This window comes from Atractosteus spatula, chromosome 13, assembly GCF_055471065.1.
Source record: "Atractosteus spatula isolate fAtrSpa1 chromosome 13, fAtrSpa1.hap1, whole genome shotgun sequence".
In the NCBI taxonomy this organism is placed as follows: Eukaryota; Metazoa; Chordata; class Actinopteri; order Semionotiformes; family Lepisosteidae; genus Atractosteus; species Atractosteus spatula.
Window position 1 is genome coordinate 30,783,682 of NC_142718.1, and position 576,716 is coordinate 31,360,397.

The 576,716-nt window shown below is 37.5% G+C and overlaps 12 protein-coding genes across 54 annotated transcripts in view; 6 read left to right on the forward strand and 6 right to left on the reverse strand.

Annotated features, from left to right (window-relative positions):
• Window positions 1–49,817: 49,817 nt before the first annotated feature.
• On the forward strand, window positions 49,818–53,724 carry cd302 (CD302 molecule). Its single transcript, XM_088929995.1, has 5 exons — window positions 49,818–49,824; window positions 50,335–50,460; window positions 50,880–50,990; window positions 52,773–52,955; window positions 53,516–53,724. The coding sequence occupies exons 1-5, from the start codon at window positions 49,818–49,820 to the stop codon at window positions 53,722–53,724; spliced, it is 636 nt and encodes a 211-aa protein (XP_088786121.1).
• Window positions 53,725–55,193: 1,469 nt separating this feature from the next.
• Window positions 55,194–67,889, reverse strand: marchf7 (membrane-associated ring finger (C3HC4) 7). 2 transcript variants are annotated; one of them, XM_088930045.1, is made up of 12 exons: window positions 67,810–67,888; window positions 64,119–64,323; window positions 62,279–62,419; window positions 61,601–61,772; window positions 60,508–60,660; window positions 58,993–60,136; window positions 58,449–58,615; window positions 58,251–58,360; window positions 57,866–57,967; window positions 57,128–57,176; window positions 56,022–56,115; window positions 55,194–55,479 (listed from the first exon to the last, which is right to left on the reverse strand). In XM_088930045.1, the coding sequence occupies exons 2-11, from the start codon at window positions 64,311–64,313 to the stop codon at window positions 56,030–56,032; spliced, it is 2,319 nt and encodes a 772-aa protein (XP_088786171.1). In that variant the 5' UTR covers window positions 64,314–64,323; window positions 67,810–67,888; the 3' UTR covers window positions 55,194–55,479; window positions 56,022–56,029. The 2 variants fall into 2 exon arrangements, with proteins under 2 accessions (XP_088786171.1, XP_088786169.1); XM_088930043.1 differs by having other exon boundaries at window positions 55,194–56,115; window positions 67,810–67,889.
• A 17,667-nt stretch (window positions 67,890–85,556) lies between these two features.
• baz2ba (bromodomain adjacent to zinc finger domain, 2Ba) lies at window positions 85,557–165,936 on the forward strand. Of its 14 annotated transcripts, none has more exons than XM_088930271.1 (38): window positions 85,563–85,745; window positions 97,456–97,499; window positions 129,089–129,235; window positions 134,814–135,002; window positions 136,586–136,741; window positions 137,642–137,835; window positions 138,312–138,527; window positions 139,290–139,691; window positions 140,711–141,332; window positions 142,259–142,528; window positions 143,495–143,555; window positions 144,965–145,073; window positions 145,410–145,511; window positions 146,108–146,318; window positions 146,473–146,565; window positions 146,669–146,730; window positions 147,621–147,686; window positions 149,145–149,210; window positions 149,752–149,796; window positions 150,039–150,071; window positions 151,313–151,378; window positions 151,609–151,749; window positions 152,593–152,847; window positions 153,530–153,744; window positions 155,174–155,248; window positions 156,466–156,700; window positions 157,107–157,169; window positions 157,259–157,403; window positions 157,715–158,406; window positions 158,813–159,092; window positions 159,898–160,053; window positions 160,732–160,892; window positions 161,795–162,105; window positions 162,563–162,698; window positions 162,786–162,932; window positions 163,211–163,485; window positions 164,014–164,157; window positions 164,571–165,936. In XM_088930271.1, the coding sequence occupies exons 3-38, from the start codon at window positions 129,091–129,093 to the stop codon at window positions 164,722–164,724; spliced, it is 6,693 nt and encodes a 2,230-aa protein (XP_088786397.1). In that variant the 5' UTR covers window positions 85,563–85,745; window positions 97,456–97,499; window positions 129,089–129,090; the 3' UTR covers window positions 164,725–165,936. The 14 variants fall into 14 exon arrangements, with proteins under 14 accessions (XP_088786405.1, XP_088786397.1, XP_088786398.1 ...); XM_088930272.1 differs by lacking the exon at window positions 85,563–85,745 and adding an exon at window positions 86,189–86,238; XM_088930279.1 differs by lacking the exon at window positions 145,410–145,511 and having other exon boundaries at window positions 85,557–85,745.
• A 1,165-nt stretch (window positions 165,937–167,101) lies between these two features.
• On the forward strand, window positions 167,102–205,405 carry wdsub1 (WD repeat, sterile alpha motif and U-box domain containing 1). 4 transcript variants are annotated; one of them, XR_016093891.1, is made up of 15 exons: window positions 167,102–167,265; window positions 167,792–168,214; window positions 168,808–168,995; window positions 172,686–172,772; window positions 175,077–175,170; window positions 177,292–177,325; window positions 177,524–177,564; window positions 177,659–177,765; window positions 178,665–178,688; window positions 179,573–179,599; window positions 183,285–183,464; window positions 191,824–191,955; window positions 193,371–193,721; window positions 203,597–203,640; window positions 205,341–205,405. XR_016093891.1 is itself a non-coding variant. In XM_088930229.1 (13 exons), exons 2-13 carry the CDS (start codon window positions 167,817–167,819, stop codon window positions 193,520–193,522), a joined length of 1,464 nt encoding a protein of 487 aa, XP_088786355.1. In that variant the 5' UTR covers window positions 167,102–167,265; window positions 167,792–167,816; the 3' UTR covers window positions 193,523–195,196. The 4 variants fall into 4 exon arrangements, 3 of the variants coding, with proteins under 3 accessions (XP_088786355.1, XP_088786356.1, XP_088786357.1); XM_088930229.1 differs by lacking the exons at window positions 203,597–203,640; window positions 205,341–205,405 and having other exon boundaries at window positions 193,371–195,196; XM_088930230.1 differs by lacking the exons at window positions 178,665–178,688; window positions 203,597–203,640; window positions 205,341–205,405 and having other exon boundaries at window positions 193,371–195,196.
• On the reverse strand, window positions 192,920–348,196 carry tanc1a (tetratricopeptide repeat, ankyrin repeat and coiled-coil containing 1a). 12 transcript variants are annotated; one of them, XM_088930215.1, is made up of 31 exons: window positions 346,649–348,196; window positions 340,074–340,183; window positions 337,395–338,094; window positions 307,271–307,361; window positions 287,716–287,790; window positions 285,104–285,313; window positions 271,939–272,043; window positions 255,768–255,898; window positions 253,593–253,782; window positions 250,472–250,738; window positions 239,575–239,700; window positions 237,813–238,094; window positions 236,831–236,982; window positions 231,421–231,652; window positions 229,537–229,703; window positions 225,548–226,155; window positions 220,234–220,342; window positions 220,029–220,151; window positions 217,396–217,632; window positions 215,224–215,409; window positions 213,929–214,007; window positions 205,390–205,523; window positions 204,343–204,466; window positions 204,000–204,175; window positions 203,156–203,288; window positions 202,120–202,149; window positions 201,924–202,015; window positions 200,796–200,942; window positions 197,909–198,009; window positions 196,270–197,727; window positions 192,920–193,073 (listed from the first exon to the last, which is right to left on the reverse strand). In XM_088930215.1, exons 3-31 carry the CDS (start codon window positions 337,395–337,397, stop codon window positions 193,001–193,003), a joined length of 5,841 nt encoding a protein of 1,946 aa, XP_088786341.1. In that variant the 5' UTR covers window positions 337,398–338,094; window positions 340,074–340,183; window positions 346,649–348,196; the 3' UTR covers window positions 192,920–193,000. The 12 variants fall into 12 exon arrangements, with proteins under 12 accessions (XP_088786341.1, XP_088786345.1, XP_088786346.1 ...); XM_088930219.1 differs by lacking the exon at window positions 346,649–348,196 and having other exon boundaries at window positions 337,395–337,438; window positions 337,725–338,094; window positions 340,074–340,598; XM_088930220.1 differs by lacking the exon at window positions 340,074–340,183 and having other exon boundaries at window positions 337,395–337,438.
• Window positions 348,197–348,275: 79 nt separating this feature from the next.
• LOC148822059 (death-associated protein-like 1 homolog) lies at window positions 348,276–356,089 on the reverse strand. Of its 2 annotated transcripts, XM_088930233.1 has the most exons (5): window positions 355,926–356,089; window positions 352,521–352,614; window positions 351,862–351,925; window positions 349,999–350,132; window positions 348,276–349,945 (listed from the first exon to the last, which is right to left on the reverse strand). In XM_088930233.1, the coding sequence occupies exons 1-4, from the start codon at window positions 355,990–355,992 to the stop codon at window positions 350,016–350,018; spliced, it is 342 nt and encodes a 113-aa protein (XP_088786359.1). In that variant the 5' UTR covers window positions 355,993–356,089; the 3' UTR covers window positions 348,276–349,945; window positions 349,999–350,015. The 2 variants fall into 2 exon arrangements, with proteins under 2 accessions (XP_088786359.1, XP_088786358.1); XM_088930232.1 differs by having other exon boundaries at window positions 348,276–350,132.
• A 3,000-nt stretch (window positions 356,090–359,089) lies between these two features.
• On the reverse strand, window positions 359,090–446,707 carry pkp4 (plakophilin 4). Of its 12 annotated transcripts, none has more exons than XM_088930112.1 (24): window positions 446,621–446,707; window positions 419,123–419,244; window positions 398,022–398,134; window positions 392,816–392,850; window positions 390,332–390,457; window positions 390,014–390,207; window positions 389,190–389,760; window positions 386,843–386,866; window positions 383,385–383,576; window positions 381,411–381,621; window positions 379,138–379,270; window positions 377,283–377,496; window positions 370,215–370,398; window positions 368,439–368,556; window positions 367,584–367,775; window positions 367,267–367,440; window positions 366,473–366,623; window positions 364,922–365,114; window positions 364,484–364,568; window positions 364,269–364,386; window positions 363,357–363,488; window positions 362,264–362,337; window positions 360,554–360,802; window positions 359,090–359,163 (listed from the first exon to the last, which is right to left on the reverse strand). In XM_088930112.1, the coding sequence occupies exons 1-24, from the start codon at window positions 446,631–446,633 to the stop codon at window positions 359,149–359,151; spliced, it is 3,633 nt and encodes a 1,210-aa protein (XP_088786238.1). In that variant the 5' UTR covers window positions 446,634–446,707; the 3' UTR covers window positions 359,090–359,148. The 12 variants fall into 12 exon arrangements, with proteins under 12 accessions (XP_088786238.1, XP_088786237.1, XP_088786244.1 ...); XM_088930111.1 differs by having other exon boundaries at window positions 390,326–390,457; window positions 446,621–446,703; XM_088930118.1 differs by having other exon boundaries at window positions 446,507–446,700.
• Window positions 446,708–449,222: 2,515 nt separating this feature from the next.
• Window positions 449,223–489,721, forward strand: LOC148822061 (coiled-coil domain-containing protein 148-like). Its single transcript, XM_088931239.1, has 15 exons — window positions 449,223–449,277; window positions 451,075–451,196; window positions 454,541–454,644; window positions 456,856–456,938; window positions 457,042–457,205; window positions 462,153–462,248; window positions 462,350–462,531; window positions 463,275–463,413; window positions 467,456–467,662; window positions 476,051–476,191; window positions 478,363–478,481; window positions 483,790–483,907; window positions 484,129–484,269; window positions 484,939–485,127; window positions 489,458–489,721. The coding sequence occupies exons 1-14, from the start codon at window positions 449,223–449,225 to the stop codon at window positions 485,089–485,091; spliced, it is 1,824 nt and encodes a 607-aa protein (XP_088787365.1). The 3' UTR covers window positions 485,092–485,127; window positions 489,458–489,721.
• On the reverse strand, window positions 487,838–491,864 carry LOC148822062 (uridine phosphorylase 2-like). The gene is made up of 8 exons (XM_088931238.1): window positions 491,806–491,864; window positions 491,624–491,691; window positions 491,420–491,537; window positions 491,164–491,322; window positions 490,618–490,732; window positions 490,240–490,449; window positions 489,451–489,597; window positions 487,838–488,703 (listed from the first exon to the last, which is right to left on the reverse strand). The coding sequence occupies exons 2-8, from the start codon at window positions 491,674–491,676 to the stop codon at window positions 488,561–488,563; spliced, it is 945 nt and encodes a 314-aa protein (XP_088787364.1). The 5' UTR covers window positions 491,677–491,691; window positions 491,806–491,864; the 3' UTR covers window positions 487,838–488,560.
• A 1,845-nt stretch (window positions 491,865–493,709) lies between these two features.
• On the reverse strand, window positions 493,710–503,755 carry c13h7orf57 (chromosome 13 C7orf57 homolog). The gene is made up of 8 exons (XM_088931240.1): window positions 503,671–503,755; window positions 503,300–503,354; window positions 502,605–502,784; window positions 501,937–502,039; window positions 500,523–500,679; window positions 500,209–500,297; window positions 496,810–496,922; window positions 493,710–495,364 (listed from the first exon to the last, which is right to left on the reverse strand). The coding sequence occupies exons 1-8, from the start codon at window positions 503,752–503,754 to the stop codon at window positions 495,303–495,305; spliced, it is 843 nt and encodes a 280-aa protein (XP_088787366.1). The 5' UTR covers window position 503,755; the 3' UTR covers window positions 493,710–495,302.
• Window positions 503,756–506,393: 2,638 nt separating this feature from the next.
• Window positions 506,394–542,524, forward strand: LOC148822064 (activin receptor type-1-like). 3 transcript variants are annotated; one of them, XM_088931241.1, is made up of 10 exons: window positions 506,394–506,751; window positions 525,674–525,747; window positions 527,008–527,271; window positions 529,617–529,834; window positions 532,328–532,427; window positions 535,065–535,211; window positions 535,663–535,938; window positions 538,157–538,354; window positions 539,669–539,799; window positions 541,232–542,524. In XM_088931241.1, the coding sequence occupies exons 2-10, from the start codon at window positions 525,696–525,698 to the stop codon at window positions 541,364–541,366; spliced, it is 1,521 nt and encodes a 506-aa protein (XP_088787367.1). In that variant the 5' UTR covers window positions 506,394–506,751; window positions 525,674–525,695; the 3' UTR covers window positions 541,367–542,524. The 3 variants fall into 3 exon arrangements, with proteins under 3 accessions (XP_088787367.1, XP_088787370.1, XP_088787368.1); XM_088931244.1 differs by lacking the exon at window positions 506,394–506,751 and adding an exon at window positions 511,129–511,146; XM_088931242.1 differs by lacking the exon at window positions 506,394–506,751 and adding an exon at window positions 513,976–514,056.
• A 6,115-nt stretch (window positions 542,525–548,639) lies between these two features.
• The window catches only part of acvr1c (activin A receptor type 1C), a 38,335-nt gene continuing 10,258 nt past the window's right edge, over window positions 548,640–576,716 (forward strand). The window contains exons 1-3 of the mRNA XM_088931245.1: window positions 548,640–548,740; window positions 563,178–563,402; window positions 575,858–576,106. Of these exons, the coding sequence (XP_088787371.1) occupies window positions 548,671–548,740; window positions 563,178–563,402; window positions 575,858–576,106 (544 nt within the window). The 5' untranslated portion in view covers window positions 548,640–548,670. The remainder of the gene's footprint in view (window positions 548,741–563,177; window positions 563,403–575,857; window positions 576,107–576,716) is intronic.

Here is a 576,716-nt window from a genome sequence, read left to right on the forward strand (position 1 = left end):
TACCACTACAGTGTGGCTAAAAGTATCATTGTTTTGGGCATTAAATGCAACAAGCAGGATAAATTCACATACAGAATGTGTGGTTTCAAACTTTTGATTTTTGACCCTTTTTGAGCGACAGCCGCGCGGCTTAAGAAAAATGGCAAAATACGGCCATATTTTTTTCTCGAGGAAACAACCAAACAACAATTTTCCTGCATTTCAAATGCATCCTAAAGCACAGCAAATGCATCAGAAACGGTCTAGTTCTTATTGAAACCCTAACCGTAACCCTAGGTCGGGCACTTTGGGAACTCAAATACTGTATCAAAAACATGTCTACAAATACAGCGTTCGAAAAGTCACCCAAATCGCTCCCAACTAGTCAGAAACATTTAAAATAATGTTTCTAAGCAATTCAATGTATCTGCAGTGAATCAGTTGTTGAAATTTCCAATATTTTTCTTTTTCTCACTTTCTCCTGAAATGGCGCAGAAAATGAGCAAGTCTTGTGGCGTTTGTGGGACTGCATTACAATTACCACTACAGTGTGGCTAAAAGTATCATTGTTTTGGCCATTAAATGCAACAAGCAGGATAAATTCACATACAGAATGTGTGTTTTCAAACTTTTGATTTTTACCCTTTTTGAGCGACAGCCGCGCGGCTTAAGAAAAATGGCAAAATACGGCCATATTTTTTTCTCGAGGAAACAACCAAACAACAATTTTCCTGAATTTCAAATGCATCCTAAAGCACAGCAAATGCATCAGAAATGGTCTAGTTCTTATTGAAACCCTAACCCTAACCCTAGGTCGGGCACTTTGGGAACTCAAATACTGTATCAAAAACATGTCTACAAATACAGCGTTCGAAAAGTCACCCAAATCGCTCCCAACTAGTCAGAAACATTTAAAATAATGTTTCTAAGCAATTCAATGCATCTGCAGTGAATCTGTTGTTTAAATTTCCAATATTTTTCTTTTTCTCACTTTCTCCTGAAATGGCGCAGAAAATGAGCAAGTTTTGTGGCGTTTGTGGGACTGCATTACAATTACCACTACAGTGTGGCTAAAAGTATCATTGTTTTGGGCATTAAATGCAACAAGCAGGATAAATTCACATACAGAATGTGTGTTTTCAAACTTTTGATTTTTACCCTTTTTGAGCGACAGCCGCGCGGCTTAAGAAAAATGGCAAAATACGGCCATATTTTTTTCTCGAGGAAACAACCAAACAACAATTTTCCTGCATTTCAAATGCATCCTAAAGCACAGCAAATGCATCAGAAACGGTCTAGTTCTTATTGAAACCCTAACCCTAACCCTAGGTCGGGCACTTTGGGAACTCAAATACTGTATCAAAAACATGTCTACAAATACAGCGTTCGAAAAGTCACCCAAATCGCTCCCAACTAGTCGGAAACATTTAAAATAATGTTTCTAAGCAATTCAATGTATCTGCAGTGAATCTGTTGTTTAAATTTCCAATATTTTTCTTTTTCTCACTTTCTCCTGAAATGGCGCAGAAAATGAGCAAATCTTGTGGCGTTTGTGGGACTGCATTACAATTACCACTACAGTGTGGCTAAAAGTATCATTGTTTTGGGCATTAAATGCAACAAGCAGGATAAATTCACATTCAGAATGTGTGTTTTCAAACGTTTCATTTCTGACCCTTTTTGAGCGACAGCCGCGCGGCTTAAGAAAAATGGCAAAATACGGCCATATTTTTTTCTCGAGGAAACAACCAAACAACAATTTTCCTGCATTTCAAATGCATCCTAAAGCACAGCAAATGCATCAGAAACGGTCTAGTTCTTATTGAAACCCTAACCCTAAACCTAGGTCGGGCACTTTGGGAACTCAAATACTGTATCAAAAACATGTCTACAAATACAGCGTTCGAAAAGTCACCCAAATCGCTCCCAACTAGTCAGAAACATTTAAAATAATGTTTCTAAGCAATTCAATGTATCTACAGTGAATCAGTTGTTTAAATTTCCAATATTTTTCTTTTTCTCACTTTCTCCTGAAATGGCGCATAAAATGAGCAAGTCTTGTGGCGTTTGTGGGACTGCATTACAATTACCACTACAGTGCGGCTAAAAGTATCATTGTTTTGGGCATTAAATACAACAAGCAGGATAAATTCACATACAGTATGTGTGTTTTCAAACTTTTGATTTTTGACCCTTTTTGAGCGACAGCCGCGCGGCTTAAGAAAAATGGCAAAATACGGCCATATTTTTTTCTCGAGGAAACAACCAAACAACAATTTTCCTGCATTTCAAATGCATCCTAAAGCACAGCAAATGCATCAGAAACGGTCTAGTTCTTATTGAAACCCTAACCCTAACCCTAGGTCGGGCACTTTGGGAACTCAAATACTTTATCAAAAACATGTCTACAAATACAGCGTTCGAAAATTCACCCAAATCGCTCCCAACTAGTCGGAAACATTTAAAATAATGTTTCTAAGCAATTCAGTGTATCTGCAGTGAATCTGTTGTTTAAATTTCCAATATTTTTCTTTTTCTCACTTTCTCCTGAAATGGCGCAGAAAATGAGCACGTTTTGTGGCGTTTGTGGGACTGCATTACAATTACCACTACAGTGTGGCTAAAAGTATCATTGTTTTGGGCATTAAATGCAACAAGCAGGATAAATTCACATACAGAATGTGTGTTTTCAAACGTTTCATTTCTGACCCTTTTTGAGCGACAGCAGCGCGGCTTAAGAAAAATGGCAAAATACGGCCATATTTTTTTCTCGAGGAAACAACCAAACAACAATTTTCCTGCATTTCAAATGCATCCTAAAGCACAGCAAATGCATCAGAAACGGTCTAGTTCTTATTGAAACCCTAACCCTAACCCTAGGTCGGGCACTTTGGGAACTCAAATACTGTATCAAAAACATGTCTACAAATACAGCGTTCGAAAAGTCACCCAAATCGCTCCCAACTAGTCAGAAACATTTAAAATAATGTTTCTAAGCAATTCAATGCATCTGCAGTGAATCTGTTGTTGAAATTTCCAAAATTTTTATTTTTCTCACTTTCTCCTGAAATGGCGGATAAAATGAGCAAGTCTTGTGGCGTTTGTGGGACTGCATTACAATTACCACTACAGTGCGGCTAAAAGTATCATTGTTTTGGGCATTAAATGCAACAAGCAGGATAAATTCATATACAGAATGTGTGTTTTCAAACTTTTGATTTTTGACCCTTTTTGAGCGACAGCCGCGCGGCTTAAGAACAATGGCTTAATACGGCCATATTTTTTTCTCGAGGAAACAACCAAACAACAATTTTCCTGCATTTCAAATGCATCCTAAAGCACAGCAAATGCATCAGAAACGGTCTAGTTCTTATTGAAACCCTAACCCTAACCCTAGGTCGGGCACTTTGGGAACTCAAATACTGTATCAAAAACATGTCTACAAATACAGCGTTCGAAAAGTCACCCAAATCGCTCCCAACTAGTCGGAAACATTTAAAATAATGTTTCTAAGCAATTCAATGTATCTGCAGTGAATCTGTTGTTGAAATTTCCAATATTTTTCTTTTTCTCACTTTCTCCTGAAATGGCGCAGAAAATGAGCAAGTTTTGTGGCGTTTGTGGGACTGCATTACAATTACCACTACAGTGTGGCTAAAAGTATCATTGTTTTGGGCATTAAATGCAACAAGCAGGATAAATTCACATACAGAATGTGTGTTTTCAAACTTTTGATTTTTGACCCTTTTTGAGCGACAGCCGCGCGGCTTAAGAAAAATGGCAAAATACGGCCATATTTTTTTCTCGTGGAAACAACCAAACAACAATTTTCCTGCATTTCAAATGCATCCTAAAGCACAGCAAATGCATCAGAAACGGTCTAGTTCTTATTGAAACCCTAACCCTAACCCTAGGTCGGGCACTTTGGGAACTCAAATACTGTATCAAAAACATGTCTACAAATACAGCGTTCGAAAAGTCACCCAAATCGCTCCCAACTAGTCGGAAACATTTAAAATAATGTTTCTAAGCAATTCAATGTATCTGCAGTGAATCTGTTGTTTAAATTTCCAATATTTTTCTTTTTCTCACTTTCTCCTGAAATGGCGCAGAAAATGAGCAAGTTTTGTGGCGTTTGTGGGACTGCATTACAATTACCACTACAGTGTGGCTAAAAGTATCATTGTTTTGGGCACTAAATGCAACAAGCAGGATAAATTCACATACAGAATGTGTTTTTTCAAACGTTTCATTTCTGACCCTTTTTGAGCGACAGCCGCGCGGCTTAAGAAAAATGGCAAAATACGGCCATATTTTTTTCTCGAGGAAACAACCAAACAACAATTTTCCTGCATTTCAAATGCATCCTAAAGCACAGCAAATGCATCAGAAACGGTCTAGTTCTTATTGAAACCCTAACCCTAACCCTAGGTCGGGCACTTTGGGAACTCAAATACTATATCAAAAACATGTCTACAAATACAGCGTTCGAAAAGTCACCCAAATCACTCCCAACTAGTCAGAAACATTTAAAATAATGTTTCTAAGCAATTCAATGTATCTGCAGTGAATCTGTTGCTGAAATTTCCAATATTTTTCTTTTTCTCACTTTCTCCTGAAATGGCGCAGAAAATGAGCAAATCTTGTGGCGTTTGTGAGACTGCATTACAATTACCACTACAGTGTGGCTAAAAGTATCATTGTTTTGGGCATTAAATGCAACAAGCAGGATAAATTCACATACAGAATGTGTGTTTTCAAACTTTTGATTTTTGACCCTTTTTGAGCAGCAGCCGCGCGGCTTAAGAAAAATGGCAAAATACGGCCATCTTTTTTTCTCGTGGAAACAACCAAACAACAATTTTCCTGCATTTCAAATGCATCCTAAAGCACAGCAAATGCATCAGAAACGGTCTAGTTCTTATTGAAACCCTAACCCTAACCCTAGGTCGGGCACTTTGGGAACTCAAATACTGTATCAAAAACATGTCTACAAATACAGCATTCGAAAAGTCACCCAAATCGCTCCCAACTAGTCAGAAACATTTAAAATAATGTTTCTAAGCAATTCAATGTATCTGCAGTGAATCTGTTGTTTAAATTTCCAATATTTTTCTTTTTCTCACTTTCTCCTGAAATGGCGCAGAAAATGAGCAAGTCTTGTGGCGTTTGTGGGACTGCATTACAATTACCACTACAGTGTGGCTAAAAGTATCATTGTTTTGGGCATTAAATGCAACAAGCAGGATAAATTCACATACAGAATGTGTGGTTTCAAACTTTTGATTTTTGACCCTTTTTGAGCGACAGCCGCGCGGCTTAAGAAAAATGGCAAAATACGGCCATATTTTTTTCTCGAGGAAACAACCAAACAACAATTTTCCTGCATTTCAAATGCATCCTAAAGCACAGCAAATGCATCAGAAACGGTCTAGTTCTTATTGAAACCCTAACCGTAACCCTAGGTCGGACACTTTGGGAACTCAAATACTGTATCAAAAACATGTCTACAAATACAGCGTTCGAAAAGTCACCCAAATCGCTCCCAACTAGTCAGAAACATTTAAAATAATGTTTCTAAGCAATTCAATGTATCTGCAGTGAATCAGTTGTTGAAATTTCCAATATTTTTCTTTTTCTCACTTTCTCCTGAAATGGCGCAGAAAATGACCAAGTCTTGTGGCGTTTGTGGGACTGCATTACAATTACCACTACAGTGTGGCTAAAAGTATCATTGTTTTGGCCATTAAATGCAACAAGCAGGATAAATTCACATACAGAATGTGTGTTTTCAAACTTTTGATTTTTACCCTTTTTGAGCGACAGCCGCGCGGCTTAAGAAAAATGGCAAAATACGGCCATATTTTTTTCTCGAGGAAACAACCAAACAACAATTTTCCTGCATTTCAAATGCATCCTAAAGCACAGCAAATGCATCAGAAATGGTCTAGTTCTTATTGAAACCCTAACCCTAACCCTAGGTCGGGCACTTTGGGAACTCAAATACTGTATCAAAAACATGTCTACAAATACAGCGTTCGAAAAGTCACCCAAATCGCTCCCAACTAGTCAGAAACATTTAAAATAATGTTTCTAAGCAATTCAATGCATCTGCAGTGAATCTGTTGTTTAAATTTCCAATATTTTTCTTTTTCTCACTTTCTCCTGAAATGGCGCAGAAAATGAGCAAGTTTTGTGGCGTTTGTGGGACTGCATTACAATTACCACTACAGTGTGGCTAAAAGTATCATTGTTTTGGGCATTAAATGCAACAAGCAGGATAAATTCACATACAGAATGTGTGTTTTCAAACTTTTGATTTTTACCCTTTTTGAGCGACAGCCGCGCGGCTTAAGAAAAATGGCAAAATACGGCCATATTTTTTTCTCGAGGAAACAACCAAACAACAATTTTCCTGCATTTCAAATGCATCCTAAAGCACAGCAAATGCATCAGAAATGGTCTAGTTCTTATTGAAACCCTAACCCTAACCCTAGGTCGGGCACTTTGGGAACTCAAATACTGTATCAAAAACATGTCTACAAATACAGCGTTCGAAAAGTCACCCAAATCACTCCCAACTAGTCAGAAACATTTAAAATAATGTTTCTAAGCAATTCAATGTATCTGCAGTGAATCTGTTGTTGAAATTTCCAATTTTTTTCTTTTTCTCACTTTCTCCTGAAATGGCGCAGAAAATGAGCAAGTCTTGTGGCGTTTGTGGGACTGCATTACAATTACCACTTCAGTGCGGCTAAAAGTATCATTGTTTTGGGCATTAAATGCAACAAGCAGGATAAATTCACATACAGAATGTGTGTTTTCAAACTTTTGATTTTTGACCCTTTTTGAGCGACAGCCGCGCGGCTTAAGAAAAATGGCAAAATACGGCCATATTTTTTTCTCGTGGAAACAACCAAACAACAATTTTCCTGCATTTCAAATGCATCCTAAAGCACAGCAAATGCATCAGAAACGGTCTAGTTCTTATTGAAACCCTAACCCTAACCCTAGGTCGGGCACTTTGGGAACTCAAATACTGTATCAAAAACATGTCTACAAATACAGCGTTCGAAAAGTCACCCAAATCACTCCCAACTAGTCAGAAACATTTAAAATAATGTTTCTAAGCAATTCAATGTATCTGCAGTGAATCTGTTGTTGAAATTTCCAATTTTTTTCTTTTTCTCACTTTCTCCTGAAATGGCGCAGAAAATGAGCAAGTCTTGTGGCGTTTGTGGGACTGCATTACAATTACCACTTCAGTGCGGCTAAAAGTATCATTGTTTTGGGCATTAAATGCAACAAGCAGGATAAATTCACATACAGAATGTGTGTTTTCAAACTTTTGATTTTTGACCCTTTTTGAGCGACAGCCGCGCGGCTTAAGAAAAATGGCAAAATACGGCCATATTTTTTTCTCGAGGAAACAACCAAACAACAATTTTCCTGCATTTCAAATGCATCCTAAAGCACAGCAAATGCATCAGAAACGGTGTAGTTCTTATTGAAACCCTAACCCTAACCCTAGGTCGGGCACTTTGGGAACTCAAATACTTTATCAAAAACATGTCTACAAATACAGCGTTCGAAAATTCACCCAAATCGCTCCCAACTAGTCGGAAACATTTAAAATAATGTTTCTAAGCAATTCAGTGTATCTGCAGTGAATCTGTTGTTTAAATTTCCAATATTTTTCTTTTTCTCACTTTCTCCTGAAATGGCGCAGAAAATGAGCACGTTTTGTGGCGTTTGTGGGACTGCATTACAATTACCACTACAGTGTGGCTAAAAGTATCATTGTTTTGGGCATTAAATGCAACAAGCAGGATAAATTCACATACAGAATGTGTGTTTTCAAACGTTTCATTTCTGACCCTTTTTGAGCGACAGCCGCGCGGCTTAAGAAAAATGGCTTAATACGGCCATATTTTTTTCTCGAGGAAACAACCAAACAACAATTTTCCTGCATTTCAAATGCATCCTAAAGCACAGCAAATGCATCAGAAACGGTCTAGTTCTTATTGAAACCCTAACCCTAACCCTAGGTCGGGCACTTTGGGAACTCAAATACTGTATCAAAAACATGTCTACAAATACAGCGTTCGAAAAGTCACCCAAATCGCTCCCAACTAGTCGGAAACATTTAAAATAATGTTTCTAAGCAATTCAATGTATCTGCAGTGAATCTGTTGTTGAAATTTCCAATATTTTTCTTTTTCTCACTTTCTCCTGAAATGGCGCAGAAAATGAGCAAGTTTTGTGGCGTTTGTGGGACTGCATTACAATTACCACTACAGTGTGGCTAAAAGTATCATTGTTTTGGGCATTAAATGCAACAAGCAGGATAAATTCACATACAGAATGTGTGTTTTCAAACTTTTGATTTTTGACCCTTTTTGAGCGACAGCCGCGCGGCTTAAGAAAAATGGCAAAATACGGCCATATTTTTTTCTCGTGGAAACAACCAAACAACAATTTTCCTGCATTTCAAATGCATCCTAAAGCACAGCAAATGCATCAGAAACGGTCTAGTTCTTATTGAAACCCTAACCCTAACCCTAGGTCGGGCACTTTGGGAACTCAAATACTGTATCAAAAACATGTCTACAAATACAGCGTTCGAAAAGTCACCCAAATCGCTCCCAACTAGTCGGAAACATTTAAAATAATGTTTCTAAGCAATTCAATGTATCTGCAGTGAATCTGTTGTTTAAATTTCCAATATTTTTCTTTTTCTCACTTTCTCCTGAAATGGCGCAGAAAATGAGCAAGTTTTGTGGCGTTTGTGGGACTGCATTACAATTACCACTACAGTGTGGCTAAAAGTATCATTGTTTTGGGCATTAAATGCAACAAGCAGGATAAATTCACATACAGAATGTGTGTTTTCAAACGTTTCATTTCTGACCCTTTTTGAGCGACAGCCGCGCGGCTTAAGAAAAATGGCAAAATACGGCCATATTTTTTTCTCGAGGAAACAACCAAACAACAATTTTCCTGCATTTCAAATGCATCCTAAAGCACAGCAAATGCATCAGAAACGGTCTAGTTCTTATTGAAACCCTAACCCTAACCCTAGGTCGGGCACTTTGGGAACTCAAATACTGTATCAAAAACATGTCTACAAATACAGCGTTCGAAAAGTCACCCAAATCACTCCCAACTAGTCAGAAACATTTAAAATAATGTTTCTAAGCAATTCAATGTATCTGCAGTGAATCTGTTGCTGAAATTTCCAATATTTTTCTTTTTCTCACTTTCTCCTGAAATGGCGCAGAAAATGAGCAAATCTTGTGGCGTTTGTGAGACTGCATTACAATTACCACTACAGTGTGGCTAAAAGTATCATTGTTTTGGGCATTAAATGCAACAAGCAGGATAAATTCACATACAGAATGTGTGTTTTCAAACTTTTGATTTTTGACCCTTTTTGAGCGACAGCCGCGCGGCTTAAGAAAAATGGCAAAATACGGCCATATTTTTTTCTCGTGGAAACAACCAAACAACAATTTTCCTGCATTTCAAATGCATCCTAAAGCACAGCAAATGCATCAGAAACGGTCTAGTTCTTATTGAAACCCTAACCCTAACCCTAGGTCGGGCACTTTGGGAACTCAAATACTGTATCAAAAACATGTCTACAAATACAGCATTCGAAAAGTCACCCAAATCGCTCCCAACTAGTCAGAAACATTTAAAATAATGTTTCTAAGCAATTCAATGTATCTGCAGTGAATCTGTTGTTTAAATTTCCAATATTTTTCTTTTTCTCACTTTCTCCTGAAATGGCGCAGAAAATGAGCAAGTCTTGTGGCGTTTGTGGGACTGCATTACAATTACCACTACAGTGTGGCTAAAAGTATCATTGTTTTGGGCATTAAATGCAACAAGCAGGATAAATTCACATACAGAATGTGTGTTTTCAAACGTTTCATTTCTGACCCTTTTTGAGCGACAGCCGCGCGGCTTAAGAAAAATGGCAAAATACGGCCATATTTTTTTCTCGAGGAAACAACCAAACAACAATTTTCCTGCATTTCAAATGCATCCTAAAGCACAGCAAATGCATCAGAAACGGTCTAGTTCTTATTGAAACCCTAACCCTAACCCTAGGTCGGGCACTTTGGGAACTCAAATACTGTATCAAAAACATGTCTACAAATACAGCGTTCGAAAAGTCACCCAAATCACTCCCAACTAGTCAGAAACATTTAAAATAATGTTTCTAAGCAATTCAATGTATCTGCAGTGAATCTGTTGCTGAAATTTCCAATATTTTTCTTTTTCTCACTTTCTCCTGAAATGGCGCAGAAAATGAGCAAATCTTGTGGCGTTTGTGAGACTGCATTACAATTACCACTACAGTGTGGCTAAAAGTATCATTGTTTTGGGCATTAAATGCAACAAGCAGGATAAATTCACATACAGAATGTGTGTTTTCAAACTTTTGATTTTTGACCCTTTTTGAGCGACAGCCGCGCGGCTTAAGAAAAATGGCAAAATACGGCCATATTTTTTTCTCGTGGAAACAACCAAACAACAATTTTCCTGCATTTCAAATGCATCCTAAAGCACAGCAAATGCATCAGAAACGGTCTAGTTCTTATTGAAACCCTAACCCTAACCCTAGGTCGGGCACTTTGGGAACTCAAATACTGTATCAAAAACATGTCTACAAATACAGCATTCGAAAAGTCACCCAAATCGCTCCCAACTAGTCAGAAACATTTAAAATAATGTTTCTAAGCAATTCAATGTATCTGCAGTGAATCTGTTGTTTAAATTTCCAATATTTTTCTTTTTCTCACTTTCTCCTGAAATGGCGCAGAAAATGAGCAAGTCTTGTGGCGTTTGTGGGACTGCATTACAATTACCACTACAGTGTGGCTAAAAGTATCATTGTTTTGGGCATTAAATGCAACAAGCAGGATAAATTCACATACAGAATGTGTGGTTTCAAACTTTTGATTTTTGACCCTTTTTGAGCGACAGCCGCGCGGCTTAAGAAAAATGGCAAAATACGGCCATATTTTTTTCTCGAGGAAACAACCAAACAACAATTTTCCTGCATTTCAAATGCATCCTAAAGCACAGCAAATGCATCAGAAACGGTCTAGTTCTTATTGAAACCCTAACCGTAACCCTAGGTCGGGCACTTTGGGAACTCAAATACTGTATCAAAAACATGTCTACAAATACAGCGTTCGAAAAGTCACCCAAATCGCTCCCAACTAGTCAGAAACATTTAAAATAATGTTTCTAAGCAATTCAATGTATCTGCAGTGAATCAGTTGTTGAAATTTCCAATATTTTTCTTTTTCTCACTTTCTCCTGAAATGGCGCAGAAAATGAGCAAGTCTTGTGGCGTTTGTGGGACTGCATTACAATTACCACTACAGTGTGGCTAAAAGTATCATTGTTTTGGCCATTAAATGCAACAAGCAGGATAAATTCACATACAGAATGTGTGTTTTCAAACTTTTGATTTTTACCCTTTTTGAGCGACAGCCGCGCGGCTTAAGAAAAATGGCAAAATACGGCCATATTTTTTTCTCGAGGAAACAACCAAACAACAATTTTCCTGAATTTCAAATGCATCCTAAAGCACAGCAAATGCATCAGAAATGGTCTAGTTCTTATTGAAACCCTAACCCTAACCCTAGGTCGGGCACTTTGGGAACTCAAATACTGTATCAAAAACATGTCTACAAATACAGCGTTCGAAAAGTCACCCAAATCGCTCCCAACTAGTCAGAAACATTTAAAATAATGTTTCTAAGCAATTCAATGTATCTGCAGTGAATCAGTTGTTGAAATTTCCAATATTTTTCTTTTTCTCATTTTCTCCTGAAATGGCGCAGAAAATGAGCAAGTCTTGTGGCGTTTGTGGGACTGCATTACAATTACCACTACAGTGTGGCTAAAAGTATCATTGTTTTGGCCATTAAATGCAACAAGCAGGATAAATTCACATACAGAATGTGTGTTTTCAAACTTTTGATTTTTACCCTTTTTGAGCGACAGCCGCGCGGCTTAAGAAAAATGGCAAAATACGGCCATATTTTTTTCTCGAGGAAACAACCAAACAACAATTTTCCTGCATTTCAAATGCATCCTAAAGCACAGCAAATGCATCAGAAACGGTCTAGTTCTTATTGAAACCCTAACCCTAACCCTAGGTCGGGCACTTTGGGAACTCAAATACTGTATCAAAAACATGTCTACAAATACAGCGTTCGAAAAGTCACCCAAATCGCTCCCAACTAGTCGGAAACATTTAAAATAATGTTTCTAAGCAATTCAATGTATCTGCAGTGAATCTGTTGTTTAAATTTCCAATATTTTTCTTTTTCTCACTTTCTCCTGAAATGGCGCAGAAAATGAGCAAATCTTGTGGCGTTTGTGGGACTGCATTACAATTACCACTACAGTGTGGCTAAAAGTATCATTGTTTTGGGCATTAAATGCAACAAGCAGGATAAATTCACATTCAGAATGTGTGTTTTCAAACGTTTCATTTCTGACCCTTTTTGAGCGACAGCCGCGCGGCTTAAGAAAAATGGCAAAATACGGCCATATTTTTTTCTCGAGGAAACAACCAAACAACAATTTTCCTGCATTTCAAATGCATCCTAAAGCACAGCAAATGCATCAGAAACGGTCTAGTTCTTATTGAAACCCTAACCCTAAACCTAGGTCGGGCACTTTGGGAACTCAAATACTGTATCAAAAACATGTCTACAAATACAGCGTTCGAAAAGTCACCCAAATCGCTCCCAACTAGTCTGAAACATTTAAAATAATGTTTCTAAGCAATTCAATGTATCTACAGTGAATCAGTTGTTTAAATTTCCAATATTTTTCTTTTTCTCACTTTCTCCTGAAATGGCGCATAAAATGAGCAAGTCTTGTGGCGTTTGTGGGACTGCATTACAATTACCACTACAGTGCGGCTAAAAGTATCATTGTTTTGGGCATTAAATACAACAAGCAGGATAAATTCACATACAGTATGTGTGTTTTCAAACTTTTGATTTTTGACCCTTTTTGAGCGACAGCCGCGCGGCTTAAGAAAAATGGCAAAATACGGCCATATTTTTTTCTCGAGGAAACAACCAAACAACAATTTTCCTGCATTTCAAATGCATCCTAAAGCACAGCAAATGCATCAGAAACGGTCTAGTTCTTATTGAAACCCTAACCCTAACCCTAGGTCGGGCACTTTGGGAACTCAAATACTTTATCAAAAACATGTCTACAAATACAGCGTTCGAAAATTCACCCAAATCGCTCCCAACTAGTCGGAAACATTTAAAATAATGTTTCTAAGCAATTCAGTGTATCTGCAGTGAATCTGTTGTTTAAATTTCCAATATTTTTCTTTTTCTCACTTTCTCCTGAAATGGCGCAGAAAATGAGCACGTTTTGTGGCGTTTGTGGGACTGCATTACAATTACCACTACAGTGTGGCTAAAAGTATCATTGTTTTGGGCATTAAATGCAACAAGCAGGATAAATTCACATACAGAATGTGTGTTTTCAAACGTTTCATTTCTGACCCTTTTTGAGCGACAGCAGCGCGGCTTAAGAAAAATGGCAAAATACGGCCATATTTTTTTCTCGAGGAAACAACCAAACAACAATTTTCCTGCATTTCAAATGCATCCTAAAGCACAGCAAATGCATCAGAAACGGTCTAGTTCTTATTGAAACCCTAACCCTAACCCTAGGTCGGGCACTTTGGGAACTCAAATACTGTATCAAAAACATGTCTACAAATACAGCGTTCGAAAAGTCACCCAAATCGCTCCCAACTAGTCAGAAACATTTAAAATAATGTTTCTAAGCAATTCAATGCATCTGCAGTGAATCTGTTGTTGAAATTTCCAAAATTTTTATTTTTCTCACTTTCTCCTGAAATGGCGGATAAAATGAGCAAGTCTTGTGGCGTTTGTGGGACTGCATTACAATTACCACTACAGTGCGGCTAAAAGTATCATTGTTTTGGGCATTAAATGCAACAAGCAGGATAAATTCATATACAGAATGTGTGTTTTCAAACTTTTGATTTTTGACCCTTTTTGAGCGACAGCCGCGCGGCTTAAGAACAATGGCTTAATACGGCCATATTTTTTTCTCGAGGAAACAACCAAACAACAATTTTCCTGCATTTCAAATGCATCCTAAAGCACAGCAAATGCATCAGAAACGGTCTAGTTCTTATTGAAACCCTAACCCTAACCCTAGGTCGGGCACTTTGGGAACTCAAATACTGTATCAAAAACATGTCTACAAATACAGCGTTCGAAAAGTCACCCAAATCACTCCCAACTAGTCGGAAACATTTAAAATAATGTTTCTAAGCAATTCAATGTATCTGCAGTGAATCTGTTGTTGAAATTTCCAATATTTTTCTTTTTCTCACTTTCTCCTGAAATGGCGCAGAAAATGAGCAAGTTTTGTGGCGTTTGTGGGACTGCATTACAATTACCACTACAGTGTGGCTAAAAGTATCATTGTTTTGGGCATTAAATGCAACAAGCAGGATAAATTCACATACAGAATGTGTGTTTTCAAACTTTTGATTTTTGACCCTTTTTGAGCGACAGCCGCGCGGCTTAAGAAAAATGGCAAAATACGGCCATATTTTTTTCTCGTGGAAACAACCAAACAACAATTTTCCTGCATTTCAAATGCATCCTAAAGCACAGCAAATGCATCAGAAACGGTCTAGTTCTTATTGAAACCCTAACCCTAACCCTAGGTCGGGCACTTTGGGAACTCAAATACTGTATCAAAAACATGTCTACAAATACAGCATTCGAAAAGTCACCCAAATCGCTCCCAACTAGTCAGAAACATTTAAAATAATGTTTCTAAGCAATTCAATGTATCTGCAGTGAATCTGTTGTTTAAATTTCCAATATTTTTCTTTTTCTCACTTTCTCCTGAAATGGCGCAGAAAATGAGCAAGTCTTGTGGCGTTTGTGGGACTGCATTACAATTACCACTACAGTGTGGCTAAAAGTATCATTGTTTTGGGCATTAAATGCAACAAGCAGGATAAATTCACATACAGAATGTGTGTTTTCAAACGTTTCATTTCTGACCCTTTTTGAGCGACAGCCGCGCGGCTTAAGAAAAATGGCAAAATACGGCCATATTTTTTTCTCGAGGAAACAACCAAACAACAATTTTCCTGCATTTCAAATGCATCCTAAAGCACAGCAAATGCATCAGAAACGGTCTAGTTCTTATTGAAACCCTAACCCTAACCCTAGGTCGGGCACTTTGGGAACTCAAATACTGTATCAAAAACATGTCTACAAATACAGCGTTCGAAAAGTCACCCAAATCACTCCCAACTAGTCAGAAACATTTAAAATAATGTTTCTAAGCAATTCAATGTATCTGCAGTGAATCTGTTGCTGAAATTTCCAATATTTTTCTTTTTCTCACTTTCTCCTGAAATGGCGCAGAAAATGAGCAAATCTTGTGGCGTTTGTGAGACTGCATTACAATTACCACTACAGTGTGGCTAAAAGTATCATTGTTTTGGGCATTAAATGCAACAAGCAGGATAAATTCACATACAGAATGTGTGTTTTCAAACTTTTGATTTTTGACCCTTTTTGAGCGACAGCCGCGCGGCTTAAGAAAAATGGCAAAATACGGCCATATTTTTTTCTCGTGGAAACAACCAAACAACAATTTTCCTGCATTTCAAATGCATCCTAAAGCACAGCAAATGCATCAGAAACGGTCTAGTTCTTATTGAAACCCTAACCCTAACCCTAGGTCGGGCACTTTGGGAACTCAAATACTGTATCAAAAACATGTCTACAAATACAGCATTCGAAAAGTCACCCAAATCGCTCCCAACTAGTCAGAAACATTTAAAATAATGTTTCTAAGCAATTCAATGTATCTGCAGTGAATCTGTTGTTTAAATTTCCAATATTTTTCTTTTTCTCACTTTCTCCTGAAATGGCGCAGAAAATGAGCAAGTCTTGTGGCGTTTGTGGGACTGCATTACAATTACCACTACAGTGTGGCTAAAAGTATCATTGTTTTGGGCATTAAATGCAACAAGCAGGATAAATTCACATACAGAATGTGTGGTTTCAAACTTTTGATTTTTGACCCTTTTTGAGCGACAGCCGCGCGGCTTAAGAAAAATGGCAAAATACGGCCATATTTTTTTCTCGAGGAAACAACCAAACAACAATTTTCCTGCATTTCAAATGCATCCTAAAGCACAGCAAATGCATCAGAAACGGTCTAGTTCTTATTGAAACCCTAACCGTAACCCTAGGTCGGGCACTTTGGGAACTCAAATACTGTATCAAAAACATGTCTACAAATACAGCGTTCGAAAAGTCACCCAAATCGCTCCCAACTAGTCAGAAACATTTAAAATAATGTTTCTAAGCAATTCAATGTATCTGCAGTGAATCAGTTGTTGAAATTTCCAATATTTTTCTTTTTCTCACTTTCTCCTGAAATGGCGCAGAAAATGAGCAAGTCTTGTGGCGTTTGTGGGACTGCATTACAATTACCACTACAGTGTGGCTAAAAGTATCATTGTTTTGGCCATTAAATGCAACAAGCAGGATAAATTCACATACAGAATGTGTGTTTTCAAACTTTTGATTTTTACCCTTTTTGAGCGACAGCCGCGCGGCTTAAGAAAAATGGCAAAATACGGCCATATTTTTTTCTCGAGGAAACAACCAAACAACAATTTTCCTGAATTTCAAATGCATCCTAAAGCACAGCAAATGCATCAGAAATGGTCTAGTTCTTATTGAAACCCTAACCCTAACCCTAGGTCGGGCACTTTGGGAACTCAAATACTGTATCAAAAACATGTCTACAAATACAGCGTTCGAAAAGTCACCCAAATCGCTCCCAACTAGTCAGAAACATTTAAAATAATGTTTCTAAGCAATTCAATGTATCTGCAGTGAATCAGTTGTTGAAATTTCCAATATTTTTCTTTTTCTCATTTTCTCCTGAAATGGCGCAGAAAATGAGCAAGTCTTGTGGCGTTTGTGGGACTGCATTACAATTACCACTACAGTGTGGCTAAAAGTATCATTGTTTTGGCCATTAAATGCAACAAGCAGGATAAATTCACATACAGAATGTGTGTTTTCAAACTTTTGATTTTTACCCTTTTTGAGCGACAGCCGCGCGGCTTAAGAAAAATGGCAAAATACGGCCATATTTTTTTCTCGAGGAAACAACCAAACAACAATTTTCCTGCATTTCAAATGCATCCTAAAGCACAGCAAATGCATCAGAAACGGTCTAGTTCTTATTGAAACCCTAACCCTAACCCTAGGTCGGGCACTTTGGGAACTCAAATACTGTATCAAAAACATGTCTACAAATACAGCGTTCGAAAAGTCACCCAAATCGCTCCCAACTAGTCGGAAACATTTAAAATAATGTTTCTAAGCAATTCAATGTATCTGCAGTGAATCTGTTGTTTAAATTTCCAATATTTTTCTTTTTCTCACTTTCTCCTGAAATGGCGCAGAAAATGAGCAAATCTTGTGGCGTTTGTGGGACTGCATTACAATTACCACTACAGTGTGGCTAAAAGTATCATTGTTTTGGGCATTAAATGCAACAAGCAGGATAAATTCACATTCAGAATGTGTGTTTTCAAACGTTTCATTTCTGACCCTTTTTGAGCGACAGCCGCGCGGCTTAAGAAAAATGGCAAAATACGGCCATATTTTTTTCTCGAGGAAACAACCAAACAACAATTTTCCTGCATTTCAAATGCATCCTAAAGCACAGCAAATGCATCAGAAACGGTCTAGTTCTTATTGAAACCCTAACCCTAAACCTAGGTCGGGCACTTTGGGAACTCAAATACTGTATCAAAAACATGTCTACAAATACAGCGTTCGAAAAGTCACCCAAATCGCTCCCAACTAGTCTGAAACATTTAAAATAATGTTTCTAAGCAATTCAATGTATCTACAGTGAATCAGTTGTTTAAATTTCCAATATTTTTCTTTTTCTCACTTTCTCCTGAAATGGCGCATAAAATGAGCAAGTCTTGTGGCGTTTGTGGGACTGCATTACAATTACCACTACAGTGCGGCTAAAAGTATCATTGTTTTGGGCATTAAATACAACAAGCAGGATAAATTCACATACAGTATGTGTGTTTTCAAACTTTTGATTTTTGACCCTTTTTGAGCGACAGCCGCGCGGCTTAAGAAAAATGGCAAAATACGGCCATATTTTTTTCTCGAGGAAACAACCAAACAACAATTTTCCTGCATTTCAAATGCATCCTAAAGCACAGCAAATGCATCAGAAACGGTCTAGTTCTTATTGAAACCCTAACCCTAACCCTAGGTCGGGCACTTTGGGAACTCAAATACTTTATCAAAAACATGTCTACAAATACAGCGTTCGAAAATTCACCCAAATCGCTCCCAACTAGTCGGAAACATTTAAAATAATGTTTCTAAGCAATTCAGTGTATCTGCAGTGAATCTGTTGTTTAAATTTCCAATATTTTTCTTTTTCTCACTTTCTCCTGAAATGGCGCAGAAAATGAGCACGTTTTGTGGCGTTTGTGGGACTGCATTACAATTACCACTACAGTGTGGCTAAAAGTATCATTGTTTTGGGCATTAAATGCAACAAGCAGGATAAATTCACATACAGAATGTGTGTTTTCAAACGTTTCATTTCTGACCCTTTTTGAGCGACAGCAGCGCGGCTTAAGAAAAATGGCAAAATACGGCCATATTTTTTTCTCGAGGAAACAACCAAACAACAATTTTCCTGCATTTCAAATGCATCCTAAAGCACAGCAAATGCATCAGAAACGGTCTAGTTCTTATTGAAACCCTAACCCTAACCCTAGGTCGGGCACTTTGGGAACTCAAATACTGTATCAAGAACATGTCTACAAATACAGCGTTCGAAAAGTCACCCAAATCGCTCCCAACTAGTCAGAAACATTTAAAATAATGTTTCTAAGCAATTCAATGCATCTGCAGTGAATCTGTTGTTGAAATTTCCAAAATTTTTATTTTTCTCACTTTCTCCTGAAATGGCGGATAAAATGAGCAAGTCTTGTGGCGTTTGTGGGACTGCATTACAATTACCACTACAGTGCGGCTAAAAGTATCATTGTTTTGGGCATTAAATGCAACAAGCAGGATAAATTCATATACAGAATGTGTGTTTTCAAACTTTTGATTTTTGACCCTTTTTGAGCGACAGCCGCGCGGCTTAAGAACAATGGCTTAATACGGCCATATTTTTTTCTCGAGGAAACAACCAAACAACAATTTTCCTGCATTTCAAATGCATCCTAAAGCACAGCAAATGCATCAGAAACGGTCTAGTTCTTATTGAAACCCTAACCCTAACCCTAGGTCGGGCACTTTGGGAACTCAAATACTGTATCAAAAACATGTCTACAAATACAGCGTTCGAAAAGTCACCCAAATCGCTCCCAACTAGTCGGAAACATTTAAAATAATGTTTCTAAGCAATTCAATGTATCTGCAGTGAATCTGTTGTTGAAATTTCCAATATTTTTCTTTTTCTCACTTTCTCCTGAAATGGCGCAGAAAATGAGCAAGTTTTGTGGCGTTTGTGGGACTGCATTACAATTACCACTACAGTGTGGCTAAAAGTATCATTGTTTTGGGCATTAAATGCAACAAGCAGGATAAATTCACATACAGAATGTGTGTTTTCAAACTTTTGATTTTTGACCCTTTTTGAGCGACAGCCGCGCGGCTTAAGAAAAATGGCAAAATACGGCCATATTTTTTTCTCGTGGAAACAACCAAACAACAATTTTCCTGCATTTCAAATGCATCCTAAAGCACAGCAAATGCATCAGAAACGGTCTAGTTCTTATTGAAACCCTAACCCTAACCCTAGGTCGGGCACTTTGGGAACTCAAATACTGTATCAAAAACATGTCTACAAATACAGCGTTCGAAAAGTCACCCAAATCGCTCCCAACTAGTCGGAAACATTTAAAATAATGTTTCTAAGCAATTCAATGTATCTGCAGTGAATCTGTTGTTTAAATTTCCAATATTTTTCTTTTTCTCACTTTCTCCTGAAATGGCGCAGAAAATGAGCAAGTTTTGTGGCGTTTGTGGGACTGCATTACAATTACCACTACAGTGTGGCTAAAAGTATCATTGTTTTGGGCACTAAATGCAACAAGCAGGATAAATTCACATACAGAATGTGTTTTTTCAAACGTTTCATTTCTGACCCTTTTTGAGCGACAGCCGCGCGGCTTAAGAAAAATGGCAAAATACGGCCATATTTTTTTCTCGAGGAAACAACCAAACAACAATTTTCCTGCATTTCAAATGCATCCTAAAGCACAGCAAATGCATCAGAAACGGTCTAGTTCTTATTGAAACCCTAACCCTAACCCTAGGTCGGGCACTTTGGGAACTCAAATACTATATCAAAAACATGTCTACAAATACAGCGTTCGAAAAGTCACCCAAATCACTCCCAACTAGTCAGAAACATTTAAAATAATGTTTCTAAGCAATTCAATGTATCTGCAGTGAATCTGTTGCTGAAATTTCCAATATTTTTCTTTTTCTCACTTTCTCCTGAAATGGCGCAGAAAATGAGCAAATCTTGTGGCGTTTGTGAGACTGCATTACAATTACCACTACAGTGTGGCTAAAAGTATCATTGTTTTGGGCATTAAATGCAACAAGCAGGATAAATTCACATACAGAATGTGTGTTTTCAAACTTTTGATTTTTGACCCTTTTTGAGCAGCAGCCGCGCGGCTTAAGAAAAATGGCAAAATACGGCCATATTTTTTTCTCGTGGAAACAACCAAACAACAATTTTCCTGCATTTCAAATGCATCCTAAAGCACAGCAAATGCATCAGAAACGGTCTAGTTCTTATTGAAACCCTAACCCTAACCCTAGGTCGGGCACTTTGGGAACTCAAATACTGCATCAAAAACATGTCTACAAATACAGCATTCGAAAAGTCACCCAAATCGCTCCCAACTAGTCAGAAACATTTAAAATAATGTTTCTAAGCAATTCAATGTATCTGCAGTGAATCTGTTGTTTAAATTTCCAATATTTTTCTTTTTCTCACTTTCTCCTGAAATGGCGCAGAAAATGAGCAAGTCTTGTGGCGTTTGTGGGACTGCATTACAATTACCACTACAGTGTGGCTAAAAGTATCATTGTTTTGGGCATTAAATGCAACAAGCAGGATAAATTCACATACAGAATGTGTGGTTTCAAACTTTTGATTTTTGACCCTTTTTGAGCGACAGCCGCGCGGCTTAAGAAAAATGGCAAAATACGGCCATATTTTTTTCTCGAGGAAACAACCAAACAACAATTTTCCTGCATTTCAAATGCATCCTAAAGCACAGCAAATGCATCAGAAACGGTCTAGTTCTTATTGAAACCCTAACCGTAACCCTAGGTCGGGCACTTTGGGAACTCAAATACTGTATCAAAAACATGTCTACAAATACAGCGTTCGAAAAGTCACCCAAATCGCTCCCAACTAGTCAGAAACATTTAAAATAATGTTTCTAAGCAATTCAATGTATCTGCAGTGAATCAGTTGTTGAAATTTCCAATATTTTTCTTTTTCTCACTTTCTCCTGAAATGGCGCAGAAAATGAGCAAGTCTTGTGGCGTTTGTGGGACTGCATTACAATTACCACTACAGTGTGGCTAAAAGTATCATTGTTTTGGGCATTAAATGCAACAAGCAGGATAAATTCACATACAGAATGTGTGTTTTCAAACTTTTGATTTTTACCCTTTTTGAGCGACAGCCGCGCGGCTTAAGAAAAATGGCAAAATACGGCCATATTTTTTTCTCGAGGAAACAACCAAACAACAATTTTCCTGCATTTCAAATGCATCCTAAAGCACAGCAAATGCATCAGAAATGGTCTAGTTCTTATTGAAACCCTAACCCTAACCCTAGGTCGGGCACTTTGGGAACTCAAATACTGTATCAAAAACATGTCTACAAATACAGCGTTCGAAAAGTCACCCAAATCGCTCCCAACTAGTCAGAAACATTTAAAATAATGTTTCTAAGCAATTCAATGCATCTGCAGTGAATCTGTTGTTTAAATTTCCAATATTTTTCTTTTTCTCACTTTCTCCTGAAATGGCGCAGAAAATGAGCAAGTTTTGTGGCGTTTGTGGGACTGCATTACAATTACCACTACAGTGTGGCTAAAAGTATCATTGTTTTGGGCATTAAATGCAACAAGCAGGATAAATTCACATACAGAATGTGTGTTTTCAAACTTTTGATTTTTACCCTTTTTGAGCGACAGCCGCGCGGCTTAAGAAAAATGGCAAAATACGGCCATATTTTTTTCTCGAGGAAACAACCAAACAACAATTTTCCTGCATTTCAAATGCATCCTAAAGCACAGCAAATGCATCAGAAACGGTCTAGTTCTTATTGAAACCCTAACCCTAACCCTAGGTCGGGCACTTTGGGAACTCAAATACTGTATCAAAAACATGTCTACAAATACAGCGTTCGAAAAGTCACCCAAATCGCTCCCAACTAGTCGGAAACATTTAAAATAATGTTTCTAAGCAATTCAATGTATCTGCAGTGAATCTGTTGTTTAAATTTCCAATATTTTTCTTTTTCTCACGTTCTCCTGAAATGGCGCAGAAAATGAGCAAATCTTGTGGCGTTTGTGGGACTGCATTACAATTACCACTACAGTGTGGCTAAAAGTATCATTGTTTTGGGCATTAAATGCAACAAGCAGGATAAATTCACATACAGAATGTGTGTTTTCAAACGTTTCATTTCTGACCCTTTTTGAGCGACAGCCGCGCGGCTTAAGAAAAATGGCAAAATACGGCCATATTTTTTTCTCGAGGAAACAACCAAACAACAATTTTCCTGCATTTCAAATGCATCCTAAAGCACAGCAAATGCATCAGAAACGGTCTAGTTCTTATTGAAACCCTAACCCTAACCCTAGGTCGGGCACTTTGGGAACTCAAATACTGTATCAAAAACATGTCTACAAATACAGCGTTCGAAAAGTCACCCAAATCACTCCCAACTAGTCAGAAACATTTAAAATAATGTTTCTAAGCAATTCAATTTATCTGCAGTGAATCTGTTGTTGAAATTTCCAATTTTTTTCTTTTTCTCACTTTCTCCTGAAATGGCGCAGAAAATGAGCAAGTCTTGTGGCGTTTGTGGGACTGCATTACAATTACCACTTCAGTGCGGCTAAAAGTATCATTGTTTTGGGCATTAAATGCAACAAGCAGGATAAATTCACATACAGAATGTGTGTTTTCAAACTTTTGATTTTTGACCCTTTTTGAGCGACAGCCGCGCGGCTTAAGAAAAATGGCAAAATACGGCCATATTTTTTTCTCGTGGAAACAACCAAACAACAATTTTCCTGCATTTCAAATGCATCCTAAAGCACAGCAAATGCATCAGAAACGGTCTAGTTCTTATTGAAACCCTAACCCTAACCCTAGGTCGGGCACTTTGGGAACTCAAATACTGTATCAAAAACATGTCTACAAATACAGCGTTCGAAAAGTCACCCAAATCACTCCCAACTAGTCAGAAACATTTAAAATAATGTTTCTAAGCAATTCAATGTATCTGCAGTGAATCTGTTGTTGAAATTTCCAATTTTTTTCTTTTTCTCACTTTCTCCTGAAATGGCGCAGAAAATGAGCAAGTCTTGTGGCGTTTGTGGGACTGCATTACAATTACCACTTCAGTGCGGGTAAAAGTATCATTGTTTTGGGCATTAAATGCAACAAGCAGGATAAATTCACATACAGAATGTGTGTTTTCAAAGTTTTGATTTTTGACCCTTTTTGAGCGACAGCCGCGCGGCTTAAGAAAAATGGCAAAATACGGCCATATTTTTTTCTCGAAGAAACAACCAAACAACAATTTTCCTGCATTTCAAATGCATCCTAAAGCACAGTAAATGCATCAGAAACGGACTAGTTCTTTTTGAAACCCTAACCCTAACCCTAGGTCGGGCACTTTGGGAACTCAAATACTGTATCAAAAACATGTCTACAAATACAGCGTTCGAAAAGTCACCCAAATCGCTCCCAACTAGTCAGAAACATTTAAAATAATGTTTCTCAGCAATTCAATGTATCTACAGTGAATCTGTTGTTTAAATTTCCAGTATTTTTCTTTTTCTCACTTTCTCCTGAAATGGCACAGAAAATGAGCAAGTCTTGTGGCGTTTGTGGGACTGCATTACAATTACCACTACAGTGTGGCTAAAAGTATCACTGTTTTGGGCATTAAATGCAACAAGCAGGATAAATTCACATACAGAATGTGTGTTTTCAAACTTTTGATTTTTGACCCTTTTTGAGCGACAGCCGCGCGGCTTAAGAAAAATGGCAAAATACTGCCATATTTTTTTCTCGAGGAAACAACCAAACAACAATTTTCCTGCATTTCAAATGCATCCTAAAGCACAGCAAATGCATCAGAAACGGTCTAGTTCTTATTGAAACCCTAACCCTAACCCTAGGTCGGGCACTTTGGGAACTCAAATACTGTATCAAAAACATGTCTACAAATACAGCGTTCGAAAAGTCACCCAAATCGCTCCCAACTAGTCAGAAACATTTAAAATAATGTTTCTAAGCAATTCAATGTATCTGCAGTGAATCAGTTGTTGAAATTTCCAATATTTTTCTTTTTCTCACTTTCTCCTGAAATGGCGCAGAAAATGAGCAAGTCTTGTGGCGTTTGTGGGACTGCATTACAATTACCACTACAGTGTGGCTAAAAGTATCATTGTTTTGGCCATTAAATGCAACAAGCAGGATAAATTCACATACAGAATGTGTTTTTTCAAACTTTTGATTTTTACCCTTTTTGAGCGACAGCCGCGCGGCTTAAGAAAAATGGCAAAATACGGCCATATTTTTTTCTCGAGGAAACAACCAAACAACAATTTTCCTGCATTTCAAATGCATCCTAAAGCACAGCAAATGCATCAGAAACGGTCTAGTTCTTATTGAAACCCTAACCCTAACCCTAGGTCGGGCACTTTGGGAACTCAAATACTGTATCAAAAACATGTCTACAAATACAGCGTTCGAAAAGTCACCCAAATCGCTCCCAACTAGTCAGAAACATTTAAAATAATGTTTCTAAGCAATTCAATGTATCTGCAGTGAATCTGTTGTTGAAATTTCCAATATTTTTCTTTTTCTCACTTTCTCCTGAAATGGCGCAGAAAATGAGCAAATCTTGTGGCGTTTGTGGGACTGCATTACAATTACCACTACAGTGTGGCTAAAAGTATCATTGTTTTGGGCATTAAATGCAACAAGCAGGATAAATTCACATACAGAATGTGTGTTTTCAAACTTTTGATTTTTGACCCTTTTTGAGCGACAGCCGCGCGGCTTAAGAAAAATGGCAAAATACGGCCATATTTTTTTCTCGTGGAAACAACCAAACAACAATTTTCCTGCATTTCAAATGCATCCTAAAGCACAGCAAATGCATCAGAAACGGTCTAGTTCTTATTGAAACCCTAACCCTAACCCTAGGTCGGGCACTTTGGGAACTCAAATACTGTATCAAAAACATGTCTACAAATACAGCGTTCGAAAAGTCACCCAAATCACTCCCAACTAGTCAGAAACATTTAAAATAATGTTTCTAAGCAATTCAATGTATCTGCAGTGAATCTGTTGTTGAAATTTCCAATTTTTTTCTTTTTCTCACTTTCTCCTGAAATGGCGCAGAAAATGAGCAAGTCTTGTGGCGTTTGTGGGACTGCATTACAATTACCACTTCAGTGCGGCTAAAAGTATCATTGTTTTGGGCATTAAATGCAACAAGCAGGATAAATTCACATACAGAATGTGTGTTTTCAAACTTTTGATTTTTGACCCTTTTTGAGCGACAGCCGCGCGGCTTAAGAAAAATGGCAAAATACGGCCATATTTTTTTCTCGAGGAAACAACCAAACAACAATTTTCCTGCATTTCAAATGCATCCTAAAGCACAGCAAATGCATCAGAAACGGTCTAGTTCTTATTGAAACCCTAACCCTAACCCTAGGTCGGGCACTTTGGGAACTCAAATACTGTATCAAAAACATGTCTACAAATACAGCGTTCGAAAAGTCACCCAAATCGCTCCCAACTAGTCAGAAACATTTAAAATAATGTTTCTAAGCAATTCAATGTATCTACAGTGAATCAGTTGTTTAAATTTCCAATATTTTTCTTTTTCTCACTTTCTCCTGAAATGGCGCATAAAATGAGCAAGTCTTGTGGCGTTTGTGGGACTGCATTACAATTACCACTACAGTGCGGCTAAAAGTATCATTGTTTTGGGCATTAAATACAACAAGCAGGATAAATTCACATACAGTATGTGTGTTTTCAAACTTTTGATTTTTGACCCTTTTTGAGCGACAGCCGCGCGGCTTAAGAAAAATGGCAAAATACGGCCATATTTTTTTCTCGAGGAAACAACCAAACAACAATTTTCCTGCATTTCAAATGCATCCTAAAGCACAGCAAATGCATCAGAAACGGTGTAGTTCTTATTGAAACCCTAACCCTAACCCTAGGTCGGGCACTTTGGGAACTCAAATACTTTATCAAAAACATGTCTACAAATACAGCGTTCGAAAATTCACCCAAATCGCTCCCAACTAGTCGGAAACATTTAAAATAATGTTTCTAAGCAATTCATCGTATCTGCAGTGAATCTGTTGTTTAAATTTCCAATATTTTTCTTTTTCTCACTTTCTCCTGAAATGGCGCAGAAAATGAGCACGTTTTGTGGCGTTTGTGGGACTGCATTACAATTACCACTACAGTGTGGCTAAAAGTATCATTGTTTTGGGCATTAAATGCAACAAGCAGGATAAATTCACATACAGAATGTGTGTTTTCAAACGTTTCATTTCTGACCCTTTTTGAGCGACAGCAGCGCGGCTTAAGAAAAATGGCAAAATACGGCCATATTTTTTTCTCGAGGAAACAACCAAACAACAATTTTCCTGCATTTCAAATGCATCCTAAAGCACAGCAAATGCATCAGAAACGGTCTAGTTCTTATTGAAACCCTAACCCTAACCCTAGGTCGGGCACTTTGGGAACTCAAATACTGTATCAAAAACATGTCTACAAATACAGCGTTCGAAAAGTCACCCAAATCGCTCCCAACTAGTCAGAAACATTTAAAATAATGTTTCTAAGCAATTCAATGCATCTGCAGTGAATCTGTTGTTTAAATTTCCAATATTTTTCTTTTTCTCACTTTCTCCTGAAATGGCGCAGAAAATGAGCAAGTTTTGTGGCGTTTGTGGGACTGCATTACAATTACCACTACAGTGTGGCTAAAAGTATCATTGTTTTGGGCATTAAATGCAACAAGCAGGATAAATTCACATACAGAATGTGTGTTTTCAAACTTTTGATTTTTACCCTTTTTGAGCGACAGCCGCGCGGCTTAAGAAAAATGGCAAAATACGGCCATATTTTTTTCTCGAGGAAACAACCAAACAACAATTTTCCTGCATTTCAAATGCATCCTAAAGCACAGCAAATGCATCAGAAACGGTCTAGTTCTTATTGAAACCCTAACCCTAACCCTAGGTCGGGCACTTTGGGAACTCAAATACTGTATCAAAAACATGTCTACAAATACAGCGTTCGAAAAGTCACCCAAATCGCTCCCAACTAGTCGGAAACATTTAAAATAATGTTTCTAAGCAATTCAATGTATCTGCAGTGAATCTGTTGTTTAAATTTCCAATATTTTTCTTTTTCTCACGTTCTCCTGAAATGGCGCAGAAAATGAGCAAATCTTGTGGCGTTTGTGGGACTGCATTACAATTACCACTACAGTGTGGCTAAAAGTATCATTGTTTTGGGCATTAAATGCAACAAGCAGGATAAATTCACATACAGAATGTGTGTTTTCAAACGTTTCATTTCTGACCCTTTTTGAGCGACAGCCGCGCGGCTTAAGAAAAATGGCAAAATACGGCCATATTTTTTTCTCGAGGAAACAACCAAACAACAATTTTCCTGCATTTCAAATGCATCCTAAAGCACAGCAAATGCATCAGAAACGGTCTAGTTCTTATTGAAACCCTAACCCTAACCCTAGGTCGGGCACTTTGGGAACTCAAATACTGTATCAAAAACATGTCTACAAATACAGCGTTCGAAAAGTCACCCAAATCACTCCCAACTAGTCAGAAACATTTAAAATAATGTTTCTAAGCAATTCAATTTATCTGCAGTGAATCTGTTGTTGAAATTTCCAATTTTTTTCTTTTTCTCACTTTCTCCTGAAATGGCGCAGAAAATGAGCAAGTCTTGTGGCGTTTGTGGGACTGCATTACAATTACCACTTCAGTGCGGCTAAAAGTATCATTGTTTTGGGCATTAAATGCAACAAGCAGGATAAATTCACATACAGAATGTGTGTTTTCAAACTTTTGATTTTTGACCCTTTTTGAGCGACAGCCGCGCGGCTTAAGAAAAATGGCAAAATACGGCCATATTTTTTTCTCGTGGAAACAACCAAACAACAATTTTCCTGCATTTCAAATGCATCCTAAAGCACAGCAAATGCATCAGAAACGGTCTAGTTCTTATTGAAACCCTAACCCTAACCCTAGGTCGGGCACTTTGGGAACTCAAATACTGTATCAAAAACATGTCTACAAATACAGCGTTCGAAAAGTCACCCAAATCACTCCCAACTAGTCAGAAACATTTAAAATAATGTTTCTAAGCAATTCAATGTATCTGCAGTGAATCTGTTGTTGAAATTTCCAATTTTTTTCTTTTTCTCACTTTCTCCTGAAATGGCGCAGAAAATGAGCAAGTCTTGTGGCGTTTGTGGGACTGCATTACAATTACCACTTCAGTGCGGGTAAAAGTATCATTGTTTTGGGCATTAAATGCAACAAGCAGGATAAATTCACATACAGAATGTGTGTTTTCAAAGTTTTGATTTTTGACCCTTCTTGAGCGACAGCCGCGCGGCTTAAGAAAAATGGCAAAATACGGCCATATTTTTTTCTCGAAGAAACAACCAAACAACAATTTTCCTGCATTTCAAATGCATCCTAAAGCACAGTAAATGCATCAGAAACGGACTAGTTCTTTTTGAAACCCTAACCCTAACCCTAGGTCGGGCACTTTGGGAACTCAAATACTGTATCAAAAACATGTCTACAAATACAGCGTTCGAAAAGTCACCCAAATCGCTCCCAACTAGTCAGAAACATTTAAAATAATGTTTCTCAGCAATTCAATGTATCTACAGTGAATCTGTTGTTTAAATTTCCAGTATTTTTCTTTTTCTCACTTTCTCCTGAAATGGCACAGAAAATGAGCAAGTCTTGTGGCGTTTGTGGGACTGCATTACAATTACCACTACAGTGTGGCTAAAAGTATCACTGTTTTGGGCATTAAATGCAACAAGCAGGATAAATTCACATACAGAATGTGTGTTTTCAAACTTTTGATTTTTGACCCTTTTTGAGCGACAGCCGCGCGGCTTAAGAAAAATGGCAAAATACTGCCATATTTTTTTCTCGAGGAAACAACCAAACAACAATTTTCCTGCATTTCAAATGCATCCTAAAGCACAGCAAATGCATCAGAAACGGTCTAGTTCTTATTGAAACCCTAACCCTAACCCTAGGTCGGGCACTTTGGGAACTCAAATACTGTATCAAAAACATGTCTACAAATACAGCGTTCGAAAAGTCACCCAAATCGCTCCCAACTAGTCAGAAACATTTAAAATAATGTTTCTAAGCAATTCAATGTATCTGCAGTGAATCAGTTGTTGAAATTTCCAATATTTTTCTTTTTCTCACTTTCTCCTGAAATGGCGCAGAAAATGAGCAAGTCTTGTGGCGTTTGTGGGACTGCATTACAATTACCACTACAGTGTGGCTAAAAGTATCATTGTTTTGGCCATTAAATGCAACAAGCAGGATAAATTCACATACAGAATGTGTTTTTTCAAACTTTTGATTTTTACCCTTTTTGAGCGACAGCCGCGCGGCTTAAGAAAAATGGCAAAATACGGCCATATTTTTTTCTCGAGGAAACAACCAAACAACAATTTTCCTGCATTTCAAATGCATCCTAAAGCACAGCAAATGCATCAGAAACGGTCTAGTTCTTATTGAAACCCTAACCCTAACCCTAGGTCGGGCACTTTGGGAACTCAAATACTGTATCAAAAACATGTCTACAAATACAGCGTTCGAAAAGTCACCCAAATCGCTCCCAACTAGTCAGAAACATTTAAAATAATGTTTCTAAGCAATTCAATGTATCTGCAGTGAATCTGTTGTTGAAATTTCCAATATTTTTCTTTTTCTCACTTTCTCCTGAAATGGCGCAGAAAATGAGCAAATCTTGTGGCGTTTGTGGGACTGCATTACAATTACCACTACAGTGTGGCTAAAAGTATCATTGTTTTGGGCATTAAATGCAACAAGCAGGATAAATTCACATACAGAATGTGTGTTTTCAAACTTTTGATTTTTGACCCTTTTTGAGCGACAGCCGCGCGGCTTAAGAAAAATGGCAAAATACGGCCATATTTTTTTCTCGTGGAAACAACCAAACAACAATTTTCCTGCATTTCAAATGCATCCTAAAGCACAGCAAATGCATCAGAAACGGTCTAGTTCTTATTGAAACCCTAACCCTAACCCTAGGTCGGGCACTTTGGGAACTCAAATACTGTATCAAAAACATGTCTACAAATACAGCGTTCGAAAAGTCACCCAAATCACTCCCAACTAGTCAGAAACATTTAAAATAATGTTTCTAAGCAATTCAATGTATCTGCAGTGAATCTGTTGTTGAAATTTCCAATTTTTTTCTTTTTCTCACTTTCTCCTGAAATGGCGCAGAAAATGAGCAAGTCTTGTGGCGTTTGTGGGACTGCATTACAATTACCACTTCAGTGCGGCTAAAAGTATCATTGTTTTGGGCATTAAATGCAACAAGCAGGATAAATTCACATACAGAATGTGTGTTTTCAAACTTTTGATTTTTGACCCTTTTTGAGCGACAGCCGCGCGGCTTAAGAAAAATGGCAAAATACGGCCATATTTTTTTCTCGAGGAAACAACCAAACAACAATTTTCCTGCATTTCAAATGCATCCTAAAGCACAGCAAATGCATCAGAAACGGTCTAGTTCTTATTGAAACCCTAACCCTAACCCTAGGTCGGGCACTTTGGGAACTCAAATACTGTATCAAAAACATGTCTACAAATACAGCGTTCGAAAAGTCACCCAAATCGCTCCCAACTAGTCAGAAACATTTAAAATAATGTTTCTAAGCAATTCAATGTATCTACAGTGAATCAGTTGTTTAAATTTCCAATATTTTTCTTTTTCTCACTTTCTCCTGAAATGGCGCATAAAATGAGCAAGTCTTGTGGCGTTTGTGGGACTGCATTACAATTACCACTACAGTGCGGCTAAAAGTATCATTGTTTTGGGCATTAAATACAACAAGCAGGATAAATTCACATACAGTATGTGTGTTTTCAAACTTTTGATTTTTGACCCTTTTTGAGCGACAGCCGCGCGGCTTAAGAAAAATGGCAAAATACGGCCATATTTTTTTCTCGAGGAAACAACCAAACAACAATTTTCCTGCATTTCAAATGCATCCTAAAGCACAGCAAATGCATCAGAAACGGTGTAGTTCTTATTGAAACCCTAACCCTAACCCTAGGTCGGGCACTTTGGGAACTCAAATACTTTATCAAAAACATGTCTACAAATACAGCGTTCGAAAATTCACCCAAATCGCTCCCAACTAGTCGGAAACATTTAAAATAATGTTTCTAAGCAATTCATCGTATCTGCAGTGAATCTGTTGTTTAAATTTCCAATATTTTTCTTTTTCTCACTTTCTCCTGAAATGGCGCAGAAAATGAGCACGTTTTGTGGCGTTTGTGGGACTGCATTACAATTACCACTACAGTGTGGCTAAAAGTATCATTGTTTTGGGCATTAAATGCAACAAGCAGGATAAATTCACATACAGAATGTGTGTTTTCAAACGTTTCATTTCTGACCCTTTTTGAGCGACAGCAGCGCGGCTTAAGAAAAATGGCAAAATACGGCCATATTTTTTTCTCGAGGAAACAACCAAACAACAATTTTCCTGCATTTCAAATGCATCCTAAAGCACAGCAAATGCATCAGAAACGGTCTAGTTCTTATTGAAACCCTAACCCTAACCCTAGGTCGGGCACTTTGGGAACTCAAATACTGTATCAAAAACATGTCTACAAATACAGCGTTCGAAAAGTCACCCAAATCGCTCCCAACTAGTCAGAAACATTTAAAATAATGTTTCTAAGCAATTCAATGCATCTGCAGTGAATCTGTTGTTGAAATTTCCAAAATTTTTATTTTTCTCACTTTCTCCTGAAATGGCGGATAAAATGAGCAAGTCTTGTGGCGTTTGTGGGACTGCATTACAATTACCACTACAGTGCGGCTAAAAGTATCATTGTTTTGGGCATTAAATGCAACAAGCAGGATAAATTCACATACAGAATGTGTGTTTTCAAACTTTTGATTTTTGACCCTTTTTGAGCGACAGCCGCGCGGCTTAAGAAAAATGGCTTAATACGGCCATATTTTTTTCTCGAGGAAACAACCAAACAACAATTTTCCTGCATTTCAAATGCATCCTAAAGCACAGCAAATGCATCAGAAACGGTCTAGTTCTTATTGAAACCCTAACCCTAACCCTAGGTCGGGCACTTTGGGAACTCAAATACTGTATCAAAAACATGTCTACAAATACAGCGTTCGAAAAGTCACCCAAATCGCTCCCAACTAGTCGGAAACATTTAAAATAATGTTTCTAAGCAATTCAATGTATCTGCAGTGAATCTGTTGATTAAATTTCCAATATTTTTCTTTTTCTCACTTTCTCCTGAAATGGCGCAGAAAATGAGCAAGTTTTGTGGCGTTTGTGGGACTGCATTACAATAACCACTACAGTGTGGCTAAAAGTATCATTGTTTTGGGCATTAAATGCAACAAGCAGGATAAATTCACATACAGAATGTGTGTTTTCAAACGTTTCATTTCTGACCCTTTTTGAGCGACAGCAGCGCGGCTTAAGAAAAATGGCAAAATACGGCCATATTTTTTTCTCGAGGAAACAACCAACAACAATTTTCCTGCATTTCAAATGCATCCTAAAGCACAGCAAATGCATCAGAAACGGTCTAGTTCTTATTGAAACCCTAACCCTAACCCTAGGTCGGGCACTTTGGGAACTCAAATACTGTATCAAAAACATGTCTACAAATACAGCGTTCGAAAAGTCACCCAAATCGCTCCCAACTAGTCGGAAACATTTAAAATAATGTTTCTAAGCAATTCAATGTATCTGCAGTGAATCTGTTGTTTAAATTTCCAATATTTTTCTTTTTCCTACTTTCTCCTGAAATGGCGCAGAAAATGAGCAAGTTTTGTGGCGTTTGTGGGACTGCATTACAATTACCACTACAGTGTGGCTAAAAGTATCATTGTTTTGGGCATTAAATGCAACAAGCAGCATAAATTCACATACGGAATGTGTGTTTTCAAACGTTTCATTTCTGACCCTTTTTGAGCGACAGCCGCGCTGCTTAAGAAAAATGGCGAAATACGGCCATATTTTTTTCTCGAGGAAACAACCAAACAACAATTTTCCTTCATTTCAAATGCATCCTAAAGCACAGCAAATGCATCAGAAACGGTCTAGTTCTTATTGAAACCCTGACCCTCACCCTAGGTCGGGCACTTTGGGAACTCAAATACTGTATCAAAAACATGTCTACAAATACAGCGTTCGAAAAGTCACCCAAATCGCTCCCAACTAGTCAGAAACATTTAAAATAATGTTTCTAAGCAATTCAATGCATCTGCAGTGAATCTGTTGTTGAAATTTCCAAAATTTTTATTTTTCTCACTTTCTCCTGAAATGGCGCATAAAATTAGCAAGTCTTGTGGCGTTTGTGGGACTGCATTACAATTACCACTACAGTGCGGCTAAAAGTATCATTGTTTTGGGCATTAAATGCAACAAGCAGGATAAATTCACATACAGAATGTGTGTTTTCAAACTTTTGATTTTTGACCCTTTTTGAGCGACAGCCACGCGGCTTGAGAAAAATGGCAAAATACGGCCATATTTTTTTCTCGAGGAAACAACCAAACAACAATTTTCCTGCATTTCAAATGCATCCTAAAGCACAGCAAATGCATCAGAAACGGTCTAGTTCTTATTGAAACCCTAACCCTAACCCTAGGTCGGGCACTTTGGGAACTCAAATACTGTATCAAAAACATGTCTACAAATACAGCGTTCGAAAAGTCACCCAAATCGCTCCCAACTAGTCAGAAACATTTAAAATAATGTTTCTAAGCAATTCAATGCATCTACAAAGAATCTGTTGTTTAAATTTCCAAAATTTTTATTTTTCTCACTTTCTCCTGAAATGGCGCAGAAAATGAACAAGTCTTGTGGCGTTTGTGGGACTGCATTACAATTACCACTACAGTGCGGCTAAAAGTATCATTGTTTTGGGCATTAAATGCAACAAGCAGGATAAATTCACATACAGAATGTGTGTTTTCAAACTTTTGATTTTTGACCCTTTTGGAGCGACAGCCGCGCGGCTTAAGAAAAATGGTAAAATACGGCCATATTTTTTTCTCGAGGAAACAACCAAACAACAATTTTCCTGCATTTCAAATGCATCCTAAAGCACAGCAAATGCATCAGAAACGGTCTAGTTCTTATTGAAACCCTAACCCTAACCCTAGGTCGGGCACTTTGGGAACTCAAATACTGTATCAAAAACATGTCTACAAATACAGCGTTCGAAAAGTCACCCAAATCGCTCCCAACTAGTCAGAAACATTTAAAATAATGTTTCTAAGCAATTCAATGCATCTACAGTGAATCTGTTGTTGAAATTTCCAATATTTTTCTTTTTCTCACTTTCTCCTGAAATGGCACAGAAAATGAGCAAGTCTTGTGGCGTTTGTGGGACTGCATTACAATTACCACTACAGTGTGGCTAAATTCATCATTGTTTTGGGCATTAAATGCAACAAGCAGGATAAATTCACATACAGAATGTGTGTTTTCAAACTTTTGATTTTTGACCCTTTTTGAGCGACAGCCGCGCGGCTTAAGAAAAATGGCAAAATACGGCCATATTTTTTTCTCGAGGAAACAACCAAACAACAATTTTCCTGCATTTCAAATGCATCCTAAAGCACAGCAAATGCATCAGAAACGGTCTAGTTCTTATTGAAACCCTAACCCTAACCCTAGGTCGGGCACTTTGGGAACTCAAATACTTTATCAAAAACATGTCTACAAATACAGCGTTCGAAAAGTCACCCAAATCGCTCCCAACTAGTCAGAAACATTTAAAATAATGTTTCTAAGCAATTCAATGTATCTGCAGTGAATCTGTTGTTGAAATTTCCAATATTTTTCTTTTTCTCACTTTCTCCTGAAATGGCGCAGAAAATGAGCAAGTCTTGTGGCGTTTGTGGGACTTCATTACAATTACCACTACAGTGCGGCTAAAAGTATCATTGTTTTGGGCATTAAATGCAACAAGCAGGATAAATACACATACAGAATGTGTGTTTTCAAACTTTTGATTTTTGACCCTTTTTGAGCGACAGCAGCGCGGCTTAAGAAAAATGGCAAAATACGGCCATATTTCTTTCTGGAGGAAACAACCAAACAACAATTTTCCTGCATTTCAAATGCATCCTAAAGCACAGCAAATGCATCAGAAACGGTCTAGATGTTTTTGAAACCCTAACCCTAACCCTAGGTCGGGCACTTTGGGAGCTCAAATACTGTATCAATAACATCTCTACAAATACAGCGTTCGAAAAGTCACCCAAATCACTCCCAACTAGTCAGAAACATTTAAAATAATGTTTCTAAGCAATTCAATGCATCTACAAAGAATCTGTTGTTTAAATTTCCAATATTTTTCTTTTTCTCACTTTCTCCTGAAATGGCGCAGAAAATGAGCAAGTCTTGTGGCGTTTGTGGGACTGCATTACAATTACCACTACAGTGCGGCTAAAAGTATCATTGTTTTGGGCATTAAATACAACAAGCAGGATAAATTCACATACGGAATGTGTGTTTTCAAACTTTTGATTTTTGACCCTTTTTGAGCGACAGCCGCGCGGCTTAAGAAAAATGGCAAAATACGGCCATATTTTTTTCTCGAGGAAACAACCAAACAACAATTTTCCTGCATTTCAAATGCATCCTAAAGCACAGCAAATGCATCAGAAACGGTCTAGTTCTTATTGAAACCCTAACCATAACCCTAGGTCGGGCACTTTGGGAACTCAAATACTGTATCAAAAACATGTCTACAAATACAGCGTTCGAAAAGTCACCCAAATCACTCCCAACTAGTCAGAAACATTTAAAATAATGTTTCTAAGCAATTCAATGCATCTACAGTGAATCTGTTGTTTAAATTTCCAATATTTTTCTTTTTCTCACTTTCTCCTGAAATGGCGCAGAAAATGAGCAAGTCTTGTGGCGTTTGTGGGACTGCATTACAATTACCACTACAGTGTGGCTAAAAGTATCATTGTTTTGGGCATTAAATGCAACAAGCAGGATAAATTCACATACAGAATGTGTTATCAAACTTTTGATTTTTGACCCTTTTTGAGCGACAGCCGCGCGGCTTAAGAAAAATGGCAAAATACGGCCATATTTTTTTCTCGAGGAAACAACCAAACAACAATTTTCCTGCATTTCAAATGCATCCTAAAGCACAGCAAATGCATCAGAAACGGTCTAGTTCTTATTGAAACCCTAACCCTAACCCTAGGTCGGGCACTTTGGGAGCTCAAATACTGTGTAGTGTTTCATAGCCGTTCAGGGACGCCAAATATGTAACGTTGTGGCTCTCTGAAGGCACCAGTTCTGTAGGGTTTGGGCATTTACTGAGACAATTTTCAATTGTAGCAGTAAATCACAAAGTTGATTCTTTTGATGGCTTTAGAATCCAACCATGTGATATAACTCAAACAACGCACACACACAGGTACTAATACACGAGGATACATTTATTAATACATAGAATATGCCTTAAACCTAACAGATCTTATCGAGAGGGTTATCAGAATACAAAAGATATATATTCAATCAGTTACGAAGTGTTACACATATCAAGAGGACATACGTTCAGTATATCATTCATTAAGACCGTTTCGTAAATGAACTTGGTTATAACTTCTACATTAGATACTCAAAACAAGTACATAACTCTTAGGAATTAAATTGATATCAACTGGTTGGGATAACAATTGAATTCTCGAGCTGTAATGCATTGAAGTTGAATACTCATCCAATTTCTGGGGATTCAGATCTCCTGCGGGCACAAAGAAACAGTTGCAGGCAGTTGCTGTCCAATCCGCGCTCTCTGGCTCCGTGCCAGGCTGTGCTGTGCGGCTTGCGACGGTGCGCTGCTGATGCTCACTGACCGGCTAGTTAGTGTTGGCTTTAACTAGCAAAGTTTGTGCACAGGAGAAAAGATGACTGTGGGTCCCAGCAAGTCAGGAAGAGGACCGGTTCGTTCCTGATGAAGAGCTAGTTCTGAATAGTGATTCAGCTGTCCACAGTTCCGACCTGTTCATGAGGCCTGCTGCTGGTTACTCTCTGGCAACCTCCACTCTAGACTCTTAGAACAAAGGAAAGTTCTGGCACTCGGACACACTGGCCGTTCCGTGGTTGTCCGGGCTGAGTCTGGGGATGGTCAGGAGGCGCGCTGCGAGAATGTCCTGCCCTTGGGAGCCTTCTGCTCCTGGGCCGTCCTGCCCTGGAATTCTCCTTTGAATTCCCTTAAGAACAGTCCACAGAATCCTCTCCAGAATCTTACTGAATCTCCCGAATCTGAATCTCCAGGCCTGTGTTGCCTGTTTTTACCTGGAGGAACTTCAGCTCGTTGATTGGCTGAAAGTTCCATGGGCATCAGAGTCCCACGTGGGTTACTCAGCCCTACCAGTCCCTGATTGGTTGATCAAGGTGAGATATGAGTCACTTAGTCCTGACACTTAGGAATGCAGTCCAGATGTCCATCCGGCACTCCCTAGACTGGTAGGCGCCAGTGGATGACCATTGATCATGATAGCCAGACTTAGCTAAATGCATCCCCCTTTGGGAGCTGTCCTAGGAAACCTTAAATCACCCTGCACTAATGGTCTCTCTGTGGCTGCACCACAGAGATGAACAGAGAAATGGGGCCTCATTTGGGAAGCTCAGAAACACTTAATTCTGCCTTATTATTAAGCCTCGCCGCTACATATCCCCCCTTTTTGAAGGTCACGAGGTCCTGAGGCGTTGTTGCCTTCAAAACAAAACAGAGTTAAGTGATGTCCCTTGCCATTAGAACATTAATCTTAAATGTCTACATTACTCCTCGAGAATTCATACCGGAACCAGCATTGGGAACAAACAGGATGAATAACATCTGGAGTATGTATAAACACGGTAGGAGACATTATCTCAGTCTAGGAATTACACATCAGGAAGTTCACTGTCAATATCTGATACCTCTGTAGTAGATATTTGGGGAGAAGTCACTTCCTTTCTTTTGACATGCTACCTTTGACTCATTCATGCTACCCGGAGTACATCTTGATGTGAGAGTACATCATTCAGAGTACACTGTCAGTCATGATCCAGCTACCCGGCAGCAGTGTTACAATAACACCAGTTCCTGTTCCCAGCCCCCCGATAAACCAGAACACCTGTGTTGGGTATCTGCTAGGGTGGTTTGGAGGTTTGTTCCATTAAAGCAAACTCAACTACCTGTACCTCTTCAGGGCTTACTGTTTCTTGGATTTCTATCCAATTCAATAGTGTGGCACCTGAAGGCATCCATGACCTCAAGTTTGGTCTTATATTGTCTGGTTCCAGACCGTACAGTGTTAAGTTACCATGCTGTACTATGGCCTCCTCGGGAACTTACAGGAACTGTTTGATTAGGTAGCTGCATTGCGGTAGCTGTATCATGCCTGTCACAAGTCATAGTGTCAGTTAAATGTGGTGTGTTGACCAGCCATTTACGTCCCACCTGCTCTTCATGGGGTTCATTAACCTCCCTCTGCCCATTAGTAGCTTTACACCCTTCATTGGTGAATCGTTTAGACACAGCCAATGGATAGCTTTGGTAGCCATACCCATCTCAAGATTTGGAACCGAATTCAATCTTGGATTGCCTTCTGGGTGAGCTATGAGCAATGGGATTAATGTCACACACTCCTCTACTGAGAAGAGTGGAATCAAGTGGGTTGGGATTTGTGCCGTGGTTAGACTGGCTACAGTGGCACTAAACTCCCTTAACAGGTCTTGTGTCAACATTCTGGCCTGTTGCACACAAGCATAAACCCACTGTATAACACCAACAATCATGTCCACTGGTTGGGGAATAAGGTTTAACCCTGTTGCATAGGAAGTTGCCTGTAGGATTTTCCCTAAGCTTTTGCTGCTGTCGATACAGTCTGTCACTACCCTCTGGCCTCTCTGACACCTGCCTTCTTGGGGCAGTCAGGGTGAGAGTGCCAGTAGCACACAAACCTACCAAAAAGAGCAAATGCACAACAGTGGTGGCAGCAATCAGTCCTCCCAAAAGTCTTTTAGGGTGGCTGATCCCAGTCATCTCCTTCTGAGTGACTGTTGCCTTTCTAAGCTGGCGCAGCGTGTACATGGTGTCTTTCTCAGTATGCCATGTGGCATCTTGGGCACCAACATCCTGGAAATCTGGGGAGATCTGACGCAGCTGCTGATGCTGCTCCTCCTTTTCCAGGGCATCTGCTTTTTCGATTTGTTCATGCCTGTGCTCTAGGAACCCTGCAGGGGGCGGTGCAGCGGTGGAGCATACCTGACCCTCGGCTGAGTGGTCATCTGGAGCACCTGAGTGATCTGGGATTGTTATCCCATTCTCACTGTTCAGGTCCACCCTGCACACTTCCTGATTGAGGAATCCCTCTATCGGCATGTTTACAATCGTTCGCTGGGCGTGGGTGTAGGACACCTGCTCGCTCCCCCCTTCCCTCGCTAGGGGTTCAGGGAGCTGCCCCAGCACTGAGATAGCTAGTTCACTGTCTTCGAACTCGCTATCACCCACCAGGCCCATGTCAGTGCAGGCGGGGATTCTGACACCCCTCTTTGCGATGTCCTGCACTGGCAGGCGGGTGACTTGACCATCCAGCTCCAGTCTGGCTGAACCACTGTTGGTCAGACTCAGACTGACAGACTGAGCTGGTGGCTGTAAGAAAACTGGCTCGGCTTTCATTCCCTGTCCCTTCTGGGGGACTGGGTGTGTTGGCAACCCTGCCATTGAGGCAGGAACAATCAGGTCAGTCTCTCTCACTACCTGGTAGTTGTGAGAAATAATGTTACCTGACTGCAGGTTCCTTGGGTCACAGCAGAGGGAATCGGCATCTGGGATCGGGTGTGTCCACAGCGCAGTAGTCTCAGCGTCCAGCTGGACCTCCTGTCTAACCTGTGAATGTTGCACCAGGGGCACCTGGCGGTGGCCCTGTGACAGCTGCTCAAGCAGATCCTCACTAATAGAGGACCTCTCAGGGCTAAGGGTGAGGGCTACATCACCAACCTGCTCTCCTGCCATCTGGATCCCTTCCACCACTGTGGGGTGGTGGTCCTGACCCCTCTTGGGTGCCAGGGTGCACAGGGAAAGTTCCTTTTCATCGCCAGGTGGGGAGATCTGCTCCTCTTTAGGGATGTAAAAGGGGTGTGCTTTACCTGGTGGATCAGGCGGCTGCTTGGAGCACCGCTCCTGTGGCAGGGAGGCTGTTGTGACCTCAGCCGGGACACGACTTCCCTGTATATCCGGGGAACAAGAAAATATTTTTATTTCTTGTCCAGAGGGAACAGAAGGAATCTTCACATAGGCCTCTGTGTTCGGTGGGCACTGTGTGAGCACAGTCTGCCTCTTGGCCCCCCTTTCCTTCTGTACAGAAGGCTTAGGAGCCTTGACCTGTTTCCACACTTTGCCTTTCTGGTGATCCACCAAAGGTTCCACTCTGAGTCGCATACCCTTTTCTTTTTCTACCCGTTTGAGCTTGCCGTGTGACATCAAACACCTTTCAACCTCAGTGTCAATCAGTGTCTCACTGGGTAAGACATCTCCCATGGCAGTCTTGAGGTAAAAGCTTCCTGCTTTTCCTCTGTGTTTTACTGCCTGCTCTGTGACTTCAGGGGTGGAGTCAGCACTCACTTGGGAGTGGCTGACCTCATCCAGGCAGGAACCCTTCCGCTCAATCAGATAGACTGAGGGAGTGGGAGGGGACGGGTCTCCGCCTCCTCCAGTGGAGAGTATCAGCTCATTCACGCTTCCGGCAGCCTTGGGGAGCGGTTGTCCCTGTCCTAATAAAACTTGTTCAAGCCTGGCCAGGCGGGCGGCTACTGAATCCTTTTGTTCAGCTTTATCTAGCCCTTTCCCTCCCCCGGTGTTCTCATGGCACTTAGGACGCTGGGTGCCGTCCTGTGTGCCTGCTTTGGAACGGGGCTTAGCCAGCTCAGGAGCCTGTGCTCCTTCGAGCAGGAGGGAGTTAACCCTGCTGGCTCTGACGGCGAACACAGTCGCTTTAACAGCTTTTTGCTCAGAGCGACTTTGGACATCATACTCCCAGGCTTTCTGCACGAATCTCTTAATATCAGTCATTTTCATGGTCTGTGCATCTGTATGCATTAAGATCATCTTTCTGACTGATGGATGGAGATTCGCAATGAATAAACCCTTGAAATGTGTGTTCTCTTCGCAACCCTCATCATTTCGCCCTGCAAAATAAGTTCGTCTAAGTCTCTCGTAATATTCGCGAGGGGACTCTGCTCTCTCGTGCTTAATGTTAAGGGCGGCGGCTATCGCGGCAGTCGGGTCAATAAACGCACTGTATTCTTCGATAAGTGCTTGACATAGCTGCTCAAAGTCATTACAGACTTCTTTCATCTGCCTAGCCATCCACTCATGTACAGCTCTGCTGGTAGTTTTCCTGACCAGAAACACTTTTTCCTGTTCTGTGGCGTTTGGCAGGAACTGCAGGTTATACCTGAGGTCTTGAATATAACTCTCGATATTATTCTCTGACACTGCGGGGTCAAATCTCTCTATGTCCTTCGCTAGCTCTCTCAGAGAATGGAGATTTATTCTTCTAGCTTCTCCGCTGACGGAGATATGGAAGAGATCGTGGTCAGACTTGTCGCTGCTAGAGAGAGTGCTTAATAGCGACTCGAATTCAGACCTTTTAGCAACCATCGTTAAACTTAAAGAGTATTACTTTTAAGTACGAAATCACAGTTTTACCACAGAAAACCACAAGATCAAGTATGCAATCAACCCGGTAGATTGCAAAAGATCACAAAACAATCAAGCACTGCTTAAAGAGCAAGGGGAACTTTTTTCCTTTCGGCTTTCAGCACACTGTATTGTCGTGTATGAAACCCGTGGCGTTTTATATGAATTATTCCGCTTGGTTGACTCATTTCAGTCTTGCCACGCCCACCCAGGGACGCCATAAATGTAGTGTTTCATAGCCGTTCAGGGACGCCAAATATGTAACGTTGTGGCTCTCTGAAGGCACCAGTTCTGTAGGGTTTGGGCATTTACTGAGACAATTTTCAATTGTAGCAGTAAATCACAAAGTTGATTCTTTTGATGGCTTTAGAATCCAACCATGCGATATAACTCAAACAACGCACACACACAGGTACTAATACACGAGGATACATTTATTAATACATAGAATATGCCTTAAACCTAACAGATCTTATCGAGAGGGTTATCAGAATACAAAAGATATATATTCAATCAGTTACGAAGTGTTACACATATCAAGAGGACATACGTTCAGTATATCATTCATTAAGACCGTTTCGTAAATGAACTTGGTTATAACTTCTACATTAGATACTCAAAACAAGTACATAACTCTTAGGAATTAAATTGATATCAACTGGTTGGGATAACAATTGAATTCTCGAGCTGTAATGCATTGAAGTTGAATACTCATCCAATTTCTGGGGATTCAGATCTCCTGCGGGCACAAAGAAACAGTTGCAGGCAGTTGCTGTCCAATCCGCGCTCTCTGGCTCCGTGCCAGGCTGTGCTGTGCGGCTTGCGACGGTGCGTTGCTGATGCTCACTGACCGGCTAGTTAGTGTTGGCTTTAACTAGCAAAGTTTGTGCACAGGAGAAAAGATGACTGTGGGTCCCAGCAAGTCAGGAAGAGGACCGGTTCGTTCCTGATGAAGAGCTAGTTCTGAATAGTGATTCAGCTGTCCACAGTTCCGACCTGTTCATGAGGCCTGCTGCTGGTTACTCTCTGGCAACCTCCACTCTAGACTCTTAGAACAAAGGAAAGTTCTGGCACTCGGACACACTGGCCGTTCCGTGGTTGTCCGGGCTGAGTCTGGGGATGGTCAGGAGGCGCGCTGCGAGAATGTCCTGCCCTTGGGAGCCTTCTGCTCCTGGGCCGTCCTGCCCTGGAATTCTCCTTTGAATTCCCTTTAGAACAGTCCACAGAATCCTCTCCAGAATCTTACTGAATCTCCCGAATCTGAATCTCCAGGCCTGTGTTGCCTGTTTTTACCTGGAGGAACTTCAGCTCGTTGATTGGCTGAAAGTTCCATGGGCATCAGAGTCCCACGTGGGTTACTCAGCCCTACCAGTCCCTGATTGGTTGATCAAGGTGAGATATGAGTCACTTAGTCCTGACACTTAGGAATGCAGTCCAGATGTCCATCCGGCACTCCCTAGACTGATAGGCGCCAGTGGATGACCATTGATCATGATAGCCAGACTTAGCTAAATGCATCCCCCTTTGGAAGCTGTCCTAGGAAACCTTAAATCACCCTGCACTAATGGTCTCTCTGTGGCTGCACCACAGAGATGAACAGAGAAATGGGGCCTCATTTGGGAAGCTCAGAAACACTTAATTCTGCCTTATTATTAAGCCTCGCCGCTACAACTGTATCAAAAACATGTCTACAAATACAGCGTTCGAAAAGTCACCCAAATCACTCCCAACTAGTCAGAAACATTTAAAATAATGTTTCTAAGCAATTCAATGCATCTTCAAAGAATCTGTTGTTTAAATTTCCAAAATTTTTATTTTTCTCACTTTCTCCTGAAATGGCGCAGAAAATGAGCAAGTCTTGTGGCGTTTGTGGGACTGCATTACAATTACCACTACAGTGCGGCTAAAAGTATCATTGTTTTGGGCATTAAATGCAACAAGCAGGATAAATTCACATACAGAATGTGTGTTTTCAAACTTTTGATTTTTGACCCTTTTTGAGCGACAGCCGCGCGCCTTAAGAAAAATGGCAAAATACGGCCATATTTTTTTCTCGAGGAAACAACCAAACAACAATTTTCCTGCATTTCAAATGCATCCTAAAGCACAGCAAATGCATCAGAAACGGTCTAGTTCTTATTGAAACCCTAACCCTAACCCTAGCTCGGGCACTTTGGGAACTCAAATACTGTATCAAAAACATGTCTACAAATACAGCGTTCGAAAAGTCACCCAAATCGCTCCCAACTAGTCAGAAACATTTAAAATAATGTTTCTAAGCAATTCAATGTATCTACAGTGAATCAGTTGTTTAAATTTCCAATATTTTTCTTTTTCACACTTTCTCCTGAAATGGCGCAGAAAATGAGCAAGTCTTGTGGCGTTTGTGGGACTGCATTACAATTACCACTACAGTGTGGCTAAAAGTATAATTGTTTTGGGCATTAAATGCAACAAGCAGGATAAATTCACATACAGAATGTGTTATCAAACTTTTGATTTTTGACCCTTTTTGAGCGACAGCCGCGCGGCTTAAGAAAAATGGCAAAATACGGCCATATTTTTTTCTCTAGGAAACAACCAAACAACAATTTTCCTGCATTTCAAATGCATCCTAAAGCACAGCAAATGCATCAGAAACGGTCTAGTTCTAATTGAAACCCTAACCCTAACCCTAGGTCGGGCCCTTTGGGAACTCAAATACTGTATCAAAAACATGTCTACAAATACAGCGTTCGAAAAGTCACCCAAATCACTCCCAACTAGTCAGAAACATTTAAAATAATGTTTCTAAGCAATTCAATGTATCTGCAGTGAATCTGTTGTTGAAATGTCCAATATTTTTCTTTTTCTCACTTTCTCCTGAAATGGCGCAGAAAATGAGCAAGTCTTGTGGCGTTTGTGGGACTGCATTACAATTACCACTACAGTGTGGCTAAAAGTATAATTGTTTTGGGCATTAAATGCAACAAGCAGGATAAATTCACATACAGAATGTGTGTTTTCAAACCTTTGATTTTTGACCCTTTTTGAGCGACAGCCGCGCGGCTTAAGAAAAATGGCAAAATACGGCCATATTTTTTCTCGAGGAAACAACCAAACAACAATTTTCCTGCATTTCAAATGCATCCTAAAGCACAGCAAATGCATCAGAAACGGTCTAGTTCTTATTGAAACCCTAACCCTAGGTCGGGCACTTTGGGAACTCAAATACTGTATCAAAAACATGTCTACAAATACAGCGTTCGAAAAGTCACATAAAATAACTCCCAACTAGTCAGAAACATTTAAAGTAATGTTTCTAAGCAATTCAATGTATCTACAGGGAATCTGTTGTTTAAATTTCCAGTATTTTTCTTTTTCTCACTTTCTCCTGAAATGGCGCAGAAAATCAGCAATTCTTGTGGCGTTTGTGGGACTGCATTACAATTACCACTACAGTGTGGCTAAAAGTATCATTGTTTTGGGCATTAAATGCAACAAGCAGGATAAATTCACATACAGAATGTGTGTTTTCAAACTTTTGATTTTTGACCCTTTTTGAGCGACAGCCGCGCGGCTTAAGAAAAATGGCAAAATACGGCCATATTTTTTTCTTGAGGAAACAACCAAACAACAATTTTCCTGCATTTCAAATGCATCCTAAAGCACAGCAAATGCATCAGAAACGATCTAGTTCTTATTGAAACCCCAACCCTAACCCTAGGTCGGGCACTTTGGGAACTCAAATACTGTATCAAAAACATGTCTACAAATACAGCGTTCGAGAAGTCACCCAAATCACTCCCAACTAGTCAGAAACATTTAAAATAATGTTTCTAAGCAACTCAATGCATCTACAGTGAATCTGTTGTTGAAATTTCCAATATTTTTCTTTTTCTCACTTTCTCCTGAATTGGCGCAGAAAATGAGCAAGTCTTGTGGCGTTTGTGGGACTGCATTACAATTACCACTACAGTGTGGCTAAAAGTATCATTGTTTTGGGCATTAAATGCAACAAGCAGGATAAATTCACATACAGAATGTGTGTTTTCAAACTTTTGATTTTTGACCCTTTTTGAGCGACAGCCGCGCGGCTTAAGAAAAATGGCAAAATACGGCCATATTTTTTTCTCGAGGAAACAACCAAACAACAATTTTCCTGCATTTCAAATGCATCCTAAAGCACAGCAAATGCATCAGAAACGGTCTAGTTCTTATTGAAACCCTAACCCTAACCCTAGGTCGGGCACTTTGGGAACTCAAATACTGTATCAAAAACATGTCTACAAATACAGCGTTCGAAAAGTCACATAAAATAACTCCCAACTAGTCAGAAACATTTAAAATAATGTTTCTAAGCAATTCAATGCATCTACAGTGAATCTGTTGTTTAAATTTCCAATATTTTTCTTTTTCTCACTTTCTCCTGAATTGGCGCAGAAAATGAGCAAGTCTTGTGGCGTTTGTGGGACTGCATTACAATTACCACTACAGTGTGGCTAAAAGTATCATTGTTTTGGGCATTAAATGCAACAAGCAGGATAAATTCACATACAGAATGTGTTTTCAAACTTTTGATTTTTGACCCTTTTTGAGCGACAGCCGCGCGGCTTAAGAAAAATGGCAAAATACGGCCATATTTTTTTCTCGAGGAAACAACCAAACAACAATTTTCCTGCATTTCAAATGCATCCTAAAGCACAGCAAATGCATCAGAAACGGTCTAGTTCTTATTGAAACCCTAACCCTAACCCTAGGTCGGGCACTTTGGGAACTCAAATACTGTATCAAAAACATGTCTACAAATACAGCGTTCGAAAAGTCACCCAAATCACTCCCAACTAGTCAGAAACATTTAAAATAATGTTTCTAAGCACTTCAATGCATCTGCAGTGAATCTGTTGTTTAAATTTCCAATATTTTTCTTTTTCTCACTTTCTCCTGAAATGGCGCAGAAAATGAGCAAGTCTTGTGGCGTTTGTGGGACTGCATTACAATTACCACTACAGTGTGGCTAAAAGTATGATTGTTTTGGGCATTAAATGCAACAAGCAGGATAAATTCACATACAGAATGTGTGTTTTCAAACTTTTGATTTTTGACCCTTTTTGAGCGACAGCCGCGCGGCTTAAGAAAAATGGCAAAATACGGCCATATTTTTTTCTCGAGGAAACAACCAAACAACAATTTTCCTGCATTTCAAATGCATCCTAAACCACAGCAAATGCATCAGAAACGGTCTAGTTCTTATTGAAACCCTAACCCTAACCCTAGGTCGGGCACTTTGGGAACTCAAATACTGTATCAAAAACATGTCTACAAATACAGCGTTAGAAAAGTCACCCAAATCACTCCCAACTAGTCAGAAACATTTAAAATAATGTTTCTAAGCAATTCAATGCATCTACAGTGAATCTGTTGTTTAAATTTCCAATATTTTTCTTTTTCTCACTTTCTCCTGAAATGGCGCAGAAAATGAGCAAGTCTTGTGGCGTTTGTGGGACTGCATTACAATTACCACTACAGTGTGGCTAAAAGTATCATTGTTTTGGGCATTAAATGCAACAAGCAGGATAAATTCACATACAGAATGTGTGTTTTCAAACTTTTGATTTTTGACCCTTTTTGAGCGACAGCCGCGCGGCTTAAGAAAAATGGCAAAATACGGCCATATTTTTTTCTTGAGGAAACCACCAAACAACAACTTTCCTGCATTTCAAATGCATCCTAAAGCACAGCAAATGCATCAGAAACGATCTAGTTCTTATTGAAACCCTAACCCTAGGTCGGGCACTTTGGGAACTCAAATAATGTATCAAAAACATGTCTACAAATACAGCGTTCCAAAAGTCACATAAAATAACTCCCAACTAGTCAGAAACATTTAAAGTAATGTTTCTAAGCAATTCAATGTATCTACAGGGAATCTGTTGTTTAAATTTCCAGTATTTTTCTTTTTCTCACTTTCTCCTGAAATGGCGCAGAAAATCAGCAATTCTTGTGGCGTTTGTGGGACTGCATTACAATTACCACTACAGTGTGGCTAAAAGTATCATTGTTTTGGGCATTAAATGCAACAAGCAGGATAAATTCACATACAGAATGTGTGTTTTCAAACTTTTGATTTTTGACCCTTTTTGAGCGACAGCCGCGCGGCTTAAGAAAAATGGGAAAATACGGCCATATTTTTTTCTCGAGGAAACAACCAAACAACAATTTTCCTGCATTTCAAATGCATCCTAAAGCACAGCAAATGCATCAGAAACGGTCTAGTTCTTATTGAAACCCTAACCCTAACCCTAGGTCGGGCACTTTGGGAACTCAAATACTGTATCAAAAACATGTCTACAAATACAGCGTTCGAAAAGTCACCCAAATCACTCCCAACTAGTCAGAAACATTTAAAATAATGTTTCTAAGCAATTCAATGCATCTACAGTGAATCTGTTGTTTAAATTTCCAGTATTTTTCTTTTTCTCACTTTCTCCTGAAATGGCGCAGAAAATGAGCAAGTCTTGTGGCGTTTGTGGGACTGCATTACAATTACCACTACAGTGTGGCTAAAAGTATCATTGTTTTGGGCATTAAATGCAACAAGCAGGATAAATTCACATACAGAATGTGTGTTTTCAAACTTTTGATTTTTGACCCTTTTTGAGCGACAGCCGCGCGGCTTAAGAAAAATGGCAAAATACGGCCATATTTTTTTCTCGAGGAAACAACCAAACAACAATTTTCCTGCATTTCAAATGCATCCTAAAGCACAGCAAATGCATCAGAAACGGTCTAGTTCTTATTGAAACCCTAACCCTAGGTCAGGCACTTTGGGAACTCAAATACTGTATCAAAAACATGTCTACAAATACAGCGTTCGAAAAGTCACCCAAATCACTCCCAACTAGTCAGAAACATTTAAAGTAATGTTTCTAAGCAATTCAATGTATCTACAGGGAATCTGTTGTTTAAATTTCCAGTATTTTTCTTTTTCTCACTTTCTCCTGAAATGGCGCAGAAGATGAGCAAGTCTTGTGGCGTTTGTGGGACTGCATTACAATTACCATTACAGTGTGGCTAAAAGCATCATTGTTTTGGGCATTAAATGCAACAAGCAGGATAAATTCACTTACAGAATGTGTGTTTTCAAACTTTTGATTTTTGACCCTTTTTGAGTGACAGTCTCATGGCTTAAGGGAAGAGAATATCAGTAAGAGCAGAAGTGCATCTTGTACCTTTAGTGTACCTATGATGTTCCTTTTGTGGGAAGCATGATAGCTCTTTGTTGTTGTGATTTTGAAAATACCCCACACAACTGAAACTCTTCAATGTTATCATTGTGTAATACAGCCTCCTTTTTATTTCTAGCGCATTCAGTTCAAAGATGATCAGTACGAGCAAACCTGTGAATATGCTGATGATGTGTGTTCTCAATAGTCACTCCACTGAATGTTGCACATACTGTATATGCAGATTACATGCGTGTCATAATCATTTAAACCCTCTTTTGGCTCAGATTTCAAATGTGCAAAATGCTCATACTCTGGTAATCAGCAATGAATCCAGAGCATAGAAAATACTGTCTTTAATGATAAGTGTTTTTAACGTTTCTGTGATTATTTCATTTAATGTTCTTAGGTAATTACAACCAGAATACAATTATTGGAGTCTGCAGCACTGAGCGTTTTTTGGTAATATGATATACTATACAGTATTTATACAGTGGTTCAGGATTGTTTTTTACTGCAGTAAGATGGTCATTTCATCTTCTGAAAACTAAACTAAGCGTAAAAGTGTTTAAAAGTATCATCTGACATAATATGTTTAAGAATAACCTGGTATACTACAAACCAGAACAGATACAAAACTGTTAATGCCTGAACTCTGAATTATCTCCACAGATTGCCCTGCAGATGGACACACGTGGGTTCCTTTTGAAAACAGCTGTTATTATTTTGTTCATGGACAAGATGACATTGCAAAGAGCTACACAATTGAAGATGCAAAACATATCTGCAAGGGATATGGTACCATTATTGTTTCACTCTAATACTATAAGACTGGAAGGTTCATTATACAGCTGGACATAGTGGGATTTTTTAATGTTTCATAATTAGGCACAATACTCCTCTTATCATTTAGAGAGAAAACACAGGAATGTGAAGTCTATTTTATTTCAATCCATATTTAATTTCACATTGGACTGCACTGTGTTTTATATATTTTGTTTATTGGAAGTGCAACCATATTGAAATGACTTCTTATAGTTAAATGTAGCCATATGCTATAAAAAATCTAAGAACAATTTTTACATTCTGTTATGAAGAGATTTTACGTGGAATTATTTTTCAGGATTAATTGATTATTTTAAAATTTGCAATATTAACTGAAGAAAACTGAACCTTCTTTTTGGCAATATTTTATTTTCTAAAATTTTACTTGACAGGTCTTCTGAGCATCAGTACTATTAAAGAGAATAATTTCATTGTTAAATACAGCTCCTTCGTGTGGAAAGACCAAATAAATGTGTGGTTGGGCATGTACTATGATAGTGACAGTAAGTAAAAAACATTAAATGACATAAATGAAAATGACTATATGAAAAAGTATTAAATGACCTGGAAGGGTTGGTGATAATGCAAGTTATGTGTAATTTACTCACACATTACTTTGGTCAGAAAACTGTTTAATTTATTTTTTATCTAGTTTTTTCAATTCCCTTTCCCTCCCTTATTTGATATGTCCCAGGTTGATTAGAACACGCAGAACAGGTGACTAGTGGTTAATTTCTGATTTGGTTCTTTTACCATTGAACCTACTGAGCTACTCAGTTCACCAAGTAGTTTTGTTTTGTTTGGGGTTTTTTTTCTGGTCTCAGGGGAGGTCTTAGGGATGATTTTGGTAAGGTTGAGGTCAACAAGCATCAGAAAATTTAGTTTTGGAGGAAAAAAAAGTTAATTTCATATCAGCCTGTAATTTCTAGATATTGCCTTTGTGCCTTTTCAACTCGTAAAGACTTGTGTAAAACAGGAAGTTAATGTTCTTTGGAAAACAAAACTATAGAAAACACAATTTACATTACATAAGATCAAGGCCTTCTTACTGAAACTGAGATGGTTGATGTCCTTGTTTTCCTGTGTGGGTAGTTTTATTTTTTGACTTCCTGAATTTACTTTATTGAAACTGACCTAATTTCTGGGGACCCCTGTGTTCTCTGGGTTTCATTCTAGGTGATATTATCTGATAACAATTTAAAAAGGTTTTAGGCTCTGGAATTAGTCCCAGAAAAGGAATATCCTACTCAGTCTCGGAAAACTTTATCTTTATAATCTTGAACAGTGAAGACTTTGAGGAGACCTGATTCAAGCATTTAGAATGCTTAAGGCTATCTACAGTGTCAATCTATTGAAGGTCTTCAGAATCAACTGTTAAAAAAATGAACCAGAGGACACAAGTGAAAACATAACAAGTAAGGTTATGGGAGTTAAACTACCCTACAAAACTGGCAAAGTTGACACCATGACTTACTTAAAGAAATGTCTATCACTTAGCTATTGGAAACCAAATATGTTAGGTCGAATGAGTGGCCTCTCTCTCTTTGTAACCATTCTTATGTTCACTTAGTTGTCAGTGAAGTATTTGGAAGCTCAGTTGGATCAAAACACACAGACAAGGGGCTCCTTCAGGCCCACAGCTGAAAGTGCTAGTGCTAAGCCACAAGTAGTACCAATACCCTAAAGGATGGGCAAGTCATTCCTTGCATTCATTATCTACCCGATAGTCACGAGGTACAAAAATCTAATTTGTAACAGTACAAAAAATAAAACCAGTTATAAATGGAATAGTGTTGAACCTAACCTCATGTGCCAGGTCAGATATTTCTAAACAAGGTGATATACCCATTTCTGTTTTTTTCCCTTATTTTACCTATGGTTTGGAATAAAATAACCTCTATATTTGTGGAACATATGTTTCTTCGTAAGGAAAATACTGTACCATTCTTTTTGTTATTGTTGTTTCAAATTTGATATAATAGTGGTGCCTTTACTCCTCATGCATTTGGGAATACCCAAGACGTCGTAAAAGAAAACTGCATTTCTATCTTGGTGAAGAAACCGACAGAGCAGCTGCTTGTTGTTTCCAGATCAATTTCATGAGCTCCAGAAAATCAAGGCCTTTTTTTGAGCCTCTGCATTCCTTTATCTTATTCCACGCATCAGATAAACAGGGGATCCAGTGACCTTGTAGGGAGAAAAAACAAAACAACTTTAAAGGCACAGTCATCTTCGTAGTGGCTCTTTTATGTAGAGTGCACTCATTCCCTTTTTTCTCTGACCAGGTGATTCTCTGAAGTGGTTTGATAAAACGGATGTAGTTTTAAACAACTGGGACAATAGCTCCACAGCCCTTGCTTTGATTGATGTCTGTGCGGCCTTATACACCAGCTCGGGGAAGTGGGTGAAAGTGAGCTGTGAGGACGACCCTGAACATGGTGTTGTCTGTGAAAGCGCTCAGAGTAACAGTAAGAGTATGCTTTTTGTATTCAGAAATGTCTGGTCCAAGGTTATCGGTGTGTTAACAACACAAGCTCGATTAATAGTTAACATCAAGGCCACTTTTATAACGGGGTTTCTAATCTCCCTAAAATGTTCTGTAAAGTTTTCTGAAAGTGCTTTAAAAGTCTTGCTCAGGAAAGTCAGCATCACAGTTTAGGAAATCTTATTATTAGATTATGTTATTTACCTTGTACAGTATGTGATAAAATAGACAAATTGTGTTTTTTTTTTCTTTCTGGTCTCAAAGTTTTACAGGTACTGTTTTTTTCAGAAAATATTTATATCTCACATTTTTACATATATATATATAAATGCAGTGGACCAGATTATTTAAGCATATTAAATCACAAATTAAGGCTGAATTAAATTTTTAAAAGTTGCCTACAGGCCTTAAGGCCACTGTAAGACTAAGGTAAACAGTTTGTACTGAAGGCTTCCTTTGGCTAAGTGCATAATGTTTGTGGGGTCTACAATGATGACATCCTTTTGAACTGCATCCTTTTTTAAATATTTTTGTCCCTTTCAGGTAAAGATAATCGACCTCTGTTGTTGGCACTAGTTATTCTGAGTGTTCTGATCATTATTGGGATATCAGATGTGGTCTGGTTCTTGCATCAGAAAAATTACTTCAGCTCCACTTCGTTTACATCATTTGAGTACCACCCTCCGTTTAGATCACCGTCTGGTGATGAGACTTCTTTAGTGGAAGCAGAAGAAAAAGAATACACGGCGTAAATGAACAATCACCCAAGAAGTTTAAAGTCCTTATTAAAAAGGGTTTAATAATTAATCAGCTCTGGAAATTGTTCTTCTGGGAACAGTTAGAACAACCACTGCAGGGAAGCAACTCCCTTACAGTCAGTGTCAGATACGAGACACGCATTTTAGTAGAATTTACGACCACCAATTCCTCATTCTTTTGCTCTTTTAGTGAGATATAATGAGAAACTTTGTGCACAGAATAGGAAGGCTGTGGTTTGTTTGTCACACTTGGCTGCTGTTCATGAGTGTTGAGTGACATTATGACTTCCGATGTACAAAAGGAATATTCCTCATTATAACATTGCAGAACTATTTTAACATCTTTTTAAAGCATTTTTTTTCCAAATGCCGTTTGGAATCCCAAGTATCCAATTTATATTTTAAATTACAAGCGGTCTCCATGTTCCCAGAGGTCATTCAACTTTCTCAGGGGAACCAAGTATTTAAAAAAAAAGAGAACCTTAGTATGCTCTTAGGCAGTGATAATACTTGAACCTTTAATTGTTAACTGAAACTGATGATGAACTAATGACATTTCACATGTAAAGAACAGCTTTAAAACATGAACTGCAGATACATTCGGTCCGCCAAGTAATGGATAAAAGAACTGAACCTTTTTAGTCTTCAAAGAGCAGACTCACAGGAAATCCGATTCACATATCCAGCATCTTCAAAAGCACTGATAAATGGACGATTTCATAATCAAGTGAAGCTCAGAAGACAGAAGTGGAATCTACACAGTAGTGACTTTTTACATAAAGGTTTGCTAAAGCCATGAAATATTAGCTTCTTTCAAGAAATGGCTGGGTAACATAACTGGATAAATTAGGTACTAGCAACAAAACAGACTAGATCAGGGATCTCCAGACCCACTCTTAGAGAATCCTAATCCAGCACATTTTATAGGTAGCCTTTAAATCATCCATTTCTAAAGACCTGGAACAATTTAACTTATCAATTAAACCCGTTGTTCAATTAAGTAGAGATCATTTGGAACAAATCAGAATATTCTTCAGCTCTCAATGACCAGTGATTCCTTCGCTGGAACATTTCTTGCTTGATTGATCAATTACTTAAACAAGTCTTCCAAATCTTTGAAAGGGGATTTGCTACTGCAATCTTACAAGAATGTTTCAATGGTGCTAGTTGGTTCAAATATTTGCCAGATGGTTCAAGAATTTATTATGATTTGTTGATTTTACTGTATACCATAACTTACCTTTAGTCTTCAAACTAATGAAACATTGAATCATATTTCTTTTAAAGTGATGTCTTAGTTTAATGCACATACCTTAATTTTTGTAGCAAACCCAAGTAGAATGGGCCCACAATTGAAAATCATTAAGCTATACAATTAAACCATATGGGCAACAAAAAACTGCACATTTGTGAACAAAACATGTAATGACAAGGACACATTACAAAACATAAAAAGGCAAGTATGAAGGAACATCTAACTTTATTAATCTTAAAACAACAATTTCATCAAAATGTAAGTCAAGGCAAATACATACTGATTAACTATTAAACGTAAAGTAAATCTAGAATTGCAGTATAAAGCTGAATTATGTAACTTATCTTAATTTATAACGAAAAAGTGGCTAAGAGTGAATAGTGAAAAAAACAAAAATGTCCCAAAACTCTTTCCAATAATCTTTCCTGGTTCTTGCAATGTTATTACCTCTGGCCTCCTGCCCTGTTCCACCCTTCATGACAAGAAGGGCCTACCTGAAAACAGATGCATTAGAGTATAAAAGGTCTGAACGGAAAAATACATTGCAGAGTTTGAAATATTTTAGACACTTTCAAACCACAAGTGAATTCAAAACAAGGCATTCCTCTACAAAAAACCAATGACAGTTGCTTGCATCTGTAAGACATAACACACCAGAGTCTTCTTCCCAAACAGGAAGTTTTAAATTTACATTTAAGTATTTAAAGCACTCATGGTATACAGTACCTTGTTGTGGATTACCATTATAAACGAATTAAATGAACAAGGCATGAAAATAAAGTCACTCAAATTTATCATGATACAGACAAAAATGAAAGTTTCAATTTTGATAAAGAAAAACCCACAACCACTATAACATTCCTCACACTACCTACATATACCTATTAACCACCCTTTAAGGCAAAATGTATCTGTATTTTACAAAGAATCAAATCTAAATTGGGCTTTCTGGCCCATGAAACTAAACACTGAAAAAGGCATGGTTTCCAGAAAAAGATTTATAACAAAATGGGACGTTACACGTCGTCCTGAGTACCATTTTATTCAGTACTGATCCTCATCATCATCTTCAAAATCGAAGGATGGTCTGCTGACAGTTTCAGCTTCCTCTTCAGATTCTTCATAGGAGCCTGCACAAGGTGAAGGAAATTGGTATGATGTTTCAGACACAACAAAATGCTACAAACAGCTCCTATCAATATAGTGGCCTTTAACAAGACTTTCCGGTTGAGAAGACTTTTGTTTTTCAAAAGCGTCATATTATTTATGCTAAAAATCCTATATACCATAAAGAGGAATGGTATGGACATAAGCAATTAATACAATATCCACGGCATTATTTCATAAAGTCACGCATTTCATATAATAGTAAAACACAGCATCAACCACAAGTGTTAATTTGCATCTCAACCTCTGTGTACTTTGCAAAAATTGCCGAAGTCTGAAGATGCTAAATTTATGTAATGTTCTTGGTAACTACCTGCACATAGACTCAAAAATACTAGAGAATTCTAGTGAGTAAAATCTGCTTCCATCACAAATGAAAGCTATAACAAAACTGACTCCACTAAATGTTCGTGGATGTCCATGAAGATATTTAACAATGGTCTGCTCACAAAAAGCAATCTGCATTACCTCACTTTCACTAGTTAATTACTTTCTTACAGTCTGAATTGCAGTTTTCATTTATCTGACAAATTTTGCCTGGAAATCCTTAAGACCCAGTACTGGAACACTACTGGTGAAAACAACAGCAGACCTGGCTAATCATGCCTCTTGTGGTGTCTTTACATCAGGTTTCTTCACACTGAGGAAATAAGTCTACTACTACGTTAATGTTCTCGGGAACCAGGGGATTATTTCATGCTGGACAATTCATGTTTTGGACAAGATGGGTAATTCCCATCAAACATACTATTCTCTACATCTTAATTTCATAGGTCAGTGTAGATGTACTTGAAAAGAGAAGGCACTTTGTATTAACATCTATTGTAATATTGTGATAAGTTGGCAATGTCACTTTTGATTCTTTAATGCCTTCTTCTGCCAATGATTAAATTACTGTGCAAGAGTTTCTGACCATGACTAATGATAGAAAAAAGGGATATCACACCAATATCCCAAAAGAAATTCAAAACGTACTTTCAAGATCATCCATGTGCTCATGAAGGGTCCTTGCTAGGTTGAAAAACTGAGCAAAAGAGAGGGGGAAAACGTTCAATTTAAACATAAAAAGACAAGATTCACATTTCAATAATCTCTGTGGACCCACTTTTGCATTCAGTACAAGGATTCCCTACAAAGATTACCATGATTCACAATGTTCATAAAGGTTTTGCAGTTTAAAAGAAATTGTTCTATCATTAACTTGGTAATAAGTTTAGTTAATTGCAAAACACAAATCAGAGGACACAGAATGTGCATTTTAAAACTGAGAACAGGAAGTCTTTTTTTATTAAAATGGATGCGAGAATCAAGAACCAACTAACCAGCCATGTTATCAAAGTAAACAAATGAGCTAGACAGGGCAAACGTAAATGCCCTCCTTTCATTTGTAACCTGTTGAAAATGTTCCTATTTTCTGTTGGAGTCTGCTATTGAATTAACAGTTAGATTATAAGCTTGTCATTCAACCTTCTCCTTAATGGACTATTGGGATATTAAAGATCAGTGAGGGACACATCCAAATAATGAAATATCTAAGAAAAGCAGTACCTTGGAGAACCTAAGAAGCAGGGGTTTGAAATATTACCCGTTGCTGATTAGACTCACTCCAACATAGAAAACCTTCTGTATTAGAACTTTATTTTTGAAGGAAATGTAGAAATCACGTGCAAATATTTTTTTTGCCTCCATGTATATGACAACAATATATCTTACCCCAGCATCATTTGCAGCACCCAACACATCAGAAAATCGTTGCTCACACAAATGCAGCAGGACAACAAGGTAAAGACCACAACTGATGAACTCGTACTCAGCCTGTAAATAAAAATACTGAAAATGATATGTTGTTCATTTCCGTAAAGAAAGTAATGACTTGTATTTTATGTTGTATTTTCATTATGCACTCAAAGCTACATTGCCATAACAAGATGGCAATTCGTCTTCTCTTACACTTAATGACCTACAGTTGATTTGTCATTATTACAGGATCATCAAAGATATTAGGAAGCAAAATGTGGATGAACAGTTAATAGATCTTTCTGATGTTCACCTAAACTGGATCTGCTTCCTTTTCAGCACAGCTACGCATAATACTTACCCTTTCACTTGCATGGGTTCTGTATAACTCATTGATGTCAAAGTTTTCAATGTTAAGATGTAGTTTCTCCTTACAAAGCTCACATGTAGTAATAGCTTCTAAGCTTGAACCTTCCAAAGGAAAAGAAAGATCCTTAGCTTTCTGGCCACAGTTAAAATGTCAATAAGAAATATAATTACAAGCATTAACATGGGTTACCTGAACTGATTTTAGAGCGCAGCCACTTTTTCATACACTCCTGGTGGACGTATTGTAAACTGCCAGTGCACATGCAAGGCTCAATCAAAGGGTTCGATGAGGAGTCAGCCCCCATTTGGCAAATACGGCACAAATCTCCCTCATCATCCGATTCTTCTAAAAGGAGGCTACAAGTGAGAAATAAGTCATGTTTTTTTTATACACTCTGAATATAAAGCCACAAAGTCCAAAGAATGCTTGGTAAAAATAAAATTGTATGTAATGAAACTGAAACAATGTAAATGTTTCTGACATTAGATAGTGATATGGTGAATTACCACTAAACTTAATGTCACATTCATTTATCATGAATAAAGGTGTTATTAACCTCCTTATGAAGTACATTTACAATAACAGAATTTACGGCCTGTGAGCAAGACTTAATCCCAACTAATGACCTATAACAGGTTTACACAGAAAATGTGAAAATACTTTTAGAAATGTTTCACCTCACTAGATACAAACTGCGAAATTAAAAACCCAAACTCTCCCCACCCCACGTTACCTCTCTTGGATTTTCTTGAGCTTTTCTGGGTCTCTTGAAGGAGCAGCCTTGTCATTTTCCTGTCCGTCAGGCTGAGGTCTACCAGCTGCCATGATGTCAACAGTAATCATAACATTATCAGACAAGGAGCTTTCCAATGTAGACGGCATGGCAAGACGAAACAAAGAGTTGGGAACAATCTCGGAAATTCGTGGGTTTCTTTCATCCTGGGAAGTACTTTGTACAGAAGCACTGGATGCAGCAGCAGCAGCAGCAACTGATGAAGCAGTTGCTCCAGCTCCTTGAGATTCTTCCTCTGGCTCTTCAGCAGAGGCTTTGGGTTCTGGGGAGGACTCCTTTCTAGTCCAAGAATATTGAGAGTTTCCATATTGCTCTTCAGCATTAGAAGCCATTCGTGCAGTCTCATCTCTGCCTTCTCTTCTTCTCCTGGAGAACAGTGGGGTACATCGGTTTCTAAAGGAAGAGGACAACCAGGAACCAGAGCTTCTGCTTTCAGTGGCAGCTGATCTTGAGGACTCTGGATCCGCCTGGGAATTCCGGGTTTCTAATATAGGAGATAAACTTTGCCTTCTGCGTCTGAGAAATGTGAAGCCATTGGAAGAATCTGAATCTCTTCTTTCCGAAACGTCGGGGCTACTGTTCCGGCTATCGCTGCTTTGTGAAGAATTTTCATCCCTTGGAACATCAAAAGGATCTTCCGAGGATGACTCAAAAGACCTAGAACTTGAACCTGAGGAGTCTTGGCTTGATCTTCGGGAGAAAAGTGTTGAGGACATGCTGAAAGCTAGACGCGACAGTAACTGTCTGGTTGTCCGCCTGCCTTCCGAATCGCTTGTTTCATTCGACCTCCTTGGCGAGGAAGAGGTGACCCTTTCTGCTGGTGGGTTATACCACCAACTGGGAGATCTCGAAGACACATTCCTGGAATCTAGTCCCCCTGATGCTTGAGAGGATTCTTGAGCCCTTAAGGTAGTAGACATAGCAGACCTGGAGGTATTTCTACATGAATCTCTGGACAATAAAGATGGCTGGTACTCAGATGGCATATAGTGATTCACAGAACTACTCATTCTGGTAGATGAAAATGAGGTTTCCTTGGGCCTTGCCCCTTGTGCATAAGAGGACGTCGCACTGTCTGGAAGATCTAGGATGTAAAAACATTTTGTTCATGAAATGAATAAAACAGCTATAAGATAACATTACAGTTCTTGCAAATCTGTCAAACTAGTTTACTTTTGGCTAAAACAAAGATTAATAGCTAAGGCAATGTTAGTGGCAGGATAATAGGTTTTAAGAAGAATTGCCAATGTATTAAGTTTCCTGGACTGAAAATAATCATTAATTTGACTACTTGACACACATTTCACCTTTATGGCAACAATGAATAAAGAACAAAGATTTATTCAGATGCTAATAGCAACCAACCTATACCATCAGTAATATTAACAGTTCTGAGCTTATAATTTAAGAGAAAATCATCTCAAACACAGAACGAAAGTGGAAAACTGCACATACACGCTGAGGAGGACAATACACCACCCCTACGGCTGTGCTCTCCAAGGTTGGAGAGACTTGGCTCAGCTCTTTTATCCAGCTCCCTCCGAGGACGTGTGGAATCTGTGGACGACGAAGACGACCTGGGAACTGGGCTGTATTTCCATGATGAATCTAAACAGAATGTTTCAGTTTGTTATTCACCTGTATGTTAAAAAATACAAGTTGAACAAGTTAATAAATTGCTATTTGACATACCAACAAGGAATTCTAGCTTTTTACACATACCAGGGATGGCCAGCCCTGGTCCTGGAGGTGTAAGAGATCACCCTTAAATGGTCAATTTGTAAAGACTGAGTGAGTGAACTCATTAAAATGCTTTTATTTAGGACAATTCAGTCAACAATGATCACTGACCTTTGAACTTCGTTAGCATTTTCATTTCATATGAGTTCTAAACTACTGAACTGAACAAATTCTCTGCTTTAGTGTTCAAAACACCTGTGCCAAGTGTTTACACACATAGTAGACGTGTTAAAGAGGACTTAAGATTCTAGGAACAAGTAAATGTTTATTCCATGGTGAAAAGAGAAGAAAGGAAATAACGTGTCGGCTATGGAGTGCCACATCCAAAGAAGGCTCCACAGCCAGAAAGTTGTGTTTTTTTTCCTTCTCTTTTTACCATAGAATAAAGATTTACTTGTTCCTTTGCAGCCTATGCATGCTGACACAGCTCCCTACTTGAACTACTTATAAGATTCTGCTCCTTCGCTGGCTCTCCACGAACAGGTCATGGCTGGCCACCCTTGATGTTAGGTTTTAATGGGTGAATAAGGAAAGGTTTGGTAACAAAAGTTTAGTATCAGCTCCAACAAAAGACACTATAACAAAATCTAAATAAAGGAAAAAATGTTAAATGAACATTTAACGCACCATTTATTTCATTTCTGAGAATTCCTAAGGAGCTGACTGCAAACAATTAATCAGCACTCTCCTACACATTAAAGATCAAATACAGACTTTCCCTATGTGTAAGTTCTGCTATAACTTTCAAGTGATGCTCCTTAATTCCTACAGAAAGGCTTACAATATAAAACAGGCCACAATCAAGTACCTGAAATACTGCCAATACCAGTGCTGTTCGCTCCAGATAATGAAGCACTTCTCGAATATGTTCCTCTGTTTGAATAGGATAGCTTCGGCCTTTTAGAATCACCATCTTGTGATGCATTGAGAAGCCCACAGTACGTTCCTTGTCTCCGTTCCGATTCTCCCTGATAATTTAACTATTAACATACACAAAAAAAAACACTACATTAATATGTACCACTCATGATTTTCTAAAACATATAGGATAATTACAACTGAAAGGTGAAAAGACAGAATTAGCATGCTACCTCAAAAAACAAAGTTACTTTAAGTTAAAATTGGTCTGAACAGTACTAGCAAGTTTATAAATGGACATATGTGCCTGCATTCACATTACAATCATTTTCCTTATTACTCTGTAGATTTTCTAAGGAATTATATCACACTTCTGTAAAAATTGTTTTTCGAACAGCATGTACAACAAAAAAAACTGAATGGTCTTCATAACATCTGTGTACAATTATAAGTAACTTAATGTGGTTATATTTTGTTTAAATTATGAATTGCTCAACATGTCACAGGAAAGTAGGACAAAACACTATCCTCTAGCTGTTCTGGTCATAAATAACTTCATGCCATTAAGTGCAAAAGCTTATTTAAGATGAGTATATCGGCTTGCTGTACACCACAAAGATCACATTACCAGTTTACTTCGAGTTTCTACAGACCACGACCGATCACATGACACAGAAGGTGGTGTCAAAGAAGGAGAACAAAGTTTCCAGCTGGAATGGCGACTTTCTGGAAGACTGTAGTCTCTAGGTGTGCTATGATACCTGGATCCCTGCATTTAAAAAAATAACACTTGATTAGCACGTTTTCTGCAAATCAAATGTTACATGTTATAGAGCTTTTCCTGCTTACTTTTTTTCAAGGAAAGGTTAACCCTCTGTAATAGAGATGCATCTCATCAATACACAAATAAGGGGTTTAATCATTTGTGGGAACCTCCTGATGTACAGTAAACCACAATATTGAAGTTTTTAGAAACTTTTAGATAAATGAATGGTATTTGAGGTTATGAGTCGCAAAATTCAGTCTCATTATTTTAATGGTTTAGACTAGATATTAAATGTTCAATAATGCTCTGGCATCTCAGGCAAGTCTGCTGTATGTGGGCATTAACACTTAACTCACACATTCCTGACAAATGCTGAGCAGTCCAACTTTCTCCAATTGCATTAGCACTTGAATCAAACAAGCAGAGAAAAACAATCCAATTTATTTTTGCTATTAGCCCGTTTGAATAAATTGGGAATGCATGTTCCTTATGGTAATATAAAAGCATATGCTTTTTTGTGCTTGCACATGAGAAACAAGATTCAATGTTTCTAACAACTTGCTGTTGTACCCTGAATTAACTAATATCTCAAGAAAGAAGTCATCACCGGAAAGCCTGTAGAAAATAAACCAAAATGCTATAGTAACTTAATCTCCTGGGACAGTCTTTGACAAGTAAGCTGAAATACCCGATACCTGGAATCTAAGCAAGACTAAAAAAAGACTTGCTAATATAGCAACTGTAATTTGAATAGCTGTGCAAAAAAACAGATTCCAAGTGGACAAGCTGGAGATTGCATCTAGCTTAGACTTACCTCACAAAGCTTCAGAAACGTAAAGTTTACCCCCGAGACTAAGGAAAGCATTCAATTTCAACTTGGAACAAATTTTAAAAAATGATAAAACAATAGATGGAGATATAAAAGCATAGCTATTTTTCAATTTAATAAACCAATTTGAATGTTAACACCTTGCACCACCCTTCTTTTATCGCCTTCTTTTTATTTTTTAATAGGGGGTCCCTGAATGAAAATGATTGCTAAAAAGGGGTCTCCCAGCCAAAGGAAGCTTAAAACTACTGATCTAGGCAAACTTAATAGTTTCCTTGTGGAACATAATGAAATCAGTAACTGCTTCAAATATGATTTTACAGTTTTGAGGGTAAGTCTTATGCATGACATGAAATGTCAAAATCAAAAGCAGCAATGTACCACAGCAATTGTAAAACAGAAGTCTAAACAGCCTTACCAATAAGATTTGTTTCTGAATGTACAGTGCCATGCCAGAATAAAACAGCCACAAAAACTAACGTACTTAAATGAATAACCAAATAAAGTGGTGAATAAATCCAAGTTGATTGTGCATTTTAATGAGCACCCTGCAGTGCTTCAATGCTCAACAATATTTTGAATTACATCTTAGTACAGATGCAACTACAGCTACACCGAGTCTTCCATCCTTGAGGGGTCACACAACAGGGATGGAATCCAAAAACCCAACTGCAAACTTATTCAAGTTAAAAGGCGATAACACACACCTCAAAGACGTAGCACCAGTTACTCTTACACCAATTATTCCAATTTTCACCAGCTCTAACTCCAAACACCTAACATCTGAACAAGAAGCGTTTCTTTTACTCTGGCAACCGCACTTCCACTCTCCCACTCCTGGAAGACAAATCGTTAACGGCAGCGAAAAGATACCTGATATTCTGACTCCAGCTTGACAGAGGTCCCCCTGGTGTATCGCTCAGTGCTCAGCACACTCCCTCGGTTAGAGTAGAGCCTGCTGGAGCCCAGGGGCGAGGAGGCTGAGGATAAAGACGAAGAAGAGGACAGAGATGACGACGGCCCTGGGCTGCTCTGCATGAAAGGCAGCCTCCTTGGCTTGGAATCCATGTTCAATTACCTGCATGGAAGAAAAAACAAAATGAGGAAAATTATAACCTTTCCAAGGCTCAAAGTTTACCTGCAAAAATATGGTTTTAATAGCCTTACATAATTTTAGATGCAAAAAGATAACTCCTTTAGGTAACAGAACCTTATCTAGATTCAATTAAGATAGTAAATACTGAAGCGGCTTTCTAGCTGTGGCCAAAAGTAACATTCTAGTTAATACTTTCTTTAGCAGATCTGACTAGATAAGGGTTTAGAATTGAAACAGGTAAGATCTTGACTAGAAGTACTAAAACTGCTCGAACACCCAAATGTGACTTAAACACACACCGGTTAAAACAATTTGAATATTCACATTAAAATCTTAGGCATGTAATTTTTTTCCCCCAATTGCTTACTATAGGAGGGGCATAGCGTTAAAGAAGCAATTTTCCAACACTAAAACAAAAAAACTGAATCTTGTCTATTAAAAAACTTATTACCCTAGTTTTGTGCAGATTTCCAGAACTTCCAAATTTCAGATAAAAAAAAATATAGTATTTAAAATCACCAAGAGCATCCTTAAAGCACTTTTTTCTTAACGCTAATTAATGCTCACACCATGACAAAACAACCAAGGCTTATAGGAACCAGATTTAACCATATAAATACATAATAAACAACATAAAGCACCTAAAACAAACAGGGCCTCCATGATTGCAATTGACTTCCCACTATAGCTCTTTGCACAGTATATTAAATAATTTGCTATTTTCAAAAACAACATCACTTCCAGTGGCAAACTGTCTTGTGGGTAAGATAAACTCAGACCTTTCCTAATTCCAATTTCAACCAACTGGGAAAAGAAAACATGGGACTTGTACCACAAACAGAGAAACCTGATGCTGGCCTTGAGTGAGCTCTGTTCTCATAGGTTCAGCACAAGCCAGCAAGTGAGCTTGTGGACCCACAAGGAGCCCATGCAGTTTTGCCACTATAACTATGTACTGTATGGTTTCAGAATAAAGAAGCTTTCTACTCAGGCTTGATTTGTTGATTTTTATTCAGTACATTTAGTATTCAGTTAGACTGCAGATTGTGTAAAGTGTGCAGAATGTAGATTATGAAGGAAAAGTGGCAAGAAATGTAAAAATCCTGCTCCCAGTTTTCCTGGCGTTGACTTTGTGTTTTAATGACATGAACCTAAGCCAAAGGCCTGGTTATCAACAGTTAAGCGAGACCCAAAACAGAGTTGATGGTGCTTTACAAAAGCACTACATAGCGAAGTGTCTCAAAGCCACTAGGTATACACTGCCCAGCCAGAGAACCCTGTTGAATGTTGTCAGAAACCACGAGTAACTGTTGCCTACCAGACTGGGACAGAGGAGAATCTCAACAACCATGTGTACTCATCATATCAGACGAAAACATCTCTTTAAGAGTTTTCTTTGCCCCATTCCAGCTTCCAACTCTTGTCTCGCATAACAAGAACTTAAACATGGTGAATAAGAAATGATCAAAGACAACACTTCTCATAAAAATAACACTACTTGTAGAGTTCCTGATGAACGTTGCAAGAGGTAACACAAAGCATAATCCAATGCTTATTATCAGATGTTAAAGGCATTGCATTATGTTTCTTGCACAGCACAAAGATGGAACATGAACACACATTCCTGCATGCCCAATATCTGTATGGGGGAATTCAATTCCATGGTGAACAAGTCATTCTAATTATTCTAAATGTCTTTCTTTCTGTATTCACAGAATCCCAATAAAACCTAAGTCGGTCAAGCGCAGATTCATAAATCCAAGGCTGACCAGATTTTGAGATTCAATTAAAAATAAGTAAGCACTTTGCCCATAAATATGTATCCACAATGACCATTCATTAAGCTAATGGCCCCGAACCTCATGTCCGCCACATCCCAACATCTGACATTCTACAAAGCTGGAAAAGAAATTCCTTCAAACTCTCTAATTCAAATATTCTAGCCAAATTTTCTCTGACTGACTAAATAAATAAGGAAATAAACACTGAGTCAAATAGAGTAAATAACTGCATAACTCTAAACCCAATTAAGAAATGTCTATAGCTTTAAAAATAACTGCACCCACACTTGATGGGTGCAAAGGAGCATTTCACACTATAGGCGGCTCTAAAAATTCCAGTCCTCCTGCTCTGCTAAGGTTGCCAAGCTACATAACACAGACATGTTATACTGACTGGCATTAAAAGGCAACAAATAATGCATGTTAATCTAAAATAACCCACTTCCCTTTCAATATCATACATATTATTCAGTTCATTTAGCTCACTGAACATTTACACGAGTTGCTGTGTATGAATACAACCATGAAGGTTTAACTAACCGGCCACACAAAATGAATGCTGGGTGGACGGACAAAAGGTGTTTTTGTCAAGAAGAAAAACTTAACGATTTATGCTTTCACACGGAAAAAAAACAGCCAAAAGCGTACTGGAGAAAAAAAAAGATACCAGTTATAGCCATTAAAATGCCTTGCAACGTACAAAAAAATCCTGAAGGCATATTACTCAAGGGGTAAACTAAACTAAAGGGGTATTAATGAGGGCAGGACGACAAGCATAAATCTTCAAAACGTGCAATTTATAAAAATAATCAGACTAGAAAAGGAAATTTAAATTACTGAAACGCTAATAGCACAGTATTTTCCAAATGTTTCAGGCATTAACAGGTTAATAGCTAAAGCAAGGGCAAGAATGTTACCACGACCAATTCCTGTGGACTTTTAATATTCTGGGGAAAGGACAGCGTTCATCATAAAGGTCATGAGGTACTGTGTTGTCATTTGTTTTATTTGAACATTTAAAAATCCATTCCGATCTTTTTTCACCGATTTAATTACTTATCCACTGCAAGATAGGTCACACGATTTCAATCGGAAAAAAAAAAACTTTAAACCCGCTTATACAGTAGAATGCCAACTTTTCTCAAAGTAATTCTCAAATGTTACAGCCTTACTCAACAAATAATGCTACCACCCCAATGCATTCATGGCAATTTCTCTTTAAATTAAAATAAAGCTACAATTTCAGGCCTGATGTATACTGATTTCTTAGGGTGGTGCTGATTTGGCATTGCTCACAATAAAGCTATCAAACCCAGGAAGCGTTTAGATCTTTTTTTCCCCTATTAAGAAATTAATTTTATGATTATTCGAAGTGGCCCTGAATACCTAGATACTTGCAAAACACATCTTTATTTGTGTTTCACCAATTTCACTTTACTAAATACCGATTTCGTTATTTATATTTTGTAACCTTTATAAACGTGGGATTAGCAAAACACTGCTTACAGTGTAGGCCATGTTTTTTTTTACTTCCGTACGTTCAAATGCGATGAAACGCCTTCGTCTATTTACCGAGATCAGACGCCTTTACAAACATTGAAAATAAAATCCCATATCGCCCTTCATGCACCGTTGCCTGATATACAGCTAACTACACTTCCTTATCAAATAATGCTCTCACTCTTACCTCTCACTCTCCCTCCCTGTTTCACTTTTCTTACCATTGATAATGGCGTCGGTGTTGATATAAAATGGATCACGTGACTTATGACCTGTAACTGGATACCCGGATTGGCCTTCCATGCTGATTGACCGATCCTGTAACCAATGGGACTCCGCAGTTTCGGACAGTACGTGTTTCTATTGCTGGATCTGCATTTCCTTGCTCAACACATATAGAAGAGGTTTAGTCGAACATTTTTGTTTATGATCCGTGAGACGATCTTAATTTTAGCCCAGTATGTAGTATGCTACGCATTCATTTTGGATAGGACTGTCATACGCAGCTACATTATGAGCAAATTTGCTTTCATCAATACGTTACACGTTGCAGATAAAGGCTGTATAATTGTACTATTTTCCAGTTTTAACGACATCTGGAGACTTTATTATTCTTCACAAAAATAATAAAGGAATAAAAACGCAAGTTTATATTAAACTAAAAGTTTTAAAATGTAAAAACATGCTAGAGTAAATACATTTAGCGTTGCTTTACCTGGCTATTAGCGTTGTATCAAAAGGCTTTTTAAAACATCTGGTATTACAATATTTACATATTTCTTATCACACCTGAGCTTTTATAGCAGAATTTCGGCTACGCATGTTCAGGTTGTGATTTTTTTCTACTACACAAAACTTTTGTGTTCATGATAAAGAAGTTATTTTAGGCTTCCGACACAGGTAAGTTTGTGGTTGCTCTTCTCTGTATCGATTCCAGATCAACAAGCAGTTAAGCAGTTTTGTTCTTTATGGTTCATAAACCGTCACAAACCATCATACATTTTCTGAAATAATGTCAGCCTGGATTGTTCACTTAAAAACCGCAGCTACATGACTACCACATAAAAGAAAATCTCCAAAATATCTGAACAAGTATTTTTATTAATATATTTTATAGACCATTAAACATGCAATATAATTCAGGCCCAGTTTACTGTTTAATATTTCTCTGCAGCAAATAACACATGACAGTTTGCACTGCTTTAAGTGTTAGCCACTGCAGTGCTTATTGTTGTGGTGTGCAATCCTTGTCCTAGGACAAGTTCTACAAGTTTTTACAGTCAAATGTCAAATATAACAGTTCTAAAAACTGTTTTAATCCCTTCTAATTGATCATTAAATGATTGTCTAAAAGCTGGTGCACTAGGACCCCTGCTGCAGTCACTCTAGTTTAGTGGGTTTTTTTGTTCACATGAGTGGCTTTAGTCATTCTCTGACTTGCCCTGCAAGTAGTAGTCACATTCTCATGGTTATATTTCAGTTCCCTATCTTAAGAAAAACAAAAACAAAGCTTTTTTTTTACACTGCTTTATTGTGATCATGGTTGTCTAAGTACATGTCTCTGCAAAATGAAATCAGTTTCTCAGATGACGGGTTTAACCAAGACAGTATTTTGTATGAGTGGCTAGAGCCTTAGGTTAAATGTGCCCTTAATCCCCCCAAGGTTGAGCAATCCCGGTCCTGGAGTAACAGTGTGTCTGCAGGTTTTCATTCCAACTCAGCTCTTAATGACCTCAATCAGGTTATTATTGGCTTAAGAGGACCAATTTAACAAACTTCTTACACATCTTCATGCTGGTCTTTTGAAGAGAGCTCCAGTAGGTAACCTGCAGACACATTGTCAGGGTTATCCCTGCCCTAGACTTACAGTAGGCAGCACAACAAAACATCACATCAGTTTCAATAACTGCTTATCCAATTCAGGGTCATGGTGGCCTGGATCCTATCCTGGGAAGCACTGGGAGCAAGGCGGTAGTATACTCCCTGATGTGATACCAGTCCATCATAAGACACACACAGAGACAAATACACACACTCAGAGTAGGGCCAATTTTTACCAAGCCATTTTGTTCTGGCCAATATGGGAGTAATGAGCACCATTTCTATACATTTTCTTAGGTAACAAAATGGTGAATTCCACAAATGGTGCTCATGACTGGAATAAAAACAAAAACTTTAGATCTGACTATTCCTTTTAAGATTTTTAACAAATTGTAAGGACTAGATTTTAGTGGCTGTTTTATGTCTTATTCCACTGAAAACTATCATGTTACTTTTCTGTGTAATTGCAGTGTGTCATTCTACAGGACAAAATACACAGGATTAAAGGTGTGTTGCTGATGATTTACTCTAGTTAATTAACTTCACCTAAATCATTAGAACCACCACAATAAAGAATAAACTTTCAACAGTGACCGGCCATTTCTAAAGAGGCCTCTATTGGAAGGGACCACAGCGTAAATACAGAGGGAGCAGATGGAGGAACAAGAGAAGTAGGAACATCATCATCATCATCCATCACCCTCCTCTTCCTCAAAATATTGAGTCATTCAAGAAAGCCTTGTTCTGTTCAGACATGGAGACCGGATTCTGGCAAAGTAATCTGAACATTATTACATAGAACTTGGTGTCTTATTTATTTTTAGAAATTATTATTTTGTATATTGTATAATCATCAGGCTACACATATTATGTGCATGGATTCCCATTCATTCTTGGACAGTCATGTTATGGGAAGAGAGATTTAGTTCAGAATAATATACATTTGTGTTAGGACACAGGTTGTTTCTCTCTTTGGACAGAATTCTGATTTTTACACCTACAGGAAGAAACACATGGATTGTACATACAGTACAGTACGTGTATAGATTTGTAAATCAGTATATAGTTGTGTTATTTTCTTTTTAATAAATATTTGTTTGTCCTGTCAAGTTTGAGCCTGATTTATTACTCCATCACCAGAGCTGTGCTGGAGAATAAAAAGAGCTCACTTGCCTCACATTGTGCTAAAACTCGGTTATTTCCTCACACCATATTTTGTAACAATATAATAAATGACGATGGCAAAAAAGGCATTGTGAAGACTGAGAACCAAAAAAATTGTAAAACTATATTATGTTGCCAACATGATGTTTAGTTTCCTGTGAGTGTTCGTGAATCATTGTGCAATGTAAAGGAGAAGTCAGTCTCTTTTTAAAGATGTTTCAAAAGACATTGTTCTAAAATCCTCTTCTGTGGTGTGACTGAACATATCTCCAATAACAGAGACACACTGAGCCTTTTCATTAAGGAGCATTTTGACATTTGGGACCATTCTCTGATGCTAATCAATTCGGTGTAAGATAAAGTAGCATTTAATTTTGTATTGGATCCAGACAGTGTCTGTAGCTAATCTCAATGAGTTTAAATAGAAAAAAAAATCAGAATTTGTTGATATGAAAAGTGTAGCCTTGTGATTTGTGTAATGTTTGTTTGCTCTAGGCTTGGCAGATCTTTTCTGTTATATGTGCTTAATCATTAAACACTCTTCTGGTACTGCAGAAGGTACCGTATCTGAGGCCTTCCTGAGATGAAAACAAAAAGCTCCTCTCTCACGAGAGATTAAGCCCTGTCAGTGAATTTAAAAGGTTGGCCACTAGGTGGGGCATCACCCTACATTTTACTTTATTATGTTTCATCTTCAGAATAGGTTGCACTGTTTTCATATTAGCATGTGTGTAATACACGTTGTTTGTTTTGTCATACAGCAAGGTAATTAAAGGCTAATGATAAACAACACTAATTACACATGGATTTGCTTGACAAATATCAAAGCCAGTGCAGACCTTTCAACATCTTGTAATATGACAAAGTGAATTCAAAATAAAAATTACCTACACTGTCCATTAGGACGAAATACTGTAAAACTGTGGATTATGCTTTTTTCATATAAATTAACCCATAGACATTATTCTTTACTCTAATTTGGGTGAATCCCTATATCTGAATCTGTTTGTTCAAGGATTCAGGGTGTTTATTTTAATGCTTACATTAAATGACAAATATATTTGCAAATATTTCCCCCTCTCCTTTGGAATAAGGAAATACAATATCTTTGTTGTCTTATTTATTTAATTATTCATCCACAGTGTGGTTAATTCAGTTGTAATTGATCACATTACTAGTTTTATGTTGTACTGTATGTGTGGCACTGAGGTGAGAAGGGAATTACGTTGTTTTTGTATCATAATGTTGATAAAGTTATAAATCATAAAGTTATAAATGGCTAAAATAATTAAATTTCCTCAGGAAGTGGTCTTTGAACCAGGAAGTGGTCTTTGAACAGGTACTGATAATGTAGGAATTGCAGTTAAAAAAATGTTTAATTGTTTTACTTTCTTTTTCAGAATTTTCATAAACCACATAATAGTTGGCCTAGGTATGAACAAACGTTAAGCTGCAGTGCAGTGACCTAGATATTGTTTGACTGTATAAGGACTTTAAAAAAAGGTTGGTGTAAGCTACTGCACAACTAATCCTACACTAGAGATCAAATGGCAACAAAGAATAACAAATGAAGAGGTCAGGTGAAATACAAGGCTTTGTTAACCCAGCAGAATGGCTCACTGCTGCACTGCCTTGTGTTACTCTGGTCATGTGATCTATCTGGACTTTCAGTGACTGTCTTGTTGAATGCTGAAGAAGCACTTTAAAAAAAAACAAATACCACATTATCCACAATTTCTTGCCTTTACACTCTGTGGGAGAGTGCTAAACTTGAGCAATTAAAACCAAAGCTGTAAAAACTTCCGGCAGAAGCATGAAGAGTAAGTGCCAATGAATCTCTAATCAGATCCAAACCTCAGATAGTGCTAAATGCTTTGTGTCTTTACCCAGAAGTGTTCATATTTAACTCACACAAATTGCTATCCTTGTGTTTATTTACCGATAGTTTAAATTGGAAATGTCCTACAAAAAGAAGGTGTTTAAAGGTGAGACTAAGCAGAGACTGGGAACAGCAGCATAGCACAAGAACATACAGAACAATATAGTGGAAATAACATCTGGCTCATCTTGCTTGTTTGGTAGCTTGGAACACAGGTGGATCTAAACTCTTATCCTGACATTTCTTAAAGGAGACCAGAGCTTGTTCCCAGAGCTCATGTTGCAACAATATGGCCTGAGAACCTGTTCTGGACACTCCCAACTCTCTGTGTAAAGACGCATTTCCTATACTTCAACTAAAACAAATTTGTAACCTTTACAAATTGTGATCCTATGTCCTGGTTTCACTACTGCTGTGAAAAATAGTCCCCTGGGTGGGCACAAGCTATACCCCTTTTCATACACATTTTGTGCATGTGGATCAAATCTCCTTTGAATGCACTTTGTTCTGGATTGAAGACAGTTAGCTGCCATAACCTGTTTGAGTAAGATAATCCCCTGTGACTAGGAATCCTTTTTGTAGTTTCTTGTATTGTGAACAAAACTGAGCACATTATTCTAAACCAGGTCTTATTAATACATGGTATAGCTTCTATATAATGTCCTTTGACATAAATTCAACAAGTTTTTGCTATATATCCAAGTTTTTCTGTCTGATATTTTATTGCTTCCACACCTGGTCTTGATGAAGACAGAAGAATCTATATAAACATTCATATTCCTTTCATGCATAGTTTTCTTGCACCTCAGAATTCCCCATGCAATATGGCACATGACATTTAATGGAGGCAAGTGCCAAGTATAGTGTGCAGATAGCGTAAACATAAACTATTAATATAAAATGGGAAATACCTAGCCTGAAGAGGTTACATCTGAAACAGACTTTTTTAATGAAGAAACATCATTTTGTTCTTCTACATAAATGAAAATATGTCTAAGGTATACTTTTGTTTTTTGTGCAGATCACATTACACTAAAACAACAAAAATTAAATTTCCCATTTCTCTCGCCAGTCCACGATTTTGTCTTTGTAATCCCCTTGCTTCTCTTTCTGTTTCCCCTCCCCCTGTTTTTTGCATCATCTGCAAATCTAACTAATTTACTACATTAGAATCTTTGATAGAGATCAGGAAGAGCAACAGGACTAGAGCAGATTACACTGCTGCTTCACTGCTTATATCTGCCCAATTGGAGGTTATGTCCCTCAAGATGATGCAGTGTTTTCTATTTGTTAAGCAGTTCTCTGTCTGAGTTATTAATTACCTTGAATTTCTATGGGTTTTAATTTGAGAATAAATCCTTTATGAGGGATCTTGTCAAAATCATTTTTGAAAATCTAAGAAGAAGTAAAAAGAATAAGTCTGATTGGTCTATAGTTTCCTGATTTATTCCCATCTATCCATTTTCAAACCACTTGATCCAATTCAGGAGCTTTTATCCAAATCAGCAAGCAACAAGGGAAAGGCAGGCTTCTCACTGAATGGGACACCAGTCTATTACAGGGCAGACACATCAGGACCAATTTTTTCAGAAGCCATTAATCCTACTGGTATGTGTGAGGAATCCCATACTAACATGAGAAGAACATACAAGCTCCACACAGACAGCAACCCAGATCTGGAATTGAACCCAGGGATGGGAGGCAGGAATGCTAACCACTGCACCACCTTGCCACCCTTTTTATGAGCTTGTGATACAAATGCAATTCTCCAATCTGTGGGTATGACTCCCATTGTACTTGAGAGTTGAAATAGCTTAATGTCGATGAGTTATCAGGCCACTGCAATTTATTAGTTCTTAGCCATCTTAGTCCCTGTCGAATCTTAAGTGTCTGTTATGCTATAATTATCCAATTCTGATGGTGCTTTTTCAAGAACATGTAGCTTATTATAGGTACTTTCTGTTATACAAACCTCTATGAAATATTCAATTGGCATGTTTACTATTTCTTCATCATCTCCAATTACTAATGTTTTACTATCTCATTAAACTCCCTTTTTCCAGTTATTTTACTATTGCAATACTTGAAAAATGCTTTTCATTATTTTTTTGCCTTTGTTACATAATTGTTTTCTGCCTCTCTCTGGGCAATTCTGCTGTCTTTTTATAGTTTCATACAGAGGCTCTGCGTACACTTTTTGTATCTTTTATTCTTGGGTCCTTTTCATGAAGTCTTCATATTGCTCTCATTTTCCCATTTTTTGTAATTTTTCCTTTAAACATTCAAGGACTTTCTTCTTTTGACTGCATCCATCCATTAAGCATCAACACTTGGAGGCTCTGCCTCATTCTTCCATAATCTACATTTCTAAATGAATAAACTATATTCATTTTAGACGTTTTAGATTTTTTGTAGATACCACATGTTCTTTGGATACAATTTCCAAGATGTTTTAGTGCACTTGTTCCCTATATCATCATGGTTGTTTCAAAAGAGCAGATCAATAACAGCATCTTCCTTACGGTGTGTTTACGAACTGGATTAGGAAGCAACCATCAATCATTTCGGCCACATCAATTTCAGCTTCTGTTTTTCCATCACAATATCTCAATTTATGTGTGGAAATCTCCAAGTAATTTAATGTTACTGTACCTTCGCTACATACAGGTACCTGTAATCTGCTTATACAGTAGGCCACTTGCACTCATGTCCAAGCAGTCAGTAGAATATAAAAATGAGACCACAGAATTAGTGTTTTCCAATTTCCTCTTTCTTCTGTATTCTAGTTTGCAAATTGCCACCTCTTCTATCTTCTTGTCTTTCCAAAAATATGTGTACCCATTCATTTTATATTCATCCTTGTTATCCTTGCCTAGCTGTTTTTCAGTTATTATAATGTCATAGCTTTTGTTGATGCAGTTGTCTTAATATCTATTCCTCGTCCTTCTAGCATTGATGTACAAGCATTTAAGAATAAATATGTTAATTGTTTTAACTCCTGGTGTTGCCTTAAGCTTGTGAGATTCTTGCACCCGGTTCTGTTCTGTAGTTTAAATTCTCCACAAATATTCTACACATAAGCATCCCCAATATATAAGTCAGTCCCTGGTTCAGGTGCATCATATCCTGCTTATATAGGTTTTGTTTGTTCAGGAAAGGCCATAACTACTCTTCTTTCTACTTTTGTTAAATCTCTATATTTCTTCTTCTAACAAACTGTTATATGTAATGAACATCAAAAGAAACTTACCACTTAAAACTGCAAGAAATGCAAAAAGTATTTTTCAGGGAAAAAGAAAAAAAATATTTTGGTAGCAGTTGCACTGATGTACTGAATAGACATGGCAAGGCAGGGGGATTGATATTTGTCGTCAAAGGGGTGATCATCAGGCTGTGAAAGTTACAGGCTAGTAGTCTGTGTTGCCACCGATGGAGGCAATATGAGCTACAGCCTTCATCTGGGATGCCTGCTTTGCACCTGGTTGCCAATGCTATCTTATGCTATTCCCTACCATTCCTCTCGTAGAGTCTGGATTTGTGTCTCTATATCCTAGATCCCATACATCATCCCAGCACATCCCACACATGTCCGATGGGTCTCAACCTGGAGGTGCAGGGCGTCCATCACATAACTCACACATTCTCCTCTCACAAAAAAGCCTTTCTTACACTGTTAGCGGATGTTATCGTGCTGGAAAGTTGTCACATCAATTTAAGCAGGCAGGAAGAGCCTCTCTATCAAACACAACAAATAGTGTATTGCTCTACACATCTGTGTCACACTTGCTGAAATCCAGCAGCTTGGTCTACTCCAAACTACTTGACTCACAATGCTACTTCATTGCTAAAGAAGTCTTGGCTCAATTGCTAATGAGTCTACTTGAGGTGACCTAGTCCAACTTCCAGCATGCCCATGGCATAAAGGTGTTGTTCCTTTGATCGGGGGGGTAGATTGGTACTTTCCTGTATTTTTCTTTCATGGCTTTCACCAGATTCCCAATTCAACAGGTTAAAACATGTAATCAGTTTGGAAAACATTTCATTATTCGTTTTTCTTCTAAAAATCATACATGTATAAATAGAGTGATACGTTTATTTTTAGGCTCAGTATAAAATTTTGTCGGTGTTGTCTGCTTTCAAAAAGTGTCAAAAGGAGGAAAATAGAAGAGTTGTAATCTGTTGTTTTTTTAATTTCTATATTTAGTTAATGTGTCAAGAACAGATACAATACAACCTCAAAGGGTTTCAACAATCTTCTTAAATTTGAAATGTTTTGTTGACTGGAAACAAACATCCTACATCCTCCAGATGGGAATAAGAAATGAACCCTTGTTTCTGGTGTAACACAGATGTGTAATCATTGAGGAATGTTTAGTGAGATTTTTGCCTCTTTACCATTTGAACAATGTTCCCATGCTCTGCAATGCTGTTTTTCTCACCCAGTTTACTATTTAGTTTTAAATCATGATTACACAACAAAGCATTGTATGTGAGATAAAAACAAGCCATTATCTTTCAATTGGCAGAAATAAACCAGAGGCAGAATATTCCATACTGTACATAATTTTATGCACATTGAGAGAAACCAACGAAAGCACTAAAAACAGAAGCATAAAAATAACAGATCAGAAAGATTCAGTGGCATAAAGATGTTTAATGAATGCAAAACATATTTAAATCAGTTCACAATAACTTGTATAGACGGGCTTTATTACAATAAAATAGAGATTTCTTTGATACGGTATTACAGTGGATACAATGTATTAAAGTTTAGCCATTGTGGTTTTGTAACTTAACATTTGCAGAGTCAGCTGCTGTGTTTTAGTGAGGCAGTAGTTCAAGGAACTGTAAATTCATTATGTAGTTTCTGTATCTAAATGTTTTGTTCTAATATCCTTCCTAAAGCAAATAAAGCATCAATTACTTATATATTGTTCAAAATGAATCCCTATAATCTTAAGAACTATATAATAAATACAATACTTGAACAATTGCTGCTAGTATTACTGTAGCTATAATCCAACTAAATGATGTCCCGAATAGAACACAGATTAAAATATTACATTCAAAGAGTCTCAGGATGCAAGCCCATATATATCTGCAAAGATACAGTCTTTAAGAGGGTATTTTAAATGGATATGCTTTGCGCACATGGAAGTGATTATCATAATTAATTGACATGTTAATGTACATACAGAGCCCTTTCTCAAGATTCTAGAAATGATTGGACCTGTTTACGTTATAATTACATTGGCTGGCTAAGCTCTTTATTTTTCAGGCAGAATTTGGCATTTGCGTTCCATCATGCTTTTCAGCAGCTTTCTCAATTTTGTCCTGCTGTTTTACTGCAAGATGAATTGTTTCTGGTGAGCATACATTACTGCTAAGCTGTCGCCATTATGATTATAGCTGTAATGGCCTATTTTTGATCAAATAATACTGAAGGCATTTCACACTTCAGCTTCATGACTGCCTGGAGGAGAATGTAGTTTTCAGTGACCCAAAATTGCTAATTAAAATGGACAATGTCTTGCATAAATAAGATATGACTGAGTGACAGTTGACATAAAATGCATAAAATGCAGCCCATCTTTGATCTTAGTATGATGTGAATAATATAATACAATTTTAAAAAAGGAAAAATGAGACAATAAATAAATGTACACACATAAATGTAATATACAGTACTATCGGAAACAAAATATAAACAGTTAGAGTACAGCAGACTGGTTCTGCTAATGAATGTACTATTTTTATCATTTTTACAAAATGCATTGAATACCTAAAACATTTTCTCACACAAAAATTCTACTGCAGGCAAACAAAGCGACCTTCAGGAGGAGATCTGTTTCAAGGAGTACTATTTAACTATAAAGTTAAAATTTACATAAATTCTTCTTCAGATTTCTTTCAAACAAAACAAAGACATTTACAGTTAAAGTAAAGGAACTACTTTTAGGCACACACTTATGTCCTCAAGAGACAATCTTTTAGAGTCACAACATGTCTTTTGAACAAACAGTACTTTTAAATTTGCCAACATTTCAAGTGAAACTTCCACACTCATGACTGTTCTAAAAATCTGTTTCCTACAATCTTTGTTTAAACCTACAACCCCATCAGACTGTTAAAATGTGAAATGTTCCAATTTTGTTGTCATGATTTTTAACTGTTAACTGCTACTCATTAACCATTTTTATTCTAAAAATATTTGCTTTTCACTGTATCCTTAATGTTCATATTAACAGTAATATAGATGTAACAAAAATATTGGTGAAACTAAAATTGACTGTAGGGCAGCTGCTTTTCATGTTGTCTTGCACTTACTCTTTTTTAAATCTTTATCCTAGAAATTGGTTCTATCCAAAGTCACTCTTTTTCTTAGTTATACAGTTAATATATACCTCCTGTGACCATGTGTAGATGGAAACATATCCAAATTAACACAATTTGTAAGTACAGTATGCATATACTGTGTGTTACAATACATAAGAATGTGAAACCAGTTTTACCTGATGTGACCAGGAATTTCATGTTTTTACATATATATTTAGGGAATCCATGAAACCTCTTATTAATTTCTTTTTTAATTTTGTGAATTTTCCAGTTTTATATTTTCAAAGAAACATGCAAAAGGCATTTTGAGCTTAGAGAAAAAAAAAATTGTAGCATAAACTTTGTGGTGCCATTCACTTTTCACAAGGAGGAGATCTTGTTTTTACATTGCGTTGCAGTCTGTTCACAATTACATATTTAGGGCTTTTCGACAGAGACTGATGCCGGGTCCATAGAAGATGTCATGACTTTCTCATAAATTCCAAGGGGTGACTTCTTTGACATTATTCAAAGGAACAATAGTTCCATCTACATCTGTCACATTCTTTTTTTGAGTGTGTTAGTTGTTTTTGTAATCTGAGCATTACTTCAAGTCAATCAGGGATTTCAACCTTGTCATTAACCACCATTCCTCTGTAACGTTCTTTATATGAAGTGCCCTACATTTGCACAGGATTTGATTGGTCCAGTAAGTTTCCACTGCAGATCTAATGGCAAAGGGACATCTTGTTCTTTGAGAACTCAATGCGACTGTTTGGATCAATGAGGTGGAAAGGACAACTTTGTAGTGTTGGGAGGATTTATACTTGCTAGTAGGAGCAATCGCGTGAATAGGAAAGGAAAATCAACTTTTCTCAAGAATGAGCCCTTGAAGCTGGCATTAAAGAAACGTGCATATGTTGTGTTTATAAGGACATATGTTGTGCAGTATGAAGTATTTAGTGTTTGCTGTCTGGGAACAGTAGATAGTGTAAGCAGATGACATATGCTTTTGACTTCTGTAGTGCTAATTTCTGTGAAATTTTCATTTTCAAAAAGGACCTTTCAAGCTCTGAGCCTAGACCAAGTTAGATTTCACACTTATTTTCACTTACCAAATAGATATTGAAGCCCATAATAAGAAAACCATGATGTCATTTTAGTATATTATTTAAATGGGGGAATTAATTCATGTTTCTTCAGGAAAGTCCTTTGCAAACTTGACTTCACTTTAAGATGCTGCACAGGAGAAAATATTTTCTAATATGTTTTAAAATATGTTACGTTTTCTGATATGTGCATTACTCACTTCATATTCTATTAATTATGAAAGTGGAACTTCTTAATCAGTATATTGAAGAGTACTGTATTTTTTCAATAATACATATTTAGGATACATCCATTAGGGTGGGTTGTATAAACAATAAAATAAATAGATTTTACACAGCATGTCTTGTGATACAATCTTTCTAAATGGTACCTGCTGTAAAAAATGAGAGCTGTTTTAAGAACCTAACCTTTTCTGAACCTCTTTTTAAAGAAAACCTGGCATATTTTTCTTTTGTAAAACATAACGTTACATTCTATACACCATCTGAGAACTGTTGTATTAATTGCATTAATGTTTTTTTCCATAGTGAAATGTAGAATTGTTCATTTTTTATATGCAAAGATATTTGAAACAGGATAAGAATATATTTGTAAAAACATAAAGTAACAAATTAAGCTATATTAATTCTAGGATTATTATAATAAACGGTGCATCTTCACATCTTCTTTAAAGCCATATAGAATGGGCTATTTAGGGAAATAAAGAACACTCCACGCCAGGATTTGTCAGTAATTTCCTTTTATTGCAGGCGAAGACATCTACCTACTACAAATAGAGCAAGCAGACTGGTGACTGATAAGACACATTTTCTGTGCATTTAATTAAATGATGTCTGATTTTTTATTTCCCATGGTTAAAGTAGTAAATTATAAGTGTGTTCACAAGCTAGAAAATTTGCTGACATAAAATAAATTAATATCTTGCTCAATGAAAATGCATTTTAATGGTCTTCCGTGGCCTTTGCTGTACTGGAATTATTATTATTATTATTATTATTATTATTATTATTGTTATTACTATTTTTCAAAGACATTTTTTAGACAATTATTATGGCTATTTCTGGTTAGTCAGGTTTCAATGGCTCAGATTTCCCAGAAAAGGCTCCTTTTCCATATGTCACTAATGAGTCATTGTGTCTGTGTTGATGTCACTGAACTGTGTTAACGGTTTTTTAGATTGCAAGCCCTTTAATTTGAAATCTGCAGAAGACAGTAGATATGACCTTCAGATAATAACATTATGATCCAGTGAAACCATAACAGACACCTCAAGTGGCGTTTTTACCAAAATGTCCAGACAATATTACGTCTCATCTCTAACCTTTGTGACTTACCTTTCTTGGATTGCCTGCTGAGAAGGTTAAAGGTCATTGCATTCTTCATTGTCAGTTTATACTCCAGGGAATTGTGATCAAATGACTCCTAAATGTACAAAACAGGAGCGCAATATTTAAAGTGTTTACAGATAGACAAAGACCGTTAGTTATGCATTCAGAAATCTAATGTACAATAGTTTAGCATAGTTTACCAACTCATTTAATATTAATATAACATATATAACAACAGAAGGAAGAAAAGGGATAACCAATTTAGATTTTGTAAATTGAATCTCCATTTCTTTGCATGCAGTGCTGTGTTTATTTGCTTCTGTTTTTTTAAAGGAGGTTTACTTAATGATTATGGGTTTAAGTGACTGGGTATAAATATTTCAGAAATTGTCATTCTAACACAAAATGTCCCACACAGTTCACATAAAAAGATATGTGGATTTCACAAATATGAAAAATGTTTCCTTGGTCATTTCTTGTTTTTTTCTTACTCACCTTTCTTGTATTTTTATTAAATATTTGCTAGAAGGTCATATCTAATAAATTCTAATAAATAAGTGATCACAGCAATGTAATTTAGGACCTGGACTCATGTTTCTATACAATATTAGCATATAATTGATTTTGTTCAAACGAAAGACCTCCAGATTTTTGAACAAGACTCTTAGGAGTTGAATTCATTATGACTGTAAAATTCCTTTATCTTAAGCTCTTCCAGCAAAACAATAAAAATACAGAACTATTCTGAGTATTTAAAATTTTGCATAAAGGTTCAGGCTTAGAAAAAAAACTCAACAGCTTGACAACCTCTTCCAGCAGTTCCCATTGTGCAACTTTGATCCATAATCAGGAACAAAACTCTTTCATTTCCTATTAATATATTAAGAATTAATGCATTTATAAATTATGCAATAATTTAGAAGACATTTTTTATTTATAAATACAAATAGCGACACTGGCTGAAAAACAACAGTTGAAATTTTCAACATATAAATTGTGAAGAGCAGAAAGAATTTCTCAGGTTTCCCAGTAAGAATATGATTGCTTCCTAATTCAAATAAAATAAATTTAGGTACATGACAGTAATATATTCACAACCTACAGGTTTCTAATAATAGGGCTATTACTGGTAATTTTAAAGGTTATTTAAAATACTGAAACAACCACTCAGTGTAATTTGTTTTTAATTCAATACAGGTTAATAACATAATATTAGGAGACCATTGTCTTTATTACAGTTATTAGCTACTTACTTAAAGCTTTTGAGAGAGGCATAGCATGAAGAACTCCAAATTCAATTATGTGTAAAACCTAAGGCCACTTTTACTGTGAAGGCACTGTTTGCAGCTAAGAGAGAAATTTGTGTCATTGAAATTAAATGCTTTTGTGGTGCTGGAAGGTTCTTGTTTTTAATGGAATTACAGAGTGTGGTGTACTGAGATGATTAAAATCTGTATTCCCAGAATGTGGCAGGCAAAAATCAATAACTGCAAGCACAGCTTTGCTGCCTGATGTGTATCCTAGGGTTGCCATGAACTAATAGAAAAATAATAATTAAAACCAAATCACCACATTAATTTGTTTTCCATCAGTCTCTTGAGAGATCATCTTTACTAGTTCTTTTGGAAGCTCATTATACTTTATAATCAAGACTCTTTAAAAATCCCTTTTAAGGAGACAGCCTGTTTGCCCTTCCCCCAATGTGCTTGCATTGCAGTCATTGCACTTGCACTTATTATGTTACAAATGACCGAGGTAAGGCTGACATTCTCATTGCATGCAAAAGACCCAGCCTGCAAAGCTTTTTCTAATGAAGCAGCTTTGTGCAATCTCCCTGTGTGTTAATACTAATGAAGATTCCCCAATACAATTAAAGCCACAGAGCATGGTCGCAGAGGAAACAAAACACAAAATATTTTTTCTACAATTTTCGATGACCCAGTGAATCTCATTTCAACCAGCTCGTGTGAAACTGGTGTTTCATTCTCAGAATTGACCCCGTCTCTTAACTTAAAAGAGGCAAAAAAAAAATCAATGAACTCACGAGACAGGGAACAAGCATATAAGCCTGTTTTAAATTCCGAAAGCTGAATAAGGATTTTTCCCCCTTTAATTTATGAGCGACTTTGTTTCTAAATTACTGTATCCAATTACTTATAGTGCATGTGTGATTTGGTTAAAGAAAGAGCACTGTACTACAATTAAATAGCAATTGTTTTCATCAACATTTAGAACATAAAAGCTTTACATTTAGCATTTTAGGGGAGTTAAGATTATATCTACAGATCTTCTAACTTTGTTAAGAGCTTTTCAGCATAAAATTGAAATCATGTCAGCATGCAGAATGTATCTAGCATATTTATTAAATTTTATTTAATTCAATGTATTTACAAATGACTGATTAGATTAAATGAAATGTGGTTATTTTAAAAGCTGCACAGAATCCACAATTCCTTTTTCAGTTATTAATCTACAATATTTATGAACAGTGAACAGTATACAGTATGCAATTAAGCCATGTTATTTTCTATTTAATGTAATTTCATTATTGATGTTTCATAACTCTTCTTTGTATTATTCAGTATAAATACTGTGATTTTATGTTTGAACAATAGCTGCTGTACATTATGTTACTTTTTGTTGTTGTCCAGATTAAATATCAAAATCCAGGTTGTATTCTAGGCTGGGTCACAGGATCTCTGTTCAGCCTGTTGCTGATTGTTTGCTAAAAAAAATAGTAGGGTTTGCCGTAATGATCTTACTATGAAATGAAGGATAATGCTAGAATTCCTGAATTGATTTAATAGAGCAAATAAAAAAAATAAAGTTCAGTCGAATGATCAATGAATCTCATCATCAACGCAAGACTTAAATTTCTTCTTAAATCTTCCTTATGGTGAAACTGAACATGAAAGATGGATGGCATTCATTTATTCTTCTCTCAAGTCCAACACTGCCTTCCACATACTGTAAATACCTATTTAGAATTAAACATCATTGCCCAGCATGGTCCTGCCAAAAATGAGAAAGAAACCAGGTCAGATTAAACTCAGAATCATTCATCTCAGTCTGGCTTGTTTATTTACCTTTATTTGTTTATCTTTTAATTGTATTTCTTTTATTTATATATCAGTGCATTCATTGATGATAATGTACCTCATAAATCATTATCTTTTCATGTGTTTATCAACAATTTATTTTGAGGAACATTTGAATTATATCCACACAACAGATTTATGTTTTTTTTTTCTAAGAATGAAAAACACAGAGGGCAGTGCTTATTAATATATTTGGCTGATACTTGCATCCAAAGCAAATTACATTTGGACTCACTTATACACCTGGGCTGGTTCCTGAAGCAATCTTAGTGCATTGCTCAGTGTGCAACACTAATGCCTGTCCAGAATTTGGAACTCAAATACTTTCAATTAAGAGTTCAGATCCCTAACCACTACTAGGCGGTATGAGACAACTGAAAACTGCAAATCCCCATCATTATTTCAGAATTCTGAGGAAAACAGATACAGAAACCTTTCCTAGAGAACCTGGCTCATTTTAACAGTGTCACATATTAGCCTCCGCCCCTAAGTCTCTCCTACTACATAATTATTGCACAGTCAATGCCCATCTCCATCCCCCCTATCAGTAGTACTTCATCAAGCAGCTTGATTACCATTTTAATTGGCTTTCTAACCATAATTTAAATGCAGGTGACTTAAAAGTCAGACGTTTTATATTATTTCTGACTTTTTACATATTTTATTTTTTTCCAATCCTCTCATGTTTAATAACAATATACGTAATTTCACAATTGCTACAGATACATGACAACAGAACTTCGCCGTAGTCTTATCCCAAGATATCATATTTAATGTTCTGCTTCACATCTTTTTAAAAAAAAAAATCACTATACTGTGCGACCCCCCTCCCCCATCCCCATTATTTCTACCACTTTCTGATAAACCGAAACACAACTTTCACAAAACTGAACCCATGCAGTGGTTTACGTATTGGGATATTCCCATTTTTCAGCTTTGATTTTTAAAAAAAAAATTTCTCGAATTGAACTGAACCTGAAAAGCAAAGTGCTACCTAAACGTGTTGCTGCTGAAGATTATAAACAATACAATTGTTTTACGAGCAATAATCAGAGTGAAAAAAAAACACGTAAGCCACAGGGCACGTTGCTATTATTAATTATACCAGGCAGTGTTGTTGTTTATTAATCATAAATGTAAGTTTTCATTGTTAGAGAGCCTGTGGGCTGACGTCACTTTGGTTCCTTGAAGTGAAGCTGAATAAACCTTGAGAAGAGTCTCCTTCAATCTGCTGTTAGTAACTAACACACACACACTGAGACTCAATTACTGCCCAATTCCCTTCTTTATCATCTCCCGCTACCGGTCTCTAACAATAACACAAAATCGAGAAGGAAAAGAAACATTACTTGAAATAATACTTGAAAGCAAGTCGAGGAGGGAAATACGTACAAGTGTCTAAACTAAGGTAAGTTTAACCACTTTGTGTTTTAAAGGTGGGTAGTTAGGGTTATGTATCGGTGAAAGCGTTCAGTTATTTCTCTGGATTGTACGCTGTAGGTCTCTTTACTTTCCTTGTCCTTCTTTACGTGTGCTCCAGGTTAACACCAAGTTGTTACAAAGATAAGGCGATCGTTCACACGCACCTTTCTTTTAACGTTGTGTTAGTTTTAAATGAAAAACTTTGAGAATGTAAGAAGTCGGTCTTGTTGTCGCTTTTGATCAAGCTGGTTAAGACTTGGGCTTTTTGAGTCTCTCAGAGCGAATCTCGTCTTTGTGTCCTCACTCGTGCGGTTAAACTGTTCCTTTTTCAAACCTGTTTCAAATGAAATCCTCAGAATGTGAGCAGATTCAGGGGTGATTGTGGTTCCCCTTTCTTTGCCACTCAATTCCGTATGTTACCGTGTCCGTTGTAAGGTTTATTTTTTATGAAAACAGCGATGCGGGAGAGTCAGTAGAAGGTAAGGGAGCTGAGTGCCTTTGGTCTGTTTAATATGTCTGTCTCAGATGATGGCAAAAATCTAACAGCTCTTCATTGAGCAAACAACATTTCTAAACCACAAATTATACATTTTATAGTATGTCTCTACTTTAGATTTGCAGCTGTGCTTTAAAATGTAATATTTTTCTTATTTTAGAGGAAATCCCCATGGTTTTAGAGAGCAGTCGGCTGCCGAGTTCGTGGCTTTCTTTTTCTCTTATCTTTTGTGTTGCTTCCTTATAAAGAGAAGCAGCTGCAGCCTGGCTGAGTTGTTGAAATTTATCCCTTTGTGTATATTACAATATCCTCCATTTTTCTGCCCTCTAAACAACAAGCCTCTCGCCATCTTGGGTAATTTTAATTCCCTGATCTTTTTCACTTTTTCAAGAAAACTAATCCATACCCCTAAAGGCTGAAAGTTATGAAATGTTTGAAGGGGCGATGGTGACGTCATGTGAAGTTTAAGTAAAATTATTCGTGGGAGCGTATTGAATTTTATTGTTTTTTGTTGCTTTTATCACTTCAGTCGTGTAAATTCCATTGTAACAAATTCGTTTGTGTATTTCTTTGAAGCAAAAAAGACAACATATTGTGAGATGACTTTGCATTAATATTTAAGATTTTTGTGCGTTTGTGACAGGTGGGGAAAGTGGTACTACAACAGCAGTAGTGTTCTTACAGTGCTGCTGATGACATGGGAAAGATATATCTTAAATTAGCAGAAGCAAATACGTTTTGTAATTGAATTACCGATACTTAAATATATCATGTAAATATAATAATTGTACATTGTTACGTAGAACTTTTGATGTGGACTACGTGACGAACTAAGGTATTCAAGCTCCATTATAAAGTTTTACTAATGTGTATGTAACAGTAGTGTTTTTAAAACATTAGACCCTCTTAGAAATTACCTTTTAATTAAGCAGAGAGCGTTCTTTGTTTTGGCCATGCTTTAAACACAATACTAATGTGTTGTTGAAATAGAAATAAAGAAAAAAAAGCAACTGAAACTAAGAACCTGACTGATTTTATGGTTACTGAACTGAGAAGCGGAGGGCTACAGTTTCTGTTGTATTCTGAGTGACTTTAATTAAAAATAGTAACCTCTAGCTAGGGGTTCTTATGTCATCCTATCCTCAAGTGATACAAGAAAAGGAACTGTTCTTCTAATTTACCTGCGAACAATAGACACATTTTTATTTCAAAACGCCTATCGGTCACATGGGAAAGTTAATGGGTGGAAAATCTAAAGTTTCTATTAATATGACTAACACCTGGGATACAGTGCTTGCCACACACTTTTGATTGGTGTGTGGTTTTTGTGAACCTACTATAGTTCTTTTTTTTAACTTGAATACATCTGGGAGAACTGGTTTATTTTTAAAAAGACGTGAGAGAGACCTATTTTTTTCTTAAATAGTATAGATTTCAGGACATATTTCAGCTAGAGGACTAGCAAGGCCTTTGAAGGCAGTGAATATCCCTATATTCTAAGATCTTAGAACTAGTAACAAAGAAATGCCATATTCATCAGATCAGAGAAGGTGCACTTATTCACATGTTTTCAGGAGGTGAATGAGAAGAAAATCTTGTATATAGCTTAGAAATGATGAAAAAAGTAGGTATATTCTGAGAATGCTTTCCCTGTAAAAAAAAAAGAATTAAAAGTACAGAGGTCATATCTGGACATCTCCTTACCTGCCCTCTGTTAGTATTCAGGAATACAAATTCTTTGTATGTGCTCAACATATGTAATATAATACAATATGAGTTAAATAAGTACAGTTTTATAAAAGACTCATGTTGTTATTTTAAAAGCCTTTTATTTTTATTGTTGGGTTATGCTATTTCTCGTATATTGTTTTTTTGCTGGATATGTTGACATGCATGAATCATAGGTCATGGATTATAAGGTGCCCTGTTTGATGCTTTTCTTAAAGTCTAAAGACGCATGACCTTTGTGTGTGAATCATGTTGACCTTCAGGAATGTTGAAAAAGATTTGAAGTTGGATTGATGTATGGCTACCATAGTTCAGATTTAGGCCTAGATTTGGACCGCATTTTTGGATCCATTCAGCATTGTTAATTAAAGGCCTGTGCCTAAGTACATGAAGTGTGCCAAGAAGCTTTTATTTACCCCCCCCCCCCCCCCAGCTCTATTCCTAATAATCATTGTTTTGCCAATTGGTATTAAAGGTAATAGGCTGTAATTAACAAAAGAGTAATTGCCTTGTTAGTTAGTGTGCTGTTCTTTTATTGACAATTTAACAATCTTTTAAAATGGAGCACTAAAGGAGCACGTGAGCTGTCTTCCAGGTTGTCAAGAAAAGTTAAAGATTTGACGTGATATTTTGTAGTGCTACTGAAATACAGCTTCTCAGCCCACCCTGCGTTTGAAGACCGTGTCAAGGCATTGGAGTTCGGTGTACAGTGTGAGTGAGCTCATTTCTGAAATGAAAAGCCCAAGTCCCAAAAGAACGAAGGAAGATACCGTGATGAGACGTGGCAGAGGTGTAAGGCAGAAGGACATTTTTGAAACCTCAAAGACCCTTGTGATTCAGCAGTTCCTTTTTTACTAACATTGTTTTGTAGCTGTAGCTTCTTATTCATTTCCCTTTGGAAGTTTGTAGGCAGAGAGAAGCATTTTAACAGAAGATCCTACTCAAGATGCTAATCACACTGCCTCCTATTTCTTTGTTTGGATATTTACAGCAAAGCTGCAATGTAAAGGAGCAGATGTTTTGCCAAACATCCTGATGTGCTGCTTTTTCTTATGGGAGTGCGTTACTGTTCTTTCTGATGCATCGACTTGACAGCTGCTTGATTTCATGGAGCTGCTAAGAAGCCATTAGTGGTATCAATGAATTGAAACGGAACAGTCACTCCCAGCTTGAACTGCTATTGCAAATGTCTATTGTTGCTATTTTTTTGTTTATCTGAAAACACAGAAGAAGGCCTTTACAATACACTTGCCTTATATTACCTTTATGCAGTTGACAGAAACATTATCTGTCAGGGCCTGTTTTTGATGTTGATTTAAAAGCAGTAACTTATTTTCACAAGCAAATTGAATCCAGAAATTAATACAAACGTGGATGAGACAACTCCCTCTTTAGTAACCCCTAGACATTGTTGTCTGGAATGCGAAAATAATACTTTTCCGGGATGACGAGTTCTTGTTTTCTCTGGAGAAAAGAAAAATAGCACCCAAGCGTTCAGGAATTAAAGGTAGACGTGGTTAAACCCTATTTGCATGTCTGCTGAAGTTGTACAAAACAGTTGCCATTGACTAAGCTGATTAGTAGAAATTAGGATTTGGAAGAACCTTGTGTCTCAGGATGCTGAAACTGATGAAACCTGGGAGGCTTTGCACAGACAATCCCATATGTGCATTTGCTAGTGTGATTAATCCCCAAGATTTAAATGGAGGTTAGTACAAGGTTTGTTCTTGTTTTTTGTACATAACTATGTTAAAATTGGAATGCCTGTTTGTTAACAATTCAGGATTTGTGGAGTTAATCAAATATAACACTTTACCCTAAATGTTTTTCCAAGGTGTGTGTCCCAAACTTTGAAAACTGTACATGTGCTGTTCATCAGAAAGGAACTGTAACACTATAGAGTTACAGTATATTACAAGCAATTACACATGTAGCTTAGTTATAGGCTTATGTGGACTTGTGTGATTCAAATTGCTTTGTGGCTGCATGCTTAACAAGCTTTATTTCTTGTTTCACTTTGTCTGCAATGGAAGAAACACAAATTTGGGTTGTTAGGGGCAGAAGTGATGTAAATGACTTCAAATATAATTTGCAAAGTCAGTGATTTAGGATTGAATGTAAATTTGTTGACTCCAGGCAATCTTGCCAAAATCATGTTTTATGACTGATAGTCTACATTAAAAAAATTACATAAAATATTAGCTTCTTCGTCATGTGAATTAAAGCCCCATATTATTATTAAAACGTGTTTTTGTTATTTTATTTTTTGTCTTAAAACACAATCATTCATATGGTGTTTATTGTAAATGTGTGTCCCGTGTTTCTGGCCTTCTGCATTACAAACACTCAACTGAAATTGATTTGTTTCTGTAAATACTTAATTGATAGTAATGAAGTATTGCCTGCAATTTAACTAAAACCAAAGTAATAAAACATTACACTGTTTAAGGTCTATCATTTAAACGACTGTAACAGAATGGGAAGTGAGATAAATCAGATTACAGTCTAGATGCGTTATGCATGCATCCAGTAACTGCCAATGAATCAACCAATAACCAGATACAGAGCTAGAAGGTCACTGCATTTACCTCATATTTATTCAGAGCATTATGTCCTTGAGAATTGTCTTAGAATAAAGGAACTATAAAATATTGCCGCAAATCACGGGCTTGCATAGCAAATTATTTAACATTATGAAAAGTAGCACTACTGCATTTTAATATTTTAATATTACAGGTTATTGTTCTTCAAGGATGGAAAAATATTAGCCCCAGGTTACCAAAATATTGCTTGAAACAGCATTTTTAAATGTTACTCCTGTAGCTCGGTGCTGTGATTAACAGAGTTGATTTTATGTGTAATTATTACATTTTATGATTTGGTTTACCGAGTATCTTTCTTATTCCAAATGTCTTTTTGCGACTCTGTTTTCCTAAAAGCCACATTCAAAAGCAAACATTCTCTAAGGGGATAAAAGAAGGATACATATTTTCATGTGTGAGAATACTTAGGCTAAAGTACACTGTGATCATAGTTAAAAATTATCGTGATTGCTTAGAATTCTATACATGGGCGTAGACTATAGTTATGGTGACAGTAAACTGTTGAATATGGATTTTTATGTGTAAATAATTTTTAAAATGCCATAAATATGACAGAGTTGGCAAGATAACAGTACATTCTTGATACATTAGTTGGAGAAGGCAAGGTTCAGACATTCTTCAGATTTTTTTAGATGCTGAAATTGTTCAGTTTCTTGTCCACCCTGTCTTTGAAGACAAAGAAATATAGTCATTAGTGCAGGTGGAAATCACAGTTGGAAAATCTTTTGTTGCCCAAAATGAATAAATGCAGTACAATTACTTCAAACAAGATCAAATAAACAACACAATTAGCCAATGCTTCAGGAATCATTAAGATAGGTTCTGCTCTTTATCTCTACTTTATTAAAAGAGTTTGTGTTTATAGATTAATTTAAAAGGTGTCTTTGTATACCTGGTGCCTGGGATAAGTCTTTAGTCTATACCCTTGTGGAGTTTACTTGCCCAAAAGCAAAGCACACTGTTCAAGGCAAGGGGAAATAGTTGATATAAGACTGTGTGTTTGCTAGTTGAGTAACCGTGAATGTGTCACAGAGGAAGTTATGTGGATCTTGAACTGTTAAGAACACTGGATGAGAACTTTGTTTCTCTGAGAGCAGAGGGCCTCTTCTGTCTGCAGATTGTTTGAAACTAATGAATCAGACATATTGGTAATTATTGCGGAAGCCCTGATGATGTTCCTGTAAGGATAATTGTGTGTTTTCACCCTGTTTTTTGCCTGTTCTTACCCTTTTCCACAAGCACGCACTCATTAATCAAAGACGCTGAACTCCTGCTGTGGGCCGAGAGGTCCATCAAATTGGCAGCCGGTTCAGTGTATAGAACAGTGCTGAGGCTCTTAACGCACAGACATAAATAAATCTAAGGTCTTTGTATGCAAACCCTGGAGGTTAATACTGTATAATTCAATGTCCTGTCTTTGTTTTTTATGATTGATGTTTTTAAACATTTAAGGCTTGATGTGAGTCCTTTAGTAGGTCAGGGTTGACACTGTCTGATTGGGTGAGCTGGTAGATATTGGGGTGGTGGTTTAATAGGAATATATGGAAGAGATTACTGTTTTTTTCCTTTATTTCTTGAGATAGTTGTCATATTGCCTGTGCTGTTTCAGGAATGTTCCAATGATTGAAGTCCCCTGCTGTGATAATGGGTCTGATGTTTGAAATGCCAATAGTTTGGCCTATTTGTTGTGCTGCTTACTGCTATTTGCATCCTTAACCGAACTAACATGTACTACATGCCTAAACTATTGGGATTTCTAAGCAGAAATAATATTGGGATTCGGCTGTGACACGAATGGGTTGCATATTCATAATTTAAGAACAGCTGGTTGCAGGAAGCATTCAGTCTTTTGCAAGCTATTATAAACCATTCCACTCACACACTGAGATTGCGCTTGAGCAGCCTTCTTTTATTTATTGATCTTTTTGCATTTAAAATCTGGTCACTGCTGCCACAAAGGCTTTTCATTTTAGCTGTGCTAGCAGCACACTGCAGCTTCAATTTTAAATATTTAATTTTTACTGAATGCTGCATGAAATGACAAGGAATATGAAGAGAATCTATCCTTCAAAGAATGTGTGGGTCAGCATAAGCCATAAATCTGATGCATCATACTTTGTTTATATAAACTATACTGTGTACATGTGTTTTGCATACTCTGAAAAAATGTTGAGAAAGAAAATATTAAAATAATAGGAATGCTTGGTGACTACTAATAGGCCTTTTTTTTTACCTTCCTTATAAACATGATTTCTATATCTACAGTATATCTGATTCAAACCAAAAGCAATCAATCTCATACATGTAGTAGTAAATTAAGAACTTCTTGTGTTTACTAGTAATTGGTGTTTAAAAAAGGTAATGTGAGCAAGAGTCCTTATTCTGCAAATTGTACTCTCTTATTCCTAAAATTTTACTCTTCAACAGTTTTCGAGTGCTAAATTAAAATGGGGGTGGAATCTGCAGGCTGATTCTTATTTATATGTCATGGCCTTCTGGAGAAGGATTTTTTTTCCTACCTGGTTTAAACCAGAGTAAACAAACTTCTTTTTATTGGATTATCCCACCCAGAAGCAAGTCCCTTTTAGCTGTGTGGTTTAAATAGGATCCACAGCCTAGGAGGAGTGGATGATTAGAAATAATCCATGCTGTGATGGAGGAGCTCAATAACTTGCTCACTGTATTGTGCAATGGATTATTTCTGTTAATTTGACCAGATGTTCCTTAATCTGTATAGTTTTTTATCCAGTATTTTCTTTCCGAGACCTGCTGTCAGCTAAGAAGAGATCTTTCAGTGTAGTAGCAGGGTGATAAGAAAAGGGTGTCTCATGTTAAACTCCGGTCTTCATTTTGCAGGTGTAACAGTTTATAATTCCTTCTGGTTTTCCCTCTAAAGACGAAGTTTTAAGCATTTTTTTATTTGCAATATATGTACAGTATATCCAATATACATAATAGGTAAAAAATAAGATTTTGTATGTAATATCTGTATTTGTTTGTTAAGGTGTCAAGGGTATATTTGAGGAAGTGTGAATCAAGTGAAAATTTTAAGCAGCAAATCTGGCAGACAAAATGGTCTTTTACTGAACTTACCAGGAAATGGTGAAGCTTTGTAATGTATTACAGCTGTGAGATGAAATGGAAAAATGTTGGCCTGAAGAAATTTCCTTTAACATAAGTGTTATTTATTGCTCATTACTGTCTGTGGGTTTCTCTAAAGCCGGTAACACATTGTCATCCTTTTTTTTTAATGGAGAGACAGAGAGAGAATTGTAACACGATAAGGATGTAGAAATTATAGAGGTTCAAAGAAAATACTGACAAAGACCTTTATCTTAGGGCAGGGAAAGGTCTTTCAACTTCTAGCATTATCTGAATGTACTGAGCTTGAGATAAAATAGTAGGCCACATCCTCAGCTGTCTTAGCACACCTCACAGTTGGGGTGAAATTCTGTTCATACATTGTGTATATATATGTGAGAAGATGAAATGTACTTACAGAGAAGCACTCTGTTGTCTGTACTTTCCTTAGGTTGTGATTGATTTGTTTTCTGTGTATAGAAATTTCCCCAACTTCTCTAGGCTAGTATAATCCTACATGAAAGCTCCCTAGTGTAATCCAAATATTTAGAGCTAATTGAAGTATGCTGCAGGAGCAACACTGTCTTTTAGGAAACAACACATTCAACCCCTATCGTCATCTCTGGGCTATGGAAGAATTTATCTTATCACTCATGTGTCTAACAAGACAATATTCTATACATGTTTTGGTACTGCCAGGGACTTGATTGGGCAATGTAGTAAAAAAAAAAAGTTTGTCTTTTATAAACTTGCAAATAATATTAGTTTAATTCATTTTCACATGCTTTTTTTGTGTATATTCTAACAAAAGGTTTATAATGAACTTGTACCTAAGATAGTGTCATAGGTTTGAAGTAATGTGTACATTTTGAAGATGTTTTTCCACGGGGAGAAAAAAAACTTCAAAAAAGCAGTCATCTTCCTGAGAAAACTAGAACAGCTGGGTTCTCTGCTGGTTCACATGTACAGTGAAACTAACTGTTTAATTAAAAAACAGGCTAGAGCTTTGAAGTTGTGTCCACCTGAATTGCGAGGATGAGTTGCCGAGCTCTGCTCTGGAGGAGAACCTGCTTGTTCTTTATGGTCTTAGATAGACATTGTATACGGGCTGTGTTTAGTAAATTAGAGCTTTCTTGTCAAGACTGGCTATAGACAGTTGAGACGTGTGGTTAGTGTTTCTTGATTAACGGCCTTTTTTCTTGAAATGCTGATAGTGTCCTATCCCAAAAAAACAGTATAAGCCTGTTGTTACTTTGGTATTTTTTCCTGACATGGTTAAATTGCAGATTAATATATTTGTTTCATTTTTTTGTGTTTGCGCCCACTATCTTTATTAATCTATAATAATAAATACAGTATATACCAAATGCAGCAATCAAAATATTTGTTCTGAGTTTTCAAACCTGAAATTTAAACTCTTTTATAGGCTCTTAAACATGACCATTGCTTCAGGGATTTTGGTCTGCTGAATAATTATTATTAGCTTTTTCATCATCTGTTTTTCATTTCCATGAAACCTGAACAGTAAAAAAAAGTATAGTCTATATATGCTTTTGCTTTGTGCTATTTAAATATAACTTTTGTTTTGCGTTGAAAGTTTGTGCATATGAAAGGTGTTACGCTTTACCACAGAAATCAGAAATTTATTATGTTTTTCAGAAGATTTAAAGAGATGTTTCCATCTTAAAACAATATGCTGCATCACTAGTTAAAAATGTTGCAAGTTTCAAAAGGATATTAATTGGCCAAAGGGTGATTAATGAACTAACTGTTATGGTACAGTGGCAGGAAGCAGGTTACACCTGTTAGAGTATGAGTAATATTAAAAAACTGAAATATACTATACAAGACTCCATTAATTGACTTCAAGCCATTATAGCACAGTATAGTAAGTACAAATATAAAAGTCTTATTCAATTTATAATGTTTAACTTTCACTGAAGTAATACTGACTCATCATTCAGTGCAGTCTGGTTTTATAAACTTTTACCATGAAGTGGGTTTTCTTTTAAATGCATTTTTATCTTTGAGCCCAATTGATGAAACATAAATCTAAATGTTCAATGGACTGTTACCACGTGCTTCTAAATTAGGATGCTGAACTGTTACTACAGATATGCCTCTTTAAAAGCTTCACAAATTTTGGTGTAACACCATATTCTTTTTTTTTAGAATTGAATATTTTTTGTGACATTATGTAGCAACACAATGCATGACATTTTTATCAAGGCGAACATTTTTTGTTGTGTACCTGTGTGATGAAAACTTGAATCATAAACATTTTAGGTTTAGTGAAAGCGATTGCATGACATCTCTCTTAGTTATAAATTGTCAAGACTTGCCTGCCTGAACTTCAGTCTTTTTAAGATGTCTGTGATCCATCACAGTGGTGAAAATACCTTTAGCTGCTGATAGTATGAACTAGAGAATAAATAAAAATTGTATTAATTGCTATACTGTACTTTAAGTTGGGTCCAGTTTGTCTTTGCATTTTAAGAATATTGAAGAATTATTAAAACCTTTTTCTAAATTGTTCATAGTCAGGTATTTTTTAAAATTTCTTTTATGGCATGAATTAATCCAAAATTAAACTTGTTGTATTTATATATCCTATTACATATTAAATTTAGAGGAATGGATAATTATTATAAATCGGTTGTATTATTATACGTTAAACAATCGAAACAACCTAGAAAATGTTTATGTAGGTAAAGGTTAAGGCAAGCGATAAATCTGTGATGTAAAAATCAAACACACAAAGTAAATGATGGTAATCTCAAAACAAATTCCATCAAGCAAATAATTTCCAAAATAATTTTAACGAACTTCATCATAGATGTAAAGTTAGTAAATTTAATTTTGAATTGATGTTGTTGTTATTATTATCTTTTATAAATAATGTATGTTTTATCTGTCTTGTGGTACTGCAGTGGCCGTGTAGATAAATTGCTTTGTCCTGGGGATTCTGAGTGATGCATGCAGGCTGTAAATCACTAGCACTAAAATCTGTTGCTGACACCAATGTTAAATGGTGCAGCCTTCATTTCCTTCACATTCCAAATGAAATGAACCCAGATGGAAATGTTTAATGAAAATAATAGAAATTGCTGGCTCGCCAGAAATTTCGAGTGCTTATGCAAGTGCTGTTGTCTCTGTGATAAAATCTGCAAAATGATATTCAAGTTAGTGCAGAGAGAGATTTGCAGAGAAGCTGAGATTAGGTCCAAGTTTCATCGAAATGGTGACACGTTTCTTCATGAAATCTGAAAGTCAAGAAGCAGTCGTACATGCAATGCAGCATATTTTGGAGAATAAAATGAAAAAAAACACATTTATATTGTAGTTTATGAATTCTTGTGACAAGAAATAGACTATAACAAATGGAAATAATTCTTCTACTTTAAGAATGGTTCTTTGTTTTCTTTGTAATGTTATGGTTTATCCCACCCCTCATTTAATGCTTTACCATCAACAGGTTCAACATGAAATAAAAGCTGATAGTTTGTGGGCCTCATGTATTACAGGGCTGTAGTTATAAGCATGAAGTTAGAAATAGCCTCCTTATTCTCCTGTTTAATCTGTCAGTTTGACCACATTGCAGGTGTTCTTTGATATCTACATAATGTGGCAGTGGAGAAGAATTTTCCCTCCAGGGTTTTTACTGTAAATAGGTATGGGTATGCAGAGTAATTATAAATACCAGACTTTTTTTGTATTTGTCTTCAGATGAAAAGTAATAATTGGAAAATTATGCAGATGTCTAAGTGGATTCTTTTGCTTTGTTTCAGTTTGCAGAGCAGTGATGTCTCAGGGCTGAAGACACTCTTAAACAGTAAGTGTTTGGTCACGTTGTCACGCCATTCAAAAACATGTCCACAGCCTTTCATGTTTTAGTGGTGCTTAATATCAAGATTGTTGCATGACCTGTTTTGTATTGCACGTTTCCTTGTTTTTACAGAGCCTTTTTGTTTTGTAAATGCTACCTAATTGGATGACCATTTTATACATAGCCTTGTCTGCTATGCACAGAACCTGAGAGATTTTTATGGACTGTCAATTTTCTCTCTTATCCATGAGAAGTTCATTTCTGCTATAGATCTTATATTTCCACCTATTGAACTGTAAAACTATTGTGTTTCAGAAGCAGTAATTGAAGGTAATATAGTACTCCATTATATCAAAACTTAGATCATCATTTCAAATACGGGATATGTATCAAACGTTTTGAAAGATTCCTGTTTTTAAGCTCTGGTCCAGAGATTCTGACAGTATTAACCGTTAGCCATGATCTTTTCTCATTCTTTTTGAGGGTGACTGAACCTACGAATTTAAGTTCAGTGTTTGTACAGTGCTACCAAAATGACCAAAATTTCACCAGCAAAAATAAACAGAGAAACTGAAGACTACTTGTAATTCCAAAATAATTGTTGCATGTGATAACACTATATAAGAAAAGAAAAAAGTGCAGAGTGCAAACTTTTTTCTTACATCTTTTAAACTATTAATATAGAATGTTTGGAATAAAACACCACTTGCTCATTTTGTTTAAGTAAATCTGTAATTATTGTTTCTTCACAAGGAAGTGCTGTTTCATAGCTACAAAGTGTATTGTCATTTATAAAAAAAGGTGGTGTGTTTTGTTTTCATTCCAAACTTGCACAGCTCATTCTGTCTTTTTTTCTTTTGCTTCAGGAGTCTTATGCTTAGTTTAATCATGTTTTTCTTGGAAGTCAGTTAATTCTCCAGCAGGTTGGAATAGTTTGGCAAGTGGAGCCTTTGTTTTTTTTCCTCATTTGTATTATAAATAGTCGGGACTTCAGGTAGGATTGCTTTAAAAAGTGTTTGCTCAAATGCCTAAAAAATAGTGCACCCTGTCAATCCTGGAAAGAAACTGAAAATATTTGTTTCAGTCCTATTATAGAGTCTGACATATGAGTTTCTTAAAACCTCAAGTATTACCACACGGTGTAAGGACAGCTTGTCTGAACACCTTACTGTGCCTATGAAATATGCAAAACTCATGTATACTTCATGCAACATAAATTCCTTAGGATAACAATCAATTAGTCAGTAACACCTTAAGAGTTGCATTAGAAGTCATCACCTTTATGTGTTGAATGTAGTTTTATAGAAACAGTATATATTCTGTATTGTGGTGAAGAATAAGAATTGAATATTCATTCAATTCAGGTAAATTTGTGAATAGTGTAATCATTTTGTGTAAACATTAAGGACGCAAAAGTCCTAGGATCCAAATAACAGAAAGAACATGCAGAGAAATGTTAAATGATTAATATTTTCATATACCGAGATATTAAATCTCTCATGAATGCCATTGCTTCCTGTAATATATTAATTGTATTGGATTGTATGAAGCATTTTTGCAAAGTACAGTTTAACTGGGGATGAATTCCAGCTACTTTACAAATGAAAAATCCAGTGTCATGGGCTAAAGATATTGTGTCCATCCGTTACTTCTCTAGTCCAGAGGAGCAGATGGAATGTTAAGATGTGAATTAAATATGAAGAAGTGTATTTATCATTATCTACATTTCTAGATGACTGTTAGATGGATAAGAAGAACACTTATTGTGTTAGTGATGATATTTATTAACAATTTTGTCTATAAATATTTACCTTTGCAAGACCAGGCTTTAGCTATTCCAAGCTGCGGGAGTAAAGTGGCAGTTTCACTTTCTAATGTTTTGCAATAATTGTGAAATGAACACATTTGTCCCTGAATAGGTGCCCATTGTTTCTTTACAGTAAGTTATCAGGCATCTGTGGTTACAGACGATGTCACCAATAGCTGAAGATAGCCTAACGTTATTACTGGACTTCTCTTTTAAATTTGGCAGGCTTACATGCCTTTGGGGTGCTGGTTAGGGGGAGCCTGAGTTCATTAGCATTCGTTACTTATTTCTTCAAAGGAAACCTTAACAGCATTCAAGAGGAATAAATACAGCTGCTCTCAGCTTAGACATGAAGTTTATTTGCTTTTTCTGAAGTCTAATAGTAGACGGGTTTTATTTATTAGGCTTAGTGCATTTCACTGAAACATGGAAACATTACTCACTTGTAATGATCAAAATTTTGTTGGAACTTGCTTACCTCAGAACATTATAGTAATGTTCTATACCTGCCCTTGGAGGGTTACTACCTGCAAGTCTATCACATAACCATACAAAAATACAAATGACTATTATTGATAATATAAACGACCCCAGAAGAAGAGACATATGTTATTTGTTGACAGTTTAAAAGAATCTGCACACTTAACTATTTGGCCATTTCTTACAGTACTTGTCTTCTGTACACTGAACCTGTCTAAAGAACAGATCATATATATTATCCTCAAGGCTTCTGCTATAGGGAATGTCAGAACAGAGAATAAATAAGGTGGAATCATCATCTTTGAGCTGATGTAGTGCTATGTAGACTACATGGACAGACAATGGAAATCTCTCAAGGTTTATAGCTACAGTCATTCAGCTAGCAATATTCACATTTCCCATTTAACTATGATTATTGGAGACGATCTGCAGAAGAAATGGCACAAAAGAGAGTGAAGAAGGAGCTTACCGACTACATTTACAAGAAGCTTATCTGTGTAGGGTGTGTTCCTGTATCTATTGTGTGCTTTTCAGTTTTTTTTAAATGCAATGTCCTTTTCCAGTTAATAGTATTTGCTCAAAGAGTGGATTCTGTGACAAGTAGTGAAATGTTAGCAGATTGTTGTAGCTTTGTAATATGATGTGGTCATAAATAACCCACTCTTGTCCTTGTGTTCAGTTTTTAAGGAAGGCAAAGAAGCAGCAAACATTCACAAGAAAGAGTTTTATTGATCTACATAATGAATAACAAGACCACACTGTAGGATTTATATAGGGCTGGTTAATGGTGAGGTGATGATAGTTTTGTTAATATTTTGAAGGGTTGAGGAGAGGAGACTTAAGTGTAGCTCAAGAATAAGAGATAAGAGAGTTAGTTCTTCAGTTTAACAACAGAAAGAAATCATTGACAGTTTTTACTGTCAACTTTTAAAAATAATGACATTTATTGGAACATGTTTGTTCAGTTGCAGAAAATTTTACTGCACAGATTTAATGATTGTAATAAACAATATTCTGCAATAAAAATGAAAATTACTTAAATGCTTGATAGATATTGAGACTTTTTTTGTTGAGCAAAACAGGACATAGGTTTCAATATCTTAGGTTCTCTAATGGATGTACAGACTTCCTACAACTGTGTATCCATACAGAACCATTTCCCGTTTGGCAAACAAAATAATTTCCAGTCGGGAAAAAGCGAATACAGTAGCAAGTCCACTTGTGTCTCAACAGTAAGCAGAATGTTTGGGAGGGTTGTCCAATCCTGGTCTGACGCATCTGCAGGTTTCCAAGGTCTCTTTTAGCAGCAGCACCTGAAGAGCTGGAAGAAGCTGTTAAATTAGTCCAGTTAAGCCAGTAACCAGCTGATTTGGTTTTTAAGAGCCAAGATGGAGTGAAAATCCACAGACACACTAGCTCTCCAGGACCAGGCTTACACGTCCCTGATGCATGGTGCTGTTCCTCTGAAAGGATGGGCACTTCACGATTTGTAATTAGCTGTGCAATGCAACATTATGCTCGCACCTCCTAAAATGTGAGGAATTCTTCTCACAGGCTGCTAAAGGCAATTCTTGTTTGATTCGCTTTGTACGTGCGGCTCTAACTTCAGTGTACTTGGCTTTGTTACCAGCCCCCTTTCAGATGAAACAGAAAAAAAAAAGCTACTAGGATTCCCTGACAGCGAGAGAGTGCCTGAAAATAATTTAAGATGCTGAATAGCTATACTTAAGTTGAGGTGCTGTGTAAGGAAACCATAGTGCTTATGTGGACAGATATACTGTATTCCTTTTAGAATGTGATGTGTTTTTAATGACAAACATCCAGGATGTGGAAATTGCAGAGAAACAGAAAACATCCCGAAGGTCAAAAGCAGCAGGCAGCCTCTCAGATACTCGAGGGCATCGGATTCTGTTACGTCAGACTTGCAATCTTGACTTTTCGCAGACTGTCAGGGGCAGGGAGGCTTTTGCTATCTTCCAATGCTCGTCTAATACGAGGTGGATGTTGAATTTATTTTAAAAAAACTGACAGAGCTGAAGTAATACATTTATGGTGAAACTGAGTTTGAATTTAACAGTTTTCCCCCAACCTCCACTGGCACCACTGTGTTCAGGTGCATTTTGAGGTCGTGATCAGATATTTATAGAAATTCTGAAAGCTTTGTTTTCTACAAAATAAATATGAAAAATTGAAACAGGGAATCTTTAGTTTAGGATACAGTAGCCCTGGTGCAGGCCTTTGTATTTCATAATCAAATTGATATCATTAATGTCTGTATTATACAGAGTGTGTTGACAGTAGCACAGATGTTTGAGTTAACCGTGAGTGAAACCTAACTATTTAGACATAGGAAGAAGTGGGTCCTTTAAATTTTAAGCATGCTTTCTTTAAAATGACAGGAACTCAGCAAGCCAATAATTTTACTTGACATTGTTTGATTTTTGTGTACAGTTCTTTTTTGCCTTCTGTAGTTAAAATTAATTGACAAACAGGCCTACAAATTTACCATAATACAAGTCCCCTGGTATATGTACTGAAGTGTATGCTGTATTATACACTTTAAAAAAGGAGATTTCTGTTTCTTTTGTCAGATAAATTTTGCGGTCTACCACTTGAATGTAAAAGCACAAAATGGGTAACATTTTTCTATTTAAATTGCTATTGTACTAAATATTCTCACTTTTATTTGAGCTTTTTTTATTAATTAAATATAACAGCACTCTGTTAATTAGGAAGTAACAGTGTACCTCACTGCAAATGGCTGTATTGGTTTTAAGAAATAGCTGTGATCTGCAAAGGAACACTGTCATTTCAGGAAACTATTGTTTTCTTATATGTAGGAGTTGAACTGTTGTACTGTTCTAGTTCTTGCGCAAGTAGCTTCTCATTTAAGAGGAGATACAGAAGGGATTTTTTTAGTAGACATACTTTAATGATGTGAGCAGTATGAATCTATGGTTTTACTGCTACAGTTCAATTTGCAAAATGACAGTCAATCAAATGAGGCAAGCTTTGGGTCTGAATGCTGTTAGGGGACAATCTTAAGATCAGATATATTTTAAAGCCTCTGTTCAGATATGCCTTTTACATGCTGGTGAGTGAAAGCTGGAGATCTGATACTTGCTGTCACGCTCAAACTTCAACGTCAAGGGGGAAGGATACCAGGGTCAGGCTGCTCATGGTCCCAGTGGATAAGGCTTAAGGGTCAGTCGGGGGCTTCAGTAAGTGGTTTCCTTCAGAAGAGAGGATAAAATGGATCCTGCTGACCCTTCTCATAAACATCTCTTCTAACAGAGATTCGAAAGCCAATGTCATTTGCTCTGCTTCCAGCTTGTCCAGGTTAATACAGTAGTCGTTACTAGAAGAAGTTACAGTACCACAGGTAAGAAGTGACCCTGAACGTTGTCTGACTTCAGCTCACCAAACATAAATGCTGTCACTACACACAAGGCTACTTATCCTTAATCTTATCCTGTGGAATCTATCTTAAATGATGCCTGCACTAACAGAACTGTGGTTTTATTCTGAAATCTGGCTACAGAAGAGCCTTGTTGAATCCCATTTCCCTTCGAAATTTAATTTTTTAATTGTCCAAAAAATGCTCGGGTGCAGCAGAAATCTGAGCAACATTAAGGTCTGTGGATTAGGGTATGATAGCTCCTTGCCGATTTTATTTATTTTTTTGCATGTTGACAGTATAGCACTTGGATAACAGAACATGTTTGAAAATGGCAACTATCATGTAGCTCGGGTCCATTGTAAGTAATTAGACTATAAATCTTGATTTACCCTAACAAGAGAAATTCTTCCCAGCTGTGTTCATGTAGGTTAATTTGTTATCAATAACTAGAACTAATAGGGCTGTTTATCTTGAAGGGTGAAAGGTTATAAAAGACAGGGTGTCGGGACTGATCAGGCATGGTGGGAGCTGTTTGTATGGAAGGTGTGCACGCAAATAACGAGTTCTGTGTGATTTGGTGTGCAGATGGTCTGGGGGAAAATTGAATTTTCTTTAGTATCATTTGGTTGTTAGGGCCAGCTGCTTGTATCCCTTTAATGCTGTCAATGAGAATTTTGCAAAGACTAGGGGATTTTCTGTTTTTTACTTGATTGCTTCAGAGTCTTTGTAGGCCGTTTTTAAAACTGAAGTAGAATGTCTTGTCTGTGCTGTGTCCTGAAACCTTTTAATACAAAGGATATCTGCCGTGCGGCTAGAAATCTGTCCGATTTTCAAAAACGCCACATACGCCTCTCAGCGATTCTGTGGGTTCAGTGCTTTTTAACGCAATCAGGTTTTCTAAAGCCCTAATGCAGATTTTAAACAATAACAGTCGCAATACGTTTAAAATGTTACTTCAGTGCATTGCTTAAATGCCACTTAGCTGGATGAAGCCAGCTTTGGCAGCCTGCAGAGCCTACAGAGAGAATATTTGTACCGTCAGCTCTAGACATTTGTAGAGGTGATACCAAGGTGAAAGCAGACTTGCAGAATGGTTGGAAATCATTGATATTCTGACTCTGAGGCTGCAAATGGCTCTGTGGCAGATGGAGTCTTTGTCAAGGAAGAAAAATGGCAGCTCTGGAGCATCAGAGCTGTTTTTGCTATCAGCTCAGCTCACAGGCTGTGACCTTCCCCTTCTCAGAGGTTTCCCATGCACTTTGATCAATTATCCTTGTTCCATTGTTTACAAGAATTGGGGAAAGGAATCAAAATGCTCCTTTTCAGAAAAGAAAACATGTCGAGGGGAACAGAACCAGTAGCTCTTACATTTTAACTTAAAAATACTTTTGTTATGCAGAAATAAGAGACAGTTGCAAATGCCTGAACTGATAGTGCGTGAGGAAAAAAATGAAATCTGATTTAGAAATCTGGAGGATAACGTGCAGTGTATGTCAGGAATGCGTTTGTAATGGTGGAAAGGTGTTTTGAAATGCCTGAAAGGTACTGTGCTGGAGTGTATATAGTGTATGCCTGTACCTGTATGTGTGTGCTTTGTATTGTTATAGCTATTGAAAGGCAGAATAACAACAAGCACTGAATATTAAGATATGTTCTTGAGGAACAGGCTGCTCCTGTTTATTGTGAAGTATAAAGGTAACCCCCTACATAATGAGGTAAAATGTTATCGTTAATATTGTGCTATCAGTAGTCTGCTGTTCTTTTTCATGCAGATTATAAAAACAAGAAAAATGGTGAGGTGGTGTCAGTTTTGCAGTCTTCCAATTCTTCTACGTATGGCTACACAGGGAATGAATGTGCAGAACAAAGCATTCAAATAAGCTGACTCTTCTTTCTGGCATTGAAAATATTCATTCTACTTTTTACCTGTACTCAAACAGTCTCAATAGATGGGCTCGATTCTTAATTTTTCATTGTAATATTTGAAATTTCTGTAATTCCCATTGCCTCAAAGTCTCGTTGACTAGTCATTTTGAAAGTCAGATGAATGTTTAATTAATTGACTTGCCTGGTTTCTGTGGCATCGAAAATCAAAATTATGTTTGTTGGGAAAATCCTGCGATAAATGAAATGCTTATTAGTCAAAGGCAGTCAACCTGAAAGACTGACTTATAGTGTCATATTTTAATGCATTTAGTCAAAGACGTTACAAATTCTCTGAGTCTTTATTGACAAGCATCAAAGAGCTCTGTATCTTTGATGAGACTAAATAACATGTATTCTTGTCCACTGATTCTGGGCCTGAAGGTTTAGGATTAGAAGTGAACTCAGGCAGTGTGTACATCATTACTGGATAATTTCATTTTTAAAGCAGATTCATTAAGGAGTTTATCACTGTTCTTTCTGATACCCTACATCCTTCATAATTGAAATGCCTAATTGGACTTCATGATGATGATTTTAATAAGGGAAAAAAAGAAAATGTTTGCGCTGACAAGAAAAAGATAAAACAAATTCTTAATACCGTGCTTTTGTTCAGTTTAAGAGGTGCTTTTTTTCCACCCTTCAAAATAATAATGATAGTGTGGCAATTGTGTTGTGAGCAAACACATTCCAAACAACATTAATGATGTACAAATTTTTCAGCGGAGAAGCTATATGTACATGCAGAGAATGAAACTATAATGTGCAATAATGATTCTTAGCTTGAAGCAATAAAATTCAAGGTAAGACAAAATATTGAAAGGTCAGGGAAAAAATGAGAGAAAGAACAAACGATGCAAAAAGAAAATGACACTGAGGTCTTGGTTTAATATGTATGTATTGCAGGTTGATGGTTGATTTCATTAGCAAATCTCATTGTTATGCAATGTCTGTTCTCCTGCAGCAAAATGAATATTGTATTCACCCAGCTTGTAAATTCACAAGAAATGTTTGGTTTTAATGCAAAAAAAGATGATGTATTTTCTAAAAGATGATTGTTTTAGAAAAGTACATCCTTATTTTCTCTTGATTGTGGCTATACAAAATGTAAAGAACTGTCATTCAGTTTGGGTGCAGTTTGATTTTTAAAATGTCGATTAAATTGCTCTTACCAATTTGGCTTTGTTTTGGGAAAAAATAGGAACATTTTTAATCGCGGTCGAGTGGATTTATTTTTAATATTATCTGAGACCGTCTAAGGGAACAAAATTACAACTTCTGAGAATAAGGAATGTTTTTTTTTATTTGTGCTTTTGTCATTGAAATTGGAGAAGGCTTTGTGCTTTTGAAAAATGAAAAGGACATGTGAGAAAGCTAAGAGGGCTGGTAATGATGGTTAACATGTCTTCCCACTGAAACTGTAGCCCATGAGGTAGTTGTTTTGTGACATGGGGACTCGCTACTGAGAAATCACGAATGCAGAAACAAGCAGAATGCTAGATAGTGTACAGTCAAAATAACATTCATGTTAAAACAAAGGACTCAGGTTCCTTTTGTGTTACAATATTTATCTCGGTAGTTTTCTGAAAGTGCTGATGTAATGTCCTGATGATTTTGTGTAATTGTGAATTTCGACATTTGCCGTATTATTAATCTATCTTTTAAGTGTTTGCAGGTTGTCTACAATAAGGTCAATTATATGACATTAAATAGTACAACACAATATCAGAAAATAAAAGCGACTATTTGTCAATAGTTCCTAAAATACTCATTTTCTCAATCATGATCTGCTAATGACCTGTTGCGGCTAGCTTTACATACTGTACTATTCAACAAGTCTATTTTAGGTACTCTTTTTTTATTGCTAATTCATTTACTCTAAACATTTGATTGAATTCAGGCCTTCAAACTGCAGTGCAAGCTGTATACATATTTACCGTGTGAAAACCTCTGTGTTTTTTTCTGAAACTAGATTGATTTAGACAAATCTCAAAGAAGTCCTGAACTTATTTAGTCACACAGTGCAACAGTTTCATGGCACCACATTCATTGTGACTCTAATTTAAAATTACTGTAATTGCATCAGATAGGCCAAGCCTTTAAAATAAAACAAAGAAATGCACTGTAATTCTTGTTATGGTGTAGTAACAAGGTTTTACAGTGTGATTAAGCTGCAAGCTAGCTACACAACCCCAAGCCCTTTGTATTGTACAATCTTTGTGCATTCAGCCTAGTGATTCACACCAGACTTTAGTAGGAATGGAACAGCCTCACCTCATCCATAAAACTCATACGTGGTATGCTTTAATCATTAGTTTCCTCCATGAACTTTGGAAGCAACAAGAGGTCATTCATGCTTTAACATTAAGTCCTTCAAAACAAATATGTTAGTTTATTAATGCTTTCTGTGTTACTTAATACATTAAAACATCTCAAAGCTGGACTAATTGGGGGGACTTTCTGGGGGAAAAATATTTTCCACAGCAGTAGTCAAGGAAAAGAAATCACAGAAAATCACATTTACTCTATGTGAATTCCCTTGTTTTCGTAGTTTTTTTTTCAGAATATTTCCCTGTAAGAATGATATAGTACATGTTTTATATTTCTGTTTGGGGTTATAAGCAAATTTGTAATTACCTTTTTTGTTGGGTGTCTGATCGACATTTTATTTAATACATATTTATTCTTTTGATATGTTGTCTTGGGCAAAAGTTTGCATACAGTTTACAAACAATAACTTGTTTTTCCATTTTGGATCATATCTGTAACACCAAATAATGGTTACAGTGTATGACAAACATTATATAATAGAACTATGAACTGTAGCCTACATATAATATTTTTTAAATTGCATACAGTACAATAAATCCAGTATAATATTTTTTAAGAGTCAAAAATAAGACGCGTAATGATTACTCTGCACTTCTCTATATCCTTTCCATGGGGAAGGTTATAAAGCGAGGTGGAAGGCTAATAAAGGTAGGCTTGTAATGGGCTTGAAAAAGTCAGTCTTTTGCATTTTAATCCCTTTAGTTCTGATTTGCTGTACACAAGGAGGTAATAATCAACCATTTTGTTGTGCTCAAATGTGCCATGCCAGCTGCAAATGACATTAAAAGCCTCACTACCATGAGAAAGAAAGAGGAACTCTGCGCTCAGCCTCTTCAGTAACAATAACACAGCACTTTCAGTGTGGCAGAGTAGGCAGAACCATGTCTAGAACTGCCAGTAAGCCTTTCTGCAATATCCCAAATTTCCCTGTACCGGGGTTAGGTTCTGAAAGGTTCTTTTGTAAAATTATTTGCATTGTTTGTTCAACAAGAAAACGGAATATGAGGCAAATGGAGGGGATTGGGATTGAATGACTAGCTGCATGTGTGCTTTGAAAATCACTTTTTCTGTACTTGATGAGAAAGTGATACCGGCCTTTGGAGATGATTTGGTTAGACCATGCTGCGACCCTAGAATGTCTTCAGCCTATAGACAGAATGATGTGCATGACTTCTCTGGCCTATTAGTATATTTTAAAATGAATTAAAATCCCTGGATTTCAGTACATAGAGTCTTGTTTAAATATTTTCTGAACATAAAGGAGGTGGATGTGCAGTGATAACCATTGGCACCATCCTTTTGTCACTGAAGTTAACACAGAGTTCATTTTTTTCACTGTATTGGAGGTGAGATTATCCTGTGATATCAGGCATCTGTCTTACTCTATTTCAGGCCCTGCTGCACACAGCTTTCAAAGGGCATTTGTAAGGTGCTGTAACAGGAGCCCTATAGAGGTGCTTTTTTCCATTAGCAAGCCTCCAGCTCAGTTTTGAAGGTGCGTTGTTTCACACCATCTCTGAAACCCCCCACTTCTGACTGTCTAGCTTAAAAATCCAAATAATGTCATACTGCCATGAATTCAGGCCACTGCATGTTGTTAAAAAATAAATCAGGTCTCAGATTTAGATGGGTTTAGCAGCCGTCTTTAAATTTAATGCAAGATCATGTGATCATCTTTTTTTATGATTGTGTGTTTGTAATTAAGTTATGTGGTGTACCGTGTGAAGTAGCTAAGACATAAAAAAAGGTGTGAAGATGGAAACATCTGTCAATAGCTTCCACATAGAACTGTTTAAGGTACAACATTGCTGTTTCCTGTCCTGCCTGCTTCAGCAATGCAGAAGCTTGATTGATGATAGTTTTTTTTATTTTTTTAAATAAAGATCGATTGAACTTTGGCACTTTTGGGTAACCCTGTTTGTAGGGAAAGCATGTTGCTTTCTTTTGAAATGTGGGGGAAAAAAAGAAGACATTTTCTATTCCTGTTACTTTTCATGTAAAATTATTACAACCACTATTGTTCTTCTATAATTAAGTGATCAGCATTTCTTTATTAAGATTGTCAGCACGTTGAAGCCTAAGTACACACTGTAGGATGGTAGTTTGTCTATTGCAGTTTGGCAACAGATATTTCCTAACTGCTCATGTACTTGATGTTAGATTGATTAACTAAAGGCCTTTATCTGTTAAAAATAGTAGTGAACAAAGGGTTAACATGGTGGTCAAAAAGAATGCTGTTTTTGCAGGCAGTCAATGAAACATGATCAGTATCTCTGTAGGTTTATATGGTTTCAGATGATTGCAAAACTGACAAAAGCTTTTAAAATGCTGATTTATTTTTCTGATTTTTAGCTTTGTCATTGGTATTTTCATATCCTGGTCTTCCATTAAACTGAATGCAAAGGCAGTTTGTTTTATTGTAGTTTCTAGAAGGTGTAGGTCTTGCAGGAAGTAATACTTTGACTCCAGCAGGTATTACGTCATTTCAAGAATTGCCAGCCTCTGAATAAAGGCAGCTATGCTTTGTGTGACTACAAAAGAGGCAACAGAATATGAATTGTTTTATTTTCTTTGGCAGCCTCCTCAAAATTTCTTACAGTTGCAGCAACACCAGTGGACTATGTGCTCTTCTGATTGCTCTTACTTGATAACAGACTTTTCAGCAACAGCACAGGTCAGCAAAGTTGGAAAACGACACTTTTCAGGAGTTGAAAAAAAAAATGGTTTGTTGTTTACAGCGTTGACCCTTGGTGCAGTAAAAGGATAATGGCTACTTCCTGATTTAACTGCTCTTCAGCCTGCTGCATTGTTTGCCTTCAGTTTTGTTAAAAAGGCTGTCAGCTGGCTTTTACTCTAATTCCACTTCTCTGGGGCTGTTTTTATGATGATGTGGGGCTGGGTTTTCAGTGGAAGAAGAAAGACGCAGTTCTCTAGACATACAATGGAACGTTGATAACTTACGAAAATGAAAAGGAAAAAAAAATCTTCTCACAGAGAAAAAGGAAAAGCTGCAGTCTTGTGATATGCTCTGAAATGTTATGAAATCTTGCATTGGTATTGAAACTCTGCCAGGTACTGTACTTTGAACAAAATTTTAAACGTGTTTGGTTACATGCCTTTTTCAAGACAATACTTGCTTTTTGGATTATCACCCTTCAATTGACTACTACTGCCTTTTCGTAGAAGTCTTTATGAGTATTTCTTTTATATACTCTTACCACACCTGAAATTTAAGCCTTTCTTTCATTATTGTAATGATAAAACCAGGCTTTTTTATTTGAAGGTATATGTTCAGGGATGAATTAAAATTAAATTTAGTTGTTGCAGAACAGTAGTTTGTTTTTATATCCTCTAATTCTTAGCCATATCAACATTTAAGGACTTTCAAGAGTAGAAGGAAAATTGACAAATATTGGTTTTCGTTTGCTAGTCTTAGATTAATACTATTAAATTTTCTAGTATGGCAAATTTTGTCTCCCAGACTGTTTGAACATGGTAATGAGCGCTGAATCCCTACCAATAGTGACGTTCAGATTATTTTACAATCTATATGCTTCTTGTAGAATATTGATTCACTAAGAGTATCCAATTAGATGTATTTTTTTATTGTAATAGCAAGGATGAGTTTAACTATTTAATTTCCAAATGACCTGAAGTTCAGCGATCAGATCTTCTGTTCTTAGGATTTACAGAATCTTAAAAATGCTGCCTTTAGTCTGAGGCTGCTGAATTTAGACCCCCTTGCTTTCATCAGCCATCTGGTTTTTTTCTGCACATTAACTGGTTGGGATCTGAGGAACAGTTTTTAGGAGCCAATATGTGATAACAGAGCTTTAGCTTACATATTTGCACATATACATTCTGTACATCACAGGAGAGACACACAAGAGAAATCAGTTGCCTTCATCTCTTTGCATATTTTTATGAATTGTCCAGTTGGACAGTGCACTTATTTTTTAGGTTTACATATCCAGTGCGTAAATCACAGCCATTTTCTCCTTTTTCACGAATACTCCAGTATTGTGATGTATAACATTTACACTCATTGGGCTTAGTCAAATATATTTAAAGCGACAGCATGATAACAGATTGTAGCCAGAGACTCTAAGCATAATATAGTATCTACAAAGAGATTCAAGGTTCAAACAGTTTGTGAACTTCACCTATATAGCAGATATTTAGAAAAGTGAAATTGCACTTTTTTTTTGAAGAGCTCATAGTGTAAAACTATTCTAATTCATCTGCCGATGGCAAATAGGGGTACCCTACGATACCTATCCCTTCTACAGATTCCTTTTACAAGATTGGTGAGCTTATGTGACCCTTTCATAATGGTTTCTTTGGAATATGATGTAAGAGATTTGTTAAAATGCTTGAAAATATATTTTTAGAAATCTCCTGTATTCTTTGATAAGTTTATGTGAGTATAAAAACAATAATTGTGAAATGTACATGCTAGCTAGAAGGATAATGTGTAGTAAAGGAAAAACATCCATGATGGGATGTTAAGGTAAAAATTTGGATTACTCTGTGTTCCCTTTGAAAAGCCTAAAACATTTTGAGTTGTTCTGCCTTTTTAATCTGTTTTCCTTATGCTGATACCCAATTCTGTGGCATACTTTTATTGAAACTTTTCAACATCTTAAGAAAACTGTCAATCCTTGTAGATCAATGTTTTGCAGAGCAAAAGATAGCCTTTTATCTTCATGAATTTGTGTAGAGAGGATCATGTGATGATAATGAGGAGGAACCCAATGATAAGTCAATTAAATTTGATTGGTGAATGTGATGAATTAGCTTCTGCAACACTTCATATTAGCTGCTCATGTATAGTTTGCATTGCATTGTTGTGATAAGGTTTTTGATGATTTGAATTAAAGATCGCTAAATGACAGGGATGTTTTTTTTCTTAAATTAAAATGTATTTATAACATGGTGGTTATAATAGAAAACATTTCAGGAGGCTTTGAGTAAACTGTTGATGCTCACAACATACATACATCTACAGTAACACCTGATTGGGTGAAGGACCTGCACAACAATGTACTGTACATGGCGGTAGAGCTGTCAACTGCGAGAGGGCGAGAAATAAAGAGGAAAATGTCATAGTTTACCTAACTCTTGTTTAGGATGTAATTATTTTCAAGACTCCCTCACCTCCTTTTAATGGTTTAAATGAGGTTATTTTATCTGAAATCTCTCTTCCTGTTTCTGTGGTGTGATAACTGGAAAAAAAAACTTTCTGAGCAACTAATTATTGTTATTCTGTTTGTAGAGGAAATCAGGAGGTGCTATACTGGCAGATAGTACCAGAAACTGCTAAGTATTATTTTCTTTAAAATAATTATAACTCTTGTGGTCTTAAATAAAAAACAGTCCTGCGACTAAGATTGGTGTTTCCAGGGAAATAAGCCACGAGGGTGTACCAAATTATAATTTGTCTGGAAATTGAGTATTGAATAGACCTAACATATATTGAGCTTTGAAAAAAGCAAGTTAGAAGTGTTGTTTTAAAGCTGAAATGATAAACAGGAATAAATCATGATTTTTAAGGTTTCGAATAATGTTAAAATGTCCTTTCATCTTTGTTACAGAGCAATTTAGGCAAGAGAAGGACAATGTAGTAAATCAGGATCTAACAGTGGGCGTACCGACATTTTGTGCTCTACCAGAACAAAATCGCTAAATTTTTAGAACCCAATTATTTAACTAGAACAGTTCCAAAAGTTGGAAAATGACTACTTGAATCATTGCCACTTGGTTCTGTTGTGAACTTTGTTCTGTAGAATAAAAGTGAATTAAACAAAGTAGAATAATCATGTCAGATGGTCTATACTTACCCATATATTTTAACTTTCAGGCTTTCTTGTGCTTTGTTTTGAATGAAAATGTAAGTTAAATGCAACTAAATTCCTAGAAATATAATGGAGGAAAAGGTCCATCCATGTGGAATGGAATATACAATAGCTTTCCAGCAGAGTGCAAGATAGAGAAAATGTTTTGAAAATTTAAATCAGAAGAAAGGAGGCTATCTTTTCTTATTTTCTTCTCCAACAACAGAAAAATCTGTAATCGTCAAGCTGTGGTATTGCTGGTTACCATTGTCAGGTGCAGCTGCCTGGTTATAGTCTTCAACAGACACACAAAGATTTTTTGTGAGCTTAAATTTGATTTACTGAGAACATCTGTCTTTGGCAGGTGTGTAAAACCTGAAGGCACTAGCTGGGGTACCTTTTCTCAGTGTGAGATTGTATATAGCAATCAGACTGGGATATATTTCAGAGCAGAACGAATACCCTCAAGAGGTTCTTCCACAGGTCAGCCGTCTGGACTTTGAAATGCAATATTATCTCGTGGTAGATGTGTACAGCTCCTGTATTAGTTTAGGATTCTTAGAGAGCACGAGTATCAGCTGCCAAGTCAGCATCAGTTTTAGCATCAGAAGAGGAATCAAGTCAGAGGCCTAAACTGTCCCCAATGTTGCTGTATCTGTCCATAGAGAAACAGAATAGTTCTGTTATAACTGCTCATCAGTCTTTCAGCTATTTCTTTCAGGTTTGTGCTGACATTTCAGGTTAGTGCACACATTTTATTGGTCCTTTAATTGAAGGAAGTGCTGAAAATGAACACAAAAATCAAGCTGGTTCTACAGTTGCAGCAGTTTCACAATCCAAACCACAACGGGCCTGTTAACTCTTGCACAAATACTGGGAATGAAAAAAAGACTTAATTTGTATGATTGCAGTTTCCTATTTTTGTTAAGGATAACGGCAAAGTAAATTAAGTATGTGCGCTCACACATTACAGCACCCAGGTGCTCTAAGGTAATTGTTAATTTACAATTTATGATTTTGAATTTTATTTTAGTCTTCCACCTTAACAACTTGTTAGAAAATGTATGTGTGGAACCCAGCATGTTCTGTGCTTTCTAAACAGCTCATTTCTGTTTCTTTTGATCCAAAATATGTGCTATGCCACAGTACAAATCCCCAGGAGGCTTTTTCCCTAGTCAAAATTTAAGGTGTTTTGGATCTGTTAACTGATTTAAAAAGCATATTTCAGATGCAGAAATGTGTTATATAATCTGCAAGCCTCTGGTTACTGTTTTTGTAATGAAAAATGTGTCAAGTCTCCTTGTCAATATATCTTTTAAGCGTAGGGAAGTCTTCTAAATGTAGAATCCTTTGTCAGCTGCTACAAAGTTTTAGGGGCTTAAAAATGTTAGTTTGTGAATCATGCTGAACCCCTTGCCATTTTCTTGTTGAATAGTCTGTTTGCCTGTGGAAAGTGCTGTATCTTGAAGTTGAAACCATGTTCATGGGTTTTAAATTGTCATTTATGTGTAGCCTGGGGCTAGCTGGGGGCGAACCTAGAATCTGGATTTAAGCGTCTCTCGTTCAAGTAGAAATTAGGCCAAATGTGAGAACATGGATGTCTTTTCCGAAAAGTAGAGTACAAATTGTTTCATTGTGTGGCTTTTGGCCACAGAGATCATGAGGGCACATGTTATTTCACATATTGAAACAGTGGAAGAAGTTCTCTTCATTTAAAAAACACACCTGGTGTAGTGCATTTGGGATTTGAGCTACAGGAGTTTTCTTCATAATCAGTGATTATGTGTGCTATAGTATAGGATTGCAGAATGCAAGTATTTAAAAAATATCTGAATTATATTCCCAAATTTAAAACTGAAATGTAAAATGTTTTCAAAGCATATTTTTTTGCAGTAATTCTGAGACCTGCTTTAAATAGGAGAATTGTGTGGAAGTTGAGTTGCAGAAATGTGCAGGATATGAAGTTTAGCTGCTTGATCTATTCCTTCTTAAGGTACAGTAATTTTATACAAATTAGTACGAGTCAATGAAGCTTAAAACATTTGCTGATTAATGTGTGTTATAAATTCCACTCTAATTGGTTAGCATGGAAACGTAAGAGAGCTATATTTGTCACTTCAACCTTTTCCTTTTATAAAAGGCTAAATGTAATGAACTTTAGAATGAGTTTACACTGGGTTGTGTTTTAACAGAAATGATCATTTTTATGTTTATTGTTCTCAGTTTCATATAATAAAAGCCAAATTCCACTGTAAAAATGTTTTGCTCATCATCGTAGATACAAGGATCTCTCTATAGAGTATAGAGTCTAGAGTGCATTACTTCGTTATAAATACAAATTTCTCATACAGATTAAATCCATTTTTGTTTAAGGCTATTGAGGTTTGCTGAAGCATAATTGGTCGCCCTTTTCATTTTAATGCCCATATCTCTACATTGAATTTATATTTTTTCTCAAAAAGCTATGTTTTTTTTAAACAAAAAAAACAAGACCATCTTAACCTGTAAAATGCTTTTCCATAAAGTATTGTTAGGTTGTGATATAATTTACAGTCTTTAAGAATGTAGTTTTTTTTTAAAACATAATATGAACTCTGTGAGTATACTGTAAACGTAATATTAGGGTTTCATAAAGTAAACTGACCATGTGCTCTGGTCACCTTGGAAGGAAGAGTCTATGATTTTATTACTAAATGATTTAAGGCCAATGGGTCTATGATTGTGTATTTCTGGCACATACACTTTTATTTATAGATGTGAAAGACTTTCAAATTGTATCTTAAATAAGGAGATTTACTAGATAATTTAACTACCACTTTGTTGGATGATTAGCTGATAAGCTTAGAATAAAGTCAAAGCAACTCAGCCAATATATACAGTAGTACAGTTAGTAAATTAGGGAATACAATTGACATGTAGGGTTACAACTGTTATGATTGTAGCAGTACATAATCTTTCTATATTTTCTCCTCATTATTTATCCATATGACCTATAAAAGTTATTTAAACAAATATTTTGTAGCATTGGGAAGACCTAAAAGTTAAAACTTTTTTCTTTTGTGAGACTTTGGTATCTCCATAACCTTACAATTTACAATCAAGTGTATCAATTCAGACCGCAGTGCCTTAAACATCCCTGTGTTTGTATTAGTTAGATTTTAGTTTTATTTTTTATTAATTTTAGTGAAGGGCATTCGTAACTTAGTTTTATATTCTTAATGTTTTCTTTTAAGGAACGTTTTCTTGACAGAAAACCAGACTTTTGCTTTTACTAATAATCTCTGCACTAGGTACTGTATTCTGTTAGAGATATTTGGCAGTATGTTTTTTGGCATGTTGCATCTTTTAACAAGTCAGTTTATGACTGTCTCATCCATTGGCATGTACTGTCATTTACATCTGGATAAAACACATTGCCTGTCAATTCATAGAGTGAGACAGCATTCTGTTCCTAAAAGGAATATAAATCTGTGTGGGCTATGAGGAGCAACATGTGTATAGCAACATATGTACAATGAAGAAGACAGATGTTGAAATATTAGCTACCTTAGTTTGGTATCACTGCCCATTTAATGAATGATTTAAATCATAATTTAAATAACTCATAAAACTCCTGTTTTATGTCTGTACTGTCCTGGTTGACAAATCTCATTTTTTATTATTAGCAGCCAACCTTTTTATCCTACCTTTTAACCTGTTTTACATACACTCTATTGTATGACTACTTCCAATGCTTAACCCACAGATTGCATAGTGCCTAACTCTAGATGAACTGTAACATATTTAAAAATGACTTATGCATTGGTCTTGTACTGTCTTTCAGAATATATTTGTATATTTGAAGCATTTAAACATTAAACTTTCTCAACATCGTTGTTTTAATTTCTGTATATTGAAGCTAGCTATACCTTTTGTGATTAAATCCTTGATTATAACCTGTCTTTCAGCTTGCAGTTAGTTGTTTTTCTTCCGTGAGGGGTGTTTGTCGTTTCTGCAGATCATTCATGTTTCCATATCTAATCCATACAAACAGTTTCAACTGTTACTGTACTAACCGGAAACATGATTGAGTACTTCTCCATATTGACGTGTTGCCAAACTGTCTTAGTGTAGTTTTGACTGCATTGTCTGTACTGATACAGGTCAGGCAGTTAATTTCAGTTAACACCATGTTTAAATTCTTTTGGTATTACTTCCAAATTAATCAGTTTAGGCCAGAATATGAATTATGGGAGCGTTGCTTTCATAACAATTTCTGTACTGGCTATTTGCTGTGGAGTTAATATTCCATATGGTTTTGTCATATATTTTTTTAGCCTGTGTTTGGTACTTAAGGGGGGAATATGCTGTACAACTGTTACTTGTGTGACTCAGTGAATTTGTTTTTGTTTTTACAATGCATAAAAATGTACTCGTAGGTTTTGTTTAACCACTGGAAGCAGTAGCCAGTTAAACCTGAGACACCGTGTAGTGTCATGCGACACTGGGTTAACTCGCTGTTTCATGACAACTGATAAAATGGCTTTGCTGTTGATTGTTGTTATCAAGCCCTATGCGGAAATTATCATATTTCAAATTCCTTAAGAAGAACTAAATATTTTAATCTGTCATCCTTGAGCAAACGCAAGGTTTAAAGGTCACGTTTGTGAAGAAAGGTGAACTTCACATTACGTTTATTGGTGCTTTGCCTCTGCTTTAACTTTTTAAAATCGGCTGCTATACAGGTACAGTACAATGTTCAGTTTTCAATGAAACGTAGCCTCATAAACATGTAGCCACATACTGTACTTGTATGTAAGAATTACATTAAACAAATGAGAGAAATAGCTCACATTAGGTAATTAGGAATGCTGTGAAATTCTTTTAAGTCATTGTCCAAAATGACAAAAATAAATGCATGAGAATATTTTGAAAAAAATGATTGCATTTGAAAAGATATTAACCTGGTAGGGCCTATATCCAAACATACTTTTCTGTCAGGCATGGTCTGTTTTTCTCTTTAAATGAATTATAGATTCAGAGAATGAAATATCAAATAAGGATTTTATTTTCTTAAAAATATACATAATATAGGCACCTCAAGGTTTCAAGTTACTGTATTTTGAAAATTAAATTAGTTTTATAATATGACATAAGTTGAGACATTATGCTTGCAAAGCCTTTTTTCCCCCAAATTAATCAGGTTTAATCAAATATTTCAAACACTCTTTTCTGTGTTTTTATGCCATGAGATGTTGTAAGGTTTAGTTAGACTGTATATTTTAACTCAGTGCTCAATAAAATGAAGATAAAAAGCCTTTTCTTTTAATTGTGCTTTATAATGATATACCTGTGTTGACCACAGTATAGAGAACTACTGTAAGTGCAAAAACCCATATGAAGCCACTTTTTATTTTAAAATGTAACTCATTGCATCACAGTGCCTCAAGCCCTTATTTATTATTTGCAATGTGTGATCTGATTGCAATATATTTTATGTTCTTTCATTTCTAAAATCTATTTTTTATTGGTCAATAATTAAGTGCATAGAAAATGTTACTGTAATATCTTAATTGTAGTCACTGGTTTTATGCTGAGTATATTCTGAATTAGTAGTTATCAGTAATTTATGTATAAAACCTTTTTTGCAAAGGTTTAAACTGATGTAAGTTACATTGTACTTCATCTCTTGAAATGTTTTTATTTTTTCTTGCAAAAATTCTAGAATGTGCTGTCAGATTTCAGTTACATAACCACCTCATGGCAAATAACCTTTTCAAACCCCTCCAATCTGGCTTCCATCAACTTCACAGCAGAGAAACTGCCCTGGTCAAAGTCACTAACGATCTTCTGATAGCTTCTGATTCTGGTTCTCTTTCTATACTCCTACTTCTTGATCTCAGTGCTGCTTTTGACACTGTTGACCATGGCATCTTACTTTCTCGTCCTGAGACTGTGTTTGGAATTTCTGAAACTGCTCTCAAATGGTTCAAGTCTTACCTCACTGATCGCTGTCACTTTGTCTCTCTTAATGGGTATAGGTCTGATATATGTCTTGTTAAGTCTGGTGTTCCTCAGGGCTCAATATTGGGCCCCTTGCTCTTCAGCATTTACATGTTTCCACTTGGTCAGCTTTTAAGATCACATGGCCTCAGCTATTATTTCTATGCTGATGATACTCAGATATACATCCATACCAAACCTGACACTGATGTGGCTGTCTCTATTCTGTCTAATTATATCTCTGACATAAAAACTTAAATGACTCAAAATTTCCTTAATCTCAACTGTAACAAGATGAAGTCATGCTTATTGGCACCCCCCATCAACTTTGTAAAGCCAATCCTGTGACCCTATCTGTAGATGGTTCTGTACTTGAGCTTCAGTCTAAATTGAAAAACCTTAGGGTAATATTTGATTCAGGTTTAACTTTCTGCCCACATGTCAGCATATTGTCAAAACATCTTTTTTTCACCTCAGAAATATCGCTAGACTACGCCCTATGTTATCACTGATTGTGGCTGAAAAGCTGATCGACACATTTGTGTTTTCCCAAATTGACTACTGTAATGCTCTACTCGCTGGGGTGGGGTATCCACTTTGAACAAACTGCAGTATGTCCAAAATTCGGTAGCCAGAATCCTGACCAGGTCTAGTGCAAATGATCACATTACTCCTTTCCTGGAGTCCTTGCACTGGCTTCCTGTCAAATTCCGTGTGGCTCTGCATGGCTTGGCACCTCAGTACCTGTCTGAACTATTATCGCCCTACTCCCCATCTCGCAACCTTTGCTCTTCTAATTCTGGTCTCCTAACTGTCCCCCCAAGCCCGTCTACATTCTATGAGTGACAGGGCCTTCTCCTGTTATGCCCCCAAGCTCTGGAACTCTCCACAAGGATATCAGAGAGTCACCTTCTCCAAACTCCTTCAAATCCAGACTCAAAACCTTCTTCTTTAGAAGATCCTTTACTTAACTGGTTCCATTCTTTACCCCTCTGCTCCTACTTTACTTAGTACCACCATTCACGGTCTCCTCAGTATATTGTAATTGTGTTTTATCCTGTGTATTCTTTTTATTTATTGTTGTTGTCATTCTGTAAAGCGCTTTGAGAAGCCACCTTTAAAGGCGCTATATAAAATAGTTTATTATTATTTTTATTTCTCTCTGGAATAAAACCATAATCTATGAAATTGAGATATGAACTATTTATGATCCATTGTCAAGGCTACTCTGTTGAGTTTTTTATTGGTTTACTGTGTTGGATGAGAAGACCATCATGGTTGTGTTTACCTTGATACAGGCTCAGTTCAGCTACTTCAGCATTTGACAATGTTAAAAAAAGGAAGAAGGAAAAAGTAGGTCAGAGGTACTCTATAGTCCTCCTGCAACATATATCCCTTATAATGAATTGTATTGTTCATCTGTAAGGCAACATTTCTGTTAAAATAGGGATTTTCTACCTGTTGTATAGCACTTGCCTTTTGGTATCGAGTGACTTGTAATGTAGGGAGACTGGCTATATACTAATCTGACTCTAAGTTAGCCACATGTTAAACCTGTCCCATCCTTGACCTAAGAACCTCTGTATGGCAGACCTTGCCCTGTTACACATGAAACACATGTTCCTCTTGGTGATCATACAGCAGGGACTCTGTGCCCCAGGGACTTGTTTTTGAAATCCTCGAAAAAAGAAGTAGGAGGCAATAAATGAATTTTACAGCTTTGTGTGCCAACATTGAGACCTATAAATTCCTACAAGAGTGATTTCAAGACAACAGACAGCAAACCCTCACATTTGAAAGCTTTCAAACATAAAAGAACCCTGGCTTGCATTTCAATGTCTGATCAGTAAAGTAGGTGGCGCTCTGTATGGCCCATTCCAGCAACAGAGAAGCCAGCACAGATGACTTAAAGAGTGATGACACCAGATTCTTAAAATTGTTAGAAGAAAATACACCAAAAATGAAAAGAATCCTGCTAGTACCATAAATGGTATGATAGATACCATTATATTTGGTATCATAGTTCTAAAAATGATGAAGATATCTGTATCAGCTACATAAAGGTTTCTTCTCTTTACCAGCTAGCTAAACAGCATTTAATGAGGTACTAGTAGATGGAAGTTGCTGCCTTGTGAGTTTATTGGAAAATTAAGATAGCCTTGAGCTCTATACATTCTTGAAGCAGTGTAAAATGAAGGATAACCTTTACAGATGCAGACCAGTCTTATGTTTAATGTGTAAACACTGTCTCTTAAAAGGTGACTGAACTGGATTAGAATTCTAGTGATGCCTTTTACTTACTTGTAAAAACAAAAAACCTCCCTCAAGATCACACAATAGTGTAGTTTCTCAGTTTTTACTATAGGCCTGATTTTGACTCGCAAGGAAGGAAGTCGTGCCACCATCTTTTCATTTTGAGTCATGGCTGTTTCAAAAATTGTGCAATCCTGATGTGGCTAGATTACTTTAAGTGCATTTGATGTACAGTACAAGTACTGTAAGTTACTAGTTACCAGTGTTGTTAACTATTATAGCAAGCAAAAATGTCACCACAGAGAACTGTTATTTTCTGTGCTTATTTTATTTTAGTTGCAGGTATTGGAACAGGCTATTTCAAATTGTTAGACACTTTTACTTTGTCTTTTGCTTTTTAACTAGATATAAGGAGAATTGCATCACAATGATTTGTTTCACATTTAATTTTGCCTGGAAATATAACAGTAGATGGCAGTGAAAAAGGAAATGTTTAGCATTACAACTAATCTTTATTCATCTTAGCAAAATAAATCTTATTGGAGGTGCTGTGAAATTTGACGTGTTTCTTCCCAATAAGAATTTGCAGTGTTGCGTTTTCTTGAGGCAAATCATGTATACATTTTCAAGCATTTCAGGGGACAACTGAGTATTAAGCAGAGCGTATGGAAGCCTTTAGAAACTGTCATTGTTCCTGGTTGAAAGCAATAGCCGTTTGCCTTTTGTCTTGCTTTTCATATGCATGTCATCGGCATTATGCATATTACGAGTGAAAAAGGCCTCCAATCAGCCTACCGCTTTAGGTTGCTTGATAGGAGATGGGTGTTTCTTTAAAGAATTCAAGTGTCAGAAAAGAAAGATGCAGACATTTTTTAGTTTTCATTTATGCCATGTAAAATTTTGACAAAGACTCTTGATAGAAAAACAGATCTGAGATGTGAAACCCACACTTAAGCCCATGTTGTCAATCAACCTGCAAATTGATTTGAAAGGAGCGTGATAAGTAATGTTATTATTTAAACTTCAGAGAATAGCCTATTTACCAAATGAGCAAGATGGCCTTTTCTCATGTGTAACTTTTCTTATGTTCTTCATATTCAAGATTGAAAGCTTGTCGATCTAATATTTATAGTAATTCTTAAAATGAATACAATCCATTTGCTGTATCTATGCACCTACCATTTATCCATCTCTCTATAATGTAGACTGCTCCTAGTTTACATTGTTATTACAGACGTCATTCTTTTTAATGCATTTATTCTACATTGCTATTTCATTTTTTGACTTGTTTATTGGACCAACATCTTTGATGTTTAATAGTATAGTTGTCTGTAGTGGATTTGTGGGGTTAGTAATACTGGAAACAGACAATTTAGTCACTTGTAGGAAATAAAACCCCATACATTATTTATACTTACTACATATAGCAATATGGTGTTAACATTGATGTTAATTTGAATAGTTCTTTCCTAATGTTTTGTTATCAACAGCAGATAATCTTAGTGATGGAGCCTGAGGGAAAAAAACAGTTGAGCAAATGATTTAGAAGTAAACAAGAGGAAAAAGATTAAATTTGTGTAATGTACAGTAATAACAAAATATAATTATCTCTAACAAGCACTGGCATGCTATGCCGCCTCTTCCTTGCATTTTGAGACTGCATATTAACTAGGAAATGCATCGTCCATATAAACATGCTCTCCTGTATAATGGAATTTTCTAAATATATCTAGTTTAACGTAGATTTGAATTTTCTGACTACTGTAATGGATAAGAAATGGACTTGGGATCCAGCTGGAAAACGGCAAATTCTTCAGTAGCTATTTTCTGTCAGACGTGAAGATGAATAATAGGAAATTTTTACAAACTGAAAAGAGAAAATGCTTGGGTACTTATTTATACTGACCAGTTTGTCACGCCTCAGATTCTCCTCGTAATTGTTACATTGGCTGAGAAAAAGGAAAGAGGCCGCGACGTCCTTTAATCATTGTCAGGAAAAATGAAAAAAAAATGTTTTCCTTTAGCTCTAGGTATCGCATCAACAGTAATGGGGAAAAGATGTGAGGAAACTGTGGTTGAAGTTTGTTCAAAATGCCTTGGTCCTTTATTAAATCCAGACAAATGAAATGAGAAAATGACATTTTAATAACACACTAAGATTTTTAGGGCTTTTTTCCTTTGGTCTTCTGAAGAAATTTACTAACTCATTTTAAAAGGGCCAGAGTGGAGCTGGAAAAGGGCAAGAAGAATGATAATGCAGGACAGCTGAGCCTAACAAGCACTGCTGTTAATTCTGCATAGACATACGTAAGGTTATTTTTTTCACCTTTAATAATCATAATGGAAAAACACAATTCTGTACTACCAAATTGGAGAACAATTGAGAAAGTTTCTTAAAGTTTACAAACTCGATCTCCTGGGATACATCTTTTACTGCTAATGTATCGATGGCAAGGGCCAGAAATGTCCACGGTCTTTGCAAGGTGGTAGTGATGAATCGCGGTCAATATCGAATATGTGGGTCTGCTTGTATATCAGGCCAAAAGAAAATGATCTGGGCGTGCTAAAAGAGTATGAAGAGAACGATTTTTTGAAACATTTGTCATAAAAAGCCTTCACCCCCCTTCAACTCAAATAATTTATTTCCTCAGCCCCCTGTTTATTTACAGATTTTTATTGAATCCTCTGTTGCTGATACAGTATGTATAATGCCTTCCACTTTTTGCACTCCTTGCAGGTACAGAGCGAATCAGTCAATCTGTACTGAGCCATTTGCTGTTCTTAAAGAATTGTACTTATTATTCTAAAACAAAACTTCACTATATAAATACAGTAAAACAAACAGAGGATTAAACAACAGATTCTCTTAACAGTAGGTTCTGGACTTTAGTACCTTTTTTCAGCCTGTGTTAAAGTCATTACCCTTTTTTGTTGGATTTTTAGGGATTCTTAAAAGACGAGCTTCTAGATTTACTGTTTGAGTTGTATAAAAGAATTGTAACTGAAGATGTACGATCATAATAATGGCAATGGTGTTGTACGCATTGTAGCTATTCACATTCTGCAGAAAAAGGTGTTTAAATGACTGAACTTTGCTGTCCCCTATAAGTAATGCTATTTTTTCAACTACCGGTAATACTACCAGAATGGTTTGATTTTGCTACTTGTGTGGCCATATACAGTACACCCAGTCATTCCTCCTACCTTTCCACCGCATGATCATTAGTAAAAATCAAATTGTTAATCGTTAATTTTTTGAAGATGTTTGTAAATGAAAGTTACGTTTTAAAAAAGCAGGAAGAGGGTTCAGTCCTTTCATCTTATTCCTAGGTCCAGGTGAAAACTAGATACAAAACACTATGTGGAACATGCACAAGCATTCAGTTAAACTTATTTGCATAATTTAAAAAGTGTGGTGATGTATTTTATGAAAGAGAGTTTGCACAAATATGAAGTTGCCTATTGTTCCGAATAAATTTACAAGTCTGTGTGTGACTGTGAAGGTGATAAAAGGTTTTGGAGAAAGATTAAAATGTATTTTTTTTCTGTTGTTTTTGTCAATTTTATGCTTGCTGTGTATTGTTATTGTCACTCATGATGTCCAAAGTCTCATCTTCTCCCCGTGGAAAGACTTTACCAGATTCGGCAGTCCAACGGTAGCACATCTTCCAGTGATAGGGAGGTCAAGGTTGGCAACAATTGCTGTCTTATCTGGCACTTTTAATGGAAGGATCAAAGACAGAAAAGAGAATGTAGGTCTGACGCTGTTTTTGAAGCTCAGGGGAGGCTGGCATTTAAATGTACTGGTGTGGCAGCTCTGAACTTCTGGTGCACCCAATAATACTGACCTTAAAAGCTCTCTCTTTTTTCAACTCTTACTGCAGCTACATAATCTAGATCCTCAGGGGATATCCTGGAAGAAATAAATTGCTGGTTAAGCCTGACTTAAGTTTTAAAATGTCGAAATTCCAAAAATGTAGGTGGGGGATCTTGATTTTTGTGTTCTATTTCTGAATGGCAGGGCCAGGATACCTGGCTGTTTATTGTGTGATATTTTTTTTTCTGCAGCATGTTTCTCCTATTTTCCACTATTTTTTTTCAAATTTATAAATCCTTCTTCCTAAACAGTGTTGCAATTATGTGTCCTCTGTACCAGAAATCTTTCTAATTGTGTTTGTGGGATCTGGGACACTGATGTTGATTTGTGAAGGTAAATGAAAGCAGTAAGTGTCACCAGGCAACCATGCACAGACTACAGGGCTGAGCTCATGCTTCAAGAGATTGACTTCCACAAATAATACCAGGGCTTCAGCTAATCATTAGCCCATGGGGGTCGAAAACAATGAGCACATTTGCAGTTATCATTTTTCTTACTGAGGTGCAGCTTAAGTCTGTAAAAAAAAATAAAACAAGGTCCTTGGTTAAACAACAAGGTGGAAATTGAAAGAACCGTGTGGCTGTAAACAGGCAAAAACACATCAGCAGTGAAAGGCTAGCTAACAGCTCTCTGACTTTGAATGGGGTCAAGGCATTTTGTATAATATGCTTCCTCTTGCCTGCACCTTCCATTAGCTGAAAAGACATTGTGTCCGTACTCTGATTACTGCTGATCCATGCTGATGACTCTGTTGCAGGATTATCTCTGTTAGTATCAGCCATCTGTTACAGTGCTGGATAATAAGGAATTGGGCAAGACGCATTACGATTGTTGCTTTTCGTTGGGGTGCAGAATCATGACTGATACAGTTTGAGGCAAAATATTTGACATTTTGTCCATGACCAATGGTATAATGATCCGAGGGCATTTAGGTTAGAGTGGTGTTCGGAGGGGTGTTTACATTACAAACAACTGCGCTGCTCTTAACTGCAATTTTGAAGAAGCTTTCGTATTTTCAGTGTGGCAGCTGCATTGTGTTTCAAGTAATATGTGTGGACGTGTTTTTGATTTTGGTGGAGTAATGTATACTATAAATCATTCTGAGACCATTAGCATAGATTTCTCCTTTCTTGAAATATGCAACGTGTTGTTTGTTATGGCTGCACAGTGTAATGTGCAATGCATTCTGTCATGAGCTCAAGATTAGTTGCACACTGAAGCCAAATTAATTCAGCTGCTTGTGGAGATTATGCACAATGAGGTAGACAAATACTGTACGATAGTGTTAATTACCTATAAAAATCAAGTTAATACTGATGATAAAGCCATTTTAATTGTTAAAATTTTTTCAAGTCACCGTTTGAAGAAATGGGGAGGCAATCTAGTTGGTAGAATCAGTTTTTTTACTTCTGCTGTGCTTGGGGAATGTATCTGTGGCTATACTGGTTTACCCCTTTTGCTTTTTATGTTATGTTTTTTTTCAGCTCGTTTAAAAAAAAAAGTTGGCCAAACAGGCAGAATAATCATCTTCTTAATTTAAATCTTTAGTACATAAACATGTTAATGAATACTGTTACTATTTCCTTTATGTGCTGTCTACCCTTAAAAGAGGGGAATGCACATGTTCCGTGACAAAAACATTTAAGGTCTTACTTTATCAACAGTAAAAAACATACAGTATCCATTTTTATTGTACTTTTTAGTTTTGGAATATTAATTTCATATGTATGACATCTTTTCAGTATACATTTATGGTTTGTGTTATTTAAACTAATAATTTCTGTTGTTCAGTTTTTAAGAAAACACCTGTTCTTCATGTAATATTATGAACATCACTCAAATGCAGTGAGAATTCCTGAGAGAAATTAAGGAAGTGCCACACATTGTGGAGTATGGCAAATATAAAGATAAAATTGCACAAGAGGAAATGATTGTTGCAGAAGTAAACATTAGCAAATTATGTGTATTTTTCTTACAAATGCACATATTAAGGAAACAACTTTGACTTTATAAACAAGAATGTTAAGGTTTTTAACCTACGAGAAACAGTCATTGTGAAACGATTGGTTTAAGGTAATTATCCTTTAGTCTCTTTAAAAACCTCTATTATAAAAAATTACGTATGTTAAGAAAACATTGTTGGAAAACCATTATGCGTTGAAGGCTGCTGCCTGAATTGCAATTGTGGTTGTGTCTGAACATCAGCTTGTATTTTAGTGTTTTGAAAAAGTATCTCATTTCGTGTTACTCTGAAGGATATGGCCTCCATAATTGTTGTTAACAGTAACAAGATGTCTGGTAGAGAATTGCTGGTAATTAGGCACATTCTGCCATGGAAAAAGATAGTTTTCCAAAACTCCTGGTGTAGGTTTACCCTATGGTGTGTATTTGTTCGATATTTTAATGTAAAGTGTGCAATAACCTCTTTTCCATTATTTCCCATTTTCCCTGTTTTCCATTATTTGTATTTTGAATTTTCCATGTTGTATTGTAGTATTGAATTCCATTTACATTGAGTATAGTCTGGCAGACATTTTAGTCAATATAAAGGGTAAATTAATGTTAAGTATAAAATATTATTTTTTCTATGCCTTTTCAGTGCATTTTAGGGAATTGTTTGTAATTTATGTGTTTTAAGATAGTGTGGGGGTCAAGATGTATTAACATACTTGCTGATTATGGTTGCTGCTAAAGAAGAAAAATGCTCTTTATTATGCTGCCTGTGTCCAGGTTTCATATAATTTGCGTCTCATCAGTGCTGTTTCTACTGAGGGGCTGTTACTTGATATTCAGCGGATAGCTTTGTTTCTGAGATTTAATCACCAATTCTGTTACTGCAGCAGAGCAAAATCACTGGGGAGATTTAGAAATTGTTTATGTGTAATGATACAATAACAAGGTTGGACTGTAAAACAGAATCTGTTACTATAAGTTAAGGACAATTTTAGATGTGGCATTGTGTCAACACCAGAGTGAAAAAACAAACAGGCAGAATTTTTTTTATGATCTTAATTATTGAAGAAACCCTGCAGTCTGCATAGCCCTGGCAGTAGTTGAAATGGCTCTTCATGACGGCGTTCTAAAGAGCTGATGTTTATGAAAACTCGTTAGAGCATCGTTAGAAAACAGCCCAGGGTATTCCTTTTAAAGGTGAACGCTACAGCAAAAAAAATAAGTCAGGCTCATAGAGGGCTGTCAAGAGTTCAATGTTCACAACCAGTTAAGACTAAAAGCACAAATGTCAGAGGTTGAAATCACGTTTGAAACTGATTATTGTAGTTTTTGTGCTTTGTGTATTTTTATTTTCTCCTTTGGAGAAATGTACGCGTTTCAGAGGCGACGTCGACAGCTCTGTTAACTGTGACTTTTTGCATGGCAGGAGATGCCAGGGAGTCAAAGCCATGCTTTGGCTTCTTCCTTATAAGTTATGACAGTAATGTGAGAAAGCAAACATTGAGGTGGGGGAGTGGAATTAAAGAAACACCTGCAAGAGGTGTCATTTTCAATATTGGCTCCTAAAATGGCAAACTCATTAAATAGGGAAAAAAAAACGAAAGCTGTGAAAACCACCTTACTAAATGGGAATATTGTTCAGGGTAATTCAGATGTAAACGCGAGAGACCTAGTAGGGTGTGCAGAAGCAGCTTTTGCTCCCCCTCTTCCTTTTCTTTCTCTTTCTAAAAGTGCTGATTGAATTGTGTTTGACAGATATGGAGTCTGGAGAGCGGCTGGCCTCCCCATCAGCAGCCTCGTCCTCGGTGCACACAGCCTCCTCCACCGCCTCTTCCCCAACCCCCTCCAAGAGCAGCCTGGCCACAGGCCCCACCGCACTGAGTTCCACTCTCGCCACCTGTGGTAAGCGCTCACACGCATGCACTCGGCGCACACTGGGGTCAGCGGGGTTCCTTAGCCCCTGTGCTAGACTGGGATAACCAGCACGTTTATCTTTGGGTTTGTGTTGGGGCGCCATGAAACGAGGCACAAGTATAAAATATGCCGTTGCCATATTTTTATTTAATGTTAATCTAAATTAAAAAGATCGTTTTAGTGAGTCTTCTACTTCCAGTGGAGAATCACCTACACGTGTGCCCATTTTTTCTCTATCTGTGCCACAAATGGCAAAAAAAACCCCACCATATTAATTATGTGGGTAGCATTAAGGCTAGGCAGATGTGTTCCTTCCTGAGAACCTTTAGAAATATCATTTTGAGGAGAAGAGAGTTTTAGACAGTTTTTGAGGAAATGGAAAAGCTGCACATTAATGAATACCACACAATTAAACAGCCCCTGTAAGATCTGTACCCTTTTAGATGTGTCTTGACAACCTTTAGCTCTGGTTTAGCCTGTGTGATTTGACATTTCTGTCAGCCTCACAGAAAGTGCGCAGAAGCTAGGGTGCTCTTGGTTTTTTAGAATACTAATTGTGGCCAAAGCTATTACGTGGCGGATGTGGTTGATGCTTTGAGCTGTCAGAATACTTTGACCAGAAAATAAAATGCAAATTTAAAAACTGTGATTTGCAAAATTTGTATTTTGATTTTTAAGAGGAAAGAACAAACGTATAGCAATTTTATTTGCTTGTGTCATTCACTCTCTAAATAGTCTGGTTAAACAGATAAGCAAGCTGGGTTAAAGAACTGAATTTCATGCAGCAGGTACACAGGTAATTTCAGGTTATTGGACCATTGTAGTAATCAGACCATTTGACCAATAGTAGTAATTATTTTCTGCGAAATTTACCATCCTATTGAAGATAAAATGAAGATATTGCACCTTCTGTATTTGTAAAGTATGTGCCCCCTTTTCAATTATTAAATTATTTAACCATAACACTCCTAAACACATACACAGTGTACAGTGCTGTATTTGAAACTATACCTTACTGACTCATTACATTACTGTAAAAAAAAAAAATGTTTATTTCAGAATGTAATCCACTTTTGTGTGCTTGGTTGATATTTTGGGTGGGAGGACTTTTTTGAAACCGAATAGAATTTGGATAACAAAATGTGTTTTTTAAACTTCAGTTTTGAAATGAAGTAATTTCTGTATTATACTAATACAAATTATATTCTGTACTAGTAATCTAATCCTGATACACTAAAGTATTGCAAGCATTTTGTTTCAGATACTTTAAGTTTCTAGTATAAAATTTAAACAGGCTTTACAGGATGTATATTAATATTCAGGGTTCATGTATGTTAATCTTTAAGTTTCAATGTACCATGATTATACAGGAAATACTAATAATATTACAGCTGAATATGTTTCTTCCTTCCAAGTTGATCAAATGTGAAGTTAATCGTTAGCATCAAGTTCACATTGCTCACACGAAAGGCGTTAATTATTCTAAGAATATTATAGACAGTAAATAAGTACATAATTTCTTCCATGTGAGTTACACAATCCATCTTTCAGATACAATAATATATTCAAAAGAAAATAGATGCAGCTTATATTAATCTTTATCCACTGATATTTGTCTGGATATTAAAATACACACCCAATGCATTCCATTTTGTTCCATCAGATCTGTGGCTTAACAGTATTTCAGTTTGATGGCATTAATATAAAGAAAGTATCAAGTCATCCTGTGTCTCTCCTCTCTTTTTTGTCCTTCTTTGCTCTCCTTACAAGTCTGATTTAATTATTCTGTAGCTTGAAGTGCATTAATATTAAAAAGGCATTTGCAGATGTCGTTCCTTGTTACTTGGACAGCAGTGCTATAGAAACGGATGCTGGCCTTTTGGGTAATACTTTCAGTCATTTATCTCTGTATCGGCTGCTAGAGTTTCAAAAGCCAGACTCTAAATATTCAGGTTATTATAATGAGATTCAAAGTGTAGATTTTCCATTTTGTAAGTAAACTGGATTGAAGCCAGGACAATGAGTCCTTTTCTTATTTCTGAAATTCAAGCACATTTTCCACTGATGATCAGGGATTCTCTCTTTCATTGGATTTCCACGATGCCACTCTTCTTGATTTTGAAGATCAGTACGTGAACCCAGCCTCAGTATTTTTTTCTAAAGAATTTCAGATGCCTTCACCGAAGTTCCACAGTCATAAATCCTCGCTACATCATATACTGTACAAATCTTATATATTCAGGTTCAGGCAGTGCACTTGCAGTCTATAGCTTTTATATTTCTAACATTTCACATATTAATTTGTTTACATGGTTTTTCTCCATCCCTGACCTGCATTTGTATCTGATAACTTGCATACAATTGCCATAAGAGCTTAGTAATAAATTAAAGATTTTATGGCCACCAAAGAGTCATAAAGTTTTAAAATGTGTACATTTTTAAAGAATAGAGGCTTTGTTTTGGTCTTTACTAGGTGTAGCAGCTGGCAGAGCAGGAGAAATGTGAGTACAGACGAATGAGTTCTTGTTCCATTTGCTTTTATGCATAATGGATGTTTAAAATTCTTTAACTGACATACAGAACAGGGATAATTGTAGGCAGAAATTTTGAAAGTAGTGGCTCTAAACATACAAAGACGCATTCCTATGGAATTTGCTAGTCTTACCTAATTGGCAAATATGGACACAGCCCTTCTTGAGAAATGTAGGGAACTGTTTGTCATTTGTGGGCTGTTTTAAAACAAAATGTGAAAGAAAGGCCATGTAGAATGTAAAAAGATAATGATGCAGTTTTGTATCTAATAAAGCACACTTCACCTCATGATATAACTAGTCTATAAAACATAATGTAAGCTGTCACATATTTGACTTTTATTGACTAGAATTCTTTACTCATCACTTTTATAATTATTCCAATTACCTGGCGCATTGGAATTTTTTTATGCTTGTGATGGAAATCTCATTTGCATTAAATGTTTTCCTTCCTTTCTGCAACAGGCTGTCTGAAAGACAGTATACTGCGTATGAAGCTGGCTGTTTTCAGCCGACTACTGTTTATTCAGGGACTCATTCCTTATGCAACAGACTTATTATTTGCATACAGAGCTTTCATTTTCATTTAAGGCTTGTAAAAAGATACCATGCTAAAGCAAAAGAGTGATGAAGATGCATTAATGGGAAAGGTTTGAGCTCTGCACAGCATATGTTCCTACCCTTCAAAATGTAGAAATCATGTTTGCCTATTGACATTATTGCAATTTAAATTACTAGACCTTGTAGAAGTTTAGTTTTTTTCCCTTAGACTTCAGACACATACAGTCTGAGTGCAGTTGTGAGTTCACTTCTTGCTCTTAATATGGGGTTTGTGTGTATATATACAGTACTTGGTGTTTGGTTACAAAGAGCAGTGATAACTGTACTGGTTTATCTCGTTTGGCACAAGTGTCAGTTTGGTAATATGCATTACAGCTGCACTAAAGGAACATAGGTGCTCTCAGGATTGCTGTGTCAGTAATGACATCATCTCATAACGACTACTTCGACTACTTCCACCCAGACAAGCCTTTTGAATACCATTCAGTAGTTCCTACTGGCCTTATGGTTGGAATACTGACAAATGTTTTACCCTACTGTCAAAATACTGCAGAAATTACCTTTTACAGTTAGTACAGGAGAAACATAGCTGGGCAGGAAAAGATCTCAATCAGTTACAATTACCATCGCCATGCAAACATAAAGACTGGCTTGTAATGGTTGTTCTTAGTGTTTTTAAATGTGGAGCTTCACTTCAGTAGTGGAATGTGTTTTATTCTACATTGCCTACATAGAATGCGGTTCGTATGTATGGCTGTCTTGCTCACTGCAGTGTGTGTGTATGAGGCCTAAGGCCATTGCTTCACACAACATGGGGTTAGGCCATAATTTGATTTAATGGGTTTCTATGAACCCAAGCAAACTGCAGTGTCTCATTGCATCTCATTGCAGAGCAGCACATCCAGATTTTCCCAGAGAACTGTTTAATTCACCACCTGAGTGTGAACTCTTGACCAACAACCACAAACCTCAGTGTGACATCCAACTGTCTCGTTTCTCTCACCAGCTCCTGCACTACCTCTGGTAGTTTGATTTAAATCATTCCTTGTCTGACGCTTAACTCTTAATATAACTTTTACCAGTTTTCCCTAGACTTTCACATTAACCCATATTCTTCCTTCATTTTTGACCTAAGCTACTCAACAATAATTATGGTAAGTGTTCCTCCGCTGGTGTCATAGTCATGAGATATAGCCATTTTCTTACAGCGTAATGAGCTCCAAAAGTCAGGGCTTGCTAGAGGGTTTTCCCCAGGAAAAGGGCTTTGACGCCTCGGTTTTTTGACACATTGGTGTGACAGTCTACTATCAAAACAAGGAGTGAAATGGTGCAGAATGCACGTATGTTGCTGGCCTTAGTCTGTTCCCTGCATTCTCATTACAGAAATGACTGACACCTCACTCAAGTTCCCTCGTTTATAGGAAAATATAGTTAAAAGTCCTCCAGAGAGCTTTGACATCTGTGAACTAGTGTTAAGATACTGGATTCATGAAATAGAACTAAGGGGTTTAAGTCTCAGGTGGGGCAGTGCTGTTGTAGCCTTGAGCAACACACTTCACTCAGATTGCTTCTGTAAAATGCCCACTTGTGTAAATGGGTACAAATGTAAATCATTTAAGATAAGTGTCAGCGTAGCAGCGTAGAAGTGGTGGTAGTAATAATAGCAGTAACTACGACCTAAATGGGTCTGCCTCAGAATTATTTCATTAGCTGTCTAATTATTGTTTTAATTCCTTGTGAATTATTTTAGGAAATGTTAAGAATTTACAGAGTAGCTTAGAAGGTGAAGTCTAACATTTGCACTTTCTGAATTTCTTTTCTACTGGTGAAGAGATTGAAAATGAGGTACTGTGCTGCTTACCTTTAATATTCAGTTTCCAGTTATCTATCAAGTGAATAACTCCTAAAGAAATCCTATCCTATCCTGACTTCTAAAAAAACTATATAACTATCTAAAAATAAGGGGTTATGACATGTATTTTCCAATACATACTGTATTTCAACATTAACTTAAACACAATAAATCCCAACAAAACATAAGTCTTTTCCTAATGAAAAGTATCCCAGTCTTCCAAGTGTGCATGTTTTTAAAATGTTTTAAACAGATGGAGTCAAACTTAGTGGAAACATTGTCCTCCAAACTATTAGCTAACTTTATTGACTGCATATTAAGTTTTTTAGCAAGCAGCGGTCATACAGTCTGCAGTTACACGTAGGTGATGAAATGTAATGGAAATGCTGAAACAATGTCTATGTGTCTTAGAAATATGATATATCTGCTGTACATAACTCAGTTATACAAGTTCAAGGAAATAATATGTGTTCTGTAAACATTTAGTCTTTAAATTCATTTGTTTTCTGTTTATTTCAGATTTAACCTACATGTTTTGTAAGTAAAAACATTGCATGGGCTTGTTAACACATTTTTTTTAGTTTTTTAATTAATGTATATATTTTCCCCCCCCATCTATTAGGACATTTGTTTCGGGCAGCTGGAGATCAGTCCTTTAACCTGTCTACTGTATCAAGTGCCTTCCCAATGGTCAATCATCCAGCCTTTGGTCTATACACTACAAGCTCAGGGCGCTCAGAGTTTGGAGGCCTGGGAACACTTGGTGCATCTGCAGCCTTAGCAACACACCCTCAGCTTGGAACTTTTCCGGGTAATAACTGTTGTCTGCCTCTCCGTGGGTTTGATGTATGATTACATTTTTGAAAGCAGCGTCCAAATTGTGTATGGGTTTTGGACAAAAAAAAAATACAAATGTGGAAACTCTGGTTGCTGGAACAGCTACTGTATGTAGGTGATATGGAAGTGCAGGGGACCAGTATTGAGTATCGTTAAGCGTGCTGTTAACCCATTGCCAGTGGAAATAATAGGGGTGGCATTTTTCAAGAGCTATCTGCTATATTGTAGGAAATTCTCAATAGCTGTAATTTTTTCTCTATCAAGACATAAAGTTAGATGATTGGTGGCTGTAACTTTAAGAAACAAGTGTATGCTGTCAAAAGCAAACATTTCAATATCTAGTGTAAATGTTTTTAATGTGTACTTGTGAGTATGCAAATTGTAAAATACATAATCTGTGCATTTATCACAACAAGGTTTTGCAAAATAACAAATCAGTTTTAATTTTTCAGTTTTTTAATACAGCAGTTTTTAAAGCAGTGCGTTTTGTGTGCATCTCATATTTTATTTCCTGAACAAGTCTTTAAAACAATTAAATTTCTATTAATTTTTTTGGTGGATGTTTTATCAAAAGCAACTTGAATTTATACCGTTATTTATTGGAGAAATCGGAGTGAAATATGTTGCTCTCATGAGTACAAAATCCACCTGGGATCTGAACCCACAACTTGTAAGTTACAAGTCCCAGGGATAGCTACTCTACATACTGAAATATATATAATAGGCATTTTTCAAGAGATCTGTTATGTGCTGTAAAGCTGGAAAATCAAGATGTTAGAGTTTTACTATATGAATCACCTTTTTTGTCTTTCAGTTTGTAGTGTTCTTGTTCTTTTGTGCTGCAGCAATGTCGGCTATAAGTCTGTATTGGTATAGCTGTGAAATGTCTAAAATGCTTTGTGGTTTCTAATGTGAAGTGAGTTTACACGATAAGATCATTAATTCTGCTTTGAGTTTCCAATATTCAATAGCTTGATAATGATGTCAAGAAGTCAGAAGTGATATAATGTTATTGTGATCTATGCAGATTGTAGATTGGAAAAAAACTGTATTGGCTTCCAACATTGATGTACCATCATCGAGATAGATAGAGTTAGAAATGAGCATGTAAGATGGAGAAATTAAGTTTGTATGCAAAGCAAATTGTGATATTTACAGCAGTTAATAGAACTTTAGAAGTTGCATCAGGCTATTTGACTTAAATAACATAAATTCTTCTGTTTTACCATGTGTCATCTGATAAACTGTACAGCGTTGATGGTCAGCCCAGGTGATATTGTACTTTGAGAGCAAAGAAAAAAATGTGTGAACTTGTACCTTAGAGTACTGCCTGGGGCCGAACACCTTTGGCCACCAAAGTGGGAACTATTGAATCATTTAGACTACAACCGAGATGAGAAATATTACACGTGGTCATCTTTAAATAATTAAGACGTATATTTAGAAATAAAGATTTCAAGAACTGAAATGCACAACATTCACTTAAGGTGTTCTAAAAAGGTTGCTGGAGAAGGCTGAAATCATTTCTCCGTCTTCTGTCTCCTCTTCTTGGTGAAGAATGGTGGCGGACAGAGGCTCACAGCCGCGGTGGGGCGACCTTCTTTCCTCCTCTTTTGGGCATTCCTCCCATGTTCGCTTCTCCTGTCCCGAACCACGACTCGAGCTCATTCCAGTCCCGCACGGCAAGCAAGAACGCCCGTGGGGCTCAGAAAGGTACTGTCATAAGGCAGACGCTGCTGTTCAGATTCCTTTCCCAACATTCTGCCTAAAATAAGGAGGAACCAAAGGACCTGACGTACAGAAACAATCCCCCACGAAAATAACCAAAGCCCTCACAGACAAAACTGCGGTATTAAATGTATTTAATTGTCCCAGAAGGCATATGTCAGAAATATAAATGCCTTAATCGTTTCTGGCAAGCAGGTGCTCAAACTTTCACTGCGAATATAATAAGAAAATGATCTCAAGCTTAATAATAAGTATATTCCTGTTGAGAACATTTTAATAACTTCCAACTAGTTCTCTTCATCTCTACATCCCAAAATATCTTTTAAAGTGCCCAAGTTTCCAAAGCATGTGAATAATATTTAGGTTTATTTTTTTCTATTAGTTAAGATAATACAGTGGTGTTGGCTATGAAGTCTGAACAAGTACCATAGTGTGCAAGGGCACTTCCGGTTTTGTCTTACATGGGAAAACAATTAGTGAAAATTAAGAACAATTTTCAAAATACTTAATCGTTTAACTTTATTGATGATTTTAATATGCAACACCTGCAGATAGTGTGACGTGAGTAGTGAATGTGTAATACCTTAGCAACAGGAGTAACTATATTACTTTTATTGTAATATAATAAAAGAAATCAAGTAAATTAAGTAAAATTTTCTATGCAGTGCTGAGTCTTCAGGAACCTTAAGATGCTCTAATGAGTGCACACACCCTTTGTGCCTGGGCTTGTTTATAAGATCCATTTTCGTTTTTGATTTCTTAACTTTCGGGAAATATTTAATGATGAATATATGTGTTTCACCATAGCTCATAAAGGCCTGACATCTCAAAACGCCTATATTTTTGTTGCCCCATGTTCTCACGGACACAAAATTGATTTTGAAGGAGTGAACGGCGCAGTAAATGGGAGCAGTATTACCACCTCAACGGGAGCGAACACCTTGACAACCACAGCCTCAGCGTTGGCATCTTCAGGGCAAACGAAAGCAGCACACCCTAGTGGACGCAGCCGGAAGAGCAACCCAGAACAAAACAGCAGTCAGCTTCAAGAGAAAACTGGGGAGAAAAGTAAAGACAAGGTAAGCAACATGGCAGAAGAATCGCAGGGTGCAGTTCTCTCTGCAGTTTTGGCCCCTAGTTGTATAACTGTGTTACCCTGTTAGTACTCACAGAGATTGGATCAGGGCATCATAATGACATGTATGTTCTACATGTCTGTCTGTTCATTACCTGAAAGCCATTTATCTTGGTGAGGGTCATAAGTTGGAGCGTATCCTGGAAACACAAGGGGCTTGACAGTAGACACCATGTTCATCCCCTGCACTAAACACAAGTTCATCACAGCAATGATCTACATGTATATATGTTCAAATGTACTGTAGATAAAACATACTGCTTAAATTGTAAAACAGTACTAGAGTTACTTTTGGGAGAACATGTCATCAAAGAGTTTGATTCCTTCCAGGCTGACTCGAGATCTAGACCGTTTGACACCTGATCCAGCTGACTGAAGCAATGTTGTGCTCTGATTTATTGATTCATCACCGCTTTGTAGAAACTTCGAAAGAAGCCAGTGGAGAGCTCCAGTAACAGTGACAGTGAGTCAGGTTCGTCATCAGATACCTCAAGCGAAGGAGTAAGCAGCAGTGACTCTGAAGACCTTGAAGAGGATGATGATGACGACGAAGAAGATGATGACGATCAAACCAATGAGGAAAGTGAAGATGACTCTGATTCTGAAAGTGAAACTCGAGTGAAGGGAAAAACCAAGGTAAAGTTACAATTAAGATGTGTTCTCTTTTTCACTTTAGAACAGCAGAAACAATATCTACTGTAGGTATTACTTGACATCTTCTGTTTTGTGTTAATAACTTTGAACATAAAGGGAAAGTGTCCCACTGTGAACAGAATTTACTCTCTAATGTAAAAGTCATTGTAGGGGCTTTTACTCCTATTAATCACTGCTCATAGTAATTGCTGGTAATGCAGATAATGGTATATTCTGCTACCTCCTGTATTATTTTGTAAAATAATACCACAATCTCCGTACATTATGTAGATTGTATGGTAGATCCAAATTTGTCTCTCTGTCACAGCATTAACATCAGAGTTGTGTTTTTAAAATATTTTGTTGCAATTATTTTGCTTTTCTATTTTAGAGCAAAGAGTAAAATTCAACAGCTTGTTGACTTCAATAATGATCAATTTGATTGCTGTTCATAAAATGGAATCAGAAATAGATGCCAGCAATTTGAATTGCATCCTGCATAAATTTTAATACAGAAGTGATGCTTATGAAAAGTTTCAGGTGGTATATATGCAAGCTATCTTTTTTAAGGTTTAGAAATAGGCCTGTGTTTCCAGCAGGATATTTTATTGCCAAGCAACAATATTGAGATCTTTAAAACGGCAAGAATGTTTAAACTGGTAAGTAGGTGGCACAGCAGGTTACCGCAGTAGCCAAGAAGGACCAGTGATTCGCATGTGAGGAGAGAATGACACAAGCTGGTGATATTCCACTTCTTTTTTGTAGGTATTAATGCAAAATCTAAATGAAGTCAAAAAGGATGGACAAAAACCTGCTGAAGAAAAAGAACCCCAGGACAAAACGAGTAACCCACCACGGAATTTCACAGCTGACCCCCCGACTCCTCCGTCTTTCCAACCACAGCAGGCGCAGCCTCAGGTCTTGTCCCAGCAATCCCCGCTTGTATTCCAAAGCTCTCAGGCCAAGGAGGAGGCCGTGAAGAAGCACCTGAGTGTCATTCACTCCACAGGACTGGCAGCCAGCAACAAACCTCTGGCCCTGGTCACTCAACCAAGGAGAGAGGCTTCTCCCAAACCAGTTATTCCATCACCAGACGTCCTCAAGGCAGGCAACAGAAGCACAGCAGAGGAGCCCTGCTCTCAGATCAGCGATTTAAGATTGAAACAGGTTTGTTAGCTTGTTCCATTATGGGATATACCTTTCTTAAAGGCAGTGAGGCTTTTCAGCTGTTACTGAGGTAAATTAGAACTGTTTCATTTTAATTTCTTCTGGCGCTTCAGCAAGATTTGTTTTGATCCATTTTGGCTTTTATGGTGATGCTTCTTTGAGTAGACATTGCTATTGAGCAGCACAAATAAATTTGTTTATATTCAGTATCTGCAGTTATTTTATGACTGTCACTGTTTCTGACATCCTTATGTTAAAAGGTCACTGAATTTTTCCAAGACAGAAGATGAACCTTCTAAGTATTCTTATCAGTTGTTTGATTATATTTTGTGTAGTGTGGCTGAGTACATGAGTGAAAGTGACAGTGCATTTAGGCTTATTTGAATTGCTGCATAAAGCAGACAATCAATTAACTGGGTAATATTTCAAGAAGCCAACAGTAATCAACAAAAAGCTCTGGTGTTTTTCAAACAATGTGATTATTATGGCGCTTATCTAGTGTATGGCTGTTTCTGTAGATGACACTACCTGGTTTTTGGAGCAAGATTTTTATTGTTTGAGACAGGGAAAGGTTGAACACAAAGTGCTCCAAGCTTAGGGAAATGTACAGAAGCTTACCTATGTGTTGTCTTTATACACATCTTCTGTGTTGAAGATCTGTTTTAAAAATATTGTTATTTTCTGTAACCAAATAAAATGTCAGGCAAACGTTCTGGTCACATTTGACTCATAACAGTATTGCCCTCTAGAATGCGATGTATTCTTGCATGAAAAGTACTGGTGCCTTTTGTTCAGTTCATGCCATAATAGATTAACGAGATTTTTATTTTTGTAGATGAATTCAATTATAATGGAAATCTTGTCGGCAGTCCACAAGCACCTCTTAGTCTTTTTTAAGGGCAGTTGAGAATTGGGGTTCTTGGGGTTCTTCTTGCTGTGATAATGTATAGTTCTGAAATATTTAATTAAGAAGTTGATTTTTTTTTCTCCTGAAGCTATTTTATACATTCTTTTCACAGGAACAGTTCAAACAGACTTTTCCCGTGCAGTTGAAGAAACAGCAGGAGCTCTACAAGATCCAGAAGAAACTGGTCGCACCTGTGCTCACTCCCAAAATCACCCGTGACTCGCCTAGCAACCAGAAACTTGCCAACAGCAACCATTCAAATCTCTTCCTTTCAAACACACTTCTTGGGCATCACCAACCCAATGGGGTGATCCAAAGCGCAATTCAGGAAGCTCCCTTAGCACTTACTACCAAACCTCGCAGTCAGACCAAGACCCCTGACAAGCCACTCCTCACCTCGAGTGCTGTGTCTTTTTCGGCCCCGGTCAATTTGAGTACAGGTGGAAAGAATCATTCCACCACTCAGATGGTGCCGGTTAGGCCATCTACCTCACCTGCTTTGCCTCATGTGTCTGGGAAAGACAAGGCATCCAGTGCTAAGGTCACTCCAACTGGAAAAAGTTCAACCCAGAGTCATCTGGTACAGTCGTTGGTCGATCTGTTCCGAGGAGCCGAGTCAGATATTCCTAGCAGCAAGGACTCGGACGACTCTGCTGAGGATGAGGATGACGAAGATGACGACGATGACGAAGAAGACGATGAAGATGAGGAGGATACTGATGACAGCCAGTCAGGTATGTGTAAGAAGTAGCAAAAGCTCTTTCGCTCAATGCAATTCTTTTTTAATTTTGTCATTTTAAACCTGCACTAAATGTAATGCACAAATTTACCATATCTGAACATTCAGAAAAGAGGTCACTCTGTCGAGAAGAGTGATAGGGGTATTTGTACTTGTATGTATTAATTTGTGTTGTATTAATGCTATATAAAGTGTTAGATTATATGTAATATATTACAATTTGTCTTCTTTGTCAAACAGACGTAGTTGCTAAGTCTGTATACCCAGCACTCAGCTTCTCCTTCTTCTCTGCCACTTTGGAAACAAAGAAATTTTGTCTGTAGCTCTGCAGTGAATTTGTTTAGTGTTATATCAAATGCAAATCTCTTGAAGAAACGCTACTAAGCGCAGTATGGAATCAGATAAATCACTGAAATGAGTACTTGGAAAAATCGTACCTGTTCAGAATGAAAATTAAACAGGGCATTGAACTTGACAAGCCTATGAGCATAATCAACACAGAGTCCTTCTCTCAAATGATCAACACTCTTAATTCTGAGAACCATTCCGCACTGACAGCCTTTCCTTAAACCCAATCCTTTAAGATATTTGAAATGTGCTCATGGACAGAGATTTTAGGACTATAGTTCTAAACTGATGGACAGTAACCATATTTAGTGCAATAGTTTTGCAAGGCGGGTGAAGTAGTTAACACTTTGCATGATTTAGTCAGCGTAATCTGGTTTGTCAGTTTATTGAAAATAGTTGATTTAAAGTGGGATCCATGTGTTTTATGTAGAAGAAGGAATGGAAAGACTCGCCACCCTCTCCAGTTTCATTTTGCACTGTAAAATAAAAAACGGAACTGCTTAGTATGTATAAAAATTAGTTTTTATATATGTTTGAATGCATAAACTGTTTGAATGTTTATATCTTTTAAAGAGTCAGAAAGCAATTTTGAGAGTGACTCAGATGGATCAGAAGATGATGAAAAGGACCATGATGAGACTGAAACTGACACAGAAGGAGAGAAGACGCCTCTAAAACTTAACAAATCTGCTCCTGCTGTGCTGAACGCGTCTGCTAATTGTACGCCTCTGAACCTTCAAGTGATTAAAAGTCCCAACCTGAGTCCTACCTTAGTGACCAGCACTGGGACACCGGCCTATCACAGCACTCCCTCTTCATCTTTCTCTATATCCACACCACCAGGTAACTCCTGATACTGTGCTACGCGCTTCATTAAGAGCGCAGTGCTATTATCTCATTGCTGACAGAAAGAGTGGACATGACTCACATTACGTAGGATTGTGTTTTTCCTGCATTAAACATCATTACGTTAATGAACAGACTCTTAACATGCAGCATAGTATTGACATTACCATGTCAACCGGTTGTACTGTATAAAACCTGCTTTTTAGTCACGTTCTGCCTGTGAGGACATGCCTCTTAGTCTTGAGCTGGGTTAATGTTCTGTTTTTGTTTATGAATGGCAGTTGAGGGAGTTTTCTCCCTGGTGAGGTTAGTTTGCTGTAATCGGGAAAAGAGGAAATGGAAACTGGGGATTTTCCACTACTGTGGCTGAAATGAGAGCTGAACAAAATGGTCACAAGGACTTTCATTGTATTTTAGTGTCTATAAGACAGTAGGTAAAGAATATTTTTTTGTTATAGAACATTGATTACCATAGTCACATAGCCGATTAAAAGATACTAGATTTAATTCCTTTGTATGTTGCCTTAACAAAAATGTGTTTTTTTCATGAGTAGTACATTATAATTAAAATATTGATTAGCACCTTCAAACAGTGCATGGATTAACTTTAGTAATACTTTGTAGCTGTTTTATATTCATTATCTCTGACTTCCCAGCTCATTTCACTCACTCACACTCATTCTGGAACTCACGTTTATATTTTGTAAAAAAGCAGAACTCAATCAACTGGAAGTTTAACACAGGGAAGAAAAAATACCCATCAAAAGGAGATTCTTTTTTAATGGGTACTTGTTTAAAATGTTTTTCAGATTTTTGTCACATAAGGGAATACATTTTTAAGCATGCCAATTTAAAAGTGCATTCATGTTTTGGAAGAAAATGAATAAGGGTTTAGAGCATTCACAAAAGGGAAGATTTCACATTCACCGTCGGTGTTTATGACTGGTTCTTGATTTCTTGCAGGGTCTGGTAAAAGAAGAAGAGTAACAGATGAACGGGAGCTCCGAATCCCTCTGGAATATGGGTATGTTTCTGGATGTTCTAACGTCTGCTGAATTTCAGACACATTGACAGGGAGACTGCAGTGACACTGGGAATCATGTCCATTCTCTAAGCTGCAGCCCTCAGAATTCTCAGTGCCTTTTGAGAAATGAATCACATTCTTATAAGCCTCATCCACAGCTTGTTTACTTGGGTATGCATGATGTTACTCCAGTGGGCACAATCACCCAAATCAGTGTGGATCAGTTCAACTCTGTGGGAACGCTATCTTCTTGTTTCTCAAGATTCTGCTTTAGACACTTGGGTTCTGAAAGCAATGAACAGCAAAAGACACTTCTCTTTTGCTCATAAGGGTCCATCCTTGCAAGAGAAGAGCGAGTTCATACTGATTTATATTTGACTGATTCATATTTATGAATATGGGATACTAATATGAGAAAATGAGCCACTGCAGCCAGGTTGTGAGGACGAAAGAGTGTGTAGTCCTATTGAATCCTGTGAGTAAAAGTGAGATCAAAAAGAAAGGCAAAACATGCATTTCTGTGGCAATGGCAGTGGTTTTATTCATTATATTAGCAAATTTATTCAATACAGTCTTGCTGAAATATGTTTGAATCTTAAAGTTGTGATGCTATGACTGATCTGCAGATTATAAGGATGCCAGGAAAACTGACTCTGTAATGGCTGTTTCATTACAAATCTGAGACCAAGATTCACAGGTCTGTAGAAAGTATAAGGTTGCAACATTGCATAATGTGGCCCACATTCTCACAACAGCAGACATCTAAGCAAAGTAGAATACACAACACGTCTCTAAATGGTCAGTTTAATCTTATTTCCTACTCTTAAGAGGCTAGACTGTGGCAAGACACATTCAGCTCTTGAAAGCAGTGGTTAAGGCTATGTCTAGCCTCCGGACTCTTCCTTCGGCACGAAACAAACAATTCAGTGTCCTAGTATCTGTGTTTCTTTTTATAGTTCTACCTATCATCTAAATATCCCGCCTAAAAAGAAGAGTCAAATGTCTTACTCACAAAGGTTATCCAATTCCTACTTCCAGAGATGTCAGCTTATAACTTTCTGTAATCAAAGTTCTTCTGGCAGATATTCAGTGGAAAGGGCTCTATCTGTGTGCAGAGTTCATCTTTCGAGTATAAACTCACATTTTTCCAGAGTTACATAACTACAAAGGCATCTAAGCATTCATTACTGTAGTTTTTATTATTGCATTTAAAAAATGGTGTCTTTTATTAATTCAGAAAAAACATCCCCCCGTTATATTCAGGCATGTGTTTGCTTGAAGGAGGATATCGCTGTGCCAACAATTTATAAAGCCGCCACTAACTGGCACGTCTGTTTTGTCGACCATAAATCAAATGGCATAGCAGTAATTTGCTATTCACTCTAAAGTAAACTTCTCTGTTTTTACAGGTGGCAGAGAGAAACCAGAATAAGAAACTTCAGTGGTCGTTTGCAAGGAGAGGTAGCTTATTATGCCCCGTGTGGGAAAAAACTTCGGCAGTACCCTGAAGTTGTGAAGGTAATTTGAAAGTTAATGAAGCTACCCAGTGGTACAAGATTAAAATACAAGAATGATCCACAAAGGTATATTTATAATACCATCTTAAAATCCTTATGTTGCAAAAGGATAATTTTCTAAATCTTTTCTTATGGTTGTTACATTTATATTCCTTGACTTTGAATTCCTTTAATAATGAGCCAGTATGTAAAATCTCAATCAACAGTTTGTGTGTAAGCCACACTTTGTAATACCATTGTAAATCACCCCCTAGTCAGCAGCTTGTGTGAAGCTTAAAGGTTTCTTCCTGAAAACTGGATATTTGTCTCATTGAAGCCATTATTTTCTCTTCTGTAGTATCTAACCAGAAATGGAATTACAGACATCACACGAGATAATTTTAGCTTCAGTGCAAAAATAAGGGTTGGTGACTTCTATGAAGCCAGAGATGGACCTCAGGTGACTGTTTTTATATCTATTGACAGTTTTCTTGCCTTTAGTACCAGAGTCAGTCTCCAATAATGCAGCGACATAAAAGAATGAACTCACAACCCATTTGGAAGTTCACGTTGGAAGAAAAATGTTCAATTAATCAGCTTACATTACTTTCACAGGTATTAGCCTAACATTTACCAAAGGACAAGTGGAAAACATAGCGTAACTAGAGGTAAATGGTAACCAAAAATGAGACTGGGAACATGATGGCTCTTTGTTGAAAGAATACAGCAGTCAACAGTACGACCAGACCCTCTAGTAAGAGATGAGCTAGAAAAAAGTACTTGAGATGCACCTCGTTTTTAGAATCCATTCATTCTACCTAGAAGTAGAAATACTATTATTTTTTTGTAAAAATAATCAGTGAAATTATTAGGTGTGATAGGGAATTTTAATTCCAATCTAATACTTTGTCAGATGGTGGAGAGATTTCTAATGGCAGTTTCTCAAAATGGTGGAATGTAGTGAATTTCTGTAGTCAGACAGGGTAGATGGCTCGTGCGCTGTTGGTGATGAAAAGCATTGTAACAGGGGCACTCGACCCCTTTCTTCTGTTGAAGGGCATGCAGTGGACTTTACTGAAAGAGGAGGAAGTCATTCCTCGTATTCGCGCGATGGAGGGGCGTCGGGGGCGCCCCCCAAACCCTGAGCGCCAGCGCTCTAGTGACGGCTCCAGAACAAAGCGCAGGAAGGGCCGGCCACCCAACGTGGGGGCCACAGAGTTCCCCAGCCCCGCCGATGCCAAGCTCCTCCGCAAACTGGAAGCTCAAGGTGCAAATTTTAATTCCCGATTTTTTTTTTTTGCTTCTCTCCTCAGTCGGCGGGATTTACAGGTTTCAATTTCATTCAGTTTCACCCCACCACCACCACCACCACCACCACCATTTCAGAGGTTGCAAACTAAACTCTTTTTTTTTTAATGCAGAAATTGCTAGACAGGCGGCTCAGATCAAACTGATGCGGAAACTTGAAAAGCAAGCTTTGGCACGAGCTGCTAAAGAGGCAAGGAAACAGCAAGGTATGCAGCTAACTTCCTGTGGCATCGTAGAGCAGTCTGCCTTCAGATCAGGTTTAATGTCATGCAGTTTGTGTTGCAAAAACCCCTCTATCCTGTCTTTTAGCAATCATGGCAGCTGAGGAAAAGCGGAAACAGAAAGAGCAAATAAAGATTCTGAAACAACAGGTATGTAGTGCTTGACAGTTGTCAGGTGTTTCGCACACATATTGTTCTTCATAGAAATCCATCCTTTTTTCAAAAATGTCATGTGGAACTTCAAACATAGAAGCATCTTTTAAATTTCAGCTTTTCAGTCAGCTTGGTAGTTTGAGTTGGACGGATCTAGAAGCACACAACACATTTTGACACCGATATCACGGCAAAGGGAGCTCAATGTTTTGGGGTGGTGCTGTGGCTAAGGATCTGCGCCTGTGGCTGGAAGGTTGTCAGTTCGGATCCTGCGGCCGGCAGGGGAATCCTACTCCATTGGGCCCCTGAGCAAGGTCTCTAACCCAAACTGCTCCAGGGGCGCCATATAAATGGCTGACCCTGCGCTCTGACCCCAAGCTTCTCTCCCTGTCTGTGGGTCTCATGGAGAGCAAGTTGGGGTATGCAAAAAGACAAATTCCTAATACAATTCCTAATACCTCATTCCTGGAGGTATTCCCTGTCAGTGTTGTAATATAATAGCGAGAATGTATTTCACTGCAAAATTAGAGGATCCCACACAGCTGAAAAAATATTTGAAGTGATATTTCATGACTTTCTGTGTTAGTTTGTGTCAGGATGTAGATAAGTGATTCTTCAGATGTTCTAATTTTTAACCCAAGCCATTCTACAAAGTACTTACACATCTGTGCCATATCTCCTGAAAGATCTTAAAAGGAAAGTTTCTTTTTTGTAAGCGAATAATAAGCCTCATTCAGAGCTTTTAATAGCTTCTTCAACTCAATTCAAAAAGATCTACTTTTCCTCTGGAGTTCACTTGCCGTTGCAAAGAACATGATGCTCACTTCCAGCTCTACACCTCTTTAATCTCCATGGCATTACTTTTAATTCATTTACGTACCTTACAGGAAAAGATCAAACGAATTCAGCAAATAAGAATGGAAAAGGAGCTTCGAGCACAGCAGATTCTTGAGGTATGTCCAAAAGGAGGTTAAACATAGCAGTAGCATTCTTAAAATACATGTTTTGCTTGGGGCGTGAATGTTTGAAAACTACTAAGGGCTATTCCTGAATTATGTTGTTGCAGATTGTGTTATGTCTTATGCATAATTTTACATGGGCCCAACACTAAATTGGCTTTAGTGTTACTAGTACTGAATATTAAAAGTCTGTCTTTGCCTCTTCACACCATGGGTAAATTGTACATAAAGGATTTTTTTTGTCAGACAATTGCAACAGTTTTGCATAAGTAGATGGGGGGAAAAAATGCTGTTTTCCATACACATACAATTATAGAAGCTCCAAACTGTTTTAGCAGACCTAAATCAAATTTGAGTTGACACGGTTGGCAAGCCATTCTTAACAGGATTTTTCACAGCTTGTAATTACATATTTAAATTTTACGTAATTTATTCTCACTCAGTTTTTCTCCTTTGTATGACTCGCTGGTTAGGTTTTTTTTGTTTATTTTTTAAAGGTTCAAAATGGAAGCAAATAAGTTTGAAACCATAGGCTCCCTTGCATTTTATAAACGTTTCCCAAGTGGTCTGTTGATTGTTTGCAGAAGACACAGACAAAAGAGAATCTCTGCTGTCAGCTTTTAAGTGATTGAGCCTGGAATAAAAGCAGATTAGCATCTGTTTTTTTTACAATGGAACAGGTATATTGCTCTATGCAGACCCTTGGAAGTTAATCTAATGTTATATGAAAGCAGAGTCGTAAATATCATAAATATTATATAGTATGTTCATTTTAATAAATGGAAAACCTTCTATACGTTACTGTTTTTTAGGATCGATACCTTCTTGACAGGGGAGTGTTTTGATGTCTTGCTGTACATATGACATTTGTAGCCATATGTTTATATTTCTCTAAACAATAAAACATAAAAATAACACCTAAAATATCTACTTGCTGAAGAGAAAGAAATTCATAAGCATTGCTTTTTTTAATTTTGATTCTGGAATAGCCCTGATTAAAAAAAATCTGTCCAGGTTTTATTTCAGTATGGAGGATGAAGTAATGAACACAGTGGAATGTTTATGATGTCAGTTGTCTTTCTGTACTTTCTGTAGTGCTTGCATGGTATGATTTTAAAATATTTTGTACATCTTTTATACTAAAATATCTTTTAATGTTAATCTTTTTCATAAACCTAACATAAGGGGAGCAGGGTATCTCACAAGATCTTACATCAACTCTTCTATTGTTAAGAATGTATGCTTGAATAGCTTTAGTTTGGTATCATGCCAACACTACAGCATTAAGTCCACAGCAGTTAGAGGGTTTTATTCAAGCACAAAGTATTGTCTGCTTTTTTTCTGGTTTGTTGTCTTAATCTTTGGAAGCATGTTGATGTGTTGTAGACTGAGATGTTTTACAGCTGTTAGTGGTACTGTTGCATGACCTCAAGACCTGTTTTGCATGCACAGGCTAAAAGGAAAAAGAAGGAAGAAGCAGCAAATGCCAAAATTTTGGAAGCTGAGAAACGAACAAAGGTTAGTTTAGATGGGCCGCAAAGACTTTTGGGGGGAAAACTGAAGACTGTGAGTAATCTGAATAAAACAATCATTGTTACATCAAGCAACATGCCTGTTTATTTCTGTTTTTTTTTACCGTACATGTTTCTGTGCTCAAGTGCCTCATTGTCATATTTTTAAGTGAATACAAAATAATGTTTATGGCAGCTAAAATTTCCTCTCAAGATTCAGGTGAAGTGAGTTTTGTTGACACTGTGAGCTTGTGTTTTCTATGTAAATCAGTGTCATAGAGGACATCAAAATTCAGAGCTCAGTTTACCTCCACCATATGTCAAACAGTTTTGAAATGACTGGGTCATTTCCATTTCACATTAGTTCAGACTTGGCTCAACTGTAAGACTGTCAATCTTTTTGCTGTCAAACAGGGGGGAAAAAAGGAAAAAAATGTTTTCGCTTGAATTCCCAGTGAAAGAAACATTATTGTGTATTTGTGTCTTCTATTTTAATTACAAAAATCAGGTATGTGTGGATTTTTATTTCGTTTTGTTTTTGTTTCAAGGAGAAGGAAATGCGACGACAACAGGCAGTTTTGTTGAAGCACCAGGTAGGTATCCTTCAGTTTAGCACGTCATCTGACATGGCGCTTAAACAGTTTTCTGATTTAAATCTTTTTTGGGGCCTTTTAACTACATATTTGTTCTATTTGAACTCCTTTGTGGTTTTCTTTTGTTAATTTCCTTGCTTTTTGGTATTGGGATGTCTCTTGGGGTGTGTTTTTTCTAATAAACTGGTTTTTATGACTTTGTGATTTCTGTTTCATAATACTTTGCCAACTCTTTCTACCAGGAGTTGGAGAGGCATAGACTAGATATGGTATGGGTATGTTTATTTTTGTACATCTAACACCGCATCGTGAATTGGTTGTGATATGGTTGTCATAGCAATGCATAAAGTGTAGCACTGGCTGCTGTCATACTACATTCTTCTGCATGGCTTTACAGCACAGTGCATTGCATACATCTGCTCTATGTGTCCAAGAAATACAATTGACTTTTCATAAATTGTTACTTTCTGTTTCTTTACAATTATATTATAGGCTGCAATCCATATTTTCATGTTCCAAATTACACTTCAGTGATAAATGTCATCCATTACATTATTATTCTTGTTATTATTATTGCTTGAACTCCAGTATGAATGTAGTCAGTGTTTGTCTAAGAAGAAAATCACATGTCCATTCAGTTCTCAGCTAGTAAATTACTAGTCTGTCATTTTAGAGGCCTGGTTGTTTACCCTTTTGGTTTCTGAGCCCAGTTCAGATCATAATACTCCAGGAGGAAGTGTCCCTTCCTTTTTTTTTAATTGAGACTTTTTTTTTTATTTTCGCAACTTAGTCATATTCACTTAGCCTACATTAGCCTTAAGATGGGCAATGACAACATTGCTATAAACCCATGCCATATTGAATCTAGCAGTACACCTGGAACATAATATAATTTCAGTGCCCATCTGCAAGTATCACAGGCTTGATATTGCTCCCTGCACGTCGTCTGCCTTGGAAACTTTAAGCAAAATCAGTGCACACAGGGATAATGTTAATACCATGTAACTTAAGGCCCGCTCTGTTACAATGCTGTTTGGTAAGAGGGGCATTGAAAATGTATAAGTTCCTGTATCTGCAACTCTTTTGGTTTATTTTTTAAGCAGTTCTACTGCCATATATTTTTTACACAGAAAACCCAAAATAACTAGCAGCCTCTTGTGTAAATTCTATTTTTTTTCGTAGCAGATGTAACATAACTGATCTGTACCAGCCAACCATTTTGCTTTTGTATCTGCCGGCTTATGAGGAAGCATCACGGCTGACCCTAACTTAAAGCGTATGCTTCTGTTTTTGACACTGTCCTCACATCTGTTGCTTTCCCCTTTGCTTTTGGTTGTCATTATATTGCCTTCTAAACTTCAACTAAAACATACACAAACTTGGCCATTATTTACGTGATTTGTCTTTTTTTTCGCTAAACATGCTGTATTGAAGTCAGCTGTTGTGTTCTATGTTCACGTTCAAGTGCTTTCGCTCCGGCTGTTTCACCCTGACGACGTTCTTTCTGTTCCGCTAGGAGCGGGAGAGACGACGGCAGCACATGATGTTAATGAAAGCAATGGAGGCTCGCAAGAAAGCAGAGGTAAGTGATTTCCTAATTATCTGCCTCTCTTGGAAACAACGGTGCAGCTTCAGAGCCAGCATTTCTTCTTTGAAAATATATGAACTGTGAACAAAACTAAGAATCTTGCTCAAAGCGATTTTCTTCGAAAGAAGTGCTGCAATTTAGAAACAAGCCCTAGTGTCTGGCGAAATTATAACGGCATAATCCTTGATAGCATGAACTGTTAACTTGTCTGTAATATGTCCAAGGAGAAAGAGCGACTGAAGCAGGAGAAGAGGGATGAGAAACGGTTAAACAAGGAAAGAAAATTGGAACTTAGGAGACTGGAACTGGAAATTGCTAAGGAGATGAAGAAGCCAAATGAAGATATGTGCTTAGCAGATCATAAGGTAATCACATTTCTAATTGATGTAATAAATGAACCCCACTATTTTAAGCACATTACAAAGTTCTATGTTTATTAAACTGTGTCAATGCTTTTGATTGAGCATTGGACATTGGAGGATAAACTAAGGTTATACTAAGGATTTATGAGGCAAAGAACATGTAGTATTGTCTGGTCATTAACAAATCCCATACTTATCAAACCTGCTTCATTTTAGTAGTGCACCATAAGAATGTTTAGTCATGTATATGATATACTTTGAGTTCTTGAGGCACAAATGCTTAAAAATACCTGTTATGTTCGTTAAATATCTGCAGTCTGCTCTCACAATAATATTATACATAGAGAAGCATATGGGGGGAGAAGCATGATATTCAAAATAGTAACTTTTTCCTTACTATCGTATTAGTACAAAATGCTGCCATCAAGTGGCTATTGGTATTGACATTTAATAAAAGACTATTTAAAATAATGTACAGGATTTTCACCTGTAAATCAATAACACGTATTAGACTTAACATAGGAGATTGGCAGAAACAGAGGAATCTATGAAAGCTATTAGCTGGGTGGTGTGAGATTTGGCATCACAGAAGTGCTATATCCGTAATGCAATTTTAATTTTTTTACATTATATTGGTTGTATCGATTAATCCCTCACGTTCAAACATTTCCGCATCAGGGAAAAATTGTGTTGTGACGAGATGTCAAGAATGGGGCAGGATTGACTTGCTAATGTATTTAAGTATATATGCCCATTCTGTTCCCTAATGATATCTCAAGTGGTGATGGACGAACCGCTGTATCAAAGAGTATCAGAACTGCTGAATCACTTTATTTTAATTTGCAGCCTCTTCCAGAGCTGTCTCGTATTCCCGGACTGGTTTTACCAGGGAGCACGTTTTCGGACTGCCTCATGGTGGTGCAGTTTTTGAGGAATTTCGGGAAGGTTCTGGGCTTTGACATCAGCGTGGACGTCCCCAGTCTGAGTGTGCTGCAGGAGGGGCTGCTGAACGTAGGAGACAGTATGGGAGAGGTGCAGGACCTGCTCGTCAGACTGCTGTCTGCGGTGGTGTGCGATCCCGGACTGCCGCCTGGGCATCGAGTAAGGAAGGCTTCACGTCGGAGTTCTGTGCTGCAGTCTTTTAACGATGTCCTAAATTAATCTTGATCATCACAATCATAATGAGTCGTTTTCTTCTAGTTCAAAATGTGCTGTAAAATAGAAAGTATTTTCTGGGAAGTTTCCATCAAAATGTTTAGGAACGTCTCATCCACGTGTTGATTTCTAATGTACCAATAGAAAGTACAGTTATTACTGAAGTCTAAGCCACAAATTTCATTCCTCTGAATATAACTTCAACAGCTGGTCAGTCACTACAGTGGTGAAAATGTGACCCGGCTTTAGTCTCAAGCCAAAGTTTTTCAATCTGGTAACGTCTTGCCGACTTTCTAAGGTTATATCTCCAAAGTTGTGGAAATAAAAAATGTTGCTCTCTTTTAGAGATAGTCAATTAGATTAATTAATTAACATTACAATTTAACCTTCAAGAGCTTGATTTTGGGAGAGAAGGTCACTTTCAGAAAATACGCATCATAAGGCATTTAACCATGCTAATCAAGAAACATTAGTCACACTTCTTTTTGGCCGTCTAGTATTTCTCAAAGGAATGCCACTGACTGGTTCATATTATAAAGTATTAAATGGCAGTATTTATTTTTTTTAAAGAACAGTTGCAAAAGAAAAGCCCTACTGTTACTTAAAACTTTTTATCTCCGATTTCAAGGCCAAAACAGCTTTGGGAGACCATCTGACAAACGTTGGGATAAACAGGGATAACGTTTCAGAGATTCTACAGATCTACATGGAGGCCCACTGCATTCAGACAGAACTGACCGAGAGCCTGAAGACCAAAGCCTTCCAGGCACACACTCCAGCACAGAAAGCCTCAGTGCTGGCATTTCTTGTAAATGAGCTGGCATGCAGTAAAAGTGTAGTGAGGTAAGACACTGCAGAACTTGATACCAAATTAAGGCTCCAGCATTCAGTACTCACCGGAGTGTTATTTATGCACTTGCGTGCTAAAGTGGTGGTTTCAGTTTCTGGTCCTTGGAGAATTCAGGTAGTATGGGTTTTTTCCTTTATACTCGCACTGCTCCTCCGTGAGACAAAAAAAACAACTAGATTTTAATCTGTCTGCAAATTCTGTGGTCATTATCAAACTATAGTGTAAACAGAATTCTGACTTCTGGTGAGGCACGCAAAGTGTTAATTGGTTCAGCTGGCAGAACTTTCGGTAAATATGACTCAGTATTTCATTTAATACAATGGGTACACTTTGTATTCAGCAATTACATTCTTGCAGCTAGTCAGAATGGTAATTGATTTTAGTGACTCTGAAACATTGGCAGTTTTCTTCATAACATTTTTCTAAGTCAGCATTGTAAAATATGAGAAAATGAAGCACTACAAAGAAGTGAGAAATTTCCTTGTCATGGATGACGGTTATTGAGAGATGTATGCTAGAAGGTGAAATTATAGCCTTATGGAAATTGTTGTTATTCTGACTGGGGGCCACAGTGGCGCAGTGGTTAGCATTGCTGCCTCGCAGTGCTGAGGCCCTGGGTTCAAACGTGGGCCTGGGGTGCTGTCTATGTGGAGTTTTGTATGTTCCCCAAGTAATTCCAGTTTTCTCCCATAGTCCAAAAACATACTGGTAGGTTAATTCTGGAAAAACTGGCCCTAGGTATACTTGTATGTGTGTCCATATCAGTGTGTCAGCCCTGCGATGGACTGCTGTCCTGTCCAGGGTATACCACTGCTTGGGATAGACTCTGCCTCCACTGTGACCTTGAATTGGAAGAAGTGGTTAGAAAATGCCTGGATTGACAGTTATTCTGACGACTTCTTGTATTCACTAGCTTGTTCATTTATTCAAAGGTTCAGAAATTCATAATTGTACTGTTTTTTTCACATATTATTTCCAATCATTGATTATGTATCCCATGTGCTGAAGTAGTAGTTATATACCATAACATATAACAGGCTTCTGCATTCAAAATCCTTTTGAGGTGTGTGATTCTTTGTTCCTTTGCACAGGATCTAGACATGATGATTTTTTCTTCTCACTTGCTATATATTTATTTGTATATATAGCTGTACTTGGTTATTCCTATCAGTCATGTTCTTGTCCATACTGACTAAATGCTTAATTAAGTGTTCATCCTAAAATTAAACTGTAAAAAAAAAAGCTTGAAGGGCAGTGTGCCCTATTTTATTCATGGGCATCTGAATTTTTAATGTCATTGGTATTAAACACAGAAGAAAGGAATAGAAGGACACTTGTTTGAAGAATACAAGAACACAGTGTTTAAATTGTGTGGTGGAAGCAAAAAGTAGGCATAACAGTTCTTCTGATGTTTCTTTCTAGTGAGATTGACAAAAACATTGATCATATGTCTAACTTAAGACGAGACAAATGGGTGGTGGAAGGCAAGCTCCGCAAGTAAGTACATTTTCACAGTAATTATCAAGTTAATTTGTGTCTCTTTGCTAATGTTGTCACAATGTCCGTATCTGGGTCGCATATATTACACAATTTTTTAAAGATTTTCTTACAATTTAACCACTTGCTTGTGATTTAATGGTGCAGCCACATAAAGTACCCCAGTATTATTACATGTTCTAGAAGTGACGCACAGGAAAATGACGGCCCAACATTTTAAACTCGGTTTATGTTAAATTGGCCTTTTGAAGAAGGTGATAATTCCCTTAGGATCAGTTTCCTTAAAAATACAAGCACATAAAGTTTATCTGTACTTGGGAAAAATGCATGACACTTGGATTACTGCTGAAGCTTTCCAAAATACACATACTGTAGGTGTCAGGAATAACATTAGCTTTTAGACTAAACCAGAAAAGCAATTAAGCTTGCGTTACTGTGTATGAGCTTTTGACCGAACTGCCCAGCAGGCCAGATGAGCCGAATGACCTCTGGTTTGTAGCCTTTCCTATTTTCTTATATCATTTCATTGGTAGCTACTCATTGTTTTCCATTTTATATTTAATTTTGTTAAATGCATTTAACATTCTGTATTGTCTATATTAAACATAATCTCTAAGATGTTATTAACTCTAAAACTTTGAATTTTATTTGTTCATTCTACAGTGTTGGCTAATTCTCCTCTATGATACAATATGCATATTTGACTAGTTTACTAATTACACCTGTGTAAATGATAGAAATCAGAAATATCACTGGACCCTGTGGTACTTCACTGATTCCATTGCCCGAGCCTGGGAATTGGCCCCATATCTGTACTATATTATATTAACTTTCTTGCCTTTAATTTAATCATTTTCTAAGAATTATAATCGAAAGCCTAATGAAAATATATACCCTATCATACACTTTATTTTTATCCATTACTGCTGTTGTTTGATCAAAGAATTCTACAACTTTTTCTTAAATCCATGCTATTACTTAGACTCCTATTGCCATATATTCATTTATCATTTATCATTTCCATAATCTTACATGGAATAGGAGTAGGACTTATTGGTCTGTACTAAATTGACTCAGTTTTGTCTCCCTTTTATGCATGGGTAAAACATTAGAAATACCATTATATATATTAACTTTGCTTGCCTGTAATTTAATTATTTTCTAAGAAATATTATCAAAAGCCGACTGGAAATAGATACCCTATCCTGTCTGTTCAGGCTGCGAATAATTCATGCCAAGAAGACTGGGAAGAGAGACTCGAGCACAGGGGGTGAGGGTGGGGAGGAACAGCAGGCCCTGGGCACACCCTCGGCGGGGCGGAAACGCAAGCGGAAAGGAGGGGACAGCGACGAGGATGAAGACGAGGATGAGGACAGTGAGGACCAGGGAGAGGACGAGGATGAGGACGAGGAAGACAAGAAAGGAAAGAAAGCAGAAACCTGTGAAGAAGAGGTAGCTCTTCACTTCCTTACCCCTGTAGCGGTAGCCCTGCTTTTAGAATGACCTCAGCCTGGTGACCACCGAAATCCTGTTTGTATTTGGGGAAAAAAATTCCCAAAAACAGAACACAAAGATTTTCCATAGGCAGTTTGAGTTTGCTGGCTAAACACAATGTGACATCTTTGTATATGGAAAAAGTATACAAACCTACAGGTACATAGTGAGAGTGTATTTATTTTATGGGAAGCAACACAAATGTGAGTTAGTAGAATAATGCTTTCTGAAGTGTATAGTACCTAGAATGATGTTAAAATGCCTTATTACTCAGTGGGGTCATTTTATAGGCTTTAATATTGCACAGATTTGTGGTAATGAGGATCTGTGAAATTGAGTAAGTCTGTTGTTTATGTTGTTGCAGGATGATGGGGACCAGGCAGCTACTGTTGAAGAGCTGGAGAAGCAGATTGAAAAATTGACAAAGGTGAGTAATGTTGGAAAAACAAAAGCAAGAGTCTTTGAGTTTTGCGAGAAAGAAAAGAAAATATACGTCTTGTGTTTGTGCTTCTTCAGCAACAGAGCCAGTTCCGAAGGAAGCTCTTCGAAGCATCTCATTCCTTGCGGTCTATGATGTTTGGCCAGGATCGCTATAAACGGCGATATTGGGTGCTACCTCAGTGTGGCGGAATTTTTGTTGAGGCTATGGAAAGTGGGGAAGGTAAGGGCAAACCTGTGAATTTCTTGATGTATGTTTTCTGAAGTGATAGCTTATGTAACCATTTTAAGAAACAAATTGCATATCTCACTGGTAATGCAGATTAAGCAATCATGGAAGGGCCAGAATAAACTCCCATTGTATTTGCATGTTTATAATACAATTAAATATCCACTGAAGTATGATTTCATGTAGGTACTACTAGTTCATATTGCAGCTTTGGGGCTGGTTTAATTGAAATTCTGTTTATTACAAATTTGTACATGCCCTTACCTCTAGCTCTTTGCCAAAGCATATTAAATTGGGTGTTTTAGGACCAGAAGAACTGGAGAAAGAACGGGAAAGGCTGAAGAATGCAGAAACAATCCAGATCAAAGAGGAGCCCACTGAGGTAACGGAAGAGAAACCTCTGGACATCAACCTCGACCTCAGCTTCAGCAGCGCCATGGGCCAGGAAGAGGGGAAGGACACTGATAACCCTAACCTCTTCTTGCAGAAACCAGGTTCCTTTTCTAAACTCAGCAAACTCCTGGAAGTAGCAAAAATGTCGCCCGAGTTGGATGCCCTGAACCAGAAGCAGAACGGAAGCAGCCCAGCCAACATTCCTGCCATCATTTCTTCGCCAACTCACTCTAACTCACAGCAGGTGTTGCCCAGCCCCCAGCCAGCCGCCTCCCAGTGCTGTCCAGACTCTAAACCAGACTCCAACGCTAACCTCTTCAGCCCCATCCACGGCAGTCCTGGAAAGATGTACAATTCTCAGATCCTTCCTAATGACCAACTTTTCAGAGTGCTGACAGAAAGGAGCGGACACTGGTTTAGTCTTCTGCCCAGAACACCATGCGATGACTCTTCTCTTACTAGTACCACAACCCCTCCTGCTGCCTCTCCTCACTTGTCATCAATGAGGCCTAAGTCTCCTTCTCCATCCCCGACTCCTCCAGCTGTGTCTGCCAGTCCACAGAATCCTGTGGGGATGAATAACTTTACATTGTCAGCTATGCAGGTACTTGACCCTTGGGTTTAGAGCTATGACAGTCTTTTCTGTAACATAACCCATTTACTTGGATGCAGTAAGGGTCTCCATTGAAATATGTATTTGGCTTTGCCTTACTTAGCTGCTGAACGTTTAAGAAACTTGTTAAAATATTGGCATGCAGAAAGAAAACCAAGAAATGATTTAACCAAAAAAATATGGGAGTGAGTGATCTCCCTCAATTCTCAGAGGTTGCAGTTTATATATTGTATATATTGACAATTTTCTGTCAGTCAGGCTCTTGGTTACCAGTTTGCCTACTGTACCTACAGTGATTGAGGGATCGTGGGATTGTATCATCCCCTGTTTATCTCCTGTCTGGATGTATGCCTTTGTAAGCTATGTGTTCATGTTGCATTCTCCCTTTTTCCTTTAGGTGAAGCCTGGTTTACACTTAATGAGTGTCCCTTTTTGTGGATGGCCTACTGGAATGATGAGCCCAACGTTGCCCTTCTCTAGTAACCACCTGCCACCAGCATCAGGTCCTGGATTTGGAATGGCAGACGGAAATGGCAATCCTTTCCTTGTCCCCAGTGTTTCCACCAGTAAGAGTGAGTCTCCAGTGCCCCAAAATGAGAAGCTCCCATCTGCGCCGTCTCCAGCAGTGGAGGTAGCCAAACCTGTGGATTACCCCAGTCCAAGGCCCATTCCAGAAGGTGAAGAAAATCTTAATGTTTCATTTTTTAGTGCTTCCAATGCAGAGTCTACAGCAGGTACCCTTCAACTCTGCTTCTGGAGAACCCCGGTCCAGCAGGTTTCATAAGTAGTCATTAAAATAATAATTTCTAAAGATTTGGAAGACTGGGATCAGTTACAAGTGAGTTGGTAAATTAAACAATGTAGAAATCATTTGGAAAAGATGTTTTCAGTTATTGAGAATAATTGAAAACTATAATTGAAAAATAGTTCCCTTGATTAAGTTGTTTCATTGAGGAATAACTTACAAGTGTTCCCAGTCTTTAGAAACAAGTGCATTAAGGGAACATTTAAGACGTAACTGGATTGGAGCTCTCTAGACAAGTGTTAGAAACCTCTGGTCTTCAGCAGCAAGAGAAGATTGTGAAAGACTACAGCAATAAAGTACAGCAATATGTAGGGAAGTTCAGGTCCATATAAAAGTATTTCAAAATAAACCTGGTTTCATTGACAAAATATAAACCTAATGCTAACACATTTTCCTTTTGTACAGGGTAATACAGACGCAGTGTTCTATATTACTGATTCTTCCTTTGTTTAAAATTTATTTTTAAATTCAAGTTCATCTGAATATTTCCCTACCATGAAATTGATCAGATCAGTCATAATATTTCTATGGATGAGGGAGAATGGCATACCACTTTTTGTAGAAAGTGAATTATGGAAATGCTAGTTGCTTCTGATGTTATCAATTTGAGTATTACCTCTGATGCACTCCTGTTCCAAGGGTTAAAAATGTTTGTCTTTTCTTTCTCTTTGATGCAGAAATGCTGACAGGATGGTGGAGAATAACAGATGCTGAAGAGCTAAGAGTGCTGGTGAAAGTTTTGCATTTCAGGGGAATAAGGGAAAAGGCCTTGCAGAAACAGATTCAGAAACACATGGATTACATCAGCCAAGCCTGTGCCAAGAACAAAGATGGTGCATTTTGTTAACTTTTGTTTGTTTTGTGCTCTGCTGATCTTGCAATCATTTTTTACATTGTTAGTTATTATATTAAAAGTTAATCTTTATGAAACATAATATAAGACGGCACACCTTCATAATTAACTAAAGCTTCTAAAGACAGACTGAAGCAGTATGTTGGAGTGCAAATATATACTGAAAAAATAGAATATTTAGAATTACAATAACCTTGCTTGTCAGTTACCCTCCTTTTCAACTCCATAGCCATATAGTAAAATACAGCAAGGAAAAAAAAATTATATATTCTGTTCCTGTCTAAATTTAAAGGATTCCACCAGTCATTACTGGGTTCCAAAATATATTTTGAGAGGGCCTATTGAATAATTGAATAACCAGGCATGCATAAAAATACTGTTAACATGAGACTGTTTAAACAATTTTCTGTTAGATTAAAGATATAACTCATCCAAAATATTTTTATAGCACTTAGATTCACAATATGATAGATTTGAAAAAACTGTGGTTTGGTGTTGTATACATTCCAAAGTCCATTACAAGAGATTACAACATTGAATTGAGCAGATATAAGATTAAAGTAACACTTAATATGTGTGTTATATTGCATGTTTGCTTTAGGAGTGTGTTCATATTTTATTATTTAACTAGTAAAAATGCATTATATTTTCTTGCCAGTTGCCATCATTGAGATAAATGACAATGAGGAAAACCAGGTTACTCAGGAAACATTGGAGAGCTGGTGTGTTGAAGAACAGGCAATGGAAATGGACATAGCTATTCTTCAGCAGGTGGAAGAACTAGAAAGGAAAGTAGCGTCTGCTAGCCTGCAAGTCAAGGTAAATACCTGAGCCATGTCGGCTCAGTAAGATAAAATAGCTACGTGTTTATTTGCTTTAGACCACTTCATATACTGGGCATCAAAAGAAATGTATCGCTAGTGGGGAAAAAAATTGAAAGGTGACAATCTTTTATGTACTGTAAGTGGTGCGTTGACTTTTTTTTGTACGTGTCTTAAGTAAATTCTTTATGCTGATTAACATCTGTCATCAATGGGGTTCATCAACATGGAGTCTGTAGTGAAAGTCACAGGCTAATGGTGTGTGTGACTGTCTTTGGAAGCAATATGCTGCTTCCTGCTGGAATGTCATCATGTAAGGATGAACCCAAAGGATAGGCAGCACATGAGGTCCCACAGCTTGAACCAATGTGCAGTAATAGTCAGGTTGCCATCAATCACTATTGAGTATAGTTCTATAGGGACACACCTGCCATGACCACCACACTTGAGCCTCATCATTGATTGGTCGGTTGAACACAACAAAAAGCATATCCTTTGGCATGTCTGTGCCGCACTTGTTGGCAACCATTTTGGCGGTCTTGATTCATTGCTAAAGAAGACTTGGTTCAAATGCTGGCAAGACCAATGGAGAGGCGTTGGCCCAAAGGCATTGCTCTCTTGAGAAGTAAGGCGTATTGGTTCCTCTGTGCCTTTTTTGATTTTCACAATATTCAACAGGTCAAATCACTCTCCACCTTTACGCAATCAGCTTTTACTCAATATCTGAATACTTTTCTTGAAACCTACATGCAAACGTGAAGTGCTATGTTTGTTTTGATGCTCAGTATAAATTTAAAAAAGAAATATCATTCAGGTGCCAGGCGCTAGCTTTTGTAAGAAGTGATTTGAAGATCTAGCTGAAGCACTGCTTCGAGGTTAACATTGTCTTTCAATGCACAGGGATGGATCTATCCAGAGCCTCACTCAGAGAGGGAAGATCTTGTCTACTATGAGCACAAACCATTCGCTAAAGAGCAGCAGGAAGAAGACAGTGTTCAAGGAGAAAATGAGGATTGCGGTGATGGCAGCATTATCCGGAGAATCAACAACCCTCTAGATATAGCTGTAACCAGGCTGGCTGAATTGGAGAGGAACATAGAGCGAAGGTATCTGAAGAGCCCCTTAAGTACCACCATTCAGATCAAACTGGATAATGTGGGCACAGTTACTGTTCCTGCTCCTGCACCATCTAGTAGTGGTGATGGTGATGGGTAGGTCATCGAGATTAATTGGAACACTTATTGTGCTTCTCTGCTGATTGGAGCCTGTTCTGTTGTTGTTTTTTTATTTGTTTGCTGTGCGTGTTGCCTGTTCTTCCTGCTTTGCATATTTTGGTTTCTTTGATCTCGAGTTCTTTTTTGTAACTCCTGTATGTCTGCGGTGCTTTTTTGGAACTAGTTGTATCTTGCATGGTGCATTGTATCATAAGGTTCTTTCAGGGCTATGGGTTTCTCATTTCTGAGCACTGCCCTCGCACGCACTTTTGAATGTATGAGGCATGTTGCCAGTCTTAAGGCACAGTTGTGTTGAACCCAGCTGCTTCCAGTTCGCACCCCATGGCTTCTTGTGCACTGCTATTTTTGGTTTTGCTTTATTCTGAATTGTTTCATTTGATGTTGCGCCTGAGCACATCTCTGACCTCGCTGATGCGTGCTTCCCTTCACACAGAGGGGAAGAGGACATTGCCCCTGGGCTGAAAGTGTGGCGCAAGGCCCTCAGTGAGGTTCGCAGCGCAGCTCAGTTGGCCCTCTGCATACAGCAGCTGCAGAAATCAATTGCCTGGGAGAAGTCCATCATGAAAGTTGTGAGTATATGCAGTTTCTTTGGACAAGTAGCTCAGCATTTCTTTGCCGAATTTCATAGTTACAAAGCCAATTTTCATATGTTGCAGTACTGCCAAATTTGCCGAAAGGGAGATAATGAGGAACTACTCTTGCTTTGTGATGGTTGTGACAAAGGATGTCATACTTACTGCCATAGACCCAAGATCACCACAATACCTGAGGGTGACTGGTTTTGTCCTGCCTGCATTGCGAAGGTAATATTGGCCTTCAGTACAGAGCAATACAGCTAAAAAAGAAGTTTAATTGGCATTATGTAGACAGATTTGATCCCACTATTCCTAGGAAGTATTTTTTGTTTTACAGATTGATGAGCTTTCCGTATCATAGAGTTAAAAAAATACAATTCCAGTAATGCAGGAAGAAAAAACAAAGATAACGATAACATGGATTGTAATATGTAGGCAAATAAGTTTGTTCTTAAGGAAATGTATGAAGCATGCATTCAGCATCAGGTGTCTTCTGTGCTATTCAGGCAAGCGGTCAGTCCCCAAGGAGTAAAAAGCTTCAAAACCGAAGTGGAAAGAAAAACAATGAAGTAAAACGGAGTAGGAAGCTGTCTGTGGCTGGAGAAGTCTCAGAGGACGATGCTGCAAGTACAAGCAGCACTCCAAAGAAAGGGAGCAAGGAGGCCAAAAAGAGAAAAGGGGAAGAAAATGTGTCTTCAAACCAGAGCAAGCAGGAAAGTCCTCTATGTGTGAAGAAAGCTAAAACGGCAAAAGACAATGCCAAGGATCTAGCTATGTGCAGGTAAAAACTTCAGTCTACATCTCTAACCTCCAGGGAATTTTCTAAACTGGTTTAGAAATAGTTGGCAGCTGAAGAGCTGGCAGCTATGACAATCTGATTGCCAGCAGTTGGATGCAATCGTAAGACACTTTGGTTCAGAGGGTCTGCCAAATTACAAAATGTCATGTAAATATAATGAAGTTTGAACATTTCTCTCCAGAAAGCTAGGACTGTGGCTTTGTAGTCAATAATCTGGAAATGTGGTGTGCAACTCCCATGCCTGTAACCATATAGATCATGATGGTAACAAACAACCTGTGAGAGTAATAGAGTTTGCTAATTGCCATAGCACTTGTACTGATTTCAATGGTAGTTTCTTGCCAGCACCATTATTTTTTAATTACCTAATGAGAGGGCTGTGCAGAAGTAGTAATGTTTGGAAATATGGTAATATGAATAATGATGACTATGTATAGTCTATGACACAAGGTCCAACTGTGTATAACAACACTAAAATAAAATTTCACATTTTCATTTTGTATTGCACAGCATAATCCTTTCTGAGCTAGAAACCCATCAAGATGCCTGGCCGTTTTTACTTCCTGTGAATTCGAAGCTTGTGCCTGGATACAAAAAAGTGATAAAGAAACCTATGGACTTTTCTACTATTCGTGAGAAACTTGGTAGCAGCCAGTAAGTATTATTTCCCCGATAGGCTTATATAATAGCAGATTTGTGTTTTTTTTTTCAGGCAGTAAGAAAAGAAAAAAGCAGAGAAGTACTTGCAATATTACAAATGATTTATATTTTCAGGCAATTTTATTTTTTTTACATTCTGTGCTTTTAATATGTAACAGTGTAGTGACGTAGAATATAGTATCAGCTCCATTACTATATGACCACAAGTCATATAGTGCTTTCTAAATTTACCATATCCATAGCTCTTTTCCACATCTACGCTGCCTTTGTCACAGGCTGTAGTCTATTTTAGCTGCCTGACTGATTCCTAGTACTTCATTTAGTGGCATTTTTAAAAAGAATATTTGTAACAGCCTATCAAGTAACATGCCTTTCATTAAGAAAAATTCTCTCTCTTTCTATTTTAGGTATCAGAATCTTGAAGCATTTATTGTCGATGTCAAATTAGTGTTTGATAACTGTGAAACATTTAATGAAGATGATTCTGAGATAGGACGAGCTGGTCACAACATGAGACGATTTTTTGAAAGAAGATGGACTGAAATTTGCAAATCAAACTAGTCCTGTTTGAACATTATCTTCACTGTCTGGGACCAGCAGTCTTCATTTCAGTTTTCAAAGTGGAACACTTGGGGAAAGTATATACTCAAGAACATCTCTGTGGAATGATGCTCGAGTCTCTACTTCACAAACCAGGGCTCTGAAATTACATTGTTCTGTTGATTATGCTGGTTTGGTTAGAACAGGGAAAACACACCCAAAGAGTTCCAGATAATGGGGTGTCATAGTGCAATACCAATTACAAATTAAATCGCACTGAATTTACAACCATCAGAGCTGTAATACGGAAAGAAAACTTTCCACTACTTGTAAATATTTTTTTTACAGTTAATATTATAGTGAATGTATTTAATTTTGTTAATTATTTATGAGTAAAAAGGTCCAGTCTTCATTTTCTATGAAAAGGAAGAAACAGCAAAAACTGCTTTAAAATCTTAAGGAATGTTTTTCAAATATAAAACAAAGCCAAGAAATAACTGTTTACACTGTTCTGTGTCTTAAGGGCACCAGAGAATCCATTACGGTAATACTGTAAAGCTGCATTTATATATAAATATATGTTTTTGCATCACTTAGTTGCAAAAGAACAGTGAGGCAACAGTGACACATCTGTATATACTGTTCATTAATGTTAATATTAAGTCTTGTTTGGAATATGTATGATGTGTACATATTGTTTTCAGACATCAAATATTGTTTATGCCTTAGAATGATTGTAGCATTTTATTTTAGTCTTAAAGTGATTATACATATATTGCTTGTACAGTACATATCCTCTGCAAACACTGTGGTCTCCTTAATCTTGGTAGTGCCTGCCTTTCCAACAGGGTGTAGGGGATATTATTTTTTTCCCATTTTTCTATTTTTTTATATAATTTTAACCCTCCTGGGCCTCGAATTCTAACATAATCATTTTTATCCATATAAAAGATATTGCAACGCACACAGTATTTTTCATAAAAGCATTTCCCTCCATCTGCCTTGCCACAGAACTGAGGACACAAGGACATTTGTAACCACTGTGTTTGAACTGCTGTGTGTTGTGGCCTACTGGAGGCAGCTAGAGCAGATTTTTTTGTACCTAAGTCAGAGTACTTGAAGTTATTTTATTTAAAATATATTGTGGAAAAAAGGTAGCATTCTTTTTGTAGGAGCATTATTTTTCACTAGTGTGTGTGGCACGGATCTAATAAAAGGATGTTTTTCAACCCAGTATTATTTTGGTGTGTTTATGTACAGTAGCTCTTGTGGTCTGCATGACATTGCTAAAGATGAACTGAAAAGACTTCCTCTCAAACAAGCCTGTAATTAACAGAAATGGTGAAACTATGATATATATCCCTTTTAACAGTTTCCAGTGACATTTATGTCATAGAGCACATCACAGTGTTATTGTTACTGAGAACTGATAAATGATTTACATATTTATATAAATGACTTTCCATTCTATTTAAATTTTCACCAAAACGATTTGTGAATTGCTACATTTGACTAATTTTATTAATAGGTAAGATGTAACCCATTATACTCTTCTGGTTTCTTTAAGTTAGGACAAAACTGTAGTTTTGGTCAGTTCCTTTGTTATGAATATTTTTTATTTTTATGGAAGACAAAATCTGACTACCTTTTATAAGCATTTTAATTTCTTTTCTAAGCTTTTCGCTGTAGTTCATGAGCTGTTTTATTACAAAGGCCCAAACAGGTTAAGGTCTTCTAAACTCCTAAACTAACAGGAAAACTGCAGGAAAGAAGCATGCTAAAATCCTGCACTTACCTGTTAAGAATGTGAAATTACATTTAATGAGTAAAATATGCCTAATACGGTTTTCATACAATGAACACAACATACTAGGGTGCGTCTTTTTAGTTAAAAAAATTAAGTATGATGGAAATTTAGGATTGAACTAACTTTTAATTCATTAACAATAACTCATAGATTTGTTTTGCAAAGACTAGAGCTCTCAACCGCGTAACGGAAGAGTGCTAAGAATCAAGCTGTTATGTGAACTCTGCCCACAATGATCAAACCAACCAAAAAGTCACACATAACTGTTATTTTGGCTGATTAAAAATAAAAACTGAGAATGCTCAACGTTTATAAATGTCACGATTTCTTCAAATGTTCATTAATGTAACCACCGGTTCATCCTGCCCGTTCTGTTTATTACTCGATAAAATCGAATCTTGCCGTCCATCTTGAGCACCCTGACGACTGCGATTTCATTCCCAGATTCTTACAAGTAAAAAAAAGCGTGTAAAAATTTGTCACCATTTAGTATGGTACCACTAGTCTCACGAGAGAGAGAAAAACATGTAAATTTGGCACACAGGGGTAAAATTATTAATTTCAGTGTGGGGAATAGACAGGAAAGGGCCATTTTTACGCAGAACCAGCTGTGATAAGCAGTTTGCAGTAGCTCATGGCAACGACGTACTGTACAACGCTGCTTACGACTGGTGTGTCATGTGACGAGGGCCGAAAGAGGGGCTGCTCTTACGGAGGCGTTTTCTGTGTAAACAGGAAGTTCTCCCATGAAAAAGGTAAAATTAAACGTTTCCTTCTTTTCATACGGCGTTAAAGGTTCTACGTCTTGATTTGATTCCTTTCTTACTAACTAGTTATTAACTTAGTGTTCCCCTTGATATAGTATTTTAATTTCGTTCTGTAAAAAGGTTCTTGGTTAAACAGCGTTATCAGTAGTACCTGTTTCTGTCCTGAAATGATAAAAAAAAACAAAAATGCTGAATGAATTGCCGCATTATTTTCTCCCCAGTGTAAAGATCCCAGCACCTATTTCACAGTAAACAACCTATCACTGTCATCCTTTGTTACCTTTGCACAGTTTTGAATAGTTTGAATATACTGCTTCTGAAATTTTAGGATGCAGCTAATAAGTTAAAATTTTAAACATGATTTGCTAATACGCACGTATCAGTTTTTGAAAATAGCATTATGGAGTTTAGGTTTTATCATGACTATCGCCATAATAACCACTTTTCTTTTTGGTGTTATGCTGCGCCACCTTGCGTTGAGAAGTGAAAAATGAATAAAATGGTTGTTTTTCAGGGGACGTCTGTGTTTTGCGGTCAAAATGGTCTCGCTGATTTGTACCCTCGAAGATCACAGAGACGACGTGAACTGGTGTGCCTTCTCCCTTACGTGTCTGGCAACTTGCTCTTTAGATAAAACAATTCGGCTGTACTCAGCTGATGACTTTTCGGAGCTCCCCTTTTCCCCTTTAAACGGGCATGGCTATGCGGTCCACTGTTGCTGCTTCAGTGCCTCTGGTGAGCTCTTGGCTTCCTGTTCAACGGATGGGACGACTGTCCTTTGGAGCATGGACACAGGAGAGATTGTAGCGGTCTTGGAGCATCCCGGGCGCAGCCCAGTCAGGATCTGCACGTTCTCTCCCAACTCCTCCTATCTGGTGTCCGGAGCATCTGATGGGACTGTGATGCTGTGGGATGTCGAGTCGAAAACACTCCGCAGGTAAAGTCACTACTACTGCACAAGAGCAGGTGTTCGGACTTTAATCAGAGCCAGTGCATGAAACAACAAGTTTATATTCTGTAACAACTGAAACTCGCAAAATTGCCACCAAATACATTTCGGTTCCCCATTTCCACATTTTGTGCAGTGTTTTACTTGGGTGATTGGAAATGCTTGTGATGCGTTTTACTAAAATTAGTTAATTAAACAACATTCAACTCTATCTGCTGTAAATTGATTTCTGGGTAGTAAACCAGTGTTGAGAGATTTGGTGCAAAAATTAATAGTCCTGAAAAACTAAACAGATTGCTTTTGGCAAGGCTCATTAGACAACTGATAAGGTTTTGACGTCAAAATTAACCATTCTGCAGCTCTGTAAACTCTGTTTTTTGGCCCTATTTTAAACAAACATTCCAACTGAGTCTTCAGTGTCCCGGTAAATATAAATTCTAAAGAGGGAAGAAATTTCTGTTCAACATGATGATCTTTAAATTGCTCGTCATCAAGAAATATAGTGTTTGCACTATAAAAGAAATGTGTGTAAAATTTAGATTCGCATTGTTTTGTAATTGTTAAAATTAATGTTCTTTCAGGTCAGGCTCTGTTAAAGACAGTTCTGTGGTTGCATGTTCATTTTCTCCTTGTGGCCAAGTGTTTGTAACTGGATCCACCTATGGAGATATAAGAGTCTGGGATCTTGAAATGAATCACCTTCTTGCTGTGAAAAATGCCCATGACCTTGGAGTGACCTGCTGCCATTTTTCTCCTCAGCCAGTCAATGGTAAGATTAATATAAGTCAGTGTGTTACTCCTTTATTATATTTTAAATATGACACAGAGTTTGCTAGCTTTAAATTGTTTTCTCACTGTCAAGTGCCCTTCATTAAAACTTCAGATTGTGTATAAGTACCTTTTTTCTTAATAGAAATTATTCTTTATACTCTATAAGAATATCAATATCATATATACAGTATATATATAGAGAGAGAATATCAGAACCACTACAAATGAGAGAAGGCCATTTGGATCAGCTAATTTATCCAAGCATCTCATTATCCATTTTTTGAATGAAGCTAGGTTATTGACTTCAACAACAAGGCATGTTCCATACTCCCACATCCCTTTGTGGGGAAAAAAGTGCCCCCCGTTGTCGATTTTAAATGTATTTCTATGTAGTTTCCATTTGCATGTACTTGTTCATGTTTCACTGATTATGCTGAAGAAGTCCAATGCCTTGACTTTAACAATGCCTTTGAGGTTTTTAAGTACTTGTATCATGTTCCCTCGTCTCCTCTGTTGAAGACTAGAAAGGTTCAGTTACTTAAAGTCTGTCAGTGTAGGATAGTCTCTTAACCTACATAATGTTTTTGGCTGCTCTTCTCTGGACTGATTCGAGATCACCAATATATAATTTCTATAATGTGATAATCAAAACTGTACAATTGTGTAATGTTATGTATACAGTATGTATTATATTACAGTATACTAAATGAGGCCTTACTAGTGCATTAATAACATCCATTAAAGTTCTGCACTATTCATTGTATATATTAATTGTAAACATTCATATTTTTATTACTTCCCCACACATATAGAAGATGTTAATGATGTGACATAATACGCACCTAGAACTTTTTTTCATGTGTACTCAGTATTTGCCATTGCATACATGTAGTTCCATTTTACTACATGCATGCAAAACCCTGCACTTATCTACAATCTGCATCTGGTCATCTGCCAAATGTATGTCCAAACTTGAATTTTATCTTAATCCTTTTGAAGTTCATTTGTTCTTTCTACGGTATTTGCTAATCCTTCTTTTTTGGTATCATCTTCGAACTTGACTAATTTACTAGCTGTACCAGACTTAAAAAGAGCATTGATCCTAGTATATAACTCTGACGTACTCCACTAAATTAATCATCCCTTTAGAGCATTCACCCATATCTGTACTCTGGATTAAAAACAGTTGAATAAACAGAAAACAAACACACACGTTTACCATATTGGCTGCCCCTTTTAATTTGGGAATTAATCTTTAATGAGGATCTTTCTCAAAATCTTCTGCAAATCTAACCCTTAATATCCCAATTCATATGCTCTGTGCGTATCCACTTCTTTTGCTTGTTCAGAGAACTCATAACAAATTGGTTAAGCAAGACTTAACTTTTCCAAATCTATATTGAGTCTTCTCTAATGGTTTCCCTGTAGGGAATTCTTTGATTTAGTTCTGATATTTATTTCTATAACCTTAAATACAATAGAAATCAAAATGATTGGTCTACTGTATATTACTTCGATCACTTTTGTCACCCTTCGTATGAATTGGAAATATATTTCCTTAGTTCGTGGTTAATAGAGTTACATCAGTGGCTTATGTATAACATCTCATTTCCTCAAGGATAGTTATTAAGATACCATCAGGCCATCAGGCCCTGAAAATGTATTAACCTCAAGTGGTTTCTGTACCCGAAACACTTCTGCCTTGTATACTGTATGCTAATACTACATAATAAAGACCTTTGTCCTTTCACTGCCAGAAGCATGTTGTTGATTTCTTCCTAAAGTGAACACCTGAGTGAAATATTAATTTAGTATATCAGACATTTCCCTTTCATTGTTGGAAAATTCCCATTTTTTGGACAATGTTTTTTGTCACCTACAGCATTATAATTAAATTCTTATAATTCAGTTTCTGTGCATTATTTAGTTAAAGGAACCAGTAGAGGCCAAATCCACACAGAGAAATAGAGAAATTAACCACATTTTTGTTTCTTAATGTATTGGAATTAACTTCTGGTTGTGTCTTTGTAGTCCACATACTGATGCACCTCTATATGCAGTTCATAGATAAATATGATGACACTTTGTGTGAAACTATTTAAAGTGTAAGACTTTGAATAATGTTCATACTAACAGAGTTTAAATTGTAAATCCAACATGACTAATCGTTAAAAAATACTACACTTGCCAATTTTTTAAAAAATATTATTGATGGGGTAGCATACATTTAGAAATGAATGATTGGACTCTCACTGTTAATTAGTTGCTTGACTATTTGAATAAAAGAACAGCTTCAAAATTAATATGGAGGTATAAAATGACACCACCCAACCCAGCTATTTACACATCACCATGGTTAAAAACGAGTGGAATTGTAGGACATCCTCCTACACGTGCTTCTGAGAATATTATAGCTCAAATTTATACCGTCGCATGATATCTGTTTCCATCTGAAAATGGATGTGGATTTCCTGTTTTTAACATGATTCTCACAAGTAAATAGAATACACCCTGTCTCTATGGATGTGTTTTTCAGTCACTAATCTTCTTTTTTTTCAAACATGTGCAGATATATCACAACTTCATATGTAAAGCAATAGTCCTCCACCTGAATGCTGTCATATACTGTAGATAAATATGAGCAGAGAAGGTTTTCTTCTAGAACAGTTATGTTTTGACATTAGCTAAGAAAGCTGCCTCTATTAGCCAGTAATTCCAAAAAGACTTGGAATAAAAATGGAGGCATTGCCACACAGAAATTAAGTGTTATGGAATTTTAAATTGTCAAAATTGATCACTTACAATTTATTTAACTAGGTATACCTGAGAACAAGAGGTACGGAGTTGTGGGCATATGGAACAAGTTACCCAGCTGCTAAAACCTAGAGTAACCAAAACCAAATGAACTAAATGCCTAAGTGCTTTCCTTTTGTTTAAAAGCATTCAAATGTATTAAGTTGATAGAGGACAAATCCTTGTTTGCATTGATGACTTAAAAGTAAATATTTGTATGGAAGATCATTTGCTGGAGCAATTCGAGTGAAGTACAGTATAATGCTCAAGGGTATAACAGTAGCACACTCCCTGGATTTTGAACCCACAAGCCCCTCTATTCATGAGTTTAGTAACCAGGCATTGCTATTTCTCCTTTATTAGGGTTCATAAGCATGACATTATCATTACCTCTGTAAAAATATTTTACTGGCATGTTGTTTGTGTCTTATGGGCCACAAACTGCTGAATTTTGGGCATGTTGTATCAGTTGTTTTGCAGTTGAAGGTACCCTTTTAGTTATAAATTGACACCAATGTTAAAATTCATCCGTTCCAATGCTTCTGTAATGGAGCAGGGAAGAGGTGTTCATGTGGCTGCTTTAGTTGTTACAGATGTATTTTGATTTGGCTGTGGATCTGGATTCAGTAGAGGTTAGTTCTACACTTACTACTTTACATTGTGACTCTAGATTACAAAGATTAGAAGTGTTGTTTGGAATGATGCAATTGTAAAAGCGTAGAATAGTTCTAATGGACTGTTGGTTTCTATAATGCTCCTGAGAGTGCTTTTTGCTTTCCAGGATACATTTGTTTATATATAACATATTGTCCTGAAAGAGCAGGAGGAGTTCTTAAAATAGCATGATTCCTGTAATTTACAGTAGTTAAATGTGTTGTTTCTTTACTCTTTTTAGACAGCCTTCCAGTTCAATCCCGAATGGCTTCCTGTGGTCAAGACAACATGCTGAAAATATGGACTGTCACACTTCGTGGAGAATCAGGTACACGTTCCCCATTCATCAACACTAGAAGCTTAATATATAAAAAGAGACATAAATGATTCCTCTCCTATAAATCTAAAATGAGTAATTAAATATGCATCTTCAACTATTTCTGATGTACATTGTACACCGCCTATTACATTTATTGGCTTATAAAGTATGCTTTTGTAACTGTTTATTATTTTATATTATGATTAAAATATAGTATTGTTTTATACTAAAATGCTACAGGTAAGCCCTGAGCTCAGTGTTCTGCATTAAAACAATATGACATTCAGAAAGCATGAAGAAAACACAAAAATATTGCTGAACAACATGAGTCTGGTGTTTTTGTGGTCTGTTATAAAAGTACTCCATTGATAAATATAGAGATCATAGAAATGACAGGGCAGCTAATTGTAGCCTGGTTTGGGGCAATGCATAGGTAATAAAACACTCTTGATTATTATATTCTTTTAGCAGCATTGGAATGAACAGAAAATACTTAATTAGCAGTTTAATGATATCTAGCTGCAGGGGGTCACATAAGGCATTCTTAATATGATTTCACAATAATCTTTCATTTGTCTTACGGTCACAACTTTTGCTTGTCTCTGTTGGTACAAGACCCCAGTTCACCTCAGGCAATAGAGTTCCATTCTAAATGCCTCACCTTTTTAACAAGCAAAATTAGCAACAAAATTGGAGGTGATAACCAGAATACTGAAAGTTAATTGCCATTAAAAAATTAAATTGAAATTTTGATCATAGACAATGTATTTTCCTGCACGTACACTGCCTACATGTCAATGTCTAGCATTAAATCTTGTACCATTTAATATCTTCGTTGCTGTGGAAACTGCCATGGCTCTTTGAGGACTGGGTCTTGTGTCACATCCCTGCGGGACTGTTGTTTTGCCTTTGTGTTAATGTTGTTTCCACACAAGAATCCTCCAGACAGCATGAGCAGGCATGCATAGCAAATACGTGGAACAATCAGAAATACCGAAACGCTGCTCCCCCCTAAAACTGGAAGGGTTGTAGAATTATGTTTCCCCATTCACATTTACTGCATTTGTATAGTAATTAATGTTTTCAGCCTGGTAAATAATCCCCCGCTGTTCTCTTTCTCGATGTCTTTTTGTGCTGGTGTCGTTGTCAAGCTGTTCACGAGTCTGCTTTTATGAAGGCACAGTTTTAATGTAGCTCGCATGAAACTTTTCAAGTCGATTGTAAGCACAAGATTTGAAGACCGGATTCCAGTCACTGGACACAGCAGTAACACTAGGGAAAACATCTTAATGCAAGGCAAGGGCAAACAAAAGGAACTGATACCTTGGCTTCTTTCAAGAAACGCCTAAATGAAGTCAGAAGAAATGGCTCAAATCAATTCACTGCTGAAGACCAAACGAGTTAGATGAGCCACACGGCTTCCTTTGCTTTGCAGACTTCTCACGTTTTTAGTGCTCACAAGCCTTGCGCTAGAAATGAAGATGGCTTTTAAGAAGAAGTAGAAGGAAGAAAAGAATAATGGCATTGCTATTTTGATTTCTGTTTGTCTGAGAAGAACAGCATTGTGTATTATTTCTGTTTTTATGATACTTCCCTATAGCTCAGGCTGCTGTGAGATGAACCATTCCACCCCCTGTCTTTGAAAGATGTGCACTTCAGCTTCCTGCTGTGGTGACATTCTCTTCTCTCTATTGCTGCAGGATTCAGGAAAAATTAAATGCATTACCAGTGTTTTTATTTCTCTATTCATAACCATGAAACACCCAGTCAGTGTAGCGTTGCAGTCAAGGCTTTACAACAGCCTTGTAAAGTTCAATAGGCTGGTTTTGCTACATTTCATTTGCCTTCCTACTTTGGCTCTCTTGACACATGGCACTCCCAGGCAGTGACTGCAGCGTTGCCTTTGCCCTTTACCCTGCTTATCAAAATTGAGCCATGCTTTTGAAATAGTTCTGAGTCTTTTAAGTATGTCATCCAGGCACTTCTTATTCTTGAAGCCAGCTTATAAATGTAATGTTATTTACGCTATGTACTGGTATGTGTCACTTATGGCTGCTCTGGACTTACTGTTCATTTATCACTTAAAAACTGTACTTAAAAAATGAGAGGTAAAATTATAAATGGATGCGTTGCGGTTAATAAGAGATGTTCCCAGCTTATAAGAGATTTTATTATGTTCCAAATATACTGTAAGTAATGACAATGAAGGAAAAAAGAGGTGACAAAGGTCTTAGAGTAAATCAAGTAAATCAAATAAGTAGTCATTTAAACAGCAATGTATTTGCTATAAATCTGTTTTGTATTGATTTACAGGTTGTAAACTTGAGCTGATGTACACATTGAGGGGTCAGAGTGCTCCTGTGCTTTCCTGCATGTTTTCATCAGATGGACAGCTACTAGCATCAGGGTAGGGATTTCTCAGTTTTCTCAATCAAATTTTAACAGCACTGAATAGGGCTATACAGCCCCATCCCAAAACCCTTTTTGAGGACTTGTATGAACAGTATCTACATAAGTTAGAGGTGGAGAGCTTTGTCTGTGTGTGAGCTTAGAAAAAACAAGGTTAACTCTGTGTAAAAGTAAAGAGGCAAAAAAAAAACATGTTTCAACAGTGGAGCCTTCTTTAGGTGTGTGGGTGGTTGAGGAAGGTGGTTCTGGAACTGTACATAATATTGGTAGTAATACTTATACTGTATACATGAATCCTTTTATTCAGGTGTAGACCGTCTTAATCACTCCCTCTGAAAGCATCACAGTAAATATACATCTTAGAACTCCCCCATAGAGATTCTATGCTTGGAGTAGGCTTTTAGATTGCTGATATCTGAAAAATGTGCTGCAGGTGTGTTATTTCTTTGTTAAGAATATAAGGTAACATAGGTTCCCACAATGAACTGACCCAAACTCAATGTATTATGTAGCTGAATAGGACATATTCCGGTGATATACATGGGATTATGTCCTGTTCAGACTTGCTTAAACTTGAATGTGTGTTTACTTGTCTATACAGTATATGAGGGAGTGGGAGTACCAAGTCACCAGTTTCTGGCTTTAATAAATGCAAAGTCCTTTGTGGACTCATTCTTTCAGTTAGACCTCAAAAGGGTGTTTTCCCACTCTTTGTTACATACTCTCTGACAGGAAAGCAGTGAGGTATTTACTTACATTATTTGTTGATTGTTTCTGAGAGATTAATCGAAGTCTTAGGCTTCTTTTCTGTAATACTGTGCAAGGGGTCCCTGATACGGTATATTGTGCATTGTGATTAGGTATCAGAATAGGTTTGCTTCTAGCAAAATGGCTTATATGGGGGAATTTGTCTCTATAAGAATAATGTAAAAGAGGGCGCACCAGAGCTCTTAGAACTTAGCTTACGCGCCTCAGCCCTTTTCCCATTAGAAGCAATTGAATATGGTAGGGATAGGGACTGTAACTTTACAACACATGCACATATTTAGAACTCCTCTGGAGTTGTAGGACCTTATTTATAACCCAGATTGTTAACTACTAAACAATCACACATTTGTAAAGTATTTCTTTAGCAATCAGTTTTTAAAGAAATGTATTTTTAATGTACAGAATTCTATTAAACAGCATTTTAACATACAGTATCAGCCATTGTTATGATCTTACGTGTTCTGCTCGATTTGCTCACATCGTGCACTAGCTATGTACCATTTGAGATCACCGGTACATGAAAAACAGGCTGAGGAAGAGGAGAATCAGACAAGAGGGCGAGTGTGGGAGAACATCTAACATGTACAGTAACAGTATATAACATATAACAGTATAGGGGATCCTAGGTCTGTCGGACAGTCTTTTTTTATATCAGCCAAGTAGATGTACAGTAGATTTACAGTCAGTGTAGGTTTTTTCGTCTTTGGGTAGATTGGTAGTTCAAAAGGGGTGTTTATATAGCATAATGTTATGCTGATAAAATCACACGGAGAGCCCTATTAAGAGCTTGCCGGAACATCTGAGACTTACTCACTCTATTTACTTACTCCACTAATATTTAATTCATTTCATTAAATATTTTAAAGGGAAGAAACATTTTTCACATTTCACAATTATTATAAAAGAGGAGGTAAAATGTTTCACTTCATCACCACCAGAGGGATCTGTGCTATTGAACATGAGGACTGCCTTACTTATACTGTACTGTATGTATTTCTTATACTGTATGCTTAGACTGTGCAACTTCCTTAACATTTAGTCATTATCTAAAGTCTGTGTCACAAAATTAATTTTGCAGAAGATGGAATATAAGCTTAGGCTGTGTTAAATCAGAATTATTATGTTGTGCTCTTTGTGCATTTTCATCATTATAGCAGAATTACGACTGGCAACTGGTTGTAAGGTGTTATAAATTTTGTGTATTAATGTGTCTCTTTTGATACTAATAGCATGGTCACTAAATTGTCGGTCTGTACAAAGTCAGATTACAGTGTGAACAGCTCATATTTTGTAGCTTCTTGTATCCTACATTGTTTTTTACATCTTTATTTTATGTGCTCTTTTCATGCAGTTCAGTGGATAAAACTGTGACTATCTATGATGCTGTAAGTAATACATTTTTTATAAAATGTTGGTTTTATTGAACTTTTTAAATCAAGAATTTTGTATCCATTGCTGTTTAAGGTCAGAATTTGTAGCATTTGTGAATTAAGTTATTTAAGATGTTAGAAAACCATTAACAACCCGTGCAATGATAAATTATATGATTATAATTTGTGTAATTTTGTGTTTCTTTTTTTAAGAATCAAGGAATCTTGCTTTACACTTTGACCCAGCATGAAAGGTAAAGAACGTACATTTTTATAGATAAACTGAAATTTTATTCCCTCAAAACGAGTTCTGAATATAACAACAAAACTCTTATGATGATCTTTCAGATATGTCACAGCCTGTGCCTTCGCACCAAACATGCCATTAATTGCCACAGGGTCAATGGACAAGACAGTGAATGTTTGGAGGGTGGAAGATGGAGCCAGTCCCTGTGGTTAGTACTGTATTTCACATTTCCGCAACAGTTTTAAATATCCCATTTCTACAACAAACTCAGTAAACCCATGCACATTTGTCTATTTGCACAACACATTCATGACTTAGAAGTCACAGAAAGTACCAGAAAAATTGAAATGATGTGCTTAATTATTGATGTGGTGCTATCCTAATACATTATACCAATTTTTGATCAACTGGCATATTGATATATACAGTAACTAGATTTAGTGATACCCTACATGCATATTACCAACTGTTTTTTAAGATCACGATTTTGTAATACCTAGTTTGGAATGGTCAGTTGTGTGTTTTACACATCAGGAGAGAATGGGGAAGTCTATGCGGGCTCCTCCAACTCGCCCACCGTAGTGCCACGCGCCTTTTATCACATCACGGCCAACTCAGCCCTGAACTGGAAGTTCAGGCCTATACTTGATACCCGTCACAGACAATCACTTGACAGCCTGCAAATAGTGGAGGCCACAGGCATCACTGTGTCACTGGGAGCCCCTGGCCAGACTGATAGTGAGGGGGCATGAGCTGAGGAAGAAAAATACAATGGCACTTAAACAGTATTAGAAATATTACACAATATATACTGTATGTCGAAATCAAGAAAGATAACAACAGTCTGCTTAGATACCACAAAGAAGTAGAAGAGCTTAGAGAGGATTTGGCACTGAAAGTAACTAGTGGTGACAGCAGTAATACCAAAATACTCTTCCAAAAAGGGTTTAAATGCTTCACCGCCCAATGTGCTACTTTTCTGAACATGTTCTATTACTAGCACAACTCGCTAGCTTTTATTAACTATAGCCTTCTTGAACAGTGTATTGTTGTTATACAGTATGTCTTGTGTACCATTTCACTTTATTCCTTCTAAATTAATTCCAGGGAAACAAGGAAAGTCTTTACCTGGTAAGTTGGTTCCTCTAACCTTGCTCTTGGGAACAGTAAACACATTTAGTGCTGGTTTGCTTGTTTCTTTTTGGTGTTTGGTTATTATGGAGAGAATGAAGGCTGAAAGGACAGAACAGCAACAGAAGTATTGCAATGCATAAGAAAGTTTTTACAATGAAGTTCCTACCCACAAAGTAAAAATAATTTATGTCACCTTTTAATTCTTATTCTTGACAATTCATTGTGTAAGCTGTAATTACAGGTTATTGATATTTGTTTGCACGAAACTCCATGTCCTATTAATTCCTCATTTCCTCATTTTTGTTTTTTTTTCTTAATTGGGGAGATTTTAAAAATGATAATTGTCCCTTAGCACAGATTACATTTTAATAGATTTAAATAAATTCTAATTGATCAGACAGTTTCCCATAACTCTTGGAAGTCAGTGCTATTTATCATGGCAGGGCTTCTCAGAAACTTGTCAGTGTGATTAATTAGCATCTACAATTAGTGTAAAGCATTTAGTTCCTAATTCAATGTGCACACAAGGCTAAGATTACTCAGGACCATTTAAAATTGATTTGGGAGTTGTTTGTGCTTTTTAGAGGATTAAATGTTCTTTTCTGACCCCTTAGTACATCAGATCAACTTTAATATGGGTTATAGCGTTGAGGTTAAGCCAAATATTATAATGGTGTGGATTCTTCATGAGCTACAGTTAATACTTAAAAATGATGGCTTTGGTATTATACATTTTATTGTTTTATCTTCTATTGTTTTTTTGCACAGTTTTAGATGATTATATCTCCGCTTTGGAGGTCATAGCCGTAAACAAGTCTATTTGTTTTTAGCACATGATATCAAAATCTTTATTCTGTTTTTTTTTCCACTTTCCTTTTTAGTTGAACCAATGAGCCATTCACATGTAGGTAAGACAACATGTATTTTACTTCAGTTTTTATTGCTGTTACTCTTAATATTGCATTAAATAAATGAAATGGAGCTTGGCAAGCAATCCTTTATTTTAGTAGTCCCATAGATCCAGTGGCATGTAATTGATTAAATGTCAGGAGGTCTTTGTATATTGAGACATTTCATAGGAGGTGATGATGAAGGAACATGTATGGGGAGATTTTCCGAAAAGCATTAAATCTCAAAGATAGGACTTTGGCACTGTACTCAAAACCTCATAAATTAGCTCTCCCAAAGGGTATTTGCTTAACCTTGCTAAAGTACAATCAGCATATTCTAGGATTTACAACATAATAGGTCTGCAGGCACCCACAATCAGTATCTTGAGCATGGAACACTTTGCCTGTTTATGTTACTAAACAAGTATGAATTGTAAGTGAATGTGTAGAAACTATAAGCTAGACCAGAATACATTTTGAGTAAGAAATTGTTTGCCAAATAGCCAAACAGTTGAAGTCAGTGATTTTACTAATTGTTTTCCTAGTGCATTAACCTGAAGTTGTATGTTTGATTTTTGAGCTGTAGGGTCTTTTGTGTACAAGCAACTACAGTAAGTCTGACAATGGTTAGTGAGGTCTTTGGAGGCTTAGGTCTACAAGGTTAGAGATCACAGAAGCAGCTATACTGTCTCTTTTGTCTCCAAAAAAAGTTACCTGGATCCGAAAATCCTAAATAAAAAATCCTTTAAAATGCCCACTTTAGAAATAATCTTTAAGTTTGTGATTTTCGGCTTGTTCAACATGGAGCATCCTGGAAAAATTCTTAGGGATTTTGAAGCTTTATAATATCGTTAAAAGGGAACAGGGCGTCACTGTGGCAGAAAGGCACAAAGGCAGTTTAAGGAACTGTAAGAACTACAGTACAGAAGTGGTGGGTATTGGAAGCCTGTTTGATAAACAAATCTCAAGAGTGTGACACTATTCTACCATTTGTGATTAAAGAAGAAATTGTATTAGTATTCTATTAGCAACACACATCCATCAGTCACTTAAGAAAGTAGTATTAACCACTTAAATGGAAAATTGCTAATGTTTTACCGATGCATAAAAGGGAGACAAAACTGAGTCAATTAAGTACAGACCAATAAGTCTTACTCAATATTCCATGTAAGATTATGGAAATGATAAGTACATCTAAATGGATATATGGCAATAGGAGTCTAAGTAATAGCATGGATTTAAGAAAATGTTGTTAGAATTCTTTGATCAAGCAACAGCAGTAATGGATACAAATAAAGTGTATGATAGGGTATATATTTTCATTAGGCGTTTGATTATAATTCTTAGAAAATTATTAAATTAAAGCCAAGCAAGTTAATATAAATAATGGTATTACTCATTGATTAATGAACACACAGGTGTAGTTAGTAAACTAGTCAAGTTTGCATATTATATCAAAATAGGAGAATTAACAAATGCTGTAAAATCAACAAATACCATTCAAAGTTTTAGAGTAAAAACGTCTAAGAGATTATGTTTAATCTAGACAACACAGGATATTAAATGCATTTAACAAAACTAAATATAAAATGGAAATCAATGAGTATCTACCAATGAAATGATATAAGAAAATAATAAAGGTTACAAAGGAGCTCATTGTTTGGTAGTTAGTAGCTATTTGACAGATTATCTCATGGAGATGTTTTTTGAAGAAGCCAGCGATTCAAATTTAACAACATTACGACGTAGCTTATAGCTTATTGCATACCCCCACAACACTTTGTTAAAGAAGTTAATGTTAACTTTTCTGATTCAACAGTGAAATACAAACCAGAGGACACAATAAAACTCTGGAGAAATCTATTTAAAAGAGAACTGGAAGCACTTTTATACACAAAAGGATGTGGGGATCTGAGCCAAGCATCACTTCTTTACAGAAACAGATGAGATCCTCTGGTCAATTAGCTACTAACTTTCAAATCTAGATGTGTTAAACAGCCTCCTCTCATTTGCAAACATTTTTTAAGAAATTTTACCATTGTGTATTAACATCCTTAGAATATGCTTTAATTATTCAGAGTTTTCAACACTTATTAAAAAAATACAGTTTAAATAAAATAGTGGTATAGACTAAACTTTCAACTGGTGAAATACTGGTTTGTGTTATGTATACTTTAGTCTAATGTAAACGTAGGCATTGTAAATTATTTCAGGAACAAAAATGTCAAAATATGTTTTAATGCAAAAAGAAGAATAGGAACAAGTAATAGGTTTATTCCATGCTGAAAAAAAGAAGAAAGAGAACACAACGTTTCGGCCGTGGAGCCTTCTTCAGGTGTGAATTCTAACAACATTTTCTTAAATCCATGCTATTACTTAGACTCCTATTGCCATATATCCATTTAGATGTACTTATCATTTCCATAATCTTACATGGAATATTGAGTAAGACTTATTGGTCTGTACTTAATTGACTCAGTTTTGTCTCCCTTTTATGCATCGGTAAAACATTAGCAATTTTCCATTTAAGTGGTTAATACTACTTTCTTAAGTGACTGATGGATGTGTGTTGCTAATAGAATACTAATACAATTTCTTCTTTAATCACAAATGGTAGAATAGTGTCACACTCTTGAGATTTGTTTATCAAACAGGCTTCCAATACCCACCACTTCTGTACTGTAGTTCTTACAGTTCCTTAAACTGCCTTTGTGCCTTTCTGCCACAGTGACGCCCTGTTCCCTTTTAACGATATTATAAAGCTTCAAAATCCCTAAGAATTTTTCCAGGATACTCCATGTTGAACAAGCCGAAAATCAGAAACTTAAAGATTATTTCTAAAGTGGGCATTTTAAAGGATTTTTTATTTAGGATTTTCGGATCCAGGTAACTTTTTTTGGAGACAAAAGAGACAGTATAGCTGCTTCTGTGATCTCTAACCTTGTAGACCTAAGCCTCCAAAGACCTCACTAACCATTGTCAGACTTACTGTAGTTGCTTGTACACAAAAGACCCTACAGCTCAAAAATCAAACATACAACTTCAGGTTAATGCATTCTTCCTCATTTTGACGGGGTAGCACTGTGGCAGTGTTATTTGTCTGGTTGAAGAAGCAAGCCATAGCTCATGCAAAGTTGGTGGATGTGGAAAAGGCTATTCAGTTAAATTAATTTTGAGACATCCTCAGCTCCCATTGCAACCATTCAACAGTATGATGACAGGACATGTAAAGGATGGATTTGGAGTGCTGTGTTATTTAGTGGGTTTGGAAACAACACCATAGTTGTATCTGAAAGATGAACATAAAATGATATACAGTATGCTTCAACAATGTCGTCTGAAGGTTTTCTTTGATCTCAAGTGCACTTCCAAGGGCTGGCACAAAGCTAGCAGAACAAATCCCAGGAGGAGTTTGAATAAACATGCCCAGGACATGGAAACATGATTAAAGCATTATTGATAGAAAAGAATGTACAGTTAGTCGAGTAAACAGATTATGAAACAGTGATCTGCATTCACATCTCTTTTTTTTATCCGAGTTAAAAAAGAAAGCACACGGTGAAGTGGAGAAGCATTGTTACTAACTGGAATGTGAATGGAATGTTTTCATGCCATGCTCACAGAAGGGAGTTCTAGATAAGTGAGGTTTGATTATATATGTGAAAGGCTTTATTGAAAGTATCTTCCTGTTTGTGTTCTTCAGGAAGGGAGCTGTCGGGCAGGTTCAAACTGTTGGTTAGTGAGTGGTCAGAGGAAGATGTCATGGCCTGGCTCTGCGAAGAGGGCTTGGAGGAACTCGTCAAAGTTTTCAAGACAAACAACATTGATGGCAGCGAGCTTATGAGGTTGAATAAGGAAACTCTTACCACGGAGCTAAATATTGGTAAGGACGGAGCTAAATATTGGTAAGGATCACTTAGAACAGGCCCTTGTACCAGAATTATGTAATGTTGAACTTTATGCTGGTTTCAGCTTCCAAATAGTCACCCTTCCTGTTCTGTGATCAAGGACTGAGAGATAAGGACTTGTTTCCAGTTAAGAGTTAAGGTGGTTGTTCTTTTACACTTTGACAGTTGATCATTAGATTTACTGTTTCTGGCTTTTCAGAAACGATTAGCATAAAGTCAGCAGATGACAGTTTTAAGTTTTGATCTTTTTGATCCCCATTTTCAAAAACCCAGGCAAATTCGACAAAACAAAAAGATTTCTTACCTTGATTTGTGGATAGCATGACTCATCCTAGACACTATTTTAATTACAGTTCATATCAAGGCCTGTAAAGGATCCAAAGCAAATATATGTAAATAGAAAAAGTTAATCCTGTAGCTTTCAGAACTTCCATTAATGAATGAGCTAAATGAAAGACATGCAGTTGAAAAGTATTTGCCTCCTACTTAACCTACTGCACACAAAAAATGCAATGCAATTAATTTCAAAATTTCTTATTTTGTATAAGAACAATACAACAGTAAAATAACGCTGTACTTTAAATGGCAAAATACATTGCAATAACATACATGCATGGAAAAGGTGAATAGTTTTTACTTCTGCAAACAGTTTTACTGGTTTGTACTCATAGTTGTAATTGGCAGGGAATCATTGATACAGACCACAAACTTCCAACTAGCTCTCATAGAAGTAGAGACACAGAGTTTGTTAATAAGCCAAGAAAATGTTGTGAACATTAAGACAATTACTTTCACAGCTGGCAGAATTGGAAAGTGTGATATCTAGCCAAAACATCTAGTTATGAAGCTGGATATGGGGAAAACGTTTTACAGGTCAGATACAAGCAGCTTTCTAAAGGCTAAAAGGCAGATGTAGAAATTTAAAGTATGTGTATACTTTTTCCATGCATGATATCAAGTTTTGGCAATGTATTTTAATGAATATAGCATGTTGTACACTTTATTTTAATTGCTGTGTTTTCCCTTATATTTCTAATAAGAATATGTTTCAGACTGTTACTGTATGCAATTTATTTTGCAGTGCATGAATACTTGCTTTTGACTCTATGTGTTTGTGATTTTACCACAAAGTAACAATTTATGCCTAAAACATAGTGAAACAGTTTTAACCATGGTGTACCTTTTCTAAGTATGAAATAGATTTACAGTATAAAAAGTTAGCTGTATTCTTAGATTGTAGATGGAGATAGAGTTGGATGCACTAGATAAAATCAGTTTAGATCATTTTCAGTAATTAGCAGATGTACATGTTTTTCCACTGCAATACTGTATATTTTTACAAATGGGGGTTCACAAAACTGGTGAAAATCAGGAATTGACCAAGTGGTTTAGCCTGTAAGTAAAATAAATGTTCATACCCCCAACTTGTAAGTGATTTCTCTAGAATATACCCGAGCGGTTGGTATAATCAGAGGCATGTGAATTCTTTATTCTCTGGCACATCTTTGTTGAAAAGAGTAATAATACAGGCACACTTGGTTTAACAAATATTCATTACAAAAGACAAGTCAAACACTATGCTACAGACAGCAAAACATACAACACACAAGTTACTAAATTTACAGAATGTACAAACTAGGCCTTCCAGAGGCCTAATATTCTATTCACCCATAATCCCCCAGACTGGTATTAAGTACTGAACTCTTAAATAATGCCTCCAGAGGCCAAATAAGAGATAAGATGCCTTTTTTTATGAATGCAATACAACCTGCACTTAAATCACTTCTTTCTTAACCCAGGTGACACAAAATAAATGGGAGCCTATCTCCCTATTCTAAATGTGCACACCTAAGCTGGAAAGACATCTCTAACTATGGTGTCTATTACCCAGGAATGCAAAATAGCAAGCTCTTTTTAGTATGGTTCAATTTCTTAGCTCCAGTCAGGTTTTGTTTGGATAATCATGAAGTAGGGGCTCTCACCTGGCACAAGCTTCAAGTTTACAACCTTCTTTTGTGGTCTGACTTTCCTTCTCTCCTTATTCTCTTTCTTCTTGTCCTTCTTCTTTGTTATCTCCCCTCTCTATGGTCTTAATATGATCCTAAATGGTGTGTTTCTGTACAGCCCATTGACAATCATTAGGACATAATCACATAGGTATATCAAGGTAAACTTGAAAATTCTTTTTGATCAGGGGACTTCCCACAACTCAGCAAAAACATCCCCTCTGCATTGAAGCTAGAAGTGTTTACTCTGCCAGGTGTCAAACTTTATCTAAACTCTTAGAGACACTTCCTACAGCTGAAACAATATTATTTCCCCAATATAATGTATGGCACAATGCTTTTGTTTTTGGTTGTTTATAAATATTAGAAGCAGTTGGCATGACCATTTGTCTTTTAATTATTGAAGGATGCAAACTACCAGGTAATCTGCTTTGCGACTTCCAGGATTTTCAATTTCAACTTAACTTCAATTGCCCCACAGAACCTCTTCAGAACAAAATGTGATTTAAATATTTCCAGTAAATGAATCTGAGAAATGTCACACAGTTTAAATAATCTGTCAGAATGGGATCTGGTCATTTGGATTAATCTCAATCTAATCTTTCATTTGAAGCAACGTGTTTTTAACTTTGATCATGGGAGTAAGTTTAATTTTCAGCTTTTCTAGCAAAAGGTTTAACATTGAAATTTAGAGAGTCTCAATGTTGAAGCAGTCAATGGATCGTAGCCATTATTGTTGTAGACCAGTTTCAGCATGCTTTATTTTTTCTGCTGTTTTTTCATTCTGTTGGCATATTGTGATCTGATTTCCGGGTTATAAATTAGTTCGAGGTTAAGGTATGTTTTAGAATCTGTTAATCTGAGAGCCACACCATATCTATGAATCAATGTCTCGACTAATACATTCTCATGAAATATGAATGAGTTTTGGTACTTTTGTACAATGAAATATTTATAACACTTACAGTCTATAAACCAGTTCGTCAAACAACACTTCACTCACATTGTTATTTAGTCTTGCTAGTAATTATTCATACATTATAAACATAAAAAAATTCTGTGCATTTTTACAAAGATAAAGTACACGGATATATTTTAGATATTTATTCTATTTTTTCAACATTGTTTGATTGAACATTCATGCCTGACCATAAGACACCCAGGTAACTTTGACTTTTGCATAAGCACTTAAATCTCCTCATTAGTGAGAGAGTCCATTGGCACAGGAGATGGGGTGATTTCTCATTTGAATGTCAAGCCTGGTTAAAATCAAGAAAGGAAAACACGGAAGAATGACTATTCCCTGCTTTAAAAAAACAATGAATATTTTCATTTCTGGCTTGAACACTCACTGTCGCCTGCTGTCCGTGGTGCTCACAGCCAGCAATTTTAACTTGGCAAGACATTGCAGCCACTGTCTGTTATTGATAGATTTATGGTCTGAGAGAACATTCTTGCAAGATGAGAGGGTAAGTTGTGCCATAGATGCCTTACTTGCCAGGCTTGAGCTCTGTTTACCATCTGTGGGGTGAGCCCGATGTGTGGTGTCTAGGGCCAGAGACACAGTGAACAGTAACATCCTTGTCTAGGCATTATGAGCATAATGGGACAGTCCTTGTGACTTATAAAGTAGGCCCCCACTTGATGGGGGTTGCTATAGCTATAAGTGAAAAAATGCTCAGTATATGTAATCACAAGCAAAAAACAAAGCAAAACTACAGTGACAGCCATGCAGATCTCATGGTTAGACACATCAGGTAAAAAAATCTAAAATCATTTTTGTATTAATTTTAAAATTTCCTTTAAATGTTACAGAAATTGACAGTACCTCATTTGTAGAATATAGAGATTTTACTTGCTGCTGCCTGTTTTTGGTTTGATTTTCTGAAATTGGGGAATACTGATTATTTTTACTTTGTATACTCCTTAATATGTTAGTATAATACCATCTTTGGAAATTGCATGTCAGTATAATTATTTTACTATTTCAACTCTTTTGATTTTGCAAAAACTGTAAGTGCACAGCATAATCAGGTGGCCACTGCAGAGAAAGCCAAGCAAACTCCTTTTTTCCCCTTGAAATCCACTCGATCTAGTTGTGTACTTCCGATTCGGAGGTCCCGCTCACAGCCAGCAAGAAAGAGTCCATTAAGCTCTGAACCATAAGTTCAACCTGTCCTACACTCAGGCCTTAATAGGTTAACTCACTCTTAACCTACGCCCACGTCTGCTCACTCATCGAGTCTACAGGTGCTGCAGAATTAATAGGGAAAGGAATCATATTCCAAGTATAAAAATAGATCTTGCCTTATCTTAAAGGTGTCTTATAAATCATTTTATGTAATTTATGATAAGATAATGTAGAAAGTCTAGAGTGTCTGCTGTTGTAGACAAGATATCACTCTGTTCAGCCGGGATTGCGTCATGATCAGACTGTGAGATGTCACCTCTCATGCAGTGAGACACCCTTCATATGCAGTACTCATTATGTATTGACACTTTTTTTTAAAAAAAAGTTAAAATGGAATTTCATATTAGTGCCTTGTATCCAATTTTTCTCCAGATAAATCCTTTCTACCGTATTTTGTTCTTATTAGTACATTTAAGATCCTTCCAACAGATTGGTATTCATTACATTAGCAGCAAAGCTGAAGACACATTAATTTCCTTTCATTATCTACATTTTAATTAAGATTGTGCCTGTTGCTTGCCATGACAGACTCTGCCTCTCCCACAGCCCTGAATTGGATGAGTCGGTTAGAAAATGGTTGGATGGATTCATTTCATTTTAGTTGTCTAGCATTGCTCAATCAGAATTTCCAGTTATTAATGTTTCGGAGGAGAAGGTTGTCCTTGAATAGATGAACATGTCCGTTGAGTACGATTTTGATTGAAGTAACAAGCATTTAGTATCAGGAAAGATGAGTGTGATTTAATTGAAATTACTGTTCTTTGTTTGACTGCTGAAGAGGGTTTTTGTGGCCTCTCTTGTTAGCAGGGATGCCCTGCAGTGTGTAACGAAGACAGGGCTGAAACCCAGTAATTTACTACTTGGAGGGACGAATCAGTTAATATCAATGTGATGCTACTGGATGTGAAAAAAAAAGAGAAGCCTGAAATTGGTTTCATATTCTGCTAAGTATTATAATAGCTGTGAGTGGAGCACACAGGTGCTTTATATAAATATGGCAGTTTTTTAAATGCTACTTTTTTTGCTTTAGTAAAAGTAGATAGTAATTAGGAGAACAGTTCTCATTTTAAGTTCTCTTTTCATGGTGTAATAAGAAATAGGCAGTGCCTTTTGATGCTCCATCATAGACAAATACTTGAACACAATCATATAAGGTTCTTTAGATAACTACACTCTTTGTTAAATAGTCCTATACATAAAAAAAACACTGTTACGTGTAAATTGATTTAGCCGTGCTTGTTAGAAGTATACTAGTATATTATAAGTACAAGTGTTGCGCAGTTTTTTGTACTTTTCAGATATGCCACTTCTATGGATAGTGAAACCCATTCTTGTGACACAGCCTTCATTTCTAACCCACACGTTGTTCTTTCTCATTTGTTTGCCATTGGGAATGTGAATAAGACAGTACCTTGATTTTTTTTCCTTTCAACTTTTTATCTCTGAAGCCCAGAAAGGTCCAGTGATAGTGTTATCACATTCTGATAAACGACAGAGGTTGTCATATGCATTGACAATACGATTGTATTACGATGTTCTTGCTTCCATTTCAGTAGCATCAGTACAAAACTGAATCTGAACTGTCTAAAACATGCTGTAACTCTGAAAAGGTTTTCATTTTTTAAAGTTTGTTCATAGTGACGAATGATCCTTTTAATATTCTGCCTCGCTGCTTTCATCAGCTCACATTCACACACATTTATAATAGATAATGGTGGAGATGAGGGTATGATTATTAGGATTTTTATAGATTATTGTTAAGACGACCAGTAATGCAGTAGTGGCAATGTTTTTTTAAATTAATTTGGCTTTTTAGGAATATACTCGTTTTATTAATAATATATATGTAAATTGCATATTACGAATTAATTATGTATACATGATCAGCCTTGCTAGAGTTTGGAAAGACCAAAAAATGTACATCTCTTCTTTTAAAAGGGATTACAAAGCAATTGGAGAAAATTTGCTTTGCAAACCCAATTCCTTGATTTGTTTAAATCAGAATGTCAGGTATCTGAGGGATATAACTGTACCTTGTTAAATAGTGCCATCTTAAGTTTCTAGATATACATTGCTTTGGTTTAGTTTGCTGTTCTTAACACAGATGCAATTGCCTAAAGAGAAAATACAGCAATAGCTTTCATCCTAAATAAAATATTGTTTTGTTTCATTTTATTTTGGAACATTGTTAGACTGTTATACCTTTTTTTGCCCACAGTTCAGGATACTAGAGGTAAAGGGCATTTGCTTTGCTAAAAATGTTTTTTTTCAAAATATCATTTTATTTTTCATGGAAGATACAATAACTAAACAGGTTGTGTCCCTTTTTGTTAAACATGCTCTACAAAGTTGCCTTGGAAAAGAGTTTGTCAGAATTATATAACAGTTTAGAAACGCAGAACTGGAAAATATACTTTAAGTTGACATTAGATCGTTTCTTTTAACTGTAAACACATATAACTTTCTGAACTACAGTTGTGCATTGGTATTAATCCACATTAACAGTGAAACAAAACATTTTAATGCTACTGTAGGCCATAAAATTACACTGTACATTACAAGTACAGAAGTCCTGGTGAATGTATCTATCATAAAAAATCAGCTTGTTTTTGTGTAATATGGCATTTTAACCCATGTCTTAATAACTATTTTGAAACATAATGGGCTAGTTAATATTGACTGTTCTAAAACTATGATAAATTACATAGACTCAGTAGTAAAACAATGTAATTCATTATACATTATGTATATCCAACATAATTTTAATTTGGTCCACTGTGTATCCATTTATCTTGTGTGTGCATTGTTGTACAGTAAAGTCAACATGCTGTGTATTTGAAGTGTTTTTCAGATTAAACTAGCGGTATTCAGTAGTGCTCTTAGAGGGCTGGAGAGTCTGCAGATTTTCAAGGTCTCTAATGTAACAATACTCAAAAGAGCTCAAAGAAGCTGCTAAATGTGTCCAGTTACAAGATGGTTTAGCTCATTAAGAGACCAGTTGGAATGAAAACCCATGGATACACTGGCCCTCCAGAACAGGACTAGACTGTTTTGCTGTTATGAGATTATCGATGAGATTATCATCAAAAGAAAAAAACTAGCGTTAAGCACACTTGCTACTGTGATATTCAGGTAGCGCTGAGCAACTTAACTATGACCCAGTAAGGTTTTCAGCATTCCAACATTTTCAGTGTTTCAGGATTCCAAACAGCTTTTATATACAGTATCAAGGGAAAAACTATTTTTACATCAAGAACACGACCGTTAAATAGGTCTGCATTTGATCTGACATTCCAGCACATGACCATAGAGTCCAAAATTGTGCATGCTAGTAAAACCACATGTGCTGTGCTACCTTTATTAGTTTATTTGACTGTTTATGTTAATCCAGAGCACCTTTCATGTGTATCCGTTTATCAACCAGTTTATGTATATTCCACTGAAACAGTGTGATTTAAGTACCATCTTCAAGGGTATAAGAAGAGGTTACACCCCAAAACCTGAGATCTGAACCCACAACCTTATCATTAATAAGAGCCTTATCATCTAATCAATACTTATGCCACTAGAAGAAATACCTTCTTGCATGCTCAATTGCAACAAGAAACAGGGTTTTGATTTGGTGCATTGAGTTCACTAATATGTAATTGATGCCTAGGAATGTTAAGAACAAATCAACAATCAATGCACTGATTAATTATTGCACCACAAATCCCTATACACAGGATAAAAAGCTGCTGGCTATATTGTAAGTATCCATTATTATGTAAACCGCAAGCTTAGGTAACTCTTTACCTACAATACCTCACAACTACAATCACAGCAGGCAGGGTCAATAAAAACAACACTTGCTCATCCACAATCAATAGTGTTGTTCTTCGAAAATATAGGGATCGACACATGCACTTTAATGTTTAATGTACTTTAATGCGTTTAATGTGTAGAATACCATAAGCCCTAGAATCTGCTCTAATGCATGACATGTAAAATTGTTGATCTTGATATGTGATTGCTTCTCTTGTTTCAGATATGGTATAGCAAATAGAAGTGTACAAAAGTCAGAAATTGGATTTGAAAGTCAAACCTTGCAAATTATCATTGGATTTCATATTCTGTTCCTTTTTTGTATGGTTTTAGAATCTGCTGGACTGCGTAATAAAGTCATTCATAAAATTGAGGAGCTGAAGATGGAATCAGTCGCAGGTATTCCAGATGAGTTCCTCTGTCCAATAACCAGGGAGGTTATGCGGGATCCTGTTATCGCTTCAGGTATTTGATTTCTCTTGACCAACTTTGGAGTTCATAATAAGGCATCTGTGTGGAATTTCTGATCCGTCACATGAAAAAAACAAATGCAGAACAATGTTCAAGAAACCACTTTTGTATCACTGGATTGAGAAGCTACTACAAAGTAGTAGGTAAAAAAATAAACAATATGTCATGTTGTGTTGTTTTCCTTCCCTCTTTTCTGTATGCAACCAGCCTTTAGCTTTTTAAAAAAAATTCCTTTCTACCAACATTTTGCATAAGAAATTGCATATTCTGTTTGATGAACAGACTTCCTTTGACCTACAGTAGGTTGCAGTATGTAGCCTAAAACAAGTTACATACAGTATGTGTGATCTTTTCCATATAATCTACGCACCTTTTCAGTCATATGCATCTTCAAGTCCAAGCTCTTGGTCTGCTTTTGAGGACTATACAGAAGTCAGTTTGAATTGGAAGTTCTGTAGGATATATTTAAGAGCATACTCAAGGAGAGGATATTTAAATAATAGAAGTCAAATCGTGTAGGCCCAATGACCACATGCAGAATTACCCCTGACAAATCTATGAGGATGAAATGTCAAGTTTAGAGTCTTTCCTTGAAATTCGATAGTGAATTTATTCCCAAAGGATCCCAACACATTTTACACACAGCAGGAATCGACTTTATTCACCACTATCAGTGTGGAGCAGATCAGGTATAGAAGTGAGCAATAACTTCAGTAACTGAATGAAGGTAGTCTAGATTGTGCAAGCACGGAGTGGAATTTAGACAGGGTACCACCCCTACTCCTACAAACACTGCCACTGGATATTAAATGACCAAGCAGTCAGAAACACAAAGGTCAAACTTACAGCAAAATTTCCCTGGTCACTATACTTGCCCCTTGGATTGGAAATTTTAGTCCAAAGGGAAGAGTGTAATGTCATCTATTGACCCACCAACACCACTGACAGCAGGTACCTATCTATTTTTTCTTAGAGATCTCCCATCCCAGTACTGATGTGGCCCAGCCTTGCTTAGTTTCTGAGGTTTTATGGCATCAGGCTACACGGTAGTAATCCATCTGTTAAGTCTCCTTCCAGTCCTTTTCAACAACTGAAATATCCTTTTCATTAAACTGATTAAAGACATGAAAAAAGAAAATAGACAACAAACATTAGTCTGGCAGTGCTCTCCATAAAGAAATCAGTTCTTGACATTTTTGTCGGGTTTTAAGAATGAACTATCTACAGTATAGGAAGGGTCTGAAATAGTTTGAGTTGGTAACAAGATTAGTTTCGGCAGTGTTCAGAAATTCACCGTCGATAGAAGTCCTCATGGAAAACACCCACTAATGAAAAGGTGTAATAATATAAAAGCTATTAAAGTCCATTAAGAATCTAAAGTTCCTTTTGTTTTGTCCTTCTTTAAACAGATGGCTATTCGTATGAGAGGGAAGCGATTGAAAGCTGGATTAGCACAAAGAAGCGGTCAAGCCCCATGACTAATTTGCCTCTGAAATCCACTGTCGTGACACCAAACAGGACCCTGAAGATGGCTATTAGTCGCTGGAGAAGCAGCCAGTAGTCAAACACGAACACTCCTCTATTCAAATGCAATCACCTTATTCTAATCAGTTTTGTCTGATTGCCCTGAATGAAGCAAGTGTATGGCTTTTTTAATTCCTGTGAATTTTAATTGCATTTTGGAAAAAAAAATGTTTTTAGCTTTAGATAAGAAAATGTCTTCAATGGAACCTTTTTTTGTTTTGTCAAATGTGTATAATGTAAGTATACAGTGTTTTTGGTTTCTCTGCACTTTCATCAGATTTCTGTATTTTTAAGGTTCAAGTGACCACCATAACATTTCATTATCTCAATGAAAACCAAACTGTGTTGAGAATTTGGTACACCCTTCTCTATGTTAGTTTAAGCCTTTTTTACTATCCAGATAAAAAGGACTACAAAAATCATCGTTTTTCAGACACAGCTCCCTGCTGTGACATTATGTTTAGTTATTTCTTATCAGTGGTGGAAATTTGCTCTTCATAAAAGAACCTGCCACTACCCTGCCATTTTTAGTGGGACCAACAGCTAAAAACAAATCTAAGCAGGCTCCACAGCCAAAATGTTTTCTTTCTTCTCTTTAAACCTAGTACTTGTTCTTTTGTATATTATTCATGTTAGTAATTTTTGGGGTGTATGTGTGGGGAGGGGATCAAGAAGATTTGTTGACATTTATTTAAACTAGATATTCAGCATATGACAAGAAGTGTTAATGGTTGAACTGGTCAGAAAAACAAATTTGGACAATTAAAAGTTAATTTTGGTGTTCTATTAGATGCAATGATCAATTTTGCATTGTAATTAAGAAATATTAATGGCTTAATAAATCCTCCATGGAGGAAAAGCCTGGGACAATGAAAAATGTAAACTCTACACATGAAACAGTAATGTAAATGGTAATAACAAAGCAATATTGCACTAAAAACAGTTTTTATAACTTAATGGAGACCCTTTTGGGGTTGCCAATTTTATGAAGGATACTGCTAGCACACTAAAGGCTTTTGTGGAAACTAGTAGAGTAAATGAAAAGCACTTTTTAGTTCATTTCAGGTAGAGAACAAATGCATGCAAAAATATTTCTCACCTTTAGCACCTTAGTAATATTTTAAGATGATGGGTATTTAAGATTCAGTACATTTTATTATATAATACTTTTCATATTCAGTACCCAGGATACTATGGCTGTTTTATTGGCCTTATTTTCACTTATTTCTTGATTCAACATAAAAAGCAGAATAGTACTATTAGGTGCTTGAAAACTGTCAAGAGATTAGGGCTGTCACCTACTGTGAAAGTCATTTTCAAGAAAAAAAAATACACAAACATTGAAATGTTTATATTGCTGCCATTCATGTGTGATTTTATTTCTAAAATATATTTTTTGCTCATTAAGAAAAACAAATCTTCTGTTTTTTCTGTCTTTCCGTATTATGCAGGATTGAACATTTATTTACATTAAGGCAAACACATTCGATAGGGTGGGGATGTATTGCTGGAATTATGTATTTTAATGTTGACTCTATCAATGAATTACAGCAATTGATTCAGAACCAAACTCCCGGTGAGTGGCAGGACCACAGCTACAGCTGCACTTACCTTGGCATTACTGGGCTTGTGAATTGCACAGTGCAAGACTGCTGTGGTGGCACCACGTGCTTCCAACATGAATCAAGCAAATAAATATAATCTAAAGCCAGATCATTTTGTTTTCTCACTGGGAGATTTATTTACCCATTGTTGTTATGGCAGTGAAGTTCTATTACAGTATGTGATAGGTAATACAGCTCACAATACTGAAAACATTTCAAAACCTGCAATTAACATACATATTAAAATATAGCCAATGGATCCCCAACTGTTTGTTTTATAATCTTTATTAGAAACTGAGATTGCAGCATGCACTTAAAACCAAATTTATCCCAACAAAGCTTTTTAAGATCTGAAAACTTCTTAGTAGCTGTGCAAAAATAACTATATAAAATATATTGCTTTTACAAATGATCAAGCGAGAGTAGCTGTAAATAAATTAACCTAGGTGGCAACGACAAGCAGAAACAGGATTCAGTTCAGCGCTACATGGCTATTTATACAGTGTACAAACATGAATGAGTAAAACCCCGATCCTTAAATTTACAGTACTCCCAACCACACTTTGCAGAAAAAAATCCAAATCTGCACAAGTTGAACAATTCAATTACACTGACACAGACCTTCACTTAAAAGAAGGAAATATATATTACAAAATAAGGATTCTCAACATCCTTCTTGAAACACAGGAATGCCCATTCTTTCCCAGTCTTATAATCACTCAATGCCATTTCAGTCTTCCACTCAGCACCACTATCTCTTTATTTTGTACTTAGTTTATAATAAGTCTTAGTTATGATAATACATTTTTAATTATATAAGCACCTGAAAGGCATATTTTACGAATAAAGTGCCATCGTTGTTTTGTCTGTGTATAAATGCCGTATTAATTTCTCAGTGCAGTGTCCAGCTTTGCCGAAATGTGGAAAGCATGCAGCTGTGTAACAGAAGCTTAATGGACCTATACACATTTATTAGTAAGAAAGAAAAAGTACCAATCTAAATACTGTCTGTGGTTATTTACAAGAAAAATACAAATAAAAATATTTAGCTTAATTGCAAAAGATTTAAATCTTAATATTAAGGAAAAGAAAACTTGGGGACTACAATTTTACTTTTTTTTTTACAACCACTTTTTAAAAATGTGAACCAAGGGTTTAAGAAACTGGTTAAATAACTTACACGTTAGACTCTATAAACGATCGCTTTGGTTTCATAGAAGCAGCATGAATGGCAGGATTATCTCTTGCGATGTGAGACTGCTGTTTAGATTTATTATCCGGAAAAGAATGTGGGACTGACACAGCTGGCTTGGGTTCCTTGAAACAGGTGGAAGCTTGGCAGAACTTCTCCCCAAATTCCTTAGAGTGCATTCCATTCAAAAGGCTTCCCATAGCACCCTGAGATGGAGCTTTAATCTGATCGTGGTAAACACTCCCCGTTTTGGCATAAGCTATCTCACAGTTAACAGCCTGCACTCCTCCAGTGGACATAGTGTTTGTGACTAATCCTTCTGCTGAGTGGCTGTGCCAGCTGCGAGTCTGCTGATGGCCCTGCTGCAGTTGTTGAAACCTGGCTGTCTTATCCATGATCCCCATGAACGGAGTCGGCCGAGGCTTGTAGTCTGCAGTTGCACTCTGATTCTGCTTGCCCTTGTTGTCCATGGTGGTTTTGATCCGCACGTCGGGCCCTTGTAGCTTCCCACTATCCGAGAGGCTGCTGCTGGAGGCCAGACTGCTGGTTGAACTGGAGATCTTCATGCTGCTGGCCTGGGAGCCTGGGGCAGAGACAGTGCTGGTTGCCGACTCCTTTCTCATCTCCAAGCCGGTTCCCGATGCTCCTTGGGTGGCCGATGACAGTATGTCCAAAGATGGCACAGAGTGCGCAGACAGCCTCTCGGCAGCTTTTGTGGAGTGGTACGCGGCAGCGTTTTCAGCACTGCAGATGTGGGCGTTTTGTGCCGACGTCAACCTCTCTCCATAGCTGGTTCCCGAATCATCTGTGCTAGAAGATGCAGAACTGATCTCGATGCCTGGGCCTGGCTTCAGCACACTAGAAAGATGTCTGCTGGGCAGTGGGCTTGGAGGAGGATAATGTGATTGTGGCTTGGTTGCATACTGGGTGTTTCCAGACCTCCCTCCAGTCTGCAGGGAGTTCATGTGCTGGTTAGTTTTGACAATCTGGGCCTGTTTGGTAGGCTGCATGACCAGTCCTTGCTGGGCCAGTAGGTGTTTGTGCGGCTGTCGGCTCGAAGGAGAGACAGGCCTGGGATTCTGCTGAGAGGCTCCTGCCCCATCGTGAGGTGTCCTGCTCAAAGAGTACAAAGTCTGTGTGCTCTGCGGTCGGGGCTGGGAGCTAGACGCTGCATCGTCCAGTTGTGAAACCTCTTCCTCGTCAATGTCCTTGAGCCCCAGCGTGGACTGGCTCTCCAGGCTTGGGTCGGCGGGCCCATCCTGCTCCTCCTCGCGGTCGGAGTCGTTGCTGGGAGGCAGCTGGCCTTGCGCGCCCTGTTGTTTCTGCTGGGCTCGCTGCAGCTGCTTGCACTCGTCCTCCACTCGCACTAGCAGTCGCCTGATCTCCCGGTTGTTGGGGCAGAGCTTAGCTGCCTCGTGTAGGTCTGCGAGGGCAGCAGCAAACTGCCTGCAGGAGGACACAGACAAAGAACAGGCCGGGTCAGTGGGCCCCGTCGGTAACCGCCGTGCAAAACAAATCCCGCTAAAGCTCCAGCTCGGTAATGAACCTTTAAAAAGTCCTGCAAAGGACACATTTTAGGAAATGATACGAAAGGCAACTGAGATTAATTTTTACCGTAACACATTACCTGCTGCTTCTTTTTGCCCTTGCTCTGGCATAATAGGCCTCATATGATTTCGGTTTCAGTTCCAGTGCCTTAGTTGCAAATTCCTCTGCCATGCCAAAGTCCTGCAGGACAAACGGATCAGTGAAATCAGCGGGAACCGTGCTGGATGCAAGTTGCTCTGGGAGGCGTTCTTAGGTATATTAAACTATAATCTGGAGACACCAGACTGCAGGTCTCTTGCTATCTGTATTATTGCGAAATTGTTGCAATGTTGAAGATACCAGCTCTTTCTATAATATCATATTATAATTCTATAATAGTATTAATAAGGGTTGTAAATTGAGTGATATACATACATCCTCTGCTGGTAAGTAAAACAAACATGTAATGTGCAGGACAGGGTTTTAGTTAAGAAGCTCTGTTGCTGTTCTCAATTAATTTAATTTGCAGCAATGAAGCCTGGCAGATCTATAACATTGCCACAGTGTTGAATACACAGACAAAACCTCCAGAATGTGTTTTTAATCAATTCCAACCCAGAGATTAAAATGTGGAAAGGTGCTGATATCAAAATATGCTATACAGTATGTACAATATAAAGTTGTATAATTTAAATGCACGTTTCAAATTTTTCCCCAAATGTAAAATGTCACTAAATACAAAAAGTCACAATAAAATTTAAATTTGTTATGAATCTCCAGTCTTATAAAGGAACAGGGCAACACTGGGATTTAAAGCAAAACTGCAGGAAAGTCATAGTGGAGGTACTCAGCAAATATAAATAGCTGCAAATTAAATAGAGGGCTGCAAATTAAATAGCACAAGTGGAACTTTTAATAAAGTAACAAGTCACCCCTAAGCAACACTGCATTACTTGGCTTAACTATCTGCATAAAGCAATAGTGTTGTTAGTGATGGACAACAGCAATAGTGTTGCTTAAAAAGACCAGGGGGTTAATGGCCAGTTGATGAAAGTCTGTGTCCAAAAGATTTCTTTTGTGCAACAAATGTGAGTTTTGTACATAGTAGAGTGTGGGAGTTACTTCTATCTTCATGTTTTGACCAGTTCTTTCAACTAAGCTATAGAGCTGTAGAAGAAGTTGAAGTGTGGTAGTGTTTTCACTTTGTCTGCCACTCCATAGAGAAAACTTGGGCTATTGTGCTGTATTTCATGACGTAAGAGTATAAAAATGTGAATGTGAAAAGTTCTAAGAGACATCTAAAGAACAGGTTTATGTGTAATTACATTTTAAATACAATTACTTCACTATTGTTATTAATGGTCTGCTTTTGCTTCCACAAATACAGGAAACACCAACATAAAGTGCCTTAATAGTGAGTTGGGCCACCACGAGCCACCAGAATAGCTTCAATGCACCTTGGCTTAGATTCTATAAATGTTTGGAACTCTTTCTCTTCCGTGAAAGGAACAAGTAAAGGTTTATTCCATGATGAAAAGAAAAACACAATGTTTCGGCTGTGGAGCCTTCTTCGGGTCTTCGGGTTACCAAAGAATGGTTTTGAATTTATTGGCATTTACCTTGCCCTCTAAAGGATTCAGTGGGCCTAAACCACTAAAGAAAAATGCACCCAACCATAACAGAGCTGCCAGAGCCCTTCACCCTGGGAAACAAGCCCTTAAGCCTATAGGCTTCTTTTGGAGTGCACTACACATGTACTTGTTCGCTTGTAGAGAACAGGGTGAAGGATGACTCATCTGAACATATGAATTTTTTCCACTGTTTGGTACACCACTGCCTGTGTTCCACTGCAACCCGAATATAGTGTCCCTCTCTCGATGGGCTGTACTCAAGGATTATGCATTTTCGGCCACAGTTGCCTCTAGCTGATGATGTCTTTCCCTCTGACTTCCATGACAACATCACCTCAGCCACTGCTCCTCATAAAACATAAGCAAGTCAAGCACTGACTTGAATCACTGAAGCTCCTGCCAAACATGCCCCCAAATTCACCCCTCTCTTAAACTCACTGAGATCCTTCTTCTAGCCAGGTTAGCAAAATAATGGTTAACTGGGCCCATTATATACATTATCATACATGGCTCTAAGCATGATGGGGTATTAATTGCTTAATTCACAGGAACCAAACCTTTGTGGAAGCACCTAATTTCAATACTCTTTGTATCCCTCATTTATTGTAGTTTGTGCTTTATTTTGGCAGTTAGAGTACCTGTATTTAGACTTAACCGACAGTTTTTCTACTATTTTAACTAGACAATGTATGCACTTCTCCACTTTGAATGTACGACACATGTATGGCACACCTTAAAAGTAACCTTTGTAGAGGTCTTTGAATTTATCAAATGTCGAAAGCCAGATTGAGTCTGTAAATTGTATGCCACTGTCATTTTCAGGCCCCTCTGCAGTCTTCTATAGTAAGCTACATCTCAAAGACTATAATTACACTCAGACTCTAGATGTTGATTAAAAATGTGTCTTTCTGCTATTATCGCAGACATGATTTTTTTCAACCAGTCTGACTTAAGCTGACAGAGCCAAAAGACTTAATCATAGGAAGAAAGCAAAAAAAGCTTTGGCTAACAATAGACGACATAAAAAATGCTGAACTGAAATGTGTTTTTTCTGTCTTAGAGAACAACAGGTATTTCTCGTTTTTGTAAGAGTCCGACGTTAATTGTTTTTTATTTGTACGTAAATTGCTACAAGGGTCACACTTGACTGTTAATGCACTGAACCCATTCATTTGTGCTAATGATGTTTCATAAGCAGCTTGACCAGATCCATCCAGAATTACCCCCAAAGCAACATTTCTAGCTGATTTCATTATTTTTTCCCCCTTTTGAACTCTGCTGTTCGATGTCATCTTTACAGGAGTGCAAAACAAGGTTAAAAAACAAGACACTAAAGTATTTCAGCAGATGGCTTACGTTTGTTTTCCTGCGACATCTGGAAAGGTTCAAATACAGAGAAACTCTCAGTTCTTTAAAAGCCTTCAGGTCATCCCCAAATCCTTCTCTTGGAAACTTTCTTAGAGCATACTGGTATCTCTGAGCCGCCTCCTTCATCTTCCCTTTCTGAAAGGTAATGTAAGACCATTGTAAGAGGTGGAAAAACACGCTGGAATTAAAACTCAAAGTGAAATACTGTCTCTTCCAGTCAGCTGTTGCATTTTTGCTCAAATACAGTTTGGCCTATTTGTCCTTTCCTCTTCCCCAAAATTCAATTTTTTCTAACATCATAGATCAATTACTTCTTATTTGTGCAAAAAAACCCACATAATGTCTAAAAATTTGTCTTTCACACAGTTTTGAACCAGGAAAAAGGTTATGATATTGATATAACGGTATTTCATAGATACAATCAATATGGGTTGAGAACCATGTTACAACATTTTCAACATCAAAAATGTACATTTGTTACAATATGTATGTTGGACTTATAAGCGAAAATACATTCATCAACAATGCATTTCTAAAACCTTCGTTATTACTGTTTTTATTCAGAAGGTTTCATATTTGTTGAAGTAATCTGCTCATTTTTAACACACAAAGAAGTCACAGGCTTCTGAAATATACTGTCAAATATATGCAATTAAGTTACTCTAAATATGTTTTAAAACTTAAAGCGATATAAATGCAGATTCTAGGACTAGGGAGACCTGTCTATAAATAAGAAGCTTTCAGCTCTGCAAACTGTTCGTCTCCTAAATCTCCTAATTAACTAGTCACCATGTGTTCAGAGAGGCTCTCACTGCAACATCTGCCAACTAACATCAGGCATAATATAATTCTGTATGGCCACAAGAGGGCAGTATTTATGGCAGTCAAACAGCAGCACAGCTGCAAATCCCACCCAAAACCAAGGAGGTCAAGGGGTCAGATAACGGCTCAAGCTTCATCTTATTAGTTGACGCCTGTGTGTCTGCCGATCGAGCAGATCTCACGCTGTGTTGATCTGGGCAACAGAACGTTCTCACTGGTCTCTGGGCACCTTTAGTTTAAAAACACTTGAAAGATTCAGTTTCTAACAGAGACAGGTATGATTAATACACCTACCTTGTAGAGCAGATTCCCTTCCTCCATCAGTTTCTGCAGAAGAATGATGAGAATGTCGGGCTTGGACGTTGCCATTGCCCAGGCCGCATTCCCTGCAGGGCGATGGAATAGAGAAATAATTGCACAAATTGCCTCCGATTGAAAACCAATATTTGCAATAGAATTGGTACTGAGTAAAGTTACCTAAAGAGAGTACCTGATCGGTCATAAGGAGATGTTCTGTAGCCTTAAGAGGGTATAATTGAAGGCAGTTAAGAGAAAGAAAAGGATGAGACATTACAGAGGTAGACAAGAAGTTGTAAAATGTACTAAATGTACATACACAAAAAGACAAATGTCCCTTTACTTAATTCAAAAGCATACTAATACTTTAGAATCTATTCATATTTATGTTACAGTCTTAAAATAGGTTTCTGACTTACACACTTAATTGTAGAAGGCTTATACCCTAAATAACATAACTTCACTTCACTTTCACATTAACCTGTTTTTATCAACAAAGTTATAAGAAAGAGAAGAACATAAATACTACATCTGAAAAAATAAAAGGAGAGTCTAGGCTTTGGTCAGTTTTAAGGTGTCATTTTTCATGTCAAATACTCTAACCTTAAGAGGCTTCAGGGAAAAATCAATTTAAATGATTGGAAACTTGATAATTTTAAAAACTTGTAAACAAGATTTAAATTATATTTGTTGCAAAGTATAAAACACAAGTGTTGATTAACAGATGACTATACTATTCAGTGTAATCAAAACGTTTCATTACTGTATTTACGAGTGGTTGTTTCTCTTTTGAAAAGTACGCTGCTGTTATTTTGTCAGCTTTATGACTCAAGGACTAATAGTGAATATTGAGTGCTAACCAGGGTGAAAGCTTTGCAGGCTCCATCAAAGGGATTAGTGTCTATATTCTAGTCAAAAATGATTCTGAGATGTAGTGTGGAAAAGGGTTAAAAAAAGCAGAGACACTCAAAAGTAATTCATTCAGAAATGTCACAGGATCTAGTGCTACATATTTTACTGGCTTCTTGGCACTAGAGGCTTGCACCTTTAGTTCTACATATGATAAAATACTAAGCCTCCTAATTAAGATATTTCTTTTTTACCGGCTGATCCAGATCCATTGTTTGAATGGCAGAACAAAAGATGCAGCATCAGGGATCTGCGATTTCACTCCTCGCTGTCGAAACAGATTTTTACTGTATTGTAGAAGCGTCAGAGCACACACTCACCCAGCTTCGCTCCTTTCTTCAGTAGAGTCACCACCACAGACGTGTTCCGACATCCAATAGCTCTATCCAACGGCCTCATCCCACTGTAGTCGACATGCTCAATCACTGCACCTCTCTCAACCAAGTAATGAACCTGCACACCAGTAAAGGAGTTCATGAATGCCTTTTTAGTGAAAGAGCCACAGATGGTCCCCCTTTGGCCACACGCATGAGTGTAATTCAGTAACAGCCGATGTCACCTGTCAGATTAATTTAAATCTGCTGACATCTTTATTTTTTTTTTCACAGCTAGATAAAATACTGTTTCAATGTTCAATTTTCTTCCTCTATGTGTGCTTGGAGAGGTCCACTTCAAAGCATTTGCCATGTTGTTTTTGAGTTCTGTCCACGAAGATCTGCTTTAAAACTCACACAAAATCTTTGCCATTACTTGTTTTACAGGTAAGCGAACGGAGGAAACGGCAAAATAGCAACTGAAACGCAGTGTAAGCACACACATTTTTCACAGATACAATAACATTATCTATGTTAAATGCATAGTATTGATTTTCATAAACTGTTATACAAGTTTCTGACTGGCCTTTATACTGACTCTGTAGTTGTACGCATGTACCTGAACACATAGTCATAGAAACTACTGTAAGATATACAGCAAGAAAAAAAAATCAGCTTTAATTTGGAAAACTTTAATTATATCTAAAAAGTTGTAAGAACATCTTAATTGAATGACGACAACAGAAAGACTCAACGGGCACTGAGGCAGGCTGAAGAGACAGTGCTTGAAAGAGACATAAACGATAAGAATCCGCTGTACAATAGTCAAATAAGTTATGGCTTTACTCACAATCTCAGCATCCCCATAGAAAGCAGCTAAGTCCAAAGGGGTTCTCCCATTCTTATCCGTGTGATCTATGACTGCGCCTTTCTCCACTAAAAACTGCACCACAGCCTTGTGTCCTTTCAAACAAGCCCAGCTCAACGGCGTTAATCCCTCCTTGTCCATGGAGACTAAAGAAGCACCTGCAGAGAAATGAAGATAGCTTGAAAAACGCTCTTTATCTCCTTATCGACTTGTTCCTTACTGAAATGGCATTTAGAAAATCGGTAATGGTTTCCGCAGGGTAATCTGGGCAAATGAATACAGATGCGTTAAGAAATGCAGACTGCTGGGATGGCAATGGACTCACCTTTCGAAAGCAGGAATTCCACAGTGCTCAAGTGCCCTTCACAGGAAGCCACCATTAGCAGAGTTCGTCCCTGCTTGTCACTGACGTTTACATCCGCACCATGCTGTAGCAAAAGGTCAGCAATCTGAAACAGAGAGAGTGTTGATAAATTGATAAAATCCACCCAATATTAATTTTACTCAAAGCAATAACAGGTGCCGATAACACCCCTGTGCCCAGGAAGTTCATTAAAACTGTCCTCTATTTCTCTACTGAGGATTCCTAGATGTACTGCTTTGTCTTGTTACTGGTCTGCTATTTTGCAGTACAACAATGCTTATAAAAGCAATTAAAAGTATTTTTTCCTCACGAGACACCACAAATGCGATTAGGATGTCTTGTTTGGTACTGTTAACAGCGAGACAGGATTAACGACAAGGGACAGTTTGATTTATCACACATTATCTCCTTATCCACACCCCTTACTTCTTCAGCTATAAAGGTTGAAGATGAATTTGGAGATCATAAGCATTGAGATCAGCAGTTTGCTCACCTATGTTGAAGTCTAAAGAGTCAAATACAACCAAAGCATAAAGACTGAGCGTAACTAACTCCATCGGGACAGGTTTACAATTAGACGTCATGCGAATGAAAATAAAAACTCAAACGCAGTTCAAAGTCTTTTCATGTCTGTGTTCCTTGCTAGTCCTGTGGCAAGCTCAATTCCTTCAGCACTTATAAGGCTTGACACCTCAGTACCTGTCTAACTTACTATTATTCTATTCCCCACCTCACAACCCTTCGTAAGTCTAATTCTGGTCTCCAGTTTATCCCCCAAGCCCGTCTACAAACTATGGGTGACAGGGCCTTCTCCTGCTGCACCCTGAAGCTCTGGAATTCTATCCCAAAGGATATCAGAGAGTCACCTTCCCTGAGCGCTTTCAAATCAAAACACAAAACCTTTTTCTTTAGAAGAGCTTTTATTTGACTGGTTCTATGTCTGCTCCTTTGCTTTCCAGCCCACACTGTCTGTCTCTGCCTGCCTGATTAGTGAAAGATATCTGTTACCTGCCAGTGGCCCTGTCTCACTGCACAGAACAGAGGAGACACTGCCCTGCGGTTCCCCTGATGTACCACCGCGCCCTTCTCCAGGAGGAACCTGCACACCTCCATCTTCCCCCGGCCGGCCGCTGCTGTCAGAGCTGCGGGAGAGAGATCACTAGTCAAGGGCGAGAAGTTCACTACGGCCCCCCTTCTAATGGAGCACTTGAGAAGTTGACCTTTGTGACGCAATCCAGAGAAACCTCAGGTGGCGTGTCCAGGACAATGGAAAGCTAAACACTACTCAGCACGTTATATAGAGAATCATTACATATTAATCAGATTATGCAAGAGGTCACCTTCCTTGAACACACTGTCAGTGTTTGGTCTCTGCTAAAAAGAGCACCTTGTTGTGACTGAACAAGGTTCATGTAACTGAAATAAACATCAATTAAAATTCCAAAGAGCTTCCTCTCCTACATTCCAGCACAAAACTGATCGGAAACTTCAGCAGAGGAGAGAACCCACCCCCGCCCAAGTCTACAACTGACCAATAAAAAAAACAGCACAATGGAAGGGTACTCTTAGCAATATGAATGAACTGCACATTAGTCAAGAAGCAGATTTTGTGCTTGTTTGCCGATCTGCACTTGTAGGAAAGAAGCCTGATAGACCTGTGTGGTAAAAATATTATCAGGCAAGTCAAACCGTGGGCAGGAATTCCGGTCATTCAACCAAGGCTGGCCTGAGATCTTCCTGATACTCCAGGCCAGGGACCTGCCCCCTTTGTCTCGAACCCCTAAAACAGAACCCTACCGCACGGCTTGAACAGGCATCTGACGCCAGGTGGAAAATATGAGAATAGCCCATTAACGGGAAGGAAAGCTAAAAATGTTTGTGGGACTTCTGACTCCTGTCCAAAAACCGAAAAGGAAATAACTGCTAAGAAAGGGATGTGATAATGGACTTTGTGGCTGACTGAAACCAGAGCAGCACACAACTTTCAGCTCTATGGGAAAACAACGGTGAGACCGAAGAGAGCTATTTTAGGTGATCCTATGTCATGTTGAACCCTGATGTGAACTGACTGATTGCCAAAAGAGGGGTCGGAGTTCATTTTCTTTACTGATGCATAATCTTGGTTGAGTCCATTATACAAAATATATGTGGCAAAGGAGAGAATGAATGTTATTTGTTTGGAATGAAGAAGCACAGTAAAATAAAGAGAGTAATACATGTTATAAAAGTGCAAAGGTTTTCTTAAAAAATACTCAATGTTACCTTCAATTGCTATAATCACTCAGTACTGATTTACACTTTTCTATTTTTAAATTTGAGTTTTTCATCCAAAAGACAGCATACTGCGAGAAAAGATCATGAAGCTAAAATGCGGGGTATCACATAAGACATTTAAATGACCTCATCTTGAAGTCAAACATTCCTATCACAGTGCTCATATCCCATTTGTAAAGAACAAACCCACAAGAAAACATGATCTCAGTTCTTCTTAAAGGCAGGAGATATTCTGGGATGGGTATTATGTCTTTAATCTTTAATAATGCTTTCAAAGCCTTTCACTTTTCTTCTGAAATTTCAAGACCGCTATCTTTTTTTTCTAAACCCTTGCACATCTCATTCTAAGCCCTCTCCTCATCTCTGGCCTTAACTTGCCTTTTCTGACCCTGTGGACCAAGCACATCAACTGGTTTTGTCCTTCTGCTGTCTAGTCGTGTATAAATCACTCACAAAACAATGTAAATAAACCCCACTGAGAAAAACGGAAGGCATAGACATAACACTGACTCACAGTATTTTGTAAATATTTTTACAACAAAAAATAAAATGAAGTTTAACTGTGCCTTTAGGTTTATAAAGATCTTACTTTAATTTTCAGAATCACTTGCAAAGTATGCTGACAAATACTAAATATAAGGAGTTATAATTATACTAAATATAAGGAATTTAGTTTCAAATATGTACTTTTTTTACTTTTAAATCCCAAAAAAGGGTATTTTTAAAAGCTTGACTGAAAGCAAACTTAGAGAGTGGTATTTATGTCAACAAAAATGACTGTAATCTGTGTTAAATACATAGCAGAATACAGAACTACCCTTCTTATCACAAGTACAAGAGTGTTACAGAGGGCAAACAGAAGGGAATGCAGTGTGGAAATCAATGTGTGAATAAAGGATAAAAAATCCAGGTGTCAGGCTGGTACAGCGCAGGCTATTTATCAAGTTGAAGGCTGCTTCTTGCAGCTAGTGACAAAAGGCCTGCTTCTTCATTAATACAGGTCTAGGTCACTACATGTTTAAAACTGAACTCCAGACAGCCTCAATGCAGGATGACTACAGCTTCCTAAATGTCTGCTCACTACCTAAAACAGACTTCTATGTATTGATTTGAAGGTGGCTTCATTTATATGTGACATCAAACTATTGTCAAACTAAACATCAAACAAAATATCGATTACAGACAAAATCTCAATTAATAAAAATAATCAAATATAAAAGTTGACCAAACTGTACAATATCCTAGTACGTTTAACCACTGTCCACATTGTAATAATGGTTACTGCAATTAAAAGAATTTCCAGGCTTTATGGCTTAAATGTAACTTAACATGATTTGTATGCTGTGCTTGTTTATCGGGAATACATCCCATGGGCAAAGTACATTTTTTATTTCATTTTTTCTTTATAACACTACTTTCCAATATAACTCTGAACCAATCTAGTCCTTTTTTCTAGGCTCTTAAAACAATTGGAACAAACATTTTCTAACATCTATTCACCTTTAAATAGCTGCATGTTTAAAAGAGGTCAAATAATTTCTAGGGACTTTATGTGGTTTTGCGTCACATGGGTCACAGCTCCTAACTTTCAGATTCCTATTCAAATTCATCAGAAAGCTGCAGTCTCAAAAAATCGTTGCAAGAATGGAAATACCTTACAGTTTCATCCACAGAAACCGTCAGCAAAGAATGCATATTAGATTAAGATTTCATTCCTCAGAATAAATTAAAGCAACAGTGCCAACATAAAGTAATTCAATTTTCTTTAAATGTGAATATACTGCATAGCACCACTTAACATTCAGAAGTTAATCTTCTCATCCACAATGAAACAAATCACGCTTATGAGACAGGTTATCAACAAAACAAATGGCATTCAGGGATAGGCAAATAAAGTTAATATGCAGGTATCTTTCTTACAGCTTTTCGAGCTTCTCGTTGTTTTTTTCCGTTAATACCTTATGACTGCATGACATCAAAAATCATTGATCATTGAAACTTCCATGATAACATTTTCATTAAAAAGCTCTCGCATTTGTGAATCTCAAAAAGTGACCTAAAGGTAAATTATATGAGATGATGCGTATTATTCAGCATTTGCTCTGCACTGCTGCTTGCTGAGGGTTGATGTGCAGCACCCAATATCCGTGCTGAAATAGTCTCTTTTTTTACAACAAGAAATGATCCTTTCTGACTAGTTTCTTTGTACGAAATTAAATTATGTCCTTGACTGTGGCAGGGTATCACACTGGGCTTCAAAGTACCAACAGCTTTAGGAGCTGCTCTGAGACAGGTGAAGCAACAGGTGAAGAATGAATGGTTGAGCACTTACTTAGAGGGGGCTGAATGATGGAGAATGTTTTGTTCCTGTTTTATTCCCTTGAATGGAAAACGTCTTAATTTCCTTGTATCTGTGCCAGCAGTAAGCAATTACATTTCAATGTGCATTCACTACTCAGACTATTATGTGATGGGTTACTTTTCCTAACCCATTAAGATACTGCCAGCTCTCAAGACATTTCTGATATTATGTTTTATAATGTGAACATGGGCAAACAAGGCTGTAACAGCTACTGTACCTATTACTATTACTAATGGGAAAACCTATTAGTAATTAACTTACTGCCAGTACCTGAGTTTGGAGATGCACACTTATGTTTGTCTGGAATCTGATCTATTATTCACATGATGCAACAGATCTACACAATAAAGTATTTATTTAGTACTTTAGTTTAGTTTTTTTTATTAAGTTTAGTATTTCCCATTTAGACAATATTTCTGGTTATTATTAACAATTTACAATATCTACTAGGCAGATGCCCATTTTGGGGTACTAAAACACAAGGTCAAATGCATATCTATAAATCTGTTAGTCATTTAATAGTTAATACAGCATAAGACTGTACAGTCAGTATCTGGACTCTCAGCAGTGTTCAAACTCCCTAAAGACTCCTTCAGGTAGCTGAGACAGTGGTTGGAACCTGGAATATGCTACACATGTACAATCTGCATGCAATATGGACAGATAAAACTACTTTAAGAGGCACAGAAAAGGAAAGAGTACTTATTTGTATTTGGCCAGAAAACAAGGAGTAAAATAATTAGCATTATTAAACTGATATAGCAACAGTTATTGCATCTGCAATGTTTAATAGTTCACAAAATAAAGCTGGTGGCTGAGGAAGATGATAATTATTTCCTGTTAATCCAGGTATCAGAAGGCAAGGAGACACATAAGATAAGATCACTTTATTGGCCATATAAAATTTCTTGTATTATGTTTTTTCGCATACCCCAACTTGCTCTCCATGAGACACAGGGAGAGAAGCTTGGGGTCAGAGCGCAGGGTCAGCCATTTATACGGCACCCCTGGAGCAGTTGGGGTGAAGGGCCTTGCTCAGGGACCCAGTGGAGTAGGATTCCTGTGCCGGCCGTGGGATACGAACCGGCAACCTTCCAGCCACAGGCGCAGATCCTTAGCCACAGAGCCACCACACCACCCCATGAGCCATAACTGGTTCAAGAAGAGTGAATGTGTAACAAGAAACTTAAGTCTCTGACGAAAAACAGTATAAGACCACTTCTGCATTGGCCTCAATCCATACTGTCACACAGGATCCTAAGCAGAGATCAAATAGAGTCAGTGATATTATGAAAGCACTTTTCTAAAAGAAATTTTACAAAAACCTACAGCTTTGCTTTCTGGGCTACAATAGCCCCATAAGCCTTCTGTGCACTTCCCAGAAAAACATCTACGCTGTAGCACAAGGCAGGCCTGGTTGAAGACAGCTTCTCCTAATGGACTGACCTACATCCCAGAGAGTCATTTATAACTGGGATGGTATGTAATATACAATGCCGTCATTGTTCACCTCTAAATGAAGAGTTTGTTCATTGTTCACCTCCAATATTCCTTTCTTTAGAAGGCTCATTTAAAATATTTTCTTAAAGAATGTCAACTAGTTAATTAGTTTTCTGTTAGTTACATGTGCAAATGGGCTGTCAATGTGATGATAACCCTTCTTAAGAAAGCAGGTAGAAAATGGTTCAAACGATCCTGTGATAAAGGATCCTGTGTTAAGGAGGCCATATTGTTGTAATTGTATCTGTTGTAATTTTAATTACTTTATACAAATACAGTATATGCTTCTTTTGTTGCCTTGTCACAATATTTACATTAAATACTGGTACTCCTGAGACCAATATTTTTATTACAACTCCACAGTGAAAGGTGACGACAGTTTTTAAAAGAAAAAAGAACTATGTACTGTATATATTTTTCTACCATTTAAAGACTGATAAAGTTTCTCTTATGTTTATCTCACAGCAGCAGTAATCATTTTTAGAGCTGGCAAAAAAAGTCGGCAATAACCAAACTGTTTTTAAATGTCAGATGAAACCACACGTAAAGATTTTTCAACTGAAGTATGTTTATTAACAATCCAAAAACATCTGTCATCGCATTCACGGCAAGGAGCTGCAAAATATCTTACGGCAAGTTTTTTTTTTTAGGATAGAGGAAAATCTTTGTACCAAGGAAGTGTATATTAAACTCCTCTCCTCTCTTTTTTATCTTTTAGATTCCATCTTTCTTTGGCTGATTCTGAATATGCACCCAAAAATCACACAGGTGCTGCCCAGAGAAAAAGCAATATAAAAAGCAGAACTGGTTGTATGTACACTCTGTACTCCAAGATAAAGAATTAAATTATACAACAGTCAATGTTTCAGCACAAAAACCTTTATCACAATACGATATGATACATCCCGATGACTTATTTACTATACCGCATATAAGAGTTCCTCAACCATTCATGAAATACCCTTTGTTTTAAAATAGAAGAAACATAACTGATTAAACAGAGCCATCTGATTATATAGCAATTGCAATATATTCAAGCATCATCAAAGTGCTGCGCTTTTTCATAAACCAAATATTCATTTAATATCGGTTTAGAGAGCATGTCATATACTTTCCTTACCAATCGACACCCAAGTAATCCAGAAACACTATCTCCATAAAATGTTTTTAAGACTCTCAGTATGGGAAAAATAGTGCTGAATAGTTTTCAGTTCGCTGCTCAAATCGCTTTGAAACACTTGTGAACATTGACAATTTCCTTTCAAAATATTCCACCAAAAAAAAACTGGTCTTGCCTTTATATTTGGAGCTGGTATATTTTTTTGCTTTTTGCTTTCAGCTCAGTTCTGTGCTCCATTCTTAAGCCACTTTGACCTGCCATTAACAACAACTGCCTCCCACTGAGGATCCCTGCCAGCTTGGCAGCTCATCTCCCTCTCCCTCCAGCTCCTATTCTCAATACGTGCAGCCTGGCCTCTCCATCAATTTCTGAAAAACTCAAACGAAAACTATTATCTCCGTGTTTTGAGTGCTATTTTCTCCAAAATGCACTACTTTCAATACGATTAAAAACCAGGCTGCTTTCACTGCTTATAATGAAAGCACACTAGCTTTCTGCTTCGTAACCCCCAAGTAGTGTGTATAGCCAAACTGGCTCCTATACAGAGTTTATAAAAAAACAGTACAAACCTTTTACTATTAAATGGGTACTTGTGTTGATAAAAAGCTCTAATCTGATTTTAAACTGAAAATCGTGCTCAAACAAGGTGACGAGCACTGCTCAGACCAGTCCAACCACCAGTCCCATTTTGCTGAGAACTGGTAAAACACTTACTTATTGATGAAGAGCCCTATGCAAATCTACGCAACAATAAACAGAAAACAGCATGGCTAAAGGTCAGATCAGGGTATGGGGGAGGGAGCTGTAAAAACTGATTTTGAGAAGTGATTGAAGGCAGCTGATAAGTGTGAATGTACAGGAATCACATTTAGTTAAAACAAACAAGAGCTGGGCACGATATTGAAAAAGGACAGGATGTAGGAGTGGTCACAGATTATTCACTTAAGCCAGTGCAAGGAATTGTTAAGATAACACTCCATTCCTTCCCCAGAACTACTTATTGAGTTCTGCTTCTGAACATGCAGCATTTTTATAACAATGGAACTGCAGTCAAACAAAGGGGACCGCAGTGTAAGGCAGGCTGTAAATGAAAACATGCATCTACACAATAGCAAATAGGAAACAAGCATTAAGGTTTTTTTTTTTTGCCTGAACCTGAAATATTCTGAAAAATAAATGTCTCCTTTGTTGACAATCTTACATTAGAGGAGTGGAGTGGAGTGGAGGATTCTCTATAGAAGCTTTCAATATGGCTTCTTTGATTTCAAAACCAAACGTGAATATCAGCTGTACTAAGGACGGCAAATCTGTTTCCTCAATCAACAGCAAAAAGAAAGAAACGTGTTTCTGCTTTTTCTTTCACTTTATATAAAAAACATATCACAAGTAGCTGTTTTTTTTAGTTCAGTTTCAGGCTATGTCTATAGTATTGAAAACCCATTACTTAAATGTATTATTAAGAAGGGTAAATCTGTGCTTGAGAATATAGTTACACAATGTGGCCAACATTGAGTACTATAATTTGCCAGTGGGACACGCAGAAGGACTGTTCTGTATTACTCACAGAATTCAGAGACATCTCACCTGCCAGTGAACACTCTATGAGCCAATTAAATAGAGCTTAATCGCCACCTGTGATTAAACAGTTCACTCTACAGCTGGAGAGCTTGATGATGAAAAATAAAAATTACATTCTTCATGGTGTTTATGTGACAAAGCAGTCCCCAGGATCAGTTAATGAATACGGTAAAACATAAAGCTGCACAGAAGTGTTTCCTGAATATATAACTAAGGCAACATTTCCTCCCGGAATTTAATTGTTTCTATTCAAATTGACTTTCATTTGTATACATTTATGCAGCTGAGCATTTTACTGAAGAAATGCGTTACTCTAGCAAGCAACAGCACCTAGCAATTCCTTGAATTCTGAACTTAAGCCCTAACCTCTATTCCAGACAGCTGTCACTGATGCTTTCATGGAAGTTAAGGCATTTTAAATTATCCTGATAAAAAAAACATCCAGTCCCTATACAGAAATAATTACAAAATTCATGAAAACGCATGTTATATTTAAAGAGCTGAATAATGCACTTGTTGTAAGTAAAAAAACACATCAGCATAACTGGAATGTCTTGATTGGAAGTCAGTATTTAAAATAGACGTAAACCTACATGGCAGACTGAATTTAAACAGCTTATGAGAAGAATAAAAAGTAAATAGTAAAAACAACTCAGAATTTGGATTTCGCACCCCAAAAACTTCTGTATAACCAAAGCCTACGAAGACGCTACCTGTTTCTCCCCAAAGCGTGTCATGTCCGTCAAGTTGCACTGCGTATTCATTATCCAAAGAAAGCAAACTTCTAACAACCTGTCAGAAAAAAAGATTGCACAACATGACGTTAGAGAATAACCACATTTCTAGAATAGAAATGTTTCAAAATAACATGTATAATACATGTGAGACATACATGCTGCTTCAAATTGACTTCTGCAATTCTGCCAATCACATTCGAACATTCAATGATATATTCATCACTTAAGACGGCCAAAGTTCTGATTCCTATACTGAGCAAATCCACCACATGACTCCCTTCTGAATTAGATTAATCTAGTCTTACTAATATTCCAATGTTTAGCCTTTACAAGCTTTTTACAGCCATTCTCTCTTACACAGAAAAGAGGAAAAAAAACAACAACCTTACAGCAAACCCTAATCTGTACAAATGTAGTCAGCAAGGCTGACAAACACCTTGTGCCAGACAACTGCACACTGCTGGGACTGTGTACTGAAATTGATGAATATCTTATAATCTGCAATTTAAACACAGACATGAAATAAAGGTCACATTATACATGTTAAAGGTGAAAGATGATGGTCTGTAGTTTCACCATAAGCTTCTGGACGAATCATTGATTTCTGATGAGTCAAAGATCTGACAATTCTTTTAGCACTTGCCTACATCAAATGAGCTCTTCACCCCATCTCCAACAGCCTAGAAAACGTCAAATAATTGGGATACACAAACACCCAAGTACCAAAGCCTAATTTTGACATTATGAAATCAGGTAAATACGGCATTTACCCAGAACCCTTGGAGAAACTAGATACTACAGGCTTTTGTCTTGAGGTGCATTCACCTGATTCACCTAAAAAACACACACGATCTGGTCCCCGAAAAGCAGCCACTCAAATGTAATTCTCAGTACACCGTTTAAAAACAACCTTAAAAACTCAGGATATATGAACAAAAAAACATTAGCTATACCAATCAACACTGAAGAGCCTGGTTTGGGGAGACAGCTCCTTGTGAATATAGTATAGACAATATCATATAAAACCATTTCCTTTGCTTTACTCAAATGATTGATGCCACATTTTCACTCACACTTTACCTCTACCATGCTTTTACCGCAGCATAGCTCAATACACTTCTGAAACGGCTAGCTCAATAACTTTAAGTATTTAACTCTTCAAACTGCTACACAAATTCTGAAACTCCACAGAAGAGCAGAGCCCTGGCATGTAGAACTACGACAAGCTGAACAGTACAGCAAATGCATTGGTAACAAGTGTCATTCAGCACCTGGGTGTGTCCCATACTGGAGGCTGCAATCAAAGCTTGCTGAAGAGCTTTGTTTTTCACATGTGTGTCCTGCTGCTGGCTCTCAGGCGTCCACTCCAGCTTCAGCAGAGACTCGATGATGTCTGGGTATCCTCTCAAGGCAGCATGGACTAAGGCACACTGACCGCTTTTGTCTACGTGATCGATCTGGGTGGGAAAGCAATCAATTATTAGACACTGCAAAATAAACATACAGGGATCCGAAGACAAATTTTACTGAGTAACGGTCATGTACAACTGGAAAAAAAAACACACAGCAGAACACCTTTTAGAAAAGAATATAAGAAAGGTTACAAAACAAACAATCTAGCTTGTTCAGTTGCTAGGGGCACATCCCACTGTTTCTTGACAGAAGACAGAGCAGTGGCTTCTTCAGCATGATACAAAGATCATAATCAAAGATAAAAACACCTGCAGAAACTATAGAGTGAGTTGAGAGGTCATTTACAGAAGTACAGTAAAAAATAAATAAAAGGTGGCTTGCTTTAGCTTATTCCTACAAGCAGGTACTATAACATGCCCCAGGCATATTCCTCTACGGGTTTCAAAGCAGCCCTGTTGGATCTGGAAATCACAGATCAGGATTTATGATGTGCTTTTCCAAATTCCTATCTGACAGCACTATACTCTAAAGGTAAATAGGTACAACAGAGTGTCAGAAGCCGTATCAATGAAAGATACAAGTAAACCTGTATAAATAACAAGAATTCAATCATATCATTTTGTGGTTAAGCATACAGTAGGCCACATCAATAAGTAATCCTGTTAAAGTTTCAGGCATAAAAGTCCTCCTTGAATTGTATTTACAATACTACAGCCTCAGTGCACTCATTCAATCTGCACAGAATCCTATCTTTTTCAAGTTTTTCTCAAAGTGTAATTTTAATATCTCCTTGAGATATGACATTACAGATAATCTCAAGGGGGCTGTGCAGATCAGTGTGTTCCTGGTCTTTTTGTTTTCTACTTTCTCTTCTAAAGAAATTATATTCACTCAGTTTCTAAAAATAATTAGATGCAGTGCTAAATAGTACTAGATCTACTGCACTACTAAGGACATAAACTGAACAAAGTCTTCATCACAAAAGATTAATGACTCAGTACCTGGGTTTAGAGTTTCAAAAACTGTATATCCACTGAAACTTAGGCAGATTCAATGATGACAAAAGCAACATTCGCACAGGCCAAAAACCTCTCAGACCTTCCAATGCTCACTTCAAAATTCCCACATCTTTTCCCCTGTGTTACCCATCATGCCTCTCTCCCATTTCATCACATCTTCCAGAATATTACTGCGCTCAATAACCATAAACATACATGGTTTCTGCTCATTTTAATCAGGGTACTTTTTATAAACGTAAACACTATAGTACTGTATTTTGTGTCACTTGCTTTTATTACTTAACATATTCATGTATTGGGCATACCCATGGTATAAATATGGTGTAGGAGAGCCTTTTCCCAGTGTATATATTCCTTTTTATATGCAGACAAATCAGGAATGTATCCCTGAACGTACCCCCACAAATAATATCGCTAGCAGCTATATCATGCCACAACTCACAACTGAAGCTCAGCAGGGGTGAGTCTGGCCAGCACCTCCTGGGAGACCACCTGTGAAAGCGAAGGCTGCTACTGGAAGAGTTGTTAGTGGGGCCAGCAGGGGGCGCTCACCCTGCCGTCTGTGTGGGTCCTAATGCCTCAGTAGAGTAATGGGGACACTATACTGTAAAAAGGAGCCATCCTTCGGATGAGATGTAAAACTGAGGTCTTAACTCTCCATGGTCATTAAAAAATTTCTAAAAAAAAGTAGGGGTGTTACCCTGGCATCCTGGCCAAATTTCCCATTGGCCTTTACCAATCATGGCTTCCGAATAATCCCCATCTATAAATTGGCTTCATCCCTCTCCTCCCCACTGATGGCTGACGTATGGGTTGCAAATTGACTGTATAAGTGTAAGGATTATTATAAAGAGGACTGGGCAGATATCCCCCACACCCAAGCCCACCGTGTCTGGCCTTATATAGCCTTTGATGAAAGGTGTAACTGCTTAAACCCTAGAAACTGCCTTCAAACAGGACTTTGTGAAGGAAAAACAAAATTGCACCACAGAATAATACGACAACACTGACTTTAGCTCCTTTCTTGCAGAGCAGGACCACAAGACTGAGGTGCCCAGAGGCTGCAGCAAAGCACACAGGGGTCATGCCATTGTCTGAGACGCCATCCACAGCAGCTCCAAACTCCAGCAACAGGCTGGCCATCTCTAGATGCCCCAGGTGCGACTGAACGCACAGAACAGGAGCATTGTTCAGCACCTCCGTCCGGTAGTTCACATTGGCTCCCCCCAGCATCAATAAACGACTGACCTTGAGGGAAGAGAGAGAAAAATAACTGTAATCAAAAAAATTAATTACATGGATTCAAATCTAGTATGTTATATATGAAATGCACAGAACAGAACCATATTATACCGTAAGCACCACATAGTACATAGTACATTTATGTATACTATGCAGACAAAAATAATTCCAAAAAATTGATTTTACTTTGATCTAGAAAGCTTCTGGGGTGGTATTTCTGTCAAATATCTCAAATCAACCCCCCAGAAAGAGTGAAACTAAATGTTCCTATTGACAGATGCGGCTCAGGCATATTTAGCAGTAATGCAGTGGTGGGTTCCTGGCCTTGCTGAGTTGCTGCTGTTGATGAAAATTATCCTTAGGAAGGAGAAGCTTATTCCTGCCCTTCAGCACCAGTCATCCTCTTTGCAGGTCAGTGATTATAGAACGCTGACCTTTATACACAGACTTGTAGCTCCCTCCAGATTTGGGCTCCACCACTACCATCCGTCTGGAATGATCTAATCTCATCACACTGACAGACAGCACTATTCAATTTCCTGTACCATCAACAACAACAAAAAGCCAGCTCTTCCAGAACAAGCTGTCACTTTCTTTACAGGTGAAGGGCTTCCACTTAAAAATAGAAACAAATTAGCGTGCTGTTTTTTCAGTGAATAGACTTTACTTTCAAGTTCATGTCGCTAAAAAATGTATTTTAGTACATCCTCTGAACATCCCAATTGCAATTTACTAATTCATTAAATGCTAGATTGAACAGCTTGTCTACACTACATCTTGATAAGGAAATTAATGATAGAAAGCTGTTTAATAAGAAGGGACTCTGATGCAAATGGTTTTAACAGGGCAATGGAACTTATTATTTACAAATATGTCGCTAGAGCAAATGAACCACCATATTTCCCAGAGGCATTGAAGACAATGAGCTAATTTGCTTGCTACAGTCTCTTACTTCAGCTAACATTGGTTAACTCATTACAGACTGCAATGCACATCAATGGTGGAAAGCTATTTAATGCTCGAAAAAAAAAACAAAGGCAAAACATTCATAGCTTTTTGAAAGAGCAAGATTTTAAAACACATCTGACACTGGAAAACCAAGACCCTTTCATCTTAAAACAAAAATAAAACAAACCCAACACTATTCTTATGCATGCCTCAGGACTGTAAAATTATTTTTTTTTCAACTTTCATTTATAATGCAGTATTCAGACGTGCAATGCCTGAACCAGCACACTTGAACATAAAAAAATCATTTAGCTGCCTCTGTGATTAACGTGACCTTTTGTTTATTAAATTACTAATAATCTAGCAAGCCACCATAATTACTTATAATGGCATGAATTACTACAAAATGTAGCTGAAATGGCAATGGATCAAATTAATGATAAAACTCAACCAGCATCAATATGAAGCTGGAGAAATCTTCCTCGTATTTTCAAAGACATCATTTATCACCAATGGGCTCAAGCTTATGATATAATAAATGAACATTTTATGCAAATAGTTCAATGCAGTAAAAAGCAAAGTTAAAACAGACTAGGTAAGAAAACTGTCAGAATGGTTTATGAACATCATATGTGAATTATCTAAGTCAGCACTTTGTTTACTGATAATCACTGCTTTACATAAAATCATCAACACTATCAACAAGTGTATGACTTTAAAAAGGAAAAAAATAAAACATATTAAAGCCCCCAACTGTGATGTTCTATACAATAATTCAACACTGAAATAAAGCAGCAACACCATCAATGGTAACAAGAAATGTAATAAAGTGTTTCAATATTTTTTCATATCATATAAAGAATACAATTTTTATTATTTATAATGACATATGTAACTAACAGAATTTTGTTAACAAGAGCTCCATAATGCATGAATATTAATGTCTCTGAATTTAGGCTTCGAGATATTGGCTACAGTTGAGAAACGCCGCTTTAAAAGAAAACAGAAAAAGTCAGAAACGAAAGTTTGGCAAGCTTGTCCTGTTTTTAGAAATCAAACCAAAAAGAATGGAAAAAATCTATAAATAATACAAATTAATGGAAATACGTTCTCACTTCTTGGTGACCGTTTACGACAGCCTTGATAAAATGCAATTCAGGCAACATAAATCAGACATTCTTAATGGGGTCTGACAGTACAGCTGCAAACAGTCCAACTCCACCTTCAAGTGGCTCTACATTAAGTTCAAATAGTAAAAGTGTTATTAGTCATGTAAGATTTAAGATGGAGAATTCCCAAAGAGACACCAGCTAAATAGGACTCTGCAGTAAGATAAGACAGGCAGAAATGGCTGTGGGATACAGCAGACAGTAAGTTTTTAACATCTTTCTTTTTGTTAATAAAGAACAATATTATTGGTTGAGGGCAGGCTGCAAAGGAAGTAGAGTGCTTACTTTCACATTCGGGGTGTACAAGTTCCTTAAAGAAGCAAGGGCAGCTGACAGGCCGTCCGTACTGTAACTGATCCATAATGCCTGGAGGACACTTGAGGAGACACCCGTTCTCTTGCTCTGACCCTGGACAGAAAAGACAGGATGGAATGCGTGGAATGCATAACAACCATCGGAAACGGGCCAGCAACAGCCATCTGCACCTTACCTTGAAAATGTGAGCTTTTAAGATGTGATGCCCAAGTTCCATTGTTTGCTGGCGGTTTAATTTGCCTTCCTGGCGGGAAAGCATGAAAGCCATGAGGGCGTGACCACTCCTGCGAAAAGCAACAGTGAAACAGACTCAGAACTTTCAAACCAGCAGACAATCACATACCAATGTCCATCTACCCGTTTCCTAAATGCTTCTTCCAATTCAGGGCCATGAGCTGGAGCCCATTCTGGCAAGCAACAGGTACAAAGCAGGTTATACCCCAGATGAGATGCCAATCCATCGCAAGGCCACTCACACACCACCGTTTTCTAAGTAAATTATGCTAAAGCATAAGGCTGTTTGGATTTCTGAATGACTCGTTTCAGCACAGCTTGGGTGAAATGATCTTGATTCATGCCCTTTAATGCAATCATTTCTCTTACAGTATATCTCGGGCTAAATCAAAGGCATTTTTTTTACACAACAGCATACACTTACTGTATATGCTTGTTTCCTAAACGTTTTTAAAGAAAAAGGTTAGTTCAAACTCGGGCATTAATAAAAAACAGCATTGCGTTAGACTTATCTGCATAATTGAAAGTATTGAGTTCATATACAGTACAAAGCTTTTATGTGTAAAATCAATGCTTTTCTTTGCACAACAAATTCATGTTTTGTGTATGGACATTTTTTGTCAATGCACAGTAACTGTCTTAAACAATGGGAGATGTTTCGATCTAAGGTGTTAATAATTAAATAGAATGACAAATATTGTAGTACCTACCATTTCCATTTGGCATTTGTATTTGTACTCAACAATTTGTGAGCTACTGATCATTAATTAACTTTGCATGCATGAAACAAACTAGTACTACAGACGATAAATACTAACACCGTCGATATTATATCTTTAAATGCTGAAGCTGCATACTGTACATCCAATGCATCATTAGTTTCAATACCAAGATGCAATTCAGCCAAAAATATAAATTTTCCGAAAAAATTCCTAATTTTAAAACCAAACAAACTTTATGTTGAACTTTGGTGAATCAATTAATGCAACATGATGAAAGCAGTTTTTGTCATGTTTTTCAGCAAAATAACTAAAATAACTAAGAATAAATAACCCTGTAAAAATGAAACAGATAAATCCAAAACCAAGAAGCACAAGCTATCAAGGCCTTGACACTTTCAGCCAAATTTTGTGCTCGTTAAATTATCAGTGCACTAATGTACTCCATTCGACACCTTAGCAAATCTTCATCACTTTTTTTATATAACCACTAAGCTTTTGCTGGAGCAGTATTTGTCTCCACCATACAGCTTTTTATTTGATAATTTAGATACAGATCATGAAGATATTAATTTCTTAGCTATAAACTTTGTTGACTATTGTATCCATCAAGATCAGTGCATTACCACTTCCATTACTCAGCATGTCTCATTCATCATCTGATTAAAACGGTGTTTAATGCCGTCTAGACTGTCTTCTTATACTGAACCAGGCGACATTCTGAGTGAATACCGCTACTGTGTTACTCCTCGTCATTAATGCAAGTTCGGGTGTTAATTAACGGAGAACTTCATTAAAAGGCCACGCATGAATGCCATTTCTTTGATCTGGACCAAACTATTTTCATTAAAATGTTGACTGTTCATGCTTCACTCTCAAATTAAAAATAACAAGGTAGTGATTTTTTTTTTATACTCAGTTTTTTCCTTTCTTTTTAATCACTGTACATGAGAAGGTTGGATACTCATTGAAATGTCTGGAACATCACTGAAGTGGGTACTGAAAAGCAGGTCACTCTTCAACTGCAAAGGGCAGTGACATCACAAAAAGCCCACAGGACATGCTGTCTAATAATCACATAAGTTATAACTAATAAGAGTTTCTGAGAAACACTGAATTTAAATTAGGTGAAAAAAAAACCTCTTCTAAAAAATGTTTATTTCATGCAAAACAGACTTTAAAAGAACAAAACACAATATATATTCAAACAATCCGTAATGAAATAGAACACAGCAGATTAATTTTTTAATATTTCAAGTGACTGCATACATATTTAATATACCGAGGACTGTTTTGGCTTTAAAGGATGTCCGACTCCAAACTGACACATGTGTGAGTTTGCAGACATTTTCAGACAACTGCTATAAAACAAACTGCAGCATCCACACTGGATGATGCTATTTTAAAAATATTAGTTTTTTTTCAGCAAAATTGCTGTCTTCTCCAAGTTGCTCGATGTTCAAGACTGACCAGGCAGAAGTGCCATCAACCGCGGTTGTGTCAAGTGTATGGGATTAGACCACACGTTCCGCCACTTTTCAGCTGAAATCTTCTGTAGGGATTAGGGATTCTTCTGTGGGAAGGCAATGAAAGTCTGTCTCATAAAAATCAAGTCAACCACACATTGCACCCTGAGCGCAGTTGAGCGCAGTTGATTTATCTTGGGCTGCATCAATTGCTTAATGTCCATTATTAGTATTTTAGAAATGAGACTGCAGACTGCATTGATGTGTTGATGACTACTTTTGAGACCACTTTTCACTGAAGTGCTTTGATTGACATCTCTTGTCATTTGATTAGCTTGGGTAAAATTCAGCCATGAATATTAAGGGAGCTTTTCTATAACATACAAAAGACAAACACGATCCATAGAATGCTCATAAGCATCCAAAGCTGTCATTGTTACAAGATTCATTGAAACACATTTTCAGATCAAATGATGGCAAGATTTCAGACTGATGTTGTAGAAAAGCCCGAGCTAGGGTTAGGGTTAGTTTTCCATAAAACCTTAACATTTTTGATGCCTTAGCTGTGTTTTGGTATGTAGGTTTTTCATAAAGAAAATATACCCGATTTGATGCTTTCTTGCAACATAATGTCTCAAATTTCTGAGTATTTTCTGGTTCCTGCTTCTTGCCAGAGTCAGTGAGTTTGCAGTGTTGTCAAAAAGAACTATATCACTTCTCTTCTCAGCTGTAACTATCTTTCAAAGGAAAGTGTGGTTGGTTCTTAACTCTCTCGAGCATGAATGAGTTTAACAGAAGTGGAATAGATGAAAAATACTCAATTCCAAAGTAGAACAGTAAAAAAGACTTATTTAACATGTCTAATTTTTTAAGGTCACTACAAGACAGCTTTGCAACTCATTTTAAACAAGGCTGTATTCTTGGTTAAGGAGAAGGTACAGTACACGGGTAAAAGTCAAGTGAGTTTGTCCTTTTAATTTTTGTTTTTGTGAACTTAAATGTACAAAAACTGCAATAAAGGTCAAAGACTGGACATGAAATTATCATGCCTTAAAAGGTTGTGGGAGCATGGGACAAGCTAATCTGCTATTATGCTGAAGCTGATACCCTGTTTTTTTCCAAGATGAGATCCTAGGATCAATCAAGTAATCTGTTTGGAACTACCAAATGACCTCTGATTTGTAACTGTTCTTATGTTCTTAATGTTAAAGCTGCCCACTCATACAGAGCTCCAAAGAAACTTGAGTTTCACGGACAAGCATTTACAAACCTCATTATCACTGTAACTGCTTGAAATACAGAATCAAAATATTGGTCCACAATAATTGCTGTATATTGGAGCAATTTATTTGTAATTACTGATTGGGGCATTAACTTCAAAAAAGAAGCATTTGTCATCCTGTTCTCTTTGCAGAACATGACATGGTCACCGATTTTTAAGCTTAAACTTTGTTCAAATCAGATTTCTATTTGACAATTAAACGTTTTCAAATAGCAGATTCTACAGACCTTTGTCTACAGTCTATATATTCAAATTCAGGAAATGCATAAACCAAATCAAGACATTTTCTGAGAGAGAGACTTCCAGTGTGAAACCTTATTTCCCTGTTAAATAATTACAAGTAGGACCTACACATTTATTCATAATAATTAACTAATTACACAGAAAAGCAGCTGGATGAAATCTGTTCTAAACAATTGAATTTAAAAATGCAAATCATAGTAAAAATTAGAAAGATCTTAATCTTAATGTTCATGACATGATGAATGGGCAGAAAAAGAATTAAAAAACTGTAATAAATGATTGGAATTGCTCTTCAGTACTGAAGAGGTAAATAACAGCTTACAAGCAGAACACCACACCTCAGAGTCCTTGAAATCTTCTCTTTTGTTCAAGGTAGCCTCTTACTCAGAGTTCTGTACTGTATTGTAAAGCACTGAACAAATGGTTGGTATGGATACAAATTGACATTCCTGTGGGAAGTTTATTTAAGTTTATTCAGATTCGTGAAAGGAGCAGACCTTTTAAATATTCTGCGAGAATATGAAAAGAGGCTGGACTCGATGCATGCATCTATTCTCTCTGCAGCAGCTTCATTTACAGTGCACGCGCACAGCAGGACCTGCTCACATTCTACAGATAACTATTAAATTAGTCTCTGAGTAATGTTTGATAGAAATGGCCTCATCTGTAAACACCATCCTTCAGAGGCAGCACTGAAATCAATTTTGTTGCACAGCACTGTATGCATAGGATTGTATTCATGGCTGAAGCCTCTTTGTTTTAAATCTGATCTGACTGAACCATGTTAAAAAGAACTGACAGGTATTGGCGCTGATGATTATAAAGACAATCCTATTGTTTTGCTTCTAGACAAGATGTACTCCATCTGCTGGATTCCTCCCTGGAATTTAGTTTAAGAGTGACAGGTATGGAAAAAAATCTCTCTTGGATTCAGTTTTCACAACCTTTCCACTCCCACAAGAACCTGAAGACAGAGATTCTTGTCAAAGACAAAGAGGAAGACAGTCTTACAAAGTACACATCACCTGGCAGGATAATAACCTGCCCAAGTTTTAAAGGAAACTAAAACAAAAAATGTCCAGTTTCAAAATGCATTATGTCATCTTTAATCTCAAATAGACTGAAATGACCGAAGACTATAGTGATCTTTTTCTAAATAAAGAAGGGGGAGCTGCAAAATATTCTACGAAGGAAGAATATCATAACGTTCTCCCTTTTGTTGATCAGACGTGCGTTTTAAAATGTGTCTCCTGGAAGTTTATTTTATCTTCGAACTTGTTTATTGCTGTTGCAATGAAAATATGGCTGCCGGCCTCTCTCTTGGGCCCTAATTTATTAGGAAAAAATAGGAAATCAAGGGCAAGAGCTTGAATACTGAACAACACTGTTTTTTTTTGCTTGGACGCTAATGTAAACAAAGGCCTGCCCGGGACTTTACCTCTCAGCGCATGCCAAGTATTTACTGCTTGTCTGTTGATTTGTTTCTGCTCCACTTCATTATTCCTTGTTTGCTGTAACATCTGCAAGCCTTCAGAAAACACTTACCTTGGGTCACAGAGGAAGTCTGTGCTCTCGCCATCCGCTCGCCACACCAGCCACTCCCTGAACGAAGGGTGGCAGAACATGCGCGTCTTGTCCCTTCGCTTGATCAGAAAGCAAGACAGTCCCTCCATTCTCTGCTGGAAGTCCTCCCAGTCCAGCTCGCCAGTCAAGCTGCCCGCATTGATGGCTTGGAAAATCTGCTCATCTGTCAGTGGGTGCAGGGAGGCCAAGGTCACATTCAAGATAGGTAGAGTCCTCTCAAAGGCAGAGTTGGTGATGAACTTCATGTTGCACTGAAGCAGATACAGCTCCGACAGGGAAACAGGCACGACTTTGTAGCTGGCACTTTTGATAACCAGGTGTCCCTTTTCAAAAAGGTCCAGGGTCAGTTTTAAATACAGATAGGACCCCTGGCTGCGCATGCTCAAGTGGTTGCTCACTTTGCCGACAACGAGAGGGTCGGCTTTGCCGTTGAGGGAGATGTTGTTCAGGATTTCCTTACTGCTGTTGATTCTGTACTGGATGTAGGCATTGAGGTCGCTGTTAATATCCTTGTTCTCGGGGAAGTCGTCGAGAGAAATCTTGGAGAATGGCAGCAAACTGGTAATTTCCTGTAGGGAAAAAAGAAACAAAAACGATAAGGCAGGCGGGCTTTTGGTTCAAGCAGAAAAGACGCTCATCACTCCCATCCCCCAATCTAGGTGATATGAGATCAAGCCTGGGTCTCATTCACTATCTGACTATGACTGGGACTCCCTAATTGGTGTTGCACTATTCCCTCAGCACAGCCAGGGTAGGGTTGCGATCAGTCATCCAAGGTGCTCTCTGCTCCCAAAGGCAATGACAACCCTTGCAACATACTGGACTCCTGCAGGCTTGAGAAGACATCTCAAACTGGCGCTGAATACCCTGTACATTGTTATAGTGCTTGTGAGATGTCAAGCGACGAATAACAAAATGGCGAGCTGGTGAGAGAAGCCTATCTGCTCTTCCTCATTCTTTTCATGTGGGTACACAGGACATTGCTGTGAACTAGGATGTAAAGACCAAATGGCAACTCCATTTTGTGTGGGTATATAAAAATTATGAAGCTGAATACCGTATATAGTCATGTATAAATGGAACATAAAGTAGAGGTTCAGAAGCCTGTGGAAAATCACTAATGATAAGTTCCTCTGGGAGGACTGGATTAAGGTCAGATTACTTTTTCACTGTGAAAACCTACATACCGATAACTGCTTGGCGTCATAATGCCTTATTTTACATTTTCCAAGCAATTCCAAATGTATTAAAAACAGGTGCTTAAACTTGTCCATATCTTAAACAGTTTTTGCACACTTGCTTTATCTGCATAAAAATGGAGCAAAAATGAAAGAGCTTGCTATATGAAAATCTGTATATGTCAGAGAATGTATACATCTATAGTACAGTAGCTTAACAAGGATACTGAAAAAGAAGAACAGCTTGAACTGCTAGTTAGGTTAAACTAAAGCTGATTACAGAGCATACTGACTGAAAGGTTACGACCTAGAACACCAAACTCGACCACAGCCAAGTTACTGCTGCCTTTAAGGATTCTGGTTAGAATTAGCTAAAAACAGTCTCAAACACAAGACTTTTGTAGCAGATGGAAGTAAAAAACATCTCAAAAACACAGTGTAGGTAAAGTGCATTGTTTTGTTGTGTGGGTAAACATTGTAAAAATAAAGTGTTTAATAATACTTCAGAAAAAGGTACTGGAAAAACTAATGACACTGAGTTACTAAAAAACTAAATTCTGCTACCTACGATTGCATACAGTACCTAACATTACTAACAATGAGTAAAAGGAGAAAAATATTGCTATCAATTCAGTTCTATGATTTTATTCCTCTTCATTTATGGCTAATGTTTAGGCACAAGGCCTCCCTCCTACAAGCAATTTCCTTTTGTTGGCAGCATGCTGTGTGAAGACTAATCCATCACTTTGAGGTATCACACTTTTTTTTCCCAATGAATACAGCAATTTTGAGGAGACAGGCTTGCAATGGCTGTTTGCCAGACTCCTCCCGACTCCATGATAATGAGAGTCAGCTAGATGTTCCAATATGCCTACACAGCCTAACATATCCGCACTGTATCGGTGAGTATTCAAAAACATTTAATAAAATAGCTTTGAGTACTATTATGATGAGGTTGAAAGACCAAGTGAATCTCCTAAAAAGTCTGACATGTTGCAATTGACTCAGTTTCGTTTATCGACAGGAGGGACTGAGCCAGAAATCCCCCCCAAAAGACAAGACAAAACCCAAACTGCTAAACAAATTGAGGCCGGTCCTTTCCTCATTATTTCTCTACAAACCTCTCATCTTATATAACTACTGATTACCAAACCCATTAAAATGCTTTAATAAATGGAATTATACAAACATATCTGTCAGTCAACTTTCAGATTATCCCTGCACACATACAGCACTCGCCAACACAGATAAAACATTGCTTCCATTGTAATCCACTGACCTTAGCTGATCTCAGATTCTTATTTAAACAGATGAATAAATATTTCACATAGGGAAGGACTGCAATCTCATTTTTCCTCAGACAGGATATTAAATTATAGAAATTTGAATAATACTCTTGAATCTAACCATTTTAATAAGTATATTATGCAGTGTCCTTGGTTTCTTTTCAATTTATAGTCTATAGCATCTTCTGCCTCTTCTGACAAAAAGCATACTGTGAGGCAAACAATGTTGGACAGAAAGTAAGTGCTTTTTTTCCCCCAATACTTTATGTTTTCTATTCTAATTTGCTTTTCTTTAGTATATGAAAAATGGAATATAATATTCTATGCCACAAAAGTCCACTATATTGACTCTATCAAACATAGTTAACTTCAATCATGACTAGCAATGCATACAGAAGCCTTTTAATGAAAAGGCATTTTTAATTGCATTCTTCAGGGTATAACAGATATTATATTTTAAAACAAGCCAATCTTTGAATATTTTTGGGAGTCCTTTATTAAACTATAAACAAACATTCTTGTGTTTCCAGTATTTACTTTGAGGAAATGATAAAATATTAAAACGAAAGAAAAGTGAGTACTATTGTGCAAAGCAACTGTTTTTCAGCATATCAGTTCAACCAATCAACGTTAAATATGTGCAGGATGGCTGTCAAGCTAGATGGCACTCGTAATAAAGAAATACATTTTTCACAAATGTTTTGTTTACCTCAAAGTTAATATAGTAAATCTACATTTTTGATACTGCATCTTGAGAAACATGGTTGCAAAGAATGTTTCAAATGCTTTTTTTAAAATTTGCTACGAACAGCATCCCTGCTTCATATAATCTCACCTCTCCTGCTCAAAAAGAAATATCTAGTTCATGTGTAGTCAGTCCATTCTATTAAAAGTCTTTGGTACAGTTCTTTCATCATGCTGTTCTGTGCAACTAAAATGTAAAAGGCTGGTTTATACCAAACTCCAGACTGGTATCCATGGTTTGGATGGATTCTGACTATCCTAGTAATTCACACATACAACGTTCCACAGCAAGCACTATGGCAGAAATTCTAAATCATAACTAATCCCTTTAGAAAAAAAAAACTACAAGGTCTACAAGCAAAAGTGATGGATCATCTGGAAGAAGTGAATTCCAGTGAACAGCACTTAAAATCAGATAGATGTGTTTAAACTAGAACACCAAAGTCACTTGAGTTGCAGTGCACACATCAGTAGCACATGATTCAACACCTCATTAATTAACTTTCATTAAAGTATAGGAGATGACTCAGGAATGATACATATCTTATGTGCCAAGAAGCATTTGAAACATGTTACCATGTTGAAAATACCTGCTGTTAAGAAGCGATATGCTTGATGACAGACAACACAAATGAAAATGCAAGAATTTAAAAAAAAATAGCACATATTCAGTGTCTGCTGAAGAAAAATAAGTTACATGTACAATGAGAAATATTCAGGAACACAGAAAAATTGCTCTTACCAGAAGATTGACTCGAACAGTTACTATCAATTTCAGCCACACAGGAAACTTAGAAATAATTTTGGTGATGAAGGATGCAATTGTATCACCATAGTCTGGTTTATGAAATTCTGCCTCATTCAAGCCATCAATTAGAATGATGTGGTCTTCTTCAGGGATTTTTCTCTCTAGAAAACACATACAACACCCAAAGAAATTAAGATCAAATTAAATTTTATCCCGCTGACTGTAGGAGTTTAAGAGAACTGCAAGTCATTATTAAGACCAGAAATTACCATTATTTAAAAACATCTTATATTTCGGAAGCATATGAAATATGAACTATAAAATGTTTGTTTCTAAATCCTGGCAGATAAAAGTTGATTAGTGATATCCTGTAATAATAATCAAGGTATCAATTAAACTATGATATGCAGCTAAACAGTTCACTAGAACACATCTGCACTAAGTTTGAGGCAAACTCTTCCATATTAAAGAGGAATTTGATTTTTAAGGTTTTGAAAGAGTTTCAAGATCTTCACACTTCTTCCTCTGATTTCACTGAATCCAAGAGAGAATCTTTGATTTTCTCTTTCAAATGAAACTGGAGAAAAGAGAATAAGTGTATTTTATTTGAGCGATTCAACTGTAATAGAAAAAATAATCAGCAGGGGAACTGTTCCATGATTCCTCTCCTTGAGATGCAGTTCTATTTGCACATTAAAGTAATTTGAGAAGTTTTAAAAAATTCATTAAAGAAAAATCTGTGGAATTCCAAATGCTCCACTCTCAAATGGAGTATAAATTGGATTTTACTAAAAAAACAGTTATATTATATACCGTGATCACAAATCCTGAGTCTCATTCATGCTTCAAGAACATGCTTAGGCCAAAGTATGCAAGACATGTTTAGTTGTCAATCTTTTCTACAACTATGTGCTTGTGCCTCTTCATTTGTAGTATATAAATGTCTGATTTTGTACCTCACCACGTATTAGAAACCATTAATTTTAACAACAAAAGAAAATACAAGAACACTTAAGATTTATCAGGTTACACACTGTCAAACTTAAGTGCTACACATGCTTGCTGCGTTTCCACCTTTTTAATTGAAGGAATCTTTTTGCATCTCAGCTGGCTGTCATCTAAAAAAATATTGATCCAATGTTAACAAAAAACATCTGCTTAAAGATGCATGTCTATCCACGATGACCTTGAAGTTCTCAGACCGAGGCTCTTTGAGAACATACACAAAGTTTGTGAGCCTGCATTGGACAAAAAACTGCTTTCATCTTTGGTGTGTTTAGTTTTGAAAAAAAAATTCTATTGTGGAAGATTAATTATTGTTAATCTCTTTTTTATACTCACGTAAATGCAGATATATAGGATATATCCTTTAGCCATCAAAATTATGAACAATACCATTCAAAATGGCAGACTAATCTTTTGTTTTAAGGAGAGTAAACAAACTGAACAAAATTCCTAATGTCCATTAGCTGCTTGGGAGTGCAATTTAAATGATATTCATTAATTCCTCCGTTAAAATCTAAATATGATATTTGTGTAAAATACGTGCATCATTTCACTTAGAATCTTGGTTCTCCAGAAGGTAGCCTCCTTTTTTCTTATATCCTAGAGGTTCATGTTTAAAACTTTGTCAGTGCAAGAAAGACTTCTGATTTACAGTGCATTGCCTGCACAGCATTGAGAGAATGTAATAAATTATACAACGGATTTCACAAAACACCAAACTTGTTCACAAAAAGACAGCAAGAAAGGGACTTTTATAGTGCTGAAGAGCTCACCCAGTCAACCATGTACAGTATTTGTAAAAGTTTACTACCCATAACGAGGCCTTCAAATAATGGGAAGATGTAACACAAACGATTGCAATGCAAAGCGTACCCTTCCTCAGGTTAACGAGGGGCTCCAGCACTCCTCTTCTGAAGGCAGCCATGGGGTCCTGGACGCAGGACCTGAGACTGAGCATGCTCTGTAGGTGTGGCTCCTTCAGCAGCAGCTCTCTGTAGGCAGACAGCTGGTGTGCTCGGCACAGCAGGGCGGCGATGCTGTGCACAAACTCCGGCACCAGGCACGTGTAGGTGTTGTCCGCCTGGCAGTAATGGTAAGCCACCACCTGAAAGGGCAGAGGGAGAACAGAAACTGCAGAGCCCATTTAAAACAAAGTGCACGCAAAACAGGTACTGCCACGGTTCTGCCTGTACTGCATCAAAATCCCCAAAAGCCAAAGGGCTAAGGTGTAAGTATGAAACACTTTCAGTCTAAGTGTTTCTATATAGTTTATTTAAAAAAAAACAGAACAACACCTAGTACATATATGCACGTGAAGGAGTCCTGATCTGAACAATCCTACAGCACTCAAAGGCCACAATTTTTATCGGATTTCCTTTCTTTTGCCTACACCGCTATATGTGTCATTTGTTAAATTAGGAAAAAGTAATGTTCTCAATTCAGCAGCCCTCCATAAATAAAGGACTGCAATAAAAGTCTGAACAACTTAGTCTCTGAAGAACAGGATTTGTATTGGATTGGATCCTACCCATTTTACCTTAGACATCAGTTAACAGTTTTATATTATGTTATACTTTAAAAACCTTCCCCACAGATACAATTTACACCCTATAAGAAAAAAAAATTAACTCTCGAGTACCATATCCCGAGCTCACCAGGAGTACATATTTTACTATTTGACTTTATCAAGTAAATAACTCATAAACTTAATATCAATGCTTTCTTTCATCCTCTTGCTTACACTTATATACAGTAGCACTCTTCTGGACACTCCACTCAAAGCGCTTTACAGGTAATGGGGACTCCCCTCCACCACCACCAATGTGCAGCATCCACCTGGATGATGCGATGGCAGCCAGAGTGCGCCAGAACGCTCACCACACATCAGCTATCAGTGGGGAGGAGAACAGAGTGATGAAGCCAATTCATAGATGGGGATTTTTAGGAGGCCATGATTGGTAATGGCCAATGGGAAATTCAGCCAGGACGCTGGGGTTATACCGCTACTCTTTTCGAGACGCACCCTGGGATTTTTAATGACCACAGAGAGTCAGGACCTCGGTTTTACAGTACATCACATCCGAAGGATGGTGCCTGTTTACAGTAAAGCGTCCCCGTCACTATATTGGGGTATTAGGACCCACATAGACCGCAGGGTGAGCGCCCATCCAGGTACTGACCAGGTTCACACCAGCTTAGCTTCAGTGGGCTGCCAGTTGTGAGTTGCAGAGTGATATGGTTGCTGGCGTGTTTAACCATTTGCTTTTCAAAATGAGGAAGTTAAACAGAAACAAAACACTAGGGAAGAAAATGTATTTTTCTAAAAAATCTCAAGTGGAACTTCTCTCGAAAACTAGGATGTCGAACCTGCTTGGAACATTAGCTGCCCTTGCGAGGTAGAAGTGAGCCCTGGAGAGTTTGTATTATCTCTGTCCTAATTACAGACTGCCTGGAGGAGCTGACACAGATTCACTCCGTAAAGGGGAATCAGGTGCCTCTGTCCGCATTTCGAGCTGTGCCTTTTAGAAAGAGCCCACATCAAGAGCGCCACGCTTAAAATGTTAAAACAAAGTTTAAAACATTTTAAAATGGTTAAAACAATAATTGTTAAAATAATAATGAAAGGATTCCCACAATTTGCTCACAGACAGTTCTCTGAGGAAATCTTTGAAACAAATCTATCAAACTTGGATGAGATCCCCAAATGCCCTGATTGTATTAGATAAACTGGAATTCTATAATAATTAGTCCTGTAACTAAGTAATAATGTTAGGTATTTTGCCTTGGTACTATAAAGTACTTTCTCTCAAAAAACTAAAAGGGGAGATGTGTAAGTATATCACAGGAAGCTGGACAATCCTTTAGGCATGTGCTTTGGATGCACAGAAATTTCAGATGATGCATTGTCAATGCTTTTTTCTTTTTCTTTTTTAAAGGAGTCCGCTACTTTCCATGTGACAGATGGGGTTAATAGAACAGAATTGCTTTCCACCCGAGGGTACACTTTCTGACCCAATTGAGACAGATACAGACTTCACCAATGCTGTGCAAGCTGATGGTATCAATCCAGCCTATAGTAGTACAGACATTCAGGAAGGTCTTACACCATTAAGGTGATAAAGTAACTTGAACTGCACTGCCAGGCAGACCACAACAGTTCTCCTTCCTGAGATTAATCTCACTCCATTTCATTTTAACCCTTCAAATCATAACTGTACCAAGACTCTGGCACCAAAAGGAATCTAGAATGCAACTACCTGCATGGATGAAAATCTAGGTTTAAACAAAAGCCAGAAGGCTGAAATCACCATCGTTTAGTGCTAAGTTTCTTTATAAAGAATTTAATTTGTACAATTACGCAGCTGCATTTGAATCTGGATGTATGGGATTGTCCAATGTTCTGTTTAAACGCTTCAGAATTTGAAAACGCAAAATTAAATTCCAAAATCTTTCCAGCGTGTCTTTGGAGTTGCTTCGTGGTAACCTGGACGAATTGATTTTAATAGTGAAACACTTCGCTTCACAGATGTAGCCTCACTAAATCGCTGAGGGATGATTTCACAAGGGAATATGAAATAATCAGACAGCTATTTCATCAAAGGGAAAGTATTTGGGCTATGCATTAAGGCAGACATCTGCTGATTGGCAGGTTATTCAAGCACTAAACCTGTATGGACGGCTGGTGTTAACCTGCAAGGTGTGGATTAGAAGCCAACACTAGGATAAGCTTGTAAATGTAGCTGTGCTTGTTAGTTGAACCAAAAATACCTTAGATGTTTTCAGAGATCCACATCTGGTGATTGTAAAAGTAGAAAGGTATCTAGTTTTGTGATTTTCTTTTCTAGTTCAACTGGCAGTGCTCATCTATTTCCATAAACTATTACGTAAACCATAAATCTGTAAACCCTGTGCATACTGAGACAATACTCCAGGGACAAATCAAACCTTTGTACCATGCCATTAAAAACTAAAACATAGAATTAAAAGTTTACGGGATAATTGGCAAGAGAAATACTCTATGCGCTGTTAAGTAAATATCCAATCTGCTTTCAAAAAGGCAATGTCTTGAATACATGGCATGTACTGCTAAACAGCAGTTCCACTGCACTTCTCAATTTTTGGGGATAGTTATCGGTGAGCATTTAGCAGGCATCCTAGTGTATTAAAATCAAGCATGTTTTCTGTAAAGGTTTTAGCAGTTATTTAAAACACATTCCATAAGAAAGTCTAGCAACATTCCTGAAATAAAAAAAAGAAACAAAAACATTTACACTAGTAAAACAGACAAAAGCTCTATTTCCTTAAAACAACATTAGATCTATGCATGTATCTATGTATATAATTGTCGGTGTCACAGGACAGAAACCATTTTCCACATTTACATGACTGTTGTTTATTTTCTTTCATGGTTTTATGCCTTTTGAGTCAGAATTCTTTATTATCAGTGACAGTTCTTTTTGTTTGGGTTTTTGTCAATACACTATTCAGAACCTAATGTGCTTTACAGAATTCAGAATAACTGATTCCCTTACATAAGAGGTGATAGTGAGCAGTTTTTTTAAGCAGTAGAACTCTAAAGCATAAAATGAGTTGCTAAATGACAGACAGTTAATTAAGTAGCTGTGAGTAGGAAAATTGCTCAAATGGAACATTTAGAAGGCAAAGATGTAAACTGCGAAAGCACAAAACAGAACCCAGCTGATAGCTGAAATGAATTTAAATGTAAAAGGGACCAATATGCTAGCTTAATAGTTCCAATATGATTTTATTTTAAAAATCTCTCTGAAGCTAGGAAGATAACATGCATAAAAAATCCCAATAAGTATGTCCCTTAAAGTTTAGAAATTAGAGTAAAATTTAATTAAATAAGAACATAAACAAATACATGAATAAACATCTATCAAGAATTTCAATACACTGCTTAAAATATAAACACTGTCACAGAATGTACATATGTGCTATGAAAAAACTTGATTTTGAGAAGGTAGCCGATATCTGCGATAGTCACTGCTTTGGGCCACAACACTGATTTTGGCAATTTGCTGTACCTGAGGCAGCTCTGACCACCCTCCTAACATGTTCCCTTGGCAACACATAGCTGAGTCCTCAGGACAGATCTGTCTCATACATCATTTACTTCTTTCAGTGAGAACAGCACATAAGATATCAGATAGCACATAATAAGCTAGCCAAAAGCCTGTTTTTATGTTCTATTTAAGCTACTGAAGCTCAAAAAAAGAGACTTACCCTTTAAACTCAGGTTTTAAAAGCTGAACATTTCACAACTTTTAGATCAATTATAGCACAAAAAGTTATAGTCCTGTCTTTTCTACTGTCAATAAAGCAGCTATCCACTCTAAATATACCAAAATGTTAAGAGCACAATCTGTTCTCCTTCATCTACTGATACACAACCTGGTCATAGAAGCCTTAAATGTAAATAAAATCTAGTTGCATGTAAACAGGGAGAACACAGAAAACCACAGAAACAGCTCTAACTACAGTTCTGAATTCTCCTGGACTTATTTAGACTACATTTTTTAACAATGGTAGACTACCAATATGTGAAGATCACACATCATCAAAATCTCATACTATGTTATCTAAAAAAATTTGTGCCAATTTATTAAAATATAACAATTTACAGAGAACATCACAGCAAGCAAGCATCTCTCAAAGCACATCCCCCTAACAGGAAAGTAATGTGGTGTTGATTAAGCCCTTAATTAAAGGAACAGGACACAAACCTCAGGGGACAACAGAGTCTGTTGACAAGAAGTAAAAGCCCACAGTAACTTAACTGAAAAGTATTCTGAAACAAAGCATTTTTCATTAAAAGAAAAAAAAGCTTTCTGAATGATCATGGTATAAACACGCAATCCACAGCCAATTAACTTACAATAAATCATTTATAATATATACATATTCCAAACAGCCATGAAGAAGGATCAATACTGTTATGTCAAAGCCAAGTTCTTCACCATCAATCTCCAATCACTTACAAATAGAGTATACATCTATGTCCGTCATACATACTCATATACTGAGAGGCATTAAAACATGGCCATCATGTTATACATACCGAGAGCCATTAAAAACACAAGTGAGTACTGGAATCGATAAGACTCGATACATTTCTCATGCTTTGCAATTTCTTGAGAGACCTTAAGAAGGGTTCCACAAATTCTAGAATGGAACCCGCACACCTGAGGAGCACTGAGGTGTGAATGCTCAAGACTATGTGGCTGGTATGACGTTCAGCATAACCAGTCACGGGATGTACCTTTGTCGCCAGGTGTTTCACCGCCTCCTCCCTGCGTCTCTGCAGCTCAGGGGTGCCGGGGCAGCTCCCATTCCTCATGGTGTTGGTCGCGCTGGGTGGGGGAGTGGGCTGTGGTGGTTGACTCAGCGGGAGATCACCGCTGGCATCCCCACCTGCAGAAACACAAAGGTAAACCATTTCACTATCTGTCCACAATAAGAGACCATCTTAGGCTGAGTTGTCCATACATCTTTCTAGGTCACAGTTCTGTCTATAGGACATGGGAGCAGGAAAATTCTTAATATAAAGGTGAGTACTATACTGTGACTTGCAAATTCTTAAACATTCAGAGCTGTACAGTTACAGAACATCTAACCCTGACAAAAAATGCTTACAATAATTATTTTCTTGCAGTATTCTTTTACTTGGCTTTTTTAGACTCAAGTGCAGTGCCTGTCACTCAGAAACTCTATCTCACATGTGAAGGGACTCAATTTTCCAGCATGTTGTGTTTTAGTTCAGTCCACGGGACACTTTCTCCGGAAAATAACCGACGCAAAAATGAAAGCCTTGAATGCAACCAAGGCTCTTTTTATGATCCCTTCAAAGCAGCTTTGTATCTAAAGCACTGAAGGTTCTCTGCCATTCTAAGGCATTCGCTTTCTATTAAAGACCTTGGTTTTGGATGCACGGCAATTTCAATCTGGCATTTTTTCTTCTGAAACTCCATTAAAAACTCCTACGAACAAGTCAGAATTTCCAAAGACAGCCTACATTATTTCAATCTCATTTTGTAAGCCGTTCCTGTAGCTCCAGTAGGCCCCATTTACACCCTACAGACCACTGAATTCTTTATGATAAATGTTAAAACGCATGGCGATTGGGTCACATGTGGCCTTTGGAGGATTAATAGGTTTAAAAGTTATTTCACAATGAGACTCTAATCCTATTGTCAATGCTGCATTAGAGTTCTAAGACCAACAACACACTGGGATTATCTCACTTTTCGGGGACGCGCTGGGGCTGTTGGAAGCGATTTGCCTCATTCGGCCTCCATGGCAGCTCAGCGCCACCAGCCGGGAAATGACGGCTGTCTTTCCAAAGCCGACGCTGCCCACGATGACCGCGCCTCTGTTCTCGCTCGAGTCGCCCTTCTTCAGGTTGTCCTCAATCAGCTGGAAGAGCCAGTCCCTCCCGATGAACACCGAGTCAGTGGTTATGCTTGGCACTTCAAAGAGCAGAGGCTTGAGCATGATATCAGCTGGCTTGTAGGGAGCAAACCGGGCTGTTGGACGAGTGGAAAAAAAGGTTTTACTCCCCACGGGTCCGAGGAGCTGGTTGGATTTAAAGCACTGTCACTTTTTGTGCCTTCTTCAAGATGCTTGCATGTAAACTGCATTGTTTTAAACTAGGGGCCCCCAGTCCTGGTCCTGGTGCCCCTGGTTTTTGTCTCAGCCGAGCTCTCAGTTACACAACCAAACCCTTCATTGACAGAAGGAGCAGAAGAAGGATCTGAACTTTTTTTCTCCAAGCTCTGAAACATGCTGAAGATTTAACTGTAGTATTTTGCAAGGGAAATAAAATCCCAAACTTGTTACTACAAACAAAATGCAAATATTCCAATAAAGACAGTTAGATCAATTAAGGCTTTGATTATCTAATTGAGGTTGGGTAGAATAAAAACCCACAGGTGTGTAGGTCACCAGGACCAGGATTGGTGGAACCAATGCAGGACTGACTGTAAATGAAAATGAACTTAAATTGCTGGATCAGTAAAAATATCTCTAGTTAAATTAAGTTTGTCACAATTTTCTTGCACTTAGGTTCATATTATTCTGAGCCCTGGGGCTACAAGACACCTGAACTTGACTCCACTGGGAGCAGGTTTCGATCTTTGGGATATGCGTCTCATACAACAGTGACCAAACCCTCCTCCAAAATGAAAGAATTCATTTCTAGAAAATAATCGAACAGAAAAAAAAACACTTGAAAAAGTTTAATAGCTTAATTCCAAGTTTGGGCAAATTCAATACAATAATATTTCACCTAATTTAATTTCTTTATGTTACTCTTCTCACTGCGTCGAAGATTATTTGGGGAATAAATGAATTCCGTAGTTTGACAAGACACTTAATCAGGAAGGAAAATCACTGTCCTCCGTCCTCAGCTGTATTAATGATAACTGGTAGCCAGAAATGATAAATATCTGCTCCAGGCTAAATATGTTTTTGAGGCTGAAAAAGCAAGAAAATTATTTAAGCTACTGCAGTAGACAGTGCCTGCGGACATAATTGAGCTGGAGAAATTGAGTGTGCAATTGCTCTTCTTGATGTTTACATTTTTTAAAATGCAGTACTTCTGTTTTGATTGAGGGCCAAACACATTTGTTTGTACTTTGCACTCTTTCCCATTGTATATGCTAACCTTTGTGTTTCTGAGGGCAAGACAGTGACCTTCTTATCCTTACCTACAATGCTATTTGTGAATGATGTTACTAGGAGGAGTACAGCCACTGAGCAATTTGCTGCATTAGTATTCTTTGTTTTACTTTCTGTAGGCATAAAGAGGCAGTGGGAACACTAAAGCAGAATGCATTGAAGAATTTCCTATGAGCAAAATAAACAAGCCGCCCCTCTTTTTGTGGGGAATTAATGTGAATAATCACATGCCTTCCAAGAGGAACTCTGCATAAAAAAAAACTAGCAAAGACAGCAAGAATATCCACAATAATGTAAAATAATATTCGGAGATGCCAACCCCTGTACCTTTTGTATCCTGCAGTACCCTGCCTCCTGCTGTGTTGTGCCAGGGCAGTCGAATGGACGTCCGTAGTGGAGTGTTACGCTGTTCATCAAGATAGCTCAGGTCTTCCAGCTTTGTTGAACTTGTTGCTGTAGGAAGAAGGAGGAAGGACAAACACCTGACAAATCAAGTGTTAAGAAAAAAAAGGCACGAAGAAGACTAGACAGTTTTACTGAAGTTTCCATGAAGGCAGTCTGGACAGGTATATGCGGCAGTACGGGTGAGTGGAACAGACACTTCCCACCCCCACCCCCAAACGCACACCTGCTAGGCATTAACCATCCACAGCTCTAATTCAAACTGGCATCGATACAGAGTGTTGCACAGTGTTCACGGTACGCTCTCCCCTTAGCAATACAAATACGCTGAGTGGTAAGGTGAGCAAGACCATTAAGACAACTGACAGCAAAAGAGATTTAAGAAACAAATTAAGAATAAAATCAAGATGAGGAAATATTCTTTAAAAAAAAAAGAAGCAAAAAACGTGGACTATGCTTCACTGACCTTACTAGAAAGCAAAGGGATACTTGAACACAGCAGTATTTTGGCAAATGAATCATCATTTTTTTTTAATGGTTCTCATTGGAGGGACTAAAATCAATCAATCCACATTCACCTGCTTCAGGGACCGAAATCAATCAATCTGCATTTACCTAACTTTTTCTTTTAACCTTGAAGTGGCAATGCATTGTGAAAGGCATTAATTGTTGCGAAGGCTGAATTTAAAATTCCACTGAAAAGCATTCGTACAACCACATTCTCACTAAAGCTGAAAGAGCTTGTTCCTCTTTAATGAGCAAAAATAAATGTTTAATCACCCAAAGCACTCTCAGCATACCGGCAACCTGTTTGCTGAGGTCACCTCCCTTCTCTAGGAAAACACAAGAGATTTAGCTACTTACAGTCTTTAGAAGAGGCAGGGAGGTAGGAATGGAAGCAATCAATATGCAAGACACTTTAAAATATCCTTCATTACAAGGACGAGGAGGCTAGACAGCACTTTGTAAACATCAGGCAAATACCTAGTAAAAGCTCATCAAGATACCTAAATGAATCTTCTGCACCGCTGCTTCAATCCATGGCCGTTGTGACAGTATTCAACTTGTAATTAGACTTGGCAGTTACTATACACGGATATCACAGTGTCCATAACATTAACATTCAGCAAATGAACTGCAGAGGACTGATTTCATTTCTTCCCAGACAGGAGAGGACCCTTTAGTTTGAGAAAATGATATTAAAAAAAAGAGAGATCGGAAGAAGAACATGCAGAAATGTAGTGTAGCTGCTCCAGTGTGGCTGAATACAGTTTGCACTGGGCTGCCTGAGAGGAATTAATCAATGGTTCTCCCAGCACAGTCACACTCCCTCTTCCCACATTGCTACAGAAAGAGAGAGGGGGGGAGACGGAGAGAGAGAAAGAGAGGGAGAGAGATGGGGCGAGGAGAGAGAAAGGGGATGAGAGAGACGGAGGGAGGGATGAGGAGAGGGGGAGAGAGGGGGCTAGCAAAGCAGGAGAAATAAAGTAGAAAGTACGTGCAGAGAGTCTGCTCATACACATCAGTCAAGCACCACGCTGACAACATCAGTTGGCTACAATGAAGATTGCTCTCATCTCGGCGCGGACTCAATAAAACCGCTATCTTCTCCAAATCAGCCTGTGCACAATTATAATACAGTATAAATCTTTTGCTTCGAGTCAGATCACATTAAGTCTTACAAGAAATGTGTTTAAAATTAAAAGGAAATGAGGATAAGTATGAGTGGAATCATTCAAATTTGTATTCTGTCATAGGGACATTTGCCATCTAGAAATGCATTAAAAGATTAAATGGTATTTAATTTCTTTGTTTATACTGAGCTCATTTTAAAGTATTAACATTTTTGTACCACACAAAAAAAAAATGAAATCCCTGAATGAAAAAATGCTTTGCTGTTCTGAAGCTCTTCTTGTTTTTCCAATTTCTTTTTATGCTCCAAATTATCCCTAGGGCACATTTTGTTTCCTACACAAGATTTCTCTTATTTGATAGTGCACAAATACTGTATGCGATACCTTAAAGTCTCCATTTTTCAAAGTACTTCGAATATACCCTGATAGGTTAAAATTTATTTTAAAAAATCTTTATTTTTAAAGTCTGTCCTTTATAGCTGTTGCCTTTCTTGTCTCGCAAGCAGTGTACTGTTGGGGACTATGTTGCTATTACTGCTGAACTTCAGCGCTGCAGCTTTCTATAGTAGTAGTATTAACAGGTAGTTTCCAATATAAACAGAATTCATAACCTGGCAATCTGGATACAAATTCCTTGACTTACCCTGCATCTCAGAATATTCTCAGATGGAAAGGAATCACTACAAAATCTAACTGAAGTTAAATTAAATTCCATTTTGACAAATAACCAACTAACCAGATTAAACCTGATACGTACTGCACTTGCACAGAACAGACTATTTGCATATTCATTAAATAATTAGGGTCTACTTTGTTCTATATCTTATACTGTAATTCTTTATTTCAACACTTAATAAATCCAAATCACTAAGCTTCAAGCCCATGTTATTTCTGGCATACAGGAATAATACAGTTCCGAGTGTCAAACAGGTGTCAAAGTGAAACACTAGATGCACCACATGCTAGGTTTCAGACTCTGACACGCAATGTTGCCTACTCTGATCGGATCAAAGCACTCCCAGTATTGTGCAGCATTACAGGCCTTGGGTATATAAACAGCAGGTTAGTCTGAAATCAGCACAGCGAGTGTTGTAAACACTGCATGGATACAGAACAGCTTTGCAGTCTGCAGCTTCCCCTGTGCATGTAAATGTGGGATGAGACAGTAGCTTGGCTAACTCTCACGGTCACTGTGACACAGAGCCAGCTGCCCTTTCAGCTGCACAGCACAACCAAAACCACAAGGAGGGCGACAAGGCAGCTCGTTGTATAGCAAAAACATCAGAGTCTGGTTATACGGGTGTCGTCAGCTTATCAACTCTGTTGCACCATTTTAGTTACAATTTTTTCACTAAAACATATAAATCCTTCATAAAATAAATTTCTATAAATCCATTTAGACTCTCCAGCCACACTTCTGAGATAAAAAAATTAAAACATATAAATAAACAAGCTGTAATATCTGCTACTCTGGTGTTACAATTTGCCCAATCAATACCCCATTAGCCATAATAAGGCAAACAAATGTTAACGATTTAATCATTAATAATGTATGATTAACCTAAATCAAAACAGCCCCATATCAGTGTATATCATGGAGCAAAAAATAAATAATGCTCAAAGATACTATACTATTGCTGTACAAATTGGTTTTCTACTGCTCAGATCTTTTAACATATGTATTACATAGATGACAAGTAAGACAGCTAGCTCCAAGAATTACAGTCCAATTGGTTGAAAACTGTATGGTCCTGAGAGGAACTATTCTTTTATTGCTTCACCACTCTTTGGCCACTGTTTTCAAGAACATAAACACCAATGGAAGAAAGTTTTTATTCCAAGAACCAGAAGTTAAAAACTAAGTGCAATCGTGCACAAGTGGGATCAGTTGGGATAACCACAACTTTTAATACAAAACAGTGACAATCCCTCCTACAAGCGTGTGAATGTGTTGCTGCATTTAAATAAGGAAAACAGCTTCAACACAAAGCATTAAATACAGCTTTAATTTGCAGGCTGGAGCAAACAGGCACACAAAAAATATACTGAGAGGCATTAAAAATGCAACACATGATTACTGGAACTAATGGCATGCTACAGTTTTAATGCTCTCAGTAGAAATACACAAACGCGTTACAAAACTTTAAACGCACAGAACTAAGGCACAGGTCAAATATCAGATGCAGCGTTCTTTATTAATGAAGAGAGACAAAAACATTGCAGGACATTAGTTACTAACAAGTTCCCCCATTCTGATATGCTAGATTATGCAAACTGATTTGCAAACTACATCAGCATAACAAAAAATAAAATGAAGAGAAAACTGTCATTCCATTCAGTAACAGACCATATTCCACCTTTGTGCACAGAAGAATGGGAAAGCACTAAGGCTGCTGACTCCTAAGCACTGAGCAGATTAACACCTAGACTTTAACCATAGAATGGCCAACAGAGATCACACTGACGTAGCCTACAGAAAAGACACAAAAAAACAAAAATATATCGGTAGCTAAAAAAACAGAGCGCCCCCATCTTCAGTCTATCACTAGTCAGCATTTGTAAAGTTAAGCTTACTTCTACATATGGGGACAAGTGATAGAAATCTGAGGCAGTAATAAACCAGCGTTATGTCCTTCAGAAATACGGTGATCTATGCTGCCAATGAAAATAAAAAGGGGTTATTTATTCTAAAGTCTACAGCAGACACCAAAGAAGGTGATTGATTACTGAGCACTAACCAGAAAAAAAACACACACAAACTGCAAAGACCATGGAAATGAAGAAGCATTTGAACCCAAGAAGTTCTTTTCTCTTTTTGTATTTAGATCATTTTATATTCTGTAACTCTATCGGCAAATCACATCTTATTTTTTAAATGCATTACTGTACCCCTAAACACATGTAATTTCACGCCTTTAATAAAATAAAACAAAACCCAAGCTCGGCACAAAACAAAAGTCTTTGCGACTCTGACCAGCATGTAAATAAACCTATTGTCAGTCAGGAAACCTATTGAGAATTACCACAGCTGCAGGCAGTGTTTGGTTTTCTAACCTTGAAGCTGCCACACTCGGGGTTTTGCTTAACAATTCCTTTATAAATAGAGGTTGAACAATGGCAACCAATAAACATAAGTACAAACCTGAAGCCCTGGGAGATATCAGCAGAAAGGAAGTGTTCCAGAAAACACAATGGAGAACCAATTACTGCATCCAACCCTCTTAATTAGACTTAGACTGCAGAACGCACAAAACAGCACCAACATGAAAAAATAACACCTGCAAATCCCCGAAGACCTTCAGACAGTGTGGTAAGCCATTCTGTATGCAATGCAATTCTCACCCCAAAGCAGAAACACTCCTAGAAACAGTGAAGGTAAAATGCTTTGTATTTGACCCTGTGGAGTTCGGGATAATGTGTTCATCTGTGTATATTGTATTCATTTCTTTTAATCATATTTTCAAATGGATACAAATGGAATTTCAAATAATAAACCATTATCAGTTCTAAAACTATCCAGACACCCTTCTTCACTTCACAATGGATTTATGGAGGCACTGCACAGTACTTCAAACAAAGAACCAGAACTTCTGTAATGTTCTGACTTCTGTAAAAAGATGACTTCTGTAATGGTGCTCTCTCACTCAGTAAAACAAAGAGGAAACCATAGCTCTTTCAAGAAGGCATCAATGGAAATTCCAATGCTTGGAAAAAAAGAGTGGATCATTCAATATTTGCCACATTTTCCCATGCGAAAAAACTTCTCAGCCAACTTTGATGACAAAGCAACAATGGGTAAAATTAGTAATCATAAATTCCAATTCAACACTGTAGTTATATATACCCTGGACACACCTGAACTAGACTTCATTTAACCTAAAGTGTTTTGCAACTATGCTGCAAGCCTTCGAACTGTCAGAGAAATAAGGACACCATCTCCCTGTACTAACAAACCATAATATAAAGAAAGCCAACATCTAAGTCAAAAACAAGAATTGAGGCACCCATCAAACTGTAGTACCATAGGAGACATCAGCCTTTTCATTTTGAATTTCCTTCTCACCCTGAAATTCCTTCAGCCTTTGATACAGGCCTGGTTAAATAAAGGATTATTATTTGATGCAAAATGGTGAACTGTATTTGCATTCAAACATGGTTACAAAGCTACCCTAGTACCCAAAAACGTACAATCAATACAATAACACTGGGACCATTTAATTATTTATGTTTAATATCCTATTACACATTTTCTATGCAGCAGGACACAAATTTCTTAGAATACCTCTCCAATTCTGTCCTTGGATTCTGAATTGTTTTAGATGTAAAAATGGTAAAATTATGATAGCCACCTTTCTATTTCTTTTTTATTTAAAGAAAAAAAACTCTGATATCTGAATTAGGTTAACAAGGTACACAGTATCAGTTCCTCAAGTTCTGGTTTTTACTTTGAACAAAACAGGTGTATAAATGCTCATTCTGCGCTTTTTGAAATTGTTGTTGCCGTGAAAATACATTCTTAGGCTCAACAACTGAATATCTTCAGAAAGTCAACTAGCATTTTTTATTATTAACACCCTGACATTCTTAGTTGAAAAGGTTTTCCTGTGTAAGTTTCTGATGGCAACAGCAGACTTTCCCATAACACTGAGCAAATGCACAGCCCTTCTCACCACTAACAGCATGAGTTTCAGGGGCATTTGCCCTATAATAAAAAAAGTTGAGCCCATCTCTCGATATATGAACAACCGGTTTACAGATTTTCGCTATAATGAAGTGGCTTCTAATCAATTTTGCTTCATGCACATTACAGGAAAATGGAAATAATCATACATTTTATGCAAAGAAGCCTAAAATAATATACAGCAGACGAAGAGAAATGTATAACAAAACCAGTGTTAAGTACAAGAATGGGAATACGAGCAGTTAGGTATTCCAACAGTAAATATTTTCATGTCATGGAATCACTGATTACAGCAGCTGCTGTGAGGTATTTAGAGTTCTTTTGTTCTTTCTTAAGCTCCTTCCACACATTTTACAACCTTAGTTGGCAGGGTGGGTGAGGCGAGCTGTGGGTAATTAAATAATTATTGATTTTGCAGACCGAATACACAAATGGGTTTAATTAAAAGATGTAGATGTATTTTCTTAAGGCAAGAGGTGTAATTATACTGGAACAGTCATACCAGTTTTGCAGTATCTATCATGAAATGCATGCAATCATTACTCAGTGGGCCTAAGTAGCTCCAGTAATTTTGACATTACCGCAAATGTACACTTACAGTAAAACCATCACACTTTTGGTAATAATGAAAATAAAAGCTATGATTTTTAAAGTACCAATGTCATTTTTGGGGGAATTAAGAAGACATCCTTAAAGAAGACAAAATTGTAATTGTTGATTGTAACATATGGAAAATGTTAAATGTTAAAAACTTTTTCATCTGTTCCTTAACAGTACCATTTCTTAACAGTACCATCAATGAGACATAATCTAGTGCATAATTTAGTCCACTTAGATTTTAATAATCAGAATGGGCTTTAGAAATACTGGAGGGGCAAAGTCTGATTTCGGGGTGATCCTAGCAAGGGAATTATCATTATTATTAAGACAAAATGAAGACAAAAGGTGGACTTTTGACCACGAAATTCCAAAATCGATTTCTGCAGAATATTTGATTTCTGAAAGAGGATATTACTAGACATTACTAGAGGATGTTACTAATATAACAACCAGGTAATTTTTTCATCCTGAATCACTACAGGCTCATACTCCTACCATAACAGCTCCTACTAGCCTCTTTGTGCTTGGTATAATTAGTTTAACAGTATTTCTGTAGGATTTCTTTTCCCTAAGCATCCAGACACTAGTGACCAATAATAAAAAAGGGTTGAGTACAATTCTGGTTAAGCACAAAGCCTAGCCTACAAACCCTGAGTACAGTGGGGAGGGGGGGTGCTTTATGTAAGTGCTCTGTGCCTAGTCACATATATAGACTTCTAACAGCTATTTCATTGTTATATGGGCAAACCAGGAAAACTGACTTCTTAAACAGAAGTGAGTTTTGCATTACAGCCAATGCTTGTAAACATGTAGAGCCTTATTGGCTAAAAAAATTCTGAGCTGAACTGAATGATGATTTTACTCACTACTGAAGGAACAGCTGTCATTGCAGTGACCTGGCCTAGGATAGAGTGATACATTACCTTTTTCTAAAACAGCTTTTTTTTTTTCCCAGAGGGGCAGCGAGGGATTTGTTACCGCCAGTCTGTATTTTACATTCAGCTGGTGGCACAGCCACAGGTTCTTCACTGAAACAGAAATGTTCCTTCTCAATATTCAACCTTGTGGCTGAGAAGTGAATCTCTTACAGACTAACATGCTCAAAACTCCAGAGACCCCTATCAGCTCCCCAGACTTACTATTAACAAAGTGGCATTCGCAGCTATGACATCCATCAACCATCATCTCATTATGACCTTCTCAGTCAGGTGCTGGCACTACACCCTATTCCCTCAGGACCAGAAAGTAAAAACAGTACCTTCACACTCGCCAAGCTGACAGGTACTGGAGAGGAAGAAAAATGGAAAGATAAGCCCTGACACGAGGACTCTGAGGTAAACCATTCTGACAGGCCACTACCTGTGTGAACCTGGAGGGGCCCACGATGCTGTGTGGACCCCGACACCAAGGTTTTGAGGGAGCTGATGTGCGGAACAAAGCCCACCTGAAGTTACCGGCACAAAACCAGCAAATTCACACACAAAAAGGTGATAAAAAGAGACAAACAAAGATCATAGCCCACTTGACACACAAAAAAGAGTTTTCCTTCTTTTCTGGGGCTGATTGTTTTTCTGCATCTCACAGATTGGCCGTGCGCTTTGCATTCATTACAACCCTCCTCTAAACCTGCAATATAAATGCAAAACAGAGAACGTAAGCGTAAATGTGAAAATAAAGACTTCCAAGTTCCTTATTCTTCAACTGTCTCGCAGTGTGAAATGTTCTGTCACATATTCATAGCTGTCTTTCAATGTCCTTATCTTCCTAAGTGGATGCTGTAATAACAAACCATAAAATGAAAGGGTGTTAATCTTTGGAGCCCGCAGTAACGGAGCTACATTATAACGATAGGAGCATACAATTTCTAAGTGCAAATGCAGATAGAAGCCATGGTCAGACAATTACATTTTGAAGAATATTATTGTACTTAATTTTTTTTATCATTAGAATTGTTAAAGGATTCTGTCTGATCCTTACAAACAAACGGGAAATAAAAAAAAACAGCCTGGTAGCTGTTCAGCAATTTTAAGCACACCCTTATTAAGCAAAGTTATTGATTTATCTGAATGCAGTAAAAACTAACAGGTCCATGACAAATATGCTACAGTATATCAAATATGTTACATTAGCTTTGCAGTAGCATCTAATACACAACCCCTTAAGCAGCCAGAATTGCTTAAAAAAAGCAAAAGGCACACAGACCTTAGTAGTGGCACCCTGTATATTAAATAAATTTAACATATTTGCCAAATAAAGTACCTCAAAATCTTATTATGTATGACCAGCTCATGAAAGTTTTCACAATCTGTCCTCCATACCTTACTTATGTTTTTTAAACATCACAATGGTCAAGGTCACAAACAGCAATTAGTGAGTTCTGTGTGTCAGTCTCTGAAGTTAAAAAATCATCACTGGAGACACTCTCACAGACTATTAGAAGATTTTGTTAAATGACTGTAAAGTTTTAGCACATGTGAAAAGTCAAGAACAGTCAAAATTGTGTTTTTTGGACTTGTCTGGAAATTCCAGCCTCAAAAACCGAGTAGGCTTCTATTCTCCAATCTGCTAGGGTCTGCTTAACTAGATATCCCTACACTAAAAACACTAGATACTCATGAGTTAGTAGACCACTTACATTACCAAATGCCACACTTCACTGAAAACCCTTTCCGCTCTTTACGGTTGATGATGAATGATAAAAATAACCAGCATGCACATTAGACCAACCATACAATCGTGTATAAGTGTATATCAGTATCTGACAAGCACAATTACACAAAGTACAGAGGTGTACAAATTGACTTAATGATTTCAGGTAATGTGACTTCTTTTCAAATTTCAATTGCCCTCCAAAAAAATCACTCAATTGCTACAGTGAATCGCATGTAACAATCCTGTTGGGAGATGTTCTGCTGGTGAATTTGAGTATAATTTCATCATTATAATCAAAACTCAAAGGCTCGTTGTCCTGACACCCAACCGTAGCGATCCATTTTGAGAACTCAATCCTTTGTGCCAAATTTCAGACTGCTTTATAAAAGTCTCACTGCAGCTCTTTCATTTATACATCCAAATGGCACTTCTCGTGCAAAATCTCAATAAGCACACACATTAAAAATGGAAATATAGCTCAGAGCTCAAAATTATAAATTCAGGGGCTTAGTTCATTTAAGCCAATGCAGTGCCACAGGGAGAAGGAGTGCGCGCCAAAGCTCAAAGTGGGATCCCTACAGCAGCTGTCAAGCTGTTCTCAGCAGAGCTGAGCAGTTGGTTCCTGTGGAATGTGGAACCGATCACAGAGACGAAGCAGGACTCTCTCCCATACAGACCCAACACAGTACAACGCACAACAGCTGTGTTAGTTTCACCTCCCCCTGAGCAAGTCGCAGAAAATGGCATGAAAGTAGCCAGGACCCGCACAATAATAAGACCCTCCTTTCTTAACGCTCATAGAAATATTTAGAACTCCCACAAGCTGCTAAACTGGCAGTGGCAAGACATTTCCTGTTCATCCACCAGGCCGCAATAACACAGCCTCTCTAAGCTTCCTGGAAAAGCATATTCAAATCCCGTCCTAGGGGAACTCAGCTCACAGGGGCAGAGGCAGCATTACCGCATTATTATCCACCCCCATTCTCTGCCCCATTGTTTTCAACTACAGCTCTCCACTGCTGTTTCACTAACTGGAGCCACCTCCATGAAGACCACTGCATCGATATCACCTGACAGACAGTGTGGGTTCTTAAACCATATTCGTTCTTGAATGCTTAGACTACAAAACCTTCCAAATAACCTATTCCTGCGTAAACAGCAGTAGTGAAGCCGAATGAGCATCCCACTCGAAACCGGAGAAGCGGGCAAAGTCTACACGACTTCTCTACAAGCAAGTAGACGCGTGGCCGCTCACCTGCCACCGAGTTAGGCCGGGGCATCATGAAGGAGCTCTGCTGTGGGTAGGGAAGAGGACCCTCCCCTGGGCTTGCTCCGGCCACGTCCTGCTTGAGCGGGGCCTCTCCGGGGCCGACGGTCTCTTCCTCTGCCACAGGCGAACAACCATCCACCCGCGGGCTGGGTGCCAACCCATGGTGACCGCTGTCCCTCAGGCTGCCATCTTTGCTCCACTCTAAGCTCGATCCGCTCCGGTCATCGTTCTCCGAGGAGCTTGTAATTGTTGCTACAAGGTGAGAGGACCATGTGGTTTTAGGCATTCCATTACAATTACAAACACAAGGTTACAGTTATTAGACTATTCCGCGAGTCCTGTTCTGAAAGTAACAACTACATTTCCTATTCGTTTATTCTTTTATTTAGTCACTAACTACCAGATAGATAATATAGAGTATCTATATATACTAATATAATATCGACCAGATAATATAGAACAGATGATCTGTTGTTTATGCCCTAAAAATTGGAATTTGAATGATGTGACAATGTAGTCTATTATAATCTTTTTTAGTTCAGAGTTCAATTTTTCTAACCCCATATGATATTACAAGCATTCAAATATTTCTTTAATTTATTTTCATCTTCAGTGGTGGCAATTACTGTATTGCATTTTTTAGATGTACTGCAAATGCAATTAAGCACTTTTCCAGGTTAAGAATGACGAAGGAAATAATAATCATCATGCATTAAACATTTATAATTCAAAGGTTTCACTGGCAATTCCTTGTGATGTGCATCTAAAAAAATGGACATATCACCCAAGATACCAAACGTTCGATTGGATTTAGTTAAAATTCTCAGATTCTTCAGAGAGCTGCATACATTAAGAAATCACAGAGAAAATGTTTATTGGGATTTTAGATGGGCTTTAGGTTTACACTGCAGCTCTGATGGTGACATTTTCAGACAACTAATGAAAGAACCTCTATTACTGTTGATGAGACATTGACGAGATTGATTCCTTATGTCAAGATAATCAATGTAAAGGTCAGATGAAAGCCTTAGGAAACAAACAGATGCAGGAATCAACAGTTGTTCTGTGGTGCTGGCAGTGTGACCTGGACAGCTCTTTTCACAAACGGATCGAAATGAAACTCAAGGCGTCAGTGTATTTTCTTGTCTGAAAAAGTAGGCTAGAACAAAATTAAATAGATTCTTCTGGGACAACACTTGTAACAATGGTGAAGCATGTAGGGCTGCTCTTATCAATTTGTTTTAAAAGGTGAACTATTCCTGGTTTAAAAAGAAAAAACATAAAAGCTAGTTTCAGACTCTATTTGTAGCACCATAACTGGTGCTCCAAGTAACCATGAGTTACTTGATATCAAATTCCTTTATTAATTTCTCTTGCGACCCAAACAAGATGTTATAAGGACTGATTACTTCTAAACAGAGCCACTTGAGCACATCATAGGCAAAAACACACACCTATAATTCTGAAAATAGTACGGACTGCTCATTTTATCTTACAATCTCACTGGCATTAGAGAGCAGCTATGAGACAGAAAAAATTACTTTAATAACAATGACCTTGGTCATACCTTCTGCATGTTAACAACTTTAAAAAAATCAAAAGGGATCTTAGATTTTACTGTCTAAAACACATAAGACAACAAATATAAAATGAACTAATGACTCACAGCAGCCAAACATAATAATGGAAAGTATGACACAGAGGTGAAAAGAACTTATGAAAATCTATCATGTTTCCTTTTCTGGACTTAGATACCAAGGGTTTGGGTGGCATTCATGCACTGTATTGAGGTGTACCTCTGTTTCCTTTCTACTACTAACAGTTTTTAGAGGAAAACATTGAGGTCTTTTAAAAAAGACGATCACGTCAGCCTGGAGCAGTTGTTCAAGCTGAAACTACAAAGAAAGTTAAACCATATTAATCTTCTGAATGCAACAGAAATGCTTTCTGAATTGCCGCATCAAGAAGAACTTCGTGAAAGCGCCTCTGAGAAGAAGTCCAGTTTTATATGCTGTAGGTGCCACAAACAAACAGCTCATTTCGGAAGTAGGTCCCTGCAAAGTAGGACATTTTTGCCATTCCATTCTGGACGAAAAGGAACACTATTTGGAAAACGACATTACTTCACATTTGCAATTACAGTATCAGTATCTCAAATTAATAATTTAGTAGCTATAATACGCCCCATGAGGCCTGAGATGTGCGTCATTGTAATCAATTATGTCAACGTTTGCCTGTTGGATTAACCATGTGTTGAGTTTTAAATATATCCATATCTCCGGAAACTCTACAGAGCCACTGCATGGATATGTCCCTCCATAACGACTGAACAATTCTGTCCTTGAAAATCACTGAAAAGAACAAAAATGTAACTAAAAACATGATTAACACTTCAATAACCTTTTTAAAGTGTTTTTTTCTATCTGAAAACAAAATTTAAGAAACTTTACACTGTTTATACCGATAACTTGGTATTAATGAAATGACCAATTTAGCATGGCTTAGTTTAAATTTAAACCTTAAAAATTAAATTAAACCTTGAAAAAAGAACAATAATACAGAAACAAAGACTTATTATGGAAATGTTGAAACATTCTGAGTAAACATCTTCCTGTTTTGAGCAACAAATTAAAAACTACATTCTAATGAACTTCTATTTGGTTATTCCTGACAAGCTACAAAATGGATTTCCTTTCTCTTTCCATCTACCAATACCCTGTATTATCAATATTTCTTCTAAAGCTCTAATATTAATACAACTTGCATCAATACTAATAACAACAGAAACACATCATCAACTCATCATCGGCCTCATCAAGTTTTAGAAAGAAATAGAGGGAGGAACAGAGGAACACCTGTGCCTGACCAAGGCTGAGAAACATACTGTAGGACAGTGAAAGAGAAACTAAGAGACACCTGAAGAAGGCCCCACAGCCGAAACGTTGCGTCTCTTTTCTTTTCCTTTCAGTGTGGAATAAGTCTTTATACCTGTTCCTTTGAAACAAATTTTGCTGCTTTGCAGTGCCTGCTACGAAAGGTGGGATGTTATAGGTATTTAGGCCACAACACAGCATGCCACCATGTCCTTAAGTATATGATCACTTACCTATTATGCCGCTGTCCTTGCTTTCGAGTGTGGAACTGGGGCTGGTAATAGTCCCACGGGGGCTTGTTTTGTTAGCGGCTGGCTTGCTGATGCTGCTGTTGAGGGTAGAGCACGGGCTATCTGTGCTTGGAGATGCAGTGCTGCTTGTCAAAGTGGAGCACGGGCTAATTCCCTGGCTGGCTATTGTGCACTGGAGAAGATGTAACAGAGAAGAGACCATTCATAATGTTAATGCCTTCCGTCATGACAAGACGTTTCTCCTAAATTGATCTGAATTATGGATCTGCTATAGCTGAACCTGCATTATCCAATTAAAGCATAAAAGCACAAACTGCCTTCCTTGTCCCTAACTTGTAGATATTAAAATAAAAGACGACATGGGGGATAACGTTTGAAACAAGGGCCATCATTAGGACTGGAAGGCTTTTTGTCGTTTGTCTTTCTTCTGGGTTTTGAAAGGCCCAGTAACTTTTATGACCAAAATAACTTCATAACCAGAAGATATTTATTCAAATCTAAGCCGAGGATAAAATTAACTTTTTCTGCCATTTGCATAAATATTGTAAAAAGGAACTGGGTATGAAAAAGATGTGCACAGATTTATATTTTAAAGTGATTGGACAAAGCAATGTAACTGTAAGAAAATATGCTATTACATCTTTGCAGAGAGATTTTACAGCATCACACCTTTCATTTAAAATGAATCACAGCCTAATCATAAGAACACTCTTTACCTTTTCCTTTATTTACTGAATGCTTTCAAAGCAATTGACAGCAATTACATTTATTTTCCTCTTTAACACTATCTTTATATACTATACACTATACTTCAAATATGCCAAATACTATATTTCTGAGGAATACTCTTTTTATCTTCACGTGTAGGCAGTCATTTTAAGCTTATATTATCTAGGAATCAATCCTTCTTTCCTTTCCAGAATGTGAGACACAAAGATAGCAATATTCCCACAGCAGTCCTTCCAGTTTTTTTTGTATTTTCTCTCCTACAGTACAGTATATAGGTCATGAAAAGTGACTTCTAAGACGAGGGAAGAAATGTACCCAATGCCTGGTCCTTTGTGGTTAATGCCTGCCAAGAGTCTGACACTCAGAACTTCTCAACTCAGTTTTACATCCTCCTTCACTTCCCAGTACTGTTAACTGCCCTCCTAGGTACCCTAGGGGTCATCTGGTGACTTCAGCATACTTTCAGAAAATTTAAGTTCTCTAAAGGCTAGACAATGGATAATAAAACATGCTGTTATTAGAAGTGCAATTATCTTTAGCAGCAATCCTGCATTCTATGCCTGGTAATAGAAGTACCACCAGAGTACCACTCTGCCTATAGAGCATGTCACATACGATTTATAAAATAGACTTCACAAGCAGCATAAACCCACACAAGCACCAACACACTATAGTGAGACAGCATGGTTTCATTATCAAATGAAGTAAATGCAACTAAGGGGAAAAAATAATTACACTGTTCTCAAACACACAGGACAGATACAGCTGAAGGCAGCCTGCTGCAAGTATGAAATTTGAAAATACTAGAAAAATATTCTGGAAAGTATTTTTTTAGATCTCAACATTACGTTAAAATTTCACTTCTATTCCTATCTCACAAGTTTCCCTTTAGACATCTTTGCTAATGGAAGTGACTTATTCTTAAAAATAAGCCTCTTACAAGCACCTTAAATTACTGATATTAAGCAAAAATGTCAAAAGCATGTCTGCGCACTGAAATCAAGGACTTCTAACTTTTATTCAAAGCACCAGTCTAATTAAAATAGCAAAACAAACTCTAGGCTTAACATAACCACTTCTATTTATGGACTAAAGCTGACACTATCATGTTTCAAACTTGTTCAAAAGGCCATGTAAAGTTTCTGTAAAGCTTATGAAATAAATGTTTGGGTACCTGACAGAGCATTGCTATAGAGTCCCACCAAACAGATCATTAATTCAAGCACTGAGGGAACAGAACACTTTCACAACATAACAAAAAGGAAAAAAGAAGTTACCCTTACATGCAGCTATAAGTGTTTTAATCCCACAGCAATTAGTGTTGTATTCCAGTCCAAAGTGCAAAATCAAGCAGCAACAAAAAAAAGCATCCCCTTTCACAAGCTAATTCAACTTTCTCCGTGCTGCTGCAGCTGGAAAATGGCATACCTTCTTTTCATTCTTGTCTTCCATAGGTATGTGAGCCGTGCTTGGGATCCCTTCACCAAGTAAGAAGCCCAGTCTTGTCATCAGTTCCTGAGTAGCGTGGGAGGAGCTTGGCTCTTTCTCAGCCTGCAGTTCTGGAAGAAAAATGGCTTATGTTATTCCCAGTCCAGCTCGCTGGCCTCCAGCTTGGACAAGCAGCTTTGTATACAGTCCACCAGGCCAACACATGTCTAGAATTGCATGGCCTCATTGAAAAAGTGATGACAGCTTTGTCTTTACAATAGACCCAACTGCAAAACACTCAGTGGCTGATTACAGCACACATCAGACAGGAACTGAATTGAGATTAGTAATTGTCAGTGGAATGGTATTTGAACTCTGCTGCCAGATGTGTGTGAAGGATGATGCCCCCTCACAAGCAGGTATGCCCAAGAGTAAATCTTTCATTTGAAAAAAATGAAGCATTTCTTAATACAAGATTCCCACAATGCATCAAAGCATTTAAAAGATACTCTGTATCTATAGCATAAAATTATATGAACAAATTTTGAGAGGAATATAGTTACCAATACTTTAGCTGTACAATGCATAAAAAAGTTATACAGTGTATATAGTACACTAAACCCTCAGTTTAAAAGACTTCTTTTTAACAGATTTCAGAAATATCAGACACAATCTGCTAAAAGGGAATCAGATATCTGACTTTCCCCTCAATAACTTAGGAATGAACAAATAAAAAACTAGGTAAAACTAAATACTACATATAATGCAACATATCGTATGTGTTAACGAATTTTAATCAGTATATTTACAACACATGACACAAAGAGCTTGTATAACAAAAACGGCACAGGAACAGATTGTTTTGTATGTGTCGACTGCAATTGTTTAAACAATAAGTCTAAAGATCTATATATATTTATTTTTCTCATATAAATATATGGGTTGAAAAACACCAACAGTGATTTGTGATTGCTGAACGGACATTCTGCAGTAATAGACACCCATTCCCCCCTTTTAAGTCTTTTAAACCAAGGGTTTACTGTAGAACAAATTACAATACTGCATTGTGCCAGCAAACCTCTTTCTGTTACTGATATTTGATCTGATTAAAATACTTCTTATAAAGATTAAATAACGCCTTACTTGGTAGTAATGAAGTATGTTCATTATTAAGTGTCTAGCCCAATTACAAAACTACTCCTCTAAGAAACGTGATTTAGAAAATACACAGAGTTAAATTTCAGTTTCCTCTTATCTTGTTTATGTGCAGAAGGGGGGGTGAGGAAAAAGTGTAGGAACAAATTGTCTTTTACAACCACAACCTGGAGAGTACCCATTTATAGAGCAGGACAGAGGCAGAAGCAATCTGATTGAAGTGCCTTGGTCAAGAACACAACAGCAGCCTCCCACCTGCGACTGGATCACATGACGTGGTGATCCAGAGCCTGACCTATGACTCCACAATGCTGCTTTATTTATTCATTTGTTGCAGAAATCTCCTTTTCATATACAGTACAAATAACGACATGCATGACAACAAGATATAAAAAGAAGTTGTTGGTATGTGTGGAGAGAGGTGGTCTGTGAAACACAATATTTCGTTACCCTTCAGTGATTCAGTGATTTACTAGCAGAATCATTTCCCTACAACGCGTTCTCTTCAATTAATGATTTGCTTAAATTCACATTTCTCAATACATTTTGAAGAAAGATGGAGTCTTCCTCCTAAAGACCTGTCATTCTGATTGTCTGAAGCAAAAGCCGCTGGAAAATCCTTGTTCCATTATCAAATCTTTCATAATTAAGAAATCTTTTCCATCAAGATGCCTGAAATAATGTATCCCATTGACACTGCTGAGAAATAATATCACTCATTTCCTGAGAAACTGCTGACATTCAACATTAAACAACCATACTTCCTATAGTTAGTGCTTTATCATGTGTTATTAACTGTAAGCAATATATGAATTAGGCACTTCAAATCTCTAAAAAAGATAATTAACTTGCTGTCTTATGAATATTTAAGAAATAGCACAAAACAATAAGGTGAGCCTATGAAACAAAGGCAAAGACTGAGAAGAAACCTCTTGTATTCAGATTAAATTACACTCGCAAATCTGCATGCCAAATAACAACCTGGTCACGATCTGAACTAGGTTTTATGTACTCTGTGTAATAGCTTTTACAGCCTACAAAAATGTAGCAACATTCATAGCCCTGTAAGACTACTGCTTGAAATGACAACAAATGCAGTTTGGGATCAACCCTTTGGGTTGAAAGGTATAAATGCAATGTTTCATAGTAAAAGTCAAAGTAAACATTATCATATGTTTTAGGTTTAAAACCATTGACTAGGGTTTGTGTTAAGACTACAGCTGCAAAACAAAAAACATCTTTTCAGATTTGTATGAAAACAAAGCTTAATGTTCACACATATCAAGAAGCTAGCCCTTACACATCTCTCCCTATTGCTACCCTGAGAGCAAGAAAAGTAGGCTCAGATGATATCTGAGAAATATCTTTGAGATGTAACAGCTTTTAAGATTTTTTTTCAAGACTATATCTTCTTTTCATCAATGCTAGGGACTATTATAATTGGACACAGTGTTCTGGGAATTAATTAAGCTATTACACAGGCAAAGAGGCCCACTTACAGAGAGCCGTTTGCAGCACCATCTCCACAAACTAGCAATCAGGAAAGATGAAGAGTCTCAGGAGAAAGTTCCATTTATCAGGGTGGCTTTTATTACTTAAGTCTGACAGCTCAGTCCATCAGCAATTCATTTAAAATGCTTAACCCTCCGCACCCCCAAAACAATCAGCCCCTGTGTCCTGTGATAGACTATTGGTGCAACTATTGGTGCAGGAACAGGGGTGAGGAAGAAATTAGTGCAAGCTTCAAGCAGTATATGGACAAACTCAATAAATCTCTCAAAATGATCAAATTCCTCAGCTTTGAACTATAGTGCCCTTGAAAGTGGCAATGTTTAGTACAAAAGTATGTAGAGTTTATATTTACACGTCCAAATAGTGCAGTCGGTGAAAAGAAACTAGGTCATAATAGACTATAATAACTAAATTCACTGCCATAATTTTACACGTCTATTGTGCGTGTTACTTTTACTCAATTATTATTCATTATACCTCCGCTGAGATGTTACCTTTAGTGAATCTAAATATGACCCATTCACGAAATGAAATAAAGCTCTCCATATTGGAACTGCAGTTGTGAGAATTTAAAACACGGGTACCTCCCAGCATGACTGCAACTTCAGTACCCATTACTGTCGAAAATAATGTGCATCCTAGTATACATTTCAGTAAGAGACGTGTTTGTCATGAACTTTCATCAGTGTGATGCTTTTCTTCAATCAGTGAACACGGTTTACTGAATGACACCAGTATATTTAGTTGGTGACACTGTGGGCTCCCCACAATCATTTGACTACAGGTAAAGTAGGTGATGACAACACTGAACACAGCATGATATCGTTTGCACACATTAAGTTCTGATGAAGGTGATTCAAGGTTAAAGGTAATTGGCTTGTAAAAGACTGCCAAAAAAATCTACACCCCTTGTACAACCTGCTGCAAGTAAGATAACTGTTGGCTGATTAGTAAGTAAATCGTTGCTCCACTATTATTATTGTCATGCCTAACAGGGGTTACTCACACTTGAAGGCATAACACAGCAACATTTCACCAGTGTTACTAAAATTAAGTTTGCCCCTATGAAACTTTGAAATAGGATTCTTGTTTAAAAAAAAACCTTAAACCTTGTTTAAGAAATTGGACAGAACAGCTGTCTCTCTGCAGTGCCACCTCAATTGCTAACATATATTACTCGCATATAGGCTGGCTGTGCTTTCATCTTACTTTTGGCAAGAGCTCAATGACTGTTAGAGGGCTGTGCAGTATTTTTTGGAATTCCAGAAAAGTCTAGAGGGTTCTAGGCTTTTTCAAATCTCACCAAGTAGACTAACAAAAAGGCTATCATTACTGTCTTCCACAAACTGTAGTGAAACTGTTTTCACAATGCAAGCTCTAACCAAAAATCCATATCTCAAGGTCCTTCATATCTTATGTTATTGAGCACTTATAAATCTCTTCATTTAAAACTGCTCTAAAATGAATATAGTTTGGCTAGCATTAAATATATTTCCTTCAGTATGTCTACGGAACAGGAAAAACATAAAAATGATTTAAATGTTCGAGCCAACAGGGAATATGCTTCCCTTAATTCTTATTATCCAGTTTCCTGAAATAGCCTAAACAGCTGTGAGCCAATGGTGGTATACAGCTTAATCTCCTCTTCTGTTAATTTTAAAAACTACCTCCTAGTCTGCTGGTTATTCAGGAAGATTGTGCAAACTGCAGTGCAAGTTAGCAGACCTTGCTCATGGTACCTAGAATGTTTTATTGATTAGGTAGCTATTAAAACTATTTCTTCACAAGTGTACAATTCTGTCAGGGTCTGCTTTGCTTTCTTCTTCAGTCTATTTTAGTGAACATCATCTTAGGCTTCTTGCTGATGTCTTCGTCAATAGACAGCCTACAATAGCAACACTACCAAACGGCATTATTTAAGTACTTCAGCCTGGGTCTATCAATGATCAAATTCTTTAAAACAATGAATCCTCAGGTTTCAACTTAGCCTTTTTTTAAACCACAATAATTTGCCTGGTTTTAATAGCTATAGGCTCAAGTTTAATGGAGGAAAACATAAGATACATATAAATCACATTTGCAAGAACAAATACGGAACACACAGATTTTAAGACTTAATGGAGCGTGACTCAATGGGACAAAAAATGAAAATGGCATAATGAATCATTTCAAAATGAGTTACAACATTATTGCGACAACTGATGTGCTGTGCTTGACAATTTTATAAGTTGAAAATTGAGGTTACTGTGAGGTGCTAAATGTTTTTCCCTGTAGTGTTACCTTTCTTTGGTGAATTTGATAGCTAGTATCTTTATTAACAGAAATAATGTGCAAAAGGAAAAGGATCAGAAATCTCATACCCTTACAGCTCTCTACTTTCCTACAACCAAAACTTAATCTCGTAATAACATGAAATGCACAGCACATTCCTCCTGAACAGGTAACCAGTAGTAATGTACTCTTTGCTTAAAGCACCTATTTGCATAATCAGTGTCATACCAAATGGAATTCACTCAGTATGTTTCAAGACATGTGGTAAGATGGCAAAAGATGAAGCTGTTGTGTTCAGACTACTTTAATAAACTCTTCCTATATTACAGTCCTATCAATCTCTAATAAAACAAACCACCACTCAGACAATTCCCGATTTAACAGACATTTGTATTTTAGATCAGAATTTGGCACAGAATGTGGACTACAAACAGCTTTTGAGGTTTTATTTTTAAGCTGCTAATCATATTACACAAAGTTCTATCTTCTCTCCTTGAATCCCAGAGGAATTACCCCGGTCTTTCTCGAGCAACATGCATTCAAGAACTGAGAATTTCATAATAGGATCAATTTATTTATAAGATCACTTTAATGACCATATACAATTTCTTGTATTAGACATTTGTGTGTATGTGTGTCTGATGGAGAGCAAGTTGGGGTATGCAAAAAGGACAGACAGGGAGAGAAGCTTGGGGTCAGAGCGCAGCCATTTATACGGCACCCCTGGAGCAGTTAGGGTTAAGGGCCTTGCTCAGGGGGCCAACAGAGTAGGATTCCTCTGCCAGCCACGGGATATGAACTGGCAACCTTCCAGCCACAGGCGCAGATCCTTAGCCACAGAGCCACCACATCGCAAATAACATTCACAAACAATAGGAGGTCCTTTGGCCCTTCTAAACCGCTTGGTTATTAGTAGTTAAATGATCTAAGGATTTTGTCAAGAAATTTCTTGAAAGAAGCCAGGATATCAGCTTCAATGAGATGGCTAGATGACTTGTTCCATGCTACCACAACCCTTTTGCAGAAAGAATTTCCTCCACTTGTGACCTCTGGTTCATATGCACCTACTGTACATGACGCAATCATCCAGGATAAAGATACATAAGGGACACAGCAGCACCAAGAAAGCATCAAGAATAAACATAAACCTGACATCTTTTAACAGCCCAATAAAAGTGCTATAATAAATAAAAGCCAATAAACAGAAGTGTGAAAGTCAGACTTTACAGGACTTGCTCTTCATGAAATGGGCGTCTAACATGGATTACTTATACTGTGGTAGATATGCCTGAAATTAAAACAAGTGAAAGCTGGCTGAAGGATAAAGACACCAGCGTATCTTGTTAACAATTTCATGGTAATATAACTTTAAAAAAATGCCTGAAAGAAAATTAAAGTCAACAGCCTGACAAATTTAACGACCTCCACTTCAGGCTCTTGTAGTACTGCAAATCACGAGTGACCTGATTTTTTTTTTTCTGCTGGTGTGAGAAACCAAATTTTCTCCTCTGTTGTAGCGTACAAAAAGGCAAAATCTCCACCTTGTTTCCAGAAAACTCTGTTCTAGTGACCTGCCTTTTAATCCACATTGGTATGGAAAAAATGAATAGTGGCAGCCAACCAATCAAAGTCTCCAGTCACAGCGAAGTAATCAATGGGCTGAGTCAAAGCCCAGGCAGAATACATGATTCTGAATATGCCTGCACCTCGTGTTGGTTTGAAGGTGTTTGAAGGAATTGGACACAAAGAGCAGTGGCCTCACACTACCAGCAAGACACCAGAAAGTACACGGCAGGTCAAATAGCATTTCAGATATGGTAATTTCACATTTGAAACCAGCATATGTTAATATCGGCTCAAACGAGAGGAATGTGTCATTTTGTATTGAAATGCAAATTACGTACAGGTTAATTTTAATAACGTGTGGCATCAGCCTTGGACATTCAAGACTGTAACAACAGCTGTTTACAAGCAACACAGATTGCAAATATATCCTCTTGCAAAACAATAATTTTCCTTGGACTGCTGAACAATAAAAGGGCTATGTCACTTGTCAACTCAATAAAACTGAATAGCAGATGGACAAAAGTCCAGCATGAACTAAAACCTTTGAAGATTTTGTTTGAGTAAATGTAAAAGAACTGCAGATTGTCAAGTAATATGGAGCGTGTCAAATGGAGTAATATGGAGCATAGTGGGAATGGTGAAAGGAATAGCAAGTTTAAGGATGAAATGGGAAATGAAAACAATTATATCTTACATATACAGATGCAGACGGACTAGAAAAGCCCAATCACAGCAGAAACGCAACACAGGAAGCTGCGATGAAACAACTGACAAAGTTAACATTTCAACATATGTACAAAGGAATAGGCTGAAATATGTTAAATACCTGCTGTGACACTTTAGCTAATGAAGTATTGAGTTTAAATGCATAGTGGTCAGCTAATTTATGGTAGCATACTACACTACAATACTGCTACTAATCTTACATGTAATAGAAGTAAAACGTATTGCTCTACAAGCTCTCTTCTGTTTTATCACCCTCTTTGAGCTACATTATCGATTTTGCAGTCAATGGGTATTACCCATTGTTGTTATGTTAATGTTAGTTGTTAGATTACTATTTTATTAGGGATGTCTGCATGGTGGAGGCAGGATCCCTAAAAAGTCCATCCATTTGTTTCCAGGATATTACTGATTTGGTGGCTTACGTAAAAGTGTGCTATTTTTGCTATTCACAGCATGAAAAACAGTTGGGTCTTTTGTGTGTTGGCCAGGACCCTTTCTACTCTTTGAACGAATCTAGCTGCTTCAGCTCCAGGAACACAACATATTGTTGTCAACCCAGGGTGCTGGAATCACACACCGCCAGAATGACCTGGGGGTTTGTGGCACCTGTCCATTGCTCCAAACACTGGTTTGAAGAAACAGGTCGACGCCAAAGAAATTTCTCTCCGAGACTCGCAAACTCAAACCTGCTTTTAAAATGGGACATTTGTGAATTTGTCACAAAGAAACACAGCTGGTTATCCACAAGAAGCTGAGGACAGACGTGTCAGCACCTGCTACTACAGTCCCCCAGAAAATGTTAGAGGCAAGAACCTGGTTCTAAGTTGGATAATAGTTTCTACAACACAGGTACAGTATGAGTGAGAAACATGATGTCTTCATTTGGATCATCTGATACTTGTTCCTAATTTAGCCTTCACGTGATTGTAGGAGGGCTATGCCGACACAAAATACCTTTCTTTTGTCATTCCATGATTCATTCATTGTTGCTGCAATTCAGGACCATCTCATTTTTACTGCAGTTAACGTCAGTATTAGACGATGGTGTGTTTTCCTTCTTTACATTTATAGAGTACAATTTTTTAAGATGTGCTTTCCAAATAATTTCTTAAACTGACTCAATTCAATTACCGCAGTGGCCAACAGCTTTAATAAGTCTTATTTTAATATCTGAAGAGCCTTGCTTGCCCAAAACATTTTTGTGATTTCTTTAAGGTACACCCAGGAAGAGAAAATCATCAAGAGTGTACTGCAAAGACAAACTGCTACTGAAATATTTAATTCATTACAAATTCCACTGTAATAGCAGGTCATCATTTGTGAGAGGTTTGCAATTCTCAGCACAGGTGCAATCCCTTAGTACATCTAGCTTTAGCATGGTTTAAGGAGAAATGTGAAAGGGAACAATGACCACATTAAACAGTTGAGTTACAATGCGTGGCTACAGCTGGATAAGGAGACGCCCTAACCTGGAAAAAATTCCAGATTTTAAATAGGTACAATTTTAAACAGGTGTGAGCCTGGCCAGTTCCTGGGTGGGAGACCTCCTGGGAAAAAAATAAGTTTGCTGCTGGAAGAGATGTTAGTTGGACCAGTAGGGGGCGCTCACCCTGCAGTCTGTGTGGGTCCTAATGCCCCAATATAGTGATGGGGACACTATACTGTAAAAAGTAGCTGTCCATCAGATGAGATGTAAAACCGAGGTCCTGACTCTCTGTGGTCATTAAAAATCCCAGAGTCTTTCTCAAAAAGAGCAGGGGTGTTACCCCAGCATCCTGGCCGAATTTCCCAATGGCCCTTACCAATCATGGCCTCCTGATAATCCCCACCTATGAATTGGTTTCATCACTCTGTTCTCCTCCCCACTGTGTGTGTTGAGTGCACTGGTGCACTATGGCTGGCATTGCATCCTCCAGGTGAGGCTACACATCGGAGGTTGTGGAGGGGAGTCCCCATTACCTGTAAAAAGCTTTGAGTGAAGTGTATATATATAATTTACACTATATAAGTATAAGAAATTCATTAATTATTATTAAGAGGTCTATAAAAAAAGTCCTTTTTGAATATGTACTGCTCTTAATGGACACCTTAATACTGCTGCATTGAGGAGTTAAGACTGCAAAATGAAATTTCTCTACCATGAAGACAGATTACTCAGAAACTATGTTACTATTCAAACAAAGACAAGGGAAGGAACTAAATATTATTTTCCTTACCTTTTGTTTTTATATGCAGCTGGAGAAGAGCCCTCACAATAAAATGGAAAAGAAGATAAAAGGAATAACACCTCTTTACTGAAATAATTTTCCCTCAAGATATTGTTTTCTAGAAGCACAAATGATATGGGTACCATTAATCAACACCTTGGAGAACAATACAAACTGTTTAACCTATCTAATGAACACTTGATCTGATCTCTCCAGTCTGCTACATGTGACTGGGATACAGCATTTCAAGTGGCTTTTGGTCAGCTAATGGGAACAGGGTCTAACTCTTGGGGGAAGGAGGGAGGGCAATTTAAAAAACGACCTACAGTATGCCTTCTAAACTACATACGGAAGCTTATTAGCACTACGTAGAAAAAAAATTAACTCGTTTATACGAGATAGTACATTGTTTATACGAGAAAAGGATCTTGTTTATACGAGAAAATAATTCCCTTTAAACACAATAGTTAATTTGTGAACAATGTTGCCTACTATATGAATTCTGTATATGGCATTGTACTGTGTATGCAATGATATTGTCTCGTGCAAAGTAGCATTGACTTTAACAGCAGAATATCGTCACACTCCTCTTTTTTCTAAAAAAATCTAAAGGAGCACGTTCTGTGTTTTGTATATATGAAGTACAACACCATGTCAGTAAGCATTCCCTGGTTAAACGCGTGTTTTTGTTGTCGTTTCTGTGACACAGTAGAAATTACACAGCTTTGCAATCGTATGTTGTTCTTGATTTTTTTGTCTCCTTGGCGCTAGTAAGCTACCATACCTACATATGTTTATAGGCAGAGTAAATCAGAGCACCCAGAGGTAACCCACAAGGATATTCGGAGGACAAGCAATCCTCCACAGAGAAGGCAAGAAACCAATCTCAGGGGGACCCGAAAGGCCGCAGACTCAACAGCCAGGCCACTGTGCCACCTGAACACCTGACAAACACACAGACCCCTTATCCATCAAGTACAGGCAGGAAACTATTCCTCCTAGACCCTGAGGTGTGCCTTTTGGAACTGTTCTCCCCTCGTGCTGTGCAAAATCGTCTCCTTCTTGATCTTCATACCCAAGACTTACAAAACCTAAGAAAGGAAATGTTACTTAAAAAAAGAAAAGCTTGCAGCTGTCTTTTGGGGAATCAAAAGACAACCCGACACTCCTACTTGAATGACTGCAGGCAGCTCAGGTCTCTACTCAGGCTTCAACCCCTTTAAAAAGCTGAAGATAAGGCTCTCCAGATCATAAAAGATCACTTTATTAGCCATATACAATTTCTTGTATTAGGAATTTGTCTTTTTTGCATACCCCAGCTTGTTCTCCATGAGACACAGATAGGGAGAGAGAAGCCTGGGGTCAGAGCGCAGGGTCAGCCATTGTACAGCACCCCTGGAGCAGTTAGGGCTAAGGGCCTTGTTCAGGAGCCCAATGGAGTAGAGTTCCCGTGCCAGTCATGGGATTTGAACCTGCGACCTTCCAGCCACAGGCGCAGATCCTTAGCTGCAGAGCCACCGCTCCGCTCCTCCGCTCTTTCAATAGGATGCCCCTTGTTACCTACTATATGCCAATGACAAGTCCATGTCTTGTAGTGGGGCTTGCAAAGCTGAAACTACTCAGAATAAATTATGTTGCTATTTACCTACAGAAATATGCCTGGGAAAAATAACATTTTGTGTACAATTTTGTATGCTTTAGTAAAAAATGCAAAACTTTTAAAAAGCAATGTGATTTGCCAGCTGTGATTCACAATAAATTCCTGTTAATATTCTGTAACCTCCCCATGTCTTATACTGTATGATTGCAGCACTGATAATGTTTCACTTTCAACGAAGCCATCAATTACACAGTGGGGTGGTTGCTAGTAAACTAGTTATTTTCATTCTGGAGAATCTAGATTAGAGCCTGTGGTAAGAGATTAATGATGCAGCACAGCTGCAAATGGCTGCTGGAGGTTACACAAATGAAGACACCAATAGATTGGCTTTTTCTTATAATTAAGCAATGTTGCACAATGGAGTTCAAATGCCATTGAAAAGGATTAAAATATTAATGGTACAGTTTGCCGTAATTAGAGCTCATCTATCTTGTCACACAGATCTCTTTCTCCTTGAATATTCAGCTATAGTGGCATTCAAGCTTACTCTGTGGAACAAAATTTGGGGCGTTCAGAAGCTCTCTTTGTGGGTTTTGCAGTGTTTATGACATGAAACTCAAGAAAGATTTATACATATCCTCACATGTGCATAATCATGGCGTTTTCTTCCTTCCATTAAGGTCAACTCATCTAAGGTTCTGCCCTGTAGCTGAAGCGTGTGTCTGGCATCAGTAAATCTGATTTGCGCTACGCCAATGCACTAAACACGCGCCGACAATTCACACAGACTGGCTCAAGCACCACAGAAATCTCTTCTCTTTTAATCCATCACCAATTAACATCCTCTTCTGATCAAAAGGCTGATGACAAGGTAACCATTTAGCACAAGTTCTAAGTAACCCACAGCTCCTGCACCCTCAAGTCGCGGCTGCACCAGTCTTGATGCTCTCTCCAGGAGACACATGCAGTCATAAAATGCTGGGTTTTAAATCGTTACTCTGAACCTAAGGAAAAGCCGAATAGAGGCATCACTTCCACACAAGAATCACCTGCATATCCATCCTCTACTCATCCTGCCAATGCATGTTAGTGGATCTAACAACTGCCACCACACAACCTGTATTATTCCTCTATGCAATATAGATCTGAGTGGTCAGACTGGAGGAGTGATGAGGGATCTGGATTTACTCAATAAAACTCAACAATTTCTCCAGTCCGCCCAAAATGAACCAAAAATGCTGGGAGAAGTCCTGCAATAGACGCGCATCCTATCTAGGGGAGAATCATGCACTCTCAATCCACTTAATAGATCATACATAATAGAAACCGGGATAAAAGTCATCCAGACTCAATTACGGACTTGACCACATAGGAAAACAGAACGCAAACAGAATGCTTCCTACTTTTCCAGGCCTTGTGGAAGGAAGGGTATAGTTCAAACATGAAAATGTCACAACATCACGTGAATCAAAAATCTAATCAGTCTCTTTTCGCGCATTATATTTGAGTGATTTGTTCCACATATACTGTTGACATTTTCTGATGAAGGATAACTGTTTAGCATGCATATGGTGTGGCAGAAGAATCAAAATAATATTGTCTCCACACCCAGCTGCCAAGGGTCAACATGCTTCTGACCTGATTTTCTCACAAGACCCAGCACTTATCAGCTTTGTGGTCTGAGACTCGGTATTTCCTTCAGCTGTCTAATTAAGCCACAGCCAGCGGGCACACAGTCAGAATGCAGGATGCCTCCATTTCTTTGCCTTTTTCCATTGTGCGCCTTAATTCCAAAATGCTTCATTATAAAATGAGACTACACAAAAAAAATCCAATCAAGTCAGGAGCTGAGCTTCAGACGATAAGAAAGAAATTTAAAAAAAAATAAACAAGGGTTTTCCCCAATCAGCTACAGTACGTAAACGGAAGGTGATATTTCATACTCAAGCTTAACAGTGCCATGGAGTGCATTGCGAGAATATGAAAACTATCCCACCAACGAAGACAACAGCTGAAGCCATTGTGGTTCAGGACATCAGACAGTCTCTCTCATATGTATACCTGGCCATAAAGACATTTCTGAAATAGTATCTGTCTTCTTATTTACCAACACTATCCAATGATGGCGTATGTGGACCAAAGGAACAAAAAAAACAATACAATTAAGTCCAAAAGTGACACGATAAAGTACAAACTTTCTTTGTTTTCCTTTTTTTTTTTACTTCATTCTATCTGTTGCATAGGAGGGCTTTCTCTTGTTAACCAAAGAAAAGTAAAAAGAACAAAAGGGTCAAAGGCTTGGAACTCAAACCAAGAACAAACATTTCAAACTGCTTTTCAACTCTTTTCAGCTTTTGGGCGCCTTATAGTGCTTTTTTCAAAAAGAAAAAGGTTCAGGGCTACAGCCTGAAAGCAATCTATGCTCTTTTAATCTAACCCTTTTCAGGATTACAAAGTCCGAGACAAAAATAATTGTTTATGAGATTTTTGTGGTGCTGCATTCAACATATTTACTCAGACCAAAATATTACCTTTTATGCACCAAGGCCATCCCATTCACTGTCTTGAATATTCCCTAGAAAAATACACTCTTAATGAGTCTCGGACAAACATTTTTTTTCTCCTTTGCCTTTCACAAGGGAACAACAAGGTTCCCATCAGGATTGTGGTTCCAACTTCTGAGTGAGAACATTCCATAAATGACAGTGACCTTCTGATGGATTGCTTGACCCCAGCAGGTTTAAATGTCCTAGTTTGATCTGCAAGACCAGACCACCAGGGTTTTGGTTTGAAATGGACATGGTGAGGTTTTCAAAACACTTCTTCAGTTTGTCATGAAACTGTATTATATTTCATATCATATATCAATATCCATGTGAATTGTTCTTTTTATTATATTCAAACTGCATTCTTTTACATGCACGAGCCTTTTTATTGCAAATTAGATCAAGATTTGAGGTTACGTTTTGCTCTGAACAATACTGTTGTATGTACACAAACAGACAAGCACCCAGTGTTCCAATGAGCAAAAAGCAAATCTAAACCCAAGTCACCTTCTGTTGCACCTGGGACCGTTGAGGCAGTGTGCCAAGTTGACCCACTTTGGATGTATTCCTAAGTTTTTTAAATTGTTAATAATTGCCTGCTATTTCTGCGATTACCAAAATATGTTAGAAGATTTCTCCTGGCTATATAATTTCTCCACATTAAAAAATTCTTCCATTTATGGTAATCATGCAGCTGAATACCAGATTAACTCTGAGAGAACGGAGGCTGGCAGACATGCATAGTGCATTTATTAACACACTTGTTAGATGCAGCACAGATTCCTTCAATTTTTGTCAATTTTTCCTATCCCCCATATTTCAACACTTTATCACAAAAGGGTTCATTAGGATTAGTAAGTATGGCATTGGAGCTGGAATATCTTTACCTATAAAACTGTTTCAAACTGCTAGCTACCATTAAAACCTGAGGAGCATTAAAGGCCAATAAATCAATACAATTGAATACAGAAATGTAAAAGTACCTTCAACTTCATGTTGTTTTTTTGATACGGTGCTGATGTACCAAATGTGCTCAAATTCATTTTAAAACATTAAAATGTTCTTTGAATTGTGTGCCAGCATTTACAGTCTCTATGTATAATTAATTACTGAATTATTCATTTGATTGTACTACAAAGGGGAAAAAGAATACATACACATGCAAGCTAAATGTGTTGTGGTTCCATGTTTTGAGATCATTTGCAACAGCTCTCCTCTGCAATTAAAACCTATATACACTGCACTGCTGTGGCACTGGCTTACAGGAGAGGAATTAGGTACCTGCATGTCATCCAGGCCAGAGGTTAAGGTTTTACTTTAATGATGGTGAGAGTAGTGCAAACTGACAGCAGGTTAGTTTTGGCTTTGTGATTCTGCTCCCACAGCAAACTTGACAGGACTCCCCACAGTCCTTTCTGTTATGAGTTTAATGGTACAGTTGTGGCATCTGATAGCATATGTGTTACTTATGCAGCTACGCTTGGCATCAGAACAACGAGCTGACAAGCCTGGTGGCCTTAGAATGCAGTCTCCGCTGCACTCTCCTGAGAAAAGGACAACAATGATCTATAACGCCAACCTTCAGGTCCCATAGTATATCGAAACTTGAGCTGGGTCAGGGAAGTCCGACTACAATTCTGTAATATTGGGCTGAAGTGGTCAGGATTCGGGACTCACAACTCAAAAGCCGTGGGTTCAAATCCCAGATGAAACAATGCTTTCTTTTCCTTGAGCAAGGTACTTCACCCAGAAAACTGCTCCACATAAACACCCAGTTGTATAAATGGGTGCAAACGTAAGTTGCTTTGGATAAAAGCATCCGCCAAGTAAATTTGTAATTTGTACTATTCCAGTATTTCTTAAAACCGTCTCAGAAAGGGCCAGCTCTGTCATCCACCCACTGAGCAAAATCTCAGCTCGCTAAAGACACTTAGGGCCAAGAAAAAAAACTATACAAATGCTACCATCATAGCCGGAATATGACCGAAAAGTTAAACAACCTCGAAGTAAATAAGAGTTGTTTTGTTACATTATAAATAAAGCAAACTGTGCAAATATTTAACCCTCCCCAGGTACTTTAACTGTGGCTCCATCTGGAAAACATAACTCACTACGCATTTGCATTGTTTCATTAGTTCTGCGACTGTATATTTATCTAATTCAAATTCATCGAGATTTCAGTGTTGCCAATTAAATCCCTGCAGCGATTCAGCTGTTTCCATCTGACGGAGCAAATGAAAGATTCATCTTACAACCATCCACTACCCTGTTCTCATGTAAATTAGAGCCTAGACACACACAAGAACAGGCATGGCCCTCACCAACAGGCAGCCCCCACCTAAAGCAGCACTCGAGCAAGTCTCATGGACAGGCTGCACTCAGATGGTCCCAGCAATACTAAGCCAACAGATTTCAAATTATGAAACACATCATTTCGAGGGTTTAAGCAAAACCTTTTTTGGGATTACTGTACAGTCAATGCCAAAACGCTGCAGACATGTCTATCAGTTACAATTGCAGAACCTAGCTCTTCATACAATTTGTTTTATTAGAGAAAAAAAGAAAACCAACAAATGCATTATGCTTACCATTCTGGGGAGGCTCCTTGGTCTCTGCCACTTTTCTTAGGGCTGTAACAATTGTATCTCCGGGAATTCGAGGGCTTTCCACATATTTAGGCTTCCTGATTGGACCTGCAGTGAGAAAGAATTCTTTCTGGATTAAGTTTTTCCAGATGGGATTTGAGATGAGGAATTTGAATCTCCTCGTGGGATTGCAGAGGGTTCAGCAAGCAATAAACACAGTTCTGAGGCTGATAACTTTTTTTTTTAAAGAGATGAACACAGGCACACTTTCGGAATGTAAACTGTGGCAGGAAACCAGAGCAATTAGCTTCTTCAGAACTTTTTTTTCTCAGAGAGACGCAGTCCACTGTTCACAGAACGGCTTGCTGGAGACTCGCTCTAAACTAATGTGTATCTTTAGCAGTCCTTGTTTCTCTGAATATCAGTTTACTACTCCGATATCTCTGCCTGGGAGACAGGGATTATAAACAGAAAGCCAATGGAATTAACACTCTTCAGTGCTTCAGCCTCACAGTCGTCTATCAGTGGGTATTTTATCCAACTAGTGACGCACACTTTGAATGTGGATATTTCTCCTTAGCAACTGTATCTGTGCACAGAGGGCTGCTGTGTGCAACTCTTTCCCCTTCTGGTGCCTTCACAATCATCCTAAGGTCACAATCCTCCACTCTACAGTGAAAGGAATGCCTCCGATGCCATTTTCTCAACTAACAGACTGTATCAATGGGCATTTCCATTTCTAACATAAGCCTCAATACTTCAATATTTCAATGTTTCTTTAGTACTTGAAAAGATTTTTCTATCAACTCCAACACTTATTAAAAAAAGCAACCGTCATGAACTTTTACAGTATTGATAAGTTAATCTATACTTTACTATAATTTTGGTCTCAGTTGTGTTAAACTACAGTTTATTTTGACACACGTGAAAAACTGATTACTATGCTAAATGGAAAATGAGGTAGCGGAAGCATTTACTATGGAATTATATAATATTAAAATATGGAAATCTCTTTTACATAAGAACAGCTGATCCTTAATTTTTAAATTCATTTATTTTAATACTGTTCAATATTTATTTTAATTATTCAACACCAACAGCAAATATGCTTTTGCATCATGCATACTCCCTCCTGTAAGAAACATTTGTGAAAATAAAATCTCATTATAAATAGGTATCGTGTTGCTTTGTCTCAGTCATTTTACAACGGATTATTACATTAGGACTAACAGAAAATGTATCACAATTACAGGTCTTACAGCCCATCAGATCATAGCATTTTCCCATATAGTAATTGATTCAATCAAAGAATCAAGCTGAATTTGGAACTACAAAGGCAACAGTTAGGCACCCCATCTGTGCTAATGAAGAAATGATAATATTGTAGCCCTCCATGTCAAGGAACACTAGTAAACGGAGCTTAAAGCAGCTGCTTGATCTCTGCTGCCACCTATGGATAATTCCACTGTAGAGCAAAGTTCAGTTCACAAACTGGAGCCTATTGTGTTCACTCCAGTACTAAGAGAGTACTTGTACTAGTTAAGAACAAACTACTATTTTTTGTTCAGCAATTGAGTAATGCATCGGAATGTCATACAATATGTACCTTAGAGCAGTGTGTTTTTAAATGAAACAATGCTAAGATGCTAGAAGTGATAATTCAAATAATAAATGCTAATCAAGTAGTTCACAAAGTTAAGCATAGGTACAGTAACTGCAGTACATAAAACAAAGAGAAAATGTGCCAAATATACAAACTGCAGGGACAATAGATTCACGCATGCACCCTTAAATAACGGAAAGCATGTAGTAATGAACCAATGTACAGCGTTTGCTTTTAAACTCACCGGGACTGAGTTCAAGATAAATTCCTGTGCAAATGAAGTAGATTAAGAAATAAACCTGTGAGGCTACCACATGTCTCCTGAAAACACTTCTGTATCAGGTTTTCTTGTGACCCTCTATTAACCTGTAAAGGAGAACTGCAACACTATTTTTATATTTCGGGGTTAGAAAGTATCAGCACCGATGAGTGCAGTGCAAACCACAATAAAAGTAAGATGTACACAGTAACTTGTAAAGCCTTCAATTTACATCACAAAATAGACAAGATTTTCAGGGATGCACAGCTCCATGTTCTGCCATTCAGAAGGAGGCAACAAAACTTCAGGTGAAGAGGTGCAGCCCTATTGCATTGTAAAGAAGCAGGCTTGTGAACACATTTTTTAAAATCCAATAGCAATATTGCTCTCGATTTACAGACGGTTTTGCCAACAAATACTACATGTTAATTCTGCATGGATATCACACTGGAAAAATTCTGCGGTGAAATGTGACTAGTGAACAGGAAGGGCCACACCACGTCGATATTCGTGGGAACTTGAATGCGAGTTTGCGACAACATGGCGACTCGCAGTACTATAACAAAATTCAAGATTTTGTGCTTAATTCGAAATTGGTAAAATTTGACTTTAAGGTCAATGAATTTATTTTGTTATCAAGACTTAATAATCAGTCTGAGAAATTGGGACTGCAGCTCCCCTGTAAATGCTGATATATCATACAATCAGATCAGTTCCATTTAGGCCTGAGTCACACAGAGTTAGTTCAAAACGGCTTCAAAGCATCTTGAAGCACAATATAGGTGTTGTAATGAGATGATGTGTGGATTTTAACTTTAACAGCGTTACAAAATGTGATTTACTTAATGCAGGGCTGCAGAAATCTGACTGTACAGAAGGAAGAAACTATGTAAACCCTGCTTATTTAACTAGTAGTTTGTAACAGAACTGCTACCTGTATAATGGAACAATCAGAATATGATGTGTTATGAGCAATGAAGAAATATCACTGCATAACGTGATGAAGCTGGCTTATGCCAGTTTTTTTTGTGTTCAAGGGCACATTTTGCATATTCTTTGATCACGAAACTACAGTAAAAAATACTGACTGCACAAGTTTTTTTTTGAAGACTGCATTGTATTTTTATAAATAGAAGCTATTGAAAACACATCACATCAGAATCATTTTAATATTCACATGTTTTGCAAGTTTTAACAACCATGATAAGTAAAGTACAGTGTAGTTTTCAAATACAATTCAGGAACAGCACGTGTGACACTTTTTCTCCAGTTTTGCACTGCTATACTAAAATGTTATTAATCGAACTTTGGCCACATCTTACAATGACATTGTTGCACTAGATAAGCTATTGCCTTTCTTTTCCCCAATTACCTTAAAGATAAATCACACATGCTCAATGAAGTGATCACAATGAATTAAAATGCATCAGCTACAAAGAAGTCCCATAGGATACGAAAAAATCATTATCTCAAATTCCTCTCTTCTGAGAGCAATTGGGAGCCCATCCACATGACAATACAAATTAGAGCAATACTCGTTGGGCTAGAACCTATTAAGTTAAAAAACAAAGCCATCACCAAAACCATTATTTTAACAGAAACAGATAATTTCAATTAGTTTCATTTGTGCTAGTAATAACAAGGTCCCAGGAATTGCTACAACACTAGCCTGCATGATCTGCATTTGAGTGCTCATGGCCCCTTTTCTGAAAAGGACAAAACAATTGGCATAAGTGGTTATCGGGACAGGATTTTCTTTGACATCTGCAATATCACAATTCACACAGCGATAACAAATCTGAATGAAAACAGGGGTAAGCATGGTGACTGAACACATCAACACCCACGCAAGCAGACGACCCGTGAAACACGTCTAAAAAACTGAATTCTTTATCCTAGGATCTGAGCTAGTGACAGGGATTTTACAGCTGGAAGAGTACACAGGCCAGAGGATCAGAAGTCCAATTGAGCTGTGCCTCAGAATCTCAATCAGGATATAGCAACACTATGTGTAACAAGAGCCCAGCAGCAAGAGCACAACTGATCAAGACTATAGGAACTCAAGCGACCCTCAAAGGCCTAAAGTATTTGAATGATTTTGTGCAGCGGACGTTAGGACAATATTGTGTCAGCAAATGGTAACAAGTGAACAAGTGTCATTTAACCAAACAGCACCAAACCAAACAGCACAGGTTTCTCACGGTCAATCAATCAATAAAAAAAGACTGAAGACCCCAAGGCTTTAGTTTTAAATCTATTCAATATAAATTTGAGAAAAAGTAAAATAGATTTACAGTTTCCTGTAGCACCCCATTTTTTTAATCTGCATATTACAAAAATGTAAATAGTGCGTCAAGCAAAAAAAAAAACTGTATGAAGAAATACACAAAACATACTACTTAGTAAAAAGCTAATATCTCACAACAGGAGTGCACAGTGTGATTCAGCATAGTAACTAAATATTTCTTCAAAAAATGCATATTAATACACATACTAAACATAATTTCATATATCTGTGCCAAAGCATTTCTTTAAAAATAATTAAATACTCTAAAATTAATATTTTTAATGAACTTAATCTTATGTACTTAACAAACACAATTTAAAAAAAAAGACGTGTCCTTAAAAGACACCTTTTGGTGTAAAGCAACCAAGAACAGGGAACTGTTTGCTAAAAGCTTCAAAGCATTAAGAAGGCAGAGAAACTTCCTCAGAATCCTTTAAGCTCAAAATCTTTAGCCTACTTCTAACACATTTCTCTCCACATACACCATACTCCTTATAAAACAAAGCCCTGCTTTCTGTTATTGGGACATGATTTTATAATTCAGCTTTGTAACATGAAGGGGTATGCGCTAGAAGTAAAGTCTTTGTGGAATGGTTTATCCTGCCCAGACAGCAGATATGGCTGAAGACGGAAACAAAACCGATTACTGCCAGCTCAATTCTTCTTTGATGTCTAATTAACCCTTCGGGACCTTGGGCTCCCAAAGAATATTGGGAAAGATAGCAGAAAAACAGACTTGTTGTTCCTCTGGCAAGGTGCCAGGAAATGGGGTTCATATTTTTACAGAACTATGTGAATGTTTTTTTTCTGTTCTTTTTTTAGATATGTACAGATATATTAAGCAAAATGTTTTCTACTATATGCTATGTGGAATATACATGAAAAACTTGGCCACGGTGACTGTACCTTTTACATTACACTACAATTAAACTTCTAATTAATTCACTTAACAAGGAGATGACATGCATATGACGTGGCTTTCTGTATAGGGGCCACCTTTCAACACCAAGGTGTTTTAAAGTCAACAGACCAAAGCAAAAAAAGAAGAAAAATAATTTGATACATGCACTTCTACTGCATTTTTTAAATCCTCAGCTAATGCTTTCTTTTCTTTCCACCTTTTAAAAGCAAAACGCAATAGGTATTTTACTGATTCTTTATTTTAATATTTATACATCAAACTCTATCAATGGAAACTATACTTCCACATTGCATTGCAACACATTTATCTTGTGTTTGTTTTGGAATGATCTAGAACAACATGATTGATAGAGCCTCCTCCTCACTAGTTCCAGGATAAGAAAATGTATTGCTCATATAACATAAGAAAAAGTAATATCTGCACAATGGTGAATGGATCTGTGGTTTAGTTAATGACATTGGCTTAAGAATAGTTTGCTCGTTATTATGTGAAAAAACATGATGACTTTCCATTATGCCCAAACTGGTATTAGAAGGTCATCTTTTTTTTAATGAATACTATTTTTGCAACAGCTCAAAACTCCTTGAAGCTTTAAATTAATATTAGAAAACACACATGAAATTCCCAAAAGGATTTAGTCCTGTTTTTTTTAATTAAGACATGAACATAACTTTATCAAAACGGAGAGCACAAGCAATCATAAAAACATCACTTATCATCCTTAATGCAACTGCTCTGACAGTACAGCTTGATCATCACTGCAGCACAAAATCCTGGCATCACTGAACAACCCTTCATTTGTTTTCAAAATATTCCCTGGATCTGACAACTAAACCTGCTACGATGTCTGGGAAAATGATTGTGTCTTTGACTTTGTCTGGATATGAAATGCCAGCTGCTTTGAAGTGAAACAGATACCATGAAATGATTTAGCAGACACCCTAGACAGTTAAAATGATCAAAAATTAACATCACTGTATTAATATTTATATAGTATAATTCATGGAACTGAGGACCGTTTATTTCCCCAGAACCAACAGATTAGGATTTTGTTAGACACAGAAATGTTCTGTATTTTTTTTAATAACGATAGAAAAGAAAACAATATCAAGATAAATAACAGCACAACAGCCTTCTTGTTTTATCATACCTAGTAATACAGAAGTGAATTGTACTATATGTCCGAATCAAGTATTCAATATTTTTTATTGTTTTAGTCTTAAAATTTACTGGAAAATTAACTCTATGTGACTAAATTGAACAAGATAAATCCTTCAGTTTCTCCTGTATGTGACAGGTACAGATCCTCCGATGGCACTCTAACACACCTCTTTTGGATGTGCCCCAAACTGCAAAAGTTCAAAGGCAATATTCAGACTAACAAAGGCCGAACAATCAGCACTGATGTGTGGAATGTTTCTGGCAAAAAAAAATATTCATAAAGAATGGAAATGTGTCACTGCACCATGTTTCAAGAGCTGGATCAATGAGATGAGCTCCGCAGTTGCAATGTAGAGAACTTGTTTCTACAGGACAGGCACACTACAGCAATTCAATTAAAATCTGGGGGGTCCTTTTTTAAATGTTTTGAAAAAGACAGAGCTTTGTATTTATCCCTGATTGACTGGAAGACCCAGTCACTGTATCTTATCAGAATAGCTATAAAGGCAACGTACTGTACATATACTGTGGTGTAAACAAGACAGCAACTTACTCAGTACATGTAATCTAATTTAACAGGGAAACATAATTTGCTATTGATGTGGTTCTGCTTAGTCAAGTTCCTGAACGTACTGTTGCATATGTTCCAATTCTCTAATCTTACAGTGCTTCAGGACCAGGAAAAGAGATCCAAATTACATTACAGAATATTACAGAGCAGCAGAAATGTGCTCCATGTGCCATCCACTCCTCTTGCTAATTTAAGAATTATGTGCTCATGTGTTGCACCATCACTCCAAATCTTTTTCTTTGAACTTCGTGTGAACTGAATCCTTCCCTTAGACGGTTTCAATAACCCGTCATGTGATAAGACCCATAGTTAAATTAAATCCTTATTCTATCATGACAACCTTTTTGCCCATCCCTTCCTATAAATAGATGAGATTCCTGGGACTTTATGAAAGGTTCCATTTATGAGATATGGCATCTTGAGGTTTGTTTTTAATGTATTAGTAATTTGCAGACCAAAAAACAACAAAACTAGCAAACCCAATCTTTAACCAAAATAACTGAATGCAGCAATTTTTTTCTGAAGGTATTATATTTCCACCTTTACATGCATCTTAACTTCTGAGGAGAATTCACAGCTACCACAGGTTTCCAGCAAAGGCCTGCTGAAAAAAAGGTGATGGATGCATTCATTGTTCATATTGTTCCCATTCCTGGCAGCAGGTGAAAATCACTATTATGACAGGATTCGAGGAGACAGAAGTACTTTATCTCCCAGGAATCATATACAGTATCAATAACTGAGGCGGGGAATGAGGAAAAGTTATGTTGTTTTACCCAGAAAACAGACTTTCTACCTGAGGTGTTACAGCGGAGGAATGTATTTTATTAAAACATTTCTCCTAAAATAACTAAAAATAAGCATAGTTTAGCAAGCTAGGATAATCAAGAACTGTGTGGCTTCTGTTATAAAAGAAACAGCAACTCTAAAACAGCAGGAAAGGATTTAGTAAGCATGTCAATAAATTTACAGGCAGAAATTATCACGGCATGCGATGTATACAGTGAGATCATTTGCTAAAGGCTTATAGATATGCAGAGTGAAATACTACAAAGGAAAAGGGAAAAAAACACATGAAAAATAAACTTATTTTTTATTTTTGCCTAAAGTGTGCCATGAATATTAGTACTGAAGCTGATCGCAAATTGGATGGTTCACATGGCTTGAAAACTACTGAAACAATTTCATTTTGAAAAGAGCCCAATAAATCATTGCTTGCACCACAAAAAACCAGCCCCCTAGGAAGTTCATGCATGTTTTTAGTTTAACAGCTGTATTTCCTCTGAGTACAACAACAAGGCTTGTTTGTTGCCCACTGCAGATATTGGCTTGGCATTTAGGCCAAAGAATGTCGCAGGTTTTCAGATCTCAGCAGTAACAATCAGGGCAGTGCAAAAAAGAATGAATTACTATCCTACTATAGCTTTGAGGAAAGGAGGAACATGGAAAAATGGAATGATAGGTCAGCATTGATCTGTACAACCCTTAAAATTCCATGCTGCACTGTCTGGGAGAAGGAAAAACCCAGCCAGAACATCATCTCATTACCAGAGGAGGGCGCTGTCAAGTTACTTAAGGATTCACGTGGTGCTTCAGAGAAGCCATGTGGTATCAATTCATTGCTCATTCCACCCAGTACCAATTCCGTCGTCATCCCAGAAAACTTTCTTTTTAGTATAAGTATCCCTGTCACTCTTTTTCTACATTTTGTATTCTTTTTCCACTGATGAAAGCGTAACATGGCAAAACGATTTATAACAAAGAAACACTGAACACTCTAAAGCAGCTTCCTGTGTCCACCCTCGGGTAAAGGCCACTTCCCAAAATATTTAATACAGAACAACATTTCATCAACTTGAGAGAAAACTATTGAATGCAACAAGTAAAATACACAGAAAATCTGTTATATTCCCGTCTTTGCCTTTTCAGTGGGATCAGCTTTTGAGTGTCACCCCTCTACTCTGACTTTAGAAACTGTGGTTCCAGATTTCTTTTTGTGGAGCAGGATGCCAGCCAGCCTTTCATTTCCGCCAAAACATTTTTCAGAATAAAATTCTGTTGTTTTTGTTAAGCACAGAGCTATACTTATTACATCCACATAATTCTCCCACTAATGATATTCTCTTTCAACAGCAGACAAGCATTTGAAACCAAACCCATTCACTCTCTCCGGTTGTGGGTTTCTTTTTGAAATGATAAGCAATTTCCTTTTCTTATCTACATTAAGCTCCACTAAAAGCCCACACTCCCTTTTTATCCCCACACCTCTTTCAGCCCAGACAATCCTTTCCCCACACTCCCATTTCACATCTTTTGTTTACCAGTACTCCACCTTTCACCCTCTTACTGGAACACCTACCTCAAACAACTACTGCAGATCCCTGTCTGCACAAATGCTTCCTCCTCCACAGAGGTATTCACTCTCACTTTAGTGTTCAAATCTACTCCATCGTAGTTAAGTCTAATGGTTTAAAGGCCTCCAATTGTTATGCAAATTACAATTCAGAGAGATATGGGAAAATGTGTCTGTGTTTGCTAGGTGTGAGCCTGCAGTCTTGCTCAACCAGCATTTACTGTCTATTCTGTGATGTCTTCGCTTGTATAAATTAGTCTGATTTTTACAGGGTATTATAGATAAATTCATTATCAGTAGAAAACATCCAAGGTGATCAACACTGCTGGACTCAGTGCAATTGAAGACACAAGCACTCAGATTTGTTTTGTGCTTCTTTATATTGACAGAAAAAGTGGGGGGAAAAGGTGCCTTCCTTTGGACGAGATGTAAAACCGAGGCCCTAACTCTCTCTGCTCAAAAGAGTAGGGGTAACACCCCAGCAACCTGGTCAAGTTTCCCATTGGCCTTTATCAATCATGGCCTCCTAATAATCCCCCTCTATGTATTTGGCTTCATCACTCTGTCCTCCTCATCCAGGTGGATGCTGCACATCGGTGGTGATGGAGGGGAGTCCCTATTACCTGTAAAGAGCTTTGAGTGGAGTGTCCAGAAAAGCACTATATAAATGTAAAGAATTCTTAATTTTTGGTGGTTTTAAATAAAAATATACAATATACAACGGCTATCCAAAGTATCCACCAGCCCTGGAGTTCTTCACATTTTATTGTCGTACAATATAATGTAATTGGGATGTTTGCCATTGATCATCGCAATAATAATCTCAAAGTGAAAACAAAGAACAGATCTGTCGCATTATGATTTCATATTGTAACACAAAAAACACAAAAAAGAGGGGGGTGAATACTTTTCATAGCCACTGTAAAAGCAGTGCTGTTAGAGGTCACTGAAAAGGATCCAATATTAAAATGTATGCACTAAAAACTTTGTTTCTAATTTATAAGAATAGGACACTTCCTACTAAGTGTTTTTTAAACATACTGAAGGAAAAATAAAACTTTTATTTTATTTATTAAAGGTTATCTTATAACTTTAATTTAATTAAGTTCATTTCAAGACCAGTGGCGGGGTCTCGTTCACAAGCCTGGAGCAAGTTTTAGAATTTTACTTACTAGTAAGGTCATTGTTAAGTCTAAAGTTATGAGAGTAACATTTAATAATTTGTTTGGCTGACTCTTTTATCCTAAGTGACTTCCATTTATACTCAGTTATATATAGTAGCTGGCCATTTTACTGAAGCAATATCAATAAAGTACTGTACCTTGCTCAAGGGCAGAACAAGGTGCCCTAGCTGGGATTTGAAAGCTCATCCTTCCAGTTGAATCCTACTCACCAGTCCTCACTGCTGCCTTAGTCAAGTTAGTCAAGTATTAAATAAATTATTACATAGGTAGTTAAAGTGAATTAAGTGCAAATGAGGGATGACGATACAAGATTAGGGTTAGGATAAAGGTAAAGGTTAGCACTAATGTTAAGGCTTAAGAGAGGGGTAGGATTTGAGGTCAGGAAAAGACTAGGGAGCTTCAGAATGAAGTGCCTATTGATAATTAGTATAAAGAGATCCCTGAGGTTACTGCTCGCTTAATTAGTATAAAGAGGCACAGGACTAATGTACTGCAGATGGGTCAAAACTACCATATTTATGTTTCCCCCCCGCAATAACTTTTATGGCAAAGGTGAGATCGAAAAACCATTCGAAGTTACACAAGTCCTTCGGATGAGACGTAGGTCCCGACTCCCTGTGGTCATTAAAAATCCCAGGGCATTTCTCGAAAAGAATAGGCGTCCTGGCTAAATTTCCCATTGGCCCTTACCAATCATGGCCTCCTAATAATCCCCACCTAATGAATTGGCTTCATCACTCTGTTCTCCTTCCCAAAAATGGCTGGTGTGTGGTGAGCGTTCTGGCGCACTATGGCTGCTGTTGCATCATCCAGGTCGATGCTGCACATTGGTGGTAGTGGAGGGGAGTCCCCATTACCTGTAAAACGCTTTGAGGGGAGTGCCCAGAAAAGCGCTATATAAGCGTAAGCAGCAGATGCCATTTGGCTTGAAGTCTACACTAAACCTTAGCCTTTAGACTCTCAGACACAATAACCGTTGGATTGATGTTTTTTCCCTGACCGTACTTATGAGACTTCACCCGTCTCCTTAGAAAAGTAATAAGCTCTTCATACTGGTATTTTCTTTTTAAGGCCTAACAATTCACTGGCAGATCCAGTCTGACTTGAGGCTGGGACTAAATGAAAGTCAGACCCCGCAACCGTACGTCATATAACCAAGAGGTTGTCAATTTTCATAGTAGTTATTCGTTTGTCTCACCCAAGACCTCACAGATCATTGTTCAAAATTCTTTTGGCAGTTGGACATGCTTTGTCCATTCCGGCTCTCTTTTATAGTGAGAGAGATCAGCTCACTGCAGGAGCGGCTGATTTCTTCAACTCTTTATGTGCGAGACGTGCACTGACATTTCTTTTGTATCTGCAGTGATGATCTGCTACCTTTAAAAGGTCTGAGCTGATGTCTTCACTCCAGATTCCTCTGCTGCGTCACTGCGTCAAAATGTGCAAAGACTCACGAGCCCTAAAATCTACATGGCGTACTGACCACCCAAGCCAACCACACCTGGGAAGGGACTTGAGTGTTAGCATAATGTGTGCAGCTGCTGCTTTTTACAATAGTTTCTTCTGAAATAAACGCAGCACAGCTGTAATTATAAATGAGCGCAATATGCCTGCAATTGTAAATTCAACTTACACTGCTGCTGGAATTGTAATTTTAGGATTGACCCCGGGTCTGGTTCTAAAACTTACATCTTAAATACAGATTAAAAAGGAAGGTTTGTTATGCTATGTAAGCCCTTTCCCAAAACGTGTCCGTTTTGACAACTGGAAAGAGCGACCATTTTAATGATTTTACTCCTCTTTGCTACCTCTTCAGAAAGGGGCTTTCAAGACAACACAGCTGTTGGAAGCAGTGTTCACAGCATCACAAAATAAATGTCAGTGAAATGTTATCTGCCAATGATCATGATACATTATCTTACTATAGATACGGAAGTCTGTAGGAAGGATGAAAAGATTAACTCTGAATATATTGATCCTCAAACGAGTGTTTTTCCCAAAGCCATCTAAGGTATTTAGAGAAGATGGTTTCAAGTATAAAAGGGTGCTTGTACACAAACATAAGCAGATCAGATAGGGAGAAAATCACAGTCAGTCTGATCTCTGTGAGGCCTCTTTGTAACAAAATAAATTTCTTTCAAATCTTCACAGAATTGCATCCCTACACAAAATGATTTCTGAAGTGAGAGGGAAGAAAGTAGTGTAGTGGTATACAGTTACCGAACCTTTTATTGTGTATATGGCTATACCCGTACTGAACAGATGATTATATTTTCACTATTTGTACATTTTTCAAAGCAACATGAAGCTTTTGCTATTTCTATCCTGAAACATTTCAGGTTTGTCTCTTAACTAACATAGCCATCCCAGAAGCAGCAGCATGATCAGAAGTCAATGGATTTAAGTCTTTCACCAAGCTAGGTAGTCAGAAGTCAGAGAAAAGAATGTCTTTTGACATGTGATGTTTTATATCACATAAAGAAGCAAAATAACAATAAAACACCGACCATCAATGACTACAGTGTGTAAGCACCTCTCGTGAAGCTTCTAGGAATCTTCAGGTGAACTTTCTTATACTCTGGGAATGTTTTTATGTTGATTGGGAAACTTGGCCCTGGTGTGTGTGCGTTTGTGTCTGTGTGTGTCCTGTGACATGGACTGGTGTCCCGTCCAGGGTGTATCCTGCCTAGTGCCCATTGCTTACCAGGATAGGCTCTGACTGCCCTCTGACCCTGAATTGGATAAAGAATTTGGAGACTGAATGAATGGATAGATACTGTGAAAACAGATTTTAAAAGAGCTGGAGGGAAAGAGCCGAGGAACTGTACCTGGAGATCTCTTGCTGGAGCGCGGGTGTATCATGTAAGACTGCCGGGGTAACAGAGGCGAAGAGGGCAGGGACATGGACACCCCTTTAGCCAAGCTCATTCGCAGCATATCATCTGGGCCAAAAGGGGGGCCAGCACCCAACTCGGAGAGCTGGGAAGCTCCACCACCAGTCCCTCTTCTCTGAGCACTGTGCGTGTAGAACTCGCCCACTGGAACAAAGAAGAACAGGGTATTATGTAATCTTGCCACCCTGATAATATCAGCACAAGCTGCATTAACTCAGCATCTCTGGAATCATGAATATATTCAAAAGCATTTTTCTTTCAGATCAGATTGTCTCTGACATTTTGGCTCCCTGCATATTTAAGCAGCTACAGTACACTACACAAGCTCATCTGTGCTGCAAGGTAGTTTCCACAAAATCTCCTTCAAAAATTATTCTGGCTATAAACATCAACAGATGGAAGACATTTAGACTTGAATATTTAGGATGCCAGGCAATACTAGATTTTTAACTAACATAACTGGCTTTCAGTAAAGGCCAGTGTTTGACCTGTTTTGTGAATCACTAGTAAGTCTTGTCAAAATCTACTTCTAAAATGAACACAGCTGGCCTTTAGCATTGGTGAAGAATGAAAGAAAGATGATTCCATTAACATAGCTGTTGGTAGCTGATGTACAGTAGTTCGTTAGTACACGGGACAACCATTAAAAAACTGTATGAAAGAATTTCAAATATCTGTTTTCATAACTGATTTTCACAGGTATCTTCTCTTGACACACACTACTACTATTTTAAAAAAACATATTTCCCTAGGTTACACTGCTGTATTTCACAAAGCACTATTCAAAAACATTAATTTTATCCTTCCCTATCGTTGTAATTATGTGCTCTTACTTCTTTAATTAACTCTGCTCACTAAACAAATACATGGTAGTTAAGCGAGTGAATACAGCCATTTTAAAAGTGAAAATAAAACAATCTGCAAACACACACAAAAATATCATTACAGCCCTGTATGTGCACCAGCCTTGGAATATTCTAAACCCATACTGGAATATGAAGCAAATCAGATCTACTGACTCTGCCCAAAATCTATAAAATCTTTTAAATTAAAAAGATAACTTTGCAATAAATTCCCAAATGCTAACAACTTAATTAGATTCCTACCCCAAGTATTCAGTAATAACAGTCTATCTAATGTGGCACAGCCCACAGACCAGGCTATGAACTCGGGAGCATACCGTGACCATAGTTATACAACAGGACATCATTTGTCATTTCTGACTACCACAATTTAAATTTATTGTCTTCTGAAAAAAAAGGCCACAGTTTGCACATTTAACACAATTAGGACAGAAAACACCTAAAAATCCATCCTGTGACCACTTATCAGATTTTCTCTGGTAGACACTACATAAAACGTTTTGCAATCAGTTTACATCTGCAAGCAGTTATCATAGGTGGTCAAGATCACATATCATACTAAATCTGAATAATAACTATAGGGGAACATGCAGCAAAGTTAGGAATAAAAAAAGGAATCTAATCAAATAAATTGATTATTTGTTACTTAATCTACAGTTACTTTAACAGTTGAAGATATTTTCTGCAGGACATCTGAGGCAAAGAATTTAAAAACTCTCTTAAAATAATTCTGAAACATTCACTCCTTTGCCTTCGTAACAGGTATAACATCATCCACAGTTTCTCATCAAACTGTGCAATTTTTGTTTTATAGCACAAATCACAGCACTTTTTTGTCTAAAAACAGCAGGTAAATGGCATGAACAATATTTTCTGCACCGTAAACAAAAGTACAAAAACATTGATTCCAGTATGGAAAATATAGCTGATAAAGGTGAATTACTCTTTTTTCTTCAATGATCAATAATTTTAAGTACAGTATAACAAAACCTATAAAACCAACATGATGCATGACAAACTGATGAAGTCCACTCAGTTGAAATTTGAACTTGATGTATGATATATGGTCCTGTTTCATTCTTTAAAATGTTTTGTGCAACAAAGGTGGTAACACTTTCTTAAATTTTTTTTCAAGTAATGATTTGGGAACACTGTGAATCCCAAAGCCTTTTCAACAGGTAGTTGTAAATATAAAAATCTGAAGACACAATAAACTAAAAACAAACACGTATACCTTCAGTGTCTTGCAAAAGTTCAGGCCCTCGGAGAGGTTTTGCACGTGGTCATTTTGACCGTTGCCGTCACAACACTTGGAAGCATAAATGTATATATTTTACATACACAATCTACTTCACCAAAACCAAATACGAAAGAAATAAACATAACATGAAAGAAAAATAGAAAAGTCATGATTGCATAAATATTCAAACCTGCTTTAGATGTTGTGGCAAATCTAAATCATTTTAAGTAAATACAATTGTGAAAAGAGGTTAGGGATGAGACCAACAGAGACACTGAAAGACTTTCAGAGTTCACTGGCTGATATTAAATTCACAAAGTGTGTTTTTACCCCCACTTAAAATGTTATTTGTGCTCCATAAAATGTTCTTCATACAAGACACTTATTTTTTCTCTTGGTTGCTCAGAGAGCCTTAGTGTTTGATGAGTAACAGTGGTCCTCACCTATCCTTGTCCTCTGCTGTCCAGACTCAGCGGACTGTGTCGGATTGTCTCTCTGTTGGTCCATCTTCCACCCATCTAAAAGAAAAACCCATGTTTTAATTTATATAGAGATGCAGAACCCGGAAAGTCATTCCTCAGAACTAAAATGCAATTAAGGTATGTAATGCTGTACTTTATACAATACACTTTTCCAAAGGGCTACTGCGACTGAAATACTGACCTTGGCCCGACAAGGTTCATACTGTACAATCACCAGTGTTTCAGAAAAAGGGTGTGGTACTGTTTTTTGGTTTTCAACTGCAGCTTAAAAAAGAAATACATGTTTACTGAAAATACATCTTTTTGTGGAACTATGTATTTTTAGCTTATGCTTTACTATTTCCACGTTGACGTTGAAAAAAAACCCCACTGACAAAGGTGGTTACTTAAAATTCCTGTTTGCGAGATCCTGGATCCCAGGTTTATAGCCAGCTGTTACTCATCTCACATTCCAGAAGGGGTTCTCTCTTTCAGCAGTTGTGTTACAAAAGTAGTACCTTAATCACGTTCCCCTGGGTACATAGCAATGACAAAATATCACTTGCTAATCATTTCACGTGCACACAAAAGACGAGCAATCTCAGAAATAGCCATCAGTTCAGCTGGAAGCCATAGGATTCTCCTGTTGTTGGGAAATCGTAACAAATTCATGTTGTTTCCTATTAGGGTGTAATGGGATACTCGTTACTGGTGGATGAACTGGTTACTCACACCCTTTTTGAAGGAATTCATTGTAAACCCTTAACTAAAGTTTTTCACTCTGACTACGAATGCTTCAATATCACTTTACCATTGCTGTCACGCAACACATTATGAGATTATGATGACACCGTTCAGGGCCCACTTGCAGAACGCTAGAGGGGGATATTAGCAGACCCAAAGTACAGGCTGTGTGTCATTATTTGCTGCTTTTGAATTAACACAGGATAATTATAAAAGCATTTGACCTTTGCTCTGAGGTGGTCATGGGGGCACCTGATGCAAATGTTTAGATAACTATAGATCCCATAAGCCACTCCCCTAGCTCCATCCCTAGGTTTAATCTGTTCTCTTTACAGCTAAAATCTCTTAATATCCATCTTTTATCTCAAAGGGGTTAGTGTCTTTAATAATTTAAAGTGTGGTATAGTATATACGTACAGTTATTCCTAATTCCATAAATTGTGTTGAGCTTACTATGCTCCTCACCTCAACTGCTCCTGACCCAGTAAAAGGTGATCCAAAAGTGTGTTTGGTGGAATCTTAAACTCCATGGAAATATTATGAATTGAATCTATGATTATTTTTGCTCTTGTTGATGTCAGTTAATAAATGAAGGTCTTAGTCATGACAGCAAAATGGTTTTATGATATATCTCAGAAAGGTTTCCCAGAATGTTTGTACATCTAAAATGATGACAAATAACCTTCATGGTTTCAAAAACATTATAGAAAGGAGAGGAAAAAAAAGATTTATTTTACTTAACGAGAAAAGAATATCACAGTAAATGGCTTGTTAAAAATACAATGCCAAACAAATCTCAGGATACTAGTAACAAATGTTGCTGTGCAGTCTTTTATCAAAATCTCGAATGAAGAAACTGTGTATTGCACCAAAGTAGAATAGCTCCCTTTCTGATCTTAAAACAAGAAATAATGGAAAGAAAAAAAATAAAAGAATGAAAGCTAGGGGGATTGTAAGCCTAATGCAGCCTGTAAAGCAGTTCTTAAAAAGACTTCCATTACAAGCAATCAATGTTTCTTCTAACAAACCCATTCCTCAGTACTTTACTTCTCCAACCCAGTTCAATTACTGAACCCTGCCGCTGGATCCATATGGGACCTGGGAGGTTGTAATGGAAAAGGCAGAGAGTGCTGTAGCATAAAAATAAAAAAAATATTTTGAAAAAATGGAAATGGAGGCAGCCAGTATGATCTCGATCCCAGCTATCCTTCTCTCCCCAAAGATTTACCACCACCCCACCTACAAAGATTTGGAAAAGTAATAAGCTACTAATTTTCCTTCCGGTTTTGACTGGGCTTCACGGTAACCAAATGAGGCAACTTAAAACAAATGAAAACCAGAAACCCGGTGGCTCACATTAATGTTAATCTGATTTCAGCCATTTTAAGTGCTGTGCACAGCTCCTTGGATCGGCATCTTTTTCTTTATTATCTATGGAGCCAGCCTCTGCAGCAAACCTATTATTCGTCCATGAGAGAAGAGCCACAAGGCTTCACTGCCATGAACTGTTATTAAGTACTGGTGCACAGCCAGAGGGAAACGAGGCTTGGCTGCTTAGTATAATGAAAAACAGAAAAGTTTTTTTGTGCGGAGAAACAAAGCCATCCACTGTTTTACAGCCTCTTTCTAACAAAGAAAGAATGCTAGAAAACAGGAACAGATTCTGGCAGTATGACACCTCCACAAGTTCCAGACATTTCCCTGCATTTTTCTAGACTTCATGAAGTCAGAATTCAAGATCAGGGTTTATGAAACCAATTACCCGAGATGGACAAAATACCATTTAAGCCCTCTACGTGGCCCACATAGAGCTACTGTAGTATTTGTTTTTTACATTTGTCTGTGGTTTCAGGGTTCTAAAGAACTCAAATTTCAAACTCCTAAGTCGTTTTGGAAAAACCATATTTCATTCTAAATTCATTGCCTTACCAAACGTTTTCCTGCTCGACTAACGTTTTGCGATTATTTCATAACCAGTTTAATCCGGACAGCCTTTTACATTTCATTTTTAAATATAAAGTTTTTATTCAAGCTGATTTGACTGCAATGGAAACTGATAGTACATTTCCTGCTGCCAAGCCATTTGGATAAGAAACCAAATATTCTTTTACTTTTATTTTTCCCCATGGACTATACACATGGGAATGTTGGCACAATTCGCAGCCATGCTATAATTTGTTCAATATTCCAAATTGCTGATACAGAAATAACATTGACAGACTGAAGCTAAAGCGCTTTTTCATTTTTCTAAAATGGTTTTTCAAATATGAGAAACTGACAAAAAAATTAACAATGTCAGCGAAAGAGGCTCACTTGCACTGAGACCTGTTTAGAACACAGGAAGAGGAGCCCCAGGAACCTCAACCACATGACATTCTCCTTTAGCCTCTGTAGCTACTGGCCTATCACCCAAAATAGGAACACTGTCTCTACTAGGGTTCTCTAGAAAAACTCCTTTAAACATTTTGGCTGCATTTATGCACATTAAAAATATTTATCCATAGCTAAAAAACTACACAGACTGGAAATTGTACATATTTACACTGGCAGAATTCATGGCTTGCTACACATCATTAAAGCACTTCTTTCTTCAGATCGGGGAGTAGATACAGTAGGATGAACTGCTTCTGTCCTGCCCACTCACAGACAATATTTGTCTTTCTGTTAAGGGTACACTGTGCCACATGCCATGAAGGTTTCCTGTGAATTCCAGTGCTTGCCGTGCTTTCGTAAACAAGATATTGAAATCCAAGTGTTTACTCAGGGCTCAACATCTAAAGAGGACTCAGAAGCCTATCTTCTCTCTGGAAATTCCTTGTATTTTGTAAGAATACTTTTATACAGCCAGGTGTCTACAAGAAAGACATTTTTTAAAAGCTTAATTTTAAGCTTTTAAATTAAAAAGACTATTCTATATTATCTGCATTTTTTGGTTGAAAACAAGGGAACCGTACTGTACAAGCATGAATGTACAACAGGCTGAATCCAGGACAAGGTTTAATGCATCAAGAGCAATGGCTGACCCAAAAAGGTCAAAAGATTTGACCATGACAACAGAGAAGGTCAGCACCAAAGCCAGACTGCAGTAACCATGGGAACATGCAGCCTCAGAATTTGCCCTATCTTATCCTGCTGTATGAAAAACCTAAACAGAAGGGGTGCTTATGCAGCCACACGCAAGTCACAAGAACATGAAATACAAGTAAAACAATGAGGGAACAACAAGAATTGCACAGCTGTTTCACCCTTTTCAGTGTTTTATTACAGGTTACAGTAACAGCCAGTGAAAGGCATTGGAAAAACCTGTGACGTAAGGGAGAAGTACAGACAAATTATAAGCTTACTGTTGCTTTTGGTCACCTACTTCAAACCTTAGCTGAAATGTCTGCGGTGTCCTGAGCACAATACACTTTCTAATTTTATCACATAAAAACAGAAAATGACAAAGTGTCACATTATTTTATGATACTTCAAAAGGTAGATAGTTGGCTGAAGAGAAGACCGCATACAGAGAGATTATTCATCATCGATTAAATATTTATCAAATACAGGCAACGTATAGGACTATAATTCATACACCACTATTTTAAAGCTTTGTAAAACAGCACCTGAGGAACTTCCAACAATAATTTACCTGTACTGTATTTGTTTAACACGCATACACAATACTGCATTTCCAACCAGAAGGTATACTGTATATCAGCCGCCTTTGTAAGTAGTGGTGGCTAGTATTTAATCGATCCGAGGATCTATCCAACTGTTTTTTTGAAAGAAGACAAGGTATCGGCTTCAACAACAACTGGATAGCTTGTTCTCAACCCCAACAACACTTTGTGTAAAGAGGTTTCCCTTGTGTCCTTAGATTAATTCTGCATTTGACTGTTGGCTGTTATTCCCGATCTTCCTTTTGCCTAAATAAGATGATACAATCATTACTAACCTTTTGCTTCACAAAAAAAAAATCTTTTATCAACAGACCACCCTTATTCCTCAAAGAAACTGAAATTACAGTGCTGACGTATTGGCATTGTTTCATTTGAAAAATATGAACAACACAATGTACAGTTTTGGTTGCAAATGATCCGTTTTAATGGCATGAGTCAAACTGGCATTTCTTTTTCAATTACAGATTATATTAATTTTTGATTCTGACAACGGAAGTCATACCGTTTCTTAAGCTATTTGAGCACTTGAGTGTGTATTGCTCAAAAGAAAAGCCTTTCATATACTTTGCAGTTTCCTGGTCACCGTTCACTTTCAAGCAAAAAGGATAATAACCTTGTGTGAAGATCAGCTTGTGTGACAAACAGATGCTTAAAATTCCAAAACAAAAATTCACAAACCTGCTACAGAAGCAAGAGCTCACAGTTATTAACTCCTTGGGCAAAAGCATAACGACAAAAAAACATTTTTTGTAGACTCTTACTGGTCAATTTTACACCTTCTAAAATCACCTAGCTTAAGCTTAAATCTGCCAAAAACACCAGGTCCATTCCTATCCTGCTACCAAGTATCAATCTAAAACAGAATCGGGTCTGAGTTAAGTTTTGAAAAACAAGAAGAAAGGTGTCTGCACATACTGGAAGATCTACTAAAATATCCAGGTTAAGCTAAAAAACTTTAAATATAAAAATATTTAAAAAACCTAAATATTGAATTTTAACTAATGAAAGCAAAAAAAGTAAAAAAAACTAACCTAGTATGAGGGTGAGTGTGTACACTTCTGTGTGTATGTCAGATCTCCACGAGCAATAGTGTCTTGCCAGTAAATATTAACAAGCTCAGGTTTTTGTGATGAAACACTTTGGCAGTTGTAATTAATGCAAAAGCTTTTTGTCAATACACAAAGACTTCAGACCCTTGGACATTCCTCCAGTGGGAAATTCTCTCGCTAGAATAACTGCCAATAAAGTTTTCCTGTGTACTTCCGAGAGCGGTATGACACCCTCACAATGGGCACAAGATTAATTCACAAGACGGCAAAGTCCCACAGCAAGAATCTGGAACCAGTCTTTAGCAGCAAGTTGAAGAGATTAACAACAGATCTGTCTTACCCCCAATGAACCTGACTGTACAAAAGACAATGAAGCATTACAGACTATCTGCACAGCATTGCCAACACCCTTTTCTCCTTTTTTGAGGGAAAAACTCATTAAACCATAATAAGCAATCATCTGTTCCTAGAGGGAAGTTTTTCAAATCCTCCTTTCCAGTTCAATCTGCCACCTGTTGTCATGACAAATGTCACCATCCCACACTACTCTACAATTCCTGGGTGGCCAATCCCCAAATCAAACTCGCCTATTTCAACAAAAACAGGTAGCAATTACAAGCCGTCATAAAAGTCAGAACAATAAAACAAAAAATACTTTTTGATATTACCATAACAGAAGAATAACGTATGTAATTATTTATTTCTTTTCAGTTGGTCTTCATTTTACACAGCATTGATATCCAAAGAAACACAAAGAAACTGACCTAAATTGCATATTTTCAGAAATAGAATGTAGTTTGTAAACACTATGCACATTCAGGTTCATCTAAAAGAACAATAACTCTATGAAACCCATTATATACACGTCCCTTTAATAATTTTGAAATTAACTGTAACATAAGATAACTATCAACAACATTGGCAACATTCTTCACAAAGAATTATGGCAAACTTCAAAAACATTTTGTGAACCATATTTTAGGTTAAGATATAATTACATGGGTTACACATTATATATAATAAAGAAGCATTTATTTGTGTTTGGTTTACTTAACCACATAAACCAATAGAGAACAATGCCTAATTAAAATGATGGCTTAAATAGCACCCACTCATACAGAACTGATGTGAATGTACATAGAAATGCCAGCGAGGGCTGTTGTCTATTTTTGTGCAAAAGAAAATTCCATACTGACCCTCACACTCAAAGTGTCAGTTACTGTTTTTAAAAAGATCTATAAAGGCTTATGCATTATGTCAGAAATTCACAATTGATAACAGTAGTCAACACGATGATAAAAGGTAATATACACCAAACAAGAAGGGTAGAACAGCACTAGCATGCAAGTTTTTGTGTTTTAAAAGTTAAAGACAGTAAATTAAGAAATTAAAAATGGTTTAAGCAGATGCAGTAAAAAAAACATTTTTAAGCCACACAGCAATTTGCCTTTTGAAAAATTGCAACTGTACACATCGCCTGCTAAAATGCCTGTTAAATAAGGAGTACACTGGAGTAAAAGAGCAAACCTGTGTTCTTCAAATGTACTTCTCACCTGAGTGTATTATGCAGGCCAGAGGTCTTGGAGGGTGGCATCACAAACTAATACATTTTTTTTCTTTTTTTAAAGACACTGAAAATTCAGGTTACAAAGAAATATAGCCATTTGTCCCACCTAGCATGTGTGGTTGCTAATAGCTAAGAGTTGCAGATCACATATTGCCAAAAAGATGTGAAGATACTATCTTTAGCTGATGTTCTGGCAGCTGCTGTTGTAAAACCAGAAAATAATTATTTTAACCAACATTGCATTATTTATACCTCTCTCAGCCTAATATTTTTGTACATCAATGTACTCCATTTCTTAAACTGTATCTTGATCTTTTTCAATCGTTTTAGAAAGCGCTTTCTTTCTCCTTTCATTTTTCTTATTTCATTGACTCGGGCCATGGCTTTCTAGCATTCAATTTCCTTTTTAGGGGGAGATGAATCTGTTCTGTTTCAAGCAGAACAAATTGAAACAGGTAAGGGAAGGAAAAAAATGGATTAGACAATGCCTCCTCCACACTCTTTTTTGTCATCAGGAAAAACTGGCATCTTGAATATCTCAGTGTGAATGTTTCGGTCTCAAAATGGCATCTCTAAGAAGCACATAAGACTGATTAATAAAGAAAAATGGAAAATGAAATCACTGTGAAGTGAAGCAGACATGATAGGAATATTAATTAAACTCTATCTCAGTGTAATATGGTGTGATATTGAGATTGTGCACCTGTATTAAAAGTTCAACATTACTGTCACGATTCTTACATCATGTACACATTGATGTTAAAGAAGACAAAACCAAGCCATGAGACTGCTAGATTCTCAAGGACAAAGCAATTTCAGATTTTTTAAGACCACCATCAACCAGTTTTGTACTACGATGTATTAAAAATATGAAGAGAAACTAGAGCATTTGTTGCATTTTTTTAAAGCCTCTCCATAAATTAAGCCAATAACGAAATTCCTCTGCTGAAGTCTTTCAGAAAAGCAGTTCTCAGAATGTGTTTCCGGTATAAGACTACATTTGCTGGCTGCACAGTTACATTCTTGATGTTACTGCATAATTATTGTCTTTTTTAAAAAGCCGTTTTCACTAAACAACTGGTTCATTGCAACCAGTTGCTCAACAAATAAAAGCAACAGCCTATGTGACTTGAGTACATCAATCAGTCACTCACAGAGAAGGTGATGCAAATTGACATGAAAAACCAACGAGGGCTCAGTCAGTCTAGGAAATATATTAGCTTCCACTCTCAAGGCAATACAAAGATGAACTGTGGTTAACAATGTATTCAACTACTCTTTTGGAATTCATACCACAATGCATTTTAATAAGCAATATATATATTTCTAAAAGGTTAAGGATGAAAGTACCCTGAAAAATACTTATTAATATTTATATATGGGCTTTGTGTTTTATTACCCGTATCAATTCCACACTCCACAGGACTCCCGACATTTTATATCTCACAAGAATAAATGAATGGAACTCCAGCATATCAACAGAGGTGCATTGTGGACTCTGCTGCTCTCCCCTGGCAACAAGGTGAAAGTTGAGTCTGCTAGCATGCACAACCAGTCTTAGAAATAAGTCTTTATGCTTTGATTTAGCTACTTTTGACTTGTATGTTATGTCCACCTTGTGTGCTGTGAAGGGCATTTTTGTTGCATCTCCTTCTTATAATGTTTGTGCAGTGATAGTCATTCCTTTGAGCCCTAAAATGCCTCCTGTACCTTCTGGTACAGAGGATCTGAAGCACAATCATCTCGATGAACTAAAAGGACAAGCATTCAAGCCATCCATCACTGGGACACAGCCTGGGGTAAATCTCAACAAAGCTCTCCATGTTAGACGCGACGGCAGCCTTGATAAGATAAGAAACAACAATTTCAAAGAGAGCAAAAGACATTAAAAAAACTGAAACTTTAAAATGATTCCATCTACAGACATATGCCCTGTTAAAAAAGGTTTCTTCATTCAGCGGATGTATGACTTCCTCAGATAGTGGGATTTTCATCTGGAAATGTGTCTGTCATATTTGGAACAAGCACTACTGCCTGGATCAATTTGTTTAGCTCTAAAAGACCCAGTTGTGCAAGAACCACGATCAAAGGTTAACAACAAATTTTGATTGCAATTTGCACAGATCATTAGGCAGTCCGACTTTCCCAGCGAAGAAAGGTCATGAGAACAACAGAATCTGCTGGACAAAGGAAGCAGAGCTCACCAGGCTCATAAAGGGACAAATGGATGTGACCGAAATACAGAGCATGACATCCTGTTCTTGTTCACAGAACATAAGCCAAAGAGCAAACAAATAGGAGTATGGTGTCCTACACATTCAATTAAACAGTCTCAGGTTCAGTGTCTAAACTAAGGCAGCATTTAACTGAACAACACTGAGTAGCTTAGATTGAGTTACTTTCACAACTGATATACAAGCTATTGACCATTAGTATTAAACCAGTTTTAAATGCAAAAAGAATATTTTTAAGTTTTGCATGCATACCAAACCTTAATTAAAAAGACACATACAACTGTCTTGTGACACAGTTGAGCTCAGCAGAAACTCTTCTCTGGCTTTTGAAGTTCTAAGAGACCAGCATAAATATAATCAAATGTTACAGTAGGTAGAAAACCAAAATGATGAGAAAATGTTTTACTTGAAAACCATCCCTTACAACTTGAGACTTCCAAAGAGATGCCATGTTCTATTTCATGTTCTAAAAACTAAAAGAAAAATCTCTTATTCGTGGATCAATGTTATCATGCTGACTAGATCTATCAACGCATCAATAATGAGTGATTAACATTGCCTTTCACACATACCTGCAATATTGCTGCACAGCTAGTCATTAAACATACTCATAACAGCTGAAATCCATGCACTATGCCTTGTAGGCATCTGTTTACATTTCTCCAGATCTGGTACTAAATGCTCTGTGTACTGCAATGTGTCTCCGTACTTCTGCAGAAGTGCAATAAATAAATAAATTAAAGGTTTTTTATTAAGAAGAAAAGGGTGGATCTGGACATGGTCCAATATGACTTGTGGACAGCATTATCCTCTTTCCTTTCCAGCACAAAGGCATGGGTCATTAGTTCATTCAGCCTTTAAATGCTTTAGACATCGTATTCACCTACAGACACATTTACAAAGGCCAACTTTCATTACCGTTTACTGTTTGAGTACAGCCAGCACTAGAGCAGCAGTGAAGACAAGAGGCAGCTAGCAAGGCTTTAACGGTTCAACTTCTAAAACAGTAGCGCAGTCCATTTCTGCAGTAATATCGCCCCTTGGTAGTACAGCAATAAATCACCCTCTTTAACTACTTATAAAGAAGCATTTTACAGAACTGTAGCTGCTGTTATTTTTTTCTGCTTTTCTTAAAGCACTGAAAAAATCACATCTACTCAAGCGGAACTAAGCTATCCTCTATTAAGGATGTCTGGTGAGACAGACTAAGCAGTGCCTGTTTCGTGTAGAATGCAACAGTTCAATATTGACTTTTTTCACATTTTTACCCACTGTACAGTTGCCATGGTGCCAACCATAAAAGAAATTTGCATTGACCACCAGAAATTCGTCATACCAGACAATCTCTAAAGCCCAACAAACTGCCATCATTTGTCAGGTTCCCCATTGTCTACCTTGTCAAAGAAGAACATACTGATAACTGTTAAAGCACAAATCACTCTTTATCTTAGATGGAATACTCAGCGGTATATTTTTAAATTCATTCACTGCTGATGGCATACCACATTTCCTCTCATATCTGCACATATTGTGCACCACAGCTTAATAAAACAATTTCAGTGCTTGCTTGCGTGTTTCATTTCAACTTGCAGCCAAAACTATTTTCTCCCCAAAACAAGAATGATGCAGATTTTTTTCTTTTAAAGAAGATTAGAAATCATAAATAATTTATAGAATAATGACTAAGGCTTCTCCATGCGCTTCAATAGGTCCTGATATAATGATACACAAGATTAATGAAAACATCACTATTCACTATCAGATTTTTTTAATGTAGTTATTTTATGTATCATATTATATAGAGTTAAAAGAAGAGTGAGAGGAAGTAAAATGTTAATACAAAGAGGAAAGCATACTTTATTTATACATACATAAACAAAATACAATTTATCTACAGTAAATCTACAATATTTAATTAGATATACAGCTTCAAGAGACAGAGTTACTGAAAACAAATGGAAGTAGGAGGTTTAAATATACACATACAGCTACAACCCAGAGAAAATAAGAAGCTCCCACCTCCTACCAACCTCTTCAGTTTAAGAGTTTAACAACACCAGTAATTGCCTCTCAAAATGTAGCTGTTTCCTGACTGACAAATTGTGTCCTTTCTTCCTCTCAAGAGCAATTTCAACAACACATATGAGGTTAGTGCCAAGATAGCAGTTCCTCTGCATTATTAGGTTTCTAATGACATCACTCCACTACCCATGCTAATTCTGTGGGATTCGCCTATTCTCTATGGCTATTAAAAGTATTCACCTCCCTTGAACTTTTTCACATTTTATTGTGTTACAATACTGAATCATAATTCATTTAACTGGGATTTATTACCACTGGTTGACACAAAACATTCTATTATGTCAAAGTGAAAACAAAATTTCCAAAATTCTACAGATCCTCCTGAATTAATTCTAAATATAAAACAGAAAAAAAACTTGATTTAATAAGTACATTATGATTTCATGTTGTAACACAATAAAATGTGACCAAATCTGGGGGGGGTATTTTCGATAGTCACCATACAGAGTCATCTGAGGTCATCAACACTGGTGTAAAACACTAGACAACAGAAAACCAAAAACACTTTGTTTTGCTTGCTCGCTTCACTATCTACTAAAGGTGGGTGGGTTATCTTGGCTTCACAGCGGGCCCACTGGCACCCAAGATGAAGATGATGAAGATGATAGGCCTACTCCATAAACATGGGAATGTTGCAATTCACAGCTCTAATCAAAGAATCTGGTTAAGTAAATAAAACGACAATTAGCATAAGCTTGGGTCTAATAATTCATTATTAGAAGCCTATAATAATTCTCCACAATTATACCTGCAGAAGCATGACTTGAGTAACTGAAGGGTTTTTTTTCCTAAAAAACAAAGTGAATGCAAGGATCTTCTCAAACCAGTCAAATAATGATTCCCCTTGTCCAGTATCAATGCAATAATACTAGATCTCTAGATCTAATCATAAGCTGTGCCACCATGACAACTTTCTTTGCATTCCACAGAATACCAGGCATTGTCATGAATTAAAGTGTAAGGTGTGCAACAAAAGCCGGCCTGAAAAGAAACATCCTAGAGTTAAAGCAGACCCTAGACAGACATAACTGGAACAGGAGAAAAGTGATTTTTTTATACTTTTTGCACACTTACAGAAGCATAGGCCCATTTAAAGACATCTTCCCCTATTGCCCCCATTATGAATTTCCATGGAGAGGAAAAACGTTCAGATCATGTGTTCTGTTGTTTTTTTAGCCATGAAATGTTTGTGGTTCAAACTCTGTGCTATCTCTGTGGAGTTTGCATGTTCTCACCATGTTCATGTGGGTTTTTTCCAGCTGCTCCAGTCTTCTCCCATAGTCCAAAGTCATTGCAGGCTCTTGCACATAACATAATAATAATAATAAGAAGAAGACAAAGCAGAAGAGGAAGAAGAACATAATAATAATTTTCCCCAAGCTCTCACAGCAACATAGGATGGGGCCCTTCCTCTGCAAGCATGGTAGTTATCAGGTTTAAATTTCTTTTGCACAAAATACCCGGAAAGCAAAAAAACTGCAATCTGCCCCGAAAGTCCCTTAACTAACATGAAATGCGAGGCGTTTGAATCCCAAGCAGGGAAAAGCTAAATTCATTTGTTATGGTTATGTCTGTTTTTATATGGTGAAATATTCTTCTTATCGTCGTATTACCAGTTCCATTTTACAGACCTTTGACCTTACGCAGATACTAAAAAACTTGATAAAGAAAAATGTTTTGCTGCGTGTGTACGGCAGTACAAGAAAAGTCTGCCTTTGCCTTTTCCTGTGCTTTACTCGCTCAAAAACAACCCATGCTAAGGAAGAATCTATACAGCCCGTTAGTAACACCCTGCCAGGGCTGCTGTTCTTCGTAGAAGTTGCAGGACATACACTCTTTGGAAAGCACCTGTGGCCATGGAATTAAAAGGATCTCTATGGACAGCAGTCGGATGTCAGGTGTCAGGTCTCTGCAGGTTTCAAACATCTAGGCTCTCTGCAATCACCACACCCACACTATCTGCCAACAGAAGACTCTTCCACTTTACAGGAATTTCATTCAATCAAATCAATATCGTTTTCTATGAGTCCCATTTTATGAGTGTAAACCAATATGCAAAAAAAAAAACACTACAAGCTGAAGCTTGTGCTGGCCTGGTGGCTTTTAGTTACGTCACTATCCGATACAGATAAACCGATTTTACAGATAACATCCTGCTGACCTATAAAGGTCAGAGAGGTGACGGAAAGTGAGAATGAAGGAGTCAAATGGTGAACAACACAGAGAGAGAAAGCCTACTGGGAGCTTTCAACAACTAAAAAAAAACACATGAAATTCCCAATTCCCACTTTTCATTCTTCAATAACTCTACCCTCATACTAGTAGGCCCCCAGATTTACTGTGCAGCATGTGAAAAGATTTTGAGATGAAACATACCATAAAGAAACTGCATAAAATCTGCAAGCTATTACCGCAATAACATCAGTTGGCTTTAGTTTTATACACTGGTCATGGCATGTGATTTTTAATGGCAAATGATTTGGCTCAAATAAACTTCACTGCTGTCTTTGACTAAAAGATTCCCATGACTGGTGGACCAATCCTTTATATATGCTCTCAGAAAAAGAGCAAAAAATAACTGTCTGAGATGGTACTGAGGAAACATTACAGAAGAGTGCAATTTTTATTACATTGCTTTGCTGTTGTGTACAATTTTAACACTGTGGAAACCTGAAATTGTTATTTAAAGTTTAACAAATTACCAGTGAAAACCCCCCAAAAAAGTCTTTTCAGGGGAAATTTTTAAATACTCCAATAATTTCACATGTAAGTAGACTTGGAACAAATCTCCTTCTCCCTGTATCTTCCCAAAGGGAGGAAAGAAATACGAAAAACAGCAGGAAACTACACACAGTTTGTTTTAATAAGAGTGCAAAGCAAATTAAATTTCCTTTCATTTTGTAATGGCATCGTCTGCTCCGTCAGGTCATTTATAAGGAATCTCTGGGCCCTGAATACCAGCCAGGCCTCAAGAACATTGTGTATCGTGAAATGCAAACCACTGCCTCTCCGATCACCCCCCAAAACGTCCATTTCCTTTGCATTCTGGTCATCTGCCAACAAATCAACTAGTCTGTCCGCTGACATAAAGAAATCCCAGAGAGGCAGCCTGTACCAGCTATCCCACAGCTGAAATAACAATATGCATTAAATCATTTTGCAAACTTCAATTACCATACCATCAATCAAGACTTGGTAACAACAGAGCATGAAGAGCTTACCAGTTCAAAAAAAGACAGATTTTAATGACTGCATTTGATCATTTTTCAACATCTTATTTAAAAGCATTTTTTTATCTTTAAAGTATTTCATTTTTTCGAGATGCTTTAAACTGGACTCCACACAATGATCGCAATAATAAAATTACATCTCACATGAGGTCTTTATAGAAAAGCATTCCGGCATTATATTTCTAATTCTCTTTCTTTTCCGCCTGTATCGTTAAAGAAATTCAATCATTTACACTAATTTGGATCTAGTTTAAACAGATAACCACCCCCTACTGTTCGGCCACTTTGAAGGAAAGGGCATTTGCTATGTATTCTTCCTTCGTCTAGATGCCACTGCTGAATTTAATTAGATCACAGAACTTCAATGGTGTGCATTCCAATTACTCAGTGGTTTGATGTACAGTAGTTTATTGACTACACTTTAGCAGTCAATGCAATTTGAATAACAGCAGGAGGATGTCTTTTTCCATTTTGCCCTCCACTGTTTCTTCAGCCAAAAGTAAAGGTGCCTTCATTTCTGGTTTGATAAAGCCAGCAGATCATAAACCTATCGTTAATTATGATAATTCCACTCAATTATTAAAAAGCACACAGTGCAAAATGTTTAGAAAAAACAATTCCTTGATTAATCCTTTCCTAATTGATACAGCCAACAGTTCATAAAACAGTCATTTTGTCAGTATGATGCATCAGCAAAGGAGTGAATACTCACACTAACATTCTCAGCTTAGATAAAGCACACTGCATGTACTACATGTGAAATAATGTTTTAATAAGCCACATCATACACTTTCGACTTTTTAAGTGTTTACACAAGTGTATAAAGACAATTAAATCCAATATGTAGTAAATGTCCAAATTCCTTACATTTACCATTTTCTTAGGCCTACATCATATGCGCATATTTATGTATACTCATTTTATTATTGACTATGAGTTTAATCACATAACGGTGACAGTCTCCTGAACTGGGCTCGCTGCCTGTTTGGCTTTTTCAGGGTCAATGCAATTCCAGCCTAGTAAAGCTCAAGCTTTATCTTCTGAGCTTGCGCTACATTCCCAGGTTTACAAAGCCTTACAAGAGTGTGTGATTAACATCAGCTTACTACAGACAGGTCTGAAAAACAACTGCCTACACAGACAGCTCTGTTTAACAGCACATAAAAAGGACCCTGCGTCATCTGACAGCTGGTTTCTGTAGTTCTAATTACCACCCCAGTCTGAATCTTTAGCTTCAAACTTGCTGCCTTAAGGAGATAATGAGCTCAGGAGAAACAAAAATATATATAAACTTTCCCCAGGAAAGTAAGTGTCTTCATCACTCCTAACTGTGTTGAGAAAGGCTGCCGCTTTGTACAAAGAACAAAAAAAAGCCCTGAGGGACGGAAGGAAAAAAAGAAGACAACAGCCACTCCCCAGAGGATGAGTTGCAAATCACAAAGTCATGTAGAAACATGAAAACGTACTCCTTGCACTCACAATCTGCCATAAAGACGATGTCTGTATTGATGAGCTTTAATGATTATAATGCATGTGAGCAGCTTGGAGAACGAACTAGTTTCTCTTCCAGTGGTCCTAAACCATTTCTCTCACAAAAAGCCAAAACCTGTCAGACAGCATTTTGCAGTCAGGTAAAGAATGACAGACACATTTAAGAACAAAGGTACACTTAATGGATACGTATTCAGCCCAACATTATTTTGGAAGTTGCAGCCCGAGAGGCTTAAGATATGAATTTAAAAAATATTCCCGGAGCCAACAAGGAACAAGCCTTCAATTGGATCCACCTTTATAGAGTAATGCCTCTCAAACCGATAAGATGCACCTTCTCTCCCCATGCCTTCATGTACAAAATGTTAAATAGATGATGCACCTTGAGAGCCAGGAAGAAGGTGGAATAAAATGACTTCACCTCCTTGTTTTTTCCAATATATCGGAATTAGTCCAACAGGTCAATTTTTCAGCACAATTAACCTCAAGGCACCTTGTGTTCTAGACTCAAAACTCTGAATATCAGTCACACCAGACACTCAGCACACACTTTGCAGTGAAAGGTCATCGTGAACTGTCGTCTGACTTTAGGAATAGCATCAAAAGTTTCGTTAAAAAAAATGGGACAAGCAACTCCATACTCTAAATCTTAAAAGGTTAAACTAGCAAATGGTGTCTTCATGAGCAGTCTGGGCACAGAGCACGGCTAATGACTGCGGCATCTGGCAGGGAAGAAGTTTCCGTGATTTCTTTTAACTTCAATTCCTCAAGGCCAAGCCACAACATCATGAATAACATATGCTGAGCAATCGTGTAATTATATACCGATCGCTGCCTTTTCTCTTAACCAATTTCCATTACATATCACATTGCAATTTTTATATGTATCTTGGTTTCAATTCATTGTGATGCAGCACAGGGAAAATTATATCTTGACTGCTTTAGGTATCTTACAGATTCAACAGAGTGAATTCTCCAGGTATGACCTGTAAAGAAAAGAGCGAGAAATGCTGTAAGCACATATAGTTGAGGTCAACCAACGTTTGCTGGCGAATAATTATTTCCAGGTGTTAGAAAAAAGGCAACTACCTCAAGAAGTCTGTTCATGTCAATTTAATGATCCTGTACCCATTAAAGTCAATCACATGGATCAGCACTTCATTCTGAGTGATTTCCGTGACTTAGTGTAAGCTGAAGGTCTCCTTTAGTGTTGAACGGAGATGCTAACAGCAGTATTTTCATCCTTTTATTTCCTGCTATTTCAATGAGACTTCTTTAGTTCAAATTTTCTTAAAATTAAAACTCCCTGTATTCTTTCCTGAAAATATATACACAATATTATATAACCACCTTCTTACAAAAAGATAAAAATACTTCTACAAATGACGCATATAACATATAATTCAATTTTAAGTTTGTGATTGTTATATTTCAAGCTGTGTGATTTACTCGCTATTTCTTCCAAGTTTCCTTCTGTCAAAAATGTGCATCAGTTCAGGGATCAAAACAAAATCAGTCTAGGAGATTTCACAGAAAATCCTGGATCTTAAAGGACTGACATAGAGGATCTAAATAAATCCTTCTACCTTGACATGGATATATCGATTTCATGTCCATAGCCATCGTAAGGGGAGAAAGAACATTTTTGTGAACTGTAAACAGATATGATTTTGATTTAGAAAGCTTGTTTCAGGTCATAATGTTGTAGATTTTCCAAATGTTTCAGCAAATTTAATTTCAGCAAAACACTTGGCAAGCACTTTCCCATATACACATTCAACATCACAATATTGAATAGGTTTATTCACAATAGGTCACATAGAGCTGTCTCAGATTAGCAAATGCTAATTGGACCATTTCTTACAGAAAAAAATGCTAATATTTTTATGTTTTGCAATACCTTTTCAGTTTTACAATTTTTTTTTTATGGACCAATGCTGCCCTTAACCATACTAGCAACACTTTCTAGTGCTGATCACTTTTGTTATCTTCGTACTCTCTGAGAAACAAGTTAGCTAGATTTTGTCATTTCGCAACATCTCATGGCTATAATGAGGACCAAAAGCAGGAGCATGCCTTAAGGAGTAATACAGTACACTGGCAGGCAGGATTAAAAGGTAAAGAAACTTTATATCCAACAGATATAACTTGTTTTTTTAGGCTGTAAGTAAGCGGAGCAGACATCAGTGTATCTTTCAAAAACTGATACTACCTAAAAGCTGGTTATGCCACTTTGGGAGGTTATAATAAAAGAGAACTGCTGGCTCCTTAATTGAAAACTGTGCTTTAAATTTTCTGGGAAACTCATTATGCTATTTACCATCTACACTAGTAGGCATTAGTATATCCCATGACAATGTTCTAATACTTTCCAAAAGGAGTGCTTCATCCATATACAGTACAAAAAGTAAATCAATTATACATACTTTTTTCACCCATACAAATAAAAAATATCATTAAAAAACATCATTAGGGGACGGAGCAGAATGCAACTTGATATTATAAAAGGTAGCTGAGGTGTCAAGAAGCCAACTGTTTTACTGGGTATTAACAGTACAGTGACTGCTAATAAATAGCAAGTTAGAACATGACTGGGCCAAGAGCAAATGAACCAAATCAAATGACTTTTGCAGACATTCAAGACCACATACACAGGAGGAAATGTACAGTTTAAAATATGCAAGGCAGTATAATTTAGAAAAAATATGTAGATTTCATTCAGGAATACATCTAAAGTGCACTTAGCAATGCTTCATATTCTTGTCATATACTCATTTTAGCTTTTACTTGCAAAAACGTATGCAAGGATACTAAGAATACATATCTAATCACAAGGACAGCAGGGGTGTAATGTTTACAGGTGTTTAAGCAGTCTTTTGTAGTAAAAAATATATTTTATCTCAACTACACTTCAAAAGATAAAAGACAACAAAAAAAATACAAAAAAGATACAGAAAAAGGGTAACAAAAAGTAATCAGAAAGGTTCCAATTATTAAGACCTCTTGTCTATAATGATTTTACAGAGACAAAAAATACAGCTGTCACAGGTCAGAGTGAGCCTTTCATTGCCTGAACAGAAGATAAAACATACACCTAATACATGTTTTTGTAGAGAAAACAGGAGAAAATTTAAATCAAAATTATAATTAAAAATGGTCCCACATAAAAAAAAACATAAGCATAAACAGTAATGCAAACTTAATACAGTATTAAATCGGTGAGAAGGACAGAATTTTTACAGGAGAAAATTTAATGTTTACAATAGTCATTTAGTCCACTTGCTTCCAAAATGAGTCAGTGTTGAGTTTCTATGACAACAAAAATGTAGAACTCTTACATACTTGTAAAGAAATGGTTCTATTCTGTGTTATTTGCAGGAGTTCTGTTTACAGACCAACACAGGGTGATCACATTTTCAGTGAAAAGTGGATGTGTCGCTTTGTATAGATGGCAAATCTCAACTGGTATACATACCTAATTCCTTTTTGGTACCCTTTCCACTTTCTCTGTTCTTCTTCAAAACTGCCTTGAACATTTTGTAACTGTTGAAAGCTTTAGTTTCCCCCTGTAAAAAAAAATCAAAAACCTGCTCAGTTAAGCTAAAAACAGTATAAATAACCAGAAAAGAACTTCAAACATGACTTCACACATTGTGTTAAATGTCACTTCTCCAAACATTACACAAGCCTTTTTTTCCCCATAACTGAGCCACAGGATGTGTTTATTATCTTGCAACAGCTAAAGTTTAGTGATGAAAGAATGTTCTAATGTTTAAACTGAACGAACAAGGTCTCGCTATCTTGTTATATGGAAAAACAATCTGTTGGATTCTCTGCATTCCACATCCAATTGATGCTATGTGACTGAACTTGGGGTTTTCTGCAGAGTTAAAACTAAATTTAGATGGCGAATATTTCTGCATTTTGCGTGTGAAGACTGACCACAAGTGGCTGTCACAGAGAGGGTGAGAACAGATATAGAATATAGTTTGGACAGAAGAGTGAGCCAACAAATTTTGAAGCACAATAAAACAATGTAGCAAAACAACCCCGATTATATAAATTTTATGATTTGTCAGGAATATTCACACAAAAATCAGGTTCACCTTTTCATGACAGTTTCAATTAGGGTTCAGCAACCTATCTATTCCTGTCTTTTTTTAATAATAATTCTACACAAACATAACAAAGTGTGTAACTTTGCTTTCCACTGTTCTGCAAGCACAGTTCCCTGGTGCTAACACCATCAGCACATAAAGAACAGCCCTCTGACTTGCGTAGGACAGGGATTTCAGAAGACACTGGACTGCAAGTTCTTCTCCACAATACAGCTCAGCTCCACAGACAAAGACAGACACCCGCTTACTGATTCAAGCTTTTAACTCCAGGCTTTAACTCCAGAGACAGTTGACCTCCTGCGTCCACCGTTTGCATTGCAGATTAACAGGGGAGAAACCAGAATGAGTGTACAGTATCAACAATCAGGCCAAAATTCAAAACACACAGCTACTCTCCCCAACAGCTCGACTGACTGGCTGAACTGCGCACCAAGTTTCTACTTTCATTAAATTAGTGGTCCTTCTGCGTTTGTGTCAGCAGTGGTAGGGTCAGACAAGCATTTTAATTATTCAAGAGGGCTCCTGGCAGGACTTCAGAGTCCTCAGGAAGCACTGGAGCGCACAGTCCCACTCTGTGATTGGATGTGAAAAGCCAATACTTTTTCCATCTGCAGCAAAGGGCTGTGAAAGATGCATTGATCTTGCGCTTCTTTTGGAAATTATGGTATAGGGTAACATTGCTTTAAGATAATTTCGCATAAGGGGTGGCTTAGGGTGTATATGAGATTAATGATTGAGTTTTATGCAATAAATAATAAATATTTGAAAGTTGAGCTCGTTGAACCCCACTCAGTTAGGCTTAGAACCCCCACATATGCAGAATGTTGTCATGTGGTATTATTATAATTATCGTTGAAGAATTCTTCAAAGCCTAGATAAATATACTGCAACCATTGATCTGTCTTTTCCAACAGTAGAGATACGTAAATAATGAGGTTAACACCTATCATCAGACATGGAGTCTAAAGCAAGTGCAATTGCATTCAAATTCAACAACACACCAAGTCTGAAGTATTTGTATTTGTTCTTTAGGGGTTCAGATTCTGAAAAACGAGCATTTGTACTTATATGCTTAACAAATACAGTAGCTCAAACAATATTTCAAAGACGCGTGCTGATGTTTAATTCCCTTGTGAGCCTCATGCACCCACAGCTAAAATGTGCAGATCACACCTCTGCCAACTGTCATGAGCTCAAAACACCTGCTAATGACCATCTAATGAAGGGCTCTGATGCCATATTTTAACTGCATCAGATAATTGCTTGTTGATTCTGAATAATTAAGATTTATCATTAGGCAAATAGGTGCTTGTTATTAGAAGAACTATTTCTTAGCTTGTCACATATAGGAACAGACCCATTTCATCCACCACTGATCTCACTCACCCGTTTAACACACGGCAGCCAGTATATGCCGACAACCCCACTACACAGTAAATCGGATGATGAGGCGAGGAATTGTGAGTCTCTGCTTCAGCAACTGAATTAAGAGGGTACTTCAGGTTGGTTAGACTCTTTACACATAGGGGAATTCAGCCACAGGATCCTAAATGACCAAGCTCTGAGGGATAAGTGCCTCCTACTGCTTTACCACTTAACCAGGTTGCTGCATTTTTATTTTGGAGATCTCTTACAGCTTACAGCATTTCTCGCACTGACCAGACTCATCCTTGATTACCTTCCAGGATATGAGATGAGGCTAGGACGCAGTCATTCTGCTTCCTCTACAGTACAGTGCATGAATGTGATTCACTGCTGTTAGTATCAGTAGCAGAGATGCACATGTTACAACCTCTGGCACTTCTCAAGTTCATAGTATCAACAACAGCAAATCATTTGCATTTAAATGTATGTGACCCCAAAACTGCCTGCAATAGAGAGCAGCAGTGCAAATACCTGGCACGTATAGATTTTAGATACTTTACAGAAAAGAATGCATTTACAGGACACAGGGATTATCCTTTCATTCAATTTTCTCTCAAGCTTGGCTAGGTTTTGCACTCAACTAGTATGTGTCAAACGCAATGTCCAAACAGAGCAAGGCAGTGAAGATGAACGGGCACATTAGACTTGAAATGCCCTCTGCCAAGGGGGCTGTGATAGAAAGAAGTAGATGAATAATCGGTACCCTTGATATTGAATTGCCCCTTTGATGCTACATTAAAGTCAAATAGTAGGTTTGCCAACTGTGCTCAGAACGAATCAGCAGTACAGTACATCCACTGTGGGGGCTGTTCTCTTTTAATTTCTATCTATCTGCTCAGAAACCATCTGTAAGGGCAACATAATGGGATATTTAACTGTCTTTTGAAGGACGCACTGTACTAAGGACAAAGGACCACATTAAGGGATCAGTGACTCTCCTTGTGTAAAGCGAGATTTATTAAAGAATCTATTCACGCTACCGCAGTACGATCTTTGGAGGCCTGACAAAAAAAAAGTGAAAGCATACTTGGGATGATTTCTAAAAAAAAAAAGGCAATTCAAACTCACAGGGAATAAGAATTACAGAAATAAAGCAGTTCACAGTGCCTAGCACAGAGGCATGTCAAGACATCTTCTCTCACACTGTGAATCGCCCACTGGAGAACGAACAAAGCAAAAGTTCAACTTGAGCCCTTTGGCTACAGAAGCTCCAAAAGGAAAGTAGCACTCTCCCAAAAAGAGCTAATCCCTTGCAGGCTCTGCACCACGCCACCAATCCACTGTAAACTGGAGGAATAACCTGCGCCGGATATTAAAACAGCTTAAGGAAGCAAAGTAAATTTCAGGAGGCTTATGCACCTGCAGAACTGGCCCAGCCAAGGCCTGGTGATGGAAAAGTGAAATGAGCCCCCCGAAAAATGAGCTACCCCAGAGCTGGGCCCCAGTTGGGCAACAAGGCCACAAAACACAAAACTCAAAGTGGCAGCTGGTAACGATTAGGTTTGTAAAAGCAGTCCCAGCTTGTCATCCGCTTTGGAAAACCAATAGCTGTACTCTTCATGTTGTATTTGAATATATCCAACAGGGATCCTGAACACTATGTTTACAGTCCTATTGGGGTGTTGATCCATAAAACCCCCTAAATAGGCCTAGAAACAGTCACAACAAAAAAAGGGCTCTGATGGGTTCCTCTTTACAGGAAATGAAAAAAAAAATTACACTGCTTCTTATATCCTAAACAATTATAAATTAATGCGTTATAATTACAAAAGGAAGAGAATGTATTCAACCGACTATAAATCCTATTTGTCATCCATAACATGTTCAGTTTATTATAATTTGCTGCCTATTGTCTCTGTCAATGTTTTATGGAAAAATGCAGTTCAGAACTCTTAATTATAAATACTTCACAAACAAATCTTGTAACCTAATGAACACCCTTTGTATTGAGCATTACGTTGTGAATTTATTGAATGCAAGTATTTCAAGCTACTTAAAATAAAATTACAACACTAGATGAACCGATGTGCAATTAAATATAAAACACTGAATCCTTTTAGGACAAATAATATACAAAAAAACAAGCACTGGAATGTAAATTCCCGATTTCCCAGTAAGGGCTTGAATGCACATTATTTTGTTCACTTAACTTGCATGAATAACAATAGTGCCAGAACTAGACATGGGATAAAACAGACATCCATGCATCCATTTTTTAACCGCTTCTTCCAATTCAGGGACACAGGGGGGCCGGAGCCTATCCCAGCAAGCAACAGGCAAAAGACACACCTTGGACAGGACATCGATTCACAGGGGAGACGGACACAAACACAAGCGCACACAGTCACACCAGGGACAATTTTCCCCAGAAGCCAATTAACCAACCAGTATGTTGTTGGACTGTGGAAAAAAACCAGAGCAGCACCTGGAGGAAACACACATGACCACAAGAGAACATACAAACTCCATACAGCATCCCAGGTCCAGAGTCGAACCCAGGACCCTAGTGCTGCAATACAGCAATGCTAACCACTGCGCCACAGTGCTACCTAAAACAGAAATCACACATTAAATGAATTTTCTCAACCAGCCACCTTAATAAAAGAAAACAAGACTGCATATCATCTCAAGATACACTATAGTCCATCCAGCATTACTGCCAATTTTGTTGCCACTTAAGATGGAAGCATTTCAGGTGTCAAGCTAGAAGGCAGCTCTCCAGAACTCCTTTTAACCTCTGCACAGAGGAAACAAATAGCTCAACTGTGCATTGTTGGCCCTGGTGAGCTGGCACACAGCTGTTCACTCCACATTATTACAGTATTACAGCAATTGACAACCTGCGCACATTTGAATCCCCTTTCAAAAAGACAGGAAGACGGCTGTGCTTCATTGTAATAAAGAAAGGATTAAAAGAGATGCCAGTGTTTTGTTCCAACAATTAAGATGAAGCAGTGTACTGCAACTATTCTGCTGCGCTTATCCACTCAGCAGATTCACAAATTATTTTGCAACTCAGTCTGCTCTCCTTTCCACATTTCCCGATTCTGTTAGTTTTCTAGACTGTACTGTGCGTGTATACTGATGGGATCCAACAGCAGTTCCGATTGGCTCCCCAGTCATGTAACAAAAATGAAAAAGTCTAAAATGAACCAGAACTGTGAGAAGTGGCTTTTCAGATATGGCAAGATACAATTACTCTTTTCTAAACATTTGTACAACAAAGAAGAATTTAACCTTGAATTGCAGATTGAAAAAACAGAAGGCAAGACACTTACTCTAACAGCAGACCAGCAATTAAACAGACTTCACTCCCAGACCCCACTGCCCCAGTTTCACCTAGGAGAGGAGATGAAACTGTCACCTAAAGATTAGGGTAAACCATTAACTTACCCAGCCAGCTGGGAGCTAGCATTCTTTTGATAATAGTTCTACATGAAGGGGAAAATCAGTTTTTACTACAGCTGGATGTCTCAAGTGTATTTAGGCAAACGTTATTGACTTTCTGTACTGGCAGTGTCAGTTTATCACCCTGCACAAGAATAATAAAAGCTCTGGAGCCTATCTGTAGAAGTGAGTGTTAAAACTATTTGAAGTTCATTAATTAAGAAGCACCTGTTTGTCAGAGAAAAGCACTACCTGCCAGCGTGAAAAAAATCTCTCCCAATTATGCGATAAAGAAAATTCGAAACCTCATTGAACTGTATAGGTCCTGCAGGTCCAGCTATGAAGGCAACAAATCGTAACAAAAAACTAAAAATATTGCAAATGCACGTATTATTATGCCCTAATGTGGCATCTTCTTTTTGCATGAGGCATCTTGTAGAGAGATTATGTACTTACACTGTGCATACAACTGGAAAAAAAACATTTAGGTTTGAACAGCCAGATGATAAATGTAAATCTGACTGCCACATTAGATTAATTACCAGTTATTAGGTGAGCATGCTTACTAGACTGTTGGTCAATGTCCAGGAGTGTATCAAGAGCACACCTGCAAAGCCCCAACTGATCCATTTTACAGAACAGTAAAATAACTAATCATATTGATCGGTGATGAAGGAAGGTAGAACAATTATTCAGAAACTCAGAGTCTCCCTGAAACACCTCACATAAGGTTAATGTCCAGAAATACGAAAGAAATTCTAGCTAGCCCGCAATCTTTGAAGCTGAGCACAGACATCAAAACCATTGTCATTTTGTTGCTGCTTCTATTACATTATTAAATTAATATGACAATTTGAGTTGAGGGTGTGACCTTTTATTTTAATGAAATTAACATTTATTTAATACGGCTACTTCCATAGAACACCATCTCATGATGCTATGTAATAAAACAAATCTAACAAGATGGACAGGAATATACCAATTTGAAGAGTAAATTATGCAGAATTAAAAGCAGGAGTATAAACATGAGTTTAAAGACATGCAAGATCTGACATCTGTTGGAAGATCACTCCACAGCCCTAGAGGAAAAAGGAAAGAAAGCCTGGTCTCTGTGTTTGAAGTTTCCTTTTAGGACCTGAAAGAAGGCCAGAGTCTGCAGAGCACAAATGAGAGGGATATATGGAGTTAAAAGTTCACTGATATAGTCAGGAGCCAAACCATTCAGCCCTTAAAGGTGAGCGGCATTTTATTCTGAAATCCACAGGGAACGAGTGCAAGGAAGCAAAAACAGGTGAAATAAACTCATGCATTTTTGTTTCAGTTAAATCAAAGCAGCTGAATTCTAAACACGCTCTGCATCTGGTTAAGAACATGTTTGGATAAACCAACAAGCATTGCATTACAATTATTTTGCAGTAACTGTAAACAAGAATTTGGTCATTCTGTCTTAATTAAAAAGAAATAACTAGAATCCCTCGTCCCCAGTCTCTTAAAAAATGTTCCCATCACTCTGTAAGCAAAACATGAAACATCTTTGGCGATGCTTTAAACCTTATAATTTGTTTGAGCAAGAAACCATTTCCATACTGCTACCTCCAGTTTCCTCTTAAGTCCAAACAAAACAAAGGGACCACACAGAGCTTAGCTCATGTATTAGAGTTCTTAGGGCTGAATACTTTAAATTTGACAAGAGTATTCAAGTCTTTACAGTGGAAGCCATTTACAAACACAAAAAACAATCATTTTGGTTAGAAAACAAGCTTATTAATGAAGAAAACAGCACTTATTTATTAATGATGCAATATTTACTTAGAAGATTTAGAGCAGGGAGAAATTTAAGAGCACACATACATGACTGTGCAACTGATTCTGACTCATTAAGTGTTTCTCAACTAAAACAAAATTGAGGCAGAACAGTACTGTTGTCAATAGGTCAGGCAGTTATGCTGAGGTCTCATTAGGCGATTAAATTGTTTATTGAATAAACCCCTTTTTTACCAAACCTCCCCTCCCCAGGAAAAAGACTCAATACTAAAGAGACAAAAGTGATTTCTTTACACATGTTTTCCAGTTATTCTCATAAACAGCTTCTCAATTGGAAACTGCTGGTTTTGTGTTCAGCTGTGACTCTAAAAGCCACACACAGGGGAGAAAGAGGAAAAGTGGACAAACTCTTCTGACCCACCCACCTTCTAGTCACTTGTCATTCAGCATGTCGTACACACCACAGCCCCATGCTGACTGAAGGAGAGGCTCGCCCCTCACAGATACCACAAGCCTAAATTCCTGATGTAAGCTCATTCTCCCACAAGCGGCATGGGGGTACAGCATCAAGGCTCCTGCCTCGTAGCTCTCATGTCCAGGAGGCGATTCTACACCGGCGTGTTTTAATATGGGACTTGCCACATTCTCCCAGGTGTTCGCATGTTTTTATTTTTTCTGGTACGCCAGTTTCATCCCACGGACATGCTGAGGAGGCCTCTCTAAATCTTCAATTTCATGAAAGTGGACTGTGGGCACCCCAACCCCTGAATCTACCCTATCAAGAGTGGTACCGATGCCTAAATATATCTAAAGCTTGGACTCAGATCTGGGTTTGTGCAAAATGAAGTATGTGTCCGCTATACATTACACGTTTATTTAGATACTATTTTTGGTTTGCAGTTCCTATATTCAACAGAGCACCATCAGGAAAGCTTTACAAATCATCACAAAAAACACAGATTTGAAATATATTCTTAGACTAAAAATATTTAAAGCTTAAAATCAGATTTTATCACTATGTAGGCGTAATTATTCTAGAATACAACTGAAACTATCGCCTTCATCAATATAATGTAAACATGTAAAGAATCCTTTAAAAAGCATCACAAATCATCTACCAACTCTTTATAGAGTATTTTTACCGAATGCACTGAATGAGTGTCTCAGCACTCTCGACTTTGTATTTTTTCCTCCATCTTCCAAATTAATGCTCAGTCACTGTCTTTCTTTTGGATGCCTTTCATCTTAAATAAGTCAATACAATAAAGGCAAATCCTCACTGGATGTCTTCAAAACATTCAATTCAATTGTTCAATTAGAAGGATCCACTGTTACAATATAATAATAAGAGACAGTTGTAATTTAAGGGAAGAGGATTAGCAGAACAAAAAAGCTTAAGTACATTTCACTAATTTTAGTTATAGCCAGGACAACACCTGCTGAACAAAAATAGTAGAGTGCACATAACAGTGTGGTGCTTTTACTTTCACTTGCCTTGCTTCAGGAGAACAAGCTATTAATTCAGATTGAACCACGAGTTAATTACAGAGAACACAAAGTAATGAGCTAAGCAACAGGTACTTACAAACGGATCCAGTAAACTTCAAACCATTAAAATATCGAGCCACACAAAGTGGACGTTTTACCATAAAGCAGTGACTAAATGCAGAAATCCTCCACTTTTCCACATGAAGCATATAATGTGTTCATCAGCGGCTGTATCACTAAGCTTCTGTTTAGTAAAAGGGTCAGCAAAAACGATGTATAATTTTCCCTAGATGGTCAAATGTTTTGGCTTGCTTTTCAATATCCGATTGAGGAAGCGGTAACGACAAATATAAAACTGCTATATGGTACTTAAATAAGACCGTTCCTTTTCAAACAGAAACATTATTTTTAAGAATCCTCTTTCCTAATTTAGTTTTACATTCAGACAAGGAATAACAATCGACCAAAAGCTCCTCTAAGAAGCATATACTTTGTGTCTGGACTGAAAAATGATGACTCCAGCGAGTCTGTCTTTATTCTAGAGCAAATGTGTAGTTTCCTCACAATGGTAAACCATGGAATTGAAACAAACAGACAAATTACATGATGTCACAGACAACAAACTAAAAGTTCATTTACAAAGAAATCTGTTTATTTAGGCTTGAAATAACTATGGTCTATAATCCCAAACAGAACACAAGATTAAAACATTAAAGCATTAGATTTCCCATTTTGGTATTCCCAGTCAACACAGAACTTAGAACTCTTTTTAGCCAAAAAGTATAAATGCTGCAGCAGACACATTCTTAAAAATAAGTCATCTAAACACTGTCTGGTGGTCAGATGGATAAACAATAAGGATTTCAATCTGTTAAGTCTATAAATCATCGCTAAAACACAGCATTTTAAAATCTGTTACTTAAACAAAGTCTCAGGAAATGAGACATTTTACTGGACTCTCTAATGCTGGCAGGATTCCAGGGCATTATAGCAGTAGCGATTCATCAGTAAAATACACCCCCAATCCATTTTATCTTCCTGTCCTGGGACACAGATCACTGCCAGGAAAGAAGCAAAAATACACTGCCAAAAAGTTAGGCTCGCTCACTGAATTGCTAGCGCTGCACGCCGTAAAATCCAAGCACATCCAACAAACAGAACAAATAAGTTTCGCGTCCTTCCCGTTCATTCAAGTCCTGCATTTAATCTTTCAATTCCATCTCTTCAATTGTTTCCGTTTCTATTCCTCTGCCGGTACTTTTCTGGCAATAATTAGCTGTCCTTCTCATAACTGCGCAATATTAACAAAAAAAATTCAGTTCCAGGTGGCTATGACAAAAAAAAGGACCAAAAAAAAAGTTCTGCTTTGAACAGACCACATCCTCAACTTTTAAGACTCCGACCTAAGAAATATTCTCTGCGTCTTGTAATTTTCTCATCAGTCGATGTTTTGCTGATATGCATACAAAAGCTCCATATGCTGTGCAGTAATTCGCCACAACATAAGTTACAAAGGATGTTCGCAGATAAAACGGACGCAGTGGGATTCTGGGAGCAGCCGCATTCAAGCTCCAACCTTCATCAGATAAACCATTTCAGTCATACAGCAACACCCTCTGCCATGACCACAGTTTAGCAACCTGCTAATCCTGACAGAATGGTAATAAAACAGTATTTATATTCACACAGGAGATAAGACTCAGCTAGGTGCACACAGAAATACTATAGAGCTTGGGAGTGAATCAGGCCATTTTGACATCTGCTGTACCTGCAGGCAGTTGCCTGAACAGCTAAAAGCATTTTATGCAGCTTTATATTCAAAAACTACTTTTCGCACTGTTTGTCTAGGCAGGTCATGAAAAATCTTCGATCCAGCAGCTTTATCACCCTGCAACTCACAACTGCCAGCCTACTGAAGCTAAGCAGGTGTGAGCCTGGTCAGTACCTGGAAACCTCCTGGAAAAACTAAGGTTGCTGCTAAAAGAAGTGTTAGTGGGACTAGTAGGGGGAAGCTCACCCTGCAGTCTGTGTGGGTCCTAATGCCCCAGTATAGTGACGGGGACACTATACTGTAAAAAAGGTGCCGTACTTTGAATGAGACGTAATACCAAGGTCTTGACTCTCAGTAAAAAATGGTCATGGTTAGCGGTGGGCAGTATAACCGGTACAGACGGTATACTGGTAGAAATATGAGCCACAATATTAATTTGGCTATACCATTTATACCGGTAGAGAATGGATTTTGATGTTTACATAGATTACGCCACCAACATCGGCACAAATCGGGGATGGGAAATTTTTACTATTGACCCATCATAGTTTAAAAATCTGATGTATTTTAGCTCCAATTATATAATTCTGAAATTGTTCATCTTGCTGATATTTGGAAATCTGATAGGTTCAGAATTATTGATCTTCAGTGGTTCAGACGTCCGGTTTATGATGCATCTGAGGTCATTGCGGCCTCTTCCCTTTTCTGTGTAAACAAACGCACTTTCGGTGTGCCCTTCTGCAAACACAAATACGCTGAGAAATGGAGAAAGGCAGGGTTAGCGAGATGGGAACAAGAGCCGAAATTGTTGAAAAGAAGGGTGCTTCATCGGCTGTTTGGAAATGGTTCAGTTTTAAAAAGTCCAACCACGAGCAGAAAACTGTTATCAGCAAACTATGTCGGGCGACAATGTTAGCCAGAGACAGTAATACAAGCAACCTCTTCTTTCACCTAAAGAGAAATATGTATGCGAGTATGAGGAAAGTACGAGAATGCGCTCTGAATCTAGCGGTTCTAATATCGGTGTGAAAAGAAGAGCCACAACGCAGACATTGCTGCCCAAGTCATTAACTAGTTGTTGTCCTTTTGACAAGAAAAGCCAACGGTGGAAGAACATTACACACGCCATAACTGTGTACCTGTGTAAGGACATGGTGCCCATCCAAACCGCTGAGAGAGAAGGCTTTAAGGCAATGGAGAAAACACTAAAGAAACAACACAGTAGCTAACCAACAGTACATAATAACCTAATAGTTAACTCCAGGCAATAAAAACTTACTATCCACGTCTTGCACTTGTTCTATTGAAATTCTGAGAAATAATTCCATATCGTTACCATCCAAAATTAAAATTATACTGTGATATAAATTTTAGGCCATATCGCCCAGCCCTAGTCATGGTTATTAAAATGGTCATGGTCATTAAAAATCCCAAGGGGTTTCTCAAAAAGATTAGGGGTGTTACCCTAGTGTCCTGGCCGTCTAATAATCCCCAATTATGAACTGGTTTCATCACTCTGTTCTCCTCCCCACTGAGAGCTGATGCCTGGTGAGCATACCGAGGTGCACTTTGGCTGCCGTCACATAATCCAGGGTGGGGCTACACATTGGAGTGGTGGGCAGCAGTCCCCATTACCTGTATTGCACTTTAAGTGGAGTGTCCTGAAAAGCACTATATACTGTAAGTGTAAGGAATTATTATAATTCTGTACTGGTATTAACAGAAAAGGCATTTCTGTAGTACACCTTTCATTCGATTTCTTTCCAGTCCTGGTGAGTTTAGGATTGATACAGACATAGACCCTAGGAGATTATTTTTTTCACAACCAGATAATGAAATTCTTCACATTACTGATCTGGCAAAACCTGTAGAACAATAAGATCCGGAAGACTGGCTTTTTAATGATTTATATATTCCAGCCGATTCACTAATGGCCCTGGCACCATATTAAACAAATCTAACTTTGATGGCAAAATATGAAGCATATGTTAGCAATTATCACATCCCACACATTCTTCACTGGTAGGCTTGAGCTGTTAGGAGCCAGGTGTGCCCAAAAGAAAAGGGCTGAAAAAGACAAGTGATTTTTCATCTAGATAAACTTTCATGACATGACTGAAAGTGCAACATCCAACCTTTTGACATGCAGAAAATGCAGATGCAAATGGTAAGGATCACTATGAGAACTGAACTTGGGTTTTGCAAAAAGAAAATGTAGGATACTATGAGTTCTGAAGTCAGCATTTTATTATCTTTCATAAGCATGAAAACATCACCAATAAACTGTACTTTCATTTTCCTTCATAAATGGTGGTGGGAACTACCCAGGCATGTTGCTAAAGATGATACACCTGCTTCTTTCAAAAAACAACCCGATTATTTCCTCGGATTATGTAGCTAAAAGCAACCAAACAAGTTAGATAGGCAAAATTGCCTCCTGTTGTTTTTATGTTCTCACACAGAGCTTCCAAGTCGCTCGACTGGCACCCTCAGTGCTACTTTGATTCTTCTAATCCTTGATAAAAAAATGACAACATGCAGTTGTAGAAAAATCCTGTTGTAGTAGCAATTTGGAAAGTGCGCTGCACTCTTTCACACTATTTAAATTCAAGACTTCAACCTGGTCTGGTTTGTAAAAGCATATGACTGAAGGCAGACAAAAAGTCATTGTCAGACTCTCTGGCACAGTGATGACAGAGGGACAGATTCATTCAGGAAAACACATGAGCAGACAGAGCCACAGCAGGAAAAGGAATTCATGAAAAAATCGTCTCTAGAAGCAGAAACAAAAATTCTGAAAGTAAAATACATGACGAAGTGATTAGACCTAGACCAGTGTTTTGCAACCTTCCTCAATCAGAGCCACTGTCCTTCCAGTTTTACAAGCAGACATAAATGGTCAACAAGCGCAGATCTGCTCCTAAGTAAGCCACTGATTGAACCAATCAAGTCATTCGGAGCTCAGCTGGAATGAAAACCAGATGACTCAGTGGTGCTCTAAGAACGAGGGTAGCAGATCCCTGACCAACATTAAAAACACTCTGCTGTATTAGAACTAAACGTACTCTGCCATTGTTTAAGAGTGAGATCTGAAATCTCTCTCCATGGTTAAGGATCTTGATTTTTCTCTCCTTCTCTCCTAGATGTCTAGATGCCGCAGGTCCATTGCTTATTTCTCATTGCTTATTACATCAGATTTGATTTAACTGATTCTGGTTTCACTATGAAAACATGGGATTATGGGTATACACTGTACTTTCCTGCTTTGTTTTCATTCTTTCCAGTTGTTTAAGTTTGGGGACAGAAAATGGAATCTAGGGATATAATCATTGGAACAGTAATTAAAACTTCTTTTGTGGGATGATAACAAAATGAAATGATAGATTGTACTCCCACAGGTATTGTCCCAGAAATGCTCCCAACATCAGATCCTGTAGAGTAAGGTCTCATTAAACCATTCTGTGGCCCTTTGAAGAACAAAGCGCAAATGTGTTCAGCTTAACACAGCACAGCGAAAGCGAACTTTCCAGAATACTTTCAGCTTAATTCAGCAGATGGTATCTTACAAATAATGCGACCTGAATTTTGGGCACTTGCATCATATTTCCATATTTCTGAGGGGATTATCTTCCATGAGTAGGTTCACCCCCTAAAAAGGGCCTCTGCTTATAAAACTGAGAGCCTCAAAAGACCCATCAAGCCAACTCCAGCTTTGCACACGAACTCGGAATAGAAAAGGCGCTCAACATTCAGGTTTGCGCAGAAATGCTTGGAGCGCTGCAGTCCATTCACTTGTATCGTACGGCCTCCCTTCAAACACAAGAGTCATAGGAACCGCCAAAGGGGAGGGCACATAGGGCAGACAGTTTGCCAGCGCCAATTAAAAGTACACATTCTCCAGCAAAAAGAAAATAAAATACACATAGGCTTATGGATCATTGGGCTAGATGAGCTTTTAAGCAATATTTGCTTCATGAAGTGGAGCAAAACTTAGTCCAGTTTTATAATTACTGATAAGTGCACTGCTGAGCACAAGAAATTACTGACAGCACAAAATGAACACAAAGAAGTTGTTTTATTTTTTTTGTTTCAGGTCAGATTGTGCCTGAGGGACATACGTTTTCACAACAGTCTGCTGTCTGGCTGCTGTTAATTATTATAGATTGAAGGTCACCTTGCTAATGGAGCGGTTTTTAACTTTAAATAAGGTTAACCTGACAAAGTGTGCTGACAGGGAGATAGTTCATTCTTTCATTTCTCCTAAGGCCTTGGAGTTCTTTGACAAATATTAATGTGGTCTTAAATTAACCCAAATTAGCCACAACAACTAAACAACAAACAACTGGCAGTTGTTTCAAAGCAGATGCTCCACCAGGTACACAGAATTTAACTTTATTTTTTAAAACAAACTCTGAAGAGAGGTTTTAAAAAGAAGCTAAAGCCCCAGCCATTTAGTCATTTACCATTTTTAGTGCTGCTATTAATAATGAACAAAAAAGTAAAAAAAAAACAGCTTCTGCAATTGTGAGAAAATACATATATTGACCTACCACCCACTCCTAACAAATGCATTCATAATTAAAATTACAGTGTCCCAGTATAAATCCTGTAAAGAGGGTAATGACATAGTGAACACAAAGCCAAAGAGTGATGAGACAAGCATGAAAATGACAAAAGAGAGAAGCCTGAACTTTGCAAGGCCTCTCCCATCTGAGATAATGTGTGGAAAATGGGCTTGGAAAAAGGAGCCTCTCGTGCCCAGTCTAGGAAACACCCCCTTCCAGAGTGCCCCCCCCAAAAAAAAAAGTTTGTGGTCTTTGGGTTTGCTAAGCGGAGATGTGGACTCGACACAGCAAATTATAATATCTGAGCAAAGGCGCCATGAAGCTTCCTTGCTCCTTCCATCTAGGCAGTAAGAAACATTTAAAGAAAGCTTTTTCTGGTTTGAAGTCAATACATATTATCTTCCTGCAATAAAAATCTTTGGTTCTCTTTCAGAACACTACTGTAAAATTAACTTCGCAATTCAAAAATCTGAGAGCTGAGGACTGGCAAGTTCAGGACTCTGTCCCTAGATGCTATTAAAGTGCTCTTAGTTATGGAAAGACATGCTGTATAAATAAGACATGGGAAGCAGATCCAATAACCATAATGTGGTGATACAGTAGAACTGAAATTGGCACGCCTTTTTGTTAAAAAAAACTAGTTTTTTTTCTAAAATGTTCCACTTAAAAAAAAGCAGAACTTCAATACAAATCTGCAGACAAAGCATTTACTAAAACAGGAGTCCTTGTTTTTATTCCCATTAAATTTTCTTTCTTTGGCTCTAACAGGTTGTAGGGGGAAGTAAGGCAAAAACATCTCAAGCATTTCCTGTTCAAAACAAAAAAAATCACCATGTTGCGCAATAAACAGGTTGACTTGGGTACTGTAATATAGACATTTATAAAGCTGTCTTATAAGAAAAGCTTAAGGGAACAGAAATGGAATTGTTTTCATGATTCCTTCCAGTTTAAACCAGTCACATTAAGCTCACCTGAAAAGATACCCTTCTTTATGCATTCTGAGAGGATATACAAGGGAAAATGGCAAACTTCAGCTTCATTTTTGCCTAGAGGTGAAAAAACGTATTTACATTGTTCGTGTTAACAGATATGTCTTTTCATGAACTTCTCTGAATTAAGTCTTGTTCTGTTGTCAAGGCAACAAGCACAAAACTAGCACTGCCCTTAACTTTATATCCGTGAACTTAGAAGAATGGTAGAAGAATTAAAATATGGTACTGTACTTAATGCCACTGTGAAACAACACTTTTGATTTCTATACAAACATGAATTCACCTACTTCATCATAACAGGGGGGAAACAAACACATAATTATCCTTTTATGACAAGGTACCAAGTGTGAGTCTTCGTCTTGAAACAACCCTTCTGTTCTTTTCCGCTTATAAAGAGGAGCTACAAACTGACAAAATTGTATTTCAAAAAGTTATGTTTTCTGACAAAAGCATTAAAATACAGCCATAGACCATATTGCTAATAACCAGTTTTACTGCAGTACTACAGAACATGAATGCAATAAAAATGGAAAACACTGCAGAGATGCAATGCACACCTTTCTCAGTGCAAAAAATCCTTCTTGTCAGCTAGACTGGAGTGCAGACCCAAACACACACACTCACACCAGGGTCACTTTTCAGTGAAGCCAAAGAACCTACCAACATGTCTTTGGACTGATGGAGGAAACCCACGTGAAGACGGGGAGAACATCCAAACTCCACGCAGATTACACGCCTGGAATCGAACCCAGAGCTCCAGTGCTGTGAGGTAGCAATGCTAACCACTGCGCCGCCTCCAAATTAAACCAGCAATGTGAATCCCAACCTTAAACAGCCTCCCGTGTGGTTAAACAGGTAAAGGCACCTGCTCAGAGCAGAAGCTGCATTCCTGAGAGGCCACAAGCCTGAGCCTGGGTCATGACCTCACATGACCATGGCCACGACTTCCCTCACTAGCCCAGCGGGTGGACAGAAAGGGTTGGGATTAGTTGGCCACGACTCCCTCGGCTCCCCAGCTAAACGGTAACCCTCACCATTTCCAGGGCACGTGCAGGCTTGAGCACACGTCAGTGAGGGCAGAGGGCAACAACGCAGAGCTTGTAACATTGAAGGTTCAAAGCCCGAGACAGGAGGTTTGGAGGATCCGTGCACATTTTAGGGTAGAGGACAATGGTAGATTTTAACCACTAATGCACTACTGTCTTATAAGATAAGATCAGATCACTTTATTAGCCACATACAATTCCTTGCGTTAGGAACTTGTCTTTCCTCATATCCCAGCTTGCGCTCCATTATAGGTATGATAATAATAATTATAATCAATAATTGCTTACACTTATATACCGCTTTTCTGGACACTCCACTCAAAGTGCTTTACAGGTAATGGGGACTCCCCTCCACCACCACCAATGTGCAGCATCCACCTGGATGATGTGACGGCAGCCATAGCGCGCCAGTACGCTCACCACACACCAGCTATCAGTGGGGAGGAGAACAGAGTCATGAACCCAATTCATAGATGGGGATTATTAGGAGGCCATGATTGGTAAAGGCCAATGGGAAATTTGGCCAGGACGCCAGGCCAGGATTAGCCAATGTGCCAGACTATTTAGAACGCAAAATGCCTTTGGACACATTTTAATACTAACAAACTGTTAAGAAGAACAATTCTCTGTGAAGACAGTGTTAAATTATATTCCTGGCTAAATATAAATGTGGTCTAACCTTACTTGACACCCGAGTTTGAAAATTAAAAGAAAATCCTAATGTGAAATAGGACAATAACTTGTGATAATAAGCTATTCTTAAATGTTTTGGGATTTCAAAATCAGATTTTTCGCAGTTAATATTCTTGCCACTCATTAATGAAGCATCCTTTTTCTTTGTTGTCATATTTGGAAGGTTGGTGCAAGTTTTTCCATAACATTGTAGAGCTTCAACAGTACCTTATCAAATACTTGTGAAAACGCATTAAACCTCTGGGTTTGGTTCCTCGAACAATTTCCAATAATGCAACAACATTTCTCATTTATTTTAAAGTTAAAAATTAGATTAAGAAGTCGCGATCTCTTTCTGGCTACCATTGGTGAAATAAAGTCACCGTGAGAAAACATGCGAGGGTGTATATGTGCTGCGTGTTTCTTTTAATCTTGTATTATTTTAAGGATGTGCTCTAGTAGCACGTTAGCAAAGGCTTGTTAAACTCATTCCCAGAATGGGGATTGTGATCTTTATCTCTAACACTCTCCAGTGCTTTTATTTTATTTTATTTTGAATTGCAGGCATGGATAGCTTTATTACTGCACTGTAACTGCACTCCATACACATGGAAACCCCCCTAAAAGACGATTCCATATTGGGCGGATATAATACTCAGCCATTCTATTTCAAACAGAAACTAGCTGATGTCATTTGAACAATGTGAAAACAGAATCATAGACAGTCCTAATGCAAAGATATGCCCTCCTCCTTCAACCAGTGCCCATAATCGGGCAACTCAAATTATGTAACAAATCCTAAAGTCAGCCACCAAGTAGTGTATAGTAACAGTAAAAAATACATCAATAACAGGACCTTTCCTTTCCTAGGCCCACAGAGTGTAAGTGAAATGCAGAGACTCTAAAGGTGACTTCATTCAAAATTCCCTTTTCTCTTCTCAATGAGCAAGCCTGATTTCTTTATATGCACTTAGTCCCAATTCAAGTTTCTTGTCTAAAGGAAAAACAAATCCCATGTGTTCCTTAATGTTCATACATCACAGTGATACATTTTATTTATACACCTAAAATGTCTAATCTGCCTACAGGGCCTTTTAATTTCTTAATGTACTGCCCTGAACTGAAAGAATAAAGTACAGTATATTCAGCAGCCTATAATTAATGGTTTGGCAAAGACACTAGGGCAGCACACAGTCTCCTTAATATATTCTCTTTTGTTCTTTAGGCTAGTCTGAGGTTACTGCCGCAGCTTAATATTATGAAGAAAAGGGCTTCAAAGAACAGGAGGGAATCAAAATGTGCAAGATTTACCTAAATATTGGTAAAAATTGATGGACTGTTCTTCTTGGTAATGGTGTAATAATGTACACTATCTGTCAATATGACTTGAAACCAATCCTCTGCACCCAACTGCTAGGATTTTTTATCTCACTTAAATTCAAACTGCATATGTGATAGAGAATAATGTTTTCAGTCTCTCTTCACCAAGTGCAAGACGTATTCTTTTTCAAGTTTGTTTCATTCCTTTCACAGTATTCTGTACATGTATTTGGAATGCTGATGACATTGAAGTAGTCAAAATGTTTTTAAATCCCTTAGAAAACAATGATATTTGCACTATTTTCTTTTCAGAGCCAACTTTTTCAAAACCATTGCATCTTAATAGACACCATGATACAGCACTGAACAACACTGCATTAAAACCAAAAAGATTTTCTTTCTAATTTAAGAAAAGGTTTCCAGCCTGGAGCAAGGGTAGAGTGACATTCATCACTTTAAAGACAACACATAAGGTCTACTGTGCAAGAAAAAAAAGTTTATCTTCTGCATCCACAGATTCAAAAGCAAGCTACATTTAATTTATTAAATTTAAAAATCCAAAATTAAAAATAACAATGATATCTAAAATGTTTTCTTTGCTTTTAAAAGGGTATGAACACCTTCATATTCGTCAAATTTGGGGGAGATTTGTCTCATTGTTTTTAATACTAAAACTGTCCAGCTTTTACAAAACTAAGTGTTTTGTTCTCTCAAGGTCTGTCTCGTTACTGGCAGTCTCCCTCCTAATTTTGTCTTCACTTCAATTCATGGTCTCAAGTGGGCTGAAAAGACAAACTCCAGAGCACAGTAATGGACATGGTTCCATGATCATAAATTGCAGCCTCTTTGATCAAATTGGGTTTTTTTCCAGAAGAATCCTTTCTCTATACCACACAGAACCCCCCCACCACCACCTCCACCATCACCAAATGAAATTCTGAAAAATTTGATCCTAAATCTTTTGGGAACTCCTTGGGTCACTCATAGATGATGGTCTAATTCACTTCAAATCGTGCCCATTGCTGCAATCAATATGTATTAGGACCATTCATTTCCAAGATGTACAGTCTTTTTCATTTTTAAAATAAATTATTAAATACAAACACCAGCTATCAATCTATCTGTATTTCAACACACAGACCATTCATCACAAAGGCAAAGACAGAATGAGGTCATCTACCTTAGTTCCTGTAGAAATGGTTCACGCATTGCTTGCAGTATAATTCCCTACCATCAGTCACTTTCCATGCAATAATACTCTTGCAGTACTATTATTATGGAACACACTTTCACCTTGGCAGAGAACTCAAAACCAGCAATTTTCAAATTCATGATCCTAAGATTACCCAAAATGTTTCTAAATGTGCTTAAAAGACCTGCGACTCCTCCTCGCATTGGGCTGTTTCTTACAAGAACCTCAGCAAACCTTTCCCGGGACTCAGCAGGTAGAAAAATAGTTTTTCAGATAAATTATCAGAAATAATCTGAGGGAAATGAATTATGCACCATTTCCTGTAAAAGTCCCTAAAGCAGATACAAGAGTTTAGACATGTTCACAGAATAATCTTTACTACTTACAGCAGTGACACCGTTAGCCCTAAGGGGGTGGAAAGTATGTCGTAAGAAGCAAACTCCTACGATAAGGATGATAATTCGTGTGAAATTTCAGCCGGAATGTTTAAAACAGCCATGGTGAACAACGCAATCAAGAAACATCTTCCTCAAGAATGTTTGAAAATGCTGTCAATGTTTGAAAATGCTGTAAAACAAATTCTGGAAAAAAATAGCTTGAATCCAGTCAGAGACTCAACTCAATATGACAGCATTTAAGTGAAGAAAGGACCAGGCTGTCTGCATAAAAACTCATGTTTTTAATATTTTAGGATTCTTTTAATGCAAATTAATACATCTGAGCACTACAATATATTAGACAGAGGCAAAGTTTATCCTGCAATGCCACTAATTTACTAAGGTACAGAGGGTTATGAACTGTATAGTGCCTCTTCAAGCTACCATTACCAGCTTACTCACCGTAGGCCACATTTTACTGGAAACATTTCATGTTTCCAATAATCTGACAAAACATACTGAACCTTGAAAAAAAATTGGGCAGCATGTGTACCATAATTTCTTTCTTTCTGCAAAAACATAAGAGAATATACTGTATATAAATCAATGGATATAAGTAACCAAAATACAATATATCTCAAAGATACTCCTTATCCTAAACATTCAACAACAAAAGCAGTATTATCTAGGTAGGGGAAAAAATGGAAAGGTCACTCAGGTTTGAATTCCTGTCTGTACACATACAGAAGTTCACATAGGTAGCTGTGTCAGCATGGGTAGGCTGCACAGGAACAGGTAAAGGTTTATCCCATGCTGAAAGGAAAAGAAAAGACACACAATGTTTCGGCTATGGAGTCTTCTTCAGGTGTGAGGAAGACTCCACAGCCAAAAAGTTGTCTCTTTTCCTTTCAGCACGGAATAAACCTTTACCTGTTCCTTAGCACATTCAGTATTAAGTTTCCTGGAGTTATATTTACCTTGTCTATCAGGTTTCCTTTATTTCCAAATCGACGTTTGGACTGCAGTCACGTAAGGGTGACTCTTTTGAGTTGATTCAGATAACTCTTAGAAACCTGGTTCACTGAAGCACTGCCTCGACTGGAAGCAGAGGCATTTTATTTGTTTTCCAAACCTGGACATAGATATGAGCAATACTGCTTTGAACTCAGAATTATTTCCAGAAGTACTTGCAGCTGGTTTTCATTATTTTTTAACAGTATTAGAAACTGTCAATTAAGATCAGATTGTATGTATGGCTTGAGCAAAGTACACAGCGTAAGCCATTGGGCCACAGGGTACCATTAACCTTGAAAGCAAAACTAATGTGTACATAACACCTGCTGACGTACAGATCTGTGACTTTTGTGCTAGTGTTATGTACAACTTTTGGAACAGATCCTGAACATCCTATAATCTGAATAAGATTAAACATTAATGAGCAAAGTTCAAAAGTAGATGCTTTCTCTTCATGAATGCGGTTTAGGTTATTTGATGTCTTTAATCATAAATTAGAAAGCCTAGGTTCTGTTTCACGCATAGGAAGATAACATTTTGGTGTGGCCAGTGCTAAGGTAGATAATAAACCACAGACATGCTGCTACGTTAATCATATAAAACGCCATGGTGACTTTTGATTTTTTCATTGCTGCATATTTTTAAATTAAGGTATATTTTGTAATGAACAGCATAACTGTTAATTACAATTCTATGGCTTTTTCCTAGTTGGTTGGGCACTATCCCAGAACCAATTTACACAACACATGCATAGCACGATGTACAAATACGGCTACAAACTATAAATCATAATACATGTGGTTTCAAAATGATTTTTTGCATTGACAAAACGCACTTGAACTGAGACAGTTCTCACAAGGTGTCTGAAACAACACCCTGGCAGTCTCTCTCTCTACCCAACATTTTGCTGTTCAAAGAACTTAAAAGCCCAGAAACAAAACTTACAACTTCCAAGCAAATGAGATCTGAAGAAAAACTAGAAGAACAAAAGAAGAGTAAACCTAATCAATATGACTTGCTGTTTTATCCAGCAATTTCCTGAGGGCAATCAGCACAACATGATAATAAACATATTTGGACACAGCCCAGCTCCTAAAACTAGGGTAAGTCTGAGACTCTAATGTAATTACACAGTGTGCCATACTGTGTGGATACCAGTGTTAAATAATATCAAATTACTAACAGACAGTGTTATCTAGAGATTAGGTCATAAACAATTGAAATACACAGAAATGCAGAGCACAGAAACACAAAACAAACTGAAATTACTGGTGTAGACAATGCTTAAAATATTATCCTTTTGTAAAGTGCAAGAAATCCTATTACACAGCAACCAAGGGAAACAATGAAGCACCAAATTGCAATCAAAACATTCTCTCACCCGGAGGATGAATAAATGTAAAATCGTTTATCACGAACAATAATATTTCTGGGCTATGTAGTGCGGTTTTCTGAATCATTCTAAAACACATATTTTGAATAATGCAAACACAAAACGGAAAACCTCACAATAACCACTAAGAACAAGCAGCTTGTGTTATCATGAAACTAAAAAGATTTGCGCGAAAGCTCTAAAAGAGATCAACTGGTAATTCCAAGCATATTCCAGCAGAGTGCAGTGGAATGGACATTACTGGATATCACTGAAGACTGTGTGAAAAGTACATAGGTCATTCTGTCAAAAGAGCCAAGCTTGTAATCTCAAGTTAAAACTTATTATCAGCTTTCATTTCAAAATAATGCAATTCAGGTTAAAAACAACACCTCAATGGCATGAAGATGTTAAAATAGGACATAGCATAACAGGCTATTGCATAGAGAAAGGCTACAAAATTTACTTTTTTAAAAACAGGGAGCATGCATCAAATGCCACAGATTCTGTTGCTCTTACTGAGTGAATTTCAGAGGAAATCAATGAGCCCACTTTTGCACCTTTCTAAACTTTGGTGCAAATTATGAATTTGCTACTTTAATCACGGTGCCAAAAACTCTTTTAATATTCTGTCAAGGTGAGAAAGGAGGAACACTGCAACATTAGTACAACACACCAAACCATGTCATAAAGGCATATCTTTTCAGAAGATTTGCAATGTTGGATGTATGTTTATGGTGACTGATCACAAGGAGTTCAGGAAGCTACAACAAAAGCAGATGAATCCACCTTGGATTCAGACTAGGCTAACAGCAGGCCACAAGAGCCATACTGTCCAGCTACTTTACCGTCTTGTCCTCCTCTGTCTTTAAGACAAACACCTGTCCGCTGCCAACTGGCCTGAGAGCACAGGAATTAAAATCTTGACTCAAGACGCCAAATACTCTTGACTCTTGAGGGAAAAGGAAAGTCAGCGGGAGGGGAAAAAAACAGTCTAGTTCCATCAGGGTGAGAAAAATGCACAAACTTTGAGAAGCAGGACAGGTAGCGGGAGAAATGAGGGATGAAAACAATAAATTGCAGATGGTTTTAAAACTTAGTATATGAAAAACGTCCTACTACATAATATGGAACCCAAGGCAGGCTACAACAAAATAAGCAATAAAACCTACCACCCACTCTTACAACAAAAGAGACTGAAGCTCGGCCAAGTGTGGTAAGTGTTAAGTACTGGATGCAAGCAACCAGGAAGGAACAGCCAGACCAAAAATATTTTAATTTTTCATCTTGTGGTTCACATTCAAGGGCATTAGGATTTGTTGCACTCTGTCCAGAGCATGAGAACATCGGACTGAGACAAGCCAAAGCCCACTTAAAACTACATCTTCAAAAGCCTGCAAAATTACATGGAAAAACTGAAGAGAGGTCTGACCAGGGATGAATAATGCTCCAACTAGTCCCCTTGAGCATCGCTACATTATAATAATAGAAAATTGTGTAAGGGTATGCGGCATTAAAAAAAAAAAACGTGGTTCAACAAAGAAGGGACGTGTCATGTAAAGAGGACTGGAGCTGTCACTGGGCTGTGAAGGCCAGTCCTTTTCTCCACAATGAACCTTGCAAAATAGCTCCAGCGCCATTAGCGGGTCTCTATTGTCGGAGAAGAAAACATGCAGCAAACAATTTACATTTCACAAGCATTTAATCCCTTTAATGACAAAGCCGGTCTTTCTTGTGTTCTCAAAATCATTTATGTAAATGAACTGGCTTGGGAACCATGTAGTTCATATCCTGGAGAAACCGTGAATGGGCCTACTGCAAAAGACTTTTTTTTTTACACATCACCCCCACCAAACTTTCACTTCAGATTTTAATACCAGTTACATGTTTGTTTTTTTAATACATAACATTTTTACTTCAGTATATGAATTTTCAAAAATCTTGGCCGTTCCAACCAATGTAAAATTCTGTTAAACTAACAGATCTGTTCCTGGTCTGTTAATAACATAACACCAGCTGCCTTTTGGCCATGTTTTGTAGTTTAACAACTCTTTTAATTAGGTTACTGACATATCGTACCCATTTAGTACCACATTTTTAAGAGGGGAAATGGGGATTTAAAAAGCCTGCTACACAGCATGCACTCCCACACTTCAGTGAAAAGATGAAAAAATTGACTTCACCCTTGATTTCATACCGCCTGATGATCAAAATGAAACCTGACATCCCAGCAGGGAAGGCTTCTGTAGAAAGTCTTACAAACAGCTTTTTTAAAAAACCACCTGGATGACCAACAGGCCTCCCTCCAGAACCCATTTGTAGGGGTACAGTTGGGAATACTTCACAAACACACTGTCAAAATCAACTAGTACTCCCGGCTGTAGACTGTATCACAATCCTAACCGTCTGATTCCTGCTCTAACACCTCTCTAAGCAATGGTCCTGGGGGTAACGATTTCAATACATTGCCAAGAGTAAACACGACTCCCTGCTGTCTACCTCGTGTTATAAAAATGTTCCAGTTCACACTAACACAATAAATGACACATCAAACACAACCTTTTCATAGGGCGTTTCCTGTGCTACCAACAAGTTCCAGCTTCTATCCTGTCTAACCCAAAAAAGCTGACTCCCAGCCCTCAACCACAAGCGCAAACTCCAAACCTTGCTGACTGAGCGAACATTTCTTCCCTGCAATGTGTCGCTTTCATGGTACTGTCCAATGTGCACTGTACAGCACTGTCCTCCCTTCTGTAAAAAAATAATTTTCACACTATATGCGTTTTGCTACTGAAAGCAAATTAATGCCTGCACAAATTTCTGCACGTCTTTAAAAGGTTTCATACACTAATAACAATGTACTATTTATACCCTAAACGCATGCAGAATAACGGATTAGTTTTCCAATGTTAAAAGTATTTCCACGTAGAATTAAGATTTCGATATTGATGTCCTTCTCTCCCGTGCGCTATGCTTTGTAGTATAGTATCGCTAGTGGGTAGACTGCCCTGGTATTACTACCGGTGTGTCTTGGCCTGGATGCCACATGCCGAGATTAACGGGAGTAACTAACGTCAAAAGCCAGGTCAAAGAATTTGGCGCAACAGCAAACGTATTTAACTTAAGCGTCACCCTTTTCATATTTACCCAAGAATCTTCATGCACCGTTACCACTGCTGAAACACATGGTAAGCTAAGCATTTTGTAAAATAAAATAATTCTGAAAGTGCTTATAATTAATTGTGCAATGCAATACAAACATTTGATAGATTAACCGACAGCAAATGCCCGCCACGTTCAGGGATGAATTCAAAACTCAATACCACCGCAAAAAAACTTGTCTTGAGTTGATCATCCTTTCCGCAACTACAGTAAAACATTTAAGACTGAAGATGTTAAGAGAAAACCTGCTTTATTCTCATCGTTACCCTTAGTCATCACAGTGTCGATCCCGAGTTAATTTTTAAGAATGTTAACCTTTGTTGCTCCCTAAAATCGCCGTAAAAATAGCTAACCCATTTTTGCTCCGAGACATGTTTCAACACATTCCTCACCTTCTGAGACCTCGCAAAGTGCGCCGATCTAATCCTCAACTTTTTTTTTGATCCCGTAGAAATGAAACAGCAGACTATCAGCACAGACGTGAAACTAGAAAGCGCAAACTCCACTTTAACGCCGTCGTTTATGCATTATGGAAATGTTTCAGGGGGAGAAAATTACCTGTTAAAAACCATGTATCGCCCGGCTGAAAAGTTTCTTTACGCTTATCTCCATATGAATCCCCAGAAGGATCCTGGATCCTTGAGCTCCTCCCTCACAAGCTAGTACCATGAGGTCATGGGGAAGGGAGCGCACAAACAGAGCTACACACTTTCCGTAACCAGGCAATCCAGTCCTACTTTATCGCCATGGTGCTTTCTCGCTTTGCATGCGGTATCAGGGGGATAAAGCTACAGGAGACGGGGATGCTTATTGAAATATCTCAGGAGCATGGAGTTTCTTTTCCGATAACTTTGCAAGTCAACCAGCAACGCTCTCGGCGCCTCCCAGTCATCACCGTCATTGGCTCAGTTTATTTCTTAATGCAAATATGAGTCAACGAGGCACAATGGAGGCGGTGTGTCGTGATTTAATTCGATAAAAACAGCAAAGACGTGATTTTAAAACCAGACCAAACAAACACACACAGCAGTGTTATCTGAAATGAGTGGTTTAAAAAAAATCCAAAGAGGGCCTTGAACTACACTGATCTGCGCGATTTAACACAGCTGTGCGATATTAATAATTTAAAGTGCATAAACATTTTTTAAACTTTGGTCGCTGTTTAGTGTTGAGTCGTTTTTTTTTACTTAATAATTCGGGAAGTGGTATGATAATCTTTCATTGATGTCAATTTTTGTTTTTCTTTTACCATATAAATCACTGTGACAGAGCTTTTGTCATTTTTTTTAAAACAGTATTTTTCTTACTTTCACTTTTAAAATACAATCTTAAAGAATCAAAAAGCCGGTGTAGTTTTCGGTGCTCGATGTGCTCTGAGGATTTTTTCATATAGGTTTCGTCAGTCGTGGTGTGTAATGGGAAGCTTTGATAAAGAGATCATTAAAATCAGTTTTTATGAGATATAATTTTATATGGATTGCCATGTTGTTTACAGAATGTTTATCTCTTTTATGTGTAGAGGTATTTCTTATCAACATAATTACATTTTGATTCTCCAAATAAAGACTATAAACTCGATCATCGTCAGACACCGTACAATTACAAAGTTATTTATTCTTAAATATAGTACATGTGTTTTCATTGCTGTACATCGGTATAAAATAGTCTGTATAGCGACATCATGAGGACGGGAGAAAACTTCAACTTTCTAAAGTAATCCTGCCTGTTTATAAAATTCTTTCCTTGAGGGATTTTTAAATGCATTGTAATTTAAAGTTCTAATACAAATATTGTCCATTGTTGTGGATATGGTCCATTTTCCCTACTTTGTGACTGCACTAAGTTGTTGTTTTTTCTCCCTGACTGAAGTATTTTTAGATACTTTTGTTTTCTTTTCAGTTACCAGGCATTTGAAAAACAGACAGTAATTGTCGCATTTCTTGGGAACCAGCATGGCCTAAAGACGAAGGGTCTGGGAGAAACGTTCCCTGGAGAGTAGGGGCGAGTCAACAAACATTGCTTAAATGGCTAGAAACTGAAAAGACCACCAACTGCTAACAGAAGAAGATGTACAGAGGACCGGATGTGTTTGACAACCACAGATGGTGTCTACAGAGCTTGTGATTTTTCAACCATAGTTTAGGCCTCAGATTTCACCCTTAGCCCTGTTACCTTTCTAGATGGCTGGGAGTGGTGGGGGGGAGGGGGTTGCTGGACGTTTTAAAACCACAGTGTCAGTATGGTATGGCCTTGCATCAGCGCTCACCATCAAAGCCGCACACTTATTGGGTATACACCCAAGTGAGGCAGCAGTGTTTATACAGATCCTTTTCGGGGCTACAAGCAAAGACACTGCAGCTGCCGCTCGTGAGTGATGAGTTAAAGGGTGCTGACCTACGGAATTCCAGCAAGGAAGAAGATGCTTTGTATGGATATCAGACGCAAGTGAAGAGACAACCCCGTTTGGAAAGAACACCTGTTTATTCACACATTACCCTTACGATATTGTGGTGCCCTCTGCTCTTTGCTTGGACATTTGATAGACCCAAACCCCACTGAGCATGTGAGGGCTATCCTTGACTAATCTATGTAAAGGTATCCCCCCCAAAAAATAACACTATCCAGCGCTCTCTAATACAATAATCAGTTGCACAACATCTGCACAATGTGTAAATTAATTGTCTTGTATGAAGCAATTCATAATAGGAATACTATGCGTTTGGACAATACTTTTCATCCCAAAGGATACTGTAGTGATTTATCTCTAGAAGGGAACTCACTGAAGTGCAGAACCCACTTGTGTGATACGCAGCAGCCATAATAAACTCACAGGCCCACTACAAAGCAGATCAGGTACAGATGTGAGAAACTGATTCACCAATTGAATTATGGTGGAACTTTACTGGCAAGACTGTGCAAGTCCAGAGTGGAATTTTGGCAGGACACTGGGATAAACATCCATACTCTTACATAAAAGTGCCACATGATCATTATTGACTAAGGAAGGTAGTTAGGGCTTTGTTTAAATGTTTCATCCAAAGGGCAACACCTCCTACAGCATATATAGCCAGCAGCTATATCACCCTGCAACTCACAACTGGCAATCCACTGAAGCTAACAAGGTGTGAGCCTGGCCTGTTCTGGGATGAGAAAGCTAAGGTTGCTACTGGAAGAGGTGTAAGTGGGACCAGTACGAGTTGCTTATCCTGCTGTCGGTGTGGATCCTAATGTCCCAATATAGCTTGATGGGGAAACTATTGTTAAAAAGGTGCAGAACTTTGGATGAGACATAAAACCAAGGTCCTGACTCTCTTTGGTCATTAAAAATCCCAGTGCATTTCTTGAAAAAAGTAGGGGTGTTACCCCAGTGACCTGGCCAAATTTCCTCCTGGCCTTTACCCATCATGGCCTCCTAATAATCCCCATCTATGAATTGGCTTAATTACTCTGTTTTCCTCCTCACTGATAGCTGATGTGTGGTGAGCATAAAGGCACACTATGGCTGCCTTAGCGTCATCCAGGTGGGGCTTCACAATGGTGGTGGTGAAGGAGAGTCTCCATTACCTGTAAAGCACTTTGAGTGGAGTGTCCAGAAAGCGCTATATAAATGTAAGGAATTATTAATTAATTATTACAGTGTTTCCCCCTCTGCATACTGGTGTGCTGGTTTGGAAATTGTGGTACAGAGGCATCAGCCATCTATCTCCGTGTCAGCACCTTCTTGTTTGGAATATTTTCAGCAACACTCATTTCTGCTTACTACATTTCCAAGTTGGTACTGACGCTACCACTCTACCATTCGTAGGAGGCAGAGTCTCAGATGGCTATTTCTGTAGTTAAATGTTTTGTTATTAAACAAATCAGGAATGTAAGGCATTTGGGGGAGATTCAAAACAAAAGAGAGACTTCATCTCCCTTAACAAAGGCCTCTTACCATTATTCTGAAGAGCTGCTGGGATTATTAAGCATGGTTATACTCTGCAAAACACAAGAAAATAGGAATGTGTTAGTTTCAAAAGGGTTGGTATTGTGCATTTACAAAGTATCAGCAATTGTATGTTTAGCTGTAATTTCAAATAAGACAAAATGGCAAAGGCCAAATTTGAGCAGGTTTCTTATTGTAGTTTTGCAATTGTACATCTCTTCCTTTTACTCAGGTCGAGGGGTTTATTTTATTCTGATTTATTACAGAAATCAGTCAGCTGACCCATTGATTTTCAACCTAATATTTTCTGCTTTTCATATGCCAACAGTTTTGTCCTACCATTCAAACCTTAGCAGGCACAGCCCACGGAAACTCCAACACACACAGCAAGAGGGTTTGGGGAAGCTGGTTGTGAACAAGGTCGCAACTATGTGAAAAAAAAGGTGTGGCAGCCCTCAAGTGGCTCAGATATGAAGGGAGTTCGGCTGGACTGCAGGTTGAGCAGGACGAACACTGTCATTGTCCATCTGTGACCAGGATTCCCCAAGCACTGGTGCACAGCTGATCCAGCGTCAGAGCTTGGGTGGGCTGGAGATAGCTGTTGATGCACACCAACAGCCCCTGTGACTTGTCTGGAGCCTACAGTATGTCTCAGCTTGTCATAGTGTTGATGCCAGCTGCATTGCTTCTCCTGTTGATGTGAATTCTGCTGTAGGAACAGAGGAGCACACAGTGTGGAAAGTGGCAGGTATCTCCGCCAGGCAACTTTTCAGATGGAGGCATGCATCCCTCCCTTGCTCATATGAGCGTAGTTAATGCCAAGTTTATTAGCAATGGGCAGTTTTAATTTAGGCAAAACAGAAAAAACATTGGTGATTGCACATCTGTTTCAAAATAATTAAATTACCATAAGGTATTGCACATAAACGTTCTATGAGTTTTTAAAAACAAATGGCAGATTTTATATTTTGTTGTTTGTTTTGTTAAAATGTAATTAAAATGTCTAAGAAAACAAATTTAAGGCATACATCTTAGCCCTTCATTTCTGAAATGCTCTTTAAAACTGAACACATCAATACATGCTGAGCTGGCCTAAAATCACCAATAGCTGTTATATTAATAAGACACCTGGATCTTTTAATCCCACTTATGTCAGCACAAGCCCAGTATATCCAGTAAGCGTGTGCCTGCATTACTCAGATCAATGCGGAACTCTTGATATTTACATTATTCATATACAGGTAACCAAGTAAACTCCCCATATATAATGAATGCCTGCAGAGAGATGTAAAACAGAAACATCCAACAATCCTTTATCTTTTGTTTTGCCTTCCATCTGCTATAAAAAAAGTTGGCGGAGTATCAGAGAGCTACTCTAGAAACATTTATTTTAGGCTACATAACATATAACCTCAGAAAGTGCTTAAGGACATTATGACCTATCTCTGTGCTAAAGGCCTTTTTCTTGGCACTGACATCAGATTACTCAATCATTAATAAAGAAAACAAAGATCCATACATGAAACAGAATCTGGAAGAAAAAAAATTGAAACCTGACCCTTTAACAAAACTTTCTATATGATAAGTTTCATCTTGTGGACCAGCTCTCTCAGGTCCTGTGCTTCCAAATAGAAGTCTTCATTGTAAGTGCTTTCACAGTCCTCTAGTGCACTGTTCAAAGGGCTCATACTCTTACTGCAGTGTTCACCATAGCACATTTGTCTTAAAAAGATCACAAGATTCACGTTTTTGGGGTTCTTGGCAACATACTTTTCTTTTTATTTGAAATGTATACTGGCTTCTATTCTAGAAGATTTTCTTTAAGGCTCTTGTTTCACCCCCTAGATGAAAACACAAGGAAATCAATATTTCATTCCTTCATGTTTTATTTTTTGCTACTCTGTAATTCTCTGTCTTTTTTATGACCCAAAAATACCTTATTTTCTAGATACTTACATTGGCAGAGTAATCTGATTTACACTTTCAAATCAGCTTTTGGTAACAGGCAGTGTCTTACAAGAGACTGTAAACTGTGTTTTTTCCTCATTAGTTCTCTGTAAGTACAACACGGTGACTGGATTAACTTCTGTGTTAAGACAGCATCTTTTCTGCACTAGATGTAATTGAGTTACATCAGCCTTTGGTTTTATTTTTGCACAACAGTTTTAGTATATTTTGCATTGTAGAAAAAGGCTCCTTTTAAACATTTTAAAACTTTTTAAATGTTCTGAATACAATTATTCTATGTAATATGTAAGAACACCAAGTTAACTTGGTAGGCAAAACACAGTCTCTCCAGCTGTACAGCTTTCCTAGTAACAGGACACACTGGACTGCCATCATACTTCATCATTATATAAAAGGAGAGATGGTTGCTAGACTACCAGTACAAAGATAGTAATTAAACTAAAGATCACAGTGAATAAAAACAAATAACTGTTCTCCCATAGCATTTCCAGGCATGTTGTTTCCAAACATTTAATTCTCAAAGCTGTACTTAATATAAGATAGTGAAGGTGAAAGATTGTGCTCCCTCACCTCGTTGCATTGTGATCTTAAATTTTCTCCTACTCCCTCTGTACATCATGTGTTGTTTCCACATTTCTAAACTGTAATACGTGCTGTATGTGTACACTATGCACTTCATAAGGCACTTTTTTAGAAACTGTAGCCTCTCCTTCTCTGTACCTTTCCTGCATAGCAGGGAGCCTCTGTCTAGTGGAAAAACAGATTAGTCGTCTGCTGTCAGGGTGGTAGGCTGCTGTCCACAATCTACAACGATAAGCTTGGTCTCATGTCTGCATAGATAACGGTTCAAGAGAAGGGACATGTTAAAAAACATCTCATAAGCCATTGAATCCTTCATATGATATAGATTATCGTTTGACTATTTGATTTCTTTTTTCAGCTTGAAAAATGCATGATTGGCCGAGGATACATTTTTGGCTTTTATCCCTCACTTCCTCTGGGAAGATAACCTTTGTAGTTTGAACTCTATATTACACATTTCTTTTATTTTTAGACTACATTTCATGGACATCTGAATTGAGTTTGTAATCAGCGCTGCACAGACAACTGATATTTCAGTCAAGACAGAAGCAAGGAATATATAAGGGGCCACACCTAAGGAAACAGCACTGTTTAATCACCAGAGGTAATGAAAGACCACTCTGTGGATTTTGTGTTTGTCATACAGTGTGCTGGACATTCTCAAAAGATACAGCAACACACTGACAGAATTCAGCTCAAGATTTGGAAAAAAAACAACAAACATACACTTTGCAAGTAGCACTTGAGAAAGTGTTATTTTAAAATTGCATAGTGTATTGTATGTAGGTCAGTACAGCTCTTGCATGTTTGATATTGATATTGATTATCCTGTGATTGACAGCACTGGGTGAGAGAAACATTTGGAATAACGAACTTTGTTTTAATAAACTGCAGATAGAGTACTGTTTCACATTTCAGACTCGTGGACTCAATGTAAACTATTAGGATTTTAAAAATTAAATTATCTGTTTACAAAATCTACATAAATGTACAAATCTGGCAGTCCCTTTGTGACTGAGGCAAATCTCTTGCTGAAATCTGTGGGCCACTGTGAAGACCATACTGTGCAGAAGGCTTGTGTGATCAGCAGTATTAATCTCTATTCTGAGACAGATTCAATTTCACCCCCTTCTTAATGCTTACCAAAACGTATTTTGACCAAATCACCACATTCTGCAAACTGGTATAGACCAGGAAAATTGTAACCACTGTAGATCTGCTAATGAAAGGAAGAATCACAGACCTTTTAAGGTAAAAAAAATTAACTTAAAAAATGCAACATGAACTGTCAAGGAGGGTAACTGTTTCAATCATATCTAATCGTAGCAAAACTCTTTTCCTGGAATGTAAAAAATGTAAGACCCTCTCAAGCATACCTTTACAGTGACTTATGTTCTCTTTCTCAAAATAGAGCAGCTTACAAAGGATCATCTCCTTGTTGGTTATTCTGTACGGTGTAGAACATGGGCATAACCTGACTCATTTTGAGAAGTGCTTTAGAATATCCTAACATTTCAGTCTGATTGTTTTAATATCTTTTGGATTTTTTATCAGGTCTCCTCATAATTCAGCTCAAGATTAAAAATGCAGTTCCTTCATCCTGTCAGTACAGGACATTCCCTTAAGCCCTGAGAATGCTCTTAAAACTCTGGTTGCTCTGATGCTCTGGACTGATTCCAGTGCAGCAATATCTCTTCTATACTATGGTTACCAAAAATGTGACACAGTATTTTAAAATAGGGCATTTAACCTTATATACCATCAATTTGTTTGCCTAGAAGATGTAAATTACATGTCAACATAAACACCTAAGTCTTTTCTATATTACCCCTTCTAGCTCAGTGCCCATTTTGTATAGTTTTTGCTAACTGCATGCAATACCCTGCACTTGTCTACATTAAACATCATCAGCCAGGTGTTTATTCAGTTTGAATTTTAATTAAACCCTTTTGAATTTTGTTTGCTTCTTCTGCAGTGTTTTATTAATCCTGCTAATTTGGAATCATCTACTGACGTGACTAGTTTACCATATCAGAATCTAGATCATTGTTATACATTAAAGGTGAATTATAGCACCTCAATCTGATTTTTCACCCCTTATTAGTTCAGTTTTCTATTTAATTACCAGTTTTTACCGTTGAAAGTAGCGTTTGTGCTGCTTTCGTTTTCGTGATATAGTGCCTTGTTTTTTCGGGGGTCGTGACGTTACTCAGCCACCCTACAATGTCTTAGGGAAAAGTTAACAATTCAGTGTTAAGTCTTGTGGGAAGTTACGAATTTCCAAATTACGTGTCTTTTGGCATCGAACGTAGAATAGTAATTTCGTGGGTTTCATACAAGTTTAAAAGCATCATGAAGGATCAAACAAGATCTTCAGAAATTAATATTTGAATACCTTCGCAGTTTTTATTCTCATGGCGCCGCCCTCGATATTACCCTTGGGGCGATGCATTTACTCCAACCTCTGAAACCCATACGTGCGTGCACGTTCTTCTGGTATGTTATGCTCAAGTCCGCTGAATATTTAAAGGCAAGGTAAAAGCTCCGTGAAGTTGCCCCCCTACAAACAGCACAAACGATGAAACCCACCTCATTCATTAGTGCTACGTTTTTGCTGGTTTGGGCAGTCGAAAGTTTCTGCTGCTTTCGTTTCCGAGATAGAGCACCTTGGGTTTCCGGTGATCACGTGACCATGCACGGCGACTTTGACCTTCAGTGACCCTGTCTGCCGAGTTCAAGCGCTCTGTTACAGTTTAGCTCGTACCCTTAACATTTTAAAGACAAAATATCCATAAACATATGAGCCTCCTTAGATGTGAATAATACTAAGACATGACGCACGCCAACAAGTTAACGATCTCTGACAAAAACCTGTGGTTGTAATGTATGTAAAATTACCGTGATTGTAAGATCTATGGTTTTTATTTTCTAAGACACATTTTCCTTTTCTTTCCCAACCATGACACGCTCTTGCCAAACGCGTAACTGTGGGATACCATTGCGACAAGACCTCCGCAGCATGTCATGATAGGGACCCCATGTATATCACGAACGGCGCCTTGCTTCCATGCCACCCTGCACCGCTGTCGCAACAAAGGTCTCATATCAGGACGTGATATACCCAGATAGGACGTGTCGCGATATATGGACTTTGTGTCGCGACATGGGGTTAGCATATCCTGTCAGGGTATGTCATGTCGCAACATATGGACTTCATGTCGCGACAGGGGGGCAAAGCATTTTGTGGGGGGTATGTCATATCGCGATATATGGGCTTCATGTCGCGACATGGGGGCGGGGCACTTTTACGGGGTATGTCATATCGCGATATACGGGGCTTCATGTCGCGACATGGAAGGGGGGGAGTTTGTCATATCGCGATATGTGGACTCTATGTCGCGACATGGGGGCAGGGGCGTTTTATCGGGGTATGTCATATCGCGATATAGGGGCTTCATGTCGCGACATGGGCGTGACCGGTTTTTGTGATATCGCGATATAGCGCCTTTCATGTCGCGACATGGGGCGGGGCATTTTTTGTGGGGGTATGTCATATCGCGATATACGGGTTTTAAGTCGCGACATGGACGGGGGGGGGGGGGGCGTTTCTCATATCGTGATACATGGACTTAATGTTGCGACAGTGGCGCCATGCCAGTGATGCCCAGTCGCAATGGGTATCGCGATGTGATCGTGGTGCGCGCACTCCTATCATGACATGCTATCGGAGTCGTGAACGCACTGTGGATGCCATGACATTCTTTGTCTGCTATTCAGTTTTGACCTCAGTGCGACTTCTCTTATATTGATCAGTAATTGGAAACCAATGGACGTGTTACTGTATATCCAGCGTGCCCATACAGCACACACGGTACACACAGAACTTCCGCTGTGGCGCTTTACCCAATCAGAGTGTCGATTCTCACTCTTCACCCAATCGCGGCCCGACCTGTTCGGGGGTTTAGCCAATCACAGGTCTGAGAGCTGTTCAAGCCAGCAGCGCCAGGTGGATCGGCTTGTTTACTGTCAATGAGAATTATTTTTTAAATTCTTTACTTATTTGCAAAATAACTACATAGGCTTGTTTTTTAACGTTTTTATTGATTCACAATGTCCCGTACTCTTTGAAATAAATACATTTTTTATTTGCAATATAACTGTCTCCGCTGCTTTCTGTAATGAATACATGGTATTTTAACCATTTTAATCGTATATTTAAGGGAAACACCTTCTGCTTTGTACTTCAAACATGAATAGAAATGTAAAGTGAATGAACATTATATTATTATGCTCGTGCTTTCCATTTTGTTTTTTATTTTTAAATTATATCGATCTGGAAACTAACACCTAAAATGCGAATTTGGGCTCTCGAGTTGTAGCAGCGGTAATTTGGAAACTGGCGTCTCTTCACTAGTACACAAGTAATACATTTTCGAGAACATGGTTAAAAATGAAAAGAAAACACCTAACCCAGTGAACTAACATAGTAACTCCTCCCTAAATGTAAGTGTTTATTCGTGTAAAGGCTGCAAAATCTGGGGTTAACTGATCAAAAGATCACAACTTAAAGATGTGGTAGTCGTGACTTTGCTGTTTTGTACGTCACAGAATGACGTCAGAGCCAGGAAAAGAACGCGCTATATTGAAATATATTGAAACATCCACCCCACCCGACCAGACAGACTCGGAAAACAAATTGCCCCCATTGTTTTCATCACAATCAGGAGTTGAAGTACCGAGTTTGTTGGTACCTGTAAACATCCGTGTAAATAGTTACGTGTTACCCGAAAAAAATAAGGCGCTATATCTCGGAAACGAAAGCAGCATAAACGCTACTTACAGCGACACAAACGCAGCACTAACGAATGAGGTGGGTTTCATCGGTTGTGCTGTTTGTAGGAGGACCAACTTCACGGAACTGTTCTCAATCCAAACACTTCTATTTCCCTGAATGCACACCACCTGCAATTCGAGAATTAATGTTTTATGAGGAACTTTATCAGAAGTCTTCTGAAAATCTAAATACACCATTTCATATGTTCTTTGTACAGTATATCCATAACTGATGTTGCTTGTTCAGAGAACTCTAAATCCCTGTTGACTATAATACTTCCACATAACAGATCCCTTTAATTATTTTATATTTAATTTTATACCACTATTAATTATATTGTTTTATTATAATATTACTATATATAATATTGTTATACAGTAACAGTAAATTAAACAGTAATTTTATTATATTATTAATTATAATACAATATTAATATTATTTTTAAATTATGTTTATAACCTTATATGCAATATAAGTCAGACTTATATATCTACAATTATTTGGGGCAGTTCTGTCACTCTTTTTATAGATAGGTGACATTGCAATTTTTTCAGTCCAGGTAAATTTAGACGTTCTCTTCTGAATAACATCTATTTCCTTCAGTACATTTGGCTTGAGTTCTTCTAGTACCCAAAACATCTGCCTCTTCTATTTTTTTTTATTAAATAAAGAACTTTGTCCTTCCACTGCCTGAGGCATTTTGTTGACTTCTTCAGTGAATACACCAGAAACATGCCATTGTTGACACACATTCATCCTTTATGGTTCCTAGTTGATGTCCTAGTACTTAAATAAATTTGTTTTTCTTCCATTGCAATATTTTTTCATCTCTCTCTTGGCTGCTCTAATAACCTGTTCAGCCTGTGCTTGCAGTTCATTTTACTGGTTTTCGTTATCTGCATCCTGTTGTTTTTAATCACTTTACAAATGCTCTCTTTTCCCTTATCTAGTTATCCATTTTCGAAATGCTTTATCGAATACTGGGTTGCATGCTAGTAAACTGGAGCACTTAGAGGAAAGTGTCAGGTGAGAGGAGAGAACATACAAGCTCCATGCACACAGCACCCCAGGAATTGAACCGAGGACCCCAGCACTGCAAAGCAGCAATACTAATCACTACGCCAGTGTGCCACCCTCTTTTCCCTTACACTTTTTCTAATTTATTTGTTGAATCACTTGGGATACTCTTTTTTTAGCTTTTGATTTACTCGCTCTTGGGATAAATCTATCATGTACTTCAAGCAGAACCTCTTTAAACCTTTGCCATCCATTCTATATTTATCCTTTCCCATTCTAATTCTCCTAAGCTGTCTCGTTCCTTCAAAGTCTTCTTTTGTGAAATTGCAGACATTTGAATTGGATTCAACCTGTACAGTTTCTGTATACTTCAAAGCATACCATATTATAATCACATTGTGATTAATTACCTTTGGGGTGCTCAGAAAAGTTAAACAATATTGTTATTTCTTAATTCATGAAGGACTGTTTGATTTATTCATTTAGATCCTGCCAATGCTAAGGTGTAAGAGGCTTTGGTATCCATACTGCAGTAACAAGTAAGGAAACAAACAAGTATTCTGACATCTTATTTGGATTTGTAAAGTGAAGAATCACTGTTACAAGCCTCTTTAGAGTTTGTCTTTCTGTCTATCCACAATGGATGTACTGCAACAATTAATTTAACTTTAAGGTAAGCACAGTTCATAAACTACAGGAGGTCGTGCTTTAATATTTAATAAGGCACACATTAATATTCCGAAAACAAATTTCTGTATCACAGAAAGAGTATGAAAGCAGGCGAGATGAAGCAATGTCATTTAACTTAAGCAAACTTATCCATATGAAGTTAGGAGTAAAGACATCAATTGCAAATGAATACCTCTCCTGCAGATGAACGTCCTTTTGGAACTTTTCCTCGGTATTGATCTGTATAAATACTGCAAAGTCTGACACACTGTCTCTGAGATGATTAATGGTGACAGGCTAAATCCCCTTTAAGTGCTGTGTGTTTAAGGGTCCTGGTGAATGTTCTGGAAGATTTTCCAGAACATCCTCTCTGTGGTGGTAAAGGGGTGAAGAGCAAAGCAAAAGCAAAGAATATTAACATTCCTGCATGTAAGAGATTAATTATATTAAATCAAGTGGAAAAAAAACAGATTTACAGAAGATTCACTAGTCAAACTTTAGCTTGAAAAAAATATTATTTCGACGATATTCTGCAGAGGTCACACACTAACACACGGCATTCATAAGTAGCTATCAATCCATTCATTTTTCCTGCAGATTCCATGACACTTACCTTTTACTCTCCCACCCTCAAATAAAATAATAATGATTTAACATGGCACTAAGCGCCTTTCTTTTATTATTGCTTGCACAAAAGCTGATCTCATCTGTGCAAACTCATCACTGTTGGTGACTGTACAGCTTCAATAAAAGATGTCTGGGCATGTAAAAGACTTCCTACAAAAGGAATACAAAGTACAAAGAAGTGTGGTGTGGAATTTATCTGGGAGCAAACCTTTACAGAGCTTTGGCACTGGCAGTAGTTCACTAAGAAATGTCATTTTCAAAGAACATGGATTGAGTGGATGGATGGGGAGAAGGTGGGGCAAGGTACATCAGCTGCATGATTAAAATAAATCAAAGTGTACATATTTTAGGTGAAAAGGGAGGCGGGATTAGCTGGCAGGGCAACGATGCTGAAAAATCAATATAAAAGCAGATGCCACATTTCACTGTGGCAGACTGCCAACAAAGGTGGTGCTTCTGAAGGTTGTGTGGAATTTTCCTCTCTTGTCCCACAGTACGGGTAATCTGGTCAGACAACAGCGGTTTAGAGCACTACTTTGAAAAAGGAAAAAAGGAAAACATACAGTACCTACTAATGTTACAAAATAAATCCACATGTGGAATTTGAATTAACATCCAAAAAAGATTGATTACGTATTTTAATACATTGTTTTGTATAACTTTGTAATTTAGAAAAAAAAACAGATTTAGTGTTTTACTACGACTATTTACTCAGTGGCTACCAGGTCTCACAAATAGTGTAGTATATGCATGTAGAAACATAACAATTTCTAACATTTGTATGTTTTCTGTATCACTGTATACTTTTAATCAGTACTGTACCACTTTTTTTTAACAGCAGACTACCTTTAACTTTCAGTTTGTGCAGTCGTGCTTTCTCTTCAACACCTCCTTATGGTTACTTTTAAATTTAAAAAAAAACTTGTGCAATTGCTCCATCTACTGGCTAGAACATTCCATTACTATATAAACGTATTAACATGACGTTTGCATGACGTAGCTTCCACTCTGCTACTCTTGTAAGAAAAATCTATTTTTTTCTCTTCCTGATCAAATGCTTTCCAACTGCTAGTCACGAGAAAAGGAGAAAAATGAACAAAAAGTAAGAATGCTTAAGTAGGGAGATGAGGATATTTGTAAAAACATACGTGCATAGCAAACATTCAAGAAACAACGCAGCAAATGTCTGTTAAGGCAACTTATTAAAAGTTTTAATAAAATATTTATCTACTGGAAATTATGGAATTCCAACTGATTCCTTTGCTTGCAACATTGAACTGAAGATTGGTGCCTTTATAAGCTTTGACAGGCTATGGACTACACAAAAGGGCATTGCACTGGCAAATGTTTTAGAACAAAAATGACAGTGATGATGCAATTTACATTTATCAATAAGGCTGATAAACAGTGTCTGTGACAGGCACAAGCTAACAACGTGTGGCCACCACCGGACTCAATTCAAGCTGTGTATCTGCAATTCATGCTTAAATACCAGGTTCCAGATGTTGCAATGTGGAATTCTGCCTATACCCCAGGTACAGCCCAGATTTTCCCAGAAATGTTTAATGGGGCCAGTAATTAGTTGAACAAGTAGCTCAAGACCAACAAGAAGAGCATCCACTGCGTAACTGTCACATCGCACAGGAAAGACACTGTTACGCAAGCAGCATAAGGATATGTCGTTTCTTGCTGTCATGTTAGGATAATCCAGCCCGAAGAGCAGCAAGTGAGGTTCTGGGACTTGACCGATTTAACACCACGCAGCCAGATTGTCACTGCAAGTGGAGTCATGCAGAAACTAGATATTCCTGAACAGACCATCACATATGGACTTTCCTAGTGATAGGTCTGTTGTGCACAATTAATGCATGATACAGCACATTCTAAATGTAGGATTCCTGGGCACATCAAATACTTTGATTTATCACTTAAGAGGATAAATCCACTGCTGGGAAGTTCATTTGAGATACTACTCCACCTTATCAATGGAGCAAAGGCATTATCTATTGAGAAACAGGGCCTATTCCCTGTAAACCCCCCCGCCAAAAAAAAGGACTTAATATTCAACAGGTTGAATCACCTCCTCACCTCTGCCCAAATAACAGCTCTTTCACTGACAAGGCAATTTAATCAAAGCCACACAAGCCGATATGGGTTACTCATGAATGATCAATGAATAAAAATGACAGATTAGTTTAAGAATTTTGTTGCACATCATGTCTGAAGCTCCAGTTAGAACTAAAAATAGACTTCTACATTCTTTTCAAGAATAGCCAACTATCTTACAGATACCGGTGCCACACTGTTCATCACCCTAGTTTAAAAAATGCGAGATTTGGAGGAAACTAAACGGAGAGAGAGCTATTAAATATCAAATCCCTAGACAAATGCTTACCACCTGACCACTTAAGTGCCAATCGCATCACAAGGCACTGCACTATGAAGACGTAGGTCTCATCCAGGGTTAAGTGTTTAAAACTCTTAACCTCCATCTTGAAACTCACAACATCAAGGAGTGTGTAAACCAGGGGCCTTGAACAAAGGTCCTGGAGAGGCCCAATCCAGTTTGTCTTGTAGGATTGTTTTGAGGAATACTTGTCCACTGAGGAATGAATCATCTATTTAATTAGGCAAACTGATGCATGAAGACTCAGGGGTCTTCAGTTTTGTTCCACATGACCTCTTAATTGCTTACTATAGGACTTGCAGGATATGGGGCTGTCTAGGAGCAAGGCTGGAGACATCTGGAAAGAGGTGTGCAGTGCACGTGGGATATTAAAACACTTTCATCAGCTTAACAGTGTTTATTAGTTAAATGTAATACTCAAAGCCACACAAGTCCACTCCCCCAGTCCCAAATATGAGAACAGACTCCTACATCTATTGTCACCCCCCCCCCCCCCCAACACACACAACAGAACAGACTTCTTGTTTTAGCACTTGCGAGGTTGCTGGATAAAGTACATCTTCGGGGTGTACAACTTTTCAACTGCAGGTCTGGGTTTGTTATGTCGAACACTTGCAGGGGTAGCTGGAAAATCATGACTCAGCTGAAAAATAAATGGACAAAAATGAGATGCAGACTTGGTTTAAAGTAAGGAGTGATGCATTTGCATTTTAAATCCATTTTCTTAAAAAATGGAATTTTAGTTTAGAGAAGATCCAATATTCTATTTCAGGTGAGAGCAGGTTGTGTTGAGTGGAGGTGGCAGAAACTAGACTTATGTAACATTTAAAGAAAGCTGATTAAACACTTACTGTACAGGCTCTATACTGGGATGCTATGCACTTCTCCAACTTTTCCATCAAAATATTTCTGAGTGTTCACTACATAAAAAACTGCTCCAGGTATGGTAGCTCATTATGTAGAAACACTACCAAGTGTTCTACAACAGCCATCAATAGGAGAGCTGAGAACCAGTGAAGATTTTATGCAGCATTCTATGTTTAAGTTTCCACAGAGCATTTATGGTAAGAAATCAATTCTTACTACAAGAAGGCAGCTCTGAGCAAACAGGAAGTACTGGCAGCAAGAGGAGTTGTCTTCATGTCTGGTTTATATAGGAGGGTATTCCAAGCTTTAGGGAGCACAGGAGTAAAACAAAGAAGGGTCTCAAACCAAACGTTTTTGACTTGTTGCACCCTGTATTTCCACAAGCAAAAACTGCCTCACATTTTAAAGGGGTAACCAAAATGGATAGAGACTGGAGATGCCAAAATAGGACACATTTATGGCCAACAAGACAAACATAATTGAAAATCAAGCTTAAAGAAAAAGCAATTCTCTAGAATTATGTATGCAATTAACACATTAGCTCTGATGTAGCCTGTTAAAGCATATATACTGGTTATTTCTAAATTGAACAACTACTGCGTGTAATAAATTTCACTCCTGGATCTCTTCTTGACAGTAAATGGTCTTCTTGACAAGGAACACCAGCTACTACCAAAATACAGAGCTTTTCAGAACCATGAAAACCGCTCATGAGAAGCAAGCATTAGTCCATACAGTTATGTTTGAGCTAGCTTTGAAGCATTAGCACATAGACATCACCATCAACTTGTCTCCCTGCACTGAAATCCAATTAGCTCGACACACAGAGCACCTCGGAGTTTACAATCACACCCGTTCAGGTTTTTCTCGAGATTGATACTCGGATCCGACAGCGCTCATGGCTCCAATATTGAGTTTGGTCTCTGAGCCCCGTTACTGTTCCCGGGTTTTGTCACCGAGCCCCTCAAGTCTCTGTCCTTGTGCGCCTCTAACTTTGTTCGGGATACTGACCTCATCTCTCAGATTACCCCCCAGCTTCGTTTCTCTACGGTATGGCCTGGGCCTCGTCTTCCAGCCTTTCCCTTTGTACTTCAGGCTCTGCTTAGCTTGTTCTCATTGTCTTTGACCCCCACCTGCTTGACCATGATCTCGGACCGTGTTCTCACCCTGATTTTGTACATTGCCACAGCACGACGTCCGCAGGCTTGGCATACTCTCTGCACACTTTCCCAACTGTGCGCACTACCTGCTCACCCCCGTTTCCATGTGCAGCTCCCAGCATGCTGCCTGCGGGCTTCCCTGGGGTTCTCTCTACCTCTAAACAGGCTGCTCTTCCCATCTTGGTAGCACAACATTACAGAGATCATTAAGACTGGGGTTCCTGCTGTCTAAATCTGGAGAACCATTTCAAAACCTAATCCCCAAGAAGGAATCTGAATTCAGAGCTCTCTCTCCCACCCCAACACACAAATGGAAAAAAGTTTTGCTTCTACAAGATGACCAACCTTTTCGAGAGTGCCAGATAAGAGGATACTGATTGACTGCATTTTGGGAAGAATGGTCACAGATCTGGAAATGAGAAGTAAGATTAAAATATTTTTACAGCTCCTGTAATAAAAGTACTCGAAGAAATTCAGATGTATTTTTTTTCCTTTATATGAATCGAATATATAATTAGACTTTATTTCATGAGCTGTTTGTATAGCTGCATGATAAAGGGTTCTGAAATGATTTCTTTTAAAGGATCTCTAAACAAAATGTTTATTATAAAAAATAGCATAAACAAGACACCCCCCCCCCCAAACCCAATATCGGGTAACAAACCAAACCATGACAAAATGTTAAGCATTTATGTGTTAAATATAGGGCAACAGAAAAAAATACTATTTTATCAGAAGCAAAGTTCTGCCACTGTCCCCTTACTGAACATCTAAATGAATATGCACACAGGATTTCCAGATACCACAAAAATGTATCCAGCCTCAATGTGACAGGAACTGACCATTTTCATATTTCTTGTGGGACAAAAATCCATTATCTTTCAATTCTTCACTCAGAAGAGATTTGTAATGAAAGGCAGCACATGTCAAGGTCTAGTGAATTCACTTTAAGTTATTTCAATTCCCCCTGTACCAAGCTGTCCCATCGCCCCATAAGAAGCTACCTTGATTTGTCTGCTGCAGGTCTTTTCACCTCCTTCTCAGGGGGTGCATTCTCTTCCATATTTTTCTTGGCCACCCTCTTCCCTCCAGCCTTCACTGTGAAAAGGAAAAGCAGAGTAAACAACTAAGGCAGGTCTACATGTTGACGAGACCTCCGTTTCTCAGCTGGTAGGCTAAAATTCAACGGTTTCTGCAGGAAAAACTGACAGACCTTATTAAGCCGCCATGCAAGGTTAGGTTTTGACAATTTCTCACCTACAACATTGGATAATTTGTCCAAGTTGAAAGATTCATTACAAAAAAAAAAAACAACAATGTTGACCAGAAAGAATGGAGTAAAAAACATTTAAAAACTAAAGATCTGAAAGAAGGTCAGCCATATACACTAAGCATATCATATTGCACACCTGTCATAAAGATCATAGAACACTCATTCATGCTAGTAGATGACAATCACGATGTTCAGGTGAATTGAAATTAAGACAGGTGGCCTGCAGGTGAATAATTCAGTTTTCAAACTTAAATGCTTGAGCCACAAGCAACTACCCATTCCCAATCACATGGCTGTTAAAGTACTGAAGTGCATTTCTCAAGCTGGCATGTTGACGTTACTCCACGTCTGGCCAGGAAGTGCTTAAAAACTTGAATTTTCTGACCCAGCCCAACATATTTAAAACACAGACTAATCGTATTTTCTGCCTAATTACACAAAAATGTGCTCATTATACAATCTCACTGCTGTTGAAAATCCTGATGCAAAAAAAAACCCCTACTGTATTTGTCTAATCAAGCAAATCAAGTTCTCAGTAAAACAGTCCAAAGTTTAAATCACGTACAGTATGACTTCTCCAGGGCACCAGTGTTATATTGGGAGCACTGGAGCACAGATTTGATTAGCTGCTGGACACTGCTGTGGAATGCTTGACCACTCTTTCTGCACAGCTACAGCCAGGGTACAAAGGCCAGTCAGCTGTGACTGCTCCCTGTGAATGGCAGGGGTGAGCCGATCATGCAGACGTTTTACTGAACTCTCGTCAGGTAGAGCGGTTCAGAACAAGACCTTGATATGGTCTTTCTGAAGACATGCCCTTCTAATCCTAGCACTGTGCAATCTTGTATCATCCTTCTGGATGAATCCACCCTTCCAGTGTTTGGCTAGCAGTAATGGAAAAAACCACTGACTCAAGAAAAAACGTATTGCTTGCCTAAAAGCTACAACAGCATATTACAGTACTTGCCACCATCTCAGTATAAGGTGCGTTTATTCTGATCTGCAATTGGATCATTAATAAAGCACTCCATCACTCTCCTTGCCACCACATTAGTTGTTCTATAGCCAACAGAAGGCAAGATTTAATCTTTCAGCTGTCAACACATTTTCCCTGAAGTCTCTTAACATGCTGATCACCACCATGAAGAGAGAGCCACCGTCATGCTGACAGGTTATTTCTGCCTACAATTTCTTCTGCTGCAGTCACATCTGTCTGGTTTTAGACAGCAGTGACAAGTCCTGGGCCAGTGTAGAGACCTCCCGCCTTCCAGTTTGTGACCTTACGGCTCCAAGGCCCCGAGCCCTGGTTTCTCTTGACTAGTCTGCCGCTTATTGATGCGGAAGATCTCCTTGTCCGAGGTCTGCGTCTTCCACAGACAGGCATCCTTCAATCACGCGGACAGCTACCAGATCTTCATCTGTCACGTGTGGCAGGGACATACTTCTCACTGCTCTTGTGTTAATTAAAATCAGGTCTTTCCAAGCAGCTATTTATACATATTCTTAATTTTAACTCCAGTCACTGAAAACCTGGTATTTTATGAAATTGCATGAAATAAGCTCTTGATTGTGCAATTCCCAAGGACAGTACTACTCAATCGACTAACCTGCCCTCCCCCTAATAATACTTTTAGCTGTAAAACCAACAAGCCAATGATGTAGAACAGCGATTCACAGTAAATATAAAAGCATTGGCCTGACTTTATAGACTGTGTAAAGGTTACATTTATTTCTGCTCGATAAGGGTTTACCAGATCATAGTCTTTACCGGATGTAGTGGTTTCTCAGATGAACAAAGTACAAATTAAACAGACGGCGACACACAGATGTAACTGTTGGCACCTTCCCATATTTATGTTTTTCTGTCAATGCCTTCATGCACTGTAGAAGGTTAGCCACATGGAATAATATGAGAACTCAGAACGCAAGCAGCAGGATGTCACTGTTAATTAGGGCAAGGCTTCCCGCACTGCCATTTCCAGACAGTTACAGATGAAAGCATTTTCTTGTGCCTGAAGTACAGGCGGGGATCATTCGGACACTGTAAAACAAAGCATGAGCAAGTAAAACTGATGCGTGGATTTGTACATTTTAAGCTTGATTTTGCCTTGTAGAGTTTTCCTAGATTAAACTCAGACTGTAATTAGTCATTACTCCTAAAGAAAAGACATTGTTAAAGGTCTGTCAAGTCAATCAAGTTAATTAAACATCATCCAATTTGGTTGAAAAGATACATCCAGGCATTGACTTATAAACTAAATAACTAAAAAGCCATTCAAAGCCCTAGACACCAAATAATCTAAATATACAATACGTTCACAGAGAAAACTAGCCTTGTGTGACTGAGGGACAGGAAGTAGCAGTTTCAGTTACACACTAAAACTTTTTAAAGGTAATAAGATTTGCGGATCTGGGTTAAAGCAACAGTGAGCATAACCTCACATAGGTAATCATTAATACAGTACCACTAGTATTTGGGATTTAAAACAAAAAAAAACCTAGACTGGTTTTAAAATTCACTACAATCCAATTACAAAAAGTTAAGTGGAGAACAAACGAAGAATGCCGTTCTTACACTTGCAATGACGTCCTCGAACGCTCATTTTAAAATGCAGTTTTTATTGGATCATGTAACAATAAATGCTGATGCAACCTATAATGCATATATACACATTATAATTGTTGCGATTAACGACAATGCAAATGCGCCTCTAGTTTCAAGCGCTGCATCTACACGCTAGAAGTCGTTTACCTCGGTGTACAGTTCTTTTAAAACAAAAACAGGAAGTTAGAAGGGCACAAACGTCTTGACTTGAGATCACAATGTAGCTGTTATGTAAATGTGGATTTTGTGCCACGTTTGTAGCGGTTTTGAAAAAAAATAATAATTCAAAGTTTAGAGTACGTCTTATGTTGTTGGTGCTTCAACTCCAGAGCGGAAGTTTAAACCTCAGAAGCAAGAACAAATAAAAGCGAAGAAGAGATCATTTTCTAAGAAAAAGGCAGTAAAACGGATACAAAGCAGCTTATTTATCATCCTCGGGTTCCACGAAGTGTGTATTATTTTAAGAAAATAAAACCTAATCGTAGCAGAAGAAACAGCAGAGTAATTAGATTACTACTATTAAACACCAACCTGCAGGAGGATGCCCAGCTTTTAACGCAGAGTTCTGTTTGATTCCAGCTTTAGACAACTTAACCATCTTCAAACTTTGATAACACAAGTAGCAAAACACGTAGTATAAGCCGCCCTCACTTGTTTATAGCAATACCACTGAAGAGCGAATGACGTCTCGTTCAATTAATGCAGGCAATTTTGATTTGTGGGGGTGGGGATATGAAAGTTTAAAAAACAGCTACGTAACCATGCAAGGCTTGAAATGATTACGCAATCGGCACGGTTTTGTTGTGTCGTCTTAAACTGGAAAGTTGCAGACAAATTATGCATCATTCAACGACCATTTTGTTAAAAACCTCTTAGTTTAAAAGTGTGTGATTGAGGAAGATGGATGAATTAACAAATGTCGAAACCTATATGCGTAACTGCAAAATAACAGAAATAAGTGTATATAGTCAAGACAACATACAAACATACAAGAGTTCATGTTCATGCTGAGTGGCGATGTCTATATCATCCGAGCCACCTAAAACAAACGATAAACAATTAGACAAATCAAGTTATGATTGCTCAAAGATTGCGGGTTTTTTTTTCAAACACCCCAATGTCCTGCAGGATAGTGCCTTGCCTGTAAAGGTAACCCTGTAATTTTAATTAATATGAAAAATTTAATAAAAATCAGACGTTTATTTATTTTAACAGTGTTGTGTACGTTTAACTATATTAGTAAATTAAAAACAGAAGGACGATTTAGAAGTAAATATATACCGTGAGAATAATCACGTTTTTTTCTAAAGAGAAAATATAATATGTTGTCTATTTGTCAAAACACATGAAACTGTAACATTATTTTACACACAGTGTATGGGTTATCTGGGAAAATTATTTACTAATGTTTTTAATTTTATGTCCCTTGCGCATTTCTCTGTTTATTTCTTTGAGCGTGCAGAGATAAGATTTCTCAATTTCAGTCTGTATTGAAAACTTTAATAAATAGCATAAATCCAAAAACAAATACCAAATGGAGAGTAACAACCAAGTCGCCTCTCATAAACATTTCCAGAGATGCTGAACAGGGTGTAACACATTAGGCCTGTTTTAAACTCCTGCTTTCAAGAGTGTAAACTTAAGTTTACTCAGCTCCACCCTATTATGCCCTCAAACTAGATAATACACAGATTAAACAAGGTGTATAATGCCACAGCTGTCAGTAGTCTTGCAGGGAATGTGTCCATATACCCCCATGAAAGCTGGTACCTGAAATCTTATGATTTTCAATTAATTCATTGAACTAAATGGAAGTTAGTGTATGTTGCCCATTCAATGCATTCAAAAATACTTTATTCATCCCCAGGTGAGGGGGAGGGCAAACACACAGCAAATACAAATTTATATTGTTTAGATAATTAGCAAAGACTATTAGTAAGCTTTAATTTTGCAAACATTTTACACCCATCCATTGTTAGTCACTTTTTTGCAAGGGCTGTGGGCAATGGGCTCTAAAAGATTGGGTGATATTAATGCATATTTGCACAAAATTGCAGATTGTAAATATTCTGGTTGCAAAAGATTAACTTTGAGGCTACAAATAAAAGCCACAGTGCAATATTTGCTTGCTCATTTGCAAGCAAACGATATCCGCTATGCTGTGGGTTATTTATTAGAATGCTGGACAGGCCTATTTGCCTATTTTGGCTAGCATGATTGCAAGTGGATACCCCAGTCTTCACAGGAGAGTTTGAACAGGGGTAATTGTTGGGACGCATTTGGCAGGAACAAGACATCTCAGCTAGCTAATGCTTCATGAGCAACAGTGTATAAGGTGATGTCAGCATGGAACCATGATATCCAGGCATTATTTTGAAGGGCAAGTGCAGAAAAAAGACAAGCAACTGCAGTTTAATTGAAAGCAAATTTTTAATCCGGGGCTCAAGCAGCCATTGTAATCAACAATCTTCCACCGAGAATACAATGGAGCAGGATACCATGGTCAGAATACAGCGCACTTCTCACCACACCTGGCAATGTATGCTTATTATTTCAGTACTCTAAAGAGCACACTGCATTTCCGAATTGTGATATGGTCAGCTGAATCATCCTTCATCATGTTCTTGACCAACAAAAAAGTGCACCCGAGAAAAAGCTCTACAGCTCTTAGTGCTTAGTTCCAAATGTGACGAGTTCTGACGTGCTGCAGTATTGTAGAGCATATTTCCCGGCTTGGGGAAATAGTGTCTACTTATGCATTTGCAGTATGTCTGTGTTTTGAAATTCATTCTGTAGAAGACATTTAGGTTTACTGTCAATATTTTTGAGGACTTTAACTACTTGTGTCAAGTCCACTCGTAATCATCTGTATTCAAGACTAAAAAGGTTCGGTTCTTTCTGCCTGTCAGTGTAGGACAAGTCTCACAATGTGACAGAATCCAGAGCAGCAATATCTTTTCTATAAAGAAACCACAATACTATATACTATCTAAATTAGGCCCTACTAGTGCATTATACAATTTTAACACAAGATCCCTTGATTTAAATTATATGTTAGCTATACATCCTAACATTTTGTTTGCCTTTATTACATTAAGCAGAAGATGTAAGTAATGTAGCAGAATCTAGATCACGGATGTAAACTGGGAACATCAGTGGTCCTTGTATAGGTCCTTGTGGTACTCCACTAATTACATCATCCTGATCTGAGTATTCTTTTTATGTGTACTGTTTTCTATTAAGTAACCAGTTCTCTGTCCAAACACTTAGGTGTCCCTGAATGCCTGTGACTGCAATTTAAGAATTAATGTGAAATTAATGGAAAGTAGGAACTTTCTGAAACCTTAAATACACCACATTAAATGCTCTATGTGTATCCGATACTGCTGTTGCTTGTTCAAAGAACTCAGCAAGGTGGTTTGGCAAGTCCTGCCTTTTCTTAGTTCATGTTACACTGTGGCTAGTTCGAACCAACAGCCAAGGTTGTCCAGCTGCAGGGCTTGGCGATTTTTCGGTGGCTGGTGGACGATGCTGGATCGGAGTTCGCTGGAGATATAGTGGCAAAATGGTGGACGGGATCAGGTTGTATGGAGTGTGTTAATTTTCTCTGCTGGAGCAGTGCTGGACTGGCTTCAGTGCTCCTGGAGGATGTCGGGTTCCAGGTCTGGAGTTTCGGGTTTTGGCTTTCTGGTTTCTGGCTGATGCGTATCGCAGGATGATGCTGGACTCGCACTACACCGGAGTAGCTCAGATGTCACAGTTCCAGCTGCTGTTGAGGAGTCATAAAGGGAGGTTAATCAGGGGATTGATTGGAGGATGGATGGGATTATTGGAAAAATGAGGGACGAATGGATTAAGGGCCTGTGCGTGTTCCGAGACGCCCAATATGAATGTGTTTACTCATGCGAATGTTACTCCATCACAGGCAACCAAGGACTGTGAGCTCCTGCTTGCCTGGGCATGACACCCACTATCCCCTATGATGCTATTTCTATATAGGTGATCCTTTAATTCAATCCCAATAATTGTTTCCATAACATTACATGTAAGAAAAGTCAGCCTTCCTATAGGCAAACATTGCATTAGCAATTTTCCAGTCTGTGGTTATTACCCTCTTCTTGAGTGATCCTGTCTCCTTGGGTACAACGGAGCCCTCATGCTATCCTAATACTATTTACATGGATAGAGGTATGGAAATGTAATAAAAAGAAAATAAAAGGAGGGTTTAAATTGAGGAAATTTAGTCAGTTGTGCTCTTCTAGGGGTTTCTAGCTTATTGATGTTGAAATCTTGTTTCATGAAATATTCTGAAGACTTTAGATATGAAACATAATTTGAGATTTTGTTTTTCCCTAAACCCCAATAACTTTTACAATCTGGAAAGAAGATTCAGAAGAGAAAACAAGAAGTAACTAGTTTCCATGGACAAAACGTTCACATTTATTTCTGTTTCATGTGCATAGAAAATGGCAGTGAACTATCCCATGAAAGAAACAGGACAGGAAATGGAAAAATAAAGATAATATATCTATGTTTTCAATTACACAATCCATTTAAAAACAAAAAAGTAGATTATTAGCATTTGAATGCTTGTGTAATGATGCCAGATTTTCTTTTTTTAAATATATATAATTTTCACATGGCACAAGTCTTTACCAGAGCTGCTGATCTTAGAACAAGTTGGCTTATTTTCTGTTTTGTATTTACAAGAAATGAAGAAAATGTACAAGACTCGATGGCATACACAATCTCAGTTTTAAGTACAGCAATAAAACAAAAAAGGAATACAATTTGATTCCTCTGTACATCGTTAAATTCTCTTCATAGATATGAAATCTTGATTAATTCTGGCCTACGTACACTTTCCTCAGCTGTTTCTCTACCGCAAGCCTTTCATCGTGTGACCCACACCTTCACCGATCTACAAGAGCTACAAATAAAAAGTTCTGACATCTGGACAGAGCAAAGCAGACTCTGACACCATCTCCTTACGCCCCTGTCAAATCAAATTCATGGTTCTTTCATTTTAACACCTCCTTGATCCCTTTCTTTGGTTCACATTCTCTTTCCCATCAGACACATTCAGCTCACTTAAAAAACGAACAAAGAAAACAATTCATCAAATTAGCCTCTTTTTTAAAAAAAAAATCCCTCTATACCCAAGAGTCTGGTGATCCAGGGTACTGTTCCGCTCTGTAAGAAGGCCGCCGTGTAGTGGAATAAAAGTCCACGTAGTTTGTCGTTGTTTTGAGTCCGTGCGGTTGGGAAGTATACTCTGTAGCAGAGGGATAGTGAAGTTGTTCATCAAAGTAGGGGTCTTCGTAGCTGTGTGGAGATTGCAGGTAAACTTTGTAGGTGTCATAGTTTCTCCTGCTGGGGTCCTCTTGGCTATAATACAGCTGTTGATGCTGGAGGTAAAATTGAAGGAGTAAAACGTAAGACCACATTAGATATTCACATTAGACTTCGATTTTCATGTTCAAAATGGAAGGTAAACTGGACTTTCAGAAAGCTGGTCTGATGTTGCACATACAAAAGGAAAGGTAGGCAGCACAAATAAAGTTTAATAAATTTATCTTGTAACATTTATTATAAAAAAAGCTTCTTTTATCATGTCTTTTCTAACCACCTGTATTTTCTCCATTTTCTAACCGTTTTATCCAATTCAGGGAGAGCCGTGAGAGAGCCAGAGCCTATCCCAGCAAGCAAAATGTGGAAGGCGGAATACACCTTGGACTGGATGCCAATCCATCACAGGGTGCACCCACACACAGACACTCATAACAGGGCCAAGTTTCCCAGAACCCAATTAAGTTATCAGTATGTCTCTGGACTGTGGGAGGAAACCCATGAGAACATAGAAATTCCACACAAATAGCACCCCAGATCTGGAACTGAATTCAGGGCTCCAGTGCTGTGAGGCAGCAATGCTAACCACTGCAGCACCGTTACTATTGTTACAATTATAAATTGTAAGAATCTGCTACATTATTCATTATTATATTCATTTCAGAATTTGGGTATGTTTATTCAATGAAAATAAATGTAAATCTGTAATAACTCCTATATCATATGTTATATATAATTATATATATTATACTCAAAAACAGTAAATAGTGGTGTTAAACAACAGTACAGAGGCCATGTGAACACCAGTAGAAAGCCAAATGACAAAAGGACTGTCCCAGATAGGTGTTATTCTTTCAAGATTTATTTACAGAATGTTGAAGCCAAGAATTAAAATTTTGTTTTTGACGTATTCATGTGTGACGCTGTTCTGTTTTTCTCCCCAGTTTCTGATGCCCCAATTTGTAGCTCATCTCACGACCGCATTGCACGTGAGGAAGGCTGATTAATGACTGTGCTCTGGTATCACAGCCTAACCCAGACCCGTTTCAATGAAACTCATCACAGAATAATGCTGAGCTAATGGAAAAAAGAAAAAGGGCACAGCTGGCCTCATTTGTTTGAAATATGGTAAATTTATAACATAAAAATAATGTTCTTTAGTTTTTCCTTAATGTGAAAAACTGGACTAAACACATTGACCAAAAATCTGTCTGTACTAAATGATGCCAGATAAACACTGCTTTCCCGAATGAACCTACATTGACAAATCCATAAGTATTGGCAGGTGTCAGAAATATTAGACTTTGTGCCTGCTGAAGCAGTTACTTTAGAAAATATAAAGGTAGACGCCTGCAGTCCACCATTTTTCAAAGCACAAATATCTTAAAGTCTTTTCTTATTAGTGTAGAGGAGAGAAAAACAAATCCCAGCTGTGTTCACAGATGATATAACATTTTCTCTTGATTTTATTCCAAGACTTTTTAATTTTGTTTTCCTTTCTCTTATGGGAAGATTCTCACCTGTGTTCTCCTTGATTCCTCCCTCGGTGGCGAAGAATATGAACCTATATAAAATGGAGATGGCTTCCCAGACCCTGTGGAGAAGAAAAAAATCAAGTTTCTTCAATTAAATTACATTATACATACGTTGTTAAACTCTATTGATGTGCAAACAAAGTGGAAAGGCTGACATTACAACTCTGTAGTCTATACATTTAAAAAAAAAACAACTTGTTATGCAAAGGAAGAATTCAGGTGCTATTTTCTTGCAGTCTGCACAGCCTTTATTTTAAATTTAAAGTAGATAAAGATAATCTGGGACTGCAGCAGATTAGAGCAGTTCTATGAGTAGAATTAGAGCTCACTGGAGCAATCAATCTGTATGTTTTCAGTTTATTTTAGTAGTGTTTTTAAAAAAGTGGTACAGGCTACTTTGGAATTAGAATATTTTGTAGATAATCTTAAAAAAAATGATTGCAATAATCTCTGAGGTTTTCAATCGTAGTTGTACATTTAGAACGGAGACAGAGCAGTTGCAAGGAAAATACACCAGTTCGCCCTTCACAAACTGCAATGTTTACACTAGCATCTCAGACATGTCTGTCTTAAGCAGTGCTATGAACAAAGTCCATCTGGCAATAATGTGTCTACCAAACAACGCCTTCTCTACCTCAGAGGCATAAACACAACGAGCTTTGTAGTTGTGCCCATCTGCTCTTAATGCAGTACAGGGCAACAGACGGATATAAAAACAAACGGCACTTTAAAGCAAAAAAGGAATGTGAAGTTCTTTTGATGATTAGGAGAACGGTCAAAGTTTTACAGTAGTGGTGATATCCAGGGAAGATTTATGAAACCTGACATGACATGGTGCTAAACAGGTAACATTAATACAAATGTATGATCTGCGCAAAATCTGAAATATGAACTGTACATTTTATCATTGTTTGAAAAATGTGCATTGTGTATGTTTCTCTGGCACAATTAGCAGATCTTTAAATTGAAAGACCAAGCTTCTTATTTTTCATTGTTCGACAGTTTGGAGTTAAAAATTTGCCATTCAAGAGAACATTAAAAAAAAGGTCCTGCATTGTACAGTATCACTTTTCTTTACCTGTGTACTGACTTTTATGTACATTGTTGTCTCCTTGGTAGTTGTAAAATTGCATAGATGGCTGTGTCCTCTGATAATCAGAACGTTGCTCTTTTATTCCTAACAAAGCAGGCGATGATGTTGCACTACCGGCTGCAAAATAAACAACAAATGGGACAAAAGGTAAGATTAAAGAGTGACCCTATACTGTAAAATTCTGCATCTTGTCAGAACCATCTTGTTTTTTCCAGTAGGAACTAAAACAAAACTCTTCACAATGTTACATCCAGGCAAGCCAGAGCTCGCAGCCCACCGGTCTCCACGGTAACTTGTTGCTTTCGCACATGAACTCAAACACCTGCTGGTGCCGTGAGAACACAATCGGGTTGGCTGTTATTGCCACCTGTCCCCACTTAATGGTTAATTGCCTCAACATCACTGGTTACTTAAGGCCTGCCCTGTCCACAGCAAGCTCGGTCATCGAATCATACTCATTTTTGCAAGTTCCCCTCGAATGAATCACACTACGAGTTAAACATCCTGTATTTCGTCCTGTACCCCACCTGAATCTGTCTGACTCCTCGATCCCGATTTAGAGACGGAACCTTCGGGCCTGCTGGATCCCCCCCTCCTTGTCTTCTTATCGCTACCCGACTGTGGATGGCGTCCATAGCAACCAACCTGATCTGCATGACTGCGCAGCTTCCCTGTTCTGTGCTGCCCGGCTGCGCCGCTCATTCCCTGCTCTGCCTCCTGTCTGCCTGCCCAACTCATGGCCTTTCCTGCCAGTCGGCCCAGCCTTTTAGCCTGCCCTCAGAGAGACCTAGTGAGTGGATTCCTTGGCCTGTCGTACAGACGCTGCGTTCCCCAGGTCAGCCCCGCTCCGTAGCCCGGAGGCTCCGCTTTGTAGGGATATCTGGTTTTGTCCCTCACCTGACTGGATGACTGGCGACATCTGCAGGTTGCTGGTTGGTAAAGTAGGATGTGACTTGTACCTGTCTCGCTCTAAAGTGGACACCGGAGTAATGAAGTGGGTCTGGTTCCAGCCATCCTGGAATCCAGAAAAACAAACAAATTGGTAAAGAATGGCTCACATCCCACAAGGAACCAAGCTGGACTGTGCTGGTACAGATGCCCCCAGATGTTACCTTTTTATAGATGCTGCGCAGGTCTCTGTACTGCCACAGTGTGTTCAACACCTGAGCTGCAGCCTTCACAACTTTCATCGAATACCTTAGAAGAAATAAAAAGAGGCTTTGATTTGTTTTTTTTCCCCCCAATGTTCAAATGTTTTTTTCAGTTCGTTTTTTGTCAAAAATACAAAGCTTTTTGTGCTTTTGTCAGAAGCTTTCTTCTGTGACATTTAAACAAAAAAAACTCCCATCAACTAAACCTGTGGGTTGTGCTATAGCATACATTAACTAAATACAAACTAGACTTTTTTAGGCCATGTTGGCTGTTGCTTAATGTACAAGAGTTCAAAATTATAAGATGATTACAAAACAATATTGGACTTCATTCATTAGAGATGAACATTTCAACAATACATCAAACCGAAATTCAGCGGTCCAGAGAGTGACACACACCTTTCTCCTCTTCCTTTAGTGATATTCACCAGCTTTTCGATGCCCCCAGTATCTGCCAACGCCTTAGCATTCTCCATGTTTTTACTGGTGACCTCATGCAGGGTGCAGCAGATAGCTGCCACAGTGTCATCAGACAGTAATGTCGTATTGCCGCCTGGAAGACGGTTGACCAGGTCTCTCATGGCATACTTGCCTGTAGAAATCAGAAAGCAAGGTGAGGAGATTTCACACAGTAACCCTCCCAACTCATTCTGTTTTAGGTAGGACGGGGCACAAGGCCTTAGGGACATATATTTTATTGACTTCAGAATATGTAATTGAGAAACAATGATGGGAGATGGGGAAAAACTGGGAAACACAGGTAACCTTTGCAACCTTTCCCAGGAGGACAACAGGGATCAGAACTACAATTAGCAGGATGCCACGGGAATCACAAAATACCCATCTCATTTTATAAGGCACACAAGTTTGCAATGCAATCTGTGCCTAAGCTTTTATTAAGGTGCTAAGACCAAGTCTCTGTGGAAAGCACTTTCCCTGGGCCTGAGAGACACAATTTTGTAATGGCTTTAATTATTAGTGGAGCTTTGGCTGCTACAGGTGTTTTAAATAGCTGAAAAAGAAATGTATTTTGAGAAAGAGAAAACAAACTCATGAGCGACTGTTCAAGCTTATGAGCTGTTGAGTTTGGGGAGTAAAGCCGTTATTAGCTTTATACTGTAGATCTGTGACTTGCAATATGTATTGTCATGGCCCTCCGTAATCAGAAACAAGCCCCTTCCAATTCCTGCAAACCCCGGCATAGAAGCTAATTATCCAATCACACCCCTCGATCACCATCACACCTCCTGGTTCTCAGAATACTGAGGGCGCTTTATCACCACCACAGTGCTCAGTATTGGGTATCCCAGTGAAGCTCCTAGTTAATGTCCTTGTGTCTACTTGATTGCTGTTCAACTCTTGAATCTCTGGCTTCCTGACCTGTGCTTCCCTTTGACTACGATTCTGGTCTCTACGATTTGGCTCAGTGCACCTGACTCTCTCTCAAACCCCGTGTTTGATATTAAACCTGCTACTGCATAGGGTCCAGTTTTACATACTTTTTTGGCCATCATGCCATTACATGTATATTGAGAGCTCTAAAGAGAAAGACAGACTTCTGTTTGTGTTTATGGGTGGGTGTAAACATGCTATATTTACTGAAGTGTTATGATATGCTATGATAAGTAAGGAACCATTATTAGGACCTCTACAGATTTCTTATTCTAGAGGACTACCCTAAAGAAGTCAGACTGTAGTAATTAGTATCTCTAACAGTGGTACAAATAAACAAAAATTAATTCACACACAAAAAATACAAAAATGATCTAGTCTAATTTTGTGATTGTAAAAATTCCTCACCAGTGCCATCAGAGAGATTTTCTGATTTCATGCATACTGTCAATATCCGATTTTCTCCTCAACTGCCCAAAGTAAGAGATTTAAAGTCTTCAAAGGTTAAAAATACATCCTTTAGAGAGCAGAGTATAGGTACAGTATAAAACTCCATACCTATGAGTTCCTTGTTTCGCACGTCCAGGGCCATGTTTCTTAAGGCCGTTGCTACAGAACACACCACCCGGTCATTATCCATCCTCAGCAGCTCCACAAGGATGGGGAGACCCTTCTCCTTTCGGACAGCTGCCCGGATATAGGCTGCAAACTAATCCGAAAGGGAAGTAAAGCAAGATGGCTATTTTCATGCTTTAACAAACACATACCATCACATTTTTATCTGGCCACCTGCTATGAGTAAGACAATAACATCACACAGTTAAATCCTGCTTATGGAGTTTGGGTTTCTAAACAATCAAAACCTCAACTGACAAACAGGTTAGCTGCCCTGAAAGACACACATCAGCCAAAACTGGAGGCGCAATGAGTCTAACTGCCGAGCTACAGGCAATGGCTGAGTGTTAGAAGAGTCAACTACAGTAAAGAAGTAACCTGCAAAGGAAAAGCAGCCACAGTTTCACATTTCTTAACAAAATAGAGCAGAGTAGAGGAGTTTATTGCCTTATGTACCTGCACACTGGAATTCTTATTCGTGGTGATTTCTCAGGACATACACAGTACAGCAGACGATATGTATGATATAAGTATGATGTACCAGTGTGTTTTGTGCATAATGCAATAAATGGAAGTTCTATGTCATAACTGCAAAGTCTTGACTATAAACTAGGCATCTGGCAATCGTGTTGCTGTACAGCACGACAGAACTGGCATTAAACTTAACCTGACAAAAAACAAAACGGTCAACCAAGCACAGTTGGTCTTGATATTGAAATGAAACTGAGACAAACTACCTTCCAGTTGCCTGCTGAAAGATTCTGAAGAGACCCTGCTGATCCTTCTAACGTAGCTGGGTTGGAACTTTCCGCAAGGAGGGTTAGATAAGGTTTCACTACAGTCGGATGCCACAACATTTCAACACCTTTGGGAGGCTTAGAGAATCCAGGAATTGGGCCAACTCCATCCCACTGAGAAGAGATATTGAAATATGTATACATGGAAATATAAACACTTGTATAGTTTAAGAGCTTTGGAACTGTCCAACATTTCTCAGAACTCCATTTTGTCTTTGATATCCTTTATTATTTAAAGGCAATACAGGGAGACTAACCTGGTCATCTTGTGCCAATTTCTTTTTCTTCTTCTTTTTCTTTCCCCAGCAACTAGAATCTACATCTTTGCTGGGAGATTCGTTCCCCAGCAAACCATCGAGCTCATTGGTTCCCAGCAGACGAGTCTGAGGCATCTCCAGCTCCAGACGGTACGACAGATTCCTTAATGTGCAAATACAGTTCTCCACAATCTTAAAAGCAAAAGAAAACCTTATTAATTAAAAAAAAACACCATGTATTTAAATATTTTACAACTTTAAAAAAACATACTTGAAAAACACTCAACTAGCAGAGAGAGCACACTGCGATAACTAATTAATGTTTTTAAGCTTTTAATAAATGTCAGGATTAAAACAAATGGTTTAATTAGGAGCCGTGTGATGTCTTTATACTGGCGTTCACACTCTAGACGGCTTAACAAAAAAAAAATGATTTAAAAAAATAACACTCCGTGCATATTAAACGAGAATGGATTTCCTAGAAAGTAAGTATAGCAACACTGAGGAAAATGCAAAATGAGGAGAATTCTCAAGTGCTTATGCACATTAGTGTATATACTGTATGTGCAGGAATCCTAAGACCTATCTGGGAAAAAAAGGCGCCAGTTCCCTAATGTACAACAGACAAGCTGACTAGAACAAATGCTCTATCAGAAATGCGAGTTTTCCTTCGCACTGGGACAGAGGAAGAACAGTTTATTTAATATACAACCATGATGCATTTGTTAACTTTAAAGACAATAACGTATAGAGCAGTGTACTGAGGCAGCTTTATTTTCAAGTACTGCAGAAAGACACTAGAGACGTGTGGTGCAGAGATGCCCATGAAGCTCAATCTGGATGAAAGCTGCAGACCTTGCTGTCAAAGTCGGACGTGCTGACACAGGCCTTGATGACATACAGCAGAGAATCCACCAGCCCCTCGCACGTCCGCATCTGTTTCCGCGCCTCATCCCCGGCCGAGCTGAGATTCCTACATGGCCAGAAAGACGTCTCGTTAAATGATGCAGAACACACAGGCACCCAGCAGCAGCAATCTTGTCCTAGCAGCCTGTTTCCAAATAAGACGTGCTACCCAGGAGACAGTTTCTTCCTTTTTTTTTTCAGAGGGCTTGATTGTGCGATGGCATCAATTATTTATTAAAAACCCCACAGAGACTGAACGACATAATTAGGAAAGCTTTGGTGGGGGAAATGAGACTAATCGTGTGTGTAGCTGCAAATCTCCAAAGCAGCAACCAACAGTTTAATTTGCAAAGTCGTATTTGCTTGTTTGAGAAGAAAAGCAGCATGGACTATAATATGTAAAAGCCACTGCTGGTTCTGTTGAAGTTAGCTCCTGATAATTTAATACACCCACTCAGAGAAAGGAAAGAAAGTTCAAGGAAGAACTTGTTCTAGCCAGATCAAACTACCTTGGACTAATTAGGAAGCCAGAATCCTATATACTACAAAACTAATTTGATCCTCATAAGATTTTTAAGTCACCTCGAAGTAGGTTGAAATAATAAAAATATTTTCTGTTGAAATCAAAGGGCATTCAGTATCAGTAACTGGGCTGACCAAGAAAAATAGAAAAGAAACCCTCTTAATCCTGAGCTCCAGTACACAGATTTCACTAATTCACTAATAATTAGGGATGAAAATGAGTTAAACTACAATTGCATGGAAAGAGTTACAAGGTTTGTGATGTTCCTAATTGCTTCCCAGAAGCCTGCCACATCACTGACCAAAAAAAAAAAAAGTCAATTCAAGCAGCGAGGGAAAAAACATGCCCGCTGAAATTGAAACATCTATTCTCTTCACAAAAGCCCAAGCCTTTCACAAACCAAAGCTCGCAGAACACGGTGAACAGAAACAGCTAAAGAACCTTCCGAGAGAACACGCGCAGTGTGAACATGGAGGGGTGTGTTGTTGATAACATAAAGGTGTGGGGCAGTACGAGCAAGAGTCTATGGGCATTGAGACCTGGGGAGAGGCAACTGCAGGACTGCACCATGAACGCCATAAAGCACAGCAGTCACATCCTGGAAACCCTCCAGCTCTCCGGACACTGCGTACCAGGCACTGCCACACCGCATTGGAAAAACTGCCTGTCTCGTGTCATGAGTGACTGAGCCAGTGGAATATGAATTACAAAAAATAATAAGGCAAGCTATAGATGTTCTTACATAATAAAACTTACTTCACCTCACTAAGAAGTCAGCCCCCCACATTTCAGACTAATGACCTTCAGTTTCTGTTGAAACAATTTCTTAAAAACAACCTTATCTTTGCTTTTAAGTGCACAAAGCCGAAAAAGAAGTAGAAATAATAAAATGCAGTCATTTTTTTTTATCATGTCTGATTAAAATTCTTAATATGTGAGAATATTCAAGGGGGGAGCTAGGTCAGTTGCAAAAGAACACTTTGAATACTTCAGGTGTCACACTTTAAGAAAGCTCTATAGCTGACATATTGTGTTTCTTCTTTCTATTTCTGAGTGTGGAATTGTCCTTTACTTGTTCCTGTGTGAGAACATGCCACTTGGTAGAAAAAGTCTTAAGCCACAGTTTTCAGTCTATCCACTAGATGTCACTTAAGTAAAGATTTTCGTTATGTTGGAAAGCTTTGACCGGGATTTGAATTTACCTCAGACAACCTGTGGTGTTTCGAAGTACAAGGGAAGAGTGAAATTTCAGTTTGCGATCATCATCAAAGGACGAACTGTTCCAGCCAGAATGTGGGACTATCACAGTGTTTGTTAGTGTGCTTAAGGCATCCCGTATGATTGTCATTTTTACTGCATCGCAAGACGATAAGTTCCACAGAACCCCTGGAGAGACAAAAAAAAAACAAGAGGGGGAATATTACACAGGTGATGCATGCCGTGGTTTTCATCAGCTATCATGTACAGGTGATTTTTCTCAGTATGAGTAAATCTGAAAACTCCAGACAAACAGAAAATGCTGCCTTTTAAAATGAATACACACAAAGATGGAAATTAGCGACCTATATTAAGAAAATATCAGCAGTATAAGAAAAACAAAAAATATTTTAAAAACTCAGATCAGGCCAAACGTATAAAATATTCCAATTATGTCTTCCTTTAGAGTTAGCAGTTAATTCAACATCTGTTCTAGATTATAAAGTATGTAAATGGCTTTTTTGATTGGATTTTTCTTGCAAGTAGGTAGGCTGCAAAGTAAATTCTCAAAAAGCAGCAAATCAAGATATGTAAACAGCCATATACTTAAAAAGAATGCCCTTTCTACTTTTCAGGTGAGTATTAAAGAGAATGAGAACACATTGCCAGCTCCATGTATTTTTCAGCACTTTATTAATTATAATTGACAACTTAGAATAGGATGGTTATTAAGCCAGGGGCTCTTTGCAATCCAAGAGTCTCTCTTCAGTGCTTTTCTATTTTCACACCCACCTCCTGTCACTTCTCTTTCCATTACATTCTGGCCATGTACTTTTACATTAAGCTAACTGATGAACGCTTACATGAGGTATTTTTAAATGTGTTATACTCTTATGTTAGAAATTAGGTGCTTTTTGCAAAAATCAACTGTGATTTTGCCATTAAAGATGTTGTACTCACATGTTTATTGCTTATTATGTAAAAATATACATCAAATAAATAGCAAGTACAACAGAAAGTAATATCAAGGCAACAAACTAAGGATGGATACTGCTTTAATTTACAGGCTTTTAAATAGCTGTATGCAAAGAATGCAAAACAGATAACAAAATACCCAAAATTCAGACAACTATACTTTGCCTTGCACAACATATGGACAACACCCAATATTGTTGCTTGAAAAATAAATCTATGGCTTCTAGCTTTCTTAAACTCAAAATCAGTTTATTTTAAATACAGTATTGTTAACTTTAATACAGTCTATCTTCTTGTCAAGATATGCAGTGATAACCTGCATACCAGTCCCCCGATATAATGTTTTTGTAGTCTTGTAAATACATGTACATAAATCAGTCTTATAATATGAATATAATATGAATATTTGTTTTAATTTAGGTGCTAGGTTAGCATTGTTTTTCCACACATATCACATTAAAACTTTATCACAAGCCCCAACCAACTTAACAAATTCCAGAAATAATACTGTAGGACAGCTGTTCAGTTTCCTGTTGCTTGAATTTCCACGCATACTGCTTATCTCGAGCTTGATAAATTTGATTCATTCAACATCAGTGGGTAAATCGGCCTCTGTTGATACTGCTATTAAAGGCTCTCAATGCAGCTTTAAGCGAAGGAAATAGGGAAAAAATAAATGGTTCTCCAAGTCTTTCACTTGCTATTGTGCTTTAATATTACAATGTTGTGCTGCAAATTCATTAGAATACAATTATGCTTTAAAAAAAAAACAGTCCCCCATTCTGCTACAACATCAATGGTTAGTATCTGAGGCAAAAGAGAAAGTAAACACCTTTTGAGAGCAGTGATGGGAAGGACATAATGAGCACCAACATAATGAGATGACATTATAACCAATTGGGATTACAGAAAAATGTCCAAAACTAAAATCTGTGGAATAAATTAAGACCAAGCCAAACAAAATGGAAGGCAAAATGACTGGGTAAAAGACAGTCTGAATTGAAAGAGAAGACCTACAGTAAACAAGGATTCTTGTATTGGCACAAAGCTGGCTAACCACAGATGGTTTGAGACGTATGTGGTACCTGTGGGACTGAATTTTATCACTGACTGCTTTGTCTGTGTTCTAATTGGGCATTTGAGCTCTTCTGTCGGCATTCTGAAATTGCAGGGCAAACCAAAGTAGCCAGCTTGTCTATACACAAAGCTCCAAGATCCTGCCTGCTTGAGCTCGGTCTTCGGCACACCCGAAACTCTGCATTTGAAGTCGGATTGGCAGGCGATCCCCCCCACCCCCCTAATGTGAAGTGTGAAAGGGGAAAAATAATACTAGATCTGCTAAGACTATAGCCAGAAGATTCATACTGTAGAAATAGTTCTTTAGAGTTACCTGAATGTTACAGAAACAACATTTTATTAAAGCAACTCAACTTAAAGAAGCTGTATGCTGAATATGGCTCTGATTTGTGCTCAGAGAATAATAAGGTGTAGTGATAGCAGATGCAAAATCACTGAACTGGTTGAAAGGGTCCTTTCAATACATAATGAAACCTTCCAAGGGCTTCTTATTCAGTTACTGTCTGCTCCAGTAAAGAATACAAGCCAATACTGCTTATTACTCAGTCTGAGACCTGTGTGGATTACAAATCACAGCTAATTCCAGTTTATAAACTCCTCCATCACTGTTTGAGTAATGTCTGTCTCTGCAGCCAATGGCTGATGTGTTTCAGAGGTGATGAATGTTTCCAGGATTAATCGCTATTATAATATAATATATATTACTGATATCCTGATTATCTATGTGATAACAGTCCTGAGCAAAATTTTAAATCATCTGAGGAGGAGGACAGGATTCTGATCAATCATTCCTCTACATTCTTATTTGCACTGTTATAGACCAGCTTCCCGTTTTATAATTGACCAAGAGCCAGATTTACTTATCTCAGCCTCTACATAATAATTAACTATAAAACAAGAAAACATGTGTGCTCACCACAAATCATTTAAAAACATTTGCATTAAGATGAAAAAGAACACATTTTCTAATTGTCAAAATGTTTCCCAAGCACTGTTTGAATACCCAAAAGAGAGCCATACTCTGCATTTTATCTAAAAAGAAACATTCATAATTCCCTACCAAGAGAAATGTAAATGGAAAATAGAACATGAGTGTCTCTTCTTGTTATAAATTGGGAACTTAAGAACGAGAAATTATAATGTTTTGGAAAATCTATTACTCTTATTTAAAGATGATCTACCACATATGGCTTTTACCAAATGCTTTACATATTTCACCCTATGAATCAGACCATTTTTCATATATACATTGAGCACTTTAGAATTTCAACATTTTCCTCAGTCCATGTTTTTTTTTAATACATAGAACCTTATTTGCACCACACAAAACTTCACATAAGAATGCAATTTTACTCCTAAGGCAGGGCTTTATTTATAAAACTGATGTTCAAGCACATCTTTGAGGTCCAGCATTTATAATACAGCTCCCAACGGAATATTCAGACAAAAAAAGAAGACTTGGCTCCAAAGCTAAAAAATCAAAAAAAGATATGCTTTCAAACATTTTGCTAGAATCCAAATTAACCCAACAGGATTGGTTGTAGCTTATCCACCAACTCAATACAAGCCTGAACACTTGCTTGGTCCATTCTTCTGAGCCGTGAGGCACTGTTTTCCATCGCACATTAAAATAATTTTAGTCTCTAATCGCTTTTATATTGGCTGCTAGAGACAAAAACAAACATAACCATGTACCCACCCCAACAAAGATCATCAGCAGCTATTGGTTTTTCTCCTGCCCTTGGTTTATGAATCATTTATGAGCTTTCATCCCTGGTAATTATTCTTAATATTCAAGTGCTCAAACTCTTACTCATTCAGAGACTAAACTTTAAATGGATATGCAGTTTTATGTCATATTAAATGGATAGTAGTGTTACAGGCTTTTAAAGAATCAGTCAAGGAGAGGTTATGCCAATATTATGTACTCTTGGCAGAGAAAATTCCTGTCTGCAGAACTCCAGGCTGTATGCTTGCTCAGGCACATGTGCTAATCCAAGAGGTGTGGCTGATACTCAGGGATCTTTTCTTGCGGTCCTTGCCTTTAGGGTTAGGTGTTGAAGTTTGTCTAGGCATGGAAAATTCATATTCAGGCAGAGATTTGTGGTAGTTTTGAATATCCTTCACAATAAAGACCGGCCATAAAGAGGCAATCTCATGTGTGTAACAGCATCTTAATAAAATTTTGTTTAATGAACAATTACATTAGTTCACCATATGCAAAAGCCAAATAGTTTCCTCTGGCAGCATATTACTTTACAGACTTGAAAAGACAAAGAATATGCACTGTACTGGTCCGGGGAATGATCTGTTATTGAAAAATTTAAATAGAGTAAATCCAAAATACCTATTTGCGGAAAGTTCCAGAACTTGACAACAGTGAACAGACACTAATCATGGAGAACTGTCTGGATCAGGTGTTAGCCTGGCAGGAGGTTTGTTGCTGGATGAAAACAGACGCTTGACCTTCCCAACCTCCTAAATGTATAATGCCTACACTTATCATGCAGTGATCTTCCATGACCCCTCTAACCACCATCTGCCCATTCTTCACCTCAGCTTGTTTCTACCTTTAGCGGTTTCTGAAGGGAAAAAAAATAAAAGGAAGAGTACTGAGCAAAAAGAAGAGTATTGATGCTCCAAGCTTGTGTGGGACATTATGACAATTTGTTATACATCGTCTGAGTTTGTTTCCTGGGTGCAATTGTTCCCACTCCTTTAGAGAACTTTCCACATGGAGACCAGATAACCACTACAAAAAAAACACCATCATCCTACCACCAGAATGTACACCTGTGTCACTGTTTTGATTATTTTCTTCTGGAGACTCAAATGAACATAAGAGCACACACACTAAATAACATATGTTTTTCAAAATGCACGCTTTTGACTCATTGATTAAGAGCTGGTGTTTAGAATAAATGATGGTAGTTAATTTACTGTACATCTCCTATAAAGAACTTCACTACTTTAAAACTCTGAATAAATATAATGGGATTAACTTGCTCATCTGGGTAATTTTTATTGTAATTGTCTATTCAGATATGACATTGCATTAATGTCCTTGACTAACTGCCTAACATAAAAGGGTTTTTAAAAGTCTATTATGCTGTTAAAATATTGAGAGGGAAAAATAAATACTTGTGTGCTAGCAATTTACGAAACTATCAATGATAAATTGGCATTGTTTCTTAAAGTGTCCTCTTTGCATTTCTATGGAACGGCTGCTCTGCATTTAGTCATTTCCCCCCAGTAAATGACAACTAATAGGACAGGAATAAATGTTCTTGATTCCAAAGTCACCACAGGGCAGCTCATTTTCATTATTACATCCTGTTGTGTTGATTGAAGCATGCTTCAGAAGAGAGCATGCTCAGGAGACAAATTCACCTGGGAACATTTCATTCTCTTCCACTGACTTTCAACATGTGCAACTAAATTTAATAAAAACTGGATTTGGTTGTCTGCCTGCATCTATGTCTCCTGTTAAAATCCATTACATGCCAGAAAGAACAACATAAACGTATAGCTTTCACCAAATATCATTACATGCAATACCAACCGTCCTGAAAGTACAGCTCTTACAAATGGAGTGATCTTAGTCAGGAGTTTAAATAAAGGGTCTAGCCAGAATCTTGGGGAATTCTCCCAACTATAGCCTGACAAACTACAGTTGCACAAGACGGTTTTACTGGATTTTTCAGATCACCAATATTGAGCTAACCTAGCACCACAATTCTCAAACACTTGGGGGATACCATTATTCTTAACAATTAAAAATCGGCTAGCAATGTAATGTGATATTTTTACCAAAAAAAACCCTACAGAACACAAGAGCAGAAAGCAAAAGACTGAAACAGTTTTAAAGATCCGAGCTCTTTAGGTTGATGTCTTTGTTTTATTAATGATAACGTAATGTCAACAGAGACAGGAGTGGAGACCTACAAGGACAGCCAGGCTGTTACTGTAAAAGGTGCGGGTAGACCAGAAGGTGGCGCTCTTCCCGCTGGCTCAGAATATCCAAACCAATGCCCTTGAATAGCGAACAGGAACATTGTGCTGTAAGAGGCACTGACTTCAGTAGAGTTATTTACAGTATCTAAGGTCTTGTCTGTTTGGGCATTGGAGATGCAACAGCAATTCGTAAAAGTTAGCATGGTATCCTGGCTAAACTATACTAATCTGGCCTTCCTAAAGCACACCCTTAATTCAATTTTCGAAGCAATTTCTTAGTTTTGTACTTGTTGGATCTGCATAATAGTGAGGCTGCTGGTGCATTATGGCTACAGATTACGGCTTCTGTCACCCAGGTGGGTGCTACACTGCACTGCAGTAGATGAAGTGGGTTCCCCTAACACGTAACACACTCTGCAACTGCAGTTCATAATTGAAATTATGCAACACAACATTCTGTGCATATTCTGTCCAGCATTCAAGCGCATGAGAAAAAATGCAGGAAAACCCAAATATGCCTGCTTGCCCTTTTCCAATAACTCAGCAAAGTTTCTGCATACAATACCTCAGAATGGACGGACACTGCAAATGCCTATGTGACCCAATTCTGATCAGATTCTGAAGCGACGTGACCTCTGGCTTAGACCCAAGCTAAAGGCTGAAGCAAGTGGAGTGCAAACTTGCCTTAACTGGACTGCTTCTGGCTCAGTGGCTGACCCCGATACACGGTTTTGCTCGAAGCACCCACAGCAGCAAGCTGAAAGGGCCTGTCCAGCTGTGAAGGCAGTCAGCATGACAGTCTCACTCAGGATATGGGGCGGGTAAATTATTAACTAGCCTGTGTGTATTTTTTCCCCCAGGCTATGTTGGGTGCAGTTGTTTACAAAACACAAAAATGTTTTTAAATGTTTACAAAACGGCACGAAATGCAATAAATAATGGATCTTAAAAACATTCAGAAACTTAATTATGAATAAACAATCCAATCCACGAAACAAACAGGCAGCCTGGATTCCAAGCCTTGATCAATACCCCAGGGAGATGAAAGCAATAATGGGGAGGCATACCTGTGACAAGTTCTCTCACTTCGGCATCTACCGTCTTTCTCAGCAGCCGCAGTAATGCAGGGACCCCTCCAGCATTTCTCACAGCTATTTTGTTGTCATCGGTGGCTTTTCCATAAACGAGATTCCGCAGTGCTCCACAGGCATTCTTCTGCACCTCAAGGATTTTATGGTCCAAAAGGTCGACCAGGTGCTTGATACCGCCCAGATGACAGACCTGAGAAGGCAGACGTTTCATTTTTAAAGTCAGGCAATGAAAAAGTCTTTTTGTTTCCATCTGACCTGAAGAAGCAATGTACTGATGCAGGCAGGAATATCCCCACACATTTAAGAAGGAAAGCTGCAAAAGCTTTCATACTGACAGCTGTTATGCCTGAATACGCATTTACTGACAGTCATACACCTCAAATTAGATACCGTTTAGATCAAATTTGGGGTGAAATTGATTTTTTTTTGGGGGGGAGCATTTTCCATAAGCCTTTCATAAACCAGAATCTTTATCCTATACTATTTCCACAACATTTACTCCAAATCTTATTTTAAAAAAAGACATTTAACATTTTACTTTGTATTAGGTTCAGTTTCAAAATGGTAAACCCTTACAAATACAGTCTTAATGTTTTCACAGCTTTGTTATTTATCAGTCACTTGACAGGAAACATTTCACGAGGTCCTGTATTTGAAGTCTGAAAAAAGCACTAAGTTCAATATTTCCTTGACCTTTTTGGTTTCAGAATGAAATGTCCAGCTTTAATTATACTCTACAGTAAATATTCCCTCGGAAATCATCGCGAACTGTGCAGAAGTCACTGCATGATTTTGCCCATGGGTGGCAAAGAAAAAACTAGGACATTCAGCAATATTAATGAAAGGAGCACAAATGCAGAGAGGCAAGTTAAGAGGCACTCACATCTAAAAGGTCACTTCTATTAGTAAAATATTTGAAGACTGTAAACACAACACAATTGCTATATTAATTTATTAAAAAATATCTTTAATAAAATGTATTTAGCATAAAATTGAATTTTTGTTGCACTGGAACGTTCAATGTTGGACTCACTCCAGGACTGGAGATTAAGAAAAAAAACATGCTTTTCCAGACAGGAAGATACAGACATGGAAATAGGCTGAATTCAGATGCTGATGAAAACAATAAGAAATTATCTACAGCTAAAGTAAGCCTGTCAACTGCATGTTATCAGTAACCATTCAACTAGAAAATGACTGACTCATAAGAGGGGTGCTTTTTTTTTAATGAGAAAACTCAGAACAAACATTTTTGGCTTAGGATTAGGTGACAGATTTATGTGAATTTTAAAATGAACAGTGAAGTAGTGCAGTCTTTGGTTTTAATTCAATTCTAAATCTACTCACATGAATGACGCAACACCTGACCGGACCTCATCACACCAGGAACTTTTTAATGAATAATCGGAATTCTAGCCACAACCCACCCTGATGCAAAACCGGTCACAAGAACTTGGAAGATGCTGTTTAGCACCAAGGTTCACTTTCATTTTATGCAAACTATGTAAGCATATTATTATCCTGTCCTCAGATCTGAACTGATATGCCACGGAAGGGACACACAGCAGCAACTGGGCTACTATCAAAGTGTCTGCAGGTCTGAGAAAAAAACCCAAAACATTAAGGACCTATTCCTAGGTTGCCAGCATGGATTGCTAAGAGTAAATTCCAGCAGCAATGCCAGACCCCTGCTGAGATGTGAAATTCTAGGTTAAATCAAATCGAAACAAGAAGAAAATGGGAAAAGATCCTATTGAGAAAGACATTTAATACTCGAGTGGGGCCACGGCCGTGCTCTACTCCACTGCTTGTTCAGTAATATGCTTGGTACCTCGCTTTTCACTTTATTATCTCCAAAGCACAGGTGCTGCAGGTAGGCCGCTGCGTTGGCCTGAACTGAAGGAAATTGATGTTGCAGCATATGAATCACCTCAGGCAGCTCTGGGTCTCGCCAAGCAAACTCCCTAGAACACAACAGGAAAAGGAAAAGCACTCAGACTCAACTTACGACACGCAACACTTTGGGCGTTTAATAAGTTAAATTCCCAGAAGATGGCTGCACGCTATCAACACTTATTAAAACATCTTTTCGCTAACGACAATCTTTCTGGGGATTTAGTTCTATTCACGCCAGAAACCCCAAAGCTTTAACGTTGCTACCCCCCGGCCCCTCCCCAGGAGAATTACCATAGCTGTCGGGGTTACATAAAAAAGGAAGCCTTTTACAGAAATGCATCCTCTCAAATCAGCTTCTGCATTTTAAATGCCGCTATCAACCTCATGTAACAGATGCTCACGGTATCATTTTCCTTTCCCATTAAGGTTAGACTGCAGATAGCCATTTTCATTAAATTAGAACTAGTAATATGGTTAACATTTTCTAGCACTTCTAGCAAAACGTTTTCAAAAAGAACAAGAATGTAGTCAAAATGAAGCATATCAACTGACTGGAAGATCAACAGCTATCAAGTGTCCAGCAAGACTTTAAGCATGCGTCATCAAATGTCAGAAGACGCTTTTAAAAGAGCGAGCTTGAAGGCTAGAAGAAAAAAAAACTCTGTGCAACCTAGTTTTCTTAACTTTACGCACCCTAATATCCAGGCACATGATTGAACTCAACAGGTCACACGTCAGAAAAAAAATGCAAAGGCAATAAATTTCCTGGCACACTGGTTCACAGTGGGAACTGTCGTCTGTGCCCTTGCTTCAGCACAAGAGCAGGTGAGCTGGCACATGAGGCAAATGAAGAAGTTTGTTTTAATATAAATTAGCCTAAGGGCTCTGTAGTCGATCATGTCAAAAGTATTATATTCTCCAGTTCCAGTTCCAATGTTGCCTTGTGGAAAGTTTTTATCGAGAGCTACAGTACATAAAAAAAAACAGCCATGTTGTTTTTGCAGTTTTGCAAGGGCTCTCTCCTGCTTTTTAGTGCACTCACAACCTAGCTGTTGAGTTTGGTGCAATTAATCTCTTACATACAAGGTTAAACATTCTGATACTGTATTCTGATAAGTGGTGGGTTAAATAGATTTTTCTATTCTATAGCCCTACAAGCTATATAACATCCATCTAAAAAACAGGAATAAAGTATACTAAGCATAAAATCATGTCTCTTATAAGTGTTACAGATTTACAGTGTTATTATTGGGAAAATCTTCTGCAGCAGGTGCACTGACATTTTGTAAAACAGACATGACATATGCAAATCTATTATGATCATTAACTTTTTATCAACAGAGTTGATCAACAGGGAGTCCACTTAAGTTACAAGCTGGTGGCATGTGTGGCCACTGTTGAAAGCAATAAAAGCTCTACATTAGTAGCAGCTTTGCACCAGGTTGCACATAATGTCTGGTGGAATTATGTCTCTTTCCTATAGTAGAGTCTGTGCCTGTTCACTGATCTCTGGTCCCTAGATGCCCGGGTTCATACAATACCATCAATGAGGCTCAGGTCTGGCACAAAGGGCATTAAGACATCACCGTCTCATTCTCATCTTGCATGAAAGTCATTACATGACCAGCACAGGGGTGTGTTTTGTCCTGCTGGAAAGTTATAATGTCCTATAAGCTATAGGACTTGAAGTCCCAGGATTTGAGAGGATGTAGCAGGTACTGTGCAGTCAGACAGCCATCAATCAATGCAAGTAGAGTTATGTAGCTACAAGAGATCCCACCCAGACTATATGCTTAGACCTCCCCCTCGGGTGTACACAATTATTACCACTTCTGCTCCTCATTCACCAATGTCCAACAGGGTAGCTTATAAATTAAACTTGATTCATTGCTAAAGAGGACTGGCCTCCATTGCTGGCAAGTTATCCTGAGGTTGGGCTATATTGATCCCTTTCTGTGTAGTTTCTTTACTTGTCACCAGTCTTGACAGTCAACAGTTTAAAGCAACCATAGATCCTCTCAAAGTAGAGTGATTTGCAACAATCAACGTAACTTGGATATATCATGCTCAGTCCTGTATGAGCCCAAAACATTTAAATAAATAAGAATTTACATACTTTTTCTAAAAACATCCATTCAGAGAAAGACAAGCAGAGATGCAACTAAAAAACACAAATAAGGAATAGCCAGAGTGTTTTGCAAGCGTTACCTGGGGTCTTTCTGAATGCTGTCTATGGACGGTGACCTTGTTGTGCCATCATCCACAGGAACAGCCTGTCTGGAATAGCCAGATTCAGAGGGTCTGTACTGTGCTGTTCGGTAGGGCTCTGCATAGGTGGCTGTTGTGTTCAGGGCATAGTTGCTTCTTTGGTATGTCATCGCACTGCGCTGACTGGAGGTCCTCTGTAGATTTCCAGCACCTAGTTTCAACAATGAAAACACATCATATCTAGACCGGAATCACATAGTAGGTTTTAAAATATTAAGCGCGCTTTCACAACATAGTCACTGACGGACAGGCTACATTTTCTGCAGAATTTTCCCCCATATTGTTACTTCTGGAAACAGTTTTCTTTTTTTTTCCAGTTCCTTAGAATCTTCAACGAAAGCTTTCAATCTAAAGATTGAGCTCAGGCGAAGAAAACATAATTGCTAGGATTTCAGTAGAAAGAAACCAGGTGGTCATGTAAAGTAATGTCAAGAATTTTTCAGACAGATTTTTAAGGACTTAACTCTCAAGCATTTATGTGTTCCCATTTAAAGGGTTAAGGAATGAACCCTCCAATCTGAAACTTGATGGAACTCCACAGAGACCAAGGTCTCTACCGAAGTGGAAAATTCTCTCGTCTCAGATTTGTCACTTTGAGAAGCTCCAATGCAGATACACTAGAAATTGCTTTTGTGGATGCAGAAAACCCTTACTGGGAAATTTAAGTTGAATGAAAACCCCTTAAATTAATAAAAAGAAAGAAAGAAAATTAATAGGTAGGACTTTTAAACTGAGAGGTAAGTTTTGTACACATCACTCTTCTTTTTTCAAATTAAAATTTTGATCTCAGTGCTTATACAATATGTTACACCAAATGCCTCCTCATGCAGATTTGCTCAGCAAACATCAAAGCTGTTCTGAATTATCTGTATAATCCCATACTCCCAGAGGAAAAACATCAACAGAAATGAACATTTGTGAACACGAAACTAAAACAAAAGAATGTCAACTTGATGCTAGATTTTAAAAATCAAATTTCCCACATGGCTGCACATTTGTGGTTTGCTGTTAATAGCTCAGATATGGGATATAATGAACATCTACAGGCAATGAACAGGTCATAATGCTGACTGAACTAAACTAAGTTATACTTAAGACAAGGCTATCAATAATATTGAGATTATTGAAAGTGACAGTAACCTAATTTGGTTGAAAATGAACTCACTTACAAAGCTTTTCCAACTTATATAATAATTCAACCATGTAAATATTATCCCAGACTTTGGTAATTCAGAATTTTGTCCTAAAATAAAAGGTAATCAAGATATTTAAAGATTTACATGTTATGATTTATTAATATCTTTACACGAGAGCTCTGAAAAGATTTCAGACTAGCAGTAGACAGTGGGGATGGCGATGAAAAAAGCTATCAAAATTTAATTTCAAAGCAGAACAAAAAAGCTCAAGGATCACAATAGGTTCTTTCTAACGAAGAATGTTTTCTAAGGTTAAAAAAACAGCGTTCTTTCAAAATAGACGAGAGTAAACACATTACAGGCCCTTATCAACCAGGGCTCCTCAATGCATCAATACAATTTATTACCGGACTTATCGGACTGAAAAGATCTCATGTCTGTGGCGTAATCTGCAGAGAGAGGCTACAATGAGTGTCTGCTGGAGGCAGAGAGCAATGTGGACTGAATTTTAAAATTTTAAAGGATTCCCAAGTTGCTATCTAGCCACTCTGCTACTCCTTCCTCTCTCCTACCGCTGTGTTTCTAGTTATAACTGTGGTACCTGGGTAATTTAATGCGTTTTCTGTTTTAGTATTTTCTTGGTGTCTGTCCCTCCAATTTGCTCACCCCACCTGACCTGCTGATGATTTAAAGTGGGTTACTGAACTTACTGGCACTGCTGAACACAACAGATTCTTCATGCCTGACCGCGATGCAGAATGATAAGCAAAGGTGTTACCTGAGCTGGGCCTGTAGACTGCAGTCTGTGTTCCATGGTGAAGCTCCACTGTGCCGTGATTTGGGCTGCGGTACAGAGGGCTCTGAAAAGTCCTCCCCTCATAGATGGGTGTAATATGCAAATCCGGAGACATAGCGGATCGGAGATCTTGTCCCAGCTGACTGTGCTGACTGGCATAGGAGCTCCGTAATCCTGAAAGCAGTACAAAGCTCTTCTTGAATAAAGGTCACTATTAGTCCACTTTATGCAAACTTTCGATGACGGCACTGTACTAAATTTAGATGAATGAAAAGCAACTATTTAGATTAAAAAATATCAAAGGCTCTTTAAAAGTCTTGTGGTAGATGACAAAATAAATTTGAATTTAGTCATAAAGACCTCATTGGAGGTTAATATTACAGGAAGCTGCTGCTTATCAACCCTTAACGCCTGTAGTCTTTTCCATTCTATTTTAAAATGATGAGGGGTTATTTGCTCTTATCATGTTGAAATCTGTTCCAGTTTCCACACGTGCAACGCATTTAACGACAATCGCAAATTTACACTTCATCTTACAAAAATATCCAGATAAAATAAGGACAGAAAAGAGGAATCAACTCAACCTACAGTGGAGTGGGAGCAGAATTGCAGTGCATGAGCATTTCATCAAGTGTTGACTAACCACGCCTCAAGCAGCGTGGACAGACTTGCAGATGCATGCCTGTGCCTCGCGTGGGTTAATAGGTTTTCATTATGAGGAATTAAGTGGGCCTGCTGAACAAGTTTAGGCAACAGACGAAGTACAACAGTGTGTGCTAGAAAATGCAAGTCTTTAGTGTAACCGTTGTGCGCTACCAGAGCATAAAGCTTCTTTATTATTGCCAAAGATGAATCTGGAGATCACAGTAGTCATAAAGTTTAAAAGCTATGCTAAATCATGCAGTTATGCACATGAGAAAATTTAGATGATCATTTATTTTTCTGGTGCCTTATAAAGCTGAGACTCAAACAGGCTGACATTTGTTTCTGTTTAAGCTTTCTGTGTCCATGGCTTTTTTATATCCCTTTTGATGAAACAAATACACAGTCCAGTTCTAGTGTTATATATACATATATAAAAGTATAACCGCGAAGGAACAAGTAATAGGTATATTCCTTCTACAGGTGGCTCCACAGCCGAAACGTCGTGTTTTCTCTCTTCTCTTTTCAGCATGGAACAAACCTATTACTTGATCCTTTGTAGCCTACGCATGCTGATGCAGCTACCCACCTGAACTACTAAAACTATAACCTACTAATAAATTCTCCGGACATAGGTCTCTAGACCGTCAGTGTCACAGCGCCCCCTGTGGTCTTTCAGGAACACACTGCTGTTAGTGATGGATTCACTTCTGTGCTAAACCTCCAAAATCGGGTGGGTATAAAAAATAATTTGGCAATTCTAAAATTGCAAAACAAAATCCTTTTTTTTATTTATTTACATCCCTGATAAAAAGGGGAGAGCCAGAAAATCAGGGTTCTGTAAACAACAAATGAAACATGTTTTCAACCACATAAAGAACCCTGAGCCTTTTGTGTAATTTTATATAAAATGGTTTTTCTTTAATAATTGACTCCATAAATGTTTCTTCTCTTTTGTAAACTGACCAGTTTTTCTCATTTTTCGTCTGAGACAAAGTAAACATGCTGAATATCATCCTGTGCAGAAGAAATATCAGATAGAAACTGAAAAATACCACCTCAATAAGAACTTGAAAACACCTTGGATTATCGTTCTTAAGAACCACAGACAGCAACCTTTTATCTAGAAGGAAAACCAGACGGTTTTAATATATATAAAAAGCCTGGAACTTATTTTTAACACTGTTCAACTGTTTTTGTATGGCTGTGACATCTGGGATATACACCCAGAGGGCTTTTTAAGCACTGGGTGGTGTTAAGAGCGCCAAAGGCAAACCAAGCTGATTTAGCTGTTTTGTGAAAATGGACACAAGTCTTCCTAACACAAATAAAGGACATTTCCATGTTTGTTGATAGCCCAACACATGTAACAGTTTATTCACACCCAAAGATGAGCAACTCGCAAGAGAAACAGCTGCCCTGCAACGGCCACCACTGCGACAATAGCAGCTACTGCTCTGAAAAATCTACAAAGAGGATTTCTCATTGCAGTGTCAACTTCTATATGAATCTAAAGATGCACAGGCAACATCACCAGGAAATATTGCGCATGCGGGGCCATTCTGTGAATGGCTGAAGCAACAGAAACTGATCTGTGGCAGATATCATCATTTGAAACGATGAAAAGGAAATTTCCATGTGACTATGGAACATGCATTCTGACCCCAGTGACATGGTGCAGTTTATCACAATAGCTGTTAGCGGGCTGGATTGGTTTTTCAGGAAACGCCGGAGGGAGGACATCCTTTCATCACACCTCAATAACCCTCACTTGTCTTCCTCTACTGTATGAATTTTGTTGCGATGGTGATCCTGAACACTACCCTGTCACTTGTTGCATTAATGCCTTTTTTCGACTGGATATTCAGGCTGAGTAAAAGCATATCTGAAACAATATGGAGCAGACCTTGCCCAAAACCCCCAAATCATGCGACTTTTTCTTGCAATTGTTACTTTATTATATATAGCTTGTCTATATAATGAGTCATGAATGTTTAACAACCCACAATACAACCAGCAGGTTTTTCCAACAGACATCAAATGGCATGATAGGACTGAACTACTAGGTCAGCTGTATTTTACTCTATATTCCTCATACACTGCTTAATAAACAATGAATTATGTGTGAAACTGTGAATTTTGTCGCTTTGCTACCCTCTTAACAGTTACACTGCAGAGAGAGTTATCTAACCAATACAAAACAGAGCCTTTGAATTTTTTCTACCATATAAAGTGACTGTCTCCAGCTATTTGCATTTATTTATTACAAAAAGCTTAAACTGCATGGAAATGAGCAGCAGGGATTTACAGATGTGAAATCAACTTCAAATTCTTGTTAAAGCTAAAGCTTGAAGTAGGTCATCCCCTTTCAAAAAAAGCTTGTGATTAGGTCAAATGGTCAGGGAAAAAGACACATTCATGCTTTTCTAAACAAACGCTGCTAAGCCAAATTTGAAAGCAAAAAACACACTGCCAGACACACACACATACACAGGGGTGTTGATTAGGGTTACTAGTTTAGGGCAATTTAAAACGGGCACACAAAATGTGTATCACGAGTTACTAAGCAGACAAGAAGTACAGAATAACAACCACTGTTGATCTAATAAAGGGGGAACCATACAGTAGCAGCAAAGCAACCATAAGTTAGTGTAAGCTTTTCAAATCCACTTGCAGTTCTTCAAATTGGGCACTGATGAACAGTTAACATGCTGTCCAAAGAAAATAAGGCAGGTCAGCAAAAAAATCTGGGAAGAATACAAACATGTCTGAGGGGTAAGATCAATTAAGGGGGTCACCTTGTACCGCATCTACCAGTAGTTCTGAAGATTTCCAAAGGCCGCAAAAAAGAAACACAAAAATCACATAAATTACAACTCAAGGAAAGAAACCTCATGAGAGGCTCCTTTAGTATTCAGGAAAATGCAATTTAAATCCTGTTGGTGAACAGAAATTAACATAATGAACCCCGGTTTTTGAACACACATGCATTATTTTTGTATTGGCGACATTAATCAGTGCAATTATACAGCGTAATAATAATAAAAACAGTGAAATTAAAACAAATTCTGAGAAGGCAAAATAGCATATCCATTAAGGGAGTATGTATTGACTGACTTGTCCTCATGTTCCAATTACAATATTTCTCATTGTCCGCACACACAATGATTATTTTCCATTTAATTCCCCCCTCCCCAGTACCAATTCCTTTCATATTTTATTGTGCCAGATACTTCAAAGCACAAAATGATTAGTTCTCAAGCTCCAAGGAAAGAAGCAAATGAATATAGGCTGACCCATTAATGCTACTACAGTGATAAATTGCTGGCTCACAACAGCAGCAAACGTTTTTCATCTTCTTCCAATACTAAAGCACTGTGGTGGTGGCTTGCTCAAGTATAAAAACCCAACTATCTAATAACATCTCCTGTTTTTAATGCCTACTAGATTCTTTATTGAGCAAAAGATGGAAGTCAGGAGGCAGGCTAGAACAAATTCCTACACAAACTGAAGTTGATTAACTTTGTTTCCCTCACTGATTGACTGAATCTGACATTAAGGTGATTCTGAAGAATTATTTTACGCAAGTACGCTTGAAATAATCTCTCCCTTGACGTGTAGCTCGCTTAGGTTCCCCAATGTGAATGCGAACAAAAATTAAAGGTAATGCTGAGGAAAATGTGATAGCATTACAATTGAAGACTCTCAGCTCATATCAAACCCCTATCATTTGACGTGCTGTCAGACATTACTGATTCCAGACTGAAACAATAAGGGGATATGAAAATAAAATAGCATTACTCCTTCCACACAGAAAGAATGATTCAATGTGTAATGACTAGACTGACATTGTGGAATAAAATACAGAACTGACAAAAGGTGATTAAATCCAAATTCATGCTAGGAATACATTATATACTGTATTGAAGACTGCGTAAAAAGCTAGGAACTGAGTTTTTATAGCTTCGATTTCACAAAACAAAATTAACTTCATCGCTACATTAAGTCCCACCACTTCAACTTTCAAGAACCACTTATCCAATTCAGGGTCAATTCAAGTACTGGGTGCCAGGTTGGATACACCCTGGATGGGACACCAGTCCACTGCAGGGCACACACAGGCACAAATACACACAAGCTCACAGCAGGGCCAATTTTAGAGGAGCCAGAAGGAAACCCATGTGAGCCCAGGAAAAACATGCAAACTCCATGCCAGCACTCCAGCAATTGAACCCCCAGGGCAGCAATGATAACCACTGTAGCACCATACCGCCCCTGTACAGTAATCGCACACCATAATATTTTAAACAGCCTAAACTCACAAGAATCGTCAATGAGAGGCTTTTAGCTTGTGACATTGCACAAAACCGCCTTATTAAACCACATATATATATAACAAAACAAACTGAATAATTGATCACTTTTCCGAGTCTCCATGTGCTTTATGAAACATTTACTTTGTTCCCCCCAAAGCTAGCTAACCTCAAGATGAATATGGTTTTATTAATTAAAATCCTGCCTTAGAAACTGACTGGGGGACAGCAGGAAAATACAGCTCTTATGTTTATTATCTAGATCATATGCCAGAAGCTCCATAACTCTCCCTCTCCTTCTGAGAGGCTGATGTAGAGCGTTGTAATAAACATCAGAGAAGCTGGCCAGCCTTCACGTCAAAGTAAAAAAATCCATATATCTGCCTTTTCCTCAAAAAGCATGACATGCACTCTTATACCTGCCAGTATAAACGACTGAAAAGGTAAAATGAAAAAAAAACACCCATTTGCTTGATTTGAAAACAGTATTTTTCCATGAATATACTCCGTGAGCCCTTTTATGACAGATATTGCAACAGTGACTCATTTCTCGATCTGCCGCCTTGCTGTTCAGGCCACCTGTGGAAATGCCCTTCAGCTGCAATGTAATACAGCCGAGTGCAGCTCGAGGAGATTCCTCAGAGCCTTTCTTTCTACTGCCGGGCAAAACAAATGAAGCTGGCAGTTAAGTCCATTACACCCAGCCCTCCAGCGGTCCGGATGGTTTGTGGGGGAATGAGAGAATCAGAGCGTGAGCTTGAAGAGGCTCTGAGCTGGTTGGAGGGCCCACCCAGTGCCCACCCCCCGCGTCGACTTTCTTTGAACCACCAACCTGCGAGGCTGTCTGGACGCGGAGGGATCATCCTCTCGTAGATGTCGTACGACTGCTGCCCGTACGGATCGGGGTCGTGATGAAGCGTTCTTTGCAAAGTGGACCCGTAGTGCTGTGGGACCGCGGTCATGCTGGAGCGAACCGGGGAATTGGAGCTGCTCGGCTGGGGGTGCGAGGGGGAGCCTACCCTCGTCTGAGCGTCCACCAGCGTCAGAGGAGAGCCCATTCGGGCGGAATTCCCCAGGACCTGGTACGGCGAGGTGCCCCGGCTGGCGTTCGTGGACTGCCGGGAGTTCGTGGAGCCCACCCTCCGCACTGGGGAGCCGGTCTTCTGGGCAGCGAAAGGGGAGCCGGGGCTCTGCGAGGGGGGGAGCGTGGTGGCTGAAAACACGTTGGCGAGGGGCTTGGGCTCAGCGGCTGCTGGGGAGCCGTAACCGCTGCCCAGGGAAGTCCTCAAGGACCCTCGGGACGGCGAGATGCTGCTGCCGTAGGCTGGGGACTGGGTGCGTGATGGCACAGAGCTCACTCTCCTCATCACCCGTGCAGACGCGGGTGCGATGTTCACTGGCGCCTGAAGCAGAAGAGGTCAAAGAGAAACAAAACGCACGTATCAGCATACTGTATATTGAACAATAGGTAAGAGGTGTACTATAATTGGCCCTTGAAAGAGTTAACTAGCAGAAAAACAGGATTCTTTTAAAATCTTTACTTTGGCTGACTGAGTTTAATTACACAACAGCATTTTCTGAGGTCCTAGTTGCTTTTGAACATGCAGAAAAACCTAAATATCGGTTGCATAGCACAGCTCACAATTTTGTCAGTACCTGGACTAAGGTCTGTCCTTCTGCTCTTGTGCTTCGCATCAGAGTGGAGCTACTCGAGGTCCCAGGGAAGGAATGCTGCAGCCTGAGCTCCGGCTTCACCAGATTCTGGCTGCTGTAGTAACTGCTGGTTTCCTGGTAACCACTATCGGAGTACGAGTTCATCTGCGTTGAACTACGCGAATTTCCCACAGACCCTGGAACACAGTAAAAAAAACATGACAAAAGTCACATAACCAGCCAGTGTAGTTTGGAAGCTTTATGCAAAGAACACACATATAACACAAAGCCTTAATTGAGGATATATTAACAGACCCTCACTTTCATGGAGAGAAGCCTGTTCGGGTGAGTAGAGCGTCACTTGTTCCTGTTCGGTTCTGATTCTGTAGGACGTGGACTGAGAGGGCTCAGTCACGCGAGATTTGGTCCCTCCTGCTCCTGGGGCATCTTGGGGAATAGAACGCAAACAGAAAAGGCTTATTGTTACATAGAAAATATTTGCTTTTAAAACTACAATTCTCCTACTTTAGCTGGAATACACAACTGACAAATGAGATCAAGAAATTCAGAGCCTGTTTGTGTTGGAGCCTGCTACTTAGGAATTGAGTTCAGCTATAAGAGATTTACTCCACCTAGATTTAAAGGAAACCAAACAAGAACCCAATAAATTCTGAAACTGATCAGTCAATAAATTTGCATGCAGCTAATCCTATTAAGTTGATTGTAATGGAATGATTTGAGCCAAAAAAAACATCACTACAACCCAGACTGGAAATAATGGATTCTGTGGCACACAAATCATCTCTCTGCTGAAGCTGTTTATTTAGTGTCGACACTGGCCTAGTCTGCTGTCAGCCTGATGCTTGTGCTCCATCTGTAAGTATCTCAGCAACATGGTTCATTGCCAGGGGGTACCTGTGACACACTGGCTGAGAGATGAGGAAAATCCAGGGAATGCTTTAAAAACATGAATGAATAAAACAAAATAGATATTTTTACACAAACACCTGAGTATATGAACCCGAAGTCAACAGCTGCATTAGTCAATTGGTACAATATGTGGCTGTTGTAGCTACTTATACTCAAAAATAAATGTAGATGTGAAAATCTACCACATTACATTCATTTAGTCTGGAAGCAAGCCATATACATTTTATGGAGAGTTGCAAAGGTTTTGAAAAGTTTGTTCCATCTCAAAAGAAAGCTTTCTTTTTTCTTTTTGAAAGGTAATTAAAGAGTCATCATGAATAAGGAAGATTCACCAGTTCTTTTACAATAAAAATGGCACTACAACATACTTAATTGTGTTTAACAGCATAGTACGTACCTTCTAATACACAAGGACATTTCAAAACGCAAATTATTAAGTTGCTCAGATTGTTGTGTCTGTTTAATAAATTAAACAACTGTTTAATACATTTTATGTTTAATAAATTCAAAGTAACTACCACTTTAGCTCTAGATGCAAATAAAATCATTTAGACAGGAAGCAATTGGATACTAAAACATATAATTATTGTCAGCTACAAGCTGAATAAAATAACAGAGCACTAACTCTACCAATTAGGAGAACTACAATGAATCACTGTTATTGTTCCTTCTTCACAATATAAATAGTAACATGTAAACTGTAAGAGCTGTGTCTTATCAAGGGGCTATTTACAATGACATTTGATTCCTAAAATCACGTGAGGATGCTACAGTCCTTCTGACTGCCAATTGCACAGTCTATCTATGTTGTTTGCCATCCTCAACACTGAATTCTACGTTTTTATCCCTTACAAAAGTTTTACTCCTCAAACACAGTCTATGAGTTACACATGACATCCTGGAAAAAGATTTCACAGGATTTTCACACTTTACAAATAATTGCACTTAATGCAGGTATGCTTTAATAAAATAAAATGAAAAACATTTAGCATAAAAATTGGTAACTATCTTCTGTTTTTTAAGACCTTGATATTTTTCCTTTTCTCCTTTAAAAAATTCTACTTCGAAAAACTTGTTAAAAAAAGAGTATAGTGAGAATGTTGAGAGCTGAATATGAACTGCAAAGCTATGCCAGTGTCAACTAAACAGACAGCTAGGTTTTTTTAATACGTGTTAATTGTACATTAAATACCTTTGGAACTGATTGGTTTCTTCTACCAGACATGTTTAACTTTCTAATCTTGAATATTTAGTTCCAGTTCTTAGTAAACCAATTAGGATCCAACCTGTGTTGTTCTCCAGGTTCTTAAAACTAATTCAAGACTATGTTATCTAGCAAAGATGTACTCATCTAACAGCTTAAGGTCCCATGCTTAATTTATAGCATTTACTGCATGTATAAATAATTTTCATATGTTTTATGATTAAAACTTGAATGGACATCTATCGAGAGTCTTCACTATTGTAAACAGAACCTTTTCATATGTTTCACACACCAGGAATTTATTCTTAGCTAATTAAGGCATGCAATTAGTCAGGCAAAAATGCACATTTTTAAATCTATGCTTGGTTTAATTAAAACCATTTTGCATATTAATGACAGTGGTCTTTTGATGACACAAAAACGGAAAAGGATGGACTTTTGAATAAATGTGGTTCTATAACCTTATTTTTAGCATGAGATTCAAGGTCTATTTAAGTATTTTAATCTTCGCTGTATTATCAAAGATTCAAGAAATTCCACCCTGCTTCATTTTTCTCTTAATCATTAGTTTCGGTAATTCAGTGTCTGGGGTTTCCAGATATTGCCTGTAGTGAGAGAATCAATCTTCAACGTCCGAAACATCATCAAATTGCAGACTGTAGCAGTTGTACCTCCTGATCTCCAGGGGAAGGACTTCTCAGATGAGCTGTTGGGGAAAAAAAATAAAAATTAGTAAAAAATATTAATTAACATCAGTAGATACACAAAAGTAAAAAGATGAGGCTGTATATAACAGCATTTAAAGATTAATGCTTAACAAATGCCTACCCTAACGTAGGGCATGGCAAATCTCGGGTTAGCTCTATTTTTAAAAGCTACCCAAGTTACACAAGAATTCAATTAATCTAATATGTCCTCAACATAAGATCTCCAACTGTTTGTCCTTACGTGTTTTCAATTTAAATGCCATTGTGTTACCAAACTGTCAAGGTAGAACCTTTATTCACAGTTATTTCTGATGTAGCTGCAGTGTAAAATCACTAATAGGCTGTACATATCAATGGTTATAATGGCTGTGGAGCACTATAACCTGTAATCCAAGATGTTCTTGAACATGTTTGCTCACTTTTCTAACACTACACGTTTTAGAAACTGCATCACCTTATCACCACTGCATAAACTTAGCACAAAATATTCCTTATACCAAAAGAAAAATCATATTTTTCTTCAGACAGTATAAAATCCTGCTTTGAGGCATTATAGCAATTAATAGTTTTCTATGCATTTTAATATTTAGCTTTTTACTCCCAGGCTTAATTATGTTCTGGTTATTGATTAAAAAATATAAAAATAAATGGTGAGATCAGCAAAGGAAATTCATCCACCCCTGAGTGGACTGAGCTAGCAAATAAAATACAAAACATATCGATCTTGTGTTGCCCTTCCCACACAAGGCTTGGAAAAAAAACAGCAAGAGTAAGAAACATTTTGAAGAACTGAAAAACAAGCAGGACTGAGCCTCTGACAACTGGACAGCATGATCAGAAATGCCCTTATATGGACATCGAAATTCCAAATTCCTTTTTTGAACGTTTGCAAAATGTAAACTAAACAACTGCATTAAATCATACCTAAACACTGGCCAGCTAAGAATAATAATTAATAATAATGCACTTAAAAAAACTCAAAACATGGCTGGGTTAGCAAATTGTTGTCCTCCTGGTACACTGTGTGAAAGTAAATATATAAATAGCACGATTGATTCCTGGGTCAGCAGTCAGTGCTCTTGGAGATGTTGCACAAAGCTTGAACGGCTGTCAGAGGAACACGAAGTGAACACTTCCAGAGACAGCCTGCAGAAACGCTGAGCTAAGAGATGATCAGAGACTTTATTGATGGACCCATTTAAAACTATGTCACAGTGGTCTGTAGAGAAGAATTCCGATTCTTATTCCTTCAGAAGGTAGACATGCCAGCAACATTACATCTATCGAGCAGGCAATAGTAAAAACCAAAAAAAAAAATCAACGCTACAGACCTGGAATTTTCCTCCCTCAGAGAGGATCAGAATTGCAGCATGTAGCATTTCATAAGAACAGATTTTAAAGACGGGTTACAATGAGAACAACATCACACATACTAAGGAGATAAAAAAAAACATTGTCTCACACAGATTAGAAAGGACTATAAAAGACAGAGAGGAAATAATTTAAATATACTTTTAGAACATCTGACTAAGGAAAACATCCCCTCTTTTATCCCCAAGGTTATGACTATAAATGCAGCACACAATGCTACAAAATGTAGATATAAAGACTTACTTTATGCTTTTAGAAAAATAAATGATTCAAGGAAAATATTTTGTGTCCTGCTGATATATAATTGATGCTTCTATTTGCCTCTTCTACCTTAACATCAGAGGACATCTGAGGAAATGTGTTGACAGAAATAAAGGACCATGATCAGAATGTAAATGAGATGAAAGCAATTAAAAAGGATGCTTGAAGAACTGTGCTCCACTCATCTGTTCCAATTTCGTTCTATTTCTGTATATATTCACAACTGCTGTTCAAAGAAGTGGCCACAGATCTTGAGGGTGTCAAAAGTGCAGATGGTTTGCACAAATTTAAAATGCTCTAGTTCAGGGTGATATTAATATACAAATATTCATTGATGTGGTTGTCTCTGAGAAGATGAGATTTTGAAAAAAGAGGAGACCTTTTCCTGACCCAGGCTTTTGGTCATTCAAGAAATGTAATCTCTAGGGAATTGCTAAATGATTAAAAAAATAACCAAAATAAAGAAATATATAGGGGTATGTAAAAAAATGTAGTGGCCTCATCACACATTTACTTTGGTGCTGCTTCCATGCTCAGTAAGATGAGCTATTGTGCTGAACAGTTTGCACAACAGTCTGGCAGCTGCATTCATTCATACCCAAATGCTGTGTCTAGTTTCCTTTTCTACCCAAACTTTTAAGGTGATGGAACAACTGTGTGCCCTTTACATAACATTGCTGAATGCGATACCCCAAGAGGAATATGCCCTAGCATCCACAAGACGCCCTTCTGTCCCTTAAACTATGCCAGTCTGCAGCTGCAGAAAAAGCAAGAAAGGTCACTCAAGGCTGGTAGAGGATTCCTTTAATAATTATGTCTGGCTGACAGAAGGACATGGTTAATTGCAATTGCCTATACTGAAAAGTATTTCAATTAGACTTGCAATTACCATTAATGAAAAAGGTGATTAAATTACTTGGATATTAAATGCTGAAAATTCTAAATTCCCTTAATTCCTCATTTCAGTTCATTAAGTGAAAAAACATAAGTGGCCCCATATTTCTGCAATGTAAAAATAAGTTTGAAGACTCTGGAAAATTTAAATCATGTTTTATTTCATTTTTCAATCTAAGACCTTGATTTTAGAGACGTTTTCTTCACTTCAACCCACCAACTTTGCCACCTACCCATCAGCTATCCCTAAAATATACACAAAACTCCTTTACATCTGTCTCAGCAAAGGACAAGTGCCTCAAACAATTCTAATTTGAGTGTGAGGATTCACATACTTTCAACACTTTTCCTTACAAACTGTGAACATGGAAATTTTCAATATTTAAATTGCCAGTTACTCATTAAAATAAAGTTATCACACCACAAAATTTGACATTTCTAACAGTTTACCAAAAATGCACTGAAATACGAAAAAAATACTTTGCCAAAGAACATTATAATCCCATTTAACTTGAAATCCTGACCGACAGGTAGTGACTGCAATTGACAGTGTAGGTGGGAACCTGAAATGTTAAACTTCAGAAATAAAATTTCAGCTAGTTAGTAGCTACTGTACCATTATACAAGATTACTTCACTGTGCAATGAGGTACCACTGTACCAGCAGCAACTGGGAATTAGCTTGATGGACTAACATCCCATTTAAGGGGAGTCTTGTACTCTCAGCTTGCATAATTCTACAGTATCTGGGATAAGCCCTAGAACTATAAGCTCCTTAGATTCTTGAAGGACTTACCTATATATAAACACTACATACTGTACATGTAACTCCATTGTATTGCATACTGAGCAGTATTAAAAACATAAATGCTTGTTTGTTCCAGTACTAATTTGTTGCATTTTAGTGCTTCTACGTACATTTCTAATGTGCATTTAAACTGCCCCACTGTTTTACTATTGCGCTAACCTGTATCACATTTTTGTAGTCTATGAACATTGCTCTGGATAAATAGCAAGCTGCTAAGTATCTGCTAAGCTAAAACAAAAATGATTTTTTCTCAGGGATACCTCTGAGGAAGAAATAGATAAGGATAATTTTAAATGTGAAGCATTTTGTAACAGCAACATACTATCGATTTGGAGCCCATTGCCTTTCTGAGGCATTTCAGAACTTTCCTCACAGCCCTTTTGATTAATGGGAAGGAAATGATTCTATATTCCCTACCAAATGAACCACAGCATTTTTCATTTCTTCTGAAATAAATCTCACGTAGAACAACCAAACTCATTCCACCACAGAAAGGGGGTATAACTGCAAGCCAGGCCTCCAGAGAGGACAAACAGGAAAGCCCAAGAACTAACCACCCAACCTGCGTTTCAAGCTTGTGGTCTAAATTCTTAATTGCTTTTGCTCCATTACTCCAGGTCTATGCATTCAGCTTTCATTCCATTTTCATTTTTGCTGAAAGTTGCAAAAGCTAAAAAGGAACACATTCATAATAGCTTTCGAAAGGTGTTTTTATTCTGGAAAGCAACATAGTAGATTGCAAGAAATAAATGACAATGAGCTGTGTCAAGCTCCTATACAAAACCTCATAAACCTTATTCCAATTAAGTTGGCAGATCTATAGTAACAATAGCAATCTGAAGGCTCAACATCCAAATTTGGCTTTCAAAAGCAGCAACAAAAGATTAAGCAATCAAGCTTAGTGATTCACATAATCCTACATAACCAGAGCCATCACCCAAAAAGCAAAAGTGCTAATTAGTTGGTTACTTCAGACTCTGTCTGATCCAGAGATACGGATTTCAATTTTAATTCTGCAAACCACTGACAAATCTTTTCCACCACCTGACATGACTTGCTCATCTTAAGGGCTGAAATTTCACTTCTGGGAAAAAAAATCCACCCAAATATTTGAGTTACATGGTGAAATGGTGAAATCTTCAAAAGTATACTCACTTAGCGTTTCTAAAAAAATTCTAACACGTTTTCCATAGAAAAAACTCCATGTCTTTACTCAATGAGACCCTTATGGCAGATGTGGCAACAACACCTTTTTCCACTTATAAGAATACTATCCTGATGGACTGGCTCTTTGGGCACGTAGCAAAAATGACCTGAGCATTGCAAAGCTATTACTGGTCCTTGAAACCTGCAGTATGAAACATGCAGCATTATGTCATCGCAGTCAGTATATTTTACATCAACCAAGCAGAGGAAAATAAAAATGGAAAAAAAGACACCAGGGGAGTCTGAGGAAAAGGACTCGAAACCACATTACTGACAGCAGGGGGGAAAAAAAGCACAGCAATTCAAAATTAATGTTTCTTAATATGAATTAATGGAGCTTCAATTTGACAGATTTTTTGTACAGAGAGGAATCAATGAAGCATGGAAAAGAAAGGAGACTCCCTGTACAGAGGGAGGAAAAAACATTCAGTAACTACCAGGGCTGCTTCTACAGTTGCATAAAAAATATGACATCATTACATGCCAATACTTTGGCAAATTAAGCATTGGCATTTTTCTGTGTATGTAAAAGGACAATGCTTTCTGACATGTTATTATGGCTGCTTTGGCGAGTGAGCTGAGATTTCTCTTCGGTTTCTACTAGGAGTATAGGATAATAACTGGCCTGTACCTGACACTGGCAATGCTAGGCGACTCTGCCCCCAGTCGGCATCTTTCCAGCTGACTAGCAACAATCTGTCGTTCCACCTCCAACTCCCTGGTCAGGCGTTCAAACTGGAGCTCCTGTGACGGATGAGAAAGAGATAAGGAAGACGTGAGAAGTGTTACAACCACTGTTTGAGCCAAAACAAATCCACTGTTTTAGGAACATCAGCAAACTGTTAAAAGTCTCATGTTATACTGCCAGGCTTAACACCGGTTAAGCGGTGTCATTTTTAAAGAGAAGCACAAAAGCAACATTGATGTATCACTTTAACTTCCCTTCTACTTGTTTTTTTTTTCTCAGAAAGTTGACAGGTAGCATCCCCTTCCCTCCCCCTACAAAGACACAGCTCTTGCTACTGGAAGACAGTATTACAAGAAATCCCTCACATCGGCCTAAGTAAAAAAAAATTAACCTTGCTTTCTCAGTTTTTCAGGGGCTAAATGCAACAGAGCTGCATCTTCATCCCAATTATCCTGCATGTAAACCTTTCAGCTCAGAATGCCGGTCTTCCAGTTTCCTCCAGCACTGCAGCATGTCACATACAGTAGCTTAAGCACTCACCTTCTCTAATTATGCCTATGACTGAGCCACAATGATCTAGCTTTGCATTCCCCTGTGTGCATCTTCTGTCAGCACTTTCACTCGAGCCTTCCATCGAAACAGGCTTTCTAAGGCTTCTTCAAATTCCCCGATTTTTAGGCTGACATGCTTGTGCCTTTCCAGCACTGATCTCAACCTTTCAAAGTACAAGAAAAGCATTTCTGTCAAAGCTCCAGAGTCCGGGATTTGCTACATTACACGGCGCTGCTGCCCCTCCCCCCACACCTCTCACTCCACGGCTCCCATTCTACCAGAGCCAGTCATGTGCAACCTGGTGCAGAGAAGAGGAAGCAGAAAGCACTCCTCGCCTGAGATCTCTCTCCAAGGAAGTTATCTGGAGACATGTTGGAACAGGGAGTCATTTACTTTTCCTATTTCCTCAAGGGGCTCCTGTGCATGTAGCTCACAGCTCCCTGCTGCAGTCCTGGCAGTGCGAGGAAGACGAAGCACTCAAAAAAACACTTTTAAAACAGGACCAGGTAAATTATTGACTAATCTCCCTCACGTCCCACACACAACCCTTCTACAGCAGTCAACACCCCGAGTATTTCTGAATTCTCTTGAGCGCACACACACGGTCTTAAAGGTACCTTTACAGTCCTTGTAGAGGGGTTCTCCTTTGATAAATAAAATCAGAGTCAGAGGACAAAGAAAAGTTTCACACTCAATGAACATAAACACCAAAAATAAACTTTGCCAAGACAAAGAAATGAATGAAACTAAAGTTCAGAACGATTACAACCGGTAAACTCCAGGGTCTGAAAAATCTATAATTATCAAAAATAAAAGATTCTATTCCAAAGAATATATAATTGCTTTGGAAGCACTGTTTTCTTAGTCTTAAATTATTCTGCAAAACCCAGAAGGCTCCCACTCCTGTGGGGCTTTAACACTACATCTGACAAAGGTGTACAGTGTGTGTTCATCTTAATTGTTTTATTTAACAAAATTCATTTCATGCATCTGACATTTCCACTTTCAACACAAACGGAAGGGGAAAAATCTTATTTAAAAATCATAACTATCCTGCTGTGCTCCATTGTGCTTCTGAGTGGGGATGACAAAACGAGTTTATCGAAATGTCAGCGGCTATCGCCATGCTTCAAAACCATGAATCTGCACTGAGGATTACGAGTTCTGCCAGTGTGGTTATAAAGTGGACAGAATGATTGGAGCTGGCACTGTGCTCAACTGCACTCTGACGGGCACCCAGATGGCTTCATTGCACAAAACACTGCCTGCAAGTTCTTACATGTTATTTGACCCAAACGACTGGTGACGCAGATGCATTTAAGCATGGTGCCATCCGCTAAATCTTCCAATCACACTGTAGCACTTTTTTCTAAAGAAGGCATATGACAAAATACCATATTCTAAAAAGTGAGCATGAAAAATGGAGTCAATGGCCCTTTTGATACTGTTCACAATGATTTTTAAGGCATGTGGCTGTAAGTTGCCAGTATCTCAGAAAATAGGGCCATCAAAATCAACATAACACTGTGATTGTGATATTTTCTCCCAAGGAATTGTCTCAGCTCATTTTCTTCACTTAAACACCGAGAACAACCAAGATCCTCTGTAAAAGCAAACCAAAAGAAACCAGACAAAAGCAAAGACTTGCACTCGTATTGGATCTGAGATTTGTAATACACATAAAGAACCCCATGGTGAAGGACAGAGTTTTGCATGGGCACCAAAATTCAGAAAACACTTGAAAGATGCCTATTTGGTGGAGGAAGTGTTATAGATTCTAAAAATGTAGTTCTGTCACTGGTCAATGTTACACTATATTTGTGCAACACACAAGCAGCAAACGGGAAATAGTCACTGGACATTTTCAAGAGATATCCATAAAGAGATTCAAGATGGGAGCTGTGTCAGCATCTAAGTTGCAAAAGGAGCATGTAGAGGTTAATTCCATGATAACAAGGAGACAAAGATAAAAACAGGATCCTTCATCAGGTGCAACTTATTCAATTTCAAGACACCTGAAGAAGGCTCATTATCATTTTGGTCTCCTTGCTTTCTTCTTTCTACCTTTAATGCGGAATTAACTTCTATACCTCTGGCCGTTTTCCACCAGTTGATTATTTCATCAACCAATGCACTAATCAAGCTCCCAAGGCACTCTCTATACCCAGTAAACACAGGTCTAACCTCACCCAAGGAGAAAATCAGGCGCTCCAGTCTCTCCGCAACAGGGATGATATCATCATCAAACCAGCGGACAAAGGAGGCGCTGTTGTGGTGTGGCGTAAGGATCTACATATCTTTGAAGCCTCTAGACAACTAACTGACACTTCTGCCTACCTCCCTCTCCAACAGGACCCCACCACTGACTACCAAAAGGAAGTGGTATCCACCATTTCTCTTCTTATCAGCAGTAATGAGCTCCCCCAGGAAGCGAACCGGCTCATCATGGAACATCCGCAGGTATCTCAATTTCGACAAACCGGACACCCCTGGATGCCCCATCGTATCAGCATGTAACTGTCCAACTACTTACATCTCAGCCTTTCTCGACAGCCTCATGAGACCGCTGGTTGAAGATCTTCCCTCATACATCAAAGACACCAACCACGCGCTCCAACTTTTTAATGATTTCCAATTTCAGGGTACCGAATGCTACATTTTTACCATGGACATCACATTTCTGTACACTGTCATTCCCCATAATGACGGCCTTACAGCCCTCAAGCACATGCTGGACAAACACACAGTGCTTGATCCACCCACCCACACCCTGGTACGCCTTTCAGAATTGGTCCTCACACTGAACGCATTCTCTTTCAATAATCTTTTTTACCAACAGGTCAGTGGAGTTGGCATAGGCACCAGAATGGGACACAGCTATGCCAATATTTTTGTCGGCTGGGTAGAAGAACGCTTCTTCGCTTCCTACACTGGCTATGTCCCTGACCTCTAAAAACGATATATTGATGACTGCGTTGGTGCCGCCACATGCTCCAACGATCAGCTTGAGTTCTTCCTGGACCATTTCACCAACTTCCACCCGTCAAATATACGGTTAACATATCTTCCACTACTCTTCCGTTTCTAGACATCAACTTCTCCATCAACTACCCCCGACTGTCCACTTCAGTTTATTACAAACCCCACGGATTCACACAGCTACCTCCTGTACAGCTCATTTCACCCCAACCACACTAAAAACTCTCTTCCTTTTTCACAGTTCCTTAGGCTACGACGATTATGCAGCGACGACATCGACATCGAGAACCAAGCCCTCGAAATGTACTCCTTTTTCATCAATAGAGGATACCCCAGTGTGATTGACAGGGCCCTTGCCCGAGCCAAAAACACCCCCCGGACCATCAACCCGATCAGGAACTCCCGCCGTAACAACCGCATTCCTTTGGTGCTTCCTTACCACCCTAACACACTTCCTATCCCCAGGACCATTAACCACAACTTTTCCATCCTACAGGATGATCCCTCCATTGGGGCCCTCTTTTCTGATCGCCCTATCATCTCATATCGCCGACCACCTAATCTGCGTAACCTCCTTGTTCACAGCTCCCTTGACCGCCCTCAACAACCATCCACACCAGGCACTTTCCCTTGCAACAGAGCTCGCTGTATAACCTGCAAGTACACATCCACCACCACACTCATTCAAGGCCTATCAGGACAATTCCGGATCACCCAGACAGCATCTTGTACCTCCAGCAACCTTATTTACTGTATCTCTTGCAGTAAATGCCCAGCCATCTACATTGGAGAAACAGGAAGGAGACTCGGAGACCGCTTCAGAGAACACGTCAGGGCTGTGAAGATTAAAGATCTCTCCAAGCCCATTGTTTCTCATTTCACCTCTGACAGCCACGACCACTCTAATCTCTCCGTCTGTGTTCTCAAAGACGGTTTTCCGAACTCATACATCAGAAAGACCACCGAAACCAAAATTATTCTGCAGCTAGGATCACACATTCTCCCTTCTCTTAATGACAGACTACTGTTCTTTTAAATTTTCGCCATTCATTGGAAGTTTCATTTCACACCTCTCTGCACCCATTCTGACTTCACACCTCTTGATTGGCCTCTCTTTCTGTCCCCTGCTCCCGCCTCTCACTCCTCCTCCCTCCCAACCTTTGTTCTCCCGCTACTTTACCTTTGCCTACTGCCCTGTCTCTCTCACACCTGAAGAAGGCTCCACGGCCGAAACGTTGTGTTTCGCTTTCTTCTTTTTTTCAGCATGGAATAAACCTATTACTTGTTCCTTTGCAGCCTACGCATGCTGACGCAGCTACCCACCTTAACTTCTATCTACTTGTTCCTTGATATCCATAATCACAAGTAGGCTTTCTTAATTAAAAACAGTGCATAGTACTTTTAAGACAGCACAAAAAACAGGACAAATTCAAACTGTAATTCTCTCCATTGTGACTGACTTAACCCTATACATCAAAATTCAAAATCAAAATTTGTGAGCCATAAATAAGCACAGGGATCACAGACAGCAATGTAAAAAGCAGTAAAAAGGCTCTGTGGCATTAAGGCTTTTAAACATGGTGACGCCACCCCATGGGACCTCTGTAGTGCCGAATTCTCCTATGGCAAGAAACGGGTCTTTCGGTGCTGTATAATTCCTCATTACCTAGGGAGCAGTGCTGCAAGGCTCTAACCTCTGAAGCTGGAGTTGATCAAGTGGTCTTAACTATAAAGGCCTTACAAAGACCTCCTTACTTGTTAAGTTGCCGGATGATAATGATTCACTGCTTTTGCAGGTGTCATATAGGACCGGCATTTTTTTTCTTCTTCACATATGGTTTAAGCATAAATGTAACAATTTCAGTCGGAGGCCTTTTGTGATTAACCATACTCACATCTATCAGCTAAGTGTCAGCCCATGCACTCGCACAAAAAAATATAATGAACAGTCTTACAGCAAAAGCTATTTAAGCACAGTAAATATGCTAGGCACACAAACTATTCCACTCTGTCTATCCAGGACACTTCATGTTTCCGAAAATGACACACTGGTCATCAATCTAGAGAAAGTTACGTTATAGACTACCTAGGCAAAGCTAGCCAGAAGCAATGAAACAAAATGATCCATGTGGGAAGAAAAATTGAATAAATTAAATAGTTTACTACTTTTTCAGAAGTTAAAATAAGAATGAAGTGATAGCGCCGGTAGCAGTCAAGCAGTTGGTGGAAACTGTCAGTAACAGTAACTATTATGTTAAGCCTGCAGCCATAGAAGACAGACCCCTAAAATCACTGCTTCTACTGATGATACTTCACCAGAAACTCTTCCTACAGAGGAGCGAGAGGCTATCAGTGATTGAACTGAGGTTCACATATGGCCTTGTTCCCTATTGATGAGGGCTACAATGCTAAAGCAACGCATTCCCCCAGATCTCCTCCACTACAGTCTCAGATATTCCCAGAGGACCCACAACTTAAAATACAGGCACAGCAATTGACAATATTGGTAGTCTGTCTTGGTGTACGTCATTTGGCCAAATGCAAACAATCCTTGCATGGACATTAAAAACTCCATGTCGTTCACTGAAGTTGAATAACTGCACAGAATGCAAACTTCAGTTCCTCTGTGTTTCTCGCAGCCTAACAGGACACATTACCGTGCCCACTGGTAAAACACGAAGCTGAGAAACTCTGAAGTAAGGTAAGGTACAGAAACTCTGAATGTTTTTTTTGTAATTGAGAACTGCCAACTATTTCTACTATATTTTTCATGCCCACTTGATTCGGAACATTTTTTTTCACAGCACAGCTCACACCTACAAACTCTGCAGACTTGCAGGTTACAAAATGAGCAAGTGTTTGACAGACTCCACCAACCCATCCATTTGAGAGACCCTTTAACATGATTTAACACGTTACAGACAGCACAGTCCTTACCAGATTAGGTACACAGAAGGCCACAGGAGTTGCACTGTCACCGAGAACCGAGAGAGCCCTGGTTGACTATTCCCACCCCAAACTCATCCAATCATACACCACTGCTTGGGGACTTCCAGTCACTGTCAGCTAGTGACATCATCCAAACTTGAAACCATGACCACCATAATTTACTTGTGAAGCCACATGGGACATACCAAATATTTTTATGCAACCTTCAAAAAAGATCCTGAAATGGATAAAGGCGAAATAAAAAATCTATATTAGCTATATTATGTTAAGGAAATTTAGTTTGAATATCTGAATGCAGAAATTAATATTATTTAAATTATTAAAATAATATTAATATCAGTGCAGCAACATTTTAGAATTTGTAAATTCAGTGATGAAAAACCATATAAGGATGTGTTCAATACAAAATACAAAAAGCAGATGCTTTATGCAAAAGTGGTTTGATAGGAAAAATCAATCCCAAGAAAACCCATTTTGATGTCGACAAAGTAATGGTATTTGTTTCTTCCTAACTAACAACAGACCAGGCCTTACATATGATCTTACAAAGTCTATTTTATGCACCTGTGCACCATAAAACAGGCAAAGGCATCGCAATGCAGTTCAAAGTGCTTACTTTTACAGGGCTTTATAACCAGCAGAGTGGTGGTTGTTTCCCATCCTGTGGCTAAAATTCTTGTCCATCTGTTCCTCCTGCATCTGCTAGCACTGCAGATGGCAATAACGATGATGATAATGTCCTCAACCATCAGTCTTTTTAAGATCTTATAGTACACATTCCAAATCAACAGATTTCTATGTGTTCTAACACATTTTTAGCCTTCATATTGATAAAAGACAACACAGGCAAGCCTACATAAACCTTTATTTTAAGCAGATTTTAGTTTATATACACACTGAATAATATGTAAAGTGTTAAGTGAGTCTCTCCCCCCATACAGCAATACAGGTCAAAAACAAGAATGAACCAAGAGTAGAGTAAGGTAAAAGAAAAGACATCTTACTCTTATTTTTTCAGCGGCTCAATCTATACTTCATCTATCTTTAACATTGTAAAATTCAATATACTTGCACGCCAAATAAAGAGAAAAATGCTTTAATCAAGAGCCAAATGATAACTTCTGTTGTGAAGGGGGAAAAAAAATTGCAGCACCAATTACTGCACAAACAAATACTTCACACTGAGCACTCATTGTCCAATTTCATCCCAAAATCCCAAAGAAGCAGCACATATATAGCGGCATCAGAGGGAGACAATGCCAATCGACTGCCTGCTCCAAGAATTTTATCTGATCAGCTCAGTTATTGTGATGATCACAATGCCTTTCAAACTCAGGTCTGCCACCCTTTCTGACAATGATGCTGATTCAGATCCTGTTCAATTATAGGGAAAAACAATCAGATGACACATAATGCATATCTTTATCCATTTAATCTTGAATTACGCAACAGAGAGCTCTATAGATAGGATGCATAGCCCTCCAAATAGTGCCCACTCTTAAGATGCTTGGTCAGAAACTGAGAATGGTCCCGTTTCCCTTTAAAACATTCTGTTAGGATAAGAGAGGGATTTATTTAAACAAGAACATTTGGTAGGGCAATCCCATTGCCAAGTGATCACAGACTGACTGGGTAGCAAAATACCAGTTTAAGCATTCCTGACCACAGATCATTTGGCAGTACTGCAAATGATATAACAAGAATCAGAAGGGACAGGCTGTTCCAAATATTGAGTATATCAAAATGATCAGACAGGAGGATGCTGATTAATTCTCTAAATGAAATCTAAAATCATGACGCATCAATCTGCAGTTGGCTTCACTGGATTAAAGTAACTCTATGCCATTTTCTTGTTAATGTTTAATCAATGAAGCAGAGGGAAAAACTGCAGTAATAAATAAGCCGTCCCTCAGGGGTAGAGAGATTTCAGGATGCTTTTTCTTACTCCAGAATTCAACAACAAAACAGTGAAGTTAAATGTAACTCACCAAATGTAATTCTAAAATTATCCTGGGGATTACTTCACTGTATTACAGTAGGTTATTTCCTCACTTCCACAGACACGACAATACAAAATATCTTAATCATGCGAAAAGAAAAAAAAGCAATTAGCCATCAGAATCAAAAGATTAGGACTACAAAATGCCTAGATCGGTAATTAACTGAGAGTTTTATTTTTCAGAATTACAGCCAAAAGCAGAGGAAGTCAATAATAAGAATTACCAGTGTCATTTGCATATTATTCCCTTAGATTTGACTTTTGAGAATACATTAACAACAATTTTTTACACAAAATCTCCTCTCCCACGGCTTGGATTTTTTAAAGTATTACGAGCCAATTCCCCTGTAACTTTAGAAAATGTATTATGGAAATGTAGCTTAAATGCAACTGCAGCCAAGAAGCATCCAAATCTGGATTTAACATAAGTATCACCAACTGAGCATATTTATTCATTCTTCAACATTGTTGTTGAAATACTGGATCATTCTTGTCCTTTTTGTTCATAATTCAGGTTTTGGACATCACTAGCTTTTTAAAGTGGAGGGGGGGGAAAAAACAAGCATTAATAAGCAAGTAATACCAGATTTTTTTGGTTTTCAAGGTTAAACCTTAAGAAAAGCATTCTCTGCAATTTGAACTGTTAAGCAGGTTATTCATTTAGACATTTCAGCTGATGAGCTAGTGTAAACCAGTCTTACTAAGGGGTAATTTTATATATTTCAAAACCAAAACTGTTGAAATAGTTCAGTAGATTAGAATCCCTTTGGCACCAGTACCTTGAAATAGCCTGGTCAATACTCTAATCAATTATTACGAAAAAGACCAATCCCATCCTGCTTCCAAAGGAGAAACAGAAATAGATCCTCAATGCTTGCATCATAACCACTGAGGCAGCAAATTTCTTATTGCAGTGAAAATGACTGATCGCTCTGAAGAAGAAATGTAACGATAGAAGAAGATGCTGCACATTTTCTGTCTTGTCAACAGCATTTTTTTAGAAGAATGTGGCACTGTGCTGTTATGACCCATGACAGGAATCTTTCCATATACTACTTTCAAGAAGCAAAACTTGCCCCGGTCCCCAAAAGAATTGCGGCTGTAGACTTTATTCTTCATTTTCTTATTTTTACTGCATACGTCACAATGAGTGATGAACTAAAGCACATTATGAGACACCAGTGTACACTGATATGATAGCTGCACTGTAATTTATGGGTATGAGAGAAGAAATATCCTCATTTAAAAATGCTACTTAAACTCAAAGACAGCTCCCCACCCCACCCCTCAACAGAGGAATGAAAAATGAAAACAGATCCTCCAAATAGACAAAAAGGCGAAATAGATCAAAACCTTTTTAATCAGCTTCTTGAAACTAGTGTTACAATACTTAATGAGCAACTGTTTTAAATGAAGCAGTATACAACTTAAGTTTCAAGTGAAAACTCAGGACTTTTTGCCAAAATTAAAAATTGAGTAAGATTTTTCTCTACACATCATTTCAAAACATACACATTTTGACACTGAATTATTCATTTTGACATTGGTTCATTTATTCCAACATTTACTTTGATATTTACATTTCTATTTCCTACTTTCCTTTCATCTTGTGCTGTTTTTCTTTTCACCGTTTTTAACATTTGGCTGTAACAAAGACATACGTGCAAATTAAAGGGGGTGACATCACTTACGCCACCAAATTCAATTCTTCGGTACACTCTGCTCAGACCGTAAAAGTCACACTGTTAGAAATGTATTAATGTGCCTACAAGAGATTTGGAATGCAGTATCTTTTGCATTTTCCTCAATCTTAAATGAGGAATGGGGTCTAGCTTTTCTACTGGGATTATGGCTTGATCCCAACCTGCACTACTGTCAATGAGTAACATTCTGCATTCTCAAGTGTTTTTAGGCACCAACACAGAATATCCCAAACTATATTGGGGGTCAAAAAGTTTCAGAAATCTCAGAAATTGAATTGCTGGTCTCATTTTGGTTCTTGATTTTTGTATTGACTTGAATTTTTTTTTGTGTAGTTAGAAATTGCAGAATCCACAATATATATCACAAGATAGAAAAATGCAAGCATTGAAAAATATTTTTCATACTATATATTTTTTGACAGAACAGTACTGATTCTTAAATTTAGACCTGCCATTACATTTTAAATGTGTACACACTCATTTAAATCAAATTATAGCTGAGGCGTTTAGTTATATCTGCATATATAACAGACAGCACTCTTAATAGTTTCCAGGAGTTTGCAGGCACACTGTAATATCGTATGTCCTTGTATCACAGTTGAAGACATTAGCATGAGAGGAATATCAATGAAGTGTCTGAATGTAAACAGGAAGGGGTTTGTGGGCACAGTATGTTGGCTAATTGTGCCAAAATTAAAGGGAAACAGAAGAACGGCTCCGACTGCTCAACCCGGATTCATTCAGAGCCCTTGGCAGAATACGAGACATACACTAGACACTTGCGCAAATCACATTTTTCATCACAGATTGCCACAAAATGTAGGCTTTGTGGATGGGGAAAAAAAATACAGAGCACAGAAAAACTTCTAAAGCCAGGTTACTCTCTGGAATTTGTCGGCACAAGTGTTGTCTGTAACTGCTGTGGAAACAGGACAGTAAGTGTTTTGTATTATTTGGATTAACCAGCCAAAAATGAAGGACAGCTACAGGTAGTGGACAAAAACTGGAAATGCTAATAAAATGTTCCTTTACTGTCAGTAAATCGACTTCACTGTGTGGCCAGTTCAGCCTTTACGCACTGTGCCAAAGTCCAATGCTAGTCATAATTATAGGCAACCAATCCTGTCAGCATTGTTATTCATGACCCTAGGCATTCTGGGTTATTATGTACTTAAATAACAGACGAGCTACAGGTGTATGGAGGCCCTTTCTTTCAATATACCTACTGTCCCTCAGTTATCCAGGCATTTCATTTTTATCTACTACCCGTATATTTCAATTAGAAAAGCAAATGACAGACAAAAACCAAACAAAGTCCTATGTCACCGACCCGATCTTTCAGATGTCTGCTGAGCGCTGTAAGATTAAGCTGATAAAATTCAAAGAAGCTTTCCCATCTAGAAATCCTGAGATGTCAGGCCGATAACACAGTGGAGCCTGGGAAGTGATTCTGAATACTCTAGGTTTATTGCATTATGAACTGATAATCAAGTGAGGCTTGGAAAATGGCTATGTAAACAGGAAGAAATATTTGGTTGTCTGTAAATTTAGATTGTAAAAGATCTAACTGTACATAAATGTGGAGTTCTAGTACAGAACAGGGATATACAGAACCTTTTGTGATGCTCTTTATGGGTCTAAACCATCCCAAGGGAAATACCCAGAAATGTCAACTGAACCTTAGCAACTCTGCAATGTGCAGCAGAGTCAGTGATAACCCATACTTCATTGTGTTCTGTGGAATGGTTCCTGGTGTACTAAAAAATGGGTTGTATGCATTATTGAAACCACATACAAAAAAAAAACTTTTCACAAAATAATGACTCTCACAAAATAATCCAGAAATTCTCAAGAGGTTTTCTTCATTTTCAGAACACAATTGTTCAAGTGGATGTTCCCACTTGGTAACTATAATAGGTAAATCTCTTCTCCATATGTCCTTATGCCCCCATATTGCCTTTGGACTGCATTAGAAGAAAAAAAAAATCCCTCATCACTTAATCTCCCGTCCTTGATGTTAAGTGATTGATTCAAAATAGCATGTTCTTAATCCTAGACCCTACAAAATATTCTATATTCCTACAGCAGCAAAAAACTGATTATAGTAGGGACTAATAGCTGCAGGGAATCCAGGTATTGGAATATTCAGAATTCCCCCTTTAACTACTCCAATGCTGCACCACAATATGCCTCATGTCATGTTTGGCATGATCCAGCTAATGATTTCAACTTGATGAGGTAGCAAAATTAATTAAGCCATATGTTTAACTTACACAAGACAATGCGCCTGCATATTCAAACAAGTCATTACAGAAAACACACTCATGCAATCTGCTTCATTGAATGCAAAGAAAAAGTAAAACAAAAGCCGTGTAGCTGAAGGGAAATCTCGTACATTTCTGAAAAAAAGGTAAAATAGATCAAGGGCATCCATCCTGGTTTTAAGGACTTCAACGTGGACTGCAGTTCACAATGGATCATTAAAACCGTACAACAAGGAGCTGTCACTCCTGTGTTCAGTGATGTGATTAGGAGGGTATCTTGGCACATCTGTACTGAGTGGAGGAGACAAGTGATAATACATGAAAATGTTACCTAGAACACTGTAGGACTGAACCATAGCTTTGACATTTGGAAAAACTATTTGATGAGCAGTAAAAAACATTTTTGCACTGTGCAATGCAGCACTGCTTTTTTTTTATTATTATTTAAAAATATAACGTACCACAAATTGATTTTTTTAATTCTTAGTTTAGTCTTCTGTTGGGCTATCTGACACATTAGCAAAGGATTTTATTATTAAGAAACAAGCTAATTGTGGAGAGTAAAGCAAATGGATGCCGTGTTCACAGCTTGATTGCTGTGCCTTCGACGGCCTCTGTAATAGGAAAGGATGTGTGTGTTTGTCTTTGGTTTAGTGTATAAATGTGTATCCAAGGCTGTGAAAATAAAGAAGTGTATTACCACTGACACCCACGGTCTTCACAGGCTATTACACATTTAATAGTACACAGACTATTTATGATTAAGAATTCCGAATCCACACCCTGCCTGGTTCGTTTAAAATGAGATTTAAACTTCTTCATCCATATGGAGGAGTGTACAAATACAAAAAACAGCGACATGTTATATGCTGTTTAATTCCAACAGCTCTAACTGCCACTTTATTCCCTCAGCAGGAATGTAAAACATATTTACAGCTCACATGCTGTTGCAACCCAACAAATAACTTCAGGCTCCTACCAACTCACACTCCTTATGTGAAACAATACATTGCTATGAATTCATTTTTGGCCTGACACTCTTATTCAAGGTGACACACATTTTAGCCCTTTATTCAGCTGTGCAAAGGACAAATATGTAAGGTACAAGTAGGTAAAAGTTAGAAAAATCTGAAATAGGAAATTAAACTGAGTAAAAATCTGGCAGAAATTGCTACAATTGGCAGAAACAACAAACCAGAAAACTGTTACAAAGGTTGCAACTACTACTGTACAGTATATACCTTGTACACACCACAACGATGACTTTTTCTGTTTGATCTATTAACAAAGATCTCCGAGTGAAAAAACAGTAAAGGAGTCTTAAGAATACCAACACTTCTATAGGAGAACAATGAAAACATTTGGACATATGTTTCATGAAGACCAGCACAAGAATGTATAATTGTATAACACACTCTTTTCAACCTTTGGTAACACTGTTAAATCACAAAAAGAAAAAAAAAAGAAAAATTATATTAAAACTATTTAACAGGCTAATAATGAACATATTGCAATTTATTTTCACATTTTATTGACATTTTTGTTTAAATACCACAGTTGATGGTTCTCTTTTCTTTTACCATTCATTACAACAAGGTTTTTAAAAAAAACAGTCTTTTTATCACCAATGGGCCTACTGTATTATCCTTAACTACCTACAAAAATAGAACAGCAGGAGAAGTATTTCTGGTTACCTTGAGAATCCTCAATGCCAGTTTTGTATTGGAAAAAAACCTCCAGTGAAAATTCTTCCCATTTGCAAGAAGCACTAATCATCCCAGAACTATCCTAGCACGGTGTCCATCCAGTACTCTCCTTGACTGCATAACTTTCTCCATGACTGCTTCCCACATATTCCTCACGTCGATTCTTCTTATCATCGTTAAGGAAAAGCAATGTCTTCAGGTTTAATGCCAACGCCAAATTATTGTGTATCAGCCGAACACCAGGCACCAGAGTTCACCCTTCTCTCCTGTCACGTCACATTCTGAGGAGATTATCTCTTCTCCTCTGCCTGTCTCTGCAGTAACATACTCACCAACACCACATTTTCATTCGTTTCTCCAAACTGAACCTGCTTTCAATATTTTATTACCACCGATAGTCATGCTCGTGCATTCAGCACCTTCCCCTTATATCATAAGAAAAACAGAAGAAAATGTGCAAATATGGGCAGAGGGTGATAACTGAAGTCCTGTGTGAATTTCACCTAAAATACTGCAGCAGAAGCAGGCGGAATGAGTTTAACCCCATCGCTGCCTCGTACCATGCTTCTGCGTTTCTGAAGGCTTGAAAAAGAATTACTGTATATTCCTAAACCGAAGCAGAATGCTTTCAATTAACGGGCAAGGGTTTTTCAGGAGTTATTTTTCAAGATAAGCAAGAAATATTCAAACAGTGGAAAGAACTGCTGATCTACTATAACACAGCAGACCACGGAAGTACAGGGAACCAAACAGATCTTTGAAAAGAATTCTGAAGGTAACTGCTTATGTGTTCAATGGAGGATTTTTATTTTTTTCTCACAAAGTAAACCTTGAAAAGAGGGATCTAGAGCATGTACCAGCTACATGTTAAATTAACCTCCAGGACAACCTTCTTTACTCGAAGGGGGGGGGGGGGGGGGGCATGCTCTAATGCCCACACAGTAAAAGGTTAGTTAATGCAAAAGTGAAATTCCTGTGGCGTAATGGACTTTAATAAGGTAAATAAAAGAAACTCTGCTGTGAGGAATTTTCAAAAAAAGATGCTGAAGAGAAATGAGCAACTCAGCGTATTTGCTGACTAAACACTTTTTTACCAAAAAAAATACTCATTGACTTCAAAATCAAAGTCTGATTAAATAATAGCTGGAGGTAAGGAAACGAATGAAACGTTTCTATGAATTGCTTTACACAGATTATAATCTCTACCCAAATGATTCCAAAAATGATGGAAAGCTAACTGAAAATGGAAAAAAAATATTATAATAATGTTGCCGTCCTACTGTAGCAGCTGCTGAATTTCAATACAAAAACATTTTTAAATATTCACTCACATGGGTTTTATTTTACAATTGCACAACTGAAAACTGAAGCAGTAATAGCACCTTATATTAACTGTGAGAACAGCATCGAGATTTGGCAAAGTAGAACTGGCAATATCATTAAGAAGCTTATCATTTGTAAGAGTCAGGTATTCAAATGCTACAGACCACCAGATTCGTTTATCAATTGCTGTCTAATAGAATTAAATCAGAGATGAATGTATTAAAAAAGTGGACATTGTGGGAGATTTCTTTTTGTATGGACTGGAAAAAACAAAACAAAGATGTCTACCTCTTTGGTTTAGCTGCTGATATGGTTAGCAATTGCCTTCTTACAAAACTTACTAACGTTTTCAATGAAAACAAGAGTGACAAAGGCCATAAGAAAATGATTAGGAAACTGAACCTAATATGGAATTTTTTTTTTAAGTATACTCTGAAATTGTACATATCCAGTCTAAAGCAAAGGTTTATAATTGCAGAAGAGGAATGAGATGAGTTCAGGAGAACTAAAATGGGATAGGATAAATCATTACAGAATGGATTGCAACATTTTCAAAACATTGTCCTTGAAGCACAGAACAGCTTAATATCAAGAGTAAAAAAATCAAAATCTTGAAAATAGCAGCCTCGAAGGCTAAAATCAATTGAAAAAGATACTGTACATGGAGGAAAAAACACTTTAAAAAAATAATTTATAAAGAACAAAATTCAGTTAAGAACAATATTTTCAGAATTACAACACCAAAAGTACAGTAAAGGGTGCAAGGGAAATGGCTGATGTATTAGATATTACACAGGAAACTGACAACATGCCTTAGGCAAGGAAAAGAGAAAGTTGCATATTAAATAATAAGGCAAAAAATTTCAGAACAATTTTGACAGAAATCAAAGAACTGGCTGATTATATTTAATGCAGAGAAGTGCGGGTTACAGAAACTACAGATTTTAAAGTCTGAGCTTGAAAAAGATTAAAAGGATTTAGGTTTTAGCCCTGACATCATTTGCCATTGCTATACAACGTGATGAAACAAAAAAGGCTAACACAGGGATATATTATAGCAAAAATCATAAAATTTAAAACAAGATATGTTATAAGAAAACTGAGGAAATACTCCATTTTGAACATTGTGGACAGATATTCTAATTTAACACAATAAAAGAACTAAAATCTTTGACAGTCAATCAAAAGGATTTCTTTAGAATCAACAGTGAAATCTATGTGCACTCAATTCCATTGTATTGTATCAAGAAAGTCTTAGTGCACAAAGGGTTAAGAAAGCCTGGAAGAATCTATTTAGCCATGCTATTGAAGCCAATACCCACACTTTTTCCAAAAAATGGCTGGATGAGATTCTTGGATCAATTAGTTACTAGTAATTAAAAGAGCTAGAGGGGTTACAAATGAAAATATGACATTGGACTCTCCCTATGTGCAACTGATCCTGTAAATCCGAATATACCCCTTCTTAGGGGGAATAAAGGTTATGGTATAAGAGGTGGAAATTGAGAGACCAAATGCATTCTTACATTTGTCTATTCCACACAGGCAGTCCTCCTGTTTGTATGTTTTTCAAGTTCTTTGCAGGGCTCTGGTGACCAAAACCACATGAGATAAAATTGAGGTTCTTTGAGGCTGCCAGTCAGCTTATATAGTGTATTCATTCTTCTTTTTTTGTGCAAAGTCTGGCAGTACTATTGTGATAAAACCCCAGTGTCACACCTGCCTTGTAATGGCCAGCTGAAGGGTTAAACACATGAAGTACGGCTTTTCCACTCCTGCTGGCTACAATATTTGCTCAGGAGCTCAGTTAATTTACAGTGCATATTAATTTTAATTTGCTAGCATCATGGTGTGTTTAATCAACTATGACTGAACCTTAATTCTTTAAACATCAAATATAATAGATGAATATGTACACATACATGTACCCCCTACTCTCCACCCTCCCAAATATACAGTACACACACACATTTTTGGCTTTTGTAACAAAAAAATTGTAACTCAAAATATAACAAAGGATCTCTTCCTTTTCCGTTACAAATTTATACTTTCATATACTTAGGACACAAACATTTTCTGTAAAACATCCTGAGCAGCTACAGCAGCTACTGACAAGATATGAATCTTGGAACAACAGGGCTTTTTATTTTCAGGGCCTTCATGGGCACCAATTATAGGCAAGAACTTCTAATTACAGCTTTGAGGGACCTTGTTTCTGAAGGCTCCTTGACAACAGTTTCTGCTTATTCTGAATCAGGACTGGGTGGACACAGGGAAACGACAAGAAACAAGGTGCACAAATGATTGATAAAACAGGCCACAGATGTCTGACCTTAAGAAACCACTAGAAGGATGTTCTATTCTTCCTTAATATGCTTTTAACAGACATGACAGAACTGGAAAAGCACGTTTTCAGCTGAAAGAAGGACATGACTGTTAACTGAAGTCAAAGAGCAAAGCTCATAGCTCTGCTAACCAAGCCATCAATTAGCCTCATGCATTTGGTTTTATTTAACTGTCATGCACATAAACACAAAGGCTTCGATGTTGGGTTTGTAACTACAACAGCTACTTTTCCAAGGACTTAAAAAATAGGTACATATATTTCAAACCAGCATAAAATTTAAACTTCAGTAGGTTAAGAACAAAGTTTAAAGAAGTGCAATAGAAGTACACATTTCTTTTTCCTGTAGGCTTGACAAGAAGTTATATGGTAGAATTTAATCAAAGCAGAACTCTTCGGGGAACCATTTCTCACAGTTGTGAGGGAGGGATCACTTAAAATTCTTCACCTAGCCAGGTCCACCTACAGTAGCTGAGACATCCTGCCAGCTGCCTTTACGAAATTACACGCAACACACAGCTGCTTGTGTGAGCCACTCTAAACTGTGACAAAAGAAAAAGTGCTGAAACCTGCTCTTTCGCGGAGCAGTCCCCCTTTGAGTTAGGGAGAACAAAGGATTTAAGAACACTAGAGGTGTGACCCAACTAAAAACCAGCCACTTACTAGAAGACTGGCAATACTGAACAGCAATAAATGCGGTTTTACAGTAATAATACTCCCCTCCGATTACCAACATTTTCTTTGTTAAAAGCAATTTTATAGAAGAAGGTGGAAGTTCCTTAGCTGCAAACTGAGTTTAGAAAACTGCAGCTTTTACATTTGTTCAGAGTTTTATACTGCAAAACAATGGTTTAACACCTCTTTTCTAAAACATTTTCTTAATGATCTTAAATATGCAGTATAATTATTTTATAGCTCTATCTAGCTTTACTAAATGATCATGATCAGGGACAGTGCTATTAGAATTGTAGGATAAAAACCCTGCTGCAGTCCAGCTGTTTGCCATGAAAGTAATGATTTTTTATTATTGTTGAAACAAGAAAGAAGACTCTATTGATGCATGCACATAGCAAAATACCATATACTAAGAAAAAATATAAAATCAGCACTTTGACCCTAACTGGCATTTTCCCTATTGCAAGCTTTCAGATTTTTTTTTATTTCAGTAGAGGGTAAATTTCAATTTTAGAATAATGTTACACAAAAAAACTAGAAAATGTTCTGGTCAACAAAAGAAATGTAATAGGAAAATAAGGTAAGAAGCAGAGTAAAATACCAAATTATTCTGAATCTTGTCATGGGACAGGAGAGGAAACAAATTCAGCAGGCTAGCATAAAAGTTAGAACACCTCACTTTCACTTCTGTCTTATTAATGTGCTTTATCAACATGTAGCACAAAAGATCTGCAACTATGCCCTGAACTAAGCAGCAATATATAGATAGTTGTCAATAAAGTATAATATTTTCAGGCATAACACAAGCTGCCTTTTTAAATGTATTACTTGTACTACTAGTCTTTGTACTTACTAAAAATAAAAAATTTGTAAGATGGTTAGTATATATACAAAAATCAAGTTAAATGGACCAGAAAATATATATTGTGAAAGACGTTATGTTAATACCCAACATGAGATAATGTTCAGTTTGGAATTTTCAAGAGTCAGAACTGAATAATGTTCATATGAATAATATTCATGGTCCTCGTGCACTTTTAAAAATGATTAACTCACTTCAAAAGTACTCACCACCTCAGCGCACATTATAAATCCATGTCCCTCAGGCTAGTATATTTAGACTCGCAAGATCCTTCGAATGCGTGTCTTTTTACAATTGCAGGAAAGCTTCTGGAAAAAAACACTCCTACAGAAAAGCAGGCGACCTTCATGTTGCACCCCGTTTCCTCCAGTCTTTCCAAATTCAAGAATTTATCCATAAACCAAAACTCATTTACAGTCTCAAAAACAACAATTCACTATCATGCATTACGCTGCTTCTTCATTTAGGAGATTTAACTGTGGAGCCCTCCACAGCTAAACACAAAGCCTGGTGAAAACTTGTGGCATATAATTCCATAAAGGGAAGTTACATCAACAGGTGTTCTCCAGTGGAACACACTTCCTGTTGACGTGAGTAAACAATAGATGTTGGGGCATTCCAAGTCATGGCAAACAGCCATACAGGAAGGGAGTTGCTGCCGAACTAAGGACATGACACTCTCACACTTTTTCTACTAAAAATTAACAATTTCAAGGTTTTAATTTGATAGTTCTTGGATAGTGCACACCCCACAACAAACAAATGCAGTACAATCCCTTTTAAGAAACAGCTTATGACAGTAGTTTTCTGTGCAATAGTACAGTATGCTAGAGTGTCTAAAAACTGAGTGTAGACCACTACCATAAAAAGTGCTAGCTCACTATTTCCCAGGGACAAATCAAAATACACAAAATCAGTCAAATAAAAACACAAACATCCAGGTTTAAAAAAAACCTTGGCCAGATTAAATTGAAACAGACCCCACCTGCTAATAGAAAATGAGAAATACAGTAATAAATGGTGGGTTTCGTCTGGGCAGAATCAATAAGCATTTGCCAAACAAAAAATTCCCCACTGAGCTTTTTTATTTTGGGATTGGCAGGTTGGTTGAGGTTTTAATTTAACACAGGCCCAGCCACTGATATAAAAACCAAACCAACATCAGAAATGTTTCTTGCCTGGGGCCTCCTGAGTGGCTTAAAAAGAAAGCCAATCGCCCAAGCACAGGTTGAGCTCTGTAATCAAAGGTTACATCAATAGCCAACAGCTGAGCACTGCCGGGGGTAGTTGTAGTAGTTAACCAGAACTCTCTCTGTGAGGTGGTGACCCCTGCAATCTCCCCGGTGCTTGCAGGCATACTGTGGTATCGATGAGAGACAGGCCTCTCCTCCAATCAACACCGCACTTCCAGTATGGAGGCGTTTCTACCATGTTAATAAACAAGTGGCTCTAAGTTGGCTGGCTCAATACACTTCCTCAATCTCCCCGTGTGCAGTTGTGGTGTTCATAGCTGTGTGGCGAGATCTGGTAAGCACACAACTGGCTATTTCATTGTTGGGTGGGTATATAAAAAAAAGCATTCTAAAACTTAGAAAAAAATATTTCTTTCCAGACCCATACTGTACACGTTTGGGGTCAGCATCAAGACTGGTGAATTAAGACTGTATTTGGATAGTAGCTTGACATACCTGCTCTTTGACTGAAGCAAGAATGTTGGTGGCTGTGCTCTCGGACTCCATGCCTGCGTTGGAAGATCTGAGCATCAGCCCCTCCTCTGTCACTGAGGTCTGCTCAGGAGCTGGCATGCCTCCTGTAAACACAACCAGCCACAATCTGTTAACTGCAGGACTCCCTCACACACACACAAACACAGGACACCTCCAAACACACAAGTCTATCAAAAGGACATGGGGGGCAACTGCTAACTGAAACAGAAAATTTGTGGCTTTGGATTTGTTGACTTGGTAAGCTAATTTCATTTAAATATGGCTTCTGGGCTCCAACCGTTTTAAGCAATGTTGTGTGCACAGACGCATTCAGTAGAATAGACCATCTCATATCTAATCCCCAAAGTGCAGTACATTAACAGCTGCTGATAACTTCCATGTGAAAAACATTTGTAAATATTTATGCATTAGACATGGCATGCTCAAAACTAGCCAACTGTGGTAATGTACAATGATATGTTTCTTCCAAGATCTCAGGCTATGCACTCTTATAGTATGTGTTCTTACTATTCAGCAGAAAGTAATATCTGAATATCATAAATGATAAAAAGATGGATAAATGGAAACCTTTTGAATCTTCAGATAGCTGGGTGGTGATGGTGGATCAAAGCAAACCACTCACCAATATGTAAATACAGTATACAGCATACTAGAAAATCCAGAGAGCTTTATTCTGGCAGGCAAAAAAAATGTTTTGTCTCAGTATCACTTTTGAAAAGTGCAACTCCCTGAATACATCTACAATAAGACAGATTTCTTCTTTTGCAGTAGAAGCCTGCTTTGCATAAACTAGGTGCAGGAAAATGTTAGAGTCTAGGCTTTCCATTTTTAACTGGTGATCAGGGGGCAAATTGTCTCCTGCTGACCCATCTGAATCTGCAGCCCATTACAATGCTGTCCAATTCCCTGTCCCTCCACCCCCAGCAGGTCTTCCATTGGGCTACCCACATTTTAGTCTTCATAGTTTCATCATCCTGACACTCGTTTCATATCCTTTCTTCCAACAACCATAAACCTGTCATGCTTGCCAAACTATATCCTTTTTTGGAACAAGTAATAGGTTTATTCCATGCTGAAAAAAAGAAGAAAGAGAACACAACGTTTCGGCCGTGGAGCCTTCTTCAGGTGTGAGGGTCACACGCTCACACCTGAAGAAGGCTCCACGGCCGAAACGTTGTGTTCTCTTTCTTCTTTTTTTCAGCATGGAATAAACCTATTACTTGTTCCTTTGCAGCCTACGCATGCTGACGCAGCTACCCACCTGAACTACTATATCCTTTTTTTATTGGTGTTTGACTGTTATTTTCATACAAAACACATTAAAATCTGTTAGTCCATAAAGGAAAAGGCAGGAAGACTGAGTAAAAGCAAAAGCAAATTTATATTTGAAATTCAACGCAGCTTTCACTTCTTTATCCTAAGTGAACTTTTATTCGCAGAATATTTTAACATCCGGCTAGTGCATTTCTTAATCCTGTAAAACAATGTTCTCTGTATATCAGCAGTAAAGAATAATGGAAGCCAACAGTCGTACAGAGGGACAAGTCAGCCCAATCAAACTCTCTGTGGGATCAGAAATGTTATGCGGATTTGCAATACATTCAACACTTAAAGTGACCCAGTATCATCAGAGGTTTCAAAATTGCACACAAGCTATAGATTTGCAAGACGTCAGATCTGCAATAGAATAGGTGCCCCCACAAAGCAGTACCAGTATGCAACATTGCCTTTAGCCAGGAAACTTGAAACACACTCAATTGTGTATACTGTAATATACATAGGACTCTTCAATTTTGGCATTTATTCTCAGTTGTGTGACATCCATTTAAACTCACCATCAACCAATTCTGTTCCCCAGTAAACCCTGCTAATTATGAAATGAGACAAGCTGCTCTTCACTTCGCATCACAGCCTCTGAGTGTTTTGCCTAATCAATCCCTCAAGCAGAGTTTACAGGTGATGCTGATCGCTGATTCAAGAGCCCCATTAATTCGCATCTCGGTCCCGTGGTCTCATACTTTAGCTCAGATGTATTTTTATTTTCATATTTTCATATAGTTTTCAGTTTCTAAACTCAGAGGGCAATTAATACTTCTCACTACATTAGGATCTCACAAAAAAAACTGTCAGCTAATTACAGTTTGAAGGGAGGGTGGTAGTTAGAAAATAAAAAAAACAAAGCTTTACGTTTTCAGATAACATGTCTTATAGAAACTACAGTTTTTGTAAGGTAATGTTTTACTAACAAAAAATGAGTGGGAAGAAATCAAAAGATTTGAGGAAGTAAAAACGACTAGGGTACAACAACTTACAAAATACTTCAACCTGAAGAGCATTAGTACAGAAAACCCATTAGGGTGTTACAATTGTTAGTCTTCTACTTTTTCCTGTCAGACTAGTTATTAGTTGCAGTACACACTCCGCTACTCAAAGGGAATGCAACTTTTAGGAATCTTGTGACTTGACAGATAGCTATTTAAAAAGCTATTTAAAATGAAAATCATGCACTTAGACTCCAATCTTGGTGTACTTTAGCAACCTTTTCACTTGTTATTACCATGTAACATTGAGTAACATTTGGGGCGGAGTGGTAGCTCTGTGGCTAAGGATCTGCGCCTGTGCCTGGAAGGTTGCCGGTTCAAATCCTGCAGCCGGCAGAGGAATCCTACTCCGTTGGGCCCCTGAGCAAGGCCCTTAACCCCAACTGCTCCAGGGGCGCTGTACAATGGCTGACCCTGCGCTCTGACCCCAAGCTTCTCTACCTGTCTGTGTGTCTGTGTCTCATGGAGAAAAGCTGGGGTATGCGAAAAGACGAATTCCTAATGCAAGAAATTGTATAAGGCTAATAAAGAAACATTATCATTATTATCATTATCACATTCATAAACAAAAGAAATGCTTCTTCCACAAGCCTATTGATAATCCTGAAAAATTAAACCTCCAATGAATTAGTAGTGTTAAGAATTATAATTAAGAACATATCCCTTTCAATTAGGATATTTTTGTACCCTGGCCAGAAAACACAGAACAACGCACAGCTGTCACAAAACAAAATGTCATACTACTAAGCATCAGCTTTGTCATGAAAACCTAGGACCAGTTTTCTTTCATTTACAACAAAATGAAACAAAGTCCTGTTTCCATAAATAATGCCTGCTCTTTCACAATCACGCCTCTGCCCGTCTCCAGTAACTACAGAGCCATATTTTGTTACGAGAAAGAAATCATACCTGTAAATTCTTACAGTCCACCTCTGTACCATATTGTTTGAAAGCAACTTCCTCAAAAATAAGCCGTTATGTTATTTAAATATATGTGATTTTATAGAAAATTATCTTCAGTGGAAGAGAAAACCCTGGACTTTCAAGTCTTTGAGAAGCTTTTAGGCTCTAAAAAACCAAGAGTGTACTAGAAAGAGGACTGCACTGCTCTTTCTACAACCAGTTTTACTTACCAACCAAATATATTTTCACTAGCTGATTAACAGTCTATCACTGTACACAATCATTCATACCTCACTTTAGCCCTTGATTCTCAGTCCATGTTATAGTGCAGATGTCTTTTCAAATGTTTTCAAATGAGCAGCACGGCAGTTACAAAGGTAACCTGGCTAGTTCTTCAAGTTTTGCTTCTTTCTTAAAAACAAATTAACTGTCCTGGTTTTGCAAGAAGGCCGAGTGCTCTGAAGTCTTGCGTCTCCAGACAAACTTAGAACCATTAAGCACCTGTGATGCAATTAAAAGATGTCAAATACAATCAGTGTTGTGTGTAGGCAGTAAGTAGTGTCTACTAGGTAATACTTAAGGACATATTAGTGGTACAAAAGAAGAATGTGAAAGCCTTTTAACCTTCTTTTGACTAGTAAAAAAACACAAAAAATAAAAATTTAAAGTTTTAGGCGATTTGAGGCAGGGTCCACACCTGGCAAATAACAGGTAACAAACTGCAGAGTTTTACAGAGACCAAAAACTATAAATACACGGTGGGAAACTGTGAGCTTGAACTTCACCAATGAAAAAGACTTAGAAGCATTCATGTTGACATTTTCATTTCCTAGACAGTGAAGTGAAGTAATAAAAAATTGTTTAACAGTGTGAAATTTAAACCAAGGGATGTTGTACTATAACTGCATAATGCAATGCACAAGCTGTGAGTTCCTTCCATGGATGAATAATGCAGAATAAGCATAATGTGGTCAGCACCGACATCCAACCTGGGCTCCATTTTATGCTCAAACGACACTTTGTTTTCACCAATATGTGGCAAGCTCTGTGTATTAATCTCACTCTCTCCATCTCCACTGATTCATTATTTACTGCGCATTTTTAATGTATACTATATTTGATATTTAATCAATCTAATCTTATTTATAAATGTCATGAATGGTAATACTGCACACAGTCATGCAATGACTAAGAAAGGATTACTTCCGACTTGCGTAAAAATCGGGTTATGTGAAGGCTTGCTTGACAGAACTTGTACGCAAGTCTGGAAATGGGCGGATCCATAATCCTCAGGGGCTTTGACAAAGTCAATCTTTAGGATATCTTTGGAATTGGCAGTTAAACACAAGCCAGAAGACACAAATGGAAATGAAGAGAAAGTGGCCTGCTATACGAGACATGTCCAGCGATCCAATTGTAGAACATCAAAAGACAACGTGGAAGCCTTTTGTGTTTTTAAAGCCATATATTTTAAACAGCAGGTTGAGTTGAATGCACAGTATTCTGTATTTTGTAGGGATCAAATAATAAATGGGATTTAATTTTTTTTCTTGCTTTTAGCCAGTTCTAAAAAAAAAACACTGCTGTGCTACTCCAACTCTGGCAGTCCATTTGCAGCTAACCAAGCTGTCTTGGCACATTACAGAATTCAAATCCAAATCCTCTTTACAAGTCATTTAATATCCCCCCACCTCCTCTGGTTTTGCCAAGAAACAGCTGTGTTTTAACCCGCCTGCAGTTGGTCCACCCTGCCTCTCATCATGAGGTCAGATGACTTCATCCCTCAGCTTCTCTCTGGCTTCACTTGCAATAAGCCCCATCCATTACAGCCCCACATCTACAATGGGACACAGTGTTTAAGAACCATTTACTATTTTCTTTCAATATAACATGCATCACCGAAATGAACTGAGCCACGCACTCCCTTGCAAGATCTTGTTGACCACAGCTGACAAATATCATGAATCTCTACAGCACAGAGGTATACAGGATAATTTTGCCTCACTCCCCACACTTGACACATTGCTTTAATGAGCGATTTGTTATCCATAAAACACAAGCTTCCCTGAATTATCAGCGCTGAACACACAGCATTAGAAAGCAAGGCGAGGGTTAAACACACTGAATCCTTCTGCAAGTGGAATAGAATTACTTGCTTACGTCAAGTGGTCTACAGTACATGTCCTGACATGACAAACTTCTACAGCGAATTCCCCATTAACAAGGTTAACAGGAGGGATTTAATCCCTATTTCCTACTATCAACATTAAAAACATTATTCTGTAGCTACTGAAGCCACTCAAAAGGACAAAAGTACAAGGCATTAAGTGTTATTATGAAAAAAACGGCATACTAGTGAAAAGATTAATTGTTTTGAAAGGAAATCTGTAACGGAGTTAGATAAACCATTTATCAGATAAAAGTGTTACAGAAAAGAATGGCATTCATTCATTAATATTTAGTCGGCGCTGATGCAAGAGGGACATAAAACTACAAGTTAATGAAGCTTAAGACAAGAAAAAAAGCTGACCTGCCTTGGGTATAAAAATCTGGCAGTAGCACTTTACAGATGCACTAACAGTATCAGGGCAAAGTTTCCAGTGTGTACAATACAATAGCTTTCCTGAAGACAGGCAAATAACTAACTAAATCAGACATTTAGCCCATGTGCCATTCATAAATTGCAAACAAGGCTTGGATGGCTAATTCCAGGCAGAAACACTCAAAATTCTGAGTTTATCACAACAATGTGGAGGCAGAGTTCACCTTCTAATTTAATTTGGGCTTAGGTTAAAAGAATGTCTAACAAGATAAATCTTGATAGCACTATCATGTCTGACTTCAGTTAGGAGAAAAATAAGATAATCTATAGCCTTTATTTTGCGTCTAGTGCAACAACAAAATAATCGTGAACTGGAGAGAGATCAGATATAGTTTTATGTGCAATTCATCTGACAACCACTACTGTAACTCAGGGCATATTCACTACTGTAACTTAGAAGATTTTTAAAACAATAAAAATCTTATCTTGGAGAATTAACAAGATACAGACCAAACTGTTGTAGGTTTTTGTTGTTATATAGTAACCCCATAGGAACCTGGTCAGGTACCTGGAATTCATCATTCTCATAGAGAGGGGTTCTGTAGTCAACATCTCAGGAGGACGAGGTCTGATCGCAAGTAATGAAACAGTCAGGTGCTCCACGCAGACTGACTGACTGACATTTCAATTAACTTGGCGAAATGTATCCAAGAAAAAAAAGTAAACATCAGATATTTCCATTGACTTCTAGATGCACAAGATTTAGCAGAAGGAACAAGGAGCCTGGAAGAGTAGTGGCTCAATTTAACAGACTTCTGTTCTCATGCTAGTCCCTCCACTGCTCCTCACCCCAACACACAGAGAGTCCACTGGTAAAGCCATTATTGTGGAAGAATTCACTTCTGGTGTCCAGGTGCTTGACAGATTAAAAGAAATGGGTCCTGCCTATTGACAGAAACCAAATCTGCTTCTGCAAAACCTGCAAACCTACTTCTTTCTACCCTACTGCAATTCGCATTCTGAACAGCTAACTGCAATGACTCGGACTCAATGCACGTCTGCACTAGGCACTTTCTACATGGTCTACCACGTTTTTTTTCCCTTTCACTACTACATATTTATCGTTCCCATTGTTATTATTTATTATGTTGTAATGTACTGTCTACATTGTGTGGTGATGCACAGTACGTGCATGTCCCAGGAGATCAGCGCAATAAGAATTCTAATATACATATGGCAATAAACTCCTCTACTCCACTAAAAAGCCTTGCAGAAGAAACTATACTGAAGTAGCACTGATTTGAGTTTATTTTACTTTTCACAATGTCACAAAGGAAAGTTTATTTTACACACAGAATTTTTAAACAGAAAAATTACAGCCACTGCAAGCACAGTGAAAAATGTTTAAAAGGCCCTCTAATTAAGCTTTAATATATATTGTATGCAATGCATCACGTTTCTTATGAAAAAAACCCAGAGAAGATGAGAAGCACAGGAAGATCGCCGTTTTCTCACACCTCAATAGACTGCTAAATTAAACGCTTATACAGTAGTGGCCACTGAGGCAAAAACAAAGGTAGTAAAGAAAAGCTATTTAGGAGGAAAGCATACCACCGCTCCCAGCAGCTTCAATAATGTTTGCCGAGAGCCCAAAGCCTGAACTTTAATTGCTTCTTTCAAACAACGGATTGACTTTGTGATATAAAGGCAATACTTGTGTCCACCACATCTTTTCAAACTTCACCGAACCAGTCCATAAAGTATTTCAGAAAATGAAATAACTGGAAAGCATAAGAAAATCTGACCCACCAAAGCATAAAGTGTATTCACATTATCCAAACAGACACAGGCCTTTTTAAGGCAGGCTGAAGCGAAGATTAAATTAGACAGGGCTGTGAATACAGAGCAGTTAGAGAAAGAGCAATCTTTTAAACACAAAAACACATGGGTAGGAGATAGAGTGTAGCAAATCGGAAGTTTTTAATGAACTTCAACAGGCTAGACATTACACTTGTTTGCCAGTAGACAAGTCATTTGAAACAAAGCAGAGAAAAAAAAAGGTTTAAAACGGTCCACTGAGCAAGATGTGTTACTTCACACTGGAAAACAAAGCTGTTCTGGGATTTTTCTACCAATGTTTGAGTTTCGCCTGACGGCCAAAAATGTTTTACTTTCAGTTTGACACACCCTAGGGCTCAGGAATGTTTCCAGCCAGAGCTAACATTTTTATGTTTTGAAGAAGAGAAATGTGGTTCAGAAAAAATGCTCATTTGAATTTAAAAACCAGCGGAATTTGATCTGCTGCTTAAAGCTTCTAGTGTGTAAAACAGAAAGATTATAATAACATACCTTTATACCCGATTATCCTGCACATAAACTGAAGACAAATGTGTCAGGGGAGCGTAGTCCTGCATCTTAAAGAGTGTTGCTCTTTTCCTGCTAAACTGACAGACTGGGGGATTTCCTGCTACCTGAATGATTATCAGGTCAGCTCTGCTGTAAACGTACCTTGTACCCTATGATAAAAATGCTTTAATATGTAAACCTCAAGCCCATTATAACTCATTGTACACACAAGGATGGGCCTGAAAAAGTGAGAAAGAGGAAGCAGAGTCATGGATGACAAATACCTACAGAAATGTTCAGACTCTCCCTTAAGCAGAAGTCATCTCCTGTAGCTAGCCCATACACAGCCTCACCATACCATTCCCACTCCCATCTGGAACACAATCTTGCTCCTACACAGGCCTGGCTAATTCTTTTTTGCTTTACCCAAACTATCATAGACATAATTTTATAAGCAGCTTTAAAAAATGTACTGAAATACAATGGCTTACAGAGGAAAATAAAGAGATTTTTTAGCAGGCAGCTCAAGTTGTAAAATTTACCCTTTAAATTGGTACTTTAGTACCACTTTAGGCTAATGAAGATTTTTATTACAACAAGAAACTGGAACAGGCTGCCTACATGCAGGCAGAGATCCTGCAGGCAATATCCATGTTCATCTCCACTTTCCCACTGTTTCCTCACCACTGCAGTGCAGGAGCTTCCAGAAGGAAATTTACTGAAAAGCTCTCCTCTACCTACACAACCCATCTGCCTTCAAACTACAGATATTATTTTCAGGATAAATGGAAATACCCTTATAAATGCCTCTAAAGTGGGGTATAATCTATACAGGCACGGAAATTCACGTTTATGTGACAAATCATCTGGCAAGCTGAAGCTTTTGCACAACCCTGCCTTCAAATGACTGTAATTATAAGGTATGACACATAGAGGTAATGCAGCAACAAGATATTCCCTAGAAAAATTGTGAAAATTTTGGTAGGGGGGAGGGCAAGAGGGTGGGGGTGGTTAGAAGGAAGCACTTAATGAGTTTTAAAGAAGTCAATTGCATTTTTTCCCATTTTGGAAATTCAGACTTCTTAGCCTAAGGGTACAAACCAGCATCCACATACACACACTCTAAGGGAAGCCCACGAAAGATTTTTCCCCACTGAAGGAAAGCTTAATTAATCAACAAATGCTGTTGTTACAGCAAAGCAATAGGGAAATAACCACTCGATGAATTGTATTTTTCCCCCCATTTGAAATTCAAGAAACATATCAGTATAAAACAAAGTTTTATTTATGTTAGCATTTTAAGCAGTACACAATACAACTTACATTTTGAAAAGGGTTGCAGAGCACAGAAACAGTCCGAATGTAATGCTTAATAAATAAAATAGAAGGATGGTTGTTATAGTTGAATAATTTAGCGGTAACTTTCCTTTGTGCCATTTCAATTAGTATAAAAACAGAGTTTTAAAACAAATAGCTGGCATACAATATTTTAATCTTAGTGGAAAAAATGAATTAATGAATTAAGAAAATATTAACCAGAATAAAACTAAATCAATAAAATCTTACAATATAATAATTACTGTAACTGTCACAAAGTGGAGTGTATATTGTCCTATAAGGAGTTCAGATCTCCATCTTTAACTGATAATACGTTGAGATGAACTGACTTACACCAGGTGATCAATCACACTTGTAAGAAAAGCAATAAGCTTAGCATGCTGCCCACTTATCAATAGTCAACACCTGTAAGTTCATTATACTGGACTTGAAAATAAGAATGACAGCAGCAGCAGTTAAATTAAAGCACTTCTTCCTCATCATTTTCCTTCGGTGCAGTCTTAATCCTACCCACCACCAATATTACAGTCACAAATTCCTAGTGTCATGATACCGGGATCCCCACCTATCCTACCATCCCCCAGAGCCCTGGGAAAATAAATGTATGAATAACAAAAACTTGAAAGCATGAGTCTCCACATTATTGAGACTTACTTCAAATATATATATATATATTATTGAGCAGATTCCTGGATGGTGTCTGTAATTTATTTTCTTTTACAATCAACATCTGCAGTATTAGCACTGCAGGACCATACTGGTTGTAATACGTGCAAAAAGTCAAAATGACTTTTTTCCTCCTCGTTCATGTCACGTCACATAAATTCACATTCACTAGAACAATGTCATGGAAACAGCACTGGTTTGTTGTCTCGCAGGCAAAGCAAACACCCATGGGAAATCCCAGGCTTGTTTTGAAGGTCTTGTTAAAAAGAGGGAAAGAAAATGTTTGTCAGGGTTAAGGTGATAACATTTTAACGCACCGCAACATGAAGAGGACAGGACACTTCACATCTCTATAGCTAGTTAAGCGAAGCTGGCACGCTGAAAACTACTGCAGTTATAACAGCAAAAGCATAACCCAAAGGCCCTGTATTTAAAGGAAATGTTCAAAAAATATTTTACAGATGGAAAATGTACACTTATCTCTGTGAATTATACAGGTGGATAAAAATGCCAATGTACAAGCCAGCCAGTACAAGCTTTATGCTCCACAATATTGAAGCTACCAATATTTAGAATTCTGTAGGATGCAGCACCATTTTTCCATGGGTCAATCAATTCTCACCTGGTTGATGGTGTTGGAAAATGTAGTCTTGGGTATTGTGCCTGAATATCCCATGACTGGGGAAAAAAAAACTGTTGACAGAGAAGACCATGACATAAGGATAGCGATGTCATGATAATCCATTGTGGGAACACACATACTCCGTGGATGGAGGTACCGGCATGAAATCCTGGAAAACACCCTTCCTAGCAAGAGAGACCAGCTGCAAGAGATGATCCCTCACCACCAAGAATGAGTCTGAATGCACTCAAACCATGACATGAAACTATGCCTCATGACATAACAGAACCCTTTACTGTTGGCACCAAGCACTCAGAGTTTGATAGGTAAGCACCACAGATGCACTCGTCCTTTGTGTCAAGAACATGACAAGGATGATTCACCTGAACATACCATACTTCATTGCCAATCCATTGCCTGTGCTCTTTGCATGACTGGAGTGGCAAAACTCCATTGTCAGGTGTGATGAGCGTTTTTTTTCACTGCAACCTGACCACAGTTCTTGGTGGACCATTGTGCACTGGCTGCAAAATGAAATTTGCAGTCGGCTGATCTGCAGTTGCGTGTCTGCTTCGCCTCTCACCTCACATTAATACATAGATAGCACAGTCTTGTAGTATGCACTTCTGCCCACTCAGATTTCCATGGTGACATCTCCTTAAACACCACTGCTCATAAAATCAACAGCAAGTGGAGCCGTCTTGGTTACTTAAGCTCCTGCCAAATACACCCCAACAATCGTCTGGCTTTCAAGGTCACTGGGGTCCTCTCTTGCAGTCATACTAATTATAATCATAAGCAACCAGGCCTGTCCAGCATTTTTATACATGACCCATAGCATGCTGGGATATTATTTGCTTAAAAAATGCGTGCGCCTTACCTGTGTAGAAGCCTTTGTTTTCATTACACTTTTTGTCCATCATTTACCCAAGTGTTTCCATTTTTCTGTCCGTTAGCTGTACATTTACCTGCACTTATAAGAGAAGAGGGGTTCTATCTGAAGATAAACAACTTTGTTCACTTTACTTACTGATGATATAAAATCCAAAGAAATAACAGCATGAACTAAAAAGTACATTTTCTGGTTTTTATTTTCTGGTGAAACAGCTCAAAGCTTCAAACTACTATCTTCTTTATTTAGAGGATGAAGAAAAAGAATGCAACTCAGCTAAAGCACTAGCCCAAGGGAATCCAGTTATTCAATATCTGTGAACTCCAAAACAATAGCATGATCAAAATAAGACAATTATAGCTTTGATTCTTCAATAAGCTTGTGACAGACCACAAATCCTGTGATGATCTTTTTCCCCAGTACTTTGTTTGGCACAACGTCTGTAAACACTGAGTACTCAGGCAAATGGATAAACAAAATCCTGAAATAACAGAATAAGACAACTTTTTGGAATCGCACTACAGTTTACAGTTGTGTGTCACATCAGTGCGTGGGGCAATGGTGAATTATTCCATAAAATGTGAAAAACAATGAATTCAGTGATCTTGAGGGGGTCATAACTAAAGGTTATTTCACATGAAGTTAGTACAAGAGTATTGTAACCGTTCTCAAAAAGCAAAAAAAAATCTGATATACAGTTACTTGTTCAATACAAAAAAATGCCTAATTCAAATCAGAAGCTTAGTGTTACTTAATTTGACCTGTTTAAGGGTACACAACAAATTAGGATTTGAATAAAGGTAATAAATCATTAAAAATGTGTATGCCACTAGCTAAGCTTATATAGTCAGCTGCTCATATACTTCTTTCCAACTCATTAACACAAAACATGTCCGCAGCATACATTAAGAGCGATTAATATGTCCACAACCTAGTCTTAAAAATGAATATGCTCATTTCATCACGTTAACATTTTTCCTTTAACCTTTTCTGGAATTCAGAAATGGAAATGAGCAAAACTAGTCCTTTTTATTCGAAAAATTCACAGGACTGCACATCTTTAAAATCACAGAATGAAAATAAACAGAAGGTCTGAGACCTCAAAGCAGAATAGCTGAAAAAAATAACCCTTTAGGGAATAAATTTCCCTGAATTCTTGTCCCTTACATAAGGTTTACCCAAATAACATACTGACCACATCACTTAGCATACTAAGTGTTATAAGGTAGATCTAAGATAAGATACGTGTACTATAGAAGAATGCACCAAAGCATGGGACAATTTCCAAGGAGACCACTGTGTAATACTGATGAAGCACCTGATGAATTTCCTAAATTGAAGGTTTTAATTAGCGACTCAACAATATTCGGCAATGCTGTATTCTGATTCAGGTTCTCAACCTAAATGCAAACTAGAGTAGGCCATTAGGCTCATCTGGATTCTTTTGTAATTAGCATTTTGTAATTGATCTTAGAATCTTATCCGGCCACATTTGATCAACCAGATTTGTTTTATGTGCTTTCACTTCACCCTATTAAACTTTGAATTTACGGCTTTCCAATTCTCAGATTTCCCTAGGCTGCTTCCACTCAATGCAATGTAGTATTTTTACTGTTCGCGCCGCACAGGAAACCCCGCTGCAATTTGCATTTGACATGGTTATATAATAATGTGCTTTGAAGCCTCATTTATTTTTTACCTCTCCCTCACAGACACACAACCAGCTGTCACTTTGAATTCACTGAAACACACCCCCTTGTAGTGCTATGCATTACATTATGCCAGTGTTGTTGTGCAAGTCACACTTGACCTTAACCTGGAGGAAAAAGCTTGAAGACTACTCGGGCAATAACGCAAAGGACCTAAACCTGTATTACATGCTAGAGGGTAATACTGGCATTAATAAATGTACACCCGTGATACACCAACCAACACCTTGCACCGTACTCAGATACTTGGTTAAAGATATCCATGTCTTTGCGATCTTCACTTAATCTGAAGTTGTCTTTAAAGAGGTTTTTGTACCTTACAGGACATGGAGAAGAACGAAAACAATTGTATTTGACACACGTCTAGGATGCTCCAGTGTAAACAGAAATGAGGCATGAATAGTGACTTCATTGAATCCAAAAGTAAAGAATTTCACAGTTTTCTGCACAATGATTGACTTCAGCAGTCACAGTTGCTCATCCCAGAGAAGGAAAACATATACTTCATGTCTCATTTCTCTACACAGCTACCCTATTTACATTGTCAATTCTATGAATTTTATTCCTTTTCCTTAATAGGACCATAAACAAAAATATGCAATGTGAACTAAAGTATTCACCATTATATCACAATAGAAACGAGGGTATTATTAATATAACAGATGTTGTGAAAAAAGTACATGGTTGCCTTAACAAAAAAAACATTCGACTTTCTTATACCTTTTTTGTCATTACAACCTCTCCTTTCTTTCAGATTTATCCTAATGAAGCTGGAGAAGGCCAGTGTAACATCTGCAGCTGGTCAGTGTGTTCATGGCCACTGCAAATTGTCATGCAAGACTAAACAGATGCTGTAGTGTTCTTTGTTTTCGAATACTATTCAATGAGTCACACTGCTCTTGGACAGTGAAAGTACAGAAGTATTTACACATGCATATAAATAAAGCTATTTAAAAAAAACAAAGAAACACATAGTTACAAGATTAGCATTTTAAAGTCCACAAATTTACATGTTATGGGTTTTTAAGCCAAGTTACATCTCTAAGAGAGCTCCACAACAGAGTGAGGATCAGTGTGGGTCCTGCAATGGGAAAAACTACTCGTTGTGGTGTAAGGCTTAAGATAAGACCAGACTCAGAAAACAATAAAAATTCCTTACACTTATATTGCGCTTTCCTGGACGCTCCATTCAAAGTGATTTACAGGTAACAGGGATCCCCTCCACCACCACCAATGTGCAGCCCCCACATGGGTGATGCTCCAGTACTCTCCCCACACACCAGTTATCAGTGGGGAGGAGAACAGTGTGATGAAGCCAACTCATAGGTGGGGATTATTAGGAGGCCATGATGGGTAAAGGCCAATGGGAAATTTGGCCAGGTCACCGGCATAACACACCCCTACTCTTTTCAAGAAATGCCCTGGGATTTTTTAATGACCACAGAGAGTCAGCTCCTTAGCTTTATGTCTCAGCCGAAGGTGGGCGCCTTTTACAGCATAGTGTCCCCGTCACTATACTGGGGCATTAGGACCCACAAAGACCACAGGGTGAGTGCCCCCTTTTGGCCCCACTAACACCTCTTCCAGCAGCAGTTTGTCCCAGGAGGTCTCCCATCCAGGTACTGACCAGGATCACACCTACTGAGCTTCAGTGGGCTGCCAGTTGTGAGCTGCAGGGTGATATAGCTACTAGTCATAAAGGGAGGAACCAAATTATAAATGAAGATCATACCTGGAGAACAGGTCAGGTACAATCAATTCAGATTCAGCTGTGCATCTCAGATATGATTAACGTGACTTTGAAGCGCTTTGCTGTATTAGAGCGGAATGTGTGGTTTTATCGGAGGCTTTGGTAAAAAATTATGTCCGCAGGATACAACACCCAAGAAACGCCAGTGTCCTTGTGTAAGTGAATCTGCACGTGTATATACTTGTTATTGTTTTTTCTGTTTGACATCTTTCATAAATTAATAAATCTACTGCCTTCTCTACTGCCTTAATTCCTTTTTCTTTTTCCACATTATACATGATTTTTTACATCCTAATATTTCACCTTTTTGTCTGACATTGTAAAATCTGGCTGAACTGTTTGTAAAATTGCTGCAATTGAGAAGAGCCAGTCTGATAAAGAATAGTGACATATTTAACAATGTAAAGCATTATACAAAAACACACTGCATTTATCACCATCATTTGTAAAGGAGAAATTATTCTTGATTTCAATAACTACACTGAAGGAATGCACTGTTGTAAGATTCTTTGTATCCAATGTGAATACAACTGAACCAAGAATAAAGCCGATATAAGCAGTTTTTGAACAAGAACACCGCAATTTCTACAACATACTGCGAGATTTGAACCTTTATTAAAGGTTGATTATCTTAATGTGCAACTATTACCACACTAATTTAAGTTTTAATCTCTGGACTGTATAGATATAGCAAAATTGCAGTAAATTTCTACACAATTCATTTCTTTTTAAGAATAAAATTGAATAGCCTGTTCTTTTGTTCAGAGATGAAAAGGTCTGCAGAAAAGAAATACACCCTGCTGACGTTTATGCAATCACTTTGAACCCCTAACTAAACACCCTACGCTTACATCTAGCTAGGAAAGCTAGCCTGGACGCATAGAGTGCAAGGCGAGACAACAGCCTTGATGGAACCAGTAGTCCAACATGGCGCTCACACACAAACAAGAGATTACCGCTAACATAGCCAGTTCATCTTCGGAAGGTAAAAGAAAACCAGAGCACCCAGAAAATAAAGCCATGTAAACCTGGGAATAACAAGCGAACTGCACACACAGGCTTCCTCAGTCCAGAAGCAAACTCACACCATCAAGAGCTGGGGGGCAAAAGCACTAAACACTGTGCCACCCTACAGCAGCTACTGTATGTCTTGTTCGGTTCTCATTAATTCTGTGCACAGCACGGAAAGCCTACTGTATGACCTGATGGAAAATACAGAAAAGGCTGGTCAATGAAGCAGCAATAACTGATACAAGTATGCCTTAATTTCTTATTAAATGAAATGACAGGAGAGGTGGGTAAAGGTAGGATGGACTTTTGGCAGAAACTGGGTTTCCTGATATAGTGTATGGAAATAATCAGCAACCAAAGACTCAAAGTTAAAGTAATTATTTGCTTCTCCTAATTCTTTAAAACTGAAAATAATGAATCGATCCCGTACGTGAAAATGATCTCCCGAGGACAAGAAAAAACAAAATCAACAGGTGGTATTTTATTATACGTTTTAGAAGAGGGAACTCTGCCAAAAAAACTGGAGTGCTGCACAAACATTTTGATGACACGTTTAAAGGCTTTGTGTTGGCAAGAAATTACTTTTATAAAATGAGACAACTGGAAAGTCAGTGAATCGGGATAGAGACACACACATCTTTCATGGATAAGCCTCATGATTTCCAGGGTATCAGCCTCCATTACTATAGGGTTTAGAGCCCTGGCATGGCAACACTCTATTCATCACATCCTGACATGCCTACTGTGTATTACTATCCAGTGAATGCTGACTGAGACCAATACTATACAGCAGGATCTCTTCTCTACTCCTTACGGCATGAATGATCTGCTCACTTTGCATCACCAGATTGATTAAAAAAAATATTTACTAATAAGAGATAATAGGATTAGACGCCAAGGGCCTTAATAAAGAATTTGGTTTCCCTGCAGGTATTTTCTTGTTTTAATCAAATTACAGAGACACCCCCTCCTCCTATTCCCATGAAAACTCCTGGGAAGGTACTGGAAGCCACCCAGTGCCTGTCACGTTTGTTTGGACAGCAAACTGCAACTGTATAGCGTTCTGTTAGAAAATACAGCTGTCCTTTACAGGAGTTCACAAGGAGGTGATCAAAAACAGGCCGCATGGCACAGCAAATGTGCTGTCCATTTCAGGCTCAGCATGAATAACTGAGGGGGGCATCTGTACTGGAAAGAAATCGATTGTATACCTAATCCTCCAAAGTGCTGACATGTTTTGTGCTGTGCTTTATCTTGTGCTGCCCAGGACCTTAACATCATTTTAATCTAAAAACTCTTTCAGGATCTTATCAACACATCACGCTAAATCAGCAACGAATCCTGCCAGCATTTTATCAAACAAAGAGTTCCAGAAGACCTCCTCATTAAGAAATCCTGGCAAATGACAAAAACAGTTCATGCCAAAAAAGATCAAATAAAAACATTCACAGCAAATCTACATTGTAACTATGGTAGTACATTTAAACAGGCGAGTGTTTTTTTAAATTTTCAACATGTACTCATTTGTGTCTGCAAAAAAAAAGCATTCACTTACTGTCAGTAAATTCCTAAGTAGAAACTTATCATTATGAATATCTGATGTCTATTTAATGATTACTCTAGTAGTTCTTTTTAAAAAAGCCAAGATTACTAGTTTCTTTCTATGACAAGCAGCTTGGTTTTATTTGATCACGAAACTCAAGTACTCATGGGTCAATCAAAAAAAATGTCAGAAACAGTCCACAACCCATGTATTCTTTCTAAGGAATCAATTCTTTGTGCTGCTTACACTTCGTAAAAACTTGTGTTGATGTATGCCTAATTGAGAATCAATTAAATTTATAACCAAATGAAAGTTGTACATTCGGGTGCTGATTTACTGTAACCAGATGAATCACAGGCCTTCTAAACAAACTGACAGATATCATACTGCACTGCTTTGACCTTTAACCAATGGGATGGGAATAACCCATTTAGGAACCTTCTGTTATTAAAGAGTAATACAACAGCAGCATCTACTGTGATTGGATTATTCAAGCAAACTGCCGAAAACAGAATTATGTTAAATTAATCCACAATATTTCTCTGTATTATCAGCTTTTGTCTGTTAATCATACTGTACTTCAAGGTATCTTGTTTCATTAATGTCTAGTTACAGATCACCTGCTTTATCACAATTCTGAAGGAGAATGCATATTATACATGTTAAAAATTATGTAAAAGACTTTCAAAAAGTATAAACATTTGAACTCCTATGCGACAAAAGTATATGAAATGTAATACTGACAATAGATTCATACCTTATTTCTCTTGGTTAATGTCTACCTTTACATTAACTAGTTACAATTGGTCAGTAAAAACTTTGGAAAATTAAGATGATTCCACAACAAACGGCATTTGAAAAATCTTGTTCCAAAATACAAAAGGTTGTCTAAAATACATAAAGTTTCCTCTTCAGCGTGCTTAATTCTTACTGTTTGCAACAGAATAGTCTTGGTGTTAACATGGAGGAGTATTACATATTCTGTGAGGAATTTCACCACTCTACGACTTGAGGTTAGCCCTCAAGGAATGAACTAATCTTCAGACCAATCCATCCTGCTGTGGGTTATATATAAAAAAAGAAATCCATGGAAAACATATAAAAAAATAAACTAAAGTTGTAGTCTGTAAACAGTACTCAAAACATCAAATCCTCTGAAGACAAATTATATCCTGAAAAGGATACAGTGAAAAACTAAATCCCCTTGTGTGGCACTAGTGCCTTGTTGCTTTCACTAGAAAGAAACTTCATTTTTGTGAGACCCCAGAAGCAGAGAACCAAATAACAGGACAGCAACATTTTGATTTTGGGACTGTACAAGATTTAATTAAGGAACAAGGTTAATTCCTGAAAAGTAGTAAAAGAAAAAAAAACACTTCAGCCCATGAGCCTTCTTCAAATGTTTTTTTAACAGAATCAACCTCTACTTGTTCCTCTGCAACTCGCATGCAGACATAGCACCCCAAGTCTGTCGTCTTCAACGTGAAGAACACATAGAAGCAGTCACTCCATCGCCCCTTCTTTTTGTAAAACTTTTGCAAATCAATAGAAAGCATGTCCCATTTAAAAGATTCCATTTACAAGTGAGATAAAGTACGTATCATATGTTCATTAAGCTGCGGACCAACTACTTGGAAATGCAAATGACAACATTTTGATCAGAATGACAAAGGTATAAATTAACGTATTCAAATGGGGTGCAAATGGAAATGAGGTGTTTTGCAAGCACAAAGGCCTTAGTCTTAAATGTTACAATGATGAGCATTACATCGGTTAAAGAGAGAAATAGCTTTTCTAGTTCAGTTTCAAGATGTTTATCATCCCATATTGTAGCTTTGAAAGACAAATGCAAAAAGTATCGTGTCAAATATACGTCAAAAACGTTTTTGCATAACACAGAGCATGGTAGAGAAATACAGCATTTTTTGATTCACAGCTTCAAACCAAACTCTTCCTTATGCCAAGTATGCACAGGACAAGCAAGTGCCTTTATGGTTCTTTACTGTAGATGTGATCCTAGAGAAAATACATAAATCCATACAGCTACTGCTTGAAATAGCAAATCTAGAACTTACTCTTTGAAACAAAGAAAATCCAAAGGTTTTGTTAAATATTCATAAGTATTGAAAGTTACCCTTCTATCTTTCACAAGATAAAGATAACTTGCTGACAGCACTGTTGAAAAACCAACTCAGATGGTTAGAATTTCTGAAATTCTTTGGGTGAGTGCTTGGTAAGGCCTACACCAGATCTGTATAGTAAAAGCTTGGGAGCAGAAAAAATATTAAACATTCTCAGCATGAAATCACGGACATGAGTTAGTCCTGTGTTATTCATAAATACCATCTGACCTTTCAACCGCTTCAAAGTATTTGCAGTGCTTATTTTATAATTGTCCTTGAAATCTCACCAATTATATGGCCATATGGCTGTACGGACAGTATTTAAAATATTTTGGCTTTTGGGTTTCATAGTCCACAGGCAGTCTGCAAAAATACATTTATACAGTGTATACTTCAGACCAAGCTAAACAGAAGAAAGTTATGACTTCATACAGAAAAAAATTGCAAGCATGTCCACTATTTTGATCTGGTACTTCAAAATACCTAACTAACAATTTGTTATATAACTGCATTTCCAGGGGAAAGACAAGACTTAAATGTCTTATGAAAATATCATTTAAAATAATTAACACAAATGTAATCAACAATAACCCTAGACACTGAAAAATGAAAAATGTAATTGCCAGTCCAAAATAAGGAGATATAATGGAAAGAGTTCGATCTCATTTGGACAGTTCAGCTGATGTCAGATGATATTTACACTGATTTATGGTGAGTGCAGGGGCATAAAAACAAGCAAACCCATCTAAAGATTACAGAAACAACAGCTACCTGATAAATTGGACACATTATACAGAACAAAGTGTAAATAAGTTGCTGAATTGTCACCTTACCTCAGAATCAAATGGCAAAAAATAGCACTTATGTCCAAGTAGATCATTCAACATCAATATTTAAAAAATCATGAGAACACCCTACCTAAGCATTTGATTTTTTTGTAATAGTTAAATGACTCAAAATTAAAATGTCTGTATTTTTCTTTTACATAGCCTTTGCTCCTTCCCAACTTTACTCGTTTTCACATTTCACAGCAACTGATCATGGCTGCCTGAGCATATGGCACGAACGTCAATGATCAGCTGTTTTGGAAAGGGCAACAATGAGCAATATAAAAAGACGCCTCCGTTTTGAGGGCATTTTCTTTTACTTTTGATTCTGAAATACCTTATTAGGAGAAGTCATTAATTTGTCCAATTCAAATGCATTGCTTCAATAGATGACAACTCTCTGGAGCACGGATTTAATAAAGATGATGACTTGCTTACATTGTAGACCCTCAGATAAGACCCTTCGGCATCTTGCACAGCACATTTGACTGGAGAAAACCCAAGCAGGGGCATGAAAGCTCAAGGTTCAGCAGAGCCTGAGGGAAAGGCTATGCTGAACAGGCTTGAACAAAAACCAACTAAGTTGACTTAACCACTGCTGCTGCTAACCACATCCCCTCGTAAACTAGACCAGATGCAACTGGCTGTCTTATATTCTCTTTCCAACTCAAATAAAACACTGTAGTTTTGGGACATGAAACAGAAATATCCTCATACCAAAACGCTTAATTAAGATGCAAGTCAATAAAAAAAAATTGAAATGAATATAAACAGAAGAGGAGAAATTTGCAGGTAAAACACGATGTCTATACTTAAATACTGAAGTAACACATTCTCCCTTGCATTTCATCACAGGCTTTTAAAGACTACACTTTGGAGTTTTGAACACATTGTATTCCTGTAGCACATGCCTTAGAAATGTTTAGGAATACTTTAATCAATTCAGTCAGCGATAGGGTTAAATGGTTAAAAGAACCACCACATTTGGACAATGGTCTTTGTAATTATCTTTGCTTGGAAACAATATGGGTCAGATGTACAAAACGGAATTCTAAATTCAGATATGTATTATAAAGTAGTTTTACATAATGAGTTCAAGAACACAGGTGAAGAAAGAAGTGGTTATCAAGGGTGATGTTAATTCTCCTCACATTGATTGAGAAAAACCAAAAGGGACAAGACACAGCTAATGACAGAAAGGTAAGAGATTCATTACATAACTGTGATCAGAGTAAAATCTGTTTTGAAGTATACAGGTAGAGATATGTGGATAGAGTGGCTATTTTATAACTTCAAGAAAACAGAGTTTGAAGAAATGAGACTGTGTTCATATAAATGTATTCTTATCAAATAAAATCAGCAGAGAATAGATGGCCTCATCTATTTTAAAGATATTCACATTAAAGCACACAACAGACTCATTCCTTAAGTCAATCCAAAGTTAAGAAAGCAGTGACCCAAATGACATAATAAAGAAAGAAAAATAAGGACAAAGGAAGTAAATGAAAAGGAAGAGCAGAATCTAGTTAAAGAAAATAATGAATTTTAAACAGGTAAAAATAATATTAGAAAGGCCAAGATAAAGAGAAATGATGTGGCAAAGGAGGCTATAAAAATATTTTTGAAGAATCATAAACACCAAAAGAACACTGAAAGATGAAACAAGTGGCTCAGACAATAATAGGAAACATTTAGATGATGAAAGGGAACTGGCAGTATTAATTTTTGTCAGGTGTTGACCAAGGAAGAAACAGACAACATGCCTCAGGGTAAACAAACAGTTATACATTAAACAGTATTAGCATAGAAGAAGCAGAAATGTTACAGATACTAGAAACACTTAAGAGAAAAAAATCTCCAGGGCCTGATGGTGGTTTACCAATTATAATTAATGAAACAGATGGTATCAATTAACCATTAACAAAACTCTTCCAGCAGTCTCTCCAGACAGGGGTAATACTCACTGACAGGAAAATTGTTAATATACTGTAGCACCTATTTGCAAAAAGGTGATAAAAAGAAACAAAGTACAGGCACACCCCAAGTTAAGTAAGGGTTATGTTCCACATGACCTTACGCAAGCAGGAATTTACGTAAATCATAAATCTCACATATCCTTGCATGTTAAATTCAACAATACACAACAGTAATGAATCTTGAAGCTACAGCTGAGATCAAGAACGCTTATATAACCACTATCAGAAGGTTTGCAACCCTAGCCCATAAAATATTTTAACTCTTTTTCTTCCTTTTAATAAAGATAGCTTTATGAACATAGTCATAATGCTGTGCTGGCTGTTTATATAGAAGACAATCACACAGTTGTTCATTTAATACACACTGGTATAAGAAAAAACTGATCCATTTACTGCTTTATAACATTACACCAACTGTCAGAGTCTATCACGTACAGTACAAATTTCTATAGCACACAAAGCACAAATTACAATGGGAGTAAGACAATAAGAAGACTGAGCCTAGTGACAGTGTTCAAAAACTCCTTTCTACAGAAAACTTTCAGAATTTGATGCAAATTACTTTATCTGTACAATGTCAGCATAGCTAGACTTCAAATGCCTCATTTAGCTCACCATCAAAGCTCCATTTTTTTTCCTTCCTATTACACTGGGGTCCAATTTTCTTGCTTTACCAATCAATTTTGAGATCAGAGCAAGTTAAACATCAGTGACAGAATTAACCCACAAAACAAGAAACATTTGCGATAGAAACATTACAAAGACAATTACAAAAAGACATAAATCATCACTAAAGCCAGAGCCCATGTTAACTTTTCCATGTATGCACCTAAGTCACTCTTTTCTGAATTTACATCATTGGTTAATTTAGCTTTTGTGGATTATAACTGAGCACATGAGGAAAGAACTGCATGACCAACACAATCAGACACACAATCATTTCCAAGAATGGAGCTCTTCTGCTGCTCTGACTGAGCCGAAATCTCACATGCCTGAGGAGGAATTCAACATGGAAGCTACAGTACAGTAAATTTATTTTAGGGTGGAAAGGTGGTGTAGTAGGTAGCACCTACCACAACTAAAGGTATTCTATCAACGTTGTTGGTATCTCTAAAGTAAAGGTCTCCAACCCTGATCCAGAAGAGCCTCAAGGAACTTCATTCAAGTAATTCAGAAATCATATAGGACAAGAATCTGAGTACCCTTACATCTCCATGGGCCATAGCGCTCTTAAATTAGCAGATCACTTGCTTAATTAATCACTTACACAAATGTGATGTCCATGTCTAGAAACAGGTGACCTATAAGACTAAGTATACTGGGTCTCCACAGTACTAAGTCTGGAGACCCCTGCTCTAAACTGTCTCCTGTATTCATACATGTGTAGCCCTGTATTGGAATTAGCGGTAATTGAGTTTATTAATTTTTAATTTACAGGAGGAATGACACTACACGTACCTGTACACACATCTATGGAGCAACAGGGAATCCTTTTTTTACAAAAATCCTTAAAATTACAACTGTTTCAGATGGTACTCACCACACATCAGAAAATGATCATTCTTGTTTAAAGACAACTGAAGATATTAAAATATTTCTAAAAGCAGCAAAATCAACTGGATGCACACACTTGTTAATTCAGAACTCTGTCCAGTTGATTGTTATTTTACTGAACCTCAATAACTTGGGAGTGCGACTTCTTTTTTTCCCCTTTATGTAATTTACCTATTTCCCCTCATTCAAACCAGATGGGGTCAAACGTCCTCTCATTTGCAGCCATTCTTACGTTTTTGTTCTTAAATATAACAATATTCTATATCATAAGCCAGGATGTTGCCATTTCTCTTCCAATATTTCAGGTCCTCCTTGACTCAAGCTTGGTTTGGTACCCTCAATGATTTTTTGCTGTTACACTTGATTACATTGTGTTCGTATCTGTGATATTTTTGCAGAATAAATGGCTTGTGACAGACTTTTTTTCAAGGTTGAATGTGAGTCAGTCTGTTTATGAGGTGCATCACAGATTGATACAGTGTTTTATCAACTGGTTTTAGGACAGGATTTGTAACAAACACTTACATTCTATATTGCCAGGAAGCACTGAGGAGTCCTTTGGTACAAGAGCAATTTTTGTTAAAACAGATACCATAGTAACCCCACAGTATTGAAGAAAAACAAGAGAATCCCACAGATAAACACACACCATATTTACTGAAATGCTAAAATGACTGTGTAGGCCTACCTCACAACATTTTCTTATAATCTCTTGCCACATTTCAGGACTCTAGGAAGCATTTAAGAACTACTGAATGAAATCAAAATAATTGCTATAATATGGTAGCATGTCTTGGCTTATGAAAGTTTGTTTTGAGGTAGGCCTACAGAGCCAACATAGATACATGAAAAAAACAGACAGTGAGGACATACACCTGAAGAAGGCTCCACGGCCGAAACGTTGTGTTCTCTTTCTTCTTTTTTTCAGCATGGAATAAACCTATTACTTGTTCCTTTGCAGCCTATGCATGCTGACGCAGCTACCCAACTGAACTAGTGAGGACATAATAGCAGTCAAGGACACTGCAAAGCAACACAGGATTTTAAAAACTACCCTACTGCAAGGACTGCAAAAACCTCTTCTGAAATCAAAGCCAAACTAACACACCTACTTTACTCACACACATAGATTGAATAAATAACATAATTAAGTAGTCATAAATTCTTATATAATCTTACAACTTCTCATCTCTAAGCATCTTACAGACAGGAAAGGATCCCCTTCATCCACCTATGAGATATGGCTACCACTTGGGTGGCACACGGCAGCCATTATGCTCCAGCAACCTCACTTCACAGCAGACCAGAGTGATGAGTGGATTCCCCAGTTTAATTAAAGGGAGAACTTTAAGAAGGCCAAACTGTATATTCATATAAGAGGAGGACTTATCCAGCACACTGGGGTCTACACCTCTATTCTTTCCAACTGTTCCACTGGAACCTTACTGACCAAGCAGTCAGAACCTTAGTATAATGTCTCATCCAAAGGGCTGCGCCATGTACAGCACAGGGGCACTGGTTGGGTCCAGATAGAAAGGCGCCTCCTACTGGTCCACCAACACCACTTAAAGCCACCAATCGTGTTTTCCTTGGTGGTCTCCCATCCCAGGACTCACTGGGGCACCCTTCCTTAGTTTCTGAAATCTGAAGGGATCCAGCTACAAAGCAGCAAAGAAGGACTCTATACTAAAAGAATCTTGGCATTCAATTCGATAAAAAGAAAGAACTGATTTTGATTACAACGCTGAGACCTCAATCATAATAATATCTTCCCAGGCACAAAGCGAGGTTATAAAGCAGAGGAGGCTTTTCTTACGTTTCACTAAATGTCATTTCCTTCTAAGACAAAAAGATATTGGATTGCCTTGCGCCGCCTGTGCTTCCTTGAGTCACTGTACAGGCTTGAAATGAAAGTGACATTTTTTAACGCTACTTTTTCAAAGAGACGTTTACACTTGTGGGGACATCACATTAAAATTAGTTCGCATTCCAACTCTGGTGTAAAAAAAATAGATCGAGGATTATCAGGTTTTGCTGCCAAAAGGGGGGGATAGAGGAAAAATCTCGCAGCCCCTAACAAGCGGTGGTAGTACAATATGAAATTTGATCGCGCCGTTCTTGAACTGAAACGACTAAAGCTCCCTGCTGTGGAGTACTGTTGTTTCAGATGTACACCGACACGCCCAGCACTTTTAACAACTGAATCAACTCGATATTCCAAAACACGGATTGCTATTGTTTCCCATTGCTTAGGCTGGTGACGTTCAAAACAGTCTTTAATATTCTCTCTCCCCCCCCCCACCTCCCCGCTCTAGCGTTTAGCAAAATCTAAACAGTTAGCAGAAGGTTTCATGTTCAGGGGTGGTGGTGTGTATTGGAGGAGAGAGGGGGCAGTTGTTAACTTTAGAGTTTAACTATTCAGTAAAAAAAAAAGCATCGCGGGTGCATCTTGGTTCGCCTTAATGTTAGAATGGATTGGATTAAATCCAAGACCAAGCAGGATAATTACTCCCCCCCCGTTGGAGTCCGCCGTTTGCATAAAAAGAAATAAAGCCTAGTGAGAGCAGACCTGCCACAACCTGGCTATACATTGCGCGTTGACACAGTTGTTACAATAAAGAAGACAAATAACTCCACAATGCTCAACTGAGCTGCAGGGGGAAATTACAGTAAAATAATAGGCGACAGGAGCAAAACGTGAACTCCCCCCGCCGCCTTCTCTTCAATTTAGCATTCCTGAGATTCCTGCACAGCACACCTGCCTGTTCATTCAATTCTGTAACACACTGCAATCACTGCACTCTTGGATACGCCAGTGAAGCATATGTTACAATGAAACCAATCGTTTTCCAAAAGACACGCACAGCGACCAGGAAATAAAAACCACTACAATCGTTGAAAGTTGCAATGCAAAGAGAAGCACAAGCAGTTGAATTCCTCCACATCATAAGACGGCATTATGAAGGTTTTACAGAGATGGCTAAATAGAAGTCATAAGAAAAAGATTACTGTAATGTCTTACACAGGCGTTTCATTGCGCTGGCTTTACTTTCTCAGCTGCCGCCAGAAAGCAATGCAAGTAATAAAAAGAAGACAAATTGGAAAACGAATTGTCTGCTTTTTTACAAGAACGAAACATGATTCAGTTGTGAACTACCGGGATACTACCAGCGTCTGTACGCACGGAGCATGTATCCGTCTGAATTATTTTCGAGCACTTACCCTCGGGAGCAGAGAAATTATCGCAATCCGTGCGTTTTGATGAAGCGTGCCATCGAAAACCAGAAACGTGCGAATACCGCAAAGACCATTAACACAGGAAAAAAAATTCCTGACCTGCCACACACATACAGCTAGCTCGTCTCCATGGTTCGGGGCGAGATCTTCTCTCTCCTGCTTCTACTCAGGAGTACGAGGAAGCATGACGTCAGCGCCACTGTAGTTTTCCAGCGCCCGACTCCATTGGGTCTAGGCCAAAAAGGTGGGAATTTCATTGGAGAACTCTATTGTTAAACGGACCAATTAGAAGGAAAAGCTGGGTTACCTTGGTTACAAATGTTGTCAACCTACTGGAGTCCCATATATGAAGTAGGAAGATATAAGGTAATTAACTGGCGTCATGGTTAACACTGTATTTTGTAGCTACGTAACATAGTCCATATGTGAAGTTTCGGTCTCCTATACTTATTAATAACTTATGCGCATATTGTATGTCTGTGCTTTAAGAACTGAATTATTTTTCGCCTCTATATGCTAGTACGTTTAAACAAGCGTGCAAACGGCGTTGGAAGTATTCTCAATAGGTGTATTTCATTTGCTTCTTAGGAAGCACATCGCTGATGAAGTTATTTTTAATGTATTTGCGGGAAAAAAAGAATTAGGAATACTGAACCATTTCACCTGAAGATGCAATTAATACCTTCAGATTTTAGAATGGTCATTTGGGAAATTAATCCAATCTCCAATCCATACCTCCCCAAGATCGTGCGCTGTAGCCCAGCGTAAAACTAATGACAGCGATGCATGAAACTTTTTGGATGTTTTGTCCATGGGATTTCTTCCTTTTATGGAGTGGCACATTTTCTGCGGGCCAGACAGAGTGGTTAAATATGAATACCCCCCCCCAACAGTGCGGTAGCGTATGGGGTACAAACAAGCCGTAGCATGCTTCGTTGGTTACCAAACATTACTTTAAAAATGTGTTTTCGTTTTCGAACGCGTCCTTGTAAGTAATCCTTCTGTTACAACCCCTATGTTTTATTCAAAACGAAACGAAAGCGATTCCACAATCAGTAATGGAGCAAAAGTGTATCTCCTCCCGTTCCTCTACATTAAAATTGATGTTAAAATATTCATTTATGAATTATTCATATTGTTGTACGCTTCCTGGTACAAGTACCTTGAATGATTGAGTGTCCAAGTTAATCTCGTTCTTGATAAACAGTAAATAAAATACTGTTAACCATTTAAATTTAACGGAGGCTGTTTTCAGGGTGGCTGAAGCTTTTACTGTTACTTCTTCTTCACGTTTTCTTTGGCAAACGATTAACTGAAAGCCACCTGAAAATGATTAGCGTTTCTTTCAAGGGAATTAGATCTTAAAATTTAAAACGTGTAAGAAGGGTTTTAAATGCAGAATTCTCATTGTTATTGGGTACACGGTTGTGTAATGATTAGGCAGCAATATATGGATCAAGCAATCTCTAAGGGGCTCTTTTTAAACCTAACTGTGAAATGAAATGGAGGTCAAAAATCAATTCCAAATGAACCATGAAAAAGAATCTGATTGCAGCGACCTTTATATAAGAGTATATACTAACTGAAGTGGTTTGAAAGGGAATACCCTTTCTTGTCTGGATCCAACTTGCTGCCTTCCTGCGTTACAAATGTAGAACTGGATGCTTTCTGATGTGTTCTTATCATGTCCCAAGATCTGGTCTCAATTGTGACCCAAGCTTGGACATTTTTCAGTGTCCGGGCATATTTTACATGTTGGTTAAAGAAGAATGACTGGCCTGAATATGCACTCATCCTGTACATGTGTGGTTCCTCATTGATAGGTTGAAGGCTATAGGAAAACAGTGTAAAGTCCATGATTGCAGTACATATAGTATAGTATGTAAAAAAGACAGACTGAGAACAGGGACCCTCAATTTTGAAAAATCCTTCAAAATCAATGTGGATGGGATTTTATGTGGTCTGTTCTGACTGTTAGACAGTTATTGTGATGGAGGGTCACCTGTCTGATGTTTCATGGTAAAAAACAGCAATTATATACAGCAACTGAGAGATGTAGTGGTGTGTGTGCATGTGAATTCTCATTCTGCTCAGAGAGCTGCACATACTCCAGCATCGCTTATCTTGACTGACATGTCTGAATGGAATTATTAATTCAGTACAATATAGGAAACCTTCAAGATACTGCCATTTGGAGGGTATTTCATGCCAACATTATTAAGTAAATAATCAAAGTATAGATTAATGTGCACATAAATGAATTATCTTACCACACTGATTGCAATGCAATTTATAGATAATTAGTAATCAATAAATTGTCAAAAGAGGGTTTTTTTTAAAAAAAGGGACTAGGAAAAGTACATTATGATACTTTATAGACTTAAAGGATTTCAGTATTTTACAACATGCAGCATTTTTTAAAAATTGCTTTATATACAGAATTTCAAGATTAACACTATAATCTTCCTAGGCTTTATGATATCATATCATATCATATCATATTACAAAATATCCAAAATAGATTTCCACTGCAAAACTTGATCAGTAAAATTAGTTTTAAAATCATGGTGTGTAATCATTAAAAATCAACTGCAATCTCACTTTACTACCTTGAGGGAATGTTGTTGTTAGATGTATAGCTTTTAACATTAGATATAAAACACTTCTGATTCTTTTTTTTCAGTTTGTAGACATAAACACTATGAGTGGCAGAGACCTTCGTATGTTTATCACTAATCATAGAGTAGAAGATATCGGTAAGTATTTCGTTTTTACTGCATACACATGGACCAATGATACCAGTAGCAGATGACCAAACATAAAAAATGGTTTTAATGCTTTTTTTCGTTGGAGTACAATACAAGTTTCAATGTGAAAAAAATCAAAGTCTCAGGGGGAAATAAAAGACTTGGTTAAAGGAAAGAGCAGTGAAGGTTTAGTATTGAGCTGCATTGACTTACTCACAGAACAGCAAAGTCAGAATTCAAGGATTGGTTCAGTGTTTAGATCGACTAGTTCTTTTGTATCAGCTTGTCAGCTTGCCTGTAGAGTCTTGCACTGATGAAAGTGCAGAAAAAATGTTAACTATTTTTAAGAACAATCATGACATATTTATTTAATCTCTGTCCAATTAATGTGAACCATCTCTGCAGTGCTCAGTCAACTGTGCCCTGCTACTTGGCAAATCTCAGTCACAGTCAGCTAGTGACTTTACACAGCTTGCACTTGGATGAGCTGTTTGAGCTGCATACTCTACATTAATATAAGCATGTTGTTCCAATATGCAGTTCTCGTTGACTTTTGATTTGCAGTAGTGTGTCTGAACACAATCTGAAAGGTGTACGTATAGCACATATATAGATATATATTACAGTATTCTACCAGTCTTGGACAAGCATTGGTAGTGTGTTCTAAAGATGCCAGTCCAACTCTGTTGTCCATCTGTATAGCCAGTATACAGTATAAAAGGTGGACAACAGAAGCTGAAAATACATAGGGACAAAACCATTACAAAACAAAGATGGACATTACATGAGCACAGCATTATACATAGGGCCAAATGTATCTAATATTCTAGCTTAGAGTTAACATTTAAGTTTATATTTTATATAGTAATTTTAACATTTTATAATAAAGGTTCTTCTAATGGTTAAGATATGACTGCAACATTATTATGTATACATGTATTATTAACAACAACATTGTGGTTTTGATCAACAGATCATGAATACCCTAAAATTCAGTTTTTCATTTTAGTATTTTAATAATCTTATAATTAAATTACAACATTTCTGCAGCCCGAAAATTCCCAAGCAAGAGTTGGAATGCATGATGGAAAAACAAATCCATTAGAATAGGAGAAAGAGGGGTATCAATAAAAAATGTCGATATAAAAAAATAAATAAAAAGGGGATCAAGATGACGCAGAAATATCTTCTCCCACAGTTTTAATCTCATCAGTAGAAATATCGAAATAAAAGATGTGCATCGCTCATCCCAACCTGCATGCATGATAATAATTCACAATTTTGCGGTTATAGACTTCAATCCATATTAGGTATGTGTCCTAAGGGAAGTTAATGTGGTGCAGTGGCTGTGTGTTTTTCTGCTTCATTGCCTTTCTTTCAGTTGTCACAGCTAAGAAGAATGTTTAAGATTAAAGATATTCATGACATCCTAGGAGTGCATAAAACCTATGTTTCTTTCAATATTTTTTCATTGTTTATTTAAAATATTGGCATCTTAAAACTTAAAATATCTACAACAGGGAGCAAAGACGTTAATAGTACTATATATATATAAGAGGGTTAACCTTTTCAATTCACATTTTGGATGCATCGTCCTGAACTAAAACTGTGGTCATACTAACAGGACAGTAATTAGGAACACATGATCTCTTGCCAGTAAAGTTATGTAAAGAATGCCATTGTCTTCTTCAGCCTTTTTTTCATTTTGTTTTGGTTATCGGTATTATTGGGACTTTTTATCTTTGATCTCTCATTTGATCTTTTATCTGTTTTGTCTTGGAATAAAATGTTTCCTTTCTTTTTCAGAAAGGCTGACACTCCAAATGAAAGACGGGCTGGGAAGTAAAAAATATAAACCAGTTGACTACCAGCAACTGCAGGCCATCACAGAAGCCAAAAGGTTTGCATCAGCAAACATAGAACTAAAGGTAAAAGCATGTGTGAGTTTGAAATACTTTGACCGTGTGTGTGCTTCAGATTTGTAATCATAATTATAATAAATAATACAACTTCAATTATGAGTGCTTTCCAAAATAATCAAAAGAGCTGTACAATAGTGAATGGCATGCACATAACAGAAGGGAAGAGATAAAATCACAGCCAACTAACTTGGTAAAACTAAATTATGCATTAAACGTTTTAGTATTAAAAATATTTTTAAGCAAGATTTGGAAATTTGGATGTTGGCAGGGTTTCTAATGGATTTGGGCAGTGAGTTCCACCCATGTGGTGCTACACAGGAGAAAGCCCTGTCGCCTGTTCTGTGGAGGCTGATCTTTGGCAGAGTAAGACCACCTGAATCAGCATTTCTCAGATTAAGGGTTGGTCTGTACTCATACAGTAAATCTGTAGAATAAGCTACAGCTAGACTAATCAGGACCATATACTTGAGCAGAGGAACCTTAAATTTTGTTCTTAATTCATACACTTTCCAGAGGATAGGAGTTATGTGCTGAAAAAATACTTTTATTTAGCCTTCAAACCCCAGAATTCTGGATATACAGCAGCCAATGTAGAATCTTACTGTAGTCTTGATGAAATAAAGGCATGTATACAGTAAATATTTCTGCATCATTTGAAGGCCAACTTTGGAACACTAATGTTGGCGGCCTATGAACATCTCCTCTGTCTTGTCACAATTTAGGTTTAGGTTCTGTTGTCTAAACAGACTTAATATCGACAACTTAACTTCAGACAAACAAAATCTATAAAGTGCAGAGACCACAAACGTGTCTGATTTGATCTGAAAGTAAATGTGAATTACCATGTTGTTTGTTTAAAGACAAAGCAGGATAATAAGGGTATACAAACTATTTTTTTCTATTTGAACAAACCACAGACATTTTGCACTGTAGATATTAGTGTAAGATTCACAGCTGGTCATGTTGTTGATTATCAGGCCTGCCTGATAGCCTGGACCCACAACAAAATTATGTTATGTCTGTGCTGAAATTAAAGCAAAATCACTGAGATTTTCTCTAATGCTTGCGGAGTGCTGTCATACATCTTTAGTAAACATGTTGACATGGCGATACCCATAATGACAGATGTCCTCACATGCAGAGATGCCTATGTACACCTAACTGTGCAGAGTGAGTGTGTATGAATATACAATGACACAGAGAGGAGGTTGACCTAGACATTGTATTTTCAGTGGCTAAGTTCATTGTACCATTTTTTAATTATTTCTGACTGCAAACACAGAGAGAGTTCTGCAGCTTTTAGTCTCTCCTTTCCTTCTTTGAATACATAAATGTATCTCAAAACTTCCTTCTTACTACTTCAGAAGTAGTAGACATGCATCATATGAACAGACACGTTATTTAAGTGTCTCTTCCTTTATTTCATACTTTTACTTGAATACATCAGTTAACTGATAGTTTTGCTGATACATTTATTCTTAAGTCTTTATTCTAAATTCTAAATTCTAATGAATTTGTAAATATTCATTAATGCATATTTTTTAAAGTAATGTGAATGCATCTGGTCATGTGAAAAATGCATTATGTAGATTTCCTTTGAGAGTACAAAAGAAAACCCTTATGTTTTCATACCTTCTTCAAATTAATCAAGACTGTAACTCAAAATATATGTGTAGAATTAATAAGCCAAGCCATATTCCCTCTTTGTTGTTCAGATCTATTAAGGTGGTAGAAGTCTGTGATAATGAATATTTTGCAAGTACTATAGCAGAAGAGCTCTTAACAAAGTAAAGCAATTAAAATCTAATCAAATAAACAATAAAGCCAGACTTTAAAGCTCTGATGAAACTGGGATTTGGAGTGTAATGAATACAGTAATGCATTTTAACCAGTGAGTGATGCCATTTTTGGGAATTTATAAAATAAAGTCAAATGCAAAGCCCAAAGACAAAGCCGACGAAGCTGGAGAAAGGGCGTGTAATGATTAATTTGCCTTATCTTTTTTTGTATCTTCACATATACTTTGTATTTATATATGTTCTTTTTAAAGATCCATTAGAGGAGCTTATATAAAAGGGCTGATACTGTGAAAAATTAAAAATGTATGATCAAATCTATAATTTATACAAAATATATGCATGTTTATTTGTACAGCAAAAATTTCTAAATAGGATTGTAAATTAAACATATCGTAAAAAGGAACATAAAAACTGCACATCATTAAATGTTCATGGATCTGTAGAGGGTTAACTATGAACAACTATGAAGCAGTTTGAAGCCTTGGGTCTCTCGTTCTATATCATATCACTTTGTGATGTTAACCCCGGGGCAGAGAGGATTATGGTTGTAGACCTGCAGTTTTACTAATTGGTAAAATGCAGCAGTAGCAGCATTTTATTGCCTCATTAGTGTTCCCTATGGCTTACTGCAACTTAGCACTCTGCTTGGGCAAGATAAGACAGGTTATGTATGGATATACCTCACTTGCCTGAATGCCATCCCTGCTTTCAGTCTTTTATGATAATGCAAAAATTAACATGGGAGTCTGTAGGATTTGATAAACTGTACATTCTAATTAACTAACCAGGTTGCTGATTCCCTTGGATCTCTGATGGAACAGCTTTATGAACTTGATGGGTCAATTTACTGCTAAAAGCTTGATAATCTTAACAGTTTACGGGGGCTGCTCATGTATTTATCCTGTTTTGTGTGTTCCAAACTTAACAAAACAAATTCAGAAGTGTTTTTTTTTACCATATACCTTGAAGTTTAAAATATTGTTTGTTTTGATCAAATCTAATTACCTAATATATAATTTGCTGTATTCTGGTGAATTTGTTATGTATCTACACCAGTGATAGAGTACCAGATGCTCTTCTTCAATACTTGGCTCCACCAGGGAAGATTTTAAAATCAAATTAAGCACGCTGATATGAAATAAAACAAAAGGGTAAGAGTAAAGAAGATAACAAACAAATGCCCTGATCTCTTTATGGTTCCCCAAGAAATTTGTTAAAGCTACATTACACTTGGTTTACATGACTATTTCAATTTTAAAATATGATATCATTTTTAGTGTTCTGCAATGTGTGGGATCGCATTTATTCCTAGAGATTACCATCAATTTAACACATGGCTCCTTGAGCATAGAGAGTGGTTGTAAATTGTAGTTTGTAAAAGCTTAAAGATCACTTTTTAATGGTCCATCTAAAAGTGAAAGCACAAAGCAATAATAAAATGTTAGTCGTTTATATAATATTTATTTATGTTGCAGGCACACGGAAACAATGCAGTATTACTTTTAGCATTATTGCAGTCATTTTGTTTTAAATTTAACCTGTATTTTTCAGATTCACAAAACATTACAAGCTGCAAGGAGGACCAAGGAAAACACAATTACAAGGCAACATCGACAGGTCTGGTGCAAAGAATATGCCAGGTTAATGAAGGCAGGGTAAGATTTAATATGATGTCTAAATATATACCAATAATCTAGAACTGTATACCAAAGAAAACCGCAGAGCTCCATAAACAAGACTATGTAACCCAGATTATAAATGGATCGAGTATGAAACCAACAGCTATTTATTTTCCTGATTGTTTTCCCTGCCCACGGAGAGCACCCTGAGGACTGTGCTATGAATTCAGTGGCTACTGCAGTACCCTTCATGAATATTGTTTTTAAGACCAATTGCTGCACACATTGGGGGGAAAAAAGTTCTACTGGCCTTGTTCTTATTTTGTTTTCCAAAATATGAAGGGCATTGATAGCTGTGGGTTATTGTTACAGACTATACTTGTTCTCTGGATAACAATTTTACCTTTTTGCTTCAAGGTTAATACTAGACAGAGGCACCATAGTCCCATACTAGATTTGTTTTGTCCACAGCAGACAGGATTTAAAAAATATGTATGAAAAAAATGTAAGTTACTAGTTGAATTAATAAGCTTGGCAGAGTGGACACTCTTTATCTTATTTTATTATCCTTTTGGCTATTTTAATTTAAATAGACTGAGATGCAAAGTGTTCTGTGATTTTATCTTTACATAAAAGTTTAACAATGGTAACGGTCTTCAAATAAAGGGTGGGTGTGCATTGTGTGCACTGGTGGACAGCCTGGTCCTGGAGTTCTGGGATATGTCTGGTTTTAGAGGCACCTTTCCATTAGCACCTAATGAAGAGCTAACAAACCTAACTGATTTGAGTTCTGTTTTATGAGTTCAATTAAGCTATTAAGGTCTGAGATGGAATGAAAACCAGAATCAAACCTGGCATTCAAGAAGTAGGGTTACCTACCCTTACCATATTATGTATTGTATACAGTAGCACCTTACAATGTGTTTTCTATGGAATCAACAGAGTATTCAAAATGCTCACTAAAATCGCATTCTTAAAGCTTTCATTTCAATAGGTTTGTGCTGAAAACTGTTTTCAAAGCAAACCCCAACTAGAGCAAATATTTTGACTATAGTCATAGCAGATGGGACATCATGGAGAACTCAAATGGATGTATTATTTATTTTCTGAAAAGAGACATGTTAGTTGCAATTTAGCATTCAACGACTGCTAAACGACTGGAACTGTATTTGTGAATGTATGCACAAGTTTTATTTGTCTCATTTTATGTGACTGTGCAGGTGCTCACTGTTGTAGTGTGGTCTAGCTATGTGGCATTATCAATGCCTGCCATTCTTCTTCCTCTTTTATTCCATTTTTGTAGTTAGGAAACTCAAATTTTGCGCAGACCCAGTGATTGCCTTTCAATGTGCACTTCCCCAGAGCCCTGTTTATAGTGAGTGACAATTACAAACCATAATGCGTAGCTTCCATTAGGCGTTCCCCTGATGATATGATTAAATGATCCTTATTTCGAGCCATCTAACAATGGAGCCATCTAAGCGTATGCCGATAAAAGCTCATAAACTGTCTTGAAAGATTATGTAAAAATTAATTTTCACTGTCCACTGGAGATAACAAGATGTCCACCAACGGTGATAAGAATGTCAGAGTAGTAGAGCAATCTCTTTAAAATATCCCATTAGAAAGAACTGTGCTCTAATTGTTTGCATTCGGTTTGTTAAATAGGCTTTGTATCCCTGTGTTCCTATGGTCATTTCAGTCTCTTTATACCTGTTTTACTTATTAAATCATGACTTTCACCAGAAACTCAGAAATGTTTCTGTATACAGTAGCTTAAGATTCTAAGCCAACAATATCTTTTGAATTGTCTGGGTAGTAACTGACTATGAAACTGCTAAATGACACAATTATAACACCAATTATACTAATTATACTATGGCACTGATTAATACTATTATCATATGAGTCACACATTGTATAATTATACCAGGTAAGCAACTGCGATGTGTTACACCAAATTTAGTGTTGTGCCTCTACCTTGACTCATTACTGATGGATGCCACATATCCAAAGTAAGGTTTTATTGCAGTGTCAGTTTGTATTGTGATCACTGTGTTCACCAAGGTTTTATTCTCTACAAAGCAGTACATTGTCAGTAATAATGAGAAAGTAATTTAAATAGCTGTATAATAACAAGGAAAATCAGAGCGTGATGAAAGCAGGAATTTCCTTGAGTGTGGAAATGCAAACCTTCCACTTAACGAATACGCATTCTATTCATCATTGCTTTTTTTGGTATTTAAGGCAAAGGCTCGATTTGGAGATTCAAAAGTTCCTGGACGAAGATGGAATAAATAATGACTTCTTATTGCAAATGAAGGACAACGGTACTGTATCCTCCATTATCAGTTTACTTCTACATAGTATTATTTATTTCTTCTCTTCTCTGTACAATACTAAAACACTGTGACACCGTGTCTTTGCTGACAGAGCTACAGTTGGAGAAGGAGAGATCATTATTCAGAGCTGATACAGTGGATCCCATCTGGCAACTAAAGGATGATTTACGCTCCAGACTGTCTGAAATGTGCTCTTATACCTCACAGCACCCCCTAAAGACACAGTCAATTCAATGTGACCTAATACTTGAGCAGGTACTAACATGCTTTTCTGTTCTTCCTTTTGATGTACAATAACATTTCCAAGTCTATCTACAGAAAGTGAATATCATGGTAATTTGTTATGGTACATATTTTATGTTATTTGTTGTATTGGATGATTTGTTTGAGGTAACAAAGCCATTTTATTTGAATACTCGTTTATTGTAAAACACACAACAGGGTTTAAATAAGATGAAATACATAATCCTCATAATAAACACCCTCAAACTATCCTCATCGGTGAGCACTTACCAGACTAAGATTGCAGCCCATATTTTCAGAAGAAATATTACACATTAACAGTGATCTCTCCTTTGAATTATGTAATTGTTCTTCAACTCTTGTATTTATTGGTCTATTTAGGTCAGGGGGGTCTCTAACATACCAAGACTGTGAAGCTTGTTCAGTAGAATTTATTTTTTTAAACCATTATGTCTGGTTTAAATTAAATGTAATCAACACAATATTGATTGAATAATTATGTTTCTTGTAATTCATATTTTACCTTTATTTTAAAGCATTGTACAATAAAACAATCAAGCAAAATAGACAGATATACACAATTTAAACAGTAATTAATCAGAATTCAATTCTAAATTTGTTGTAAAAGTATAAAGTAGCTACATCATTGAATTATAAATATAAGGGGCTGCTATTTGTTAACTAGAACATTCAGATACATATTTTTATTGGAGAAAAAAGTAATGTTCCTCAGTGGTAATTTGCATATAAAAAAATGCAACCTCTTATTATTTCAGCAAAAATTAATTAGTAAAAAAAATTATAGTACATTTCTATATGTGCATTCTGCATGCCTTTGTCATTCTGTATTTTAGCACAGTATTATGAGTTTAAGACATTATTTCAATATCAAAAACCTGTAGCATGAGCTTCTGTATAGAAAGTCAAAACCTTGAATACCCAACAACTTTACTGCATAGTATAGAATACAATAGTACACTGAAAAGTATAGACACTGAAAAACACAATGAAAATCAGCTCTTTTGTCAGATATACAGGTTACTTATCTTGACTTGGATGAAAAAGCCAGAGCATTACAGTACATATTTCCTTTTTTTAGTGTTGTAGCACTGTTGCTGCACTCAAAGTTTAAGTTTCTCTTGATTGCTACATATCTTACTGCACAAGTGGGTTTGTTATATTTACAATCCAGTACCGATGGAGTAAGTTACACGGTTTCAGTGAAGTGAGGCAAAATGTCTTTGAAAGTGGGCCAGCACTTTAGATGAATAGAAATGTTCTTTGAGTCACATACTTCTTACTTTTGAGCAAATGTATGAGTCATCTGTTGGCAGATTTCCGTCATTCCTAACACTTTCATGAATGCTTTACTTTAGTGGGTGAAACAAATCCATTTAGTTCCTTTCAACCTGAGAGCTATTGCAGATTATATTTATTGTTCTGTCTTTTTGTACTTAATTGTATGATAGCGACCTGACTATAAAGACAGACAAAGATGAAGTATGTGGTCTATATAAATAATAATTAATAGCATAATAGCTGTATACATTTATATGTGTATGAAATAAATATATATGAAAGAGGTAATAGATTTCTTTGAAATGCAACAAATTAATGCCAGTAAATGCCAGCCTCAACTGCAGTTACAGAAACAAAAGGAAATTCACACATTTCAACTTGTCAAAGAAGTATAGTTGAGTACCACATTAAAGGATATTTTGTCATACTTATCCCTCATTTTCATCTTAAAGGCAGTTATGCTGTATATATATGTACAGTATTTAGTGGTGACCCACTATTAATTTTTGCACACTATTGTGTGTGTAAAACATAGTCGCTTTGATGCAAAACAAAGAACTGATAATGTTTCTTTATTAGCCCTATACAATTTCTTGCATTAGGAATTAATCTTTTCGCATACCCCAGCTTTTCTCCATGAGACACACAGACATGGAGAGAAGCTTGGGGTCAGAGCAGAGGGTCAGCCATTGTACTGCATCCCTGGAGCAGTTGGGGTTAAGGGCCTTGCTCAGGGGCCCAACGGAGTAGGATTCCTCTGCCAGCAGCAGGATTTGAACCGGCAACCTTCCAGTCACGAGCGCAGATCCTTAGCCACCGCTCTGCCCCATACTGGAATATAGTGTTATTGTATCATATTGGAAATGGAACTATATGTGTAATGTATAGTATCTAGTTGAATAATTATCATTCTAATCATATAATGCTTTCACAATTAGAAAGCCTAATGAACAACAGTGGTATATGAAAATACATGAGGAAATTTATTAGTGACAAAATAACTGTGTAGCTTACACTGACATCATTGTAGGATACAGATGCAATATCACACAATTTAAAAGCATTAATATGTATTCTTCTGTAAAGATAAAAACTATTTTGATATTTCTCAATTTGATGTTTCTAAATAAAACCATAAAACAATAAAAGGCATTAATTTCTGCAATAACATCCTGACCTCCTTTATATTTTATTGGATTTGTGTATTATAATCGTATTTAGAAGTTATGTGACTACAACAGATCAGACGTTTAACTATTAAGTCCTGCATCAAAAACTTGATCAAGAAGGTCCTGCTATTGCAAACCGTATTGAATATTTTGTTGAATGTAAAGGGGAAAATAATTTGCTACAAAAAATCAATTTAAATAGCTTCATAGGGTGGCATTTAATTTTTCTCAGGATCATTGTTTTCTTCTCTCTAAATTTTATGGCATTCAGTTTTATTTTAACTTTTGCTTATCAGTTTGCTTATCTAGTCTCACAAAAATGTCAGCAATTGTTCTGATAATATGACAATTATTTTGATAATAGTTTAAACTGCATTATGAGAAGGTTGTTTGATTTTATCAATCCATAAAAAGTCAATATCTATTTTTGATCCCTTAATGATTTCTTCTCCCTTAAGTAGAACTAAAATGTCACATTTGTCCTTTCATTTCTGTTTCATCTTCCTGAAAAGCTAATATCAGAAAATTTATGTGCCATTTATTGTCATCAGAAAGCTAATACCTTTTCCTGCAGTAGATATATCTAGAAATTAGCAATATATAAGTCCACATGTCCTGCTCCTTATTTATAAATAATGCAGTGTATTATTTCATTCCAGATGTTCATTTTAGTAATTCCAATAAAATAAAGCCAAAGTGATTCACTGTGTGTAAAGGATTACTTCTCAGGGGCAATGTTCAGAATCCTATTTAAGCCTAAAAGGGAAAACTGACTTTCTTGCGTGTTCATTCAAAGCTAAGGTCTTCCGTAACTAATAAAATGTTGGCTTTTTAACACATTTAAAAGCAACGCCAGAGCAGACTTTAAATCTTAAAATCTGTTCTTGGGTTGCTGGCCTTGATCAATTAAAGCAGGGAATAAAACCCTCATTGCATTTGCTCTTTTGGCAGTTTGGTTCCTTCTGTGATGCAAAGCAGTTATGGTCTTTAATCCTCTTGGGACCTGACCTTGTAAAGCCTTTATATAATCAGAAACTGAGATCACTAGAACACCGAAGTTGCATTTACCCGCATGGAAAAGGGAATCAATTTATTATAATATACATTTACTGTAAATATCTCTGTATGACTTCAAGCTTGCCCAATACATTGCAGCATATGGATAGGTCACATTAATGTTGACAGACTGTTAGATACTATAAGTACACTCCAGTCAGCCTTTGTTCAGTTTTCTAAGGTTAAACATCCACACTTGTTCAGCACATTTAGGTAAACATTTAGATAAACTTGCTTCACAAACTAATATTTCATACTGAAGCTCAGCACACTGAGACTGAAACTGTGATTCCCAAGCGTTTGATTATTTTTGTGTAATGCCTCATATGAATATTTGTATATATTGATTTCTTATATAAAGTGTCCAAAATAGTCTATAGACAGAGCTTAAGAATTTCACCACAAAAAGGTCTTTAGAGGGTATTCAATAGAAATTACCTTGTACTGTATTAATTCTAGTAGTTTAGTCAAATATTTACCCCAGTGCTATTTCAGCAATAACCCAATGGGAAGAGAACTAGGTAGATATTAGTAGTTCAGGTACTGTACTGTAGGTAGCTGCGTCAGCATGCATAGTCTGCAAAGGAACTAGTAATAGGTTTATTCCATGCTGAAAAGAGAAGAGAGAAAACGCAACGTTTCGGCCATGAAGCTTTCTTCAGGTGTGTTATTGTTCTCCTTGCCCCACCATGTACAGTATACTGCATATACTTGTTCTCTGAGATGTCTGTCACCAACACAGTCCTATTTTTATGTGCCTTTTGTGTTTCTTAGGATTCATAATGCAATGTTTTAGTCCCCACAGGAGGGTAAACTCAGTGTTTGCTGATAGTGCTTAGTGCATTAGCGCAGAGTCAGTCTCTGAGCAGCAGCCTTGCTGAATGACAGAACCCAAAATCCACAAAACCCCTCACAATTCCTGCTCAAGAACAAGATGCCAGTCAGGTCTTCAAGCCAGAGTCGGTAAATATCCTAGCTGGAATATCCTAGCTTGACTTGAGCTGGCATCCTCCAGCTTATTTGACTCATGCTGTCAAACCTGGGCAAAGGTTTTTAGCGTGCTTGTGTTTTGAAATACAGAATTGGGCTTTTAACAGGGAAAAAGAAAGCCTCCAGTGGAGTAAAAATGTGTGAAAGTCATCTTGTATTTCTAAACACAAGCACGGTATGAACATATATAGAGTATATAGTGTGTTTCTCTGTTCTTCCAAAGTTAAAAAAGATAGCTACTGTAGTTCTGCTTCTGAAATTGCTTTTTATGTTACTTATCCCCCGGTAAAATGTTTGTAATTTTTTTTTAGTAGCATGTTTAGCATAATTCCTGTTTGTCTGGTGTAAATACATAACAGAGCTTTGTCCTGCAGGTGCAGGTTGTGCAAGAATGTAGACAGGTGAGAATGCTCCTATATTCTGATCATGCAATATTTTTCTGTAGGTGGAATATGTAAAAAAGCAGCAGAAAGACATTATAGAGAAACTTGATTTAGAGTGCCTGTCTGTGGAAGAAGAGATCAGTGCGACCAGAACACAGGTAATAATTACAGGACTCGCGGTTACCTAGAAAGATGTTGAGATCATTTCCGTCATCGCTATAAAATAATTTCACTTCTGTTTACTTGTTCACTTCTTTAGGCATGGCTTTCTTCAACAGAAGAGATTCCAAGTAGTTTGCACCAGATTCCAGAGGAAGTGTTAAAGTTAGAATGTCCATACCCTGATCTTAAAGAGTCTTTGCTGAAAGAATTCCAGAGCCTTGATGAAAAATACAGTTCCAGGTTACAAAACATCAATGAACGGCTGAATGGATTGGACAGGTTTGACTTCCATTTGGATGATATTTTAACTTTTAGTGGGAAGATATTAGTTCAGCTGTATTGTTGGATTCACAGATAGCTCATGATTTCAGTTTTGTAAGCTTTGCGTAATCATGTTTACAGTTTTAAATGTGATGATTTTTTAAAATCTAGAATTGTCAATTATTTTTTGTTATTTTATAGCAATCTGAAATCACTGATAGTGTTTTTCACACTTAATCCTCCAACTCACCAGCTTCAGGGGGGTTTGGTGGCAAGGTGCATAACAGGCCTGTGAGGGGCCAGGAAGCCACTGTCCTTGCTGTGTCCCAGGAGATTCCTAGCCTGGCCTACTTCAAGTGCCAACTGTGTGTACTGTAACCACTAGCCCAATCACAGTGGACTAGGGGCATGGGCTAGGGCCAAACCTAAAACACCCAGATTATAGAGTTCAACCTGCACTCTGAACACAGCCTTCCACTTTAAGCCTTAAACCACCTGTGGGGCCCAAATGAGATTTTGATCTTAACTGTTCGTGGTGACCTAAGCATCCCAGTTTCTTGCAAGGCATGTTTAGAAATGATTTTTTCTTTTTTTCTGGAAGGATTTCTGCTTTGAGGAATCAGTAGGATCATGTGGATTTTCTGACAGAGCTTTAATGTTAATTTTGGAGATATGACTTAGATATAAAAATGTCTTCAAACTATTATAATAACTTTTGTATGTTTTCTATTTAATGTTCAATACCTTCAATTTTGTTTCAGGTGCTGTGGATGGAGTGAAACAGATCACCTGATATTTCAGAGTACTGTGGACCAATATCCACATGATATGAAAGACAGAAGAGTCTTATACATGGATATGTTGCAAAGACTTTTTCCTCACAAATCAAGGCAAGAGCTGGTAAGTTTCAGTACCTTCTTTAAGTATGATAATTTGCAGAGTGTCCATTATTTGAACTGGGTGAAACCTCAGCTCATTATGCTATGAATGATGTCCAGTACTACATACAATTGGAGTGTGAGCTGTACGATTTCCAGTCTCACCCTGTGCAAACAGGTTTCTCCTCTGGCTGATATGCCACATCTTAGCTGTTGCTATGACAACAGAAAAAGAATCTTTCTCCTTCTTAAAGACCTGGCTTTATAATATCAACTGAAACTACATGGCATACTCTGCTTTGGACTTAGGCCTTAATGTTAAGATCGAACTGCTCTTTTATTTTTTGTTTTTGTTTCTTTTTCTTCTTGATAAAGAGAGTCCAAGAGCACTTCAGAATTTTATAATGAATTGGCCAGTAGAAACAGGGTCAGTTTAATTTGTAAAGTTATATACCATTGAATTATGTACAGTATATGTGTACAGCTACATTAAAAATACTTCACAGAAGACATAAATCTCTTTAAAAATACAGTATTAAGTAAAACATGCTTGAACTAAAACAGCAGGAGACAGAACATGTGAAAGAAATTTGAAAGGACATGTAAATTAGTTGTAATCATTTTTTGCCTTTTTGTAATCTAATTAGAAAGGCAATGTTCAAATCGGGTATATTAATAATGCAAACTATCATGCCGTCTCAAAATAGAGTAAACAAACCTTGACTTGTTTCAGTGATTTAATGAGTGTAAAACAGTTATACAACCTGCTCAGTATCTTCGCTTTGCTCAAGGTACTGTAGAACAGTACGCTTGCTTGTTCAATAGATTCTGCTTAATGAACTATGTACAGTATGTCTTTATCACCTTAATGGCACAATAAGAATTTTGGAGGATCTTAATTACAAAATCTCTTTTGTTTGTGTAAAGGGCAACTTATTTTGATATAAAGCCTATATGTTTCTTTCATATACCTCTCTTTATGTTCTTATTTAAAGATTGCTGTCAGCTTTAAATAACTCATTTGTAAACATAATATTATGTAGACAAAAGCAACAGTAATTTTGAAACAGATTTGTTTGTTGATGTGAAATTTAAATGAATCACTTTACCATGATATAGTTTTAGCACTGGTTTTTGCTTTAGGGTGTTCTGATGGTGGCAGGGTGGTGCAGTAGATAGTATTGCTGCCTTGCAGTGCTGGGGCCCTAGAGTGCTATCTGCATGGAGTTTGAATGTTCTCCCTGTGTTTGAGTGGGTTTCCTCTGGGTGCTCTAGTTTCCTCCCACAATTCAAAGACATACTGGTAGGTGAATTGACTTCTGGGAAAATTGGCTGTGATGTGAGCGTGTTCCTGTTGGTGTCCGTGTGTGCCCTGCGATGGACTGGCGTCCCATCCAGGTTGTATTCATCCTTGCACCCATTGCTTACCACGATTGCTTTACTGCCCCACAACCCTACTGTATATTGGATAAATCGGTGAGAAAATGGATGGATTGGACAATGTGCTACATTGAAGTCAAGTAATTTTAAAAAGTTACATTGTTTAGTAGTTTATTTATATATGTGTTACTTGACATATACCGCTTTATAGATAAATGTTCTTGGAGTCTATAGTGTTATTCAGCTCTGTTGTTATATATTGTTTCAAGGTTTCATTCTGAGAAGGCTTGTTGGGAAAGAACCCAGTTGTGTTACAGTGTACATTATAGTCCATTCTATAGAGCCAGTACTGAATTCTGCAAGCAGCAGTGAGAACAAGTAAAACGCATTATTGCAATGCGAACACAGGAAATGCAATAGCTGTCTAGATTTAAAAGTATATACTGTAAATCCTTTTAATGTACAGAAGTCTATTTTAACCAGTGCTGAATGCAGTTTTTGTAATGTGCTATACTTCTTCACATTGTTTGGAAATGGTCTTAAATCCCCATGAATCTTACTAAGACCCTACCAAAGCATATATGGCACTGCTGTTTTTCACTGTCTTTATTCATGTCTGAAAGCTTCTGCATGTCCACCTGATTAAATAGCTTCTTATTTTTGTAAAAGTTTGCTTAATGGATGTGTTGAATAGCGGTAACATCTGTTTTAGTAATCTGTATTTATTCAACTTTTGGATAAAATGTGATGAATTGGTCCTCTGTTTGGTCCCTACACATTAGCTGTGGTTTCTTGGAAAGAATGTTTATTTTTTAAACTCCAAATGTCCCCCCCCAAGAAACAGAGGAAACAGACGATTTAATGACGATGAAGAGCTGAACCCGTAACTAACAGGAGTGACCTCCCATTCTAAGCCAAGATTAATCATACCAGAATGCATACACAACCAATATTCTGTGACCATTTCCAGTAATTACCCGTAAATTCTCTTTGACCTTAGCAATTATCAGTCTTATCAGAACCGACCACTACTAATACTCCCTTCTTCTGCCACACACGAGCACTTTGTATTTAATTAAAATGCAAATCCAAGGCTTTGATTCCAAAGTGTTAACAAACAGGTTGGTATGTACAAGTCAGCTAACACTTCAGAGTTCATTTGTCGTCTCTGGCATCTGAAACAGTTTGGAATGTCTTTGTGCTTTTTATAATAGTAAACTTATATGTCTTTATTTATTCTTTTTTCCAATAATGTGTTCACTATGCCCAGATAAATGGCACAGAAAATGAAGTGAATGTAAAAGTAGACCAGTGTTTTAAAATCAAATATCATACATATCAAGCAGCCCAGGGGTCTCTCTGGTAAACTTGAAGGAGCCCATTGAGTGGTATATTTCAAATGTCCTTCGTGCCAGAATGACTCATGATTTGTTAAGCCTGTCGTAGCTGAAACATCATAAAAAGGCTGAAATCGATTCTTCAAAAAAGTAGTAAATTTTTTTTTCATTATTCAACCGAAATGAGATCTGGGGTAAAGGAATAAAGTGCGCCCCCTGCTGATGTAAAATACACTAAAAAAAGAATATTAAATTCAGAATTTTAGGAAGATTTAATACAGATTATTTCATACATATAAAAATGCCAAACTAAATAAAAAATAAAGGAATCATCTTAGGAGGGGTTGAAAAGTGTCTCTTTATTTGATAAAATGCCTTTCGTCACAGTCAAAAATCTCTAAGTGCTTCCTAGCAGAGTCCCAGCTGACACGAAAGTCACAGACTGAAACAAAGTCTCCCCAGGGCTATGAGAACATCTTGAAAGGGCAGTGAGCCTGGGAACAAACCTAATTCTCATTCCATGTGGAAGAAGTTACCCAGGCCAAAAATCTGTAATGTGAACTCAGCCATGGTGGAGCTGAACACACCTACTGTATACTTGAGACAAGATCAAATGATCCCTTGTGTCCAATGTGTGACCAGGATATCAGTTTAATGCTTGTGAAACAACACCTTCTACAACCCAATGACTTTTATTACCATATTGTATTGGGTTTGGGGTACTTGCTTATTTTGGTTCAAAGGGAAGAGTACCATCTACTGCAACACATAAACATTACCTTTTCCTTAGAGGCATACTGCACAGGAGCTAAAAGCTGTGCAGGTCTTCTGTGCTTTCATGTGAACTGGAGTTGGGGTGATAGGACTACTTTAACAATAAGTTGAAATTATTCAAATTTGCCATGCAAATATCAGACACTTTAAGTGACCACGTAGACATCCTGCAAATGACAATAACTAAAGGGAAATGATGGGTCTTGCGTATCAACATATAAAAGACAAACAAATTTGCAACTATTTAAAGAACACATATGTTTAATTCTCTTATTTTCAATAAAGATATTTATCCATTTAATATATTTATCCATTTAGTTAATCACCATTAGACTGGAGACATCAAATGTCCCCAGACAGCATCCAGTACAGATTTGCTGACATTATAATGAATAGCCTTAGTGGAGCTATGCTGAAGGAGACAAGCACTGATTACTGTGGTTTTTAAGTTATTAAATGTAATGATTTAGCTCAAAGCATAATAAGGGTTATAGTGTGGTGTGGAACGTTTGGTTTAATGAGACTGACAGATGACGGCGCAGGTATGAACAGTAACGACGTGTTTTGATGCAGAGTGATCACGAGAGGTGTTGGGACTGGTATCGCTTCACTGTGGAGCAGAAGAAAGCCGTGCTGCAGGGCTGGACCAGAGACCGCACAGACCTGCTCATGAAGGCAGTAATGACCCTGGAAGAAGCGTGCTCTACCTACGATGAAGAGGTGGCGCTCAGGATGGATCGGAGGCACCAACAGAAAGTTTGTGCCGAACTAAAAGAAAAGGTAAGTTATCGGGAGGACATGGTTACAACTTGAATTTTTTTTTCCCCTCCTAAAGGGACCTTCTCTTAAATAGATAACATGTAACAGCATACAACTTGTTACACGCTCTAACTTGTTTTGCTAATTCCAGTGCCATTGCTTTTCCCAGGTAAATTGCTTTTGGCATCCTGTAGGAAAAAGAATAAAAAGCTGTAATTTTATTTAATTATGTTTTTTCTATTTTAGGAGTTTGCATTGCATCTCAGTCATTTCTATGCAAGGTGAAGTGTTGCATGGAACCTGGGGTTTTTTAACTATTCTAAAATAGTATGTGGGTCTGTTACTTTTGGTCTGTTACTTTTTAAGTAGCTGCGGGCTTTTGAAAAGTAGTAGACAGCTGCTAATTAAGATAATTTGGTATTTCAGTTTTGCTTTTATTATTCCACAGAGTTTGATGTTATTTATATGTATTTGCACAGTGACAACTTATAGTTTGCTTTAATTTAGAAAATAATACTTACTCTGAGGTTCGATGTCTTCTCTTTAATGTCTGTGAAAGTGACTGCAATTTAGTCAGCCAGTCTTGGTTTTGCAACCGAAGTCTCATTTCAGGCTTGGCATAGGGCATGAGCCTTATCTGGGGCAGATACAGAATTGTTCTTCTCTATCAATCAGTTAGTCCGTTCATATGCCATGCAATTGTTGTAAAATCTCAGATTTCATAAAACACATTTTTTCTTTAGACACTTGCATGGACATGAAATTAGTTCAATTAAAGCTCAGTTAAAACACTGAACTCATGCAGCAATTACATTTACAGAATCATGTACAAAAAACTAAGGTGGTTTTGAGACTGTCTTTCCTTATTAAGGAACAAGTAATAGGTTTATTCCATGCTGAAAAAAGAAGAGAGAAAACACAACGTTTCAGACGTAGAGCCTTCTTCAGGTGTGAGCCTTCTTCCTCACACCTGAAGAAGGCTCCACGGCCGAAACGTTGTGTTTTCTCTCTTCTTTTTTTCAGCATGAAATAAACCTATTACTTGTTCCTTTGCAGCCTACGCATGCTGACGCAGCTACCCACCTTTCCTTATTAAGTACATGCATCATCTCTTCCACATTTACAATATTTAAAGTTTTATTAAAAATATTTATTGTATGTTTTCAATATTTATTTCTTGATCTTAATTGAAATAATTTTCCTGTATACTGAATGCCTTATCTTTATGTGCAGTGCTGAATGCAAGTTAACAGGTTAAATTCTGTAGATTTTCACTTGTACATTAGAAAACCTTTTGCCCAACTGGTAATGTGAAAGAAATTCCATTAGTAAACATAGTTGCATATTTTAGACAGTGTTCTAAAAAACCTGTGTTGGGAATCTTTGAGTTATTTTCTAAAAGCTATGTTTAGAAAATTACTTTTCAGATCGATGTCATTTTTTCCATATAAAAGTGGTACTTTCCGATAAAAAGGAGATGCTTTTTTCTAGATCCTGTTGCTCTGAGACTTGTTTTATCCACAGCTGGCTGTTCAGCACCCACTGGTCCCTCTCAATAAGCAATTGCTTATACATTTACTGTAAAATCAATATCAGCTTGCTGTTTCCTCACCTTAAGGGTAAGCAATGATTTTTCCCAAGGGTTTTTAGTGTCAGTTGTCACATGGTATCTGCCACAGAGAAGATGGCTTCATTATTTGGGGAATTTCTTCCCTGTGCAAATAGTACTGTTATAGAAAACTAAACGAGTTGAAGGGGGCTAAATGGTTTCTTTACTTGCCTTTCTAATAATGTTCAGGTTATTAAGAGTCTGAGCATGTATTCATATTCATGACCTACTGAATAATTTAGTGTACTATTATAGTTTAGTATTATTAATATTGCAACTGAAAGAGACTTAATGCAAAAAAGGTTTCTGTTATACTAAAATAAATACTAGTGTTTTCCAGAAAAATCCCTTAGGACTCTTCTGTGTCAGGTTATCTAAAAACGTTCCTTTGCCAAACAAAAAATATCACTGCCCCATCTATTGCAGCCCAATCTGACTGTACAGCTTGATTAGGTTTTGAAATCCACCCCTGTTGCTACTTAATACAAAACAGGGCAAACCATTTTCTGGCTAAGGCAAATGGACTGCATCTGTTGGTAACCTCTTGTTTAATTTACTTTCTCGTGACAGTACTTTTTATGTCTAAAACACAATCAATGAAAACTTAGAAGATCTGAGTTTTGTGTTGTGTTTTCATATGTCTTTTGTAAAAATATCTTCAGAAACAGGCAACATTGTGAAGCTTTTGTTAATAGCCAAAAGTGCATCATATAAAGTGAATAATTTTAAATATCACTGAAAATGTTAATATACTACAAAAAGCTGCAGGAATGTATAACTTTTGTTATTGATGCACGGTAACAACCTTGTATCAAAAACTGGAATCATGATTGGAATATTTTTTATACTCCTGAAATACATTCCCTATAAAATAATAACAAAGTACCACATTGAGATAATCCTTAAGCATCTTATAATCCCTGTATGTGGTGCTGCCATGCACATTATGCATGTTATTCCTCTAAGTCTCTCTATCCGCCTCTGCACTTTTCTCTGTGTTCTATATAATGCAGAATTAAAAATAATAAAAAGGCCATTGCACTACCATAGTGTATTATATCTTTAGATTTTATAAGAAACATAGTTATTTGAAATACATTATTTATTATTTTATTCCAGTGGTTAAAATTCTTTAAAGGATTTTTGGGTCTTGTTGTGTTTTTATAAACCAAAGGCCAAAATATCACCATGGTTACACAGAATTAAAGCATTTAGATAATAGTTTACAGCTGCCACATCTTTATCTTGTATAGCTCCATGGATTTGATGAGCTATTGTGTATACGCACATTTGAATACTGTACAGGCAATTTAAATATTGTGCTGGGTATAAAATTTAGTGTGAAGCCTTGAACATCAAGACTGAAAGAGCAAATCATTTGAGAAGGAGGGAGAAAGTTTTAGGTAAATAGTTTTTTCAGTGTGTAGGAATTTAAAATATCTAGCTGCAGTGTATGAACGGTTACACATTAACCATGTTCAGGTGTACTATTGGAAAACCTTGCTTAACCCATGTCTGTGATGTTTTGTTTTTGGTATATGTGAAAAAAAATAATTTGACTACCGCTGCAGAAAAGAACACTAAAGTCAACCAACAAAAAACTGCAGGTTGATGATTGTCAGAGAAGAGTGTAAAATATGAGTCATAGAAGGTCTTGAAGCTGACAGTTCTGTTGGATTAACTGTCCCATTGGCCTCCATTAATCTTAAACAACAGTTCCAGTCTTGGCATAACGTTGAGGGCGGATGGGGGAAAAAAGATATTTAGCAACAATTTACTAGGTGTTATAGCAAAAACAGAATGTGTTTCTAGCACTGTATAACTTTCACAGATTATCAGCATAAATACATTTTATAAAAGGACTTCAGAGAAATGATCATCTAATTTAATGTAGCAGCATATTTTCATTTTTCTACATAACAAAGCTGTTAAAATTACAAATGGCATAGTCATGTTATGATTGGAACATTTATAGCAATAAACTTTCACATTTGTTTCAAGGAACACTTATGCATAATCACACTTGAAATAGTTCATTTTGAGCATAATGAAGAGGAAGTTATTAAACGCCTTTTATGGACCCCCCAACGAGGGAGGTAATAGCTGTCATCAGCACACTGTAACATCACATTAATAGAGAAGCGTCTTTGAAATTTCACTTGCAGATCAGAAGGGGCAGCTGCTCTTCTGTCTTTTCTGACATTTCCAGCTATAGGATTTATGACTGGAACAGTTTGTTATCAGTTTTTTTTACAGTTCGAATTCTGCATGTTATAGAAAGGTGGATATTTTGTGGAAATCCTCTTACAAAATGATTGAAATAGGGAGATGGATCTTATCTCCAGATACAAGTTTTCTCATCCATGGCACTTTAAATGTGACAGTGAGTTTTCGTGCAATTAAGTACTTTTTGCACATTAATGTTTTCACAGAAACCATGTTAATGATGTAGGCATCAGTGTGCCTGCTGATTAATTGGTCTGATGAAAAGCAGTTTTTGCCCCATATCTTTCTTTCTTCTTGACTGAAAGGAAAGGGGAAATTGTAATAACTTCTTCATTATCTAGAGAACCAGAGATCTTTCAAAATATGCTAAGCGTGGTTTCATCTGAATCATTAACCTTGTTAAGTGCTTAAGCTGTTTTACTGTTTGCCTTTCATTCAGTTAACATATTCCCTGAAAGATCCCTTTAATGCAGTATTAGGTCTGTAATGAGCTTATTATAATGACACTTTCTTTTGCTTGTTTGCTTCAGATCAGGAGAATATGGTATAAGGAACATTAGGAAGTGATCAGACCATTTGAGACCATTTCTGTTTTAAGATGTGTCTTGGTACCACTGCATAAAAATGAATGTAATGAAGTGAATCCTATTAAATAAGTTAAATCTAAATTATTTTATTAAATCAAACCATTCAGTATTCATCCTTAAAAACTATTTTCAAATAATAAGTATATTGGGAAAACTGACACACCACTGAAATACACCTGTCGTCCCACAAAACCCTGATTGTAATTTTATTTTGACTTCCATATTTTCAGTGCCTGTCAGAAAGACAAACCTATCTTACCGGAGCTGAGAAGAATTTGATTGATAGTGTAATTATTGCCGTGGGTTATCAGAGTGTTTAAGAAACTGCAGTTTTTTAGTCACTACTCTGCACATTAGTTACATCCATACTATCAGGAGAAAGGAACTACAAATCAAATCAAATTTGGATCAAAGATTACATTAGCATTGATCAGTGGTACCTGTTTTTCTACCCAACCTCTGTGTTTCTGAGAGAACTGTTTTGATTTACCATTTACTGTTAAAACAATTATTTTGTGGTGCTTGGCAAACATGCATGTATCCACAGATGCATGTGCAGTTATTTTACTGACATTTTGGCAGATGACAGATTGCATGCAGATTAATACTAAATTAATAGGAGGATTGAGGTTTGCACGCTATTTTAGGAATACTGCATCCATCATCTAATTGTTGTTTTGTTGCACGTCTTATAATTCAACAATACTGTACATCACTTTTATTAAGTTTATTTAAGGAGCGGTATATATCTCTCTTAGTGATTGCTGTGGTAAGCTAATAGCACAATTAAGTGTAATAGAAAAGTATATTTAAAATCATTAAATGATTTTAAATCATGAAGTGTGCACAATTAATCATATAGAAGTAAGGTGTAGTGTTATACAAACTTTGAAAAATGTGGTAGATCTAATAAGCTGCATAAAAACTTAGGAAAACTGCTACTATGCCATGAACTTTTACTCTCTTTTATTATCATTGATGTAGTTTGTTGATGCATATGTCCAAAGTGGCTTCACAAGAGTAATGTGCCACCAGACATTTGAACCTAGAGCCAGCAGGTGGTCACTAATCCACAGTGCTTTCTGTGAACAGTTTTATCACCAGCAGGCATTCAAAACCATTCACAAAAATGCAGTAACTTGTAAATTGGTTATCTTTGTTCCAGAGGTGCTTTGTTCCAATCAAAGCATTTTGGCTTCTAGTGCATGGCCTAATTCAACTTCAAATCCAAGCACCAAGCAATACTTTTGTCCCACGACAAGGGAAACAAGTTTAATGTTCTTGCATAAATCAAGGTTCAAAATAATAGATTGGCTAGAATTGGCTGTCAAAATTATTATTTTGCCATATATCTTAGTTTTTGACATAATAGTTCATTAGGAATGTAGTGTATTTATATGTAACATTTTAACCTGAAAACGAATTTCTCTTCAAACGTTTTCCCTGTCTGTGCATTCCGTTGGCCCTTTCACAGTTGTTGTTGTACAGGATTGTGCATTCTCAATGCTTCTGTAATTATAACAAAAGTGATATTGTACCTTAGGATTCATATGCCACTGCTAATCTCATTAGTGCAGCTTCAGTACAACATACACAGAACCTATTCAAATCCATTAAGGTATCTCATTAATTTTAAAACACCACCACCTTGTAGCATAGTTTTGTTCTATTTAATAAGATATTTAATCCTGAGAGAATATCAGAATAATATTTTGTACCAGTGTCTACAGAATATAATGTTATGAGGATTTATCTGAAAACTGCAGTTTCTGAGCCAGGTTGAAGATTAGGTTTGATTATGTGATTTCAGAAGACTTGGCTTTTCCTGCTAATCCTGCTGACTAGTTTCATTTTATGTTCTGTGTCTTTTGCCGTCAGAATGTCTGGCCTTTCAAAAGACTGTAGAAAACAGTCAACAGAGAGTGAAGGCTATAGTAAGGTATTATTTGTGAAAGAAAGAGTAATGATATTTACACTTTACTAAAAATAATCTAGGTTTTATAGGATGTGTGGGAAAAAGTAAAATTGGAAAAATGATCTACATATCGTCGGAAGAGAGCAATTACTTTTCTAATCTCACTAATGTTACAACAGAAACACAAGAAGTGGGAATTCCCACCATTTTAGAAAGATCTTTTCTGGGAAAGAATTTAAAGTATTTCTCAAAACAAAAATTATATACTACCTTAATTTTATATTATAATAATTAATATAATTATATATTACCTTAATAATTTTATTCTACCAATCGGTGAACTTTAATTACTTTCATTGCAATCCACAGCTGAATTAAATTTGAATGATAAACTGGTACTGTATATTTGTCAGTTGTTGATTGTGTTGTATATTACAGTTATTTATATGTTAATAGTATGATTTTTACAAAATTGATTAGACTGAAATAAGGACCATGAGCTCTTTTCTGTGTTGCTTTGCTGTTATATGTTGTTCATGAATATGTGAATATCACTGATTTGATTCAAACTGCAGTGATTTAAGTGTCAAAAAGAGAGAGGTTGTGACCTGAAACCTATGTAGTGTGTATTGTAAATGTCATTTACACAACTGTGAATTTTGCTTTTGGAATTTGTAAGACTCAAGTACAAAACTGCAACATCAATGGAATGTCAAGGCAAACATTCAATTACCTGAAAATAGATTGTGCAAGTTCTTTTTTCCTTGTCCTTAGTTTTATTTTTTAGTTGAGTTGTCTGATTGCACCTAAGCAGCTTTACGATAAGAGCTTGTAACAAAACAAATATCTCTGCATGATTGGAAGGCATGTTGACATGTCACTGCTTGTTTTACCCACTGAAGCCCATAATAAACTGCAGAGTATTGAGCTGCTTCATGGGAAGTAGGCAATGTTACATTTTCCCTTGAGCTCTTTTAGGAAATGGTGTTGGAAATGATGACAAGGGCATCTTTCACAATGTCGTTCAGTTCAGGGGATATTTTTGCAACTTAGGCAATTGTAGGAGTTAAAATTATCAAGGGCATTAAAATCATATCAGTAATGATATTATGAAACCAAATATGCCAAACATCTCAGATGATCTGTCTCTTACATATGTACTGTATGTGTAATGTGTTTGGGCGTATTGACTGATATAACATTCTTTGCTTTTAATGCTTTTTATTTATCTTACTAGCTAATTTCCCATTTGCTTTTCCACTTTCAGCATTTTCAGTTTCCCCAAGAAAAATATTATATTCCTATTTTAACAAACCATTTTTTTGTCTTGAGAAGACTCCAATTAAGTGATCTATGAACAATTTAATTTTCTTCAAAGTATTGATGAAATATTTTTGGGGAAATGTGGTTCATAGCAAAATAATTGCTCTATAGAGTTCTATATGCTACACTTTAGTAGAGTGGGACAGAATTAACTGTTGTTGTGTTTAATTTGGGATGGCCTGAGCTATCTGCAAAAGCACTTGTTCTCTATTGATAATGCTGCACAGCTATTTGTGATAAGATGCTTCCATCCTAGCTGTAGATAAAGTCTGTGGAAACCTGATTCTTAATGGTCCTGTCACCTGCACGCTTTTCAGTGAAATGCATGTTATGCCTCACTGATGTTTACAGTATGTGCTTTTAAAAGAAAATAACTGTTTTGCCACAGAGAAAATTCCCTTAGCATTCTATTTGAATATTTTGTATGAGCGGATTGCGGAATTATCAAACGAACATACAAAGATGTGTGTAAGGCTTAGACATGGTCCATGGGTCCATTCCAATGGGACCATGGGACCAGTCACTAAAACAATCTGGGCTTCACTGGACCACTTCAGCTCCTTCAGTGCCTTCAAAGCTGTTGTCAAAGCCGTCTCCTCTTTTGCTCCTGCGTGACTCTTAATTGCCGTAGCATTTCTAAAGCCAGTAAAAACGTTATCAGCATTTTTCATTCTGAAAAGGGAAATGGAGGGGTGAGAAAGAGCGACGCGGCTTTTTACTGACGGACAACTGCCCTGCTGTCTCCCCAGCTTAGAAAGTGGCGTGCCCATCAGGAGGAAGTCGCCAGGCTGGAAGGAGCCATAGCGGCTAGGAAACAGGAAGAAGAAGAAGAAAGGCTGAGGACAAAACAACAAAAAGATGAAGCCAGAAGAAATCTACAAAAAGAGAAAGTAAATCTTGAGCAATTCCACTCAATACGAGAGATATTATGAGATGAAACAGAAGTTCAGTTTTTTCCCCACTCGTTCCATATCTTGTAACAAGAACTGCGTTTTTAGGTGTAAGGTATCATTTACAGTAAGTAAAAGGACTTTTTTGTTTAATGCCCTCCTGCATCACCTGGAGGGGCCATCATATTTTGTGTGCAGGTATAGGTCTCCAGTGCTAGATTTTGCAAGGGTGTGAGATGCAGCAAGCAATGTTTTAGCCATTGAAGTATGAAGTGCTGCTGAAGTTTAAATAAAGACAGTATTTTATTTCCTTTGTGCACACTATGTGTTTAGTTTAATTAATAGTCAAGTTTTCTTTGTGCTAAATAAAAGGAGGGATGTAATTTCATATTCACCTGTATTTGTCTTGAGAAATTTTATTTTACCCTTGTTCCCTGTGACACACTGACAGATGGCACAAAAAATGTTTTGGTTTATAAACTCTTTAATTAAATTATGACTGCAGGGCTCGTGTGAATGTTATATGAAGGCTGATTAATGACAGCTTTTAGGTTGAAATAGATTTGTTAAATTATCTTTCAGGCAATGAAACTTTATCTAGTTTACTAACTACAGGTTTTACTATATTTGCTTTTGCATTGTCAGAATTGGTATTATTATACCATAGATGCCCAGATGCATTGTCTTATACCTAGTGTTACACTGAACCATTTTAGATTAATGAAGTGAGAAGTGTTTTGTCTATATGTAATCTCATGTTTCTAGTTATCTTAGTATAATCTCATAGATAACTCTGAAAACTGCAAATTTGTTTTTAAGATCCTCGCTTATTTCTCCTCTCTTGGGGAGTTGTCAGAGTAATCAGAAGGCCAAGCACAGTATCAGTATTTTTCTATGTCAGACAACACTACATGACTGATGCATTAGATAATGAAGAACTGATATACTTCTTGCATCATAGTAGATGGGATTGCCCCCGAACTTACAAGAACATTTATGTAGTTGATTTCTGTATTCTTGTTAGGGGATGATAGCAGTGCATGAAGCAGAATGTTTTCTTCAAAGGCTATTTTTTTCTTTAGTGAGATATAATCATTGTATCATTCCAGTTCACATTATCAAAATATTTAGTATACACCTACTAAAGAAAACAGAGAGAAAACAGGAATTAAAATCAGCAATATATTTTCCATGTGCACCTGCGATGTTCCTGGCCAGAAACTGAAATGATTTTTACAGGGTGGTGGGGGTAGCTTAAGTCACTGCCTCACAAGGACCCAAGAAGGAAAGTTCCTGGATCCTGGGTTGTGCTCTGTCTTGACACACTTTCTGTATCGTGATTGTAGGTTCTCCCCTTGGCCTTGTGGGTTTTCACCTGGTGCTCTGATTTCCTCCCACAGTATACACATACAGTATGCTCTGTGCAATGTAGTGACTGGAGACTCTAAATTGTCACTGGTATACGTGTGTGTATGTGCTGTGTGTTTGTGTTTGTGTCTGTCTCTGCTCTGTGATGGACTGGCGTCCTGTCCAGGGTGTATTCGTCTTGTGGCTGTTGCTTGCCAGGATAAGTTCCAGCACCCCCACCACTGTATTGTGGAATAAAATACCATAAAATGAATGGATGGATGGATTAACTTGTATTAGATGAGTCTAAATGAATCAATTTAGGCAGCACAGATGTTTAGACCAGCCACAAGATCTTTTTTCTAAACCCTCCCTTCAGACAGTCCCAATTTCTGCAAACCCAGTCCCCTCTCAGTTACTTTTATATGGGATGAAAAATGAAAATGAAAAAACTAGAAAAACTAGACGCTAGTGCTGTCTAGGATGCAGTCGGGGAGCTAATGCAAATGGCATGCAAATGAATGCCAGGGTTTGCAACCTACTATCCAGAGTGTATCATACTTTGAGTCCATTGTCAGCCAGGTTAGGCTCCAGATTAGTGTCCCTGCTAAGCAGTTATTGGAAATGTTTGGGGAGAAATAGTTCAGTTCAGACTTTGCTCCCAGCAAGGCTGTGATCTTAAGTAACCCCAGCACCCTGTTTTAGTTTCTGGCCAGGAATGTGGTAGGTACACATGGCAAAATGCATTGCTGATTTGAATTCCTATTTTCTTTATTAGGTGTATTTTGTTTATATGAACAGAGAGGTATGTCTCTTTTCCCCAGATCAAGCGGTATTACACGCAGAAGCAGAGCAGGAGAGATGAACTGGAAAGAAGGGATCGGCAGCGGCTGGAGGAACTGAAGAGCCTCCTTGCAGAGCAAGCCAGAAAAGACCAGGAAAGGTAATGTGTCGAACTCCAAAACCACAAAACTCATCCTTTTTTCAACATAGTTTGATTGGATTGATTTACAATCCAATACAGCAAATGCAAATAATGTGGGTCGCGCAACAACTGCAACAACTAATTCCACCATGTGTGATTAAAAGGCAACTCAGTCCCCACCTACCAAATGGTGTTGTGACTGAAGATAGTAAAAATAGTCATTTGGAAATTGTCATTGAGAAGGGGTCTCAGAGGTACAATCACATCTAAAAGACCTTTAGCCTGTCACCCAAAAATGCTCTATCCTACAAACCCAGGACAATCTCGTACAGTAAAATGCATATGTAGGTATGTTGTAAACCCTGGCTTCATTTGATGTTCAGCTTTATAATAGATGAGTTGGTTTGCTGAGTTTTTAGAGGAAATGACAGTGTCGTCCCCGACTGCATCCTAGAAAGCACTACCTTCTAGTTTTTCTGGTTCCTGTTTTTCATCCCTTGTAATAGTAACTGAGAGGGGACTGATTTTGCAGACGTTGGGACCATTTGAAGGGAGGGTGCAGTAAATAAAAGATCCTGTGGCTGGTTGTATTAAATGACATTAAGACTAGTCCAAACATCTGGACTGCCTTAATCGATTCGTTGTGACTTGTCTTATACAAGTTAATCCATCCATCCATTAATTTTCTGGTAATTTTATCCACTACAGGGTTGTGGGGGTGCTGGAATCCCAGCAAGAAACGACCACATGACGGGTTACACCCTGGACAGGACGCCAGTCCATCACAGGGCAGACACAGACACAGACACAAACACACACTTACCCAGAAGTCAATTAACCTACCAGTATGTCTTTAAACTATGGGAGAAAACCAGAGCTCCTGGAGCTCCACATGAACACGGGGAGATCATACAAACTCCATACAGACAGCACCCCAGTAATCGAACCCAGGGCCCCAGTGCTGAAAGGCAGCAATCCTAACCACAGTTGCATAAAAAATGAAACTAATTCTCTGCCTAAAAGCTTGGTTTCTTTACCCCAAGCCACTTTAGAACTTTGTTTTCATGGTAACAGGAATCATGGCCTCCTGCTACACGGTTTAATAATGCGAGCAGTGAGAAAAGCAATAGACTGGAAGAAAAATACTGTAAATGTAATAAGTTACCAAGCTTCAATTCTCAGCACGACAGTGCATATATTTGTTTTAAATGTATGCATATATTTTTAAATGCTCATTGTAATACCTGAAATTATTTCAAATAATTTCATTTCTGTGTCAAGATGAATATTTAAACTTGCATTTTAATTTTCATACATAGAAATGAATTTTTTGCAATTTGAAGAATATTTTGCATTGTTCTAACAAGCCTTTGTTTTCTGAAACTCAGACTTGTTCATCAGTTTCTAACTTGTTTAAACCAGATGTTAGTGATTGCTGGCAGCTTTTAAGAATGAAATAAACATTTATGAGTGCACCATTTGCTGCACCAAGAAACACTGATACAGTGTGACCTACATGACCTGCGTGCTGGATTCTGGCTGACATGATCTCCCATTAGCCGTCTCAGAACACAGAAGAGGTTCCTCCCAAATATTTTCACATCAGTTCAAGTAGGTGGCTCAAATTTCTTAGCAAAGAGATTCATAGGCATGAAGACTAAGAAGATTAAAATGTGAAAAGGATTTGTGAAAAAACATCACTCATCTGCTCAGTGCTAAAAACTGAGAAAACCTTAACAGAAACTTAACACTTAATATTGTTTCCATTATACTGCAAGAAAAAACCAGGGATATTAGCGTATACATAGCAGAATTGCCTTGTTTTATAAATTAGTAGTTGAGCTCTAACACAGGTCAGGTCTTTAAATTTACTTTTCAGTGTGGCCTGATGTCTAGTCTTACTCTCAGGGAAGTTACATTTTTGTTCAGTTTCCAGCTACAGTTCTGTCCACTGCTGTAACAAGTCCTGAGATATCCAGGAGTTTGTAAGCTCTGTTGATGACGAGTCATGTCATGTCATTTGCCAAATTGCTTTCTACCATACAATGTCGCAGGAAGCTGGAGCCTACCTGGCAAGCAACGAGCGCAAGGCAGGGTACACCCTGGACAATCATACATGGGAACAATTTGGAGGCCACGGTAAAGGCCGAGAGGGGAAATTTGGCCCGGACTCCGGGATAACGCCCTATTCTTATCGAGAAATGCCAGGGGATCTTTAATGACCCCTGAGAAAGTGGAAGTCTCCCACCCAGGTACTGACCAGGCTCAATCCTGCTTAGCTTTAGTGGGTAGCCAGTTGAGAGCTGCAGGGTGATATGGCTGCTGGCTTCATAATAAGTGTGTTGTATAGAAGACCTCAATAAAAAAAAGGGTTAGAGTTAATACACTACCTTTTATTACAAGTGATTCCTGGAAGCATGTCAAGTGAGCACAGAACCGGAACAGGATTGGAAAATTGTAGTTATATCTATGGAGGTAATGTGCTTCAGTGAAGATGTAAGAGAAAAAGGGGAAAACTTTAATCTCTAGAAAACAGTTCTTTGTTTGACATAGTCTCTGACTGTGAGCAGTGTGGTTAATGCACACATTTTCATAGATAGTTTTTGTTTAAGCTTTGTGTACAGGGTGTGATTATTTGTCTTAGTGCCTAGCCTAAATTAAGGAACACCTCTTGCTTAAACTGTATTACTAATTAGTGTCCGGCTCACCCTTTGATCATTCAGGTAGGCACTGAAGTCATGAGTTTCTCTTTAGTACCCTTATCATGATCAAGTCCTTGGATAACCAGTCTTTTGTCTTCACAAAGTGGTCGTTGTTGAGTTAATCAACTCAAGGCAAAGACACAAATACTTTTCAATGGAGGACACATAATGATGAGTACAAGACCATGTATTTATCTAGATGGAAATAAAATGTAAGAACTTTGGCATCATTACTTTACAAAGATGTGGAATGATAGGGGGTGGTGTGGTGGCTCGGTGGCTAAGGATCTGCACCTGTGGCTGGAAGGTTGCCGGTTCATATTCTGTGGCCGGCAGAGAAATCCTACTCCATTGGGCCCCTGAGCAACTGCTCCAGTAGTGCCATATAAATGGCTGACCCTGCGCTCTGACCCCAAGCTTCTCTCTCCCTGTCTGTGTGTCTCATGGAGAGCAAGTTGGGGTCTGTGAAAAGACAAATTCCTAATACAAGTGATCCTATCTTATTTAGAGGCAGGAACAGGGTCGTATTTGGTGAAGAGGTGACTAGTACTAGATTAATAAAAATAAAGAATCCCCCTATAAGAAGGGCATACTCTGGAAATTCCAAGAGTCTTATGTTGTCAAAAACATTGTATGCATAGACATGATTAGCACAATGTAATACTGATAAGCATTAATAGTCATCACTTGGCAAAACTGACCTTCAGTATTATTAGCACCGCTGACAGTAATACTTATTTCCCTATCAAATGCTACAAACACCCTCTTTGTTTTATTCAGTGTGCAAGAATGAGCAATGCCTTTATGCTGAAATCTATGAAAAAACTTGACATGAGTTCCCCGAAGCCAAAACCATTTGAACATTTTACAGTGTAAAAAATCTAAACAGTTAGCACTTTTGATTTGTGTAAAAGCACCACACTGAAGAACACCAGTGCTGTGGGAGCCGAACATATACAACAGGAAACATATCTTTAACAAATAGGAGAGAAAGAAGTAGACATATCTAATACCAAACATTTTACATGATCAGACGGAAAAACACAGAAAAAGAAAAATGCTAAATCATAATATGTAAGCTGCAAAATACTTAAACACTAAGTAGAAATGCAGTCATATAACCATGTGCAACATATCATATAAACACAAGAAAACATAGTATTATGCTGACTGGGCAAGAAAAACGTTAGCACACAGCTGTTTGTGGCCTTTGTTTTATCTGTTGCAAATACAGGTTTCTTTCGCCAACCACAGAGCTTTCACTCCTTAAAACACTTGCGGCTGGCAAAACCATGGTTGGTAAATACTTGAGTATATTGGAAATCGGCAGTCCTATATAGGTGGAAATAGGTAGCTGGGTAATGCAGTTCAGGGTTGGAGAGAAGCAAAGCAGGCAATTCTTGGCAAGCAAAGGGCATAAGACAGAGTACACACTGGACAGGATGCTAGTCCACTGCACGGCACAGACACACAAACAGACACAATTACACACTCACACCAGGGCCACTTCTCCCAGCAGCCCATCAACCTAAATGTAAGTCTTTGGATTGTGGGAGGAAACCCACAGGGGAAAACATACAAACTCTGTGCAGACAGCACCCCCAGGTGCGGAATTGAACCTAGGGCCCCAGCACTGCTGACCACTGGGCCACTGTGGCAGCTGCAGAACAATCCAAAACAAACACCAGTGCTAAAACTGTGTCATGGCTGAAGTGATCGTTTAATTTTCTAGCTGCCTGAAGAATGAGCTGTAAATTAGTATAGCAAAGGAAGCTTCACGCACTAGAACCATGATCAATTCTGTGTGTCTTCGTGACTGGTGGTGGCCGGTGAGGATGGCATTATTGATACAAATTCTTGGAAGAATTTATCATGATCATCTAGCTAAGTGCCCGCCTGCAGAGAAACGATGCACAAGTTAGATTTGCAATTTTTGTTCTTCATTTTCTCAGATGGGACTTTAGCAAGGTTCTCTCTGTTTGACTTTCTGATGCTGTTGTGGTTTCCGACAGTTCATGGCCCGCTGGGTATCCAGCCACCTACTTTGTCTGAAGAAGACAGAATTACTGCAGTCCTCCCCTTCAGTTTCTGAAAGTAAATCTGCATGGTCCCCAGGACAGCTTTGACATCTTTGAAAAGATTATTGTATTCCTTTCGATGGAAGATTACATTTAGATATGTTTGTTACAACTGTGGCTGTTTTGTGAGGTGTACACGCTATGTGTCCTGTCCTTTCTCTACCAACAGCAAACCCATTCTCCTTTGGATCATTGAGACATGTCAGTCAGCAGTTATCAACAGGAATATAACTGTAGTTAAGAGCAGCTATGCAGAATATAAAACAAAGATTAACAGAGTTACTGGTTTGAATTCTCCTTGAAGCTGTTATTCTGAAGATCCCTGTTTGGCAAACAAACTGAGTTCTAAGAGTATCATTCAGAAACAGGATGATTGCATTCAGTCAAATACAGTCAGCAGTGTTGCTTTAAGGAACAATTATGCTGTGCTTGGATTCCCTCAGAACATTTCAGAGGATGCCTCCCCGAAGGTTATACTTCTCCTGCTTCTCTAGGAGCTTAACTTACTGTGTCTAATTTCATTTTTATTCTTTAAACTCTTCCCAGGGTACATTTCAGACAGGACCTACTGCAACAGCGTAGGAAGGAAAAGGAGTCACAAGCCCTCAGACTGCAAGAGCAGGAAGAGGAGAGGCAAAGACGCCTTGAGAATCTGAGAAATCAGGTGCTACTTTTGAGCAGCAGGAGACCTGTACAAAACACAAATAAATGTGGACGGAGCACATCTAGAAGCTAGTGTTTTGTGTTATCTACCCGTTCCTTAATATTCTGTTTTTATCTGTGGATGATTTCTTATTGAAAAATCTTTACCATTACTGCCACCTTCTGGCACGATGAGGCTTTATGGTCCTGAATTAACAGACTGCGGGGTGATTATTCTCCAAGGTGGCTGTTGTGGCTGAGCTGGACCCAGTGAGGCTGATGGGGGATACAAAATCATCAAAGGCCAGACAAAACATAGGAGCTGAGGAAGAGGTGGCTCTTCAGAGGCCACTGTTTCATTTGTACACGTACACTGACACTGAGGTGAGACGTTTTCCCTTTTTTTCACCCCGTTCCTTGATTTGATTTAAAATGTTATCTAAAATTATGATGTTTTTCCTGAATAGAAACAAAGACAAAGATGTTTTCCAGTGAACCCAACGTATTGATGACCTTGGTAACAGTATACAAATGATCAGTAATTACCTTACACTTCGGGATCATTCGCAATACTGTTTGTCTTAGTTAAACTTTAGCCACACGTCCAAAAATCATGAAACCTATTTTTGTCAAGGCCAGACAGTGAATCAGCATGAGCATGTTTCATAACAAATGTGCTTGAATTTTCTACGTGGCTGTTCTGTAACAGGCTAGGCAGAAAACATGTCATCTTTATTAATCTGACCAGCAGCTTTTCTTGTGCAATTTCTTTTTTTCCAGTTATGACAGGAAATGTTGATATTTATGCAATTTGTGTGGATGTTTACTTCTTTACAACCATTAATAATGGTAATTGCAATCACAATTGCGTTAAAATGCAAATGGAAGTTTTTATTTTATTGTTTTTTATCTGACTTGTGATAAAAAGATATGGTTTGCTTTATGTATTAAGCTGTTTGCCCTGATGGAAACTTGGGGCCTAAGTGTTTTTTCACCTGATGGATGATGAAAACTGATGAACAAAACCATCTTTAATTGAGTTCTTTTTTCCAGATTTTGTCTGATCAAAGAGTACGGATAGAACAAGCACTCAGGCAAGCCGGTCTTCATAACACATTTTACGCTAAAGATGTTCTCTCCAATATCAACCCACCAAGGCCGCCCAGAAGAGATATGGAGTCCACTCTATTTCAGAACTTGTCCTAGATGAGCCATTGGCTTTTCCTTGGCATAATCAATCTTGTAAGTATGAATGGTCTTGCCTGAATGAATATTGAGTATCAATAATTAGCTTTCTGTTACTATTTGACATAAATATAATTAAATGCCAGAAGGTTACTGATTAGATATTATTATTTATTATTGGTACTGTTTTTGCTGTTGTTATTAAGATTTTGCCATTGTCTAGGTAACTTACATTCAATCAAAAATAAATGCAAAAAGAGTCACCTAAGTATAAAAAATTTATAGTGTGCAGAATAATAAGTTACACAGTAAACAATATGACGTAATGCAGTAATACAAACAAATACAGGCATGACTCATGGGCCTAACAGTCTGAACAGATGGTTCCTGAGGAGGCCAAAAGGTGGTATTGAATGGCGTAATCCTGTTGTTCTCAGCAGATGTCATGTCATAAATATAGAGGAAATGTACAACCTAACCTTAGGAATGACAAAATAGTTTTTATACTTTAAACTCTGTAGAGAGTCCAGAAATCTGAATCACAGTAACATCAGATTGATGTCTTCATGCTAAAGCTTTCATTCTTGAGCTATTTCTAAGAACAAGGACAGACTTGATTACTAGGTTTGGGTGTTCTGATATTTACACATTTAAAATTCATGCTTGATTCAAATATCAGTTCTATTAGAGAAATACTTCCATTCCTATCTTCAAAACTAATGCTGAATTGTGCAAAACATGAATCATTTTCTTCTCATTTGATGGATTTAGGAACATACTTGGTCTCTCTTGACATGATTCGCTCACTGCTTGCCTTCAGGCTTGGATTATTTTCTTGTGGCCGAGGTTTTAGATTTAAACTTTTAAAGAGATCAAATGTATCTGGGCATCCATGTCAGTAGAATATTTTCTTTCATATGGGTTTAATTAAAGATAGGACTTTGTTGTTTCTATTAAAAATAAACACTGTATCTCAAAAGAAGAGAGGCATCACCACGTTTTTTCAATTAAGGGCTTCCAAGAGGAAAAAAGTTTTTATAAAAACAGAATAACTTGAAGGGATTCAAACTCTATGTATCTAGAAATTCTACTAATGCACTAGGCCGATAGTACTTCTGAAAAACAAATGTCCTAACATTTTCATTCAAATGTCACCTCAGTTCTAAGCCATTATATCAAATAAGAAAAGTGAATTGGCTATTTGTGCAAGTACTTAACTGTAATACTGTTGCAAAAAAAATATATATATAGTTGTTTTCGCAGTTGTAATATGTTTATTTAATTTGGCGTATTGTAGAATGAGGTGTCATTACTAGCAAAGTTGTATAGAAACTCTGATTTAGAATAGCCCTTTTTACATTTTTATCATTCTTGATTTGAAATGACCCACATATTAAATAAACCTGGCTCACTCCAGGAAGCCCTTGTACTTTGAGAGCCCAGCACTCAAAAAAGTTTTTTTTTCTTTCCTTACAGTAAATGTTCACTTGTCATTATCTGCCTGCTATATTAAGAACAAAAAAACAGTTACAAATGAGAGGGAGTCATTCTGGCCATCAAGCACATTTAGTAGTTAATGGTTAATTGATCCAAGGATCCAACCATTTTTTAAAAATAAGCCACAGTACTGCCTACAACATGGCTGTGTAGCTTCTACCATAGTCCCACCACTCTTTGAGTAAAGAAGTGCCTCCTGTTCTTGGTTTTAAATGCACTTCAGTGTAGATCGCCTCTGCTTCTTATTCATGTTTCACAGTTCATTCTGGAAAAAATCCACTGACTTTGACTTTGTCAATGTCATTGAGAAATTTGAATACAGTACTTGCATCCTCATGTTTGTTTCTGATCAAGATTAAAATGGTCTTGTTCTTTTTACCTATTCAAGTAAAACACTTTACTAATGTCACATACATCATATCATCATACTTTTATCACATACTCTGGACTCTCTGCTTTACAGAGTTTAATAAAGTATAAAAACTATTTTGTCATTTTGTCACAAAGTAAAGTAAATATCCCTCTATTTAAATTCTACACTTTTGACTGTAAAGATTAACATTCTGTTGCTTCCCGACATTGTATAGAGGATATCAATCATACATCAATGTAAACATCTAAATCATTTTCTGTTTTTCTCATTTTTTATTTATGCACAAACATTAACTATAAATACAAAATGCAAAATAGTCAGATAGAAAAGGTTTGTACTTGTAAACATTCTAAACCCTCCTCTGGTGCGAGGAAGGTGTCTGGTAGGCTAGAGGGGACACTGTCATAGAAATGCCTTTGAATCAGCATTGTTTGGGCTTTGGTAATCAACCCCTTGAAAGTTATGCTTTGTGCAAATTATAGTGTCTTACACCAGCAGCACTGCTATTGGGTGTGTAGTTCAGGTGAAGACACTGGTATGCCTCTGTAAACAAAGAGGTTACCACTTATTTCAAGATATTCATGCTTTGCAGTTCCTAACAATTTCAGCTCATCTAGTAAATGAGCTCAGCTGTCCAAGTGTCTTCTATTTTTGTTCTGTTTTGCCAAATGCAAAGACTTGCCTTTGTACTCTCACAGGTGTGGTTGGCTGCACCTTAGTGTTTTTCCTGAAATGTGTTTTTGCAGCTGCTTGTTACAGACAGGAGCTTAATGTCTTCTACTGGCCTGGACCTCACTCTCCTGTATCAAAATGTTGGTAGTGGAGTTCACGTTCTTCTGCTTAATGATCACTGTGATCTGCGGGCACACTTTTAATATTTTCAAAATGTGAAAATCTATTACTTCCTCGTCTTACTCCACATCTTTTTCCTTTTATTGTCTGAAGATTTGAAATGGGTTATAAGCAGATTCATTCAGCATCTAAGATGGGACTGCACACCATATGTTGTTTTTAAATAGAAGCCTTTGAATGTTTTAGGGTGTAGTGTAGCATGACCTTCCTATAGATTCTGAATACCAGCAGTGGTTTTCAAGTCAAAGCAGATTTAATGTAGGACACAGAGGATATCCTTCATCTTTCATGGAATTTTAAACTTTAAAAAAATAATCACAAATAGCTGTAAATAAGTAGCTTTGTAGTTAAAAAGCTGTTTGCTTTTGATTTGAGGTTTTTACAAAGATTCCACAGTGCAATCTGTTTGTATTCACAAAGATGAAATCAGGTTAAAAGCTATTTTTGTCAAATTTCTAGATTACAGCTTGTTTTAATGGATTGGATTGCTGAATTCTTAAGCTTGCTTTATGGTAATATTTCATCTGAGCAACCAAATCTTTACCCATGCTTAACAATACCATTATGTGATTGATCAATAAAACATTCGTTACATTTCTTTTTTAATTGTGAGATTTTGTCTTTCAAACAAAAACATACAATATACAAATGTGCATTATAGATATTCATGTGAAGAACTATACAATGCAAATTTATTATATATTATTTACAGGAAAAAAACATGATTATATACAAACTAATTTACATTTGGAATTTAAGGCAGCAATGCTAATTGAAAAGTCCAAGGCGTTTCTTTATGAAATGTGACATCAGACACTGTGGCCGCTGTTGATATTCAATAAGAACTTCATGTGGAGTAGAAATCTGGTCCCCTTCAAATCGATCCAGCAAGGTCACACAGACAACAGCAGCTGAAATATTGAACACAGTGCATTATATTTACATTGTGCCAATACTTCTGCTGCACAATATTTAAAATGTAAAAACTAAAACCCAAACATAAACATGCAGAAGCGTCACTTCTGGTAATATTTCCTTTTTGAACTGATTGATTTTTTTGTTGTTGGACAGCACCTCATAAACTTGGGTCAAGCTTTCTTGTCTTCTTTCTTTTCACATAAGAAATTCTAGCTGTTCACCATAGTTGATTTTTAAAAGTCTAATGACTGTAAGAAACAGAAATAGATTATATATATACAGTATAACACCAAGCTATTTCTTCTGCCTATAAAGCGGGAAAAAAATTGTATTTACACTATAGTATTCAGAAATATTTTCCTATCAGATAAAGTGCCAACATCTGAAATATGATATGATCCATGTGCTTTTATCAGATTAACATTTCACCATTCCTCCTCACAAGCTGTGCTTCTCTTGCTTGTTTGTACATTCTAAGCATGGATCCAAAGCTTAACAGGCTTGATTCCCAAAGCTTCTCGGACATTCCACTTTACTGGGCTGTTATTTGATAACTGTGTTCCCTGTACGAGGGTATGTGTAGAGCATGTTAATAAGTCTGTACTTTGACCCTTGTCATCTTACCAACATTGTTCTCAATTATAGCTAATTCTTGGAACAAAGTGTTTAGAACCTTTGCAGAGCACATTGGAAAATGTTTTTTTATAAAAAGATCCACTTGGGATATTTACTCTTAATACCTTTCAGCCCGCAGATACGACACATGGCAGCAAACACTGTGGACTCCATTTCAATGTTCCGCACTCCGGCTTCGTGGGCTTTCCTCAAGTATTCCAGCTTTTCTTCTGTAGAGAAAGAGCACAAAGCCCCATCCAGACGACCCTGACCTGACAGGGATGGATAAGAGAGATGTGTAAATGTATCGGCAATATCCGCTTAAAATGCAAAAGCTTGAAAATGTGCAAGACTTGAGTGCTCTTATACTGTATGGTGTACAATAAAAAAGTCAAATGAGAAACAAAAACTTGACGTAAGTATATGTTGTGCATATATTTGTTCTGCAGTGTTTTAGTTAAAATTTACATATTTAAATGTGTGGTTTCCAGGGCAGGTACTGTCTTAGTTTCAAGCTCAAATCAAATTGGTAACATTTCCTCTTAACGGTATAGTTTAACTTGGTATTAAATGTCTGCTTCTGGATTTGACTTTCGTAAATCTCAACTCCATTCTTAAGTGGAGAAGCCACTTAGGTGTTTACATGCTTCTAGTAGGACTGTCAAGAAGAATGCTGGAATCACCGTTTCTTCTATATCCCTTTCCACTGTCACATCTGATTCCTACTGATACTCCCTCTGCTGAAATTGACATAAGCCTTCAAGGATAATGAAAAGCCAGCCAGACGCCTCTTTTTCAGCAACAACCTGGCCATTGTCCAGTGCGATGTGACCAAATTGAATCGGGTCTAATGTAAGAACAGATAAAAGACTAACTAAAACTGTCACTGTACTGAGTGTTTCAAATGGACTTACCTTCGTAAAAATCATGGGTACACATGGTGTTCCCGATAACCGTGGGGAGGTTTGGGATCTCTGTCGCACACTGCAGCAGCTCCTGAGCCAGGTTTGCGTCCAGTTCAGTGCTTCTCACAATCACCTTCCCCAGCACCACCTGTTCAAACTGGGGCCGAAAGAAGGAGTCTACAGCTCTGTCTGTAATCACAACGGTCCCAGGCTCCAGACCTGCACAACAGAACATAATAATGACGGTTGGCCCAAACCATTTAAGACCGATCAAGCAGCCATTTCTGTCACACTGTTTTTCAGAACTCATCAAAGCAGTATATCACGTAAAATAATCGGTGATTACCGTTTTATATTTTATATATTTTAAGACAACAGACAACATACCAACGCCTCCGGAAGTCCCAATGCGTATGAGGGTGACATCGGAACACTTGGCATGGTACAGGAGCTTTATCAGTTCGTGCAGCATAATGGAGATAGATGGAACTCCCATTCCATGCTGAAATGGGTCACAAAATCAGAAGAGCAATTAACCAGCATGGAAAGATTCAGTTCAGCTTGCACTTATGATGTAAGCAGTAGCCAATTCACTAATAGAGCTCCAAGTGTAAGGATAAAAAGGGCAGCACTATTAAATACTAATGTCAGCACTGCAGTATCTTCTCTCACAGTACAGGAAACCTTATGCTTCAGTACAGTAACCTTATGTTGACAGCAGGCTTTTTAAAATTATTGATCTGGCAGAAGCTCAATGAATATTGCTGACTTTAAAATGCACATTTGTAGAAGATTCTGCAACACTTATTGTTGCATTTCACATCTTTCTGGGATACATTTCTTTAGTGAAAAATGAGAATTGGAAACCTGAAAATCTAAAACTTAGGGACAGACGTTCTTTTACAGGTGGCACATGCAACACAGTTTACTTACACTAATGGAAAGCACAGGGCCCACTTTGTACATAGAGTACCGGTCTGTTCCAGCACAGATGTCTTCAATGTCAGTGGTGTCCCCAGTTAAGCCCAACTCCCTGTGCATAAACTGGGCAAAGGCTTTCATTCTGTTGCCACTGCCACCAACACAGACAAACTTAAAAAACAGAAATAAAATAGTCAACTTAATGTGCTTCACATTCAACAGAGTATTTCTCCTGGTTAAAACGTTTGACCATATGGTCTACACCTACCTTTATGTCCCCAAACATTGACTGCAGGTTGTGAGTTTTTGTTCCCAGGTTAAAGTGATAGAGAATGTCCTCCTCCATAGAATCCAGGTGAGGATTTTTAACATGCACCACCTCATGTCTGAATAACATTGGGAAAAAAAGTTGCACTGAAGTTTTGACTAACATTTACTAAAGAAGATACTTCCGAATGTACACAGTACTTACTCAATATAATCTGTTCGTTCATTCCCAACACTTTCTAGTAAAATGGGAGCCATTGCTTGATGTTCACTCTATGCCCAAACAAAAGCGGGAAAAAAATATACATTTCATACTTCACATAAAAACTTTCAAAGAAATAATTGAAATTCACATAAGAAATTCCAAATAGACATTAACAACCCTACCTTTCAAAATTCTCAGAATGGAAATGTTTTGTGGCTTCTGCTGCGTTGTTTGATGAAAGCAAGAAAAACCTCTCTGTTTGGTTGCGGGACGCTTATATCTGTGAGTCGTTCTCAGAAATGATTGGCTGCAGAGGGAGGTGTACAGTCAGCTCTCCGTCACAAGGTCACTGAACCAAAACAGGCTATATTAGAGTAGGAGTCAATTTCTGTATGCAAACAAAAATAGTGTCAATGAACCACCTCATTCCAGGGTTAAATTGCTTCCAGAGTCCCATGTACTGTACCACTGCATTTATTTTATTTACATAAAAGGCTCCAGTATTGGAACCACTTTTGGGTAGTAATGGAAACCAATAGAACTTATTTACAGTGCCATAATGTAATTGTTGATATAGCTTTAGAAATGTGGGTCTAAACATTAAAAGAAAAAAGTTGACATTCTCAGTTCATAAAATAATGTTAAATCATGACATAAAATGTCAAAAAGTACATAAAAAGAGTATAAAACTTGTTTCCTCTAACACTTTGGAAATAGTACTTTATTTTACAATTCACTCATATTGTTTCTTAATAATATCAAAACCATTCATATGGTTGAATTCTACACCAAATGACTTTCCATCGTGAATAGTAAACATATTTTATAAATTATAAATACGAATCAACAGTTTCTCTTAGAGAACATTCAATGGTATGAAAAGTTCTATCCACTACTCTGTGGTAGTTACAGAAACCAGCATTTGAAATGATCACAGCGGCTGTACTTTGAATTCTGTTAATTATCCAACAATTTTCAAATTACCATTTGTTGTCAGACAACTTGGATTAACATCAACATGATATGGAAAATGGAGATGAGAAGACATAACTGCACTTGTTAATCAGTAAGGAACATAAAAACCTAGGTTTTAAATATTTAATGTTAAGTTTTCAGCATTAATTCAACTAAAGCATTTCTAGTAACTCATTTTTAGATTTTTTTTTATGATTGCTGAAAGTCACTGAGACATTCTGGGTATTTCAAGTAACATACAATTCCATTACCAATAAGATTTCTCTGTGTGAAAAATATGTATCCTTATCAACTATCCCACCTTTAGCTATTATCCTAGTTAAACCAAGGATTATACAATGAACTCTGCAATACATTAAAAACCAAACTGCAAGCTGAACGTGGTTTTCAATTCTATATTCTAAACTTAATTTGAATTTGTTTCCATCAAAAACAGAGTTCCATTATAATTTACAACGGTCACATAAATATACTGTACATTAACTACTGACATTTAAACTAACCCCTTATTTTAACTAGACATGTTTATGGTTTGGTTTAAAGATGCGTGAAAATGCAGAACTTGTGTTAACATTGCATTTGTGAGTTAGAAACCAATATTTTGGCTAATTCTAGTAAAATGGAGTAGTGTTAAGAGCCATGGTTAAGAAAGCACTCTGAATGGTATTAAAGCTGATTTAGAGTTAGAGATTTCTCCTGAAACTACAAGTACATCATCAGATGGACTAAGATGGTCCGAGATGTGTGCAAATCAAATTGTGTACATTCTAGATATACTGGATGACATTTACAGCCACAAAACATTGAAGTAAGGTATGCCATTCAAAATTGCTCCAGTGAATACCCAGCTCTATAGATAGATCCCCAGATTATCATTGTGAATGAGAATGACAATAACTACAAGTTTGTTGGGCCAAATGGCCTCTTCTTGTTTATAAACTTGTTCTTAGGTCTCCATTTCTTCACACTTTTTAATAACATTCTATCACTTGTTTTAAACAATCAATACATCAATAAAGTAACATGAGGGTTAATATAATTGGAAATCAGAAAGGCTTATACTTAATCATAACCTAATATAAAATTAAAAATATCAAATACAAAATGAAAATGTTATGCACATGCAAGTTTATTGTTAGATTTCGTGGAAGGTATTTGGACATAAGCAAATTTTAGAATTCAAAATAAAACAAACATGGAAGACATCAAAAGTTATGCAACATCATTGGGAGTTACTTACTGTTGTAAATATGTCTAATATGCAATCATAGCAATATCAAAAATGTAACTGGGATGGGAATTATTTTAGCTGCTGAGTGAAAATGGGACTTTTTGAAACATCAATCAGGGCAACTGTTTTTAAAGAAACATCACATAAACAAATACATTTTCATGAATTTATTCTCATGCACTGAAACATCTCCAGACTCAGTTCCAAGGATACAATATGATTGAAAATACATGGTAAAAGTAGCTTCATCTTGCAAATTTAACTTGCTAGTTTTAAAATACGACTTTCACTTAGCTTTCTGGAGATTTGCATAATATCACATGTATAAAGGCCAATGACAACAAAAACTAAATTCCATTCTTTAAGGTTCAATGCAGTAAGTGCAGTGCAAGCCTTTACCTGTATTTTATTAAGGTGGCCTAAATAAAGTTTGCAATAATGGAAAAAATACATATGAAACATTGTTTACTAGGCCTATAGTACAGCTAGACATTATAATAATACTCAATTAGATTATTTAGCTTCTGAGTACCAGATATTTATAGCCTTACAATTTATTTTCAGACATTTTTACAACCTTTACAGCAGTCTCTTTAAAATAAAGCCCAATTAAGATGAAGTAAATGTTCCAGGTTGTCATTTTCTTCTATTACTACTATATTCTATTCTACATATTACTAATATAAACAATGCTTTTATATTGAATAGGTATGAAGAAAAACACAGCACCATAAAACCAAAGACTCCTATATTCAAAGCATGTACATTTATGCTTTGAAGCACAAAGCTATCTGGCAAAGGGACAAGGGTCTGGGCATGAAAAGAGGGTATTCAGAATGCCCTGTGTCTATGGGACCACATAAATGAAGCCAAGAGTCAGCTGGAAGGGTTTTGGTGGGGGACGCAGTGATACCCAACACCGATGAAGATACGAATCACCTGTTTTTGCATTTAAGAAAAACATGACATAAGGTGGGGGTTATCTTCTTTCTCAAACTTTCATTACTAAAGCTCATATGCAAGGCTTTTGTTTAATCATTTTAGTGTTCTAATGATTTGTAATAGCTGTAAGCTGAAGTCAGTCATAGCACTGAGTCATGGTCTACTGGGTACCAGACAGATAGAGACCAATGTAAAGTCAGATAATGGAATTAATGTATTTTTTTTAACATAAAAAAACCAAATTAATTTTGAGATCTATTTCCATTGCACATCTCAAATTAATAAATATATAATTATAAAGCCAAATGTTTAATGAGTTACTTGTTCAGAATTTACAATAGGCAAAACAACAAATACAGACTGAGCAATGTTTCAACAGATAAGAAAATCAGTATGATGAACTTCATACACAATTCTAAATAAAAAAAAGAACAAAAAACAATAAATAAAAATGGAATTAGACCATTGTGTTGCAATAGCAGAAAAGCAAATGGTCTGTTATTAAAATATGACGGGCTTCATTCTCAATCCTCAGTCACATTGAGAGAGGTCCTCGTCTGGTGCAACAGAGCTTGGTGGTTCTAAGTTAACACCTAGAAGAGAATAACACTTTATTAATTTCAGAGTCTTCAATTCTAATGCTGATAAAAAGAGGATTGATAGGATTGATGGATGCTAAACTTTATTTTGTGTCTGCTGACAAAAATCACATAATTAAAGACAAAAAAAAATGAGACAAGTGTCAAATTAAATCAATACTGATTTCTGTTGTGGGTAAGAAAATGGTAAGGCACCTAGAACACACTGTTCAAACACTTGATTAAACGGAGTTAATTACCAAGGGTCCATTTTTCCAGAGAACAAATTTAATATCTTGTTTGTCCTCCATTTCTTGCTAGCAATGCTCAAACCAGATGTATGTAATATCATAAGAGCATTTATTTCAATAATAATAATCATCATCACCCTTACACTTCTACAGCACTTTTCTGAAGCCAGTCGAAAAATAGGGATTATTAGGAAGCCATGATTGGTAAAAGCCAGGGTGAAATTTCTCCAAGACACCAGGGTTACACCCTGACTCTTTTTAAGAAATGCCCTGGGATTTTTAATGACCTCAGAGAGTCAGGACCTCAGTTTTACATCTCATCCAAAGGATGGTGCCTTTTTACAGTATAGTGTCCCTGTCACTATACTGGTGCGTTAGGACCCATACACACTGTAGGGTGAGCACCCCCTGCTGGCCGTACTAACACCTCTTCCAGCAACAATCTTTGCTTTCCCAGGAGGTCTTGCATCAAAGTACTGGCCAGGCTCACACCTGCTCAGCTTCTGTGGGTTTCCAGTAGTGAGTTGTAGGGTGATAAAGCTGTTGGCTAATCTCTCAAGAAAATCATATTCTAATCAGTAAGAAGTGCTGAATGCAGCCCAGCAAGTGCACATGGCTATGGATCCTGATGACACACCTTTCCTGTGTATTCCAGATACTGTATGCTCTATTGGGTTTATGTTAGGTCATGGAATGGCTACTGTATTCACATGCATACGGTGAAAAAAGTGATCAAATGTTGCCAAAAGGCAACTGAAAGGTAAGGCTCCACAGCCGAAACATTGTGTTTTCTTTCTTCTCTTTTCAGCATGGAATAAACCTATTACTTGTTCCTTTCCAGACATAAAATAATTCTAGGTACATTCATGGTGAATCTGTTACTTGTACATATTACATTCATAGATGCTGTTGTGTTTAGCGAACTAGTAGATTACTTAGGAAGGCCTAAATGGTGTGTAGGTAAGTTTAAGAAAGTCGCAATTACTTTTTCCACCATAAGGTCCTATATTTGCCAACCACCGTTTTAATAACCAAGAGGTTCTTAATACCTACCTACATACATTTTGGATTCCAAAATTGGCATTGTACAAAGTATGAAATAGGTCTATAATTCACAAAGGAAATCTCTGCTAAATAATATATAATCTTAATCCACCAAAAAAGATCAAGGCTTCAAAAAAATACACAGGACTTAAGTTACAAACTTACTTGATTCTTCTTCATCCTTCTGGGCTTCAGTGTTGACAGCATGCCATTCATCAGCATAGCCAAAACTCAGCAGCTTCTGCATGCTAACAGGTGGTTCTTTTTTGTCAAAAGACCTTAATTGGTTTGGAGAAAAAAAGTATTAGCAACTACAGTATATATCTATATTTGCATATGGTAAAACATTCTATGGGCAAATGTTCATTTAATAATTTTGGGTTGATAAAGAAAACCCATGCACAGTACAGTTAGAATAACTACTATGAATACATTCATCAGACAATAATTAGAAAATAGAAGTGTTTACTATACAAACGAGCTCAGTTCTATAGTGACTTGCTGTCTCTGTAGGAAGAGTGAGTCATGTTCCAAAAGCAGAGTTTCTGTAACTGAGAATATCAGGCTTGTATCTGAAGTAGTATAAAATAGTGGTGTACAAGCTTGGACCATCCCATCCAGGATTTGTCTCCTAGCTGAACGGTATCCATCCTAAATTATAAAATAATCTTAAAGGGAGTCTGACAAAACAGAACTGGAAAAACCTTTCAGTTATATTATATGCTACAGCTTCATCTGTACCTCAGAGTATTCGAGTTAGAAACTACATTTGTAAGCTTATTTGAGTTTTGATTTAAATTGAAGCTTAAATTGTAGTATTTTTCCCCAACAAATCTTTTTTGTTTTATGTACCAGTTGGTTCACACTGAAGAAGTAGAACATTAACTTCAGCAATAGGAAACTCTGCTTTAGGAGATGCGCTGTGGAAAATGACACAGCTTGACATTTAAGCATACATTCCATGGATACTAAAATATAATAGTCATTTAACCGAGCAGCTTCCAAACTGTGAGAACTTTAGTGCAGTAGATTCTCATGAGTTAACCCTATTAAAAAAGAACATTACTAAATTCTTTGGAAATGTTAATTAAATTATTTGGATTCTGCTGTAAGATGGACCAAGAATCAAACATTTTCAAGTGGAACTAAATTCTGATGATGATCTATATTTACTACAAGTGCAGTAAAAATAAACTCAAAATAAAAGGTCAACCCTCATTTTTGTAACTAAAGAATGTTTATTTTACCTTCACCTATCAACTAGTGAAGAGTCAACAGTGTCTTACTGCAATGAAAAAGTTTCCCATTATTAGTAATAGTGTGTTGAAGGTCATGTTGTGCTTGCTTTGGAGGAAAACATTTGTTAAATCTATGTTATGTACATTCTATTGTAGAATTTGAGTCAAAATATTCTGTATTTCCAGATTTCTTTGAATTAATCATGCCTACCACTTTCTAAGAGTGTATACATTTATCAAAAGTAATCTACCTTCTTCTTATGAATAATCAAAAGAACGGATTACTTTGTCTGAAGGTCTATTATCCCAAATTGCATGTAGAGGTGTGATTCACTGTCCAGCATCATTCATTACACACAGCTTTAAAAATAATTGTCCTCATAAGCTGCAAGGATGTACAATAAAATAATGTGATTTGAAATTAGCAAACAGACTACATGGGTCAAATGGCCTCATCTCATTTGTAACCTTTCTTATCCTCATTCGTTTGCAAAAGATTAACTTTAACAATCATAAGAAGAGTGCTGCACTTCATCTGAATTTCGATATAACTTTCTTATAACTGCTCTTTTGGCACATGAAAACTTAGCAGGCAAATAAAACTTTCTCTTTAAAAATTGGTAAAAACGAATTGCAGCCAAACAAAACAGTAGAGGTGACCATGTCCTCAGTCTTTTCATCGAACTAAGAGTTTTCAGCCAAAATAAAAAAACAGGTGCGCTTTTATGTTTTACTGTTTGCAGTAATGTCCTTGTTTCGATTTTGTTTTTTTGAACAGTCATATTTTCAAAAACTGGTTTCAAAAACTGGTACATTAGAACAATGTAAAACTACGCTTTTCTCAAATCAGGGGAAATATTGTGATTACATATGAAAAGCAAATAGCCCCAAACCAAAATATTATGGTCTGCTATAGCTAACATAGTATTTATTACCATAAACAGCCCCACAATTTTCCCTTACCCATTGACTTTCTGTTGTTACTTTATTATAAAAACATCTTCCATATTAAATTTATTACACATCTGAATGATATTTTGCAATCTTAAAAATCTGTTTGTGGGTAGTAAAGGAGAATATACAACATTCCAGCATTTCCTCAGCCAGTGAAATAAAAATAATTAAAAGCTAATTCACTATCTAGTATTGTAGTCAAACCAAGGATGACAATTCAAAACAGTTACAAATTATATAGGACTAAAGGTATTCTTTATTTGGTATATAAAATATATAAGTTGTCCTTTTTAATGTAAGAAAACTAGAAAAATTTCAAATAAAGGATTTACATTTAAGCAATGGTTGCACATTAACTTAAGACTAACTAGCACAGTTCACAGCACAAAATAAGCAAAAGCCTTTTGGTTTTCAAACACATGTCAGTCTCCTGGATTATTGTTTTGACTAACATGCTGTTAGTGATCAGTAAAAACACACAATACAGTCCCAAAACGATAGCTTCTAGTTTGTTCACCTTTTCACATGATCGCAAACCCAGGGGTTCAAATACAAGAAGACAACATAAAATATTTACTTAATGGGCTGTCTGTACTTCTATAAAACCTGCAGACAGTCTAGGTTCCTACAGGAAACACTTTTATACACCACTTCCGAATAGTAGAAATGGTATCCAACTAAAAAATATGGATTAAGAAAATGAATGCTATTTTAAAGATCAATTCACAATCATTTTCATACTGCATGCAACGGATTAATAAACACCATTGAGCAAGTTGTTGTATAGTGCACATCTGAAAGCTGTTTAATATGTAGTGTAGAATCAGTGCATTCTAAGTATGTACTGTCCAAACCCAATCATTTCAGTTGTTTGTAAAAATATTTTAAGATAGAATAGTTCAGAATTTTTAAGTGGCAATTGTTATTGACAACAAGGTACAGCCCATAATGAAATATTGTGTCCCATCAGAAATCCAATTTTTAGACAGTGTTTCTCCTAAAAGCCTTAATGAAGAACTTGATTTATCATACTTCCTGTAATTGAAATAATTATTTAAAGGTGAACTGTTTTCAATGAGTAGTGTTGTAATTAGATTTTGCTATTTTTCTTTTTTTTTGCCTTGAATAAGGTGTTTACATTTAAAACATCAATTTGATTAAGTCTTAAATATCCAGGGAATGCAATGATGGCAAAGATGTCCTCTGAAATGTTGACTCATATATAGTCTTTACATATATAGTTTAAATGGTGGTACTATGCATTGTCCTTTGTAATAGTAAACTAAATTTCAAGAACAAAGCAACACGTTATTGCCACATACTTTGCCCTCTGGTGGAAATGGCTACAAATACATTCTTACAAAATACTTACACTTTCTTATATTTGCTTGCCTCCTTATAATTTTCAGCAGTTAAAGATGGGTTCTCCAACTGGATTACAGGATGGTTCATTTCAGCCTTCTGTGTCAGACAAACAAAATGTTCCAAAAACATATTTAACGCAGATGTGATGAGTTCTGTTCAAATTCAAAATGCAAGAATCAACCAAGAAAATGGTACATAAAATGAAATTTGTTCAGGTTTTGACTGAATGGTTTAAGTCACGGATGACACATGAAAAAGCAAACACAGAAGAATGTGAAGTACACAATCACGGTACTGATGTACTAGATATTTTGCATTCACCTTATCCTTGTGAGATGTAAAGCTATCAGGCTCCCGCTCCCAGTGTGTTTTACTATCACTTCCAAAGGGAGCATCTAGAGGATGCAATGATGCTTTAGTTGGACTTCTCTTGAATTCTTCAGAAGTCATGTAATCAGGAGTTGTTCTTTTAGTTGTACTGCAAGTAGAAAACCATAGTAATTTCCCCTATATCTAAAAGCTCTGTACAAGACACTAAGAGAAAAAAAACATCCAGATATTACCAACATCATTCTGCAGTTTTTATGCTCACGATTGCCACCTCCAGTTGACAGGGATTCTAATACTATTGTGAACTCCTTTTTCCAGGGATTAAAAATAAAAATCTTTGGAACAAACTCATCATCACCTACAAGGCATTAAGTTTCAACTCAAAGCCTTGAAAAGAACCAATGGATTGCACAGCTAAACAATTAAACAAGTTACTTGGTCAAAATTCCAGTACACTTTCACCCATTAATCAGAATCGGAATATATTTTTAAAAAACCACATAGATCTTAAAACTGAGACACTAGTCCAGTGCTAATCTGCTGTTCGTCCTTTCTTCAGGAAAGACCAGGAGGATGACTGAAATTACAATTAAGGTTAACTAATCGGTCATTAATACCTGTAGTCCTAAAACACCTTCTTCATATCTATACACCACAAGAGGGCAAGCAAGATCCAACTACACTTGACAATGGTATGTAGATAAAAAGCTTGATCATCATAGAAAACACATATAATTGTTAAAGAACTAGTTAGTACATTGGAACAAGTAATAGGTTTATTCCATGCTGAAAAGAGAAGAAAGAAAACCAAATTCAAAATGCAAGAATCAACCAAGAAAATGGTACATAAAATGAAATTTGTTCAGGTTTTAACATTTCTTTCTTCTCTTTTCAGCATGGAATAAACCTATTACTTGTTCCTTTGCAGCCTACGCATGCTGACGCAGCTACCCACCTGAACTAGATAGTACATTGTCCTTTATCAATATTTAAACTTAGTTTAGTCACAAGGAATGTACTTCTAAGAATATTCGGCACCATTATAATTAATTCTGTAGGAATAAGCTGATCAAATGAAAATATTTATATGTGCCACACAGTATGCAACACATTTTTTTAAAGGGGGGGTACAATAATTGATCCACAGTATGTTTATTCTGTGGTTGAGCCTTTGTTTTTGACACATTACGGATCATGTATCCTTAGAGCCTCTTAATAATGGTGAGATCTGAAATAAATACTTTGAGAATTGAGTTGCTGTAATTTGATACTTCATAAACCCAGATGTATTTCAAACTAAAAATTTTAATACTTAAGATAGGACACAGACCTTTTAACTATAATTGGACAATATGACATCTTTAAGACAATTTGTCTCAGAAAATGTGTACAAATTGCTCCTTACCTCTGCTGTTCTTGAGGTCCAGATTCTGGTGAAAACCAGTCTGGAGGTATGTAATGCAACTTGGGCTTTGTCTCTAAATTTGTCTCCTCATGCCATAATAAACCTATGGTAAAAAAGGGAATTTACATTGTTAATTCTCCATTAATTTTAAATTCAATTGGATTACAAATGTTGAAAATATTCACTATTTTTCAAAACAGGTCTTTGAAGACTAAGGGAACCCTCCCAATAGGTAATTTCAATTTACTGTTCAGATCTTCCATTTTATTCACTTATTCAACATTTTATATTAAATAAAATAACCATATTAAAAAATTAAAAATATTAAAAAGGAAAAAAAACTTTAAATGTTTTGGACAACTCAGCAATCATACAATGGGCAACCCAGTTAAACCATTTACAAATTTAAAACAATGTGGGATTAAGTTTTTAGGCATCTAGTTTTTGTAAATTATGTAAATTTTCAATGGCTAAAACAGCTCATATATAAGATGCCAAATTAATACTTCCTTAAATGCAACGACTTGTAAGAGTTTTGTCTGGCAAATTTATGTTTCAAACAGATTTTTTAGATAGAACAACTTAACTAATGTATATAGTAATGCCAATTTTTCCAGTAAAGAATTTCCAACATATCACATTAACGCAAACACAAAAGAACACAGCACCTTTCTGCCCGCCTTGTTTTGCCAGTTTTACATAATCAGAATCAGATTCAAGGATGCCAGTCCGACGTCCATGGGCTTTTTTTTCAGGACCACCGTCAACATAATTTCCCAGTCCAGGAATCTGCGATGTGTGCCCCACAGCACCATTTTTACTGCTTGTAAACATATCTAGTTGGATCCCTGAAAAAATGAGGACAATGGAAAAAAAAAACCTGAACACATTTGTGCTTTATTTAGTACAGTACATTCGGGAATAGTGAAATGAATTTTAGATTTGACTTTGAGGAAAGAAAGAGCTTCTTATTTAGGGACTGCTGTTTTATTGAGTATTGGATATATTACTCAATATATTGTTCCAAATTCCCACAAAATTTAACAATTGTCTGGCTAAACATAAAGCAAGACTTTACAAAGTAATTTACTTCAGTCAGAAAACTGATGTGTTTGCCTTCTAATTATCACAGCGGTAGTAATCACTTTATAGCTCAATCTCATCAAAGCCACGAAATCGACCTACTAACTCGTTTAGCATTATTACCCATTTCCATTTTAAACTAATATAAGACCCTCACACCCGAAGATGTCTCCACAGCCGAAATGTTGTGTTTTCTTTCTTCTCTTTTCAGCATGTAATAAACCTATTACTTGTTCCTAATATAAGATCTTACCACAATAAGGTATTTGATAGCACTTACCTTGTTTTTCGTCTCCTGTTGTGCTGCTCATTTCTGAGGCCCTGTGGTGTTGATACTAGTACAATAAAATAAACCTGTCAATATTTCATGCATGTACAGATTAAAACTACCATATTAAGACCATAAAACTATGGTCTTTTTTTAGTTGTTTTTTTTTAATGGATGAGTGGGTTTAATTACCGAGCACTGTTTTCTTCGGAAATCAATGAGGATATAGGCCAACGCTAGGCGGTTAAAAAACGAATGTGCTTTCAAAAATAAGATAACCCCGTCTGCATTGTTACGTTTTACAATAAATTTAAACTTAAATCATGCATTTAAAAGATAATAACCCCCCCAAAAAGATGTGACCACACAACCAGAACTCTCACCTGCTTGTAAATGCTGCACCGATTCCTAGTTCTGTGTTTACTGCTGGGTTCTAGGAGGAAGTACCGGCCGTTTCTGGTAACCATGGAAACGAGGCCAGGAAAGCAACCATCATTTTTTTTCAGCAGTTAGTTCGCCTCCGACGATTTGCGGTGGCACAGACATTCATAGGAATATAGAGCGCCCTAGCTCGTGAACTCTTCTCGGGGTCATTTCCGCTAGGCGGCCATGTTACGCGGGTATGGAGTTCATGTCCTTAGTTTAAGGCAGTAGACAGGGATCATCAAAAATGTTCATTAAATGCTGTGAAACTTTGACGTAAATAAACTGGACACTATAGTCGCACGACGTTTTTGTTTCTTTTGTCTTGCGTAAAAATATCGACATGCAAGTGTACAATGTTTTTGAATTCCAAACAAAAACTCAGAATCAAGACAGTAATGCAGTTGTTGCATTATATAGTACCTTTCCAAAAACCTTAACCCATTCAAACTTTTTTTTAAGAACCGTCTATTTTTCCAAAAACGCCTAGGGTTTCCGAAGACTTTAAGAAGAAAAAAAACAACTAGCACAAATTCCTTTCCTTAACACATTGTTGACCAATCAAAGTGATAATGTAATTGTATATATTCCGTGATATTAGAGTGATATTTAAGTTTACATTTTATAACGACTATTGGTAAACTGTTTATTTATTGTGAGCCTATGGGCTAGGATTTGTTTTAATTTGAGTTCAAGTAGCTTCAATGCATTTTGAATGACTCTTTTTGGAACAGAAAACTGCATGGTAACTAGCGTGTAACACACAACTAGTCAAAATGAATAATTTAAAATATTTAATATTTTTTGTCAGTGATTTATTTTACTTTAGTTTTTTTTTTTAGTTGTGCGCACTTGACGTCTGTCTCGACTTCCGGAATAATTGCACTCATTCAGCATCCACAATATGTTTATTCCACGCATCAGCTTATCTTCGTGCAAAGTAGTGTCACATTTTTTTAGTCCTGGACGTAGTTACACTTGATTGGTCTTTACAAACTCCATTAACTGTCTATTTTTAATGTAAAACATGGAAAATGTGGAGAATAGTATATTCAACGTCTCTATAGAGAGCTCATTGAATAATACAAAGATCTGATACACGATACACTATACAAACCGTTCCCTTTCCACCCTAATGTGTTATTGGTAGACGGGGAAAACAACCTTAACAACATTATACTTGGTACAGATTCCTCCGAGGTTCATTCTGTAATTTCTACACATGTAAAAGCAAGCATGTTTTATATCCATTTTCTTTCTTTCAACAATTATTCAATTGGTATACCCATTGCCAAATCCATTATCACTAAAAGTTCTCCTTTTGAAAATCTGACTCTTCTGTTTGTACCTAGGTACATTAAGAACATCGCTGTAATAAATCCATTAGCTTTTAATTAGTTGTAAATCAACGTTTTAGACAAAATCATAATCTTTAGACATGTCTTAATCCGCTTCAGTGTTACTACCGTTTGACGAGTAATAATAATTTGTTACAATGACCTCAAATATTCTGGGAGTGTTTACAGCTGTTTTACTGACCCATTAATGTGGGAAGGCTAATTAATATTCAGGGAAGACAATTTACAAGTAGCTGTACAATCATTGAGCGAAATTACTTTCTATACCGGTGCTAATTATAACACAGAAATCCATCAGATGTTTTGTTTAGTTTTTTATTCAGGTAAAGCGGTTAACAATGTTGTCTCACACCCCTGGGGTGGCTCTCTGTGTGGAGTCCAAGTGGATTTGAGTCCAGTGTATTGCGCTTTCTTGATTGGCTTCTCTAGATTGTCTCTTTCCTGGGGGGGTTTCAGAGACATAGTCACACGAGCACGATGGGCCGAGACTGTCTCTCACTCATTTCAAGTCTAAAAAAGATTTTTTTGAAACCTCCTTCTCCCATTACACAGAAGTACACACACACAGCTAGTGCTGTAATTTTTTTTTTAATTAGACACTTTTCGAGACTTGTCTACACATGCTAAGTGGCAGAACCCACGCATATTTTATTACCCGTAAGATGAATCCTAAACATCATTGCTCACCAGAAACACTAAAATGTGGTTTAATTACTTTTTAAGTACATATCTTTTTCGAAGCAATCTGATGTGAATGATAAAAAGTACCATAAAAAGGAGATTTATAATTTGGTGCCTCAAGCCGACAGAGCGATCAGTTGTAGGCTATACCGTTTAGTTTTCAACGTGTATGAATTGATTTAAACTACAATGCATTAAAATGTGTGTCTACCAAGCAAACTGAACTATTCTAGCCACAGAGAGGTAGAACATCAATATAATAATTAATTCAATAATTTGTAAATTAGATTTTGTGGCATTGGCAGTGGAATCATTGGCCGAAAATGGAAATTGCCTCCAGAAACGCGCACACAAGATTTTTCGAACCTCCTTGAAAACAAAAATTGAAATAGTCGGTCAGCAGATGGAGTAAGAATGCCAAAACCTAATCCAGATTCCTGTCCTGTTTGACAAACGTTGTGCAAATATTTGACACCGACTGCACTCGTTTGGGAGCCTGATTATAATTACGAAATTTGTCCCCTGCGTTGCTTAACAGTTCGATTTTCAATCCGGCGTATCGGACATCGCCTGTCTCCCCAGGTGTCTGCAGTCAGAAAGGGTTGAAAGGAAATGATGTGGTAATGGTCTTCTAATTACACTCAGTAGACAGAGTTGCAGGGCGACTTCCTCCTCCAGGAAGATCCTTGCTCGCCCAGTTCGGGGGGAAAGTTTTTCGGTTACTCTTTTAACATCGATGAAGTTGACGGGGCAGGGGGACGGCGGCAGTTGCTCGGGTGATGAAGTCGTGTGGCCTGAAGTTGTAGAAGTCCGTGGGTGAACTAGCAGCACAACGGCGATGTTGATACTAGAGCTAGGTAGCTCGCTTTTCGGAAAGACAACGGAAAAAAGCTGCAGCAGCACCCCTGATTCCAGACCAATGGCTAAATAGCTCCACGGTGCTCCGAAAGAACTAATTTTGACCTCCTGTCTTGAAAGCACGTCTTTTTTTTCGGGATAAAGGTGAGTTTGGTTGCTTGAAGTTTGAAGCTTTTCAGTGTTTGAAGTGCGGAATAAAAGCTTATTTGCTTATTGTTTTGTCACACGCTTTGCCATATATACAGGGCTGATCGACTTTGTGAATGTACATCATTAGGTAGCCTGCTTATTTGGGTTTTTTTTAAAACTAGCTTTTATTAGCGCTAGCACTGGATTACATACTGTGAAATATAATCTTAAAAAACATCTTCTGTGTTTATAAACGCCCCGTTGTTATGTTCTGGTCTGGGCAAACGTGGTGGTGGTGGTAAACGTTAGCCGGTAATCGTAAGAACTCAAATTGGCCACTGGTCTGATATCAGTTTAGTGACCTCCTTTTTCACCAGTCAGTTGTAAATCGTTAAATTACGAGAATTACTTTTTCATTAGACATGGCTGGTTCATTTCGTGCACGTCGTGTTTTTGGGAGTGTTTGTCCCCTCCATCTGAACTCCCCACGGTGCTAAAGTACAGGCAATTGACACTTGGTTAGAGTGGCTTTTGTCATGTAGACGCCGTTCACAACATGGCTTAAGCTCAACTGTGTTGGTTGCAGGTCTCACCATTTTCAGCATTAAACATTACAATAGGCGGTGTAACCAACATTCCCCAACTCGGACAAAAACCGCTAATGAAAAGCTTTGAAAAGCACAGGGAAGAACCCCGGAGGCAACTTAGTTTAATTAAGGTGTCTGGTTTCATTTGTAGATGAACACTGTAACATATGGTAAAAAAACAAAACTGGAGCAACCTTACGATTCTAAGTACGTTTGTCTTTTTTTTTAAATTGCGTTTTTCTCCATACTTGCAGTTGTTCAGTTTTTTCTTCTTTCTTTTACTCCTCCACCCACCAACATTTTCGCGCATGTGTTTGCAGTAAGGTCTGCGTGATTCAACTTTCAGAATTTTAATTTCTACCATATATTGCCGCTTCAGCCGTGATTTATTTAGGCCAAATCAAACACTCGATAACCAGTTCATGCTGTTAAAATAAAAAAGCTTAGAAGGGCACATAACAAAATCCCAGTATTTAAATTACTTTTCATAAATACCATGAAAAGTGGGCAATATGATTTTAAGAACAAAACATTTTGGAAACGAATTAACACTTAACGATCTTGTATATGAAATGAAACGATAAAAATTTGTAACATTGTAAACAGATATTCTATAACTATTCGTGCTAAGCCCAAGAACAGTTTAGTTTTTTGAATGATTTGGAAAGTAGTGTAGTTCTTATGTCCTGACAGAGCTTGTTACGGTTTACCATATCTACATTGACTGCAGTGATATCCCCCACTCAGGATAAACATCTGTTTGTAGAAACTAAATGTTTTGCCTGCTTTTATACACAATTTCCAAAAACTGTGTGGTTTGTTTCCTTTCATTACAATTCACCTTTTATTTATGAAATATTTATACTGCTGTCATTTAATGTTGGGATTTTGTAATCCACTTATTCACTGTGCAATACCTAAATATTATAAGGGACCCTGAGAATTCAATATTTTAACTTTTACAGTAATTCTAAATGGGTCTGTTACTAAATTATACATAGTATGGCTATAGTATGAATATTCTAGATAAGGAGATGTTGCCAAAACCAACATTTTGTATGGAGTGGCAAAGGGGAGCTTTTACAAAGAAGTGCAGTACTCCTTTTTTCACTAGTTGTATTTTCCAGCACTGTCATGAATGGGAATGTTAGACATATCAGGAACCTATAGTGCTTATCTGAGATAGAGCTGGAGTCTAGGGGTGTCGAAAAAGTAATCTGGAACAAGATCAACAACTCTACATAACGGAGCTTATCAGTTTGATGCCAGACATTATGTCAGAAAAAGCTTATACCAGTCTGTTAATTCATTGTTCGTGCTATATGAGTCAATTTTAAAATGTACGTTATGAAAACACTTAGAGCTACGTTAACAAATCATCTTTTTTTTGGCTGCAGTAAATGCTAGCTTTGCAAAAGTTGACTTTTTCATGCACATTCAGTAAATGTCGTAATCTTTACAAATACAGACCAATAGTGTATGACTGACTAAAAAAACACTGAAAAAGAGTTTTTAAGTTTATTCTTTACAACTATCAGAAGGGCTTGGTTACATGGAATGGGGTTGGTCCTTACTATGTATACAAACAGGGTTATGATAAAGAGATTAAAGTAATGGGCAGTCTGAGTGTACAAGCTGCAGAAGAAGCAGATGTTAATTCCATTCTGAAAGGTAAAATGAAAGACAAGAACCAAATGTTTAATGCTTTCTTTAATGATAGAGGCATCTATTTTCTGTCTTTGACAAAATACCTGGAAAAGTATGTTAATGTAGTGTGGTGACACTATTTGTCAGTGAAATCTTTTGACAGGTCAGCACAGGTACCCTTAACAAAACGTCAGATCTGGGTTTTATATCTTCTGTGTGAGAAGATAATATTCTTTGGTGTTTTTTTGTATCCTGACTATACAAGATCATAATGATATAAGTACCTCTCAGAATGATCCTTCGAGAAGAGTATTTTTATTTTGACTCATTTAAACGTCTACAAAATCAAATTCACTCCATAAATGTTACTTTTATTCAGTTTGTTTATTCAAGTTGTCATGTACAGTAATTGCCTTTGTTAATGAAAGGTCTTACTTTTTTTTAATTCATCTTGTGCTGCTAATATGTAGATTTGTCTAAAACGCCAGCAGAAAGTTTAGTATTCTAAATGGTTTCTCATTTGAGCACTTTTCTTTGGATGGAAAATGTAACTCCCAAAGGCCTATCCACAAGACGAATGTTCACAAATAACTGTGTGCTAATCACTGATCTAATACTCACCAATAGTTTGTCAAAACATTTTATTAACCAGTAAACTGTTACTGTTGTGAAAGTTTACTTCTCATGAAATTGAGTAGTAATACACCAAACAGTGCCTTATCAAAGAGTATATTGGATACAGTTCATGCTTTAGAAGTTGCAGGGCATACTGATGTCTGGATTCTCTGTGAAATGAGGTCAGAAGGGGTCTTTGTGGGCGCCAGTTGTATAGATCTACATCCTGGAGTCTTCTGATAAGTCAGAGAAGGGAATGGCTTTGCATTTTGGTTTAGCTTTAGAGTGCAGCCAGAATTCTCTTACCGGGTTGCTTGATTTTTTTTTTTTTAAATTTCGATCGGAGATTAAGTTTGTATGAGTAAAGTCACTCCGATCAGTGAGACACTGCTTTTTTTAAAAAAAAAAACGCACTATCTGTTGTGCTTGCAAAATCTTTTGTTAATGGTTCCATTCATAGAAAAGATGATATCTTCAATATTTATGTTTGGAAGGGCAAGGTCAGTGGGATAAGTAAAACACATGATCATTTGAGTCTTTCTTTCAATGTAAATGTTTTTTGAAAGTTGTCTGTGTTCTTTTTACTTGGTTTAATCACATGGTAGCCTGTTCTCAGGAAATGTAGAGAATCCAAGAATATCTCTCCCTATCTATTTTTTCCAAATTGAGCTGAAAGCCCAAAAGAGGTCATTCTGGTAATGAACATTGCACTTTACAGATCAGTGACAGACCTGAAGTTGCTTTGCCAAATGTCATAATTGCCACTGAAAATTTAAATTTGATTAAAAAAGGGAACCACATTAGCTTGAAGCATAGTTTAGTATTAGATTTTGTTTCTCAAATTGTTTGGTAATCCTTTGCCAATAAAGTACGCAGTGAGCATTTGGAATAGGCCTATTCATGTGAAGATTCTCATTCATTTTTTTTCTGAAAACTTTATCCTGCCCGAAACACTCAAAGTGGAGCTTACTTATAGGCTTACCCAAGAAGGTAAACTTAAATTGTATAGTTCACCAGGAACTAAAAATGCTTTTATGAATGAGAATTTAGCAGTTGATAAAGATGGGAGTTATATTTTTTTAAAGGCTCTCATTTTTAATTCTGAATTAGTTTCCAGTGTTCATATCCAGAAATTTCTGCAAATGTTCATTTGCTAGTTACAGAAAGGATTTCATTGACTGCTTGCTGGTAGTGTCTGAGATATCTGAGACTGCATTCTCCAATTCTCCTGCAGTGTTCAGTGCTGTATAACCTTATATGTGGAGCACAGGAGACCAGCTACACCACTTTTTACTCGCGGAAATGGAAGTGTATTCTAACAGTATAGAAATTCTCTAAATTTAGGAATGACGGAGAGAAAGGGAAGTGTTGTGTATCTCGCTGTAAACCTTTTAAAGCAAGTTATTTTACATAGACCCTTAAAGATCAAGGTTATTTGGACTGTGCATTAATATTTTTATGCTTCTGTTTCAGCTTAAAATCTTTTTTGTAGCTGTTGAGTTGGATCAAGTCACGCTTTCAGAATGTCAACTTTACTGGATCAGGGATGGAGGGGGGAAATGTAAGATCTCGAGCCAATAATGTAATTGTTTAACCTTTGTCTCAGCCTATGGCCCCATTATCCATGCCACTCCTTCATAATACATTGATGTGAAGAGATCTTTAAAGGCTCATCCTCAGTTAAACATTTAAGGTTGTTTTTGACAAACTTCTGTAATGGATCAGACTGGAGGAGCCACTGCTTGAGTATTATTGTGCCAGACGTTTCGCACAAGCTGCAGCTCCCCAGTCCCCTTTTAGCATAATTAATTTGACATAAATTGATGAGGCATTTCCCATGCAGTGATATGCACCAAACTATGTAGTTCTGCATGTTACAAGAAAATGGGAAAAAGTGAGTTCCAGCAGATGATTCTTGTGAATGTTCAATCTGTAGTGGAAAAACATATACTTGCTCTTTCAGTTGAGCCATTTCTTTGGCACTTGGTATGACACCATTTGAAGGCTTGTCCTGAATTAATGCACATGAATACTGTTTTCCTGTAGAACTGGAAGACATTTTCAGCTTTATGGTACTAGTCTGTTTTTGTTCTGTGCTTGTAAACCAAAAGGGGGCATTTTTATTTAGGGGAAATCAATATTCTGACTTGTCATTTTTGCTACGATTTAAGTTAGCATGGAATATGTGGGTTGGGTACCCTTGAGTTTTGATCTCTTTGATTTCCCCCTTTATTCAAGCTAATCCATCCATCCATTTACTTTCTAACCCACTTTGTCTGATACGAGGTTATGGGGAACCTGGAACTTGTCCCGTCAAGCGACAACCGGATACTGGTCCATCACAGCGCAGACACGGATACAGACACATGCAGTCACACCAGGACCAATTTTCCCTGAAGCCAGTTTACCTACCAGTATGTCTTTGGACTGGGAGGAATCTGAAGCAGCTGGAGGAAACCCATGTGAATGGGGAGGACATTTAAACTCCTCGCAGATGGGATCCCAGGACTGGAATTGAACCCAGGACCCCAGTGCTTTAAATATCGCACAAAAACCAAAAAGTGCAGATTTCATGTAATAATATATTGTATCTTTATATGCAGGACGTGTGTTACACCAGACACATTAGCAACTCTATCTGAAATGAGGTATTATCAGCTGGTATAGTAATGGTCTAAGCACAACCTTATTTGTAGTCCCCTGCATGATGACTGGAACAAAATGAAATGTGTTGGTATGTAAAAGAATGTCGGGATGTGACCCTACTTTATGAAATATATTTGTCAGTCTTGTACCTCCCAGTATCTGAGTAAAAAGGTCAGCCTCCTCATGGGACAGTGGTCCACAGACACATGCAGGACACCCAAGAACAGAGCTACTGAAGGAGTGGGGTGTTTGTAATTATCTATTGTCCATACAGATCTTTGCATATAATAGTCCTGGCAAGTGCAAGTGTCACCACTGTAACATTAATATACCTGCTAAATCATCCCAGTAAGCTCACTTTGGACATCCTTGCTCATTTTGTTTGAAAACTGTTGGAAACTTAGTGCCTTAGCATAAGGCAAAGGGTCACCCTGTAAAGTATTGGCTGTAGTAGGGGGTCACTGCAGACAGGTGTTCCTTCAAGCTTGCGCATCTTATAAGCCTTAATGCTTTTGCATTTATGAAATCAAGAGATATTTACATTGTTTAAATCGGTGTGAGTGACTTTGAGCTGTTTAGAAAAAACGTGAAGAAATTGCATACTTTCACAAAAATACCAACTTCTTTCGTTGTAAAAGTCTATCTTGGCACCTGGATTCCAAGATATTGCAGCTGATAACTGCAGTTAATCTTTGGTTCAAAGTGTTCTGCAGCATGTGGGTTAATTGAGCAAGTAAACACCAATTCAGTACTTGTTAGAAGCTTCAGAGTCTTACAAAAGCATGGGATGTAGATGCCAAGGGTTGGTTATTTCTAGTGTAATCCTACAAATGAGGCCTGAAATATTCTCTAAACATCGTGATTCCTTTTGAAAACTGAATATTTAGACATTTTTGGAATAATTATCATTGCACCCCCCCCCCCCCCCCACCCCTTACCAACAAATTAATATTTGTATGTTTTTTGCTCAGTTTGATTTTCTCAATACATACTGAAGCAGACAGCTGAAGACGGCTCCACAGTCCAAATGTTTCTTTTTACTCTTTACCTACAGACATTGATTTGTTTTGGTTAGGATCTCTGGAAGACTAGGGCACATTTTCATGTGCCATTTCTGAAAGTTGTCAAATCAGTGAATCCCATAACCATTTTTCTCTGCTGCCTATTTGTAGCTTCTGTGAACAACAGAAGCCTGAGCCTACAAATACAACATGCTTACTCATCTGAAGGTATTTTTTTGTGAATGTTGCCTTAGCTTAGAAGTCTTAAACTGAAGGCTACACTTCATAATAGAATACAGGGTTTCACATACTTCAGAAAAGTTGGCATAGGCTGTTTTTTTCGGTTTGTATTAACACTTCAACTGTTCTGTTTCTCATGCCTGTGGGGGTCTATTTGCCACCACCTAAGAACAATATGAGTGCTGCAGAGTGGAAAGTGCTGACTGTTTCCTTTTTGCATATAAAAATATGTATTTAATATGATATCTAGCAGTTTTGCTGCATTTCCATTGTGCAGCTGCTCTCTATACTCCAGGACTCCAAAGTGCATAATTCATCCACGGAGGCCATTGCGTTCTAAAGGGGGGGGTGAAGGAAAGGAAAAATCCTCTTCTGACAGCACTCATTTCTCAGTGCACAGCAATTTGGCTGTCAGAAACAGCTGGCACTACAGGGCGGAACAATGGGAAAGCATAGGGAGAGGGAAGTGCTTACTCAAAGCACCCTAAGGGAGGATCGGGTTACAGACTGTCATTAACAACAGACTGCGCCATGTACTGAGACTGTGGGCTTCAAGTCTGAGCAGGAGTCTGTGGCTCAGACGGGTAGGTGTTTCACTTAAACTACGGGGGTGGGGTGCGTGGAGGGGGAGGGGGGAGTGCGTTCGTTCAGGAAGACTTGGCCGAGGGTCTGTTAAGGGAGCAATCTCTTTTAAGGATACATCAGTTCTGAAGCTCGTATTTAACGTGTGCGCTGATATGCAAACCGAGCTGGGAGTAAGTTGTTCTTTTAGTTTTCGGGGTGTGAATTAACTGTCCAGGGAATCATGCAGTTATTGACTAAAGGAGGGAAGATGGCAATTGGATCCCCTTTGCCGATTTCACTCTTTTGTTTTTTCTTGTCAGCATGTTATTTTTAGTCTAAATCCATGAGCCCTTAATAAGCACTAGCCTTGTTTAGCTGAAACATACCGTTGTGTAAGGAGTCTTGTGTTCTGAGTTTGGTGAACACATAGTCTTCATCGCTACTAGAAGTAAGTGATAGTTTTCATGTGCTAGAGTCTTACTTTTGTTTCTCTTCTACAGTATTGTTTTTGGTAGTTTCTCATATCGATTCCCATGATTCATAGTGTGATCTCAGTAAAAGACATACTTAAATGACACTGGAGTCAGCTGTCTGTGGAGGAACACAGATCTGCAGTACTTCCTGGCTCCACACACTCCCATTACCAGTGTCTGCACCAGAGACCGTCTTTAATACAATTTTCATGAGGTCTTTATCCGTCTTCTGTTTTATTGCTTTGTACTTCGGTTAAGAAGTTAAAGTAATTTTTTATGTAAGTGTTTTTGTGTATTTTTGTTGCTGTAGCAGATTTCACAATTTTATACCAAAGATGTCACATTAAAGTAACCTTTGCTTAGACTTACTGAAATATTGTGCTATTCTAGATCTGTTGCTTCTTATTCAGTCTGTGAAAGTGTGTGTGTGTGTGTGGGGGGTATATATGTGGGGTATATGCATTGTTCTTTTATCATGAGACAGAACATAGTGCAAATTATAAGGTATAAAAAATTCTAAATGTGGGGGCAGAAGTAATAATGGTGTGGGGTGAGTAAAGCATAAATTGGTTTTCAAATTTTTCAATTACTTGTGTAAGTCAAGGATGAAGACGCTGTTTTATTGGGGAGTGATCAATTGTTAAGGTCTAAAGTAGTCCGGCACATGGGAAAGGAAGGGCAGATGTTAATATCCGCGTCGCAGGCAGTGGATTTATCTGAATTTCAGGAAACCAAGTAGATAAAACCTCCAGGATAGGAAATACAACAGCAGAGTTTGGAACCAGTGAAAGAGTCTTTTGTGGAATTGGCTTAGATGTGGTATTGCACGTGAAAAGGGAGCTGTAGGTACAAGACTTTAAGATGTTTGACTTCAAAATTAAGGTCCAGAATTTGCTATATGAGCCTGTTGATCAAAGGCACACAGATAGAGGTTAAACATCTGAAACTGGATTCAGCTGAGCAGTTATTTTGATGGAGATGCTTTGGTGCTTCATAGCCAGGATTGTAGCCTAGAGTTCCTGGAGTCTGCTTTGAACTTCAAAAAGAAGCGCTTAGGAGCTTTTCAATTTTTGCCTGCCTAGGTTTGGTAAAGACACTTGCCTGAGGGCAGGCCAAGCTTTATGATGGGTGTTTGACTCCGAGTAGCGTTACTAGCTGACTGTGACTGGGATTTCCTGGTGGGAGCCTACAGTTGATTGAGCACGGCCGAGAGCAGAGTGCGTTTTGGTTGGCAGGACTCTTGGCTCTCAGGGTAACCAGACCCTGCAACCTCCACTCTGCATGTGGTGCTGTTGGCAAGGGATGTGTCTCTGTCAGTGCTGAACTTTCGGTACGTGTTGGTGTTACTAGACAAGTGGCTTGAAGTTGGGCTGGTCAGAGAAGTGTGTCTATACTTTCTCATACTCTCCTGAGGCTGCAGGATTTGTAGTTGAGAGCCGAGACATGTAAAGCAATTGGCTAATCCACAAATCGTGTGGACATTACAAAAAGTTGATATCTAAATTAAAGTGAGGGGATGTCAGTGATTAAAAATAGTTGGAAACTTCGGGTAGTGTATTGAGTGTAAAGGGAAACAACTTGGGCATGTTTATAGTAATGCAGTATAACAATTTTAGATATTTTGGTGTCATGGTCATTAATTGATCATGGTCATCTGTAATGTACTCAGGCGACTTTATTGCATAAACCCTAAATCATTACCTCTAATTCAAGGTTCTGTGTAGATCATCCAAACAGACTTCAGCAAGTGTTTTACAGATGTGCACAACAATGCACAGGTGAAGTGTAACAGACCAAGTGATGGGGAGGTCCAGGTGTGATGGTCTGGAGTGTCTAGTTGTTAAAGCACTCCAGTTGTGCTGTGTGCAATTTGCCACAGTCGGTGTTGGGACCTCATTTGCTGGCTTTCCTGCTGGCTTCTAATGACATGACCGCGTTAGGTGGACAGGTCATCTGTCCCCGTGCTGCTTGTGTGGTGGCAGCTTTTATGCGAGATAAAAACTCTCCTGTAGTCCTTTGAATGTCTTACTTGCACTACTCCAACCCCAATGGAAAATTTATGGGATGAGCTGAGACAACGTCTTGCTCACATGCATCTTAAAGTTACAGCTTGTCTAGATAAATTTCCTGCACCTCCAACACCATTATCAGTGGTTTTCATTTTGATGCTCAGTATGTAGTTCAGAGATATATATTAAGTTCCAAGTAATGGTTTGCTGTAACAATACAAAGCCAAGGCTGCTACCTTTACTGACATTTGTTGAATGAACAGAAAAATGTGGATAATTACTGGACATGTATTGGTACTCTGGTACCTGAAAGCCATTTTAATTAGAGATGGATTTCTTTTTCTTGCAAAGCTAGCTACATAAGGGTCAGTGTTAAAACTAATGTCATGAAGTGAATACTAACATAACCTTTTTCAGCTAGTGATCCATTTTGTCCAAGAAAGTTTGCTCATTCCATTTTGTGTAAACATTGCTTAAGGTTGTGAAAATGAAGTTTAATTTGGCAGAGCTGAGTACTTAAATGGTTCTTTAGCAACGAAAGTGGATGTGCCTTGGTGCTGGCAAGAGGGGTGGCTTAGAGTTTCAGTGTGATGTGTTTTTGAGATCAACAGACCAAATGCTACTTGGTGCTCTGCTTATTTTGGAGCGACATTACACCCTGGATTCTGCATAAAATGATGCTGTTCAATGCAACACTGTGAAGGATAAAAGGAAGGACTGGGCATTTCACATTGATAATTCCCGATCCTCTTACAAATCATTGCACCTTTACACAAAAGCTAAGTTCATGTTTGACGCTGAGTTAGCCTGCATTTGTAGCTTTAGGCAACTCGGATGCCATTCTTGTATGAGCAAAGGAACAGACAGACATTTCGTTCAAGCTATCTGCCTCCTACTGCACTGTAAGCTTTAAGTGTCTACAGCAGAGTTAGCACTGAATGGAGGACTGACCGACTGCAAGCTCACAGACACTTGTCAAACCATGATTGTGATCCAAGCAGTGGATAGCTTGGCCAACTTGAGTAATGAGTAAGCCAGTTATGTTCAGTTGGTGACATACAGTAAATAGCTCTGCATCATCTCACCAGTATCTGGACAAAAGGGCTTTTGGATTTTAGTGGGATTTTTTTTTTGCTATCTACATGAGATTTTGAATGACAAAAGGTAGGGATTTATGCATTAGGTTGGTTCTTAAAAGATAATTTATGGTCTGTTTTCACTTCGAGGCTTGGCCTTGATCCTTTTCACGAAAAAGAATGAATGCCTTTAAATGCAGTTTGCTATATTTTAACTTTGAAGTCTCCACAAGGTGTTAAAAATATAATTTATCATGAATTTGTTGAATTAGATTTAGAACAGTATATTAAATACTTTTGCTCACTGTTGGCAATTAAGTTAAGAAAAGGATTTCTTGCTGTCTCTCTCGTATTTCTTCATGTTTTAAACGCTTGTTTTGGGGGGGAAGGAAAAGAGGAATAAGAAGCCATTTTCCAGCCACGGTCAATAGGTGTCACATCAGTTGGTCCAGGCTGCCCCAGGTTGCTGGCTTTTAGCTGTGACTTGAACTGGATGGTAGAGGTTAAACATGTTGACCACCAAGTGTCAGGTATAAAAGCTAGCCTTAGTAATGGTTAGTTCAAGACGTTTACTGTAGTGCATTGAAGATCTGGTCTTGTACTTGATTAAATGAAGTTGGTATCAGTGGTATAACCATTTTTTTTACAACATAAACCCCAGGTATTATTTTGAATGTTTTTGCAGAAGAGGACCACATTATACCATAACTGCCTATATTGTAAGTAAGCAGAGAGCAGTGTTGCCAAACTATTTTTTAACTGGGGTCCAGCTCCCTAAGGCATTCCTTATTAGAAGACCGCTTCTGCTAAAAACAATGGAATTTAAAAAAAAAAACTTCATTTTCATCCTTTAGAGCTGTGCTTCTCTGGCTCTGTCTGTTAGGACATGGCAGGAAAATGAGCATTCATTGTTCCATGTGCTGGTCTCTGGGCTCGGGAGCTGAAAAACGGAGGATCCGGTACAACACCCCTCTGGTTTGGAACAGTAGGAATAAACAAAAGTGTTTATTTTTGTTTAAGAAGGAACAAAGATAAAACCTTTCAACAACATAGGGTTGAAAGGGTAAAAGCACAAAGTTGTACCTTCTTCCATGAGCAAAGTTTATATGTAGGTTGCTCTGAAGCATTTCAGATTTTTTTTAGCACTTCAGTCAATTGAATTATTTTGACTATCAAATATAAAAATGCGTGCCTTATTAAAATATGTAAAGTGTTATTTGAGTGGTCAAAATGCTTTTATTTCTAGATTTATAAATGATTAAAATTAATTATAAATCAATTATAAATGATTTACACTTTTTTCAAATATGCCTGAGGGTTGATTTGGCAGTTGCATTGAGCGATGTTCTTAAGAGCCTCTTTGTGTCTTTGTTACAGATGTGTCTTTTGATTCCTGTTACCGTTGTTGCATAGCTTTAATAGATTAAGGGATGTACTGTGTAGTTGTCCAAGGTCATGTACATTGAAAACCACTAAATATTTGAACATTATTGACATACAAAATATATTTTGACTCCTCTGTGGTTTTGATTAAAATGTGGAATAAAGATTTCATTTTTCTTCACATAAAAGATTTTATTTTTCCTGAGTATATTAGGAACTTTTGGAAGGGCTCCATTGGCTGCTTCCATTCAAAGTCCAAAACTCTGCCAAGCTTTTGATAGCATCATTTATTTCTCTGTTCCATGGGACCATTTGTCTTTTATTTTAGTCAAAGGCATTCTCCTTCAAGATGTGAAGTCATTTTGAGTGTTTGCCTATAGTAGTTTTGACATGCATTAGCTCTCAAATGTATGGCTTTTTATAAGCAAATGTACACTTTAATTTAAAAGTCCATGAAACAGTTTAAAGCTGGTGGCACTGCTATTGTGTAGAGGTCATAATGAAACGGCAATTGTGTATTCTTGTTGTTAGCTGTGACCTCAACAATATTGAATGGATGGATCCATAATAAACTATAATATGCTGTAAATTTGAAAAAACAATATCGGTTGAAACTCAGGCCTTCAAATTTAATTGCTTGATGCCACAACATGAAAGCACACTACAGCAGGTTTGTCTTCTGCTTCATTACATGAGGTTTGCAAGTTATATCCTCTTCAGTATATACTGAAGCAAAATACTACTTTCAATATAGTACTTCATGCAGCAGGTAAGAATATGTGGAATGATGTGCAAGTCTTGATTGTCTTGCAGTGTTAGACTGATTTAGGTTTTCAAAACATCATAAAATTCCCTCACATTGCAGATCACCTTTATTTTCCAGATCCTGTTTTTGTGGAGTCCTTACAAACAGTTCCCTTTTTATCAAATATTTCAAGATTCTGATGCTTAAGGACCTTTTTTTTCTTTGCCTAGAATTTTTCATTAAAGATAAAATTACTTAATTATCCCAAGCATGTCCCAATCAGAAAAAAGCTATCAATATTCACTGTGTGCACTATATGAAAAGGGAAGTTTAAGAAGTAAGTTTACTTTTGATTGCTTTCTTTACTATCTGTACCGTTTGGAACTCTGGGCTTTCTGGTGAAGTCTAGATAACATTAGTACCAGGGCACTGGCTGCTGTGTGCTCTATGGCAGCACGACTAAAAACAAAAACTTTTTTTTGTTTCTTTTCTTTCACCACACTTTAAGCTCTTTGGAAGGCAGATGAAATTTCCAGAGGCTAATGAGAATATTATGCTATTACTTTCAAACCCGCTTACTGGTTGTTAACTTTGCATAGCGTGCAGTAGACTGTTTTCCTGTCAGTTCTTGGTTTCCTAGGGGTTTGCTATACAGTCAGCATGAATAAGTTCTGTGCATTGTGTATGCTTTTATAGACTCATTGTGGCTATGTCTTTGTTTGAAACCTATATACGCTTATCTACCAGAGAACTTTTTTTGTGAGAGGAGGACATTTGGCCCATTTTAGCATCTAGTCAAATTTGCAGAAGTTGTATCCTTCTGGGTTTGCCCAAGCTGGCCTACCTTACTTAAAAAAAAAAAGTTGTCTGATCACCAGATTTAAATTCTTTATACATGCATCTTATTTCCAGTCTTTGTAAATTTAAAGTGTAGTAATAAAGGAGGGAAATAACTTTGTTTCCCTGTGTCTGAATGCAAAATGAGTGTCTGAGTACAAAAATGACTCGGGGCAAGTTGGTCTGAATTGTGAATGGGTAGAAAGAAGGTGCCACTCTTGCATTTGCTTTGCCGGAATTGTTGCATCTCTGTGCCACATGAGCTCATGGACAAGCGTCAGGTGTGCTCAGGCAGAGATCACACCTAATGTCTCTGCCCCCTGGAGTCTGACACCTCCAGCTTTTTTGCCAGACATTTCCTGTTTAACAGTATTTGTAAAAAGTAAATTGAAACACTGATTAGTTTTTTTCAGAGCTTGTGTGTGTACCACTACAACGGATTCACCTTAATTGTGGGAATTCATTTTAAGGAAGAGAGGACAATTAAATGATAGGCAAGTCACTTTTCCCTAAACTCCGTAAATAGGCAGTCACTATTTTTTACTTCTAAAAGAGTGAAGGGTTTGTGTCTTTTAAAGATGCATTGTATATATTTTAGTTTATAATTGATAATTATAATAATAATTGCTTACACTTATAGCGCTTTTCTGGGCACTCCACTCAAAGCGCTTTACAGGTAATGGGGACTCCCCTCCACCACCACTAATGTGCAGCATCCATCAGTTTCCATGTAGTTTTTGATATCGCTTCTTGGATTGTAAACTAGACATGCCTAAATCAGTTTGTCTGCTCATGTTTGTGGTGTACTGATAAAGCTGCAAATACCAGGACAATAGAAGGGCTGTTTTGCATGTAATCCTTCAGCAGAAGCAAAGCTGTGGGAGTTGACTGTAGAGCTCTGTGATAAAAGGGTGGGACCTCCTGTTAGTAGATCAGCAAGATCTACCTCCATATCAGTTAAAAAAACAGTCCACTCAAACATACTATAAAGAACTACTTCTGATGCCTTTTTAAGTCAAACAAAAGAAGCTCGGCCCCAAACAGAACCTGTGAATAACATCTTTTTGTGATTGGTTGTACATAGGCCTCATAATTTTAATGTAAATGGCCTTTGTTGTTTTTAAGATGAGAGGCTTGCACTAGCTGGATGTGAAAAGACTGGGACTTTGAGGCTGAGGCAGACTCACACGTTGATGTATAATGAGGACTAAGGTGTTTGTCAATGAATGACTCAAGTGCAGAAACAATTTAAATAATAATGGACAACCATGCAAAGCTGCTGCCCCGAACTCTCACAGGTCAGATTCCTGGGACTTCAACATCTTTTTCTTTCTACTGAGGCCTGCGGAGTGGAATTCAGATCTCAAAGACGCCACCCTATAGTGCTTTACAGCAGCCTCACCTTCAGACATCCAAGTCTTCTGCTGAGGTACTCTGTGAGAGGGCACAAAGCTGAGAGAGAGATCCTTCTTTGATGTTTTTCTTTTTTCCTTGTTGTGTGTTTTTTTTTGTGTGTAATTCGTTAATAGAAGATGCAGCACAAAATCCTGAGTGAAAATGGCAACCAAAAGGAACTGCCTGACCTCCCTTTCAGAAAGTCCTGGCAGAGGTTCAGCTCTCTAAGCACGAAATGTTGGCGGGTGCCAGATAATATAATATGTGGGAAGAGATCTGCAGAGGAGTACTTGCAGTCCTCTGAAACCTCACCCTAGTGCTCTGCATGTTTTTCAGATATATTTGGCTGCTTTATTTGTTTTTTTGCATCGACTGAATTCTGGGGCATTTAACGAACTTCAAATGTTGATCCTCAGCTCTGCTGTTGCATCAGTGTGTGTTCTCCTTGGAAGTACATTCTGGGAGAAAATGGTTCTCACTTTTACTTAATATGAAATGCAAAATTGTTTTTTTAACATTATTAGATACCGGTGATAAAATCCAAGCTTGCTTTGTCTGAGTGGTTGAATGTATCTTAATGAATTGGAATGCTCAAGCACAGGGAATACAAGTGAACATATTTACAGGCATCAAAATAGTTTTAGCTCAACAGTACTGTAACTGTGGAAATGATGGGTTTAATCAGTCTCTTGTTGTGTCTACACAAATAGAGAACCTCAACAGGGATAAGTAATTGTTACTTCACTGTTAATTGTTAGGATTTCCCCTTTTCTACTGAAACTCAGAACAGTGCTAAATCAACCTGGTGTTTTCTTAGGTTGATGTAATTATACCGTCTAAACTAATTACTCTGAAAATGCAACTGTTTAGTGCCTTGTTTGTACTAAATAGGTTTTTAATCTAACATATTTAGGTTATGAACATTATGCCAGGTTCAAACAGTAGTAGAAATCGCAAATAAGTGAAAAATCAATTGCTGCAGAATTAATGTAATTTGCATATGAATGGTTTTAATTGAAATGAATAATTTTTAATTTTAGTTGAAGAATGGACACCATTTCGGGTTTGGGTCAGAGTGAAGTTGAACAGTTGCAATATTTTTTCAATCACACCTCTATAGGATATGTAACTTGTCATTTTATTTTTGTTCATATAAAGTCAAGATTGGCAGCCATGGACAGCTATTTTGCCCTTATTAGGGCTCGTCACAGTTGGCTGTGTCATGCTGAGACAGACTTCACTTGTAGCATTCTGAAGAGGAAACTAATTTTTGTACTCAATTTTATATCTTGTTCATAGCTAAGTAAATGTTGATGGTGTTTTGCAGGTTGGTTGGTTTCTTGTTTAACATGGAATAGATTATTGTGATCTACTGTTGTACTTCTCTTTCAGTTTTGTGCTTTTGTGCAATCCGTAATTTTAGTTTGGTTTTACATTGTACCCACACAATTGTTCCTTGTTACTCACTCTTGATCTACATTTTCTATATCCCAAGCCTTCCTGGATAAAGGTATCTACTAAGCAAACAAATAGTGATAGAAGTGCCTTTCTGCACTGCCTACTTACGTAAAACTTAGTTCAATGTGAGTCAGTTCCCTTCCTTAATTAAAGGGATTGGTTTACAAGAAACAATATTTGTGGTTAAACTGTGTGAATATACTTGCAGATGTGCAATTGTGAGTTTTTCCTGTGTGGGAAGTATTAAATTCTCCCAAATGGGTTTAACAGTGTGGATACAATAAACCCTGATCTAAACCCCAAAACATAAGAACTATTCGGTGGCTGCTATTGCAGTCTGCAATGGGGGGAGGGGGGGTACTTAACTGAAAAATTCAGCATTTGAGGAGTTTACAATTTCACAAGTTGACATGGAATGATTATACATGTATGCGTAAAAACATGTATTTTAAACTGTACGTAATAAATCAGTGATGCAGGTGTTTCATTTTTTTAGTCATGTAGAGCATTGGAGAAAACACAGCTAATCGTCTTTTGTATTTTGTTAAACACGAGAATTTCTGGATTTTTTTTACTTTGGGGAGCTCTATTAAAGCAAAAGAAATCGGTATTAGAAAGACCATCTGTTCAGGTGATTGAGGCAACCAAAAAAGATTGAAAACTGTGGTGAAACTTGTACTTAGCTGAACTGGGTCACTGTTAGGTTATTGCATGCCTGTGGATGACACGCCTTTTAATGGCCCCAGGCCTACGATTATCTCACAATAACCAACCCCCTGTTTTCAACTCTAATTAAAAAAACAGCATGTGGTCAGTATGTGACCAACTATTACTGATGTTTGCTGGATACTACCAACTGTAAGTAATAATTTGTTTCAAAGCAGACGCAGAGACTCAACAACTACTAAGGTTTCGATTAGTGCTACATCTTGTTGTTACTGGTCATTTTCAGCCGTCTTGTTTAGGTAGGTTAATGAGAGCATTGAACAATATTGGTGTAATAAAAGCAGAAATTTGAGAATGAAAGTTTGATAATGCTGCCAGAAAAATAACTGTTAGGATTGGTTGGAGACTTTGGATGCCACACACGTGATGATCCAGAATTAATAATGAAGACAAAATTGTAAACATTGATTGAAATTATATTCGGATCTCTAAGCTTAATGTTTTTTTTTCTTAAGACCCAAAGATGTTTTGTGACAGGAATTCATAATATAAGCATGCAGGGTTTAATCTAGAAAGATTTGTGTATGCATATACATTTTCTGCATTTTGGACTGGTTTTCTCATGTTGCTAACCTGTTTCTGTGAATTTTGCTTTTCTGGTGGGTGCTATCCTTAGTACTTCTTTTACTTTATTTCTGGGCTTTGCATACCTTCGTCCTGCTGGGCTTCTCCTCCTCCTCCTCCTGCGTCTGTCTGTTCTCCTTCCTGCCGGCCCTGCTGTCTCTCTCAAACACTCCAGCAGCCAATGGGATAATACTAGTTTTCCTGCTGCTTGCTACTCAACTCCAGGTTGCCAAGACAACAGAAGTCATAAGGCCCACGTTACCTTAACATGTCAATTTAAAATGCTTAGTCTTTTAGAAGTAAAAAGTAACATTTTCCTTTTGTGTGAGATTCCAATACATCAGGGAACTTTGTTTATTTTAGAACACTAAAATAATTCTAATACCATTCATTAGGATTTTTGATTTATTCAGAATATAAATTATGTAGAAATACCATCCTGAAACGTGTGCAAGACAAATTATTTTACCATAAGGAACCCGAGCAGAAAAGAATAGTACCATGTGTTCAATAGCAATGTCATGCTATTTCTTTCACTTCTTTTGAGAACGTAATAACAAAAACGTCAGTTGCCTAAACACAATGTGGATTTAACGAAGAATTGTTTGTGTCAAAGTTCCAACTTATTTCTGGAAGCAAACTGTTATAGAATTCTTCTATTACATATTGAGTTCAGGAGAATTTTGGGTTAATTGATATTTCAACATTTCAACCTCTTCATTAAACGACCCAATTACTTTACAGTTGTTGAATCACTGGAAAGAAAAATGGCTCTGAAAAAAATTATTTTTGTACTGACCAAAATTTTGATTTAAGATTTTAAATTTTATTAGACTTTTATAGTGTTCTGTACACCTATGCTAACATCTTGTGTTCATCAAAATGAGTTTCTGAAGTGATATCTATTAGTATGAGGACACATGCACTGTTATTGCGCTTTTACCAATGTCACCCTTTGGCCTTTATTTCAGTTCTCCAGTGTTAGATGGTGTCATGATTCTTCTGGTCCTACTGATGCTGGTCTTGCCCTCTTCCAGCATGGAAGGTAGGTTTTAATTTTTATATTATCCTAGAAACTAGAGAAAGATTATTAAAAAAACGCTAATGGTAGTTTGAGAACATTTTAATCTTTGGATGTCATTTGCTTTGCTTGAAAATGCGGTATTGATCAATTTCTGTTCTTTCAAAATAGAAGTAGGAATATTGGTGCAAGTCATTCTTTTGCAAAATACATTTTTGTCTTGTAGTAACAACCCACCCCCAGTATTTTCATTTCAGAAAAACAAATAGGATTTTAGTCTTGATTTGTAAATTGGTTCAGTGGGAACCTTTTTTAAAAAAAAGAGCTCATTAAACCTGCTTTCTTAATCGGTAATGTGAATTCCCTCCATAAGGTTTTGCTTAACTTAAGACATTAAGTGGGGTATTGGTATTTTTTTTTCCCCAATGACAATGTTCGTTATTTTTAATTTAACAAAAGGCTTTATCATTTTATAATGATGAAAACTATTGTAAAATACAGTATCAGCTTGGTTAAGTTGTGCCTATTTTTTTCTTTTCCTTTTACTAAAATCCTATATTTGTTTTGAGAGACTCAAACATCTATTGCTGGGAGTTTGACTTGGTGCCATCTTGATGTTGGGTGCATACTTTCAAGCTTTCTCACTGCATCTGTGACAACTGCTGAGGCTCTGTTAAATTACTCAGCTTGTCCAGCGTTACTAAGCATTTATGGCGCTCTTCATCACACCTTGTTTACTGCACATATTTGAAGGAAAAATCCTTCTCAACAGCCATGGTCTATGATATCTGGTTTGGGTTTCAGAAAGCAGACCATCCGAATCTTGTTCCTTTTTTTTATTTAAAAGCAGCCTGTCTTTTTCTTATGTGGTTGATGCTAAAAGTTTAGTACCTGAATATCTGTAAAATGTCGGAAAACATGGAGGCTTTCTTTTCAAGTGTCTTTAAAACTGTGGGATGCAGGGTTTTTGAAAATGTAGCTTTTGTTCTGTTAACTTTAATGAACTTTTTTGGCATCACAAAACAGTGTGCTGATTGAGTGGGTCATAAGGATTTACTTTTGGTGTCTTTATTATGCTTGGAAACCTGTAATAGTGCAAAGCAATGTATTTGTATCATCAGGCTTTGATTTTAAAAGTTGATATCCTACAATCTTAATCATAGTCCATATGCCGACATTCGTAGAACAAGGTATTATGTGCACTAGGGGCTTTGCAGCCCAATGAGATCCTGCAAGCTCAAAACTTGACCCCTCATCAGGTTTCCCTGGCTGTTTTTTCTACAGATGAAGAAGGGAAGCAGAGCACCAAGCTCTACGAGTGCGTCTGTGAGGGCATGTCCTGTGGGAACGGAGAGCGCTGTCGCGGGCAGCAGTGTTTCTCTTCCCTCACTATAAATGATGGGACTTCGGTTTATCAGAAGGGCTGCTTCCAAGTGTACGAGCAGGGGAAGATGACCTGCAAAACCCCTCCATCCTCAGATCAAGCTGTGGATTGCTGCCAGGGGGATCTGTGTAACTTGAACATCACTGTGGAGTTGCCAGTGAAAGGTAAAACAGCGGCTCAATGACCTAATGACCTAATCCCGTGTCCAAGGATACATTTATTGTTCCAAGGACACTTTTTGCTTGCCTTACCACAAAGGTTTTGGGGAAAGTGTCTCAAGTTATTAAAAAAGAGGTCAAGGGCTCAGCAAAGATGATTTGCATATGAATAACTTTTGGATTTCTGAAAAAAATCCAGAGAACTTAATTTTTTTTTAGGTTGACACCTTTTTGGTTAAAGTGAATTTTTAAATATGTATATTATATCCTAAAGCGCCATTCAGGCTTGCTATCAATATTTGCCTTTAAAAGTCTGTTCCCTCTCAACCTGGTTTTCTACTCAATAAATGGCTTACCTTAATCTTTCTAATAATAAGCTCATCAAGGTCCTGGGACAGACATGAGTATTTTGTCATAGTCTGCCTTCTTGGACTTGTGGACAGAAGTGAAACCTTTGCCAGAGAGGGCCCTCAGCTAAGAGTGGCCAGTACACGGAGTAACCTACTTTCCTTGCTGTACTTTGAGTCTGTTTGGCTCTTGCCTTATCCCATTTTTACTTTCACTGTAAATACTACATCCTTTGCTGTGTTGGTATGACAGGAAAACAAATTTTGGCAATAAAGGGCCATAGGTCTGAAAGTCTCCTGGGTTCCACATGAGGTTTGATCAAAAACATGTTTCTTTGGAGGAAACTTCTAACTTTGGTGTGTGATGGAGTAGCTGTCTAGCTTTCAGAGTTGAAACTAAATTAAAATTTGATGTTTCCTCAGCAGGAGAATGAAAGGTAATGTTCTCTCAAGTATAAAATAAATAAATCATGGTTTGTTTTCCCCCTTAAGAATGTAAAAGAACAGCCATACAAAACCAAAGTGTATATTTCTACTGAAAATAGAAATGTGTGAAGAGTATTTAACAGATAAAAGTTTATTAGAGTTATTAAGGTCCAAACATTATTCAGAGTTTGGGATTGGTGGTTCAGAATAATTGCTAAGTCAAAATGTTTTTTTTGTTCATTTGCAACTCCTTCCACCTCTGCTTAATATTTTCAACAGTCTCTACCTCCAAGAACAACAAAAACAGAACTATTTTGAAATGCTTTCTTATAATTTAAAAAATGTGGAAATGGCAATAAAGTAGATTTATTCAGGATATATTTGTATGCTCAGAATGAACAGATTTGAGCATGAGGGTGGAAGAGTCAGTGATGAATCCCATTGTTTGGTTGTTAGTGGTGAGATCATTCAAGGAGAGGAATGAGGGGCCTTGTATAGAGAGTTTCTGTGATCAGATGTTTTCCTGGACAGGTGTTTGTACTGTTGTGTGCTTGTGTATCGTACTGAAAGCTAGGTCCTGAAGAGGTATAGTATACCCAATGCTATTGTAAAGGATTGATATCCAAATGAAATGGGTTTTTTCTTGACTCTTGATACTGGGTGTCGACCAGTGATCCTGTAGGGCCAACGGGGGGGGGCTACAAGTTCAGTTCTACCTCCGTTTGTCTTCCAGCTCCTGTATAGATTTCCCATTTTGTTCGTTTTAAATTTAGTTTTTTTTTCATTTCATGTTCACAGAAACTATACAACAAGGGCATCTAACCATAATACAACGTAAAATGTAGCTCTAAAAATCCTGTCAAGGTAAATGCACTTATGCAATCAAACAAAAGACCCTAATAATTTATAAAAAATCAGTTTATTTTATTGATTTATAGTACGGATTTTGGTGTGTATTAGTGATAGTGACATGACATTTGAGCCTTCGTAATCAAGGTTTAAGGATAATGTATTTCTTGGACTTGGGTTTTGCTGGACATATACACAGGGCACTTAATGGCCAGTGTTTAGGAGATGAATGTTTATTATGTCTTTTGATTGCACTGATTTTTTTTCTGGTAAAAAGAATTAGTCTGATTTTAATAAATTCCAATCCAAACCTGAACCTTTTTATTTGTAGGTAGGGCTGGGTGTGAGAATTGCTGTCCCTGTGGGAGACATGTAGGAGTATGAGTTGTTTGAGTAAAGGCAACAGGAGGGCAAACAATCGGTAAACTCACATCTGAAAATCCCATCAGGTCTCAGTAAAGCAGTGGGAGGTTGTGGAGTCGAAACGGTTTTTAAAGATAACCAATTATCACTTCTAGCGCTTGTAATCAAGTGGGACTTTGTTACTCAGTATGGTATGTTAGCTGATTTATTTTGCAGTGCGTTACAATACCTTTAAGATCTTAAGTGTTTTAGATTAGTCTTTTATTAGTCTTTTGTTTTATTTTATCCTCTCAACTCCATCAGTAGATGCAATAAATTCCACTGTAGACATATTTTGATTAGACGAACCTTTCTTTTTGTCTGAAGGAAAGTCTCGATATGGGAAAGGTCTGAGTTACAGCGTGCCAACTCTCGCTATTGTGATCGTGGCTCCGATCATCGTTCTCATCATCCTGTCTGCCATGGCGGTCTTTGTCTTCAGGAAGATTCACCAGAACCAGGTGGACAGGCTAAACGCTCGAGATGCGGAATATGGTACAATAGATGGGTTGATAGCCTCAAATGTTGGGGAAAGCACTCTGGCGGTAAGTGAACTTTCTCTTTCTGTTAATAGGCCTCTGTTTGAAAATTCCCTGTTTATGGCATAAAAAACTGCATATTTTCTAATGAAAGACCTTCTTTTTACTTTATACCATCCCCTGCATGTATCAGTTTATTTTCTAGCCATTTTCACCCAGTATAAAGAACTAAATCCAGAATTGGTCATTCCAAAAATGTATTTATAGTAGTGTCATGGGTAACTGTCATGGCAGTAAAACTGGATTTTTAGATAAAACGCAAAACTTTCACCACTGCAATGCTGCCGAGATGGTGAGGTGACCTGATTTACAGTGGTGTGAAAAAGTGTTTGCCCCTTCCTGATTTCTTATTTTTTTGCATGTTTGTCACACTGAAATGTTTCAGATCATCAAACAAATTGAAATATTAGACAAAGATAACACAAGTAAACACAAAATACAGTTTTTAAATGAAGGTTTTTATTATTAAGGGAAAAAAAATCCAAACCTACATGGCCCTGTGTGAAAAAGTGATTGCCCCCTAAACCTAATAACTGGTTGGGCCACCCTTAGCAGCAACAACTGCAATCAAGCATTTGCGATAAACTGGCAATGAGTCTTTTACAGCGCTGTGGAGGAATTTTGGCCCACTCATCTTTGCAGAATTGTTGTAATTCAGCCACATTGGAGGGTTTTCGAGCCTTAACCGCTTTTTTAAGGTCATGCCACAACATCTCAATCGGATTCAGGTCAGGACTTTGACTAGGCCACTCCAAAGTCTTCATTTTGTTTTTCTTAAGCTATTCAGAGGTGGACTTGCTGGTGTGCTTTGGATCATTGTCCTGCTGCAGAACCCAAGTACGCTTCAGCTTGAGGTCACGAACAGATGGCCGGACATTCTCCTTCAGGATTTTTTGGTAGACAGCAGAATTCATGGTTCCATTTACCACAGCAAGTCTTCCAGGTCCTGAAGCAGCAAAACGGCCCCAGACCATCACACTACCACCACCATATTTTACTGTTGGTATGATGTTCCTTTTCTGAAATGCTGTGTTACTTTTACGCCAGATGTAATGGGACACACACCTTCCAAAAAGTTCAACTTTTGTCTCGTCAGTCCACAGAGTATTTTCCCAAAAGTCTTGGGGATCATCAAGATGTTTTCTGGCAAAACTGAGACGAGCCTTTATGTTCTTTTTGCTCAGCAGTGGTTTTCATCTTGGAACTCTGCCATGCAGGCCATTTTTGCCCAGTCTCTTTCTTATGGTGGAGTCATGAACACTGACCTTAACTGAGGCAAGTGAAGCCTTCAGTTCTTTGGATGTTGTTGTGGGTTTTTTTGTGACCTCTTGGATGACTCGTCGCTGCGCTCTTGGGGCCGGCCACTCCTGGAAGGGTTCACCACTGTTCCATGTTCTCGCCATTTGTGGATAATGGCTCTCACTGTGGTTCGCTGGAGTCCCAAAGCTTTAGAAATGGCTTTATAACCTTTTCCAGACTGATAAATCTCAATTACTCTGTTTCTCATTTGTTCCTGAATTTCTTTGGATCGCAGCATGATGTCTAGCTTTTGAGGATCTTTTGGTCTACTTCACTTTGTCAGGCAGGTCCTATTTAAGTGATTTCTTGATTGAGAACAGGTGTGGCAGTAATCAGGCCTCTCTGGGTGTGGCTAGAGAAATTGAACTCAGCTTTCCAAAGATGTGATAAACCACAGTTGATTTATGTTTTAACAGGGGGGGCAATCACTTTTTCACACAGGGCCATGTAAGTTTGGATTTTTTTTTCCCTTAATAATAAAAACCTTCATTTAAAAACTGCATTTTGTGTTTACTTGTGTTAGCTTTGTCTAATATTTCAATTTGTTTGATGATCTGAAACATTTCAGTGTGACAAACATGCAAAAAAATAAGAAATCAGGAAGGGGGCAAACACTTTTTCACACCACTGTAACTTCGCTGTTTTGCACCTCCAGGCGGAGATCGGCTTGCGATTATCTAAAACCAAGGAATTTTTTAATAGTAACAGGAACTACCTTTTAAGGCTTTTATGGATTCTAAGGTTCCTCTTGTTGATCTAGATCGGTCTCATATGGCAAACAAATGTTTATCTTGAGTGTTTATCTTTGAAATGTACTTAAGTTTGTTTCCTAGTGGGGGAAAAATGGTTTTAGTAGCTAATTAGTGCCCTCTAGTGTTTGTATTTGTAACTGGCGAAGTGAACTCTGCTCGTGCTGGTGGAATCCACAAATTGAAACGGCATAAATGACATTAAATATTCACACTATTATGTTGTGTGTCAGCCTTTATGATGGTTTAGAACATTTGGAAAACAAAAAAGGTATAAGTCTGAATCGATGTATTCTATGTATTTACCATAAATTGTAAACATGTGAGGAACATGTACAAATCCACATTGGACATGAATGACATGTGAAATCACATTGTGATGTCTGTTTCATTAATTTAACCTGAGACAAATAGAGCTATAATTTCTTTCATTGTTCCTGTTTCCATACAGGATTTGTTGGATCATTCCTGCACATCCGGAAGTGGGTCTGGCCTGCCCTTTCTTGTACAAAGGACAGTCGCTCGGCAGATTACTCTTAACGAGTGTGTAGGTTAGTACACAGCTTATATTAAAGTGCTACGGGGGGGGAGTTATGAAACTCTTTGAACTGTTAAAACAACTGTAAAGCGCTTTGAGTGGAGTGTCCAGAGTATTGTAGAAAGTGCGCTATGAAGCAGTGAGATGTTATGCGCAGCGAGAGGGACCTCCAGGAGTGTGTTCTGTCAGTGGCAGTGCCCACGGCGGAGCTCCACTGGCAAAGTATGGCCAAGCTCTGTGCTCATTGCAAAGCGGAAGGGCTCTGCAGATACACGAAGCTGAGTAGAGCAGTGAACTTGTATGCTGACATGTTAAATGGGAGATGTGCTCCTCATGGCTCATGTGAAGGAGCACCAGATGCAATTATGCATTGACATGCATGGATTTCTTAAAACTACATAATAAATGGATGTTCATAAGCATCCCTATCCTTTTCTTGGGGTACTGTTTGAGCTTTATATCCTTTGTTCAAAAAAATTGTTTGCATGAAGATGTTCAGCTTGATTACACATGTTCAGTGTTTAGTATCAGGATGCAAAAAGTCTTGCAATTCAAGGTTCTCCTTTTTTTTACATACTCTATTATATACCAAGCCTTTGTAAGCCATCTGATTGGGTATTCTAACCATAAATTGGCTTTTGCACAATTAAAGGTACATATCAATTTCAAATATTGGGTTTAAGTGTATGCTGGAAATCTGCTCATTGCTTTTGAAAATCCCTGAAAACAGCCTCCCTCGGTGGTCTGCTCTGTCTGTATTCAGAAATTGAACTTGCTTAAATGACATTTTCACACTTAATTTGATTTTGCGCATCCCATTTTGTACAGTTGACAGTTTGAAAAATTTAATTAAGTTTGTGGTTGGATGATTGCTGTTTAGCTAACAGGAAAATAACATTGAAATGGTAAATTCATTTGAGTGACTTTCTTTACACATTAATAAAAAAAATCAACCTCCACCTTCCACATAACTTGCAGTCTCCAGTCTTTCAAGTGCTGTGTGGGCGTATTTGGGATAGAAAGAACCAAATACCAAAGTTAATTTTGAGCTTTTGGAATGGGTCACAATATCAGAATGTGGTAATAAGCTATTGTTTCTTTGATTCTAGTGTCCTTAGAATTTCTCTCTGCATTGCATTAACAAGAATGGCAGTCTGGGTTGTATGGTGCCTTATCTTTTGTTCACTTCTCAGTTGCTCTACTGCCTTAAACCCTTTTCCTTCTTTGCAGTTGATCTGCTGTAGGTTTCGATGATCCCACTTGAGTGTGGTCCACTGTTTGCTCTAATGGTCAGTGCTGCAACTGGACATGAAATGGGTGGTGGTGGTTAGTAAATCATCCCCGTTTGCCCTGAATCCCATTGCAGTTTTGTCCTCCCACTTTTAGTCCAGCAGGTATTTTTCTACTGGCCTGCCAGGGAACAGATAAGAGGGCCCTCTTTAAATTGCGCTGAGTGATAAAATACAAGGCTGTCATTTCTTGGCAAGTAAGATTTTTTTGTATTGATGCTGAAGTGGCTGATGTGAGGAGAAAGACACCAGAATAACAGACGAGGGACTAAGCTAAATCAGAAAATACTTGGCAATGCTGCATTCCTAACTTATTTTTGGAAAGAAATCCCAAACATGTTCCTGTTCCAGTTCATTAATTATAGGCTACAGCTTAACAGCTATTACCCTTTAATTCTGTTTTGTTCAAGGCCAATCTTCCATAACTCCTCAAACAAAGTAGTGCATGACCACTTTCCATATTTGCAATTTAGTAACTTATGGACGAAACTGTATGCACTAGTTTTTCAACATTTTCTTATTACATGATTTTGGATGAGACTTAAATATTAGCTGAACATTCCCATTTTTGTGACCATGGGAAATACAAAAAGTTACACACCCTGAAATGTGATAGAGCAAAAGAACAAAGTCTCCTGTTATAAAATACAGTAAATTTAACCTGCACAAGACTTAAATCATAAACCAGTAATTTCTCCTGTTTATCTCCAAATAAGAAGAAAGTTTATGCTGCATAGCCCTTCTCAAATTCCATCTATTTCTTAAACGCTTCTTTCTATTCAGGGTTGTGGAGAAGCCTTTCCAACCTAAGCAACAGGCACAAGGTGGGGTGCGCCAAGACAGGATGCCAGTCCATTGCAGGGCAGACAGACGCAAATATTGATATGTATGCGCTCATAGCCGGGCCAGTTTTCCCAGAAGCCAGTTAACGTACCAGTATGTCTTTGGACTGTGGGAGGAAACTCGGGTGAACATGGGGAGAACATATAAACTCCACACAGATAGCACTCCAGGTCCAGAATTGAGTTCTTGCTTTTTTTGGCTTAAAAAATAAGAACATCAGGTTAAAAGTGATGGGAGGCCATTTATACCATCTAATTCAGATTAGTTGCTCGTAGCCAATTGATTTGAGGGATCTTGAAACCCCTGACCTTGCGGTCAGGAATCCACTGCTCCACACTGTTGAAGTCGCACAAGAGCAATGCGTACTGAAACAATCAACATAGCTCAGTTGTATGTAAAGTGAAAAATCAATCGAGGATCAAGGGCTAAATATTTTGTGTATTTTTTTTATCCTTCTCTTTGGATAACGGGAAAAGGTGAAAACAAAGTGAAATGCTTTAATGTTTCTCAACTTGCAGGTAAAGGGCGTTATGGAGAGGTTTGGAGGGGCCAGTGGCAAGGGGAGAGTGTTGCAGTTAAGATTTTCTCCTCCAGAGATGAGAAATCCTGGTTTCGGGAAACTGAGATCTACAACACAGTGCTGCTGAGGCATGAAAACATATTGGGTAAATACACAGGAAACGTGCACTTCATAAGTGTTAAAATATAGGTTTAAATGTTAGGGGAAGTTTTAATCCTATCATTGTCTGTTAACCATATCCATTAAGGGTATGCACTGTAGAGCTAAATAGCTTTAGGTGATTAAATTTTGAAGAGTTGTGACAGCAGATTGTTATAAGATTTAAGAATAGGGCAGTAAATTAAACATACTTTTCCTGAAAAACATTTCATCATAAACATACCCCCCAGTTTAATGTCTCTTGCACAGCACTAATCATGCATATACACAGAGGTTGTTAGTGCTATAGACACCCAATATGAATCATTTCGGCTGTTTCAAAGTTATTCATGCTGCTTTGCTTAATCCAGAAGACACTATAGGAAATAAAAGGCATCTCAAAACATTTCAAGCTAATATCTTATTAAGCAGCTGTGCTGACATTTGTGTATTTGCAGGCTTTATTGCTTCAGATATGACCTCCAGAAACTCCAGCACTCAGCTGTGGTTGATCACTCACTTCCATGAAATGGGCTCCCTGTATGATTATCTCCAGCTGACCACCCTGGACACGGTGGGCTGTCTGCGTATGGCTCTGTCCATTGCCAGTGGCTTGTCACACTTGCATGTAGAGATCTTCGGAACGCAAGGGAAGCCTGCAATCGCACACCGGGACTTGAAGAGCAAAAACATCCTAGTTAACAAGAATGGGCAGTGCTGCATAGCTGACTTAGGTAAGGGTATACTGGTGCACCTGAACAAATGCTCTATTCTGAAAAAGAAAAACCTAAGCTATTTCAAATAGTACTTCTAGCGTCTCTTATTCTGCCTCGGTTTTGTCATATTCGGAATTCAGGTTTAACTTTATGAAATGGTTAGCAAAATATTATGTAACAGTTTTGATTGTTTACATATCGTGATTATAAGGGACACAAAGCACTGTTGCCACAATGTGCTTTTTTTCAAGAAATATAATACTTAGAAGCATTAAAAATGCAACATGCTTTTGGTTTTCACAATTTTTTTGTTTTTAATGCTTCTCGGTATATTTGCTAGTATAGCAGCGCCTAAAAAAAACGTTCAATTAGGCACCGTGACGTATTTTTAAAATAAAGCCATTTTATGGTAAATTTGTTAAAATGTTTTTTAAAACCCAATTCAAGACGTAGTTCATCTCGTACAGCTGTTCATGGTCAGCTGAAATGTCACATTAATTAGGATTCTGGCTCCAACATAATCATAGCAAATTATCCAATCCCTTTCAAGCGTTTTAGTGATAATGAACCGTGAATAGTGTTGGTGTTTAAGTGCAGCCATTTCATTAAAGCATTCAAACATTTTTTCTTGTCCTATGAACTCAACTGATTAATTTGACAAAAATAATTTGTATGTGTACACCCCTCTCTTTGTCTTTATTGCTAAACAAGAATGTTAACCAAAAATGCATTAAGCAACACTTAGATTTGAAGAGCCTATTATGGGCTTTATGCCGTAGCTAAAAAAAGATGTGCAGAGTGCTTTAGAAAAGATGGTATAAACAATGTTCTTGTATTTAATGTTGTGAAGCAGATCTGAACAAACAACCTGGTTGTTTTGGAGAGGAAATGCGCTTTTTGACTTATGTATGTTTTTATAACCATATGCCATTTGACTTTCCTGTTGTCCTAGTCTCTCTAACCTTGCAAAATAAGGTCAGTCTGCAAACTATCATCCTATAGTTGCATTGGTGAAGTGCATGTAGGATTATGCACAGTGTTATTGAGCTACTGTAAAGCTGTCCTCTGCTTTTCTTACCCTTTCCGAGGAGCAAAAACAGCTGAATTTAACCTTTGTAGTCATTTAGTTAAACAACTGCAACGTATTTTAATAAAACTAAATAGCCTCAGACTAGTTATGTCAAAACTTGTCGTTAATTGATCAGTAATTCCCAATTTTTGCAAATTGGGTAATTTTGCGTGAATAAAACTTTACTGGATTTGGGCTCTTCTAGACTTAGTTGGGAGACCTCTGATCAAAAACAGTTTATCGGCTGCAATGCAGTCCTTATCCACTGGAGGACAGTAGACTTTCTCTTGTCTAGAGAAACACACGCAGAAATAAAAATAGTGGTTCTTTTTCAAAGTGTTGTGGGTTATAAATGTAGAAAGCAGAAGTTTTTTAAAAATGAAGTCATTTAAAAAACGTATGTTACAATCTATGGGCTGAAAATTCACTTAAGGACTTTAGAACCTGTGATGAATAAATCAAGGTAATAAATAGTGGGCAAGCTGGTAGAGTATGTTCCCACTGAACTCTGATAAAACAAGAGCTACTAAATGTACCACGTGATTTGACAACTTGGAATACTTCCAGATTAAACCTTCATGTGAACAGAGACCTATATTTTCATCAGAATGTAGGAACCCTCAGTGCTAGTGTCATGCAGTGGCTGTAGGCTCAGATGAAGAATTGACGCTATGGCACAGGACAAGACTACTTGAAGGTTTCTTGTTTCTCTAAATGTATAAATTAAGTTTGCTGTAGGATATTTTTTTTTTCAATCAAGTTGGAGGTTTTAACTTTCCAAATATTCATGGTTCTGCATGTTTATCAAAAGAACAGAAAAATATGAAAAAAGAGCCTGTTAGAGCACAGCCTTTTAGACGAGTAGTATGAGTATCAGGCCAGAATACACTTGATTTGAATGTAATTGCGTTTAAAAGGTGACAGTAATATGAATTTATCTGTTTGAGTTAGTTTAACACCTGCTGTTGTGCCGTCTTCCTCAGTCTTGCATTATTTCTGTTAGCTTGCATAGGTAATGAACTAGATCACTTTAGACTTCTTGATTAATATTTTTACTTTTCAGAATTTAAGGAGTCCATCTCTTGTTACCTAGGGTAACAGGGCAGTTTATCTTGTGACATCTCCACACTTCCTTTAGGAATCGCATCTTTCATTTGTTAATTACAGGACTTGCCGTGATGCATTTTCAAGACACTAATGAGTTAGATGTGGGAAACAACCCAAAAGTGGGGACCAAAAGATACATGGCACCAGAAGTCTTAGACGATACCATCCAGGTGGACTGCTTTGAGTCCTACAAGAGAGTAGACATTTATGCCTTTGGACTTGTTCTATGGGAGGTTGCCAGGAGGACTGTTAGCAATGGTGAGTATGAGCTGTACCATTTCTTCTGAGTAAAGTAAACCCACTTCTAATTCAAATTTAGTTTTAATTTCAAATCAATGTTATACTTATGAGATTAATAGGGCCTGTTGAAAGGAGGCTTCACTGGGAATAGAAGGCTGTCGTTGAAGATTGTCCTGTAATTGTGGTTTTATTTCTTATTGCCATGGAAAAATTATCCAGTCTAACTAAAATAAGTACTACCGTCAGTTGTTTTTACAATAACTGATTTTTTTTACCTGCCTTTTTTGATCAGTGGCTGTATATAATCGGTGTTTGATCAATTTCTTTTTGCAGTTGCACTGGTGTTAATTTCTTCTCCTAGGAACTTGTGATGAACTGTGTTTGATAAAGTATTGTATAAGATCAAGGAGAATTTGAAAAATTCCCTTTAGAGGACAAAAAATTAAGATTCTTAAATCTGTATTTTGATTAATACATTCAAATACTACTTTTGATATGCATATTTTCAGTTTTAGCAATATATGTTATGGAGGACATAGGTATGTTGCTTATTGCATTTAGTTACTATAAATACCACCTCTCACATTCCAGGAAGAATGTTGTAGGATAAGGAAACAGTTTTCAATGACCCCAGTTAAAAACCTGGCTAGTTCTTACATCCACTACATTTAGAATAACCGAGTACAACTGAAACTTCACAATCACCCTTGTTTATAAATCGGAGAAATCGGTTTATAAAAAGCATTGGTGAATGAGGGTCTATTCCATTCCACTCAGTGTCCCCAGTGCATTCAGTCCCTTTCTCCAAGGCACACAGCTGTGTTTAAACTGAAATGGGTAGTGATTTTCTCCATACAGCGATAAATGACATATCTATTTATAGTCTGTGCAGGGCTGATAGTAGTGGTTTGTACTTTAGGGTAATACAGGCCACAGATAACACAACCTTTACTTGCTACTCCTTGAGTTATAATTGCTCCATTGTACTTTGTACAGAATTTGACACACCTACCTTATTTACCATGACCTATAGAAAGACGCTTTGTAAAATGTTTGGCCATTGTGGAAAATGCACTCCAAAAAGTAAAAATTAAATGAGAGCAGAATAATGCCCTGTATGACATAATAGATTCTGTCTTTCATCAGGTTTACTGCGAGTGTCATGTATGAGCTCTTGAAGTTTTGTTTGCAAAGGATAGAAAGTGTTGAACTCCTAACCTGAAGACCTGAGAATAGCAAACACAAGGACAAGAAGTGAAATCTTGCCAGCCGTTTATTGATAACGGCTATATAATAGCGATCTAATTAACAAACCACTTCTTTTTTGTTTAGGAATTGTAGAGGACTACAAACCACCTTTTCATGATGTTGTTCCTAATGATCCTAGTTTTGAAGATATGAAAAAGGTTGTTTGTATAGACCAGCAAAGGCCCAACATTCCTAATAGATGGTTTTCAGATCTGGTAAGTAATGGATGAGAAATGAAAAGAACCTGCTTTGGTAAAAGACTTATGCTTTTGAACATTCAAGTATCCAGCAAACTCATTAATGACCTGGCAATGGCCCTTACCTACATCTAGAGCCCTTGAAAATCAAGGAGATCCCTGTGGCTAGTTAAAATTTATTTTATTTTACTATGAACAGGATTCACTAGAAATTAGTTTAACATTTAGAGTTTGTATAAGCAGATGGGAAGAAATATTCTCTTAAGGTTTGACTGTCTGTACTTGAGATCAGTTCAGTATGTTGTATTGCAAGAAGGATATGAAGCGAATGGCTTATGGTATGCAGGAGGCCAGCAAGTGTTTGTGTTGACATGGAGATTCTTCTTCTTTTTCGCATTTTCCCACTTGTGTGGGGTCTGCTTGCTTGCACCGCTTTTTCCACTTCGTGCGGTCTGCAGCGTCTCGGCAGGTGACTTGCGAGGCACATGCCGCCTTTCAGCCGATCCAGCCAGCGCGTAAATGGTCGACCACGGGGCCTGGGGCCTTCCACGTTCAATTCGAGGGCGGTCTTTGCCATTGACGTGTCATTGTGTTGACATGGAAATTGAGTGGACTAAATATAAGTAATGTATTACTTTTGTTGTGAATGAGGTATTCGCAAAAGAATCTTTATGGAATTCTTACTGCATCTTACTTTCTAGGCAATGCAGTGGGAATGCTTTGAACAGCAACGACTGGGTTGCACTTTAAGAATAGTACCATAAGCATAAAACCAAGTTTTTTGGTTTCCAGACCTACAAAGGCATTAACCTCCTGGTAACACAAATAAGTTCAAAAACGCTAAGAAAGAGCTAAGCTCTTATTCCGGGAACAACTCTAATAGACCACTTTGTATCAGGTTAGTGTAATTACATTTTAGAAATCAGAAGGAAGAAAATTCACACACCTTAAATTAATTTGAGACATGTGAATGACCTTGTGTTCTTAAGTGCCTGTTTTTCCTGGTACTTTATTCAGCATTTAATACATATAACAATATATCACACTGGTGCTGAAGGTCCGGTACAAAACATTTTATTAATTTACTTAGTAAATTAAATGAACAGACAAAAAGGCACAAAATTCGTCTGTATTTTCTAACCTAAATGTTTTGTGGCATTTTTAAATGCACTTGGGAAATATGCGATTATCCTAGTATTGGTTCAAGTATCTGACTGAACTAATTTTTGATTGTAGTCGCATTGTTCATTAGCACAACTTTCACCTGGGTGTATTGCTCTAGAATTGGAGTTATTTATTTTAATAAATCGCTGCTCATCTGCTTAAACTGGTAAGGAATAGAAACCATTTTTTATTGCCATGTCATAAAAATGAATTTGCAAATTGTGTGTATTGAGACTGTTCCTCATCTTTTTTGAGGGTTTTTAACTTTCTAAAATTTGCTTTTCAGACACTAACGGCTATTGCCAAGCTGATGAAGGAGTGTTGGTATCAGAATCCATCCGCGAGGTTAACTGCACTACGAGTTAAGAAAACGCTGACAAAGATTGACAACTGCCTGGACAAAATTAAGGCTGACTGCTGAACCTATCACCCCCCAGTGGGACTTTAAGGACTTTAAGAAATAGAGGAATTTCACTTGGGAAGGAGAAATGGGACCTATCCTGGCACAGTGCTCTTATAGAGGCACATATTTATTTTCAACATGCAGTGGGGGAAATTTTGGCATCCAAAGATGGCTTAGCGGGCATTTAAATGACTGTCAGTATATTGGGGGGATCTTTTATGGTTATCCTTTTTTTTATTAATAATTTAATAGTTATGTTCTTTGAAGAGGAAACTGTTAACCTGGGCATTGAATGATTGCTGTAGTGCTACAGTTCTTTGGTTTAACAAATTTCTGCAAATCTGCTTCATTTAGCAATATGGTCTGTGCTTTTCTTGTTAATTGCACTGTCTTTGCATTCCTTGCACTGTTACTGGTGAATTTTAAAAACAACTTGCCAAAAAAATTTATATCTTACTAACATGATCAAGAAAGGACAAATGGTAATTGTTTTTACAGCATTTCACTAGTGTTTACATTATTGTTAGATGGCAGGATTTCTTGGTATTCTTCATTAAATCTGTAATTTATTTATTGCTAACATTGATTAGTTGTAAAATCATTCTGCTTTTTGACTTTCTATTAAGATGCCTTTTCTTCCTTCATAAAAACTACTTCCACTGCCCTTAATGTTATCTGTTACAGATTTTTTATATCTCATTGCAAACATTTCATTATGTATCTAATTTTATATTTTTTTATTTGTTTTATAAGCTTTACCAAGTACAGATGCTAGAAAAACAAGTCATAATTTATACAGGAATGTGAAAACGTATCAAAAAGTTTGTGTAAAGGTACATGGTTATTTTTAAAATTATATATTGTAAAGTCAACAAGAAACTGAACTATTTTGGTTTAATCATTTTATATTCAGTAGTAATTTCTACAAATTAAATAGAATGTTTGCAACAAAGTATACCATTTGGCTACCTGTTTTCTCATTTCTCATCTAGTACTTTTGTATGATAAAAATTAATACTGTAGTTCTGTGTATTATCAGGCAATGTTCCTTAAATGTATTTCAGGTTATTAAAAAAAAGTGACTTCGTAACTTATAAATGCTTAAGTTATTACGAAACCGGATTGTAATAAATTTGCCGGATTTGTAATAAATAAAATAGCTAAAATCCACTTATGGCATTGGCCTTTTATCCAGAGTGCCACACATTATAATAGAATGAATTGTGGAAAAGTGATTTGAGCACTGCTTTTTGTAGAGAAGAATCAATGACATTGGAGAATCTATTTGATTATAATGCTCGTGACAAGGGGGAAAGCACTGTGCTACTGCTTTTTGAAAGGGCTTAAGCAGCAGCAGCAGCAGCAGCAGCAGCAGCAGCTTAAAGCTGAGTTTCAGAGAGCCAAGGATAATTTCTATTGATGGAGCAATGATTAACCACTTGAATGTTGTCAGTTTCAGTACCAGGCAATACAGGGAGCAATGAATGGTCTTTTTATTGCATTTCCAGTAAACTGAGTAATGTATTAATACAATATACTGAACATTTTTAAATAGAGTACTAGGTATTCATGACAAGAAGGTTTTAATTTGAGAGTCCATTGGTGGAAATGGATACAAATGCCCTGATTAATTGTTTTGGTTGGAACATATTGTACACAAGCCCTGCAAGTAAAAAACAAAATCAGATCTGGAAAATTGAATGTAGAGTGCATCCATAAAAATGGCAAAAATAATTAATTGACCCAGAGTGTTTTGCTTCTGTTGCATGAAAGATTGTGGAAATAGGTTTTAAGTCGGGACTCTCTCTGGGCTGCTCAAGGATTCTTACTTTTCTCAAACTTCTCAGGTGTAGCTTTGGTTCCTTTTCCTGCTGAAAGTTGGATTTTCATCCCAGTTTGAGGTCTTTAGCAGACTTAAAATGGGTTTTCTTTTAAGATTCACCACTCCACCCATTTTTTTTCCCCGAAACTCAAAAAGCCTCTCTGTCCCTGCTGATGGGAAGCAGCTCTCGGCATGATACTGCCCACCAAGCTTGAATTTAGGGATGGTTTTGACTGGATGATGCTTTATGGTGGTTTTGTGCCAGATGCACTACTCTACAGTTGCTCCAAGAATTTCTGATTTTGTCTGGTCTGCTCACAAAATGTTTAGCCACATGTTTGCAGGATCACACAAATGCTCTGTTGCAACATCTCAGAGGTCTGGGATGTTTTTTTTCACTTTGCCATACAGGCCAGCTTTGGGAAATGAAGGGATATTTTTCACTCATACACATTTTCTCCAGAGTTCCTGTTTCTCCATTGCACTCTCCAGCTTGTCCAAACTTGTCATTGACATCACAATGGCATCTCTCAGCTTCTAAGTTTGGGGAGATGGCCTGACCTAGGCAGGCGCAGTGGTACAGTGCACCTTCCGTTTCTTAATGATTGGGGATTGGGAATTGATCTTGGGATCACTTGTGTACAAGCAACTCAACCAGCAAGTTTAGCAGCCGAGGTAAGGAGGCCAAAAGGCATCCTTGTGACTGTATCCTTTGAGATGTTCTTCTCTGTTGTGATAACCTGCTGCTCTGAGACCTAAATAGAAATCCTAACTGAACTCACTTGGGCCTGTTAATACACAGCACTGATATATTCTAGCATCCTGCTTTGAGACATAGAGTATGCTGGTGAGGCAAAATTTACCACAATGTTTTCATTTTTCCCCCCCCACTTCCCTTTGTACCATCCTTATAGAAAGGGGACTAAAAAGCAGATTGAATAAAGCATTTCACTGCTCATGTTGCACAAATATTCTATGGGTTGAGATCCCTTAATGAGTCTTCTGAATTTAACAAGGTAAGGTTTGACTCAGGTGATCTTTATACATCCCCTGCATTTATGCATTTGATTTCATCTTTGGAGAACAGAAGTGTTTTGAAATCTGAAACATGCAGGTTTGTACGCATGAGTTGGACTTAAATGAAGAAATAGTATTTTCACTTTCAATCCGCAGTAGTCAATTTCCTGTCTTTCATGTTCAGTTTAAGACATTTTGAAGATAATCCAAATAATATTGAGTTCATCTTGAGCAAGCTTTTTTTGTGTCAAAATATTCTTCAACCTTTGTTTAGATATTCCACACTTGGGTAGGCAAGCCTTTACATTCTGACCACATAACTGGTTTACATCTTTAACAGTGCTGTTGGAAATCCTATTTGAGACTTTAAAACTACAGCAACCTTTGTGGTAAACTCTCCTCTCTGCAAATTGTGCTGAAACTAATTCAACGGAATTCGTTTGATGGAAAGGAAAAAATGAGAAGAAATTATGGTCCCTAGTCAAAGTACAATTTCAAATTGCTCTCCAAACCATGAGGAAGATTTGTTACAACTAGAGTGTGCAGATCCCTCTGAGGTGCTTCGAAATCATTCTGTACAAGCCTGATGAAAAGCCCTTGTTTGTTAAGAGTCTGGTATATTGCAGTAGTGGTAGATTCATGCTATGTCAAGTCCTAAATTCTTTAAACCTGTCTTAGAATTTTACAGCAATATGTAAGCCAGATGCTTTACTTTCTGCTGAAATAAAACTAAATGTATTGAATTAAGTTTTTCATGTATTAAAATAACAATGTAAACATGGTAAAGATTTAGAGGAAATCTTTCAGATGAATATATACTGATGGGGGGGGGGAAAAATACCACCTTTTTTTAAGCCCTCTGACTAGCAATTCAGCTTGTGCAGTGAGGCATTGCAATTTGTCAATCGCACAAAAGCTCGTTAGGTGCATGTTTACCCAACAAGTTCCAGGTGGAACAATGCTTGATCAGGTCACCTTTAAAAAGGCCTTAATTTAAAGCTTCAATCACTGCAAGAAAAAAACCACAGTCAGTTTTCTGTGCATTCCATAATGCCTTGAATGTCACCAGAAGCAAGGGAGAGGGCCATTGGCATGGTGCAGGCAGGTATGTCATGTGCCAGTGTCGCCAGACACTGGAGTAAGCCGCTCCACTATGTCCTGAGAGAAGGTTTCAGCAGTCCGGCAGGACAGCTGATCGTCCAAGATCCTCTTGCCCTTGAGTGACCACACCAGAGTAGGGCTGACCTATCAGACTGGTCCGTCTGCGAGATCGTTTCAGATCTGCCACCCGTACTGCTGCTGAAACTGCCGGCAGACACAATACCTGCATCAGTGATAGGACAGTGAGGCTCTAAGCTGCTGGCCTTAGAGCAAGGTGACCTGTCAGGGCCCCTCTGCTCACACCTCCTAGATGTCACACCTGACTGGCTTGGGCCAGACAGGGGCTGCGATGGACTCATCAGCAGTGGCATCAGGTCCTCTAAATGGATGAGTCACTCTTCATCCTGTTTTATGCAGATGGGAGGGCTAGAGTGTGGAGGAGGAGGTGTTTCTTTTTTCCATCCATCAGTATATTTCAGCTACAGATGATGGGCAACAGTGTTTGAGTTGCTAAAATCTGACCAAAGAAAAATCATGGTAAAACTTATGTCTAAGTGGTAAATGCTTATCATGGCTATATCATATACAGTGCCCTTCTATTCCTAGTTGAAAGTTTACAGACGTATACTTGAGAGAATAAATAATTATTAGGGAGCTCTATCAAATCCACCTGTTTTCTGCTGTTACTATAGTTACACCCAGTGTACTTAGCACTTTAGAAGATCAAATTTAATGGTTAAAATAAGGTCACTTCTTAATCACAGATATTGAAAGTGTTCAAATGGTCTGTTTTCATTTTGCTAACTGGAATGTCACTTGACTATGCAAAGCTCATTTTTATTCCTCTTTCCCTTGGCGAAATTAGGATTTCAATTAGGTTTTAGCTCTATCAGTACAATTCCTGTTTAGTCAGCATTCAGATTCGAATTAAGTGCTATTTACCCCCATTTTTCCCTTTGAACTCTTCATGATTGTTTTGAGCCTTTTACAGTTTTTGATTTTTAGTTGTTAGTTGTAATTGAATAAGTTCGGGATCTCTCGTCTCCGTGTCTAGAAGATCTGATTTAAACTAAACGTGTAGCAGAAGAAGAATCAATGCAATAGCGGTTCAGGTCTGGTTTGCAAGGCTGTTTTAGAAATGAACTTGCGTTTGTGCTTGTGATGTCACAGCTTTAAGCCTGTGTGATATTAATGCAACGTGAGTGCATCCAGAAAGTAAATGGCATACATTATGTATGTATGGTGCTAAAACGTAAGTTTGGAAGAATTGTATTCCTGTGTTTGAATTAGTATAATGAGTCAATCATGATTGTGGTAAAGGATGAGTCAATCTAGATTAACACTAAATAGGAATAACTGTATGAAACTTTGTGTTCACCTTTTTTTGTCAAAAAGGGTGAATTAGGGCTCTATAATACGGTGTTGGCAAATGCAATGCTAAAAACAGTTCAGGCCACTTTTGGTTATGGATTTCATACATGGTGAGTCCAGGATGACTAGATTGTTTTCTAAGTTTTAAGTAAACATTATTCTGGAGTTCTTTGTTATATTGTATTACTGTTCACAGACATCTTTGAGTCCACATTTATTTTTGGGTTACAGATATCAAGGCTTTCTGCAACCATTTTGCATGTATGTTGAAATGCACTCTGACATAGAAAAGACACTGTTTATTTCATAGAGATAGGTAGGTCCCTTTTCAGGCCATAAAGGCCCATGGGGGAATAGGGGGCAAGGGCCACCATTATTCTGTGACCATCCGACACTGGAGGTGGAGGCGCTGTGGTCAGCATCACGTTCTGGCCTGCCTAATACCCCCGGTACTCACTTGGAAAGCAGGCTGAGTGGACCTGGGTGCCGTCAGGAAGGAATTAGAGCAAGCTACATCGCTTTCCCCTACCTGGTATTGATATATTTCATAGAAGCACTATATATTTCACACGCAAAAGAGAGGTGAAAGTTACCTGTATTAATTCTTTTTTATGTAACTGCCTCTGGGGTTCTCTGAACTGCATGGCAACCATAAGTGTTGTCCAATAATTTGTAAGCACTTAAAAGAACAAACCTAGAAATGGCTTGGTCTTCAAAGAAAAACTAAACAGGTTTTCATGTGCCAAATTTGTACGAAGAGTATGAGGGCAAAGGGGTGCAGATGTAGACAGGGAGTACTGTGTTTCTGGGTTGCTAAGGAGACATTGCAGACAGGAGGCAGAGAAAGCCGGGCGCTGGCTGTTTGGGAATGGATTGTGGAGTTTAAGTTAAGTGCAGTGAATGGGAGACAGTGGCCAAGATGAAGAAAACATGATAACTGGTCAGAGTCATTGGCAGAGTAGGAACAACAGCTGGAATTGATTTGGACCCCTTTGCAAAACACTGTGCCTCATTAACCTTGATCTGATGCCCCACTTGGCCTGGGTACTGTCTATTGAAATCCCCACCTTAACACTCTAGTTTAAACATTGTAAAAACCAGTGGGAGTACGACTGGAGACATTTTAGCTTTTATGTTTAGATTTGCAGCGCTAAAAGTTGACTTAAAAACAGCCGCTGAAAGGAAAGATGCTGTGTAGCCATACTTAAATAAAAACGCTAATACAGCTCATCATGCTTCATGATCACATCATGAATAGAGCCCAGATGTTGGTGATGCATGAGATTATATGGCATGCTTAAAATAGTATTATATCTCCTCTGGTACATATGCCCTGTTGGAATGGGTTTCTGCAAGCACAACGTGTCGCTGTCATGCTCTGATTTCGGGACTATTTCAAAGTAGTATGTTATTTCCATATATTCTCGGAAAAACTGCACAATTTAGCGTTCAGTCAGTAATATTTTTGATTATGTTCCATGTCATTTATTAACGTGTTGGGGTAGTGATGGCAACAAGTTAGTCTAATCATGATCAGGATCTTGACCACCTTGTAAAGTGTGCCCTCCTCGAAGTTCATACATTTTGTTATATTCAGAAAGTGAATTAATTAACTAGTTATATATTTTTTCCATTTTCTCTCGCCCTACAAATCGTACAAATCTCAAGACGTAACTTTCCAGAGTCGCTAATAATTTCAGGATATGCGCGGTGGACGCGTAAATCGACATGTAGTTTGCTCAGACGTAGCCGGTGGGTACACGCTGCCTGTCCTCAGTCAGTAATACAGCGCCTGTGTTTATCAGGGGGAAAGCACATTAATCCTCTTTAGTTCCAATCAGTAAAGGGGGCGGAGTGCTCTCCTATTGCGTGTTTAGTTATGTGACCTGTTATTAGGAGCGCAGCAATGCAAAGCGTGGCTGTCAGAGTTGCAGCGAAAAACAGAAGCAAATGAATTTGACTGGAAACGGTGTCCAGTATTTCCCAGAATCAAGCGGATGAGTTTATTGCTATGGCTTGTCACAAGTATCCTGCTGTTGGAACGGCACTGATATTTCTCGCCTTCGCTCAGTTCGGCACAGGTACTGTAGGTGTTCTTAAATATTCTGCAGTGCAAAGGGCAATTTTCAAATTGGATTATGCGCCAAACATTTCTAATATGCAATAAGTTTTTGTGTTAAAGTGTCTAAATACTTCTGTGCCGAAGTGCTTGTTGTTTGTTGTAATGTGAAAGTATTCCGATTTTCGAGCTGCGTCGTTACTTAATCTTCTTAGGTTGTTGCACTATAAAAAGGTTAGAAACCTAGTTTTGATGTAAATAAAACTGACAGGTCTGGTAAACAGGCTTTATGATTCGTTTATGTCCACACGTTTGAGACATTTGTACTTTGGCGACAGTTGTCATATACACGGGATTAAATATTATATAACTAAGATAAATTAATAACTAGATAGTTGATAGAAGCAGATCACACAGTATCAGAAATTCGTGGTTAGGGATGATAAAACCTTTTTTCAGTAGGGAATTTCAGTACTTCAAGGTTTTTAGTGTTCTCAAGATTTTCTGCAGACATTTTATAGGGGTCAACGAAGCTGCTTAGCTAGATTTATAACCACTGTTTGCGCGAACCTTTATATTCTGTACATATTACTACTACTGTATATCTACTGAACCTATAAATGTCTTTTTAAAAACTACTTACAGTAAGCAAAGATTGCTTTAATTTCGGATTTCATCTGATGTCCTCTTGTTCTCCTCCCGAAGAGCATTTTTAATTCTCCTGTAGGACGTATTGAATGGTTTTCTCCTTATGTTAATAGGAGTATTTTCTTTAACTGATGGTGGTAGACAAGCTGGTGTACATTCAAAGCAATTGATGAACAGTGTGTAAGTTATTGACGTTTCACACCAGTTCTAAATGCACTTTAGAAGATATTTGGTTTCTCACTGAATTCTGAAATTTGGTTATAATTTGACTGAAGGAAACAAGGTAGAGAAATAATAAAACACGTTTTACTTTGTATTTGATTTCTGGTTTGCAATTAGATGAGTTAATGTTTGAAAAGAACATCACAGCCAAGTGTTCTTTTGTAACTTTCGTTGCCAATGTATTGGAAGAAACAGGCAAGCCCTGTTGAATTACACATTTCAATTTGCACCTCAGTTGTGTTTTGAACAAGAGATAATGCCGTTTACAACACAATGCAGAGGAAAAACAAGTGCTATTAAAATGTACTTAAATACTTGAGAATGCTGGGGGGTGTCAGGGCACTGAACATTAAGTGAGGGTTTTATCTATGAAGACTGCAGGAAGGTGTTGACTTTCTACATATCCCTTTTTTACTACCTATGTGCTTCTGTGTCAGATTTTTGGCAGAAGATACTATTAATAACCTGATTTAGCTTGCAGGAATCACTGTAAAGAGAGCCTACTAAGATCAGTTCTACACAGGTGTCATTGTACACCAAGTATACTACTTTTGGTTAATAATTTTACTACAGATAAATGTGTTTTAGTCATGTGTTAGAAAATTTAAGTGTGATTCAGAGTAATGAACTTTTGCAAACAATAGATGTTAGTACAGATGCTAAACAGTGAGTGTATAGTACATAACAATAAATTCAAGCAATTACAGTGAAGACTATATTTAGTTTTATATTTCGGCATAAGAAGTCTTGCATTTCCTTCCTGCTGGAAATAACATTAAATGTCCGAATATAATAAGAATGTAGTCCTGTTTATGATCTGATCATGTTCACATGGTAGCAGAAGGTTCACAAAGGTCATACCAATAGAGTTTTTTATTCTTGTTTTATCAATATAAATATTTGCATATGGTAGATGGGAGCTTTTGAACAGAAGTCCCATCTAATTAGCTGGCTTTGTGGTTTTTATTGGTGGATTTGTTCATTTAGCTTTTTTTGTAAAACCATAAAAGTTTCAACCAGCTGTTTACTCCTCGCCATTATAAAGGATTTTAATGACTCAGGGTAAAATAATAGCGCATAATGCTTGTGACCAATGAATCTTCTTGTAATATGATTACTACAGAAAGTAGACATGTATTCTGCATTTAAATTGTGTGTTCTTTCATATTAAGATACAATAGAATAGTTTTTAGTAAAAAAATATTTGCCGTAATGACACAGAAATGAGGCGTTCATTCTATTTTAACACGTGTTTAGCCCAAGCATTTTTTTGTCAGCAACAAAAAGATAATTGACTAATGTATACTGGACATTAAAAGAAACTTATCACTTATAACAAATTTATAAAAGTATCAGGAATATCCTTCTTTGGAACAAAATATCTTTCTGTAGTATGTACACTGACATTTTATTAAATAGACGTGACAAAGGTAAAACCACTATGCTAATTATCATTTGTTATCAACAGAGCCTACCGTGATAGTCATAACCTTATAGCAAGTGTGGTTCCCATTGGATGCAATATACGCTTTAGCCTACATGGGTGATGGATGCTTTGTACCAGGTTGTAGATGCAGTCTTGTGGGATTCTGTGTGTGTTTACTGGTCTCTGAGCCTTAGATGCCACACATCATTCCAGCTCATCCCACTGATGTTCAATGGGACTCAAGTCTAGCAAGCAGGGCACCTACGACATACAGTAACTGTGACATTCTTATCTTGCACAAACAGAATGAGACCTGGAAAGTTCCTTGTCTTGCTGGAATGTTGTCATGTCAGGAAGAGGCATAAGCAAGAGAGGTCTGAGGACCTGAACAGCGTAGTGCCATCTAAGGATGTTGCCAGAAATCGCTACGAGTGGATTTTTGTGGCAACTCAACATGGGTGTTATCTGCAGTATACAAGACCTAAATGCTGTATAGGGTTTGGCACCTCTGTGCTCAAGTTCTTCGGTGGTGTTGCTTATGCAGTACACACCGCTGACACCAAGGTATTATGATCGTGTTAAAATTGTCATGTTGGTTACTTCCCGTGTTTTTCTTTATTTTAAAGAGTCTGGAGATTTAACAGACCAGTGGCCAGTCAAGTGTCTCACAAATGAGATGGTCTGCCATGAATGATCAACTAATCAAAATGACACCAAAATATTTCAATACACAACATCCATACTAAAATGATGCAGTTCTACAGTCTAATGATGACAGAATCCTAGTATATGTAACATGATTTAATGACTCGACATCTCTGTTTTTTCAAGCTTAAAATCAGGTCTGAGAATAGCTTGTATTGTGAATTTCCAGTTCATTTGTCATATAAAAAAGATGGGGTACCACTTGAAAAGTGTACAACAATTTAATATCTCTTTAAAAGGTGCAGTATGTACCAGTCAGAACTTAAGCATTGTGTGCGAACCAGAATGTTGTGTGGAGGTCAGTACATAAGGCCTGTTAACCAATCAGAATATATTTTTTGCATCAGAATGCAAGGCCATTGCACTAATCAGAACAAACGTAAAACCATGACCTGTTTTCTACTACAGCTTTTTGTGACATTTATTAATTTTCATCTAGTAATATTACATCAATGTAATTTCATGGTATACCATGATGTATACGCATATACTGTAGTTTGGAAATTGAAAACTCTTTGTAACCTATTTTGCCATTGGTTCAAGTTTTGCCATGATGTGAAAATGTATGTCTGTTTGTGCTGGCTCGTGGTTTGTGTGGTCCTTGTCACCTTTGACCTTTAAACCAAAAGTAAGCTTGACCTTTAAACTGCAAGGTGTTTCATATAAGATGTGGTTTGATCAAAATAAACTAATAAAAATAGATTAAACGATACAATAAGTGTCTCCTTTGCACAGAAAAACAGATTTAATAAATATAAGCTTTAATTGTGAATGTATTTTATTTTGTGTATGAATTAAATAGCACCTGTAGGTAGAAGTACATCCAGCCCTATTTAACATAAACATGATAAATTAACTATATTCAATATAAATCGGAGAACAGATGAGAAGATCACCTTGTATTATAAATAGTGAGTTCAGAGGTGATCAGAAGGCAACCGCTAGCTAGTACAAAATATAAAGTTTCATTTATTTTTATTTATAGTAGGTCCATAAATTAAGTTTCAGCATGGAGTACAGTTAGTCTTTGGTGCTTTCTAGATATTGGATTTTGCAGAAGAGAAATTGATTTTGTCCATGAATGACAGTTAATGTGTGATTTCTAATAAGTTTTCTGGCAAATATAAGACAACTATGAAATTAAAATAAAAAAAAACAACCAGAGAGTGAAATGTTATACATAGTCCAAGTTTATCTTCAGGCTTGTAATTTATATTGCATTCAACTGCAGTATATCCAGTGGATTGATATTGAAGTGTGTAACATACGGAGTATCAAGAGAAACACATCATCCTGTTTTTTCATGTACTTCAGCAGTGCATAAGCACTAAATTAGTTAGAGGGTTGTCCTTTGGAATCAAGGCTTTGTAGAAAGCACCCTGAAGGAATTAACCCTCAGTAAGCATACGAGTAATATACACATTTTTATAACAATAGAACAACAGGTTGGAAGCTCTAAAAGTTTTGGTCCAGTGGCCCTAGAATTTCATTTATATTGATTGATTGGATTAATCTATATTGATCACTTCCTGGACTTCTACTGGTTCATTCTGATGTGACGACATTCCAACAGGACAATGCACTTTTTTCGAGCTTCTAGTGTCACAGCTGCTTTTCTGAGAGATGAGAATATGACAGTTACATTGAGGTTGTCCTGTTCACCAAATATTAGCCTTATCGAACATCTGTGAGATGAGCTGAATGACTAGTAACTTGTAGAGCTCAGAGAGCAATGAAAACACACATGCTTATCCAAGCCCTACTAGAGAAATGGGAGAGAATCCCTCAAGCCAGCATCAGTGATCTGTTGCTAAGCATGTGTTGTACATTTACAGTGTATTGCTTCTGTCATCAGCCACATACACTATTACCTGTGACTTTCACAGTGGACACCCTGATGATCGAAACTGTTAATCAAGAATGTTAAGCAGCAAAATGAGTGTAACTACAGTATATATAATGTGTTCAATAAAATGTCAGTACACCTGTTACAAAAAAGATGGTATTTTTCCTGATGATAACTTTGTAAATGCTTTCCAGTCTAGCAATAAGTAATTTTGATGCTCAGTATTTTAATATTTTTAAAGGAGAAATATTTTTTATAGAGAGCATTTCAGCTCAGTTTATTTGTTATATGCACAAGTGTGAGAAAATGCTTATTTGAATGTATGCTCCAGTACAAAGACATTATGAAAACACCAAAACATCAACACAAAACAACAGCAGCAACAACTGCAATGTTAAATAATATACATCTTAAATGCAAATCAGCAGAAGCAGTGTGCAAAAAAAAAACATCAGTGTAAGTCAGTTTCTTCCTGCATTTGTGAACTTAATTGAATTTACCATGTTTTCAGTAATTGTGACCATAGTTGTAACGAAGCGTTCTTTCAGGACCCTATGCAGCCGACGCAATCTGGGAATGAGTGAGGAAAACACGGGCAAAAAGCATGCAGGATACGGGGATGAAAACAGGGGGCGTGTCCTTGGTGCGCTGGTGTTTGGGGGAGGTGTGGCCAAGGCAAACAATCCAGGAAGAAGTCCAAGGGAGAATCCAAAAGGAGGCAAAAGTCCAAAGCCGGGCGGTCCATCCTAGACAGACGATTAAAAACGGGAACCAGGTCGGAACCGGCACGGGACCGGGACCGGGACCGGGACCGGGACCAGGCGCTTCCAGGTCCCGGATTCGCCTGGTATGGAAACCAGAGCAAAGCCCGGAATAGAGTGAGCGCCTGGCTTTTAAGGAGAACTGAAAAGGGGGTTGGAACAGGGAGCAGGTGCAGTGGATGAGTAGAAAACAAGGAAGGGCTGGACCGTCCTTAAGAGGAGGGGTTTACGAACGTGCCTCCTTTGATACAATCATATCATTACAAATACATTCATAATAGATGTCTGCATTTGTTGTCTCTTTCACTGGGTATTAAAACAATTGGAGTGCCAGCTGCATGTTTGGTTTGAACACAGATGTCCACAAGACCTGTGCAGCAGTCAGAATGCCAGGGTACCACTGCTTAAACCATTTGTATAATAGCTGCAGCAGCTATACCCCTCTGAAGCATGCTCTGAGGGGATCGTTAAATCTCTACAAATCAGGGCCTGGTTAATACCTTGATGGAAGACATCAAAGTAAAATCAAGTGCTGCTGGAATATTGGATGGTGCTGTTATTTCAAGACTAGAAACTCCAGACCAGTGTGCCATTATGGTGAATGACACTAGACTATAGAGAACGCTGTATTTTGTGCAAGAATCTAAACCAGAGCTGCATAATTCTGGTCCTGGGGGGCCAAAGTAGATTTTCATCCAACCTCAGCTTCTGAGTACCAAAATCTGAGTTTTGCAAGACTCAGATTTCCAACCCACTGACAGAACTTTGTCCAAATTATAATAGATGATATACAGTCTTATCCTTGCCTCCTTTAAAGTTTGTTTTCAGTCCAATCAATGGTCCCCAAATCTCTCCCTAATAATATTCCTTGAGCTTTTTTTCTGTGTAAAATCAAACCTCAAAGAGCAACCTACCCAGACTACCTACATGTACATTTGTTAATGAGGACTATTGTGTTTTTAGGTCAGGTCTTGTAATGAACTACACTGAAAGAGAACTAAACATTTGTAGGTCCAGTGCAGGTTTTTCCTTTACCAGATGGTGTGTAGTACTGTTCCAAAGCAAACATGCACCCTGGTTTCTACAATAAACATCACAGTCATAGTGAAAAGGTTGTGAGACCTCTGTGACTTAATCCTGTAAAATTTTAATGCCTTCTGAACTGGCTTACTCAGAACATTTTACTTGTAAAACGTTTATTGGGTGAAATGTAAAAAGGAAAATGTTCAAATGTAATGATGCTTTGTTTAAGCCTGTTAAAGTAATTTTATTTTAAGACAAAGAGCCATGGGGACTTAAAAATTAAACACAGGCTGCCCTTTTCTTCAGACACCATTGTCTGAAAAATTTCTGAAAATTTTCCTGAAAAACAAATTCTACAGAAATCTATATTTAAATTTAACTAAGTTTCATTAATCCCCAGATAATAATATACAGTATGTAATATCTTTGAAGTGAAAATCAGTTTTGTCTGGTACTCAGCCTCACTTCATTTATAATTATTAGGATTATCAGTGTTGTGCCTTGTTTCTTCTCAGTTTCTCAGTTTTCACCTCACATTGTTTGGAATAAATCTGCTTTCAACAAGAGCTTTGGAAGCCCTCAGCAGAACTGTTATGATAATAGCTTTATCATAGTGGAACATTCACATCCTTTTCCTATTGGGCTTGCTGGTACAGGTTTAATATCGAATTTAACTACAGTAATGTGAGAACATTTTGGAAGGTGAGTATCACATATACTAAAAGATACAATCTAGTAAAGATTAGCTGCTTGTATCTCTTTTGTAAAGATATAAGAGGGTACTTTAAGTGGTGGTTATTATAAGAGGGAAGGGAAATTTTAAAATACAAATCAAGTAACCTGCTCTGGAACTCAGAACCCAGTTTATAAAAACAATGAGAAAGGAAGCTTTTTACATTTCCACAATCCTGACAGTTTTTTTTTTTCTGGACTGTGACACAGTTGAATAAATACTGATAATTTCTTCAACACAAAAGCTTTTTGCCAGGGAAGTACTTGTTGTAGGAACTGTCAAGTCTCTTGTGACCTAAAAAAAATTAATCAAGGAGGAAGAGGAGTGTATTTGGTCTGCAGGGGAAAAGCCTCAACTCCAGGTGTCACATCTCTGTGGGATGGAGAGATACGGTCCACTCACTTCTAAGATATACTGTATAACCTCATCAGTTCATCTGGTGCAAACTAGTAAATCATTAAGCAGAGTCTGAAGTTAGCACGTAAGCTGATAAATGGATAATTTCAGTACTGAGAAAATGTGCAGAGTTTCAGTGAAATGTAAACTTTTATGGCCTTTTATGGCTGTAAAATGGGTATTTATGACAGTGTGAGCAAATGTTACAGTTATTGTCAATTAGGAGTTTCCACCAGACTAGGGGACCATAAGCAGAAGATACCATGATTTTCCATCTTACTGAAATGGATGATCATTTTTTTATCAGCGTATGATTAACATCATTTAAAAAAAAAAAACAAGTGTGTCTGATACTGCAGCTGAAAAATTGTAACACCTTTGGAGTTTTTCACATGTCGTGTCTGTCTCTTTGTCATAGGCCTTTGCTCCTATGCTATTGAATGAAATGTTTATGAATTATGTGACCATTGATTCAAACAGATTGATTGAACTGATTGCAGTTTAACTTCTTGGCAAACTGTAACATTCCTGTTACTACTGCTATTACCGTTACATTGGCTGTCCAAAATAATGAGTTCTCATTAATGTACTTACAAGGTGCCTAAACAGCAGGGTGGTTAAGGGGCTTTGGACCTGCAGCTTGGGTGTGGGTTGAAATCTTGGCTGGGCTACTGCTGTTATATCCTCGATCAAGTTTCTTTACTCGGATTGCTCCAGTTAAATGCCCTGCTGTATAAATGGATACTTTCCAAGTTGTCAATTTAAGTTAGCTTCAACTATTCCCTTGCATTTATATGGTACATTTCTCCTAAATAGTCTTTAATTAATTTTGTTCTCTGTTATTTAAGTGTTGAAAAAATGATAACTGGTTTTACAAATGGACATGACATGGTGTTTCGAGCAATCCATGACGATGAATAGAAAGAGACCCTATGCTTTAAATCTTTATATGCAGTTTGCCTTTTATTTTCTCTTACATATGCTTTATTCTATAAGTGTACTTTTGAGATATGTGTAAAGCTGTCCTGAAAATACTTTAAATAAATAAAAGATAAAATAAAAGAGTACCTTATTAACTTAATGAAAGTAAGAGCTTGAAAGATAGTGACCTTGGGCCTGGATTTGCTAATATGCTGGGGAATTCACACCAAATACAGTTTGACATTGGGTTTATGCATCACAAAAATGTTTTCACAGAACAAAAATGCAAAAAGGCAGCTTTCGTTGGATTGGACTGCTGTCAGAACTGTTGTGTAGATCACTAAAAGGAATTCAACTCTGACCTAGAGGACAAAATAATTGGCTGATTTAAAATACCTCTAATTTGAGAGTAACATTAGTTGAATCCAGGTCTAGGAGTGAAAGTAAAAAAAATATGAGCTTTGAGCTGAGGAATGGAGGGCTGATTTAAATGCTCTTGTTCAACAGCTTGAACAATTGTAACCTTAGGGTCCATATCCCTTGAAGTCTAAGATGCTGCTATGATCTATTAACACTCTAGTAACTGCCAGTGGAGGGACCAGGACTGGATCCATCCTGTAATAAAAGTTGTTGGCCCCCTCAAAAAATCTGTTTATTATTTATTATCTTTAGACATTTTTAATTAATATAGTTTCTTACACTAGAAAAGATATTAAAGCTGGATATTCAGCCTTTTATAGGATTTATTTTTGAAGGGCTATTTTTCTTTGTGACTTATCTTACACTCTCAGATTTAATCAAAGTGTATTTCAGTGCTAATTTTCATAAGTGACTTGATTTACTGCAGCTCATATGTTCCCAGGACCAAACCAGGTCATTTATCTTCCCCAGATACTTGTTAAGGGAATGTTCTCTGTCCTGAAGGAGGATTGAACTAAGCTCGTTTAGTCAAATAAAATATAAGATGATTTTTTAGCTGTAGTGGTCTCTTCTTGTTATTGTCATGTTTGTGCTGTTTTTCCCCAAGTTAGATGCACAATGTCCAACCTAAACCCTTTATCTTTTCTTTAGACTTTTCACAAATGTTATATGAGCTGCTGTCTTCACGTTTAACTGGACTTTGTAACCCAAGGAGAAAAATAATGTTATCTGCTCAAAAAAACAAAAACAATTCAGGTCTCATGACAACCCAGATAAAACACAAGACAAGTGGAGGAATTCATTTCTATAATCACACAGCCTGGCTTTAAATGTTACCTTTTCTCTGACATAAAGACAGTGTGGTCACCAGGGGTTACACAAGGAATGCATCTGCACCCAGGACCCCAGCACTTGATGGGGTCCCAGTAGCAGAGCAAGCGGGACTTGTCTTTAATTTCACCTCACTTGGAAAGCTGAAAACCTATGCAATCCCCAATTGTGTAGAAATATGCAAGTGAGTACCTCTACCTCCCATAGTAAAAGTAAAATGTACAGGCATGTAAATATAGCTCTAGCTCTGCTTAGAGATAATGTCTGAAGGCCTTGTTTGCTCTGAGAGCCTGTAAGTCTGTTCCAAATATAGAAACGGTGCAAGGGACAGGATAGTGATGCTTTTATTCCTGACTTGGGCTGTAATACCATGATAAGTCACATGACTGGTTCAGATGATATGAAGGTTGAGTTCAGAAAATCAGTGTAACCTGCTGAAGTTAACCATTCTCAACGATATGAGGCAAATGTCATTCTCCTTATATCCTTTGCAACAGTTTCTTGCTAGCAAAATGTATTTTCACCTCCAACCACTGCCAGACTTCTGACAAGTATTAGACATGTGCATTTCTGGAATGGAGATGGGATTGTATTTGAAACACGTTTGTCTCCCATCATCAACAATTACCTGACAGTCTGAGCTAGATGTTCATATTAATATGTTTATTTAGAGCAAAATCTTGGGTTTGTGCAGGAATGACCACTGTTTTAACTGAATCGACTTTTGGAGGAGCATAATTCTCAGGCAGAACAACAAAACAATATTATATTCTTAAACTGATAAAACTCATTGTGATCTTACTATGCATTGCACAGAATACCAGTATTTTTTCAGAGCTATGACAAGGGCTATACATCATTTTTGTTCTTGAGAGAACATTAACAGCATTCATGGCAGCTTCACCTGTATTTGCAAATATCAGTATTTGTTTCAGCAATATTTCTGATAATGAAGCATACCTAATCTGTTTCAGGTAAGGGAGTGTATCTAAGTGGGTAGATCTTTGAAGGGAGCCAGGCAAAGGTACACCACATACATATTTAAGTAACTGTTCACAAATAAGCAACAGAAAGTCAAGCGATGCTAAAGACCCTCTGCTTCAGCAGCCATCATAACCAGGACTGAATGTATTGCTCCTTACTTGTTTTTCTGAGATTATTTTATTGAGAGAAATAACTGGCATATATTCAAACCCTGTTGTGATTGTCAAAATCCCATTTGAGTCTTTAAACATGTTTCAGATTATAACCGGGCCTAAAAGAATTGACTCTTAAATTACCAAATAAGTCAACCTTGCTTGACATCATACTCAAACTCTCCTGCCAGTTACCAGCCGAATATATTTTCTACGGATCTCAGAGAGAATTTTTTCATGGCATGTGTGAGCAGCGTCTTGAAATCCCTTGCTTCTGATTTTATCTAAAAGACATCTTATTAATGTCAATGAACAGGCTTTTTTGCACTAGCTGGCTTTAATCAACTAAAGCAGAAATCGTCACATATAGTCAGCCAAGGATACTTGAATCTTATTTTTAATTAAATGTTTTAGCAATATTCTCAACAAGCATGCAAAGATTCTAAGGTTTAGAGTTGAAAATAGAATTGTAACCGAAGCTAACAACTTTAATTGAGCAAAAAATTCTAGCTTTGTGAACTGATAGTGCCTCTGGGAATCCCACTGATTGGCTCTCCTTCAGACCAATTAGAAATAAATGCACACAAACCATTAGAAGCTTTAATGAGCTACTACAACCATCAGTCTTTCTCTTTCTCTACCCTCTTAGGCAATCATATGACATTTTGATTTTACATTAAAATTATAGAGACCAAATCATTACCCTTTCATTTACCAGTTTCATTTACAAACAAAAATAATGTTGTGACAGACAAAAAGCAAATGACTAATTCATTCAAGGAACAGTTTATTAATAATAGTTGTATTTTAGAAGCCAACATTTTCAAACAATACTGTTGATTCATTTGAGTTTGCAGTCAAATTCCAGAGTCACTTAAATTTTATAATGTAGCCAATGGGTTTTATTAAACTGACAGTAAGATGTCTGCCAATCACAATGGTATTGAACCATTTTTAATAAAACTTGCTGCTCTTATACAAACAGAAACGGAGACCGGAAGCACCCTTTTCAAAGTAGGTGACAAATCAGACCCTGACTGTTATAGATCTCTAACAATTTTATCTTAATTAAAGAACATATAAAACATTTCTGTTAGGCATTTAAGCTCTTCTTTACATACAGTACTAATTAGATTTTCTCTAATTAGATGTGCAGGTTAGTTTTCTGGTCTTAAAATGTGTTACAGCAGTCTTAAAAGTTCTCAGTGATATTATAAGGTCACTCCACAAACTTCACACTTGTGGAGTTATCTTTATTGATGTGCAGTATCTAGTGCTTTTGACACTGTGGGTCACTTACTTTTTCTAAGTTACATAGTATCTGTTTGAAGTCAGTTCATTCCCTTTGTTTTAGAAGTGTTGACAAAATCATAAACAGTCTATGAAATCTGACCATTGAGCCACACAATTTTCTATCCTGGTCTCTACTATTTTTGCCATCTGTACGATCAATTCTGCTCCAGCAATAGACTCACCTTATCATCTGTAACATAGCTGTAACTTAAAAATAAGCAGATGTCAGGGAAAACCGACACACAAACATGGCCATAATGTAAAATAAAATTTTACAAATAATTACAGTATGCAAATAAATAAACCAAAACATGAAAAAATAAAAGCCTAACCTCCTCTTTGAGCTCTACCTGGACGTCTTCAAAGTTTCTTCTACATAAATAGCAAGGCAGCTAAACTGCTTATCTCTCAGCTACAAGACCAGAAACTCTCCAAACACAATGGCTTCTCTCTGAAATTCTTCCAGGTCATTTCCTTGTACATATGGTACATAGCAGAGGATCTGATCTCCTTCTGGACAGTATATAGGCAACAGTGGAAGCCTCTGTCCTGTTTTGTTAAGTGTCACCTTGCACCAGTTGTTCAGGTGACTGAGGGTGACAGGTCATTCCTCACAGAATTCTGGGGAATGTAGTACAGACAGGAGCTGCCATCTTGTCTGTATCTGCCACCCTGTATCCATCAGTAATGACAGATTTGCAGCTTAGGATCAGTAAAAGTTCTTCAGACTTTCTGTGAACTACAAGTTCTGCTAAACTGTGATAAAACTTTATGCTATTAAAATGTAAAATTTGTTGATATTGTTAAAACAGTAAATAATAAATTACAAATTGAAGTCAGGTCTAGACATGGTTTTGTATATCATGACAAATGTTGTTTTACATAGTCCTCTAGTTCAAATGCCTCAGTGGTGATGATGTTTTCAAAATGTCCTTAAAACAAAATCATTATTGATGCTGATTAAATCTTTTCTGCCTGACACTTGCACTTGTTAACACTGCAGCAACCCTGTTATATTATGTCTTGTGGTGTCCTTTATATTTTATTGATTGTTCTTTTTCACTGATTTGTTTTCTGTGTGAAATTAGTTTAAGCCTCTTGGCAAGGTTGCTGTTGTAAATGAGAATTTGTTCTCAACATACAGTTCTGGTTAAAAGAAAAAAGGAGTTTTATTGTTTTATTGAGGCTAAAAGGAGTATTATTGTTATTTAGAGTGGGTGATCTCTCCATTGTTTTGTTAAGGTAGGTTTATGTAAACAACACAATGTGGAAAGCCTCATGCTTCATAAAATGATGGCAGAAATGTGTTGAAGAATTCAAAATTAATCTTGATTGTCAACAAAAATGTCACATTTTAACTATATAGTGTTGGGAAAGTGATGGATAGAACCATTTGTATAAAAAGCGTAAAAGGCTCCTTAAAATAAATATACATTACATTTTTTGGTGAAGGCTAAAAGGATACAGACTATTTTCTTTTTTATTTAATTTTGTAGTGCTTTTGCACTGAAAACGGTGTACAACATGCATAATAATAGAGATTCTCAGTCTTTGTTTCCTTGGTGTCTCTGGATGATGAAGTTCAGCGATCAATAATTCAGTATGTTTCTTTGCCAATCAATTATTGCTCCCTAAAACATGTTTAGCTGTGACTAATGCAATTTAGAAATGCAGATCATTTTAACCACCTCACTTCCCTGTTTTCTGGACTTAAACATCCTTCATTTATTCACCACTTTTTATGCCTTAAAACTGGCTCATTAATTTAAATTAGCTATGAATTCCTTGTGACACTGGACCAGTTTTTAAAAAAATACTGTTTGGGCTGTGTTGATTTTTTTATAGATAGATTCCTCACACACGTAGACCCCATCTCTAAGCAGCGGCTCAATCAAAGCAATAAGAAAATGACAGCACAGTGAACTGATTTTGTAGAGAACCATTATGACTAATGGGACTGAGTGGAGCCTAATAAAGAATGGAAACAGTTTGCAGTCAAGGAATTCTGAGTTCTCCTTTGCGTGGAAAAAGAGCTATTTGAAACACAATATTTGATTTAATTGATTAAGGAAAAATATATTTTGTGTGTGTGTTCCAGCCCTCAAGTGTGTTTGCCATGTCTGTGCCAACAACACTTGTGAAACAGAGGGGGCCTGCTGGAACTCTGTGATGCTCATTAATGGCAAGGAAGAGGTGGCCAAGTCCTGTGTCTCTCCTTCTGAGATGAAAGGCCAGGTGTTCTGCTACAGCTCCAGGAATGTGTCAAAGAGGCAATGCTGCTTCACAGACTTCTGCAACAACGTCACACTCCAGCTCCCCCGAGGTAAGGCTTTTTCACAGTTTGCCTGCAATTTATTAATCCGATTTGGGTGGGATTTGCCTACCTCTCTGATTAGATTGTAAAGGCAGTGCTTTTATATAATAATAACCATTCGTTACACTTATATAGCACTTTTCTGGACACTCCACTCAAAGCTCTTTACAGGTGATGGGGACTGCGCTCCTCCACCACCAATGTGCAGCATCCACCTGGATGATGCAACAGCAGCCATAGTGTGCCAGAATGCTACCAACACATCGGTTATTAGTGGGTAGGAGAACAGAGTAATGAAGCCAATTCATAGGTGGAGATTATTAGGAGGCCATGATTGGTAAGAGCCAATGGAAAATTTGGCCAGGACACCACAGTTACACGCCTACTCTTTTTGAGAAACGCCCTGGGATTTTTAATGACCACAGAGAGTCAGGACCTTGGTTTTACGTCTCATCCAAAGGACAGTGCCTTTTTACAGTATAGTGTCCCCGTCACTATACTGGGGCATTAAGACCCACACAGACTGCAGGGTGAGCACCCCCTGCTGGCCCCACTAACACCTCTTCCAGTAGCAACCTTAGTTTTTCCCAGGAGATCTCCCATCCAGCATCCAGCAGGCTCAAACCTGCTGAGCTTGAGTCGGTTGCCAGTTGTGAGTTGCAGGGTGAAATGGCTGCTGGCCATTGATATATCGAGTTGAATGTCAGTTGTAAAAATAAAGGCAAGTAAGGTTTGACGGCATCCTTTTCAAATGAAAAATCCATGTGGTTTCTAAGAATTTTGTATGCATTTATGATGAGTTTGTGAGGAGAATAGGTTAACAACATGGTAAATAATGAAATATAAATCCTGTTTTCTTCCGTGTACCCCACCTAAATCTTCTTTGTCTATTTATTTTAAATTTTAATGGATCTTTCTTACCTTAGGATTTCTTTCTTTCATTTTTTTGTCTGGTATTCATTCTTTCTGATTTGCTCATCTTTCAAGCAACTGGTACCGAACTCTTAATTCCAAGACCTTTACGATGTTCATCCTGCTTGTAGTTGGACTGAGAAGCCCTTCAATAACTTGCGTTTATTGCAGATAAAACACAGTTAAATTTTATGCTTTTAAATTTTAGATTTTTTCTTTTGACATCATTTACAATATACCGAGACGGCTCTGGAGGCTGATCTCAGTCAACTTTGGATTTCAATTTCCCTTAGTTTTCACAAGAAGCTCATTATATGTATATTGTAAAACAAGCATTTCTAAAATGTGCAATCTTCATTTGTGTTTTTACGTTTCTATACACACATTTTGGAATCTGTACTTTTTACGGTTGATTTATACATCTTAATCTGAGGAAGGTAATACAATTTTGTCCTGTTTACCTAATATTAATCTTTTCGACCTTGAGGTTCACCTTACCACTGCGTTGCAAATAATGCTGCCACAGTGTGCCTCTCATTACTTAACAAATATTTATGATTACTTAAAATAACTATGCAAAACCTGCATAATGATCCTGGTCGACAGTTTGTTAGGAGAACTCTGCTTTTGTTTTTGCCTGTTGTGAGCAGACTGAATTGCTGTAATGTAGAGCAATATGCTGCTGTACAAGGAATGGCTGAGGAGAGAGTGGCAAGAAGCTGCTGTAGTTGTGCCTTGTGTGTGGGTGTCCTGTTTTTTTCATTTGTGCAGCTGTTCCTTTCATTTAGGATGAACTCTAGCCTGCTGTCTTCATGCCAGTTGCTGTACGTCTAAAGCTTTAGTGAAATATAAACTGAAATGTGATTGGAGATATCTCACTGGTATCGTCCCAAAACACTGGAATTAGGGTTTCAAAGCCTCCCACTGCTTTTCACTGCCTTGCCAGTGTCATTACATGACATTTAATACCATTTTTTGCAAGAAGCAATTGGTATGTTTTTCATTCTGGTCAAAGAAATCAAAATAGTGTCAAGCAAGATTGGCAGGTGTGTCTTTGCAAAGTGAAATATATGTAACATAAATGTGACAGAACATGCAGATGCTTTTATATTGTTTTTTTTTTATTTTAACCCCTGAGTTGCTGTGCGTCTGATATTTTATGAGACTCACATTTCCTTTTTAAATAAACATCCTAAATTTTTGGGAGTCTGTGAAACTAGTGTCGTAGATCAGTTCTGCTCTTTTTGTGACCTTAATAGAATTTCAAATTAAAATCTTCCATGTGAAGACTACAAGGTACCAGTGGTTCTTTATAATACCACTGATTTTACAAGGAATATTTTAATTTTAAGCTAGTTGCTTTCCCTGACAATTTCAGCTCTTCACTTTAAATCAATTTTTAAAAAAGCACTTTAAAAAATGTTCAAGCAGAGAACCATGTAACCACGTGGGCTGCAAAGCAACAAGTGGAGGTTAATTTCATGCTGAAAAGTACAAAGAAAGTAAAAAAGCAGTTTTGTCTGTTTGACTGAGGGAGCGAGAGAAAGTGTTGGAGGGATCTGAAGGACAGAAGAACAAAAGAATGAGCAGGTGAGAATGGGCGCAGCTGGGGAGAATGAATGGAAATCTGGGATGAGTGTGAAAAGTGTGAACAATTCTGCAAATGAATGGAGAGCTTTTAAAAAGAAATTAGTCAACCAGTTGAGAGCTGCTGCAAGGTGTGATCCTACTTTGAAGAAATTCTTGGCTTCTGATGTCTTTCTGGAATAAGAGTATTAGAAACCCTGTACAAGGATGCACTCAGAAAGGACAGTGTAATCATGACCAAGCATGATAAGGCAGAGGAGAGGTAAAAAGGGGAGCTGTTGCCTTGCAATTTGATCCTCGTTATAGCGACATGTTCCCAGAAACAGGCTATTCTTCTTCCTGTTATGCCTGTGTAAATGGCAGGGTCCTTTCTGAAAGCATTGCGAATAAGTGAAATTGCTGGACAAACAAAATGTGTGATGAGGAAGAGGCCAGAGGGCTCACGTCTGTGTGGGCTGTACTGTATTTCCTGCTGGATATTGCTTCTTGTTGCTGCAAAAGGTGCTTGACATGGATGGAAGCTGTGGACAGGGGTCAAGAGGGCTGCGTAGGTGAGCTGGTCAGCAGCATAAAACGATTGTTGAGTCTAGGAGACAGGTGCCACTTTAGGGTTCATCCTGTAAAATGGAGAAGTTTAGAAAGGGTATTGGAGTGACGGTTGTGAGGGTTGGTTTTGACTCGGGCTGTTGCAGTCTGAGAGACATCCTAACTAATGAAAAAGAATGCATTTTAAGGGCATGGTTTTGGAAGTCTTGTAGCTGCTTGATTGAGTTCTGTTTTTTATGTCTGAAAATCTCCTGATCATTGTCCGTATAGTTTGGTTGGATGTTTTGCTCCTGCCAAGTTACCATCACCAAGGTGACAGTAATTTGTAAGCTGAAATTTTGGCTGCTCTATGAGCAAATATGATGGTATACCGGTTCCTTTAAATAGAAAAATAAATACTAATAAAAATGTTTTTGGACCCGTACCTACTAGCAGATTTCAGTACGCAAATGTCTAGTGTATGTAGTGAGTCAAACTGATTAGTTTGAGTCAACACATTAATTCATAAATAATTCAATTTGTAATTTAAAAATTGTTGGAGTGGTGATTTGATCAGATAGTGAAAATGCTGCATCCTTTGCAGACAATGCTGCTAATTCATCTGCACCATTACTTCAGTGAAATATTGGAGGAATAATCAATTTCATATAGGAGATCCACAGGATTAGACGTTTTTTAGCTCAGAATAAAAATGCTTTGAATTTGTTTGTGCATTTAAGGGAGAACTCTCAGTTTTCTGGGAATAAAGTGAGACTCTTTTGCCGAGTTTAGAAATGTTTGCCTTCCCTGTGGTGTGGGTGAAGCGGCAGGGATCAAATTAAAGTTTTATTGTCGTCAGCAGCTCCTCTCCATTCCAATGATTGTTTCCCTGGTTACTGAATTGATTGTATGTACCGATGCATAAACATCAATAATAATATAAAATTTTGGACATTTGGGGGACTGTAGGGAACACTTTTTGATGAATCAGTTCACATTTTAATAGACTTGCAACTTAGATTACAACTAAGTATCTTGTAGATAAGGACAAAGCCAAAAAAGAATAATGATTTTAATTGTGGATTGATGAGGTAGCATGGTTAAGCAGTGATTACCATGGGTTCAATTTCTGGGGTGCTATCTGTGTGGAGTATATTCTTTCCTTGTCCATGTGGGTTTCCTCCAGGTGCTCCAGTTTCTTCCCACAGTCCACATGTATACCTCTGGGAAATGTGGCCCTGGTATGATTGTGTGTGTTTTTTTGTCTGTGTTTGCCCTGTGATGGATTGGTATCTTGTTTCACACCTGTTGCTTGCTGGGCTAGGCTCTGGCTGCCTCTCTACCCTATACTAAATAATGCAATTTGGAAAATGGATGGTTGTATTGTGGATTTAATAAAAAAATATTCTGTAAATTTGGGAACTGTCCCAAACACTTCAAAGTGGGCTTAACTCTTGACCTTTTGTCATATTGATCACAAAACTCATTAGTCAGTAACACCCATCTCTATAATGCTCTACTGGATGGTGCTGAAATCAATATAATTTCCTCAGGCTTAACATACAGATGCATTAAGCCAGCAATTCACCCTGCAGCACATTTCCCCCTGCCAATATTCTTACTTGCAAAATTTGGGGAATATAGTTTCTAGAAATCACCATTATATTCATAGGTTATTGATGACGAGCCAAGTTAATTACAATTAGTAAACAACCCGTGTTTCTAAAAAGTAAACAAAAGAAAGTATATGTAATAAAATGTAGAGTAATGTGCAACTTTCCACTCATACATGATAAAAAAAAAATATTATATGACTAATAAACCATTTCCAAGTGTGGCAATACACAGAATTTCAATCATTTTATCAGTATTAAGTGGATTCAGACATCTGCAAAACTTTTTTTTTGACAAAACAGTTTATATTCATAAAGCAGTTCACAGGATATAGTCAGGAATTACATATTGTTCTTGGTCATTTCCAGTGTTAAATCCCTTGGTAAAGGATAATATATTTCGAAAGAGCATAAAATACATACTGCAGTTTTTTATGACATGTTGAGCAACTGGTCATGTGATAGCAGTACCCTTGAGGATCTCTTCTCTAGGTCACAGTGTGCTTGTGGATCAAGTTGATGTTTTGAATTGATGTTGTTCAGAAGAGGACTTAGAATAAGCTGCATTTTTACAAATAGAAGAAGGCACTTATATCACATAAAGGCATCTCTCTTGCTAATTCTTTTGTGTCGCTATTTCAGGACCAGCACCGTGAAGAGTGGTGAAATATAAACTCAAAAATAAATCTGTAATTCTGACATCACTACAAGATATTGAATAGTAAAATGGTTTCCATGGTATCCTTGGAGTCCTTATTTCTTCTTCTCCCAAGTGTTTAGCAGTACAGGATAACAGCTTTGGTTTAACCAGGTTTGCCGTTTCAGCCTTTAAGATACATTGAAACCCATGCACACATTCTGTGTGAGTCAACAGTTCCCCAAAAATGTGATGTCATTTTGGGTTGACAGAGAAGTAACCCAGAGAATATGCTTAAATATTGGAGTCTTTTTTTACCAATTCATTTATTTTACATTGTTAAACAAGTACCAAAACCTCCAGTATGCCACCTGTCCTACTTCTGTTTTTTTCAAATATGTAAACACTGCTCTGAAAAATATGCATTGTGGCCACAAATAACTAGCACAGTATTCCGGTGTGAAAACTTTGTATGTATCTTGTACATGAATCCTCTGTTTTAGTGTGACTCACTTTACAGCTGTGGTGGGGACATTGGGAATGACTTAGCAAATTGAACTAAGGGATATTTAGGCTAGTGTGATTGAAAAATACCTAAATATGATTTTGACATTGGAATTTACACACCTTTTGCACTCCTAATAGGCCTTAGAATATTTAATTAAGTAATCACCAAGTCCTAAAGAACATGTCCCCTGTCACCATATATAGTGTGGTCTAGAAAGAATATTGTCACTTACTGGTCAACCAATTCGAATTCCAAAACTAAATGTTTTTTCTTTTATGTGTCCATTGATCCATGTACTGGATTGCACTTGCAAGGCCAATATTGCCTGCTGGGATTCTGAGATTTGTTTAAATCAGGCTTCAGGATTGTATGGCTGCTACTGATAATAAATGACCATTCCTTCAAAACAAATTAGTAAGAAAGCAGCACCAATATAGGTATTCAGTCAGAACTGTGAATTTCAGCTATTACAAATTATCTAGCAAAATATTGGCCTTTAAAATACAGTGATACATCATCCGTCACTCAGGAAAATGCACTTAAACGAGAGGAGGACATTTCATCCTTGTTTTCCTTTCTCATTTTCCCAGGAAATATTTCTGTTCATACAACGAAGATTGAACTGTCATCCCCTGAAGTGAAAACACTCAATTGTTTGATCTTGTAAATGAAAGTAGTATTAAAACCGCTTCCATTGTCAGGATTCATTCATTTATGGGCCGGCCTAGTGGCCCAGCTGGTAAAGACAGGCATTCTGAGCGTTTGGTGGGTTAAGTAACGTGATCCAGACAAGGCCAGCCTGAGCCTGGGTCGTGTCATTACTCGACTGCACAGGGATTCCTCAAGCGGTGATTTAGTGCTGCTGAGATAGGTCTGGCATTACTCGGCCTGGGCGCTCTGTACCTTCATCCTCCCAGGTGCCTGCAAGCTTGCAGTTACAGTGAGGCACAAACCCTTACTCCAGTCAGCGCTGCAGTATGAATGATGATGAATGATAACGAATGGCTCAGTAAGTGGGCAATCTGCATTTCTTCATTCTGCCCTCATGGGTGAAGGGGTCATGTACAGTTGACAATTACAAAGGGCATATTGGCATTTCTAAATAATAAAAAGCATTTCTGGGAAAAAAACAAACTAATATAGCACACTCATTCAGTACCTACCTTGTTGGTGAGGGACACTTCTGTTTTTAATTTAACTAAAGGCAATGGAAGCTGTTCGGCAATAAATACTGAGCAAAAGAATGAGTATTCCTGCTTTTCTGAACTGCCATTCAAATGGACAATTGTCCAAAAGAAAGAAAAAATGTAAGTACTGCATTTAATTTTTTAATTGAATACTCAAATTGAATTCCATTTAGGAATTATTGAATTATCACAAGCATTCATGCAGCATATGACCTATTGTGCTCACATATGTAGAGATAGTGTAGAGATAGAATGGAAAAACTGTGCATCTTTAAAGATTTCACATTTAATATTTTTTTCAATAAATAAAAATATGATGTGATGTAACATTTCAGGTGTGTGTAAAGAGATCAACTGTAGGTTACCAGTGAATCACTTTATATATATATATTCAGTTGTAGATTAGAAATGTATTACATGTCTAGGATAGCTAATGTGTTGCTCAAGAGAACCCTGTTATCTATAACAGTAACTCTCACCTCAGGTCTTTAGAACAAGGAGTTCTGCTTACATTTGCTATCATTTCAGCCTTTATTTGTATTGTCTCAGTCTTTTTATTATAGAATTCATGGTATGATTTGTTGGAGAGTGAAAGGTTTTTCAAAAATTAAATTTAAAGGGAAATAGTGTGCAGTACAGAATTACAGAAGTACAGAATTTATATCTAGTATGGCCAGGTTTTGTCCTTGTCAGCTACTGGGTGTCATTACAGCATATTAAGAAGGAAGTGTTTGCACTGATTCCCTAATTTATATTGAGCTCATTTTCATGACATAGACTCATTGTGTCTGGAAGCTATCTGCATCTCCAAAGTAGGTATTAGCACTCCAGGGAATTTGTGCTTATGACCTGCTAATGCAGTGGATCAGTAACTGGTCTGTTGAGGGATCTACTCAGCTCCAGCTGGCTGAGGACATTTTAAATGGGCTTTTGGGGAAAAGTGCAGAAGCAAAACACATTTCGAAACACTCGAAGTTGATTGTTTTCACATTTTCAACATGTACTATGCAATACAGACTTTGTAAAAGAGTAAATACATGTTTTGAACTTGGGGTTACATTTTGATAAAGAAAGTTGATTTAAAGAACTGTACTGATTGACATATGAAATTGTCATGTTATCTGTGATATTTCAAACTGAAGTATGTTTAAAAAAGATTTTACCTAACAAAAACTCTCAATAAAATGTGGCTTGTTTCACACTAATGGAAAGTTATACAACTGGAGGCTTTCGCTAAATCCAATGCCTTCAGACCCTTGTACAGTTTTTACATTTTGTTATTTGAAAGCATGCATTCATGACACTTTGAATTAGTATGTTATGTACTAAACTGACTACAAGTATGTTACGAAGGAACAAGTAATAGGTTTAATCCATGCTGAAAAAAAGAAGAAAGAGAACACAACGTTTCGGCCGTGGAGCCTTCTTCAGGTGTGTACCCACCTGAACTACAAGTATGTTATGTACTAAACTTACTACACACATTCAAAGCAAAACAAAAAAAGAACTAAATTGATAAGTAATATGAATAAAAAATGGAAAAGAGTTCATATCCTTTGCTGTGGCAAACCTTGTACATGCACAAAATTACTTTAACAGGCCATACAGCTAGTTGAGTGACCTTTGAACCACAATAGTGGTTGTCATAATTTCATAATAAAAACACCTGAGGTTTCTTGGTCAAGTATTAAATTAAAAGCAAAGACTCAACCATGAAGACTAAGTAGCCTTCAAAGTGAGTCAGGGATAAAGTCATTGAAACAGTTATACAAAACATCAAATCTTTGAATATCGCTGTGAGCACAGTCATCTGAGCAGCTGGGCAAGGAGATAACTGGTGAGGGATGCCACTGTGAGGTTAACAAAAGAGCTATAGAGTTCAGTGTCTGAAATGGAAGAACATGTTCATGAGCAACGTCCTTCACTATACAAACTGGCCTCTATGGTAGAGTAGCAACTGATATCAAATCCCACCTGCAGTTTGCAACATATCATTTAAATTATTTGCCACATGAACTGCAAATATGTCTTTGTGGTCAGATGACACAATGTTGTAACTTTGGTGTAATTGCAAAGCATTGTATCTGATGCAAAACCAACATTGAGCATCACCCAGTCAAGATCATTTCTACAGTGAAGCATAGTGGTGGAAGCATCATGCTGTGAAAACGTTTCTCCTTAGCAAGGGACTGGAAAGGTTGTTATGATTAAAGAGACAATGAATGTGGAAAAGCATAGGGTAATACTATAAAGAAAAACTTGCTTCAGTTTGCTAAAGGCTTAAAACTATGGGAAAAATACACATTTCAGTAGTAGTATGACACAAAGCACAAGACCAAAGATACACTGGGGTAGCCTAAGAATAAGAAAATGAATGGCCTTGATTGACTTGACTCTTGATTCTTATGAGAATCTGTGCAAAGAATTAAAAGCTACTGTCCATAAGTGATCCCCAAGCAACTTAAGAGAGCTGGAGAAAATTTGCAAAGAAGAATTGGCAGAATTGCAGCAAGCCAGTATGCAAAACTGGTATAAATGTTCCCAAAAACACTTGCAGCTAAAAGTGCTGCCACCAGCTATTGAGTTCACGGGTCTGAATGCTTACGCAATCAGCATATTTAATTTTTTTTCTCTTTAGTTTTTGCTGGCATTTACTGGAACTTATGTTACGCTTAGAAGTCTTCGGCTTGAGCATTCAGGTTTTCAATAAAATAGCAGGTTTCAACAACATGTAAGCATTATTTTGCAATTTCACAAAATGAGAAGTGTCTGAATACTTTTGCAAGGCACTCTACCTCTGTGCTAATTTATTGGCATGTGTGTAAAAACCTTGTAGGGCTGACACTGTGTTTGGCAGGTGTCACGGCTGCCTCGCCTCTCTAGGGCACTGGGTTTGATTCCAGCCTAGGTTTTTTGTGTGTGGTATTTTTATGTTCTCCCCAACCTATGTAAAAACACAAATGTAATTTTCCTGAGTGCTCCAGTTTCCTCTCAACTTCCAAAGATATGCTGGCTTGAAAAAGATTAGAATCGTATCCTGTCCAAAGGGTTGGTACACTCTCAGTCCTGCCTCATGCCCTGTTGCAGTACGCTGTTTTTCTGGTGATAGATGGATTATAGAACATTTCTCTTGCTGGTACAGTAATTAATGTCCATGGTAAGTACACTCTGACAGCCAAAAAGTATTCTTTTTGTCTAGAATCTGTAATGTAAACATCCAGCATCTAAATTTGTACTGATGTTACTATGTTCTAAATGGAAAGTGTATGGAAATATACTTAGAATGTAAGCATAGCCGCTTCAAGAATTACAGGTCAGGATGTGTGTGAGATTAAATCCTGTCAGAGTGCCCTTGCATCAGACTTCTTATCAAACAGAAAGGACAAGGACACAAATAAAATGTAAATTACAGGATATCTGTAACACGCCGTAATTACCAGGTATGCACATGTGATTTCTGTCCAATTATGTTCTCTTCATTTTCATGAGGATACTTAGTTGATGTTTTTTAAGGTTGGTTCTGGTGTTTAGTATCTAAGACACTGTGATATGTGGTCTCTGGTCCATTTGATTGTTCAATAGGTTAGTGTTCTGAAATGGATGGGTCTGAAAAATATGCAAGTTAGAAATTCTTGATCTACAAAGAAATAAAGATGAAGAAGAGCTGAAACTGATTTATTTAAAGATTTTTATAGTATATAGTGACAGATTGTATGCTGGAATGTCTGGTAGACATTCCATTAAGGTCAGAGAGCAAGAACGATTTTACAATACCTTTATATCTTAACTCTGATATGGTTAACAAAACACATGGATTTTCTTTTAAATATTGCTATATTTCAAATATCATTATGCTTTCTGTGCCTTAAGTATGAACACAACAGTCATATTTCAAAAGTTGAGAAATTTTTACAACACAGCTTGTCTGGTACTTAGGCTGTTTTCCCATTTGGCAAACTCTCAAAACAATTAGTGTATAGAGTTCATTTACGTATTTTGTATTTCTTCATACTGCAGTATTAAGATTAAAACTTCTTTTTACTTTTTTTCTCCAAGAACAGAATGGTCCTTAAATGTACGAAATTGATGTACCTGTATTTCCTCTGTTTTAAATGTGTTGTATTTGTCTAAATGATGACTTGTTACATATTTCTGTATTTACTGTGTTTCTGGTTAGACTGTAAAAAACAAAAAAAAAACTGTTTTGATACAAAATAATGACATTTTACCCACTTCCAACTGTTTGGTTTCTGTTTTTATGTGTCTAGCTCATGTCGGTCTCTTGAATTGGCCATTGTATATGATTTACTTTTGTATACGTTTGTATATTTTCATATACAATTTCATTCTTTGTTTGTTGTTGACATGTTAGGAAAGAGAAAGCCACTAGATGGCATAATTATATCATTACAAATATCAATGTCTGATGGCCTTTGCAACCTAACAGTGCACTCAAGCATACTAACCCAACTTTCTTTTCCTTCCCCTCCAGTCTGTTTTTTTTTTTAGTTTTTTCCACTTTACAAAGCAAATCTTATGTCTACCTAAGAAAATGAACCAGCGTCTTTTGGAAAGTAGTATTCAGTTTCTTCACTTTCATTGACCACAGGGTTGAGTTCACTTGAGAGCCAGACCTTTGCAGTGTTTTTAAACTGTGGATGAACTTGTTCACTTCCTGTCAGGAGATGTACCAAGTATGGCTTCTTAACCTATTGACAAGTATCAACATTAGCTGGCAGTCTATATATTTTCTACTATGAACAAGTCATATGAGCCCAGAAGTGTGAAAAAGTGATGATGAATAATTAATTGAAAATAAATGAAAAATGAATGGTATTAAAACCTAAACTATGACAATGCATGCCAAGGGGGGGTGCAGGAGTTACTGTTAGATAACAGTTGTACAAGTGAATCCACATATTAATGGAAACTGCATTTGTCTTGCGTAGTACTATCATGCAACACAGTGTCATTTGACTTCGCTCTGTGATCAGGATCAGGGCTATTTTCACCACTCATGAAAAAAATCCAAGATAAAAAAGCTAGTAATTAATAACAGTGTTATTAATTAAGTGAGACACAGACAAGGGTTTAATTAGTTTTAGCGGTTTGTTGATTGGCATCCAAAAAAGATTGTGTTTTTGGCTCAAGCATGTGTGTCTGAGAGATGAAAGCCTGATCATGAGGGCAGAATGTTCAGAGTCCATCATTTGAAGTAATCAGGAAGCAGCTATAAGTAACAGCAAGACAAACAAGGATAAGTGGCTCATATGTTTACCTCATAGTAGTTAGGCCTGCTGTGAGTATTCTTTTATCCAGCATTTGTTTCAGTATTCATTAAGTTTAAGGGATGTTGGGACTGGATTTGACTGTTTGACAGAAAATGCACTTAAAACGTGTCCATTTATTCTTCATCTGTGAATTGAAAAAAAAGATTTAAAATGGTCATGACACAGTTTGCTTTTTCTGTAAAAGGCACGTTTTCTTGACTTTAGTCGGAGATCCATCGGTTCCATCCAAGTGGGGAGCATTGGAGCTGGCTGCTGTGATCGTTGTTCCGGTGTGCCTCCTGTGTTTGGGGATAATCCTGGGAATCTGCACGTTGCACGGTCGGCAGAGATGCACCTACAGCAAGGCTAAAAAGCATGACGTGGAAGAAGCTTTGTCTGATCGAAATTTAATGTCATCTGGAAAGTCCCTGAAAGATCTCATATTTGATCTAACCACATCAGGATCTGGATCTGGTATGTAAAGCTGATTATTTTGTTAGTACCACTGTACTGTAACATATTGTCGGAATGCACACTTCACACAGACATCACTACCATAAATAATTTAAGTTGTTAGTGGAGTGCCTTGATCTCCGTATAATGTGTTGTGAGATCATTTACCAGCCATATCACTGTTTTGATTGTTTATTAGATAACCTCTGTATGCTTATCATTCTGGTTTGCATAATGTGTTACCATCTTATACTATTATATAACAATTGTGTAACATGAAATATCCATGCATTATTATATATTGCAGCTTTAAATTCAATTATATTGAAAATCACATGTCTATGAGCTTTAATGTGTTGTATATATATACTGCCCCAGAAAAGAAACCACGCATGGAATGGAAAAGTAGTGTATTGTTACAAAGTAAGATGTACAACAGTGTAACTCAATCACAGATTAATGAAGAAGGCACTGTACTCCTAAGACATTGTATACACTCCAGTCTTTCATCTCTTTGTAGTTGCTAAGTCAGTCATGAACTCTATGTTCTCATAACCTCTGGACAATGGATAGGACATCATCAATGGATGGACGTGTTGGCAGATAGATTCTTCGGTTACTAGTCAGTTCT

Excerpts from the sequence above, each read along its gene's own strand:
- cd302 (XM_088929995.1), top strand. Across the intron at positions 50,461-50,879 it reads ACATATCTGCAAGGGATATG|GTCTTCTGAGCATCAGTACT; the intron begins GTACCATTATTG and ends TTTACTTGACAG. Across the intron at positions 50,991-52,772 it reads CATGTACTATGATAGTGACA|GTGATTCTCTGAAGTGGTTT; the intron begins GTAAGTAAAAAA and ends TTCTCTGACCAG.
- LOC148822064 (XM_088931241.1), top strand. The coding sequence starts at position 525,696 with ATGATTCTTCTGGTCCTACTGATGCTGGTCTTGCCCTCTTCCAGCATG. Across the intron at positions 525,748-527,007 it reads GCCCTCTTCCAGCATGGAAG|ATGAAGAAGGGAAGCAGAGC; the intron begins GTAGGTTTTAAT and ends TTTTTTCTACAG. Across the intron at positions 527,272-529,616 it reads TGTGGAGTTGCCAGTGAAAG|GAAAGTCTCGATATGGGAAA; the intron begins GTAAAACAGCGG and ends TTTTGTCTGAAG.
- pkp4 (XM_088930108.1), bottom strand. The coding sequence starts at position 427,301 with ATGTGCAGGATAATCGGGTATAAAG. Across the intron at positions 365,115-366,472 it reads GCGAAACAAGGAACTCATAG|GCAAGTATGCCATGAGAGAC; the intron begins GTATGGAGTTTT and ends TGATTTCTACAG. Across the intron at positions 362,338-363,356 it reads ACATAAAAGTCAGTACACAG|GGTCTGGGAAGCCATCTCCA; the intron begins GTAAAGAAAAGT and ends TCTTCTCCACAG.
- tanc1a (XM_088930220.1), bottom strand. Across the intron at positions 214,008-215,223 it reads CCAGTATGGGACACACCCAG|GTTGTTAGAAGTTTGCTTTC; the intron begins GTGCTGAATGAC and ends TTTTTCTGACAG. Across the intron at positions 204,176-204,342 it reads GGAATTCCTGCTTTCGAAAG|GTGCTTCTTTAGTCTCCATG; the intron begins GTGAGTCCATTG and ends ATTTCTCTGCAG.
- c13h7orf57 (XM_088931240.1), bottom strand. The coding sequence starts at position 503,754 with ATGGTTACCAGAAACGGCCGGTACTTCCTCCTAGAACCCAGCAGTAAA. Across the intron at positions 500,680-501,936 it reads GGACCTCAAGAACAGCAGAG|TACAACTAAAAGAACAACTC; the intron begins GTAAGGAGCAAT and ends TTCTACTTGCAG. Across the intron at positions 495,365-496,809 it reads GAAGGATGAAGAAGAATCAA|GTGTTAACTTAGAACCACCA; the intron begins GTAAGTTTGTAA and ends ATTCTCTTCTAG.
- marchf7 (XM_088930043.1), bottom strand. The coding sequence starts at position 64,313 with ATGGATTCCAAGCCAAGGAGGCTGCCTTTCATGCAGAGCAGCCCAGGG. Across the intron at positions 62,420-64,118 it reads AGCTGGAGTCAGAATATCAG|GGATCCAGGTATCATAGCAC; the intron begins GTATCTTTTCGC and ends TTTTAAATGCAG. Across the intron at positions 60,137-60,507 it reads TGTATTGTCCTCCTCAGCGT|ATCTTCCAGACAGTGCGACG; the intron begins GTATGTGCAGTT and ends TTTACATCCTAG.
- wdsub1 (XM_088930229.1), top strand. The coding sequence starts at position 167,817 with ATGGTCTCGCTGATTTGTACCCTCGAAGATCACAGAGACGACGTGAAC. Across the intron at positions 183,465-191,823 it reads TACCACGGAGCTAAATATTG|AATCTGCTGGACTGCGTAAT; the intron begins GTAAGGACGGAG and ends GTATGGTTTTAG. Across the intron at positions 191,956-193,370 it reads GGATCCTGTTATCGCTTCAG|ATGGCTATTCGTATGAGAGG; the intron begins GTATTTGATTTC and ends TTCTTTAAACAG.
- baz2ba (XM_088930268.1), top strand. The coding sequence starts at position 110,473 with ATGAAATCTTGCATTGGTATTGAAACTCTGCCAG. Across the intron at positions 153,745-155,173 it reads TGCAGTAAAAGTGTAGTGAG|TGAGATTGACAAAAACATTG; the intron begins GTAAGACACTGC and ends GTTTCTTTCTAG. Across the intron at positions 162,699-162,785 it reads AGAAGTCCATCATGAAAGTT|TACTGCCAAATTTGCCGAAA; the intron begins GTGAGTATATGC and ends CATATGTTGCAG.
- LOC148822062 (XM_088931238.1), bottom strand. The coding sequence starts at position 491,676 with ATGGCTCCCATTTTACTAGAAAGTGTTGGGAATGAACGAACAGATTAT. Across the intron at positions 491,323-491,419 it reads CAATGTTTGGGGACATAAAG|TTTGTCTGTGTTGGTGGCAG; the intron begins GTAGGTGTAGAC and ends CTGTTTTTTAAG. Across the intron at positions 489,598-490,239 it reads TACCCATGATTTTTACGAAG|GTCAGGGTCGTCTGGATGGG; the intron begins GTAAGTCCATTT and ends CATCCCTGTCAG.
- LOC148822061 (XM_088931239.1), top strand. The coding sequence starts at position 449,223 with ATGAGTGGCAGAGACCTTCGTATGTTTATCACTAATCATAGAGTAGAA. Across the intron at positions 451,197-454,540 it reads CAGCAAACATAGAACTAAAG|ATTCACAAAACATTACAAGC; the intron begins GTAAAAGCATGT and ends TGTATTTTTCAG. Across the intron at positions 456,939-457,041 it reads ATTGCAAATGAAGGACAACG|AGCTACAGTTGGAGAAGGAG; the intron begins GTACTGTATCCT and ends CTTTGCTGACAG.
- LOC148822059 (XM_088930233.1), bottom strand. The coding sequence starts at position 355,992 with ATGGTTAAGTTGTCTAAAGCTGGAATCAAACAGAACTCTGCGTTAAAA. Across the intron at positions 351,926-352,520 it reads CCTGCAGCAGACAAATCAAG|ATCTGTGACCATTCTTCCCA; the intron begins GTAGCTTCTTAT and ends TCTCATTTCCAG. Across the intron at positions 350,133-351,861 it reads TATCTGGCACTCTCGAAAAG|CTGAGTCATGATTTTCCAGC; the intron begins GTTGGTCATCTT and ends TTTATTTTTCAG.